This window comes from Neofelis nebulosa, chromosome 7 (genome assembly GCF_028018385.1).
Source record: "Neofelis nebulosa isolate mNeoNeb1 chromosome 7, mNeoNeb1.pri, whole genome shotgun sequence".
NCBI classification, from domain to species: Eukaryota; Metazoa; Chordata; class Mammalia; order Carnivora; family Felidae; genus Neofelis; species Neofelis nebulosa.
Genome location: NC_080788.1, coordinates 80,300,975 through 80,877,690, shown reverse-complemented (window position 1 = coordinate 80,877,690; position 576,716 = coordinate 80,300,975). Strand labels below are relative to the sequence as shown.

At 36.7% G+C, this 576,716-nt stretch overlaps 1 protein-coding gene, 1 long non-coding RNA gene and 1 pseudogene across 4 annotated transcripts; all 3 read left to right on the top strand.

Moving 5' to 3' along the window:
• Window positions 1-210,487: 210,487 nt before the first annotated feature.
• Window positions 210,488-545,938, top strand: PRKD1 (protein kinase D1). Of its 3 annotated transcripts, none has more exons than XM_058738712.1 (19): window positions 210,488-210,915; window positions 399,003-399,141; window positions 462,391-462,522; window positions 464,133-464,293; window positions 474,494-474,517; window positions 486,254-486,464; window positions 486,644-486,721; window positions 488,848-489,052; window positions 490,507-490,630; window positions 492,281-492,358; window positions 494,067-494,346; window positions 495,394-495,446; window positions 497,689-497,761; window positions 500,088-500,194; window positions 519,448-519,609; window positions 520,165-520,263; window positions 521,910-522,177; window positions 539,801-539,886; window positions 544,962-545,938. In XM_058738712.1, the coding sequence occupies exons 1-19, from the start codon at window positions 210,652-210,654 to the stop codon at window positions 545,178-545,180; spliced, it is 2,763 nt and encodes a 920-aa protein (XP_058594695.1). In that variant the 5' UTR covers window positions 210,488-210,651; the 3' UTR covers window positions 545,181-545,938. The 3 variants fall into 3 exon arrangements, with proteins under 3 accessions (XP_058594695.1, XP_058594696.1, XP_058594697.1); XM_058738714.1 differs by lacking the exon at window positions 210,488-210,915 and adding an exon at window positions 210,959-211,172; XM_058738713.1 differs by lacking the exon at window positions 474,494-474,517.
• LOC131517049 (large ribosomal subunit protein uL6-like) lies at window positions 267,352-275,562 on the top strand (annotated as a pseudogene).
• On the top strand, window positions 479,177-483,618 carry LOC131517050 (uncharacterized). Its single transcript, XR_009264359.1, has 2 exons — window positions 479,177-480,513; window positions 480,546-483,618. It is a non-coding gene; the product is annotated as an uncharacterized LOC131517050 (long non-coding RNA).
• Window positions 545,939-576,716: the final 30,778 nt, after the last annotated feature.

Here is a 576,716-nt window from a genome sequence, read left to right as displayed (position 1 = left end):
AACATAGTTGTTGGGAAGAAGCTAGAGAAAGTATCTTGGAGAAGGTGGGATTGAGACAGCCCTTGAAAATTGGGAAAAGTGTGGGAAAGAAACAAAAAAATACTAGGGGCAGGAATAAATAATTGAGAAGCCTATCTAATTGTAATTCACCTTAGAGGAGGGAACTGAGATAAGACTAAGTAGATAGATCAAAATAGAATACAAAAGCCTTGAATAGCAAACTGAGAAATTTGAACTCTGTACTTAGGACTAGTGCTTTTTAACTGAGGCCGAACATAGGAGGGGATAGCAAAACTTCCAGGAGAGCTTCTTAAAAACTTCATTGCCCTCTCAATGCCTCATTTCTAAGGTGCACTGAGTGGTCCTTCTGTGGTGACCCACTGTTACTGACGGAGTGCTTAAAATGCTTTTGGCAAGAACAAGTATTTGAAAACTATTGCTGTAGGCAATTAAGAGTCATTGGAAGTTCATGAGTAGAAGATTTTATGCCAAATTGTTATATAATCAGACAATGAGTTTCACGTAGTGTCCCACATCCCTCTTGAGCCTTTCTTTGACACAGCTAAATAATTTGACAGATGGGATAGTAGAGCCCATACTTGTTTTTTTTTTTTTTTTACTTATTATTTTTGACATATTATGGAGTTATAAGCAACAGAAATAATGTTTAAAATATTTTTTTCATAATTCAAACAGGAAATATGGAATTGTAATATTCATGCACATATAAATGTGCATGATCATTTTTACCTCTTGATACCACAGGTGACATTTCGTACACTTTAAAATTTTTTTTTTCAACGTTTTTTATTTATTTTTGGGACAGAGAGAGACAGAGCATGAACGGGGGAGGGGCAGAGAGAGAGGGAGACACAGAATCGGAAACAGGCTCCAGGCTCCGAGCCATCAGCCCAGAGCCTGACGCGGGGCTCAAACTCACGGACCGCGAGATCGTGACCTGGCTGAAGTCGGATGCTTAACCGACTGGGCCACCCAGGCGCCCCTTTCGTACACTTTAAAAAAGATTGTGTTTTTGGTAAGTGTCATAAAATGAACTCTATCTCAGGACAAAGGTATGGCCACATTATAATTCCCTTTTAAAATAAATGAAGAGGTGTTCCTTTCCATCTGTTCTAAGTGCTGCACCTGAGGTCCGTATCTGAGTCTGAAGCCTGCCAACATTTACATGCTGATTAATCCTATAAAATTTGATAGAGTCATTCCACTACAACACCTGGAATAATTGCATAGTTGCTGGCAAAAGAGAGCAGAAGGTACTGTTAAATCTGCCAATCATGGTGTAGTTAATAGTTCCCCAGAAATTGCACTAAATACTAGAGTCCTGACCTTTTTGTTTATTCACGACCCATTTTCTTTGTATTCTTCTTCCTTTGATTTGATTGTTTGTTGCTACATTTAACAACAACAAAAAAAAGAAGCAAGCCACCCACACCAAAATCCTCCCTTCATCCATTAAAATTAAGCATTAATAATGACAGAGACTGAGAGAACAGTGAAGCTGCTGAATCCTAAGGCACATCAGTAAAATGCAAGATGGGGCAAAGTAGGTCTGCTGGTTTCCCTGTGTTGAGCTGGGTCCAAGCCATGATGCACCCTAGCCTGGGAACAATTCTTTATGGTAAATTATACTCAATTGTTATTCTAGAGCACTTTTTAAATATGTTTTATTAATAATACCTCCATTCTCATATCATGAGAGCCAAGAAAAAAAGGACAAACACAGGTGTTTTTGTTTTCCCATATTATTAAAAGAAAACTAGGGGCGCCTGGGTGGCTCAGTCAGTTAAGTGTCTGACTTTGGCTCAGGTCATGATCTCACTGTTCGTGGGTCCGAGCCCCATGTAGGCCTCTGTGCTTAATAGCTCAGAGCCAGGAGCCTGCTTTGGATTCTGTGTCTCCCGCTCTCTTTGCCCCTCCCCTGCTCGTTCTCTGTCTCATTCTGTCTATCAAAAATAAATAAATGTAACAACAGCAACAAAAAAAAATTAAAAAAAAAAAGAAAACTAGGACATGAAATGGTTGTAACACTTTTCTGTAGTTAATTCTGGTTGAATATCCAGATAACCACCTGTAGAAGAAAAAGAAGACAGTGGTCTACAGATATAAGTGGCATAATGGAAAGTATATGAATTTTAGAATAACAAACGTTGGGTAAGTGACCTAATCTTGTTGTTACCAATTTTCTCATCTATATAGCACTAATAATGATTTGTACTTAATGTACATTAATCTTTTCACTATATATTTGCTCAGTTGTTATGTTTTCTAAATTTGTAGTGTAGTTGTACAATATGTGTTATGTATGAAGTGCTAATAATTTATTAATACCTATTCAAACAGTATTTTTATTTTAATAAAATATAGTTTTTTTAAGTTAGCAAATGGAAAAATTGGACCATGTATGTAGATGAGAGATGCCTGAAATTATTTTTAGAAAAGGAAGATTATAAACAAATAAAATAAATCATTTAGAAATAGTGGAGATAAAAATTTCACTAGACTACAATTTTCTGAGTCCTTTAAAAATAGGGTTAATTGTGTTTTTTGATTATAAAAGAATATATATTCAATGTATAATGTTTGGAAAGTATAGAAGAGCACAAAAGGAATTACAGTTCTAGCTAGATTGAAGATACCCTTTTTCTTGAAAATAAATCTCCCAGCATGTCAGTAGACACATTTTAAAAGGCACAGAACTTCAAGGACATACCAAAGGGAAACGATCTGACAGCAGAGATGTCAATAAAATTTTGGAATATGGGACACAGATAGATTGGTGCTAAATAACTTAGAAGAGTGAGAAAGTAGAAGTCTAGTTACCTACAAGAGAGAATGGGGGAGCGTTAAAAAAAAAACAAAACACCTACCAGTTTTGGGCTTCCAAATTCAGGATTACAGGTATATAAAATGTTCAACAGTCCGGGGCAGGATAGGGCTGAAAATAGGAAGATTGCTTTAAAATCTATGTAATGAATACTTAAGTCCCCCGATTCCCTCATCCCAGAAAACACTTTTCGTGAAGAGGTTGAGCCCAAAAGACTATGGATCCAAGGTTCAGATGAGGCATGAAGTAGATTAAGTGAAAATCTATATTAGGGAATATATAATCCTACTTTTTGGGTTACATGTGGAAGGACTTCCCTAGAGTAACATTTTTGGCATCTTGCTCTATCCATATCTCATTTTTACCACTGGGGGAGGAGAGAATTATCTGATTGTTGAATTTTAACTACTGATCAGTGTTTCATGACTGGGAGGATCTAATTCATTAGCCTTTTTTCTTCTCTGTGATGTGTGGTTATGGCCTGCCTCTGTAAGCCTGAAAATTCCCTTAGGTATGCTAAGCCTGAAAGTTCCCTTAGGTATGCTATGGTAGGTATTGGCAATGACAAGGAATTTAGGCAAGCTCATTTGGGCCTCATATCTAAGTCACATTCCTCTATCACATGAGTGAGGAAGATGATATTTGGATTTCCATCTCTCAGAAGGTTTAAAACTGGGGCAGAATTTTAAGGTAGCAGAGGTGTTATTGATTCTCTTTCAAACAGTGTGCATCTTGAATAAAAGATTCACAATCCTGTTTCTCCACTTAACTGCTGGAATATTGGCCCCAGACATGATATATTTCAAACAGAACATGAATCAGATCTCTCTGGGGAACTGACCAAAGGTAAAAAATAGAACAACCACCACAGATATTTGCATTTGTGATTTTTCCAATGAAAGGATCAGATTCCTGGATGTTCACCTATGATAATGCCCACTAGTCAATAAATCTGTCCAGGCAAAAGAGTTTCCAGTCATTATTTTAGTGCCTTATTCTTAAATGTAAATTCATGGTCATGTACTTTTGAGAGAAGGCTCAGTTTATTTATCTATTTTGAGAGAGGGGGAGAGAGCAAGAGAGCAGGGGAGGGATAGGGGGGAGGGAGGGAGAGAGAGAGAGAGAGAGAGAGAGAGAGAGAGAGAGAGAGAACGAACCCCAAGCAGGCTTCACACTGCCAGAACAGAGCCCAATGCAGGGCTTCATGCAGGGCTTGATCATACCTACCATGGGATCAGGGCCTGAGCCAAAATGAAGAGTTGGACGCTTAACTGACTGAGCCACCCAGGCACCCTGAGGGAAGGCTGTAATATAAAAGACAAAGACAAGAAGAAAAAAGAAATGAAACAAAGGATTTCAGAGAAAATAGAAATAATATATGTATTAGAAGAACATCACACTTCGTATTTAATATCTTCAAAGAGAAAAATAAACTATTACATGAAATAAGAATACGATGCTATAAAAAGGATAGGGCAAATGTATTAAAATTGGAAATATGATAGTGTATTAGTTTTCTATTGCTGCTGCAACAAATTACCATAAATTTGGTGAGGAAAACAACACAAATGTGTTGTCCTATAGTTCTGAAAGTCTGAAAGTATGGATCTTACTAGGCTAAAGTCAACATGGCAACAGAGCAGAATTCCTTTCTGGAGGTTGTAGGGGACAATTTGTTTTCTTGGCTTTTCCAGCTTCTAGATGCTGACTGTATTACTTGGTTTGTGGCACACTTCGTCTTCAAATCCATAAATGATGGAGTCTTCATCACATTAAATCAGTATGAGTCTTAACTCCTCTGCCTCCTTCCTCCACATTTAAAGCCCCTTTGTAATTACAATGGGCTCAACCCAGATAATCTAGGATAATCTCCCTATCTTAAAGTCAGCTAATTAACAACCCTAATCCCATCTTCAAATTTAATTCTTTACCATATAACATAACATATTCAGAGGTTCAAGGATTGGAATATGGATATTTTTGAGGTGGAGGCATTATTTTCCCTACCACAGATAGCAAAAATTAAACAATTGAAGGAGTGAAAATAAAATTGTAGAAATAACCCAGCCAGTAAAACACAAAGACAAAGTGATAGGAAATAAGAGAGGAAAAAAGTCAAATATTTGAGAACCAAGTCCAATTAATAGAAATTCCAGAAAGAAAATACACAAAAAGGGATAGGATGGAATTTATTTATTTATTTTATTTTTGATTTTTTTTTTTTTTTGAGACAGAGAAAGAGACAGAGCAATCAGGGGAGGGGCAGTGAGCAAGACACAGAATCTGAAACAGGCTCCAGGCTCTGAGCTGCCAGCACAGAGCCTGATGCGGGGTTCAAACCCATGAACAGTGGGATCATGACCTGAGCCAAAGTTGGACGCTCAACCAGCTGAGCCACCCAGGCACCCTAGGATGAAATTATTTAAACACAAGCAAAATAATATAAGACAATTTTCCAGAACAAAGACTTAAATTTCAGAATAACAGAAATTCCAGAAATAATGCAGAAGGAATTTATAGAAGAAATTATCAGAGAAATAATATAAGAAAATTCTCCAAAATTGCTCAATGTGTTGAAATTTCAGATAGAGTCTACCCAAAGTTCGACAGAATGTTTGCAAAAGGATCCCATCATAATATATCATACATTTGAAAATATAAGGGGTAAAAAAAAATGTGAAAAGTTTCCAGAGAGAAATACAAATTGCCCTTCTCCAATGACAATGACATTTTCTACAACAATATTGAAAACTCAAAGAAGAGTAAGTAATACTTTCCAGATTCTGAGAGAAAATAAATCTATTCTTGATTTCTGATCCTGGATAAATTGTTAATTAAGTGGAAGAGTTAAAAAACTTTTTTTACCTTGTATAACATACTCTCTCAGAAAACATACCAAGGATATGAAAATATGGCAATGAAATAAGAAAGGAAAAAACAAAAGATTCAATAAGATAGTGTGGTAAAGAGAAGTTTCAAATAAATGCTGAAGGGAAGTTCCATGGTTACTGCTATGAAGCACATCCACGTCACAACCATTCTGAATGGAGTGGAAGGACAGAGAGCTTCAGTAAGGATATCTCAAAGAAAATAAAATAAAAGGAAGAAAGATATATTACCTAATGTATTCTATTTTAATGAGAAAAATTTAGATCTAAAATTTGGACCTAAATTTGAGGCAATACTTTGAGAAGTAGGCAAATGAAACAATAGGGCAATTTATAGCTCAAGTTAAAACAAGAAACTGTAAAGAAAATAGACATAAAAATATTATACAATGTAAATCACTTCTAAATAGTTTTACATAATAGTGAAAACACTAAACACTAATTTAACAAAATCATTGTTATATAATTATTTGGGGAAAATAGAGGATATGCAGAGGTGTATGGTTTAAGACATTAAGTCTTCATTTTTCATAGATATTTTAAGAATTTTCATATAAACATTATTTTGAAATGAAGATAAAAAATAGTTAAAAGAGTTAAAGGAATCAGGAGTTCAGAATGTTGGGGAAAATTACAATTTGGGTGTTTATGTACAAGTAATACTTTAAAAAACAAATACTGATTTTTCTATGTTAACTATTTTAATAACCTCACTCACATTTCTTTTTTTATTATTTAATTTATTTTTTTAAATTTACATTCAAGTTAGTTATCATATAGTGCAACAATAATTTCAGGACTAGATTCCTTAATGTCCCTTACCCATTTAGCCCATCTCCCCTCCCACAACTCCTCCAGTAACCCTTTGTTTGTTCTCCATATTTAAGAGTCTCTTATGTTTTTGTCCCCTTCCCTGTGTTTATATTATTTTTGCTTCCCTTATGTTCACCTGTTTTGTATCTTAAAATGAAGTCATGATATTTGTCTTTCTATGACCAACTATTTTTGCTTAGTTCCATAATACCCTCTAGTTCCATCCACGTTGTGGCAAATGGCAAGATTTCATTCTTTTTGATTGCCGAGTAATACTCCATTGTCTATATATACCACATCTTTATCCATTCATCTAACGATGGACATTTGGGCTCTTTCCATACTTTGGCTATTGTTGATAGTGCTGCTATAAACATTGGGGTGCAAGTGCCCCTTCAAAACAGTACACCTGTATCCCTTGGATAAATACCTAGTAGTGCAATTGCTGGGTTGTAGGGTAGTTCTATTTTTAATTTTTTGAGGAACCTCCATACTGTTTTCCAGAGTGACTGCACCAGTTTGCATTACCACCAGCGTGCAAAAGAGATCCTCTTTCTCTACATCCTTGCCAACATCCGTTGTTGCCTGAGTTGTTAATGTTAGTCATTCTGACAGGTGTGAGGTGTATCTCATTGTAATTTTGATTTGTATTTCCCTGATGATGGCTGATGTTGAGCATTTTTTTCATGTGTTGGTTGCCCATTTGGATGTCTTCTTTGGAGAAGTGTCTATTCCTGTCTTTTTCCCATTTCTTCCCTGGATTATTTGGTTTTTGGGTGTTGAGTTTGATAAATTCTTTATAGATTTTGGATACTAACCCTTTATCTGATGTGTTGTTTGCAAATATCTTTTCCCATTCCATTGGTTGCCTTTTAGTTTTGCTGATTGTTTCCTTTGCTGTGCAGAAGCTTATTTTGATGAGGTCCCAATAGTTCATTTTTGCTTTTGTTTCCCTTGCCTCTGGAGACATGTTGAGTAAGAAGTTGTGGCGGCCACAGTCAGAGAGGTTTTTGCCTGCTTTCTCCTCAAGGATTTTGATGGCTTCCTGTCTTCCATTTAGGACTTTCATCCATTTTGAGTTGATTTTTGTGTATGGTGTAAGAAAGTGGTCCAGGTTCATTTTTCTGCATGTCCCTGTCCAGTTTTCCAGCACCATCTCCCTTGCATTTCTATGTGCCAGCCACGCTGGACTTCTTCCCAATTCCTTGAAAATGTTACCTTCCAATCCAAAGGCTTTTTCACATGCTATTCTATTTTTCAGGTACATATGCCTTCAAAAATTTTAGACTCTCCCTTCTTAATATTCATCTCCAACCTTACTCATTACCTCCTTATGGAGGTGTGATGGAGTAAAGGTGGCTGAAATTTTTGATACTCCTCTTATAAAGAGGTAGCATCTATTTTCCCTTCCCTTGAATTTGAGCTGGGCCATACTACTTGATCAAGAGACTATGTCAGTAGTGATGTTATGGTAGCTCCACGCCTAGACCTTTAGAGGATTAGCAGCTTTTACCTTGGTCTTTGGAAGCCCTAAACTGCCATGTAAAAAGTCTTACTACTCTAATGCACTATGCTGTGAAACCCACAAATACTATTGGTCTGTTTGAACTCAAATCTCTGCAGGGACAATGGAGGGCTCTATTCAGACAGAGGCTAGGAAGTCTCCCAGAATTGAATCTGCTCCTTTCTGCTTGGTGCTTCTTGTGTGGACCCTCAAACAGCCCTGATCTTTTTAAACCCTCTCACATCCTCCTAGATAAAACCCCATTTTTCTATTTCCTGACCAGCCTGGCTTCTCTAATTTTCTCTGTCTTATAGGAGAGTCTAGGGATTTCCACGCACTATTTCTGGCAAAATTTTTAAATCATTTTCCTTTAAGGGCTTAGTCTTTGGGCCCTTAAATTCTCTCTAAGGGCTTAGATTCTCAAAAAACTAATTCTCTAAGTTCTTCAAAAATTCTGACCGCCACGGGGCGCCTGGGTGGTGCAGTCGGTTAAGCGTCCGACTTCAGCCAGGTCACGATCTCGCGGTCCGTGAGTTCGAGCCCCGCGTCAGGCTCTGGGCTGATGGCTCGGAGCCTGGAGCCTGTTTCCGATTCTGTGTCTCCCTCTCTCTCTGCCCCTCCCCCGTTCATGCTCTGTCTCTCTCTGTCCCAAAAATAAATTAAAAACGTTGAAAAAAAAATTAAAAAAAAAAATTCTGACCATCACAAATATTGAGGATTACCTATAAATTTTATAAAAATTAGAAGCTCAAAATTTGACCTTTTGCATTTTATTTCTGCCATAATGGACAACGAAACTCTCTGACTCTGTAACCTGAGGATAAGGCTATGGGGTAATGGTATCTACAATACACAACCCACCATATATTCATGCTGCAGGACTGGAATATGCACACTGACAGGTTGACTTCAAAAGTTCTGTATAACAATTGTGTTATATGTCTCTCAAATATTTATCCGTATTTAAACAAACCCACTTTTCTTCCGTCAGGAAAAGAGAGGGGGGAAATTCTCGGTTATAGGCTTCCCCTAGTATGTGTTTCTGTTTCTGTGTGAGAGGCATATTAGGCCTAATTACACTGTAGTGGTATTATTAGAAAAATGGGTTCTTGTGCAAAGCTCATTACTAACATTAGCTTTCTTTAAGACTGGACTTGAAAGATAGTCTACTCTTTCATCTCTGGAGGTGTGGATAAAAGGTTTTTGCTAAGTGTGAATACTGTGTAATCAATCAGATTTAAAGTATTTAAATGCAAAAGGAAAGATAAATTGATACAGCATTCTAGGGTAGTATTTCAGTTCAGTTGTTAGAAGTGACTCTGAATTTGTTACTGTTGGAAGCTTCATGTTCCTTCCTACTTCTTAAAAGTATCACATTGTGTAGGAACCATGTTGACTTGCTGACTCATACTCTAAAGGCCCAGAAGAGTTAATTAACAGCTTTTGGAGGTGTGTGTCTTATTTATTAAATACTCTCTTATCAGAACATTCAATAAAGTGCTATGTAGAACAAGTAAGACCGACATTTCCCCAAACATTGAGACAGATAGCAGGGATTCACCATTGTTACTTCTTAAAAGACTGCTTATTTATCTCTGATTCTCATCACTTGTTCTATAGACTTCATTCAACTCTCAGATGAGTTTTTTTGAAAGAAAAAAAGGAAATGAGCATAACAATTTTATTAATAAATGTTAATCATAGATACGGAACAGGTAGAGAAAGAAAGGAAGGAATTGGAAGTTGTGGGTTTCCCACAAGGCCACCTCAGCAACATTCTTGATATTGTAGGCTTTGGAAACTGTGAGATTAAGAAAGTGGCTGGAAGCTATAGAGACATGTTATGTGAAACTATGGATATTGAGTATTCTGCTGTTACAAACAAGTATGCTGAATTTCATTGCTCAGCTTTCTAAGTATTGATTCTTCAAGAATCTGATGAAAGCTGTAAAGGTTCAAATCAGGGCAGTATGGATAAAATAAATTTATTTGCAGAATTTAGGGTTTCCTGCTGATTTCATTTACTCCTTGAAGCAAAAATGTGGACCAATTACCCATTATCTAAAATCTACAAAAGTGAAAAAAATTTTAATTGGGATCTTAAGAAAATAAGAGAAGAGCCATTTCACTAAGCTGTAAGACATTAGGTACTTCAGAGAAGGATATTATTTAATGCTCTTTGCTTATGACTTCTGGCATAGTGCCTTATATGCAGCAAGTGATCAACAATGTCAATACAGGTTACTTGAATTAATTAGTTAACTGTCAGAGAAAGAATTTGTATTCAGTATAATTATAGAGTCAAGCATGAAAGTTGTTTCAAGGTTGTTAGTCTTGAAAACATTAATAATAACTCACATAAGAGGTACCTGGGTGGCTTAGTCGGTTAGGCATCCACCTCTTGATTTTGGCTCAGGTCATGATCTTGCAGTTGACGAGTTCAAGCCCCATGTTGGGCTCTGCACTGACAGTGTGGAGTCTGCTTGGGATTCTCTCTCTCTCACTCTCTCTGCTCCTCTCCCACTTGTGCTCTCTCTCACTCTCTCTGCTCCTCTCCCACTTGTGCTCTCTCTCACTCAAATAAATAAGTAAAACTTAAGAAAAAGAAATAAGCTTAGGCTTGTAAAGATTTTTAATAGTGGAGACATTACAAAATAAACCTACTTTTTTCTTTTTTTGTTAAATTGACCATGTCTCATAATATAACTATAATGTTATTATGTGAATGCAGTCTTGACAATATTTTGCTGTTTATGGGAAAACTTATTCTGAATTCATGATGTTTTCTTCACATGTAAAGGCTAGCATAATAATACAAGCCTCTCTCTGTCCCTTCATTGATCTCTTACCAGTAAAAAAAAATAATGGATTCTAACTGGTGTGTCCAGTAGCTGAACTGCATGTGAGCTCAGCCTCTTTCTCCTCCCCTTTTCTTAGGGCATCCATTCCTGTTTTAATCTCCATGTTGTAAAGGAAAGCCTATGATTCTGGGAGGTAACATCAATTTAGTGAAATACTAGGACTTGGTGGATTCACTGAAAACAATGAGAGACTGAGAAAGACTGGTGTTTCAGGACAAAATAGTGCCCTGAGTTTAAAACTTGTGGCAGGACCTTGATCTGGAGGCTTTAGGATTGTGTGATGCTTTAATAATGGGGTTTTTAATATGCCTGATCGGTGATAGATGTTGTGGTAAGCAAGTATAACTGAAGCAAACATGTGGTTATAAGAAAAAGGGAGTTTATAAACATACCTTTTACACATTTGGAGACAGAACAATCCTTACCTGTTTTACTGTGTTTTTCTGCAAAATCTGGGGACTAGGACTTTCAGTTGCAGCTATGTTGCTGTTCTGGGGGTACACTAGTGTCTGGTTTTCTAACTTTGACTTCTATGTGCCAGACCTCACAGACAGCATGTAGAAGCTGTCCTGAATCCCATTGTTTTAAGTGATGCATTCTGAGTAAAGTTAGGAAACTGGAAGGGATAACTTTACGTTTCTGTGGCTTGTCCATAGACTTAGGACCTACCTGTTATTACAAGGTCTCAGGTGGGTTTTGAATGGTTAAAAGTATAAGGTCTGATCATGGTGTTAGAATTTAATAAAAAACAAACTGCCAGAAGTTTGGAGTCTTTTTAGAAACTGCCTTTAGAAAGCTGCCTTCTTGGGATGAGGAAAAGAAATAGCTCATTGAAATTATTATGAATCTGAAGGCAATGGAAAGGCTTGGCATGGAACATGATTTCTAGGGATCATAAGGGAGAAATTACAGTGGTTTCCAATGTGTGCTTTAGTTCTTACTGGCAGAGTAGAAATATCAGAAGTATAATAAGCTAGGAGAGGCATTTATCTAAGAAAAAGATTGAGATCCTCAGCTAGATAGAGATGAAGAAAATGAGATACTGAAGGCCAGTATTGACTGTAGGTAAGGTAACTATGTCTAACTTCCTTTATGGAGAGCATTATCTAGAGAGGATATATATTTTAGTATTTACAAGTTGTTACTAAATTAGAAATGGTTAGTAACTGGTGAGATTTTAGAGAACAGATAGGAATAGACTCTACCAATGGGAGCCAAACTCTAGGACGCTGTAAGAAATTCACTTGATATCACAGAGTCTGTAGTGAGAGAAGTGGGCCATTTATACTAAATGTTGCAAAAATCTGGACATAATTGAGAGGAGAAAGCCAGAAAAATGTGCACTATTATTGGAAATACAAAGTAAGGTAGATGGTATGGCCAGTGGATCATTTTGACAGACTTAGAACTTACTGATTTCATTTTTCTCATTAGGAAAGACTCATTAATACAAAATTTGAGTAATATGTTAGAATAAAAACATGTCTAGGTTACAAAGCCAAGAAAAAAAATAAAAGAAAAGAAATTTGGCTCTCAATTCCAGCTAACAGTTCTAATCTTCATGGATTCAGGAAGGAACGAATCAAATAATTTTAAACTGTTGGAAACTCAATTGAGTTTCCTGAAGGGAATTGTAAGATCAGACATAAGAGGCATATCCAACTACTGCAGACAAAGAAGGAAAAAAAGCTCTTCAAAGCTGAAAATATTCAAAACCTAAGAAAAGACAACATCATGAGGATCTGTGACATGGGGACTGGTCTGCACTAGAATATTAGGGGTCCAAGCTTTTAAAACCTTAATGACACTGGCAGTTGAAGAGTCTTCTAAGGTGTTTCTCCAGCTGAAACTAGTGTGAGAATGAGAGGCAAGACTTCTGTTTGAAACAGATTTCATAACCTAATGTAAAGTTTCTCAATCTTGTCACTATTGACATTTTGAGCTGAATAATTCTTTGTTATAGGAGCCTGTCCTGTACATAGTAGGTGATTTAGAAAAATCTTTGGCCTCTATGTCCTAGATTGATAGAGGGAGCAAACTCCTTCCTCTTCCCCCTACACCTCCTCCCCTCCCTGAATTATGAGAATAAAAATATCTCCTGACATTGTTAAATATACCCTGGGGGAAAAATCATTCCTTGTTAAGAACTATTGACTTAAGTAGTTTCATAACAAGAAGTAGTACAAGAAGCCAGTGTAGCAGGGAATGGAAATGTCTGTACCCAAGACATTGTTGATGTTACAAGGTGGAGCTTGCCTTTAATTCATCACTGATACACTAGAAATCAAATCCAAAGGAAAAATGAAATAAAGAAACTAAATGTGCTGATTCAGAAAGAAAGGCATCTCAGATTAGACCTGGTTTAAGGCTGTCATTATCACAAATTCTTAAAATTTACAAAAAGACAGGATTATCTCATGTAACTTTCTATGAGAGTCAAAAACATGCTTAAATGTCACCTTCAACCCCACCATTGATATCATAAATATATAACACCAAAATAACTTCTTTGTGGGAGAGTTCTCCCATTATATTGACTTTTTAAATTTGTGGGACAGTGAACTAGGACTGGCCTCTTAGCTAAGTGGAAACCAGGATTTTTTCAATCTCTCTGCCTTCCCTCAAAGACCACTGAGTCTTTGCCATGGCTTTTGGGAACACATCCTTAGTCTGTGAACGTCATTTTGCCTGGAAGAACTGTTTAGGGGATGGGTTTATTTCATATTCCAAATTTCATTCAAGATAGGGCCAGTGCTGTTATAGTCTTGTATGTCTTAGTAACCCTTTGGAATCTTGAAAAGTGAAGCTCATCAGAGATTTTGAAACTGATTCAGACCCACAGGCTCTAAAGGGACTCTACCTTTAGAGGATAGAAACTACACAGCCTGTTGAAAGAACCCCAACTCCACCAATGCTTCTAATAGAGTATCTCTCCAGCTGAAACTAAGCAGAATAAGAAGACTGACCTTAATTTAACTTGAGATACTTGTAATTTAACTTTCAATGGCAAGATAATTTTTATTTATGCTTCAATTTTATTGGACTTAATTTGTGAATACTTTAAAAGTGGGGTACGTAAGAGTGTTCAATTTCTTGCTATCCTGAGAAATTAATAATGGGAGAGAGTTTATATTCAAATTTGAGGACTCTTATTGCTGTCATTTTATTATTAGAGTATCTTTGATCTCATTGCAGAACCTCTGATAGCTATGTTAGTTAATGTGGCTGGGAAAAAATTTGGAATTAGAAATAAAATACTGAATGAAGGCCAATCTATGGATAACAGATTGTTCTTAGAAGTTTTAAACTATAGCATGGCTTTGACTCATTTTAGAGCATTTGGGAGGCATTCTGATCTACTCCTATATGTCTCTAAAGTGGTTGAAATTCAGGACAGAAGAAAAAGGTTACAGGTTATGAACCTCTTGAAATTCCAAAACATCTTTTTTTCCTTTAGGGTAGGAATAAAGGGGATAGGAATTGAAAACTCTATCCTACCACCCAAATCTAAGCTTTCCTTAAGCCTTTTGCTCCTGGCTTCCTCCTGCACAGGTTCTCTCCAGTTTCCTGAGGGCATGCTGGATGCTGTCCCATGATCATAGCTGGCTTCTGAATATGTTAACTTATTCTGGCTGGAGGTAGAAAAACTTTTTTTTTTAAATTAGCTAAGGATAATTTAGCCTTTTTTTCCAAAGCAATTTTTACTTAAGACCAGGAATTGGGGTGGTGGTGGGTGGGAGAGACATCTTTAAAGGCATAAATAAGTTAAAATAGATTTCTGATCCTAATAAAAAAGAAACTGATGTTTAGCCAAAATTTGCCTTGGCTGGCACAGGTCCCTTTTTATCACTTCACTCCATTTCTTGTAAGGAAATGGATTCTATAGAAAACAATTCAAACTTCCAGCCCTTTAGATTTATATTGGTACTGTTTCTTAGTCTTGTGGGGTTTAAATTCTTCTACAACTTGCTTCTCTGTCTTCTTTAAGTGAAGTAAGTACAGTTATGGAGACATGTACTTTATTCAAAGGGAATGGTTTCCAGTATCCTGTCAGTACAGGCATGATTCCTATCAGAGATAAAGACACTTCCTTCGTCCTAGGCTGTTCTTCCCTCCATAAATAGGCTGCCCATATCTCATTTTGTCTGTCTCTGAGCTGTATGTTCTGCAGGGATGGGCTACTTCAGTTTGTCATCACTTCTTCCCCACTTAAGCCAAAACAATGCCAAATCACAACCTTAGGATAAGAGCAAACACCCAATTATGTCCTCCATGGCTGGGATTCTGCTGTTGGGAAAATGGAGGAAGTGCTTTGGCTCTGATCTATTCCCTCTGGGAATTGTTCTTATATATTTCCACTGTTGAGTGACATGCACAGAGATATTCACTACAGTAGATCCTGTTAATATACTAGTGTCAGTATATAAGCCAACATGGCTTTTGAGATGTGTCCTAAGAGCTGAGTGAGTAAACTCTGTGAGTATCCTAGGTATACAAGGCATAATTTTAGAAGGAGGCCTCTCCTGTACCAACTTTGCTGTTGGCCAACTGATGACTTAAGTTCATGAAATGATTTGAGTTTGTTTTCCAGTATGTTAAAAAAATGATAATAATATCTACTCAAATATGCGATGTTAAAGTAATACCACAAATCTAAAAGTGATTGAAAAGTTGAAAGGATTTTAGGAATATTAGATATCTGAACTATAGTCTTACATATGCTATTAATTATGGTAGTGTTACCATAGCTATGGAAGACTAAGGCCTCTGATGATGGGTGTCTGGTGAATGTACTCTGTTTTACTGAGTGTAGAACTGGACACAAGACAGGCACTCTAAAATACCTCTTGGTATGATTATCACATTAGAAACAGCTAAAGTATCCAGCTTTTCACAAGATCCATTATACCTTTGTGAAGGCATGGGCTTTAGATAAACCTTTTTTGTTAATGTTGATAGTGAGTAAAATAGTCAAAACTATGTGTTTATTTTGCTCAGTCTACGATTCTGCATAGCTGTACGTTGCTTTGACTCTCCTTTCTTACAGGGAAGAGTGGGCTCATAACAGTTCTTTCCATAGGTCAGAGTTTCTCAAATTCATTAAAATTCTGAGTCAGTAGGTTGAGGTTGGGACCCAGGATACTGCATTTCCAACAAGCTCCCAGTTGATGTTGATATTGTTGGTCTGTAGACATCACTTTTTGTGGCAAGGCAAGACTCTCAGAGGAGATAGGCAGGAATATTATAGTTATCTACATATTCACTAAAAACAGATATTCACTATTCAGATTTGAAGAATTCTTTGTAAACCTTAGCAGCTGGAAAGAGTTGAACAAATGTGATGCACATTTTCTTGCTCACTAAAGTCAATTAGTTGATAAATAGGGAGAATTGTCTCTTGATGTTGTCATTGTTATAGTCAGTGTCTTCATCATGAAAACATTTCTTTGGAGCATGTCATTAATGATTGATTTTGCTATGTGTCCTGTCCAAAGTCTGCCATATAGTTTGTGTCAGATAGGCCACATTGTAATACAAACTTTGAGTAGATAATGATATCTGATCCATTAGACACAGTTTCTATCTTACATGCATGCAACTAGTACAAGAATCAATAATCAAATAAGTATTTATTTATCTTATCTCTGGTGTTAGGTAGCAGAAAGCCAATAAAATCAGAACACCCATTAGCATTTAGCATTTTCTTTATTTCCTCTCTATTCTCATGATCATAATCAGTGATGAATATGATGTAATGACGATCAAGAACAAGAGAAAATAAAGTATCCCCAGGATACTTTATTTGAGGGCTCCCCTTTTTGTACTGAAAATAGTAAAAATAGAATCTTATTAAATTGGTTCAATTTTGAGATGGGGTGAATTTGAATGAGTGTAAATATGAATTATGACATGTTTTTGAAGTGTGTTAATTTCACATATCCACAATTACTAGAATGAAACTCAGAATATTTTAATGAATAAAAAAGAATATAATTGATTATTCATTTGACATTGTAAATATTCTTCTAAAATGTTTGAGGGTATCAGAAAATTGTTCATTAAAGTCATTATTTTAGTGCTTTTTTTTTTTTTGCCACTACCATGTATGTAAACATTTTGTTTAAAAATAAATTGAGCCAAAATAAAAAAAAAATCCTAGTCTTTCTATATATGCCATATGATGGAGCTGAAAATAATGAACTTTTACTGGTATTACAGTTTGCTTTTCTATTTGGCTAAAGTTCTTTTGGCAATAGGCTCATGAACATATGCTTTGGTTATATTTTGACCAAGTCAAGAGACCATTTTTAGGTGGCATAAGAATATGCCTGGTTCACTTTACTTCCATTTAATGCAAGTAAATTTCCACTGCTTTCCTAGTTTTCCAGTGTTTAGAAGCAGGCGATGGTATCCTCCCAGATGCTTGCATTCCAAGGTTCTTGTCTATAGGTGGAGCCGCCTATCTGGGGTTTGATGAAAACTCTTTCACTGATGATTCTATTTTCACATTTTTTTAAATAATCTCCCAATTAACTGCTTCAATATGTTTATGAAATTTCTAACCTGATAATACCAACAGGCGTAACATTTGGTGGAGATATTTTGATGTGAGCGGAGCTGGTAGTGGTAATACAGCAATAATTGCCGGCTCATTTACGGACTATTTAGGTCGTGCAGTGAGCCAGATGAGAACAGCTAATGAGCACAGCTTCTTGCTGTAATTAGTCGAACAGTGGTGGCTCACAGATGATTTACAGTTTGCAAAAAAATCTGTGTATTTACTGAAGTGCTTATGTATTCTGTAAAGTTGTGACAAAGTAACAACTTGGGGATGTTGTGCTTTCTGCTCCTACATATTCTTCAGAGAGATTAAACAATAATGCTATCAGCACCCACAGCTTGGGCAGCGAGTGGTGCAAGTGATAGGCAGCTTCAGGTTTTCTCTTTGCCTGTTTCTCACCCAGTATTTCTTTCACATGCCTCTTTAACAATGTGGTAGGTAGAGCGAAGCATCTCCACAGCTTTTCTGTTAAATCTGCATTAAGTGAGATTGTTGGGAGTCTTATTATGGCTTTCCTTTTGGTAGTCAGATTTTTAAAGCCCCAAGCAGCTGGAATAAATAGTCTGAAATAGCTGTAGAATATAGAAGGATATCTTTAAAAGGTAGATTCTTCATTTCTGCAGAGCACTGAGGCCAGAGAGCTATACTATATAAACAGAAAGTGAACCAGTTATTACAGATTTTGGAGGGGTCTCACTTCAGAAAATATTCTGTAGGAAAAAAAAAAATTGGTGTGAGTCTGCCCTTGGTTTTGGAATCATGCCAGAGGCATGATTTTAAATCCCTGTGAATGATTAGCTCTCAAGAAAAGACAGTTCTGTCACTTCTCTTGAAATTTTTTTTCTATAGGTAAAAAATACTATTTTTGTTTTTTTCTTTATATTTTACTTAATTTCTCTTCTTGCAGTGAGGTTAATTTATTTTATTCTAATCTTGGTACAAATAAAGTTGTTAATGTAGCAGGTCACTTAAATGTCACACCATTTGCTAACCACACTCTTTGATCACTGTGGTGGCCAGAACTTATTTGTCCTGTAGAAAAATCCCTCTGAAGACAAGAGGGTGTTTTCTTTGGGAAGCAGTCTGATGGGCATTTCAGGAAAAAAAAAAAAGGAAGGAAAGAAGGAAGGAAGAAGGGAATTCAGATCTTATTAAACCATTTAGTAAATGAGACAAAGAACTTAGAGGGGATGAAAATCATTTCACAACCTTAGAATTTGTTTTAAGGTGGGTTTTTTAGTTACTTGCAACAAAAATCTTGCTAAAGGATACAAGTCCAAAAAGTTATAAGTGTAAACTGTCATAAGTGTAAACCAGCTGTATACAAACGACAGCCCACACCATCTCTTGATAATGAACAATTGATATATTTTGCCCTGACTTAGATTTGTATTGGAATCAGAAGTATATAAGCAAAAAGGTTATGAGCTTGTTTGAAATTGGTAAATACGATTTAAAAAAAACCACAAAATCAAAGAGTATCTCAGGGAGTAGTAATAAGTGTTTATTGTCAGGACTGGGCAAATTAGGAGTAAGGAACTCAGAATGATGACTGCTAGGCCTCTGCTTCTCCATTGTGAGGAAGAGGGACTTCCTTACTAACATACAAACCAACAAAGTCAGTGTTATTCTTTATGTACTTCTACCCTTACATAGTTTTGTTGTCTTGATGTCCTTTCTACCTGGTGGCTTGACATTAATTTCTGTTAGTGAGTCAGCAATGAAAATATCCACCCTTATGTCATACTCTGCCAGAGAGCAGAGACTATGGCTTTTTTAATAAGTATCAACTGATAACCAATTTAGGGCAAGTTCATTCTGGAAACTTTATAAGACATATATTGGTATAAATACAATAAAAAAGTCAAATGGATATTAAGATTTTCTGTTGGTAAGAAACTGTCAAGTGCTCCTTTTAATGAGGTATGTTTGTTTTGGTGGCCTAATGACACTTACTTTCTTATTTACAAAGGCAACCTTCTGTCACCTCTCTCCCCGTCTCCCAGGAAAAAAAAAGCAATAATTCATTGAGATTAAGAGACATCTGGGCCAGCTTTTTAAAACAGAATTATGGCACTACAAGCCAGCACTCTAAACCCCAAGCATTGAAAATGTTGGGTAGAAGCTAGACATGAGCAGTGGAAGGAACACCTGAGGCAGAGTTCCAAGTCCTTGAAGGGGAATGATGGAAACATGAGCTGGAGGCAAAGACAGTGATAAAATAAGTTACACTCAAAACCCCAGGGACACCACATCCTGACCATGTGGATTCCAAGACATTGCGGGTGATAGATCAAGAGCCACAGGTGTAGAACATGCCTCTCCTCTTCCACCTCTGCCCAAGACTCATTATAATATGTTTGTATCGTGGCTACAGCCCTCCCCTACCCCCATGGAGAAAGGCTGCCCTGAAAGTTCTGGTCCAAACCTTGCAGGGTCAAAAACTCCCTCTCCCAATCTATGGGAGGAGTTCCCCCAAAGGATTGGAAGGGGCCTCCATTAGAGACCACCCCACTGCAACTCTCAGCTCTCCTCCCAGCCCAGAGACGCCCAATAACATCCAACCCAAAACAACATAGGACCTGGTTGCACTTTGGGGAAACCTTGAGAGTTTACTTCCACTTTAATAAACTGCTTGGTGCTCTCTACTTTCCTCCTGGCTGTCTTTATTTGAGCATGATCACCATGTAAATCTTGTGGGGGTTCCAAGGACCGAGTTCGCACAACACAGACTTGCATGGGTAACAAATGCTGTGCTCTGCACGGGGAAACCCTCGTTTTTCTTCATCTTAAAATGTAGACAATACTAGCTACTGTGACAACTTTGGGAAAATTGAGTACCTAGCATAATGCCTAGTATACAGTAGATATTCAATAAAGGGTAGCCATTATTCTCATTAATAATAATTATAATAGATATAACTTGCTAGAAAAACTAGTCACTCTCAAAAAGCTGCTGAAGTGTGCTTTTATGATAATGATGATCATATAAGAATTATTAGATAGTCTTCTTTAAAATAGGTTCTTTAGGGGCGCCTGGGTGGCGCAGTCGGTTAAGCGTCCGACTTCAGCCAGGTCACGATCTCGCGGTCCGTGAGTTCGAGCCCCGCGTCAGGCTCTGGGCTGATGGCTCAGAGCCTGGAGCCTGTTTCCGATTTTGTGTCTCCCTCTCTCTCTGCCCTTCCCCCGTTCATGCTCTGTCTCTCTCTGTCCCAAAAATAAATAAAAAACGTTGAAAAAAATTAAAATAGGTTCTTTAGCAAAATTCATGTGGAGAGGGGGTATGCCATTAGAAAGACATGTTAATTGGTGGCCTCTGTATAAGGAGAAATGTGATTCACACCTGAGAATCTACAATTCATAACAGTAGTGGTGAAAATGTCTAAGCAAATTTTCTACTACACTAATTTCTCAATACTTCTTTTTCCTTCACTTTTGTTACTCTTTTCTGACATTTTGCTTAGAAGTGAGTGTTAAACTTAACACTATTCTTTTTTTTTTTAATTTTTTTTTCTTAATGTTTTTATTTATTTTTGAGACAGAGAGAGACAGAACATGAGCAGGGAAGGGACAGAGAGAGAGGGAGACAGAATCAGAAGCAGGCTCCAGGCTCTGAGCCATCAGCACAGAGCCTGATGTGGGGCTCGAACTCACAGACTGTGAGATCATGACCTGAGCCGAAGCTGGACGCTCAACCAACTGAGCCACCCAGGCGCCCCAACACTATTCTTTTAAAAGAAGAGTATGCAGTACCTTTCAACTGTTTATCAGCTATATGTGGTTGTCCCTTAGGCTTCTCTTTCATGCTGCATATTTCTTTATTTACATTGTTACCCAGAAAACATAGTACTGTATTAAGATTCTATAGCCCCAGTTAATTGTTGAACAGGTCTGGCAAAAATTTGACAGGGAGAATTTTTTCTTTAAAATCATGATAATTATTAAACACAAACTCGGTTATAATTCTTTTATAGGTAGGTACTTACTGAAATTAAACTTAATATGTGAACTTCTTGTACCAAATCCCCTTGGACATTCTTGATTGTTGTGTAAGACAAAATTATTTTTCCTGCATGTGTCTTCTAAAAGTCTGAGAGTCCACTGTGTAATCATGTTAAATGTGGCCTCTTGAGGAAATGGCACACACATACACACGCATATACACACCACAGTAAACACATTTATGGAGTCTGAGAAAATTAACTAAATTTATAGAACATGAGACTGTAACAAGTTCATTAAAAATGAAAAAAATTATTAATCTTAACATCATAAGATTTTGTAATTCTCTAAAGGAGACAATTTATAAATGCTTTCCAGTGACCATAGAATAGTTAATCTATATGAGAGATGATAAATTTTAAAAATGGTGGCAATAAAATGTATCAAAAATACTTACCTGAAATTTTATCAAAAAATTTTAAAAGTCAGGTACCATTTTGTGCCTAGAAGACTGGCAAAAACTATAGAAGAGGAATATGAATTTATATGTGTGTAGAAATGAATACTTTTATAGTTACTTCTGTGGCTTCATGAAAATATTGATGAAGAATCAACTGTACATATTTAAAATATACATTTTGTTAGGTCTTAACATACCTGTCACGCTTGTGAATCCATTATCATATCAAAAAATTAAAAAAATATATATATATAATCATCCCCAAGAGTTTCCTTGTGCCCTTTGGTGATTGATCCAATCTTTCCTCTCTTATCTTCCCAGGCAATTGGTGATCTGCTTTCCATCACTGTAAATTAGATAACATTTAATGAAATTTTATATCAAGATAATTATAGAGTATGTACTCATTTATTATCTAACTTGTATCATTCAGTATAATTATTTTAAGATTCACACACGTGTGTATCAATAGTTTATTTCTTTTTATTGCTGAATAGTATTATATCATATGGCTATTACACAATTTGTTTTCATTTGATGATGGACATTTGAGTGATTTTTTTTGAAGATGAGCTATGTAAAGCTGTTCTGAATATTAGTGTATATATCTTTATATTGACATATGTTTCATTTCTTGCATAGTGGAATGGATAAGTCATATTGTAGGTAAATGTTTATTTCCCCCCCTGAGTTTTATTAAGACATAATTGACATGCATTGCTGTATAAATTTAAGGCTTACAACACGATGGGTTAATATCCATATGTCGTGAAATGATTATCACAATAGATTCAGCTAGCATTCATCATCTCTATAGATACCATATAAATAAAACAAAAGGAAAAAAAATTTTCTGCTTGTGATGAGAACTCTTATGATTTACTCTCTTATCAACTTTCCTATATATCCCACAGCAGTGCTAGAAATAGTCATCATATTGTACATTACATCTCTAGTACTTATTTATTTTATAATTGGAAATTTGTACCTTTTGACCACCTTGCTCCAGTTCCCCTTTCCCCCTCCCTCAGCTTCTGGTAACCACGTGTATGATCTCTTTTTCTGAGTTTGGTTTTTTATTCATCCATTCATTTTTTGTTTGTTTGTTTCTTTGTTTTTAGATTTTGCAGATCATACAGTATTTGTCTTTCTCCATTTGACTTATTTTGCTTACTATAATATTTCCACAAATGTCACAAATGATAGGATTTCCTCACTTTATGTGACTGAAGTGTATTCCAACTTAGGTTGTATTTTCATCTTGGCTGCTGTAAATAATGCTGCTATGAACATGGAGATGCAGATATCTTTTTGAGTTAGTGTTTTAATTTTCTTTGGGTATATTTCCAGAAGTAGAATTGCCGGATCATATTGTAGTTCTCCTTTTTAATTTTTTGAGAATCCTTCATACTGTTTCCTAAGGTGGCTATATCAATTTACAATCCTGCCCTCAGTGCACTAAAGCGTTCCCACATCCACACTAACATTTGTTATCTCTCATCTTTTTGATGATGGCCATTCTAATAGGCATGAGGTGATATTCTATTGTGGTTTTAATGGACATTTCTCTAATGATTAGTGATGTTGAGCATTTTTTTAATGTACTTGTTGGCTTTTTGTATATCTTTTTTTAGAAAAAGATCTATTCAGGTCTTTTGCCCCATTTTTTTGGGGTTATTTGTGTTGGTTGTTTTTTCTTTTCTTTCTTTCTTTCTTTCTTTCTTTCTTTCTTTCTTTTTTTTTTTTTTTGCTATTGAGTTGTAGGAGTTCTTTATATGTTTTACACATTAACCCCTTATCAGATATGTGGTTTGCAAATATAGTTTTTCATTCTGTAGGTTGTCTTTGCACTTTGTTGATGGTTTATTTAGTTTGATGTAGTCCCACTTGCTTATTTTTATTTGTTTTTTTATTTTGTTGCTTGTGCTTCAGGTGTCATAATCAAAAAGTCATTTCCAAGACCCATGTCAAGGAAACTTACTCCTATGTTTTCCAGGAGTTTCATGGTTTCAGCCTTACATTTAAGTCTTCACTTTCTTTTGAGTTAATTTTTGTGAGTGGTGTAAGATAAGTGTCCAATTTCATTCTTTTATAGATGAATATCTAGTTATCCCAGCTTATCCCATTTGTTGAAGAGACTATCTTTTCTCCACTGAGTATTCTTGGTTCCCTTGTCAAATATTAGTTGACTATCTATGCTTGGGTTTATTTCTGTGCTCTCAATCCTATTTCCCTGGTTTATGTGTCTGTTTTTATGCCAATACCATTCTGCTTTGATAAGTATAGCTTTGTAGTGTGGCTTGAGATCAAGGAATGTGATGCCTTCCTCTTTGTTCTTTCTTAAAATTTTTTTGACTATTCAGGGTCTTTGTGGTTCCATGTAAATTTTAGTTGTGCTTTTTCTACTTCTGTAAAAAATGCTTTTAGAATCTTGATAGGAAATACTGTATCTGTAGATGGCTTATTGTAGTACTGACATTTTAACAATATTAATTCTTCTAATTCATGAACACAGGATACCTTTCCATTTATTTGTGTCTTCTCCATTTTTTTTTTATCATTGTCAGTTTTCAGACTAGAGATCTTTCACCTCCTTGGTTAGATTTATTCTTAAGTGTTTTATTGTTTTTGATGCTATTGTAAATGGAATTGTTTTCTTTATTTTTTTCAGAAAATTCATTGTTAGTGTGTGGGAAATCAAATAGCTATGTCCTGGGTTAGGAGATTATGGGGAACACATTGCAAAGCAGAACACTGCTTTCTGGCCTTGCTGAAAACAGCAGGCCATGCTTTGCTTACTTAGTTAATGTATATCTAGAGGTTAGGGACTGCCTTTACTCATATATTCCTTAGACCATATTATAGAATGGAATATTTTATCCTGTTTTAACTGGTTTTTCTGCATGCTTTCTGTATGTTCTTACTGGCACATAACCCACTGACATGTTGTGCAATGTTTCCCTAAATATATGCTTGATAAATTCGGGAGCTTGAGAGCAGCTCGGGGAGACTTCCCTTAGTCTCCTTCTCACCTCTCTTGACTTGCATGGAGTCCTGAGTAATCCTTTCTTCCATCCTCAACTTTGTTGGACAAAGCCAAAGCTGAACCCACATTAGTGTGTAGAAATGCTATTGATTTTTGTATATTAATTTTGTATCCTGCAACTTTACTGAATTTATTGATTAGATCTAACAATTATTTGGTTGGGTTTTTGGGATTTTTCCACAAATAAAATCATGTCATCTGCCAATAAAGATAATTCTACTTCTTCCTTTCCAATTCTGATTTATTTATTTATTTGTTTGTTTGTTTGTTTGTTTTTTCTCTAGCTAGGTCTTTCAGTACTATGTTGAATAGGGAGTGGTGAGAGTAGGCACCTTTGTTATGTTCCTGATCTTAGAGGAAAAACTTGCAGTTTTTCACCATTGATATTAGCTATATAGCTATATCAGTATATCTGATCTTTATTATATTGACAGATGTTTTTTCTATTCCTAATTTGTTAAGAATTTTTATCATGAATGGATGTTAAATTTTGTCAGGTAATCATATGATTATCTTTCATTCAATTAATGTGATATTTCACATTGATTGATCTGTGTATGTTGAGCCATTCTTACATCCCAGGAATAAATTCCACTTGAGCACGGTGAATGATTCTTTTTTTTTTTTTTTTAATTTTTTTTTCAACGTTTTTTATTTTATTTTTGGGACAGAGAGAGACAGAGCATGAACGGGGGAGGGGCAGAGAGAGAGGGAGACACAGAATCGGAAACAGGCTCCAGGCTCCGAGCCATCAGCCCAGAGCCCGACGCGGGGCTCGAACTCACGGACTGCGAGATCGTGACCTGGCTGAAGTCGGACGCTTAACCGACGGCGCCACCCAGGCGCCCGGTGAATGATTCTTTTAATGTGCTGCTGAATTTGATTTGCTAGTATTTCATTGAAAAATTTCGCATCTATTTTCATTAAGAATATTAGCCTGTAGTTTTCTTTTCTAGTAGTGTCCTTTTCTAGTTCTAGGTGCAAGGATAGTGCTGCCTCATAAAATGAGTTTTGGAGTGTTCCTTCCTCTTTGATTTTTTTGGAAGAATGTGAGGATTGGTGTAAATTTTTCTTTAAATATTTGGTAAAATTTACCAGTGAAGACATCTGGTCCTGGGCTTTTCTTCACTGAGAGATTTTTGTTTACTGACTTAACCTTTTGTTCTAGTAATTGATCTATTCACATATTCTATTTCTTGGCAAGTTGTATGTTTCTAATAATTTTTCTATTTCTTGTAGCTTTTACAGTGTGTTGGCATGTAGTTGTTCATAGCAGCCTCTTATGATCCTTTGTACTTCTGTGATATAAATTTTAAAATCTCCTTTTTCATTTATAATTTTATTCCCTTGGATCTTCTCTCTTTTTTCCTTGATTAGGCTAGCTAAGGATTTGTCAATTTTATTTTTTTCAAAGAACCAACTCTTAGTTTAATCTTTTATATTGTTTTTCAGTTCTCAATTTCGTTTATTTTTGCTCTAATCTGTATTATTTCCTGTCTTCTGCCAACTTTAGACTTGACTTCTTGTTTTAGTTCCTTAAGGCATAGAGTTAGGTTGTTGTTTATTTGGAATCTTTCTTGTTTCCTTTTTTGGAAAAAAAAAAAGTAAGTTCCAGGTGTGTAGCTTTAATCGATATCTGTATACACTACAAAGTGATTACCATAACAAGTCTAGATTCCATCCATCACCACACAGTTGATCTCCTTCATCCATTTTGCCCACTCCCCAAACCCCTTCCTTCATGTCTGGTAGCCACTAGTCTGTAACTATGAGTTTTGAAACTTATTGTCTTTGTTCGTTTCTTCTGTTTTTAAAATACCACGTATAAGTGATATATGATACCACATATATATTTGTCTTTCTCTGTCTGACTTACTTTGCTTAGTGTAATACCCTCAGGGTCCATCTATGATAGCACAAATGAAAGATTTCATATTTTTTATGGCTGACTAACATTCCATTGTATAAATATATCACATCTTCATTATCTCTTCATCTATCAGAGGACACTTAGGTTGTTTCCATGGCTTGGTCATTGTAAATAATGCTGCAGTGAACATAGGGGTGCATATATCTTTTCAAATTAGTGTTTTCATATTCTTTGGATAAATACTCAGAAGTGGAATAGCTAGGTCATATGGTAGTTATATTCTTAATTTTTTTTTGAGGAATTGCTATACTGTTTTCCATAGTGGCTGCACCAGTTTACAATCCCATCAACAGTGTACAAGAGTTGCTTTTTGTCTACATCCTGTCCAATGTTTGTTATTGTCTTTTTTATGATAGCCATCCTAACAGATGTTAGGTGATATCTTGTGGTTTTGATTTGCATTTTCCTAATAATTAGTGATGTTGAGTATCTTTTCATGTGCTGGTTGGCCATATGTTTATCTTTTTTGGAGAAATGTATATTTAGATCCTCTGTCCATTTTTTAATAATGTTGTATTTTTGTTATTGAGTTGAGTTCTTTATATGTTTTGGATATTAACCCCTTATCAGATGTATGTTTTGCAAATATCTTCTTTCATTAAGTAGATTGCCTTTAATTTTGGTGGTAGTTTTCATTGCTGTGCAGAAACTTTATAGTTTTGCATTATCCCAATTGTTCGTTTTTGCTTTGTTCCCTGGTCTTTTGAGTTAGATCCACAAAGACATTGCTAAGACCAACGTTGAAGAGTTTACTGCGTGTGTTTTCTTTTTAGAATTTATGGTTTTAGGTCTTACATTCAAGTCTTTAGTTTATTTGTGTTAATTTTTGTGTATTACAGAAGATGGTGGTCTAGTTTCATTCTTTTGAATGTAGTTGTCCAGATTTCCCAACATTGTTTATTGAAGATACTGTCCTTTCTTCATTTTATATTCTTGGCTCCTTTGTTGTAAATTATCCAAATATGTGTGGGTTTATTTCTGTGCTCTCACTTCTTTTCCATTGATCTGTGTGTCTGTTTTTATACCAATACTTTACTGTTTTGATTATTATAGCTGTGAAGTATAGTTTGAAATCAGAGCACGACACCTCCAGCTTTGTTCTTTTTTTAAAAAAATTTTTAATGTTTATTTTATTTTTTTATTTATGAGAAAGAGAGAGACAGATTGAAAGCAGAGGAAGGGCAGAGAGAGAAAGGGAAACACAGAATCCAAAGCAGGCTCCAGGCTCCCAGCTGTCAGCACAGAGCCCGATGCAGGGCTTGAACTCATGAACCACGAGACCATGACCTGGGTTGAAGTCGGACTCTTAACTGACTGAGCCACCCAGATGACCTGTTCTTCTTTTGTAAGATTGCTTTGGGTATTTGGGATCTTTTGTGGTTCCATACAAATTTTCAAATTACTTATTCTAGTTATGCGAAGAGTGCCATTGGAATTTTGATAGATATTGCATTGAATCTGTTCATTGCTTTGGGTAGTATGGACATTTTAACAATTTTGTTTCTTCCAATCCATGAGTATGGAATATCTTTCCATTTATTTTTATCTTCTTCAGTTTCTTTCATCAGTGTCTTTCTGCTCCTTGGTTAAATTTATTCCTAGGTATATTATTCTTTTGATGTAATCATAAGTGGCATTATTTTCTTAATTTCTATTTCTGATGCTTCATTATTAGTATATAGAAATGCCACAGATTTCTTTATATTATTTTATATCCTGAAACTTTACTAAATTAATTTATTAGTTCTGACAGTTTTTTTATGGAATCTTTAGGGTTTGTTATGTATAAATAGTGACAGATTTACTTCTTTCTTACCAGTTTGGATGCCTTTTATTTCTTTCTCTTGTCAAAGTACTGTGGCTATGACTTCCAGTTCTATGTTGAATAAAAGCGGTGAGAGTGGGTATCCTTGTCTTATTCCTGATCTTAGATGAAATCTTTCAGTTTTTCACCTTGAGTATGATGTTAGCTGTTAGATTGTCATATATGGTTGAGACATATTTCCTTTATACCCAGTTTGTTGAGGGTTTTGATTATAAATGTTTGTTGGATTTTTCTAAATACTTTTTTTCTGCATCTGTTGAGATGATCATATGATTTTTATCCTTTCTTTTGTTAATGTGGTATATTATATTGACAGATTTGTGGATGTTGAATCATCCTTGTCTCCCTAGAATAAATCCCATTCCTGGTGTATGAGCCTTTTAATGTGTTGTTGTATTTGGTTTGTTAATGTTTTGTTGAGGATTTTTGCATGTTCGTTAGGGGCACTGGCCTATAATTACTTTTATTATGAGGTAATGCTGGCCTCATAAAAGTGAGTTCAGAAGCATTCCCTCCTCAGGGCACTTGGGTGGCTCAGTGGGTTAAACATCTGACTTTTGATTTTGGCTTAGCTCATGATCTCATGGTTCATGAGATTGAGCCTCACGTTGGGCTCTGTGCTTACCAGCCCAGATCCTGCTTGGGGTTTTCTCTCTCCCTCTTTCTCTCTGCCCCTCCCCTGATCACTGTGTCTCTCTCTAAAAATAAATAAATAAGCTTAAAAAATTTAAAACAATAGGTGTGCTTAGGTGGCTCAGTTGGTTAAGCACCAGCTCTTGGTTTTGGCTCAGGTCATGATCTCCTGTTTCTGACATCAGTGGCAGACTCTTCACTGACATCAGGGAGCCTCCTTGGGATTCTCTTTCTCCTCTCTCTCTGCCTCTCCCCCACTTGCACTCATGTGCAATTTCTCTCTTTCTCAAAATAAATTAACTTAACAAAGTAAAAAATAAATATTCTAAAAAACAAAAGCAAAAACAAAAAAACAAAAGAGAAGCACTCCCTCCTCTTCAATTTTTTGAAAGAGTTTGAAAAGGACAGGTATTAAATCTTTGAATGTTTGGTAGAATTAACCCTTAGAGTCATTTGGTCCTAGATGATTGTTTGTTGGGAGATTTTTCATTACTGATTCAATCTTCTTACTAGTAATCAGTCTATTCAGATTTTCTGTTTCATCATGATCCAGTCTTCAAAGATAATTAGTTTCTAGGAATTTATAAATTTCATCCAGGTTTTTCAATTTATTGGTGTGTAATTTTTCATAGTAGCATATTGTGATCCTTTGTATTTATGTCATATCAGTTGCAACTTTTCTTCTTTGATTTCTGATTTCACTTATTTGAGTCCTCTCTTTGTTTTCTTGGTGAGTCAAGTTAAAGTTTTGTCAATTTTGTTTACTTTTCAAAGAAACAGCTCTTAGTTTCATTGATCTTTTCTTATTTTCTTTTTAGCCTCTATTTTGTTTATTCCTTCTCTTATCTTTAAAATTTCCTTCATTTTAGTAACTGGCTGTGTATTTGTTTTTTTCTAGTTCCTTTACATATAAAAGCAAAGTTACTTATTTGAGACTTTTATTTTTCCTTCCTTCCTTCCTTTTCTTCTTTCTTTCTTTCTTTTTTTTTCTTTTAGATAGGACTGTATCATTATGAACTTTTCTCTTAGAGCTGCTTTTGCTTCATCCCATAGATTTTGGTAGATTATATTTTTATTTTCATTTGTCTCAAGGTATTTTTTGATTTGTTCTTTGATTTTTTTTCTTGACCCATTAGTTGGTCAGTAGGATGTTGTCTAATCTCCACATACTTGTGATTTCTCCAGTTTTCTTCTTATAATGGATTTCTAGTTTTATATCACTGTGGTCAGAAAGGATTCTTGATCTGATTTCAGTCTTCTCAATTTTTTTCAGACTTGTTATGTAGCCTAAAATGTGATCTATTCTGAAGAATGTCTCATGCATACTTGAGAAGAAGAATGTGTATTCTGCTGCTTTTGAATGAAATGTTCTATATATGTCTATTTAGTCCATCTGGTCTAATGTGTCATGTAAGGCTGATGTTCCCTTATTGATTTTCTGTCTGGACCTATCCATTGATGTAAGTGGGGTGTTAAAGTTCCCTATTATTACTGTATTGCTGTCAGTTTCTCTCTTCAAGTCTATTAATACTTGCTGCATATATTTTGATGCTTCTATATTTGGTGCATAAATATTTACATATGTTGTATCTACCTGTTGGATTGATCCCTTTATCAATTGTTTACTGCTTTTGTATTTTTTTACAGTCTGTTTTAAAGTCTATGTTGTCTGATATGGGTATACCACCCCAGGTTTCCTTTCTTTTCCATTTGCATGGAATATCTTTTTCCATCCGTTCACTCTCAGTCTGTGTGTGTCCTTACATCTAAAGTGAGTCCGTTATAGGCAGCATGTAGATGTGCCTTGTTTTTCTTATCCATTCAGTGATTCTATGTCTTTTGATTAGAGAACTTAAACTGTTTACATTTAAAGTAATTACTGATATGTATGTACTTACTGCCATTTCATTAATTGTTTTCCTGGCTGTTTTTGTAGTTCCTTTCTGTTCCTTTCATCTTCTCTTGTTCTAGTCCCTGTAATTTGATGATTTTATTTACTGTTATATTTATATTTCTTTCTGATTATCTTTTGTGTATCTATTATAGGTTTTTGCTTTGTGGTTACTGTGAGGTTCACATGCAATACATAGACACACATATATACATATGTATGTATATATAGGTTATTTTACATTAATAGGAAATTAACATTGGAACTCATTGTAAAATCCTTCATTTTTACTCCCATACATAATGCTTTGTTTTTGGTGTCACATTTTACATCTTTTTATTTTGTTTATTCCTTAACTAATTATTATATATATAGTTAGTTTTAATATTTCCTTTTAACTTTCTTACTAACTTTGTAAATCATTAATCCATTACCTTTACAATATATTTACCTTTAGCAGTGATATTTTTGCTCTCATATGTTTTCTTATTACCAATTATGTCTTTTCTTTTCAGCTTGACAAAGTCCATTTAACATTTCTTGTAAGTCTGCTTTAGTAGCAATGAACTTCTTCAGTTTTTGATTGTCTGGAAAACTCTATCTCACCTTCACTTCTGAATGATAACATTTCTGGGTAGAGTAGTCTTGGGTGAAAGTTTTTTCCTTTTAGTACTTTGAATATATCATCCCATTCCCTTCTGATCTGCAAATTTGTGCTGAAAATTCTGCTGATATACTTACAGGGGGTTCCTTATACATTACAATTTGTTTTTCTTTTGCTGCTTTCAACATTTTCTATCTTACACTTTGGCTTTTTTTAATAATGTATATTCATTTTTGAGAGACAGAGACAGAGTGTGAGTTAGGGGAGGGTCAGAGAGAGGGAGAGACAGAATCCGAAGCAGACTCCAGGCTCTGAGCTGTCAGCACAGAGCCAGATGAAGGTCTTGAACCCACGAACCATGAGATCATGACCTGAGCTGAAGTCAATGCTCAACCAACTGAGCCACTCCGACACCCTATTTAACTTTTGGCATTTTAATTGTAATATATCTTGTGGTTGATTTATTTGTAATCATCTTATTTGGAACTCTCTGGGCTAGTTGGACCTGAATGTCTGTTTCCCTCCCCAGGTTATGGAAGTTTTTAGCCATTATTTATTTAAGTATAATTTCTGCCCCTTTCTCTCTCTCTTCTCCTGGGGCACCAAACTGCAAATGTTATTCCTCTTAATGTTGTTTTATGGGTTCTTTAAGAAGCTATCTTCACTTAAATTTTCGTTTTTGCTGCCCTAGATGAGTTCCACTGCCCTGTCTTCCAGGTCACTGATCCATTTTTCTGCTTCATCCAGTTTGCTGTTGAACTCCTCTAGTGTATTTTTCAATTCAGCTTTGTATCCTTCAGCTTATTCTTTAAACTGACCACTATAGAACACTGGGGAGCTCCCAACCCAACAAATGTGTTTTAATAATTACATGCTTCATTCTACTCTTGGAGATTAGAAAGGAGGATTTCAACTGCCTTATTCTCTAATAAAATATCTGAATGAAGAGGTCAAGGTGCTGGTATATTCTTCATTGACTCTTTTTCTTTTAATCAGTAAATATTTGAAAGCTAACATTTATTATGTGATTAATATATACTAAGCACCATGGTTAAAAGTACTTTATGTAAATTATTTCAACTAAAATTTATAGGTATTCTATAAAGTAAGTTGTATTCATTTTATAGGGCTGCTGTATAAAATTACCACAGACTGAGTGGCTTAAAACAACAGGATTTTATTCTCATATGGTCAGGCCAGAAGTAAAAATCAAGATGTCAGCAGAGTTGGTTGCTTTTTGCGGGCTCAGAGGGATGATCCATATTGTGTTTCTCTCTTAACTTCTGATGGTAGCAAGTTTTGATGTTTCTTGGCTTGTAACTTCATAATTTCAATCTCTGCCTTTGTCATCGCATGGCCATCTTCCCTCCCTGTGTCTTCAGGTGGTATTCTCCTCTTCTTATAAGGACAGTAAGTCATTTTGGTTTAAGGGTCCACCCTACTTCAATATGACCTCATCTGAATTAATTACATCTACAATAGCCCTGTTTCCAAGTAAGATCACATTCTGAGGTTTTGGGAAAGAAATGAATCTTTGGGAGATATATTCAGTCCAGTATGTAAGTATTATTATTCTCCTTTGAACAGATGAGGAAACAAAAGCAGTTAAATAATTTACCTAGGGTTACATGTATTGTGGAGAGTCAGGACTCCAACTCAGATCTATCTTTTGACAAGGTCAATTCTCCTTAACACTAAGATGAAAAGTATGAAAAGACTTTCCTTCTCTCAGTAAATTTACAGTCCAATAAGGGAGCTAAAACACAAAAATTCAAATAATAGCAAAAGAAGAAAACTTCAAAGAGATCAGAGAAGTTAAGCTACCAAGTATCCTACTAATTATCTTTCCAAACAAAATAGCACACAAATATAATATAGTCTCATTTTTCCTTTCCTTTAAGGAAAATGATGTAGAGAGAAATACAAACAACAAAAGTACAAACATGATGTAGGTGTCATTACTTTTCGCTTCCTTTGGTACAAGTTAAAATCAAAGCCCTCTGCTAAATTATCTGCCTCTTAAAGTTTGTCATACTCTCTCATTATATGTAATCTACATCTTAAATTCATGTGTGCCAAGGCCAAGACTTTTGCCCTAGAATCTTCCCTTTTCTTTAAATCAAATTAGGTAGTATCTATCAATAACTTTTCTCTGTTTTTGTAAACTCATTGTGATGTTTTGGGGCCCATGGGAGCAGCTGGGCATGCTAAAGGCATAAGGGTACTACTAGGAACCACCTTTTGGGAGCTGAAGATGACAGGGATAGACATTATTTTTGCTTCTGAGTCATAGGCTTAAAGAAGAACAAACATTATATGGGTCAAAGCTTGGGCTAACAGGACTGGAGAAACCATGATAATTTATAGTACTGGCATACTAAGTTACACTGGTTGGCTAAAAAGGACTTGCTGATGATTCTCTGAGCTATACTTCTTGGTATCATTAAATTTTCTCAAACATCTGATTTATATCACTGAAAAATCTTGGGACAGGAATAAGTGAAGTTGCTCCTGCTATGTAGTGTATGTGGAGGTTTATTCATCACCTAAACTGTGTGAGGCATCCTTTTATGTTTAGCATATGTTATCTCATCTAACTCTTACCACATTTTTCTTTGTTCCTCAAAATAGTGCTGCTAGCAGGTGTTATTATTATCCTTGTACCACACATAGGAAGAATGAGACTTTGAGAGCTAAGGGCTTCTTTCCAAAGCCACTAAGCTAAGAAGTTCCATGAGGAAAGGGACCATGTCTGGGGTTTTGGGTTGATTGTTTGCTTTTTGTCTTTGTTTCTTATCATGGCAAACTCTAACTCGGCATAGTGCATCAGAAGGCACATTGGCATCAGTGCCAGTATGTGTTCATACTAATTTTAGCTCACTTTAGAAAATGTGTTATCTAGAAAGTGTTATGGAGCTAGTTAGTGGCCATCAACATAGCCATGTGCTCCTTCCATTTTACGTTCTTCCTTTCTGTAAGTTGGCTTCCTGTAACTAGTCATAGCCAGTGACTACTGAGTGGATGGTAGTTATATCATTGCTTGTCATTTATGACCTGCTGTGCCTCTCTGCCTTTCTCTCTCCTTCTTGTGGAGACCTTGGAAGGCAAGAGTTTCAGATGGCATAGCTGCAAGATGGAAGCTGCTCACATTGCTGAGCCAACCCTTAGAGAACAGCTGTAGAGGAGAGCAGTACAACCCACATATAAAGTATAAATGTAAACTCACTGGATTACCTCTTTGATATTTGGGGTTGTTACTTCGGCGTAGACTGTCCTATTCTTACTATCACAGACAAATATCTTTTGTTGATTTTTTAATACCCTCTTCCTCCTAAGGTTCTTTCCTTCTCCTTTATATATTGCTTTCTAGAAAAAAAAAGTCTGTTTTTTTTTTGTGGAGGTGCACTTTGTCGGCAAGCATGATTGAGAACATCGTTCAGTTTAGTTACGTTCACTACACAATGAGAATTTCATTAGTGGTCAGTTTAATGACATTGTCAGAAACAAAGAATCATACTGTTGAATACACCTTACAAATTGCTGTAAGTCCTGTGATATTTGGATATGTTTGATGAAATTTGATAAGAAACATATTGGTGATGAAAGGCCTTTCTTTAGTTCCTCATAACTACTACTCAGTTCAGGCTACAGCATATTCTTGGATTTTTAGCTGATATTCTTGGATTTTTAGCATTTAAAAAATGTTAATTTGAACCTAATAATTGAACAGATAATCTAAAAAGTGCCATTTTTCTTTTTACTGACTCAAAGTTTACAAAGAAAATTAAATAATGCAGTGCAAACCTTTAAGGAAGATTTTCTTTTACGTTCTGCCAACAGAGGAATAATATAGGCAGCAGTTCTGAGGCAAAAAGTAAGATATTCACTGAGGCTGCCTTTAGTTGTTGGGCACACAGACCATCTGGCAATGATACGAGATGGGGGCTCAACATGCCCTTTGTTAATAAAGTGCTTGCCACTGGGAGGAATAATTCTTCCTTTAATTGTATACCTATTTGAGAAGAGAGAGCAAATAAAGAGTCTGCCTTCTCAGATGAAAATGATGAATGACCTTGAAGACTCAGCACTAGTCATCCTCGGAAAGCTGGATTCTCATCAACTCTGCTCATTATGAGTCTAGTCTGAGTGTACACAAAGCACCTATTGACTTCAGTGGGAGTTCTAAGGCACAATCAGTCCTGAGGGAGGTGATGTTTTTAAATTGTGCTTCCTATCTCACTGAAAGGCTGGAAAATGAAGGCAGAAAACACAGACACCTCAATTATGAGCCTTAAAGTAAGATTAAGCATACAATGTGGATTTCACATCAGTATCAACAATTAACTGCAACTTCTACTTACAAATGGAAGTTTGTGGTGCTTGGTGTCACTCAGTCACTGCTAATGTAAAGCGGGGAGAGAAATGTAAAAGAATCTTCTGAGAAAGAAATATTGAGTTTACAATTTATCTGAGAGTAGTATAAGTGAAGGAGAAATGCTAGAATTAATGGAGGCTAGATTTTATTGCTTGGTATTAATTTTTATGATTTTATTTTTTAAACCAACAAACACAGAACCAAACTTAATTGTGCTTAGCTCTATAGCAATTACAGCAATTATCTAGCAGTTGTTTAATAAGTCCTTTTTATTATTGTTGAGGATGTTGATGGCAATAATGATGATGACATGAATGTGAAAGAGATAAGACAGAAAGGAGATCTCTTGCATGGGATCTTCTCTCACAGGTTTGATGGAACACGAATATTGTAATCTGATGACTTTAATCACATTTTAATAAAGTTATTTAGTCATGGTCATGGTTTCAGTACCATATATACTATCAAGGAAAATTGCTATGTTTACCAAAAATCAGATGTTTTAAAATTGTGTTGATCCATCCTACTGAAGAGACAAGGGGGAGATAACAGGAGTGGAATGAAGATATTCCTTCCTGAGTCATTATTATTCATTGCCAGTCAAATCATTTGAAATCTCAAGTGTTAGGAGTCAAGAGTGTTAGGAGCAAAACATCATATTTAAAAACTACTAGGTTAATACTTCCACCTATCTTATGATCAGAACATAATTTAAGTCCTTTACATTGGTCTCATGAAAACTAATTTTAAAATCAGCCTGGGCAGAGTTCGAAAGCCCAAGCTTAAAGTAATATATTGACAATTAATAACAATATATCACTACTTATCACATTGCATTAATTTTTTTTCAGAGAGAGAGAGAGAGAGAGCACAAGTGTGTGAGCAGCAGAGAGAGAGGGAGAGACAGAATCTTGAATCTTTTCTTTGGGGGGTTTATATTCTAGCAGCATTAATTAGTTATGAACATTTCAAATGGCTTTTTTTAAAGTTTATTTATTTATTTTTAAAATAGAGAAAGGGGGACTGTGCACGTATGGGGTAGGGGCAGAGACAGAGAGAGAGGGAGAGAGGGAGAATCCTAAGCAGGCTCTGTGCTGTTGGCACAGAGCCCGTTAAGGGGCTCAATCTTATGACTATGAGATCATGACTTGAGTCAAACCTAAGACTTGGTAGGTCAACCAACTGAGCCACCCAGGTGCCCCGCATTAGTAATTTTTAATAAGGAGATTTTTGTGGTATACAAATCTCACTAATCTTACTATGAAAGATACATTGTAAGTGATCAACAAATATGTTTGAATAGGTTCTCCACTGTGTGTCAGTTAAGTACTATACAAAGACCTCTTCTCTAGCAGGTTTCTATTCTATTCTGTGTTTTATCTCAAATCATCTTCCCTCACCTACCCGCAGTGACAGAATCTCTCTAAGAGCTGTGTGCACCTTCTCACACACTACAGGCTTTTCATAACAGTTAAACAACAACTCTAATTACTATGCATAATTGAAGAGTAATTTTCCATGGTACAGGTGCAGTTACCTGAAATCTATTCTCCTACGAAGTACTTAACTCTTTTCCCCATGTTAGTTTTGCAAGGAAACTAGGTATCTTTAAATAACCTTTCTTTTTCTATTTAGAAGGAAAATTGGGCTTTACTTTCTTCAGAACAGAAATATTCTCATATCGGTTTATACCCTATCAGCACAGTTTTCTTAGAGAAAGTTTATTCTATTGAGAAGGGTATGGGCTTTGTCCAGTTACTAAAATTGACTAACATTTAGTTCAATAGAAATTATTTACCTTTATTTCTTCTGGATGGAAACTATTAATGCTTTTTAGTAAGGATTTAAGTTCGATTTGATGTATCATAAAAGCAAGACCCTATCAGTTTTATACTCTTTGTAGCATTAAGTCAGATGTGTGTGTGGTGATGGGATGGGGGAGCAGGACAGAAAATGGAAGGTCTCCTCCACAAAGAAAAGTTTTCTTTTCTTGACTCTTTGGAAGTCTGATGTAAACAAAACAGTATTTCCTTTGGAATACTTTAACATAGACTCCAACTTCATCAGTTTCCTCAGCCTTTAAAAAGTTTATGGATGCAGTTCTGTATACTCATTTAAAAATATGCTTTTGTTAGAGAGGTGCCTGAGTAGCTCAGTCAGTTAAGCATCCTGACTCTTGATTTCTGCCCAAGTTATGATCTCACGGCTTGTGGGATCGACCCCTGTATTGGGTTCCACACTGACAGCATAGAGCCTACTTGGGATCGTCTCTCTTCCTCTTTCTCCCCTTCCCTATTTGTGCTCTCTTTCTCTCAAAATAAGGATATAAAAACAAAAAAAGTGCTTTATTAGAGAATTTGCTCTGTCTTCAGTTTAATAATTAGTAATATAGCCTTTAGTTTCTTATAGTATTTAATGTTAATGGAACATTAATAAAGAGAAGGAAGGATAAAATAGAAGTGTTGCTTTACAGCTTAAAGATAGTCAGAAATAGCTGTTTTGTGAACTGATGACCTCCCAAGCTCTAAGCAAGTGATCTCTTCATTCTGAGCTATCTCTGTTCATCATGAGTGGGACTGAGAAAATTAAATTCTATTCTGGGATTTCATGACATTCCAGCTTCCTTGCCTCATGTTAACTCGAACTTAATAATTACCTTAAAGTTGTTGTTGTTGTTGTTGTTCATTAAGGAGGCTTAATACACTTTCTAGGACAGTCTGAAAGTCTGTGTTTCTTGAAAACAAGATGGCAATGGCCAGAAAAAGTTTGGCATTTTATGCTGTAACATGATACATAGCACTTCCTGAACAGCACAAATTAAACGTGCCATAAGTGAGGGTTCTTGAATTCACACATACATGCACACACACATACGCATATACAGAGTTATTAACAGTCTTGCGAGATTTTTCAGGACAGATTCCATGCCTGAGTTTGCTGATTAATTTGTGTAATTCTTTTGCAAGTGTTACACACTAGGCTTCTTGGATATACATTAATACAGTAGACTTAAAGTCACATACGCACAACAAAACAAATCATAAATAATGAGATACTAAAAACCAACTGTCACTGAGGTAGTAATTATTGGTGTCTCTTTCACTTCAGTGACTTTTTCCTTTTACCCTGAGACATGCAAACAGAACAAACAATTAGCGAAATAATTGATGATCAGTACCTTCAAAGTTTGTGGTGACCTGGTTTATGCTTTATAAGCTTAATAATGAGAACACCTCTTATTACTGATTAGTGTACTGCCTGGTGCTATCTGATGGTGCTCGGGAGGTACATCTGTATCAGACAAAAGGTTTTTATCTGCCCTTTACAGTTAGTTGGTCCCTAATGAACTGAGCTTTTGTCCCTTGCTGTTTTTAGATTCCAATTAAACTTGTTTATAGAATAGACAAATAATTAAAGATGTACTGTTTTCCACGACTTAATCTTGTCTTCCAATAGGGTTGTGTTGAAGTTGGTGGCAATTAACATATATAGTAATGTTTTTAATCATTTATGTATTAAAACACATGTAAAATGTGCCCATGTTTTCTTAGGCTTCTTTGTGCTTGTCAACCCATTCTCTTAACTTGCTTTGGGTATGCTAATTACCCTCTGTCAAGCTGGGGTAATTCATCTTTTCCATGAAAAAAATTCAGTTTTCATTTTTATGCCTGAGCAAGTCAAAGAATGGCAATTTATTCTGGAGCTTTCAGAACCAGAAAAAAATGCTTTAAGGTTATGACAAACTGATTTTATGTTGTGCACAGCAAGAAGTATTAAACAGATAAATAGCATGTCATGTTAGAAATTTTATGTAAAAGTAGAATTTCTTACCTCTTTTGTTGAATTTTCTATCAACCTGAATTCTATATTAGGTCTTTATGAAAAAGACTACAAAACATGGAGAAAGATAGGAAATCTTTTGGTAGCCATGTCTGCCCCAACAAATTAAAAATTCCCACAATCCCTAGAGACAGTGGAATTTTTAATTTTTTTGTAATCTGTAGAGAAAGATTAGAAATGATAAAGTCAAGGTCCCATTTTCACAGTTTTTAAACAAAGATTTTAAATATGGTCATGCCTTACCAATGAGATGGGAAACTCTTTAAAGTGACTGCCTCTAGGATTTCCAGAAAAGGTGTGACATTAGCTAACACTCGCATATCCCAAACACTATTCTTTCTTCATGGCAAGCCCTTAGTAAATGTCTGTTAATAGTCTCTGAAACATCTAGAATATATCTTGAACAGATACTGACTGCAATAGAAAGAAAAAACTTGTACAATTTGACACCTTTGAAAGTTATGATATATTTGTTGTCTTTAACTTTTTAGGACAACAAGTAAAAATAGAAAATGGTCTTTATTCTCTAAGCCTGAAGGAAAGATGGAAATACAATTCTGTTTGTATTCTAATTCCTTTCTCTCTTTGTTCTGGAATGCTATGATAATTGTGGACATTTTATAAAGCTGTATTTTAGATGGCTGGCAATTATTTTGACAGTAAAACCTACTACCCATTATGTAATATAAATAGCATGGATAATTCTTAAAAATGTATAATTCCAGCCATGTTTTGAATCTTTGAGGTTGGTGCTAAGTAGGCTTTTATCCCTTATGCAGTTATGGTCAGAAAAAGTGCCAGATATTCAGGTCCTGCACAATTGAGGACTTTATAGTAGGTCATATATGTACATGTAGAAATGTATACGTACATGTAGAAAAAACATGTATCTACATGTTGGGTATGTAGAAATACACAAATTGGTGGATTAATCAACTCTTTCGTTCTTTCAGCAAAACACAGCACATGGAGTGGCCGTGGGCCACTCGCTAGGGAACCCACACACTTTTGCTTCCACAAGATGATTTGCATGCTTACCAAGAGCTAGTTGTTTTTGTTTCCAAGCTCATGTATGCCATTTATATTTGTTATATTAACCACAGAAAACTAGTTATGATTTTAACAACATTTTACATCCATGAAATATGAGTGCAAAAAAGGAAGTTACATTTCTGTGACAACTAAATTGAATGCCTTGGAAAGCATGTTAAAGTTAAGTTCCTAAAAAAATGTGTTGTAGAATTAGATTTGGGTGAGACAAAGAAATACATAAAAATTGATATGGATACCATGCTCAGATTGTTGTCTAAGTTCCAATAGTTGAATAAACCCCAACTAGAATTCATAGAAAATACATTATGGATTTGGTTTATGCAAGAAAGATGAAAGGAAATGCCAGTCGGCAGACAGACCCACACTCAATGAGAAGGTCCACACAGAAATGAAAATTTCTTAGTTCCTCATAATAAATATTGGTGAAATAATACACAGCCATATATTTTAATTTAAAATGCTTAGGACATATATTCTTTTAACTATCTCCCACTTTAACTTCTTTTTTGTGTGTGAATTTGGCAACCTTTATTTCCATTTGCTTCTGATAAGAGAGCATCTATTTCCGTAGATAGGTGTAATTTCCCTATAACCAAGTACTTTGGGTAATTCATTAACTAAACACCTTTGGATGGAAGCCTAGACTCACACTCATTTTCTTGAACTTTGCTCTCTAGTGATGTTAGAGTGGAATAACTCTAGAGCATGGAAAACTATTGTCCTGATTTAAAGCATTGTGGGGAACTAAATTATGGCTAAGCCAAATGACTTATTCAGGATCAGACTGTTTAAAAAGTGGAATGTCTAGGTAATCTCCCACTAGTTTACTCTTCAAAACATGAATCCTGTACATTTATTTCTGGAAATATAATTTCTTCAAGCACTAGCTGTTCTCATTTGCTGAATAGTAGGCTATCTGGATTTTGGCAAGTTTCGGGATTTCTCCCATTTATATGCATATCTAGTGCAGAGTATGTAAGTGAGAACTAGGCACTGGGTAACTGACACATTAGCATGTGTGAAAATAGCTCAATTAACACAGGTAGAATGTGAGAATGTCCATTAATTCCTCAGGAAACAATGGCTCATCCTGCTAGGACCAATGCAGGGTCTTGCAGATGGTGTCAAACCAACTGTGTCTGCAAAGACACAATGCAGCATCTGGAGGGCTGGCAAAATCCAACAACTTCAGAGACAGCAAATCAAATTTGATCAGAGAGACCAACACTTGACCACATGAGTGTCTCAGCTTCCTGGGATGTGTTCCAAAATCCATCCATCTCATCCAGCGTGACAGTCGAAAAGTCACACTTCACATCTCTGCATCAAGCCATGTCTCTGACTGTCACACAACTCGGCCTGCCTGACAGAATAAATTTATGGCATCTTCCAATGGCTTCCTCACCTTTTTTTAAATACATAACCTTTTCTTCCCCTTAAGTAAAATTATATGCATGATAGACATGCTGAGCTACAAATGCAATTTATGTGGACAAAGAGATCAAGGATTTTAATAATTTAATTGATTTTAGAAAATGCTTCTTTCCCTACCAGTTGATTCCTAGTGGAAATCAGGGCACCAGACAATATAACCACCTGAGCACATGTGTGATATTTAAGAGAAGGGACTCTTGAGTCTGACTTTCTGAGTGTGAATAGCCTCTGTCTATACCTAGTTGTGCGCCCTTGGGCAAGACACTGGACATTACTGGGCTTAGTTTCATATATATATAATTTTTTTTAATGTTTATTCTCTTTTGAGAGACAGAGACAGAGTGTGAGCAGGGGAGGGGCAGAGAGAGAGAGGGGGAGACACAGAATCTGAAGCAGTCTCCAGGCTCTGAACTGTCAGCCCGGAGCCCGACACAGGGCTCAAACCAATGAACTGTGAGATCATGAGCCGAGCTGAAGTCAGACGCTCAACCACCTGAGCACCCAACAGCCTCAGTTTAATATATTTTTAACTGGGGGGGGGGGTAATAAAAATCTCTATTTCTAGTGTTAGGAGGCAAAGTCACATGATTCATGCAGACTATTTAACATTTTGTCTAGCATATAATTCAAGGCTAATAAATGTTAAGCATATATTAGTTTTTTTTATTTTATTTTTTTAATTTACATTCAAATCAGTTAGCATATAGTGCAACAATGATTTCAGGAGTTGATTCCCTAATACCCCCTACCAATTTAGCCCATCCCCCCTCCCACAACCCCCCCAGTAACCCTCTTTTGTTCTTCATATTTAACAGTCTCTTATGTTTTGTCCCCCTCCCTGTTTTTATATTATTTTTGCTTCCCTTCCCTTATGTTCATCTGTTCTGTGTCTTAAAGTTCTCATATGAGTGAAGTCATATGATATTTGTCTTTCTCTGACTAATTTCGCTTAGCATAATACCCTCTAGTTCCATCCACGATGTTGCAAATGGCAAGATTTCATTCTTGTTGATTGCTGAGTAATACTCCATTGTCTATATATACCACATGTTCTTTATCCATTCATCTATTGGTGGACATTTGGGCCCTTTCCATACTTTGGCTATTGTTGATAGTGCTGCTATAAACATGGGGGTGCATGTATCCCTTCAAAATAGCATACATGTATCCCTTGGATAAATACCTAGTAGTGCAATTGCTGGGTTGTAGGGTAGTTCTATTTTTAATTTTTTGAGGAACCTCCATTCTGTTTTCTAGAGTGGCTGCACCAGCTTGCATTCCCACCAGCAATACAAAAGATATCCTCTTTCTCTGCATCCTTGCCAACACCTGTTGTTGCCTGAGTTGTTAATTTTAGCCATTCTGACAGGTGCGAGGTAGTATCTCATTGTGGTTTTGATTTGTATTTCTCTGATGATGAGCGATGTTGAGCATTTTTTCATGTGTTTGTTGGCCATGGATGTTTTCTTTGGAAGACATCTTTTTCCCATTTATTCCCTGGATTATTTGCTTTTTGGGTGTTGAGTTTGATAAGTTCTTTATAGATTTTGGATACTGACCCTTTATCTGATATGTCATTTGCAAATATCTTCTCCCATTCTGTCGGTTGCCTTTTAGTTTTGCTGATTGTTTCCTTCACTGTGCAGAAGTTTTTATTTTGATGAGGTCCCAATAGTTCATTTTTGCTTTTGTTTCCCTTGCCTCTGGAGACGTGTTGAGTAAGAAGTTGCTAGAGCCAAGGTCAAAGAGGTTTTTGCCTGCTTTCTCCTCAAGGATTTTTATGGCTTCCTGTCTTACATTGAGGTCTTTCATCCATTTTGAGTTGATTTTTGTGTATGCTGTAAGAAAGTGGTCCAGGTTCATTCTTCTGCATGTGCTATCCTATTTTCCCAGCACCACTTGCTGAAGAGACTGTCTTTATTCCATTGGATATTCTTTCCTGCTTTGTCAAAGATTAGTTGGCCATACATTTATGGGTCCATTTCTGGGTTCTCTGTTCAGTTCCATTGATCTGAGTGTGTGTTCTTGTGCCACTACCATACTGTCTTGATGATTACAGCTTTGTAGTATAGCTTTAAGTCCAGGATTATGATGCCTCCTGCTTTGGTTTTCTTTTTCAAGATTGCTTTGGCTATTCGGAGTCTTTTCCGGTTCCATACAAGTTTTAGGATTATTTGTTCTAACTCTGTGAAGAATGCTGGTGTTATTTTGATAGGGATTGCATTGAATATGTAGATTGCTTTGGGTAGTATTGACATTTTAGCAATATTTGTTCTTCCTATCCAGGAGAATGGAATCTTTTTCCATTTTTTTGTGTCTTCTTCAATTTCTTTCATAAGCTTTCTATAGTTTTCAGTGTATACATTTTTCACCTCTTTGTTTAAATTTATTCGTAGGTATTTTATAGTTTTTGGTGCAACTGTAAATGGGATCGATTCCTTGATTTCTCTTTCTGTTGGTTCATTGTTGGTGTATAGGAATGCAACCGATTTCTGTGCATTGATTTTATATCCTGCAACTTTGCTGAATTCATGAGTCAATTCTAGCAGATTTTTGGTGGAATCTTTTGGGTTTTCATAGTGACTGATTCTTAGTAGAAATCCTCAATATGTCAAAAGCAGGCCACATCTCATGTAATTCGAACTTCCTGCCTGTACTTGCCAATAAGGAGTGAGCTTCAGTGGGAGTGCTTCTTAGAGGCACTAAGGCCCATGAGAAGCCCAAAGGCTTATGGGAAGTGTAGTTCCAAACTTCCTTCCTGTGATGCAGATGGGGTGACCTTGGTGCTGGGCTCAATGCAGATCCTGCAGCACACTGAGACATAGCTTCATGAAATTGTCTAAGTCATTCTTCTGCTTCTTGACAAGATTTTGTGAACTATACCAGGACAGTTATTTTGAAAACATGTGAAAGAATTCATTTTTGTCCTTAATAGTGAAATGGTATAATACAGTATTCATTTATTAATTGAATAGAAAATTACTAGCCACCTTCTTTATTCAGAACACTATATTAGTGAGTTCCTCATTACTAAGGTGCAGGCCTCACATAGAGAATTCAATTAAGACTTTATGAATGGATAATTCATTTGTATTCATAAAAATGTTAAGATATTTTATTGCCTTGTAACAAATACTGTAATCATTATGCATCATGATTAGGACAGATAAATGCTAGAGGAATCCTGAAGAGGAATCAGCCATTTTTTACTTTTGTGGCCAAGGAAGATCTTACTGAATACATGGAATGTGAGGAAGACCTTAAAGAGAAAATGATCAGGCACTGCTCTAAGTGATCTAGTTACATCAGAAATTACACCTAGATCTCTGTGAGGGTCAGTAGTATTCCTATTCCCACCATACATTGGTGGTAGCCATCCCTCAGGGAGAGTGTGCCCCTAACGTCAATTGCTTAATATCACAGTGGCAGAAATTGTCAGAGGTGGACCTCAAATCCAAGATAGTGAGATTACAAAGATTTTTTCAATCTTACCACACTTAGTATCAATTATGTTTTAATTCTAAATGTAAACTGAGATAAACAGAGCTCCTAATGTAAGTTTATGTACATATTAGTAAAACCACACAGGAGAGACCCAAGTTTCACATAGAAAGACATAAACACATGTTGAAATAAGTATATTTAATATAAGCCTATTTGATATCAACAGAGATCCATTGGTACAACTGTGAATTAAGATACTATAAACTTTTTTGCAGTCAGCTCTTAATTGTTTATTTGAGTTAATCACTTGGCTGTGTCCAGTTTAAGGAGAGAACTTTTATTCATTCGTTTATGAGGCAAGCTAGCTTTGTGATTAATAATGTGAATTCTGGAGCTATACTGCCCTGGTATGAACCCTGTCCCTGTCTCTTACTAAGTACGTGAGCCTCCACATTGTCATCTGAAAAATAGACATAATAATAATATTGTATTTATCATCTATTACTATATAACAAATTACCACAAAACTGAGTCAGGAATCCAGATATGACTTTGCTTCAAAGTCTCTCTTAAGGCTGTATTTAGGATATCAGCAAGGGCTGTGGTCTCACTTGAAGGCTTGGCTGGGTGATGATCTACTTCCAAGCTGATATGATTCATAGCAGGATTCAGTTCTTCATGCACTATCAAATTGAGGTTCTCAGGTTTACTCTCACTGTTGGACAGAAACTTCTCTCATTTACTTGCCATGTGAACTTTTTGTGACACAGATCCCAATATGGCAACTGGCTTCCCTCAAGCAAATGAACAAAGAGGGAGCACAAGATGGAAGTCACAGTCTTTTTGTAACCTAACCTCAGAAGTGATATCTCATCACTTTTGCCTTATGTTTTCATTAGAAACAAGTTGCTATGTCCAGCTCATACTCAAGAAGAGTTGATTACAGACAGGTATGACTGTTAGAAAGCGAGGATAATTGCAGGCGATCTTAAAGGCTGCCTACCACACCTACCTAATAGGTTTGTTATATGGGTTGAGTTAATATATGTAGATCTTAGAACAATGCCTGGAACAGAATAAGTGATATATGTTTTGGCTATGACTGTTACTATATTCAAATACCTGGGATGCTTAATAAATATGACTCAGTTTCTACTTTCAAGAAAATGTTCACCTAAGATAGTAATATGACAGAAAAATAAAATACCATAATGGAGGCAAAAGTAGAGAGCTGTGTATATTGAGAGGAGGTATTGATCACAAAGAAAGGTGAAAGATCAGGGGCGCCTGGGTGGCGCAGTCGGTTAAGCGTCCGACTTCAGCCAGGTCACGATCTCGTGGTCCGTGAGTTCGAGCCCAGCGTCAGGCTCTGGGCTGATGGCTCGGAGCCTGGAGCCTGTTTCCGATTCTGTGTCTCCCTCTTTCTCTGCCCCTCCCCCGTTCATGCTCTGTCTCTCTCTGTCCCAAAAATAAATAAAAAACGTTGAAAAAAAAATTAAAAAAAAAAAAAAAAAGAAAGGTGAAAGATCAGTAAGGCCTTGATTAATGAAACAATATTTGCTCCGAGCCCCCAGAATATGAGTAAGATTTTTGATGGGGCTGGGTGAGGGGAGGTTTTAAGGGCTGGGGTGAACAGAAGGCTATTAAAGGCAGCAAAGCACGGTAATGAAGTTTGTCCAGGGTAGCTGGGCATTATCCAGGAAACCATGGGTAGTTCAGGTTAACTAGGACATCCAAAATGTAGCACTAAACTGAGAATTAGGGTTAAAAGAAGTACTTATACTTGGTTGTTAAGACTACTGCAGGAAAGTTGGATGTATTTGGACTTAATTCAGTGAGTAGTAGAAATCATTGAAAATGAGGAACAGGACACCTACCATACATGAAGCTGAACTTCAGAAAGTTTATTCTGGCAGCTGGAGGTAAGAATGTGTTAGGGCAAGAAAATCCTGGAGAAGAGCCCAGGTAGGTCATTATTTTAATAGTTAAGTTTATTAGGGATGAGGACCTATCCAACTGGAGCACTATAATTGAGGAAGTGGATGAATCTGAGAGAGGAAAAGACTGAGGTAACAGTTTTAGTATCTCTAACAAAGGTATAGGATTTCGGTTGACAGGCTTTGAGGACAGACCTAGGGACAAATCCTGGCCTTAAGAACTGTTATCTGTGTCACCTTGGGCAAAGTCTTACACACTCTTTGAACCTTAGTTTTTTTGTGACAAGAGGATTAAATGAGCTAATGTGTATGAATATATGTAAAAGACTCAGTGGAGTATCTAGCATGGTAAATGCTCAATAAATACTAGTTTCCTTACTCTAAAGGGATTGTTATTTATAAACAGAACTGTAAATAGAATTCTATGTCATTAATTTATAATTAGTCCCACTTGTAAGGGTCTAAGCTTTAACTGATATATATAAAATAGCAACAATAGCTAGCTTTTGTTAAATTATTTATGTCCAAACACTGTGCTGAGCACTATACATGCATGATCTCATTTAGTCCTGCCATCTACCATATGAAATATGTGTTTTCATCACCTGCATTTTACAGTTTAGAAAATTAACTTTCTTAAAGCGCAAAAGCTGATGAATGACAGAGCCCATGTTTGAACAGGTTTTTTCTGATTCCAAAGTCTTGCTCTTAGTTATTGAGCTGCCCTTTTAAAATACAAGTGAGTGTGAATAAACATTTCTCTTGCCATATATATCTCACCTGGTATACCATTTGTATAGTGGGAGTTGCTAAATCAATACATGCTTGTTGATAAAGACCTATCACTCATGTTCCAATTGAGATGATGTGGTTGCCATTTTTCTGGCTTCAGACTCTCCTGGCACTTTACCTCCTGAGTGATGAATGTGGTTTTACTCCTTACTGTTTTGGCACTGCTCAAGTGCTTTAAAAATTGTTCCCTTCCTGACTTCGAGAGGTGATTTACCAAAATGTCAGTCAGAATTAATTTGAATGATATTCATTGCAGTTCCCCAAAGGCTGGAGCTACTGGCATGTTGTTTTTGTATGTCATATTTTGATGGGAGGTAACATTTTAACTGGAGTAGGAAGGGCACGATTTTGGATGAGTCAAGCAGTAAGTCACCAGGGACTATATTCATAACTGTATTACTGTTATGCTTTACTGGAATTGTCTAGTCATAGTGATTCCAAGCCATTTAAAAGTTCCAGCACCCCCTTTTTTAAAGCTCATTTATTTACCTTGAGAATGAGAGTGTATGTGAGCAGGGAAGGGGCAGAGAGAGGGAGAGAGAGAATCCCAAGCAGGCTCTGTGCTGTCGGTGCAGAACCTGATGTGGGGCTCAAACTCATGAACTGTGAGATCATGACCTGAGCTGAAACCGAGTTGTCTGCTTAACCCACTAAGCTACCCAGGTGGCCCCCAGCAATCTGTCTTTTATTTCATTTTGCAGAAATCCTTCTCAAATTATTCTATACCATGTTTTTCTTGAAGAGATTTCAAACTGAGTTGCTTTGATGACTTTAATATGCCACAACCAGTGGGATAATTAAGGCCATTCCAGGAAACTGTAGGCTGTAATGCCAGAGTTTTTTTAATCTTTAAAAAATGTTTATTTATTGTTGAGAGACAGAGAGAGAGAGAGACAGAGACAGAGTATGAATGTGGGAGGGGCAGAGAGAGTGGAAGACAGAGAATCCAAAGCAGGTTCCAGGCTCCAAGCTGTCAGTGCAGAGCCCAAAGCAGGGCTCTAACACACGAACCATAAGATCACAACCTGAGCTAAAGTCAGACCCTTAACCAACTGAGCCACCCAGGAGCCCCTATAATACTGGAGTTTGGGATTGTTGATTCCATACTTCTATGTCTCAGCTCTAGTTATTCAAATAAACTTGGAAAATGTGAAGTTTCTCCTTCCTCTTACCCTTCTTCTTCTTCTCCTTCTTCTCCTTCTCCTCCTCCTCCTCCTTCTTCTTTGGAAGATATTATCTCTTTCTTTTTAAAATTTATTGAGATATTTTTGATATATAGAAATATATATATCTAAGGTATACAATTTGGTGTATATATATGTATATATGTATATAATTGTTATTGAAAAGATCACCACAATCAAGCTAAATAACTTATTCATTTCCTCTGCGTGGTTACCCTTATGTGTGTGTGTATGTGTGTGTGTGTGTGTGTGTGTGTGTGTGTTGAGAAGATCTGATCTAAGAGAGATCTTTTCAGAAAAAATCCAGTATATAATACAATGTTGTTAATTATCATCACCATGCTGTATGTACTTTAGATCTCTAGAACTTATTCATCCCACATAACTGAATCTTTGTATTCTTTGACCAGCATCTTCCCATTTCCCCCACTGTCCTGAGCCTGTGGCAACTACCATTTTACTCTCTGATTTTATGAGTTTGACCTTTCTTAGATCCCATATATAAGTGAAATTATGCAGTATTTTTTTTCTATGTCTGGCTTATTCACATAGCATACTGTATTCCAGGGTCATCTATGTTATTGTAAATGGTAGGATTTCCTTTGAAGAGATTATTTCTATGTACAAAAGCAGGATATAACGTTTGCTATCTTTTGGGATCAGGGAGAGCAGAATCTCAGACTCATTTAATGTTAGAGTTGCAGAGATTTTAGAAATCATCTAATTCATGCCTTGTCTTTTAGGAAGAAGAAAATTAAGATTCAGGGTGGTGAGGCAATTCATCCAAGGTCACACAATTGCTTAGTAATTGAACTAGAAATGAAATTTAGGTCTCTTGGCACCAAACCCAAATTCAAAGTAAATTGGCTTAGCTCTTCAGAAGTGCCTTGTCTAGATGTTCAATAAAAGCAATGAAGTAGCTTAGCTATAATCCTTGAGAATACATTACTGTTTATTACTGAAGATAATATCCACCACCTTGCACATCATTTTCTGAATTATTGCTAAATGCCTAGCAACTTCATTTTGACTTCAGCACACAATATTGCCCATATTTGTTTCTTTACTACATTTTAGAAATACATTGGTTAAACGAGATGATTCTATCAAACCAAATTATTTTTCTAAAGTATATTTGAAAAAAATGTAATACAAGCATTGGACAATATTTATTATATCTCTATATATACCTGTACAGTTGTATGGACTAAGATAAACAGATACATTCTGATTTTTATACCTCTGTGGTAAGATTATTAAAAGAAATGGCATTAATGGAATCTAGTAATTTAATTAAATAATATGTTAAGATACATGCATCAAAAGTGTTGTGTTATGAAGAGGTTAGCAAAGATGAGTCAAATCAATTGTTTAGATCAGTGGTTCCCAGACTTTTGAATTTCAAAAACTAGGAAAATTTCTCTCCAGAATTTTGAAAATCAAATATGATAGAGCCCTACTTGTAAACAAATTTTGAGGATAGCCAAATTTTGGCAGTGAATGAAAAATTATTTAAAGAGACTTTATCTACCATTGCTATTATTATATAAGAAATAGGATATTTTAATATTTAAAAAGTATAAGAACATAATTTCATAATAAAGCATAAACCTTCCCAAGAAAAGGTAGTTTCAATAGGCACCTTTCTACCAGTAAGGGTGTATAAGTATGTGTGTGTGTGTGTGTGTGTGTGTACACCTTATATTTCTCACTTTATTTATTTTTTAATTTTTTAATTTTTCAAAATTTTTAAAATTTTATTTATTTATTTTTTGAAATTTATTGTCAAATTGGTTTCCATACAACACCCAGTGCTCATTCCAAAAGGTGCTTTCCTCAGTACCCATCACCCACCCTCCCCTCCCTCCCACCCCTCATCAACCCTCAGTTTGTTCTCAGTTTTTAACAGTCTCTTATGCTTTGGCTCTCTCCCACTCTAACCTCATTTGTTTTTCCTTCCCCTCCCCCATGGGTTTCTGTCAAGTTTCTCAGGATCCACATAAGAGTGAAAACATATGGTATCTGTCTTTCTCTGTATGGCTTATTTCACTTAGCATAACACTCTCCAGTTCCATCCATGTTGCTACAAAGGGCCATATTTCATTCTTTCTCATTGCCACATAGTACTCCATTGTGTATATAAACCACAATTTCTTTATCCAGTCATCAGTTGATGAACATTTAGGCTCTTTCCATAATTTGGCTATTGTTGAGAGTGCTGCTATAAACATTGCGGTACAAGTGCCCCTATGCACCAGTATTCCTGTATCCCTTGGGTAAATTCCTAGCAGTGCTATTGCTGGGTCATAGGGTAGGTCTATTTTTAATTTTTTGAGGAACCTCCACACTGTTTTCCAGAGCGGCTGCACCAATTTGCATTCCCACCAACAGTGCAAGAGGGTTCCCGTTTCTCCACATCCTCTCCAGCATCTATGGTCTCCTGATTTGTTCATTTTGGCCACTCTGACTGGCGTGAGGTGATATCTGAGTGTGGTTTTGATTTGTATTTCCCTGATGAGGAGTGACGTTGAGCATCTTTCTATGTGCCTGTTGGCCATCTGGATGTCTTCTTTAAAAAAGTGTCTATTCATGTTTTCTGCCCATTTCTTCACTGGGTTATTTGTTTTTCGGGTGTGGAGTTTGGTGAGCTCTTTATAGATCTTGGATACTAGCCCTTTGTCTGATATGTCATTTGCAAATATCTTTTCCCATTCTGTTGGTTGCCTTTTAGTTTTGTTGGTTGTTTCCTTTGCTGTGCAGAAGCTTTTTATCTTCATGAGGTCCCAGTAATTCATTTTTGCTTTTAATTCCCTTGCCTTTGGGGATGTGACAAGTAAAATTGCTACGGCTGAAGTCAGAGAGGTCTTTTCCTGCTTTCTCCTCTAGGGTTTTGATGGTTTCCTGTCTCACATTCAGGTCCTTTATCCATTTTGAGTTTATTTTTGTGAATGGTGTGAGAAAGTGGTCTAGTTTCATTCTTCTGCATGTTGCTGTCCAGTTCTCCCAGCACCATTTGTTAAAGAGACTGTCTTTTTTCCATTGGATATTCTTTCCTGCTTTGTCAAAGATTATTTGGCCATATGTTTGTGGGTCTAGTTCTGGGGTTTCTATTCTATTCCATTGGTCTATGTGTCTGTTTTTGTGCCAATACCATGCAGTCTTGATGATGACAGCTTTGTAGTAGAGGCTAAAGTCTGGGATTGTGAAGCCTCCTGCTTTGGTCTTCTTCAAAATTACTTTGGCTATTCGGGGTCTTTTGTGGTTCCATATGAATTTTAGGATTGCTTGTTCTAGCTTCAAGAAGAATGCTGGTGCAATTTTGATTGGGATTGCATTGAATGTGTAGATAGCTTTGGGTAGTATTGACATTTTGACAATATTTATTCTTCCAATCCATGAGCACGGAATGTTTTTCCATTTCTTTATATCTTCTTCAATTTCCTTCATAAGCTTTCTATAGTTTTCAGCATACAGATCTTTTACATCTTTGGTTAGATTTATTCCTAGGTATTTTATGCTTCTTGGTGCAATTGTGAATGGGATCAGTTTCTTTATTTGTCTTTCTGTTGCTTCATTATTAGTGTATAAGAATGCAACTGATTTCTGTACATTGATTTTGTATCCTGCAACTTTGCTGAATTCATGTATCCGTTCTAGCAGACTTTTGGTGGAGTCTATCGGATTTTCCATGTATAATACCATGTCATCTGCAAAAAGTGAAAGCTTAACTTCATCTTTGCCAATGTTGATGCCTTTGATTTCCTTTTGTTGTCTGATTGCTGATGCTAGAATTTCCAACACTATGTTAAACAACAGTGGTGAGAGTGGGCATCCCTGTCATGTTCCTGATCTCAGGGAAAAAGCTCTCAGTTTTTCCCCATTGAGGATGATGTTAGCTGTGGGTTTTTCATAAATGGCTTTTATGATGTTTAAGTGTGTTCATTCTATCCTGACTTCCTCGAGGGTTTTTTATTAAGAAACGTTGCTGAATTTTGTCAAATGCCTTTTCTGCATCGATTGACAGGATCATATGGTTCTTATCTTTTCTTTTATTAATGTGGTATATCCCATTGATTGATTTGCGAATGTTGAACCAGCCCTGCATCCCAGGAATGAATCCCACTTGATCATGGTGAATAATTCTTTTTATATGCTGTTGAATTCGATTTGCTAGTATCTTATTGAGAATTTTTGCATCCATATTCATCAGGGATATTGGCCTGTAGTTCTCTTTTTTTACTGGGTCTCTGTCTGGTTTAGGAATCAAAGTAATGCTGGCTTCATAGAATGAGTCTGGAAGTTTACCTTCTCTTTCTATTTTTTGGAATAGCTTGAGAAGGATTGGTATTATCTCTGCTTTTAATGTCTGGTAGAACTCCCCTGGGGAGCCATCTGGTCCTAGACTCTTATTTGTTAGGAGATTTTTGATAACTGATTCAATGTCTTCACTGGTTATGGGTCTGTTCAAGCTTTCTATTTCCTCCTGATTGAGTTTTGGAAGTGTGTGGGTGTTTAGGAATTTGTCCATTTCTTCCAGGTTGTCCAGTTTGTTGGCATATAATTTTTCATAGTATTCCCTGATAATTGCTTGTATCTCTGAGGGATTGGTTGTAATAATTCCATTTTCATTCATGATTTTATCTATTTGGGTCATCTCCCTTTTCTTTTTGAGAAGCCTGGCTAGATGTTTGTCAATTTTGTTTATTTTTTCAAAAAACCAGCTCTTGGTTTCATTGACCTGCTCTACAGTTTTTTTAGATTCTATATTGTTTATTTCTTCTCTGATCTTTATTATTTCTTTTCTTCTGCTGGGTTTAGGCTGTCTTTGCTGTTCTGCTTCTATTTCCTTTAGGTGTGCTGTTAGATTTTGTATTTGGGATTTTTCTTCTTTCTTGAGATAGGCCTGGATTGCAATGTATTTTCCTCTCAGGACTGCCTTCGGTGCGTCCCAAAGCGTTTGGATTGTTGTATTTTCATTTTCGTTTGTTTCCATATATTTTTTAATTTCTTCTCTAATTGCCTGGTTGACCCACTCATTCTTTAGTAGGGTGTTCTTTAACCTCCACGCTTTTGGAGGTTTTCTAGACTTTTTCCTGTGGTTGATTTCAAGCTTCATAGCATTGTGGTCTGAAAGTATGCATGGTATGATCTCAATCCTTGAATACTTATGAAGGGCTGTTTTGTGACCCAGTATGTGATCTATCTTGGAGAATGTTCCATGTGCACTCGAGTAGAAAGTATATTCTGTTGCTTTGGGATGCAGAGTTCTAAATATATCTGTCAAGTCCATCTGATCCAATGTATCATTTAGGGCCCTTGTTTCTTTATTGATCCTGTGTCTAGATGATCTAGCCATTTCTGTAAGTGGAGTGTTAAAGTCCCCATGCAATTACCACATTCTTATCAATAAGGTTGCTTATATTTGTGAGTAATTGTTTTATATATTTGGGGACTCCCGTATTCGGCGCATAGTCATTTATAATTGTTAGCTCTTCCTGATGGATAGACCCTGTAATTATTATATAATGCCCTTCTTCATCTCTTGTTACAGCCTTTAATTTAAAGCCTAGTTTGTCTCATATAAGTATGGCTACTCCAGCTTTCTTTTGACTTCCAGTAGCATGGTAGATAGTTCTCCATCCCCTCACTCTCAATCTAAAGGTGTCCTCAGGTCTAAAATGAGTCTCTTGTAGACAGCAAATAGATGGGTCTTGTTTTTTTATCCATTCTGATACCCTATGTCTTTTGGTTGGCGCATTTAATCCATTTACATTCAGTGTTATTATAGAAAGATATGGGTTTAGAGTCATTGTGATGTCTGTAGGTTTCATGCTTGTAGAGATGTCTCTGGTACTTTGTCTCACAGGATCCCCCTTAGGATCTCTTGTAGGGCTGGTTTAGTGGTGATGAATTCCTTCAGTTTTTGTTTGTTTGGGAAGACCTTTATGTCTCCTTCTATTCTAAATGACAGACTTGCTGGATAAAGGCTTCTCGGCTGCATATTTTTTCTGTTCATCACATTGAAGATCTCCTGCCATGCCTTTCTGGCCTACCAAGTTTCAGTAGAGAGATCGGTCATGAGTCTTATAGGTCTCCCTTTATATGTGAGGGCACGTTTATCCCTCGCTGCTTTCAGAATTTTCTCTGTATCCTTGTATTTTGCCAGTTTCACTATGATATGTCGTGCAGAAGATCGATTCAAGTTACGTCTGAAAGGAGTTCTCTGTGCCTCTTGGATTTCAATGCCTTTTTCCTTCCCCAGTTCAGGGAAGTTCTCAGCTATAATTTCTTCAAGTACCCCTTCAGCACCTTTCCCTCTCTCTTCCTCCTCTGGAATACCAATTATGCCCAGATTATTTCTCTTTAGTGCATCACTAGGTTCTCTACTTTACCCCTCATACTCCTGGATTTTTTATCTTTTTCTCAGCTTCCTCTTTTTCCATAATTTTATCTTCTAGTTCACGTATTCTCTCCTCTGCCTCTTCAATCTGAGCCATGGTTGTCTCCATTTTATTTTGCCGTTCATTTATAGCATTTTTAGCTCCTCCTGACTGTTTCTTAGTCCCTTGATCTCTGTAGCAATAGATTCTGTGCTGTCCTCTATACTGTTTTCAAGCCCAGCAATTAATTTTATGACTATTATTCTAAATTCACTTTCTGTCATATTGTTTAAATCCTTTTTGATCAGTTCGTTAGCTGTTGTCATTTCCTGGAGATTCTTTTGAGGGGAGTTCTTTGTTTAGTCATTTTTGGATAGAACTGCAGGGCACTTCCTCTGTGCTGTCTTGAATAACTTGTGTTGGTGGGTGGGTCCGCAGTCAGACCTGATGTCTGCCCCCAGCCCACCACTGGGGCCACAGTCAGACTGGTGTGTGCCTTCTCTTGCCCTCTCCTAGGGGTGGGATTCACTGTGGGGTATCGTGGCCCATCTGGGCTACTTGCACACTGCCAGGCTTGTGGTGCTGGGGATCTGGCATATTGGCTGGGGTGGATTGGCAAGGCGCACGGGGGCAGGAGGGGCAGGCTCAGCTCGCTTCTCCTTTGGTGTTCCGCTTTGGGAGGGGCCCTGCAGCACCAGGAGGGAGTCAGACCCGCTGGAGGAATGGATCCGCAGAAGCACAGCATTGGGTGTTTGCGTGGTGCAAGCAAGTTCCCTGACAGGAACTGCTTCCCTTTGGGATTTTGGCTGGGGGATTGGCGAGGGAGATGGTGCTGGTAAGCGCCTTTGTTCCCCTCCAAGCTGAGCTTTGTTATCCGGGGCTCAACAACTTTCCCTCCCGTTGTCCTCCAGCCCTCCTGTTCTCTGAGCAGAGCTGTTAACTTATAACCTTCCAGATGTTCAGTCCCGCTTGCTGTCAGAACACGCTCCGTCTGGCCCCTCCACTTTTGCCAGCCAGACTCGGGGGCTCCGCTTGGCTGGCGGGCTGCCCCTCAGCCCCGGCTCCCTCCCGCCAGTCCGTGTAGTGTGCACCACCTCTCTGCCCTTCCTAACCTCTTCCGTGGGCCTCTCGTCTGTGCTTGGCTCCGGAGACTCCATTCTGCTAGACTTCTGGCGGTTTTCTGGGTTATTTAGGCAGGTGTAGGTAGAATCTAAGTGATCAGCAGGACGTGGTGAGCCCAGAGTCCTCCTACGCCGCCATCTTCCTCTCTCCAACTCTGTTTCTCACTTTCTACAGATGGTACAAATTCTATAACAGCAGTGGCCCAAGGACCGGTATTTAGGAAGAGTTAATTTTTTGTTATAGAACAAGTTGATATTTGCTTCCTGTCCTAAAGCTAGAAAGGATTAAAGGAAAAGAAGAAATTGCGGAGTGTTTTAAAAACTAATATACAGAGGTGAGAGTCAGGTACATTTTCAGGTATAGGTATACCCTGGAGGAAGTCTCAGACATAGAAACATAATTATTCAGTGAAGAAAGCATTTGGTAAGGGTATCTGAGGAAAAATAAAACCTGTATGAGATAGAAAAATGAGATTGAATGAGATAGAAAAAAAGAGATTGAGGAAAACATTTGAATCACCTAATTAATTTAAATTTGTGGAAGTTTATTACTTTTCCTCTTTTTTTTTTTATCATGGTCAGAGTAGTACTGAGGAGCTCTGATTCAAGAATACAAGGGAAAAGCATTGATAGAATGGCTGTTCTGAATAAGTAACTAGAAATTTTTCCCTTTGAAAATGTCCTACCTGAAATGAATACATAACTGTCAAGCTTCCAGGTAGACCCGCTAACTTTCTTTTATTATAGTTTGTCCTTTAAAGACATATCTTTCCTGCTAAGGAAATGTAATTTAAAAATCCATAATACAGAAAATAGCAAGCAGTCATTACAAACAAATCCTGAAACACCTTGCCTGGGAACAGCAAGGCCAAGCTATCCCAGGAGCAAGGATCCTTCCTAGAAGCCAGGAAAATTATTTCCAAATTACCTTCCCTCCAGAGTGTAGCTGTTGGGGTGTGAGAAGAGTTTTTCTCCTCTTTCGGTGGCTCATAGCTACACTGATTTGGATGATAAGACTTGGAAAATCACTATTGGAGACTAGGTTCCTTCTCACTGAGCGATCGTTACTTTCTTCAGCAATATTATGGAACACTGTGTTTTCCCATGATATGAATCCCAAAGTAGATTTGGGAATCCATTTTCTCTCCCAAAACAATATATTTAATGATACAATGAGTTACATAATGACATGAGTTACATCCTAGGATAGAATAGAAAGGATCATCTAACTCCTTGTGTAACCTCAATGCCAGGTCTAATTATGTTTTGAGCACCTAGCAGGTGCCAGTTACAATTCTGAATTAATAACGGACCTTCCCTATCTGTACTTTAACTCTTTGACTGTGACTTGTGGTTATTTATTCTACTGTACTATGGCCTGTCTTATATGTTCTCCATTAAGATTCCTGTAAGTAGCTTCATTTGTACTCTTATTGTAAATGAGTGTGACCAATTAGTCATATTTTCTCTGTTTATGAAATAAAAATTACCAATAAAAAAATATTCTACGGACCCAGGTCAGACTGCATGAGATTCCATATTCAACAGAATTTCACTTTTCCCTTAAAAAATATTCTTTTTTCTTTATTTTAAGTAATGAAACTATTTATACTATACTCCAAAACACAATTCAAAGAAAATAATATAATGGAGATGACTTAATTAACAAATGAAAAGAAAAAAAGGATGCCTGGGCCAAGTATTTCTTTTTTCTCATCACGAGATCTTCTGTGCATGATCGATGCTTTTTCTAAAGAGATCACTGGGTGGGGTAGTTGGGGAGCATTAGAAGAAATGCAAAGTAAACAAAAGGGTATACACTTCTGTTATAGAAAGCACTTTTACCTCCTCTCTGTTCGTAACTTGTTTTTACTTTTAAAGAGGTATCTTCTTGATCTTAAAAATAGTGTAATTTAGGGGTGCCTGGGTGACTCAGTTGGTTAACCATCTGACTTCAACTTAGGTCCTGATCTCCCAGTTTGTGGGTTTGAGCCCCGCATTGGGTTCTGTGCTGACAGCTCAGAACCTGGAGCCTGCTTCTGTCTCCCTCACTCTCTGCCTCCGCAGCTTGTGCTTCTCTCTCTCTCTCTCTCAAGAAAAAAAAAAAGTTAAAAAATGGTGTAATTCAGTATAAGGTAATGAGGTGAGATGGGATAAAGGGTTGGGAGGTTACGTGTAAAGTATGGAGTGTCACTAATAAATTGCCTTTCTTCTTATGTAATGGATGTTGCGTGTCCATACTCTGTACCATACCTTCTCGGTTTGAACCCCAGCTCTACCATTTCCTAGTTGTGCGACCTTAAGCAAATTCCTCAACTCCTTCAACCTTCAGATCGCTTATCTGCAAAATGGATATAATAGCAGTACTCCCTTTAGAGTGTTGTTCGGAGGATTAATTGAGTTAATATATCTAAAGCTCTTAGAAAGAGACCTGGTACAGTAAGCGTTTGCTATTATTATGGAGCAGTGTTCTCCAAAGTAGAGTGTACCCGTTAGAGACTGACAATCTAAACATCTACTTATGCTTATTTTTATCTTAGCCTATAAGCTTTCCTAGAAAAATAGAAATTTTTCCTATTTTTCCCATTTTGCTATTTTCCTAGCATACATAATGTTTATGAATCTGTTGTATATATATGTATTACACAGATACTACATACTATTGGAAGTGTCTAAATTTTTCATCACAATCACAAAGATTTGGAGATCACTGACATGGTAGTCTCCTAATTTTGTTTTAAAATCTAATTATAGTTAATTCTCTTTAGGAAGAAGTTAAAGTTTGTATTGAGGTTTTGGTCAGACCTTTTAGAATAGAAATACACTGCTTTTAAGACTAATTAATACCACCAAATTTACTCAAAGTTTCCTTTTTATTCTTTTAAATAATGTCCTCAGAATATCTGCCAATAGAGTAAAATTCTTTAATTTCTATGAACATTCAAATAATTGATATTGCTACATTTCTTGAAGACAAGGAACCAGTTTGGGTGTCAAGTGCAGATTTACAAAGACCACATTTGGGTATTTGTAAATTATTCTTAACTTGTTTCTGCCTCCCCTGTATTTAGGTTTTCTTTTGTGCATTGAGTATTAATTCCTCAAAGTATCTCCTGAAAATCCAAGGACAGGGATATAAAAGAATCATTAGCTAGGTGAATGTTTTCCTTTTAAAGCTGGGTATTCTGAAAATCTTCTTCAAAATGTACGTCCCTGTATGGCCCCAAACGTTTGTGACAACTGAAGAACAAACCTGTGGCATCAAATTTAGACTGAAAATTAGCAGGAAGCTTTTTGAAAACATTGCTGCAGCCTCAGAACAAATATGCGAAATAATTATTACCGTCAAAAAGTTCTAGAGAGGCTTGCTTCCACAAGATGTCATTATATAAATGATCTTTGGAGGGCCTCAGAGCTCATGATAAAACTACCAAATTGCTTATTAGGAGGCAAACAACAGCTCTGCTGAGATAAGTGTAACAGGCTTAGAAAAGCACATCTATGGCACAGTCCGCCTACACAAATTCCGCTCCTACAGGAACACAGAAAACACTTCGGAATTCATTAGCATGCAGTATTTACTCAAAAGCTGCAAAAACATTGTGTTTGCATAATTTTATCAATTGTCAATAGCAGTGCTTGCCAACATTCATATCTTTATTGAGATGCAAAATTAAGAGCAGGAAGAAAGTTTGTATCAATATTAATACTGAACTCACTTGAAAAGATGACATTTATTAATAATGCATCTGGCTCAACATTCACAGTGGTATTTAAAGGCTAAACACAGTCCTGGTGCAGGAAACATTTTTTTAGCAAATCTTGTTTATCAGGCACCTTATAGTTTTGAAATATATAAACCATTTTTTTCCATTCTACAAATGGCTACTTCCCCAAAAGTCTACTGAAATTTGGGATGGGCTGGATGTAGATAGAACAAGAGCAGTGATAAGACAAAGATTACAATGCATTAAACATTTTATGGAGAATTGTGTTGGTACAGAGCATATTAGTTTTTAAAACTCTATGTTTGGGGAACAGCTGGTGTGGGCTGAACATGGAAACAACTGTTGTAAAACAAATGTTAAGGATTTGCTGTAAACAAGACTTCATTTATTTACAGTATGTTTCAATTCTTTCTTTCCTCTCTCTATCTCTCACTTTTCAATCTCTACCTATCTTGGCCAATAGAACCAGAAGGATGAAAGATTCCAGTATATAGGTAGGTGTGTGTGTGTAATGGGAATGTTATACAGACATATGCACACACATATATACACACATACATATATAATTTAAAATATATCAATGTATTTGTATACATGTATTCTGCTTTATTGAGTTGATATTTTATGCTCAAAAACTATAAAGATGGGATAGCAATATTATTGCCATGATGTAAGTTGTACAAAAAAATTTCACTCACTATTTTAACCATATTCTTCATGACCAGCCATCCCTTTGTTTTTTTTCTTAACTTCAACTTCAATGCATTGTGGACATACAGCCACGAAGGATGTCTATGATCAAAACTAACCACACTTCACATATGACCTAAACAGTTTGCAGCTTGACACTTTAGATAAAAATGAGGAGGGGAGTGCCTGGGTGGCTCAGTTGGTTAAGCATCCAACTTTAGCTCAGGTCATGATCTCATGGTTTGTGGGTTTGAGCCCCACATCAGGCTCTGTGCTGACAGCTTGGATCCTGTAGCCTACTTCAGATTCTGTCTCCCCCTCTCTCTCTGCCCCTCTCCTGCTCGCACTCTGTCTCTGTCTCTCAAAAATAGAAACATTAAAAAAATTTTAAAAATGAAGAAGATGCTAAGAACATTTGATGTGGGGCAGGCACCTTGGGCTCCACCTATCTCTTTAGGGTTGATTCATGTGAATTACCAGCAACATCAAGAATCTAAAACCTTCTTGTCCTTTTTTCAGTCTGCTTCCATCCCACTCCTGCTCAGCTATTGACTATAAAAGAATGTCGTGTATCAGTGCTATTTTTTTCATTTTTAGTGTTACTGTCCTTGCATGCTAAATGAGTATACAGTTTAATTAAAAGAGAATGAAAGGATTATTTTTTTTAAACGGTTTTTATTTATTTTTGGGACAGAGAGAGACAGAGCATGAACGGGGAAGGGGCAGAGAGAGAGGGAGACACACAGAATTGGAAACAGGCTCCAGGCTCCGAGCCATCAGCCCAGAGCCTGACGCGGGGCTCGAACTCACAGACCGCGAGATCGTGACCTGGCTGAAGTCGGACGCTTAACCGACTGCGCCACCCAGGCGCCCCGAGAATGAAAGGATTATTGATAATCTAATAGAAAGCTTCTTATGCAATTATGTCTTAGCATATAAACTTTGGAAGGCAAGGGATGTTTTAAATGCCATTTATTTATGTTTTTTAAATACCATTCTTTGCAGACTTTTATAAACACACCTCTATTTCCTAGAAGACACTGGTATCAAACAATGGCTTGAATTGAATTACATTTTACATCTCACACAGTATAAGGTTCAGTGTGGCCCGCAGTAAGCAATGTCTGATTGGTATAGAGCCTTTCCAAACTTAACTTTGGTTGGTCAAGAAACTATACTTTATATATGTGTGATCTGGGGTTATGGCTAACCTAAGTTTGAAATAACCTGTAGGGCTTTATAATAATTTATTTCCTCTATCCTACCTTTTAAAAACAATTAAGTGGTATATGTGTTTGAAGTATATATGTGTTTATTGTATTCTTTGCATTCTTTAAACATTTTGAGTTTGAAATATTAGGAAAAATTATTATAATGTACAAAGAAATAGTAGACACTAAGCATACTTATCTTTTTCATTAACACATTAGCTCCAATACATCAGGAATCCTCACTAGATCATGCCATGTCTCTGGTCAAAATCTTCAGTGGTTGCTGATTCTAGATAGTAAGAAAGTACTGCTTTTGTTTTGATTTCAGTGACAAAATGCTACTGAGGAAAGAATACTGTTTCTTGGGGAAGTATGGTTTTGTTCCAGTTCTCCCTTAATCCTTCATTGCTTTGTTGTAGAGTTTTAAGGAAAATCTTATATATTCTACTTCCTATGAAATAAGAATTACCAATATTTAGAAACTCAAGAATTAAGGGCCATTATTATTTATCACCCTGATCCATATGTGTTATGAAGTTTGGCAAGTCCTAATTGTTTTATTTTCAGTTCTTAGGAAGAAAAGTGCAATATAGAATATATTACTCTTATTATTACAAGGAATCTATCAAACTATCACATTAACCTTGATAAGAGTAATCTATTAATCTCTTTTGTTTCAACAATAAAACATTATGTGCCTATTTCAGAAGTGGAACAGAGTTGAATATTTTTTGTTATCAAGCCTACAGTTTACTAGAGCAGGAAAAAACACCCCAAAAGTATTAAAAATAGTATGTATTTGTTGTGTGAGGCAACTCATATAACCTCATAATCCTTACATAACTTTAATCCTCTCAACCATGTTGGTTTGCTGGTAAGGAAAGTAAGGTTATAAAGGATGAGGAGCTAAAGGTATCAAGGCCAAGTAGCCAAATTATGAGGAGTTGATATCATTCCAAAAGTCACATACATCCCTTTCATCATAATGAAAGAATATTCGGAATTCAAAAAACAGGCATAGGGAATGGTGTCAAAGGAGTCAGCAGGAGGACTAGACGTTAGGAAGGATTTTAGCAAGATTGAGCAATATTGAGAAACTTTCATATAAATAAGTATTTGCAAAAGGTAATAATTTTCAGTTGCTTACCTTTTCTTCTCAATTAAATTTGCTCCTCAATTAAACTAATTCAGAAACTTGAAACCACCTTAGAATGGAATTTTTTATTCAAATTTAAATTATTAAAAATAATTATTGACCTTCCTTGTTCTGAATATACATCTATAACTGGAAACCATCAGAATTCACGATTAACACCAAGCTACCTATGTTATGATATAACATTTTATTAATTTGCTCAGTATCACTCAACTGACCATTTCATTGATCTGTGACAAGAGCATGTGGTGAGTGGATGCGCCTGTGACTTTCAGAATCCTGACCAAAAGCTCCTCACTTGGGTGTCAGGGAAGGGTAGGGTTGTCCCAGAGCCCTGATGGAGACCTAAAGAACTGAAGGCCTCAGAACAGCTCTCGGTCACTCTTTTAATGACTCTTAAGAGTCAACAATGGAAGGTGATGCCCCCAAAAAATGCAAGGTAAAAAATTGTTTTAATGCAAAAGATCATGCAGAAAAGTAGCTGGCATGCATAATGGCTTTGTGACCAATCTGTATTTACCTGCAAACTTTATAGGAACCAATACACATCAATCTTAAGTGAAAATAAAGGAAGTGCTGAAGAACTACAATTTTTCCAAGTCATGACACATTTCCAATACTCAAGTACATGCAAAGTTGGAGGAGAAGCTTTATTTTAAAGTCAGCACAAAAATGAGGGAGGAACCCAAGTAAATGGATTTTATAATCTAATATATATCAGAATTTGATATAGAACTCATAAGTATATGCTTGTTTTTAATATCAGTTTAAAAATAGTTAAAATATATTTTTAGGAAATAAGGTTTTGAACAGCCTCTGAAGCACTGCCACAGAGCTCTAGTGTTCTAAGGGACAGAATTTGAAGAGTACTGATTTAAAGCTTAATTTTCCTCCTGAATTTTCTGAAACAGTTGAATATGGAGGTAAACACTTCATTTTACTCTAAGCAAACTGGGGTCATTTGTGCCTGTTCAACTGTTTTCTCCAAATCTTCAGAGGATCTCCTGCTGCTTTTGTTGACATTAGTAATAGCAAGCTGGGAAAAAAACTTTGTGGACAGAAATGTCAAATATTTCTTTCTAAAAATGAGGAAACATACAAGAGAGGGCTTTATGTGAATAAATAAAGGGCCTTGAATGATTTAAATACAAAGTTGCATAATTTTTTTTCCATTTCTGAACTCAACCTCTCTAAAACTGTTTTGGCTGTAATAGAAAGGATTATAATAAAATATATTGGAATAGATTGCAGTACCTCCAATTATATCACTGATAATCAAAGTTACTGCATTCAATCAGGTGATAATTCAATCACACACATCTACATTTTTATGAATTACACTTCAAGGTTTTATTATATTATAAAAGGAATAATCATTTTAACAAGACAACTTGAATAGAAAATTAACCAGATGAATATGTCCACTTTCATATTAGATACTCCATTGTATGTTCTTGATATAAGAATCCAAAAAATTTTGGTTTTCTTCAATTTAACTTGTAAGAGAAAGAAGCACACCACAGTAAAACCTATCTATAGAGAAAATGCAAGAAAATAGAATGTTGCTCACTTAATAACTGAGTTTAGACTCCGCTCTATCATCTGTATCATTTACATCTCTGTTCTTGAGTTCATCGTTGGATCTTTATGATGATCTGTATGTTGAAAATTTATGTTCACATCAAGTATCCAAAGGTATGTCAGTGTATTTAACTATCCCAGACAGATTCAAATAGATTAATTTGTGATGCTCTTACTAAAGAATTCTAGAATGTCTACATATCTATTTCTATATCTATTTATCCACATATGTGTTTGTATGTAATAGTTCCCTTCCCTGCCCTGCCCTGCCCTGCCCTCCCCTCCCCTCTGCCTCTCCTCCACCCTCCGTCTTCTCCTCTCCCCTTCCTTCCCTTTCCCTTTCTTTTCTTACTACACATGTTATTCTGTATCAGTGAAAAGTTTGGCAAATTTCTGTCAAGGGCCAGATAAATATATACTTTAGGATTTCTGACCATACTGCCTTTGTCACAGTTACTCAGTTCTACCTTTGAGCTCAAAAGCAGTCATAGCCAATGAGTAAATGAGTAAGTGTGGCTGTGATCCATTAAACTTTATTTGCAAAAATAATCAGGTCAGGGGTGGTTCCTTATCATTATCTGCATATATAATTCAAACTCATTTTTTATAGATTGTATGCAAAGACATAACAAAATCCTATGGAAAGATATTTACGTTGTTTCTAATTTTTACTCTTGTAAACTGCTGCAATGAATTGCCTTGTGTATATATTTTCTAATATGTTGATTATTTCTTTATAATAAATGCCAATAGTTTGAATGATGTCAAAGAGTATGCAGATTTGAATATTTAAATCATTGCAAAATTGCTCAAGGCCAATTTACACTCCTCTGTACTGGATGTGAATGCTTCATTTCTCCTATCCTCCCCAATATTGGGTCTTATTTATCTTTTAATTCTTTCTCAACTTGTTTGGTAAAATATTGATTCCTCATAGTTCTTTGGGTTTTTCTATTCCTTGATATTTACCAATCTGAACCATCTGTTTAACTGCATATTGGTCATCTATTTATTCTTCCGTGAATTGTCTTTTTATGTAATTTGCCCATTGTTATACTGACTTGTCAGTTTTTCCTTACTGATTAATAAGAACTCTTTAAATAATAAAGAGATTAACATTTTGATCCTTAATGTGTGTTACAAAAAGAATTCACCACTTTTTTTGCTCTTGGCTTTTGTATGTTTTTCCACATAGAAGCTTCTATTTTTTTTAAAGTGTATTAATGTAGATCTTTTCTTTTGTTGCTTCTGAATTTGGAATTATGTCCACAAAGGCATTCACCAGCCCAAGATGTAAAAATGTTCTCCCATATGTACTTGTGGTACTTAATAGCATTCTCCTTTTTGAATCTATAATAAATTTTTTGAATAGTTTTTAGATTTTTGGATTTATTATACTAGACTTCAGATTTATTAGCATGTCCTGTTTCTTATTCTTTTAAATCTCTCTTCCATAACTGTGGTTACATCCCCTTTCTTAAGATTATACATTTGTTTTTTCTTTTTTTTTTTCCTCTATCAGTTTCCTCAAAGTTTGCATGTGTTATTTTCTTTCCAGGAAACCAGCCCTTGACTTTTTGGGTTAGTTCTTGGTAACTGCTTTTTAACTTACTTACTGCTTCTTGCTTTGTGAATTTATCCACCTGCTTCCTGTTTTTATATTGTACTTTTTCTATCTTGAATTGAATGCTTTATTAAACTATGTTAAATAGTTCTTTCCTTACAATAAAGGAAATATGTAAGGCTATAGGCCACATGTCAATGCTCTGCATGTGTAAAAATATCATTAGATTTGATTTCCAAATAACCTGGAATGATTAAGCTCCCACACATCACAGTTTCACAATTGATTTAGCTCAGGTCTTAACATTAAGAAGTCATGGATCTCTATCTTGATTAGGGTAATTTTGGTGATTGTTACATAGATGTATACATTTGTCAAAACTTATCAACCTATATTTTTGAGAGCTGTATATTTTACCATCTATAAAATATACTTCAATAATATTACTGCCATGAGAGAAAAATAAAATAAATGAGAGCATGGAGAAGGATATTCCACAGAGATGCACTGGAAGAGCAGGGGCAGGCGACTTCAAGCTCAGGAGCTTGCAAACAAGCCACATGTCTTTCTTTAGCCATTATGTAAGCCCCTTCTTTGTATGAAAGGCACAGGTGGTGTGTATGTCAGCACCCCCACCCCCCAGCTACGTTTGAATATGTTGAAGAATCCAGGAATGCACTTCTAACATAGCCATCTTATACTTTGGAAGACTATTCCTGTGGGCTCTTTATCTTCGCTCCTTCCTCAAGAATTCATACGAAGATCCTCCTGATCCATGGATTTCATTACTTTATCCACAGATTGCCTAAATTCTGGAAGTTATCATGGATCTCAATTATTACAGTCAAGCCTGTTTACCATTTGGTTCCATATAGGAATTTTGGCCTGTTTGTATCTAGGAGATTGGGATGTGAGGTTTCAACACATTATTTTGTGTTATTATTTTGTGTTTTCATCCTCACTAATCTTGAATTCTGGAAAATTAATTTTAATTGTTATGTATTAACATTAATATTCTAATTATATTATGGGAGCCTGATCTTTAACAATAATGTATCTTTTGAAGATATGTGACAGAGGAAAAGCCCAATAAAATTTCACATTCAAGCTCTTAAAACAGAAGACCGTATGAAAAGTATGTTTCAAACTCTTAAAACAGAAGACCATATGAAAACTCTCTGGTCTCTCTGAGTTCCATAAAGACATGCGGGCTGGAGGAGCATAGCTGAGCACCTCAATCTCAGGTGCTTATCTTGTCTGTGAAGCATAGGGATACTTACTAACTTAATAGCAGACATCTTAATTTAGAGGTATAGCACAATTTTATTGCTTGGGTTTAAATCCTGGCTCTGTTAGTTACTGTAGGTTCATAACGCCCTCAGGAACTTTTCTGGTATAATGTTAAACCAGCTCCCAAATGCAGAAGGCAGGGAGAGACTGAAGAAAGAGACAAGCCACTACAGGTTGGTAGGGGGCTGTTTTAATAATAGCAAAGGGAATTTCCTTGCCTTTGGCAGCAGCAAGATGAATGGATCCCTGCGTCCACCAACCAAATCTTGAAAATTTATAAAAAGGCCTTAACTGGGCCCAGTTGTGTACTGTGCAGATCTTTTCAACATCACATCATTACTTCCAGGCTATGAACTTGGAGCAGCATCTGGGAGTGGGAAAGTGGAACCAATATTCCAAGGACGGGGGAGGAGGTAAGGAGTCTCCAAGGGCCAGGGTTCAGCTCACAGGTCAGTCGGTGGTCACGTCTTTTTGATCCTGTTCCTCCACAATTATGTCATCTCGGGCAAGTCATTTAGCCTCTCTAAGCTTATCTGTAAAATGGGAATAATACTATACTTATCTAATATGGGTGCAGTGAAAATCAAATGAATTGATTCTTAGAATAGTGCTTAGTATATATTGGGTGCTAAATGTGTGTTTTAAAATACATTCTATTTAACATTACTTCGAGCCCTGTAATACTGTCAGCTGGGTTATTGCCTTGGTTAGGTTCCTTGTTTTTGCATTCTCAACACATGATCCTATACCATAGATACATTAAAGTTTTCCTTTAGTTTCGCGACAAATTGTTCTTTTTAATGATGCATTATACTCAATTCTTATGGATATAGGAATTACATTTTTAAGTTGTCTCTTGTTGTATTCTCTAACTCTGTTTTAGTTTTTATTTGTTCTGACTGCTCTGCATGACCCTTACCTCTATATTAATTGTTATTATCATCGTTGTTGTCACAGTCCCTCCTCCCTCTTTTGATCCCAGTGTTCTTCCTTCACTGTAAGCATGCCTTTCTGGTGGCTCCCACTCAGAGTATGTGCCCTTACTACAGGCTGAGCCTACCATAGTACTTCATCGTTCTGGCCACAGTGACTGGTCTAGGCATGGAGTCCCATGTTGAACCAATCTTAATTCTTCCTTGGGATTTTTACAAGCCAGCAGGAAGGCTACTTGGCTTTTTGAGTTATAAAATTGAAATTGTCTGAAACCAGTGTAACCAGCTACTATGTTCCCTATCTGTGGTTTAAACCCCCATGGGATGGAAGAGAATGAGGCCAAGATACTAGCAGAGAAAATCCTTAGAGAGACTTCTGTTGCTGTTTCAGATTTCTCATTCCAGTAATTATCACTAAAACCAACTATATATACCCTTGCATTTTCTGTGTGTAAGCCCCCAAATTCCATACCCCTCCTTGACCCCTTTTTTTGGTCTGTGTTTTTGCTTAAGTTAATTCAAGCCAGATTTTTTTTGCAATGCGGTGTTCTAACTTAGAGAATAACTCCCTTTTCATGCAACTAATTTTCTTTATCTGTTTGAGGATTTTGAAGTGTCTCTTTATACTTATGAATGACTGGTTAGAAGTCATCCTCAGAAGTTATACAAGAACATGGACCATGCCTGTCTGAATAATCACTACATTTCCAATGTTTAACATAGTGTCTTGTGCTATGATATAATGAAGTCATTTCTCCCAAGGAAAAGAACTAAAATAAGAGCCACTCCCCCTTCTATGATTTTGCAGAAGCTGAATTTGTTGCTAGCTGTAGTCTCTAGATACTCTGCTGCTAACCAAGGTAAATGTGTGCACAATTAGTTGAGTGGCTTGACACTGAAAAACAGGGTTTGCAGTTAGACCTTAATGAGAAGAGAATTCATAAGGTGAGCAGCAGGGGCAGAAAACCCTAAATAGACTTGACTGCACTTACAGACAAATAGGAGTAAAACCTAAGAATTTGTGGTAGGATGCTAAATGGGAATTCCTGGCCTAAGTATGAGTGTACCAGTTGTAGACCACCTAGCAATTCTCATCACTGGTTGGTCTCTGGAAGTTATGGCTACTGACATTTCTTCTCTAAATTCTTTCTCTTTCATTCTCAAAATTCAATTCAAATGCTAGTATGCTTTCCTTCTATACCCAAACTTTTCTGCTTTCATTCCTGCTATCAACTGTAGCTTCTTGTGTGTTAGTAGCTTTGGGAATGTATTAAAGGTATCTTCTGATCATACTTGAAGGAGAAATCAAAATACACTAAATGATGAACTGAAAGTGTAAAAAGGTTATATAAAAATGAGCTCTTCCTGGGCTCCTGGGTGATTCAGTTGGTTAGAGCGTCTGCCTTTGGCTCGGGTCATGATCCCATGGCTCGTGGGTTTGAGCCCTGAATCAAACTCTGCACTGACAGTGCAGAGCCTACGTGGGGTTCTATCCTGTCTCTCCTTTCTCCTCTCTCCTTTTTCTTCCCCTACCCTGCTTGTGCTCTCTCTCTCTCAAAATAAATAAACTTAAACAATTAAAAAAAAATGAGATCTTCCAAGGACTTAAACTGAGTCTTCTCAAATAAGGTTTGACAGACTTAAGAAGTTAAGATTTTCCAAAAAATTATGTTTTGTGAAAGATAGACATGTACTGTGTCTGATTAAACACAAATTCTTAGGCTCTCAGCTGGGTCTGTAGCATAAAAGGGAGCTGAACAATAGCTTATGAATTCATTAAAAATGACAGCCGTGTTTCTATCAAACATCTCATCTGTTGTATTGATGAGTCACATCAGTAGAATGAAAACTTTAACCACTTTGTGTACAAAACTTAGGAAAGCAACATACAGCAGCAATTCATAACATGTACACACTCATCATTTGGTTTGTAAACCATTAGGTTTGGGCCTGAATACACTGTTTGACAGATGCTTCCAGCCTCTTAGATTTTAAACAACAGTTTTCACTTGCCAAAATTCTCACTTCGTTATTATGAACATAACATGAAGTGCTAGCAGCTGGTTCAGGTAAGCTAGCAATTCTCATCCACACCTAACAGTGAATCTTAAATTAAAAGCTACCTTCTCAGAAAGTTAGAGGAGCTTTAGATGAGTACTTTGGAGTCCTTTTGTGGTTTCAATTTCAAAATATTGTTCAAACACTGTTCTTAAGTTTCCAAACAGTCCAACCACAGAAATACACAAACTGAAACAACTTACAAATAATTTATCCTGCTACCCTAGTATATAAAATCAAAAATTTATAATGTCTAGAAAAATCTGTTTCATTGTGATGGTATGTCTAAAAGGAAGGGCGAAAAGCAGGAAAACCAAGAGTCTGGAGACTGTGGAAAAGTGCACATGTTACCATGAATGGAATATATACATCCACTCTCAAATTTGACATACTGGCAGCCTTGAGAAGACGAGACAAAGGGTGTCTCCTTATGTACTGCATTTCCCTGAGGGCAGGCTACTGTAAAAAGTTTGGCTGAAGAAAATGGGAGAAGAATGCATCTTTTTTAAAATTAAAAAACAGGTTGGGGCACCTGGGTGGCTCAGTCGGTTAAGCATCTGACCTCGGCTCTGGTCATGATCTCACGGTTCGTGAGTTCAAGCTCCGCGTCGGGCTCTGTGCTGACAGCTTGGAGCTTGGAGCCTGCTTCAAGTTCTATTTCTCCCTCTCTCTACCCCTCCCTCTCTCACACTCTGCCTGTCTCTCACTGTCAAAAATAAATTAACATTAAAAAAATTAAAAAAAGAAAAAAAAACAGGTTATTAGAACTGGTCTTGGGGAAAGATAGCTGATCTTGGTACAATCAAACCAAAATATAAGACAAAAATATCCAAAAGTATGCTAAAGAAGATACGTAGAAAATTAGAATTTAAGGACTCATACTTGACAATTAAAATACGGTAAATGGTAGGGCCTGACACCAGTAGGCTTCCTTTGCAGATAGACAAGACATATATATATATTTTAAATGTTTATTTATTTATTTTTGAGAAAGAGAGAGAGAAAGCCCAGAGAGCAGATGAAGGGCAGAGAGAGAGGGAGACAGAGAATCCCAAGCAGGCTCTGCACTGTCAGCACAGAGCCGGACATGGGACTCAACTCACAAACTGAGGAGATGATGACCTGAATTGAAATCAAGAGTCAGACACTTAACCGACTGAACCACCCAGGTCCCCTAAAACTCGTATTTTTTTCATGTTTAGATTCTTTCCTGTCAAACTTTGTCTCTTTTTACACTGCTATAGAACAAAATAGAAACAAGACTTCTCTTTTACAGAGTATGTAGCTAATGTCACTTACCAACGTGTTAAAGTTTGAGTTTCTGATAGTTACATTTTCTTTCCTCTGAGAAGGTATGCCCCCATGATACACTATATCACTGGGGCAAGTAATCCTGTAGAGACAACACATTCATGCTGCCCTCCATCACTGATGTTCCCCACCCATACACACTTATATTCTCATGAATGTTACATTTTCTTCATTTAATTGAAATCCTTTTGTCTGTTTATGGTTTTGTTTTTCTTTCCATCTGTAGTTCTGGTGAAGGACTTAAGGCTGGGGCAGTGTGATAAATGAGTCACAAAAAGCAACAGTGACCTTAAGTGTTAATATGTGAAAAAATCACAAATCAAAGTTGAAGTTACATGTAAGCACATCTCCTTACATCATGCTTCCAAACACAAGAAAAATACTAATTTTCCTCACAGGTTTATGTGTTTTAGATTACTCCAGTGTCACTAATCTGCCTACCCTAGTTCAAGAACTGAAATTGTACACATTCTTTTTTAAATCTCTTATTGTTCTTAACCATTAATGTGTAGGTTTTTTTCAGGTCTGGTTATTGGTAGAATACAGACAAAAAGCAGAATATAGTGCTTGATTATCCCAAGACATTTAAGGAATTAGAGACAAGAACAAATGCTTTGCATGAACTGTACTCAGATGCAAAAGATTTATTGTAATAATACATGTTTTTATTCTCTCCATGGATTGTTTGCTTAGACTTTTGAGTTAATTTAATAAACATACTTCTTATTTCATATCTCTACAACGATATATGATTAAGGACATTTGTGATGAGTCTGTAAGTTCTGTCTCTTTGTGTTTATCTCTACTGGCAAATGGTCACATAAGGAGCACCTTAAGCAGTGGTTACAATCTAATTTTTCATAGTCATTCTTCTTGCCCATGCATTTAATTGTATAGACAGTTTATTATCTAGGCTAGGTCATTCACATTTTTTAGTAATGGGATGTTCAATCAAATGGTATGTGTACTCAGATTATAACGATTTAAAAAATTTATACAAATATAAATTAGAGCTGATGATATATTAAAATATCTAGTTTTAAAGTCTTATAAAAGTAGTTTTACTCAATTTATTTATATGAAAGCTTACCATTAAAGACATATTGGTAGTCATTTATAATTTTTTAACAAATCAATGAAAATACTGCTACTTAATAGATTTTCATTTTTTAATGTCTATTGATTTTGAGAGAGAGAAAGAGAGACAGAAAGACAGAGAGAGAGAGAGAGAGAGCGCCATTTGGGGAGGGGCAGAGAGAGAGGGGACACAGAATTCGAAGCAGGCTCTAGGCTCTGAGCTGTCAGCACAGAGCCTGACGTGGGGCTCAAACCCACAAACTGGGAGATCATGACCTGAGCCGAGGTGGGATGCTCAACCAACCGAGCCACCCAGGCACTCTGATTTTCATTTCAAAACCTGTAGGGTATGTTTTTGTTTTTGTTTTTGTTTTTGTTTTTGTTTTTGTTTTTTTGTTTTGTTTTTTTTTTTTACTGTTTATTTATTTTGATAGAGAAAGAGTGTGAGCAGGAGAGGGTAGAGAGAAATGCAGAAAGAGAAATCCCAAGCAGGCCCCACACTGTCAGTGCAGAGTCCAATGTTGGACCCCATCTTACCAACCCTGAGATCATGACCTCAGCCAAAATCAAGAGTTGGACGCTTAATAGACTGAGCTGTCCAAGTACCCCAAGTACCCCTTGGCTATTTTTTAGCCAAGACACATATCAGTTATGATTCCAGTCTGTATCACTAATGGAAGCTTTCACTTTTGTATTTATGGTTTCATGAAATAGAAGATACTTTCACAGAGCCAAGTGAAATAAAATAAAAGCCATATTTTTGCTACATAGCCACAAATTAAAGGATAATTCTGAGACTAATATATACATTTCTTTTTTTTTTTTTTTACTTTTTTTAATGTTAATTTATTTTTGAGACAGAGAGAGACAGAGCAGGAACGAGGGGGGGTGGTCAGAGAAAGAGGGAGACACAGAATTTGAAGCAGGCTCCAGGCTCTGAGCTGTCAGCACAGAGCCAGAGGCGGGGTCGAACTCACAGACCTCGAGATCATGACCTGAGCTGAGGTCAGACGCTAAACCGACTGAGCCACCCAGGCGCCCCTAATATATACATTTCTAAATTTCAGAGGAACCGTATATTTTTTTGTAATTCTCTCAGCTCAGTAAGTTCCGTATCAGTGTTAGCAGCTGGTTTATATTTCAAAAGTTTTGGGAAGTTTTTCCTCTATGCATCTTAACTGGAAAAACCTAAATCAATTTATAAGTCACTTTCAAAATTGTGATTTCTGTCGACCTTATGGAAGTTCATTTATATGAATGATTTTCCTTCCCTGATTGTGGGAAGAGAATTCCTACAGAGTTTAGGCAAGACTTAGGAGTCATAGTGTCTATTATCTGCAGGAGAGATTCATAGAGTTATGAGAAAATGGGAAGGATGTGATCTGGAATTGATGTCCAGGTCAAAGCCAAAAGACTTGTTCCAAACAGATTGTTAATACAGATGAATGAAAGAAGCCATTCAGGAGAGGGTATTCAGGAAAGGGACGAAGAGTAAGAGCAGCCCACTGGTGGGTGGTATCATATGTTAATTCAAGAGACAAGGTGCCAATACTTATGGGATGCTTGAAATATATTCCCACGTATATTTGTTTTTGCTAGTCAAGCTCAATAAGAGGTCAATATTCCATTTACCCTTTGCTCTATCTAGGCATTTTGAGTGTCTTCTAAATATCCCATACATTGGCAGAGATTAATGACACAAGCATGAAGAGATGGGCACTCATAATCCATTGCCTAATAAGATACCGAAATTCACAGTATATGCTTTCCTGTGGTACAATGGACACTGGGACACCAACTTCCATCCAGAATTGAATAAATTGCTGAAAATGTTCTTCCCTTTCATTTTAGCTTCCTTATCTGAAATAACTGGATTCAGTGTTCTCAAGCTTAGATTGAATTTCTCGATCTACACAGGGAGTGAGTATCTCTCTCTGGTTTGTGCATGCCAACTAAATTAGTCTGATATTTTTAGTTTTCTTTTTTTTTTTTTTTAAGTTTATTTATTTATTTTGAGAGAGACAGAGACAGTGTAAGTTGGGGAGGGGCAAGGGTAGGTGGAGAGAATCCCAAGCAGGTTCCACGCTACCAGCACAGAGCCCCATGTGGGGCTTGAACCCATGAACTGTGAGATCATGATCTGAGCCGAAACCAAGAGTCAAATGCTTAACCAACTGAGCGACCCAGGCACGACATATTTTTAGTTTTCTTAATTAGGTGTGATTTTAATTTAGTGTTGTTACCCTAAAATTCTTGAGTCTCAGGTAGATTTTATTCAACATTTAGAGTAGATGTGAATCTTCTTTAGAGTTAGATAGAAGAGTAGTGCTTAAAAAGCCATTTGAAATGTTCATAACTAGTTAATGCTGTTAGAATGTAAAGCCCCAGAAGAAAAGATTCAAGTAATGTCTTGCCTTAGAAAGTTATTAAATCATGTGAGTTTTGAGGATTAATATTCTAGATGAATACAGGTAGTATTTTAGAAACTTAAAAACATTTAAATTTATTCTCGAGTTGGCAGTTTTCAGAAACTTTTCTGCTTTGTAGATTCAAGCTTTATTAATTTTTAAAACCTCCTTAATTATTTGCTTCTACTCTGTTTCTCTTTCTTTCTTAGCTTGGTTTCTATCATTCTAGTATCCATTATACATTGCATGATTAGAATTTTTTTCTCCATAGAGCTCATCTTTTCCAAAATCATTTTCATCCTGAAAAAATTTTCTTCAGTGTCAAAAGTGAATTTTCTGCAACATCCAGTCTGCTCTTCATTGCCCCTTCCCAGGTATTAGTGGAATAATTTTATTTTTTACCTTTATGGCATTTGATTTTCTTAACTTCTTCCTTTTGATAGCTGACATATATTTTTGAGATCCTAAGTTAGACATTTTATAAAATGAGCTTTTCATCTTGTAGTAAATCTATTTTAGGAAAGGCATTTCCTCTGCTTCCTCCAGATGGTCTCCTTTTGACTTACTGTATCTTTTCCATATCTTTCAGAGGAAGCCCTGCTCTGCCAACTCTTGGTTTGTTGGGGCCATCTGCTCTAGACGGAAGCTCATCCACACTTATTTTCTGTTTGCTGTGGCTGACTGCCCTATATCCTGCCCCCATTCCTCTTAGCTGTAGTGTATTAGTGGGGCTCTTTCAGGGTCTTCTGTATCTATTTCCCAGGTAATTTCAGAGTATGGAAAGTCACAGACTGGCCTTCTATATCACCTTCACTACAGTAGAAATTTTCAAGTGTCTGGCATGTGAGTGGCATTTTTTCCCTCATTTCCAGCACTAGCATTGGCATACAAGTTTTATGCTCTGTAGTCATTTCCATAGCAATTGGGAAAGGAGATGAGTTAAATGTCTACAATCATGGTTTTTCTTTTTCCTCTTATAAACACTATTTTTAAGTTTCCATGAAGTACTATCTCCAATCATAGTGCCACTGAGAACTCACTGAGAGTCTGGTGTCTCAACTCTTTTTCTTATTACTGCTCCTTTTCCCATCCCTCCTGGTTTGAACTATCAGTGAGAGTGCACAGGAGTCATGACATTCATGTACTGAGCATTCCTCTTCCTTTCTGCCTTCTCTAAATCCCTTCCTAACTGTAGTAACACATTTCTTCTACCCTCAGTCTTCACTTCCTCTTACAGATACCAAGGATTAATGGTTTATTGATACATTATTGTGGAGAGAATGTAGTCATCAGGGTATTTGACTGCATCAAGCATGAGTTTAGAAGGCAACCCCCTCATAGTAGGGCAGGGATCCTTCACCTTCCTTTAACGAGCTATAAAGAACACTTCTTCACGTGGACATAACCCAATTTTAATCTGTCCTATGTGACTGAATAAACTGTTGTTAGGAAATTTATTCTACTTCTTTTTATATCTCTGAAGTGACTCAAGGACTGAGGATCCAGGGACACAGGAATCTTTAGAGCCTGGAAAAGTAGTTGGAGGAATTTTGTTTCAAATCAATATTTTAGTCTCTTTTTCTTTTGATGCTTTTTAAGATCACATATGTTCGATGATTTGGGGGTTGCATGAAGCATTTTTTTTAAACCTGCTTCTACAAAAAATAATCCAAAGCAATCAGGCTTTAATTTATTCTATGATTACCAATTGCTCTTCTTGTGCCTGCATCCTAGCTAGCTTCCTGAGAACTTCCTTAGCCTCTTTAGATTATTTAAAAATTAGTCACAAAGGCTGAGAAATCTGAATGCTTAAATATGCTTTGCTGTGGAAGTATCTTCCTTTTAAATATTTTTTTTAACATTTATTCACTTTTTGAGAGACAGGGACAGAGTGTGAGCAGGGCAGGAGCAGGGAGAGAGAGGGACACAGAATCCAAAGCAGGCTCCAGGCTCTGAGCTGTCAGCACAGAGCCCAACGCAGGGCTAGAACTCACGAACCGTGAGATCATGACTTGAACCGAAGTTGGACGCCTAATCAACTGAGCCACCGACATATCTTTCTTGTAAAGCCGTGACAAACCTTCACAAAACCTCTGCCAGTGGAAGTGTGCTTGACAAAGAGAAGCAGATAGCCTAATGAGGACCAAGTGGATGCGATTCTAAATGCAGCACGTTTGGAGGAAGAACACCTGTGCTAGGTCATGGCCTTGCCTAGTGCCCTGATAAGAAAGGCTGACAATGCAGCAAGTAGGTAACTGGGCAAAGCAAGAATTTCCTCATGTGGTAATAGAGTGGAGCCGATGCCCCTGCCATCCTCTAGCCTATAGTAGTAAGGGCACAGAGCCTGAGATTCCAACTTGTATGGCTGGATCAGCTCCTCAGAGTGAGAGAGGTGCAGCAAGGTGAGTTGTGTCTCCCCTCCCCCCCACCTCCTTGACCGTATGCTCACTTTTACTCCTACCTCCTTTGTAGTTTTCACCATGCTTATTTGCTAGTTGGATAAATAACCAAGGTGAAAACAACCTTAGCAGAATTTGAATCCATGTTCTGAAAATTCTTTGAACCTGCATGAGCTGGTGTTGTTTGGTCTGACTGCATGTCATACAGACAAGATCAGTTTTTAATGAGAACTTTTTATCCTGACTTTTGCACCAGCGATTTCATAAAAAAATGTTTGAGGGCAAAATTAACCATTTTACCAATGTACCAGATTCATCTTTCAAATGTAAACACTATTCATGATCTGAGATTGACAAGCTTATATCTGCAAAGCACTGAAGATTGTTATTTTGGGGTAGAAATATCTCATTAATCAGAATGTTAAATAATCTACACAGTACTTATATAATGTGTTATTATTTATCAGTCTTGAGCAGCTCTATTTCCAAATAGGAAAAACAAAGTGATTTCAACCAAGTGAACATAATATTAATGACAGCGGTGTTATAAATAATTTAAAATGATGCCAGAAAGTATGTGACAATAAGAAAAAAACCAATTCTCGTTCATTTTCCCCATTATATGTGCGAAACATGCTGCTATACTTTTATTCGCAGACTTTGTTTGAAAATTTCTCAAGACACAAGCCGACCCCATGTCAACAAAGAATGGCTACTTGGTTTGGTGCAATTAAAAGATTTTTACAACCTCTACAATGGAAATCTGCAGGAAACCAAGAAAACTGGCAATTCATCAAACAATCTAATTGAAGTGCAGAATCAAACAGGGTGTAGATGAACCACTGAAAAGCATACTATGCTTTTCTGTGATATTAACATAGGGTGATCTTAGAGCCCCATGAATATGAATTTCAGGTTCCATTTCATAAGCTCTCTTTGGACTAGGAATTATTCCAGTATGATGTGACTACCCCTTTACGTCTCTCCTTCTCATAATTTAACTTGGAGCCTGTGTCCCTAAGCAGCTGTGTTGTCATTCTTCAAATAGGACAAACAGATAGGGACACTGTAGGAAATAGTGGTTCTCTGTGTGACACCACTCAGTCTTCCTGGGCAGAGAGAATCATGTTTCCATTTCGAAGTTCAGTATTTTGACACACGTTAGCAGAGTATGCTATGAAGATGAGCTATCCTTTTATACATAATTACATTGGCTTCTAAGGCCTATTCTGCTGATTTGGACACTTGAAAACTGAGTTGTTATTTATGCTGAGTCCTGCCACCAGAATCTATTGGGCCAAGAAATAGATTTGGTAATCTCAGTATTTTTCTTCAATGTTTTATCCAATGGGTACAATTCTAAAAGAGAGAGGTTATGTAACTGTCAAATGCCAAATTCACAATTAAGCATGTTAGCTTATGTGGATTGATTCTAGGATGCCTCTTAGGATTTTTAGTTATGTTATGCAGAAGTTTAATGTCTATATAGGTCTCTGTTTCTCTCTGTCTCTCTGTCTCTCTCTCTATATATATATCACAATCCCAATCTAAATCCTAGCAGCATTTTTTTGTAGAATTCAGCTGATTCTAAATTTCATATGGAAATGCAAATGAACTAGAATAGCCAAAACAATTTTGAAAAGGAACAAGTTGGAAGACTCACACCATCTGATTTTAAGACTTTCTGTAAAATGATAGTAATCAAAGCAATGTGGCATTGGTGAAAATATAGACAAAGAGATCAATAGAACTGAACTGAGAGTCAGAAATAGACCCTCATATATCTGCTCAATTGACTTTTGGCAGAGGTGCAAAGGCAATTTGATGGAAAAAGTATAGTATTTTCATCAAAAGATGTTAAAGCAATTGGACAAGGCAAAAAAAAAAAGAAAAGAGAAAAGAAACCTTGACTCATACTTTATGCAAAAATTAACTTATAACAGATCATAGACTTGGATGTAAAATCTAAAACCATCAAATTTCTAGAAGAAAAAGTAAAAGAAAATTTTTGTGACTTTGGGCCAGGTGAAAAATTCTTCAATATGATACTAACAGCACCAAAAGAAAAAGTGGTAAATGGGATTTCATCAGAATGAAAATCTGCTTTATAGAATATGCTGGTGAAAGAATGAAAAGATAAGCCATAGGCTTCATGAAAATAATTGCAGAACACCTACCTAATGAAAAGCTTTTTATTTTTATTTTTTTTTTAACGTTTATTTATTTTTGAGACAGAGAGAGACAGAGCATGAACTGGGGAGGGTCAGAGAGAGGGAGACACAGAATCTGAAACAGGCTCCAGGCTCTGAGCTGTCAGCACAGAGCCTGACGCGGGGCTTGAACTCGCGGACCGCGAGATCATGACCTGAGCCGAAGTCCGCCGCTTAACCGACTGAGCCACCCAGGCGCCCCATGAAAAGCTTTTTAAAAACTTCATTATTTTTATTTGAGAGAGAGAGAGAGGGAGAGGGAGAAAGCATGTGCAGGGGTGGGGCAGAAGGAGAGAGAGAGAGAGAGAGAGAGAGAGAGAGAGAGAGAGAGAGAGAGAGAGAGAATCTTCAGCAGGCTGCACTCCCAGTGCAGGGCCTGACTTGGGACTGGATCCTATGCTGGGATCATGACCTGAACCGAAATCAAGAGTCACATGCTCAACTGACTGAGCCACTCAGGCACCACTTTAATGAAAAACTTTATCCAGAATATATAAATGAGTCTCAGGGCTCAGGAACAAGGAATCCAATTTTCAAAAACAGCAAAAAATATGGGGAAATACAGTAACAAAGAAGATACATGGATCACAAATAGGCACGTGAAATGATGGTCAACATCATTAGTAATTAGGGAAATTAAAACCATAATCAACTATTACTGCAACTATTAGAATGGATAATTTTTTTTCAGTGAGCTGACAATACCGAGTGTGAGTAAGCATTCTGAGCAAATCGAATTCTTGTACATTGCTGGCTATAATATGATATAGCCATTATGGAAGGCAGTTGGCTAGTTTCTTTTAAAGTTAAACATACACTTACCATATAACCTAACAGTCCTGCTACCAGGTAGTTACCCAAGAGAAATAAAAGCTTATGTTTACAGAAAAGCTGATATGCAAATATGTATAGCAACTTTATTCATAGTCATCAAAGATTGGAAACCACCCATGTGTCCTTCAACTAGTTCATGGATAGACAAATTGGTACATCCATACAATGGAATTCTATTCAGCAATAACAAGGAATGTACAATGTATTCACTGAAGAATTTAGATGCATCTTAAATGTGTTTTGCAAAGTGAGAGAAGTCAGACCCAAAAGGCTACATACTGTATGATTCCATTTACAAGACATTATGGATAAGGCAAAACTATGGAGACAGAAAACAAGTGGTTGCCAGGGTTTGGGGATGGGGGCAAGGTTTGGCTACAAAGGGACTTGGGGGATGTTTTGGGGTGAAGCAACTATTCTGTATCTTTATTATGGTGGCAGTTACACAGCTGTATGCATTTGTCGGAATTTACAGACTTATACATGAAAAAGAGTGAGTTTTACTCTATGTACATTTAAAAAAATTTTTTTAACATTTTATTTAATTTTGAGACAGGGAGAGACAGAGCATGAACAGGGGAGGGTCAGAGAGAGAGGGAGACACAGACTGAAACAGGCTCCAGGCTCTGAGCTGTCAGCACAGAGCCCGACGCGGGGCTCAAACTCACGGACCGTGAGATCATGACCTGAGCCGAAGTCAGACGCTTAACCGACTGAGCCACCCAGGTGCCCCTACTCTATGTACATTTTAATGTGGGGCTTAAAAACAATTCATACTGTAGCCCTAAAGGGTAAGAACCCTGGCTTCTTTTTCGTCCTAATCCCACACATTGAGTGGGTGAATGAATATGCTTATTTCAAGTGAATTTTCTCTGTATCAGGTCATAGTAAAATTTCTGTGGTCAGAACACTTCTGTATTCTTGAGACCAACTAGATTTATTTTCTTTACCAGAGGTTTCTTTTTTTTTTTTAATACACATGGAAAAGAAATAAATAAAAGAGATCATTCATTAAAGCATCCCCAAGGCACTCCCCAGAATTGTTTTGTCTCATGTAACAAAGGAAGATTTTATTTTATAACAAGTCTGCATAAATAAGAGCTTTACCCCCTCCAGATGAACCAGATGTAGCTTTTTAAAGAAGGCAGAAATAACAGAAGAGAGATACATGCGACCCTTTAAAATGTTTTTCTTTCCCCCTACATTTGAAAATCTGACAGCCCCTCGCCTCCAGCACCTCAGCTGCGCAATCAGGACGCAGAAGGATTATTAACGAGGGCGCTCCCATTCTGTTTTCAAACCCACATAATACCGGTGAAAAAATAGCTTTGCTGAAAGAACATTCTACATCTTTCACACCATACTTGGAGATTTCTGACAGCCAGATCCAAAAAAGTACAACACTCGGTAGTCTATGTCAACCAGAACGACTTTTCTTTACAGAATCAAGAAACTGCCCCATTTCCCCCAGAGATTCTCCCAGCCTAATATTCTCTGAGTCAAATACGTCAGGGGAAGCTACATCTGGCTGTGGGATTCAGATGAAGTTAATATAAAGAAATGCCACTGTTGTCGCTGTACTTATGGTGGTGACAATCTAAAAAGTTCTCATGACAGCAGAAATGACACTTTTGACATGCTATATATAGAGACAGAAGTGTACAATTTAGAATCTGCAATGGATCGTGACTCAGTCTGCTTGTTCTCACACTTTGTATTGTTTCTTGGCACTACTGTGTGTCTTAAAGCACACACCAGTTCTGCCAGTAACAGACCTCCTTAGCTGATCCTCATTATCACCATGGCACAGAACCAAACCCCCATTCAGTTCTCTCTGCTTTTAAGAAAAGTATCTTTTAAGCTTTGCATCAATGTCATGTCACAGATCTAGGGAGCTCCCTACTTTTGGATTTGCCCTCTCAAACGCAAGAGAAGAAAGGGATTAGTCAATGCTTATGCAGCAACAAAGGAAAGCTCTTGGCTCTAACATTTACCCCAGTAAACTGACTAATATCAGGGAAAACAATCTTCTGCCTCTGGGGCAATAACCTTCTCTAAATCAGGAACACACACGTTTTCCATTCTTCTCTACAACCTTAACTCTTTACCATGAGGGAATGGGAAGAAACTCTTCCCACTTTACTTTCAACTGAAAGGCCACACATATTCTATTTGTCATCCTGACTTCTTTTATAGTAATGGAAAATTTCCTGAGTAATGGAAAATGTCCTGAGGTTATGATGGTTCCTGAGAATAAAATAAGCAGAAAATGCCACAAAAGAGAGAAGGCAGTAGAAGGCCCAGAGACAAGGTAGGAAGGAAAGAGAGGTTGAGGGGAGCCAGACCGGAGAAGGCTAACTTTTAGAATTTCATCATGGCCACAAAACCTTTACATACGTGTTATTTTCTGCTCAGGCAGCTACCTTTGCTGCCGTCTGGGTAATTCAGAGTTCTGCTTTTCATCTCCAGTTTTATTACTTACCTCCAAGGCATTTTCCATAGAGAGGACATTTGGTCTTGATGCTCCATCCCACGTTATATGGTATACCACAACTTCCCTTCTACCACCAAGAATATTCTTGCACTTGCCTCAAGGTTGCAACGTATAAGCACCCTTTTACACACGCACATGCACACACACGCACACACACACACACACACACACGCAATAGAGTGAGTAACCTTGTCTGTCTATACATCTCTATATCCCATGTTTCTAAACGCTATTAGCTTGCAAAAGAGCTGGTAAAATTTGGATTTTTTTTTGTTTCTTCTATGTATCCATTCTTGAGGTTTTTTTTTAATTGAGCAATGTATATAATTTATTTTGTTCTAAAGTTTTTTATAAAGTGAAAAAAATTAATTTTATTTATTGATAAACATACTCATTTCTAAAAATCAAGGTATAGCAAATAATAACGAAGACAAATTTTAAGATACTCTCCTTTTATATATAAAACAAGCTATTTAGGTATTGCCTTTTAGTATATTGTACCCTTGGTACCTAGTGCTTCATTTAATATGCTGTGACACTTAGAGAATGTGTATTAGGATTGGACAATATATACTGCAGTAACCAAGTCCCAAAATTTTAGTGATTTGATACTAAAAAAATTTGGTTTTTGCTCCTGTTACGTATGTCAAATGAGTCAGCAGAGGGCTCTGTACCACACATTCATTTAGGAACCCAGGCTGATGGAAGATCCATCTTCTTGCAGCTGCACAGTTTGGAATGCCCCACTTCCTTGGATTTCAAGATAAGAGAAGGAAGAGGTTTGAAAATGCTTACAAGGGCTTTTAATTGCCTCAGCTTGGAAGTGGCATGCCTGAAAGGTGGAAACATTTCAGTGGCCAGGATGAATCACATGGCTCTACCTCACTGCAAGTGTATGACAGGAAATAAAAGGAGCAAATAAAATGCTTAGTAGGCATTATTATCTCTGCCATAGAATTTCTATAAGTATGGATCTATTTCATGATTTTTGGTGGCTAAAGAATTTTTAAAATAGATGTATCATGATTTGTTTAATAGCCAAACATATAGATTGTTTTGATTCTTCCCAACTCTAAATGACTATGACAAACCCATCTATGTCTTTGAGTACTTTTCTAACTGTTTCCTTAGGATAAATTTCTAAATTTGAACTGCTAGGTCAAGGCATTTACAGAACCTAAGTTTCTAATATAGAATGTCAAATATCCTTCAGAATGGATGTTCAAATTTACATTGTCACAGCAGTAATGAATATACTCATTTCTTTTTACCTTCATCAATAATATTATTTATTTTGTACCTTTGTCAGCAAGTGGGGGTAGGGAAAAAAAGGAACTTCACTGTTTCAAGGCTATTTTATTTGTTTCTTTGACCTATGCTTTAAAATGCTCCATTGTTCTGGGGGAAATAGCTCAGGACAATCCAAGAATTCAAGAAATAGGCCAACAATGTGTATGAAATGAGAAAAATCAAGTAATTTACATATATATTATTATTATAAAAATATTATAATCTTTTTAAATTATATATTAAATAATTCACCTACTTGTATCTAAAAGGCGGATTAATCCAGTTTAGAGTAGCTATTTTTATAATCTCTCAAGTTTTGCCAGAATTTCCTTGCCAAAAACAAGTAAAATGTTGCCAATTTTGAAGAATAAACTTTGCAGATATTTCCCTCAATAATATATGGAAATCATTAGTCATTTGTAGACCAAACAATATTGCTAGAATTTTAAAAAATGGGCTAGAAGATGGAATCAGCATTTTGGGGAGGTCTGTGAGTTAATTATCTGAATTAGAGTATATTGAAATATAAAGTATATTGCAATATATTATTAGAAAGTATATTATAAATATTATAGCCCTTATAAGACCACAAAAATCATTATTCTGTGAAAGAAAAGCTCACTCCGGTTGAATTTTCAAAAAGTATATGAGGTACAGAAAGATCATACTGAGCACAAGAACAAAGTAAAAATTCTGATTCCAAATCTTTGATAAATGAATCTAAATAAATGTTACTAAGTTAACAAGCACACTCTTCGTTCAAAGAAAGAAAGTTTTGGTCCCATCTGCTTTTCTTCACTATTTTCCAAGTTCAACGTTCAAATTTCTCATTGACTTTATGAGGTGACTTCATCATGTTATAATCCAAAGAGAAGAATCTAGTATATTTCATTGTTTCTGTGGCATACTTTTTCTTGGTTCATGTTTTCACATTTTTGAAATAGAGATATATTTTATAGTTGCTATTAGCTAGGCAGCAGTGATGACTTAGTCACTCTCAGCATGTGCATATCCAGGCTTAGAGAATGGGTGAAGCACTTGGAGGAATGTCTTGGAGACAAATGATGGATATTCTTAGGAAATGGTATATCATGCTTTTGATAGTACAGAGCATAATATTGTGTGGGAAAATAACATCAACAACCCTGAATATGTGAGGAATGGACTGTGAGTGCAGTTTTAGGGATAACTTATCCAATTTATTTGCTTATATTTTCCTTTTCATGTAGGCTCAAGAATGATATATAGTGAATATATGTGAGTGATAACATGTTCTATCATAATTTAATGGCAACATTTTTTCTTCTTTGTAAGTGATGATATCTTAGAGCCAATAAAATAGAGATATGTTAAAATGGATATAAAATAGAGTCAATAGTAGTGAATAAAGATTGAATGAAGATTTGAAAGAGGGGTTAAGATACTAGAAGAGGCAAAAGTGGGTAAAATCAATGACATAAGTAGAGGGAAAGAAAGTGAAATTCTTTGGAGAAATTTGTTGGAAGGAAAGGAGAAAATGAAATTACTTCCTTTACTCTCCTGTTATTCCTTATACCCACCTCCCACTCATGCTGTTGCAGAAATCCAAGTCATTTGGTAAAGAGGAAGTGATTATCCTGCAGCATATTGACAACAAACACTTTGAATAATAAAGGATGACATTTACCGAATCCATGCTATATTCCAGGCATTATGCTAGGTACTTTGTATGTAGGTCAGAAGAAAAAATTTGAAAGTGTATCTGTGTGAGGGTTCAAACTTTAAAAACATTTTTTTTGAAGTTTATTTTTTTTTTTTTTGAGAGATAGAGAAAGTGAGTGGGGGAGGGGCAGAGAGCAAGGGAGAGAGGAAGAATCCCAAGCAGGCTCTGCACTGTCAGTGCAGAGCCCAATGTGGGGCTGTCATGAACCATGAGATCATGACCTGAACTGAAACCAAGCGTCCCATGCTCAACTGAGTTATCCAGGCACCCCTGAGGGTCCTAACTTTTTAAGTTTAAATTAAGGCATATGAGGTTTCTCAAAGGCATTTTGAAGGAGGAGGTGGAAGAGGAGAAGGAGAGAAGCCAAAAGTGAAGGCAAAAGCATGCAGGTAGTAAGATTCTCTTTATATGGTAATTTTAATAGACAGTCCATAGATTCCATGGTTCTAGTGTTCTGCAGAAGATATTGGGGCATACTAATGTAAAGTTATCTGTGGGAACATATTCAAGTTTGGAATAAAGTAAAAATTTAGAATAGTTTTCATGGGAAATAAAAATAAATATCATTTGTAGAGCATGTCTATAGACCAAGCAGTAGGTCAAATGTTTTACATTCATTCTTTCATTTACTTACAAGAAAGTAATTATTGGGAGGCAATACAGTGAGGTGCTGTAAAGCATGGCTTCTGGACATTTAAATCCTGGCTCTGCTGTGCGTTAAATATATGGCCTTGATCAAGTTATTTACCCTCTTGGTCCCTCAGTTTCCTCATCTAAAAGGGAGGTAATAATAGGGCCTCCTTCATTACACTGTTGTAAGGATCAAAAGAGTTAACTGTAAGGGGCTTAGAAGAGTGCCATTATTTTTACCTTTTTATACATTGGAAGATCAAGACAGAGGAATCTGTATAATAGTGTGAAAAAATCCATGTTAGAGGTTAGGAAACTGAGGCAAAGAGAGATGAGGGTTATATATTTAGTGAATGGAAGAGCTGTGACATGCTCTTAGGTCTGATGCCAAATGTTATACTGCCTCCCCAATATGGTTGGCACTCAATTTGAGATGAAAACAATTGCTAAGCAACAGAGTAGACCCAGATGAATAGCATAGATTTTAAGTGAAGTCACTCAATGGATTTGGTGACTTAAACTTCTGCAGATTGTTTGAGAAAGTAATATTTGTGTGTGTGCATAAATTTACATATTTTTCTTTTTATATTTTACATATGTATGTCTGTGTTATAATTGCAGTATGATATATTTCAGACAAACCATAAAAACCATAATGAATTAAGAAAATGGATGTATCAATATTAAAAATGTCTGCCTGATAAGTTACAACAAAGTTACAAGGCAGACACCATACAGAGAGAAAATATTTACAAACATGTATGAATGTAATCATAGTATTCAGAGTATATAAAGAACTCCTACAAATAAATATGACAAAAAAATAAAATCCTAAGAGAAAGTTGAGTAAAATGTATGAAAAGACAATTCACAAAATAGGAAGCTCACATGGCTAGTAATTATGAAAAGATCTTCCAGCTTGGTAATCATTATGGAAATTAAAGTAAGAAGATTTTATTTTCTACTATCAGATTGGCAAAAGATCTGACAATATAAGTATGAAGTTTTGTGAGCTTGTAGAGAAGAAGGAACTACCAAACATTGCTGGTGGGAATGTAAACTCAAATAATCCCTTTAAAGAACCTATTTGTACTGTGTAGTAAATATGAGGGGCACTTGGGTGGCTTAGCTAAGCATCCAACTCTTGATTTTGGTTCAGGTCATGATCCCAGGGACATGGGATCAAGCCCTGTGTTGGTCCATGCCTGCTTGAGATTCTCTCTCTCTCTCTCTCTCTCTCTCTCTCTCTCTCTCTCTCTCCCTCCCTCTCTGCCCTCTCCCCTGCTTGCACTCTCTTTCTAAAATTTAAAAGAAAAAAAAAGATGAAAGTACTCATATCCTACAATGCAGTAATTTCACTTGGAAGTATGGGCACCTTTAGACAGTTCTTGTACATGTGCAGATATCTGTATAGGGATATTCATATAGTGTGTATAGTAGTGAGAAACTGGAAATATCTAATAGGGAAATAGAGAAATAAATTATATTAAATATAAATTATGGTATACTCAGTTGTATAATTAAATGCTACAAAATAAAGTGAACAAACTAGTTATATATGTATTTAGGGACAAGTAAAACACAATGTTGAGTGATTAAAAATCAGATTTAAGAATATGTATAGCATGAATGCATTTATGAATAATTGAAAGAACATACAAAGCAATATCATATATTATTTATACATAGATGTATACATGTAAAATGGAAGCATATATAAGACCTCGAAGTATACAAATTAAATAATGATAGCCTCTGGAGGATGAGGAACAAAGGGGGGTGAGGTGGGGAAGAGTGACAAATACTGTTTCAAATTTATCTGAAATGTTTTATTTTTTAAAAATTTGAAACAAAGTGACAGGCTATAAGCATTTGTTATAAAAAGTGAATACTACATAAATTATTATGAGGGGTGTGTGTGTGTGTGTGTGTGTGTGTGTGTTTGCATTTTTACCATATTTTTTAAAAATGTTTACCCCAAAATATTTGAAAAGAAAGGTCACTGAAATGGGAGATGGTATTGATTGAACAATATAGATTTCAGAAGAGTGGCTGGCTCTAAAATGCTTCCCTCAACCCTGCCACTATGTCAGTCTACTTTCTCTTCTCTCTATATTCTTTTACAAACAAATGCATATGTTAATTTGGGAGGCTATCTTCTTGATCCCGTGGTGCAGTAACATGGATTAATTTTCCAAATTAATCTTCAAGGAAAGACTTTAAGGAAAGAGACAGGGAAAGGTGAGTAATTTCAATTAGTACTCAAATTGTGATAATTCTCATCAGTTTCTATGTGGACACTGTTCAATGCGATTTGTAAATCATAAGATTTAAAAGTAAAAGCCCAGAATTTAGTATGTTGGAGTTGATAGTTTGGCAGAGCATTGCTTGGTGGTATGTATAGTCTGGCCCCAGTATACCTTGTGTGGCTGGGACAGAGGAGACTATTGCAACTTGAAGAAATGGTGACAGTCCTTTCATCTGAGCCAGAGCCTGTCCTGTTTCCCATCTGACCTCCCCTTGGGTTCCTGGAACTGCCTGACTTTCCTTTTGTTTGGGGCACTGGTACTGGGTTGTTACTTAGCTAATCACTCAGCATTTATCGATTCTCCCTTACTATTCATGGAATACTGTGCTCAGTGTTGAGGATACAAAAGAAATTGAAATGGACCCTTAGGAGAGTAGAATAGCTATATTAAAATCCCTTCATTAACAGGATTAAGAAAAAAGTTTTGATTCCCAGTCTCGTATGCCATTACAACTTGTAAATCAACAAATAAAATTCCTTTGGAATAGGACTTCACAGGTGAGCAGATTTTTAGACTTAGATTTTGTGGGTAAAATTATTATTTTCTTTCTTTCAACAGATCTCTCACTTGTGGTAGGTAGTGACTTCTGCCCAAATTTCCATCAATTTTATAAATTTTTCACTAAGACCAACTATGAAATATTTCCAGTGTTTCAATTTCCTTCTTTAAGACTTTGGTTTATTTTTCCCTCAGAGGAATACACAATTCCACAATGACATGGAGATGCTACTTCAGCTCATGTGATGTATCACCCAGAAAACCTTTCTAAGCCTTAATAACGTTTTCACTTCTATTTGCCACTGTGGTGTATGGTGCCGACACGCTTAGAAACTTTGTGGTCTTCCCCAGCACCTGCTTTTTTCAAATATGCAATTGAATTTTTCACAGTTGAACTCTAACATTTCTCTCCTAACTGAGCGAAGTTTCACAACACATTTGAAGTATTTCTGAGGCTGGGCATATGTTCCTGTTTATCCAACACGAAGCTGAGGCCTCTTTGAACTTTCATCTCCTGATAATGTGCCTCATATTTTAACATCGTAACACTCTTAAGATTGGAACTGTTTGGAGGCTTTTGTGCTTTCCAAAGGATTATTTTTTTCTTTCTGCAATTTTTCTCCTCCCTCATTTTAGACAGCTGTCTAAGGGCTACAATAGAGCAGCGCATTGGTGGTCAGCGTCAGTAAACTTTTGATATGTACCCTCTATTTTCTCAGTGGGGAATTCTCTAAGAATCTTTATAGTACACATATTTAAAATCCTACAGGACCTTCTCATGAGTTCCAATACACCACTGTGGGTGTCAGAAGCCTAGTCTGTGCCAAATGGCTTGGATAAGGCCACTTTAAAATCAAGTTGAACTTCTTAATTTTTTTTCTCAGATGCATTTCCAGTCTGCCATTCTTTTTCTGATGTGTTGCCTCCTACAGGTCATGAGAGGCTAGGATAACACAGCCTCATCTCCATAAGGAGATGTAATGATGTGGGTACAGGTTGGATATATGAAAATACTAAAACTCATCTTGAACTCTGGCAGGTTTGACTGTTTATCTTTTATAGGTTTTTTGTTTTTTGTTTTTTGGTTTTTTTTTAAATTTAAATCTGGCTCAGAGAAACCTGAGAATGACTTTTCTTTGGCTCTTTAACACCTTCTTCACACACCACAAGAATATTATCCAGGATGCATTTGGCCCCCTATCTGCCATGAAACCTTGGTGAGATATTTCTCTGGAGTTCCTCCAAAGCTGGAGCAGCCCACATGGCATCCTTTTGACACCTCTAGGAAAGAAAGAAGGTATTCAAACTATATTTGTTGGCTGTTTTCTTGGTTGGCTCCAAAATTCTAGCTTTACTTCAGCATTGGCACCTTATGCTAAGGAAATATTACCTACTCAGTCCCTCTTTGTAGATAGACTTTGACGTATTTTTCACCTTTTTTTGTCTTCTCTTCCTGCCTTTTCTTTTGAAAGACCATAATAAGCCTCTCACATGATTCTCAGGGGATTAATAAAGTGATTAAGGTTTAAGACATAGTAATTATTTGGGTTGGACGAAACCAAAACTTTAACATTGTTGCCCAGAAGATTAGAATGTCCCATTTAACAAAATCTATAAATACAGCATCTCATGTAAGCTGATTTTATTTCAGTCTAATTTTGTCTGCACTGTTAATTATCTTTGAGTTCTTCATAAAAAGAACAAATATATGAATCTAAGGTGTCATCATAATTATGCTTATGTCTTCCTGGAAATTTACTCAAGTGATTGGGCAAAAGTGAACTTTGCAACAATTCTGTTTCTCTGTCTATATCAGAAAGCTTAATTTTTCTGTATGTCTTTTGCCCATGAATTTTATTTGCAAAGAATAAAGTAGTAATTAATTAATTTGTATAGTACAGATATACTGAATAAATAATTGGACCACCTCAAATCTGCTCAAAGCCTAGAATACCTGACTGATCTGTCAATGTTGGCAACATTACTTGGGTGACTAAATAAGGCTTCCTGAAAATTTTAATTAGAAAGACAACACAGTAAATATTTATTTCCCAGGAGATCCAGTGCAGCAGAAAAATCTAAGAATAAGGAAATTTTGTCCTTAGTTCGTTGTCTAAAATAATAAAGTATTCATAACTAAGAGTCATATCAACATACCTAACAGAAAATCTTAGAATTTATCTAGATGTGTGGTCATTGGTCACGTGTAGCAGAGAAATCTATTTACTTTCTTCAGTTTTCAGTATAATCTGGATTTCTTGTAAGTTGTTAGAGTGAGTTATGTTTTAAATCAAAGATTCATGAAGACTTACTGGAAATGGATCAAGGTCTACATATCCGTTTTCTGCATAATTTTTTAGGGACTATCACCTGATTGTCTTTCGTCTAATCTTCCTCTTTTCTAATTCCTTTGTCACACATTTGTGATGTACTTATGTATTCAGTCAGGTATTAAGTATCTCCCAAAAGCCTAGAAACTCCAACACAAAATAGCCTTTTAAATATCTGTCAAGTGAATTGAGTATAAGATTATATACCTTTACCTTTTCTTGTAATTGACATAATCTATCATCACTGGCACCTTCCAAGGATTTTTTGTTACAGTAGCATGAATACCTATGTGCTATAAATCCACTGTATGTCCCATACCATGGACATAATTAAGTATGTCAGAGATATTTGAAAGTCTACTATTTGAAGTAATCTCACTGAAAAAAAAATACTTGAAAAGGAAATACATGAAAACTGAGAAAGGAATCAGAAGAATTCAGGGATGAAGTAGTCATAACAACATTGTGATTAGCATTTTCAGGTAAACATTTTATTTCAGTTAAACAGTGGTCCAAAAAGTTATTGTAATTATAATGCACAATACCAACGTCAAAAAGATTTTTAGGGGAAAGCACCAAATGTTCAAAATAATATTTTAGTATCAAATAGGTGAAACCATTCATTCAGATTATGTTAATAAAGATGATGGACAGTGGGGAGGGGAGGGGAGAATTTGCTAAATTCCTTATGTTAAATGAAGGATTCAAAAGATGAGTTTATTCTTTATTTTTAGTTTTTAATTGTTATTTTTCAAGTTATAAGTATAATTATTTTGTTATAGGTCATTTAAAAATAGTTTTTACTTATTGATTAAAAATTTTTTTCATTACATACTTTTTATTTTTCCAGTATTTGAAATGAGCCCATTTATATACATTTATTTCAGATATTCCTTGGCTATATTCTCCAAAATAAAATTCTAATAGTGTTTTCTCTAAGTACATAAAACTTCGGATTTTTATTCAAACAGATTCAGCAATGAAATCCAAAACCAAAATTTAACTTGTATTTTCTTTCACCCAGCAACCTGACATTAAAGCTGCTAATTACAGGTAAAGTGGTGAAACATATTAATAAATCAAGAAAGGCAGGGACTGATTCACTAATTCAAGGATGTTTATGTATGATATTACTGAGACTTAGTTTAAGCACATGGGAAAAATGAATCTTGCTGGGGTGCAGAGAAGGAAAGAGGAGGCCTGACTAGTTCCCACTGAAAGACTCAGTCAGGATCAGGGGAATAAGTAGCGACAGCTGGTCACCAGCAAATTTATACTCTCACATGAGACCCAGTGTGTCTTCTAGAGATTGTGCTAATTCCCTGGATTCAGTTTACGTGTTTTAAAATTAGTCAGCTTTCTCTTACCCACATCACAGATTTGTAAATGAGTACTGAGTTGGAGGATAAGCTATCAGAGCGGCTTTGGAGTCATTCTCTTACTAATGACAGGAGGGACGCAAGGAAGGCTACCATGGAAAGTACCAAATGAGCATAAAGGCAGGCAATGATCTGCCTTTGGTAAATAATAACTTTATTGGAATTTGAGAGAAGATGAAGAAATCCTTGGGGCAAAAAACCCCACAATTTCTAAGAATCTTAAGTAAGCTAGTAATTCCACATGCATATTGCCATTTTATTTTATTTTTTTTTCTTTTTTTTTCATGAAATTTATTGTCAAATTGGTTTCCATACAACACCCAGTGCTCATCCCAAAAGGTGCCCTCCTCAATACCCATCACCCACCCATTTTATTTTTAAAGACACAAAAAAGAGGAACTGACTTTTCAAATATATCTGGTAATTGGATTCTTAGTATACAATACCACTTTAAAAACTTACCTTTATTTACATGTATTAGAAACAATAATGAAATACTTAAAGATAGAGTGCTTTAAAATGAGTTGAAGATACTCTTAACATATTTGAGGCTGCCTAATCATATTTTTGAAATATCTTGAAACAATATAGGCAACTTAAAAATGAAAATTTTTGGCGCACGTCTGTGGCTCAGTGGTGGAGTGTCAACTTCGGCTCAGGTCATGGTCTTGTGGTTCAAAACCTGCATTGGGCTCTGTGCTGACACCTCAGAGCCTGGAGCCTGCCTCAGATTCTGTGTCTCCCTCTCTCTCTGCGCCTCCCCAGCTCGTATTATATGTCTCTCTCTCTCAAAAATAAACAAAATCATTTAAAAAATTTAAAAAAAAATGAAAAGCCTTATTGCTTATTGAAGAACTATGTAAAAAATGTTTTAAAAAGAACATTCCTGCCTATTTGAGAGCATCTTCCATTTTATTTCCAGACAGAAATATGGAAAAAACACAGATGGACTTGTTAAATTCAGTAACTTTGTATCTAAGTTTCATTCTCTTTGCCCTCATGAAGCTGACCGAACAACTACAAAACAACAATCCTGGAGTTAAAAATCTACCTCAAAAGAAATGTATCCAAAATAATGGCATTTATGCTAGGGTGATCAGTTACGGGTGATCTTTTCCTCTTTTCTATGCTTTTTCAGTTTCGTACAAGGAGAATATTATCCATAAAGTACCACCGATTGAGATCACTGTGCTGAGTGCTTTATAAACATTGTCGCATTAATCTTAATGATTAATAATAATCCCTGTTTTATTTTATTTTTTTTTTAATTTTTTTTAACCTTTATTGATTTTTGAGACAGAGAGAGCATTAATGGGGGAGGTTCAGAGAGAGAGGGAGACACAGAATCTGAAACAGGCTCCAGGCTCTGAGCTGTCAGCACACAGCCCAACGTGGGGCTCAAACTCATGGACTGTGATATCATGACCTGAGCCGAAGTCGGACACTCAACCGACTGAGCCACCCAGGGGCCCCAATAATCCCTGTTTTATACTTGCAGAAACTACGGTTTAAGAAATTAAAAATCATACCTCAGGTACATACCACAGAGTAATTTGAAACCTGATTGGTTTTACTTTGAATGCTCCCAACCACTGTGAAACAGCAAAATCACAGAACTTCTGAAACCGTATTCATTCCCCCAGAATATGATATAATGTGTTAAAAGGTAAAGTACAATAAAATTTGTCTGGAATTTAACTTTGCAAATTATATGTTTTTGCAAGAAATACAGCAGTTCCTCATTTTATTTGAATCAGTTGAGTTTTCAACTATCTGTCCCCCTTCCCTTTGGGCTAGTAGCAACTCCTCCACCATTCTTGAAGTTTCTCCTCCCCAAGGTTGCACTGGGGATACAATATTATCAACAAGCTTCAAGGTATTCTGGAGATCCTGTGGATATTGGTCATCTATCTCCACTGCTTTGAACTGAAATGTCCCTTGTCCAAATCACATACTTCTTTCAGGTCAGGGTAACTCCACAACTTTTTCAATAATGTTTCGGGCATGGGATTTTTGGAGCATTTAGAAACTGGTAGCTATTCCCCTTTGGGGTCTTGCAGTCTTTGGGGCATTGCTGGAGAACAGGGAGTAGGCCCCTTACCACCCAAACCAGCTGTAAAATGTAAAACGTCTGTTGGTGTTGTATGCCATTTCCCCATATCCTTGCTAACCCTCGTAGAGGTAAGGTAAACTTGTTCAAGACTGATCTCCTGTTGGCTGGCTTCCCCAAATGCTGGACTCCTGCACAGCTCCATGGAAAGTGGCTATGACCCCTGGTTAAGGTCACCAGTACTTCTCAGTCTCAAGGCTTGGACACTAGCTCCTCTCCCCCTTCATGCCAGTTGAGGGGCCAGTGTTTCCTTAACTATGAAGGCAAAGGGGTGAATTCTTTGCTAACTTACCATAACATGTAGTCACAGGTGTAAAGCTTAGATCCACCTGACTCCCAGGAAAGGGACTGGCATTTTTCCCAACTGTGAACACCAAACTAGCAGCTTAAAACTGTAGCAAGTGTTCTGCATATCATGTTGCTTTTGAATCTTGGTTTTTAATCCTTCCAGGGAGGTGGTTGGATTTTCCCTAATCCTGCAGCTTAAAAGCATCAGAGTGCAAGGATCTGAGTTGGGCAGTGCTGTACTGTGATGTGGTACTCTGCAGCACTTGCTACTTTTCCTTCCCCCTTGAGTATTCCCCCAGAAAATGCCACTCGAGCAAACCTGGCATGTGAGATGTGTGGCCACTTAAACTTGTTTATACAATACTTTGACAAAAAGTATTAACATTGAAAATAATTTTTGTTTTGCTAATTTCCTGGAGGGTATAAATGATATATATTATGCTTTTAACATCTATTCCCTTGGCTATTACTGGACTGAGCATCTTTCCTTGTTATTCCTTATTGGTCATTTCTGTTTTCCTCTGTGAAGTTCTTGTTCACAATCTACCTTTTTCTTAATTGGTAGAAGTTTACTGAAAACCAATCTTCTGTCTCTTACATGTGCTACAAACCTTTCCCCCCATTGTTTCTCATTTCTTTTTATTTATGGTATCTGTGTTTGTGAAAAATTTACAATTCCACCCCTGACTTTCATCCAAGCTTCAATCCCATATATTAAAAAAAAATTAATGTTTATTTATTTTTGAGAGAGAGAAAGAGAGAGCATGAGTGGGGAAGGGGAAGAGAGAGATGAAAAACAGAATCTGAAGCAGGCTCCAGGCTTTGAGCTGTCAGCGCAGAGGCTGACGAGGGCCTCGAGCTCACGAACTGTGAGACCTGAGCCGAAGCCGGACACTTAACCAACTGAGCCACCCAGGTGCCCCTATATAGTTCTCTTTTTAAAAAAACATCTGATCTTATTTATATGATACTCTAAGGATAGAAGTTCTCAGAGAGGATGGCCTCTGTCTCTTGGAAATGCTGCTGGCATTTCTCTTTTGTCTCCCAGTGTCTTGGTTTAAAGTTTAACAGAATCTGTATCCTCTTCCTTATTTTTCTTTTTCCTTCCTTCCTTCCTTCCTTCCTTCCTTCCTTCCTTCCTTCCTTCCTTCCTTCCTTCCTTCCTTATTTTAGAGAGAGTGTGAGTGGGGGAGAGGGGCAGAGGAAGAGAGAAAGAATCTTAAGAAACTCAACATTCACAGCAGAGTCCAACTCGGGGCTCAATCCCACAACCCTGGGATCATGACCTGAGCTGAAAACAAGACTCAGACACTCCATCGCTCAATCAACGGAGTCACCCAGGGTCTCCTTCCTTATTTTTCTTAGTAAGCTCTTTCTTCAGAGCAATATACCAATGTTTTGTGTTCTAGAATACATGGGATAAGAGGACATGAATCTTGGACACTGCTGTTCTGGGTTTCTTACCTTCTTTGTATAGGGACTTTCACACAGCATATTGGTGGACATCCTCTTTTTAGAGAGATTGAAATAAAACTTGCAGATTCTGCCAGCTCTTTTGGGCCCAGGCAGTGAGGCATGGTCATTCCAGTGATATTTCTCTCTCCATTCTTTATAAAAACCAAGTTAAGAACACACATTAACATCCACAATGCAGCCCTAAACAGATTTGCACCTTCCTTCTTCAGTTCTCCTTGGTCTATCACAAGTAGCAAGGAATATAGACATGGGTCAAGACATACTGGGTCATAGGGAAACCGTGTTTGTTGTTCCCACCACCGTTTCAGGCCACACACCCTTTCCACTCTTCACTCAGAGCACGAGCAGCAACTTCTGTGGCCATACATTTCTTAGCAAAGATTTGAACGTTTTGTTCATCCATTTCAGTGAGTTTCTGGAAGCTACTGACTGGGAAGAAGATATTCTTCTTTGTCCTGAAGCAGTTGCTTTTTCTCTGAGTTGGCATGGGAAAGAGAGAGCCAATCTTGTATTTCTAAGTATGTATTGGACATCTTTACTTGCATATACAAAATAAACTCCTCTTACTTTCTTCTTATAAGACCTTCTCCCCAACTTTCCTGTCTCACATGGTCCCAAACTACTTGACCTTTAAATGTTTATGTATTTATTTTTGTGAGAGAGAGAAAGAGAGAGACAGAGACAGAGAGAGACAGAGAGAACATTCATGCACACACAGCAGTGGGGGAGGGGCAGAGAGAGAGAGAGAAGAGAATCCCAAGCTGGCTTCAGATCATCAGCACAGAGTCTGATGCAGGGCTCGAACGCACAAACCGTGATGTCATGACCTGAAGTCAGGAGTCAGATGCTTAATCAAATGAGCTACTCAGGTGCCCCACTACTGGACCTATTGAGGTGAAACACTTACAGTCAATTTTGACTTTTCTTTTTTTCTCTTCTTTTCTCTTCTTTCCTTTCCTTTTCTTTTTTCTTTTCTTTTCTTTTCTTTTCTGTTTTCTCTTCTCTTCTTTCCTCTTCCTCTTTCTCTTTCTCTCTTTTTTTTTTTATTAAAAATGTTTTTTAATGTTTCTTAATGTTGAGAGAGATAGAGTGGGAGACACAGAATCTGAAGCAGGCTCCAGGCTCTGAACTGTCAGCACAGAGCCCGACGTGGGGCTCAAACTCAAGAACCATGAGATCATGACCTGAGCTGAAGTCACTTAACTGAGTGAGCCACCCAGGCGCCTTTCTTTTTTTCTTGCTTAACCTTTAGGTCCTATCTAAAGGCCATTAACCAAAACACTTTTGTGGCCAAACACACCATGATGTTATTCTTTTGGCTTTTTTCAAAGTTGACAGAGAAAATATTTTAGTGTTATGGTCTTACAAAATGTTTTCTGAGTTCTGAGTTTTGAATTGGAGGGAGAAATGTTTACACAAATGTGCTAGTCTTTAGCCAATGAAGGCTATACTGTAAAATGTATGATTATTTAATACGCAAATAAACTCCTGTACTTACCTTTCCCCAAAAAAGGGTTTCTTGGCAAGGCTTTTTTTCTCGAACTTTTAACGGAACCTCGTTTGAGGACTATGTGGGAACTCTGGACAGGGTTAGCACTTGCTGTAGCTGTTTCTTCCGGCTACCTGTCTTCCCCGTGGTTACCTCCACTCCCATCTATGGGAATTTCTGTGCAAGTTTACTATATATTGCCTTTTTACATAAGCCATACAACCATCAAAATTTTATTTCTGAGTAGCCAGTTAGGTAGAAAAAAGGTAAGCTGTGATTGTAATTTTAAAGAACCAGAATTTATATTGTTTCCAGGCTGTCTGCCAATTCACTGTTTAGGGGAAGTTAACCCAGATGCAGCTTAATCAGTTTGTCTTTTCTCTTTTTAATCACCATAAATTCTCTTGCCAAGATCAGATGAAGGGTAATAATATATCCTTAATGGTTTTGCACACCAAACAGGAGTCAGTCCCTAACTTCAGGAGCTAGGAACCAGGTGGCATTACCCAGAGGCCCTAATGGTCTCTTCATCCATGGTTTGCTACGGTCACGCTCCTCCACCTGCCCAACCTGTTTCTGTTGGCTTTAGCAAGTCTGTCAGTAGCTGAGGTGTAGCCTTTTAAAAAATGTTTATTTATTTATATTGAGGGGGGAGAGGCAGAGAGAGAGGGAGAGAGTGAGAATCCCAAGCAGGCTCTATGCTGTCAGCGCACAGCCCAATATGAGGCTCGAACTCATGAACCGTGAGATCATGACCTGAGTCAAAATCAAAGAGTCGGGTGCTTAACCAACTAAGCCACCCAGTCATCCCAGTGTACCCTTTCGACCAAATAACTTAAGAGGTAAAATCTGACATCACCGTAATAGGTCTTCCATTGAGTCATAAAATTTTTCATTATATTAAAAGTTTCTTGATGAACAAGGTTGAATTTTACTCACTCCTAGAACATTGGGATTGCAATTTATGTTTCAAAATTAGCATAGCTGATTCCCATAGCCATCACATCTTACTATCTATTGTTTCTGTCAGTTAAAATGTGTGTGTGTGTGTGTGTGTGTGTGCAAACTACTCGAACATTGGGATATCATGCTGGGAAACCAAAAGTTTGTGTGACACAGGGTATAGATTGTGCCCCTGCCACCAGGGGTCTACCTAAAAGTAAGAGTATAATGGCACTGATGATGTAATGCAAAATCAAGAGGCAGAATAGTTCATCTCAGTCCCAAACATGTTGATTGTTTACTTGTAAAAAAATAACTGAAACATGGGTCCAATTCATATCCTCTATCATGCAAATGGTCAGACTCATTCCATGTTCTTTTCTTCACCACCAGCCTCTTCCCTTTCTCCCTCCCACCTTGCCCACCAATTACATGATGTGTGCAAGAAGACAGTTACATGATATGTATATCCTGGACCTTGTTTGCCTTCCCATCCCTCCATCCCTTTCCTCTAATTTCTACAGCTGTGGTTGCCATGCTTAGTGACTTCAGATTGAACTGTGGAGGGGTATGTGAGGAGGAATAAGCCAGGGTATCTCTTCTTCCTTCTCTGCCAGCAGCTTCATGAATCCAGCTCTTGGCAGGGAGGCCAGCTATGTCTCCAGCCTTTACTAGTGCTGTGAACACCGCCTTTGCCCTTTATGCCTTTGGTGGTGGGTGGTGGATGGGGCTGGCTTCCTGCTGTTGTTAATCTTTGGAATGCTCCAGTGTTCCCTGTTTGGTGTCTTGGCTCTTTCATTGCCTATGGAATCAATTTTCTGCATTAAAGTCTCTTTAACTACTCAATTGGTTTCTATTTCCTGGCTAGACTCTGATGATACACAAAATTTCCTCACTACATATGAAATAACCTTACAGACTTTTGTGGGTTTTTTTTAATCTCTGTAAAGACTGAAAGTTATTCCATCACCCACGGAGGGCAAAGCCAAAATATAACTGCCAAGGGGGAAGCCCAAGAATGTGCAACTTTTTAATTCACCCTGATACATCTGTTGACTTGCTATATTTAGAATATAATATTTTTATTTAAAATAAATATTTCTCCATCAAAGATGGCTGTAGTAAAGGAATCTGTGCTTTCATGAAGCCAAAGAAGTTAAAATATTACTTTTTACCTAATCATATCATTTCTTTGGTTAAACATATTGATTAATTGAGCTTTTATTTTTAATGTTTTTTTTTTTTTTATTTTTGAGAGAGACAGGGGCACAAGTGAGCGAGGGGCAGAAAATGAGGGAGAAAATCCCACAAAGGGCAGAGAGATAGAGAGAGAAAGAGAGAGAGAGGGAGGGACAGAGAGAGAATCCCACATAAGCTTTGCAAGGTCAGCACAGAGCCCGAAGCGGGGCTTGAACTCACAAACTGTGAGATCATGACCTCAGTTGAAGTTAGATGCTTTACCAACTAGGTCACCAAGGTGCCCCTAAAAAACAAACTTTTAGAAAGAGAATTATTTCAGTAGCTTGTGAAGGAAGAAAAATCAAGCAACATATAACACTTGGCCTTATTTTCCTCTGGTTAACTGATACAAAATATGAAACTTGTAACAGTAAAAGTAGCTTCCAAGGTTTTCCACTTAATTTCAAACTGAAGCAATGACTTAGAGTAGAGGTCTTTAAACTTCCTGTATTTGACATTAAATATTGACTTTCAATACACTGAATCTTGATGTTGTTCACCTATCTGTTTTTCCTAAGATGCCAGAAATTTCACACAATAAACAATAAGATTGGGAGTGGGTGTGTGTATGTTTGTGTGTGTTTGTGTGTGTGTGTGTGTGTGTGTGTGACATTTTCTGTTTGTTGATATATATTCTCCCTGAAATAAATGGTGAGAGTTCTGAGGATAATATGGCGCTTATAGGAGCCTTAGATAAAACATTTAATAAAATAATTAGAATCTTACATGACTTTTATAACTGTCTAAAAGTTCCATTCCCCTTTTTACTTTATTTCTGAAACAAAACTCTTAAGCTTAATTTTTCAATTGTCACATTCCTTTTTTCAATAATGAAAGTACATGTTACATACTGAATGCTTGCCATGGGCTATATGTTGTACTTGGCTATTTCTCTTTTTTTTAAGTTTATTTATTTATTTTAAGAGAGAGTGTGCACGTGCATGTGGGGAAGACACAGAGAGAGAAAGAGAATCTCAAGCAGGCTCAACGCTATCAGTGCAGAGCCTCATGTGGGGTTCAGTCTCATGAACCATGAGATCCTGTCCTAAGCCAGTATCAAGAGTCAGACACTTAACTGACTGAGCAACCCGAGTCCCCCTTTTCTCAGCTATTTCTAATCTTTATGATAATTCATCATGTTAGACATTTTTACTCCTATTTTACAGATGGAAAAATCGAGACTCAGATGTAAGTTCATCACTGAACATTATGCAGAATTACTTCTCTGTGAAAAAGAAGGGCAAATGAAAAACATTTCTTGAATCATTTATTTGTCATAGGGCCCTGTTGGGACTTTCTGAAGGCTGTAGAGTTGAAATATTGAACCTTATGATTTAATTTGAGAAGTAAAGTTTCCTGAGTACTAAACAGTAACAAGATAAATATCAGTCTAGACTGTATCCATGAATGTGTCATAATGGTGTGGATTAACAAAATCATCTCTGAAGTAGTAGGGCAATGTTTACCAGGTGTGTTTTCTTTGAAGATTTAAATTATGAAAGATCCAAAAGATAACAGAAGACACAAAGTACCAAAAGAGTGAGGCAACTGTTTTGATTGAACCAGGTTAATAAATGATGAGTAGAAGATAAATAATATTTAAGATATATATTTGAAAACTAAGCAGACCTAGCTAGGGTATTGAAAGAATAAAATACTTAGGAATGAATTTAACAAAAGAAGTACAAAAGTTATGTTTTTAAAACTATAAAACATTGTTGAAAGAAGTTTAAGAAACCAAATGAATGGAAAGATGTTCCATGTATATGGATCAGAAGACAATATTGTGAAAATAACAGTATTCTAAAATTGTTCTACAAACTCAGTGCAATAACCATCAAAATCTATCTTTGCAGAAATTGACAAGCTGATCCTAAAATTCATATGAAAATTCAAGGGATCTAGAATAAGCAAATAGTCTTGATAAAGGAGAACAAAGTTGGAGGATTCACATTTACTGGATTCATATTTACTGAATTCACCTTTCAAAACTTACTACCAATGTACAGTAATTAAGACTGTATGGTACTGGCATAAGGATAGACACATAATCAATGGAATAGAATTGGTAGTCCAGAAATAAACCCTCACCTTTACGGACACTTAATTTTTGACTTGGTGCCAAGATGATTCAACGGGTAGAGAATATTCTTTCAATAAACAGCGCTAAGACAACTGATCACAGAGACCACATGACTCTCTATTGTTTTTCTCTCCCGACCCAATTTACACATTTCTCATACCTGCTTTGGGTCTGTAAGCATTTGATTCTTCAACATTGTTCTCATTCAACCATCCACCCATTGCTTGAATTCTGCTTATCATTTCTCTAAGAGGTTTTATCATATGCTTGAATATGTGTTATGGCCAGAGATCTCCTTACCCTGAGCTCCATTACTTAAATCAGTAGTTCTTTACAGGGAGAATTTTTAAATTATGTGATTATTTTTATTTTTTCATAGGAATTGGAGGATGATGCTGTTACTTAGAGGGGATGAGTGGGTAGAGATGCTGGATGTCCCATGATGCATATGTCAGGTTTGCACAATAGAGAATTATGGTACATGATTTTCAAATGTCCCATCAACATTGGTGTAGAGGAAAACTGGTTTACAATTATTTGAGTCTAGAAAATAATTTTCTATATCACAACAGAGTTTCCTTCTTCATAGTTTTAAACTAAAATTTCCAGGAATGTAATACTGTTAAATCAAGGGGATATTGCACTACATTGTCTGAGCATTGTTTACCATTTCAGAAAATCACATCCACAAAACAATACCACTTACTATAATTGAGTGACCAATATAACATGCCACCCATCACTGCCACATGTAAATATATGACAAAGGAAACCTGAGACTCTTTTTAACAGACTTAGATTTAAATATTATTAAATAGCAAAGATACACAAGATACAGGGATCTCATTGAATTTTTTTAGTAAAGATTCTTTTTATATTTCATATTATTGCCATTGTATACATGAACAATTTTTTGAATAACAATAATAAGAAATCTAGATTAAAAAACTTACATGTTGAAAGTATTCATTAATTTTAGGGGTTGCCTGTTTTTGCCAGTGTACATAGATTCTGTGTCTGTCATAGTTTTTCTGTGGTTTCTTTTATTAGTTGCTTCTTTTTGCAGTACACCTCCATCCCCCATAGCATATCAAAGGATATGGTCTCCTGGGTCTTTCTAAGTGCCAGAGATTGATCGTGATCCTCAACATGTGGAGGAATTCAAGGCAGGAGATATGTTTTCAGAGATACTTTGTCACTATCCCGTCATAACATTGGGAATTATTTTGACATTGCACTTATAAATAAGGCCCAGCTCGTTTGTGCTAATATCATACTTCATCATTTTCTCTGTTTCCAAAGTCTGTAATTTGTCTTGGCATGTTATCCTTATTTCAATTAAGATTATTTCCCTCTTTTTCTTATAGACAAATAAGTCTGGTCTCTTAGGACTTATTTCTATTTTAGTGACCATTTATATCAACATTCTTTTATCTTCCTGAATTTCTTGTATCGCAGGGTTTCTGACTTTAGTTCTCTTAAATCCCAATGTATTCATTATCAGTGGGTGCAGGCATCTGTCTAGATCATCAGGTTTTCTGGATCAGCCTTGCCTGAGCATTTACATGTTGAAATACATTATTTTAGTATAAATTACTCCCTTTTATTCCACTGACAGTGCTGTTCTGAGCCATAGTGGAGCTGAGATACCTCTGTGCTTCCTATTATCAGTCTCTGAGCTGAACCAAAATACAAGCCTTGCTGAGCGCTGTCTGCATCTTCCTTCTCTCACCCCTTGCAGCCCAGAGCACCTCTAGGGTTTGGCCAGGGCAGCAACCAAGAGAGTCTGTCCCTTGGGCTTTCTCTTCTGCATGGTAACATTCCCAGCTGCCACTCCTTATGTGACATAGTTTCAAGTATTTAAATACTGGTAACAAGGTGCTTTCAACTCTCTCTATAATGGGTTTGGAATCAATTCCCTAAATCTCTCTGATTTATTCTTAAATTTCACTTACGTTATTTCTATAGTGTCCTAATTAATTTATCCCCCTTTGTTTCTCTTTCCAATTCTAATTCCACAGAAGCCAGTTAACCTCTGAAATGTAGGTGTGATCATGTAACTCTCCTGCTCAAAGACCTTCAATTTCTCTCTCTCTCTACATATATATATATATATGTATTATATGTGTACATATTACATATATAAATGTATATAATACTTCTTACTGTTTCTCATTTTTGTCCTGAATTAAGTCCAAGTTCCCTATTATTTTATTCATGATTTTCTTACTGGTGATCTCAAATAACTTTCCCAGTATTATTTCTTTCAGTCCTCTGTACACAGGTTTTGCTTACACTTTTGCCACACTGGTGGTTTGCAACTCCCCAAACACATTAATTGGTTTCAGATATTCACACTTTTTTTAAAACAATTTCATTTGCCTGGGATGACCTCTTCATTTCTTTGGGCATCTTTGCTCTCCTTCAAACACACATTCAACTGTTGCTTCTTTCCTGAACTTGTGCTTGTACTCTACTCTGATTGACATCTTCCTCTGAATTCTGAAGCCCCTTTTTAGTTCTTTTACAACATTAGATGGCATCACATATATATTGTATATTTTTCATTTCCCCTACAAAAATCCAACTACCTTGGTGAAATGATGGGGAATAGTATTAAGAATGTGAACTCTGGAGGCAGACCTACTGGGTCTGAATCTGGACTCAACCACTTAATAACTATTTGGCTGTCTCAGACACCCAGTATCTAGAGTGTATTAAGCATGTCTTTTTAATTCTGATACTTTAATATCTGTGAAATTCCTGATCTTGCAAGACTTGCCTGCCCCTACTAGGGCTAGCCTGTTCTTAGAGAAGGTACATGACTAGCCAGTGAGCACATGTTTCATATTCAGAGTAACCAATCCAAAGCCACTACCTCCCGTATCAGGCTTTTACACTCCAGGTCAATATGCTCCTGCCTCAATCTCCCTAGGACTAGGCACCAGGAAAATTGGAAACAGCTCTTACACCCTGAAGCCCCCTGAAATCATTCATACTAGAGAATCTTAAGCTTGCTTGCTCTGCCTTGCTTTTTTCTTCCAATAGAAACCTTTCGTTCACATTTTCTGTCCACTCCCTTTGCCTCCTAATTGATTCTGGTGCTTCCTTTTGTGGCCCTGGATAGCATGGCATGTCCCCCTTCTTGGGAACTATCAGTGGCAGTCATCTCCTGGTGTGTTAGCCTCACTCTACCTGAAAATAATAAAACCTACATATTAAAACATAGTGCATGTTGGGAAGGCCAAATGAGGTAATATATGTAAAGCACAGAGATCAATGTCTGATACATCATTGGTACTGCATGAGCATTGGCTGGTATTAAGAGCAGTGATCATATGAAAAGCATCTTTGTGATCTCCCAGAATACTTTGCATGCATTCTCAATAAATATGTGACTAATAAATGAATGCAGCTCTTTAAATGACTGCTGTCCTAAAAAGTATCATTGACAAAGAGCAAGAACAAATTCATAAGTGGATTAGGAAAAAAGGATAATCAAGAGGAAAACAAAACAGTAACAGAAGGAAAATGTTAGCACTGGCAATTTGAAGGGGAGTTTGAGAGGGAGCGAGGGGAGGGAGCTGAATAAAGCTGAGATCAGAGAAGTGGACTGCCATTAAGAGAAGAGGTAAGAGCTAACTGGAGATAAAAATCTAAAGGGATGGAGAACATCAGAAGGACCTGAAAGGAATAGGGAAATCAAATCTAAAGTTTTTAATATTAAAACCTAATTACAAATTCTCTGCTCAGGGTGTTCAGGTGTGACCTATCCATCTGCAGACTTTGATATTGACAAAAATGGGGGAATAAAGAGCTATTCAGTGCAAGTGCTTAGGGCCAAAGAACTGCGTGAAATGATTCCATTTTCACTCCATGAATTTTCACTTATGAAAAATTAGACTTTTGCAGAAACTATGAATTTATAAGGACTAAAATTGTGTCATTTCTACCACAGAACAGTAGGTTGTCACAGCACAGAAAATAAACACAAGTGGCAAAATTCCATGTCAGTACTACATATACAACTCACTAATATTGCCCCTGGCAAAAAATTTGTTGAGCTATCTAATGTTAAAGGAAAAATAACTCTTTGGTCAGAATGATGGACTTTTACCTGTGACAAGTCACCTGTCATGGAAGAGGGAAAGAACAACTTAGAAACTTACAGAAAAAAAAAAGTTTATTTCTTTAGGCATATTATCACATCTTTTTCACCAACAGTGAGAATTTTTTTTCTTACAGTTCTGGAAGAGAAAGCAAAACTGAACTCAGTCAAAGTGTCCCATATGAAAAAAAAAAATCTGTGTCCATAAGCTTGGAAAAGCATAGTGCTTCATTTTAAATTTTTTAGGAAAGATGACAAATAAAAAAACAGAACAGATGTTATGTCTCTAAGCAACATCATCTTTGACACATCTTGAAGCTTTGTGAAACCTGCTCTATTTTATTTCTAACTTTTTATATCATAAAGGAAGGAAGACAGCAATGTTTAGTTGTTGTGTTTCCTTGGGTTGTTAGTGAATTCTTTGCTCTTTTTCCACTGCACCACAAGCAAATACTTGCTCCTAGGCTTTCTCAATCTATAATCAAAGGGTTGTTTAAGTGCAGTTACTCATTTTATTTAATTTAACTGTGCAGCATAATTATTATTTACAGATTGTGAAGAAATATCTAAAGAAAACTATGCTAGTACTAAATGTATTATGGTATGGTATAAATGTATTATTGTGTCACCTCTGCAACCCTTTAGGCAAAATTACTGTTTATTTTCAAAAATAAATTTATGAATCACAAAAAAGAAAATATACATAGAAAATGTGAGTCCTTTACCTGGCACAACAAATCAATGCTACAGTCAACAGCTTTGTCCTTTATTTATTAAGATCTAACATACAATGATGAAATTATTAGACAAAATAATGAGTCTCTATCAATCTGTCTTTAGTTTTATAAAACCCAGCTTTACTCTGTCAGCCTTGTCAATGCTACTGAATATTAATGGGAATAAAGTTAATTGCTGGGTGGAAAAAGGTCTTACTTGAAGTGAAAAGGAAGCACCTTGTTGAAATCTGTCGTTTTTGACAAGCCATAATTTATTTCTACTTAGTGATATGTACTGACAGATTTCAAACCTCACTCTTATCTTTACCACAGATTCTAATTATTTTCATTTGGGATGTTGTTGGATCCTGAGCCTCTGACCACTTTCATCATTTAGAAATAAATTACTTCATGAAAGGTGGTTATACATTCTTAGTGAAAGGAGTTTTTCCTAGAGTATAAGGAAACAGCTGCCTTCTGCAAGTTTCAGAAAACACATGAATGTATTTATGGTATCTCAGTGAACAAGAAGGAGAGGAGAGCAATGACTTTCAGAACAAGAAAGGGTTATATATGAACCTAATAACTTTATAGCACAGCTAAATGCTAGTTAAACCACTTCATTCAAAGAAATGAATAATGAATAATCACTTAAGGTTCATCCTGATTAGATTGTCACCTGATTGGAAACATAACATTCAGTTGTGTTGAGAATCTTAAGAACTTTCCATTAAATTTTAAACAGCTATAATGTTAAAACAATACATATTTTATTTTAAATCAGTAGTCTATCAAATGCAGTGCCATTCTTCACTGAGTAGAGTTTAGGAAATAACCTTGAAAATAAGCACCGGCCAGTTCATGAGGTTCTTATTAGAAAGGACCAAAATAAGATAAGGTGATGAATTGAAAATACATTTAATATTGTCTATTTCCTCTTCATATATCCTTGTAGCTACTTTTTTGTTAAATGAGAGTCTGCATCCATTGTTGGAAACTTTGGCCTCCTGTTAGCTGAAGGTTTATTGTGGTCCATACACAAATAATAAAGAAAGCACTAGAAAGAAAAAAAAATAGCTAGGAGGAAAAGGTGTTGTTCGATGGGATCAACACAGGGTTTTGTTTTTAGAAATTAGACTTTGTGGCCTAGTGATTTCGGTAATGGTTTAATACATGAAATCTGTCTGTCCTCATGGCCTGGCCTCATAGTTGGGTGTTGATTCTTCAGTATATTTGGCACCTACATCTAATAACATTTCAGGAACCTGCTCTTTTCCCCTTGGCTGAAAGTAAGTGCCATATGTGACTGGCCAGCAGATTGGGTGGCGTTTATGTTGTGGTTCTTAGTCATCCCAATTTTTTTCCACCACATCCCAGTCACAATGGGGAAAAATGAAAAGCAGCTGCTAACAGCCTCACAACAGTTCTGTAATTACTTTCCTGGGCTGGCATTATATGATTTGACAATGGCCTGGGGATGTAACAAATAAGAAAAACCTTGTCATTCAATTTAAAAGGCTTCCTACCAGGGCAACACACTCCCCACCTCATCAGAATGACAGTACTCAACTCTGACACAGCCAGTGTGTTTAGTGCCGAGACGTAACTACAGCCAGGTGGAGCCGAGCACAAACAGCCAACTTGCTTTCCTATTGACACTGCCATTGAATTGAAAGAGGAATCCTAACGTAGGCCAAAGATTCACATCTCAGTTCCAAGCAGCTCCAGCCTATTCATTCCAAGAACAAATGCTAATATATTGGAGTGTTTTCGTTAAAGAGCAGTTTTTAGAAATGGCAGTCCTGCTTTGCCAAAGATTTCAAGTTTCCTCGATGATAGCATTTGCCATTTTCGTAGCTTTGGGTAATCAAGTTTCATCCTACCTTCCTGAGACAATATTAGGAACTGGTTCTATTGGTCAGAGTGGGCTAGCTATCATAAAACTCAATCCCAATTGTCAGTGAGTTAGAACTATAAAGATTTTAGCCCTCATTCATGTTATTGCCCAATAAAGAGTTTGGTGCATGGTCTTCTACCTTGAGATTCAGAGACACAGATTAACAGCCTCCTTCTGTGTAGTGATTCCATCATCTTCTCAGGCCTCTGAATCCCTCACTGTATCCTATCTTTCTGACCAGGGGACAAGGGAAGAAATCGAAATTACAAAGCAAATTTAAGAACTCAGCCTGGAGAGTGCAATCCTATTTTATTGAATTTCTACCCTAACCTGTTGCCCAGAACTACTGTCAAGATGAACGGGGTTGAGAAATGGAGTTCAGCAGTATACCAAGAGTGTATCAAATTCAGCAATATGCCAAGAGATAGTGTCAGTTCCCACCATGTTTTATTGCACAATGAAATGGTTTTTTTTAATCATTAATCACTGCAGCTTACAATCACTTAAAAGTAACCTAAGACCATGAAATTATCATGTTCCCTAGCATACTGTACAGCTCTTCTCCACTAGTAACAGTGATGAGGCAAATATATATATATATATATATTATATATATTATACATAATATATATATTATATATATATATATTTAATGTTTATTTTTGAGAGAGAAGAGAGAGCAAGCGCATGAGTGGGGGAGGGGCAGAAATAGAGGGACCAGAGGATCTGAAGCAGGCTCTAGGCTGACAGCAGAGATCCCGACTTGCACCCATGAACCATTGAGATCATAACCTGAGCTGAAGTGGATGCTTAACTGAGTAAGCCACCCAGGCTCCCCGAAGTATATTTTTTGAAGGCAATTTTTAGTGTTATACTAGTCATAATTATACTTTAATCAGAAGGTTCACTAGAGGGGAAAGAAAAATTATTTTTTTTTAGCTTCAGAAACTATTGATGTAGTCTTAAAAGCTAAACAAAGTATTCATTCACTCAACAAGTGTTTACCGAGTAACTACTATGTGTCAGGTGTTGTTCTAGGTGCTTGAAATGCATCAGTGAACAAAAAAGACAAAAATATCTGTTGTATTCATGAACTTTCTAGAGGAGGTAGAAGTAATAATAAACATAAGAAATCAGTACATTACATGGTATAAATAAGATGGTAAGTACAAAATAATGAATACTTAGAGGGGGTGTTGTGGTGGTTAGAATAAGCCTCATTAAGAAGGTAATAATTATTCAGACTTCAATGAGTGAGGGATTATAATTCTAAGGGATTAGAATTCTATATATTCTAAATATATCTGGAGGAGAAGCATTTTAAGTAGAAGGAAAAGCAACTGTAAGGGCCCTATGGCAAGGGCAAAGTTTCATGTCTGATAAATGTTAAGAGACAGTATGGCTGGTGTGAAGTGAAAGAGAAAAAGAGAACGAGAGGAGATCCAAGATTTCAAGAGACCATTCATTTAAGGCTTTATGGGCAACTGTAAAGTCATTGGCTTTTACCCTGCATGAGGTAGGAAGGCATAGGAGGTTTTTGAGCAGAAGAAGGATTTTATATGACCTAAATTTTATTAACTTTATTCTTGCTGCTATGTTTTGAATAAACCTCACAAGAAATGAGTCAGTTAAGACATTAAAGTAATAATTCAAGTGAGAAATGGTAGTGGGTTTATGAGAATTTATCAGTGGAGATGGAAAAAGTGGTTGGATTCTGATTATATTCTGAGCCTTCCTTATATTTTGAACAATAGACCCTCTTTGTAGATTGGATACGACATGTGAGAAGAAGGGAGAAGTCAGGAAAGACTAAGGTTTTGGGCACAAGTAACTAAAAGAATGGAGTTGCCACCATCAGAGATGGAAGTGGCTAAAAGCAGGACACGTTTGGTGGTAGGATGACTTCAGCTTTGGACATGGTAAGTTTGAAATGTCTATTATACACCCAAGCATACTGAATTGGCAATTAAATATGTGAGTCTGAAGTACAGGAGAGAGGTCTAGGCTGATGTTATAGATTGAGGGGTCATTGGCATAGTATATAAGGCTCAAAAACTGAGTAAAATGCCAAAGGAATATGTATATATAAAGGAAAAGAGATCCAAAGATGCTCTTGGATGCTCAGATATTAAGAATGTTGGGTAAGAATCACTAGCAAAGACCAGAAGGAACAACTAGCTCAGTGAAAGGAAATTGAGAAGAGTGTAGTGTCTTGGAAGGCAAGTGTATCAAGTAGACAAGAGTAGCCAATATGTCAAATGCTGTTGATAAGTCAAGAAACATCAGGACTGAGAATGAATCATTAGATTTTGCAATCTGGAGATTATTGATAATCATGACAAGAACATTTGGAGTAGAGTGGTGATTAGAGTGTATAGAAGAGGACTTGGAGGGGCGCCTGGGTGGCGCAGTCGGTTAAGTGTCCGACTTCAGCCAGGTCACGATCTCGCGGTCCGTGAGTTCGAGCCCCGCGTCAGGCTCTGGGCTGATGGCTCGGAGCCTGGAGCCTGTTTCCGATTCTGTGTCTCCCTCTCTCTCTGCCCCTCCCCCGTTCATGCTCTGTCTCTCTCTGTCCCAAAAATAAATAAAAAATGTTGAAAAAAAAATTTAAAAAAAAAAAAAAAAAAGAAGAGGACTTGGAGAAGGGAATATAAAGTCTTTTAAGGAGTTTTGTTGTGAAGCAGAATAAAATCATTTTTGCAGCATCTGGAAAATAAAGTGGACTCAAGAGAAGAGTTCTTTTGAGATGTGAAAAGTAATAGTAACCTTATGTATGTTGATGGGAATGGTTCAGTTGAGAGTGAAAATAGGAAAATGGGGGGAAAAAAAGAAAATAGGAAAATGGGGGAGGAAGATTTGCTGAAGTAAGGCCTTGAACAGTCAAGAGAGGATAGGATCTAGGGTATGAAGTTACAGATAGGCTTTAGATAAGAGCATGGATAATATACCTATGATAACAGTTAGATATCAGAAACGGTGGGAGAAGAGATGGGAAAATCTGTGGAAATTCCTAGCAAAATAGGAAGAAGAAACAGAAGCACCAAAAAATGAGCAAACAAAACTCAACATTATTGAGGTATAGAGGAGATACTTCTAATACTTTGAATTTATGTAGGCTATTTTGGGAAAGACACCTTTGGAATTGATTAATGTGGTGTTGCATCTGCACCATGAATATTTATGACCCAGGTCTCATGAATTCCGTTTTCATGATTATTCTAATTTTTCCATATTACATGTCCTCTATTCCACTCAGGCTAGTTTCCTAACTAGACCAGTGTGGGTTGAATTGTGTCCCACAGGAAGATTTGTTGAAGTTGAAATCATTGGTACCTGTGAATATGACCTTGCTTGGAAATAGGGTCTTTGCGGATGTATAGATAAGGTCATACTGGGTTAGGGCCTGAAATACAATGACCCTTGTAAGGAGAAAGATACTTGGACAGACATAGACACACAGAGGGAAGACAGCCATGTGAAGACAGAGGTAGAAATTGTAGTGATGTAGCTGTCAATCAAGGCACACCAAGAATTGCCAATCAGCACAGGCTAGGAAGAGGCAAGGAATGATTCTTCTCTAAAGTCTTTAGAGGGAACATATCCCTGATGACATCTTGCTTTCAGACTCCTAGTCTCCAGAACTGTGGGAGAATAAATATCTATAATTTTAAGCCACCCAGTTTGTGGTAATTTGGTACAGCAGCTTAGGAAGCTATATCAGCCATGATCATTTCAGCCTGCATAATTTTGCTGTGCTATTTTCCTCACATGAAATGCCTTCTCCTTTCCTCAATTCTTCATGTGTATTTACACACATTAATTAAAATTATATATTGTAAGTATTTATAGATCATTTATAAATTATCTGTGACCAAAATTGAGATCCATAATGAAGCAGAGAAGGAAAAGCAAGCTATGGCAAGTTGAAAATAAAAGAATCTACAGTATCAAAATAATTAAAGGAGTTCACCCCAAGCAAATTGAATGTATGGCCTCAGAAAATCCAACAAAATTTTAGAAACTCCCTTAGGAATAAACCAATTATAGATGGCAGTCATTATCCTCATTTCCAGGCTATGGTCCTTCCTAAGGAAATCTCCATTTATGGCTCCTGCATGGCCATAGAAAATCATAATTACTCCAATAAACCTGATCCACTAGCAGGAGATGATCGAACCAAAATGAATGAATCCGATTCTTTCATTTGAGAACTGTAAAACGAGCAATAAATGACTAAGTCAGTTGTGGAAGAAGAGCTTCAGTGTCTGTAAAGACAGATAAAAGTCAGTTCATGCCAAGTCAAAGCCATGTGCCATTTTGTGGAAGCAGAAAGACCATGGGCAAAGAAAGAAAGTTAGTTTGAAGAAGACAGTAGGAGAACAAATCAGATAAACTGCAAGAAGCAGAGATCCAATAGCAGCAACATCCCTTAAATCCAGGTGAATAGCCCTGTCCTGACCATTTAGGCCCCACTGCATGAATCCTTGTGTTATTGGTTCCCATCTTGAATTCTTGTGAGATTGTCTACTAACCCTTAAACCAAACTTCTCTGTTGATCTCCCTTCAAATCAAACACCTATATGTTCTTGCAGAGAATAGTCTGCCATGCTGTATTTTACGACGGAGGTGTTATTGGAAGTACACATGGAACTGAATTAGGACTATAGTGGGGTAAAGATGTATTCCCAGCCTTGAGTAATAATGGTACCCCTTCCTCTCTCTTAAAATTTTTAGGAAACATTATATTTTTATGTTCATTATTTCTTTTAGCCACCATTTCATACAATTGTTGGTCAGTGTTACTAGGTTGCTATGCTACTGGGTTGCCATAATCTTATATATGGTTCCTTTCCTAATAACAAGGATATTGTGAATTTCAGTTAGTAGTATGCTGGCTGCTTTCTAATTCTGCCATCCTTTATGGATTGCATTTGGTAGTCCTGGACCACTAGTAAGGTGACTTAAACGACTGTAAAATTTGCATTTTAAAATCTAGCATTATTTGTTTCCTTCGTTTATTTGGGATAGATTCAATTCTCTCTCGTGCACCACTTTAGTTAGGCATTATATGTCAAAATTGTTCCTCAGAACAGAAACTAAATGGTGGAAAAAGGGGACACTGTGGGATAAGAACTGCATGATTTGAAGGTTGGACCTTGGACCTTGGAGGAAGGTAGAGGTCAGTAAATCATATTCTCAAAAACCAACTATAAAACTGTACAAAACTGTCAAAGCAAACCTCCCATGCATTTCAAGGCTCTAGAAATCAACCTAAAGCAAACAACAAAGAGATAACTATTATTTTATGAAAAGCTGCTAGGATTTCAGCTAAAAACAGTGGGAAGCAGTGGCCTTCTTGCCCAGGGCTACTTCCGTATCTTCTCTACACCAGCTCAATTGGCACAGTATTTAGACCAGAATAGGGTTGTTTGTGAAAACCAGCATCTTTGCTGCCAAAGGAGAAGAATTGGTTTGGAGCTGAGAGCAAAAGCCCATGCCTGGCAGGTGTTTTCAGTACAAGCAAAAAACTTGGTAAGAAATAAATGAGGCAAATCTGCAGCTTTGCTAGCCTGAGGTTGTAGTCCTCATTGATGACTGGCAGGCTTAGAGAGCAGCCAGAAACTTAACAAAGAGATCATAGAAGTGAGAGAGCTGTAGTGGGGCTGGATATGTTCTCCACACATCCCTGACTGACTGGGGACTGTGTGCACACACACACAGAGACCCAAGAGGGCTGAGAGGAAAATAAAATCTGGGACAGATGAAAACGGTCTGAATTTTGAATGTCCTCTTCATATCACACACAGATCCGTTGGCAGAAGCTAAGATTTATGGGTTCAAGGTGTTTGAGCACAATCTCTGACCAGTTACTGGCTGACCACTAAGCTATGCAGGGGGATCCCTAGGAAGCCAGGCTAACAAAAATAAGAATTTACAATGTCTTAGTAGAGACCTTAGCAGTGGCACATTGCAGAGGAGATAACTTGTGCAGAGTAAGCCCAACCAAGTTAGAAAAAAAAAAAAGAGAGAAGAAGAAAGGAAGGGAGAGAGAGAAAGAAGGGGGGAGGGAGGAAGGGAAGGAAGAAGGAGGGAGAGGGAAAGAGGGAAAAAAGCCAGGGGAAATTCTAGAAATGAAAAGCAAAATAACCAAAATAAAAAAAATATTCACTAAAGGAGTTCAACAGCAGATATCAGATGATAAAAGAAAAAATTGGAGAACATGGAGCTAGATGAACAGAAAAGTTAAATAAACAAAAAAGTTTTGAAAGAAGCAAGGGCAAAATGATTCATTATACATAGGGGGAACATATAGTTAATAACTGATTTCTCATCAGAAACAACAGCGCCAGAAAATAATGAAATAGCATAATCAAAGTACACGAAGAGATGGAAAACTATTGTCAACCAAGAATTCTATATCCAAAAATATTCTCTTTTTTAATTTAATTTTTTTAAATTTACATTCAAATTAGTTAGCATATAGTGCAACAATGATTTCAGGAGTAGATTCCTTACTTCCCCTTACTCATTTAGCCCATCCTCCCCGCCACAACTCCTCCAGTAACCCTCTGTTCTCCATATTTATGAGTCTCTTATGTTTTTTCCCCCTCCTTGTTTTTATACTATTTTTTCCCTTCCCTTATGTTCATCTGTTTTGTCTCTTAAAGTCCTCATATGAGTGAAGTCATATATTTGTCTTTCTCTGACTAATTTCACTTAGCATTATACCCTCCAGTTCCATCCATGTAGTTGCAAATGGCAAGATTTCATTCTTTTTGATTGCCAAGTTAATACTCCATTTTATATATATATATATATATATATATATATATATATATATATATATCTCCATATATATATCTCCATATATATATATATATATCTCCATATATATATATATCTCCATATATATATATATATCTCCATATATATATATATATATATCTCCATATATATATATATATCCATATACCACATTTTCTTTATCCATTCATCCATCGATGGACATTTGGGCTCTTTCCATACTTTGGCTATTGTTGATAGTGCTGCTATAAACGTGGGGGTGCATGTGTCCCTTCGAAACAGCACACCTGTATCCCTTGGATAAATACCTAGTAGTGCAAGTTCTGGGTTGTAGGGTAGATCTATTTTTAGTTTTTTGAGGAACCTCCATACTGTTTTCCAGAGTGGCTGTACCAGCTTGCATCCCCACCAACAATGCAAAAGAGATCCTCTTTCCCTGCATCTGTTGTTGCCTGAGTTGTGAATGTTAGCCATTCTGACAAGTGTAAGGTGGTATTTCATTGTGGTTTTGATTTGTATTTCCCTGATGATAAGTGAAGTTGAGCATTTTTTCATGTGTCAGTGTCATATCCAAAAATATTCTAAAGTTGATTGTGGTGATGGTTGAACAGCTCTATGACTATACTAAAAATCATTGAAATGTACACTTTAAATGGAAGAATCATATGATATATAAGTTATATCAATAAATCTGTTAAAAGGGGCACCTGGGTGGCTCAGTTCGTTAAGCTTCTAACTTTTGATTTTAGCTTAGGTCATGATCCCAAGGTTCATGAGATCAAGCCCCACTTTGGGCTCTTATGCTGACAGTGAGGAGTCTGCTTGAGATCCTCTCTTTTCCTCTCTCTCTGCACATGTGCTCTCTCTCTCTCTCTCAAAATAAACATTTAAAAAATAAATAAATCTGTCAAAATTAAGCCAAAAAATCCTATATACAGCAAAGTTATTCTTCAAAAGTGAAGACAAAACATATTTCTCAATAAATGAATCCTGGAAGAATTCATTGCTAGCAAATCTTCCTTGAGAGCCAAAGCATAAGAGACTCTTAAAAACTGAGAACAAACTGAGGGTTGATGGGGGGTGGGAGGGAGGGGAGGGTAGGTGATGGGCATTAAAGAGGGCATCTTTTGGGATGAGCACTGGGTGTTGTATGGAAACCAATTTGACAATAAATTTCATATATTAAAAGAAAAGAAAAGAAAAAAGAAAAGAAAAGAAAAGAAAAGAAAAGGAAAAGAAAAGAAAAGAAAAGAAAAGAAAGAAATACTAAAAGTAGTTCCTCAGGCTGAAAGGAAATGACACCAGAGAGTAACAGGGGTCTGTAGGAAGAAATAAATAGCATCAAAAGTGGTTCATATGTGGATAAAACTAGAAGAATATACAAACATTTTTTTCTTCAATTATTTTCTTTAAAAGATATAGTATTATATGCAAACAAGAGCAAATGATGCCAAATGCACTAAATTTAAAAGAGCACAATAGAGGGGCACCTGGATGGCTCAGTTGGTTGATCATCTGACTTTGGCTCAGGTCATGGTCTTGCTGTCCGTGAGTTCAAGTTCTGTGTCAGGCTCTGTGGTGATGGCTCAGAGCCTGGAGCCTGCTTAAGATTCTGTGTCTCCTCTCTCTTTGCCCCTCCCCACCTTGTACTCTGTCTCTCTCAAAAATAAATAAACATTAAAGAAAATTTAAAAGAAAGAGCACAATGGAGCCCTCATTGACAAAAGCAATGGATGCAGGGTATGCTGTACCCATTGCTCAAAGCTTCCATTGCAGTTTGCCTTAAAAGTGCTCATTAACTGAGAGAAAACAACACTTGGTGTATATATATATGTATATATATACGTATATATACACATATGTATGTATATGTGTATATATATGTATATATATGTATATATCTATGTGTATATGGTGTATATATATATGTATATATATATATGTATGTATTTGTTATGTATATAATTATGTTTTTAAACAATTGTGGTTATTTATTTAAAAAAATTTTTTTTAACATTTATTTATTTTGAGACAGAGAGAGACAGAGCATGAACAGGGGAGGGGCATAGAGAGAGGGAGACATAGAATCTAAAACAGGCTCCGGGCTCTGAGCTGTCAGCACAGAGCCCGACGCGGGACTTGAACTCACGGACCGTGAGATCATGACCTGAGCTGAAGTCGGACACTTAACCGACCGAGCCACCCAGGCACCCCAATTGTGTTTTTTGTAAACAAGGAGCAGAGAGAGAGGGAGACACAGAATCCAAAGCAGACTCCAGGCTCTGAGCTGTCAGTACAGAGCCCGATGCAGGGCTTGAACTCAGGAACCATAAGATCATGACCTGAGCCGAAGTCAGACGCTTAACCAACTGAGCCACCCAGGCACCCCTGTATATAATTGTTTTATATGTGTGTCACATATAATATTTTACACATATATGTTTTGGAAAATATTTCAGAGATAGATAGATTTAAAATAAATAATCTTCACTTGTCTAATATGCATCATTAAACAAATTAAACAAATTTAATTTGCATTAAACAAATGCAATCATAATTGCATTCACATTCATTTTCACCTAGAATTTGGTAGGGATAATGAAAAACTGCAAAGGTGGTTAAGTTTCACCTGTAAGTTCTTGGCGGTGGTGTGGACATTAGTTAATTTTGCTACTGATGGCCCTTCTCACACCTATAGGACTTGAATCACTATGGTACATACATGGTCAATTGAGTTTGGTGGTTCCCTAGAAATCAAGCCAAATGGGTACTTTTGCCACAGTTATCTATGTTAGTTTCCACTTAAAGACAGAAGCCTGTCTCAACTACTTTCAGCCCATTTTTACACCAGCACACAACAATATTTTTCATCAGTTCTAAAGCTTTCATTTGGTTCCTCACGGAACTTTTGTAGTCCATCAGGCTCTCAGTGGTCTGAATTTAACCATGTTTTTCACTCTTGTTTCCAAAATACTTACAATACTATTCACAGTGGGACATTTTAACCAAAATTTTTGTCAAATATAGAGGTGAAAAACAGACAAGAGAGGCAAAGACATAAAAATGGTTGAAATGGGAAAAAAAAAAAACTACCCTCACCTCAAAAATGAGGAAGACACAGAAAGGAATATAGAGTTGATGAAAAGATGAAGTAACAAGGTGTCACTTGTATACTTTGTAACCTTTTATGAGAGAAAGTCAAAGGCTCCAACCAAAATAAACAGAACCTTAATGTTGTGAACTGAACACCCCCACCAACAATATCTCTACTACTGCCCTAACTTGTAGTTTAGAAATGCATCTTAAAAGTTAAAAGATCATATCACTTTAGACTATATCATCCAAACATTTGGTGTTTGGATATGTTTAGTTAGAGAAAATGAGATATAATTAATTGGGCTCTCCTGAATTCCTAATTTACATTAGGATCTGAGGGACATAATTAGTCCTTTCCCTGAAGGACATGGTCAGAGGAGGGTGTATTTACCTTTCCATTGATTGATCCTTCCCACTGTTTTCTATGGAATTACAAGGGATTAAGAAGGGAAAAGAGTCTACTCCTTTCATTAGAACCCTTAAGAGGAAGACTTTTTTCTGGATTATCTTCACCCCTTTGATCTTTTGGCTTTAGGGACTTACTCGCTGCTAAATCAGTAGGAAAATTTTTACCTTGTGGACTCACCTCATCACAAAATCATGGATGAACCTTGCTTTATTTTTACTTTCTAAAATTGACCGTTAACGCCACTATGTTTTCTTTAACACCATTCCTAGTAGGAAACTGGATAGCTGTGTTATTGTTTGTTGTCTTTTAATCCAGACCTTACTTTAGGGGCATTTATTTTAAAGATTCTTTGTCCGAAATCTTAGTTCTCATCCTGAAAGCACAAGGGAACTATCCAGTTTACTTATAGAAAAGTAGCCAGCCAACCCATCTTCAGGAATTAGCCTATTTGATTGATTTATCATCAGCCTTTTTCACATAGCAGTGTTCTGAGAGAATGGGACACAGGAGGAGAAAATGTTGATGGGCGAAAGTGGGTCGGAAAGACTAGGAAGATGAGTTACAGCAAAAGTCCTCGAAAGCCCTTATGTCTGGTGATAGCAATATGGAAGATTGTGATGGTGGTGATGGTGGTGGTGGCCGGGGTGCCACAGCATAAAATGAAGTGGGAACCCTAAAAAGCTATAGGAGTCTTCCAAAAGAAGGGTCAGCCAAAGAAAAACTGCCCATATTTTATAGTTTTGCCATGGGATGACCTTATCGATAAAGTTTGATGACAATAATAGTAGTAGGCAGGTGAGTAAACAGTATTTGTAAGCTCAAGTGGGGAGTTACAACACCTCTTAGCCCTCATGAAAGGCTTCTTGTGCTTTTTTCCCTCTATGAAGTCAGTAAAATTGACCTATTCAGGGCTTTTCTAACTTTAACAAGTGTGATTTAGTCACACTGTTCTGAATTCTTATTCCTTTCCATACATCATCCTTCATCTTGGGGAGAAGAAAAGAATGGAACAGTTAAATAGGAAAAGGTTTATCCTTAACTACTCCTTCTATTCTCTTCTTATCATCAAAGAACTATACATCTCCCTGCCAAACCACAGGAACAAAATAAAGCAGATGTGTGCCTCTGAGCCTTTCTGGATATTAAGGGATGGATTGAGCAAAGATGATTTTTGTGGCAGTTACTTGCCTTTGTTTCTGAGTGTATGTGTTTGGTTCCATCCAAGTTTTGTTTTTCTTTGTGCTGCTAAAGTGTCCTAACAGTAGTCATTAAAAATGTCAACATGCTAAATAAATACCTAATAGGTAGTTAATATGTATTTTTATTATTAAAAATATGCCCTTTGCTTTGTGTCACATTTTAATTTCCTTCCTTAAGGTGGATATGCAGTGACACACCAAAGGGGAGGCAAGTAGGCGAGGCCTAGAGGCCTGCCCTGCTGAGGAGCACTACTGTATCACCAATGTGATGTAGAACTGCATGGTAGTCAGCAAAAGTAATCAGATTTTCAGTTGGCTTTATTGTTTGTCACCTCTCTATGGACAGGGTGCGTCCTTCCAACCGACACCTGGGGTGAACCACACCACTGCACTTTGCTCTGCCATTGGCATGTAGGAGAATACATAAGACATGCATGTGGAGCCCCTAGAAATTAGACACATCATGTGCACCTGTTTACATGTGAGCACATAGGCAAACATGAAAAGATAGTTATATTAATATAGGATCTAGAGATGTGTGTCTAAATATGAATTCTTTTTTTAAAAATTTCTTTTCGTGCTTATTTATTTTTGAGAGAGAGAGGGACAGTGTGCGAGCAGGGGAGGAGAAGAGAGAAAGGGAGACACAGAATCCCAAGCAGGGACCAGGCTTTGAGCTGTCGGCACAGAGCCCACATGGGGCTTAAACCCATGAACCATGAGATCATGACCTGAGCTGAAGTCCAGCACTTAACCTACTGACCCACCCAGGCGTCCCTAAATATGAATTCCTTAGTGGTAACCTTCTGGTTCTGCTGCTGAGAAAATACTGTTGGACAAATATATATCTTCTATTTGCAACCATGCACACGTTCGTGGCTTAGTCCATAGTTAGCCATTCTTATTCATATATATATATATATATATATATATATATATATATATATATATGAGAGGGAGAAAGAGAGAGACGAGAGAAAGCAGTTGGATAAACTATCCCCAGCTCCTCATATGTAAGGTGTACCCTCTTCATCTCCTAGGACCTCATTTTCCTCAGCAGTAAACTGAAGATAACAGTAGTGCCTACCTTCCAGAGTGACTGTAGGATTCTGTGAAACGAGGCACACAAAGTGCTCGCTCCAGCCTAAGTACATGTCCAGTAGTCACTAGCTATTATTATTATGTGGAATATCCTTTTATTTCAGTGAATTGCTTATGTTTCCATATGCTCCATTTGTCTTTTGCCAATTTCCTCACACTTGCATATTCATCAGGCAGAGGAGGAAAAATGTATAAACGTCCTTCGTGCTATCGAACTTAAGCATCTCTGTGCCTGCTGACTCCACCAGATACTTTTATGGTACCGTATGCCACTGCAGCTAATACAAGACATTTTCTGTGGGCCACACATCAGTGTCAACTAATTGAGTCCCCCCAACAACCTCATGAGGATGAGGAAACAGATGAGGAAACTTAAACCTAGGCACAGGCATTTTGCTGGAAAGCATGCTGATGTGAGACAGAAGCAGGAAGGAAACACAGCTTGGCAAAGCTCTGGTGGTTTTGGTCAGTGCTATGCACTGCCTCCTACAGTCCCGCACAGATAAATAACACAGGGACCTGGCCGCTGGGACTGTGGGTGCTCAGACCTCAGTAAGACCCATTAGCGAGGTCAGGTTAAATAGTTTTGAAGACAAGTTGGTTTCATAAAGTGAGCACCTCTGTCTTTTTGCCACCTGTTAGAGGTTTCTCCTTCTGGTTGTGAGAAGGACTGCCAGACGCTTCCCTGCTAGACAGGGGCAGGGGAGGAGGGTGGGAAGCCCACCTCACATCTCACCATTCCAGGTGTAAGAAGCACCATTACTGTATATGAAATACGAGACATTACTTCATTGACTGGATTCTCTCCTCTTTGTCTTAAAACAGCTATCATTTTTTCTAGTCATCAGTGTGCCTTTTTCTGAGCCTTTCTTTGGTGAGAATTCCTCCAGATTATATTCCTCTCCTTCATTCCCCTAGAGAGAAAAACAAAATAAGAGAAAAACCCCCTTTAGTATTATAAACTAAACTTCAAAAGGAAACCCATCCCCAGAGAGTAGAGTAATACAGTAACATCTTACTTTGGGGATCTATTTGCCTTCTCTAGGCTAGCGCTCTCCTAACATTTCAGTTCAGAGTACGTTGTTCCTTTTTATGTTACCACCCGCATGGCTCTATGCACCTTTAGTGCCAAGAAGCATGAGAAGATTTTATAACAAGAGTAATTGTAATAGGATTTAATCATGTTGTTGGCAGCAAAGGACCAGCAATCTTAATGATAATGTTACAATAGAGAGCCCTGGAAATGGTATAAGTAGGTAAAATACTGTAAATTGAAGGTGCCTTATGCCTGTAATATACACTTTAATAGCCATTCAAAGCCAGGCACCATAAAAATATGTCCAGTGTCTATGAGGCATTAAACATTAAGCAAACCTCTGACAAAAAAGTCCTAAATCCCAAAGGATGTCATTGTGTTAAAACCCTGTCTGTTAGAGAACTGAATTACAGTGCATCAAGAAACTAACAATGAAACAAAGGGGGAAATTACAATTTACAAATACTAGACCTTTGAAAATTTTGAATGAAACTTCATGACACATTACTTCACCTCTCTAGATGGTATGAGTTGACTAGAACTCTGTCTTTAGATGGCAAACTAGATACATGTATATAATCTTTTGCAAATGCTTTAGGCAATTAAGAGTATGGTATAAATCTAATATCAGGTTGATCAGGAAGCTGTCATTTGTAGGTTTTCTACATGTTCTTTAAGAGCAAATCAGTGCATTAAATGATGCTGTTTATTGTAACCCTTTCTGAAGAGTATTGCAAATGTTAATTCATCAGTCTCAACAATACCCTTTTAGAATAAGATGAAAAATAATATTAATAACACTTTGTGCTTATATAATGCTTTTTATCTGAAAATTCCTGAAAGCATCATAAACATTAACAACATGAACAAAAGTCCTAATAATACTAGCTGAGTTTCATACAGAAAAGATTCCTAACCTCATTTTGCAGATGCTGAGATTTAGTCACAAATAGGCTAGGAAAATTGCCTCAGACTACAGAAGCAGTCACCAGCTGAGCCAGCAGTAGAAATCAATGCTTTTGATTTTTATGTCCCTATTTCAGACACTGTACTTTTTCCTATAGAAACAAGAAGCATTCCATCTTTACTCTTGGATGTAACATTTTGTGTTCACAAAACTGTCTAAACCAATCTAGAACTCTCCTCCTTGCCTGCATCAGTTATCCCCAGCATCAAGAACTGTTTGAAGGTTCACCTTTAGATGTCTATTTTATGTGTAGACACAAATATTGTAATGGCTGACTTTTCATGTTCCTAATCATACCTGTCTGTACTAGATCTTGTACACGCTTTAACTTTAACAAGATTGTGAATGATTTCATTCTTTTCTATGATAGCTAGACTTGGAGGCTTTATTGAATTTGAAACATGCAGACCAAAAAAAAAACCCTTGAATTCATTAGATGATGTCACTAAATAAGATTTTTTTTCCTGCTGTTGGTAAATATTTACCTTAGACTTGGTTTGTGTTAAATCCAACTTGTACTTTGAGTGTCTAATCTTTTTTAAAGCAGATACAAATCTACTCAAAGCCAACTAACTAGTTTCTTCTCCCATTATAGATCTTGACAACTTTTAATATTTCTCCCTTAGAGCTGCTTTCATGAAATGCTGTGGAGCTTTTCAGCTTTACTTTTGAAGGAAGGTGATGCTTTGCTTCCCTTTCATATTTGTCTGAAAGCACCTTTGCCAGCCAGCCAGCATCTGTGCTGCATGTGAACTTTCCTACAGAATCTCCCAAACAAGGTGAAAAAAATCATTAGTAGTCCAGATTTCAATCTTCTGCACAGCTCAGGTAACAATAAATGAGTAATTTGCCGCCCTTCGCTTTGGCAAGCTGATGCCTAATGATTACCCAGGGACAGGATAATGGTACCATAGTGATTACACTGTTTTTCTAACCACTTTCAAGGCCTTTGCTTTCAGACCTGCCCTAATGAAAAGAAAGCCCTGAAATTGGGCCAGGTCTTTATTAAAAATGTTCTGACAGGCTCTGCTTAGGGAAAATGTATTCACTTCTCAGATTTGAACCTTCTTCAGAGGATTTGGAAGGCATGGGCTCCAGAGTAGATGTGATTGCCTGAACGCTTTCACAATGAAGAAATGAGGTGTTGGTTAATTCCATGAGCCACTGGAAAGATTTATTTAAAGAAGAGATGATGATAACCCATCTCCAGACAATGAAATGGCTCGGGGAGAACTATATAAGACAAGGAGACAGAAAATCATAAAAATCTGATCTTTGCTTATGTTACTGAGTTACTGTGTGACTTTATAAAAGTTAATATTTCTCAGTTTCTTGGTCATTGTAGGCAGCCAGCACAGCTGTCAGTAATCTATTTTATAGCTACAGGAGATAGGTGGGTGACAATGGTAAAGATATAAGAATACAGATAGACTCACTATTGACAGGGACCACTATCTGTACAGGCAGTTCTGGCTATAACTGGTGCCTTTTAAATTTTTATATGGGAGATTAAGAGTAGGAAGAGAAGAAAAAATTGATGGAATGAAGTTGTCAAGGAGATAAGAAGAGTAGGGATTCAGAGCACAGGTGTACATTGGGTCATCAAAATAATAGAAATGTCCCTTCCTCTGAAGCTTAAGGTAGGATGGCAGTGCAGATGGAATCTTTATCTCAGGGACTTTGGTAAGAATGAATGGAGAAAGGTTGATTAGGGCTTTGAGAATAGCAGTGAAATTTGGAACAGCTTCTCCACAAGTTGAGAAAACAAGGTCATGAGATTCATCCCCTTGCACGTAGAGTCTATAAAAATATAACACCACAAATCTCATCCAGTCTGTGGTTTTTCTCCTATAGTTCTCAGCAAGATAGAAACGATAGAGTCAGAGTTGGATTCTGCCCACCCCCCACCCCAGAAAGGACATGGCAGAACAATAAGATGGAAGTAGAGGGATGGTAAGAAGGTGGAAGGTTGGGATTATGATTCTGAACTTAGACTGAAAGTGTAAGCCATACTGAGGGAGAACAGAGTTGCAAATCCTAGGAGTTTATGAATTAAAGGAATTGAGAGGTGAGAAGTGAGATGGTGTAGCTCAAATTAAGGCTCAATATTATGCTCTGAACTGACATCTGGTAAAATAACAACAGCCTCACATAGCCTAATCACAAGCTCCCTTCACCACTCTGCTCTCAGAGGTGGGATCCCCTAGCCACACAACCCTCCTTATCATGGGGACTAGGTACAGTTCCTGCTTATCCCTGAGTAGTACGTTTCGGTCCCTGCCGTCCCATAGAATTATTCAAACAAGACAATCATCCTATCATGGGAACCAGAGCACACACCCTGTGGTTATTAAAAAGGTTTCCTCCCACCACCCCTGATTGTTCACTCTGTTCCTAAGTGCAACCTCGTGTGCCTTTGCATGGCTTATGGTGTCCTCTTCTCTTGAGCTGTGAGTATCATGAGTATCATGTGAGCTTTGGGTATCACATATTTGGCCATTCTCATAATTCTAGGGTGGGTAACCCTCTCCCCCCTGCTCACCAACAGGGTAAATAGGAGATGATCAAAACAGCTGAGTGTGTCATTCAGCTGGGCCTTGAAATTGACCAGCATGATCTTAGGACTTGGGTAAGAGGGAGGTTGAGTCAAGGGCCAAAGTTTTAATAAATGCTGGGAAGCAGTTTTGAGGCAGGTACAGCCTTAAAGATAAGAGAAGACAGAGAGAGAATATCCAGAAAACATGAGCCATGTGCTTGGGGTTTAAGATTATTGCAAAGATGTGGGAGAGTTGTAGGAGGTAGGAAAAAAAAGGACCCATGTCTGGAGAGACAGATCTTTGCCAGATGCTATACTAGACACTGGGCATGATACTTCATTTAATTCTTCCCTAAACCAAATAAGATTAGGTATTATTATCCCTTTTTTCAGATGTGGGATCCAGGGCCCATAAAGGTAGGGAAACCTGGCCAAGTTCTCACAGAGAGTTGAAGGCTAGATGAGAACACCCATTTCTGAAGTCCCACTATTGTACCAGCATGACTCCTTCAATTCCTATCATTAGAAATTTTATTTTGAGATTCTCTTATGTTCAGAACTCTATTTTATGCACTGAAGATGCAGGACATCAGTGGAAATATAAGAGCTCCTTGCTCTCAAAGAGCCTACAATATAATGGGAAATATCATAGCCATTACTCTAGAAGAAGCAATGAACTTATGCCAAAAGACTTTTTAAAAATTGGTAATGTGAGGTCTGTCCTTACTGCATACTGGATTATAAGTTATTTTCAAACCTAGTATAAACCTTTTGCCAAACATGAGAAGAGGAACCACTTCTACCAGTGAATATAGAAACATCTATATTTAGTCACCCTTTTGTTTTTGGATCTTACACCAGCCCATACAACTTAAAGCTGTTTCTGTTTCTCTTATAAGCAGCCTAGCTACAGGCATTGTATGTGGTTCTTTAAGAGCCTTATGATTTTTTATTACCCCTTTGTGACAGTTTTCTCGGAGTTATGCAAATGGTATGCCAAGTGTAGTAGACTGAAATTTCTTCCATTTTATCTTTGTCCAAATAGAAGTTGCCTCATCTGCATATAACAGTTCCCTTTGCAACTCAGTTGTAGTAGAAAATTGGAAGTCATTTATATTTGCATTTCCTGGGGATACAGACAAGAGCAGATGCCAATAATGGATGTCATAATTTGCTGCCTTCTCTTTGCTGCCTATAAATCTTTGAATATTTTTCCTACAATAGCAAGTAAAGAGATTCAGCAAGCATAATGGGGAGAGAGGAGACGTAAATCTCAGCAGTGGTGGTGGATTCCAGCTATGAATATTTCAGAAACAAGACACTCTATTTAAATGAAACACTAATGGTTTTTAAGATGCTGATAGGCCTGATGTGCTTTTGATTTCATTTAATAACCCAAAACCCCTGACTGTACAACACTAGATCCTGGTTGGTAGATTCTAAAGAAAGTCTTTTCTCCTCTTCTAATTTCAAATGCTGGCCTTATTGTGGCAGTGTCAGTTCTTGATTACCTACAATACTACACCAGAGATACACATGTAGCACAATCCAGAATCAAAATAATTTATATTTGGTTTTGAAATGACACTCAGATGCAAAAAGTCTCTGTCTCATAAACATACACAAATATACACACTCACCCAAACTCACCTCCAAATACCTAGCCTTGCATCTTTCATTCTCTGAATCCTTTTTCATTAGGGTGTGACTCAACTGAGTGATGATCAGTATCTAAACATCACTATGGAAGACAACATATTTAGCCTGAGTCTCAAATGTAGAGATTTCAACATGTTATATTATTGATCAAAGGTCAATTTTGTATATTTGCTCACTTCTTATATCCTACATGTAATAAATTAGGATAACCTAAAATTATCCAAACTCCCCTTTTCTAATTCACTTTGGCCATTTTTCTACCCATTTTTCTTCAAACACAAACCTTTATATGCTACATTGTTTCAGAACTTCTGGAGCCCATAGCAAGACTACCTTGCTCACACAGATTTTTTTTTAACATATGCCAAAGTATATAGCCTTTCTATAAGGTAAGGTCTATAAAGTAAGGTCTATTACTACTCTAGTGAAATGTTTAAATATTTTAATTAGTGAAAATATTGTAGACCAACTGCAGTATACCTCATTAACTAACTATTTTCAATAATACTACTGCCAGAAATAATTGGCAGGCTAATAGCTTAAAGAAAATAATCCAGAAAAAAAGAAAAGAAGAGGAATAAAGAAAGAGAGAAAGAAAGAAAGAAAGAAAGAAAGAAAGAAAGAAAGAAAGAAAGAAAGAAAAAGAAAAGAAAAGAAAAGAAGGAAGGAGAAAAGAAAAAAGAAACACCTGGTTTAAATAAAAATTAACACCTAGGACTTTAAGATACAAAACATATGAACATAAGGGAAGGGAAGCAAAAATAATATAAAAACAGGGAGGGGGACAAAACATGAGACTCTTAAACATGGAGAACAAACAGAGGGTTTCTGGAGGGGTTGTGGGAGGGGGAATGGGCTAAATGGATAAGGGGCAGTAAGGAATCTACTCCTGAAATCACTGTTGCACTATATGCTAACTAACCTGGATGTAAATTTAAAAAAATAAGTTAAAAACAATAAATAAATTGGTATTGCAAAAAAAAAAAATTAACACCTAGTAGATGAGCTTTCGTTGAATTCAGAAGAATGATAAAATCAGGAATAGTATTTAATTCAGATCACAAATCTCCTCCAAATTTGTGGAGTTCCTCCATGAACTTGTTGCCTTGGCTACCCCATTCTAAGTCCAGTTACCTCTTTTTCTTATAAGCCAAATGTCATCTTCATGATAAAAATTTTTCTGATTCCTCGGCAGAGAGTTTCTCATTATTACTATAGTAGAGCTGTTGGTGCCCAGCCCTGATCCTCTTTAGCAGGCAGCATACCCAACTCTCAGCTGCTATGAGTGTTGGCTGCTAACAGCTCGCATATAGCTCGCATACAACTATACTTTCTACCTGTGGATTGCCCCCCACCAACAGGAACCTTCTCACTCAGAACGTCTGATATGTTGTTCTCTGTCCTGGAAACTAGCTAATATAGGGAGACTAAAGGCCAGTCTCCCGCTGCAAGGTGGGACAACTCAGTATGCCATTCATGCTCTAGAGATCATCACAGGATCACTGAGGCTAATACATCCCAGTGCATGTATCTATCTAGGTTTTCTGCTGTATCTCTGGCCTACCTTCATCCCCTGCCCCATTATGCTTTCCTCACTAACTTAAGGTTTCTGCTGAGACAACTCCCACGTTAAATCATTTGCACAAGAAATCCCTCTCTGGTTCTACCTTTAGAAAACCCATCTTAAGATAGTTGGTACTAGGAATGACCCTATAAAGTAGTCTGTAAGAATGGGAGACTGGAGTTAAATCATGCAACAGCTGGCAACAAAGACTCCATTGCTGTTGATTGGTACAGTATTGTTCATCCCTGACCTGCTATAACGATGCAAATAGCAAGACTTTCACTTCTGGTGATCTTGGATGTCACAGTTTATGTAATGTTCCTGATGCTTAAGAGTTTCAGGGTAGGGGCGCCTGGGTGGCTCAGTCGGTTAAGCGTCTGGCTCTTGGTTTGGGCTAAGGTCATGATCTCACGGTTTGTGGGTTCGAGCCCCATATCGGGCTCCGTGCTGACAGTGCAGAGCCTGCTTGGGATTCTCTCTCTTTCTCTCTCTGCCCCTCCCCTGCTCACTCTCTCTGTCTCTTTCTCAAAAATAAATAAATAAACTTAAAAAAATTTAAAGAGTTTTAAGGTAAATAATAACTATAAGGATTGTGGTATTTGGTAGCTGTTTTTTTTTTAATTTTTTTTTAACGTTTATTTATTTTTGAGACAGAGAGAGACAGAGCATGAACAGGGGAGGAGCAGACAGAGAGGGAGACACAGAATCTGAAACAGGCTCCAGGCTCTGAGCTGTCAGCACAGAGCCCGATGCGGGGCTCAAACTCACGGACCGTGAGATCATGACCTGAGCTGAAGTCAGACGCTTAACCGACCAAGCCACCCAGGCGCCCCCGGTAGCTGTTGTTAAGTGCCATTAATGCCTTAAAGAGATAAATGACAGGCTCAGATTCAGCAGATTCAGTCTCCATTTTAAAGCAAACCCATGCTTCTATGACTGCAATGAAGGAGATCTGTATCTCTTGTTGCCAAAGTGTAGGCAGAACTGACAACCAGGCACAGGACTTAACTGTAAGAATGGCAGAAATTCAAAGAAGCCTGAATTCATAGCCTTTGCCAGTCTGGTCTACCAGTCAGCACCCTCATAGGAATGGGCCCAACCAAATGGGCTACCACTCAGTAGGGTTCATCTGGCTACTCCCATGGCTGACTGACCTGTCAACTGCAAAGATGAGCCCTGAGCTCCCAGTATAGGACTATTCCCCAGACTAATCAATCACTTGGTAGCAAATTGATTAGATGGACCCCTTTTACCCTGGAAAGAGAAACCATTTAATCTGATTGTGATTAACCTGTATCCTGGCTATGAGTTTGCATTTCCTATTCACAGTGCTTCAGCCAGCACCACAGTTCAAGGGGTTTCAGCATGAAATCCCTACAGTGGTGTTGTGAACCAAGACCCACTTTATGGCAAATGAAGTGTATTACTCCTACCACATACTACACCATTCAGAAGCTGCCAGCTTGAGAGCATTGGAATGGCCTCTTGAAGGTACACCTGAGGCTTAAAGATGACACCTGGTGAGAATATGATGATTACCTGGTATTGTGTGCCCAACAAGCAGAATATACATATCTGGTAATCAAGGAATGGAAGTGAGGATTGCTATATTCCCATAACTAACAGTAACCCTCTTGGAGAATTTGTGGTTCCCAATGTATTTATTTAGGTTTTGTGTGTCTAGAGATCTCAATGAGGAGGAATACTCATTAGGTTTACCACTGAAATTAAAGATAGAGCTGCCACTGGTCATTTGGGCTCCAGCAGGGGGAAAAAAAAGAGAGAGAAATTATACTGGATGGGGTAATTGATAACAAAGAGGAATCTAAGACTTGTTGCATAAGTGTTGCATAATAGGGTAGGAAGAAATATTTTTGGCACCTGAATGACCCCATGAGCCCCTCTTGGTATTCCCATGCTCCATTTTAATAGTAAGTGAATAAATAGTAAGATAAATGGGCAAACATAGCAACCATGACCGAGTATAGTCAAGATAACCAGGGATTTTGATCTGTCAGGGATGAAAATCTATCTGGGACACATTACCAGGCAGTCCACCTGGATCAAAAAAAAAATTCTAGCCAAAGCAGAGAGGAATCTAGAATGGGTGGGTAGAAAGGAACATGATGAGTATTAGTGCAGTGGGAACTGTAGTTTGTCTCAATACCAGTCCTATTGTAAGTTTTTCCAGAAATTCTGATCCACCAGAATCCTGGAGAAGTTGTGTCATGAGGATAATAAACTTAATGTGAGAAGCAAATGGGTCTGAGCAGTGTATAAGGTGGAAGGTAGTAGACACAGATCCTATTTACTGGGCTAGTGCATCCATCCCCCAGCAGCTCTGATGACAGTTTACAGCCTCAGCAATATTTCTGAGAATTGCCCCTGGCCAACAGAAGCTACCCCATTTGGAAATGCACAGGAGTTTATGCCCTCTCCCCAGGACCACCTGAAAACTATGACTTTTTTTTTTAAGTAGTCTGTATACCCAACGTGGGGATTGAACTCATGACCCTGAGGTCAAGAGTTGTATGCTCTACTGACTGAGCCAGCCAAGCTCCCCTGAAAACTGTGACTTATTGATACAAGATCTGGAACTTGATCTCATGGTGGGACAACTTTATGATGCCATTCATGACACAGAGCTTCTTGAAGAATCAGACTAAAGCTGAACTTCTGTTGAACTTACATCTTCATAGCTTCTTGCTTCCCTCACTATATTTCAGGTTTCGCTTGAACACACTCCTTCAATAAAATTTGCACAAGAATCTTTGTCTCTTAGGCTCTGCCTTTAAGAAACCTGCCCACAGAAACTCTCTTTGCATTCCCATAGCTCCTTTTATCATTTTGTATCAAATATCTCTTATGTCATTTAATACTTAGTATTTGTCTTCATTACTAACAATGAGCTCCAGGAGGAGTTTGTCTCTGGTTCTCTATTGTCTAAAACATTTCCTAAGATAGACTACATAAAAGCATATTAAATAAACTGAGCAAACAACTGAACAAGAGAGTAAATAGTCATCACTGTTGTATGGTTTGCCAAATCTGGCATAGTCTATGCTTTGATTCTTCTAATCTTAATTAAAAAAAAAATTCCAGATACTTGGTATGACTGATAAACAGTTTCAATGCATGTAATTCTCAATCAAATGTAATTTCCAAGTAATATTTAGGTATTTTTCTTTGTTTTTAGTTCGATACCTGGAGGTGGTAAAATTCAATTGATCAAATTATGCCAGTCTCAAGAACTACCATTGCTCTCTATGATGAGAGGAATATACCATATACTGCTGTAGCATAGAGGAATCCCTCAAGAGTAAATAAACTGATTTTTAAAATTTCTTTTGATGGTAAAATCCCCATAGGCTTTTTCCCAAGGGGAAATCCTATTAGATTTTCTTTTGCTTTATTTAGGAAACGATGGTTCCTATGTCTTCCACAGTAGTTTAGGCATACATATCAAAATGAGTAAACAGCTCTAAACAAAGATTTCTAAGTTGTCTTCATTTTTTCTCTGTGCACATTTATGGATGTTTTATTGGAAAAATCTCAGAGATTTTGGTTAGCAAAGCTTGCAGTGTGGAATACTTGCCATTTGCTCCTTGAGATCCGTTCCTCATTTTTCACTCTTTTCTGTGATATAGGAGTCTGACCCCTATGAGCCACATGAATGGTAGAATTTTTTTTATCATTAGTGAGGCTAAATATTTCTTCACATACTTATTGGATATATGTATTTCTTGATAATCTGTTCATGATCATATACCACAGGGATGTTCACCTTTTTATTAATGATCTATAAGAGTTATTTTAAATAATTATATTTATTAATATAAATTATAATATATATGACATATATAATGTAGTATATATTATTTTTAATAGTTATTTTGAATAGATGATTTAAATTTAATCACCTGTTTAGGTTACAACATTATTTCTAGTTTTCTGTTTATCTTTCACTCTTTTCAAACTGTGCATGAATATTTATTTAGTTTTTGAGAGAGAGAGAGAGAGAGAGAGAGAGAGAGAGAATCTTAAGCAGGTTCCACACTCAGTGTGGAGCCCAATGGGAGGCTTGATCTCACAACCATGAGATCATGACCAGAGCTGAAATCAAGAGTTGGGTGCTCAACTGACTGAGCCACCCAGGTGCCCCATGAATCTGTGTTTTGTATTACTTAATGGTTTTTGTGTTTTATATCTGATTTAGAAATGTCTTATCCATGGGAAATTCTGGCTATGAGTCAAATAAATGGAGGATGCCAAATAATCGTTGGCTGCTACAAGTAATACCCGTTGTTTTTTGGAGTTACTGAATACAGCCACTAGCTTGGACACTAGGAGACTAAAGAACATCAGATTTCTTTATCTATTGTAGTACAGATCATATTCATGGATTTTCTTTTGAAAATTCTATTTTATTTGGAGTTATCTAGTTTCAGAGCTTCCCAGTTATTTTGTGGTGGCTAAAAGCAAGTGTACCCATGGAATTACTTCATTCCCTGGTTTAAGGATTACTAGTAGCTTTTCAGGTCACTTGGTAAATGGGTCAAAGTAACACCCAAACATAGAATATGTTGCCTTAAAAATCTTCAGAGTTGACTAGGTGTTATGCCTTTTTGTTGTGGAAGAGACCAGTTGCAATAACTTATCCTTCATCTTACAAGGCATATCTTTATATGTCCTGCAGTAATGGACTCCTAGAAATTTCACTGCGATAGAAGATCCCTGAGTTTTTGTCAGATTTATCTCCCACCTTCTGACACACAAATGTCTTACCAGTAAGTCTAGAGTAGTTGTCACTTCTTGCTCACTAATGTCATCAATATAATGGACCAGTGTGTTATCCTGTGGAAGGGTGAGGCAGTAAAGATCCCTGCAAACTAAATTATGACATAGGACTAGAGATTTATATGCTCCTGGGGTAGGACAGTGAAATTACATTGTAGGCCATGCCAGCTGAAAGTAAGCTGCTTCTGGTGGTCTTTATTGACAGATATGCAGAAAAAAAGCATTTGCTAGATCAATAGCTGCATATCAGGTACCAGAAAATGTATTAATTTGCTCAAACAATTAAATACTATCTGGTACAACAGTTGCAATTGTAGTAACTGCCTGCTTAAACTTAAAATAATTTACTGTCGGAGCGCCTGGGTGGCTCAGTCGGTTAAGCGTCCGACTTCAGCTCAGGTCATGATCTAATGGTCCGTGAGTTTGAGCCCCGCATCAGGCTCTGTGCTGACAGCTCAGAGCCTAGAGCCTGCTTCAGATTCTGTGTGTGTGTCTCTCTCTCTGCCCTTCCCCTGCTCATGCTCTCTCTTCTCAAAAATAAATAAAACATTAAAAAAATTTTTTTTAAATAATTCACTTTCATTTTCTAAGATCCATATGTCATCTTCACAGACCGAAAATGCAGGTAGAATGGGGATATGGTGGGAATCACCATTCCTGCATGTTTGAAGTCCTTGATATCTGTACTAATCTCTGCAAACCTTTAGGAATGTAGTATTGCTTTTAGTTCACTATTTAGGTTGAAACAGTTCTAGTGGCTTCCACTTGACTCTACTTCCCACAATAATAGCCTTCATTCCACAGCTCAAGGAACCAATGTAGGAAGTCTGCTGGCTGCTGAGCATGCTTATTCCAGTTATGCATTACAGAACTGAATAAATAACCACAGGATGGATTTGCAGACCCACTGGCCCCACTGTGAGCTAGAACTGCGTTGATCACCTGGCCTCAATAAGCTCCTACTCTATCTGGTAGACTACAGCAATTCTTTGGTCTCCTGGAATCAGTGTCAGTTCAGAAACAGTGGTAGTCTGGACAGATCTGATTATTTCCTTTCCCAAAGTCAGTTACCCTGGTTAAAAAAAAAAGTCATAATTCCCTTTGGTGAAGGTTGGGGTAAAGATTAACAGTATAACCTTCTGTCAGCATACAGAGGTTCTCTCCTCATGAAGTCCTTCCTCAAGAGGGCCTTCCTTGCATTAAAAGGCTCAGGATGTGTAAATTGGCTCAATTCTGGGAATTGAATGAGGGGCGGTGACTCTATTTTTGTGATTCAAGTTAGACTTTTAGTCACTTAACCTAGAATTTTTTCTGTTTATAAAGATCAAATAAGAATTTAGTAAACTTTCTGTCTATTTCATTTCTGGGAATACCATGATCACCTAGCCAATACCATAGATCTGCTTGAGTCAGACTATTCTGAATGCTGCTTTTCCTCTGCTATCCATTACAATAATCACACTCACCTTTCTTTTGTCAGTTGTGCGCCACCACTTTGCCCCTGCCACTCTGAGATCCAATTAGTCCCACTGCATTTAGGTTTCCCAATTCAGTGACTCCAGATCCCAAAGTAAGGTCTGGCCTATAGAGATGAGCAATCATAGAGCTCTTCAAGGATGATGGGGCTCCCCTCACAAATGTATTCCTCATAGTTGTGGTAAAAGGTATATCTTCTGGACTCTCCTAGGGTGATGAGTAGGTCTTAAGTGTCAGATCCACTCTAACATTCCAGTGTCTCTAAACCTCTGAATCCCTTCCTCTATATCAAACCAAAGTGGGTCCAGCATTTTCAACTCATTCACAGTGGGCCACCTTTTGGTCCATATTTCAGCCAACCAACCAAAGCAGTTTTTTGGGAGAATATTGTACCTCTTTAGGGATCATACTTTATACCTTAGTCTTAGGGGTCTACTGGGACTTGAGTCTAGTTATTGATCTAGAAGCAAAGAGAGGTTGTAAGGGTCCTAAAAAGAATCAGCATTGTCTTCCCTGTCAACCGCATCAGGGAAGGCCGTTATAGTTTCATCAGGCAATGTAGGGTCAATCCCTTCAAATGGGGACAGAGAGGCCGCTTCTACTGGAGATGAAGAAGCTGTTTCCACTGGGGTTGGATAGGCCTCTTCCATTGGGGGTGGAGAGACTACTTCCACTGACAAAGATGATTCATCAGAATTTAGGGTGCCAGTGTCTCAGCTTCATCAAGGTCTTCTCACACATCTCCATTCTACTCTTTAGGATCCCATTCCTGCCCAGTCAATGCCTTTCCTTTAATAGTAGACACCCTACAAGGCTGGGAGTTCAACTTGCATTGTAATTCAGTCAGTTGTAGGTTAAGATTCTGCATTTGAGGGACATCTGGGTGACTGTACTGAGAGCTCAGAGCCTGGAGCCTGTTTTGGATTCTGTGTCTCCCTCTCTCTCTGCCCCTCCCCTGCTTACACTGTCTCTTTCTCTCTCAAAAATAAATATACATTAAAAAATTTAAAAAAGACGATTCTGCATTTGGTTTTCAGCAATTTGAGCCCTGAAGCTACAGGGGATATGAGTGCTCTTTAGAGCATACACAGAAGCTTTCAGGTCATTTAAGTGGCACTTAAATTGGAATTTGAATACTTGAGCTCATATGTTTCTTTCCCCCACTCTGTCTAGCAGTGGGAATAACCAGCCAATCTCTTTATACTTGTTAGTTTTACAAAAATGTTAAAAAGTATCATATACATAGTCACTCAGACCCTTGCTTCTTATAAGTGGTTATTTAGGAGTCTCTAGGAGTGATAGTTTGCTTATCTCTATTGCCTGTTCATGCAATGGACTATCAGTGCATTAGAGTCATTAGAATCTTTAAATCTAAACAGATTAGAAAGAGAGTTCCAGAAACCCCAGAACCAATTCAGGAAACTCATCCTTCTAATTCTTTTTCTATGAAATTGCTCAGTACCAAAATCTGTTTTAGTCAGCATTCCCTAGAGAAACAGAACCAGTAGGATACAGATCAAGATCAAGATAGAGATGGGGGGCAGATTGGGGGAGAGAGAGAAATGGAGAGAGAGATTTATTATAAGGAATTGGCTCACAAGTTTGTGGAGGTTAGTAAATCTCAGATCAGCAGGGTGAATCAGCAAGCTAGAGACTCAGGAGAGCCAAAGGTTTAGTTCCAGTCCAAGTCTGAAGGTCTACCAATCTGGAGAGCTGATTGTGTGGTTGTACTCCAAAGGCCAATGCTTGAGAACTAGGAAGAGATGTCTGAGTTTGAATTCAAAGGCAGAAAAAAAACCCAATATCTCAGTCCTTAGGATGTCAAGAACTCCCTTACTCATGGGAGAGTCAGTATTTTTGTTCTATTTAGGCTTTCAATGGAAGGAGGCCCCTCCAATTTAGGGAAGGCAGTATGCTTCACTCAGTCTACTGATTTAAATGTTAATCTCATCTAGAAACACCCTCTCAGGAACATCCAGAACAATGTTGACCAAATATCTGGGCACCCCATGGCCCAGTCCAGTTATCACATAAAATTAATGATGACATCAGGTTTTCCTGAACTAAAAGGTGTTACCACTCCAACTTATATGTTAGTTTTGTTGGGTACTGAAGTCTCAACTTGTTTTTTCTTCTTCCCAAATCAATCATTATTATCCTTGCTATTTAATGCAGTCAGTGCTTTTTTTGGATTTATCTACTTTTACCAATTTACTTGCTCACCTTTCCTTCTTTCATCTCAATCCTTCTTTGTTGATTCAATATCCTTTTTCTTGAATATTCATTAGAAATTCCTTCAGTGATGGTCTTTCAATAATAAATACAATAATTTTTATTTGTGAAATGCTTATTTTGATCCCATTCTTAAATGATGTTAGATGACTTCAAAATATTCTTTTTTATGAGAACTTAATTTTTTCTCAGCTTATTGAAGAGACTAATTCACTGTCTTCCCTTTTTTGTTATTGCTGACAAAACAGCAATGTCTAATTGTTGATTATGATCCATCTCTTCTCTTGGCTTGGTTTTAAAATCATTTATTTGCCTTTGATGATTTAAAACCTGCTTGCTTGAGGTTTATAAGATTTCTTAAATATGAGGACTGGAGTGTTTTATCACTTCTGGAAAATTCTCAGCCATTCTCTAAATAGATAGACTCTCCACCATTATCTTTCAATTCCCCTCTGAAATTTCTTTTGAAATTTTATGGAACTTTCTAATTTTACCTTCATGTCTTTTAGCCTCTCTAACTTTTCCATTTCTTGGTTTCTCTGTGTTTCTGTGAGTAATATCTTCAAATTATCTTTCTATTCACTAACTCTATCTCTAACCATAACTAATCTTTTTTTGCTATGTCAGTGACTTAAGTTTTTATTTCTGCAAGTTATTTTTCATTCTTTTTTTCAAATTTGTCTGGTACATTGCTATTAGTATTAGTTTTGTACTATGTTCAATAGAATTATAGGAACAAAGCAATTAACTGGAACCAGATATAAAGAAAATGAATATCCTTAAAGCATACATATAAGTGCCTTTTAAATTCTTAAAAAAATCTATTTATACTATATGATACTTTTGTAAGTAAACTTTCTATAATAGTAAATTTTGGAAATCTTTACACATCAGCATATATGGACCTACTTAATCTTTTTTTTTATTGTGACAAAGTATTCTATTATATGCTTTTTAAAATAATATTACATTATTTTCTTAGACTTTGGATTCTTTCCTTTATTTATTTAAATCAGTTTAAACATACTTCTTTTTTAGTGTGTTTTAATCTTATAACCTAAAGTTCCTGGGGTCTTACTCTGTTTGCTTTTCCAGTGGGTGCAACTTTTTGGTGTAGACTGTTTTTTTCCTACCCAGATCCCAGGTCACCTTAACAAGGTTCCTTTCAATTCACTGTGCCAGTAGATCCATTTTTCCCTAGCTACAATTTCCCTGAGGACATAGCCCTTTACATGTCCTGGCTTTATAAAACTGTGAGGAGATGGTTTGCTAGTCCAATTCTCCAACTGAAGCAGTTCTAATGTCTTATTTTTTGGTCCATAGTGTTTATTAAATTCATTTGAGTAACAAGACTGGCTAGTATCTCTTACTCTGTTAAGCTGCCAAAGTGTTAGCCTCAGTTTACTAATCTAGTTTTCAATTTTCTCCTTGCTTTTAGCCCCCTGGGGATTTTACAACTTTGTGAGTTTGGCTATGTACTTTAAACAATGCTAGTGATGTTATTGGCCCATTCATAGGTATTTACAGTTGAAGATTTTTCAGGATCTAATAATCTGTAACATTGTTCAACATTGAAGTCCTGCTGTTTCCTCACTTAGCTTAGAAATGTCTGGATGCCACCTACCTGTCTCTTCAACTCTGGACACCTGTATCTTCATTTGTGTGTTCTCTATGATATGTTTACGTAAAAGGGGAGCTTACTTAACTCTGAAGCTTTTTTAAAAATAAATTTTTTTTTACATTTATTTACCTTTGAGAGACAGTGACAGAGTGCAAATGGGGAGGAGCAGAGAAAGAAGGAGACATAGAATCCAAAGCAGGCTTCAGGCTCTGAGCAAGATGTCAGCACAGAGCCCGTTGTGGGGGCGGGAACCCACTAACTGTGAGCCTATGACCTGAGTGGAAGTCGGATGCTAAACCGACTGAGCCACCCAGGCACCCCTTAAATCTGAAGCTTTGATGTGAGGTGTGATCTTGTTTGAATTTTAAAGTGAAAGTGAGTACGCATAATATACAATGGCAAGAACATATCTGGCAAATATCTTTTTTCTTTTTTTTCTACATTCCCTTCTCTCCCATGACAATTGGTCAAGGGCACACCTGTTTCAATTTTGAGTCCAATATATATTTTACAATTGCATTTGAGGCAGTACATGTTATAGATATAATAGTGACTAGAGAGAAACAACCTGAATTATAGTTTAGCCGTACTACTAAATTGTATGACCTTCAGCTAAATTATTCTGTCTCTTAGTGACACTGTTAATCTGTATGAAACCTTCAAGCTTTGTCTTGGATAATGTAATTCTAGAGCTTGTTACTTCTAAGAATTCCTTCTAGCCACCAAAAGTACAGAATGATTAAAAGCTGGAAAGTTTTCTATTTTTAAGTATTTAAAATCATGCTTTTTAAAGTCATTCATAAAAATGGAATTAAAGGGTAACTCTTAGTGTCTGTTTTTTCCCCCAGAAGTCAGGAAAAAGGAGTGACTAGATACATTATATTAAAATTATTTAGGGTAAGAAAACAGATTGCTGTGATTTGAATAGGAAAAGTCTAGGCACCTGGACATGTCGGTGTGTCTAGGTTACATGAAAGGCTGGAGATAAGTGTTCTGACCCCGAGCATATGGAATTAAATGTAGTCACACAGCATATAATTAAACAACTAACTATTGTGTTTCATTCTTTACAGTAACTTGACATCTCAGCTATAGCCTGTGCTTATCCTGTCTTCTCTCGCACTTACTCTTACTCCTATTCACAGGATCTACTTAAGCCCAGAAATAAACAGAAGTCACTAGAGAAGGTCTCTGAATCCTGGCCACCCTGGATCCTAAGAGCTCCTTGTAGTAGTTAAGAACGACATATTCGTATTTCTATAACCAGAATACTCCCTTTAATAAAAATGCTGGGAAAGACATTTGTAGATCTTTTTGCTGGTGGCTGTTTAGTAATTTTTAATGTTTCAGAGGTGAATCACCCTTTCCGTTTTGCCTACTCAAATGTATATGGGTTTATTCTGTACTTTTACCAGTGATTAATGTGATTATTTTATCTTTACTTTTCTTTAACAGTAGTAAAGAACCTCAAAACCTGGGATATAATTTTCTCAAATAGTAGTGATAGCATTTTCTAGACTCACTCTCTGCAGGCCTTGAGTTGCTAGTAGGAAAATGTACCTCCCATAGACTTCCAGTAGATGGCAGGTACAGTACTTCAAACCTCTCATAACATGAAAAAATTCAACAGCTCAATACATAAATATAGATTGTTACTGTGCTTTAAATCTCAAGAGCAATGAAAAAGAAGGAGTGAAACTTTTGTTTATGGATCTCGTATCATATTACCATATAAGTATCTTCTTATTTTTGTCTTCTACTAAAAATACAAATGCAACGAATGAAAATATGTCTTTATCAGGGAATGCCTGCAATTCCAGATTGCAAATTAAGCATTTAAATGTTGAATAATATAATCACCATGTTATAGATGTTAATTAAAGTGCTTAGTGAACAAAGACACATTTAGCAATTTTTAAATATAAATTTTGGAGGATGAGAAACTATTGTTTTATAGCAATTATAGTTTAATAGGCTTCCATTTACATTTTATTTATTCATTTTTTGTAGATTCATAGATGGCAGAAGTATAAATATAGATAGATAAGTGTGTACATATGTATATACATACATACAAATATAAATTTCTCATTCCATCACTTTGCTTTCTTTGAATAATCAGTCCCATAGTGTTTTCTCCAAGTTACTGTAGAAATGAATTCCTACAGTGTATTTGGAAAGAAATTCATCTCTGTGACGTATGGTAAGAAACAAAGAGGAACGTTTGGGTCAGACCCTTAGAGAAGAAAAATGAGCACTCAGCCAGACCATACATCACCTGATTAGTCAGACAGATGTTTGTTTTGAGATGAATGAGTGTGAAATCTGCAAAATACTCCATCACACATTCATATACACACTTTCATTGAAAATATGTCCAGGTGTGACAAATCTAAGGTACCCAGGACTTCCAGTAGTTTTTTTTTTTAACTTCATAAAATACTTTCAAATTATTTAAAAATCATTTTAACTTCAATGTATATTTTGAAGTCCTTATAAATTTATCATATTTGTGTTATACAGAAGATGTTTAATGTGACTTATTTGAGTGAAACTCAACCAAAATTATAGTTGTGTGAGTTTGGACTCTTTGCTTGGTTTTTTCCACTTTAAATGATGTACATTTACTTATTTTATTTATTTTCTCTCCTTCCCCTTAAATTGTAAGCTGAGTTATTTTATAGTTTTATTGATTACTGAATCTACAACATTTAGAACAAGGCCTGGAACTTAGTGGATGCTTAGTACATAAGTGTTGACTAAGTGAACAAAGGGGTTTACTTTATATGGTAAGGTCACAGAATAAAAGAAAATAAAAGGGGTCACTCAGTAAATGTTGGATTGGCTCAATTCCCTCTTATTCTTTCTCTTTTTTACTCTAGCTCACTAGAAACCTTGGAATCATCTTTGATTCTTTTATTTTCCTTCATCGCATTGGATTAGATCATCATTTTTTTCAAAATCTTGGCTCCTCAAAGTCTGGTCCACAGACTAGCAGCATTGGTGTTATTTGGGAGATTGTTAGAAATTGAGAATTCTGGGCCTCAGCCCAGAACTTGTTAAATATGAACATGCATCTTACGAAGGTCCTCAGGTGTTTCACGAACACAATAAAGTTTGAGAAGCACTGATTTAAGTCATTGTTTCTACTTCCACCTGTCCTAGATTTTTTCACCTTTCCCTAATCAGAGAGATTTATCTTCCAAGTTGGTTCACTTGCCTCCAAACTACATAGCATACCATAACTAGATTCAACTTTTTAAATATTTTGTCACATTGCAACTCTGCTTAAGGGTCTACAATTTCTGTTTTTACTGAGTCAGTTACAGGAAATCCAAATAGGTCCTCCTTCTGGAATTCAAGGCTCTTCATCATTTGACTCCATCCTCCCAACCCAATCTCATTTCTTATCACTCTTTATTCATTCTTTAGTTGGATTTCTGCAAGTTCTTGGTGATTTTGTCTCTTAATCTAGAACACACATCACTTTTTACTTAGCCAAATGCTATTCATCATTCAGTGTTTAGCACAAAGAATCACTCCTCTGAGATCTTCCCTCATTGCTAGAATCCACTTGGATTTCTCCATTTTCTTTTTTTTTTAAATATGAAATTTGTTGTCAAATTGGTTTCCATACAATACCCAGTGCTCATCCCAGCAGGTGCTCTCCTCAATACCCATTTTCTATGACACATAATTATGCCACATAATGCTCATTGTAGAGTAAGCTGCATTGTTTTGGAGAGTTTTGTTGTAAGTGAACTTCTTGTTTCCCTGTAAGATTTTAAGGTCATAAAAAGCAGAAATTTTATATTTTTATGTCTTTGGTATCATTCATAAGTGATTCAGAAACTTAAATAAATATTTAGGTTCTATTTTAAACTAGCCTACTTTTAGGACCCTGGGTTTCTAGCAACACAAAGGAAAACTAGCTAGCTTAAGCAAAGAAAATTTCTCACAGAATCAAAGCACAGAAGTTCAGTAGAACATTGAAAGTTCAAAAACTAGAGTGTGGAAAGCTGTTTGGAATTCCTTCACTACTAAGATCCCTTTCTCCTTGATCTGCTTATTTGCACACATCTACTTCTCTCTCTCTCTCTCTCTCTCTCTCTCTCTCTCTCTCTCTCCATATTAGCCATCTCTGCTTCTCTGCTTCTCCAGTCAGTGTGGCAGGAAGATCACATTCACCAGTAGGCTCTACCTTTGAGCCTGCATACTTCAGAAATTAAGCCAGACTCTTCTCACCCTGTTCTTAGATTTCTCAGCAGTTGAGCTTAGAGTCATCCAGTCAACTGGTGTCAGAAAGAGAAATCGTCACTGCCAAGGCTTCAGTATTTTTTGTGATTAACAGGTAAGAGTGGAGAGAGGGGAATCATCACTTAGGAAATTTTATTTCCAACTATGTACATTATAACCAAATAAGGTAGAATCTTAGCCCATGTCTAATCAGGTTGGAAGAGAATAAAGCTTTTTCCTCTCGAGCAATACAGAAAGTATAATTAATTCAACAGTCTAGCTTTTTCTTTTCTCAAAATATTCAGTTATAGCTTTTCTTTAGTCATATGAGCAGTAAAAGATATTTCACTCTACTTCATCATGGCCAGAGCCAAAGAGATTTCCAGAAGTTATCTTGTCATCTTGCTTTCATTCAGGAAAGGCTGCATTTTTAAAAAGCTGTCTAGGAATGAAAATCCTTCAGTTCCAGTTAAGAACCTATTATACAATTCCAGTAACCCTAAATATAATATTTTTGGTACCTAAAAAGGAAGGGAGGCAAAAATAGTTCTGTTCACAAAAAATGCTGCAGGATGATTTTTATAACAATTAGAACTTTACAATAGATGAAGTCTGTTCTTTCTGACTCTTAACACACACACACACACACACACACACACACACACACACACACATGCATGAGGACTAAGGCCACTGAATCTATGTGAAAAAGAAATGAGTAGAGTTAAACCCTAAAATGTGGAGCTCCATATTAATTAAAAAATATAATTATGATTTAAAGCTCTTGTCAATAGAAATAATATTTTAGAATAATGAAATGCTCTAAAATTAGGTTGTGGTAATGGTCACACAACTCTTCAAATATAAACAAAACAAAACAAAACACCGAATTGTATGCGTTAAATGGGTGAACTTTACAGTGTGAAATTATATCTCAAGAATGTTACTAAAAAATAAATGATGTAAGAGTTAAAACCAAGTTTAAAGAAACCAAAAAGCACAGATAAAATGTTGTTTGGATCAGTATTTGGACACTAGAATGTCACTTTGGATGTACAACTTATGATTTTGATAATGTTATGAATTATAAACAAAATTGTTGAGATTGTTTTAGGTTGTTGAATATTTGAGTAAGATAAATTATTAAATAAAGGCCAGTGCCATAGGAAAATTACAGATATGCCATTGTAATGGAGAATATAAATGAAGCAATTAATTTTTAGCAAATGACTACCAGTTTTTATTAAAGGGATAGATGCATGAAGCTACCTATGATCTTGAGGAGCAGTAGGCTCTTATTATTTGGATACTCACTTAAAAGTCTAATATCAAGGAACATTGAACTAGTTATAAAAACAAGCTCTTCAAGAAGAATCCTATGTAGATTTTTGTGTATGAATTATCTGGAAAGAATGAGCTACCGTAAATATGGTTGGTTATTCAATTCTTCATTTCATTTCGCTCACAGAATTTCAACTTGGTCTTAGTAATCAGCACTCATAGACTGAGGTAAAAAGAACTTAACTTTGGTACATGCTTAATGCTTCAATGTAGCTTTCCTAAGACTGTTATAATGGGTTTCTCTCTGGCTCATAAACAACCTCTAATTCTAGTTATCTGTGTAGGCAAATGAAACACCTAGCAGAGAAATGTAAGAGGAAAAAAATGTCATTCACTGTCCTGCAAAAGGTCTTCTAGGCTTTTTGTTTTTTTTGTTTTCTACGTTGTTCTCTTCAACTCTTGAAACCAGTTTTCGATTTCTTATTGCTCATTAGAGATAATCCTGGGTGTAGTGATTTCCTGTGCCTTCTGATAGTGTAGCTCCTAATTGTCACCCACTACTGCTTTCACACCAATTCATCTACACTTTCCTTCCTTCCCCTGTCACTTTGTAGAGCATGCCACATTTACTTGTATGCCAGAGCCTATATTTCATAAGTGTTTATTTCATTACTAATACCTATGGCTCATGCTATCAGTCTTTATTTGTTCCTTTAATGGCCAACTCCCTAAACCTGCTGAGTATAACAGCAAAGTTCCTTTGTCTTTAGGGGAAAATGTGATGCCTATAAATATTTATTAAAATACTGTGTTTATTGAGATTTTTAAGTCATATCCTTATTTTTAATTCTTCAAAACTAGAACAAAAACAAAGAGCCAAGTAAAACAAGTAAATAAATTATTATACTCATATAGTAGAATACTACACAGTAGAATACTATACAGTAATGAGAAAGTTGTATGACTTTAACATACAAGGTTGTTAAATTTGTAGATATAATATTAAGTGAAAGAATTATTCTATTTATATGAAGTTTTAAAAGAGACAAAACCATGAAAATAGAAGTAAACTAGTTGTGTTCTTTTTCCGTAGGATTATAATGGTAAATGGACATAAGGGAAGTTTCCCAGTTGCTGTTATACAATGTCTTGATGTGGGTGGTGGTTTCACAGATGTATTTACTTTGTAAAATTCATTGAGCTGCACACTTAGTGTTTGTGTACATTGAGTGTATTACATTTCTTTTTTTCCTCATCTTTTTTCTTTAATGTTATTTCATATGAACAATAATGTTATTTTATATCCATTAAGATGGGCCACAGAGCTGTGGTTTCAAATAACTGTTTACTATTAGATTCCCTTATTTCTTTTTACCTTTTGAGTGCCTTCACCCATTTCTCCCTCTCCCCACTTCCTGATTCTGGAAACTACCAATCTGTTGTATCTATAAGCTTGGTTTATTTATTTTAGATTCCACATATAAGAGAGATCATATGGTGTTTGTCTTACGATGTGCCTGGACTAGTGCTTGGGATACAAAGGTAATTGCATATCCCTATCTTTGAGAAGCTCACAGTTTAATTGGAGGAGGCAGGTGCAATCAACTAATATGAAAATATGTGCAAAGCATTATGGGACTATAAAAAAAGGGGAGATAGCCTAAATTATCCTAGAGTTAGAGAGTAAGAGTCAGGAGAGATACACTGAAGGGACTAATGCCCAAATTGAATTTTTCACCTAACATTTTATTGCAAAAAATTTCAAACATATGGTAAAGTTTAAAAAATTTAGAAATGTTAAACGAAAGCTTCTATCATTACAATTTCACTATATACTATCATATCTATCCATCTGTCTATTCCTCTATCCATCAGTTCATGTCATTTTTCATTAATTTCAAAGTAAATCTCATAAGTACAATTTTTACAAGTGTTTCAGCATACATATCATTATCTAGAGTTCAGCATTTGTGTCCAATATTTTTTTCCTTTTGATGTAAAATGCATATACAGTAAAACACACAAACTGTAACATTTGCTTCATTTTTTATAAATGCTGACTTTTGACAACTGTGTAATCAAACCTCTTTCAAGATGTAGAGAATAACCATCGCTTCTGAAAGATCCATCATGCCACATCAGTCCCCACACTTATCCACTGACACCAGACGCAACCACTGCGATGATTTCTCCACCCAAGATTAGTTTTTGCCTGTTTTGGATATTTGTACAAATGAAATAGTACAATATATTCTGTTTTGTGAAGGATATTTTGTCTTAAAAGATGAAAAAGGTCAAGTCAGGGAATTCTGTGAGAGAAGAGAAGGGAAAGTTTGGTCAGATTATATAACTCACCACAGCAAATTTTTGGACCACTTTGGTAAATTTCAGACTCTAGACTCTGCTTTCCTATGAAATCCTGACTTTGACTCCTTTGACTACTTACATATGAAGAATCAGTAGTCAGAATCTTTTGGCCTGTGATTTTTTATTCTCCCTTCTCAGACTTCCTGAAACTATTGCTTCTAGAGTCTTGATGTGATAGTATAGAATCAAATTACTTTAGTACAACTCTTTTTATTTTGTTTTTTAGATCAAAGATATTAATTTAATTTTTAGGTTTGTAGTTACCCTTATTTTATTTTTAACATTTTTTATTTGAGAAAAATATCTGTAACAAGTAATACTCTACCCAGCAAGGCTATATAATTCAGATTAGAAGGAGAAATAAAGAGTTTCCCAGACAAACAAAAACTAAAGAAATTCATCACCATTAAAGCATCCTTACCAAAAAAGATTAATGGGAATTCTTTGAGGGAAGAAAAAGAAGGCCATAATGAGTAGTAAGAAAATTAGGAGTGGAAAAAATTTCACATAAATACAAACATAATAAAAGTAGTAATCAATTATAAAACCAGTGCAGAGGTGAAAACACTAAAGCAGTAAAATCAATTATATCTATAAAAATCAGTCAAGGATTTTACAAAATAAAGGATATAAAATATTATATCATATACATAAAACTTGGGTGTGGGGGGAGTAACAATTTAGTGCTTTTAGAGTGGGTTCAAAGGTAAGTGACCATCATTCTAATATAGACTGCCATACGAATAGATTATATATAAGCCTAATGGTAACTACAAATCAAAAACCTGTAACAGATATGCAAAAACTAAAGAGAAAGGAATCTAAGCATATCACTAAAGGAAGCCATTAAAACCACAAGAGAGCAAGAGAAGAAAAGAACAAAGAAATTACAAAAACAACCATAAAACAAATATCAAAATGGCAATAAGTACATATCTATCAATAATTACTTTGAAGGTAAATGTACTCAATGCTTCAATTAAAAAACATATGGTGAATGAGGGGGGAAAAAAGCAAGACCCATCTATAGCCTGTTTACAAAAGACTCATTTCAAACCTAAAGACACATGGCAGAAAGTGAAGTAATAGAAAAATAATTTTTCATGCAAATAGAAGTGAAAAGAACACTGGAGTGGCAATACTTATATCAGACAAAATAGACTTTAAGACAAAGACAAGAGACAAAGAAGGATACTACATAATTATAAAGAGAACAATCAAAGAAGAAGATATAACAATTGTAAATATTTATGCATCCAACTTGGGGGGCACCCAAATACATAAAGCAACTATTAACAGACATAAAAGAAGAAATTTATAGTAATACCATAATAGTAGGGGACTTTAACACCCATGGACATCAATGAATAGATCATCCACACAGAAAATCAACAACGAAAACAACAAAAAAACAGTGGCCTTGAATGATACATTGGTCCAGATGGATGTAACAGATATTTTCAGAATAGTTCAATCCCAAAACACATTCTTTTCACTTGGTCACGGAGCATTCTCCAGAATAGATCACATGCTAGGCCACAAAAATTCCCAACAAATTTAAAAAGATTGAAATCATGTCATGCATCTCCTCTGACCACAACAGTGTGAAACTAGAAATCAATCACAAGAAGAAGTATGAAAAGAACACAAATACATGGAAGTTAGATAACATGCTACTAAACATGAATTGGTCAACCAAGAAACCAAAAAAAAAAAATGCATGGAGACAAATGATAATCAAAACACAATGGTCCAAAATCTTTGTGGATGCAGAAAAACTTTTTCTGAGAGGGAGGTTTATAACAGACTTACCTCAAGAAGCAAGAAAAATATCAAGTAATCTAAATTTACACCTGAAGGAGCTAGAAACAGCAAATAAATTCCAAAGCCAGTAGAAGGAAGGAAATAATAAAGATTAGAACAGAAATAAATGAAATAGAGACAAAACAAAACAGATCAATGAAGGCAGGAGCTGTTCTTTGAAAAGATAACATTGGTAAACCTTTAGCCAGATTCATTCAAAAGACAGAGAGAGGGAACTCAAATAAATAAAATCAGAATTGGAAGAGGAGAAATGACATTACAATCAAAAAAATACAAAGGAATATAAAAGAATATTATGAAAACTTATATGCCAACAAATTGCACAACCTAGAAAAAATAGATACATTCCTAAAAAACATATAACCTACCAAAACTGAATTAAGAAGAAATAAAAAAATTGAGGGCGACTGGGTGGCACAGTCAGTTAAGCATCTGACTCTTGTTCTTGGCTCAGGTCATGACCTCATAGGTTTTGAGTTTAAGATCCACATTGGGGCTTGGAATTTTGTCCCTTCTCTCTTCCCTTCCCTGGCTTGTGCTCTCTCTCTCTCAAAATAAATAAATAAACTTAAAAATTGTTATTTATTTATTTATTTATTTATTTATTTATTATATGAAATTTATTGTCAAATTGGTTTCCATACAGCACCCAGTGCTCATCCCAACAGGTGCCCTCCTCAATAGCCCTCACCCACCCTCCCCTCCCTCCCACCCCCCATCAACCTTCAGTTTGTTCTCAGTTTTTAAGAGTCTCTTATGTCTTGGCTCCCTCCTTCTCTAACCTTTTTTTTTCCTTCCCCTCCCCCATGGTCTTCTGTTAGGTTTCTCAGGATCCACATAAGAGTGAAAACATATGGTATCTGTCTTTCTCTGTATGACTTATTTCACTTAGCATAACACTCTCTAATTCCATCCACGTTGCTCAAAAGGCCATATTTCATTCTTTCTCATTGCCACATATTATTCCAAAAATTTTTTTTTAAAAAGAAGAAATAGAAAATTTGAACAGACCAATAGCTAGCAATGAAATTGAATCAGTATTCAAAAAACTCACAGCACACAAAAGTCCAGAACCAGATAACTTCAGAGGTGAATTCAAACATTTTATGTTTAAATGTTTAAAAACATTTAAAGAAGAGTTAATACCTATTCTTCTCAAACTATTCCAAAATATAAGAGAGGAAGGAAAGCTTCCATTTTCATTCCATGAAGCCAGCATTACCCTGATAACAAAACTGGATAAGATACTACAAAAAAGAAAACTACAGGGGAATATCTCTGATGAAAATAGATGCAAAAATCCCCTACAAAATATTATCAAACCAAACCTAACAATACATTAAAAAATCATTCACCATGATCAAGTGGGATTTGCTCCAGGGATGCACACGTGGTTCAATATTTATAAATCATGTCAACATGATACATCGCATTAATAAGAGAAAGAATACAACCATATTATCATTTTAATAGATGCAGAAAAAGCACCTGACAAAGTATAACATCCATTCATGATAAAATCTCTCAAAGTAGGCTTAGAGGGAACATATCTCACGATAATAAAGGCCATATATAAAAATATCACAGCTAACATCATGGTCAATGGTGAAAAACTGAGATCTTTTCCTCTACCATCAGGAACAAGACAAGGATGTCCACACTGACGACTTTTATTTAACATAGTACTAGAAGTCCTGGCCACAGCAATCAGACAAGAAAAAGAAATAAAAGGCATCCAAATTGGTAATAAAGGGGTAAAACTTTCACTATTTGCAGATGACATGATACTGTATATACAAAACCCTCAAGACTCCAGCAAAAAATTACTAGAACTGATAAATGGATTCAGCAAAGTTGAGGATACAAAATTAATATACAAAAATCTGTTGAAATTTGAAATACAATGACACAGTGGGAGGAAAAATTATAGAAACAATCTCATTTACAGTTGCATCAAAAAGAATAAAACATCTAAGAATAAACTTTACCATGGAGGTGAAAGACTTATACTCTCAAAACCATAAAACGTTGATGAAAGAGATTAAAGGTGACACAAAGAAATGGAAAGGCATTCCATGCTTTTAGATTGGGAGAAACAATACTGTTAAAATGCCCATATTACCCAAAGCAATCTACAGTTTTAATACAATTCCTATCAAAATGCCAACAACATTTGTCACGGAACTAGAAAAAATAATCATAAAATTTGTATGGAAACACAAAAGACTGACAATAGCCAAAGCAATCTTGAAAAAGAAGAACAAAACTGGAGATATCACAAGCCCAGATTTCAAGATATACTACAAAGCTGTAGTAATCAAGACAGAATGGTACTGGCACAAAAACAGACACACAGGTCAATAAAACAGAATAGAGAACCCAGAAATAAACCTGTGATTTTATGGTCAATTGATCTATGAAAAAGGAGGCAAGAATATATAATAGGAAAAAGACAGTCTCATCAACAAATGATGCTGGGAAAACAGGACAGCTACATGCGAAAGAATGAAACTAGAACACTTTCTTACACCATAACACTAAAATGAACTCAAAATTGATTAAAAAATATAAATATGAGACCTGAAACCATAAAATTCCTGAAAGAAAACATAGTTAGTGATCTCTTTGAAATCAGGTGTAGAAACATTTTTCTAGATGTCTTCTTTGGCAAGAGAAACAAAAGCAACATTAAACTATTGGCACTACATGGGGCGCCTGGGTGGCGCAGTCGGTTAAGCGTCCGACTTCAGCCAGGTCACGATCTCGTGGTCCGTGAGTTCGAGCCCCGCGTCAGGCTCTGGGCTGATGGCTCGGAGCCTGGAGCCTGTTTCCGATTCTGTGTCTCCCTCTCTCTCTGCCCCTCCCCCGTTCATGCTCTGTCTCTCTCTGTCCCAAAAATAAATAAAAAATGAAAAAAAAAAAACAAAAAACAAAAAAAAAAACTATTGGCACTACACCAAGATAAAAAGCTTTTCCACAGTGAAGGAAACCAACAACAACACAAATCGACAGTCTACTGAGTGGGAAAAGATATTTGCAAATGATATATCTAATAAGAGGTTAATATCCAAAATATATAAAGAACTTATACAGCTCAACACCAAAAAGCAAATAAAAAATGGGTAGAGGGCATGAATAGACATTTTTCTAAAGAAGACCTACTGATGGCCAACAGACACATGAAAAGATGCTCAACATCACTCATCATCAGGGAAATTCAAATAAAAGCCACAATGAGATATCGCTTCATACCTGTAATAATGTTTAGAATCAGAAACACAGGAAATAATGTGTCCGTGAGGATGTGAAGAAAAGGGAACCCTCATTCATAGTTTGTGGGAATACAAACAGGTGCAGCCACTTTGGAAAAGAGTATGGAGGTCCCTCAAAAAATTAACAATAAAATTACCGTATGATCTTATAATTCTACTACTGGGTACTTATGCAAAGAATATGAAAATACTAATTTGAAAAGATACACGCACCCGTATGTTTATTGCAGCATTATTTACAATAGCCAAATTATGGAAGCAGACCAAAATGTCCAACCATAGATGAATGGATGAAGAACATGTGGTACATATATGCAAGAGAATATTAGCCATAAAAAAAGAATGAAATCTTGCCATTTGTAACAACATGGATGAATCTAGGAGGTATAATACTAAGTGAAATAAGTTAGACAGAGAAAGACAAATACCATACAATTTAATTCATATGTGAAATTTAAAGAAATTATTTAAAAAACAAATGTATAAAGACAAAAAAACCCACTGAAATATAGAGAACAAACTGATGGTTAGCAGAGTGGAGGAGGGTGGGGGAAAGGTGAAATAGGTGAAGGGAATTAAGAGTACACTTGTGGTGATGAGCACTGACTAATGTATAGTGTTGGATCATTATATTGTACACCCAAAACTGATATGTTAAGTAAGGTTAAATTTTTAAAAAATGTTAAAAAAAAGAGTTCTCCAAAAATATTAAAAATTTTTTTTAGTATAGTTGACATACAATGGTACATTAGTTTCAGGTACACAACGTAGTGATTCAGTATCTCTTTGTTATGGTATGCTCACCACAAGTGTAACTACCATCTGTCACCATACAATGATACTATGATATCCTTGACTACATTCTCAATGCTATACCTTTTAATCCTGTGACTTACTCATTTCATAACTGTAAGCCTGTATCTCCCACTTCCCTCACCCATTTTGCCCATCCCCCCACCCCTCTGGCAGCCATTAGTTTGTTCTCTGTATTTATAGGTCTGATTCTTTTTTTTTTTATTTGCTTTATTTTTTAGCCTCCACATATGAGTGAAATCATATAGTACTTGTCTTTCTCTGTCTTATTTCACGTAACATAACATACCCTCTAGGTCTATCCATGTTGTCACAAATGCTAAGATCTCATCCTTGTTATAGCTGCATAATATTCCATTATAGTCTTTTTAAATGTCAGTTGATAAATGTATTGATATTATATTCCAGACCAGGAGTCCCAAGTTCATCTAGGTTCAACTCTATACCCATCACTACTCTCATCATGGCTCCTGGCTCCCAAGTCTGTGATTCTCTATATTCTCCTTATGCCTTTAGGTGTGAAGGCACAACTAAATAATTCTTGCCTTTAAGCACTGTTAGTAAAAAAACATAAAATCCCAGATTTATGGTGAGAACGTTACCACATGAGAAAATTCTTTAATCAGCTAAAAGAGCTTAGCTTTCATAGCTATTCAAAGCAACTAATCAGGCATTTTATCCTAAGAAAAAGCAAGTGGTAAAGATAGTCATAAAACACTACTTCCAAGAACTGTGTCAAATTAAAATAAATATTCCCCCAAATTTAGAATAAATTGTTACTTTACTATAGTGAAAATACATACCAATGTTCTAAGTAGTAGTAAAACAACTTTTAATTCAATTGCATGAGTTTTAAAGGTAAATTTAGGGCACAAAGATCACATAGATGTAGTGTTTAAAGGCGTTTAAGTAATTTCTTTTATCTGTTCTCATTACCATTGTTTGCAAACACATTGCTTGTCCTTAGTGGAGATTTTACTAACCATCACAATATTCAACATTCTTCTAAAATATGAGTATAATATCCAGATAACTTGAGAGAATTCTCCTTTTTTATCCAGTAAACTATTCTAAGCCTCCAACTTGGTGGCAAGATTCCCTTCATCCTCTGACTATGCATCATTTGATCAGACATTTTATCTGACATTATCATTTATAATTCAGTAGGCAAGATGGCCTTAGACAGATCCACTCTATTGCCACGAAGAGGAAAATGTCCAAGTCTTCAGGAATCATTGCAAGAATAGCAATCATAAAAAAAAAAAAAATCTACTTGTTTTCTGCTGTTACAGGCTGTGTGATCTTGGGTAACCCAATATATTTCTTTGGGCCTATGGTTTCCTGCTTGTACAATAAAAAACAGTGTGGTTCTACCATAAATAAAAATGTCAACTTAACAAGATACATAAAGACAAAAGTTATTCTTAAATGTGATTTTAACATCCTTGTTTCATTCAGGTTGTACAAGTTCATATCATTTTGTGTCACTGGATTTGTTGGAGATTAAATGATTGGTGATCACAAGTTCTTTTTTCCAGAATCCTTGGGAAGGTAAGGTTTAGAGTTTTCTTTTAATATTTTTTTTGTGTGAACTCATTAATTAATTCAATTATACATTAGTTGATTTCCTGTTATGTGCTTCAAATAATTTCTCACAATTTAACTTGTGCATAGTAGGTAACCAGGAACTAGGAAATAAATGAAATGATTGAATAGAAAACCCTATATCCTCATTTTCAAGAAATTGGCACAAAGGTGAAAGTCCTTCTATTCCCATTCCCTGTTCACTAGTACCCTGACCCTTCTGTTCTCCATGACCGGGCTCTGCCAACCCACACAGGACCATTTTGGGAATTAGAGAAACACACTTCTTCCTCAAGGAAAAAGCACTTATATTAGTATATTTTCTCAGTAGTCAATAACAAAAGTTAAAACAAATGAATTGCTACCCCAATTGGATTTTGTTACAACAAATGGATAAGCATTATTAAATATTAGTTATTAGATATAATTACATGTAAATCATGCCTTAGTGAAAGTACTTGTAGATTTAAACTGGGAATTCAGCAAACATTCTGATGGAGTAAATGTAGAGAATATTAACTACAAAATTAAACATTAGAATTATCTAGATTAAACCATAAGGCAACTTAAAAAAATTTTTTTTAATGTTTATTTATTTTTGAGAGACAGAGTGCAAGCAGGGGAGGAGCAGAGAGAAAGGGAGACACAGAATCCGAAGCAGGCTCCAGGCTCTGAGCTGTCAGCACAGAGCTCGACACGGGGCTCGACCTCACTAACCCGAACTCATAAACCATTAGATCATGACCTGAGCTGAAGTTGAACACTCAACCAGCTGAGCCACCCAGGTGCCCCAAGGCAACTTTTTAAAAATGTAAATATATGTCCCTTAAAGTAGTAGGGATTAGAAAAGAAACTCGTGGATTCAGTGGTTTTAATGAACACATTCAAAACTGAAAAATAATAAAGATGTGCATTAAAACCCCTTACATACAGTGCTTTTACCCAGTGCAAAACCCCAACTGTGTGATGCAGGCATGTCCCTGATATGCGACTCTTTCATATCTCAGATTTTCACATACAACCATTGTCTGTTGGAATGCCATGGCCACCTTTATAATTCTGACAAACTTCTATTCACTTTCTGGCAGACAGGTCAAAATGAACCTATCTAGTGGAATATCCTGTAACTTTCTTCTCCTGGTTTGTTGAGCCTTCTCTGTGTGCCTGCAACAGATGGTTCACTTTGAATCATAAGATATTTATCAAGTTGTTTTATGATACAATTAGTACTATGCTAGTAAATAAGCTCCTTGGAGGGTGTGGGGGGCCACTGATTAGCAGCATTTGTTGGTTTCAATGGTGTAAATACTCTCACCTCAGCCAATTTTAAGCTATCAATGGTTTAACAACTGGTTGGCAAAAATTCCTAAATTGACAATTGTCTCTCATGAACTGTTATCAGCCAGCTCCAGCATGCCAATGGATATCATTGTTTTATGTATCAGTCTCCTCTGTTGGATTGTGAATCTCTCAAAGCCAGGAATCCTATATCCCTGTATCCCTGCATCTCTGTATCCCTACAAGTAACCACAGTGCTTGGTACAAGATAAGTGTTTAATAAGTATTTTGAAATACTAGCTTAAAATTGTTTTCTACGTAGGATTTTCTATTCTACAACTCAAGCAATTGGTTTTGAGCTCACTAATGCAGAGAATATGCTGTAGGGTAGAAAAAAGAAATAAATGCCTATGTCCAGTTTTGGTAAACCAAAATCTTGACCCCCAGAGAGGGGAAAGGATTTAGAGTACAGATAAAATGTTAAGACATTGTATCTGGTTACATTTCATAAACATTTCTGTGTGCTCCAATTGTTGGGTAAGGTTAATTGCATTGTCAAAATTTTCTGTATTGTCAACATTTTTTTCCCACTTGGTCTATCAATTATTGGTAGAGGTATCTTAAAGTTTGTCATAGAGAATGGATTTGCCACTTTTTCCTGAAGGTTTTATCATTAAAAAAAAAAACTCCTTTTCAGTTGTATAATGTACATACATAAAAGTACACTTATTATTCATATCAAGTCATAGTTTTTAGCCTGATGAATCATGACAAAGCGCATACACCCTAGTTAAGAACTCCAGAAGTCCCCCTTATGCCACTTTTTAAATCCTTCCCAAAGGTAACTACTATCCAGACTTCTAACATCACAAGTTAGTTCTGCCCATTTTTGAGATTTATAGAAGTGGAATCATACAGCATATGCTGTTTTATATATTTGGATTTTTCAATCAATGTTATGTTTGCAAGACTCACTGATGCTGTTTATTTTGTTAATTTTCATTGTGGTATAATATTTTCTTGTATCAATATACCATTATTTATTCATTCTACCATTAAAGAACATTACGGTTGTTTCTAGTTTGAGACAATTAAAAAAATGTCTGTCTTTTGGAGCACAGTTGTAAACATTTCTGTGGAATATAAATCTAAAAGTGAAATTGCTGGCCATATGGTACATATATGTTCAACTTTAGTAGGTAATGCCAAGCACTTGCCCCCATTAGCAAGTGGCCTGGGTGCCTGTAGCCTTTTTGCCCTTTAACACAATTTTTTGCAAAGAAAAAGTGTTAAATTTTGATGGAGTTTAAATTTATCAATTCTTCCTTCTACAGATTGCACATTTTCAATCAGATCTAAGAATTCTTTGGCTAGTCCTAGATCCCAAAGATTTTCTTGTATTAATTAATTAACTAATTAATTAATTATTCTCCTAGTTATTTTTGTAAAGGTTTTATAGTAAGTCCATCATCAATTATGAGTTAATTTTTATATAAGGTATGATATTTAGATAGAAGGTTTTTTTTTAATCTGAGAAAGGATCTCCAATTGCTTCATCACTGTTTGCTAAAAGGTTCCTTTTCTCCATTGAAATGCTTTTTCACCTTTATCAAAAACCAGTCAGACAAATAGGTAGGATTCAATTTCTGGATTCTTCATTCTGTTCTATTGATCTATATGTCTATTTCTGCCAATATTGTTTTAAATATATACTGATTTATTCCTTTTATCTATAGATTTATTTTGAAAATTTTAACTCTAGTATAGTTAACATACAGTGTTATATTAGTTTCATGTGTACAATATAGTAAGTCAGCAATTCTATACATTACTCAGTGCTCACCATGGCAAGTCCACTCTTAATTGTCCACATCACCCATTCCCCCTCCCACTTTCCCTCTGGCAACCGTCAGTTTGTTCTCTATAGCTGAGACTCTGTTTCTTGTTTTGTCTTTTTTTTCTTTGTTCTTAAATTCCACATATGAGTGAAATCATATGGTATTTATCTTTCTCTGACTGACTTATTTCACTTAGCATTATACCCTCTAGATTCACCCATATTGTTACATATGGCAAGATTTTATTCTTTTTTATGGCTGAGTAATATTCTGTTGCATATATACTTAGATGTATATATGCACATCTTCCTTATCCATACAATTATGGATGGACACTTGGGTTACTTCCATAATTTAGGTATTGTAAATAATGCTGCAATAGACATGGTGTGCATGTATCTGTTTGAGGTGTTGTTTTCATATTCTTTGGGTAAATACCCAGTAGTGGAATTATGGGATCATATGGTAGTTCTATTTTTAATTTTTTGAGGAAACTTCATACTGTTTTTCACAGTGGCTGCACCAGTTTATGTACCCACCAATAGTGTAAAATGGTTCCTTTTTCTCCACATGCTTTCCAACACTTGTTGTTTCTTGTGTTTTTTTACTTAACCATTCTTTTATTTATGTTTTATTTTATATTTGAGAGAGAGAGAGAGAGTGTGTGTGTGTGAACAGGGGAGGGGCAGAGAGATGGAGACAGAATCTGAAACAGACTATAGGCTCTGAGCTGTCAGCACAGAGCCCAATGTAAGGCTCGAACTCACGGGCAGTGAGATCATGACCTAAGCCGAAGTCGGATGCCTAACAGACTGAGACACCCAGGCACCCCCAATTTTAGCCATTCTAACAGTTGTGAGTTGATATCTCATTGTGGTTTTGATTTTCATTTTCCTGATTATGAGTGATGTTGCGCATCTTTTCATGTGTCTGTTGGCAGCTGTACAGTATTACACATTTTTTACTATTATAACTATGTAATAAATCTTGAAATTGGATAGACTCATTGCTCCCACAATATTCTTAGTTTTCATAATTGTTTCAACTATTCTAGTTCCTTTGCCTTTCCATATTTTTAGAATAATTTTTTAAATAAAAAATATAGAGATTTTGATAGCAATTTGTGTTAAACCTGTATATAAATTTGGAAAGAATTATATCTTTACTATATTGAGTCTCCTAATCCATGAAAAAGATATATCTCTTCATTAATTTGGATTGTCTTTGGTTTCTTTCATCAGCATCATGTAGTTTTTAGCATATAAACCCTCTACTTCTTTATATTTACATCTAAGTATTTCCTTTTTTTTAGTGATTGTAAATGGCATTACATTTCTAATTTCGGTATTCACATGTTCATAGCTGGTATGTGGAAATACAGCTGGTTTTTATATGATTGTTTTGTGATCCTTTAATCTTGATGAACTCACTTATTAGTTCCAGGAAAGTTTTTGTAGATTCCTTGAGACTTTTCTGTGTAGACAATCATGTCATCTGCAAAAGGGAAATTTTATATCTTTCTTTTTAATCTATATACATTTACTTTCCTTTTCTTGACTTAGTGCGTGGGCTAAATGTCCCAGTACTGTTTTGAGTAAGAACAGTGAGGCATGCATTTTTGCCTTGTTCCCAGTCATAAGGTGAAAGCATTCAGTTTTTTGGTCTTGCTTCAATAACTGTAATTTTTTCTGTGGGGTATTTGTAGACAATCTTTATAAAGTTGAGGAAGTACCTAGACCAGTATTTAGGATACACAGGTGAATTGCATAGTGTCCATCCATAAAAAAGCTCAAAGTTTAATGGAGAAGACAAATGCAAAAGTTAACCAAAATGCAATGATGAAAATATGTATAATAACATTTATACTAGAGTGGAAATAAGCATGAAGGTCAGGAAAGAAGTCAAAGGGCTTGTGTCTGAGTTATGTCTTTTCCCTCTCAACATTTTATTATGAACATTTTTTCTTTTTTTTTTTTAATGCTTATTTTTGAGAGAGAGTTAGAGACAGAGCATGGGTGGGGGCGGGGGGAGGGACAGAAAGAGAGGGAGACACAGAATCCGAAGCAGGCTCCAGGCTCTCAGCTGTCAGCACAGAGTCAGACACAGGGCTCGATGCAGGGCTTGAACTCATGAACCGTGAGATCATGACCTGAGCTGAGGTCGGATGCTTAACTGACTGAGCCACTCAGGCACCCCCCAAAATTTTCAAATGTATAGTTAAGTTTAAAGAATTTTAGAGCTCTCATCTCAAGAACCCAGAAAAAGTAGAGTAAAATAAACCCAAAGTAATCAGAAAGAAGAAAATAATAAAGATAAGAACAGAAATCAGTAACATTTAAAACAGAAACGTAGAATAAGTCAATGGAACAAAGACCTGGTTCTTTGAAAAGAACAGTGAAAGTGACAAATCCCTAGCAATACTGACAAAGAGAGAAGACACAAATCACCAATATGTGGAATGAAATGGGATATCACTACATATCCTGAAGACACCGAAAGGATTATAAAGGCTTACTAAGTAAAAGCCTACACCCGTAAATTTGACAACGTAGATAAAATGGAACACTGAACTGAAAAACACAAACTACCACAAGTCACCTAATATGAAATAGATAGTTTGAATAGATCTATAACTATTAAGGAGATTAAATTACTAATTTAAAAACTACCAAAAAAGAAATCTCCAGGCCCATATAGTATCACTGGAGCGTGCTGCCAAATGCTTAATGAGTTAACATCGGTTCTACATGAAATCTTACAGAAATTAGAAAGGGAGGGAGCAATTCCCAATTTATTTAATGAAAAGTATTGCCATGATATCAAAACTAAAGAAAGACAGTTCCAAGAAAGAGAAAAATACAGACCAATATCTCTCATCAGTGTAAACATAAAAATCCTTACCACGATATTAGCAAATAAAATCTAGCATTATATAAAAAGTATTATACACAAAGGCCAAGTACACTTTATCTCACTAAGATTTTAATATGTATTTTCCCGAAGACTAAGGTTTGAGGACCTTCTTAGATATTTATATGACTGTCTTTTCTGGTCAAATATCAAACTTCTTGCCCATTTTTTATTGTATTGTCTGCCATTTGCTTACTGATTTATGGGAGTTCCTTGTATATTCTGGATACAAGGTCTTTACCAGTTAAAGGTGTTGCAAATATTTTCTACCTTGTGACCTGTCATATCCTTCTCTTAATGGTTTTGTTTATAGGAGGGCTTAATTTTAGTGTAAAATAGTTTGATAATATTTCCTTTCTGTTTAATACTTGGTGTGCTCCACTTAAGATTTTTTTCCTGTTATGAAGAAATGTTCCTTTATTATCTTCTAGAAATGTTATTATTTTTTCTTTCATATTTAACTTGTAGTCCCTGATCTTTGTGTATGATTTGAGGTAGATTTTATTTCACATCTTTTTCTAAATTAATAGTTATTTGATTCAGTATAATTTATTGGAAAAGTTACTCTACACCCATTGCTTTCCAGGGCTTCTTTTGTCCTCATATGTATTGGTCTATTTCTGGATTCTCTACTCTGTTCTACTAGTCTATTAGCCTATCCTTGTAACAATGTCACAATGTTCTCTAATTTTTTTTTCTGCTTCTTAAAGGTGGACCCACTATCCTTAGTCTTTTACGTTGCTATGTGAATTTAGGATTATCTTTTTGACTTCCACAAAAAACAAAATGCACTGTTACTTAGCTTGGAATTTCATTTATAGACACTTAGAGACTAATTTTTAAATAAAATGTATGAACATTGTGTATCACCTCATTTATTTAGTTATTCCATTTCTCTCAATAGTGCTTTATAATTTTATGCATATGGAGGTCTTATGTATCATTAGATTTATTGCTAGGTATTTGATTTTTAATGTTATTATAAATGTATCAGTGACTTAAATTCTTAGTGTCTTATTTTTCTTACTTTTACCCTATGGGTATAGCTGCTTTAGATTAAAAAAAAATAAAGCTTAAATTAAAAAGAAGTAATTGGGGGATTTAATTTTCCTGTAAAAGATCACACTTCTAATAATTGGCAGAGCCGAGATTCAAATTCAATCAGTTTGACTCCGGAGCTTATGCCCTCTACCACCACGTTATTTGATCTTATCAGTCATTGCTGATTCCGGAAATGTCAGTGGACCGTGATGAGACTGGCCACAGAGAGCACTACAAAATGCCCTGTAACTCTGGACACACGCAGGATGACAGGCATAGAAAAAGAAGAAAAGAAAATAGAGCCTTATAAATTTGCCATCAAATTAAAATCTCAGATTCCCAAGAAAATATTTAAAAAGGAAAGCATTAATGGTGATTTTTAAAGCCTAATTTTCAAGTCTGAATATATTTTTTTTAATGTTTATTTTATTTTTGAGACAGAGGGAGAGAGAGCACGAACAGGGGAGGGTCAGAGAAAGAGGGAGACACAGAATCTGAAGCAGGCCCCGGGCTCTGAGCTGTCAGCACAGAGCCCCACGCGGGGCTCGAACCCACAGACCGCGAGATCGTGACCTGAGCTGAAGTCGGACGCTTAACCGACTGAGCCACCCAGGCGCCCCAAGTCTGCATATTTTAAAAAATGAGAGGATTCCAGAGGTTTTAGTTCAGGCTCTACCACTTACTTAGATGGGCTCCTACCTAGTTAAAAGCCTGGACTGGCATTTTTCTGGCTTTATGGGAAGCCAGCCACAGACCCTCCAAAACTGGTCCAGGGCAAAGAGACCCATGAGTGTCCCCAAATGGGCAAACACTAAAGTTGCTTCCTTCGTGGTGTCCTGGGCTCAAATGGAGACACTAGGACCAAGGGGAGAGTTCCTAGTAAAAATACTGCTCGTCCTAATGGGATGGTGATTTTAGGACTTAGGAAAGTGCAAGTACTCCTCTTTTGTCCTGGTTATGGAGTAAATAGACTTTTTTAATGGTAAACAGCCTTCTTCAAAAGATTGCAGAGCTGATAATTTTATCTAGAGGACTACAATGGCCATGTAGGGGGTGTTGGTTGGTGGATAGACTCCAATAGCTGCAATTTCTAATCTGCTGACACAAGTGGCTTTTGGGGGCCCACAGACACAAGAGTAGAATCAGAGAGTGGAGCCCCATTAATTCCACAAAGTCCAGGCTGACCTGGATCTCTTCGCTTTTTTATATCAGGTGTCTGATGTAGAGGATGACAAGGTCATGGGTGGGGTCAGGTTGAAGAACTGCACATTGGTCCTCCCCTCCCATGCCCCTCCCCTACCAATTATGTGAGGCCTAATGGAGGCTTATCCCAGACAAGGAACATTTTACTCCAACCTCTAGCTGAGCTTCCTGGAGAACAGGACTGAGACCCTCCTGAGGGAACATGTAATGACCCACAAATAAGGGAGATGAGTTATTTGTTCTATAATAACATTCCCCTACTCCATACAAAGGGAAAGGTCACCACACAGCCAGCCAGTGCTATCAGAGTAGGAGTTACAGCTCTCAAAACCCCATTTTTGACAAAGACGTAAGTCACACACTCTTGAGATAGAGATGGAAGTGATATCTAGATGAAATGTAAAATTTCTTTTCAGAAAAGATAAGCATTTCTAGAAAAACATTTCAGGATGATATTTTTTCTGACATTTACTTATATTTCCTATCCTAGTAGTTCCTCCTTTCCACTACCCCCATTAAGACAGATAAAATATAATCTTTATAGCCCCGGGGAAGGGATGTGAGAGGTTTTAGGGAGTAGATTAATTAGCTAGGACAGAAACATGGGAGGAAAAAAAAAAAGGCCAGGGCTTAGAAAAAAATTACCTTGGATCAAAGCGGTGGGAGGACTTTGACTGGCTTTCTGAGAGTGTGTCTGTAGACAGACAGGACCCAGGGCAACCTCCCATAATGAGTTTCAGCTCCCATGAATGTCACAGAAGCTGAAGGGGTTTCCTGGACCCCAAGGCCTTAGTGACTGGATCAGTGAACATATTAGCAGTCACCTGTGTGTTCTTCTCCTCTGTCTTATTACCACATCACCTCTCTGGGTCATAACACAATCCTGGAGAGGGTTGATGAGACTGATACCAAGATTTCCCAAAACAGTCCAGTATGGCAGTGCTTTGAAAGAGAAGTTTTATTTTTTGGACTTCTGACTTTGTGGTCTAAGGTGCAGTAACTATTGCATTCTTTTCTACCAAACCTAAGAAGACTAATGCAATAGTTTCTACAGTGTGTTTTTAGGGTACAATTGGGAGTTCTTCTGATAAACAATTCTGTGGAATGTTGTCCAAACAGTGGTTATTTCTATTGTTCATGAAGCAAAGGAATCATTAGTTGATCAGTGCTCGAATTGGTCCGAGGTTCACAGCAGAGAGACAAAGGCACCAAAAGATTACAGTCTAGGGGCGCCTGGATGGCTCAGTTGGTTAAGTGTCAACTTCAGGTCAGGTCATGATCTCATGGTTCATGAGTTCGAGCCCTGTGTCAGGCTCTGCTGTGACAACTCAGAGCCTGGAGCCTACTTCGGATTCTGTGTCTCCCTCTCTCTCTGCCCATCCCCCGTTCATGTTCTGTCTGTCTGTCTGTCTCTCAAAAATAAGTAAACGTTAAAAAAAAAAAAAAAAAAAGGCCACAGTCTAAGTTCAGAGAAAGCTGGATAGGGGACACAGCCATCTTCCCAAAGGCACACCCAGAGGTAACATTGAGCAGAATCAGGTGAAATGGGCCAGGACACCCCTTCTCCAAGTTGCCTGCTTCCATGGAAGATTGAAACTCTGGAGTTGGCCTCGGTACATAAGTGAGATTGGGGCTCTACTTTGCAGGGGGCTGTCACAACATAGCACAGAGAAGCATATGCTTCAGAGGAATACAATAAGGTGTTGCACCAGTCAGCACGAAGGTATAGCTGAGTCTCACATGGGCCACCAACACCAGGGGCTGCTGGAAGAGTTCCTCAACGGAGGCACCTACTGGAGCCATCACCTCTTTTACATCAAGATGATCAGAACACTCTGGACTAGAAGCTACAGCCATTTTCTAAGACAGCTTATTAAGCAGATATTAATATTTTCCTTTTATTTTCTGCCCCATCAGAAAAAGAACAAACACTGTTATGAGGAAGAAAAGTAGAAAGTTGTATGAAGACAGAATATGTCTTTAAAAAAAAATTCATGGTCAAAGACATTTGGGAGACATCATATTAAACAACCCATGAGGTTTTTTTTTTTTACTGTACTGCTTCTTGAAATGAGAAGCTGAGAAAGAGAATATAATGCACGTTTAACCACCTAATCTTTTTTTCCCTCCACAGCATGGTGTAGAGGACTGGTGTATTGCTGAACAACTTTGGAGAAATGGCTGATTGTTTGTACACAGTCAGCAGCAGGGGTGGGGGTTTACAGAATAGAGGGAAAATATGCAAGTTCATTCTAACCCAGTGGTTAAGTAACATTCATATTTCTTGAAAAAATTAATTAGGCAAGTATTTTTCTCTTCACAGCTGAAATGGTAGTAAATATCAAAAGGTTGAAAGTCCTTTCATCTGAATATAGGCTGCAAATGTTTTAAGTCTTCAGTGGGTTATCAAGTGTTTAAATGACCCTGTTTTCCAGAACAAAACATACTGGAAAAAATATTTCTTTCTGAGCCATTGGCTGCTGTGGAACTAGAACAAGATAAACAGGTTTTATTGAAAAAAAAAAGAGGTAACTTTTATTTCCAGAAGTAAATATGTTATTAAAAAAATAAGTATATCTGTCATCAAAAATGTCTATTTGTCTTCTGAACTTCAATTTTACAAACTTATTCACATTTCTGTTTACTCCCCATTAGTTTTTTGACCCTTCTGTGAAACACACTAATTTTTAAAGATTAAAATGTTTTTCTTGTATAGTCAGTCTTTCCCAACACACACACACACACACACACACACACACACACCTTTTCATATCTATTTTTCTATAAAAATACATACGAGATCACTTCTTACCATCAAATACTCTCCTATTAAGAATCAATTGTGGTCTAGCCTGGGTAAACATGAAATTAAAAGTGATTATTTATTAATGATTGAATTCCTGAAAGGGGAGAGTTCATCAGTATAAAGTCTCCCTTTAATTTGTCTTTGTTTAATTTACCTAAACTGGAGTTAAGGCATCTGAAGTGCAAGTTGGTAGGAAAAACTTTAAGTCAACAATTAATTTGTTTTCATTTCCTGAACCTCTGGGGTCAAATGGAAGTAAAATTTTGTAAAAAACACACTTTTCAATCACTTGCCCTTTACTCCTTGTCCTCATCAAAATGCACAAAACTCTTCTCAGGGAAAGGAGTTCTTGTTCGGAGGACCAATCTGATGGCACCTAAGGTCAAATTAGTTTTTATCTGTGAGTGCCATGTAACTCTGCAACATATCAGTGTAATTTTAGTAAGTAGGATTAGGACACCTAATAGTTGCCAGGAATGATGAACAGACCATAACGTACATGTTGCAGGTGTGTTCACATCTGGCTTTGGGATACAAATATCACACAATGATGTGGGAGAATATGCAATGCAGTGTATGAGATGATCGGCAGGTGTCACATTTTGCCTTGGGGGATCTCTCAGCGTCTCCCCTACTTAACACCTCTCTCCCTTCAAAGAGTCTCAACTTCTAAGCCATTTAATAAATTAAGATGTATTCAACACACAGGAAAGGGCAGGATTTCAGACACGGTGAGGGGAGTAGAGGTGGGCATCTTTACACTGTTTCTCAGTCATCACAAATAACCACAAGGCCTGATCTAGTGATGTAAATAAAGAAGGAAATATGTTACACATTTTGTTTATCAATTGTTATTTCTTGTGCTTTTTCCTGTTTGTTTTCTAAGTTTTCTAATTTGCTGTAGCAACTTCTCAAGCTACTTAATAGTCAAAAAGTAAAACACCACTGGAAACATAAAGCACTAAAAAGATCATTACTATCCAGATTGACTTCTTATCCCAGTAAGGATGGATTTGTCATGTCAATTTTAAAGACAAGTAATGAAAAAAGCAAATGGCCTGTAACAAACTGACACACGAAAAAAGTCTCATAATGCTGGATGACCTTATGAAATTGTTGGGGATTACACCATTTTTGACATACAAAAATTACTGCTTCATGGGTTTTGATGTAATAACAGAGCCCACAGACCTTGTCTAAACTGGCTTGCTGTTGCCTTTCCAGACCCCATAGCTGAAGATTCCACATGTAAACTGGAGAAATCCTCTAACTGCTGATAGATACTATGTGATGCTGAACTACGGTGACAATGTAATAATGGTAGTTACTACTAACTGATCATCTACTGTGTGCTAAGAATCTTATATTATTTATCATATTTAATCATTACAAACAAAACGTTGGCATATCTATTTTGCCAAAATATCTATTTTGCTCAAGGAGGTTAAATATTTTGCCAAATTCACACAGCAAGGAGGTTGTGGTGTTGGTGTTCTTTGGAGTTCGCCTAACTCCAATGTGTGCATCCCCTCCCACTAATCATATAGGTTCATTTTTATTTAATTCATTTTTTTTTTTCTGAAAGGCAATCTGTTTCACTATGTTTTCAAGGTGTCAGTTGGAGTTAAAAATAACTACTTTCCATTCACTGCTATAAAAACAAACAAAAAACCCCCCACAAACTATAGTTGAAATACATGAGTTCAAAATGAAACTAATATTTGCAAAACAACTAACCCAACTGAAAAGTAATAGAAAATGAGAACAGTTTAAATTTCTACTTTACTGCCGGGTTTCCTCTAACCCTGGTTAAACTGTCAACCTGAAATTCTTCAAATGCAATTCTTCTTTATATTTTGTTTTTAAGGTACTCTTTAGTACAGACTCAAATAAGCTTAATGGTTTGTAAGAAACAAAAGTTCTTTAGGTGTCAAGCATAGTCAGGTGAATGAAACTTTGAGATTTGCTGTTTTCTTGCCATTCAGTACTTTACAGAAGCAGCTGGCAGTGTTTCCGTGGGTTCTGCTGCCTGACCCAAGTGAGATCTGTCCGAGAAAGTACACATCACAATCCCTGGGAAAGTACCTAAGGAAGGAAACACAGAGAGCCTCCGTACACATTTCAGTCAAAAGTACACACGCTTAATTACTACCATATTTACCCAGGAGTCTTACTAAAATATTTTAGCCCATAGTTAAAGGAAGCATATGTTCAAAATGTCCCCCATCGCTCATTTGTCTATAATTTTCTGAGAGTTATGCATGACATTTGTGTTTCTAGTGAGATGACAATAAAATTTAATTTAATTTAATTTAGATCTTTATCACCCTTGTGCTGACTATCTTACTTAATGTCATCATTCCCATATTCCCATATTCCCTCATTTTAACATCTCTGAAATCAGGATGTTTCTCATAATTGATGACTTCATCTAATTATTGTTGACCCAGGACACAGTTGTAATATAATTTTTATTGCTCATGCATGCATGAATGTCTTAATTATTCTTGTTTATATAGCTGGACAATGGCAATTCTCTGACCTTTTATTCAAGAAAAATTTTAAGGATCACTTGAAGGCATAAAAATCCTAGACACTGTCTGAAAGCCTTCCTTTGACATGTTCTTGTAAAATCAACAAATGCCAGCATCAAAGCTTATAACTTCAAAGACAATCTCTCAAACAATAGTGGAGAGAACTCTTGTTGGCACAGAGGGACAATACTGTATGGAAAAAAATGGATTTTGATAATCCAATTTTGAGTGGAAAAATGACTTGTAATAATTAGATTCTGAATGTAAAAGTGTTTTAGGAATGCTTTAGCCAATTTATTTTTTTTTCCTTGTCAGAAGAATGGAATATGACTTAAAATTTTTCCATCTAAATTCAAAATAGCCTTTCCAGTTTGTCCCAAATAAAAATGCTAAGGGATAAGAAAGCATGCCATAGTTTAATAGAGTTTTTTTTCTTTCTTAGTAATAGGTATAGTCATGGTGCATTCTATAATTAAAGTTGACATAGATCAGTGATAATCTAAGCTAAATATGATCTAAGGCTTCCAAAACATCTTCACTCCCTGTACCCAGTTAATTACTAGACCTTGTCAGTTTTTCTTCTGGAGTATAATTTCAGTCAGGCCATCCTCCCCCATTCCCACTGTTTTTTTTTTCTTAATTATGATTCTCACAATTTCATCCAAGATTGTTACAGTAGTCCTTTATAGTTTTCTTTGTCTTGGGTCTCTTTCCAGACCAATTCATCCTTTATAACAACTGAGTGATCTTCATGAAATGTAGTTACATTCAGATCACTGCTCAGCTTGAAACCCTCAATAGCTCCCTATTTCCTGAATCATGGTTAATAAATATACTATAAACCTATCCTCTCCCTATATGCCCATGGCTAATCAATCAAGGTTCTTTTTTTCCTTTAGTTTATATATTCAACGAGGTCAGGGTTTGTGTCTTCCTTGCCAACCATGAAATTCCAAATCCGTAGCATACCATGGTCACATATGGTCTCCATAAATTTTTGATGAATGAATACATGAGCCAAATATGCTTTATAACCCATCTAAACATCAAATTCTAGTTAACAACTATCTATCTCTTGGAGTTGGCACTTAAAGTTAACCAACTGAAACCTACAGGACAAAATCCTAAACTTTTTAAAATAATAATCAAAATCATTAAAAGTCAATGTCTTTTACAGTCTCGTGTCTTGTCTGTCTCCATTGTGCAGTCTTACACTGCAGCCTCAGCAGATCACTTGACATTTCCTGAATAGTCTTGCCAAGATTTATGACTTGTCCCTCTGTGTTCCTATCATCCTGCTAACTCAATATTATACCACTGACTTAATTGTATATGTGTCTCTTTGCCCCCTATAAGTGAGCTCTGAAAAGAATTATTCCATAATCATTTTTTTAAAACTCTGAATACTAACGTCATTTTCATCAGAAAACTATGCTGCAATAAAATGTTAATGGGTAACTGTATTATTTTCTTTGGGCTGCCATAACAAATCCCCACAGACTTGGTGGCCTAAAACAACAAAATGTATTCTTTCACATCTCGGCAGCCAAAAATCTGGAATCAAGGTATTGGCAAGGCCATACTCTTTTCAGTGTGTCTAGGAGAGAATCCTTTCTCACTGATTCTAGCTTCTTGTGGCTCCAGACACTCCTTGGCTTCTATTGTCACATGGCTTTCTCCTCTTTCCTGTGTCTTTTCTCCATCAACATGATGAAGTTGCTTTTCATTGGATTCAGGGCCCAAATGGATAATCTTTAGATTCTCAGGTTATTTACATTTGCACAAACGTCTTTTCCAAATAAGATTATCTTCACAGGTTCTGGGGTGTGGACATATCTTTTTGAGGGCCACCATTTAACCCACTAAATGACTTTCTAGCATATGTACTTGTTCTCACAAATAGTTCTAAGCATGTGAAATCAATAAAATGTAAAGGTGTCTCTTCGAGGGACCACATACCAAAAAAACAAACAAACAAACAAACAAAAAAACCTCACAGTTTTGAATAATACTAATATATACTCATGTTGCTTAAATCTCAGGCTAATGTTGCCATTTTGCATTACTGTATTGTATTTTTACTGATGTTAGAATTATGACTATTCTATGGCATATCCCTAAACTACAAATAAGTTATTCAGTTATAGGCTATGAAACATAATCACATCTGTCCACATTCAAAGTAAGTATGCTTTTTTTCATATACTTTCCAAAGACAAGTAAATTATACCAAAAGTTATAAAACTATATGTGTATAGCTTCCTGCTATTGCTAGCCCAAGGGAACATTTCCATCTCTTATTGGTGTCCCTTAACCCTGCCCACAAATTTTAAATAGTCCCTTTATTAATTTCTTCTTTTGAGAATGACATCTGTTTCCTTCTAGGATCCTAAAAAAAGAAACTGACATTAGTGACCATTTTCCATTTGAAAATCAACCTTTGGCTTACTTTAGTGGAGACTGAAGACCTGACCATGGGAGACCGAGTGCCTGTGCAATCTGAACTACCCATGTTATGATTTACTGAATCACAAAATTGTACATGTGCAGTAGTATTTCAATGTTAAATGAATATGGTCTGTATGAGATTGAGATTTAGCAGATCTAGAAGGCTCTACAGAATGAATGAGTAGGTAGCTCAGAATCCCATGGTATCTGCTTCTACTGCCTTGCCACTTCTTTCTTAACTCTCATCCTTGGTTTAGCACTGTATGCTAACACAGAAAGTAGATAGTGACTGCATTACCGCATCCCCCAAAGGTGGCCCTAAAAGACAGTGCCTAAGCAAAATCCTCAAAAAGAAAAGAATATCTAGTTGTCTACCTATCAGGGAAGGAGCGTTGCCCTGAGACACAGGTCTACATTGATTTATGAGTAGTTAGCAAGTTTATTAGTTGGGCAGGAACCTGGGAAGAAAAACATCAGAAGAATGGTAACAAGGAAGAAGGGGAAGACACATCTGGATGAGCTCTTTTTTTTTTTATGTTTTATTTTTGAAAGAGAGAGAGAGACAGAGCATGAACAGGGGAGGGGCAGAGAGAGAGGGAGACACAGAATCTGAAACAGGTTCAGGTTCTGAGCTGTCATCAGAAGAGCCTGGTGTGGGGCCCGAACTCAGGGAGCATAAGACCATGACCTGAGCCAAAGTCCATGCTCAACTGACTGAGCCACCCAGGTGCCCCTAGATGAACTCTTTTTTTTTTTTTTTTAATGTTTATTTATTATTTTTTTTTTTTAATTTTTTTTTCAACATTTTTTATTTATTTATTTATTTATTTTTTTTGGGACAGAGAGAGACAGAGCATGAACGGGGGAGGGGCAGAGAGAGAGGGAGACACAGAATCGGAAACAGGCTCCAGGCTCCGAGCCATCAGCCCAGAGCCTGACGCGGGGCTCGAACTCACGGACCGCGAGATCGTGACCTGGCTGAAGTCGGACGCTTAACCAACTGCGCCACCCAGGCGCCCCAATGTTTATTTATTTTTGAGAGGCAATGAGAGAGAGAGAGAACACACACACAAGTGGGGGAGGGGCAGAGAAAGAGGGAGACAAAGAATCCCCAGCAGGCTCCAGGTTCTGAGTTGCCAGCACAGAGTCCAGTGCAGAGCTCGAGCCCACAAATTATGAAATCATGACCTGAGCCAAAGTCAGATGCATGACCTGAGCCACCCAGGCGCCCCTAGATGAGCTCTTAATGCATGGATAAATAAAGCTTTTAATAAGTCAGTTAGTAAGAAGACATGATCCATAGATAACAAGTCAGTTTTTAATCACAGCCAATCTTAATGCTTATTAAATGAGCCTATGAAAAAGCACCAAGTGGGTAGGAATGGAGGCCTTGCTTATACTCAACGATATGGACTTTACCCTCGTTAGGGCTGAACACTAGCTACTCCATTCCTGATGCCATGGTCTCTCAATCCATTCCCAAACCTCTTCTAGTCCTTGGGAAAAAGGCCCACCACTGCAGATAAGAAAAGATGAAGCATCAGAGAGACTGGTGTGGAAAGAAAGACATTACCAACTTTACGTGTGTGCCCAGAATCTTACCCATCCTTCAAGTGATATTTTATAGTGTACAGATTATGTCTCTATGGGATTGGTTTCCTACTTATTTCACACTTTACTTGAAGACGAGAATTTAGATATTTTTAGAAGAAGGCTTTTACAGGAAACTACAACTCTCTGTGGAGTTGTCATTTTTAAAATTCATTTGACTTGCTTCTGTAAATATCTGAAAAATTCAGCAGGTTGCAGAATACAGATTTCTCTGATGACCTGGACCTTGAACGCATTGTAAATGTCCCTCTTAACTTTCTAAAGCCCATGTACTGACCCTGAATTTGTGTAAATTGGAATGCATAATTTAGAAAACTTTAGATTTGGAAATACAACTTACAAGTAATCTAGGTGATTGGTTCATTTACAAATAGGAAACCTGGAGCTCAGTCAGATATACTGACTTCATGAAGGTCACACAAACCTTAGAGTTAGGACTTTGTCCACTGTTCATCTTCAGGCTACTCAGGGTAATGTAGGCAGGGATGTTTACTTGGCCTCTCAGGAGCGCACTACATTATTTTCATGAACGAACCAACAAATCCAATTAGTGAACAACAAAAATTAACAATGAAAGAAAGAACTACTCTTTATTGGGGATGTGAGATTCCAGTTTCTTATGGTCACTAAACACACTGGAATATCTTTGTTCCTTCTCTTAGCATGTAGTGTGTGTTGATGTCAGAGACTGATGTGACATCTGCCAGCATCCATGCTTCTTCAGAATTCAGTTTTTCTCACGTGAACAGAACTATCCATGAAACCTCCTGATAGATGTGCACAGTTCATTTGTTTACCAAGACATTAGAAAATTAGAGTTTGACAGAAGGTGGATGGGGGATGTTATGCAATCATGCTCACTTTTGTCTGTTGAGTTCAAAATACATTGTGATGTTAACATTGCATAACGATACGTTTGATCCTTTTGTTAAAATTCAAAGTCTTGTAAACTAACAAAAAAAGGAAAATTATCTAGTGTGTATATATATACATATATATATATATATATGTATATATATATATATATTTTTTTTTTTTAATTCAGCAGCAGAAATTTCAGGCCAGTTTTCTCTCCTTGAGACATAATTTATTTGTCCCATAACTTGTAAAGTTTCAATTTCCTTATTTAGGTTTCCACAAGTTAGTCATCACTTAGACCCCACATTTTCACTTTGTAAGAAGGCCCTGTGATCCCTTTAAATTTAGGTTGTTTGAGCTGTGAAAATGCTTACAAAAATAAACATGTTTTGTTTAATCTGTTCTAGTTGTCGGAAAACTGCACCCTATTCATGCTTTGTTTTGTTCATTGTCTTTGCCTTGCTTTATTTTTCTGATGGAGTAAAACCTATTATTTCTTGTTTACATTTTTTTTTATAACAAACTTGTGATTATGTTACCTCCTTTCCATGATAATCTGTGCCTATCTTATTTAGTTTGCAAAATATCTTTTGGGATATTTAGGGGTTAAAAACAAAAGATTAAGTAGGGAATTTAATCTTATTTCTTGAATTTATGGAAAAATATAATAGCTAGATTATTCTTTATTTCTCTGTGTCCCAGTCAAATAATCAGAAAATTTAAGTTCTCCACTGTGTCCACTTAATATAAATATAAACTTTGTTTTGTATGAATCTCTTCATGTGCCAATCCATGATTAAAGTAAATATATTAAATGAATTGCTTAATTCACTTTTATTTCCGTTTTTTAAACTTAGCATGAGCAATACAACCCCATTTCTAGAGGGAATAGCTTGGTTACTGCTTGGTGTCAGATAACCTCTTAAAATGCAAATGGAAAAGTACACATGATTTAGTCAGAAGATTTGCTTCTAAGGACTTTATGTCCATTTAAATTGAAAAGCTGACTATTAATGTTTCTGAAAGTACCTGAGCATGACTCCTTCTAAAATCAAATGGCTTCAATTTTATCTACTTTTTCAAATACACTAGACTTAATGTTTATTTAAAATAATTGTTACAATAGTAATGTCTTTTAACTTAGCTTTCTAATCAATTACTAAAAAATGTATAACGATGCAGATATTAGCATATACAAGTTTGGAAACACCAGAAATCAGCAGGTGAACAGAATTAATATGGCATCACTTATTCTTTAAAAATTTTTTAATGTTTATTTTTGAGAGAGACAGAGAGCGAGTGAGTGGGGAAGGTGCAGAGAGAGAGAGGGAGACAAAGAATCCCAAACTGACTCCATGCTGTCAGCACAGAGTCAGATGTGAGGCTTGAACTCAGGAGTTATGAGAGCATGACCTGAGCCAAAACCAAAAGTCAGATGCTTAACTAACTGAGCAACTCAGGTGCCCCTGGCATTATTTATTCTTATAAGATTGCAGGCTTTTTAAAAATACCTTTGAAAAAGTCTGACTAAAAATGGTACCCAGAGGGGAGATGGGTGGGTTCAAAATAGACGAAGGGGATTTAGAGGTACAGACTTCCAGTTATAAAATAAATAAGTCAGATGAACAATGAAAAAGGAAATGAAAGTATGGCATAAGGAATATAATCAATAATACTGTAATAATGGACGGTGGTATATGATTACTACATTTATCGTATCATATCATTGAGTAATATATAGAATTGTCAAATCAATATGTTGTACACCTGAAAACAATGTTGCATGATGATTATACTTCACTTTTTAAAAAGTTGATCCCATTTAAAATTTAGAAATCCTGAGGAGTGGCGATTGCTAATTGACTCTAGAGATTTACAAAGAGACAGACTTTTGTGAAAAATATATATCCTCAGCATCTTAAAGCCAATATCTAGGAATTGGTATATTGACCCTAACTTCTTTGGTGCTCTCTGGGCTATTGCCTCAAACATGGGTCCCCATTCTTGGGCATTTTCAACCTATTTTGCTCTATAACCCTCTTTTTCTCTTTCTCTGGGCAGGCAAAAGTCTCCCTCATTCTGGAAATACCTTTCCTCAACCAGTCTCCTCCTCTAGTTACTCCTGTTCCTCTTTCGTTTGCTTCACCAACAAGCCTTGTTGAAAGAATAGTCTATATTGGTTTGGGTTCCCTTTCTCATCATTTATTTTCTCCTGGTCCTCTTACAATCTTGGTTCTGCTTCTAGCACTTTACTGGAAACTGTTGTCACTAAGGTCACGGAGAAGATTCTTCAAGGGTGGTTGAAAGGGTCACTATGTTAAAGACTGTTGAAACATCAGGTAGGATGGTAATTGAATGTAGGCCTCTAATACTTACCTGGAAGGCAAGATATCATGATCTACCATGATCGTGAATCTAGAACTCCAAATGGGGCAATTAGGAGAAAGGAAGCCTAGGCTTTCAATTGTAACATGTCTAGATATCATGAAACAGTCTGTACTCCCAAAAGTAAGGAGACACTTTTTGGCACTTTGAAATGTATGCCCTCTGATTCAAAGAAAGGTTAATCTAAAGTTAAGGCAGCAGAGAAACATTCTGAGATAATCAATACATTTGAAAATAGAAATCCCACATATTTTTAGGAAAAAATGTTACCCTGAAATGTACTTAATTCAACTGAAATGAAGCAAAATAAGTAGCTCAAGAAGAGGGAACTTGGGAGAATTTACATGACATGACAAGTAATGAAACAAGGCAAAAAATAGAACAAAGTATAAATGATTCAAAATTTCATTACAAAACTGTATCAAAAATGAATATCGCAAAAGAGGCTATATAATATAAAGATTGTGTTTTAATAGAAATATCTGGGTCAAGAAGTAATAGATTATACTAACAAGGAGCAGTATGTGGGTAGGACACCTAAAAGGAGGAAATTTGTAAAATTGACCAAAGAGATATGTAAGTAATTCATAAGTAAAAATATATGAGTTTAAACTCTCCCAATAAAGAAAAAAATATTTTTATGTGAAATAAAACATTAAAATAAATGCAACTGTATGTTTTTTCCTATAGCTACCTCTGTAAATATACAATTTACATATTTTGGCCTTTGACCAAGATGGTTTCAATTAGTAGATATGCAACAATAGATAACTCCATGTTATAGAAACCAAGAGCTTGACTGTTTTTTAAAAGTCAGAAAAATATATCAAACAATACAAACTTTAAAAAAAGTAGCTTTTGTAGAATTCCAGCCCCCCCCCCCCAAAAAAAAATCCAAAACAATGCCAGATATACAGTCCACAATGAAGATGTTAGTTATGGACCTTTAAGTACAGAGAGTGTAAAAATATATAAAGAAAATGTTTTAGGGATACAAGGATTCATTGAAAAAAATACAATAGAAGTAGGAGACCATACCATTCTATAAATCTTTGACAACTTAAGGCAACACATGAATAAGGTACAGATGTGAATAATATAATTAGAAAGTCTAATTTGAGAAATTGCAAATGAATCATTTTTTTTGGTCCCATAATTGAGAACACCCACTTTTCAGAATCCATGGAACATTCACAATACTTAATCTTAGAGTAAGCCATAAAACACTCAATATAATTCACATATTCTGACCCCACTGCAATAAATAATGAACATTAATGTTTTAAAGTTTAACCATAGGTAACTTGGGAACAAAAAAGTTGCTTTAGTACTTAAATTGTCAAGTATGTAAAATAGGAAATCACCATAGAGGGAGAGCTTATATTTCATTCATTTTGGAACTCAGATAAAATTTGTAAGCATAAGATTTTTTTATATTTGTCAAAGAGATATTGCTTTAAAATTTGAGAAACACTGGTGTAGAATATAATTAAAATATACTATGTATGAAACTCAGAGGCACACGGTCAAACTTGAAGCAATGCTTAAATGTTTCTGTTATTAACCAATAGAAATTAAAGATACCCATTCTACTTATAAAAGTAGAAAGAGAGCACAATGAAATTCGGAAAAAATAATTAATAAATTCATTTATGGATATCAATTCAGAAGTTCTAAGTAGAATGAAATGTTCAACAAATGTGAAAATATACTTCAAACTGATTGATGAAGGAAAGAAAGTAGATTAGTAAGAGGAAAAACCACTACCTTTGTCTTAATAAACCAAAAAATAAAAAGTTGCCCTATCCAGAACAATGTTGAAAAAAAATTTACTGAACTGGAAAGATAATTAACAGGATCATGAATTTCTATTTCCAACTAACTGCTGGTCTTATGTTTAATGGAACATTTATATTTAAGTTAAATTTAGGAATGACATGGCATGGCATCACCATCTGTATTTATTTTTTCCCTGGAATTCAAGATAATACTATGAAACAAACCAAAAAAGAGGAAGGGAAAGAAGAAAGGAAAAAGGAAACAGGAAGAGGAAAGAAGAGAAGAGGAAATGCACAAGAAAGAGAAAATGAGGAGTAGAAATATTGGAAAAGATAAAAATTTACTTGGATGTAGCAGGATTGTCATATCAGTGCCTCAAGGAAAAGTCAGCTATTAACAGCAACAACAAAAAGCACAGAATTCTTATGAAAACAGAAGCGAACTAGAAAATATTACAAAGAAAAATATTTAAATGAATGGACATATCTTTCCTACTGGGCTTTTTGGTAAGATTCAACATAGTATAAATACATCAATTCCCCCAAGTTAATTTATGTGCTAAATTCAGTTCAAATAAAAATCTTAACAGAATTTGCAAACAATCTTAAAGTACTTGTATAGTGCTCCTAGAAGAACACATGAGCAAATATTGCACGAGGAAATATAAATAGAGTAGAGAGAGGGAAATTGCTTTACTAATATTAAAACATATTTATGAAGCTATAGTCATTAAAACATGGAAGTATATTAATAGCAAATTAAAAATCATGCAACAGATGTTTGTATTTTTAATCATCTGTGGTTCATCAGAAAAGACACTGGTGCTTCATCTCTGGGAACTTGCAATGAGGTGAACAGTTGTATCTGAAACATGAGGCAATTCTAAACAAGGACCATCTAAACAAGCACACATATCAAAATAATCTTATGTTTATGTGCAAGTGAAGGAATGAAGTTGCTTAATGAGACTGAGTGAAGAATGAACAAAGTGTATGGAGAAAACTTCAAAAGCTGAATATATAAAAAAGAACACACAGAATCCTCTACTTCTTCTAGTAGATAATGAGTAAAAGAAAATGGCCAAGTAAAAGTTATTGGCAAAATATTTAAAGTAATAAGATGTCTTTTAAATTTTTATTTTTCAAATATTTGTGTTTCAAGGGCAAGTAGAAGTGATAAAATATCGTCTTGTAAGTGACTTGACCATTTATAAACAAATGTGCCTCTCTTTTATTACTTGCTTTATTCCAGATAGCAGCTTCTAAAACAGTTGCAGAATTATGTGTTCTCAAAGATTTTGTTTTGGTCCTTTGTAAGCTCTTTAAAGTGGAAACAAAGCTGACCTTGGAGTGTGGTAATTTATCATGAAGGGCTCTCTGCAAAATAAACTTTAGAAGTCACAAATGAAGAGTGATCATCCAAAAATTTGTCACAAGATTAAGTTTTCTGCTTAAGGACTTCATAGGAGAAAGCATTGACCTTCTAGATGGTGTTTCCTTTATAGACAGAATAAATGAAATACGATGCTTGTCATATCAGAGTTTACTTTGCAACCTTAAACACTGCAGGTGGAGCATGGATTAAATTTTTTTTTTTTTTTTTTGCAAAATTAAATCATGACAGTTGTGCCTCCTTCCTATCATTCCAGAGGCTGTTCGGTCAGAAAAAATTATTCTAATCAGAACCCTCATTCACAGAATCGTTTTTTCCTCATTGTTTTTCTTTGTGGGAGACAACAATCTTTAAAATCAGTCCTTTGACTCACCTCCCAAGTCGCCTTTCAAAGACTTCCCCGGAAGCAGAACAGAGGCCTGGCGGGAGGAAAAGGAAACTGATTTTAATAATAGCTTTGTAGACGTTTACTTCTTTATATTTAAGGGAAGATGACACGTTTTTTGTCCAACAGCCCAATATGCTGGCTCTTAACTTTTTTCATTTAACACTTACCTACATAATGCCCCCATAACATTAATTATTTCAATGTGTTAAGAACAAGGAACAATGACATGTATTTATTTTATATTACCCACAGTTCTATCAGGGAGCTAAGAATTATGATATGGTATTTAATACTTCTATGGAGTATCGCAAATTTTGAGTTGAATGAGAATTGTTATTCCATATGACTATATTGAAACACTTTAAAAGTCGAAATGATAAACAAATACAAGATTTTATTACTATATTTCAGAAGTTGGAAGTCTTAAGTTTCTTTCCTATCTTTTGCTTATTTTATTAAGCTCCTAAGTATTAGAACCCAAATTCTATTACAGTAAACTCTTAGGGGGTTATCTAAGTTAGATTGTTGGCTTATTTTTTGTTGTATTTAGTAACACTTCAAAGTTGACTGGATTTTAGAAATAATTATTACATATAATTTTAATTTTTTTGTTAGAAATAATTGTAGATTTTGTTTCAGGATAATTATCAGTCAAAAATGATAATCTTCAGTTTATCTTCAAAATGGTCAAACATATTTTTTGTTAACTTAGACCTTAAGCACAATGTTTTTTTTTTTTTCCATGTGAAAGTATATTTTCTTATAGTCATCATATATATTTAGCCACAACCAGTCTATTACAGGTGAACAATCTTTTGTCCACATTTATAAAATTCAAAAAGCTCTGAAAACTGAAAACTTTTTGTGACTCATTGAGCGCCAGTATCAAATTAAACTGCACTCATAGGTGGCAAAAGTTGACCAGACTGACATGAAACTATTTATGACCTTATCTGTTTTTGTACATTTTGTTACAAAATACAAAAATATTAATGCATTTGATTACAGAGTGTGGCTCTAGACCTGGGTGGGGTTAACAAATATACAGCAAATATATTGCATTGCTTTCTAAATGGTGAGAACAATTTAAATTCCCATACCTATCTGGGATGGTCGACCTACTTTTTTATTTCCCTTCAAAAAAAGATTTTGATCAGGTCAAGAGGTATCACAGCACTTATTTTTAGGGTTGGTCTTTTCAGGTAATGCCTCGTTCCATTGCTATTTGATTGTTTGCTCTAGCTTTCCTGGTTATGAATATGATTCTTTCTACCTTTACTATAATCCTCTACTCAGTGCTCTTTTTTGTGTCCTGGACCAAAAGTTACTCTTACAATACCTCTTCATTGTCACTGGCACACCTCCTTGTTTGTCCCTCTGTGGAAAGAGTCTCTATAAATCACTAAAGCAGCCTCCTGACTTGTTCTCACTTTCCCTCCTCTAAACTCCAAATCTGTCCTTGTTTACCTTTTTCCATTATTAACTGCAAGGATCAACTTCTGTGGCTTTTGAAACTTTTTGTTCTTCTTAGGGGGCGCCTGGGTGGCGCAGTCGGTTAAGCGTCCGACTTCAGCCAGGTCACGATCTCGCGGTCCGTGAGTTCGAGCCCCGCGTCAGGCTCTGGGCTGATGGCTCGGAGCCTGGAGCCTGTTTCCGATTCTGTGTCTCCCTCTCTCTCTGCCCCTCCCCCGTTCATGCTCTGTCTCTCTCTGTCCCAAAAATAAATAAAAAATGTTGAAAAAAAATTAAAAAAAAAAAAAAGAAACTTTTTGTTCTTCTTAAAATGGGAACTACAACCCAGTGTGAGAGAAATTTATTCCAATGTACTTGGAGCTCAGAGATGGGTATACTGCATATTAGTTAGTATATGCAAATTACTAAAGAAATAAATGAGGATATTATGGTATCCTGGTTGCCTGTTGCTGTATAATGAACTACTCCAAAACTTGGTGATTAAAAAAAACCCAGTTCATTTTTATTTTATGGGTCAGGGTTTTGGACAAGCACAAAGTGGATGGCTTTTTTCTCCACCATGATGTCTAAGGCCTCACCTTGGATGACTTAGCCAGGGACTAGCCCAGGATTTCTCTCTCTCTCTCTCTTTCTCTTTTTCTCATCTCTCATTTCTCAATCCAATCTGGTATAGCATCACTTTCATCATACTTTATTGGTAAAAGCAATGAGATAATTGTCAAAGAATTGTGGCCATCTTTAATCTGTCAAGGTGAGTCAATCAACTTCTATTCTTGGGAGTCCTTTTCTTTCCTAGACATGCCCTAGTCATGCCTTCTAAATGCAGTCTAAAAGTTATCTGGAAATATATGCAGTGGCCAAGAAAGACAAAGAATATTTACATCTTATATTTTCTTCAGAAAGGCTCATAGTGAGAAAGTTGTGGATATCTCTGAAATCTCATTGTTCTTCTCTGTAAGATTAGCAATTTGAGAAATGAATTTAGAGAATGCTACAAAAAGTATCAAAGAAAGGAGATGTTTAAAAAGTCCTTTATTTTTCCCCTGTAATGCTACATATTCTTGAAGACTAGCTTCAAATGTATGTATTTTAGGGTACAATTAAAGTTCTTAATTGCAAACAGGAGAAATCATTTCAGCTACTTACAGAAAAGAGGTGAAAGAGGAAGTAAAGAAATCACACAAGCTTCTAGAAACAATGAACAGGAACACACCAGAGAACTCGCTTCACAAGAAATCCATCTCAAAAATGATAACACTATCTCAGTGGGGCATGAGGGGGGTGGGGAATCACCATCCAGAACCTTTTCACGCGCAGTTCACTTCTGAATCATGGTCTTCCATGAATGTTTCCGATTGATGGACCATGGCCATATGTCCCACCTTAGCTACTGCACTTTCTAGGACATGTAGAACTAAAAATATATATATATCAAGTTTGAGAAGATAGAACTTAGAGTGTGGCAGGATATCAAAATGCAAATTAGGTGTTTACAACTTATTTGATAGGCAGATATAAATGAGAAATATCTATCTCAGCTCATCTTTCAGTTGACAAAAATCAGCTCATCAATTTCTGTACCACATAAAACTTACAAACAACACAGCAACAATATTTGGCAGCCTAATATTCTATAAGTATGCATTATACTTTAAAGGTTCTTATTCTTTTCCTGAAGGGAATACCCAGCTTCTCTTCAATTAATCTAGCTCTAAATCTAAGATTTAGGTGATGTCTTTTCCACCTCTGGTGTATTCACAATTCCTTCTTGGTATTTTCTAACCTAGGGACTAACATATAATAATACTGGAGAAGATGAGACATCGGAAAATGTTATTATATTAATAACATTGGAAAATTTATTATATGAATATCTACATGACCATCCAGAAAGAAAATGTGTGTCTACAGGTATCCTCCCTTTTTGAAACTAATTATAAATCTAAAGTTGGTATTTACAACTTTGTATATTCCCTACACATCCCGAGTTTCCTTTGTCCTCAGTCAAAATCTTGGTTTTGATTCTTTATCTTGTATGGGATACCTTTAGTCCTGAGGGAGCTGAAACTTTTGTAGACTTGCTTGTGTGAAGTTATTATACTCTTCCATTCACTTTATTCCTGGAAAAGGCTTTATGAAGCCTCTTTAGGCTTCTGTAAATTCTGGATATAATTCTCCTTGTCCCCTGTGAATAAACTACCTGCTTTCATTCCAGTTATAACCATAGCCAACATGGTATATATTTTTTTAATGTCTTATTGACACAAAGAGTAGTGGCGCAGTCAGTTAAGCATCCAACTCTTGGTTTTAGCTCAGGTCATGGTCTCAGCATTGTGAGATTGAGCCCTGTATTGGGCTCTGCACTGGCAGCACAGAGCCTGCTTGGGATCCTCTCTCCCCCTCTCTCTCTCTGTCTCTCCCTGTTCTCTCTCTCTCTCTCTCTCTCTCTCTCTCAAAATAAATAAATAAACTTTAAAAAAGTTTTAAAAAGTTAAAAACTGCTCACATAAACTTCCAATTTAACGGAACCACTTTTGTGTGTTCATGTAAAAGTATTTATTCATTGGATCTAAGACCCTGAAACAGAAGAATCTCCATTGCAGGGACAGGAGTAAACCTTTTGTAAGTGCATGGTGGAGTATAATGGTGAAAGCTACTGATCCCATTTCTACCCCTGTTCCTAAACCCATGTATCCTGGCTTTAGGAGAAACAGAATTGTTTCTTGGTTGCTGATTCCAAGCTTATAACATCCTACAGGACAGCATTTCAACCTAGCAAGCTGTTGACACCCAACTAAAACTGTAAATAAATCTTTAGTAAGCTAGTCAACCATTCTAAGCCCCATAGATTCTAAGTAATAGGGTACAGGATAACACTAGCACCACCCATAGACAGGTTCTTTTGTCAGAAGTAATCTAGTAGGGGTTAAAATCTAAATGTGGAATTCTGTGAGAGTGAACAAGGCATTTGGTGAGTTCACAGATGGTGTTGCTGGCAGAAACATGGTGGGAAAGGAAGGGAGGGCAAATCCAGTGCAGAATAAGTCTCTTTCAGTGAGCATAAATTACTGCTTCCTATACAATTAAACTAGTCTGGGTAGCTATCCTCCCCACCCAATTTTGTTAATTTATGAGGAGCTCAGTGTTGGTTGTTTTGGAAAGTTGGGTACACAGAAGTGGCATTAGCCAGGTCAGCGTTAGTAAAAAGAGAGCATTACCGAGACTGTGTAACCTCCATAACTTTCAGCATTGGTTTTGAGGAAAATGGCTGATTGACTCCAAAGCAGGTCAATTTGGCCACTTGATTATGGAAAGGCTCTTTCTCAGCCAGAGAATCTTAATGAGTGTTCAAATGAGACACACTTCTCCCCCCACCCCCAATCTGTGCACATTCTGAGAGGTCCATCTACAAACTATTCCCCAAGTTTCTTTGCCATCTATTTTCCAATATTGTTCCCTGTAAGTCCCTTTAAATCTAAATATCTAGCCATGAATCAGTGTACATCCATAATACAGGCCATCGTTTCTTTCAGGGAAAGTGGATCATGAGATTCACCATTTGAAATTTTGTCCATTTTAAACATCTCCTGTCTCTATTGTTCTTCAGTTCGCCTTGAAGTAGCTGCAGACTACACTCCTGCCTGATGCCAATGCTTACTACAAAACCAAAGTATACTAGACTCAATGTTTATCCTCCTCAGTGAACTGACAAAAGAGAATTCCTCATGAAGGCAGAGTTGTAGATTGAGAGACAAAGTGCTGTGCAGGAGGAGTAAGCACTACATGTACAGGAAACTTAACTTGTGCCTGTAGGGCCTGTTAAACCCATTGAGGAATCTATCACTTCCATTTGAAGCAGGAATGCTACTGTGTTTACCTAATTAATGTAATGAGTTGTTGTTTCCCAAGACACCCATGGGCATCTTAGTTGGAATGGTCAAGAGGCAACTACAAGAAAAAGTAGATATAGAACAGCAGACATAGAACTAGATATAGAATAGCAGCTGTTACTGGATTTGTCTTAAACCTCTGTAATTCACCAAGAATTATCTATAAAGGCTAGAGGAGGGATATATAGGGATGTGATAGAAATCACTGTTCTGAATTTTTCCAGCCTTTGCTGGAGGTACTAATTTCTGGTCTTCTTTTTCAAAAAAATGCAACATTGCTTTTGTTTTATTATTTTTATGGGGAGTACAATCTCCCACGGCTTTCACTTGGCTGTTTCTACCTTATTAGCCCTCACTCTGTAGGTTAAGTAGCTAATATAGAGATTCTACTGGTTGCTGAGGATATCTATTCTAATAATAAATTAAGAAATTGAGGGAATACCCACAGGATGTGTTACAAACCCTGATCCTATCATGCTATGTGTTCAAGCCCAAACTCTATTTATCACTGACCCTTCTTTCCCCCATAAACATCTCCTCTGTCCAGAGGAACACTATCATATTCTGGGTCCCAGGGATTAGCATTAGTTCAGATCACCGGACCACAAAATCCTCAGTGCACAGTTTTTTTATTTATTAATTTATTAATTAATTTATTTATTTATATGTTTATTTATTTATTTTGAGAAAGAGTGGGGGCAGAGAGAGAAGGAGAGACAGAATCCCAAGCAGACTCTACTCTTAGCACAGAGCCCCGTGCAGGCCTCAATCTCATGAACTGAACCATGAGATCATGACCTGAGCCAAAATCAAGAGTGGGACGCTTAACTGACTGGGCCACCCTAGTGCCCCGGAAGCACTTTGTAAATATACCACTTGCACAAGAGTCTTCCCTTCAGAGTCTACTTCTAAGCAACCCAGTCCAAGACTGTATCATCACAAGGTTCATGCTCAAGAATTCCCAGCCTCCTCTTCATTCAAAAAGTTCTGTGCTGTGAATTGACTCAGGGGGTCATGACATTAAGGCTCAACCCTGGACTCTTGTTTTCTAGGTGGAGTTGTTGCTGTTGTTGGTTTATTTGTTTTGTTTTGCTTACACAGATAAAGTGGGGCCTTAGTGGGTGTATAACTTTTTCAAACCCAGGGATCCCCTAATCAATTGGCAAGACAAAGTGGTGTGTGGCAATTGACTCTGATTATTACTACATGGGTTAAGTGCTGCTAATGAAGCACATACTAATGGCAGCATCTCCCACCATTGTTTTCAGCCTGCAGAGAATAGACACTGCATGCTTTTAAAGATGGTTGTGTCCCTTTGTCTGCTTTTATCCCAAATTTCCCTTTTTCTAAACCTGTATCTAAAACTTTGCCTCAATATATAAATATATTCCATTTGTTCTGATTCAGAACCTCGGAATCCATTCCTACGTATATTCCTGCAGTTACTTTCCAATATAACTTGGCAAAATATTGCATTCTTTTTGGTGTATAAGTTTGTTATATCTGGATTTAATTTTGCAGTGGCTTCTTGGAGCATGCTGGACTCTGACATGAGTTATGGGTCTAAGGCATTGAAGCATATTGGGAATAGGTTATGAAGAAATGTATACTACCTTGTAAGGTAACGGCTCCAAGCAAGGTGTTTACATAATTTTCAAGGAAGGCAGGAACAGGTCACCAAACGCTGGGGAAAAAGCTATTTCTTCTAGCAGGGGAGTTTAGTAACTTAGAGTACTCAAAGTACTCAGAGTTTTCAGGGTTTTCCTGTTTGCCCCAATTATGACTGAGATTCTAAAGTCTTAACTTTCAATAAAAGACATTGTACCATTTGAATTCAACTGACGTAATTCAGAAACCACAGGATTAGACTGTGCATTTAATTTTCAGTTTCATCAACCCTGCAGAGATGAGAGCTAATTTTAGGGTAATCATTTTATCGCCCTGGCTTTTTGACTTTCTTGAACCGAGAATTTTAAACTTTAAGCTTATCATTTCCTTTCTCTCTATGCTCAGCACATGTAGTAGTTGACTCATCCTAAAGGTTTTGTATTCTTCGTGCCCATTATACTGTTTTAAAGCAGCAACCATTCACTCCTCCAATTCCTTGCCTTAAATAGTCACTTTATTCCAGGTGACCAAGGGCAGAGATGGTAAAATAAGCAACTGTTTCATTTCAGTATGCCTTGGGTACCAATATTCTTTTCTCTATGACTAACTGGATCCAATTTACCAGATAATGACACCCAGATATCCATTTCCTCGAGGGTTCCTTGAACTTCTGATACAAATTATTCTATTGTTAAGAATCTTAGTTGCAAACAACGTTCATTCTGCTTAAACAGAAAGGGCATCTATTAAAGATACTAGACAATGTATATAGTCTTGAGAGGGCTATGGGACGAAACACCTGGAGCATTGTCCATAGTCTGGTGCCAACTTCTGAACTGCTTTGAAAGCAGTCCCAAGGGAGAAGCTGCCTTTGACACTACAAACTGCACAACCACCAGAAAAAAAAAGGATGTTTTTTGGAGCCTATCCTTAGTTAATCACTTCCAAATTGAAGACTCATGTGGGTGCAAATGATTGATAAAAACTGGTCCCTCCTGGTTGCAATCCTAGGCACAAGGGAAGTTAGAAAATGCAGATTTAAAACTGTATTTTGGGAAAGGCAGAATTCAAAAATATCAGAAGGCAGGTGGGTGTTCAAAGTATTTTCTGCAGCCAAAATTGACAAATGTACACTGTATATGGCTACTGTGTTTAAGTTACTTTAATAAAATTTGTGAAAATATTTCAATAATTATACCTCCTTTTGTCTCATATATATTTCTGCAAAAACAATTCTTATAATAGTTTCAGCAAAGTAATGGTAACTACAGTTTTACTCAGAATATCTAGGTTCAAGATGCATTATTAAAAACAATATCCCCACATTATAAATTCTGCAAATGTTATTGGAGTTCAGGTGTATCCTTCTAGTTATTCAAATTCTTAGGTGACAGTCCACCAAATTTACTATTATTTTTTATCTGTTCATATGAGTTGTCCATGTAAGATGTACACATCTTCATTAAGATATGAGAGGATATACATATTTTCTGAGCATGGCTTATTTGATTATGTTTATAGGGAAATAAACATGATTAGAAAATTTGTACATTGTATTTGCATATATATATATATGCATATATTATATATATATAGTCTCCATAAATGGAAAAACCCAAAGTAGCAGTTTTGTATTTGGTAAAACATAACAGTTAATACTGAACAATCCTGGGGAGCCTGGGTGGCGCAGTCGGTTAAGCGTCCGACTTCAGCCAGGTCACGATCTCACGGTCCGTGAGTACAAGCCCCGCGTCAGGCTCTGGGCTGATGGCTCGGAGCCTGGAGCCTGTTTCCGATTCTGTGTCTCCCTCTCTCTCTCTGCCCCTCCCCCGTTCATGCTCTGTCTCTCTCTGTCCCAAAAATAAATAAAAAACGTTGAAAAAAATTAAAAAAAAAAAACCTGAACAATCCTACCAAACATCTCAAGATTTCAATTAAAAACTAACGTGCTGAGGACTCAGTACCAGACCTTTTCTCCATTCTTTCTCCCTAAGTAATCTTTTACATGCCTAGTCACTTGCATGCCATCTTCACACGGATCCCTTCCAGATTTATATCTGCCCTCCGGAATTCTGAGCTTCAAGACAATATGTCAAATCAGATGTGTTTAAAACTACAAGTTCAACATGCTTAAATTCACATTCTTTACCTCTAATCTTTGTCTTTCTGTGTTTGCTACCTCAAATAGGTATTGCAACTTCTGCTCTTGCCATCTTGGAACCCTGAGACCATGATGGTATGAAACTCTCTGTGATGAAAAACCACGTGCCAAGAGTCTTAGCCTTCCCAGCCGTGCCAGCTATCCTAGCTGAGACTCAAGAGGTGTGAAAAGGCCATCTTAGACCATTCCATCCCAACAAAAGCAATAAACAAATACTTGTCTCAAGATTCACTTCCGGGAGAACTTACATTAAGATATGTAATTAAGATCTCCCCCTCCATCACACTCCAACTCCATTTTAATCTCAAAGTCTTTCAATTTTACACTCAAGTATCTCTTGGATCCTTTTACATTTCTTTTATTTTCAACCTATCTATGTTGTATTTGAAGCATATTGTTGGATTATGTTATTTCTTGTCATTGCTTTTATTCTAGTCTTGCAATGTCTAGTTTTTAATTTTTGATATGTTAGGGATTAAGTTTTCTTCTTTATTTGCTGTCTGCTCCTTTTTGTAAATTCCTCTGTTTTCCTTTATTATCATCTTGTGAGTTACCTAAACATTTCTGAGAATTCCATCTTGATTTACTTATAGTCTTCATTAGCATACTGGTTTGTACAATTTATTAGTTATTACTTTAGATAATATATACATACATGACTTATCATAGTCTACTGTTATTGACATTTACCACTTTGAGTAAAGTGTAGATTTACTGCCACTTACATCCCTTTACCCTCCCCACTTTTAAAATATAATTATCTGGGGTGCCTGGATGGCTTCTCTTTCTCTTTCCCTCTCTCTCTACCTCCCCTGCTCATGCTGTCTCTGTCTCTCTCAAAATAAATAAATGAACTTCAGAAAATTTAAATATAATTATCTTAAATATTTCCTCTGTAGTCACTTAATACCACATCAAAAAGCGTTATAATTTTTGCTTTAACCATCAAATATGATTTAGGAAGCTCATGAGAAATGATATAGTCTATTACATTGACCCTTATTTTTACCCATTCTGGTATTCTTTCTGTTCTGAAGTTTCAAGTTTTCTTCTGTTATAATGTCCTTTCTTTTTAGAAAACTTCCTTTAGCTGTTTTTTAAGGGTAGATTTCTGGGAAACAAATTCTATTCTCCTTCTTTTTCTTTCTTGTCTGAGAATGTCCCTTTCTCCCTTCATTCCTAATATTTTGAACACATATTCTCTTTTTGTTAACTTGCCCTTTTATTAGCTTTACTCAGGTATAATTGACAAGGAAAAAATGGGATATATTTAAAGCAAACAACGTAATGATTAGATAGATGTATACACTGTGAAAGAACTTCTGCAATCTATAATTCTCAATTGAAGGAAAACTTTCAGTACTTAAAAAAAATGTACCACTTCCTTCTGGTCTCTGGTTTCTGATGAAAAAAATCAACTGTCATTTGAAGTTTCTCTCTTAAAGTGTAGTTTCTCTCTAGATGCTTTCAAGATATTTTCTTCATCCTTGTTTTTCAGAAGTTTAATTATATTATGTCTTGGTATGAATTTCTTTGGTTTTATCTAACTTGGGTTTTACTCAGCTTCGTGAATCTGTAGGTTTATGTCTTTTGCCAAATTTTAGAAATTTTCAGTCATTATTCCTTTGCATACTTTTTCAGTCTTACTGTCTCTCTTGTGTTTTTGAACTCTGGTGATACAAATAGTGGCTCCTATATATTGCCCCATCAGTCTCTGAAAGTTTATTTATTTATTTGTTTGTTTGTTTATTTTGCCTATTTATTTATGTATTTAATCTGTTACTTTATTATTTATTTATTTGCTTGCAGTCTATCTTCTCTTTGTTGTTCAGATCATATAAATTCTATTGCTCTATGCTCAAATCCACTGATCCTATATTCTGTTATCTCTACCGTTGAGGTCATCAAGCATGTTTTTATTTTTGGGTACTGTTTTTTTTTCAGTTTGACAATCTCCATTTGGTTACTTTTTTCTTTTCTTTTTAAGTTTTTTTTAAAATTTATTTTGAGAGAGAGAGAAACAGGGCAGAGGAGGGACAGAGAGAGAGGGAGAGAGAGAAACTCAAATAGACTCCACATTGTCAGCAGAGAGCCCAACACAGGGCTTAGACTCACTAACTGTGAGATCATGACCTGAAATGAAATCAAGAGTCAGACTTTTAAGTGACTGAGCCACCCAGGCACCCCTGGTTACTATTTTCTTTTCTTTTTTTTTTAATTAAAAATTTTTTTTGTTTATTTATTTTTGAGAGAGAGAGAGAGACCATGAATAGAGAAGAGGCAGAGAGAAAGGGAGACACAGAATCTGAAGCAGGCTCCAGGCTCTGAGCTGTCAGCACAGAGCCCGACGTGGGGTTCGAACCCACAAGCTGTGAGATCATGACCTGAGCTGAAGTCGGACGCTCAACCGACTGAGCCACCCAGGCACCTCAATGATTTTCAATCGTTTCATTTGTTCAAAGAAAATTGATAGTGACATTGTGAAACATTTTTATAATAGTTTCTTTAAAATTCTTGTGAGATAATTCTAACATCTGATTCTTCTCTGTACTGTTTATTATTTTTTTTCATTCATATGATTTTCCTAGTATGGTGAGTGATTTTCTATTGTATCCTGCCCATTTTGGATATGCTGAGACTCTGTATCCTATTTAATCTTCTTGTAGAAGGCAATCTCCTATAGAGGTATAGTCCAAGGTGGGTATGTATGTTCAGCTTCTTGAAATGTGGAGCACTGACTGACTGCCTCATCTATCAAGCCACAATTCTATATCCAATGAAAATATCCTTCAGAAATTAAAGGAAAATAAAGATAGTTTCAGATGGGGCACCTGGGTGGCTCAGCTGGTTAAGCATCCAGCTCTTGGTTTCAGCTCAGGTCACGACCTCACAGTTTATGAGTTCAAGCCCTGTATCCGGCTCTGTGCTGACAGCAGGAGCCTGCATGGGATTCTCTCTCTCCTTTCTCTCTCTGCCCTTCCCCCACTTGTGCTGTCTCTCTCAACAAAAATAAATAAACATGTTTTTTTTTAAAAAAAGATAGTCCCAGATGAAGGAAGACTAAGAGAATTCAAATGTAGCCAACAGACCTGCTCTAAAAGAAGTGCTCAAGGAGGCTCTTCATATAGAGGCGAAACGCTACCAGAAGGAAGTGTTAAATATTTGGAATGAAGAAAGAGTAACTAAATCCATGAAAGAGTTACACAGTAGTTGGGGTATGAGACAACAAGAGAGAGTTGAGCTACTGGAAGCACAGGCCAGTGATCCAAAAGGTAAGGATGTGGAACTATGAGAAAGGGAATAGATTTAGGGTATAAACCATTAGGCTTCCCAGCTAAGAATGCAGGCCATGATCAGGGTGGAGAGCTTCACAGAGATTCAGGCCAGCGGGCTTTGTGGTCAAGGACACAAAATGGCAGTGGGGGCACTGTGGAGGTGGAGGGTAAGCCAGTGTTGTTGAGATATTGGTTACATTGAAAAAACAAGTAAACTAATTAAGCAAATAAATATATTGAGGGTGATGGGAACCAACTTCTCGTGTTTAAGAACATATTAACAAACTCAGAAGAGAAGAAAGCTACAAATCCCTGAGGTACTGGATTACAATTGGGGGTATCAATATGAATTCATTGTTTTTATAATACATTTATGCAAATGAATATATAGTAGTTATGGAAGTATGAATGTGTGTATGTTTATGTATGTGTACATATATTTCCTAGCTCTGTCTACTAAGAAAGGCTAGAAGATATGAGCCAGAAATAGCAAAGGGCTCTGGCAAGGTTCTGCTCTTGGTTTCTGGTAACTATCTTCCATTGCAAAGAACTAGAACTTCTTGGGGGAAATGATCGACTCTAGGGGTGAGGATGGAGGACAGTGTGAGCCTGGAATATGTTTTTGTGTCAAAAAAATGATAGTGGCACATCAAAAAGACCCAGGTATCAGCTGGGAGGGGCTCAATGAGTATAGAAAAATCTGGGCATCAGAATAAATAATAATACAAGATTTCAGCACTTCAGTTAAACAGGAATCCATCACCCCACAATCATAAATTTTACAAATGAATACATAAATAGGATATCTTCAAAAAAAAAAAAAAAAAGAGAACATAATAGCTAACAGTGAACTTTGTTACCTTGTAGAGGAAATGTCCATTAGAGCACAGAGATTCACAAAAACTTATAGAAAAGGTCTGAGGTTTCCAGATCTGAGATGAAATTCTTTTACTTGAAGTTGGCATAATGTGGCAAATATATTTAATTTTTCACTCTTTAGTATACACTAGTTCTTAAATTTTTAATTTTTTTTAATGTTTGTTAATTTTTGAGAGAGAGAAAGAGCATGAGCCAGAGGGGAGGGCAGAGAGAGAGAGAGGGAGACACAGAATTTGAAGCAGGCTCCAAGCTCAGGCTCCAAGCTCTGTCAGCACAGAGCCTGGTGCGGGGCTTGAACTCACAAACCATGAGATCATGACCTGAGCCAAAGTCAGAGGCTTAACTGACTGAGTCACTCAGGTACCCCAGTTCTTATATTTTAGATCAAAAGTTTCAAAAGTAAACTTCAGGGCTTCTCTTAGATACTTGACTTTAGCCAGACTTAACTGCCTTAATTAACTTATGACCTGTCTCCTGTCCTTTGTCCATCACAACCAAACATTAGTACTACCAGTTAAATATCCAGATATTTTCTGCTCTTTCTAGATTCCTGAAGAACTATCACTGGTATTTCCCTACACCAAGGATTTGGGACAAAAGCTGGCCACCTTCAGAAATGGACCCATTCACCTTGTTTTATTTAAAAAAATTTTTTTAATGTTTATTTATTTTTGAGACAGAGAGAGACAGAGCACGAATGGGGGAGGGGCAGAGAGAGAGGGAGACACAGAATCGGAAGCAGGCTCCAGTCTCTGAGCCATCAGCCCAGAGCCTGACGTGGGGCTCGACCTCACGAACCGTGAGATCGTGACCTGAGCTGAAGTCGGACGCTCAACCAACTGAGCCACCCAGGCGCCCCATCACCTTGTTTTATTTAGATAGCATGCCCTCTTACATTGGAAACTACTTCTACTCATAAGTTCTGGACAAATGTTATCAGTCTATGATTACAGCCAAATAATAAGATACAATTTAAAGTTATAAAGTTATTTCACTTTTTGTAAAACTGATTTGTTCTATCAGGAAGGAAAGAAATGGTGGAAAATCTATTGAGACCATTAAAAACCTTTTTGTGCAAGACCTCTCTTGTGTCCTAGTCCTATACAGCTATGATTCTAGAGGGTCTTGTCTTGTCTTGTCTTGTCCTGTCCTTCCCTTCCCTTCCCTTCCTTTCCCTTCCCCTCCCTTCTCTTTTCTTTATTTTCTCTTTTCTTTTCTCTTACTCTCCGATCAACTACAAAGGAGCCAGATCTCTACTTCCCTGCATTTCTAGCTTCCAAAAAATAGTTTTGAACCTTAAATGCATCTATGCCATTGTAACCAGCAGTTTTGGCAACTATTATGAAGGGCAGTCTTAGAAAATTATAGTCAATCTTTTTAGCATTTCTTATAGTCCTAAAGATTCACACAAAACATAAACATTTGACACTTGAAAAATTCAAGGGTTAGGGATGCTGTCACCCCTCACCCCACAGTTGAAAATCCACATATAATTTTTGATTCCTCCAAAACTTAATAGTCTTCTGTTGACCAGAAGCCTTAGTGATGACATAAATACCAGTTAAGACATATACTGTATGTTACATGTATTATATACTGTATTCTTATAGTAAAGCAGCCTAGAGAATAGAAAATGTTATTAAGAAAATCATAACTAGGGGTGCCTGGGTGGTTCAGTCAGTTAAGTGTCTGACTTTTGATCACAGCTCACGTCATAAGCCCAGTGTCATGGGATCAAGCCTTGAGTTGGTCTCTGCACTGAGCATGGATCCTGCTTAGGATTCTTCTCTCTCTCTCTCTCTCTCTCTCTCGTCTCCCTCTGCCTCCATTTATTCCTAAAGGATATTTTTATTGGATATAGAATACTGTGTTGATAGGTCTTTTCCTTCAATACTTAAACAACATTATGGCTCTTCCTTCTAGCCTCCATGGTTTCTGAGGAGAAATATACTGTTATTTGAACTGTTATTCTTCTAGAGATGAGGTGGTAACTATTGATTTTCTTTTCTTATTGAAGTTTGGATTTCCTGGTTCTTGTTTTGACAGTGATTTTTAATTGTAATCTGGACATTTTGGATACTCTGTAATGAAACTTTGATCTCATTTAAATCCTTTGTTTCAGTAGGTCTTCTCTAACACTGTGCAAGAATTGAAAAGGAGGTGCCATCTAAATACTGTCAGGTAGAGATGGAAGTCCAATTCCCATCAGTCTCTGTTGTCACTTCAGTGAGGAGAGTCACCTCATTGCTGGGAGGGTGTGGAATTTCAGGTTCCCCAGTAGGCCTCTGCTGACACCATCTAGCAGTAGGGGAAGGGATGCCTCATTACCACTCAGAGGAGTAGAAGTCTAGGTTTATCGTGTCTGTCTACTGATAGGAGATTGTTGACACCTGGAAGGATAGAAAGTCCAGGCTCCCTACTTGGCCTTTTCTGATATCATCCCAGGGCAGAGTGGGGTGTGTGTGTGTGTGTGTGTGTGTGTGTGTGTGGTGTGTGAGGGGGGTGCCAATTATAACGGGGTAATAAGGAGTAAATTCTAGCCTTCCCTTGTAGCCTTTGATGATGTGTGTAGGTCTAGCTTTTGCCATGGTGTCAGGCTGGAGCAGGGCAGTTATTGTCTCAAAGTTTTCTGCCTTCCCCTCTCCTGACCCTTTGGCTGAAGAAAGCAGATTTTTTTAGGGCTTTTTGTTTACATTTGTTAGTGTTTCTAGGTTGTAGGGTTCTCTAGCACCCATTGTAGGCATGTGAAACAAAAAGAAAACGTAGAGAACTTACTTCTGTGTTATTCCTTGGGTCTCAAAGTCTTCAGCTAATTTCTCCTCTTTACTTTTCAGAGTCTCTGCATGTTTCTTTAACATATAATATCCGGGGTTTTTAGTTATACTTAGCAGTAGGAATAGGGACAAGTATGTCTCCTACATGTTATCCAGAACTGGAAGCTGTATAAATGCCCTTTTAAATTTCTGTTTTTGTATATATTTTATACCAGTCATATAACAATAACATAATAATACATATATTACGTTACAAATAAATATACAAACATATATATCACATGCTCAATTTTTTTTTAATGGGTGCATAGCCAAATGCAGATCACAGACCACTGGTGTAATCAAAACACTATGGACTCATTTCTTGGCTTGGCACTTCTACTAACTTGTGTGATGTGGAGCATTTCTTTTTTCACTTCTAACATGAAGCAATTTAGTAATATCTTTAATACCACATCTACCTCTAATATTTGACAAACAATAACAAGTGGTATTCCTTCCAAAAGATATAAAATACTACATGAAAATTGTTTTCCTTACTTATGGTTCCTTTAAAGCATTTTCTAAATCCTGAAAAATTTTCATTCCCTCAAGGATAAAATTTTATCCAATTTGTATTATAATAACTTAATCAAGATTGATCTCATAAATGTAATTGTTACTCCAAAACAGCAAAATAGATTTGATTAAAAAGAGTCTATTCTTCTAATTTTCTGTGAATTGTTAAGTTCAGGGTTGCATTATCTTATTAAGTAACTTAGCATTTTTCCTTGACATTTTTCAGTAATATACTCCTCTCCCACACTTTTTGGATGGAACTAAAAGGTCAAAAATTGGTAAGAGAGGCTATTGTACTCTGGGCCTAGTGGTCTAAAAAAATAGACCATTGTCTTTTGTGCTTTGTATGTATATGTAAAATATATTCGCTATGCCCTAGCACATTATATGCTACTATCTTGGTTTTTTAGTGCTGCCATAACAAAATACCACAGACTAGATGGCTTAAGCAACAGAAATTTATTTTCTCACTGTTCCGGAGGCTGGAAGCCCACCACAGTCATGCTAGCAGGACTGGTTTCTCTTAAGGTCTCTTAGGCTTGCAGATGCCTGTGTCCTTGCTGCCTTTTCCCATGATCATCCCTCTGGGCATGCATGCCTCTAGTGGCTCTCCATGTTCTTTTAATTTCCTCTTATTAGGTCACAGTGAGATTGGATTAGGGCCCACCCTAACAGCCTCTTTTTAACTTAATGGCCCCATCTCCAAATACAGTCATCTCCTGGGGTAATGGGGGGGGGTAGGGCTTCAACATATGATTTTTTTTAAGTTTATTTATTTTGGGGGGGGGGTGGCAAAGAGGGAAGGAGAGGGAGAGAGAGAGAGAGAGAGAAAGAACAAGTGTGGCATGGGCAGAGAATGAGGGAGAGAGAGAATCCCAGTCAGGATCCACACCTGATACAGGGCTTGATCTCACAAACCATGAGATCATGACCTGTGCTGAGATCAAGAGTACAGCGTTTAACTGACTGAACCACCCAGGTGCCCAAACATATGAATTTTGGTAGGGACATAATTAAATCCCTAATAGCCACATTTACCATTCTGTTTTAAAAAAATGAATTCTACACGTTAAGATTTTGAGATGAGTCTGAGAAGAACTGTTTTACAATGACCATAGCTTAAGTTTGGCTAATACAGTGAAGTGCTGTGTGTGTGTGTGTGTGTGTGTGTGTGTGTGTGATATTTGTTCAAAAGCAGCTAGCCATTTCCAGGTTGTTTCAAGGCTGTGCTTCACAGTTATGCAGTTTAACAGTATCTAAGAATACAGATCAGTTAGAAATACTATACTGACATAACTTGGGGATGAACCAAACAAATTTTCTAGGCAAAGTAGAATAGTGTTGTTTAATTAAGTTTTAAACTGAAGACTGGATTATTTAATCAATTGTGTCCTTACTCCATGATCTATGGCTTAATAGTTATCATTTCATTATGTTGTATACCTGAAACTAATGTAACATTATGTGTCAACTATACTTTAATTAAAAAAACTACAAAAAATAAAAGTAAAAGTAACCTATAACTTTCTAAGTTTGAATATTGGGATCAGTTTGTTTGTTTGCTCATTTATTTATTTATAAATGTTTTTTAAATTTATTTTTGAGAGAGAGACACACACAGAGTGCAAGAGGAGGAGGGACAGAGAGAGGGAGATAGAATCCAAAGCAGGCTCCAGGCTCTGAGCTGTCAGCACAGAACCCAATGTGGGGCTCAAACCCACGGACCGCGAGATCATGACCTGAGCTGAAGTTGGATGCTCAACTGAGCAAGCCACCCCGGCGCCCCTGGGATCGGTTTTTAAAATAGAAAGTTTTCATTTGGGGCTCAGTTGATTAAGCGTCCGACTTCAGCTCAGGTCATGATCTCCTGGTTCATGGGTTTGAGCCGTGTATCCAGCTCTGTGCTGACAGCTCAGAGCCTGATCCCTGCTTGGGATTCTGTGTCTCCCACTCTCTCTCTCTGCCCCTTCCCAACTCATGCTCTGTCTCTCTGTCTCAAAAGTAAAAAAAAAAAATAAAAATTTTTAAAAATTAAAAAAATTCTTAAAAAAAGAAAGTTTTCATTTAACATAACTTAGTAGGTTTTAAACATTTTAAATGTCCTTTTTTCCATCTGCTTTTGAACCATGTGCTTATCATTTTTAAAGTACTATACTTTAACATTAAGAAAATTAGATTGGCACGTATATTTCCAGCCAATTAACAAAAAGTATGGTTGGAAAGTAGCAAAGCAAATACTTTACAATTTCATTTGTCAGTGATATTTCATGAAGTTAATGAATTTCTGTCATAATAAAATACAGTAAAAATATATGTATATATTTATATTCTATTACTTACTTTCCAACTATAGCATACATCACTGTTTTGATTTCTGACAGCAGAGCTGATGTTCTCCTGAGGTGTCAAATTTGATTTGAATATTCAATTAAAAAAAACCTGTAAAATGTCTTGCTACTTTAAAAAATGGGTTTTTAGAGTTTATGTCAGCTAAATGTGTTTCACCATCATGAATTCTTTGAAATTTTGTGCATCTTTATTCTATTTTAATACCCTCTAGATATAATCCTTGTTAGCAGAGTAAATCCCTCCTACAATTTATTAGTCTTATTCATATTTTTTCTTATAACTACATTTCTAAATCTTTATTTCAATTTATGAATATATTTTCTGCCCAAGTAGTAGTGCTATTATTCACATTAAAAAAATGTGTCAGCCAAAAGAAAGAAAGAAAGAAAGAAAGAAAGAAAGAAAAAAAGAAAATATTCAACTATGTGGAGTCACAAACCATATTGCAGACTATTCTGCAGCCATCACAAATGTTTCTGAAAAATATTTAATGACTTCAGACTAATACTTGGTGTATTAAATTTAAAAATCAGATAAACAACAATATTTTAATATGATTCCCTTTAATGTTAACTCTGAGGGATTTGTAAATATTTTTTTAATTTACATTTTTGTTTTCTCCTAATTTTTATTTATTTATTTATTTTTAAAAAAATTTTTTTTTCAACGTTTTTTTTTTTTTTTTAATTTATTTTTGGGACAGAGAGAGACAGAGCATGAACGGGGGAGGGGCAGAGAGAGAGGGAGACACAGAATCGGAAACAGGCTCCAGGCTCCGAGCCATCAGCCCAGAGCCTGACGCGGGGCTCGAACTCACGGACCGCGAGATCGTGACCTGGCTGAAGTCGGACGCTTAACCGACTGCGCCACCCAGGCGCCTCTCCTAATTTTTAAAATTAACATGCATTACTTTTATAGTCAGGAAAATAACAATACATGTTATTCCACGCTGAGGTGGTTGATTTTTGGGAAGCTAGGCCATTAGATTATGCTAGTCATTTATTTTTTGGAGGCATTTTAAACTCAAGTCATTGATTCATTCAGTAAACAGTTATTGAACTATTACCAAGTATCAGCATCTATTCTATGTCAGGTATGGTTCTGGAGACACTTGAGGAGGGGTATGTGGACATGGTTATAAAATGGTTCCCACAGGTATAGGATGTAAGCAAAATCAATACTGTGTGATGGGTGCTAGGGTAATAGCCCTAAGAAAGTCCTATAAGCATATCTGCGCACAGTGCTAACTGACTATGCCAATCTGCGTGGGTCTGACTAGATCACAAGAATAGAATTTGTCTGAACCTCATTAACCGAGTCTCACAAGGAAATGTCTGTCTGGGGGCGCCTGGGTGACTCAGTCGGTTAAGCATCTGACTTGAGCTCAGGTCATGATCTCGTATTTCGTGGGTTCGAATCCTGTGTTGGATTCTGTGCTGACAACTCAGAGCCTGGAGCCTGCTTGGGATTCTGTGTCTTCCTCTCTCTCTGTCCCTCCCCTGCTCCTACTCTGTCTCTCTCTCTCTCAAAAATAAACATTAAAAAAATAAAAAAGAAAGGAAATGTCTGTCTGATTTAGAGTTGGTTTCTGTGACTTGGGCTTTTAAATAAATAGGGTAGATATAAAAGACTACTACCTTGCAAAAAATGTTTGTAAATTTTTAATCTTCAAAGTGTAGTTGAACAATTTATTCCAAAAGCACATTAATAAGTATTTATTCTGTATTTATAAGTATTATATAAATATTATATAAATAAGTATTTATTCTGGTACTAAGGGAGAGAAGGTAAATAATACAAAGAGTCTTGCTCTTAGGAAATTTAGAGTGTATATAAATCAAGAGTTTTTCCATATCTTGTATAATATGGACACCTGTGATAATTTCATCTAAAATTTTTGTTTAAAATATGATAATATTGGGGCGCCTGGGTGGCGCAGGCGGTTAAGCGTCCGACTTCAGCCAGGTCATGATCTCGCGGTCCGTGAGTTCGAGCCCCGCGTCAGGCTCTGGGCTGATGGCTCGGAGCCTGGAGCCTGTTTCCGATTCTGTGTCTCCCTCTCTCTCTGCCCCTCCCCCGTTCATGCTCTGTCTCTCTCTGTCCCAAAAATAAATAAAAAATGTTGAAAAAAAATAAAATAAAATATGATAATATTGAAATCATTATTTAAAAAAAAAATTTTAATGTTTATTTTTGAGGGAGAGAGAGAGAGAGTAGGAGCAGGTGCCCCTGAAATCATTATTATACTATGTATTAACTAACTTGGGTTTAAATAAAATAAAATAAAATAAATAATAATTAAATAAAAAAATAAAATCAGACAATAAGAAAGAGGAATGCATTGTTTTCTTTCTTTTGTTTTGCCTGTGAAGAAAGTTAAAGCTAAATGTTACAGTAGAAATTATGGATATTAGCTAAAATGTTTGTGCTACTTATTTATTTTGATTTTTCCATTCATTAAAACAGTTTGTTTTTTGAAAGGACACAGATGACAAATCATTAATTAAAATCATATAAATGCTTTTTATCACCTAATTATGAAGTATTTAATATTCTATATAAAAATAAAGAAAATATATTTGGTAAAGGAAATAAAGGTTAAGATGACTCTTCCTCATTGATGATTGATTAAATTGTTTATTTCTCCAAAGTAAGCAAAATTTATTTCAGTAACTAAATTTTTAAAAAGTTCAACTTGTGGGGTGCCTGGGGTGGCTCAGTGGTTAAGCATCTGACTTTAGCTCAGGTTATGATCTCACAGCTTGGCTCATGAGTTTGAGCCTGGCATCAGCATCTGGCTCTGCTGTCTGTGCAGAGCCTGCATTGGATCCTCTGTCCCCAGGCTCTCTCTGCGCATTCTCTGAAAAAAAAAAAAAAAAAAGTTCAACCTGTAAGGTCAGATATAGATGACTATATATTGAAATAAAGAGAAGACAAAGATATATTGGACAGTCATAGGATAGCTGTTGCATGGACAAACTAACAAGCATTTAAATCCCATTATCTACACTTGTCCACTTTGGCATTCAACCAGAGAAGCAAAGTGCAAAGGTTAAGGAATTCTAGAATGTTCTTCTTTCATGCAAAAGAGTATGTACATAATTTTTTTCTTAAGTACATTCTCAAACAAATCGAAAATGTAATGATTTTTTATTTTTCAGTTTATGAGGACTTCACTTTTCCTAGGCAGTCTGGTTGACAGAACAAAACAAAATATATTTATGAAAAGGACATATGATATTACATAAATATAAATAATTTATATATTTAAAATAAATAAGTTAATATTTAATCAAGAAGTAAATATTCTACTTAATGCTGTCTGAGACAGAGATTTTTAGTTTTGAATACATGTGCGATTAAGTGTGTAAATAATTCAATTTAAAGATAGTAAAGTATGGGAAAGGAGGTTTACTGTGGTTGCAACAATATGGCTTTTTAGGTTTGTATGTTTGAGGATAAGAATTAAGAAAGAAAATGCAGGATGATGATTAGATAAAATATGGCTTCAATTCCATAAAAATGACCTCATTTTAATTATGCTTCTTTTCATCCTAGTGCCATACAAATTTTACAGTAATATGTGAATTTTAGAAATAATTCCATTTAAAATTTTTCTAAGCCAAGAAAAGCAAATTATTTTTTCTTAAACTATTAAAACTATTTTTCCTGGTTGTGTCACTAAGAAGTAAATCTGCCAGATTCTTTCCCTTAAAAATTTCATTTTCCAAATCAAGCATCAGAAACCACGCAGAAGAAATTTCAGCTCAAAAAATTTTTTTTCCAGGAAGGAACCCAAAAAGTAACTTTGGATTAATGGCACCTCATTTATTCTTTTGTATTAATTTTTAAAAATTTAGTCTGTGCTTTATAAAATGGACTGAATAAAATAATGTTGAATCTCACAAAATGACATGTACGAAGAATAAATTAGTTATGGAATATTATCAACTAATGGAATGTATTTGATAGTCAGAGCTGGAACATGTTAGGCTATGACAACACATAAAATCCAATAAGAAGGAAGGAAAAGTTTGTATCCCTGGAACCAATGGGGCTTGAAGCCAGGATTAGAATTGCATCTTTATAAAAAGAAATGTGCTACTATTAATGTTTTCTGAATTTGAATGTTGGATTGACTTAATAAAAGCTGATGTGCAAATTAAAGTTGGCAATTGTAAGCAATTGCCTTTGAGTATATTTAAGTTCAAGGAAAGAGTGTTTTATTCTGTTTTCTGTGGGGAACCTGAGTAAATTTTATACCTTGGAGCCAGCAGATTTTAGTTCTTATTAGAACAGCAGAGTCAAAGTAATTATTGTCCAGGAAGGAATGATGTTCTGGGAATCAAGTCTAGCAACAACAAAAAAATGGTATAACAAAAATGTAAACATAGGTATTTTGCATGTGTGCAAAGTAAAAGCTTCAATATTTGCACAATAAATTTTATTTTTTTAAATTTTATTTATTTATTTTGAGAGAGAGAGAGAGAGCACGTGTGAGGGAGGGGCAGAGAGAGAGGGAGAGAGAGAGAGTCCCAAGTGGGCTCTGCACTGGCAGCACAGAGCCTGATGTGGGGCTTGAACTCATGAACCTGTGAGATCATGGCTTGAGCTGAAACCAAGAGTCAGACGCTTAACCGACTGAGCCACCCCGGCGTCCCAGGAATGACATTCTTTGTATATGACAATCTCTCATTTATTAACGTGTAGAGAAGGAAAATATTCAGAAAGAAAACATACAAGTGACCAATAAGCACATTAAAATGTTTAATCTCTCATAAGTAAAAATTAAAGTGAAAATTCAATTTTTGCCTGTAAATTAATTATTAAGGGGTGGGAGAGTGTTTAAAAACCTAACACTTTTTTTTCAAGTAAGTTCTATGCCAAAGATGGCGCTTGAACTCACTGCCCCAACCCAAGATTAAGAGTCACAGGCTCTACTGACTAAGCCAGTCAGGTGTGTCCAAAACAGCATTCTTAGGTACAGCAAGTACTTGCTTTTAGGTTAAAATAATCTTTATTTATTTGTATTCTTGTTCATATAACTTGTATCTATTTTTGTTCATTCTCTTTGCAGATCTATATTCATCTAGAAGTTAACATGTGGTCACATTGGTGTCTGAGTTTATTCCTCACCTGGATCATTATGATTTTATAGTTGAAAGCTTGTCTTCAAAGGCCTCCTGTCTTTTTTGGGGTCTGTAACTCTACAATCCCACCTGTTTTTTCTCTGAATTTTTAAAATCTGCTTTCTTAAAGAACAGATCAATTTTATTTTTTTCTTGATGAACTAAACATGTTCCCCCCCTTTTTTATTTCCCATGAAAATATTAGCAAGATAGGCAAGATTTTATCAAATGCTCAGGTTTTAGAAGATTTTTGGCAGATGTCTATATGTTTGGTGTCTCCAACAGGAACTTGTTTTTCTGTTGTGCCAGTTTTGTCACATTATCCTTATTTAACCTGATCTTACAGACTGTAATTTGTGAACACTATTAAGCAATATAAAATGTTTTTATCATATATATTAATCATCTATCATCTATCCATCCATTATCTTTATCCTTATGCTTACAACTTCCAGTGTTCAATTATATAAAAAGGAGAACAGCCTGGTACCATACTTTCTCTTTCCAATTTCTCATTTCCACATTGGTATATAATTTCTCTGTTCCTCAGTTTCTTAGGCTGTAAAATGGTTGTTCCAGAGGATAAGACCCTTTCAGGTATAGAACTGCATGTCTTTTCTGCTCACTTTTCTTTCTCTGTTGTCCATATCTTCTGGACAAAGCATATAGTGCTTCCAGACTGACTTCCCTTCAAGTCAGATTATTCTTGATCCTCTTCCTGATTATTAATTGTGAATTAGTGGACACTCCCAATATTATGCATCTGTTTTTGACATGCATGCTCTTCTTCAAAGTATCTGCTTTTAATTATCAGAGAAATGTTCTTTACCTTCAACTTATAACCTAATTTCTTTTACATTTGTTATATAGCACTCTGTTTCCCAAAGGGTGTTCTGTGGAACACCAGCTATATGAAATGTTAAGATATGCTACATGATAAAAAACTACAATAATAGTAACAAACGAGGTGGGATTCTGAGGTCAAAAATATCTAGAAAGTATTGGGTTAAATGAAATAAAATTTTTGTAGGAGTTCTCAGTGCCTTTAAATGCTAATTTGTATTGGGAATTTAAATGCTAATTTAATTTATAAGCTATAACAAAAAGTGAAATTTGTGCAGTTATTTTCAAAATTATTTCAATATGCATCCCTCTTTTAGAGAATATCCTACAGAATTAGCATTTATCTCTGGAAATGGTTGTAAGTACCTCCATATACTTCTCCATACCCAAATCACTTTTACATGGAGGCCTAATTAGGGTATTGAACCTTCTTTTCTAAGATAGTATTCCCAACACTGCTGGAAGTCCCATTGTTCCAGGAATGTTACCCATAATTCAAACAATGAAATCCCACTTCATGTATATAATGTGTATAAACAGTTATTCATTTTCTATATCCTCTATTCTTTTCCAAAGTCCAAACATCCAGAAGGGATTAAAAGCACTGAATTCTCTAAAAACCCTTCAAGTTTTCTATGTATTATTTTGAAGTCATGGAGATACATATCAGGTTTCTTGCAGACATTATCTATTGCTCATTCTCTGCATTCAGCAAGAGTGGGTAGCAGTTGGCAAACTGTCAGATCTCCGGTGTCTGCCACAGAAAATTGCAATTACCAAGTCCATGTGAATTTTCTGCTTCTTATGGGGAGCTCCAGTTGTTTAATTTTTTTTCTTGTTTCTCTTTATTCATTCTTTTCCATTCAGTAATTTATCAACTTCTTAAAACTAATTTTAATTATTCAGGGCTTCTTTAGAATTTTCTCTCCTGTCCTGCCTCCTTCTCAATAATGTCCAACACCCCATGAGAATCTTTCATACTACTGAGAAACCAGAGTATAAATAACAGTTATTTACCTAGTTTACTTTCTTCCTAAGTAGGACATCTAAGTGCCTTTAAGTATCATGTAACTGATGAATGCCCTAAGCCCTTTCTCTCTAGAGATCTCATCTAATATCTTCTCCATACTGCTGATTTCCCAATGTGTTTCTGGCCCTATTCTCTTTCCTGAACTCTGGGATCAACTATTCAGCTGTAGTTATTATTTCCAGGTTGAATATCTGGTGATATCTCAAACTCAACATGGTCAAAGCAGAAATCTTATTTCTCCCAAAGCTTACTTCTTCTGTATCTTCTCTATTTCCATCATCGGCACCACCAATAGGCTAATTGCTAAGAAACTGAGGAATCTTTCATAACTCTCCTGGTCTCTCCCTATAACCCTGATTCATCAGCAAGACCTTCAGTTTTGCCTCCAAAATAGAGCCTGCATCTTTCTGTTTCTTAATATCTGTACTACGACTGTAACCATCCAAGCCAGTAGTATTTCTAGACTGGACAAGAGCAAGTCCTGGTGTCTTTGCTTGGATTCTTTTCTCTTATATATAGTAGCCAGAGTGTGGTCATTTATTTATTTATTTTGGAAATTTTATTTATTTAGTTTTAGAGAGAGAGAAAGAGAGAGAGAGAGAGAGAGAGAGAACAAGGGCACACAAGTGGGGGAGGGGCAGAGAGAGGAGAAAGAGAACCCCACGTGGGCTCTGTGCTAATAATGCAGACCAGGGCTCAAACTCACAAACCCTGAGATCATGACCTGAACCGAAATCAAGAGTCAGCTGCTTAACCAAATGAGCCACCCAGGCACCCCCAGAGTGCATTAGCATTAAAAAATGCTAATTATATCGTACTCCTTGGTTTAACACCTTCCAGTGGTTTGTCAGTACACCTGAATAAAATCTCTTTACTTTCAAGACTCTTTGTGATCTGGCTTCTACCAGCCATCTGACCTCATCCCATACACTTATCCTTCTTCTGGGCCTTGAAAACACCAAGTACATTCCCATATTATATTCTTTATGCTAACTCTTCCTTATACCTAGAGTGTGATTAACCCAGATATTCTTAAGACTGGCCTCTTTCCATCACTAGGTTGTGGCTCAAATGTAAACTCAGTGAAACCTCTTATGCCTAGTTCAAAGTCGTGTTTCTCGGTCTGCTATCCCTTCACAAGTCACTCATTACTATTGCATTATTTATAATCATTGCAACTAATGATTATCAGAAATAATCTAATTTATTGTTTTCCTTTTTTCTTTCCTTTTAAAATGTGGTCTGATATAGCAGGGACTTCGTCTGTCTTCACCGTTGTATACCTGTGCCGGTATAGTGCCTGACACAGAGAAGGCTTAATACTTTGTTGTGTTATCTATAAAACATGAATGTCTTCAGCTCTCCTGAATCTCAAGCTAAATTAGCTTTTGGTAAGTACCTTGTAAACTGACCAGCAAACTTTTTTCTGGTAGTAGAAAATTGTGGGAATACTTAATTCAAATTTTAAAAGAAAATGAAACATGCTGACATTAAAAAAAAAACTTCCTTGAGAAATCAGAACAGCATTGTATCAAGAATAATCCCACCATTCTCCTACTTTAGCTGAATCTGGCATATTAGGAAAATTACACTCTACCATGGATGAAGAGAACCAGTTCATAAGTAAGGAAGCAGGGAAAATGTCAGTGCACACAGGTAGACCTTATCACACCATCAAATCCAGAGAGAATAAATTCAAATTTCTTCTAGAGCAGTGAATGAGATACAGCGTCACTGGGGACATTCAAGGCTCCCTTGCTAACCCTGGGAACAAGGATCTAACAGGAAACCAACTTTCGATGTTCTGTCCTGGCCAGAAACAGAGATCAAGACAGACAGACGGACAGACATAGAACCAAATAGAAAAAAATGCAACTGACTACAGTTGAAAACATGCATACTGGTTTGCTTGGGTATGTGGTATGCCCACTTGTGCAGTCTAAGGGGAATACTGGAGAAGTGGGCTACATAATCTGCCCGGCCCACTGCAAAATGAAAAAAATTATGAATAATTCAAAGATACTGACAGGCAGCAAACCATTGTGGCTGAGCATTACACCCAGCAGAGCTCTTCTGAGGTCAGGGCCCTGTGCACCTGCACAGTCACACAACCGAAGCCCGTCCTGGTGGGGGGAAAAGATTAGAATTCATCCCCAAAGATTGGGAAGCACCTATCTCCCCCCCCCGTCAAAACAACAACAACAACAACAACAACAACAACAACAACAAACAACAAACAAACAACAACAACAACAACCAACAACTACCCAAATTAGAGCAGAGGGTGCCCAACCTTGACGGTGCTGCTAGTCTTGGTGGTGGCGCTGGGTGAGGCTGGGAGCACCACTCCTACAAAACAGACTTCAGAATGATGGGGGAAGAAAAAAACCAGGGTTTCTGAGGCTCCAGAAATAAAAGTGCCAGACACAGAGAATAAGGTGAAGAGAAAGAGGCCACATCAGACGTTTCTCCCGCCTTTATGTAGACAATGCCTGCTCTTTCAGAAGAGACTGTCTCTTCTGAAATTCAGCCACTTGTGTATATCTGGGAGCTGCGGTGGAGTAGGTGGGGTCGGGTACCGGGGTGTGTCAGAGCCAAAAAACGTATTGACAGGTTTAAATACATTTCCGTGGACGGGCTTCCTACCCTCTTTGGCAAGAAACCCAAGGGGTCCTAGAAGGAGGCGGGATGTAAGTGGGTTTCTGGGGACCCTCTATTTTGTTTTTCCCTGACGCTTAGAAGGTACGACCCACGGGAAGCCGCAGGGCTGGCATTCTTCGGTCCATCACAGGTCACTCCACTGGTAGAAGTGCGCTGTATTGGGGTATTTGGAACTGGTGGCAGGGACGGGGGAAGCCGGCGGCGCGGGGAAGCGGGTCGGAGGAGAGGCACTCCGTCCCCTCCGTCTGAGCCCCGGGGCAGCCGGACCAGCGGAGACCGGAGTCCGGGTAGGGAAGTACGGACCACGGCCGCGGAGGCGGCCCCGAGCCCCGCCGCTCAGTCCTGCCCCGGCTCGGGGAGGCTCAGGCCCAGAGAACCTAGGGCGGAGGGGGCGGCGACCGGGCACCCTGCGGCTACTGCGGCCGCGCGGCCGCTGCTCCTGCGGCTCCGGCGCCCGCCGGGTGGTGTCTCCGCAGTGCCCGCCTCCAGCTCCCCTTCCCCGCCCCTCGCGCCCCCTTCCCCGCCTCCGCCTGGCGCCCGGCGCCCGGGCCGCGCTGACCCGCCGCCCCGTCCCCGCGAGCGCGCGGCGGCTGCTCCAAGGCGGCGGCGGCGGCGGCGGCGGCGCCTCCCCCGTGCGGCGCCCGCGCTCCCGGCGGCGCAGCCCTCCCGCCTCAGCCATTTTCCCTCCCCCGCTCCCCTCCCGCTCCTCATCCTCTCGCCCTCCCCCCGCGCGGGGACTTTTCCGGAAAGTTTTTATTTTCCGCCTCGGCTCTCGGAGACAGAAGCTCCCGACTCCGCGGCGGCAAAACTTTTCGGCTGCCGCTCCGCCGGCCCCCGCCCTCGGCTGCTCGGCCCCGCGACCCTCGGCGCGCCCCGCCGCGCGATGAGCGCCCCTCCGGTCCTGCGGCCGCCCAGCCCGTTGCTGCCCGTGGCGGCGGCGGCAGCGGCGGCCGCCGCGGCGCTGGTGCCGGGGTCCGGCCCGGGGCCAGCCCCGTTCCTGGCTCCCGTCGCGGCCCCGGCCGGGGGCATCTCCTTCCATCTGCAGATCGGCCTGAGCCGCGAGCCGGTGCTGCTGCTGCAGGACTCGTCCGGGGACTACAGCCTGGCGCACGTCCGCGAGATGGCTTGCTCCATCGTCGACCAGAAGGTAAGGCGCCGTACAGGGGGCGCTGCCCGTCCGGTCGCCCCTCGCCGCGCCAACTCTCCGGCTCCGGGGGCTCGGCCGGGAGCCAGCCTCGCCGGCGCTCGGGAAGGGTCTGGCACCGGCCAGGGCTGGACGCCGGCAGCCGAAGCACTGCATTCCCCGTTGTCCGGTTCTCCCTTTGCCCCGTCTTCTTGCATTCCCGGTATCTCTGCAGTCCGCATCCTCCTCACCCATTTCCAGTCCTCTCGGGACATTTCCAGGTATGTTGCTTGCTCATGTCTCCCAGCGCCTCTCCCTCCTCTTAAGACTTCCCTGCTCCCCCTCCTCCGCGCCCCCGCCCTTCCCTCTGGACCCTGGACCAGCACGTTCCTGGCGCCAGAATCCTCCTTCCCGTACCAGAGTTTTCCCCCGGGACACGCTCAACACGATTTCAGCACCACTCCCTTCCTCTTCAGGCCCCTCTCCCAGCTCGGACCGATGCTGAGGAGTTCCTGGAATGATCTAGAGATGAGGAATTTCTCACCTGTCAAATAAGCTTTTAAGAGGGAATGATTGACTCGGCCAGCTGTGAAAACAACTGACCAGATCTCAACGGCTCACCTCCCTGTGGTGTTTTTTAGTCCTACCTTTGTGTGAACGTGAAAGCAAAATTTTCAACGATAAAATCTGGAAGTTGCAGCCTTTTTGATCGGCATCCCTGAGGCACTGATAGTAGGGCATTGAAGTAGAGGCACAGACCTTTAAGTGGTGGGGGTGCGCCTAGGGGCGCTCCGAGGCTGGCCGTCCCTGTGGGACTCTGGACAGCGGTCACAAAAGGCAGGTTGGAAAAGGGGCCATTATCCTGGGCCAGGCCACCCGGGGAAGGGACCCACCCTGCCCACAACTGTTTGTAGTGCAATTTTGAATTTCAGGTTTCTGTAGCCATCCAGAGTGATGTTGCATGGAAAAGGGTGATTAAGAGTGTGAAGGAGAAGGGGCATGGCGCCAGTCTTAGTATAAACAGGCAGGGTTTAGGGGGTGGGAACAGAAGTCTATACAGGTGCTAAATTTCCACCCTGGAGGACTGGCTAATCCTTGCCCTATAAAAGTCACTTGAATAATCACTGAATGCTTTCTTTAAAGTATTTGGAGGACAGATTGCTAAACCTGAGTGTTGTTAATTGTGGCATGTAGCACAAGGATATGAGGAAAAGCCCTGGGGAAAAATCAGTAATCTAGGAAGTTTGTAAAAGTTCTGGAGGTGCGCTAAGGCAACAATGAGTGTCAAGAATTTTTGGTTATTGAATGTAGTGACACTTTCTATTACATATAACTCGCAGTCTTTTTCAACTTCCATGTAAATGACAAATTCTAATTCAGGTACGTGTCCTGTCATGTGTCTCCTCATCAGTATTACAGGGTATTTGTTGCAGGTGAACAGGAGCACTGTCCTAGGCATTGTAAGACTTCCCTTAGTGCGACAATCTCCATTAGGGTGCAAACCAGTTAACTAAGGAGCATTACCGGATAAGCATAAAAACCATGTATAATAAAATTTCTCAAAAAAGCTAATGCAATTGTATAGAATTTTAATTTACCTAAATTCTAAAGCAAGTGATAGAGTGTTAGGGAATATTCACATTGAGTCAGATTAATATGGGCAAACTATTTTTGACCAGCTTTACAACACCCACCCTACCCCCTCGATGGAGTTTAGGATGGGGAGAAACATGTATGGTTCCAGAGGTTTGGGATTGGGATTTTGAATGGAGAGTAAATTCCATTTGTCTCAGGAGCTACCACATCTCACTCAGGATGTTATATGGAGGGAATGATACGAGTGCAAAGGGACAGAAGCTACAGGTACCTATGGAATGCAGCAGGCCCTCTGGCCCCAGGGTAGGGACTAGGGTATTTAGAGAAAGTACAACTGTGAAGAGGCCTTGAAATTAAAATGAACTCAAGTTAGTAGAAGCCTCAGTAATCTTCCACATAGAGATCTCAAACCAAAGAAAGATGGATTTGCTGCGTGGAAGATGTTTTAGAATGCCAAAAATGTTATGGTAGAAAGAAAACTGGAGTTCAGTCATGAACTATTTGAGACCTGAGCCAACACTGGGGGAGAGACCTGGAATAGTACCAGAAAGGGAAAAATCATCAGCCTTGGTGGCTGATTTATAAGGGGAATCCCTTCCTTTTGTATTTACTCTTGTAATTCTTCTTTTTCTAAAACAAGAGTTTGAGAAGCTTAATGGCTTGGGATAACCAAGGTAAAGTTCTCCCTTGTTCTTTTCTTTTCTTTTCTTTTCTTTTCTTTTCTTTTCTTTTCTTTTCTTTTCTTTTCTTTTCTTTTCTTTTCTTTCTTTCTTTCTTTCTTTCTTTCTTTCTTTCTTTCTTTCTTCTCTTTCTTTCTTTCTTTCTTTCTTCTCTTTCTTTCTTTCTTTCTTTCTCTTTCTTAAAGTTTATGGCGAAGAATTCAGTTTAGAGATGTGGATTTGAGGGCTGTTTATATACAGAATGCTGTAAATACTGGATGGTAAATACTGGATGGTGGGTCTCTACTGGAAAATTTCCATTTATCTGTCTTCCATCATCTGTCTTGAGGTACATTATCACCCAAGGCAGAAACGTGATTAAGAGGCCTGAATATCCATCACAGGATAGCAGGGATCTCTTTGCCTTGTGACAGTAGAAATGGCAGACAGGTCAGTGTTGAGTTAAGGAAATGAGAGGAGGTCCTTTGTCCCTTGTTTCAGGTTCTCTTAAGTACTTGCTGGAAATATCAACCACGAGGACAGGTTCTCTTAAGTACTTGCTGGAAATATCAACCACGAGGAAGGATGACAGGAGGAAAAAAGAGAGGGAGGGAGGGAAATGAATGTTTTAGGAGAGAGCTGAGAGTTTGAAGTGATTTACAGTTTATAATGTAGACTGGAGCCATGTGGAGCTTACAATAGACGGTTCTCCTGAGTTTTTGAGCCCTCCACATTCATTGTTTCATAAACTTTTCGAGAAGGGTTTTTATACAATTTGTTTGAGAGTTCTCTAAGTACTAATACTAACAGACATCAGGCTAGCTTAAATCTTTGGAAGTACTAGATGACAATTCAATTTATTTAAGCAACATTCATCGACATTTCTTGTGGGGTGTGCATCTGAGGTTTTTAGGGCTGAATAAGAGAGATTGTGTCCCTGAGAAACTCCTCTTTAAAGTTATTTTTGTTATTGTTTAGAGTTTAGAGTATAGTTTTTCTTTGATTATGTAGGTTTGGAAATTGGCAAACATTTGATTGCACTTGAAAATTTTGATGGTAATTTAGCATTTAAGATGAATGTACCCAAGTATATACTGAATTGTATAGCTAAGGAATTATTTCTTTTATCTTTTAGTTTAGGTCAAAAATCTAGTCTTGCTCTTCTGTATGTAACAATGTTTAAATATATAAGATGTTATTCCTTCCTTTGGAAGTATTAGCCTAAGGTTTCACTTACATTATGCTTGTTTCATTACTTTGCAAGCATGTAACCTTGAAGGCTGGTTGTATATAAAGACATGCATTCTGTTAGTGTACATGATTATTGTTTCCTGGAAGGTAAAAAAACAAAAACAAAAACAAAAACAACACCAGTAATTGACTTCTCTTTGAAACACTGTTACTTTCTACCAACAAAGGAACCTTGACTGTATAGACTAAGAAGGAATTGTTTTGAGGCAAGAACAGTATTCTAAAGGAAGAATTAGTGTGGTTTCATAGTGTATTATCTCTCTGTTTATCTGTCTACACACACACTTGCACACACACATACTCTTTTCTTAAACAAGCAGTATTAATTTAGGGATATGAGATCTAATTAATATGACTATCCATTCATTTTGGTTATTATCTTATTAGAAAGATGACTCATATTTCCTTTTTGAATTTGCTAAAATGGGGTAATACCTTCAGTAAGACTCTTGGCATATAGTTCCAGTTTATATACAGACATTTATCTGACAAGAGAAACTAAACAGGGAGATTTTATAGGAGGTAGCTCACTAAAGGAGTAACCAAGACTAGTGTTTTGGTTTGAGAGCAGATTTGCTATACTTGTAATTGTTTCACTTTCTTAATTGCAAATTGTTCTCTTAACAGTGTCATTTTTATCTTTATTGTGATTTTAGCTATTCTACTACACAGATTAAGTTAGAAATAATTAACTGCTTGACCAGCCCAACATATGTGGAACAACAAAATCCTTTTAAGCTAATGATGGTGTTTGGGTCTTAGGTGTACACTTTTTATTCAGATTTCACATTTGTCATTATTGTATGTATTCTATGATTTCCAATTTAATGATGAAGTATAGAAGTTGTCATTTCACTGAGTGGTTCTTAATGTAACTTTAAATACTATATATTTAAAATTATAATTTCTTCCCAAGTTTAGTAGTTTAATGGGATTATATTTTGGTATATATGTAATACTTATGTACTGCATATATATATGTAATATTTACATATATACATATCAGTTTATTATCTAAGTTTGTAAGTGTTTTATATAATATTTTTAAAAGTGTACTTTTCCATGTATAGCCTTCAGATGCTGAAATATTGTTTTCTCTGTGTATTATAGGCTGCAAAAAGTGAGGCCTCATTACATAGCTCATAATCCAAAGAGAAACTCTGCTTTATATTTTATATCAATGTGCAGAAGTGAAAACCTTTTCTTATAGGGGTATGCTATTTAACAGTTTTCACAAGAATATATATAATTTTTAAATTTTATTTATTTAAGTAATCTCTATGCCCAGTATGGGGCTCGAATTCACAACGCTGAGATAAAAAATTATATTCTCTTCTGATTGAGCCAGCCAGGCACCCCACAAGGGGAATATTCTATAATATTTTATATAATACAAGATATTTTAGAATATTCTAAGAATTGGATGATTGGTTATTTTGACAATATATGAAGTAATGTGGGCCTTTAGATCCAGGATTGAGATAAATTTGAAAGAATTTTCTGTGAAATCTATAGTGTGTGTGGGAGTGGGAGTTGGCGGTAGGTATGGGGCTGGAAAATTCTTAGTAAGGTTTGAAAATTTGCCCCATACTTAATAACTGTGTTGCTCCATATCAAGAGACTCCTATCACAGTTATTAAGGGAGATATAAACCTTTATTTGGTAATTATTATTACTTTTTTTTTTTTTTTTTTGGTGAGGTGATTGTATATATGTCTTCAGTTTATGCATGAATGACTTAATGACATTACTGGACAGTACAAACAAATTTGTACCTTTGAATGTATGGTTACAATTTATCTAAGATTACTTTGAAGATTAAGGATAATATATATAAAGAATTAAATATACTGCCTGGCAAATAGGTTTTAATAAATTAAATAGTATTATTGATATTTTAAGACTTTACAGACAGTATACTGTCTTTATAGCAAAAGAAATATGTACTTTATTATTTTATTCTTATGTTAACATATAAATAAAATTATAGTGTTAAAAAGCAGTATAAATGTAAGGCTTTGATAACATTTTTCCTCTGCCCTGTATAATAGGGCAGATCTTAGAGTACCTGCATTTTGTAACTGCTTCTGAAATTTCAATCTCTCAGAATTCCTCAAGGAGTAATTTGTTGCTAAATGTAAAAGCACACGCTGATAAAACTATAGCACATCTTCATTGCTTTTTATTATTTTTGATAAGTTGATTTAATACCTTTTCAATTGCAAGTGTAATTCCAATGATATTTCATTTGGAAAAAAAGGGAAATAAAATAGGTAAGGGTATAGTATTTGGCAACATAATGATTCTTAATTCTGGTCCTCAAGACTGAAATTGAAAATTCCTTTGCAAATCTACCCTTGATAGGAGGAAGAAGGGACTTGGAAATGACTCTGGGGGATTGCATTTTGCTATCACACTAGCATCTAGGGATTATTTTCTAAGTTGTTACATCTGATGATGTAGAGGGGATGAGAGGCAGGTTTACTGGGAAAAAACTGAGTTAGCAGTTTTGCTGAGCCAGTCCCAAGTGTTTTTAAAATCGTTTCACTAACTACCACTTACCTCTTATGGAATTCCATGTTTCATTATAAAACCTTTAGACAACCACAATCAGTAAGTATCCATCCATCTTTTAAAGAAGAGTAGAAGAGATAATTATATGAAATGTGTATGTGATTTAGACTGGAAACATTGAATAAGTTCTCAAGCTATACCAAGAAACTGGTATGATCAAGATAGCAAGGCTGGACCCAAATTCGATTAGAGGTGGATAAAATGAAGTTCATGGGAGTTGATCATAACATGAGAGTTCTTTGTTTTATTTTTATATTTGTTTGCTTCGTTTTTCTGTGTTGGGCATAACTAATATTTTTGACCTCTGACCCTTTATAGTCACCTTGATTTATCTTAAAGACCTAAGTCCAAATGTGGAAATAGAGGTGAAAGAAAGGAGTGGTTTTTTTTAAAGTTTATTTATTTATTTTGATAGAGAGAGCAAGCGGGGGGAGGGGCAGAGAGAAGGGAAGAGAGACAATCTCAAGCAGGCTCTGCAGTGCAGGATTTAAACTCATGAACCCATGAGTTCATGACCTGAGCTGAAACCAAGAGTTGGATGCTTAACCAGGTGAGCCACCCAAGTGCCACCCCTCCTTCACCGCAAAGGAGTGTTTTTAAAGATTGTGCACACCTTTTAATTTCCTCAACATTATTCTAGGGAGGTTTTGAAAATGAGATTTCAGTTTCTTAAAACCTTTTTTAATGTTGAAATATGGTAGAACACAAAACAAAAAATGTGCATCAATTTTTTGGTATTGATAGAAATTAGATACAGAGAAAGTGGTTATTTTGCTCCCATATATTCAGTTTTTTTCCATATAAAAGAATATGTGAAATTTCCCCCAGGAATTTCTCTGATATTGTCAACCAAATATTTTTCTACCATTAAAAATCAATAATGACAGCACCACTTGAAGTAACTTTGCAGCAGAGGAACCCACATTATGTTGGCTCTTACTCTCTAGTCTCACACAGAAAAAAGATAATTAAGTAAACAAAACCTTTGATTATATTACGCCTATAGCCATTATGAAATAGCATGTATTTTAGATAGTCATAGAGTATAAGAAATTGGTGTAAAAACACCACATATTAAGACACAGTTTTGCCTGTCAAAATTTACAGTTTCCTGTGTAGAAGTTTCTTCCAAAGTTGCACAAAGGTTTTATTTGGCTAAAGCTAGTCAGTTGATACAGCAGCTTAGCAGTGTTGGCAAATATGAAGATTAGATTTTCAAATATGTGATCATGTAGGAATTTTGTTCAACTTTTTGGTGAAAGGGGAAAAAATATGTACCCTTCCCTGGTTCTTTGGCTTTTAGTCTAAGGCACTGACTGATGAGGAATTTGTTGAATTTGCTTGTATTTAGGCATAATTTCAAAAAATTCTGATTTCCACCTTCCCTAATTGTCAGCAGTCACTTTTTTTGTACGTATGTATCATCAAATGGATGAAAAGTATGAATGTGATAATGAAAATATTGAGCAAAAGGTATAAATGTGCCTAATAAATGGTATTGATAATCTAAAGCTCTATAGACAAGTACATTGTTATGTTAATAAAAGAAACATAGTTTTTATTAGCAGGAAACTTGTCTAACTTATTTGGGTAAAAAAAATTATAGGTATCTTTGGTTTGTTCAGATTGTTGGAGAAAAGCCATACCTTGAGCATTTGAAGCTTGTTTCAGCATACAAGGTTCGTCACAAAAATAATACAGTTAAGATCCAGTGAAAAGAGTATTAAATATGTTAAATAAAGATTTGAGTCTCTTTACTTTTTCATAAAAAATGAAATAAAAAGAATCTGAATATAATTAAAACCTGATTTGATAAGATATGTTGTAGACAAAAACATATTTGCACATCAAATGAGACAACAATGTATTCAGATATGAAATCCATGTACCATTAATTCAGTTTGCTTTTCATGTATGTTTTGTAAATGTTTTAAGTTGACTTAAGTAAAAATTTTGGGGGTGCCTGGGTCGCTCAGTTGGTTGGGTGTCTGACTTTGGCTCAGGTTATGATCTCATGGTTTGTGAGTTCTAGGCCTGCATCAGGCCTGGAGCCTTCTTCGGATTCTGTGTCTCCTTCTCTTTCTGCCCCTCCCCCACTCATGCTCTGTCTGTCTGTCTCTCTCTCAAAAATAAATAGACATTAAAAAAAATTAAAAGAAAAAACATTAAACCAATAGGTTAAAGCGTTATTAAAGATTTTTAAACCGTCAGTTTTGAAAATACCAAAAAATCTAAATCTTTTCCTAGCTTGTCTAAATAAGTCATACTTAATGATATAGTAACTAGTGAATAATTATGGAACTATCATTAGGTCTTGAATGGATAACTATTGCCAGAATATAGACCAGGGTTTCAGTTCTAGTTCAGGTGCTTGAATTAAGTTCCAGAGACCTTAAAAATGGATTGAATTAGGCCAGGTCAAATATTTATTCATGACATTGTGTCTCAGTGTTTTTATCAATTAAACATGAACATTTTTTCCCCCCATATTTTAACTCCTTAGATTTTGAGAAATGGCGTTAGGCTTGCTCATGGTCTGGCAAGGCATCTTGGGAGGGACCAGGAGTTCTTATAATACCTCCAACTGGCTACATCCTTCTCAAAGTGCTGGGATATCATGGCCAGCCTTCAGAGAGGAACATACATAAGGACTCCAGGGAATCTGGCATAGGGTATAGGAGGAATTGAAGACATCTAAGGGTGATTTGTTTGTTAAAGAAAATAGATTATTAGGTTGGGACAGGAGGATGTTTCTCATTTTACAGAAAAGTGAAGTCTACTGGCCACGAGGAACCATCTGTATAGTCTTTGCATTCAGTGCCTTTGAAAGGTTTGGTTTGCACCCTGGATATGGAAAGCTGCTGCTAAGAACATGTGTGACTTACAGAGTTGTATTTGTTTAGAGATTGGATAGTCCAGTTAGACCCTCAGAACAGTGATGCTGGGGCTCAAGGCCCCTTGACCAAAATCATTGGTCTAGGGCAAACAACTGTAGCTTTTGCTATTGTCAAAAGCAGGAAAGAGTAGGGGGAAATGGTGGGGTTGGAGGAGTGGTAGTTAAGCTTGGGTGATGACTTCTAATCCGTGGTGATGAATAGACCTGAGCAGGCTATAGTAGGCAAGGCCTGTGGGATTAGGAGACTAGTGGACCAGAGATCAGAAGAGGACAGTGACAGTGAAACTCTGACCACCTGCGGTTGGAGTTAGCAGGAATGGTCCTACTATATAACTCGGGTATAGCAGTGGGGAGAGGTCTAGGAGGTGGCTTTTTATAAGTTGAGTAGTTCTCACTGGAAGTTTTCACAGTCACAGATGAGAGGTTCAAGGAGCAACTCCAGGATGACTTGATGTGAGAGTTTTAGGAAGAGCTTGTCCCAGGAGCATTGGGTCATGCTCTGTAAGGTTCTGGGCCTCATGGTAACAATGGCTAGCGGAGCGGAGCCTCCAGGAACAAAACCTTCCTGGCATGTACTCTGTGTGCCTGCCTGTATCTTGGCTCTTTTTTTGTTCATTTGTCATCTCTGATTTTCATAGTAGCCCTTTGTGATAGACATTTTCTTTCCACTTTAAGGATGAGGAAACTAGGGAGGCTAAATCATTCGCCCCAAGTCGCATAACTACTAAGTAGAAAGCAAATCCCTCAATATATTATTCACTTCACTATAGCTAATCCTGGGAACAGAGAGGGCTGGGATGGCTGTAGGTTTGTATAGAGAATTTGGAATGATGTGGGGGAGGGGGCAATGTTAAGATTCCTATTATGTTCACTGAAATTTACTTAAAGACACTTCAGCTCTGACTGTGTGATGTTATTTATGTATGTGTTTAAATTATTCCTTAGTCTGGAAGACTTCCTTCATCTGGAATTCACATCCCAGGTAGTGGTCAGCTAGAAATCTAGTCATTCTGGAGACCCCCACTACAATGCTTTTCTTATTAGTGGCAAGATACCCACTCCTATACTGATAATTAATGTAAGCAACATTAAAGATGGACTCTTATTGGAGATATTAGGGCCATTACAGATATCCAAATGGCCAAAATATTTTAAGACAAACCTCACCCTTGTACTAATATGTCTTCTTTTTTAATTTCAAAAAAATTTTCAGTTTATTTATTTTGTGTGTGTGTGTGTGTGTGTGTGTATGTATGTGTATGAGAGAGAGAGAGAGAGAGAGAGAGAGAGAGAGAGAAAGAGAGAGGCAGAGAGAAGCAGAGAGACAGAATCCCTAGCAGGCTCTGCATTGACAGTGCAAAGCCTGACTCAGGGCTGCGACTCACAAACCTTGAGATCACGCCTGAGCCAAAACCAAGAGTCGGCTCAACCGACTGAGCCACCCAGACACCCCACCTCTTTTTTTTTTTTTAAGTAAATATCTGTGTAGCAGAATTAGGTTATGAATTTGCTTTTATTATACTCTGGTAAGAGGATATGGGAATAGTTATTCCTTACCCATCTTTAAATTTTCAGACACCACTGTTACTTTTCCAAAAAGTTAATTATTAATTAACTTGTTTGATTAAATTGGCCTACCTTGGTTCACAATACTTTTTTCCAGGGAGATATGGGCACTGAGGTGTCTTGGAAGAAATAATTATGTTAAGACCATGTATTGATCAGTGTGGCTCAAGACTAGTGGATATAAAGAATATTAGCCACCAGTGTCAATCAGTGAATCATTTCTTCTTGAATACTATATTGATTCTGAGGAGATTCTGAGAAAATAACTCAAGATTCTTAAGAAAGTGCCTTTCAGTGGTTGTTTTTCATTTGAGAAGTATTTGGATTGCCCTATGCTAAGGATTATGCTTTGCAGATATATTTTCTATTTCTATAAATTTTGTGTGTTTGTTTGCTTATTTTTTGATCAGTTGTGAATGAACACACCCAGAGGTAAACTCATTCCCGCTGGTTGAGGATGAGTAATCACAGGCCACGTGGAGGTTTTCATGTAAGTCCTGCTGGCTATGCCAGATTATGACTTGCCTTGCACTCTTTTGCATTGCTTGTGTTCAGGACTAAGGCCAACACTTCTCTTGTAGACTATTTTTACTATCTTTAGGCTTTGCAAAAGTGTAGTTGTCTATATAGACAGACATGGTTTAATCTAAAGTGTATTGATAATTCAGTTACACTTTAAGAGTTTCTGCCCCGCATGACTATCGGGAAGTGTGTAGTAGTTATTCATTCCTAATGGATGAGGAGGGTGCCTGAAATGTTGCCTCTTTTTGATAGATTTAGAACTTTTTCAGCTTTAATACAATGGATGAATTACAAAGAGAATTCTCTTTTGATATGACTTCCCAGTAGTCCCTTGGCTGACCAAAAGGCAGCAGACCTGTCCAGCCACAGTAGAAATCTGATTTACTACATATCTGTTAGTCAAGTACTGTCCTTTGTAAGCCTTAATCTTGAGATAATTCATCTTTAACTAGTAGGACCCATCAGTTGTTGTTTGAGGAGTAGTAAGGTGAGTTGTTCATGCCTAGCTCTTCTCTACCAAATAACCAGTGCTAAGAAGTAGTTGACTAGCTTCAGAGTAGCTCCTATACAAGAAGGCTTTTTACCCCTTCTCTGTGACAGACCTTAATTCTATTTATTGATGTAGAATGAACTGTTGTCACCCTGGGATGGAGATATTTAGAATAATTAAGTATAGCCAATAGCTTGAATAGATTTTCAAAGAATAAAAGACCAAATCTTGCATAATCTTTGCTTTTATTCAATTCTTTGGTAAGAACAGGGATCAAAAGTAAACATGCAGTGAAAACGGACTGGTAGAGTGGATCTGAGTTAATACACTACGTTAAATGGAATGATCATATATGCCCACTTATCCAGGACCCTCCTATTGATGTTTTTGTTCTAGAATTCCTTTTGAGTGGATGTTTACCAATAAAAACGATGGAGTTTTAAGTTAAAAATAAACAAGCAAACACAGAAAGAAAAACCTTTCTTTGGGCAAACATTTTATTGTCTTTTGGCCAAAAATCCTTGTACATTTAAAGATAAAAGCAAAACTTACATCTAGAATTTATTTCATGGAAAGAGTCATCCGATTATATATATTGGCCATGTCACTGAGCAACTTTTCTAAATGGAGTCTTGAGCTAAAAACAGAAACAAATATAAAGCTTACTTTGGTTTGAATGTTATCCTCTGTGATCAAAAGTTTTTGTATAACTTAATGATGAACACACAACCAACATTTAGAATTGATTTTATTTAACTAATTCATTAGATCTCACTTTGAATGTAATATCTAAAGTAATTTTAAGTCTACATTCTCCAACCAATGTAAATCAAGATACTATGATAGATAAGTACATGTTTATTGTGTCAAACAGCAAATAATTTTGCTTATTTTGGTACTTCACAATACCTTTATTAATCCAAATAGGTAAACAGGAAAGGCCTTCCTTGAAGCTTCAGCACCCATGGCAACCATTACAGAGGCAAAGTACACTGACTTACATGCAGAAGGATAGCATTATCATTGTTTCGAGTTGTACTTTATTATATTCTGGGTGCTGGAGAAAATAACGTGGTTAGAAAAAAAAGAGAAATATTGTGCACAAATGCTCTTGATTACTTAGAAAACTAACTTTCTTTCTTTCTTTCTTTCTTTCTTTCTTTCTTTCTTTCTTTCTTCTTTTTGAAGTTGATTTTTGAGAGAGAGCATGCACACAAATGGGAGAGGGACAAAGAGAGAGGGAGAGAGAGAGAATCCCAAGCAGGCTCCACAATGTCAGAGCAGAGCCTGATGCAGATCTGGAACTCTGGAACCGTGAGATGATGACCTGAGCCAAAGCTGGACACTTAACTGAATGAGTCACCCAGGTGCCCTGAAAACTTGCTTTCTATTTAAAAAACAGGTAGGCAAATAAGGGAGATAAAATTTTGGAAATTGTAGTGTCCCAAGATAATAGAGTGTGGGCTATAGCTCCTATTTTCTTAGGATGAAAATATCCAGGCATAGACTGGATGAAGCAAATGCATATTATACCTATTACTCTTCAGTTGGTTTCTGTTGATAAATATGTTGCTGAAGTAATATTAAGAATTATAGGTTCAGAAATTATAATGTTGAATATCCTGGCTTCTGAAAAATAATGCAAGTCAATGGGTCTAAAGCCACTTGAAAAGGAACTTGATTTTGTATAATCATTTGTATTTAGAATTTTCCCCACATGGAAAATTATAACTTTATAATTCAATTACTTAATTGTTTTTCTTTTATTTTGAAAACTACAAAATTACCATGTTTGATAGGCTGAATAATGACCCTTAGAGATGTCCACACTCTAATCCCTGGAATTTGCATATGTTATGGCAAAAGTTATTTTGTAGATGTGATTAAGTTAAGGATTTTGAGACAGGGAGACTATCCTGGATTAACTGGGTGAGCCCAATCCAATCACATGGGTCCTTAAAAGTGGTGAATCTCCCAGGTTAGGTCAGACAGATGAGACTTCAGCAGGAAAATTCTAACCACGAGAGGGACTCTATACCCTATCGTTGACTTTGAAGTTGGAGGAAACGGGTCAAGAGGTAAGGAATGCTGGGGTCCATACACAAGAGAATTAAGGGTTGTAGTGGTAGGAGATGTGACCACAGAAACAAAAGGCTGGACTGATGCAAGGAAGGAGTCAGGAACCAAGTAATACAGTCAACACTGAAAGCTCAAAGCTCAAAAAGTGAGAAAAATGATCCTCCTCTAGGAGCTCAGAAGGAACCGCACCTTGACTTTAGCCCAAGGAAAGTGACTTTGGACTTCTGATTTCCAGAAATGGAAGAGAATAAATTTATGTTTTTAAAAACTGCTGATTTTATGGTAGTTTGTTATAGCAGTGACAGGAAATTAATATGCCAGGTTCACTGGAGAAAAGGTGAGGAATTCAGATAAGCCTCTAAGTGGATCATACTGCTCAGATTTAAAGTATTTTAGTATCAGACTTTTTTTCTACAAGAGAAGATGCTCATCATAACTTCTGTGTGATTTATTTGCTCTTTTCTTCTGATACTATGTTTTTTCTGGTTTATTTTTCCTTCCCAACTTTATAGAGACATAACTGACACATAACATTGTGTAAGTTTGAGGTATACAATGTAATGACTTGATTCCTGTATACATTTCAAAATGATTGCCACAATAAGATTACTTAATACATCCATCACCTCACATAATTGCAATCTATTTTATAGTGAGGATATTTAAGATCTACTTTGTAGCAACTTTGAAGTATATAGTACATGATTGTTAACTATAATCACCATGTTTTACATTGCATTCCCAGAACTTACTCATCTCATAACTGGAAGTTTGTACCTTTTTGACCAACATCTCCCCATTTCAAACCACCCCACAGCCCTTGGCAACTACCACTGTGTTCTCTGTTTCTATGAAGTTAAACTTTTTTAGATTCTGCCTGTGAGTGAAATCATAGAGTATTTGTCTTCCTTGGACTTATTTCACTTAGCATAATGTTCTCAAGGACCGTCCATGTTGTTGCTACCGGTAGGATTTCCTTCTTTTTTATGGTGGAAAAATCTTCCTCTGTGTGTGTGTGTGTGTGTGTGTGTGTGGCACTCGTGTGTGTATCCATTCTATTTTCTTTATTCATTTTTCCACTGATGGGCACTTAGGTTGTTTCTGTGTCTTGGCTATTGTGTGAATAATGCTGCAGTGAACATAGGAATGCAGCATCTCTTTGGATGACTCTTGGATGTCTCTTCCTAATCAATTTTTATAGAGATAGAACAGAGAAAGTGTCTAAACTCACAATTTTTACTCTATATTTACTATAACTATCACAACCACATAGTTTTATTTTTCTCTTTTAATTAATTTATTGTGATAAAATTAGTATGTAACATACTAGTTTCAGGTGTCCATCATAATGATTCAATATTATCATACATTACAAAATGATCACCACAGTAAGTCTAGGTACCATTTGTCACCATGGAATTGATCCCTTTTACCCATTTTATTCATCCTCCACCCCCTTCCCCTCTGATAATCACCCCCCATCTGTTCTCTGTATTGATGAGTTTGTTTGTTTGACTGGTTGTTTGGATTCCACATGTAAATGAAATCATATGGTATTTGTCTTTTTCTGTTTGATTTACTTCACTTAGCTTAATATTCTAAAGGTCATGCATGTTTGTACATATGGCAAGATTTCCTTCGTTTTTGGCTGAGTAATCCGTTTTGTATATATTCCACATCTTCTTTATCCATTCATCCATTGATGGACACTTAGGTGTTTCCTTATTTTGGCGATTTGATTGTATGTCTTTCTATGTCAGTTTTTAAATATAAAATGCCTTTGGGGGTAGTTTTTGTGTGGAGAAAAGACTTTTCAGATCTTTATTTTGGTTTTAGAATTTAATATTCAAGTTGTTAAAGTTACAGGTTAAGATATTAATCTTTCTAGCGTATCTAGTGTAATTTATACTTTTTTTTTAAGTTGAGCAGATTTTATTTAAATTTTAGTTAACATTCAGTGCAACATTGGTTTTGGGAGACGAATTTAGTGATTCATCATTTACGTACAACACCCAGTGCTCATCACAAGTGCCCTCCTTAATATCCATCACCCGTTTAGCCCGTACCCCACCCACCTCCGTCCATCAACCCTCAGTTTGTTCTCTATCTTTAAGAGTCTCTTGCAGTTTGTTTCCCTCTTTTCTCTTTATTCCCCCTTCCCATGTGCTCATTTGTTTTGCTTCTTAAATTCCACGTATGAGTGAAATCATATGGTATTTGTCCTTCTTTGAGTTATTTTGCTTAGCATAATACATTCTAGCTCCATCCATGTCATTACAAATGGTAGGTTTCAGTCTTTTTGATGGCTGAGTAATATTCCATAGTATATGTATACACCACATCTTCTTTATCCATTCATCAGTTGATGGACATTTGGGGTCTCTCCATAGTTTGGCCATTGTTGGTAATGCTGCTGGAAACATTGGGGTGCATATGCCCCTTTGAATCTGTATTTTTGTATCCTTTGGGTAAATACCTAATAGTACAATTGCTAGATTGTAGGGTAGTTCTGTTTTTAGTTTAGTTTTTTTTTTTTAATTTTTAAGTGTTTATTTATATTAGAGAGAGAGATAGAGAGAGAACAAGCAGGGGAGGGGCAGAGAGAGAGGGAGACACAGAATCCGAAGTAGGCACCAGGCTCTGAGCTGTCAGCACAGAGCCTGATGTGGGGCTCAAACTCATGAACTGTGAGATCATGACATGAGTCATAGTTGGAAGCTTAACCAACTGGGACACCCAGGTGCCCCTGTTTTCAGTTTTTTGAGAAACCTCCATACTGTTCTCCAGAATGGCTCCACAAGTTTGCATTCCTGGCAGCAGTGCAAGAGGGTTCTCCTTTATCCACATCCTTGCTAACACCTGTTGTTTCTTGTGTTGTTAATTTTAGCCATTCTGACAGGTGTGAGGTGGTATCTCATCATGGTTTTGATTTGTATTTCCCTGATGATGAGTGATGTTGAGCATCTTTTCATGGCTAACAGATGTTAGCCTTTGGATGTCTTTTTTTGAAAAGTGTCTTTTAACATCTTTGCCCAATTCTTAACTGGGTTGTTTATTTCTTGGGTGTTGAGTTTGATAAGTTCTTTATATAGATTTTGGATACTAACCCTCTATCCAGTATGTCATTTGCAAATATCTTCTCCCATTCCATAGGCTGCCTTATAGTTTTGTTCGTTGTTTCCTTTGCTGTGAATAAGCTTTTTATCCTGATGAAGTCCCAATAGTTCATGTCTTCTTTTGTTTCCCTTGCCAACAAACAATCCTAAAATTTGTATGGAACCAGAGAAGATGCCGCATAGCCAAGCAATCCTGACACAGAAAAACAGAACTGGAGGCATCACGATTCCAGATTTTAAGCTTTACTACAAAGCTGTAGTCATCAAGACAATATGGTACTGGCACAAAAACATACACATAGATCAGTGGAACGGAATAGAGAACCCAGAAATGGACCCACAACATATGGCCAACTAATCTTTGACAAAGCTGGAGGGAATATCCAATGGAAAAAAGACAGTTTCTTTAACATGGTGTTAGGAAAACTGTATGGTGACATGCAGATGAATGAAACTGGACCACATTCTTACATCATACACAACATGGATGAAAGACAGGATGAAAGATGTGAGACAGGAAACCATCAAAATTCTAGGGGAGAACACAGGCAGCAACCTCTTTGACCCTGGCCGTAGCAAGCATGTCTTGTTACTAGACGCGTTGCCGAAGGCAAGGGAAACTTCACAGATTTTAATAGTCACACTTAAGAACCTTTGAAGAATTATTAGTATCTTTTACAAACCCAATTACTTAGATTCTTTCAGACATTTTAAATTGCATTTCTAAATTTAATACATTTGATTTCCTTTAAATACTGCAATCACCTGCTTGATAAATCTTTATATGCCTTTAAGTAATTCTTATATATCAAGTGAATGAAACTTGTAAATATGGTAAAGTTTAAGTTCCTGTTTGTTCCAATGTTATACACATACACCAAAATTAATTGCTTAATTATATGTATATAACATGCACAAAAATATTGATATTATAGTTTTGATTCTCAAAGTCTTCAGTATTTAATTTCAAATACTCTCATGTTTAAAAGATATTTTTTCACTTCTGAAATAATTATTTGATCCACACAATTTGTGGAGTTCCCTTCTCATATACATTTTTTCCATTATCTTTCTGGCTTGATTAAGGTTGCTTAAACCCCACAGCTTTTTTTTGGGTTGGATTCTTGGGGGTTTTGTTAATCATTACTACAGAACTCTATTTCTGTCAGTGATGCCATAACTTTAGGGAAGGGGTGGTGGGTGGTCTTGTATCTTACACCTCTAGATAAAATTTATCTGTTACTTCTGTATGCTGGAAAGTCTTAGATTCCTACCCAGATTGATCATTTGATTGGATTTTGAATTTCTTTAGCTCCTAAGATAGGTGAATCCCTTTTGTATCTGTACTAAAGACAAGTGCATTTTTTATGTTCTTTCTTTCTCATAAGGCTGCAGATTCTTACAAATACTAAATATGTGTGATTGAGTGTTGGCAGCCTCTTGGAGTTTTACCTGACCATCTTGTAGTCACAACTCATAAGATCATTCTTTTAATTCAATATCTTCCTCTATAAATATAAGAAAGAATGCTTAGGACACCACTTTTTAATGTCTGACTAGATTTGGTATATGGGTTTATCACCATATGTTTCACCTGGCCCCTACTCCTGGCTATGTAGGAGTCAGTCAATTTTTGTTTTTGTTTTTCACATCTTTATGCGTATAACTTGGCAGATTTTTCCCACTTACATATATAATATATTTATTGGAATTTGTTAATATTCCTAAGATTAATATTGTCTTTTAATATTTTGATATTGTCTATAATATTCTTAATATTAGATTATAGTTTTTATAGGGATTCTTTGCTTTTTTTCAAATTGAAAAGTATAAATGCTTAGGTTTTGGGGTATTTCTGCTCTGTATTTAAAGAGAAAAATGAGGGGCCCCTGGGTGGCTCAGTCGGTTGAGCATCTGGCTTTGGCTCAGGTCATGATCTCACGGTCTGTGAGTTCAAGACCCGCATTGGGCTCTGTGCTGACAGCTCGGAGCCTGGAGCCTGTTTCAGATTCTGTGTCTTCTTCTCTCTCTGCTCCTCCCCTGTTCGTGCTCGGTCTCTGTCTCTCAGAAATAAATAAATAAACATTTAAAAAAAAATAAAGAGAAAAATGAATTGAAGCAAACAAGGTGCAGAATGAACTGTTATACTTGGTAACCAATACTGAAATTCATTATTGGGTAGACTGCATATGAAATATATCTAGCAAGTACACAGTGAACAAATAATAAAATTGAAAAAAAATTAACAATTTCCATTTTCCTGCTTTTTTTCAATAAGCACTGGCCTCATAGTTTCTCTGTATAGCCACATTCATTTTCATCTTTTATTTTTATTTATTTATTTTTTAATATTGATTTTTTTGGTTGAGAGAGAGAGAGAAAGAGAGAGCACACATGGGTGTGGAAGGGGTAGAGAGAGGGAGACCCAGAATCTGAAGCAGGCTCCAGGCTCTGAGCTGTCACCACAGAGCCTGATGTGGCGCTTGAACCCATGAACTGTGAGATCATGACCTGAGCCGAAGTTGGATGCTTAACCAACTGAGCCACACAGATACCCCATTTTCGTCTTTTAAAAAGCAGTATGAGAAACATACAATACTATAAATCTATAAGAAAATTCCATAGAATAATTTCTTAAAAGTAAAATTTCACTCTACTTTGTTCTTGTTCAGTTCTCAATAGTGTTCTTTAGAAACCTGAAATATTAAAAAACTGAGTGTTTTAAATATATGTGTGGATGTCATCTTGGTAAGTCCGTTTTTCACCAAAAGCCCTTTCTTTTCCGAAAGAAGACTTTGCATTTATTAAATACTGTACAGCTGTCTTTATTAATTTAAAATATGTTTTGATTGAGAAAATGTTATTTACACACAAAGTTTCAGGAGCATCTTTATTAGATAAAGTAAGTAAGTTCCAGTAAATCACCTAAGAGTATAAACACCATTTGGGCAGTGATTGCTTGTCCTCCCCACCCCTACTCTTATATGTCAGGTGTCTAGAACAGTGCCTGGCACTGAATGATGTGAAAGAATCATCTGTCCCATTATTTACTGTTAAGTTCCTAGAAGCAGAACTCCGTGGTCAGTCTGTATGCAAATGAAGTGTGTGTGTGTGTGTGTGTGTATGTTGTATCTGGGCTTTCTAGGAAGTGCTGTTTTTACCTTTGATCTATAATTAATATTCAAATCAGTGTTTTTAAAAAGTGAATTAGAGGTGTTTTGGGAGATAAGAGATACTTAGGGAAAATGTTGGACTTGTATTTAGGAACCACACAAACAGGAAACCCTTGGATTTGAGACTCTTCAGAGGGATTGGTATTCTTCTCATCTAATTGGGCCAAGGATTTAAAGCCAGTGAAAGCCTTCCTTCCTGAAAGCATTTTATGGTAGAGCCTGAATAAATATTTGTTGAATTGAATTGAGTCTTTGGAACAGGAGTCTTTTGTGGTTGTTAGTGTATACCTCATTGAAATATTATGAACGACACTTCAATGTTTTACTTGTCAAACCGCAGCCTACTTTACCTGTAGATTTTAAGAACATAATTATGGAAATCATAAAAAGCCTCACATATGAAATACAGTGGTAGAAGAGATGGTGATGGAGAGATGGTGATAGTGTCTTTGGGGAAAAAAAATCAGGAAGTGACAGACTCAACCAATGTTAGCTGGAAGTTTCTTTGCTGAGTTTTTGCTTACCCCCCTGGCTTGTGAAGTGAATTTGAGAAACTCAGATGGGCTGACAGGGAACATTCTACAGAGTGGCCCCCAGTGAGGAACTTTTTAATGGTTAATAGTTACCATTTTGGCTACTCTTATGTGAGTCAGTAGGATTACAGTTTAAAACCACTTACCTTCTCTTTGTTTCCTGACAATTCTTAACCTTAGTTACTTTAGTTTTTTACTTTTTACGTATCGATTTCTGTGTTTGGTATTTCTTTCTTTTTTTTTTTAAAAATTTTTTTTAACGTTTTTATTTATTTTTGAGACAGAGAGAGACAGAGCATGAACGGGGGAGGGTCAGAGAGAGGGAGACACAAAATCTGAAACAGGCTCCAGGCTCTGAGCTGTCAGCACAGAGCCTGACACGGGGCTCGAACTCACGGACCGCGAGATCGTGACCTGAGCTGAAGTCAGCCGCTTAACTGACTGAGCCACCCAGGCGCCCAGTGTTTGGTATTTCTTAAGTCAAACTTAAGCTTTTTAAATGACTAAAATTGTGCTTGTTTTGAAAATCATTTTATTCACACTTTCAATACTTGTTGTATACTAGATGACCAGTGTCAAATTATGTTTATATCTATCTATCTGTGCATGTTTGTTTGCATTTCTTCTTTTCTGGGATTTTTAGAAGTCTTTTCCTAATTTTTTAACTTTCTCTTCTTGGTAATTCTAGCTCTTGACAACCCAGATTTACACCTCATATGTTTTAAATTTTCTGCCCTGCTGTTTTGGGTTTTTTTTCCCCTTCATAATTTACTTTCTCATGCAGTTTTAAACCTCATAGGACATTCTTAAATGTCTGATAGATCCTCATAAGTTGATTTTCTCCAGAGTCATAAACCCCACTGGGTGGATATCATATTTGATTTTCTGGAACTCTGATGCTTTTTAACATAACATCCAGCCCTTAGATGAGGAATCTGTCACTCCCAACTACATAACCACTGTATTTTGGGCAGTTGTATGCTATAAGCCAGAAGTATGTATAACCTCAACAGTCACTTCTGGGGAGGGCTTCTCCCAGACCTTGGTGCTAAGCCAGGGGAGGTGATACCCCCATGTTGCTTAATATAGAGGTGGAACAGTGGCAATTTTGCAGTCATTTTTAAAAAAAATTAAACTATCCTGCTTTCTAGGCTGCTTTATTCCTAGGATGGTCCCCGCCTTTCCTGTTAAGAGTTTACAAAGAACTCAGCAGCTGGTGAGAACAGGAGTTATCTCAGCTTGGATTTTCACAATACAGTGTGTTTTTTCCACTGGCAAATAGCTGTTTACGGTCATCAATGCCTTTTATCCAGGCATTTTAAGAGTAATCCTCTTGACAGACAAATGACATATTGATACATCATTGACATCCTCTTGATATATATCCTCTTGTTTATTTTTTATTGACCATAACCTCGCCAAATTCCTTGGGGGTGCAAGGACATGGAAGACTAGAGTCCCTAGAGGGGACAAATGGTCACATTTGGGGAATTAGGCCAAATTACAACACTCTTGCTGGTGTAGTGTGACCTTCCTGCCTTTCCCTTCCGAGGATTTTTCTGACTCCTGTGAAGGTGTGCTCTTTCATCTTTAGGGGTCCATCTCACAGAGTCGTTGTGGTTGTGCACCTGAAAATCAGCTTTATCAGCCATTACTAAACCATTCTTTTAAGGATCTACCTAGATTCACTCATTTACCCAACAGGTAGATAACTACTTCTACCCTCATTTTTAGAGGGGAGGAAATTGGGGCACAGAAAGAATATCCAGGATTACACAGGCAGTGACAGAGTTGGGATTTAAATTTAGGCATCAAAGCTCCAAAATTTATGGACTTAACTACCAGACTATTTATATAGAATGTCTTAAATATTTCCAGATGGATTAATAAATCTGAAAAAAAATTTAGATTGACCTCTTTTCCCTTTACCTTGTTTCTTAATCATTTGATAATACTTTTCAATGAGCTGAATGCCTTTTTAGAGAACACAAAGATACTATTCTTTTATAAATAGGTACATTTTATTATTTGCAATTACAAGGAGCCCAGACTAGAGACTGACCCTGTTAATTAATTATTGCAATGAAGACAGGTACCTATAAACTTTTAAAAGTCTAACTTTATGTGTGCCAGTGTTTCCAAGCTTATAATTGGTTTAAAAGAAGGATTCATATTATGTATGTGTGTATATATTTGTATTTGTGAAAATATATATATGATATATGTATTTATAAAATATATAATTATGTATAAAATCTATATGCATATTTATTTTAAGTTCCTTCGTATCCTCATAAATAGTTTATCATAAAGAGTACGTTAAGACCAATCCTGTACAATGTTAGGCTTTCATTGGATACTCTATTAGATTTTTATCTTTACTTTTAAATTATGAACTCTCTATACCCATCAATTAGCTTCAATAATTATCAAAATTGTAGGCAGTCTTATGTCATTAATAATTAATTTTTTGTTCCCTAGTCATTTCCCCTTTAACCTCTTTTCTCTGGATTGTTTTGAAGCTAACATTAGGATTTATTTTAATCCAGATTCTGGAGAGTCTTCAGAATAAGCTTTGGAGAGAATCCTGGTGTTATAGTAGTACTCTTTCTGGGGCTGGGTGCCTTGCATTTAGGTGCTTGGCTTTGTAAGTGTCCTGACATTTAAATTTCATTTTCTAGTAGGACATGTGGTTCTCTGTTCAACTGGCAACAAAGAAAAACTGTACTCCAGGCATTGTAATGATGCTTGCTACTTAGTATCTCATGTGAGAGTTGGCTTTCAATAGAAATGGCTTGAAGGACATACATGTGCTTATCTATTCTAGATATTTTAAAGTACATTCTTGACTCCAATTACATTAAAAAGTTGTGTGTCAGAAGGCATTGCATTAGTGAAATGCAGAATTACTTGTGGTGATGCCATTAATCCATTTCTAGGTTTGTCAGGCAGGATGATCCTATGAAACTCAGGTGTGGGGTAAGGCCCAATATGTTGTTCATTATAGTGTTCAGTAGTCTTTATGAGGAACCTGTGGGAAAATTCCTGTTAAATTTTAAGTCCAAGAATACTTGTTTACCTCCTGAGCCATTCCTATGCTTTTAATCTCACCGACAGTGTGAAGTGTGAAATTAACATTTATTTTGTCTTGTGTTGACTGTCCTAAGGGTTAGAGCCAAAATATGGGGCCCAAAGACCAGGTATTTAGGACATCATGCATCGGTTTTAAATTTGTTCCTACTTTCGTTTTGTCCTCACCCTTGTTTGTCTTTTTTTCCTTTTTCAGGTAAGATAGAATATAAACAAAATAACAAAAGTCCTAATAGTGGTTATCTCTGGTTTGGGATAAGACAGCTTTTTTTATTATTTTCTTTTTATTTTTCTAAATTCCTTATAATATGCATGATAATAAAAGTCGTAAGGAAAAGATGTAAACACTTTTAAAAACTGAATAATGAACCACTAATAAAAGAATTATGGTTGCAGAGCCAAGGTCCTGCAAGATTAAAGATCTGTTGATACAGTTTTTATTTTGTCGTTTTGAATTAGACTTATTTGAATTTACCAAATAAACCTTTATGGACCAGGGCTGTACGCCCAGCACTTTCTGAACAGTACCTCATTCCATTGTTGGAGCATCCCTATAGGAGACACATTTTCAACCCTCCTCTGTGGACTACTGCAAAAGATGTAATGATCCGTTCTCAAAAAAAATATCTTCTAAAGGGAGTGACAGCTTCAGCTAAACAACCATTAATTTGATGCTTTAGCTTTACTGTATTGGCCTCACTTTTGGGAGGCATTGTATTCTTTTGACAAACCATATTGTTGATAAAAATATCTTCACCCATTTCTTCCAGTAAGCATAATGTGTTTTGAATGAATTTCTTGCCATGAAAATGAATAAATGACAGTCCCAATGCACCTTGCTCCAAGTCATGCCTTGAGCCCTGTACGCCCTGAGGAGAGTGACAGGGCGACAATGTGAAAAGAGAAATACTGGCTTATGAGTAGAAGACCTAGGTCATGGTTGTGTATGGATGTAAATCCAGTATTTACTGTGTGCTAAACTCTGTTGTAAGCCCTGGAGATAAAAATCTCACACAGCTTTGGGATTCTCCATAGTCTTCTAACTTGTGAATCCTCAGCTTCCACATCTTTACAAGTGTCTCATCTACCAGGGACAGTAGTAATACCTGTTGTTGGTACCACCAGGCGTTGTTGTTGTAAGGATCAGAAGAAAAATGGCCTGAGGGAGTATTTTTGAAAAAGGCCGAACAATGTTAATTATAAGGTAGCATTATCCAGTGAAATAGTTTGACATTTTCACGTTACTGTGGATCAGATGCAAGTATAAGTTGATTAAATGATAAACGTGGAGTTGAACATGCATAGAATAAATGGACCTTTTATGCTTTACCTTTCATGTATCTTTTTAAAATTAACTTTTTACTTCTTTTTTTTCCTTTTCAATTTTTATTTAAATTCTAGCTAGTTAACATACAGTGCAATATTGGTTTCAGGAGTAAAATTCAATGATTTATCACTTACATACAGTACCCAGTGCTCATCGTAATAAGTGCCCTCCTAATCACCCATCTAGCCCATCTCCCACGCACCTCCCTCCACCAACCTTCAGTTTCTTCTCTCTTTTTTATTAAAATTTTTTATGTTTATTTTTGAGAGAGAGAGAGAGAGAGCAAGCATGAATAGGGGAAAGGCTGAGACAGAGGAGACACAGAATCCGAAGCAGGCTCCAGGCTCCGAGCTATCAGCAGAGAGCCCGATGCAGGGCTTGAACCAACAAATGGTGAAATCATGACCTGAGCCAAAGTCGGACATTTAACTTACTGAGCCACCCAGGTGCCCCTGTTCTCTATTTTTAAGAGTTTTTTATGGTTTGTTTCTCTCTCTCTTTTTTCTTTCTTCCCCCCTCTCATATGTCCATCTGTTTTATTTTTAAATTCAACATAGGAGTGAAATCATATGGCATTTGTTTTTCTCTGCCTGACTTACTTCACTTAGCATAATACACTGTAGCTCCATCCATGTCATTGCAAATGACAAGATTTCATTCTTTTTGATGGCTGAGTAGTATTCCACAGTGTGTGTGTGTGTGTGTGTGTGTGTGTGTGTGTGTGTGTGTGTGTGTATACACACCACATCTTTATCCATTCATTAGTTGGTGGACATTTGGATTCTTTCCATAATTTGGCTGTTGTAGATAATGCTTCTTTAAACATCAGAATGCACGTAATCCTTCAAATCTGTATTTTTGTATCCTTCAGGTAAATACCTAGTAATGCAATTGCTCAATAATAGGGTAATTCTATTTTTAACTTTTTGAGGAACCTCCAAACTGTTTTTCAGAGTGGCTGTACCATTGCCTTCCCACCAACAGTGCAAGAGGGTTCCCCTTTTACCACATCCTCGCCAAAACCTATTGTTTCTTGTGTTGTTAATTTTAGCCATTCTGACAGGTGTGAGGTGGTATCTCGTCATGGCTTTGATTTGTATTTCCCTGATGATGAGTGATTTGAGCATCTTTTCATGTGTCTGTGGGCCATCTAGATGTTTTCTTTGGAAAAATGTCTATTCATGTCTTCTGCCCATTTCTTAACTGGGTTGTTTGTTTTTTGGGTGTAGAGTTTGATAAGTTCTTTATAGATTTGGGATACTAACCCTTTATTGTCTATGTCATTTGCAAATATCTTCTCCCATTCCATAGATTGCCTTTTAGTTTTGTTGACTGTTTCCCTGGCTGTGCAGCAGCTTTTTCTCCTGATGAAATCCCAGTAGTTCATTTTCGCTTTTGTTTCCCTTGCCTCCATTGACATGTCTAGTGAGAAGTTGCTGTGGTTGAGATCAAAGAGGTTGCCACCAGTGTTCTCTAGGATTTTGATGGTTTCCTGTCTCACATATTTACACTCACATAAATCCATGTTGAATTATTTTTGTGTATGTTTTAAGAAAGTGGTCTACTTCATTCTGCATGTTGCTGTCCTGTCTTCCCAACAACATTTGTTGAAGAGACTATCTTTTTTTCCTTTGGATATTTTTTCATGTTTTGTCGAAGATGAGTTGACATTATAATTGTGGTGTATTTCTGGGTTTTCTGTTCTGCTACATTGATCTATGTGTCTGTTTTTGTGCCAGTACCATACATACTGTCTTGATGACTACAACTTTGTAATATAGCTTGAAGTCTGGCGTTGTGATGTCTCCAGCTTTTCTTTTCTTTTTCAGTATTCTGCTTTCTTTACCTTTTAACTGCTTTATGGTAAGGTTATTATAAAGATTTTTCTTTTTCTCCTTCCAAAGCCAAGGGTTTTTTTATTAGCACTGGCTCTTGCTGTGAACTCTATCAGGGAATGGTTGAGAGGAGAAGCCTGCATTGAATCCTGTTTCTGTTACTTGCTTTCTGAAGTAACTTTTGGCAGTTTATTTAAGATCTTAATTGCCTTTTCCATAAGATGGGGATAATAAGTGCCTGTGCATCATAATAATTTTATAAGATTAGTATGTGGGTTGATAACATCCGTAGAACACACAATGCTAGGCAGTCAATCCATGCTTGCTCCGACATCGTCACGTACAGCATTATTAAGGTCATAATTTCAGGACTGTATGGGCAAAATACTGAATGGTAAATTCCTATTTTTATGTAAACAACCTCTCTATGTTAAATGTGTATTGTATAAAAGAATTGATTCTACAATTTTCTGACAATGGAAAACTGGCACAATAATTTATATAATAGTAACTCTCAAGAAGAGAGGTTTAAATTTTATTTACAAATATATCTAAATTCAGTGTTATGAAAATACTTTATTTATTTGATGTAAACTGCATTCTACTGGTGTGTGTTTGTGCTGATATTTAGTGAATTGTAGATTGAATTAAAAATAGCAAGTGCTAACCTTGATATAAATATTTTCATATTTGCATCACAAGTATGAGAATTTGCACTTTGAACATTTCATAAATATTAATCGATTAAACTTCAGAACACTCCAGCGATCAAGATATTGTAAATCAACCTTCTGGATGAGTATTAAAATTTACCAGCCCACAACGATAAACTCTGCCTTCTGCCCTCTAAACTAACATCCAGATTAGAGTTTGTAATATTGATTTGTTCTTTAAAATGTCTCTCACTTCCTTTTTGTTTTAAAAGAAATATTTAAAAATGTGCTAAATAGCAAAGGAGGGCTTACGCATTTTGTAGACACAACTGATGTAATCATTTGGACATTAGAGCCTACTTAGTCAAAATCTCAGCCAGCTCAATTAAAAACAAAACTCACATGAATGGTCATTACAGTGGCTCCTGATTTGGTCAGAATTATCAATCTATGTTGAAGATATAGTGATATGGATGAACTGATGGTGTGCTTTGCCTTAAATTAAGAAATCTAGGGGCGCCTGGGTGGCGCAGTCGGTTAAGCGTCCGACTTCAGCCAGGTCACGATCTCGCGGTCCGTGAGTTCGAGCCCCGCGTCAGGCTCTGGGCTGATGGCTCGGAGCCTGGAGCCTGTTTCCGATTCTGTGTCTCCCTCTCTCTCTGCCCCTCCCCCGTTCATGCTCTGTCTCTCTCTGTCCCAAAAATAAATTAAAAATGTTGAAAAAAAAAAAGAAATCTAATAGCCAAGTGAAGTGATGAAATGTGATATATTTTCCACTTATCCATCAGCAGCATCAGTATTTGAGTAATCTGGGATTCATTTATTCATTATCCATTTTGTAATGTTCTTTATTGCCCTAGGCACACATAAACTTGGTATTCTCAAATGCCGAGGAAAAGACCATGCCCCTCCCTGAGGAGCTCAAAGAGCATGTCATGGCTTACTTAGGCATATTAGCTAAAAAATAGTGAAATCTTTGAATCTCTTAAAGAAATAGGTTTTCTTTTTTTTTCTTTCTTTCTTTCTTTTTTTGCTGTTTCAAGTTTAGATTACATTAAGTAATATATATTATTTTATGTTACATATATTTCATTAATTATATATTGTATATATTAAATAAATGTTATACAGAGAGTCCCTCATTTTCTCGCCTTAATGTGCAAAAATGCATATAAATGTAGATCTGCAAAATCCAGAATTGGAATATTGGATATACTACTAACTTTGGAAATACAGTGAGTAACTAAAAACTTAATTTTTAAATTTGTGAAATTAAGGAACTAGTAGTGGTTTTAGGATAAATTCATTTCAGTTTTTAACTTGTCTTAACTTTAAAGGGGTAACATAATGTATGACATACATTATATTTTCCTTTACATTTCAAGAAGCATAGTATATTAGTATACTGTATTAGTATACAAAATTATTTTGAGAAGGCATCTTAATATATAAGAAATACATACTACCATTTCTTGAAAATTAGTTTTCAGAACTTATCTTTTTGCCAGAAAACACTGATTACTGCTGAGGAAAAGAACTTATCAAATTATTTCATAAACTTTTAATTTTTCCCCCAACTTTAAAAATTATATGTCTGACTTTAGTGATATAGCATATGTGACAATATGTGTTCCATTCCTTAATATTTTTTAAATTGAGGAATAATTGATATTTAACATTATATTAGTTTCAGATGTATAACATGATTCAATATTTGTATATGCAGTATTTGTATACAATGCAAAATGATAACCACAGTAAATCTAGTGACCATCTATTACCATACAAAGTCACAAAAGTTTTTCTTGGGATGAGAACCTTTAAGATTCACTCTTGGCATTTTCAAATATGTACTACAGTATTATTGACTGTATTATGTTGACTCTATTATATTATTAACTTTATTGACCATGCATCACATCCCCATGCTTATTTTATAACTATAAGTTTGTACCTCTTTACTCTCTTTAACCATTTAACTCATCTCACAGCCTCCCTGCCCCCTGGCAACTACCATTCTGTTTTCTGTATCTATGAGTTCTGTTTTGTTTTGTTTGATCATTTGTTTTGTTTTTTTAGATTCCACATATAAATGATATCATATGGTATTTGTCTTTTTCTTATTTCACTTAGCATAATACCCTCAAGGTCCATTCATGTTGTCACAAATGGCAAGATTTCATTCTTTTTTATGACCAGGTGGTATTCCCTTGTGTATATATGCTACATCTTTCTGAGCTGATTCATTGACGGACACTTAGATTGTTTCCATATCTTGATTAATATAGATGCTGTTTCAGTGAACATGGTGGGAGTGCATATATCTTTTCAAATTAATGTTTTTGTTTTAATCCCCAGGTAAATGCCCTGAAGTGGAATTGCTGAATCATGTATTAGTTCTATTTTTAATTTTTTGCAGAACCTCAATACTGTTTTCCTTAGTGGTTGCACCAATTTCTTCAATTTCTTTCATTAGTGTCTTGGAGTTTTCAGTGTTATAGTCTTTTCTTCTTCTTGGTTAAATTTACTACTGGGTATTTTATTCTTTTAATGAAAATTTACTGAATTCATTTATTATTACCACCTATAGTGCCTAAAAGTTTCTTTTTCTCCACATCTCTGCCAACACTTGTTATTTCTAATCTTTTTGATAATAGCTATTCTAACAGGTATGAGAGATTTCTCATTGTGTTGATTTACATTTACCTGATCATTAGTGATATTGAACATCTTTTTAGGTGCCTGTTGTCCATCTGTATGTCTTCTTTGGAAAGTTGTCTATTCAGATCCTCCACCCATTTTTTAATCAGATTGATTTTTTGCTACTGAGTTATATGAGTTCTTTATGTATTTTGGATCTTAGCCCCTTATAGCATATATGATTTGCAAATATTTTCTTCATTAGGAGGTTGCCTTTTCATTTTATTGATGGTTTCCTTTGCTGTGAAGAGATTTTTATCTCTTCAAACAAGTTTCACTTGTTTATTTCTGCTTTTGTTGCCTTGCTTTTGGAGTTACATCCAAAAAATCATCGTCAAGGTAGATGTCAGGCAGCTTACTGCCTACATTTTATTCTAGGAGTTTTATGGCTTCAGGTCTTATGTTCAAGTCTTTACCTATTTTCAGTTAATTGTTTTGTGTATGATGTAAGGTAGTAGTCTAGGTCTTTAGCCTGTTTTCACAGCACCATGTATTAAAGAGACTGTCATTTCCCTATTGTGTATTCTTGCCTCCTTTGTTGTAAATTAGCTGACCGTGTATACATGGGTTTATTTCTGGACTCTGTATTCTATTTCATTGATCTTTGTTTTTGTTTTTATGATAGTACCATACTGTTTTGATTACTATAGCTTTGTAATATAGTTTGAAATCAGGGAGCATGATGTCTGCAGCTTTGTTCTTCCCAAGATTGCTTTGGATATTTGTAGTCTTGGCTATTGGCTTTGTCTATGTTGTAGTTCCATACAAATTTTAGAATTGTTTGTTCTGTTTCATTGAAATGTCAATGGAATTTGATAGGAATTGCATTGAATCTGTGGATTGTTTCAGTTAATATGGACATTTTACCAGTATTGTTTCTTCCAATCTGTGAGTAAGGAGCATTTTCCCATTTATTTGTGTCTTTTTCAGTTTCTTTCATCAGTGTTTTGCTGTTTTCAGTGTACAGTCCTTTCATCTTCTTGGTTAAATTTCCTACTAGGTATTTTATTCTTTTTGATGCAGTTTTACTGAATTCATTTATTAGTTATAACAGGTTTTTAACAGAGTCTTTAGGGTTTTCTGTAACATAAAGAAAGTCATGTCATCCGCAAATGTCAAATAGTGAAGGTTTTACATCTTCCTTTCCAGTTTGGATGCTTTTTGTTTCCATATTTTGCCTAATTGCTGTGGCTAGGACTTCCAATACTGTGTTGAATGAACGTGGTGAGAGTGGGTATCCTTGTATTGTTTCTGATCTTAGAGAAAAATCCTTCAGCTTTTCACCATTGACTATGATTTGAACTGTGGGTTTTCATATATGGCCTTTATTATGTTGATGTGTGTTTCTCTATACCTACTTTGTCGAGAGTTTTCCCAAAAACGGATGTTGAATTTTGTCAAATGCTTTTTCAGCCATTATTTCTTCAAATAAATCTTCTGTCTCTGTATTTATAATACAAATTTATTCTTTTTGATGTTGTCCTGTAGGTCAACTTTTAAAAATTATTTTTTTGTTCTTGCTGCTCTGTTTGGGTGAATTTCACCACTCTGTCTTCAAGCTTAGTGATCCTCTCTTTTGCTTCATCTATCTGGTCTGTTGTTGAACCTCTCTGTCATATTTTTCAGTTCAGTTATTGTGTTGTTTAGTGTGTGACTTCTGTTTCGTACTTTCTTATGTTCCTTGTTTCTTTCTCATGGTGTCATCTTTTCTTTCTGTGTTCATATGTTCTTCTCCCAACTTTAGTGAGCATCTTTATGACAATTACTTTGAACTCTTTATCAGGTAAATTATTTCCGTTTCAATAAGTTTTTTTCTTAAGGTTTTTATTTTCTTTTTTGGAAACATAATGCTCTGTTTCTTCATTTTGTTTGACATTCTGTGTTTGTTATTGTGTATCCAGGTGAAACAGCTACCTTGCCTAGTCTTGGAAGAGATAGACCTATTTCCAAACTTGCCCTAGCCCTTCTTTGTCTTTCAAATTTTTGTGATTGTCTATGCACCCTGACTTATTCTTGATAGATCCCAGTCATTGATGGTGTCTTAAGACCTACCCAAGTTCCAAAAGGAGGGATCTCCATCAGCACCTGATTAGAAACTAGACCCTCAGGCAGCAGCTTTTAAAGCATGCAAATATATACTTTTCTATGGGACTGCATTCATATACCCTCATGACCTACAGACCAGGAGATCTGGAGGTGTCCCCTGTGTGACAATTGCAAAAACTGGGCTTCAGACGACTATATAAGCTTCTCTCTGGGAGAGAAGAGAGAGAGGCAGAGAAGGGGGGGGGGGGACAGAGGATCCGAAGCAGGTGAGCTATAGTGAAGCTGAGGGAGAGCATAAAAATGGCACCCCAGCTTATGTTCCCTTTAGAGCAGCTTAGTAGCTTTAAAATATATGGTAAACCTGAAATCTGCCCTTCAGGGTGAAACTGAAAGACTGCTTGTGGGGAGGATGTGTTTTAGTCTACTGTCTCTGTAGTGCCCTGGAGGTGGCAACCTGCCAGGAACTTTCTCTTTAATGTTGCAGTCCCATGAGACCCACCAACACAAGCCTCTGGCCACCAGATGACCAAGGGGTGTCCTCTTGTGTAGTACACAGGCACGCTGGCTGTAGCAAGGCATTGGGGCACTGTTGGGCCAGGGCATGCCTGCCAGCTTTTGTGGGCTTGTGGGAGAGCACAGGTACTTTTGTGCTGGTCCTTGGGGTGAGTCTACATGCAAGTCCTATAAGAGAAGTATCTAGTTCCATATAGTCCTTTGGGTCTTCTGCATATGAGCTCCTTTGATTTTCAGAGCCGGATGTTTGGCATGGGTCATGTCTCCATTGCAGGTCCCAAGGGTTGGGGTACCTGATGTGATACCCCGTGCTCAGGGAGATGCTCTGGTTTTGTGAGATCCCTCTTGATGATTGGTTGTGGCACTTGGGGTGGTAGTTTGTGGCAAGATCATGTCTTTGCCTCACCTACCAACCTTGATGTGGCCGTGTTACTGATTGTTGTGAAGGAGCTATTCTGCTAGTTTTCAGGACTTTTTCAGAGGGAATTGTTCCATCTGTAGCTGTAGATTTGGTTTGTCCATAGTTAGAGTACAGGATCTTCCTATGTGTCCATCTTGGGTTGCCCCCCTTACTTTAATATTTCAACTCATCTCAAGAAAAGAAAACATTATTAGTTTTCTGTTTTTATGTAAAATGCCCTCCAAATCGAACTTCATGTGCAGATAATGTTTTGAGTATTGCAGAGATCTATTTTTCTGATAACTATGCATCGCTATCTCTTTAGCAATAACTAAGCTTTTCTTGGATGGCTTAATAGGCTTTTGGTGAGTCCTATGTTACTTGATAGCTTACTATAGCTATTGTTCACTGAGCAGGTAGTTAAGCTGTCAAAATACTATGAGATCATACGGAAGCAGTCAGTTTCTGCCAAGTTAGTAATTCAGTCTTTCAGAACTCTAATTCTTTTTTTTTTTTTATGAAATTTATTGTCAAATTGGTTTCCATACAACACCCAGTGCTCATCCCAACAGGTGCCCTCCTCAATACCCATCACCCACCCTCCCCTCCCTCCCACCCCCATCAACCCTCAGTTTGTTCTCAGTTTTTAAGAGTCTCTTATGCTTTGGCACTCTCTCTCTCTAACCTCTTTTTTTTTTTTCTTCCCCTCCCCCATGGACTTCTGTTAAGTTTCTTAGGATCCACATAAGAGTGAAAACATATGGTATCTGTCTTTCTCTGTATGGCTTATTTCACTTAGCATCACACTCTCCAGTTCCATCCATGTTGCTACAAAGGGCCATATTTCATTATTTCTCATTGCCATGTAGTATTCCATTGTGTACATAAACCACAATTTGTTTATCCATTCATCAATTGATGGACATTTAGGCTCTTTCCATAATTTGGCTCTTGTTGAAAGTGCTGCTATAAACATTGGGGTACAAGTGCCCCTATGCATCAGTACTCCTGTATCACTTGGGTAAATTCCTAGCAGTGCTATTGCTGGGTCATAGGGTAGATCTATTTTTAATTTTTTGAGGAACCTCCACACTGTTTTCCAGAGGAGCTGCACCAGTTTGCATTCCCACCACCAGTGCAAGAGGGTTCCCGTTTCTCCACATCCTCTCCAGCATCTATAGTCTCCTGATTTGTTCATTTTAGCCACTCTGACTGGTGTGAGGTGATATCTGAGTGTGGTTTTGATTTGTATTTCCCTGATGAGGAGCAACGTTGAGCATCTTTTCATGTGCCTGTTGGCCATCTGGATGTCTTCTTTAGAGAAGTGTCTATTCATGTTTTCTGCCCATTTCTTCACTGGATTATTTGTTTTTCGGGTGTGGAGTTTGGTGAGCTCTTTATAGATTTTGGATACTAGCCCTTTGTCCGATATGTCATTTGCAAATATCTTTTCCTATTCTGTTGGCTGCCTTTTAGTTTTGTTATTTTTTTCCTTTGCTGTGCAGAAGCTTTTTATCTTCATAAGGTCCCAATAGTTCATTTTTGCTTTTAATTCCCTTGCCTTTGGGGATGTGTCAAGTAAGAATTTGCTGCGGCTGAGGTCAGAGAGGTCTTTTCCTGCTTTCTCCTCTAGGGTTTTGATGGTTTCCTGTCTCACATTCAGGTCCTTTATCCATTTTGAGTTTATTTTTGTGAATGGTGTGAGAAAGTGGTCTAGTTTCAACCTTCTGCATGTTGCTGCCCAGTTCTCCCAGCACCATTTGTTAAAAAGACTGTCTTTTTTCCATTGGATGTTCTTTCCTGCTTTGTCAAAGATTAGTTGGCCATACGTTTGTGGGTCTAGTTCTGGGGTTTCTATTCTATTCCATTGGTCTATGTGTCTGTTTTTGTGCCAATACCATGCTGTCTTGATGATGACAGCTTTGTAGTAGAGGCTAAAGTCTGGGATTGTGATGCCTCCTGCTTTGGTCTTCTTCAAAATTGCTTTGGCTATTCAGGGCCTTTTGTGGTTCCATACAAATTTTAGGATTGCTTGTTCTAGCTTAGAGAAGAATGCTGGTGCAATTTTGATTGGGATTGCATTGAATGTGTAGATAGCTTTGGGTAGTATTGACATTTTAACAATCTTTATTCTTCCAATCCATGAGCATGGAATGTTTTTCCATTTCTTTATGTCTTCTTCAATTTCCTGCATAAGCTTTCTATAGTTTTCAGCATACAGATCTTTTTTTTGTTTGTTTGTTTACATTTATTTATTCTTGAGACAGAGAGAGACAGAGCATGAACGGGGGCGGGTCAGAGAGAGGGAAACACAGAATCTGAAACAGGCTCCAGGCTCTGAGCTGTCAGCACAGAGTCCGACGCGGGGCTCGAACTCACGGACCACGAGATCATGACCTGAGCCAAAGTCGGCCGCTCAACCAACTGAGCCACCCAGGCGCCCCTCAGCATACAGATCTTTTACAACTTTGGTTAAGTTTATTCCTGGGTATGTTATGCTTCCTGGTGCAGTTGTGAATGGGATCAGTTTCTTTATTTGTCTTTCTGTTGCTTCATTATTAGTGTATAAGAATGCAACTGATATCTGTACATTGATTTTGTATCCTGCGACTTTGCTGAATTCATGCTGAATTCACCAGAAGCAGACTTTTGGTGGAGGCTGTTGGGTTTTCTATGTATAATATCATGTCGTCTGCAAAAAGTGAAAGCTTAACTTCATCTTTGCCAATTTTGATATCTTTGGTTTCCTTTTGTTGTCTGATTGCTGATGCTAGAACTTCCAACACTATGTTAAACGACAGCGGTGAGAGTGGATATCCCTGTCGTGTTCCTGATCTCAGGGGGAAAGCTCTCAGTTTTTCCCCATTGAGGATGATGTTAGCTGTGGGCTTTGCATAAATGGCTTTCATGATGTTTAAGTATGTTCCTTCTATTCCGACTTTCTCGAGGGCTTTTATTAAGAAAGAATGCTGAATTTTGTCAAATGCTTTTTCTGCGTCGATTGACAGTATCATATGGTTCTTATCTTTTCTTTTATTAATGTGATGTATCCCATTGATTGATTTGCGAATGTTGAACCAACCCTGCAGCCCAGGAATGAATCCCACTTGATCATGGTGTATAATTCTTTGTATATGCTGTTGAATTCAATTTGCTAGTATGTTATTGAGAATTTTTGCATCCGTATTCATCAGGGATATTGGCCTGTAGTTCTCTTTTTTTACTGGGTCTCTGTCTGGTTTAGGAATCAAAGTAATGCTGGCTTCATAGAATGAGTCTGGAAGTTTACCTTCCCTTTATATTTTTTGGAATAGCTTGAGAAGGATTGGTATTATCTCTGCTTTAAATGTCTGGTAGAATTCCCCTGGGGAGCCATCTGGTCCTGGAGTCTTATTTGTTGGGAGATTTTTGATAACTGATTCAATGTCTTCACTGGTTATGGGTCTGTTCAAGCTTTCTATTTCCTCCTGATTGAGTTTTGGAAGTGTGTGGGTGTTTAGGAATTTGTCCATTTCTTCCACGTTGTCCAGTTTGTTGGCATATAATTTTTCATAGTATTCCCTGATAATTGCTTGTATCTCTGAGGGATTGGTTGTAATAATTCCATTTTCATTCATGATTTTATCTATTTGGGTCATCTCCGTTTTCTTTTTGAGAAGCCTGGCTAGAGGTTTGTCAATTTTGTTTATTTTTTCAAAAAACCAACTCTTGGTTTCATTGCTCTGCTCTGCAGTTTTTTTTTAGATTCTATATTGTTTATTTCTGCTCTGATCTTTATTATTTCTCTTCTTCTGCTGGATTTGGGGTGTCTTTGGTGTTCTGCTTCTTTTCCTTTAGGTGTGCTGTTAGATTTTGTATTTGGGATCTTTCTTCTTTCTTGAGATAGGCCTGGATTGCAATGTATTTTCCTCTCAGGACTGCCTTCGTTGCATCCCAAAGCATTTGGATTGTTGTATTTTCATTTTCGTTTGTTTCCATGTATATTTTAATTTCTTCTCTCATTGCTTGGTTGACCCATTCATTCTTTAGTAGGGTGTTCTTTAACCTCCGTGCTTTTGGAGGTTTTCCAGACTTTTTCCTGTGGTTGATTTCAAGCTTCATAGCATTGTGGTCTGAAAGTATGCATGGTATGATCTCAATCCTTGTATACTTATGAAGGGCTGTTTTGTGACCCAGTAGGTGATCTATCTTGGAGAATGTTCCATGTTCACTTGAGAAGAAAGTATATTCTGTTGCTTTGGAATGCAGAGTTCTAAATATATCTGTCAAGTCCATCTGATCCAATGTATCATTCAGGGCCCTTGTTTCTTTATTGATCCTTTGTCTAGATGATCTATGCATTGTTGTAAGTGGAGTATTAAAGTCCCCTGCAATTACCACATTCTTATCAATAAGGTTGCTTATGTTTGTGATTAATTGTTTTATATATTTGGGGGCTCTCATATTCGGCACATAGACATTTATAATTGTTAGCTCTTCCTGATGGATAGACCCTGTAATTATTATATAATGCCCTTCTTCATCCCTTGTTACAACCTTTAATTTAAAGTCTAGTTTGTCTGATATAAGTATGGCTACTCCAGTTTTCTTTTGAGTTCCAGTAACATGATAGATAGTTCTCCATCCCCTCACGTTCAATCTGAAGGTGTCCTCAGGTCTAAAATGAGTCTCTTGTAGACAGCAAATAGATGGGTCTTGTTTTTTTTATCCATTCTGATACCCTAGACTTTTGGTTGGAGCATTTAATCCATTTACATTCAGTGTTATTATAGAAAGATATGGGTTTAGAAGTCATTGTGATGTCTGTAGGTTTCATGCTTGTAGTGATGTCTCTGGTACTTTGTCTCACAGGATCCCCCTTAGGATCTCTTGTAGGGCTGTTTTAGTGGTGATGAATTCCTTCAGTTTTTCTTTGTTTGGGAAGACCTTTATCTTTTCTTCTATTCTAAATGACAGACTTGCTGGATAAAGGATTCTCAGCTGCATATTTTTTTCTGTTCATCACATTGAAGATTTCCTGCCATTCCTTTCTGGCCTGCCAAGTTTCAGTTGATAGATCCGTCACTAGTCTTATTAGTCTCCCTTTATATGTTAGAGAATGTTTATCCCTAGCTGCTTTCAGAATTTTCTCTTTATCCTTGTATTTTGCCAGTTTAACTATGATGTGTCGTGTAGAAGATTGATTCAAGTTACGTCTGCAGGGAGTTTTCTGTGCCTCTTGGATTTCAGTGCTTTTTTCCTTCTCTAGATCAGGGACATTCTCAGCTATGATTTGTTCAAGTATACCTGCAGCCCCTTTCTCTCTCTCTTCCTCCTCTGCAATCCCTATTATACGGATATTGTTGTGTTTCATTGCATTACTTAGTTCTCTAATTCTCCCCTCATACTCCTGGTTTTTTTAAATCTTTTTCTCAGCTTTCTCTTTTTCCATAATTTTATCTTCTAATTCACCTATTCTCTCCTCTGCCTCTTTAGTCTGAGCTGTGGTCGCCTCCATTTTATTTTGCACCTCATTTATAGCAGTTTTTAGCTCCTCCTGTTTCTCGATCTCTATAGCAATAGATTATCTGCTGTCCTCTATACTTTTTTTCAAGCCCAGTGATTAATTTTATGACTATTATTTTAAATTCATTTTCTGTTACATTGCTTAAATTGTTTTTGATCAGTTCATTAGCTGTTGCTACTTCCTGGAATTTCGTTTGAGGCGAATTCTTCCGTTTTGTCATTTTGGATCGTCCCTGGAGTGGCGAGGAACTGCAGGGCTCTTCCCCTGTGCTGTCTGGAGTAGCTTGTGTTGGTGGGCGGGGCCACAGTCAGACCTAATGTCTGCCCCCTGCCCACCGCTGGGGCCACAGTCAGACTGGTGTGTATGGTATCTTCCCCTCTCTCAGGGGCAGGACTCACTGTGTAGTGGTGTGGCCCCTGTTTGGGCTATTTGCACACTGCCAGGCTTGTGGTGCTGTTTCTGTGGGATCTGGCGTATTAGCCGGGGTGGATCCGCAAGGTGCATGGGGGCGGGAGGGGCAGGCTCAGCAGCTTTGCCTTCGGTGGTCCTGGGAGGGGCCCTGTGGCACCGGGAGGGAGGCAGACCTGTCGGAGTGATGGATGCACAGAAGCATAGTGTTGGGTGTTTGCATGGTGTAAGCAAGTTCCGTGAGGGGAACTGGTTCCCTTCGTGGTTTTGGCTGGGCGATGGATGAGGGAGATGGCGCTTCCCAGCACCTTTGTCTCCCCCCCCCCCCCCCCCCCCCCCCAGCTGAGCTCTGTCTTCCGGGGCTGAACAACTTTCCCTCCCGTTGTCCTCTAGCCCTCCCGGTCTCTGAGCAGAGCTGTTGACTTATAACATTCCAGATGTTAAGTCCCGCTGGCTGTCAGAACTCACTCTCTCAGGCCCCTCTACTTTTGCAAGTCAGACTTGGGGGCTCTGCCTTGCTTGGCGGGCCGCCCCTGCACCACCCTGGTTCCCTCCTGCCAGTCTATGTAGCGAGCACTGCCTCTCCGCCCTTCCTACCCTCTTCCGCGGGCCTCTTGTCTATGCTTGGCTCCGGAGAGTCCGTTCTGCTAGTCTTCTGGCAGTTTTCTGGGTTATTTAGGCAAATGTGGGTAGAATCTAAGTGATCAGCAGGATGCAGTGAGCCCATCCTATGCCTCCATCTTCAAGAGACCAGAACTCTAATTCTTAATCATATCTTCAGGAAAAAACAAAATAAGTGGGCACCTACCAGATACACAGCACTTTATCTTTTTATCTTCATAGGAAATACTCTGAGATTGGAATTGTTCTCATTTTACAGATTAGGAAGCTGTGACACAAAGAATTTAATAACAAGGCTGCATAGTTAGTAAATGGCAAAGGTCTGTTTGCTTCAAAATACTTGTTTTCCCACTGTGTGGATCCACACCAGGAATCTTTACAGTGCAATGCACAGGCTTGCCTTAAGTATGGCATTTGTCACCTTGCCATGGAAAACACTCCTCTTTTTAAAGTAAATTGGAAACATTACAGCTGTTTGTGTGGTTCCATCAGGGTAGACAATTAGTGGGGACTTTGGAGCACACTTGCCCCCCCAATACACATTTCCTCTTTGTTTCTTTCATAAGAGTGTTTGTTTTTAATTCCTTTCTAAAATGTCCTTTTGAAACATAAAAATGTTATATAATGATCCCTATCTAGTGACTTTTAACCCTAAGGTTAAATGTCAGTTGCCTGAATCACACCTTTTACTACCAAATATTCTACAACTCAGTAGACATTTTCAAGATTTCTGAAAGCTGTTCAGCTCTAGAAACATTTCACATTATGAGCTAGTGATTCTCAGATTTGAGTGTTTGTGAGAATCATCTGCTGAGTACATGAGTGCTGAGTACAGAGTCCTGGGATTTGTTCCCAGTGATTCTACTTCTCTGGATTTGGTGACTATGAACAGGCCACTGTAAAAAGAATGAAAGAAGTAGTAGCAGTAGAAGTAGACATAGACTTGTGCCAATAAGCATATGAAATTTGCTAATAAAAACACATAAAATATCTCTTCAGAGACTGATTTTCACCTATTAAATCCATAAAGATGTAAGCACTAGAACTTGGTGTGGGGAGATGACTATTCTTGTATGTTGTTAATGTGAGTATAAACTTGGAATCACCTTTCTGGAGAATAGTCAGGAAATATGTATTAGAAGACATAGAAATATTTGTGTCCTTTAATTTAGCAATTCCATTTCTTTAATTTTTAAAAATGAAATCCCACGTGTATATGGTCATATGTGTGGGAATATCCAGTGCATAGTTGCTTATGAAAGGAAACAAATCATAGACAGCCCAAATATCTCACAGTAAGGGGTTAGGTAAATGAATTATGTTATATCCACATAATGAAGAACTAGGCAGACATTAAAATGTGGGTATAGACCAATGTTTTTATTTATTTGAAAGGTGTATGGGTAGAGAAAGATATTCTGATCATTTAAAATGGTAAATGGTTTTTTTTTGGCTGATGGGATTATAGATGTTATCAGTTTTAATAAAATTTGAAAAATGTGTGAATTATTATAATCAGAAAAATACAAGAAAACATTGTTTTGCTTTTGAAAGGAAGAATATTTAGGGAACTTTCATTATCGATTAATGTCATTCTTTTCTTTTATACTTTGTACCTGTAGCCCCTTTCGTATCCCCCATTCTAGTTACTTGGTTTGTTTTCTTCTAATGCACATACAGGAAGACTCATTTGCATGTTATTTGTGGTAATAGAAGCCAAGGAGGTCCTTGTCCCTTCCCTGATTTCTGTATCTTTAATTCTCATGATAAATTGGAATGTCTTAAAGCTCAGGCCTTTTAGACGATTTTGTGTAACTAAAGCCTAGCCACCATAACGTAATGAACTTTAACTTGGTTGCCCCATTATCTTGTTTTCTGTTGTGTTTTCCCAGCTTTATAACCATATCTGAAGATTTTGCTGATGGCGGGAGAAATACATTCTCTTTTTATTTTACTGATAGCTTACTGATTTTCAGGGAGAGAACCACTGATATCTACTTCCTCTTCTGTCACTTAAACAAATACTACTTGCAGGAGGGAAAAGCAAACCTAAGTTAGGCTAAAAGTCTGGATGGGGAATGTTTGTGTGTGTGTGTGTGTGTGTGTGTGTGTGTGTGCATGCGTGCACATGTACACATGCATGTAGAAGCTTTAATTCTGATGTTTGGGAATGGCTAAAATAAAAAAGGTAAATAAGAAGTGTTGAGGATGTGGAAAAAAAGAAACTACTGTGCACTGTTGGTGAGAATGTAAATTGGCACAGCTTCTGTGGAAAACAGTGTGGAGGTTCCTCAAAAAATTAAACATAGAAACAGCATATGATCCAGTTGTTCCACTACTGATTATTCACACAAAGAAAATGAAAGTACTAATTTGAAAAGATATGTGTACCCATATTTTTATTGCGGCATTATTTACAGTAACCAAGATATGGAAGCAATCTAAGTGTTGATCCACAGATGAATGGATAAGGTAGATGTGGTGTATATACATATAATGGAATACTATGCAGCCATTAAAAGAGTAAACTGGTGGTTGCCAGAGAGAAGAGAGTTAAGGGGTGGGCAAAATGGGAGGAGGGCATTGGGAGATACAGGCTTATAGTTATGGAATGAATAAATATTGGGAATAAAAGACACAGCAGAGAGAATATAGTCAGTGATCTTGTAATAGTGTTGTTTGGAGATAGATGGTACTACGCTTAACGGTGAGCATGGTTGAACATACAGAGATGTTGAACCACTGTGTTGTACACCTGAAACGAATGTAATATTGTGTGTCAATTATGCTCGAATAAAAAATATTTAAAAATCTGGTGACTGGGAAGCATTAATGATAAATCAATTAACTGAACTTGAAATCTGGATTTAAGTTCTGGCTTATTGTATTAACTATATAGGAAAATTATGTAAATTCTTACAGTTTCTGTTTCGTCATCTATGAAATAGAAATAATTGTTCCCCTATTACTTTACAGGGTCTGAGACATGATTCAGTCCTTTCTTCATTCATTTGTTCTCCAATATATATTAAGCACATACTGTATACTAGGCATGATTCTAAGCACATGATCTATTAGTGCACAAAACAGACAAATCCCTACTTCCTTCGAGCTTACATTCTAGTGGGTAGAGATAAACAATGAAACATAAGCAATAAATAGTATATATAAAACATGATGGGTTCTGTGGGTAAAAGTAAAAGATGTGGATAAGGAGACCTGGGAGTACTATAGGTAGAGCAGAGTAGGGTGGTGGGTGGGCAGATTGCAGTGTTTAATAGGGGGTCAGGGTGGGCCTCCTTGAGAAGGTGACATGTGAGTAAAGACGGAAGTCAGATGGGAGAGTCTCCATGTGGACGTGTGGGAGAAGAATGTACCAGGCTGAGATGACAGCCAAGGCAAAAATCCTGTGGTGTTTGAGGGAAAGCATTGAGACCACTTAGGCTGGAGTGGACTGAGTAAGATGAGGGGGGCTAGGTACAGTCAGATTGCAACAGCTCGTGGGCTCTTTAAAGACTCTGGCTTTCCCCCTGAAGGAGACAAGAGCCATTGCAGGTTTGGAGGGAAGTTATGTGACCTGATTTAAGTTTTGAAAGGATCACCTCTGGCTGGTGATATGGAGACTAAACTGTGGGAGTAAGAGTGGGAAGAGAGAGCCTGTTCAGGACCTTTTACAGGAATTCAGGTGAGAGGTGATGGTGGCTTGGGTGAGTGAGCGGTCTGGGTGGGAAGCATCATCCAGGAAGCACATAGAAACGAAGGTGTCTTTATTCTTACAAACATGGTGTTGAGCCAGAGGGTAGCAACTTCTCATATTTTTTCTTAAGGGCTTAGAATTTAAATATATACTATTTTTGAATGTATACTTTTTAATGTTAGATGTCTAGAGATTAAATGGTACCTCTTAGTTTCAGATTACTTTTACTAAAGCTCTTTTGGAGAAATCAAATTTCAAGCTCAAGAAAGATTGCTTGTGTGCCTCCTCTGATAGTACGTGTAGCATATGACCCAGGGGTCGTTCAGTATTACCCTTGCTTATTTTAGAAATTGAGACATGTTTCTCAGTACCACTCATTCTCTATCCCCCATTTTATAATCACCAAGTCTTGTCCGTTGTGTTTTTGAGTGATATCTGAAATCTGATTACTTCTCTCCATCTCTACTGTTAACCCCATGGTCTCAGATGTCATCAGTTTTGCTTGTACTACAAGTATCTTCTTCCATTCTCTACTTAGCAAACAGAATTTTTTACAAATTCAGGTGTCATCAAATCACACCCCTGTGTAGAACGCTTCTTTGGTGACTTCTGTAGATTATTTTCCACAGGTCTGGGTTTTGTTGTTTGCCTTACTCTGTCCTGCTGTGTATACCAGGAGGTACAGACCACATCACCATAAATCCTTTGGCTTCTAGTTTCCCGTTGAAGATGATATGCTTCTTCTTGAGTCTAGGGTGAAGTCTGCAATGTATGGCATGGACAAAAATCTGTAAAGAAGGCCCTGCAGGGTCTGACAGATCTACCCAGGAGACTCAGCTTGCCCCTTTCCCCATCTCTGACTTTGACAGTTACCTTTCACTTCCTTAAAGACCCCGAGCTCCTCCTGTCTCCCTGAGTTAGTATTTCTCATTGCTTCTGACTGGACCACTTTTCCTCTCCCTCCCTTCCTCTTCTCTTGTCTCACCCTTGGCCATCCTGAGTGTCTCAGCTTTAATGTTGCTTCCTCAGACAATCCTTTCTTGGTTATACACTCCCATTTTTCACTAAATGTTTCCTTTGTAGCAGGTGGCATGACTTTATATGAATATGCATGTACCTATTTGCATAATGTTTCTCTTCTCTGCTAGATTCCAGGCTTTGTGAGGTCAAAGATAAGCAAGTTTTTGTTTATCTTTTAAGTCTCTGTCTCGGAGATTGGACACACAGAGTACTCATTAACTCACTAACTGCCCAGAAAATGGGTTCTGAGAGTGAAGATAGCTTCATGGGTTGTTTTCAGGGATTATCAAGGAAATTTTAATGTGTTATAGTATATAATGAGACCTAGAAGCAGAACTAAAATTCAGAATTATGATGAGAACTCAAACTAGAATTAGAACCCAGGTGTCTGTGTATTCTTTTCTGTGCCAAAAGTGATCTTCATGAACCCAGCAGTACTGTGTAAGAGCCTAAGAGCCACATGCTAAAGAAAATTATGTCAACAAGGCATTTCTCATCCTTCAGTTTTGAAGTTGAAAGAGTGTATAATTTTTTCATTTCATATGTTTATTATAACATATGAACATGATATACTTTTGTAACTGAAATTATTGACTTTTTTTTGTAACTTTGAGAACAAAGTTATATTTAACAAATAAAAATGAGAGAGAGAGAGAGAGAGAGGGAAAGCTTTGGTACCAAATACATGGGCAAAGACAAAAAGAATGACATTAATAAGATTTGAAAAACAAAACTAAAACTAAAAAATAGTTATTTTAAAAATAAAGAAATTCCAGTTAGTTTAAAACAGAATAAGTTTGATCATTAACACCCTCAATAAAGTATAAGTTGAAACAGGAATATTGGTTTTGCCAGTAATAAAATTACTCTGTTAAATGTATTAAAATCTGAACTTTTACACTTTTCTGTTATGAAACTTTATTTTCTACTATTTCTACTAGAAAATGGAATGTACTAATCTCTCAGAATATAGCTTAGTTTTATCTCATTGATTCATTTTAAAAAGTTTGAATATATACTTTAAGGTTTATCATTAGCCATTTCAGAAGCAAATAAACATGTTATTGAAATACACATGGTATTCTAAGTATTTCAGATTCATAGAGCTGAATGGAATTTATTTTTAACTTTATGAAGAAATAGTCTTTTATGGACATTTTTAATGGTGCTTCTATTCCAAAATAACTTTTGTGGCTGTAACATTCTAGAAATAGATGTATTTGATGGAAATGTTGACAGATTCTTATTTGTAAGCAATGAATGAAGCCACCTAGAATTTTAGTGACTTTCCTTCCAATGAATGGCCATTCATATTTATTATTACCAATTCTAATAATAATCCATTTTAGAATGCCAGCTGGGCACTGTATAACATTTGATATGATCTCAGTCTAATGAATTCCCTTCTACCATTGTTCAGCACATGAAAGCGAGTGCACACCTGAGAAGATTCAGCCTTGAGACTCTACCTTTTCCATGAATTAGTATGATAGGAGGTCAAGGCATATATGGAATAGACCTTTTTGCATTAAGTCATTCTTGGCACTGCAAAGGAGGGTAATTTGTGTAAGACTTGTATTATGAGTTCTGTCAGCATGGAAACTGAAAAACAAACTCTTGAAAGAGAGAATGCCTAATATTCCTCTTTTTTTTTTTTTTTTGTATCGATGGCCAGAAATGATTCTACACTTAGTAGAAAAAGGCAAAGAAGTTTGTCCTTGACACAAAGAGAAACTTCCTTAATAGTTTGGCTGAGGTGTTTGGGGAATTTGAGTCCTTTAAATGAAAAGAGAAAATTCAATTACCAGTTATTTAGTGTCTCCTGTGCACTTATCAAGTATTACAGTCAATCCATTGGTGTGTTTTTAAATGAAAGAAAGATTATTAAAGGTTATATGTTGAAATGAAAGAAAGTAAGGTGCTGAAGAGCTGTGTGTAGAAAAAATACCTGGAGAAGTGTGACCTGTAAGAAGTGTGTGATGTAACATCCCCCATATATGAAGAGGACAGGAAGTTTGGTGAAATGAAGTAATTCTTAACTTATGCCAAATTGAAGTCCTTATGATTAATATCAAGACAATTAATTAAGTTACTTATTTGTCACCATCTGTGGGCCTTAAAAATTTTGACAATTTTTTTTTAGGAATTTTAAGAGATGAATAGAGAAATCCTTTAGAAGTTTTTGTCAAAAATAAATTTAGATTATTTTGGTATGTTGATATATGTATCTATAAATAGCTACCTACATGTAAACTCTGTTTATGGAATTTAATTCCATGAATATCTCTCTAGATATTTTTCAGCCAATGTATATTTTTTGTAAGGGTTAAAATAGAGGTATTTTTTTTTTATCTGAAAAGGAGATCATAAAAACTAAAAATATACCATTCAGTAGTCAAAGCAGATTGTGAGAGATCGTGCCTTGGAGAGACAAAAGAGGGCAAGATTCTATTCAGTTAGAGGGATCTTTACAGAAGAAGTAAGCACTGGAGTAGATCTTCAAGAGGACTGATTGGGGCGCCTGGGTGGCTTAGTCGGTTGAGTGCCGACTTCAGCTCAGGTCACGATCTCGCGGTCCGTGAGTTCAAGCCCCGCATCGGGCCCCTGTGCTGACAGCTCGGAGCCCGGAGCCTGTTTCAATTCTGTGTCTCCCTCTCTCTGACCCTCCCCCATTCATGCTCTGTCTCTCTCTGTCTCAAAAATAAATAAACGTTAAAAAAAATTTTTTTTTTAAATAAAAAAAAAAGAGGACTGATTTATTTGTGTATATGAAGATGGAGAAAGGAGAGGCATCATGACTTTTTTTTAAAGTTTATTTATTCTGAAAGAGAGAGAGAGAGAGACAGACAGACAGACAGACACACAGACATAGGACACGATCCCATGAAATATGACATCATGACCTGAGCCGAATTCAGGAGCTGAATGCTCAACCAACTGAGCCATCCAGGTGGCCCATCATGACTTTTGATTGTGGACTATAGTAGTAAATAGTCTATGCATGTGTCCAGGAGAGAGAGAGAGAGAGAGAGAGAGAGAGAGAGAGAGAGAGGAAAACTGGTATCTAACTAAATATTTCACTTGTGGTTTTTGGTTTGCACTACTGAATTGGACAGAGGGTTTTGCCATCCATGATGGCTCTGCTTTATATGATAAAATGCCACTCTATTTCTGATTGTTGCTCTAAGTAGGCTGCTGTTGTCATACCTTGAGTCTCTGAGAAGTCTATAGGTCTCCCACACCAATGATATTTACGTTCCTTTAAATAATTTTTTTTCTGCTCATTCATTTATCTTTGTAGCTTATTACATAGTTGTCTTTGGGCATCCTGCTAGCATCCATCCGGTGATAAGAGATGTTTTGTGTTGATGCATTTCTTCCTTCATAAGTCTTGAGTGTCTAGAACAGTACCTGGATAAAGCAGGCATTTGTTAAATATTTGGTTAATGTTTTTGGTAGAGATTCTTTGTTGCTATTTAATACCAGGTATATTTTATACGAAATGCAGATAAAACTTACCAGAAGAAACTGTGACCATGGTGGTAGATATAATTTTCAGTCATATGAAGTATCTAATTTCACAACAGTGGATTAGTTTTATCAAAAAGTTACATATCTTTCTTTATCAGAGTTTGCACTGTCAAACAGCAATCAGGCTTTTTTTGTATAATGGTTTCCATGTTTTAATTTTCATCTATTCGTATGCTAGTTAGGCAGTGTCTTCTCTTGGAAGAGTTATTGCATTATAGGATTTCATTACTTTGAAGATACTTGGGATATTTTTTCTTTAGCCTTTTTACTGAAAAAAGGCAGGTCAAGGGATTGCTTTTAGTCCTGTGATAGTCCTTTAAGAGTACCTGAATTTTCTAAGGTTATTGCCTAACTCACCTTCATTCTTTATGTTGTTAGGAGTTTTCTCACCTGTCTGTCTATCCATCCATCCATATATCTATCCATTATCTTTCTGTTTCTCTATATCTGCATATCTGTCATCTATCTACGTGTCTGTTCATCTATGTGCCATCCTGCCTGCCTGTCTGTCTCTCTCTTTCTGTCTCTCTATCATCTATCTGCCCATCTATGTATCTGTTCATCTATTTATGCACCTATCAATCATCTACCCCCACCTACACACAACACAGAAACAAGGTATATATTTATTTTAGGATAGCATTTAATATGTCCGGTACTGGGCCGCATTTGTTATTCCTTCCAGTATATTTGCTTTATAAATGAAGAACTGAGAATTAGGGGGCTTAGCTCTTTTGTTCAATTAGTGAAGTATGAACAAGAATTGAATTTAGGGAGATTTTTCTTTGGTGGAGTTTCAATTTTAAAAGATGCCATCCAGAGATTTATTCTTTTACTTATCACAGTTTGGGAGAATTAATAAAAATTTTCAACAGTGAGAAAAAAATGAAACATTTGAAATATCTGAGCATGTCAGAAACTAGCAGTTCTTGGCTTTATCTTAGAGCAAAATGGTGTCTAGTGAGAACTGTATTTGATAAAATATTGGCAAAAGTATTAAAAGACTACTGTAGTAGTATCAATACTACTACTTAAATCATTTAAGAAGTTCATATGCATAAAGAAAATGACACAAATCATTTAAGAGCCTTGTTAGAGAATTGCCAAGGAAATATTTTCAATTTAAGTGATTTCCTATGTTCCTCAGGGCTAACATTCGCCCAAAAGTTTCTCTTTTGGAGTCAAGGAGAATGGACAGGGTTGAAGTATATCTGTGAGCTTCTTCAGATCAGAATTCTCCAATGACTGGAGTATTGCCAGCTATTATCACCAATATTCTCAGGTTGCAGCCTAGGGTATACTTCTGTGCCTCTCACAATTTGGGGGGTATGACTATATTATTTTAGCTCCAATGCAAGAAGTTTTTATTTTATGCTAGAGTAGCATAGACCTTTGAATTTGTCCTTCTTTTTTTCTTTAGTAGTACTTAAGATATTATTATCTTACCACAGTGTAATTTCACATGTATTTGTGTGTTTCTCTAACTGCTGCTCCTCTGTTGGACTCCATGTTCCACAAGGACACTTTTCTGTTTCCTTCTGTATTTTTGTAGCCTAGGATATGCATGTGCCCATGTGTGCGTGCACACACACATACATATATGCTCTGTAAATTCTTGTTGGATGAAGGAAAGGACCTCTGAGGTACTTTTAGACTAGTTGGCTAAGAACTCATTTTATAGCATTCCTGACTGCATTATTTTTTTAATGCTCAAAAGCATTTGTAAAGGATGGGATTGTCTTTGGCAGTTTATAGCTTTTAAATACTACCTCTTTGCATTTTGAAAGTCTTTCTTTGATTTAATTGAATTTATTAATAACTAAAAGCACTTGGATATATTGACTTCTTGTCTATTTTCCCCAACACTTTTTTTCCCTTGAATAACAATATATATGAGACACTTGCCTGTATTTACAGATGATAAAATTAGGGTGAAGTAATTTTTTATGATCACTTAGCTAATGGTGAAAAGAATGATTTAAAATGAAGATAGAAAGCATTGTATTCTTTTATCTCTCTCTCTCTCTCTCTCTCTTTTTTTTTTTTTTTCAAAGAAGAAAATAGCCACTTATGTAGTAGTTTTTCAGGTGCTTCTTTCTCTATTTAGATGTACACTTACACTGCAAATGATACTGTTACTTCACTTTCAATGCATAACTTTTTTATTCCCTTTTAATATATTTAGTTTTTTTTCTTTTAGAGAGGGAGAGAGAGCAAGTGGGGGAGATGGGTAGAGAATTCCAAGCAGGCTGTATAGTCAGCATGGAGCCCAACGCAGGTCTTGATCATGACCAGAGCTGAAATCAAGAATCATCTACTCAACCGACCGAGCCACTCATTCACCCCTCATTTATTCCCTTTTAAAATGTCCCTGAAAATCAGACACCTGAGGGGCTTAGTTGGTGAAGCATCTGACTCTTGATTTCAGCTCATGTCATGATCTCACCATTCATGAGTTGTGGCCTCACATGGGGCTCTGTGCTGACAGTGTGGAGCCTGCTTGCAATTCTCTCTCTCCCTCTCTCTATGCCTCTCCCCTGCTCGTGTGGTCTCTCTCTCTCTCTCTCCTTTTCTCTCTCTCTCTTTCAAAATAAATAAATAAACATTAAAAAGTAATGTCCATGGCGTTGGTCAGAACTTCAGAAAAAAAAAGTTTAAAATGTAAACAACAGTATTTCTAGAAAAATACTCCTAGTGCTTCACTATTAAGTAATGATATTAGTTGTTTCTTATAGTTTTTTTCATGAAAATGGAATTTTTTTAATCCATAATCCTAATAGATGTTAGTATATTACCTAAAGAAACACTGGTAGAGATCATTGCAACTACAAATCTTAATCAAAATTTTGGTTTGGGAATAGTCTTTCTATTTCATATCCTAAACATAATTGCCTTTAAAATCACAATTTCAACCCTATGAGGCTAGCAGTAGTTATACTTTTAAATTGCATTAAAATTAAAATAAGCTTAAGAAAATAGTAGCAAGGACTAGAGGTCTAATGCCACTAATTTTAGTAATGTTAATCTGAGAAGAACCCAAACATGTAAATCTTATGGGGTGTTTGAACACATTAGGAATGCAGCAATGCAGGGGACAGAAGATACCTGTTTCAGAGCTTTAGGCCACTATCACTGCTGGAATAATAAAGGGCTAGCACTGCCCGGCTTTACTCACCATGTTATTTTTAGCTTATTTCATCTTGCATGTTGTACGCTTTTTTGGTAAACTCTTTGTTAACCATTTTAGAAACAAGGTTGAGTATGTGTCAATAAATTCTGGGAATTTTTGAGCTGGGTGAACTATGAACAACTTAGGTTTGTGATAATAATAAATTATGGCTTACCTGGGAACTGAATCTCTGGTTTGTGTGGTGGTCTTTCTATCACCCCTCCACATTTTTCCTGTTTCATTGCTGTGTGGAGTTTCATGCTCATTACTCACTTACGTTAACCCTTTTGGTCACTTTGGCTGTTGCAGATTCCCTCAAATACTGCAGTGGTTTATTGTCCTGTTAACCTTGGATTAAACCAGTTAGGTCTGATTTTTTTTTTCTTCTGTTGAATATATTTGATTGCTAATAGGTTACTAAAATATAACCTGTGTTTCAGGTCTCAAGTATCCCTTCATGAGATGCCTTTTTAGCCTATTTCATGTAAAAGTTGATGTATCTTTCTGTAGGCCTTCCTGCATGATTATGTTGTTTGACTCATATGGCATTTATAGATTGCCTCATGTCCTATTCTTTTTTTTATTAAAATTTTTTTAATGTTTATTTTTGAGAGAGAGAGAGAGAGAGAGGCAGAGAGAGAGAGAGAGAGGCAGAGAGAGAGAGGCAGAGTGTGAGTGGGGGAGGGACAGAGAGAGAAAGAGACACAGAATCTGAAGCAGGCTCCAGGCTCTGAGCTGTCAGTACAGAGCCTGGATGCGGGGCTTGGACCCACGTGCTGTGAGATCATGACCTGAGCCGAAGTTAGATGCTTAACTGACCAAGCCATCCAGGTGCCTCGCCTCAAGTCCTCAATGAGACTTGTATCACTTATGACATATTACGTTGTATATTAATAACTTAGGCTTTTCTTCTTTGTGCAGTCTTTGAAAAAAAGCTCTGTACCTTATATACTCCTGTATTTTTCAAGGAGCTTAGTGCTATTCCTTGTAGGGATTAAGTACTCATTTTTTTCATGTATTCTCTTCACAGAACAGCTTGCTTATTTAATGCTTATTTGAAAGAAATATTACTCCTACTGCCTCAGTAAAATGGACGCGTTAAACATATACACATACAGCTATCATACAGATGAAGTCTTCATGCACGTTGAGCACATGCATTTTGTTGACTCCACAGTCATGTACTAGCTGCACCCCTACTGGGGTCTTGACCATCTTTGTGCAAGAGGACAGGAGAGCCATAGTGGCATTAGGCTGTGAGAAAAGTTAATTCATGTCTATCCCCAGGGCAGTCAGGGTTGCTTTTTTGTTTTTTGTTTTTTTGTTTTTTTTTTCTTTTCCTGGAGTTTGACTTGAGAGTAAGCATTAAAACCATCTCTAGAAGATTTTATATTAACATTGGCAAGAAACAAACAATTGACATCAGGCATAAGTCTTAATTTGCGTTATGCTTTTGGCGCATCTTTGCTGGGAAAATTATGCTAATCCTCACCATCTGCAGCTACCAGATGTGCCATTGAGAGGTGCACAAGTTCCTTTCCAGAAAACTGCTCGATGTCGAATGTCAATCATTCCAGTTAAAATGACAGCACCTACCATCAGGGGAGGGAGAACAACTACAATTCATGTTTTTTCTTTACCATCACATACAAATCAGGATGATTAATACTGTGATAAATGTAGCTGACAGAGGAAGACTAACAAATGTAGTTGTTCAGTCCCTCTTTTGTTCTGTTGCAAAATAGCTGTAGAATCTGTTAAAGACTATCTCATTGAATATACATGTACAGTGGGTGTGGTCACATTCTGCTGACTGCATTACATTTCTTGGCTTGTATGGTTTATTATATTAAGAGCATTGGCTGGAAGGATGTCAGCAGATGGTGCTAGGCACAGAATAAGTTTTATCATTGCCTAGTTCAGTATGCTTCCAGGAACTCTCTCTCAGATATGACTTTTGAAAATACAATTGTTCATTTGAACACACTGACAGGTTCTTCCTGAGATTCTTGTATCGTAAAAGACATTGCCATCGGTTTACTGGAACTACGATTTTGTTCCTTTTGGTTGGGAGAGAGAGAACAAGAGAGAGTGAGAAGTGGTTATAATCGACTTTTATCTGAAGTCTTTTCATGTTTTACCTGGGTCTGGATGTATCTACATTTAGACATAATAGAAATCCTTTATGTTTTAGTTTCATGCCTTTTTAATTTCGGCAGCTACTGCTAAACATTGCAAGAATGCTAAGGCACAGAAGTAAGTTGAACTGTTGAACGTACCAGGTACACCCTAAAATTCCATTGATTTCTAGAATATTAATGAATAGCAGTGTATGCCAGCGGCTGGAACTTACTGTGAGCTCTCCTTGCTCAGGAATGTGTCAGAGTGGGGAGCAAGTGTCTTCCTCTCCGCTCCCTCATTCTTCGCTCAAGTTCCTGCCAACCACACTGTGCTGTTGCCTAAAGAGGCTTTGTGTGGACCTAGGAGAGTATTTTCTCATAGCTCAGGTATTCTGTAAACTTGTTCCAACCATTGTATCAGAAAAAAAATGTATTTTGATTTAAATCCTTAGGGAATGGGGAATTCCCCCTTAACTCTGCTAAGTGCTGTTCTTATTCTAGTTCTGTCAGGAAATGAGACAGTTTTTAGTTGTTATTATGTCTACAAACTGCCTTTAATAAATATCCAAAGGCCCCTGTTTGTGCTATATTGGTATATGGTGGTGTTCTTAATTCCTGAGTAAATGGTAATTTATAAAGGAATACGAAGGAAGAGCCAGCTTAGTCCAAAACATACGGGGTCCTCCGGATGAGGAGGAGATCATAAATGTTAACAGAATTACACTGCTTTGCCCTTTTTGAATAATAGTGCCCACCTACAGTTCGTCTCAGAGATAAATGAAACTATACGTTTTATTTTCTCAGGACTGAGGAATAGAGCCTACTTAGAAAAACATTTACGGCAATTTTCACTCATCTCTTTGCCTTTGCCCTCCTTGTTCCCACTGCCTAGACATTTGTCACTTGACTTATGCAAACTGGGCTCAACTCCAGGTGGATTTTTACTCTTTCTTCAGGCTTAATTTACTCATCTGCTTTGTGGAGTGCCATTTTTGAATTTTCAGGGAAGAATTCTATGCTTGCTTCATTCTGAACCCTAGCCTCCTTCTCTTCTACTCTGAGTGAACTCCTCCCATTGTTTAGTAATAAGCCAGCATCTGTCTTTGTCACCTGATTGAATCCTGATGTGTTGAGATTGACTTTTTTTTTCTTTTTTCTTTTTTCTTTTTTTTTGTTAGATATACCTTTGAATCAGTCTCTGGAACATTTTAGCACCTATTAAATATTTGTTGAGTAAATGGATGAATAATGGTTATTATTCTTATATGGAGAATTTTCACGTATGGAAAATCATCTTTGTTATCTTCATCTTTAAGGCTCATGAGTGTATAACATTTCAGACTATAAATTCAAACAAAATAATTTGTGTCTATTTTAATTTTGAAATAAGTAATGTGTTTTTTAAGTTATCATTGGCATTGCTAATGTTAGGCTTGAAATATTGATACAATGGTGTATACATGTATGTTTTTATAAAGTCTTATTACTTTTCTGTGTTTCAGTCCAGTTTTACATTTGGAATATTATTTGTCATGCATGTTTCACATTAAAAAAGGAGTTAGCTCATTGAAAATCTTAAAAGCGAAAGTTACTTTTAAGTTTTATTTGGGGCACCTGGGTGGCTCAGTCGGTTAAGCGTCCAACTTCAACTCAGGTCACCATCTCACGGTCGGTGAGTTCGAGCCCCGCGTCGGGCTCTGGGCTGATGGCTCAGAGCCTGGAGCCTGCTTCGGATTCTGTGTCTCCCTCTCTCTCTGCCCCTCCCCCATTCATGCTCTGTCTCTCTCTGTCTCAAAAACAAATAAACGTTAAAATAATTTTTTTTTAATAAATTTTATTCATATATGTATGGTACAGGCAGAACGTGGAATACATTTTGAAAAAAATTTTTTATCCTAATGTCAGTAAATTATTCGTGACATTTTTATCTGTACCCCTGCATATCTTTTAAAATGTGTTTATGTACAAACTTTAAAGCAAAAACATCTCACTGTACATATTGTTCTTTAACTGAGCATCATTTTTGAGTTGACAAAATTACCCAAAACATTTTAGGGTAGAAGTTGCCATTTGATGAGCATCTCTGCAGATGATGCTCTCATTGAAACTAGAAGGTCAACCATATGGAGAGGTTACAAATAAAATCTGCTGGCCTTCAAAATCCTCTTATCAGCCACCTAACGGGGTCAGATACTGACAATGATGCATCTGAGAGCAGTGAGTAAAGACAGATTGCAGAAGTTTCATAATTGTGAATTGTGTTCTCAGTTTATTCATTTTTGCTTATGTTTGTTCCCAGTCTTGAGGGTCTCTGGACTATGCACATTTAGGTGGCAAATCTCAGATGTAACCCCGAAGGGCTAGTAGTCATTTATATACTCATGCATGAAATAAAGTATTTTATGATATGTCAATCAAATATGCCCAGAAATCAGAATCAAGTTTTTTACTAAAGTAAGTTCCTTCTAAATGTAGCCAGAAAGAGCTACTTTGTCATTAAAATGAATGAATATTCATATTTAGAACAGACATGTTGTTTGGATTGTGTTAAACATATGTCTGTTAGTGAAAGTGTGAGTCACAAAGAAAATTTCATCTAAAAATAATATCTATAGAAAAAAACAATAAATATACACACAGAAAAATATTTCTTTTTTCTGTTAACTGTTACTTCTTTATTTTTAATGCTTGTGATATCATTTATTTATTTTCTGTTATTAGAAATAATGGGTGACCATGTTCAGAGGTGTAAGCAACCCAAGTGTCCCATCGTGGGATAGATGGATAAACCATATATAATATAATATATCAGATGAAATATTATTCAGCCTTAAAAAAGGAAGGAAATTATGGCACATGCTACAACATGGATGAATGATGAGGACGTTATGATAAATTTAAATAAGCCTGTCACAGAAAGACAAATACCATCTGATTCCACTTAATATGAGGTATCTAAAGTTGTCAAATTCATAGGAACAGAAAGTAGAATGGTGGTTGCCAGGATCTGAGGAAAGGGAGAAACAGGGAGGTGTTTAATGGGTACAGAGTTTCAGTTTTGCAGGGTAAAAAAGGTTTGTAGGTTGGTTGCCCACCAATGAACATACTCAACTTTTCTAAACTGTACAGCTAAAAATGGTTAAGACAGTAAATTTTAAATTATGTGCATTTTACCACCATAAAAAAAGAGAAACTGGAGAGAAATATAATTTTTATTTTTTTTAATTTTTTTTTATTTATTTTTTATTTTTTTATTTTTTTTAAATTTTTTAATATATGAAATTTACTGTCAAATTGGTTTCCATACAACACCCAGTGCTCATCCCAAAAGAGAAATATAATTTTTAGACTGGAGCTTATTTATTTTTAGCTATAATTGTTTCTACAGAATATATACATAGGACCCGTCTTAGGCCTCTGAAAAGGTTATGATATAATACATGTTACTGGTCAAATGCAGGTATATAAGAAAACCTAGTTAAGGTTCAGTGGCAGGTCACTTGTCCCTAAATGGTTTTATTTACTTTTGGTGGAAAACACTGGACATTGTAAATTGTTATTTGTGGAATAATTAAAAGCTAACTAAAGTATTGAAATCACTTTTTTCAAATATGTATTTAACAGAGCTCCTTTGCTTTTTTAATGGCTAGTAATTTATAATCCAGAAACATAGATTTATTTACATATTTATTTACTGCTTAGTATTGTGTTGGAGAATGATTTGGGTTCAGTTATTTGATGATGAATAATTTAAGTCTTGTCCTCGAGGAATCTGAAGTCAACTGGAGTGGAGTTGGGGGGGGGGAGAGTAACAAGCAGAAAATTGTAATAAAGTACCATAAAGATTATGAAAGGGGTAAATTAAGAGTGTGATGGGAAAAGATAGGAAGTTTTGAGAGTTCAGGGTTTCTGTTTTGGGGCTTCAAGGAACAGTTTATGGAAGAACCAGTAGCTTTGTTCAATGAGAAATGTAAGTTAATTAGGTGAAATGGTTGGAGCAGAAAATGGAGGGAACAGTAAATGCAGAGGCCTATGGGCAGAAGATTTTGTGTTTCAGTTTTGCTAGCGTAGTCCTGTATGTCTGTTGTCCTGGAGTGCGTGGTTTCTCTTGCACTGTTCTAAGTCCAGGTTTGATGGCCTGCCTGTAGGGCTCAGAAAACATGGCTTAGTAACTTAGAGTAGTTTACTGTGCTTGGAACATTGAGTTTGGGGTGGCGGAGTTAAGAGATGCCATAGGGAAGGAGAGGCTTTATTATGAAGATATATGCCACCTTGTAGCATGATTCTGGTAAAGAACCATGCCAGATTTTTATAGAGGAGATTATATAGAAAGGTGTGTACTTTAACATTTTGATGCTGGATTCACTGAAGACAAGAGGTTGAAATAGAACAAGAGGCAGGACCATCAATAAGGTAGGAGTATAGTGGGAGCAATAATTGACATTGGTTGTAGTGATAGAAAGAAGTGAGTGAATTCCAGAGTTATTAAAAAGCTAGACTTGCTCTGTGCCACATCTATTGCAAGAATGAAGTCCGTTCTCAGAAATCAGACTGTGGACATTCCAGAAAATACCAACATTGCTTTGAAGGGATGAACTTTTATTGTGAACGGCCCCAGAGGAACCCTGCGAAGGAACTTTGATTGCATCAATGTGGAGCTCATTCTGCTTGGAAAGAAAAAGAAGAGTCTCTGAGTTGGCAAATAGTGGGAGAATAGAAAAGAACTGGCTGCCCTTTGCATTGTCTGTGGTCACATACAGAACATGGTCCAGAGGTTCCGTTACATGATGAGGTAGATGTATGCTCACTTCCCCCATCATCGTTGTTACTTAGGAGAATGGTTCTCTTGTTGAAGTCATAAATTTCCTGGGTGAAAAATACTTCTGTGGGCTTCAGATGAGGCCAGGTTTTGCTTGTTCAGTATCTCAAGCCCAGAAAGGTGAGTTTATCTTTGAAGTAAATGACATTGAACTTCTATCAAACTCAGCTGCTTTGATTCAGCAAGCCACAGCAGTTAAAAACAAGGATATCAGAAGAATTTGGGATGATATCTATGTTTCTGAAAAATGAACAGTTCAGCAGGCTGATGAATAAGATCTAAGTTGTCCAGCTACAAAACCAGCAAGATGTTGCAGGAGTTTTCAGACTTACTTGTGATACTTTTTAAAATATTTATTTATTTATTTTTTGAGAGAGAGAGAGAGAGAGAGAGAGAGAGACAGAGACAGAGTGTGAGCAGGGGAGGGGCAGAGAGAGGGAGACACAGAATCTGAAGCAGGCTCCAGGCTCTGAGTTGTCAGCACAGAGCCCGAGGTGGGGCTCGAACTCACAAACTGTGAGGTCATGACCTGAGCCAAAGTCTGATGCTTAACCAACTGAGCCACCCAGGTGCCCATGTGATATTTTAAAGATGCAATAAAAACTGTGTTGATTTGGGCTTTTTTTTTTTTTTAAGACTTAAGATTTAAGATTATTGAGCGTGAGTTTGTGTGTATGTGTGTTTGTGGGGGAAGGAAGAGGATGACATTATGGCTTGGACTGTTGAGTGAGTGTTGGGGCAGCTCCCCATGGTAAGGACAGGAAAGGAAGGAGAGGGGTTGGGAAAACACAACCATCTTCACTGAAACCTTAGAAGGGGATGGATAAGCCTAGTGAGGGTCCATGAAATGGGACCAAGAGAAGTCAAAAATAAGGACCTGAGTGGGGGAAAATGAAGAATTAACAGAGGATGAACAGCTCACAACCAAACGTAAGCAAACTAACAAAAACAAAACAGCAAACAAAGCAAAATTGAGCAGGGGAGGGTCGGAGAGGGAGGAGGAAAGCACAGAGTGTCCTTTTAAGAAACCAAGGGAGCAGGGTGTTTTGGGAATGGAGCCTATCAGGGAAGGCTTTGGCAGCAAGGTCCGGGTGGTGTGCTTGGTGGAAGGCATTTTAGGAGTGCCGTGGGGCTCAGGGCAGGTTGAAATGGGTTGCTGAGTTACATGAGAAGTGGAGGCTAGGAGCCAAGACAACCATTTCAAGAATTTTTACTGTAAGGAGGAGGAGACAATAGAGTAGAAAGAATTATACTAGAGAGGATATGATACTATAATTTCATCTTCATTTATTAAAAATTTTTATTGTGATAAAGGATACAGAACATAAATTTATCACTGTATTCATTTTATGTATACAGTTCAGTGGCATTAAGTAGATTCATGATGTTGTGCTATCAACACCACCGTCTAATTCCAGAACTTTTTCAGTCTCCCGAACAGAAACTCTTTACCAGTTAGACAGTAACTTTCCATTCCTTCCTCCCTCTAACCCCTGGTAACTTCTAATCTCTTTCTGTGTCTCTTAACTTGCCTATTCTAGATATTTCAAGTAAGTGGAATCATCCAGTATTTGGGTCTGGTTCGTTTCACTTAACCTAACGTTTTCAAGGCTCATCTGTGAGGGGTGCCTGGGTGGCTCAGGTAGTTAAGCATCCAACTCTTGATTTCGGCTCATGTGATCTCACGGTTGTGAGCTGGAGCCCCGCATCAGGCTCTGCACTGACAGCACAAGCCTGCTTTGGATTCTCTCTGTCCTTCTCTCTCAGCCCCTCCTCTGCTCTCTCTCAAAATAAATAAAAAGTAAACTTTATAAAAAGGCTCATCTGTGTTGTAGTATATGTCAAAACTTTACTCTTTTTTATGGTTGACTAGGATCCCATTATATGTGTATGCTACAGTTTGTTTACAGATTCATCTGCAGACACGTGGGTTGTTTTTGCCTTTGGGCTATTGTGAATAATACTGCTATGAACATGGGTGTGAAAGTATCCCTTTGAGTACCTGTTTCCCATTCTTTTGGGTATATACCTAGGAGTGGAATTGCTGAGTCATGTGGTGATTCTATGTTAACCGTTCTGAGGATCCACCAAACTTTTTCATAGCGGCTACAAATTTTACATCCCTCACCAGCAGCATGTCAGGGTTCCATTGTCTCCACGTTATTGCAAATACTTGTTTTCTGTTCTAGGTATGGTTTTTGGACCTTAATAATGATAATACTTCCTCCCTTCTGGGCTTTTGTGGATTCCCCTGCCCCTTACTCCACCTGCCAATTTTATCAATCTGTGAGCCATTATCTCCATTTTATAGGTGTAAAACTGAGGCTTTGAAAAGTTCAGAAGTTTGCCTAAGATAAGGCATTGTATCTCTCAGGGCAAAATCTTCACAGCTGTGAAGGCTTAACATACACATATTCATCATTGGTCCTTATTTTTCCCCTCATTGAACTAAAACCGAAACTAAACTAAACTAAAGCTGAAACTAAAATTAAAACATGAGCTAAAACTTAAAGCTGAAATGTGTAAGATTTACAAAGCAACCTGCTTATTCAGGATACATGCAGCTTTTACATATATACTACCAAGCAGTGAAAATATATGCTAATACATGTGGCAGCTGCATTTGATCAAATTGTTAGAGAATAGATCTTAATAACATTTAAAATAACTGCATGAATTTGATCTGTGAATGAAGAATTTTCCATTTTGTGTAGTCTTTAAACTCTTTTGAACACCCACACCATCGGCGAAAGTAAATGATACTGTAGTAATACAACTTATAAATTATAAAATAAAAATCTATTGTATAAAAGTAAGAATACAAAATGGAATAGTTTAATAGGAATAGAATCTCCATTTTCTTTCTTTGTACGTTGGGTTTTCTTGCCCATTTCTGGGATGGGTACACCTCTACTTGTGTGCACTACTCATAAAAAAATGGCTAACAGCCATCTTGTGTGTTATGTTCAGGCACTTTTTAAAGCCAGTATTTAAAATATCCTTTGTGTTAAAGGGTATTTACTCAGATTAATTCACAACTGCATATTGAATATTTATGCACAAAGCATTTTTTTGCATATCGTGATCTTGCTTTGCTCTCTGCAAAATATGCAATGACATTTAATTGAAACTATATCTAGCTGAAGTTCTTAAAGCTTGTCCTTGAGGAAGTACCTCTAATTGTAGGAGAAAAGGAGTGTAAGCGACATTGAATTTACTTGTAAAGCAATGTTTGCAACCTTCTTCGAAAACTTATATTTAAATTGTCTTTGGAAAAGTGAATGAGGTGATAATTTATCACGTGAAGTTGTTTGTGCTGATGTTTCGGCATTTTGTAGAAAAACACAAATATGTAAAACCTAATAGAATGTCAGGGGGAAATTGGCAAAGAACTGTATGTGATCTCAGGGGAACAATGTCTAAAATACATATATATTTTTTAATAACCTGAATTCACTTGAATATATCTGTTTTGACTGCTTTGGATATCTATTTGCTCCATAGCAACTACCACACAGAAATATTCAAGGGGGAAGAAAGAAAAGGAAGGTATTTGATATGGAGATTTTAAATGGCTTTTTGAGTCTAAGCAGTCAGCTGTTTTCCTTTTGACTGTAGTAATTATTTAAGAAGATTTGAAATGTATTTTTGTGGTTATATTTTAAGTATATTACTAAGTTTTCCCTCAGTGGTGTGTTTTTGTTTTTTTTGGGGGGGGGTAAGAAATAAATGAATTTCCTTTCCTGAAGCAACATCAATTTCAATTTTTCAAGGTCAGGATGTATGAATTTTATCCTCTGTGGCTCCAGAAAATCTAATAGCTCAGTGCAGGTGACTGTCTAGCTAAATTCCAGGATGACACCAATGGGTGAGAAGAGTGACATCATGGGAATAGCTTATCAATGAATACAGCCACTGTTATACTAGGTCTGGAATAAGGAAAAGATGACAATTTTCCATTTGTCCAGGACAGTCAAGAACACTTTCTAAGTGTGTTTCACATTTTTTATATACCCTTTTCACTCTTATTTTAAGAAGATTAGTATATGGTAATTTGGGCCAAGAGGCTTACCATTTCAGAACTGACTTGATTTCCAAACATGTTATCATCTCTTTTCGAAAATATGTTAATAAATGAGACTCACGAGGACCCAGACCTAGAAACAAACACCTGGCAGACAGTTCATGTAAAGCAGATAAGAGCACTTACTATCACAATCAGAGAGATGGTCTAGATGTCCTCTTTCAGGCAATGATGATGATGGTGATGATGCTGGTAATAACAGCTAATGTTTGCTAAGAATTGTCTGGAACCTATTTTGCTAAGAACATTGTATGTATTACCTCATTTAATCCTCAGAACTTTGCATCTATTATCTCACTTATAATAATCCCCTTTTTATTTTTTTATTTTTATTTTTTTAATGTTTTTATTTATTTTTGAGACAGAGAGAGACAGAGCATGAGCAGGGGAGGGGCAGAGAGAGAGGAAGACACAGAATCCAAAGCAGGCTCCAGGCTCTGAGCTGTCAGCACAGAGCCCGACGTGGGGCTTGAACTCATGGACTGTGAGATCATGACCTGAGCTGAAGTTGGACGCCTAACCGACTGAGCCATCCAGGCACCCCAGTAATCCCCTTCTTATAGATGAGGAAACTGAGACATAGGACAAGTCACTTGTTGAAGATCACATATTTAATGGCCAGGTCAACTTAAGAACTCAGGCTTTTTGACCACAAAGACTGTGTCTACTATACTGCCTCTGATTTTGATAATAATGTTTTTGGCAGATGGTGATCACAGAAGTTGCTTTAAGTCACAAATTTCCAGTACTCTTTTTTTCTAAAGCCAAACCATGTAGCTTTTATCCTCCCAAAATTATAATATTTTCACTTTTATAGTTTTAAAGAGGAAGGTGTGAAAATTTGAAATGTTATCTATTCTCATTTAATTTCCTACTTTACATCAAAAGCATATCATACCCAGATCTAAATGTCATTACCATTTGTTTCTCACACTTAACGAAAGGGAAAGTTTCTGCTGAGTTTTGAGCAGAGAGACTCACTTACAGGAGTGTAATCATGCTCAGCAAAGTTTTGGCACTTGTGTTTGGCAAAACATCCCAGGCAGATGAATGATTCACATGGCAGGATCACTGCTGCTCAAAAAGGTGCATTAATATGAATATTAGCACCTCTAAGTGTTTGTGAAATAACCTTAATGGAAGGACTAGAATATTGACAAAACATTTTCAAAAATTTTTTCTATATTTAACAGATGAAGATACAAAGAGTAATTTATTGCAGAAATCCATGATGATTCAATTCCAAGTTGAATGTGATGTCTATAATTATGTTTTAGAAGAGTATTAAACAATATGGATGTGATATCTGGTTCTTAAATATCATCGTTACACTGAGTTCTAAATATAATCCATCTATAACCATACTTACAACAGATATTACTATGTGACAAGCAATACTTAGATGTAACAAGAAAGAAATGGAACATTCAAACTTATGTGATTTCGGAATAATTCTTAGCATTTCTCCAGGGGTTATTAAGGCAAATGAAAGGGATTTTTACAAGGTATAGTTGTGTTGAAGTTTTCCTCCTCAGAATTCACATTATTGCCACAGCCTACGAATGACAAACATTTGTGGACTATGGCAGCAATCTGTTGGGTGTTTCAGTCTATTTTGAGCTGAAATTGATTAGCACTTTATGAAAAGTGTACAGAAAATTGCCATGCTTATCAAGGCAAATCAAGCCATAATTCTGCCTTTTTTTTTGTACACCTGCAGCTATGAATATTTTTTGGTGGATACATTGAGATGTGCTCAAGAATATACATATCGGGCTGCATATCGTGCAATTTATTCTGATCTTACTGACAGTTTGCAAACAAAAACTCAAAACAAGATGCAACTGTGTGCGGCTCCCACACTGTAGGTTCTGATTTTGGCACCCATGAATGCACAAGGAAAGGGGCTGCAGCTGAAGAGGTGTGCTTCTGCTCATCTTACTGTGAAATACAATCTGGGTGTTTGTTTGATGGATTGCATGAAATATGGAGGAAATCTGAACTAAGGGTAAGAGTTTCATCTGATTGCCTTTAGTTTTACCCCACCTTGGTAAAAATAAGGAGAAGGAATGAAAATAACCTGGAGTTGATGACTGTCATGATGGAAGTTAACTGTATTCCAGGGGAGTTGTTAAGAATGAGGAAAGGAAGAAGTGAGCCATGATGGTGAATTTCATATTTTGAGAGGAAGAACATTCTCTGTGGCAACACCTTCAGAGAAAAACAAGTATTGTAAGCCAAAAGAAAGGGAGGAAGACCATGGACTTACATGGAAGTCACTGTTATTTGATGGACTTTCTAAAACAATAAAAACAAAAAAACTGTAGAAATAGGCTAGTTTTCTCTCATGTCACTCATGCAGAGTTGAGAATAAATATCATGAGATATTTATTGATATTGAAATATCAGTATGAGACAGTGAGAATTTACGGAGTAAGCTAGTCACCTGAAGCTCATTTTAATCCCAGCAAATATTGTAAGTTGTTACTTAAAAACTGCGTGTTGTGTGCAATCCTTTTACTTTATGCCTGGCTCTATCTAGAAAAAGATCATGAATCATCTTGCTAAATTCTATATCTGCAGTAAGTCTGTTCTGATAAAATTCTGTATTTTATATAAAAACACATTTCTAATAAATCCTATTTTAAAAATAAGTTTTTAGATGTTTGCTATGAAAAATAAGGAAAAGGGAAAAATTAAATCAATTACAATTCTATCACTTAGAGTATATCATTCCACTCTTTTTATTATAGATTTGACATGGTAAGCCATTTTGGGATTTGCTTTGTGACACAATACATGATGAACCTATTTCTATGTCATTAAATATTCTCCTATTATATTTAGAAAATATTCAGTTTTTTTTAAATGTTTATTCATTTTTGAGAGAGAGAGAGAGAGAGATTGAAAGCGTGAGCAGGAGAGGGGCAGACACAAAACTCGAAGCAGGCTCCAGGCTCTGAGCTGTCAGCACAGAGCCTGACATGGGGCTCTAACTCACGAACCGTGAGATCATGACCTGAGCCAAAGTCGGCCGCTTAACTGACTGAGCCACCCAGGCGCCCTTCGTTTTTTGTTTTTTTTTTTTTTCAGTCAGATAGACTTTCCAGTGTTATTATATGGATTTCCAACATCCAGTCTCTGTGTGGTTGGATGTTTAGATATTTCCAATATTTTTCAATGAACAATAGTAATAATTTTCATCATCACCATGGACATTAAAAATTTTTATTGAGGTGAAATTCTAATAATGTAACAATTAACAGTGTTGTACATCTACCACCTGTCTGTACTTCCAGAGCATTTGCCTCACTCGAAAGTAAAGTGCCTTCTCCAGTAAGGAGCATTTCTCTTTCTGTCCCCAGCCTACCTCTCCATCACTGTCCCTCGCCTCAAAGTTAAACCCTCAGGTGTTTTCATTGCGCAAACCAACCAACCTTGTGAATTCTTGCTCTATCACCTTGGTTGGTTGCACTCACTTTTCCATTTCTCTTCATCCATTATTCAAACCTAAGTCAGTTCTCCTACCAACTTCTCCTACCAACTAAGCCTACATGACCTCTCCTGAAAACTATTAGTACATGTCTGTCCTGCTCATTGGGCCCATTTTCCATCTTATAATGCCATTCCAGTAGTATATGTTGTCCATACATTTTATCACAAACAGTTTCGATTTTGCTAGGGTGGCATCTTACCTATTTGATGTTCCCTGATGATTGTCTTTGTACATGACACAATAGAAATGCACAATAAATTCTCATCAAATGAATTAAAATTCATTTTTTCCCTCACAGACCTTAGCATGGTGCTTAGCATAGAGCCCCAACAAATATTTACTGATTGATTTAAACCTATTTATACATTTATCTAATTATCTCGAGGTCACAGGTTCTGCGTAACTAAACAGCTTTGTAAAAAAAGTACTCTATTTGCTCTCATTTATATGACCTTATTTAGGAGATTCATCTTTAAATGCTGAGATGTAATGAACAAGGCATCATTCATATGTAAATCAGTCTGTCTTTTTTTTTCTTTCTTTCTTTGAGTTTAGTCTTTTCTCAGCCTTCATATTTCTATGTGTGGTGTTTGTTTGCATTGGGCAATTCCAATTGTGGGACCATAAAATGTAGGATTAGGTTTTTGCTTTTGTTCTCCTCATGGTACTAGTGTCTAGTAGGTTCAGAGAACATTTCACAGTGACTTGTGGGCCCTTCTTGGCAATTATTTCTGTTATCTCAGAACTCATTTTACTAGAGATATAAATTATATGATTTCCCCCTAAGTGTATTTGCCTTGCACTTGTGTCCATGTTGGTTTCTGGAAGTTGAATGCATGTTTCCATAGGAACTAGAAATAATAAATTGGTATACTGTACCTATAGTTTCATTGTTCTGTGAAGACATTTCTAAAGCAAGAGAATGTTAAATTTATGCTAACTAATCGTCCATTTGCCTTTTATAATAACATATATTTTTGAAAAGTTCCATTTTATTCCAGGAACATAGCTTTCTCTTCTTCATTACTTCTGAAGAAAAATTCCAATGAATTGATGAGTTTTTCCACCACCTCCCCTCATTTCCTCTCTCATGATTCCATGAAAAGCAAATGAAAAAAAAAACGCAGTGAAGATAAGATTCAGAGCTAAGTCTCTCAAAGTGTATTTCCATATATTTCTGGTAGACTTTTTTTTTTTTTTTACAGCATAAGGGCCACCATTTATTTTTATTGTTCTTGTAATCAGTGAATAGGTTGAGCTTAATTTTATTGACACTCCTTTTTAAAACAATTCAGCCTGATTTCAGAAGTGACATATTTTGCATCAGAGAGGACTAAACTATGCAAAGTGGCATCCTTTGAGGAATGCTCATTACCAGAGTGGCAACAAGGAGCTCAGCTCAAGCAGTTCCTATAGTGATTGCAAACTGGCTCACTTCCCAGTGCTTAACAATTTCAGCATGGTTTTCTCTTGATTGACCATCAGTCTTCAGCATTTCTAAACACATATATTACACACACACACACACACACACACACACACACACACGGCCAGACACAAGATAAACAAACAAAGACTCTTATTAAACTCCAGGAACAGCTCACATAGAGTGGTTTAATCCTTTTTGCATAAATAAGATCCCTGCTCTGCTCTGCTATTTTGGAATATAGAAAGTCTATAAAGCTTGACTCCAAATTTCAGAAGGCATAATCAACTGTAGAATGTTTTTTAGTGTCCAGATATTCAGGGTCATGACTATGTTCTCCCAACACAGATTCTCTATAGTCTAAATGAATTTATCAAACTAATCATTGAGACTGATTTGTGACTGCTACGTGCAGCTTCAAAGGTTGTTGGCACACTTATTCATTACTTCTGTTATTTATTTTTGGGACATTTCCCACATGCCAGGTGCTATCCTAGACAGAGTGTCAGAAACCTCCTTCATATATCCCCACACCTATTCTGCCTCTAGTGCCACTGCTACTGCCACTTCTGTCTACCACAGTCAGAATCCTCTTTTAACAACACAAATTCGACCATGTTACCCTTTCGCTTAAAACATTTCAGTGAAATACAGTTACAGTTGGCCTAAGTTTCCAACTCTTTACCATAGCTCACAAAGCCTTATGACGTGGCCTCTGCTGCCTGTCTGACCTTTCTTTCTATTCCGTCCCTTGACCACTGTGTTCCAGCCACACTGGCCACCTTTCTGAGCCTAGGTGAGGCCAAGGTCTTTGTCACCTACAAGCCTTTGTACATGCTGTTCCCTCTGACTTGAACACTCTATCCTCTCTTGTTGCCAAAGCTGGCTCCTTCTCCTTCTTCATGTTTTATCTTAAATGTCACTCCTAATGGAGTTTTCCTCTAACCATGCTATGTAAACTAGGCCTCCCCATAGCTCTCTTTTGTTATACTCTGTTTATCTTATTGCAGATTCAAAGTTCTAAGTTTATATTTATTTGTTTTCTTTATTTTCTGTGGCCTCCACTGAAGAATGATATCTGGAGGGTGTTTGTAGATTGTGAGAGTAAAATTTCTATCAGGTTGAAGAGAAGGTGTAATAGGAGTGAAGTTTTGAGAGACCCAGAAAGATTAAACCCTGTGAGAAGATTGATTTCCAAGATTTTCAGCATGCAACAGTTACCAGAACAACTTTTGGGGTTAGGCTATGGGTGTGGTAAGCCAATGACAAGTGGAGATGAAATGAGGGTTGCTGGAGTGGAGTATCTACCACAAGCCAGGCTTCCCTAGGCATTGGGTATGTAAGCTTCAAAACAAAATCCAAATTCTTTACTCTTACCTCCTTGGTTGTAAATTAATTAGCCATATATGTGTGTTATTTCTGGGATTTCTGTTCTGTTCTGGTTGATCTATGTGTCTCTTTTTATGCTGGCACTATACTGTTTTGATTACTGTAGCTTTGTAATATAGTTTGAAATCAAGGTGTGTGATACCTCCAGCTTTGTTTTTCTTTCTCAAAATTAATTTGGCTATTTGGGGTCCTTGGGGTTCCATACAGATTTTAAGATTGTTCCATTTTTGTGAAAAATGTCAATGAAATTTTGACAGAGATTACCCTGAAACTGTACATTGCTTTGGGTAATATGAACATTTTCACAATATTATTCTTCCAAGCCATGAGCATGGGATATCTTTTCATTTATTTGTGTCTTTTTCAATTTCTTGCATAAGTGTCTTATGGTTTCCAGTGTACATGTCTGTCACCTCCTTTGTTAAATCTATTCTTGGGAATTTTATTCTTTTGATGCAATTGTAAATGGGATTGTTTCTCTAATTTCTTTTTCTGATAGAAACACAACAGATTTTTGCATATTAATTTTGTAACGTAACGTTACTGAATTTATTGATTTTAATAACTTTTTGGTGGAGTCTTTAAGTTTTCTATATATAGCGTCATGTCATCTGCAAATAGTGACAATTTTACTTCTTCCTTTCCTATTTGGAAGCCCTTTATTTCTTGCCTTGCTTAATTTCTGTGGAATTCCAATACTATATTGAATAAAAGTTGGGATAGTGGGCAGCCCACTCAGGTAAGGATGGCCCATTTGCCATTCCTTGTCTTAGTGGATGAGCTTTTGGTCTTTCATCATTGACTATGATGATAGCTGTGGGTTTGTTGTATATGGTTTTTATTATGTTGCGGTACATTCCTTCTACATCCATTTTGTTGAGTTTTTATTACAAATGAATGTTGAATTTTGTCAAGTGGTTTTTCTGCGTCTATTGAGATGATTATATGATTTTTATCTTTTATTTTGTTAATGTGGTACATCATGTTGATTGATTTTCAAGTGTTGAACCATCCTTGCATTCCTGGAATAAATCTCACTTGATTGTTATGTATGATCCTTTTGATATATATTGTTGAATTTGGTTTACTAATATTTGTTAAGGATTTTTACATCTATGTTATCAGGGATATTACTGATGTAATTTTATGTAGTTTTATGATGAAAGAAGCAAGAATATACAGTGGGGAAAGGACAATCTCTTTAATAAATGGTGTTGGGAAAACTGGGCAGCCATATGCACAAGAAGGAAACTATTTCTTATACTGCTAGAAGGACTACTGTCTTCTACCATACACAAAAATTAACTCAAAGTGGATTTAAATACTTGAATTTAAGACCTGAAACTCCAGAAGAAAATATAGGCATTAAGTTCTTTGACATCTGATTTGGCAATGATTTTTGGACATGACTCCTAAAGCAAAGACAACAGAAGCAAAAATAAATAAGTGGGACTATCTCAAACTGAAAAGCTTCTGTGCAACAAAGAAAATTATCAATAAAATGAAAAGGAAACCTACCAAATGGGAAAAACATTAACAAATAATACATCTGGTAAAGGGTTAATACCCAAAATATGTAAAGAACTCAAACAACCCAATAGTAAAGAACCAAACAATCTGATAAAGAAAATGGGCAGACATATATATGTCTTCTAGGGAAGACATATAGATGTCCAACAGGCTCATAAAAAGATGGTTACCATCACTACTCATTAGGAAATTGCAAATCAAAACCACAATGAGTTACCACCTCACATGTGTTAGAACAGCTATTGTCAAAAAGACAAGAAATAACAAATGTTGGTGAGGATGTGGAGAAAGGGGACCCTGTGCACTGCTGGTGGGAATGTAAATTGGTGCATCCTCTATGGAAAACACTATTGTTATTCCTCAAAAAATTAAAAATAGAACTACTATATAATACAGCAATTCCACTTCTGGATATTTATCTGAAGAAAACAAAAAAAACTAATTTGAAAACATATGCACCCCTATTTTCATTGCAGTATTATTTATAATAGCCAAGATTTGGAAACAGCCTGAGACTTCATCAATGGATGAATGGTTAAAGATGTGGCATAGACACACACACACACACACAAACTACTACTACTACTCAGCCATAAAAAGCATGAAATAATGCCAATTGCAATAATATTGATTGGCCTCAAGGAAATTATGCTAAGTGAAATAAGTCAGAGAAAGACAAATACTGTGTGATTTCACTTATGTGTGGAGTCCAGAAAACAAAACAAAACAAAACAAAACAAAAAACAAAACCATAGACATAGAGAACAGAGTAGTGGTTGCTACAGAGGAGGGGTCAGAGATAGACAGAACAAGTGAAGGGGGTCAAGAGGTTGATGATAAAAAATTGTAAACTTTTAATTAGAATAAATAAGTCATAGAGTGCCTGGGTGGCTCTGTCAGTTAAATGCCCACCTCTTGATTTCTGCTCAGGTCATAATCTCACGGTTCATGAGTTTAAGCCCCTCGTTGGGCTCTGTGCTGATGGTGTGGAGCCTGCTTACAATTCTCTATCTTACTTTCTCTCTGTCCTTCACCTGCTCGCGCAGTGCTTGCTCTGTCTCTCTTTCTCAAAATTAATTAAAAAAAAAAGAAGTCTTGGGTAATACAGCATGGCAACTGTAGTCAATAGTATTGTGGTGAATACTTGAAAAATAAGTCCTAAAATTTCACAAGAAAAATAATTTTTTTTGTATTTTTGTATCATGATTGCTAGTAACTAGACTTACTGTGTTTATCATTTTACAGTGTATGCAAGTATTGAATCATTATGTTGTACACCTGAAAGTAATATGTAGTATATCAATTACACCTCAGTTAAAGAAAATAAAATCCAAAACTCAAAACCCACTATGATATTTTTCTTATTGTTTCTAACTTCCCTAATGATTTTGTTTATTAACCTTCCTCTTCCACTTTCTTTTCTTTAATTGTTGTTTAGGTCTACTGTCTAAATCCTCTCCATCTTGTGAGACTCAACTGTTGGAAATACTTTCCAATTACGTCCTTTCTAATTGCCCCTATTTCCCGTTGGTATGTGTCACCTGTCTTTGCCCTGCATATGTAGGGAGTTGGTTTTATTGCTTTTTGCCTCTTTTGCCATTGTGTTTTATCCTTCCTCTCACAGATCTTGTTTTCTCAGTTAGACAAAGCACTTATAGCGCATAGCAGTTCCTCATGTATCTTTGTAATATTGTGTCCCAGTGAAGTATGTTAGGAAAGACATGGGACAAACATTTGATGATGGAAAATTAAGTCAGAATTTCTTTTCATGTAGAGCTGTCAAAGTGCTATATGGTGCTAATATGTAGCTAATTAAGAAATTGACTATTTGACTACTTTGCTTATAAAATATTTGTTGCCTATTATTTCACTAGGAAATGGGTACGGAGACAGATTAGACTTCTAAATGACATATTTGCCATATTAAAGGCTAATCTTTCTCCATCTTTCCCCTTCCTTCCTTCCTTCCTTCCTTCCTTCCTTCTCTGAAATCATGGCAGTATACTTTCTAAATTTCCATGCATTGTTTTCTCTCTGTCACTTTATTTTATGTGAACATCATTATTTGATATGGTTGAATAATAGTTTTTTTGTTCATTTTAATTTTGGGTAATGCAGCATTCTAGATTTTAAAAAAAAATTAAATTACACTTGAGTATTGAGCACAAGTTTAACGTTCATTGATTAGTAAGTATTTTTAAGATCTTATATAAGTTTTAATTACTAACAAATATTTTTTCCCAGATGTATGGAAGTTAATGGATACTTTTGCTTAATAAAATACAGGATTAGCAGACAGTTTGTTGCAATAGGTAGAATGGAGAATAGCCACGTGAGTGGAATTTGTGATTTCCTGCCAGTACCAGAAACAACATAGAGATGGGGCAAATGGTGAGACATAGAAAACTAAAACATTTTGATGGTCATTTTGACTTCCTCATTTGTAGGATTTTTGAAAACTTACCCATTCAGCAAATGTTTGTTTAATGCCTGTTTTGTTGTGTTGGATGGTGGAGACAATTGCAAAGAGAATAAGACTAGCACAGTCATCCACCCCCATGATGCTTACATTATCTTCAGTATGCAATTGAGCATGCAATTTTTTGCCACCTCCCTCCCTTGCATTTTGTACATTAATTTCATATGATCAGTAAGTATTCCCTGACTGCTTGATGTTATCATAAGTATATAGTAGCAGTTTTGTATATATTTTTATAATTAGATGTTGTTTGCACACATGACTTGTGTTCCAGAAAAATACAAAAAATAGTTGAAGATCTGAAAAGGCTACTATAATTTCTCACTTTATTTAAGATGCAACTATTTGAGGAAAAACTTGATAAAATAATTTGAACATGTGTTTCGAAGATCGGACCTAGGGATAATTCAAGAGCATCCTCCAGCAAACTGAGAGTTCAGAGAGATAAATCTAGTAGGCCTGTTGTAAGTTTATTCAAAAGTAACCCTAGCCCTCTTGTTCCTTTATTTCTCTGTCCTTTCTACTTTAATCCCTGGGTCTTGGTATTTTAAGTAAATAGCTTCTTCTTAAAATTATTCTCAGAGTGATTTATTTTGGTACCAAAATGTCCTTCAATTTATCTACATGTTCACACTCATACTCTCCCTTTGCCTTGTGTGTGTGGTGGGGGCATTGAAATGTCTGGTCTAACCATTTACAAGGCAAAAATGACAAAATACTGTTGATAAAAAGGAGTGGTATTCTTAGGAGAAAAAGTAGCTATGTTTTTTTTTGTTTGTTTCTTTTCTTCATGCTGCCAGTACTAAAGGTCTATGGGAAGGAATAGGTATTGCACCCAGAGCATTGGACTGGCTAAGGTGTACTTTGCATATGCACGGAAGTCAGATAGAATGTGCCTTCCTTTATTGGTCAGAGTCTACATTTCAAAAGAAAGAATTGGATTAATTGGTGGATAAATTGAGATTCCATGTTAAGAAACCCTTGAAGACTTAAGTACAGGCTCTACTGTTTGGATGTTGGAGTGAAACTCTCCAAATTATTCTCTTTGATTCCATCTATAGATTTATAAGGACATCTGACCAAATTACATTGTCAGGAATATTAATATATTCTTAGTTGAATTCACACATGGTCATTGTCCAGGAGCGACCAAATGTCCCAATTAATGTGATCAAAAGAAGAATGTAGTTCATTTGTATTTTAAAAATGATCATTTTTTATTGAAAAATTGTGTCATATCGTTTAAGTTTACCTTAAAAATGATTGCGGCTCCTGGGTGGCTCAGTTGGTTGAGTGTCCAACCTCGGCTCAGGTCATGATCTCGCATTTAGTGAGTTCAAGCCCCACGTTGGGCTCTGTGCTGACAGCTCAGAGCCTGGAGCCTGCTTCACATTCTGTGTCTCCTTCTCTCTCTGCCCCTCCCCTGCTCATGCTCTGTCTCTGTCTCTCAAAAATGAATAAATGTTAAAAAAATTATTTTGGCTGTTCATATAGCCCCTCTGTTTCCTAGAGGTAGCTGAAATTGCTGTTATTATTTTGTGGTTTTTGAGATCATATCATCTTACCTTAGATTGTCTGAAAAATGTATGTTTTACTGATTTTTCTTGGGGAAAAAGTGTGCATTTTAAGACATTGTTCTCCAGGATAATGAATATTATCAGAATATGAAAAACAGTAAGAATGTAGAATGCCTCTAGGAGGCTTGAAAACAAAGGGAAGAGAATGGTGGTCACATTTTCTTTGCCTTGCATTTTGCTTGATTTTCCACTATATGTTAATTTATTTATGTTTCTTCTTTTCCCCTCAGTTATAAGAAGTTACTTTGTGACCAGAGCAGATAAGAATACTCTCAGGGCTCATTTAGCTTTGGGCACTTCGTTTTAAAAGCCACAGTGGGTCCAGAGCCTAACATCTTTGTTTATTTTAAAGGAGATAGAGTGGAAGATTTGGAGATAAAGGGAAAACATGAGTTGGAGAGTTAAAAAAGTGAAACGTATTTCAGTACCATCAGATTAGGATTGGAAGAGAGGAAGACAAGAGCATTTCAAGAACACTAATGCATGGGAACCATAGATCTTATACTTGAAGTGAAAATTGGGAAGAAAAGAATTTGTATTGTTCAAATGTTATTTCCTGATGGGAAATAACTGTCCTCTTATACTAGCTCAAGCTTGTCTCTTCTACTTTCTCTTAGTGCTAAGTACCTTTTTGTTCATAGCAGCTATTTCAGTAGTAAATGTCATTATTTGATGACACTTTGTCTTTATTCATTGGTAATCCTAGTAAACATCATGGAACATGGCACGTGGGTTTAGTGCATTAAAAAAAAAACAGCAAAATAAAAATGTTGGGAAGACAATTAGAAGAATATGAAAAATAAATGGTGCATGTTATCATGTAAGAACAAAAGAATACAAATTTTGTTATGGTTCCCCAGATGAAAAACAGGCAATAGAACTGAAAAATAAGATTCAGCTCCAGGGGGGTGGCATATTTTCTTCATATGGATGAAGCATTCAGTTGAAAACGTTTTGTTTTTGATTCCACTGTTTCCAGATACTTTTGTATCTGATACTCTATTTTTACCCTAGTCTTCTATGATGAGGTAGGAGCTTTATGGTTAAAATACAAAACAAATGATATTGAAAAGATACTAAAGGGGCCTACCAAAATGTCCAGATTAGGAAGTAAAAAAAAAAAAAAGTCTGATTTTTTACTCCAAAACTGACTGTCTTCTGTCAGTTTTCTTAATATGTTGTTTTTCCCACTTGAGTGGTTGGTGGAAAGAAACCCTTGATCTGCTGCTATTCAGTAAGAAATTCTCAATTAAAGTGGCAGCTTAATCCAAATATAAAAATATTGCTGTCTATCAGAGCCAAAGTTGGTTTTGTTCTGTGGAACTGCCAAAGAAGAAAGCGCTTGGTGAAGACATAAGATAGAGTTACATTTGGTATAGAAGCTTCTAGAAATGGTGTGTCAGGATATAGTTTATAAGTCAGGCACCTCTTACTAGAGGTAAATAAGCTAAAACCAACTCACTTCATGAGAAGTGGCATCAGTCAAACTGAGAGCTTCCCTTTCTCACTTTGCATTTTTACCCCACAGTTATTACCTGGTAAAAGTCATAGTTGGTTTAGAAACTGTCAGTTGTAGTGTATTTGGACTAGTTTTGTTATTTTTTTCTGCCTGAAAAATGAGTTTAATTTGGCTTGCTTCATGTATTATCAAATAATTTTTAATAAGAAATATTAAAAAGTAAAAGATGGAAGGGAGGACCTATTTCATGTAGGTTTGAAAATTAGTCTGTTATTTTAGTAAATGTGGAAAATATAATCTGTCTGGTTACAGAATTAAAACATTAAGTAGGTAAGATAAAGATCTGGAAAAAGCTGGGAAGTTGATGTAGTGGAAAATCTATTGGCCTTGGAGTCAAATGATCTAATTTTACATCCGAGTTCTTCTTATCGAGTGACCTTAGGAATGCCATTTAAATTGTTTAAGCCTCAGTTGCCTTGTTTATAGAGAGATTATAAACATTTACTTCAAAGGGTAGGAGGTAATATTTATAAAAGCACTTTCTAAATTGCAAGTGACTGAACACATACATATAAGCTATGACAATTAAATACAAAAGGCATTTGTAATGTGTGCAAATCTTATAATTATGTCAGTAAGCAGTAGCTAAAATGATCTTAATTTCTAGAGGTATAGCTTATAGGAGAAATAACTCTCTGTACCAGCTCTAGGCAACAGCATCTCAGATGATAGTTGAGCGAAATGAACTTAAGTTTGAGCTATCATGAAACCTCCTTGTATCGCTTCTTGACTTGGTTGCAGCAAGTCTGAGAAGCCTGGGTTGACCTTTGCGTCTTGCAGCTTTTACTGTTAGGAGTACTGTCATCATCTGTCTTGCCTTATGTTAAGAAGGGTATAGTTGTACCTCCTTCTGAGCTATACATTGCCTGTACCATTTAGATTGTATTTTATTCTTCCAGAACTTTTCCAGCAATAGCTGGAAATATTTTCTACAACAGACCTTCTGCTTCTCCACAGCCTTCAGTGCAATATAGTGGGTCATGTAAAAATCAAGGTATTTGTCTTATACTCATGATTATTTTTAGGAATTGCATTCACAGCAGAAAGAAATGTACTTGTTTTGGAAATGACAAATGTATGTTTATTCTTGTGTGTTCTGGGTGAAGTGTTTATTTTCTGAAACCACTTCTTGTCCCCCCGCACTGCCCCCCTCCCATGGTTGCTGGTAAGTTTCTAGGAATGAAGAGTTGACTTGACTAGTGCCGAAGTACATAAGCAATTTTTGAAAAACCTACAAGTATCCTTTAGTACATTTAGTTCAAATATCAGTTCACTCATTCTGATTATGAAAAATATTTTATATTGTTTTACAGAAGTATCTTAGACTAAGTTAGAGTTAATTGTTTTTTAAAATATGTTATTTCCTGAGCATTGTTTCCAACTGATGAAGAATTACAAGTTTCTTTCTAGGCTTTGAATGCTTGTTCCTTAGTAGTGTAACTTTATGATTGTTAGTGATTAGTTGCTAAATTTTCCTTTCTATCTTTGAATTCATATAATGAGATCAGGGTTATAAAATGAAGGTTGTTTTATTTCACCCATTTATCTAATGGGGAAGCTGGGTGACTGAATATAAGAGACATTACCCTCAGGCTTTTAAATAGAGTTTACAAACAGCTCAGCTTTGAGTATTGACAGCATGAATTATTTCAGAATTATCAAGCTCTTAATGTGTGAGTTTGTTCAAGTAGACAAATGGTCTACTATTTTATGTTAGTACAAACAATACATTGGTCTAAAGAGATAGATTTGACCTGCCTTTTGCCATTAATGTTATAGTCATGGCTTTTTTATAATTAAAAAGATAATAACCTCTTAGAAATAAATGGTATTGCCATTTGATTTCACTCATATGTGGAATCTAAAAAAAACCAAAACAAATGAATAAACAAACAAAAAGCAGAAGCAGATCTGTAAGTATAGAGAATAAACTTGATGGCTGCCAGAGGGGAGGGGGATTGAGGGGCTGGACAAAATTGGGGAAGGGGAGTGGGAGATACAGGCCTCCAGTTATGGAATGAATAAGTCACTGGGCGCAGCGTTGGTGATACCGTGTAGTGATGTATGGTGACAGATGGTAGCTACACCTGTGGTGAGCGTAGCATAATGTATAGAAAAGTCAAATCACTGTTGTACACCCAAAACTAATGTAACATTGTGTGTCGACTATATGCAAAAAATTTAAAAGAAAAAACACATAAATGGTGTTGTGCTATTGTTCAAATAAGGGGAGACTTCTCTAATATTGGAAGCAGACGGTTTTAAGGGGAAGTAACTTCCAGACAGCAAATGTAAAATACCTTATAGTGTCCTCTCCCCGTGTTTTTCTAATATAAGTAATTTTTTTTCTCCAGAAAATGAAATGGGAAGATCTTACAGTTCCATTTATGTGATTTGGCTTCAGAAGTCTTTTCAAAGAGAAAGGATAAAAAGTCTATAGCACTTAAAAAAAAAAAAAAAAAAGCAGGGAAAGCCATTATATAGGTGAAATTTTCTGTTTTTGATGTAAATGGAAACTCTCTTTGAAAGCTTGCCATTTCTCTGAAAAAATATATTCTTGGGGTGAACTGGTGCCAAGGAGAGTGACCAGTGTCATGACGAGTGGTCTCTCGTGTTTCAGAGTATTGGCAGGGCCTTATTTAAAAGGAATGCTCACAAGTCCAGATAGTAGTCTGGTACTGGTGTGAAACAAGAAGTAGAGACTGAGTGGGGGAGGGGCCTAGAGTATTGCTCTCAAAGGCTTAGTGTTCACCTTCAAAGTGTCATGTGAAGACATTTCCTGTACAGTTCAGTTATTCACTCATTCAGCAAATATTTACTGAGCATCTGGGATTTGCCAGATACTGTTTTAGGTGAGGATGTCAGCAGTGTGAAAAACAGTATATATCCTCATGGAGTTTATGTCTAATGAGGAAGGCAGACAGTAAATCAACAAATAAATAAATATTATTATATTTATTATGAGGTCTGATAACATTTTATGTATTATAACCTCCGACAATTGTATGTGCTTAGAAGAGAACCAAACTGAGATCAGGGTAGAAAGATTGATCAGGAGGTTGCCTTACCCCTGCTTATCAGGAAGACCTTCCCCCCCCCGCCCCCACTTTATTCATTTAACCATGCATCTACTCATTTATTCATTAATGAACTATGTTATTTATCTTAAAAGAGACATTTTTGGTTTCTGCTTTCAAGGAGTCATGTGGGTGAGTTCTGTAGAGTGTAGAACTCATTTTCCTCTACAGAATAAATGTTAAACAGATGAAGTTAAGATTCCTAGTGGGCTCACAAAAATCCTCCTAACTCATGTTAAAACTTCACTGTGGTGCTAAGATGATCTCCTGCATTCTGGTTCTTTTTTTTTTTTTATTTTTTTTATTTTTTTTAAATTTTTTTTTTTCAACATTTTTTATTTATTTTTGGGACAGAGAGAGACAGAGCATGAACGGGGGAGGGGCAGAGAGAGAGGGAGACACAGAATCGGAAACAGGCTCCAGGCTCCGAGCCATCGGCCCAGAGCCTGACGCGGGGCTCGAACTCACGGACCGCGAGATCGTGACCTGGCTGAAGTCGGACGCTTAACCGACTGCGCCACCCAGGCGCCCCAGCCTGCATTCTGGTTCTTGAGAGAAGGAAGAAACCAAAGCATTGTAGGGGAAAGAAAGAAAGGACTTCCTACTCTTTTCTGGATTCCAGGCAGCTGTCTTGCAGGTGATTTTAAAATTGGCTAGTTTTGGTTTCCTATTATTCAGATTTTCAGCACCCCAGACTTTATTTCCCTTGCACTGCTTTTTTCAGCCCCACTCATCTTGTTGCACTCTTAGGAAGTGTTTTGTGGCATTCTAGCATTTTCTTTATCTTTGGTTCTTCCTCAGGTGCCATAAAAGGTGGGGAGCCAGGAACAATGACAGTGATTATATCAGAGGCTGTGTTTTCTGTTTGTCTGATATGCTAGATACTTCCCATGCATTCAAGATAGTGTTCAGTCTTGACAACAGTCTGCAGTATGTGTAATTTGACTATCCACAGTGAAAAAAGGCTGAGAAGTTGAGTAATCTGCCCACTGCAACATAGCTAGGAGTAGAGTTGAGATTCAAATTCAGGTTCTTTGATCCTGAAGTCTCTTTTCTCCTCGTTTGCTGAGGCAGATGGGTGAGATGTGGAAAGGAAAGATTGACAGCTTGAGTTCTGTTTGATTTCTCTCATATCAGCTCACCAGGCTACAGTCTGTTCCTATCTCAGGTAGTCACTCTCCAGCAGGCCTCCTGGGCCTTCTGTGCTCAAACTCTGTCTGAATTTGCTCTTTACCTTCTCTTGTGAGTATGTAAAGTGGAAACATAGAACAGCCTATTAATACATTGAGCTGATAAACCTTTTCATGCTCACTATTGACAGGGCCTCCTGCTGCAGATTTTAGATAAAGTTTTATCTATTATTCACACCCTTTAGCTGTTTGTATTTCTTACTCCATAGGGACACTTTTGCTGATTGTTTACTTTATTCCCCCAAAACTGGAATGAGAAATCTGTGGTTTTAGTGCTTTTGTTGCTCTACTTAGGCCACCTGACAGATCTTTGGTTGTGGTTGTACTACCAGTTAGTCAGGTATTTCAACAAGTGGCTGCATTAATCTCTCTCTCTCTCTCTCTCTCTCTCTTTTTTTTTTTAGGAGGTTGGGGAACAGACATTGATGCCTGGGTTGCTATATTTGGAAAGTAAAATGATATGCTTAGCTCAAGTGAAAAACTCTGTGTAGTCTTTGGCAAAAGGATTTGTCTTTGACTGTATAGACTGGCAGCTACTTTTCGGTTTTCTATTCTTTTCCAGTCAACCAATTTCAACTTCCTTTAGTCTATGATGTGAGGTATTGGATGTACTTTCTACTGTATCATCCTTCATCAGATGTACATTTTTTGGTGAAGCCCAAAGCTGAAAGAATAGAATGATTCCATTATGATGGGTGTGCATGCAGTTTATGATTTATTCTCCATTATCAAAGATCATATCAAGGGTACTTTTGCATCAGAAACTTCATCACCAGTAAAGGCAGTGGAATATATGGAAAGGGTAGGAATCTAGGTGGCCTGTGTACGGTCCCATCTCTGGTACTGACTAGAAATGTAAACTTTCATAAGTTCCTTTGTTTTGTGGGTCTTAATTTCTTAGTTTACAAATTAAAGTTATTATTAAGATGGCCACTTCATTCAGGTCTCATATTCTGTAATTTGAGGTATAAATAAAATGCAGTGAGAGAGGTACATTCTAGGAATGAAGAAAATAAGTAAGCCTGAACAGTTAAAAATATATCATGAAATATGGACACAACAGCAAAGTATAAAATTCCATCTGTAAATCTCATGTTGTATTGAGATATGGTGGCAGGATATGGATTTTGGAATCCACTGCTATAATTTACTTTAAAACATTTCATCATGACAGTAGTATAGTGTGTTTATGTTAGTTTAAGCTGCATCCTAGAGTGGTCATTGCCCTAATCAGGATACACATCACTGACAGCTAAGCATTTAATCGAAAGGTCAATCTGAAGGGATGCATACCACCCGCTGTCTTTATCTCTAATCAATGTGAGAAGTTTTACTAGTAAGCCAGTGGATTTTTATTGGTAAACTTTTATGGCTTCTTATTAGCATAAGGGGTGCTAAAATGAGTTTTTTTTTTTTAAATAAAAAATGGTGTTCAAGATTCATTATCTTAGATGTACATCCTGCCCTTGTAAGAACATGGCAATGGGATCCAGTGAGGTCTTCAGTAATGGCAATGGAAGCATGCATCCTAAACTAGCCAGCTGATAATTTAGAGGATTGAGTTTACTATATACCTGCTTAAAGATAACTGAATCCTCTGTTTAGATTGTTGAATGGAATGTATGATCAGAACCCCTAAAAGAATAGAAACCTGGGACCTCATTGAGTGTATAGACAATTTTAAAGAACTGTTTTATTTGCTTTTTTTTTTTTTTTTTTTTTTTTTTTGCATTTGATAGGTAATTAATGTTCTAAGTGGGTCACAGTTTGTTCTAAGACTTGCTTTTATACCTGCTTATGATGTCCGGGGAAAGAAATCCAGACCTTTCACTAACTTGTGATTATTGGTAGTGGTTGTCAAAGAGAGCACTAATTGTGCATGACCTAATTAGTTTAGATAAGTTTGCATGAGAGTCAGAAAATCTCAATTCTGCCACTTAACCAGCTGTATGATAGTCATTTAGCATTCATGAATCTTAGTTTTCTCATCTGTACATGAACTCAACTGGTGGTTGTGATTACTGCGATAACATATGCACTGTCCTGGGCACAGCTCTTGAAACAGTGGTGAGCATGAAGGCAGGGTTTGGTTGCATTTGGGATTTGCCCGGTATATTTGTGCTTGAGCAGATTCTGGATGAAGCCAGTGGCATTAGACACAGTTCCTCTGCCCTATAGTAGTCACAGAAATTACTAGGGTCATTGCCTCATCCAAAGTGGGCCAGTTAGGTGATATTTCCTGGGGACTTTGCTGTTGACCCTGCAGTTGGTCTCTGTGTACAGCTGGAGCTGTGTAACATGTTTAAATTTGGGAGCTATGGGGTGGCTACCTTTCTCCATCATGAGGTTCAACTCCATTTCTGCCCTTGCTGTAAGAGAGACTTTGGGCCTATCTGATAGATAAAATAAAATAAAGAAAAAGTTTTGTTTGGGCTAGCTCAAGTTAGTTTCTATTAGTTATAACCAAAAAAAAAAAAAAAAAAAATCTGAACTACTCCATTTTCATTGTCACCAAGTAGAGTTAGTCACATCTTTTTCAGGCTGTTGGTAGCATTTGATTTGTTGTAGTTGTCTTCCTCTTTCTTTAAATACTTTCTCACTGGATACCATTATCCTGCAGTCTCCTGACTTTGTTCCTACCACAGCGGTGGCTCTTTCCCAGTCTCCTTTGTTGGATGTCACCTTCTTTCGCCAACCTGCAAATGTTGAAATCCTGCTGGGCTCAGTTGTTGGCCTTTTCTTCTCTTTATACTCACTGCTGGTTATTTATAGTTCTGTGACTTTAAGTCCTATGTACTTAATTAAATATCTATATGGTGATGATGCCCAATTTTAATTTTTGCTCCAGCTTCTTCACTGAGCTCTAGAACTGTATATCCAACAGCAGAGTTAACATCTCTTGAGTGCCTGTGAGGAACCTCAAAGCTAATATGTCTAAAACTAAACTCTTGGGGCGCCTGGGTGGCTCGGTCAGTTAAGCCTCCGACTTCAGCTCAGGTCATGATCTCACAGACCGTGAGTTCGAGCCCCGCGTCGGGCTCTGGGCTGATGGCTCAGAGCCTGGAGCCTGCTTCCGATTCTGTGTCTCCCTCTCTGTTTGCCCCTCCCCCATTCATGCTCTGTCTCTCTCTGTCTCAAAAATAAACATAAAAACAAACAAACAAACAAACAAACAAAAAAACAAACAAAAAAACCCCTAAACTCTTGGTTTCTCTTCCCTGCTTTTTTCTCCCATGGTCTTCTTGATCTGAGTAAATGATAACAGCATTCATCCAGTTGTTTGGGTTAACACTGGTATCATGCTTGACTTCTCTCTTTCACTTTCACCCCAATCCAGTCCATCAGCAAATGTGGACAGCTCTACCTTTACAGTGTATTCCAGCTCTGACTCCTTCTCCATATGTTTACCATGTCCCTGCTTTGCCACTGCCACTCTCACCTGCCAGATTACCAATCAGCTTGTTTCTCAGCTTTTCCCTTGTCTGTCTATGGTCTCTTTTTAGCAATTGGAATTATCTTTCTAAAGTGTCCTACAATGTCTCTGCCATACTGTAAACCTTCCAAGTGGCTTCCCATTGCAGTCTGAGTAAAACCCAGACACCCTTAGCATGGACCTGTAGGCCCTGCATGATTTGCCTCTGGATGCCCTTCTGACTCATCTCCTATGACTTCCTTCCACCACTTATCCTTGCTGTTTAAGCATGTATGCCTCGGCTTTTTTACTCACTGAGCTGTCTACACTGCCCTTCCCCTGGATATTCACGTGGTGCTCTTCCTTCAGTCAGAGCTTTGCCTACGTGTCACCTTCCAGAGGGACTTGCCTTGACCAAATTCAAAATACACCCATCTTCCTCTCATGCTTGATTTTGTTTTGCTCACCAGTTTTATTTTTCCTTATAGCACTTATCACCACCTGCAATTTGTTTTTATATTTATTTGTCAATTGTACTCCACAAAATCTAAGCTTCATAAGTTAGGGGTTTGTCTTGTTTATATATGTCTCCCCAGAGCTTGGAAGAATGCCTGACATCAGTAAATACAGATTTATTTTGATAATGAATCAATAAATACTACTAACAACTATCACTACTTAGATGTTGAAAAATATGCAACTTTATTGGTTAGTTATGTAAAACATTTATATCCTATTTTCTTAAATTTAAGATTTTATTTCAATTATATCAATTTTAGAATTGATGTCTATATTTAATATTCTAGTATAATATTTTGATTTGTTATTAAATAGATGTATCAATATCTCATTCTAGATGACAGATTTTAAACAAGATATTGGTGTGGTCCTTACCAAATATTAATAACAGTAGATGCATAGCTTGTTGTTTGGGAGTATTTTTTTATTTGAAGTTTTTATATTACTCCAGTTAATTACCATACTGTGTTATATTAGTTTCAGGTGTACAATATAGTAATTCAACACTTTTATACATCACCCTGTGTTCATCACCTGTTCATCCCATTGCCCCACCTACTTCCCCTTTGGTAACCATCAGTTCTCTATAATTAAAAGTATGTTTCTTATGTCTCTTTCTTATCTTTTCCCTTGCTCGTTTTTTTAAAACCATGAGTGAAATCATATGGTATTTGTCTTTCTCTGACTTATTTCACTTAGCATTATACTCTCCAGCTCCATCCATGTTGTTGCAAATGGCGAGATTTCATTCTTTTTTTTTAATGACTGAATAATATTCCATTATGTATGTGTATGTATATATAATGTGTATATATATATCCCATCTTCTTTATCCATTAATCAGTTGATGGATGCTTGAGCTACTTCCATGTCTTGACTATTGTAAATAATGCTATAAACATATCCTTTTGAAATAGTGTTCTTTTGCTCTTTGGGTAAATACCCAGTAGTGTAATTTCTGGATCACAGGGTAGTTCTATTTTTAACTTTTGGAGGAACCTTTATACTGTTTTCCATGGTGGCTGCACCAGTTTGCATTCTTACCACTAGTGCACAAGGACTCCTTTGTCTCCACATCTTCACCCACACCTGTTGTTTCTTGTGCTGCTGATTTTAGCTTCTCTGACAGGTGTGAAGTCATATCTCATTGTAGTTTTGATTTGCATTTTATTGATGATAAATGATGATGAGCATCTTTTCATGTGTCTGTCGGCCATATGTATGTCTTGTTTAGAGAAATGTCTGTTTATATTGTCTTCCCATTTTTTAATGGGTTATTTGCTTTTTGGGTATTGAATTTTATAAATTTTTATATATTTTGGATATTAACCCTTCATCCAATATGCCATTTGCAGATATCTTTTCTCATCTCGTGGGTTGCCTTTTAGTTTTGTTGATTGTTTCCTGTGCTGTGCAGAAGTTTTTTATTTTGAAGTCCCAGTCATTTATTTTTGCTTTTGTTTTTCTTGCCTCAGGAGACATATTTAGAAAGAAGCTGCGATAGCCAGTGTCAAAGTTACTGTCTGGATTCTCTTCTAGGATTTTTATGGTTTCCTGTCTCACATTTATTTCTTTAATCCATTTTTAATTTATTTTTTGTGTTTGGTGTAAGAAAGTGGTCCAGTTTCATTCTTTTGCATGTTGCTGTGTAGTTTTCCCAACACCATTTGTTGAAGAGAATGTCTTTTTCTCACTGGATATTCTTTTTTGTTTTGTCAAAGATTAATTGATGATATAATTATTTCTGGATTGTCTGTTCTATTGATCTGTGTGTCTGTTTTTGTGCCAGTACCGTACTGTTTTGGTTACTGCGGTTTTGTAATATAACTTGAAGTCTGGAATTGTGGTGCCTCCAGCTTTGCTTTGCTTTTTCAAGATTGCTTTAGCTATTCAGAATCTTTTGTGGTTCCATACAAATTTTAGGATTGTTTGTTCTAGTTCTGTGAAAAATGCTGTTGGTATTTTGGAAGGGATGGCATTAAATATATAGATTGCTTTGGGTAATACAGCCATTTTAACAATAGTTATTCTTCCAATCCATGAGCATGGAATATCTTTCCATTTCTTGGTGTCATCTTTATTTATCACTGTTTTATCGTTTTTAGAATATAGCTCTTTCACCTCTTTGGTTAGGTGTATTCCTAGGTATCTTATTATTTTGGATGCAATTGTAAATGGGATTGTTTTTTTAATTTCTTTCCTCTTCTTCATTATGGATATCTAGAAATGCAACAGATTTCTGTACAGTGATTTTTGTATCCTATGACTTTACTGATTTTTTTCAATTCTAACAGTTTTTTGGTAAAGTATTTTAGGTTTTCTATACATAGTATTATGTCATCTGCAAATAGTGAAAGTTTTATTTCTTCCTTACCTGGGATTGTTTTTTCTCAAACTCATAGAGGTTTTTTCTGATTATTCTTTATTATTCTATAGACATTAACAAATGTCTCTTAGACATTATTTCCATTGTACTATGACCTATAAATTATCCTACAGGTAGCTGATAGATGGTGGTTTTTATTCTTTTTTGATCTTGATTTTTTGATCTTTATTTGATCTTGTTTTTTTTTTTTTTGGTGGTTTTTATTCTTTTTTGATCTTGATTTTTTGAACTATATTTATTTCCCATAGTGGCTACACCAATTTACATTCCTGCTGACAGTACATGAGGAGTCACTTTTCTCTACATTCTTAGCAGCATTTGTTATTTTTTCCTTTTTAATAGTAGCCAGTCTGACAGGTGTGAGGAGATATCCCATTGGGGATTTGATTTGCATTTCCCTGGTAATTAGTGATGTTGAGCATCTTTTCATGTACCTGTTGGTCATCAGTATGTTTTCTTTGGAAAAATGTCTAGTCAAGTTCTCTGCTCATGTTTTAATCAGATTTTTTATATTAAGTTGTATAAGTTCTTTATATATTTTGGATATTCACCCCTTATCAGATGTATGATTTGCAGATATTTTTTCCCATTCAGTAGGCTGCCTTCTCATTTTATTGATGGTTTCCTTTTCTGTGCAAAAGCTTTTTAGTTTGATGTAATCCTATTTGTTTCTTTTAGCTTTTATTGCCCTTGCCTAAATGGACTGGTCCAAAAAACTAAGATCAGTGTCAAAGAGCTTATTGCCTGTTTTATTCCAGGAGTTTTATGGTTTCAAATCTTAACATTCAAGTCTCTAATTTATTTTGAATTTATTTTTGTGTATCATGGAAGATGGTGGTCCACTTTCATTCTTTTGCATGTAGCTGTGTAGTTTTCCCATCACCATTAATTAAAGAGACTGCCTTTCCCCCATTGTATATTCTTGCCTCCTTTTTCACAGACTACTTGATCATAAGCGCATGAGTCTATTTCTGGCATATTCTGTTTTATTGGTCTGTGTGTCTGCTTTCCTACCAGTACCATACTGATTTGATTATGATAACTTCGTATATACTATAACTTAGTTTGAAATTAGGGAACATGATACCTCTAACTTTGTTATTCTTTCTCAAGTTTGCTTTGGCTATTCGTTGTCTTTTGTGGTTCCATACAAATTTTCAAGTTCTTTGTTTTAGTTCTGTGAAAAATGCCAGTGGGATTTTGATGTGGGTTGCATTGAATCTATAGATTGCATTGGGTAGTATGGACACCTTAATATTAATTTTTCCAATCCATAAGCATGGAATGTCTTTCCACTTGTGTCTTCTTCAATTTCTTTCATCAGTGTCTTAAAGTTTTTGGCGTACGGTTCTTTCACCTCCTTGGTTAAATTTACCCCTAGGTATTTTGTTCTCTCTGATGCAGTTATAAATGAGAAAAGCAAACATTGTTAAGTAATTCATAAGGAAGAGAAAATACATGTATAGTACTGTACTATACAAGAAAAAATCCACATATATATGGACTTGTGCAGTTTAAACCTGCATTGTTGAAGGGTCAACTGTATTATCCATGCATTGTAGAAAATTTAGAGAGTACAGAAAAGTCTTATGGTAGAGGCTACATCCCTTCCTAATCTCTTCTCCCCCTTTTTTTAAATAGAAAAAATAGCAACAACAGGGGTTAGATTGCCATGCTGCCACCCATGTAGACTGTTTATCATATGTTCTGTCAAAGTTTTATGTGATTTTTATAAGAAGTCATCTTAACAGCAAGAGTGTGCCTTCCTTCTTCCCTTTCCTCCGTCTTGCTGACCAGAAAGGTACCTGAGGAATAAGGCCCATCAGCCTCACTGGACCATGAGGATGAGGGGTATACCATCAGCATGGCAGAGTGATGGACTAGAATGAGCCCGAGTCACTGGTAACGTGGTGGAACCTTCATACCCACTCTGGGATGCCAACCTCCAGGATTCTTTTTAAATGTGGAAAAATAAACTTTTATAATGTTTAAACTGTTGCTATTTCCAAGTGATCATGTTATCCTACTATACAGGGACAAAAATTGCTTTCCTTCTTCCAATCTTTACCTATGTTTGTGTATTTGATACACATACAAGCACATGCCACATACACAGACCCACACAGCTGAGGCTGAACTGTTTATAGTGCAGTTTACTAATTTAAATATTTTAGTCTCAGTGTTATATCCTCATTTTCTCATATCATTAAGATTCATTTTAAACATTTTTGTATCTAGTTAACATGTCTGTATACCATAATTTGTTCAATTGGTTCACTGTTTTGGGTAATTATTTAGTTCTACTATATAGCAATCTTTTTGTCTATTCTAGGAAAATTTTGATTTATATTTTAAATGAAGATATGTTGTGTCAAAAACTCTATTTAAACACAGCACATGTAGTTCACTTTCACTTCTCCCAGAGTTCTTCCCTCTGAGAAAGGTGTCCTGGCTTTACTAAATCTCCAGTCTCCTATAATCCCTTGACCGTGCCTCTGTATAGCACTTAGCATCCCTGCTAAAATTATTTATTTTCTTCCATGTTTCCTTCACTTGCCCTTACGGAAGGTCTGGTGCTAGGTTTGGCTACTTGCAGAATATTTGGTTCACTCGGTTATCGCAATCCCTCCACGCAGCAGCTCTGTGCTTCTCTAAGCTTGCGTTTCCTTATTGGTAAAATATGTACAATATATTTTTCCATGATTAACATCTTGAGGATAAATGAAATAATGCCTATGCATTGGCTAATATAGTATCGGACCTAAGATTTATCCGTAATAAATGTGCTACTGCATTCAAGTCTTTGCTGAAATGTCATCTTTTTCAATGAAGCTTATCCTGTAGCTGCATTTTAATTGTGAACAGCCCTTACCCATATCGCTCTTAATTCTTGTTACTCTGTTTCCTTTATAACATTTGTCATTTCCAACATACAATATAATATAAATATATTTATTTATTAGGTCTGTTGTTCACTGTCTGCTGTCTCCCGCCAGAATGGACACTTCAGTGAATGCAAGAGTGTTAATCTATTTTTGCTTACTGAAGTGTCCTAAGTCCATAGAACAGGTACTCAATACATATTTGTTGAACAATGGTGACTTAGTATATTTAGGATGTATTGAATGAATAAAATGTTTATGAAACAAGTTACAATTTTCACATCATTTCTGGTTTTAGAGACTCAGTGAAAAGGTTTCAGGGGTTATTTTTCAGGCTCCGTATCCTGTCCTTCATCAACATCTGCTGTTTTGGTGTATAGCTTCTAGTTTCTATCCCGCACTAACCTTCTGTATGAATTTTCTAGGGCTTCCATACCAAAGTACCTGGGTGGCTTTAACAACAGAAATTTATTTCTCACAATTCTGAAGGTTTCTTCTGAGGACCTCTCTCCTTGGTTTGTAGATGCCATCTTCACTTTGTGTCATCGCATGGTCTTTTCTCTGTGCTTCTGTGTCCTAATCTCCTCTTCTTTTATTTTTAAAAACTTTTCTTAATGTTTTTATTTATTTTTGAGAGAGAATGCAAATGAGGGAGGGGCAGAGAGAAGGGGCAGGGGGTCTGAAGCAGGTTCTGCTCTGACAGAAGTGAGCCTATTGTGGGCCTGGAACTCAGGAACCATGAGATCATGACCTGACAGGAAGTCAGATGCTCAACTGACTGAAACACCCAGGTGCCCCACCTAATCTCCCCTTCTTAAAAGGACATCAGTCATACTGGATTAGGACCCACCCATATGACCTCTTTTTTAATTGCCTCTTTAAAAGTTCCTGTCTAAATCCAACACAATAAGAACGAAATGTGCTTACAATACAGATAACATTTTTGATCACTATACAGTTATTGGAATACCAGTGATAAAAAGCTAACTAAAAAAACCCCAGATATCTGAAAAATATTGTAATACTTTATACTTTTAAGTAATTAAGTTACTAATTTATTTAATTACTAGTTTAAATTACTTTAAGTAACTTCTTGATAGGTTTATATAGGGAGTCTCAGTTCTCTCCCTGTAATTTATTTTTAATAATGAAGAGATCAGAAGAACATATGGCACAATGCTCAGAATGGACAAATTGAGATGATGTTTGTTTTATTCTACTCTGCAATTTTCTCTTTGTTTTAAATATTTCTAATTAAAAGAAAAAAGATAAGAGATTTAGAATTCCATATCCAATACATGAACTTAATGTGCAAGGGCAAGATAGAAGCATTCTCTCAGACTTAAGAGCACAGGAAATTCACCATTCATGGAACTTGTCAGAAAGAATTATAAAATCCGAAGAACCTAAGGATCTGTTTCACTTGGCTAAGCATCCTTAGATCTTCTCCTAGGAAAACTAGTATTTGAATGTAAACTGAGAGTTTTGTGCTTCCAAAAGCAAACAACAATGAAGTAGCAGTATTTTCTAATATAGTACAGCACTAAGTATGAATCTTTGAAAAATGGGTGTACTGATGAAGTAACTATGGCATACCCAAAGTTAATTTCAAAAGCTTTTCACTGTAATGCTTGAAATTGAATCACATTTTTCTAAAATACAGGTGAACAGTATTTTACATATCTGTATATAGTTTTATGTGTTACAATATAGTTAGCAAACCTAAATGAATCTGCTTAATGATTGAGAATCAATGTTTTCATTATGATTATATACATCGATTACTATTCCCCTGCCTATTACTGTAATTAATGACAATATATTTTATTTTACTTATGTAAGTTTTAGGTACAAAATGTGGACTTTCTGAATTTATACCTGAAAAAGCCAGAGATTATAAGTGCCCAATGAAAATAAGTATTTTATGTTACTGTATTTTATCATAATCTTTCTTGAAAGTAGGTTTTTAGTTAGTCAAAGGTTTTATACAAATGAGTTTGATTACCTCTCTACTTTTATAGTGTTAAATATTAAGCTTCACTAAATACATATAAAAAAGCTGAATAAACATCCTTAAAGTTAATGGCTAATATTTATTGGAAAATACTTGATTGAAAGTGCCATGGTTTATGTGTTATAGACCAAATTACACTTTTTAAAGGCAGACTAACCCTGTACTTTAGGCTGCGACAAAGCAGTAAGACCTCAGAACAGCGGTATTTGTTTTTATTTTTCTTTTAGTTTTAATTTAATTTAATTTTGAAAATTTTTAAGAAAAGAACACTTTAATCATCATTAAAAAAAAGGGTACTTAGTTACCTTTCTTTCACTTTGACAGTTTGTGTATTTATTGGAATGGTGTGGAAGTGCATGATTTTTTTTTTTTTTCTTCAGTTTTTAGGGCCATTTGAGGCTTAAATCCAGCCATGGACATAAAGATTTTTTATTGGGTAAGGAGCTAGTGGAATCATTTTAATTAACACTTAGAGCTGGAAACTGAGTTAACCATCCTGGTGACTGGTTGTGCTTTATTTTTATTTTTAGGAATACTTTGTGGAATTATGTGACTTGCTATTGTTTCCTCTAATTTCCTTTCTCCTGAACTTCATCCTAACCTAGCATAGGTCATTCAGCCCTGGCCTTGCCACCTGTTGGTGTTTTCATTGACCAGGACTGTGTGTTCCATTGCTTACCCTACAGGGCCTTCACAATTCCTGATTGCTTCCTTGTCTGAACTCTGGATCCTTTGAGGACACTAGTCTTTCTCTCAGGGCTTTCTCTGTGGAGGCTGCTTCCTTGCTGCATCTGAACGAGGACAGGAAGGAGGCATTGCAAACCTTACATCCAATAGCTGAGTCCAGATTTTGGTTATGTGATTTCTTAGCGATTCTTCTCTATAGTCACAACTTTCTACTTTATGCCAGTGGCCGCTACTCACCTTCATTAGTGCGGACTGGTGAACTCCTTTTTTTTTTTTTTTAATTTTTTTTAACGTTTATGTATTTTTGAGAGACAGAGTAAGACAGACTACGAGTGGGGGAGGGTCAGAGAGAGGAGAGAGGGAGACACAGAATATGAACCAGGGTCTAGGCTCTGAGCTGTCAGCACAGAACTCGACGTGGGGCTTGAACTTATGAACCGTGAGATCATGACCTGAGCCAAAATTGGACGCTCAACTGACTGAGCCCCCCAGGCATCCCTGGACTGGTAAACTCTTAAGATGTTGTTGTAATACCCAAGGTTTCCAGTACTTAGCTGAGAACTCTTTTTTCACCTGTTGCCCTACCATCATTCTTGAACTCTCCATCTCCAACATCACTTAGTGGTTCTTCAAGGTCTTCAATACCATTGGCCACTTTTTCAGCCTCTAATCTTGTAATAAACCTCTCCTGATTCCATACTACTCTCAATTACCATATTAATTTTCCTAGTTCACATCTCTGATTCAAGACCAAATGGTTAAAAATCTTCAGTGATTTCTCAAGGTTTAGCAAATAGAGTACCAAAATCTCAGTCAGATAGTCCAGCCTCAGCCCCCTAAATCAGCTCCAGTTTACTCTCTAAATGCTTTTATTTTATAGCTGGCTAGGTGTGTTTGATGTTTCCAAACACACTCCTTCGTTTGAAATGTCCTCTCCCCTCTGATCTGTTTCAGTTTAACCATGCTCTAGTGAAAGCCTGGTATAATCGCCACCTTCTCAATGAAGCCTGTCTTAATTGTCATCTGGGGAGTCCTCTCTTCTGATCTCCCATATGATATTTAGTTCATACCTTTTAAGTGATATTTAGTATATATTTTAATTTTTAATGCTTTGTTGGATTTATGATTGCATGGAATATGAAGAGGGTCCTGGACCTCAAGAAGAATATGTTATTGGTTATATCTGTATTTTTAAATAATTTCTTCAAATGCAAAGTATAGAGGAGACAAACTTACAGAGTCTGATCAGTACAAGAGAGGAAATGAGTCTTGAACGAGAAGCAGCCAACGTTTGATCAAAGTTGGTGTAAAATAACAACTAATTTCTTTACATTTACACTGTTATGCCTGTAAAGGTAAACTGCACCATGTAATTCTAAGATTTTTCATCCAGTAAAAAAGGCAAAAGCAGAATGTGTTATCGAGTTTTCAATTATTCAAGTCAGTAATGCAGGAAATAGACTATATGATGGAAAATATTATTATTGTGGTCCATCAGCACAACCAAGTTGCTAAGTAGAAGCAGTGAATAGTTTTGATCTTTTCATTTTCTTTAACTGCTCCAGTATTTGTATGCAATGAATTTATTTTTTTTCAGTGCACTGGGACACCATTCACAGCATGAGTACATGACACATTTTTAATTAAATGTACTTGTTGGTTGGTGTTCCTGTACTTGTTTATATTTCCTTATATGCTAATTTTAATTTATCAGATTGTAAACTCATAAATGAGATGGAAAGGCTAATTCTTCAGAGGAAAAAAAGTCAATCTTAGTGCAGCATTATGTAATAGAAGGTAGTAATTAGTAGCATTTAAAAGCATTGAGTTTGGAGTCCACTCCCTGAATGTGAATCTTAGCTTCGCCACCTTTAGTTGTATATGACCTTTGTTTAATTACTTAACAAGTGTGAGTCAGTTTCCTCCTTCCTAAATTGGAGATAATATTTACTTCATAGCTTGTATGAACATTAATGAGATAATCCTTATAAAATGCTTAGTGAAGTACATAGCACATAATAATTGCTTCATAATTTTAGTAACTTATTATCATTATTGCTATTTTAATAAATATGTTGGAAGATAGTGCCCCTAATATTTAGTGAAGTAGAAAACAGAAATACTAGGAGAAAATTATTTCTTTGTAAATTATAAATAAACTCGGGAAAACCAACCATTAAATAATTAAGAGCATGCTTTCATTAGTTTGCTTTGTTCTGAGATTTAGGGCTACCAAAACCAAGAACTTAGTCATATGTGAGGACTAATGTTAAAGAAAAAGAAATATATTATTATTGAACTACCAGTGATGTTGGTGCTGTGTGAAGAAACCTGACAGAATTACTTTAAAGGGAAAAAAAAATCACTTAAAAAAATCAGGCCTTTACTTCAAACAAAACAAGAAAAGAGACAACAGTATGTCAACACAGACAAACTAGATAAATGGAACAGCTATATTTTTGCCCAAATCACAACTTGGTTTTATGAGTTCCCCCAACCAGAACAATCAACAGCTGACAGCTTCTGTCTCTAGCAGATCCAGTTTGATGAAACTCATTAAGCTTTTTTTTTTTTTTTTGACTGAGAAATCCTGCTTGAAAACATTTTTGTAGATATGACAAATTAAAGTTTTATGAACACACGCAATTTAATATTAAAACGCATATAACTACTTTTTAAAGGAAGAATAGGTCTACTGTTGTAGGGAATCTATAGAAAGGATCTCTCTCAGCGGAATATTGAGAAGGACATGCCCTTTTAGAAGAGAACTGTTTTCCTTTGCTCTCTTTTGCCTTGAGAGGCTTGAATAGCTACTGTCTTGTGAGTTTTTCCTTTTCCTTTTTTCAAACTCACTACTACCTATTCAGTAATGGGTCTGATGGATAGAAAATAGAGGAGTAAAAGGGATTACTTTCTTATATGTGAAATTGAAATTGGTAGAATTCAATAAATAGCAATTTCAATGTATAGGAAGATAAATCAACCAAAGTAAAGTTCTTTTAGAGATAACCCTGAAAATGAGTTATGTGGTCAATTGTAAAGTAGAATCCTATATTATACATTTCTTATACTGAAATGTTTCCTACTTTATGGGGAAGGAAGGGTTGTTCAATTCTGTCTGCTCTGGAAGCAACAATAAATACCTGACGTCACCAGAATCCATTTCCTCTGAGGCACACTGACTCTGGTTTGTGAGTGATGGATTTTATTTCAGTAGCTGTATTGAAGAAAGTTACCTATCGTACTTTGGGCCAGCTGCATGTTAAAATGAAATTTTAGTTTCATAGTTGCTGTTTAGGCCCTTAAGAGTTATGTGTATGTGTATGAGTAGTTTAGCAAACTTTAAAAGAGTACAAGTTTGGAGATCATTTGGCCTTATATATTAATTTACATAAAAGGAAAATGAGATTTAGTGATTTACCTATAGTTACACTAGTAAAGGCAGGGTGTTAGATATGTAGCACTACTTAAAGTACTTTTTACTCATCCACATGATTTCCAAAAGAATCATGCAGGATGGGGAAGGCATTTGGTAGGTGCCATCTTTCAAAAATGGATTGTTTTCAAACTCTATACTTTTGAGATATGTTTAAAGAATCATTCTATAATGAATTATAGGGGAAAACAGATTTTGTTTCCTTCTAATCTCTTCTCTTGTATAATATTTCTCAGTTATACAGTAATTTGATATTTCCAAATTCTCCAAAAGCTTAAAAATGTAAGGTACCTCAGTAATAAGGAAAATTGACTTGAAATAAAGAAGAAAGCATATAGAAAGTAAGATAGCCAGGTATAAACATGGGCTAAATTAAAATACCACAGATTGGCCAGTTGATAAAATGTATAATCATCTAATTTCTGGGATCCTTGTAAAGATGGCTAATGTTACTTTAATAATGTTTAACATTTTTACTTAAAATTATATATAATGAAATGATAATTCCATTTAAGGTGAGATGATTAATTCTGAATTTTATTAATAATAACCAAGGATTTATATAGTTACTTTGAGGGTCATTTTGCTAACTGCAGAGAAGGAAAGTCCAGCTCAGTTTCTCTTAATTTTCTTTGAGCAAAGAATAAGGGTGCCAATTCTAAACACTTTGGATAAAAAATATACATTCTCATATCAATTTGAATTTATTGTGTTAATCAGGAAGAAAAAAATAGATGAACTTTATCCCCAAATTAAAGTTTTGTATAACAAAGGATAATATTAACAAAGCTAAAAGCCAGGTTAGTCTGAGAGAAAACAACATATCTAACAGACAAACATAAAAAAAATACAAATTAATAAGAAAAATCCAAATAAACCAATGGAGGTATGGGTAAATGATAAATTTAAAGAGAAGGAAATCTAAACAATTAATATTAATGCACTGGTGTTCAGGGAAATGCTTTAATAAAAATGAGAATACCACTTCAAGGCCACTAGCAAAATTTAAGAGTTTGGACAATATTATGCATTAGAGAAATTTTGGTGGGGGAGTTAGGTAGGGCTGACTGTATAGTGAGTAAAAGTGTGAATTGGTACAACCTTTTTAGAAAAGTATTTGGCCATATCTAGTGATGCTGGACATATACACCGAATGAGAAATTTCTGCACAGAAGCCCAAGGGACATGTTCACATATGTTCACTATAAAATTGGTATGATAAAAAACAGGAATAACATATAATTATGTGGTATGTTCATAGGATGGATGTAGCTAGAAATTAAATAAAATTGGCTTAGATATACATACATATGTCACATGGACAGATTCCCCCAAGCATCATTTGAGTGACAAAGCAGCATACTGGTAGTACAGAAGGTGTACATAAAAAATGGTTTCATGTATGCCAGTTATGAACACTTATAATAAGTGATTATTAAATAGTCATGGATTGATTAAAACATGAGCTAGAAGGACACACAGAAGATTGAGGGAGGGATGATTACAAATGGAGAAAACGAAAGATTAAAAAAATTGAAAACCCCAGGACTCCTGGATGCTTAGTCGGTTAAGCATCTGACTCTTGATTTTGGCTTAGGCCATGATCTCATGGTCGTAAGATCCAGCCCCAATTCAGGCTCTGTACTGACAGCGTGGGGCCTGCTTGGGATTCTCTCTCTCCTTTTCTCTCTGACCCTCTGCTGCTCGTGCACATGCACGCATGCTCTCTTTCTCAAAATAAATAATAAACATTTAAAAAAAAAATTAAAAATCCCCATACAGAATGAGAAATGAAAAAAAAAAAAGTTTGAATGATTACTGGACTGTGAACAAGGAAAAACTAGGTTTGGATTTTGTTCTGTTACTGCTTAAACTGTGTGGCTTATCTCCAAAACAAGATGATATTATTAGGCCATCTTAAATGGTTGTTCCAAACTTAAACATTTTATGAGCTTTGTAGCTGTGTGACATTAGGCCTGTTTTATAAACATTCTTTGTCTCAGTTTACTCATCTTTAAAATGGGACTAATAGTAATACCTACTTAATAGGGTTATTTTGAAGAGTATATGAAATAATTAATACAGAGCACTTAGCTGTGTTTCTGACAGGTATCATCACTCAGTAAATGTAAGTTACTACAGCCATGACTTTCAAGTTCAAATTCATTACACAGATCAATTATTGGATGGATACTTCAATCATAAAGAATATTTTCCTTTTTAGAGACTCCTTTTAGATAGGTTTTTCCAACATACTACAATAGACTCAGTATATTTATGACTCCTGGGGACCCATGTTTTATATAAAGTGAGTTGGTTATACTTTTTCTAAGTGTTAGTTGTATTATAGTTTTTAATCTGGAAAGGAAAAACATATATATATATATATGAAATAAGGAAACATTTGAAATGTGTTATATGTTGTTTTTTTCTTCCTATCAGAAGGTCTATCAGAAGGTAGACTGTGTCTTTGAGCCATGTCCTTTATTAAGTCTGCTGATTGTTGTGGTTAAATATATACACACTTGAGGAAGACTGAAAAAATATTTTACTGAGAAAACAGTATTTAATCATGTAACATGAGAATGGAGACATAAGGAATACTTCCAGGGTAGACCTGACTTAATTCTTAGATATAATTCAGTAAAATATAGATTTCTTAAATGAGAAGATTTGACAATGTGCATAATTTAATTGTACAAAGACCAACTGTACTCTGAATGTCTTCTTGGCAAGCGAAAGCCCATTAAGGCATGTTTCAATACGCACTCTGGGGTGGAGGGCGGGGAGGGAGGGAGGGAGGGACAATTTCTAGTACACTGTATCTGCTTTATGGCTACTGATTTTAAACAATTTCAGATTACCCTTATTGTCTAATCATATGTTTGGGAGGATGGGCTATTTATGAGATGTTAGCTTTCCAGATGCTCAAACAATGTGCTTTAAATGCTGTATTCATAAACCAACCCCCAAAATGTGGCAGATTAGCTGTTTCTAATCTTTGAATTCAGAACAAATGTTAGAAAAAGGAACACTTGCAGATCTGTGTAGTCTCTATTACCTCATTAAAATGTATTTATAAATGAAGTAGACAGAGGAGCAAATGTCTGCATAAAACATTGCCACTTCATTAATATTTTTTATTACGAAAGCACTTTCTATGAAATCTGTCAGCTTAAAGGAAATAAGTGAATCAGTTGTCTTTCACTTTTGTGTTTTGTTTATTTTCTCTGATATGCAAATGCAAGTTTAAAAGAAATGTTTTAGCAGTAAATATGACCTCAGTGAAGTAAAAAAGAAAAGCAGCACGTGACTAGGAACAACATCCAGTTCAGAGTAGGCATAAGTGAGGAGGTTGTGTGAACTTGAACATGTTTCTCTTTTTCTTAGATGTGAGGGTCTGTGTTAGTGGAGAAATATGTTATGTTAGGCTTCCTGCCTAAGGGTAATTCCTTAAAATGCTTCTTGTTATAGCATGAGTAGCTGGAAACAGCCAATAAACATACAAACAAACCTTTTCTTTCCCCTCCAAATTAGAAGTTTTATTTAAAATGCCTCGGTTTAAAAAACACATCACAAAAATTTTTTAAAAAGGGAATGAAAATATATGATACTACAGTGATGGATAGCTGTCATTATACATTTTGCATAAATATAACCCATAGAATGTACAACACCAGTAGTGAGTCCTAAGGTAAACTATGGACTTTAGAGGATAATGATTTGTCAGTGTGGTAGATTCATCAGTTGTAATAAATGTACCACTTTGGTGGAGGATATTGTGTATGGGGGAAGGGGCTTTATGGGAACTCTCTGTACCTTCCTCTCAATTTTTCTGTGATCCTAACGCTGATCTAAATTAAAGTCTTTATTTTATTTAAGTTTTTTTAAGTTTTTTTTTTAAGTTTATGTATTTATTTAGAGAGGACAGACAGTGTGAGCTGGAGAGGGGCAGAGAGAGAGGGAGAGAGAGAGAATTCCAAGCAGATTCTGCACAGAGTCTGATACGTACGGGGCTTCAACTCACAAAACCCTGAGATCATGACCTGAGCCTAAACCAAGAGTCGGTTGCTTAACTGACTGAGCCACTCAGGTGCCTCTAAAATAAAGTCTTAAAAAAAAAAATTAAAAGCATACTGTGACACTCTTTCCTATTAAGTTTGCATTAGGAGTTTTGGATCCTACTTATGAAAGATCTGATAGTGAACTACTTAAAGGATCTTATAATGGATCTTATTTCTGTTAAGGATGAACCTCATTCCAGTTATCTTGCTATGTAACAAGTCACACAAAACTTAGTGATAGAAAACAAGTTTTTATTATGTTAATAGATGCTATACGTTACGATTACGAAAGGGTACAGGGAACTATTTTGTCTCTATTCCATGATGTCTGGGGTCTCAGCTAGGAAGATTTGAATGGCTGGGGGCTAGAATTAGTTGGAAGCTTCTTTGGTTCCATGTCTGGCTCCTGGGCACGGATGATTGAAGACTCAATATGTCCATGACCTGTGGTTTGGGTGTCTCACATCATGGCAGGTGGTTTCCAAGAGAGGCCTTCTAAGAGGGAGATTTCCAAGAGGAAGAATTCTAAGCAAGACAGGGGAGAGGTCCATTGTCTCTTAAGGGCAAACCTGGGAAGTTACATACCATTATTTCCACTGAATTCTGTTGTTTGATGATGCAGACATCACTTCTTGATGGAGTGTTGACAAAATATTGGTGGTCCTATTCGGAAAGTTCAGAAAGTTAGTGTTGATAAACAGTCCAGTCTTTAAAATCCTGTTTGACAATGGCATGAATAAAATGTGTATCAAGCCATGCCATTATCCCTTTCCAACTCTTTAATAACTATCCCCTTGGGGATTAGTCCATGCCTTCATATAAACTTGTTATAAACAGTCTTTCATGATCTGGCAAATGTCCACTTCTCATTCTCTATCCCAGTGAAATGTGTGCTTTTACTAGAATGAATTTTCCTTGCCTCATTGCAGTGATTCCTCATACACACACACAAATGCATACATGTGTGCATGTGCATGCATACATAGACACACACACAGACACACAGAGACACACACACACACACACACACACACACACACACACATGAGTGTTTGGACAGTTGCTATTTATTACTTGTCAAATGTCAGTTCAAATATCACTTTTTCAGACCTCATATCTGTCACGCCTTTACTCTTTTCTATGCATACATCTGTTGTAGCACTCATGACATTGTAAAGAAACAATCTTTTTAAAAATTATATCCTACTTTGGATTATGTTAAGTCTTCATTCTTATTTCACCAGGAAGCACTTATCACACTTATTGGCACATGTAATCTGAGAAAAACTCTCTTCTGAAACCCAGTAAAAAAAATATTTATCTTTGAATTTCTCATTAAGGAAAACAGGAGGTCCACTAGATTTTAGAGCCAAAAGTATTATCTCTTTTTGGAAAATTCTCATACTCAATAAAAGTTTTAAAATATGAATGTTCCAGTCCTCCCATGGGATGCAGCATTAATCTGAAAGGGTCCCCTGTCAAGGCGATTAATTCTCTGACTTTTCAATTATGTACTGACATCCTGAATTGACTACTGAATTAGTGTCCAGTTGGACTAAATATGTTGTCATCATTACTGAAAAATGCTGGGAAATTTGTAACCACAAGGCTCACTAATTAAAACAAACAGACAAACAAGCAAGACACATCCTCAAGTATCCAGTGATTTTATATGACTGATTGTATAATTATCTTCAAGTCACCTAGACTGGCAACCAGTGAAAGAGTATAATCAACAGTTTTTGATATAATAATTTCATTAGTGTGGTGAATGCATTTCTTGACTATGAATCTAGTCTCTCAGTAATGTTGTTGGTTTTTTGAATAACATTTTGACAAGTCATTTGATACGTAGATTATAATTGGAGAGGCTAACATCATGCCTGATTATTTGTATAGGGCTCTGAACAGAAAATGATATTGACTCTAAATTGATTTCCAATTGATAGAGCTCATTTAGCAGGGAAGGGAAGGGGCCACCATATGCTGGTATTACTTAAAAAATGGTGGTTAGAATTTTCAAGGGGGACAGAACAGTTAAGAATCAAGTTTATTTTGTAAATTATCTTGGTTGATCCCAATGATAAAATAGAGCTCCTACCTTTAATTTTCATAAATGGAAAATTGTGAAAGCTTGTTTTGGAAACTTGGACAAAACATTATTTAGCTTAGTCTGCTACCACTAAGTTTGATCCTTGTAGACTTTGGCAGAAGATAGCAAGTGTGACAGAGGCTGTCTCTCTGAAATGAATAAAGGAACGTTAAAATGTTCGGATTCTATTAGTCCCGTTTAGGAACTTTCCAAATACAGAATTGCTGCACCATCAGCATAGCTGGTAACTCACTTAAAATTCACACAGACTGATTAAAAAATGCAGAGGACTCAAGCATGGCATTCCAACTGTGCGTATTCTGATTATACTGAATGCATGCAGTGTGTGTCCGAGGAATGTGTCAGTTTATGAAGAACTGGGGGAGTTTCTAAGGCTTAACCTCAGAGTTCTCAAACTGAACATTTGGAGAGTCAAAATACACAATGGAAAATACACACAATCTTGCTGTTTCCAATTAGAAGTGGGCCCCTGTTTCTTTGACTTAAGCAGGTGGCTGTTCATTATTAAGATGAAAAATGTTCATTAATGTGAATATGATATTTTGGGATATTTATAATTAGGAACCAAAAACTATAATCCTTCCCCCCCGCTTCCATCAACAGTTTGTAATAGTCTCATCCTAATGTTTCTGTCCCCTGACCTATTACTAAAGAACTTTACAAAAGTAGACTTGACCTTCTTTAAAAAATTTTTTTTTTGATGTTTATTTATTTTTGAGAGAGGGAGAAATAGCACGAGCTGGGAAGGGGCAAAGAGGCGTATAGAGGATCTGAAGCAGGTTCTGTGCTGACAGCAAGAACCCAAAGTGGGGCTTGAATCCATAAACAGTGAGATCATGACCTCAGCCAAAGTCGGATGCTTAACGGACTGAGCCACCCAGGCACCCCTTGACCTTCTTTTTTATGTCAGCTTTTGGATTATATAATAGGGACAGAGCCCCACTAAAGAGTGTTTGTATTTAATCCAGTTTACTAGGGAAGTACAAAGGAAGTAGTAATGTGGTGTTCATTCAATGATTTTGTCATTTGTATCAGTCTAATGGGATTGAGATCGTGGGTATTTTAAAATTATGAGCCTTGTTTATATTTATATTTTTTCATCATGTGTATACTTTAATGTGTTTGTATTTGAGTGGTTTTTCTTTTGCATTATTCTATGACCCATAGGCTATGAAAATAACTAACATTAAAAATAGCTTATGAATCCAATCCACTTTTGATAGTCGCCATGTATCAAAATGGGATATTTGTGATAGTCTTTGTTTACAGAATAGCAGGTAATCTTTGAAATCCAAGCCACACACTTGCATAATGAAACATTATGGAGTTCCCTAATGGTATTGTCATTTACAGTATCAACGTGGAAAGTTAAGAAGGAAGGTAATATTTAGTGAGTGCCTGTGGGTTACCAAGTGGTAGGCTCAGTTTATATTCACATATTATATTCAATTATTTCCATCTGGATTCTTGGCACAATCAGGTAACTTGTCCAAGTTTATCCAGCCTGTAAATCTTGGAATCCAGGTCTATTTAAATTCAAATGTGATTTTCAAACCTGGACTGCACCATTTCCACTCTTGAATTAGTCCTTTGTATAATTTACTTTTGGCATAACTTTAAATTTTCCTTGGATTTGTGTGGATATTTTGATTCTTCACAAAAATATCTAGCTCTTTTTAGTTAGATGCCCCTTTAAGAAAGTGGTGGGACTCAATCAAGAACTGTGGGAGTATTTTCTTAGTAGCAAGAATCTGTAAAGAATGTCCTTTTTGCATCCTAGCTGCTCGTGGGATATTCCCTAAACAGAATAGTTTCCAGATATGCATGAGCAAAACCCAGGATTCTGTACTTAGAGCAACATTTTAAAAAATGTTGATGAAAATCTAGATATTATGTACCTAAAGTAAAGGGAAGAACATTAACTGCCTGCAAACATAGTGATTGCTTTCTTCCTTTGGAAGCTAAGGATCTCTCTGCATGAGATTTTATTTATAAACAGTGATGTTTCTCTTACAGGAGGTTCATCATAAGGTCATCTTTTGGCCAGATTGAAGCACTAAAATAATTATTGCTCTATTAGCATGCTAGGCCAATGGCAAAACCATTTTGGATCTGAGCCTTCATTTGCTGAGTTAGACAGGCATAAAGTGAATATTGACCCAAGAGAAATATCCACAAAATGAAAAAAGAAGGTTGAACAATGCACACTAAACAAAATTCAGGTCATTTGTGGAGAAACCATTTGAAGAATTTTGTATAAATCATACCTACGCCATTTGCTTTGAGACTAGTAAACTTGGTCTGTGGCTGATTATTTTCTATAGCTCATATGTAAAGAATACTTGCAGTCAGATGACTAGGTATTACTAATTCAAATGATCATACAAGAAAAACAGATTGCTTTCTGTGGTGACCTGGGAGGCCAAAACATTCAAGATCTGGGCAGTGCATTAATCATGAAATTAAAAAAAAATTATATAGAGAACAAATTAGTTCATGGAGTTAGTTGTAAAACCTAGTTGCCAGGCTGAGTTACTGACTGTAAGTATCACCATTTGCCTGAGAGCATAGATGTTTGCATGAGACTGGTGGTCCCTGTGGGGGTTGAATGTGTTTAAAAGGTTGCTGTGGGGCGCCTGGGTGGCTCAGTCAGTTAAGCGGCCGACTTCGGCTCAGGTCATGATCTCACACTCCGTGAGTTCGAGCCCCGCGTCGGGCTCTGTGCTGACAGCTCAGAGCCTGGAGCCTGTTTCAGATTCTGTGCCTCCTTCTCTCTCTGACCCTCCCCTGTTCATGCTCTGTCTCTGTCTCAAAAATAAATAAACATTAAAAGGTTGCTGTGACTGTGAAGTCTGTGTTTGAGGAGCTTGTGTGTGTGTGTGTGTGTGTGTGTGTGTGTGTGTGTGTGTGTACACATTCTCACATGAGATCTGCAGGCGTTCCATGTGGAGGATGCTCTTTGTTTCATTCAGAATCACTTGGCATTGCCATGGTGAAATCAGAAGTTTGCATTTGGACCATGGCTTATTATAATATTGTTTCATCAGTAATTTTTAAAAGAAAAGTTGAAGAATAGCGTCCAAGAATTAGTTTGTGAACTTTTTCTCTCTGTGTTGCTTTATAAGCCCCAAATGGTGATATAGGCTCTCAAGTGTCCATGATTATGCTTTCTTTTAAAATAAAGTCCTCTGTTTAATTTTGTAGTTCAGTGTGTAGGCAAGAGTGAATAGAATGAGACCTTAACTTGAACTGTATCCACACTTAGAAGTCACTGTCTTATTCAGATATAGTAGAAAGTTGGGGATAGTATAATAATCAGGATGTGGCAAAATATCTAGTACCTACCACCATGGTGAATGTGTATTGTGGGTGTTGGTTGAACTGTGGTCACTGGGTGTCTAACCCATATACAAGAGCCATGTAATACTGGTTACCATTTAATTCTGTCATCTCATTTTTCTTCCTTTTCTTGGCTTATTTTTTTTTCTGCTCATCTTTAAATATGTATTGTTAACTGTCTTATTAATGTATACAATCTTTCTTAGAGAATACAAGACAAGTGTCTTGTATTTAATCTTCATCCTGTGACCTAATATCTTTACATTTACCCTAACTTCTCTTCTCAACTTCAGTGTATTTCCCATAATCCTAAATTCTGTATTGGACATCTCTAAGCATACTCCACTGGAATTTTAAACTCAATCACTATCAGTGACTCCCACCCCCACCATATCTTGTCATACACAATCATCTGGTTGCTGAGCCCTGCTCAGTCTACTTCCTTAAATGTCTCTTTCCTTATGTCTTCGTTCAAGCTCTGATCACAACACTTGAGGACTGTTGCAGTTACATGTGGACTCTTCTTCCTGACTCCCATCTTCTCTTGGACATGCTTGACATTTCCACTAGAATTGTCTTTCTAAAACAAACATTTATTTCATCACTTAAATTTTCCTGCTACACATATTCTACCATTTCCTCCATAGAATTACTTTGTGGTTTCTTAGCATGCTGTACAAGGCCATTCAGGATCTGGCTCCACCCGGGCTTACCTCCCCCATTATTCACACCCCAGGAGATGCTGTTCCCCCAGCCGTATTTAGCTACTTACTATTCAGTGAGAAGAGCTTACCCTTTCATGACTCTGCTTTTGTCGTAATGTTATTACTTGCTTCCACCTAGAATTCCCTTCTCACTTCTTTTCCTGTCAGTTGGGGAAGCACTTCCTCATCCTTAAGGTTGCTTCCTCTGACACAGAGTAAATGTTTACTGAAAAACTGAATGAAGCTAAATCTCACCTGTTCATGGAGACCTTCTCAGAACACTCCATTTACACCTTTATTACAGCAATATTTCATAGATGATAATTGTAATTACAGAATTATGTGTCTTTTTATGTCCTGAGATTGTGAGTTCCTTAAGATTAGTGCCAAAGCTTATTCATTTTCTCTTCATAGCATATAGCCCAGTGCCTGCACTTAGTAGGCACTAAGTAAATATTCACTGAGTAGTAAGACCATTAAAATTGTAGCCATTAAGTTTTGCCTCTGGATTGGTGGTGTGGATGAATCTTATTTCCAGGGCTGATATGGGTTGGCTTTGTGATCCTGCAATGATTAGGTTTAAAGTGGATGGATGTTCCTCATCTTCTCATTGTGGACATTGTGAATTTATGGTGTCTGAGGAACTGGAAGGAATTCAGCAGTGCCTGTTTGGAGACCTTAGTTTTAGAAATAACTGTCACTCCTTGTGGACCAAGGTCTTTTGAGACTTGAATGTCTCTGATAGTCCACAACGTAATATCAGTGCCTTGAGCACACGTTTCAGGGACTCTGAGTGCCTGTATGCTGTAAACGGTGAGCCTCAATCCAGGGGGTTAAATTCATACTTCTAATTCGGGTCAATAAGTTTTCATTGTTGCTCCCCCCCCTTTTTTTTTTTACTTTTTATTTGGAAATAATTTTGAATTCACAGAGAATTTGCAAACTAAAAATAACACAGAGATCACACCTCTGGCTTTTACCCAGGTTCATCTAAATAATTTGACCCCATTTTCCTTTCCCTCATTCTCATGCTTTTTCCCCCTGAACCATCTGAATGTGTTCCATACACACCTACTTGCATCCATCCACTGTAGTGTGTATTTCCCAAGAACAGGGTATTCTTTTATACAATAGAATATAATTATCAACCTCAGTAAATTTATCATGGATAAAATACTTTAACCTATCATTTGTATTACAGTTTTATCAACTGATTCAGCAACTTCCCTTAGAGTGTTTTTCCTCTTTAGTAGGATCCAGCCAAGGATCAGGTATTGCATTTGATAGGTTTACATCTTTACCCTCCTTTAATGTGGACATTCCCATAGTCTTTCTTTGTATTACATGACGTTGCCTGTTGAAGAATACCGTGTACTCTACCCTCTTTTCTTTTCTTTTTTTTTTTTAACATTTATTTATTTTTGAGACAGAGAGAGACAGAGCATGAACGGGGGAGGGTCAGAGAGAGGGAGACACAGAATCGGAAGCAGGCTCCAGGCTCTGAGCTGTCAGCACAGAGCCCGACGCTGGGCTCGAACCCACGGACCGTGAGATCATGACCTGAGCCGAAGTCGGCCGCTTAACCGACTGGGCCACCCAGGTGCCCCTCCACCCTCTTTTCTTAGTAGAACATTCCTTATTTGGGCGTTTGATATATCAGTAGATTTTGCTTTATCATTCTTCTCTTTAACTAATAGTTGGAGTTGAGCTAATAGGCTATCACCACATATAGAATAAATAATTATTGTATTAAAACTGTTAATATTTAATTTACTTTTAGTCAATTAATGTTACTTATGAAACAGAAATAAAGCAGATCCTTCGAAAGGTGTTTATATTCAAAAGAAGAAGATTGAATAAACCAATTTTTAGTAAATAAATAAACTGTTTATGGTACTGCCAGAAAAAAAAAAAGTCTACTATTGGGTTTTCACTGATACTGAAACCCAACAAAAATAATTGTATTCAAGAACAGGTAAAATTTTTGTTTTACTTTGAGATAGGACGAAGTATTTATTTCAAATGAAATATCTCAGTATTCGAAATTTTAAATGCCAAGAAGATTTTCATTGACGTCCATATGTTGACCAGTGAATTGTTATTAAATCTTCAAATAAAAGCTTTTATTGTTATTTTGAGGAAAGTACTTTTTACTACAGGTGTTTATAAATTAATTCCTTGGAGAATAAAACCCTCAAGGTAAAACATGGTACATGAATATTTAGTAGATAACAAATATTTAGAATGTTTAAACGAGGAGGTAAATTAGCATCAAATTAAAGAGGCTGCTCAGGGTGTGTGTCCCCACTATCGCTTTCGGAGAGAATTGTGTGGTATGGTGTTTCTGTTTGTTGTTGTTTGTCATCTGTTCTGACATCTCAGCTAAACTCATGAATTGAGAAGCAGACTGGGCTTATTTCCACAACATTCAGACCTTACTGTGCATTTACATTAGCTTACAATATGCTTCTTTTTTCTTTCCAAGCACGGGCATCTTTAATGTTCACACCTTAGGGTGCTCTGCAGCCACCGTCCACAGTGCAGTCAACTTGTCAGAGGCAGCAAGGTAAAAGTGAGACTGTCAAATGCCAGTTTTGAAAACTTTAATTTGCTTTTCTCTCTTTGTTGCTTATGATAACCTTCTGGAAACTTGAAAATAGAATTTCCTTCCCTGCCGTTTTTGTCATTTGTGTTTGGAAGTCCATTTTTTTTTTCCAATGAAAAATAGTTATGTTGCCTTTTACTGAAATGGAAATGTCTCCAAAGATCTATACTCTTTTATTTGCCTTGTTGTAATAAAGATGTTGTCTTTTCTTTCCTATTGGATTTTTGGGTGGTATTTATGAGAAGAATTAAGGAGACAGTGGTCAGGAGAAGCAGAGTAAGGTAGTTATTAAGAACATGGACTCTGATGTCTTAAGAGCTTAGGTTCAAATATTGGCTCAGGCAGTTCACTAGCCAAGTGGTCTCGGGCACGTTATTCCATCTCCCTGTTCCTCTGTATTCTCATCTGTAAAATGGGAATTATATAACTGTTGCTACTCATAAAGTTGTTATGAGGATATTTATTGAGTTGATGCTTGTAAAACCCTTAAAATAGCTCCTAGAATATAGCCAGTGGTATGTGTTTGTTGAACAAAAACATGTGTCTCCCCTCCCTCAATCCTAACACACTCATCCTTGTGCTCATAGTATGTTAATGGAAAACAATCTAGGGCTCTTCGAGTCCTCCTTAAAGAAGCAGGGGGAACCTAATTGAAGAAGTATAGAGCAATTTTGGAATTTAATCTTCCCAAAAGTTGAAATGCATCATTTTGCCACTCATCTCTGCTTTGGCTGGGTTGGGAGAAGGCATTATCGAAAGGCTAACTATATTTACTCACTTCTGGACTTCTTACTTGTAGCATGGCTTCATTTTGATTTAGAAGGAGCCCTACTCTATAGTTCTTGTGAAGAACATTTAGTTTAAAATTTCACAGATGTCAGGTATGTAAATTTGAAAGAAAACACATTTTCAAAGTTGATCCTAAGAGACATAGGCTCATTCTTAAAACACTCATACACACAGACACACAAATCCAGCTAGCATAAAAGTAGAGTATATAAATGTATGTTTAGAAAAATTATTTGGAAGCCTTCAGTCCTTAAGATGACTTTAAAAAGTTTTTTTTTTAATGTTTATTTTTGAGAGAGAGAGAGAGAGAGAGCATGTGAGTGAGGTAGGGCAGAGAGAGAGGGAGACACAGAATCTGAAACAGGCTCCAGGCTTTGAGTTGTCAGCACAGAGCCTGACATGGGTCTTGAACTTGCGAACCATGAGATTATGACATGAGCTGAAGTTGGACACCTAACTGAGCCACCGACTTGCCCCAAGATGTCTTTTTAAAAATCTAAATGTGGTTAGAATGAATAGTTTTTGAAGCCTAATAGATTAGAGCTAGTTTATATTTATTTTATACTGAAGGTAGCAACAGAGAAAACATAATCTCTTGAACTACCAGGACAAGAACAATTTTAGTATGTGAAGACCTTTTTTTGTAATCATAGGGTTTTAGGAAATAGATTATTTACTTTATTGAGGACATAATATGCTGAATGACAACTCTCTTAGTCCTGGTTGCTATAACAAATTACCATGGACTGTGTGGCTTAAACAACAGACATTTATGTCTCACTGTTCTAGAGGTTGGGAAGTCCACAATCAAGGTGCCCATAGATCTGGTGTCTGGTGAGAGCCCATTTCCTGGTTTGCAGATGGCCATCTTGTGTTGTAAGGAGAGAGCAAGCAAGGCCAAGATCTTTTGTCTCTTTTAATAAAGGCATTAAATGCCTTGATGGCTCCACTCTCATGACCTGATTACCTCCCATAGGCCCCATCTTTTAATACCATCACGTTGGGGATTTGAGTTTTAACATATGAATGGGGGACACAAATATTCAGTCCATAGTAACAGCTTTTATATTCCACTGAAATATAAAACTGTTAGCAAAGCTAAAGAATCCCTAACCAACCTCTTAACATAAGGCAAAGTCAGAGTCAGTGTAAACCTCTGAAGATTATTAATGATATGGCTGAGGATATATATATATTTCATAGAAAAAAGAGGTCACCCAAGCAGTTAAGGACAGTAGGTGATTATTTTTTAAAATGTTTATTTTGAGAAAGAGAGAGGGAGCATGCATTTGCACGTGAGTTGGGGGGATGCAGAGAGAGGGTGAGAGAGACTCCCAAGCAGGCTCCACACTCAGCATGGAGCCCAACATGGTGCTCAGTCTCATGACTGAGAGATCATGACCTGAGCCGAAATCAGTAGTTAGGTGCTCAAATGACTGAGCCACCCAGGCGCCCCAAGGTCAGTAGGTAATTAAAAGAAGTTCATGTGTTGGACAGTGAATGATGAGAACTTAAAAAGCAAATAACTTTCCAAATTATTTAAAAGTGTTCATGCCTAAAATTTTTTCTATAATTATATTTTATAAATTTAATAAAAGATTTAAGCAACAGTAAATTATATATATTTTTTACAGATTTTATTTTTAAGTAATTTCTACCCCCAATGATGGACTTGAACTCGCAGCCCCAAAATGAAGAGTTGCATGCTCCACTGACTGAGCCAGCAAGACACCCCAATAATAAACCATATTTTTAAAAAAGAAAGAAAATGAAATCCACAGCACCATGGTTCTATTGTGGCAGATGGTTAGTTTTTGTTTTTTGTTTCTTTTGGCTGTGGGGGTAGCTCAGGGACTCTGGCTTTCTCTCTGTGCTGATTTCTATTAACTGCTGATAAAAAGCTTCCAAAGGGAGTTTTGATTACTGACATGGCTGTGTTCTATTCATTAAATTCTTCCCTTTGTTTGTTCCTACGTTGAAGGTAGAAATTTTTTTTAATGAAGAAATGAGTATTATTATTATATAGAACACTGGTACCACATTGAAACTGGTAGACATAAGAGCTTTTATAATTTCTGTAGTTTACCCAGAAATAAAAATGGGGTCTGGAGTTGTACAGCATTAGAAGTACAGTCAAAAGTGTTCAGTGGACTCTGAGTTCACTTAAAGTCTTTTAGAGTACATTCATTGTTAATGGCCTAGGAAGCACACTGAGAGGAGGAGACTCTTGAGAGGTAGATGTTACATAATGCATCAGGTTGAATTCTTAGGGACTATTCCATTGCCTAGTTCTGTAAATGGCTCCAGACTTTCTAATTAAGTACAGCTTGGATTAATGGTTAGGTTGTTATCAATAAATTTCTCCACATTTCCTTTTTTCATATTCAGACCTGAGTTTGTGCCAAAGGCTTGTATTATGCATTTGCATTCTCCTCTCATTGTCGTGTTTAACCTCTTGATCTCAACAGTTGCCCTCTAGGTACTGAATTTCTGGAATGGAGAGGTGAAAATATTTTGGGAGGACATGAATCATGAAACTCTATGGTATACATGTTAACTATGATGTACTAGCCGATTGGAAAGAAATAGCTAATTACCAGATGTTTGATTTATCTTAAATAATTTAGAGACTTCTAATGGTAGTTTTGACATGACATAATTAATTATTGAATATTATAGGACTGTGCAGTTGACTGTGATAATTTTCTTTGATGATTAAAAGGTCACTTGATGCACATTTTTAGTAGCGTTTTAGCTTTAAAGGTAGTGAGAAATCTCTGAAAGAGAGCTTGGAAGAAGAGCAAGGAAGTTAGAGTGGCCACTGATTTGAATGACACATTTTAGAAAACTAGCTTTTAAGAATCAGCAGAAAACATTTTGCATTGATTATCTATGTTCAACCACACGTTTTGTCATCTTCTTTTAGACGGGTACGTATTTAAATATTAAGCCATCCTTTCCGCTGCTTATATAGTGACACAGTTCAGGTTGGCTCTTAATCTATATTTTGCTTAGTCATTAATATTTTTGCATGTAGTGAATTAAATTTCATGAAATATAATTAGCTTAGTTTCAAGTGTTAAGGAATCAGTGATGGAATAGAACGGAGGCAAGGTTTTTGTGGTGAGTAGATACAAAGCTGTGTCTGTGCTGGTGCCAGCAATGGAGGCAGCAGGGAATTGCCGAGGGGCACACAGCCAGCCTGAGATCCAAGCCTATACCGAGTGGAAAGGGCGTTGATATGCCTTTGAGAAAGTGTATCAAAGTCAGGTGTGTGGACTGTGGTTAGGGTACGTGCATACCTTAGAGGTAAGCTGGTTGGGACCTGAAGGCCCAGGATGGGAGAGGGAAAAGCCCAGTTCTTCAGTGCACTGGCACAGTCCTGAGCCTAGGAATCCATAGGAACTTGAGACTGCCAGAGCAAAACTAGGGCACCATGAGCAAGGAGACATTGATAGGCAGCCAACACTGCTCTCCTGCCTCGGGAGGTTTCTTAAGTGCTTTTTGTTAGACTCCCGGGCTCACAGCTTGGCTAGATGAAGACTCAGTAATTTGCCACACCTGGCAAACCCTGACACGGAGTTGCTGGCATATCCACATCTGACTGGTGCTGACAGTGATTAATTACGTAGTAGTGGAGCACGATACAGTCAAGTGAGGTCGTGAGCAAAGTGCTGTTTTATTTGTGGTTCCTCCCCTTCTACTTCGATATTTTAACTCTAAAATGAAGCTGAAAGGGAATTTAGCTAGTGAAGAGAAAAAAGCCGGGTTGGGGAAAAGTCTGTATGTATCCATTCATTAATTCAGTCTTTCATTCAACAATTTTTTTTTGAATGCCTTAGTATGTAATTCCCCGAAGTGAATGAATATTCATTTATCTTTGAAATTCAAATTCCATTTTACTAATGAACAGCTCAGTGTTTTAACTAGAGGTACAGAGTTAGCAGCGGCAAGATTAATTTGGATCCCAAGCCTCTTTGTTTAATCAGTTCTTCAGGTCTTTGTAAAGTCCTGGCTTGAACCAAAGGTGGGTTTATCTTGGCTATGAATGCTGTCTGGCTGAGCCAGAAATAGTAATTGGATGCATAATTTATATTGTGTTGGTGCTAAGCACTTGAGAGGTCAGAATGGGATCAGGCTGCCATAGTTGATATAAATTGCTAATAACTCTCGAATATTTCCAGTGTGCTTGGTTCCATGGTGTTGAGTCTCTTCTATTATCTTACTTAATGCATTCTAAGTAGAATTAGGTGTCCTTTGAACAGTCTCTATCACCCAGGCCCTACAGACAGGGCCACCCCCTTTCCCCTAGGACTGTGACAAGATTGATCCCCATTGGGCATTTGCTCATGTACACAGTCCTAAGAAGCAATATAGAATTCTCATTTGGCTCAGTTCCTTGGGAACTCAGTCTGGAGAATTCAGATTTTCCCTGTTATACTTTTAATTTTCCTAGCATGTGCCAGGCAAGATGTTTTGTCTTATGTATATAAAAATTAAGTAACTGTACCAGCATCAAAAAAACACTTTCACTTGTAAATGCTACCCAAAGCAACTTTCTGAGTTCAGCAACTTAACATTTGAAAGTTGATTTTGTGCTACTCAGTACACACTTATCCCCCTTTTGTGATTAAAGACATACTTTTGCATAGACCACTTTGGTTTCTAGAGGATTTTTGTAGTTTCTAGATTGTGTGTTTTCATTTTATCTTAAGTAGATAAGAGACGTTTTAACAAGAAATATAGCTGAACACATTCCTCTTGATAGTATACGATGCGGTTAACGTGCTGACTGCAGATTTTGTATTTGAGCTAGTTATTTAAAGAATTGTTCTTTACATCATAACAAAGTCAAATTACACTCAATTTAATGTTATGAATATATTGGTAATGCTGGCCTATATGCTGGTTTTTGTCCTTTAATAGGCCTTAGATCTTTTTAAAATTGAGATAATTACAATATACAGTTGTGAGAAATAGTGCAGAGAAATTCCTATACAGTGTACATGGTTTCTCCTGATGGTAACATTTTGCAAAACTGAAGTAGAATATCATGACTGGGGTCTTGACATTGATGCAGTCCACCTTTCTCCAGTTTTACTCAGATTTTCCCAGTTTTGTGTGTAATTCATTTATGGGTTTCTTTTTTTCTTTTTTTTGGTATTTTTCTATAAAACTAAAATGTGGAATACATAATGAATTTGTGTGTCATCCTTGGGCAGCAGTCATGCTAGTATCTCTTTGTCCATTTTTGGTGTATATGCTGCAGCAGAAAGCACAGGTCCATGGACTTGGGTTTCTTATGAATCAGGGCTGGCTTCTTGGGCCTGTGACCAGAGCATTCAGTTAAGGTTTAATGCTCTGGCTTTGCTGTCTTGAAGTCCTTAGTCTTATGTTCGAATTTGTGTTCTGTAAGTGAAGTCTCATGGGGTAATGGAGCCTGCCCCAGCACTGGGATAGTAGGTTCTCTTCTGCTTTCAACTGCTTGCTGCCACACGTCCTAGGTCCTCAAGGACCTGGCTGGCCTCTTCCTTCATGCTCCTGATCCACAGCTGCTGCGGTCTTCAGTACCTGGCAGGGATGTGGTGGGCTCTAGAGCAAGAGCCCAGGACATTTCAGGACTGGACATTGATGTGGTTGACCCCATCCCAGAGTGTCACAATGCCTCATTGGGGTGAACTTCTCATCTACCCCAAATTAGGTACCTGATATTTCCTTGTGTAGGAAAATCGCAGTGGCCCTGGGGATGGGTTGGGGTGCTGTGCCTTTGGGAAGGGAGATCCCTGACTTGACTTTCCCTCCCCTAGTAGCTGCACAGAGCATTCCTCTGCAGCTGGAGGGAGAGGAGTCTCAGTATCTAATGGGTGGGCAGTTTATGCGCACATAGGGGCAAATGTGGGCTGGTACCCCAGCTCTGCACTCACTCTGCAGGTAACCCTGTGCCCTGAGGGGGTCACACACAACATTGACTAGCAAATAAACAATACCATGGCAGCTTGAGAGAGAAACTGCAGAGGGAAGGAAAAATCTTGGTGTTTTACTACCTCTAATGGAACTTTTCCTCTGCCTTTTGAATACGGGGCCCCACATTTTCATCTTGCACAGGGCCTGAAAATTATGTAGCCCATTCTGATAGGCATAGTGTTATCTCCAGCAATCATTTACTATACACAGTGCCCACTTGTTTTCACTGCATCATCCTATATTTGCTTCAATTTCAGTGACATAATGAGAAGATATTCAGTGAGACTGTGTGGGGACTAGAGCAGCACAAAACCCATAATGATATAAATATGTGGTGGAAAATTACAATAAAACCCTTGCATCTTCCACTTTAATTTTGCCTCAAGGAAATGGCAAAATGCCCAGCTGGCAATAACCAGCTCCAAATGAGCTGCCAAAACTGCTAGGTGCTGAAATATATAGTTTGTTGCTCTTCCCCATTTTGGTGCTTGACTATAGGTTTTGAGGTTGGTGTTTCAAAGCCAGAACAGGTGCCTGCCACCTGGAAGCATTTTCTTAAGTGCCTTGCTAATAGCAACACAATGAGACCTATTGAAGTGTATTTTTAAATAACACTGAAGCTGCTTTACATGTGTATACATGTCTATTGAAATACAATCATAAATAGGCCTAAAATGTTTTCATCTGGAATTCAAAGGGATATGATTCGTGTCTTGGAACAATAAAGGATTCTTGTAAAAAGGAACATGCTGATGGAAAACATTTAGATAAAATTAAAACATTTGAAAAGTTTGTAAATGTGGGTTGAAGCACTAACATAACAAAATTAGACTGCTTCACCTTAGAACTCTCCAGACGGAGGTGCCTGTAAATATCAGACAGCAATGCGAGCGAGGGTGAGGTGATGATGAAGAATTAAGTACAGTCGTTATGACAGGTTTCCATCTAGGAGGCCAAGGGACCCTTCTTGTTTCGTTTGAGAAAATCACCTTCATTTTTCTGTACTTGTAAATACATTTACACATCAGATCATCTCTGGATGCTGAAAGGCAGTTCCTTGTCTCCAGTTAAGGGTTTTCTTTTCCTTTCAGCTAGTGCTCGAGTTTTCCGTGAGGTCTCCGCACATACATTGTTTTAGGGATCAGTGAATGTCAGAAGTTTCCGAGGTCAGTTTTTGTTTGAATGCTTGTCTGAACAATCTGAACTGTTTCCCGGTGCTCATCTAACCAAACAGCTACTTTGTTTATAGTTCTGCCTGACCTGAGGTATACTCTGCATAATGTGCTGGCTGTTTTCTAACTCAGACTACATAATTCAGACTGGGTCGAGGGACATGAGGTGCAGACAGTCAGGGTTCCTTGAAATCTAGGATTAATAAGAATGCACTTTCATCATTAGTGTCACATCCTACTCTCTCTCCCAGCCCAATTGCTAGATCCCAAAATAAGAGCAAGAAAGAAAACAGTCAAACAAACAAAAACCAACTAAGAAACCCCCTGATTTAACAGTCTTCTCTTCTCCCTACTCAGTCTTACAAAGTTGCTAATTAGAAGCAAAATATCCAAACAATCCTGTAGGAAGAAGAAAGAGACCCAGCAGGGGACACGGATAATCTGTAAATTAGGTAATTAGTATAAGAATAATCATGACTTTGTTGTCTTTGAGTGCTTTTTAGTGTATTTGGTGCAAGTAAACTGTTTAAGTCCTCCTGTGGTTGGTGAGATCCGATATTTGACCTGCTTTCCTCTCCATTTGACCTGCTTTCCTCTCCCGGGTGTTTATTTGCCAAGCAGATTGGTCTTCATTCAGGCATCTACGTCTGCGTGGGTGATGCCTTGGTTTTCACAGTACACTCTTATAAATCTATTTTTTCTTCAAACATCATCTTAATTTTCTAAATTTTCCTTTCTCTAGCTTGTTCTCAATTCCTATCTTGCCCTAACTTTTACATTTTCCTCTCTCCTCTCTGTTGCGTATTCCCCTCCGTTGGCACCTCACCAGTACTGTACTTTATCACCTTGTGGTGATTCACACATCCTATCAACACTGAAATGTGCTCATGTTCCAGAGATCAGAGGCAGTGCTCTGGGGCCAACTGGCAGGGCTTGCCTCCTGGTTCCACCACTCACCAGCCTGCAACCTTAGCTTATTTCACTTCGTTTTCCGCATCTGTGAAATGGGGATGATTATAGAGTTTTTCCCTCATAAACTTGCTGTGCAGATTAAATGAGTTGTTCGGTATTACATACTTAGAAGAATGCTTGGCACATAGTAAGTGCTTAACAAATGTTAGCCATTATTAATTTCTGTTTAACTCAGTTATGTGGCCACTGAATCACCTATTAGTGTTTTATTGATACCCTAGATAACTGGGGTTCCTTGAAATACATTTGGAAAATGCTGTTCTTCAAGGTAAGTCTAGTGTTGCCATTTCTTCAAGTCATTTTCCAAGGAGGGCAGTTTGAGGTGGAAATTCTAGAAGTGGAATCTCTCTTATGGTCGGATACATCTTCTGTAAGCATCTTTCCTCAGCGGGCCTGCCTTCTGCTTGCTCTTTCTCCTGATGGAACAGTAATGTATTCTGACATCTTGCTATCTCAGGTATGGTCTGTTAGCCAACAGCATGGACATCACCTGGGATCTTGTAAAAGTGAAGATCTCGGGCCCCACCCTAGATCAACTGAATCAGAATCTGCATTTCAACAAGATCCCCAGCTGATTCATAAGTTTGAGGAACATTAGACTAACATTTCTGGGAGTGGAGCACCCAAATTCAGCTCTAGGGAAATAGGGAGAAATCAACCTAAATTCTGTTTTACAATACATAATATTGACAACTTCTGTAAGCATAGCACTTTAAACCCTATGTGATTTCCTGGAAAACCTCTATTGGCATTCTCTTGGGTAGTAATTGTTATCGATTAATGTCATGATTAAAAGTGTAGCTTAGGTCTACTGGGAGCTTTAGCTCATTGAAAGGGAAAAAAAACAAAACAAAACAAAAAACCAACACCCTACCTCATTGATCCCAAGCCCTCAGTCAGTCATTCTTACCTTTTCATAAAACACTTCAGATAAATAGCAATAATCTTAGCAGTGAGAGATTTGTCTCAAGGGATAATCGTTCCAACAATGACTTGCATTGATTAAGTTCATTGCTTTTTAACTGTTCACTTTGTTGCTGTGGTAACTCTGTTTTAAAAATTAGGATGCATTTTCTTAGCTGGAATTGAGAATGGGGAGGGTAACACAAAGAAGCGCATTTGGGCTTCTAGTGCTGGTTGGGTCCTTGCTAACAGTCGTGTGTTCTTGATGTGTTCTGAACATTGCTTTGTTGAAACCAAACTCTGTTAAGGGGAGGCACTGATTATGTTTAAAGGGTAGTGCACATACAGAAGGGTCAGGCTGGTATTATTATTCTTAGTATCTCTGTCCGGTATCAAGAGAGGACCCAAAGTGTTAGATTATTAGCTGGAGAAGTTAGTTTTTTGGACACTTTTATAAACCATGTACAATAGTGTTGTTAGATTATTGCCTTGCCTTTTGCATACCTCTGTCTTTATGGGTGGGTGGAATATTTGGACAAGCTCCAGGTTGTTGTGGTTGTGGAGGGGGAAGACTCAGCTTGCTAGATTGAATTTGGACTTAGGAACCACTAAATGGAGTGTAGCTCCATTTAGCTACACTATGCTACCTCAGCTACCATGTGTTCTTCATAATTGCGATCATAAATATTAATTTAAAAAATAGAATTTACTGGAATTTCCATGACATTTACTGCCTCTTCATAAAGGACGCAACAGAAATATAAGACTGGTATCATCTGTCTTCCATACTTTGCCTTACTAAAGTAATCTTCCTCAAATGTAATTCAGATCATGTCTCTCCCTTACTGAGAATTCCCTCGTACCTCCCATCACCCCCCGGACAGAGCATGACTCATCAAGGTTCTGACCATTTCCTATGTGTACCTGGAGTTCTCCACTCAACCTGGAAAAATACTTGGCCTCTTCCTGAACACTTCATGCTTTCTGAAGCCTATGGACTTCTGACCATCCCGGTTCCTCTAACCTGCATGACATTATAGTCCCTTATCGTGGTACTCCCTTCTCTGCCTGGCATCATAGCTTTAAGACTCAGCCCAACGATATCGTGTCTATGGAATCTTCTCTAACCCCACAGGTTGTTTACTTTGTGTGTTCATACTTGTATCATGACATTTATTGTGTTGGATTAGTGAGGGTTTTCCAGAGAAACAGAACCAGTAGAATATGGGTATGGGTGTGGTTGGGGGCTGTGTGGGGACATGTAGAAAAAAGTTTATTTCAAAGAATGGGCTTATGTGAATGCAGGGGCTGTCAAGTCTGGAATCCAAAGGGCAGAGAACTGGTACCGCAGTCATGGGGCAGGATCTGGTCTTCCTCAGGGAAACCTTCGTTTTGCTCTTTAGGTCTTTTTACTCATTGGATGTGATCTACCCAGATTATTGAAGTTGATCTCCTTACTTAAAGTCGTTATTGTAGATATTAATCACATCTATAAAATACCTTTACAGCAACATATATATTAGTGTTTGATTAAATAACTGGGTACTGTAGCCTAGCCAAGTTGACACAGAGAACTATCCATCATATATGGCATAGTGCAGTTGTTGATGTAGCTGTATTTCCATCTTGGGACTGTGAGTTCTCTCAGTCAGAAACAAACATTACCTTTAAATAACTAACACATTATTTTATAAACAAAAGGTAATATTTCTACCATTTAGATGTATTAGTCCTTAAAATCTTGGGTCAGTTTGCCCATGATTTGAATGAAGCTTTCCACTGATACTTTGCTAATAGTTTTAAATGAAGTGAAATAGAGGAAACAGTATACTTATTAAATAATTTATATATTATATGTTGGTAGAAATTCATTATATGCCTAATTATTAAATTTGCAAAATTTGGGTACAACAATGAAAGAAAAAGATCTGTGGAAAATTTGAGATTTAGTTTGTTTTAAAATTAAGAAATCTGTATCATTATATGTAAATATATGCTATTTTGATTTTCACTCAGAAAAATCCTTAGTATATGTAATAAGTACACTTGCTTAACAAATATTCAGTGTCATTTTTTTTCCATGTTGTATCACCACTGAAAAGACAGTTTCCTTATTTTGATCCTATCTTTATATTACAGGTGTTTTAAAATATAGCTCAAAACTCTTTTCCTTCATGAAAATTCCAGGATTAATTAGTATATTTTACATTGCTTTTTTCTCCTTAATATTTGTGCTTACATTTCCTCTTTTTAAAAAACTTACTGATATGCTGTTACATAACTTTTAAACATCATTTTGCGTTAATTGTTTGAGTCTCTTAATATCACTCTTTGACGCCTGCACCTGGGTTCACTATTTAAGACCAGATTCCAGTTGTCTAGCTTAGCCTCCTTGTGTTTACTGCTACCCTATATTGGCTTTTTTTCTGTGGCATGTGTATTTCTCTCAGTGGCATTTGTTGAACTCCGAACCCCTAACCATGGAGTGAAAATCAGCCTTTGCAGGTCTTCTACCTTTCACACCCAATCAGATGTTCAGTGAATTCTAAGGATTGTCTTTTCCTGAGGGTCTTACCTTCACATCCTCTGTTTTTATTTCAACAACCATCTTCCCAACTTGGATTATTCTCACCTCCTATATAGTAGATTCTTGCAGTAAACTTCATGGACTCCCCCATCAAAGATACCTACATGCTATTAACAAGTTAATTATGCTAATATAGTTACTATTTTGATATTCACCAGCTCAAAAAAAAAAAATCGGTGGCTTCCCATTGCCAGTGAAAAACCAAAACAAATAAACAAAAAAAACCCCAAAACCAAAAAAACACATTTTCTAATATGGTCACTTACTCCAAATGGCCAGTTTACGTTTACAATTTTCTTGTTCAATCTTTCTATGTATGGACATCAAAACTGAACTGTTCTAATCAATATGTATGTTGTGTTTCCCCATCTTTAAACCTTAGCTATGCTTTTGTCTCCATCTGGAATGGTCTACTCACTAGTATTTCTGCCCAGTAAAATACGTCCTGCCTTCTTTGTGCTGATGCTGCTGGATCCTTTCAGCTTTCAACATACAGATATGACTCAAAGACCAACATTGGGAAGGACTACAGAGAAGGCAGTCACACATGTCCTGTCCAGTAGGTCTGTCACGTGACTGGTTCATTGAGGTGCAGTTTTTGGTGCTCTCATTTTATGCTCTAAAAATGTTGTTTTTTTCTTTCTAACCAGAGTCGCTATAGTTCCTAGAAGATAAACCCTAACTAATAAAACACAAAAAAAATTTATGAACTAGAATGCCTGTTTACCAGTTCACAGTGAATAATCCACAACAAGACATATGCAAAGCAGAATCAGTAACTGGAGAGTTGGTGAACTGGCCCAGGGTGGAAATATAAGGAATTGGTTGGTCTTGAAGGATATTCCATCTAGATTGTGGGAAAACCTCATTGCTTTATTAGGTCACCTGATAAGGTTCTTTTCCTTAGATAATTTGATATAAACAGTAGTGGATCTTCAGGTTCTGATCGCTTATCCGTCATTCCAACGGACTGAATTACAGTTCTCCTTTACATGTTCCATTCCAATAGTGTCATTCTAAAGATGTCACTTTTTTTTTTTTAAGGTTTAGCAACACTCTATCCTTACCAGTTAATTTGGAAGGTAATCCAGGTCTACAAAATCACATTTAGATCCAGCCACAGAGTTGTCTTTGGATGGAAGATCTCATATGACATGTGTTTGGGTTTGACCCTTCATGGTTTCATGTGTTTGAACTTACACCAGAATTCTTAAATGGCTTTACGCATTCGATACAATCACTTCTGCACCTCTTTCTTATTCATATTATGGTTATTTGCAAACTGGCCTTATTTGCTACATGACAGGTCTAACTAGCTTGAAAGCAGGGACTATTTTTTCTTTATTTTCATTTGTTTTTTCTCTAGTCTCAAATATGATGACTTTGTTCTTTCTAAAAGTGAACTTGACATTCATTTCTTCATTTACTTATTTATTCTTTTTTTCCCCTTCCTTCCTTCCTTCATTCTTTTCCCCTCACTCTCCTTTCTCCCTTCCCTCCCTTTTTTCCTTCTTTACTTTGTTTCTTCCACACACATTTATGAGACACCTACTACGTGTCAGGAATATATTAATGTCTGCTAATCAGTTATAAAACACATGCACACTAATAGTATAGTACTACAACTCATTGACTGCACTAAGTTCTTTGTCAAATCTGTACAATACCAACAAAAGGTAAGTCTGAATACTGTTTCCTTTTTTTTTTTTTTTTTTTTTTTTTTGCAAATAAACATACTGAGGTTCAGAGAAGAAAAATGACTTTCTTAAAATCACACAGTTTGCGAAACAGCTGGGATTTAAGCTCAGGACTGTTGCTTCAATTTGTTTTTTCCCTGTTGTTTATTGGTGTTCATTGGAAGCACCTTTATGGTTTAAGGTACTGTGATAATTAATTGCCAACTTGGCTAGACTGAGGTATCTAGTTGTTGGTTCAACACTCATCTGAGTATTGCTGTGAAGGTATTTTGTAGCTGTGGTTTACATCCACAGCCAATTAATTTTAAATAATGTGGGTGGCCCTTACCCAATCAGTCAAAGGCCTAAAGAGCAAAAAATTGAGAAGAAATGTTACCTCAAAAATGAAGCATCAGGATTCCTGGTTGGCTCAGTCAGTAGAGCATGCGACTCCTGATCTTGGGGTTTACGTTTGAGCCCCATGTTGGGCATAGAGATTACTTAAAAATCAAACCTTAAAAAGAAAAAAAAGAATGGAACATCAGCTCCTGCTTGAGTTTCCAGCTTGCCTGTTGGTGCTGTGATTTTGGACTTGCTAGCCTCTGCACTCACATGAGCCATTTTTTATATATATAAACACCCATACATATACACACACAGTGGGGTTTTGTTTCTCTGGAAACAAAGATTGATTGGCTGATTGATATAGCTTCTGACAATTAAATTGACAGTGGTATTATACAAAAAAGTGTTTATTGCATTATCTTAAATTTCCAAATTAAAACATTGTTTTTTTATTTAATTTTTTTAATGTTTATTTTTGAGAAAAGACAGAGCACAAGCGGGGGAGGGGCAGAGAGGGAGACACAGATTCCGAAGCAGGCTCCGGGCTCTGAGCTGTCAGTGAGCCTGATGTGAGGCTCGAACTCATGAACTCTGATTGTGAGCTGAAGTTGGATACTTAACTGACTGAACCACCCAGACGCCCCTTAAAACAATGGTTTAAATTTAAAATCTATATGGCATACAGTAACTTTTTAAAAATAGGTACAGTTGGTACCAGTGGTCTTAATCAGGTAGGGAGTAAGTATGGAGAGGGAAGGAAAGGGATGAGGGATTGGACTGTTTTCCAAAATGACTGAAACAGAGAGAAACACCCTGAAGATATTCATGTGATATCTGCTCAGGGAAACATTTATACATTTAGTAAAGAGTTTCTCTCAAGAAAATTTATTAATGACAACAACAAAAACCTATTTTTTTTTTCCCCTCTTCTATTTGAAGTTGGCATTTGTCTATATGTATATTTTGTAGCGTTCACAATTTTACGTTAGGGTTTTTTTTTTTAAATTTTTTAATGTTTGTTTATTTTTGAGAGAGAGAGAGACAGAGCATGAGCAGGTGAGGGGCTGAGAGAAGGAAACACAGAATCCAAAGCAGGCTTCAAGCTCTGAGCTGTAAATACAGAACCTGATGCGGGGCTTAAACTCATGAACCACAAAATCATGACCTGTGACCTGAGCTGAAGTCGGACTGAGCCACCCAGGCACCCCATGTTAGGCTTTTTAAAAAATAAGCTTATTTATTTATTTTTAGGAGAGACAGAGACAGAGAGAGAGCAGGGGAGGGGCAGAGAGAGAGGGAGAGAATCCCAAGCAGACTCCACACCATCAATGCAGAGCCGGATGTGGGGCTTGATCCCATGAACCATGAGATCATGACCTGAACCGAAATCAATAATCCGATACTTAACCGACTGAGCCACCCAGGCTCTTTGGGTTTTATGAGGTACAACAAATCATATATTATCCTGAGACATGGTCTTTCCAAGTAAGAAGACACTGAAAAGGAAAAAGATTAGTGAATTTAGGATTGCAGTAGAAAAGTAATTTCATTGTTAGACTCAAAGTCATTATGGTCAGTCCATAGACATAAAGTTTTCTGTTTCTTTGTTTACTATAAATCAAAGATAATATTCTAATAAACCCCAAAATCTAAAATACAGACTTTTATTCAATAGAAATGTACCAAATCTAAGGTCAAAGTTTTAAACAAATGTGAATACTCTGCTTTACTCCCCCTGCTGTTTCTCCTTGGGATGGTATATAGCACATTGAAATTGGTTGGAAATACACAATTCGTGGTAGTAATGTTCTAAAAGTCACTTCAAACACTGAATTAACAGATATTGAACCATTCATTGCTCCTAGGGGAAATACATGGTTGGTTCCTGTAGCCTCTGGTCACATTTTTTCTAGTGATCAATACATAATCTTGTTTATGTGTATTTCTGTGTATTTAAAAAATATTTTTTAGTGTTTATTCATTTTTGAGAGACGAGTGCAAGTGGGGAGGGACAGAAAGAGGGGGACACAGAGTCTGAAACAGGCTTCAGTCTCTGAGCTGTCAGCACAGAGTCTGATGCGGGACTCGACTCAGGAGCTGTGAGATCATGACCTGAGCTGAAGTCAGATGCTTAACTGACTGAGCCACCCAGGCGCCCCTGTGTATTCTGTTTAAAGACACCTTATTTAATATATTCATGGCCAAAAGTACTATTACACATGCTTGATCTAACCCACGCATTTTCTCCATAAGGCTCATCACAGCCTTCTTACAATTAGGAACACCAGACAGTGCTTCAGTATTATGCTTGAGGACCATTTTAAAAAACAAAATCACCAATGAGAAGCACAAAATACAGAAAAGGTGGCACTTAATAGACTAAGCAAAGTACTTTTGTTTACAGTATGAGATCTGAAGCCAGAAGGAAGATGTCGGCTGGGGGTATGCGTGTTGGGCAACTCAGAAATTTTGCCACTCTGTGAATGACCCTGAAAGCACCAGGGATGTTGATTTGGGGGTTACAGATACATATTAGCCAGTGGGTGAATTCAAAAATACGGAAGCCACAAGTAATGAGTATCTACTGTAAACAGTTTGGGTCTTTCTGGAAGATACATATATTTGTAAGTGGATAGCCTCCTGTGAAATCACTCTGTGACAGAGTGCAGTGCTGACAAAGTTGTGCAGCTACTAAACATTTTATGTTCATTTGCAAGATTCTTTATTAAACATTTTTAATCTTGCTACTGTATTCTTTTAGGAAGAGAAAATAAGTACCATAAATAAACCTCCAAATATGGCAATAGGCTTTCCTCAGGAAACCCTGAGCATTTCAGGTGTTTGTTTTGAACTACCGGCATGAGTAATAAGATCAACACAAATGAACAAGAAATAGAAATCCAAGCAAAGGAATTTGTCATCTTTTCCAAAATATTAGTGGAGAGCAGTTTGTTTTCTTTCACCAAGATTTACAAAGTCAGTTCATTAACATGTCACGTGTTTAGCCATGTTAAAACAATTACTTGTTTAATTGACGTTTTCACCTTTTGATGATTTTTATCATATTGAAATTTGCCAAGAAATTAGCAAGTCTACAACTCCAATTCTTGCAAACTGTGTACTTTTAGGTTGATGCCAATCTTTCAATTCTTTATTTGTGAAACACTTAGGCGCAAACTCCTGTGCTTAAAAGTCATGAATTAGAAAACCAGCTTTTCTTGGCTTAAGCAGCTGCCACATCATGGAGGTACCCCCACATAAAAAGAGGAGTAAAAGGGACATTTCATTTATAGGTACTGAAACAAAATTAGGACTCGAGGGCAGAGGTGGTAGGTAAGCTCAACTACTGGTGAAATTATTTTTTTTTAAATTTTTTTAATGTTTATTTTTGAGAGACAGAGACAGAGCATGAGCAGGGGAGGGGGAGAGAGAGAGAGGGAGACACACAATCTAAAGCAGACTCCAGGCTCTGAGTTGTCAGCACAGAGCCCAACGTGGGGCTCGAACTCACAGACCACGAGGTCATGACCTGAGCTGAAGTCAGACGCTCAACCGACTGAGCCACCCAGGCGCCCCTGGTGAAATTATTAAAAAAAGAAGAAAAATATCAAAAAGAATCTGTGACATGGAGGATGATATGAATATTTTGTTGTCAGTATTTCAACCACTAGGTCACTGCACACTGAAAAAGGAAAGGGTGGGTTATTTCTTTATGTTGAAAAGATATCACAAGCCACTTTTCTTAGCCATATTATAAATTAGAAAGGGAGAAAATAGATATATATGATAGCAAGTGGAATTTAGTTTTTACCAGTGGAAGGAGACCCTACCGGAGGACTTTGGTGATGAATATTTATAACCTGAAATACATATAAGAAGTAAATGAGAGAAATTAGCATTGGCAATAATCATATTCATATAGTGACACTCTGACTTGGAGAGAATTATATTAGGTAGTCAGAAAACTTAAGCCTATTGCTGCTTGAAATTATGTATATGTGGATCCCTAATGTTCTGGGCTTGAATTTGAAAGACTCACTCATCAAGATTTTTAGACACATTATATTTGCTTTTGCAAATTAGAAGCTCCAACCACAGATGCAAGTGTACATTGCCATGTGTGGAATTAATGCTTCAGACAGCTTATGAATATGTATGTGTATTTCGGTGGCACTTCTGCTACATAAGTCTGAAAAGCAGTGGCAAGTGGGCGTAACTGCGTGGAGCTGCATATTGCTGTCAGGAAAGTGCAATTCTCAAAGAAAAAAGATTATAAGGGCAAGTTTTCATTTCAGACATGTCTTCAGAGACAAAATTTTCCAAAAGAGAAAAGCTGATATTTGTCCATTTTAATTAAATTAAAATTTCTGTTGACACTTTCAAAACATAACAACTTGGAAATGGTCTGAGGACAACGTTCTGTATTTAAGTGTGCATACATCTTCATGCCGGTTTCAGGAATGCCTTAAGTATTAATGTGAGGTGAGATTTGGATGATAGTTGGTTCTGTCGTTACAGGTGTACCTGTTTAAATGTTTCTGTTACTGTTAAATGAATTGGTTGAGTTCAGCTTAAATTTTAGTGTAAGGTTTAGTTTTTATACGTCACCTGGATTTTGATTTTAACCAGTGATTATCTCAAAACTGTGCTTGTTTCAGCAAGGAAATGCAAAGTTAGTGGTAGTACAGTTGCAATCTCTTCCATCTTGTGGTCCCCAAAGCCTAGGGTATGGCACCTGGGAGAGTGGGGAGGAGGAACAGGAAGACTGACGAGACCCGCTGTGCTTGCAGTGGTGTCGTCTCTCCAGTAGTGGGTCTGCCTGAGGTTCCTGGGCTCAGTGGGACAAAGGGTCTGTACCATTTGAATTACCCATTATGGTGCATGCAAAGTGGCCTCTTTCATAAAAGTTTTAAGTATTCTTTTGTTTTATTAATTTTTTAAATGTTTATTTATTTTTGAGAGAGAGAGTGTGAGGGAGAGAGCAGCAGGGGCAGAGCAGAGAGAGGGAGACACAGAATCTGAAGCAGGTTCCATGCTCTGAGCTGTCAACACAGAGCCCAATGTGGGGCATGAACCCACGGACCGCGAGATCATGACCTGAGCTGAAGTTGGAAGGCTAACCGACTGAGCCACCCAGGTGCCCCAAAAGTTTTAAGTGTTCTGAGAAACCTTGTTCATTGATGTGGCTGAAGCAGGATGAGATATTATATATGTATATTTACATACATTATATACTCTAACAGTACAGTTCTGATACTTCACATATTTAAACCATTCCTTTCAGAGCACATTTTGAACATTAAACTGAACTCATGATGATAACATCACCCCTACAGTTCTATTTTGTTGAATTAAATTCACAACATTTGACCAGTGAATACATACCAAAGAGGTTTTTATTCACCACTTACATAAAATTTGTTTACAAAGCATACTGATGTCCTTCCTAACAGACCACCTGATACAGCTTTGGTTTTTGACCTGTTCTCAGAATAGTGACCATCAGTACCCATTACCCTAGTATCATTTATGAAAGGGAAAAGAAAAATTGACTGTTGCTTTTTATATGCATTAGAATCCCTGTATATTTAAATCACTTTGAAAATAGGGCTGTCCTAATTGAGGATCAAGTTTTCTAGACAAAAGTATTTCCCTCTGTTTATTTAGCTCAGGTCGTTATTTCTCAATGGCTTTTTCTCATGAGACCTTTTGATTGGATTAGGGGAATATGTTGTTTGGGAACTTTATAAATAATAAATTGTTACAAATTTTCACTTGTAGAAACAACCAAAAAGACCCCTCTTGCCTCTTTACCTCTCTTGCTTTTGCAGCCATTCTTTGTTGCCCTTGGAATTGAAACTCAACAAGTCTATACTTGTCTCTACTTCTCCTTTTGGTATCTCTTAAAGGTACTTTAATCACACTTTTTGTCTGCACCGCTCCATCAGTGATCTGATTAGGTTCAACAGTGGCCACCAAAGTTCCTCCATCCATCAGTCGTTGTTTGGTCTTCATCTTACCTGACCTATCCAGCAGAGACAGCCCCTCTGCCCGGATGCTCATCACTCACTTGTCTTTTTCTTTAGTCCTCTCTTCTCTATTTGCACTTACTACTGGAGATCTCATTCAGTCTCATGACATTAAATATCATTTATAGGCTGATGACGGCCAAATTGATGTCTTTATACCAGAACTTTCTCCCAAACATTCAATTTTCCTATTTCACAAGTTGTAGGAATTTCTGGCTCTACATCCAGAAATTTTAATGACCAGTTTTGCATCTTCCTCCAAAAAGAAAAAGCCATCTATAAGATGATAAATAAAGATGCAATTTAAAAACTTTGATATTGTTGTAATTAAACATTCACTTTAATTTCCCTGTTCAGGAGTTGGGGAATTTACTTCAGATATACAAACTAGAATCACTCAATTCAGGAAAGCACATCATACACATTTAAGTGATTTTTATGCATACTTGTTGATTGCTATTTCATATTTAAGGTTATTTACCTAACAAACTAATTCATGCCAACATAATATACTATGTAATCCTATTGGGAGATATCATTTAGCCAGAGAAATCATTTGCTTGCTTAGAAGTGTTACAAATATGCATATCACTGTTATTTATATATCAATGGATGAAAGAAGAGTGTAGCATTTATAATTAAGTCAGAAAAATACATACTAATATGACCAGCTAACACATTGAAAATGATTTTAGTAAATTATGTTTGTTTTGCTTGTCTTCTTTTTTAAGTGTTATTCTTTTTGCTTATCTGCCAATAAAAAGTTAACTGTTTTAACCAACTTTAAAGTTGAATTTTGTAACTTAAATATGCAGTTCACAGCATACTGCTTATATTGTTAGGCTTTTAAAATGTCCAAAATGATAATAATGAGCATCCTAGAACATTTTGTGTTCTGCTAAGTATCTTAAATGATTGTTTTAATACCTAGAGTTTGGCAGTATTCCAAATTATCGTATTTATCATTCTTACCTAGTCAGTTTTGCTGTAGTTTCTCTCTGGAAAAGACCTCTGATTTGAAGGCAGTTTCAGACAGCTTCATTTCAACCATAAAGTCACCAAAATGTATACCCTTTCCTAAGTTACACTACTGCTGCTTATGGTGAGGAAAGGACAGAGATTCCAGAAATGTCTTTTAGAATTTATTATATGAAACTTAGGTGAGAATATAATGGGAGCATGAGTGATCTAATAACACAGTGTTGCAAAACTGAAGTAATACAGAGGTGGATAGACTTTTTCTATATCTCATGTGATTAAAAACAGGAAGACATATTTGCTGCATAAAAGAGATAAAAAAATGTATTTAAATATAGTTATTTATATAATTTATATTTATATATTTAAATATAAATAAGTAAATATATATAAATATATAAATATATTTATTTAAGTAAATAAATAATTTAAAATATATAAAATAGAAGAAAAACATAAAAATGGACAAAGGGTGACATTTAATGGCTTTTTGTATTTAGATTCTCAATAAGTTTTTCAAAAAATTTTATTGAAGAATAATTGGCAAACAATATTGTATTAGTTTTAGGTGTACAACCTAGTGATTTCATGTTTATATACATTTGCAGAATGGTTACCCCAATAAGTCTAGTTACCATTTGTCACCATATATAGTTTTATATTATTGACTCTGTTCCCTATGCTCTACTTTATGTTCCCGTGACTTATTTTTTTAATTGAATATTTGTACCTCTTAATCCTCTTCACCTGTTTTGCCTGCCTACCCACCTACCTCCCCTCTGGCAATCATCAGTTTGTGTCTGTATCTATGAATCTGTTTTTCTTTTGTTGGTTTGTTTTGTTTTTTAGATTCCACATATAAGTGAAATCATACAGGATTAGCCTTTCTGTGTCTGACTTACGTCACTTAAGGTTATTTCTTCTTTATGGCTGAGTAGTCTTCCACTGTGTATATATACCACATATTTATCCATTCATTCAATGGATATGTGGGTTGCTACCATATCTTGGCTATTGTAAATAGTGCTGCAATGAATATAGGGGTGCATATATCTCTTTGAATTTGTGCTTTTGTTTTCTTTGGGTAAGTACCCTGTATTGCAATTTGGATCATATGGTAGCTTTATTTTCAATTTTTTGAGGAACCTCCATACTGTTTTCCTTGCCGCACCAGTTTAAATTCTCACCAGGAGTGCGTGAGGGTTCTTGTTTCTCCACATCCTCACCAGATGTTATTTCAGATTCTCAGTAAATTTGACGGCACTGTGAGCTATTGATACGTTTGGTGACCAGAAAATTGATATGGATGTCATTTTGAGAATTAATGAAAATGTGTAAGAGTGATATTCAAAGGATAATATTCAGAGAATGAAAATACATTTCAAAAATACATTTCATATAAATGAAAACAGAGATATCAAAGTTGAAAGGAAAGATCTTCAACTTAGTAATATTACAGAAATGTAAATTAGTGTGCATACCACAGTCTGCTAAATTATTAAATAACTAAAATTATACATCCATCTTAGGTGAGTCTATAGGGACATGTGCAAATTGGAAGAAATTGTCATTATATTGAGAGGGCTACAACTGTGGCCATTTCTTTGATTCTCTTATATGGCTTCTATTTCTGAGACTTCTCTTCAAGAGAATGATAACAAAATAAAATACAGTGGCAGAGGCAGACAGAGAAGTATCTTTTTTAAAAAATATTGATTTATGAATATATAATGTAGATTGATGAACAACTATGTTTAGAATAGATAAGTAAATCAATGTGCAGCATTTTATCTCCATGGTGATTATAAATATCTAGTAATCTGTATGTAGAAGGGGAATGAAAGGAATAGGCCAAGAAAAGGTTACCCTAATAATTGATAATTGATAGATTTTATTTAGTGAAGGAGGAACCTTATAGCTTTGTTTACTTCAGTAATTTAAATTTCAGGTTGTAATAATCGTTGCATATTCATATTTTAAAAAGGAATACAATAGTTTTATATACTAAAGGATATTCTACTGTATACCATAATATATAAGTCATTGCCCTTATTCTATGTGAATAAAATGAAAACCTGAAAATAGTCTTTTTGAAATTCTGAGCCCCTTTATAAAAAATCAGCATGTTAACCTTAAATTACAAGTTGGAATTGAACCTAAAACATCTGTTAATATATATCTACATTTTATGCCAACAAAAAAAACTTCATCACTATGCACAGCAGAAATTCGCAGACTGCTAAAAAGCTTGATTTAAAGTAGCCACAGTAAAAATCTGTTTTGGAAGGAACATTTGATGTTAGTAAATTCAGAACAGAGTCCCTGAATCACTGTGTTTAGGAAAGGTACTGTTGTAGCTTGCTTGTTTCATTGTCTCTCTTTAATTCTTACATTAATGCAAAAGATACCTATGTCTAGAATAAACAATTATGTGTATATGTTTAAGAAAAAAATATAATCCAAATTTTATATCTCATTTTCTGCAGTGAGACAGTAGCTGTGGACGATTTAAAACCCACTGCTTCAGTAGTGTTAACATAGAAGTTCTGCAAACCAAGTTCATTTTTTAAAGCTTAAGAAACTAAAACAAACAAACAAAACTGGGAGCAGAGCAGTAGACCAAACTTGTACTTGTTCCTTCCCATTTGAATTAGAAATACCCACTGTTCATGAATATGATTATTTTGAACATTGCTCCTATTTAAGTGTAAGAAACCAAGTTGTTCAAAGAAAATAGTGTTTTTGCCTCCCAGCGTCCCATGGAACACACATTAAAAAGATAGCTGTAGGATTTACATTCTCAAGTATCTTAGAACAGATTGATTCTTGATAGTGGCTTTTGTTTTCTTTAAGGAGAAAATATCTCAGATTTATCTGAAATGGGCGAAAAAGTGAATAGATGAAGTGTTTCTTGAGTTATTATAGTTTGGATGATTTTAAAATAGTTTGCTTCTTTTATTTTTCCTGTAGGCATTTTTTCTTGCCAACATTTTAAAGATGACTACTATATATGAGATATAGAATTGGATGTCTTTTTAAGTGCAATTCCATTTTCTATTCTGCAGAAACACCTACCATTTAAATAAAATTACAGTGCTCCTACAAGCAAAAAATAGTCTTTTGTTACTCTTGTATATTTATGCATATTTTGCTTTTATTTTAGCCACAAGAACTTTCTCCAGTTTTGGCAGCACTAATAATCTGCAGATTGGCAGTTTTTTCCATGATGCAAGTGTTAAGTCTTTAAAAAAACAATCTGATTTGTAGCTGTCTTTATATTGCCATTATATTCTCATCTATGTTTTTAATGCATTTTATTGTGCAATGAGATCACTTCTGATCCAGTGAACCTTAGGGGAATGTTTGGCTTTTTACAGCAATGGCTTCAAATCAGCAGCCCTTTAATATTGGCCACTTTACTTGAACCTTGCTAAGTGAATTTGAATTATTTTCCTTGTCTAGTTTCCATCATATCATTACTTTCTTCACAAGTATTGCTCTGTCCAGGTATTTGAGAGTTGGTAGCAAGTTTCTACATATATAATAAACCTTTTCTTTTTGCCTGAGATCTTCAACAATTCCGTGTTCTGGCACTTACGACATTTTAGCAGTTTTCCTGGCTGCTGCTGTCACGGGATGGCAAAATTATTTCCTCTCCAGTTTTTGACTTTCTTATAATGGTTATCAAATTTTACATCTTGGTTGAAATTTCACACACTAAAGTTGTGCCAAGTGTTGGCCTTGGAAACTTTAAATATTGAATAAAATTCTTTTCTACAAAGGAATCACTCTGATAATATTTGACATAAATTAATATGTGAGACATTTGTAACACTTTTTTAATGTTTATTTATTTATTTTGAGAGAGAGAGAGAGCATAAGCAGGGGAGGGGCAGAGAGAGGAGAGAGAGAGAATCCCAAGCAGCATCTGCACTGTCAGCACAGAGCCTGACATGGGGCTCAGACTCACAAACCCTGAGATCATGACCTGAGCCGAAACCAAGAATCAGATGCTTACCCCACTGAGCCACCCAGGCACCCCAACATTTGTCACATTATTGATATTTGATAACTCAGTATACTAAGAAGGTATCTACTTCATCCTAACTCCATGTGATTACAGTACAAAATATGAACCTTCCGACCTTTTATGCTATTTCATGTTCTAGTCTATGCTTGGGATTAAAACGCATTTGTTTGCTAATTTTACTGTGACCTAAATCTGTAGTATAAGACTTCAATTATAATGTTAAATGGCATAAAATTTTGACATTTTAAAGTTATATATTTTTATATTAGAACATAATTTTGTGTACTTTGAAGGAACTTTTTATAACTTATCTCATTGGGAAAAAATATAGTCAGAGCTTTACTTTGCTGATTTATGACACGAAGATGATATATCTTTTTCATAGAAGTAGAATTAAACCAGGTACGCCTTTAGAGTGGCAAAAATTAAAATGATTTTCTTTACTCAGTGTTGGCGAGGATATGAAGGAGCCGGAAGTCTTAAACACTGCTACTGGAAATATCAAATGGTATAATCACTTTGGAAAACAGTTTAGCAGTTTCTTAAAAAGTTAAACAAATACTTACCAGCCATTCTACCGTTGGGTATTTACCTAAGAGAAATGCACTGTACCTTGGTATGGCATATAACAAATATTCTGTACCAAGAATTAATTGCAAATAGTACCTCTGTTTGCAATGGCCTTAAACTAAAAACAGCACAACTGTTCAACAACACATGAATGTATAAACAAACTGTTGAATATCCATATGATGGAATGATAGTTGGCAATAAAAAGGAATGGAGTATTGATATATGGTACAGCATGGAAAGATCTCAAAATTATTATACTGGAAGAAAGATAATACACACAAAAAAGTACATAATGTATGATTCCATTTATAGAAAATTCCAGGAAGTGCAGTCTAATCCATAGTGCACGTCAGATCAGTGGTTGCCTGGAATCAGAGGGTGGGAATGGCCTGAGGGAGGACTACAAAGGAGCCGGTGGAGGTGATGCATATGTAGTGATCTTAGTCTGCCTGCTATAACAGACTATCATTATCATAGACTGGGTGGCTTAAGCCTTAGAAATTTATTTCTTACAGTTCTGGAGGCATGAAACTTTGAGATCATGGTGTCAGCATTGGTCAGGTTCTGTTGAGGGCCCTTTTCCTGGCTTGCAGATAGCACCTTCTCACTATATCCACATATATATATGGCAGAGAGAGAGAGAGAGAGAGAGAGAGAGAGAGAGAGATCATCTCTGTCATGTCTTTTCTTATAAGGGCATCCATCCTATTCATGAGGTTCTACCCTCATGGCCTAATTACCTCCCACCTCCTGATACCTTTACACTGGGGTTTAGGGCTTCAACATAAGAATTTGAGGGAGGACACAAACATTCAGTTCATAGTAGTTTCTTTGGGATGGTGCAGATATTTATTGTCTTGATTTTTGTAGTGATTTCAGTGGTACATTCATATGTCAAACTTAACAAACTGTGCACGCCAAATAGTATAGATTATTGTATGTCACTTATACCTTAGTTAAAGTGTTAAAAAGTTAGGGGCACCTGGGTGGCTCAGTTGATTAAATGTCTCTTTCTTTAAAAAAATTTTTTTTAACATTTATTCATTTTTGAAAGACACAGAGAGAGTGCAAATGGGGAAGGGGCAGAGGGAGAGAGAGACACAGAACTCAAAGCAGGCTCCAGGCTCCAGAAGCTGTCAGCACGGAGCCCGATGCGGGTCTCGAACACACAGAGTGCAAGATCATGACCTGAGCCGAAGTCGGCTGCCCAACCGACTGAGCCACCTAGGCGCCCCAAGTGTCTGGTTCTTGATTTCAGCTCAGGTCATGATCTCACGGTTTGTGGGTTCGAGCCCCGCGTTGGGCTCTGTGCTGACAGTGTGCACCCTGCTTGGGATTCCCTCTCTGCCCCTCCCGTGATCCCTGTCTTTCTCTCAAAATAAACTTTAAAAAAAGGTGTTAAAAAATTAAACAAGTCAACACACATGAAAGCACTTACTATTTTGCTTAGGAAACGATAGTCTCATAACACATGGTATTAAATTGAAATGATAAAATGATGATGTGGGGAGAACCAGAGACAGTTTTATTTCTATTACAAAGGAGAAAATGGTTAAACAATAGTTTCTCTTTTGGTGAAAAAATTGCTGGGTATATTAGTATATACAGTAGTTCACATGTATTTTTTGTGTATTTGTTCTTTGAAGCCACCATCCCTCACCTCATTTTAGTCACTTAAATATGTTATCTTAAATATAAGTGGCTGAGGGAGGTGGGGGGGTATGGGTTGTATGGAAGTGTTGAATCACCGTTACACTGTGTGTTAACCAACTGGAATTTAAATACAAGGTAATAAGTAAATAAATAAATACATAAGTTAATGCCGTGACAGGTCATGCACCCTCCAGGTGATCACTGGATCTGGGGCTCACTGAGATGACCCAGACTGAAGAGGCGCTGTGTCTGAGGACTGTGGAGAAGTGCAGATGGGCAGAACTGGACAATCTCAGTAGCTTTGTGCAGACTGGAGGAATAAGAGACATGACTATGACTGGAGTTGCCATACTGTTCCCTGCAAGTAGCATGGGACCTTCTATTCAGATATCAAATAATGGATTATAGTAGGAGAGCCAGAAACATTCTGTGGAAAGCATACACTTTAAGCCTCTGGTAAGCAGATTCTGTGACAAAGTCATGACAACCGCAGTGAAACAAACAGCTACAAACTCTCTGGCCCTTTGTTGTTATTCTTGAAGCAATAGATGTCATATAGTTATTCCTAGCATATCTGCTTCTGTTCACAATTATATACTAGATATGTCTGGTCTGGAGAAGTAGGAAAGATCTTGAACTGAATGGTTTAATTGTGTTGTCGTCGTCGTCATCATCATCATCATCATCATCATCATCATCATCGCTTCATTGAGTGGCTCTTATGCCAAGTGCTTTTCAAACACAGAATTTTCACAATAACCTTCAGAGAAGACTTTCCTGAAAGCTTTTTTTCCCATCTCTCTTCCCCAGATTAAGTCAGAACTTCATTTTATGTGGTCTCATAGCATCCTATACCTCTCTGTAACACTTCTGACTGTTGCAATCATATAATGGATTGCATAATTAGTTAATTAATATCTGTGTCCCCTGTAAAATGTGGACCTAGATATGTCTTCTTCATAACATCTTGTACATAGTTGAAGCTTAATACTATTTGTTGAGTGAGTGAGTGAATAAAATATCATAACATAAATTTTATGATATGGCAATAAAAGCCCTATAATACAGTGATTCCAAGTTCTGTATAAAGATGTTTAGAGATCACTTTAGTTTTAAACAAATGAAAAAAATGAACTATGCTATGAGCAATGAGATTGAAAAAAAACATACAAATTGGGATGTTGTACATCAGTCAGATCAGATATAAAAATCTCCTGGGGCTGACTAGTTCCAGAGATTGTTAAACTCAATCAGTTGATGAATACCTTTGTCAATGAGAACCATTGGTTCTTTTTTTTAAAAAAGCAAAAGTAAAGACCTAGTGGTATTTATGGCCTATGATCAGCATGTTGTTGAATAAATTATGAATCTTCTGTTACATTACAGCTGGCATGATAAAAGCTAAATAATAATTGGACTGTGTCCATAATATACATTTTTTAATTGTGAGTTGCTCATTCAGCCAAGTATACATCATTAGCAAGTATGAGTTTTATGATATACATCTTTAAAGTTTATTTTATTTTGAGAGTGACAGAGAGAGTGCTAGCGGGGAAGGGTCAGAGAGAGAGGGAGAATCTAAAGCAGGCTCTACATTATCAGTCTAGAGTCCAACGCAGAGCCAAACATGGGACTAGAACTCATGAAACTGTGAGATGATGACCTGAGCCAAAATCAAAAGTTAGACACTCAACTGACTGAGCCACTCAAGATATACATCTTTGAACACAAAATGCAAGGATGATACTTCTAACTAGTTTTCATCCTCACTATTAAATAAACAGTGAAGAGTTTCCAAACAAAATACAATAGAATATAACTTAAATATTAAAATTGTTCAAAGGAAGGATTTATAGTTATAAATATAACTATATATATAAATACGTATATAACTATATATAGATAACTATATGTATATAAATATAATTCATTTCTCTTACCTAAAATAAAATCATATTTTGCATTTTGTTTTAGGAATTTGTTGTTGTTACTAATACAACTCAGGAGAAATCGTTAATGTAAAATAGTCCTCAAGTCAGATTCCTCAAAATGTATTTGTGAATCAGATCAGAGCCTTCTTCAAGTGCTCTTGGAAGCAAAACAACTTGACTAAGACCCAGAGAAACGCTGATAATGTTCAGAAGTGTTCACTAGTACATTATTTATTTTTTAATTAAAAAAATATTAAGGTATAGTTGACATATAATGTTTTGTTAGTTCAGATGTATAACATAGCAATTTGGCAGTTGTATATATTATACAGTATTTACCACAATAAGTATAGTCACCATCTGACACCATACAGTGTTATTACAGTATTATTGACTGTATTCCCTACTGTACTTTTTATCTTCATGACTTACTTATTTTGTAACTGGAAATTTGTACTTCTTAATCCCTTTGTCTATTTCACCCATCCCCCGCCCCCACCTCTACTCTGGCAACCATCAGTTTGTTCTCTGTTTTTAAGAGCCTGCTTGGTTTTGTTTGTTCTTTTGTTTTGATTTTTAGATTCCACATATAAGTGAATCATATGGTATTTGTCTTTGTCTGTCTGACTTATTTCCCTTAGCATAATATTCCCTAGGTCTACTCATGTTGTTGCAAATGGTAAGATCTCACTCTTTTTTATGGCTGAGTAATACTCCTTTGTTTATATATACTACATCTTTTTTATCTATTCATCTGTCAGTGGATACCATGGTTGCTTCCATATCTTGGCTATTGCAAATAATGCTGCAGTGAACATACGGGTGCATATATCTTTTCAAATTAGTGCTTTTATTTCCTTTGAGTAAATACCCAGTAGGGGAATTATTGGATCACATGGTATTTCTATATCCAAAATTATATTTTAAAAAATTATGCAACTCAACACAAAAAGGGAAACAATTTGATTAAAAAGTGGACATAGGACTGAGTTGGCATTTTTCCAAATACATACACATGGCCAACAGGCAAATGAAAAGATGTTCAGTATCAGTAATCATCAAGGAAATGCAAATCAAACCATAGTGAGATATCACCTCACACCAGGCTAGCATCAAAAAGATAAGAAATAGCAGTGTGAGGATGTGAGAAGAAGGAGCTCTCATGCGCTGTTGGTGTGAATGCAAATTGGTGCAACCATTGTGGGAGACGGTCAAGAGTTCCCTCAAAAAATGAAAAATAGAAATTCCATAGGATCAGGTAATTCCACTACTGGCTATTTACCCCAAGGAAGTAAAAACACTAGTTCAGAAAGATACACGTTCACTGTTACTTTAGATTATCACTAATGACATCTCTTATTTGCCCTGAACCTTCTCAAAACAAGTAGGATTTCAGTCTTCACCTGGAAAGCATCATGATACAATGTCTTAGGAAAACAGATATTTTCATGTCCTCAAAGAATACAAGCACATAAAGAAGGTACCATAGACCTATTTCTGGATACACAAACCAAATGGTTATTCTTGACAAAAGAAACAAAGATTTAATAACAAAACAGCCACTTTTTAGAAGTAGCAAAGTGAATCACCTCTGTGTATTTTTCAAGAATATTCACAAATGATACAATGGTCTCCTTTTAATTATTCTTAAGGAAGAATGTGCTGACTGTTCTTTTTTCCCCCTGTCAGGTTACTTTGGTAAAATTGTGTTCTGTGATTATGTCAGTGAAGTGTTCCTGTAAATGAAAATTTCTGAATATGCAACATACATAGTGAACTTAAAAAAAAATGTTTGTACTCTAACCTGGTGGTGGACATTTGTCTTTTTTTTTTTTTAGATCTTCCTTAATTTTGGGGACTTTCTAATATTTAGAGCCAGAGCCCTTAGCCATGACTGAGACTGAAAACACCTTCCCAGTCTTCTTTGTAACTTAGGACAGCCAGATCAACTTTGGGCTTGTGCAGTGGGGGCCTGCCTGATGATTCTGTCAGTTGGTGGCTGCAGGAGAAAGCAGTGGTGGCTTACTGATGACAGTGTCTAGAAGTGTCTTGCTTTGGAAGTGTTGGGGGTGCAAGCTGGGGGTCACTGTCCAGTGGTGGGACCTCTGTCTTGTAACTTGAGGCATTTTTGTGACTGATGAACTTCCTTAGGCTCTCTGGTCCTCATAAGATTCTGCAAGCTACTCAGATCTCTTCGAGTAAATTCCTTATCTTCATAAATTAGACGGAATTTGCTACTGCTGCATCTACCTAAAAACACTCAATGATATAAACTCTTCTTTCTAAACTTTCATCAAATCATGTTAGTTAATGCTTCAAATTGGCCTCTGTCACATCCAGTTTCTTATCTCTATAGGCATCATAACTACAGCTTTTTGTTAAACAGTCTTTTTGTTCTTCCCCCATGACTTATCTTTTATAGGCATCTCTTTAAAACACAACTGCTATCTGCTGCTTTTCTGTGGAACCCCAAAATATATTCCTTAGAATCTTCTAAATGTTGTGAAGCTTTGGAATCAGATGGATAGGAGCACACATCCTTATTTTTTCATGTCAGATTATGTCACCATGAGCAAGGTAGTTCATCTCCCCAAACCACAGTTTTCTCTTCTTTAACTGGCGGATAATAGGGGCATCTGGGTGGGGCGCAGCCGGGTAAGCCTCTGACTTCGGCTCAAGTCATGATCTCACGGTCCGTGGGTTTGAGCCCTGCATCTGGCTCTGTGCTGACAGCTCAGAGCCTGGAACCTGCTTCAGATTCTGTGTCTCCCTCTCTTTATGCCTCTCTCCTGCTCACTCTGTGTGTGTCTCTCTCTCTCAAAAATAAATAAACAGGGGCGCCTGGGTGGCGCAGTCGGTTAAGCGTCCGACTTCATCCAGGTCACGATCTCGCGGTCCGTGAGTTCGAGCCCCGCGTCAGGCTCTGGGCTGATGGCTCAGAGCCTGGAGCCTGTTTCCGATTCTGTGTCTCCCTCTCTCTTTGCCCCTCCCCCGTTCATGCTATGTCTCTCTCTGTCCCAAAAATAAATAAAAAACGTTGAAAAAAAAATTAAAAAAAAAAAAATAAATAAATAAACATTAAAAAATTTAAATGAGGGATAATAACCTATAAACTGTACAGTTGCTGTGGAAATTTAATTAACTGACATGTGAAAGTGCAGACTAATATGGACTGGCCGGATTGCAAATCCTGATTCCACCATTTAATAGCTCTATGAATTCCCGCATTTTTCTCAACTGTAAAATGGTGATGGTACCTAACTCCTGCATGTAATATGCTTAGAAGAGCACCTGGCACAGTAGGCTCTCAGTCAGCATTAATATTATGATTAATAGTAAAACATTCAAGTAATGGCAGCCATGATTTTATCCTCCTCCTCTTCTTCCTCCCCTTCTACTTGTCTTCCTCTCTTACTTTATTACTACTACTACTGATGTGCACACTTTCTGGAGGTAGGTGTTAATAATAAAGCAAGAAAAATTCTTGAAACACCTATTATAATCTTATTCTATCTCACCCTTCCACAGTCTCATCTCTGGTCATACACATCTCATTCTCTCCAACACATGACACCCTAATTACCATTCCCTCCTTGTTTTCTTGCTTAATCCCACTTCCAGTGCAAATAGAAAAGGTTTTCGATTTTGTGATTGGTTCTCCTATGAACTTATCCACATTCCGTTTTTTTCAAAACTCCATGAGAAGCTTTTCACCTATACCCCAGCTTCATTTATCTTTTCTTTCTCTGATCTACTACTTTTGGCTTATAAAAGTTAACCCATCATCGCTCTGCTGTTCCTTATGAATATATATTAATTTGTGTCTTTCCGGCTTTGAAGAATGAGGTCTTTTGGGGTGGGGGCCATCCTGGCTCTCTTACTACTGGTCATAATGGTTAGTTTTTGTTACACACACAGTCTTGGATTAGTCACTTTGGAGTAATTTCCAGGTTGTGTGGGTGTGTCTTGTATTTTCATGTCTAGTTTGTGGTTCCTTACCAATTCTTTTCTCTTGAAATAGGTAAAATCAATTCTAACAAGCAATGGTCAAAACTAATGAAAACTTGGAGTAAGTTGTGTTTCTGTAGAAATATCAAATGTGGTTGAATTATATAACTGTGTGTGTGTGTGTGTGTGTGTGTGTGTGTGTGTGTGTGTCAGAGGAAGCAACAAACAGTACAAACGGCTCTGATGAGCACAAACAGCACATCCAGAAAATATATCTGAGGGTAATTTATGTGTCACATACAAACACATGAATTTGCCTACATAATATAACCCTTTTGAGTTGTCTTTACTTCTTTTTAAAGCTAAAAGGGCTATCTAAAACTCTCGTTGGCAGAAAGATTTCTCAAAAAGTGATTTCATTGGCCACCAACGCTTATTTTAAAAATATTTTAAGCAGTCTAAAAAGACCTAGGATTTTATATGGGATTTTGAACATTTAAGAAATCTTAAGCCACTGGGCACCAAGAAAATTGAAATTATTAAAACACAAAAAATTTGGTCAAAACAAGGAGGAGCTATAAAGTGAAGATAAAGAATGTAATCACTAAGATTTCTCTAGAATAAAATCATGAAGAATATTCTTGCTGTCAGTTATGCTTCCTGGAGAATATGTGAGAACTGAAAAATGTGAGGGTAGACATGGAGAGGATAACAAAGAGAAATGGGCATTAGTTTTGCAGAAAAGGTGAAAAAAGCTAAGATTTCTGACAAACTATATCATTCAGTCTTGGAAGGCAGGGAAATTTCTTTTGTTTGCTGATCTAGTATGCATGGTCACAACATCTTAGGCAGAGCTTTGCACCCTCTGGGTAATTGTCAAATGTCACTAAAGACAAGTATTGGTATTAAGTAGGTCACAGGAACATTTTGGGTGATAACAGAAGAAAGAATATATACTTACACACATAAATCAATGCGAAATATATAATATGTAAGGTATAATGTAGCATATCTGATTTATGTAACATAATATATAATACATAATCTATAACACTGTGTATTATTTCATATACATACTGTTTAACAAGCTTATTTTCATATATGTATGAATAAATTTCTTCATATAACACTTCATACCACTATTTTCTCATACCTTTGTATGTATGTGTACGTGGTGTATAGTTTCTTTGTTAGTTTCCTTAATGCAGAGTCAGGCTGGAGGTTGAGATAACAATCTGCTGCCTTATTCCACATGAAGGAAAATATTGACATGGACTCTTTCTTACAACATTTTTACATTAATTCCTGAGGAATGTAGATATTCCATATTAAAAAGAAAATTAGGAGGGAAAATTGCAGTGTATGGGAGAGTCACTCTTTAGGTGTGTTCCCGAAGATATACCTGTCTGTAATGCTTTAGTTTTCTCCTGTTGGTGATATGTGGAGCTCCCGTGACCTCTATGTCTGTCTGTCTGTCTGTCTTTTTTTTTTTTTTTTTTTTGAGGGTTCTTACCTGTTGGCATGTCTGTTATTTCCTGATATTTTTGAAAGTCGCTGTAATACTTTTATTTTTTTTTTTTAAATTTTTTTTTTTTTCCAACGTTTTTTATTTATTTTTGGGACAGAGAGAGACAGAGCATGAACGGGGAAGGGGCAGAGAGAGAGGGAGACACAGAATCGGAAACAGGCTCCAGGCTCTGAGCCATCAGCCCAGAGCCTGACGCGGGGCTCGAACTCACGGACCGCGAGATCGTGACCTGGCTGAAGTCGGACGCTTAACCGACTGCGCCACCCAGGCGCCCCTGTAATACTTTTAATTTCCTTCTTATCAGCTAACATTTGGCCCAGGCTCAGAATTTTGGAGAGCAGGGACAGAAGGGAATATAGGGTTCAGGGATTAGAGTAACTTGGTCTCCCAGATTCAGACCCAGAATCTGGTCTCCCAGATTTCATCCTTATGAAACGATGTTCATAACAGAGGGGGAACATCTTTTAAAGCTGCTTTCAGAAAGTTTAAGGCATGGGGTAATCTAAAAGATACAGTGTCCTGCCACAAAGAAGGTATTTGAAACTAGTTTCAGAATAAGAAGACCATGGGAGAGGTAGGCTAATGTTTGAGGCCTGTTATATGGGGTTTCTAGATTACAGAGGTAACAGAAGCATTTAGTAATTGCTTTGCTTGATCATTTCTCTCTTCTTCTTTTTTTAATCAAAGAGAAGGAGCTTTCAGCTCAAGAGGTAGAACAAAGCCACTAAAAGAACTTGATGCCTTAAGATATGTGGAAATAGTGAGTGAGCCCTTAGGTAATGAAGTTTTCTTGTGAGTACATACTCATCATGCAGGGATCTTGGGAACACCTTTACAGATTCAAAGAACTGAAGAGTTCTAAGAGATTAAAAATAACTTTCCAGAAAGAGTAATGGAAAAATTTATAAATTCCCAATTAGTAAATTTAACCTTAAACTCTTAAGCAAAATTTCAAAACAGATCATCAAACTGTGAACACTCAGAAAAGTAGCCATGATTATTTTAACAGGGGACAACGGCATGGATTCCAGAGTCCAAAAAAGAAATTGTACCTTAGCAACTTATGCTAAATTAATTAAGTAAAGAGGCCACTAGACACAGGTAGTTCTCCCATCCAGGTACTAACCAGGCCTGACCATGCTTAGCTTCCAAGATCAGACAAGATTAGTTATGTTCTGGGTGGTGTGGCCATAGACTAGAGACAGGTGGTTCTAATGCCTTAGGAGCCTACATGAACAAACCAAAACTTAAGCCAGTAATGCCTCAACATTAAGAAATCAAAACTTAAGGACAACGAATCACAAGCACCCAACTAGGCTTTCTTAAACAAGGCAACCACTTAAGCTATAACCAATAAATCTCCTTTTGGGTCTTCCTTATAAACTTCCTCCCCAGGGTCCTGTTGGTGGAGACCTAACCACTTCCTGTTTGGCACTGTCCTATTCCAAGGGATGTTTGCTCAAATAAACTTAAAACTTTAATATGCCTCAGTTTAATACTTGATATCTCTTTTGAAATAATTACTTGATTCAAGGGCATGCATGCAATTTGTGTATGTGGTAAATCTGCACTGTGTTTTACAGAATTACTTCCGATGGTCTTACTGAGTAGATGGAAAAATATGGGCTTGATGGAGATGGTTAGCTTAGTTCATAATTGTGAAATTAGTCCATTAAGGACAGCTTAATGTCCTTTATGTCAGTATGTCTCCCTGTGGGAGTTTTCTAATTATGTATTGCAGGCTTCCATCCTTGGGCCTTGCCCCTTTCAGAAGCTTATCAGTGACTTGTGTCAAGACTACAAGGTCACCTGTCAATTCTGTATATATCTAAATTAGTGGGATGGTTAGAAAGGACAGGAAGGTGCAGCCACACTGAATAGGTAAAAGTACTGATTCTAAGGTGAGCTGCTTTAAAGTTTCAGACCTCTGTTTCCTTATCGTTAAAAATAACCAATTTTCTGTGTTACGAGACAGTAGATAATCATGGAATGTTAACGGATTTCAACTTCTTAGTTGAAAAAAATACTTCAGGCAACTCGAAAATTGTTTTATAATTAGCGGGCTGATGTTTTATTATGTAACGGTGTAAACCTAAGCATAACTATTGAAATTAATCACATATACAAAATGTAACTATGCATGAGAGTAAAAGAGATTCTGAAGGGTTTTCTGAGTGATTTTCAGTCAATAGTAAAGTACTGCTGACAAAAAATAGACTTTATTCTAGGCTGCGTTGATAATAACATGGATTAAGTACAAAGTACCATGTTCAGTTTGAGCACTTTACTTTAGAGAGGACATTGATGAAATGGGGAGTTCAGTCCAGTGATGGATCTTGAACCCATGCCTTTTGAAGAGCAGTTGATGAAATGGAGTATACTTAACCAGGAAGTAAGAAAATATAACTCCTGGTATTTGTGATAGACTGTCTAAGGCTGAGAGACTGGAGATATTTTGCATGGCTCCAAAGTGTACGACAAGGGCCAGCTAGTACCACTTACAGGAGTTAATTAGAACGTTCTTATAATTTAACTTACTCAGATGATGGATCCTGTCTAATTGGAGGTTGAGTCATCATTGCTGAAGGTTTTAAAGCTGGATAAGCACTCAACAGAGATCAATTTGATACCATTATTGCACAGGTTTTTGGGAGACTCTTTCTCCAGAATTGGACTTCTGTAGATAGATTAAACAAGACCTCCAGAACCTGGATAGATCACTCAGGTAGAGCAGAAAATCTGGGTTGTTTTTTTGTTTCCGAAGTAGAAAAGATTCATGTAAGTCTGAGAGCATGAAAATGAGGATTTTAGGGGTGAGGGCTGGGGACTATAATTAGGAGTATTATAAAACTGGCTATATAACTTAAAAATTTTTAAACAAGACATGGAATACAAACCATTCTTTTTTGGAGAATTCGTTTGAAGTAAAACAGGATTCAGTGGGAGAATGAACAAATTCCTACCCTTAAGTAGAATTTCTCCCTCAAAACAGTCAGGGATTGATTAGTCAATTTTTAAGTTCAGTACAGCAGGTGATACCAAAGTGACCCCACAGGATGTGCAGTATGTTGAACAAATGTTACAATAAAAGTTTTTGTTTGTTTCCTTCCCCTACCCCAAAACATCTATAATTTTAAATTCTTAACTAAAATTTCTCATTTAAAAGAATCACATTCTTTGGTTCCTAAAATGTTTTTTTTTCAAAATTTATTAGAAGTCATGAATTATGTACAGAAGTCACATTTTCCAACTAAAATTTTTTAAGGAACTCAAAAAACAAGGTCATGGGAGTGTGTGTGTGTGTGTGTGTGTGTGTGTGTGTGTGTGTAATTTATTTTATTTAAATATATTATATATCTATATATAATATAAATTTATATGTAATTTTACTAAAGGCACTGTGTGGTAAGAGCTGATCTGGCATTGTATACTGAAGAGAGAAAGTGCAGTCACTGGTCTTAAGGAACCTGGGATTGTTTTTTATTTTTTAGTTTTTTTAATGTTTATTTTTTGAGGCAGAGAGAGACAGAGCACGAGTGAGGGAGGGGCAGAGAGAGAGGGAGACATAGAATCTGAAGCAGGCTCCAAGCTCTGAGCTGCCAGGACAGAGCCTGACTTGGGTCTCGAACTCATCAACCGTGAGATCATGACCTGAGCTGAAGTCTGACACTCAACTGACCAAACCACCCAGGCACCCTGGAACATGGGATTTAACTCAGTGTTGCTTCTCCTGTTCCTTTCCTCCTCCTCCTCCTCCTCCTCCTCCTCTTTCCATCCCCTACCCCTCTTCTTTTTTCTTATTACTTCTCTTTCTTTTTTATTTTTAATATCTCTTTCATTATGAAATATGAAGCCAGGGAAATTTGTAAAGCTGTAAGAATGGTTTAATGAATGTTATCAGGCACAAATTCATGCAGTCATCACCAGGTCATGGAAAAGAACATTGACGGCTCTCCTATGTGTCCCTTCTCAATTATAACATTTCCCACTCCCCAGTTCCTTTCCTTTTTCTTTAAAATTTTACCACTATGGGGCTCCTGGCTGGCTCAGTCAGTGGAGTGTGCAACTCTTAATTTCGGGGTTGTAAGCTCGAGCTCCACATTGAATATAGAGATTACTTAAAAAAAATCTTAAAAAATAAAAATCAAATAAAATAATAAAACTTTACCATTATGTATGCACACCTAAACAATACTGTATGGTCTCTACATGTTTTTGACTTTCATATAAATTTAATCATACACAGGTACTTTAGTGACTTGCCTTTTTCCATTTACTATAATGATTTATTTATGTTATTGTGTATAGTTGTAGTTTGTGTATTCCTATTGCTATAAAATATTCTGTTGTGTGTCTGTACCACAATTTATATATCCATTCTGCTGTTAGTGGACTTTTGAGTTTGTTTCTCATTTTGGCTGTCAACAACAGTGCTGCAGAGAACACAGGATTATACAAACGTATCTCTTGACGTACCCTGTTTCCCTAGGATGTATATCTCAGAGCAGAATTTCTATGGCGTGTGTGTTTCTTCAACTTTACTAGAAAAGGGCAGATACTTTCCATAGCATTTTAAAAATCAATTCATATTCATATTGGAAAGGTTGAGAGGTACTATTTCTTAATTCTCAAAAACATGTCCCGTTCCTAGGCTTCAATACACAGCAGTCAGGAGTTGGTGAAATGCCTTGAATTGTGGCTTTATTTTTTATTTCCCTGATTATTAATGAGGTAGACCACGTTTTCATGTATTTTCACGATTTGGATTTATTCTTTGTGAAACATCTATCTAAATTTTATATGTCTATATTCCGCATACTAGTCCTTTTCTGTTATATGTGTTGCAAATTCTTTTCCTACCCAGTGGCTTCCTTTTTTCCTTTCTTTATGATGTCTTTTGATGAACAGAAGTACAGTACTTTATTTCAACATAGTCACATTTAGTTGAGTTCTGAAATTAAGATAACTTTGTCCAGAAATAATCTGTATTTGCTTTGGCCAGGCGCCTGGAGGCACTTTGAGCCCAGCACCAACCAAGTTCAAGGCTTGAATTTCTTTAGAAGATCTTCATAACACCAATCTGGGATGCAAATCCATTTTACTTCACCTGTACCCTAATTTAAGTTCTGAAAAGAGTTCTGAAAAGAAAACTATATTTGTTTCTGCCAAGGTGATCTCCTGTGATTTCCCCCACCCTCTGTCAGCCTGGGGGCTTTGATTTCAGTCACTTTTACTAGTGAGGCCATGAAGACAAAAGTTCAGATCTGTAGGAATCTTGAAATTTGTCAGGATTGTTTAATGCACTCATTGAAAGAAAAGTTCCATGCTAGCTTCTCTCTCTGGGTTCCTGTTTTTCCATCAGTACTGACCTGATGATTTTTTACTATCTTGTCAGTCCTTTGATACTTTTAAGGTGATTTATTTAAAACAAAACCTGCCCAGCATCAGATGTGTATATATATATATATGTATACACACATATGTACACATATATACATGTATGTGTATACATGTACATATATATGTGCATGTATACACACATATATTATGTGTATATATGTACATATATGTGCATGTATACACACATATATAATGTGTGTATATATATATATATATATATACACACATTATATATGTGTGTGGAGATGCTGGGCAGGTTTATATATATATGTATATATGTATATGTATATATGTGTGTGTATGTATATACACACAGTGTGTGTGTGTGTGTGTGTGTATATATATACATGTATATATATGTATATATATATACGCTGTGTGTATATACATGTATATATATGTGTATGTATGTGTGTGTATGTGTGTGTGTGTGTGTATGTATATATATATATATATATATATATGATCTCCCCCCCACCCTGTCCCAAGTAGAGGAAGATTGGTTTGAAAATCTAGTTCATCATTATCAAAAGCTAGCAGTTCTCCAATGGTTCTTTATCAAGGGTGTATATCAGCACCAAATAGGATCTTCCTTTTTAACCCCCATATAATGTATGCTTGGGTTCTACCACAGACATTCTGATTCAGTATGTCTGTGGGATAAGATAAATCTAATTTTAAAAAAGTCTCCCTAGGTTATTCTGTTCTGAAAAATGATTGGAATGCCATTTTAAAAATCCAATCAATCTATTTACAAAGAATCAGTACAGACTATTCTCATTTATAAATTTAAAGCAAATTATAATCAACAAGTTAGAGAGATGTATAATTTCGATTGCCTAGATTGCATTTAGATCCAGGATGAGCCAGAAGTCAACAGACAATATATATTAACTAGATGAGGAGCTACTGTAGCCAGTTCTCTACTCTGTGCAGATCCTTCAGCAGGAGGAATCACAGGGGAAAAATTAGGTCTTAGGTGCTCAGTTCCCAGCCTATTGTCTATTGCCTGGCTCCTGTGAGGTACAAGCCATATCCTGAGTACTTTGAGCATCTATGGAAGTCCCTGGGCACCACCCAAGACCATGGGGGCTACATTTCCTGGATGTGAAACTTCTGCCTTTTATTCTCCCTACCACAAGGATCACAAAATTAACAGTATTCACAACCACCCCTCCTTCTCATTACTAATCTTCAATTTACTTTTAAAATACTTTAATGTAGGCAGGAGTATATGTGTGCTGAAGTTTACACTCCACTGTAGGCACAGTCAGTTATATAAGAGGTACCTCTGAGGGGAGTCTGCAGCCTAAGGGGAGTCATTAAGAACACTTCAAATATTGAACCACAAAATTCATATAATATCTGTAAATGTATAAATATATATGATCCACATACAAATATGAACCACAGCCTTCATTAATTAGTAAAATGGGTATTAGAAAGAATTCTTCAATGGTGAGACAAGTGTGGTTTCTTAGGAGTTATATAGGTACCTCCATCCTTAGAATGAAAGGTGTCTAAGAATCTTACAAGTAGAACAGTTAACCCCTTCAGAGAAAAGCCTCTTGATTAAGAATTCTCCTGGGTCCACTCAAAGGAGTATTCTGTCTCCTGATTGACTAGAGGGCTAGCTGATTCTTGTGGAATGGTGAATCTTTCATGCAGAGTGGTGTTTGGAGGGCCTGAAAAGACTAAGAGAGGGGATTTAAGAGTCTACAGTAATAGGTAGAATAATGGTATATGTCTGCTTGCTAATGCTTGTTTAAACTTGTGGTCTAGTTCAGTCTAGGACTTGTTTGCATTAAAACATGTTTTGCTTATTATCTGAGGCTACTCATATGTTTATCAAAAGAATTGGACAGTTGCAACTGGCCCAGCTGGTATAAATCAGTTTAGAACACCTCTTCTCCTATTTTCCTTCAAGAACCTCTTATTTAGGGAAATAGTAGTTGTCTTGCTCGCAAGGGGGAAGGAGAACTCTTCTCTGTGTACAAGAAGGCTTCTTTTGTTTATTACATGCTGTGCTCTCTTTTTATTTTACTTGTTAGACTACTGGATACTATAATGATACCAGTGATAGCATGAGCTTATGATACCATGACAGGCAAATGGACAATAGGCATAAAATCAAGCATGGGCACTCTAAAAGTGCAGTGCTGTGGAGCTGTCTTGGCAAACTGAGTACACTCTAGCCTTCTAGAGAAATGATGAAGACTTATTTTTTGAATACTGTTAATTATCTAACCTAGTCATCCCAACAACTAGATGAGAAATGTGTTCCTATTCCCCATTTGTGGATAAGCAATCCAAGGCTGAGATAGTCCCAAATTAGTTGATGAATTTGAGCTTTGAGCCCAGAACTTTAAAATACCCATGCTTTTGATGGCCCACTGTGTTGCTTTCAGTAATTATTGATGTTTACTATGACTTCAAGCTAATGTTTAAAACTTCAAGTTATGTTTAACAAGATATCCTTAAAGAGACAAGGAAACATATTTTGTATTTTAAAGGGATTTAAATACTGGTTGCTTAAAATAAGTTAAAATGGTAATTAAAAGTAAAACATTATGAAATCTGGCAAGGAAGGGTGTGCCTAGGACCACCAATTCTATAAGACTTTAATTTAGAATAAACTTTTACAATGGAACTATATAAACACAAGCTACCGAGACAAAAATTAACAAGAAGCTGTTATTAGGGTAAATATCTATATATGTTGCAAAGGATCTAGAAAGACTGAAGTGGAATGAGTTGTGTTGTAAGGCTTGGTAGAATGGAGCTCCTAGGTGGTAATCAAGAAATAATTCCCCTATGTGTAATTTTTCTAACGTGTTTAATGTTAGCTGAAGTTGAGGAAATCCCAGCTGGTGAAATCTAAGTGTCCCCTTAAAGCTCCTTGGAAATCCAGAAGCTGTTCTAATGAAGTGCTCGTGCAAGCAGGATTGAACCGTGTGTGCGCTGTCTTACTGGCATAACTCAGTAGCCCTGGAGAGGAGAATGCAGAACAAGTTCTCCACCATGGGGAAGGAGGGAATTTGGGGTTGGCTGAATGGAATGCTGCCGATTAAAAAGAAAATAAGAGAGCTATTGAAAGCTGCCATCATACAAAAATAGTAAACAATGGCTCTTGCCCATTCACTGGACACAATAGTCTCTTATTTAATAGCGTTGGGGAGGTCTGTCTGTATTTCTGAAGCCTTTTGCATGTGTTTACAATCAAGTGTAGGTCAGCCAGATTATTTTAACTTTTGACCATAAGCCTGAATGTGAAAAAAATTGAAATCCATCTTTATAGGATGGATTTGCCAGTGACTAATAGGCAGTTTCTTAGTCATAAAGAAAATATGTGTATAAACTTTTCTGTATGAGTGCTCTCTTCGAAGAGTTTTCACTTAGTTAATTTTGCCACGGTGCACTGGTGCTTCACTCACATGAGGCTGGTGCCTTGGACACACAATCCCAATTTCTACCACCGTGCGTGTGGCTCTTATATTTCTGTGTGTGCTCTCATATTTCTTGCATCAAAGTACAGTGTTAGGCATTTTAACAGAAGCCTCCCTTTTGTGCTAAAATAACTCCCAAACTTATTCTCAGTGTCACTAAATTGCACACACTCTAAACTCCTGCCCAAATGAGGAGGGCTAGTGATGCAGTTGTTTGCAGTGGCTTCTGGAATGTTTACATTTTCAAATTAGTGTTCGGACAGTGGTTAAAGTTACCTAAAGTGTGAAGGTGCTTAACACACGTTATTGAAGTGACCAGTTTAATCATTGAGCTTACTTTCAACTAATAGAAAGATTGCTATTTTTAAATTACTTAGGGTCCATTATCTGGGCCTGTGCCTTCCACCAGATGATTCACATGCTTTTTGAGGCGAATTCCATGTGTGCTTGGCATAGTCTCAATTACTCTTTTCCTTTTTTTCCTCTTCTTTTGTTTGCTTCCTACTAGTATGCTTCATCTCAGTAGTACCTTCTGCTCTCACTGCCTATGCACCCAGTCTCAGAAGTGTGTGCTAATTACAGTTGTGGAGCCTTCAAAACCCAACACAAATACAAGCCTCCTTAGACTAGAGAACCCTGCGATGGTTCAGACCAGAATGACCACATATGACTGATGAACACCGTCTGTCCAGTGTTGACACACTGTTGCTCTGGAGCACAGCTTTAGTCTTGTATATAAAGTTTACAAATGGAGAAGTCCTAAGTATAGAACACTTGTATTTAAAAACTTATTTCTGGGGCGCCTGGGTGGCGCAGTCGGTTAAGCGTCCGACTTCAGCCAGGTCACGATCTCACGGTCCATGAGTTCGAGCCCCGCGTCAGGCTCTGGGCTGATGGCTCGGAGCCTGGAGCCTGTTTCCGATTCTGTGTCTCCCTCTGTCTCTGCCCCTCCCCCGTTCATGCTCTGTCTCTCTCTGTCCCAAAAATAAATAAAAAACGTTGAAAAAAAAAATTAAAAAAAAAAACAAAAAAAAAACACTTATTTCTACTGGAAGGGAGTGTGCTTTTATCAAATGAATATAACTTCAGTATGAAAAATAATTGATGTGACAAGAAGATTCTTTTCTTCGTAAGGGATAGATTAAGGTTTCAAAATTATCATGTCCTGCATGTGAAGAGGGAGGCCTCTCTTAGTCCCAACTTTGAAGAAATTAGAAGAGAAATGAGAAATTATGCGAAATCTCCCAATTTTAAAATATTGGTCAAAAAAATGAAGTATGGACTACAGCCACACCTTGGTGGAATTTGAACCTCTTGTGCTCTAAAGCTCAATTAAGGAATTTTTATAAATGTGATATAAATACATCCTGATATTGCAATTAAACTTTTATGTTTATATACTTGTCAGCTACCTGAAAATATGCAAGAAGAAGTAAAATACACCCCGCTGAATCCCTTCCTTCCTTGGCTCCCTCAGAGAGAGAACAGGCTTTTACTAAAAGAAATGTCTGAGGTCTCTGACCTCCTGCTGAACTGCCAGCTGTGTGTGGAAGTTTTACTCTCATGGTTTGCTGGGTCACTAGGGTTTGAAGACTCACTGTAGCCACCTAGGAATTAAGTATGGACAACTGTTCAGTTTTGGCTTCCTCTCTATTCTCTTTCTACTCTCTGTGCTTATCACTTCTTCCCTTCCCTTCCCTTCCCTTCCCTTCCCTTCCCTTCCCTTCCCTTCCCTTCCCAACCAAGAGAAGTAGTTTATTTTGTGTTGAATATAGTTGACACACAATGATATATTACTTTTGGGTGTGCAGCATTGGGATTCGGCGGTTCTGTATATTAAGTATAGTTACCGTCTCTCACCATCCAAAGTCACTGTGGTATTATTGTCTGCATTCCCTGTGCTATCGATCACGGTGACTATTTATTTTTATAACTGGAAGTGTGTATATCTTAATCCCCTTCACCTGTTCACACATTCCCTCCCTCACCCCTCTGCTCTGTGGACCTCTTTCATTTCCGTCTTCTTTCACATTCTCCCCTCTGCTCAGTGACGTATCTTCTTTTCTTCTTTTTTTCCGCCTTTCTCTGCTTTGATCCTCCTCTCTTGGTGAGAAGAGCTTTTTATTTACCCTGTAGGAAACTATAATTTTGCCAGAAAATTACTAGCTACTGAGCAGCGCATTCAGAAAGCGAGGCACACCCAGGAAACAGACCTTGCATCCTGGCATTTCTTAGCTCCTAGAACAGTTCCTCATCTTCTGTCCAGTATGCTCTTCTCCTATCTTCTAATTTCAGAGAATGTCAATTGAGTTATCTGGCGGCTCAATCCTCGTATCTGAGCATTGTCCGGACTCTGCCATTTCCTTGTGCACACTTCACCTTCCGCATCAAATCTACTGCTCCTGACTCTTCCCCCGCTGCTCTGCCCTTGATAAGGCCCTCAGCATGTCCTGTGTGGATCACTGCTGCTCCTACTCTTGCTCCCTTGAAGCCAGTCTGTGGGAAACCTCATTTATGATCAGGCATTGTTTCTATTTAAAAAAAAACAACAACAGCAGGGGCGTCTGGGTGGCTCAGTTGGTTAAGCGTCCAACTTTGGCTCAGGTGATGATGTCACGGTTTGGGAGTTTGAGCCCCATGACAGGCTGTGTGCTGACAGCTCAGAGCCTGGAGCCTGCCTCAGATGCTGTGTCCCCCTCACTTTCTGCCCCTCCCCCACTCATGCTCTGTCTGTGTCTTCCTTTCAAAAATAAAGAAACATTAAAAAAAATGAAAAAAACAACAGCAAAACAAAACAAACAAACAAACAAAAAACCCAAAACAATGAAACTCTTTTGTGTCCACCATAAAACAAAAAGTTGTTGTAGAGGGGCGCCTGGGTGGCGCAGTTGGTTAAGCGTCCGACTTCAGCCAGGTCACGATCTCGCGGTCCGTGAGTTCAAGCCCCGCGTCAGGCTCTGGGCTGACGGCTCGGAGCCTGGAGCCTGTTTCCGATTCTGTGTCTCCCTCTCTTTCTGCCCCTCCCCCGTTCATGCTCTGTCTCTCTCTGTCCCAAAAATAAATAAAAAACGTTGAAAAAAAAAAAAAAAAAAAAAAGTTGTTGTAGCAATTGTGGACTGTTCCCTGCCTAGTTCTCCTACCATTTTCCTGAAATATGATTTGTTATAGCTATACTCAATCCTTAGTCATTCTCACAGATGCTGTATATTTGCATATACTCCTCTCTCTTTGTCAGCCTTCACCTCAGCCTTCAAAACTCAGGTGAGATGACACTTTCCCCATGTAGCTTTCAGGTGGAGTGGGGTATCCCTCATCCGTGCTTTCTTGGCACCCTGCATTAGCTTTCTCGTTGTGTAAATACTGCCTGGTTCTGGAGCTGTCTTACTAGACTGGGAGCTCCTTGAAAGCAGGAAATATCTTTCACCACAGAATCCTTAGGAGTTAGTGTGATGCTTGTTTGTATGCCCAGGCACTGTGCTAGAACCTGAGAATGTGGTAACACAGCTAACGGACTTCATTTACTCAATAACGGAGGTATGGAGCTGCTCCAGTTTACTGGCAATGTGACGTTGACTCTGCTTATCTTTGTTAATATTCATATGCAATATCTTACAATTATTATTTTCTAAATAGTTGAAAACTCTGGGTTATAATTAAATGATTTTTAATCTTTTGACTACACAGACAAGTAAATCTAAAATTTATGATGAAGTTTATATTATATAAGAGTGCTGTGGTCTGAATGTTTGTGTCTTCCTAGAGGACGCAATCCTAGTGCCCTGTGTGGTGGTATTAGGATGTTTGGTCTTTGGGAGGTGCTTAAGTCACTAGAGTAGAACTCTCCTGAATGGGATTAGTGCTCCTTAAAAAAAAAATTGAATATAGTTGACACACAATGTTACATTAATTTCAGGTATACAACATAGTGATTAAACATCTCTCTACATTATGCTGTATTTACCACAAGGGTAGCTACCATCTGTCATCATACATCACCATTAAAATATCATTGACTATATTCCCTATGCTGTACCTTTCCTTCCTGAGACTTATTCATTCCGTAACTGGAAACCTGTATCTTTCTCTACCGTTGCCCCATTTTGTCCTTCCCCTATCGCCTTCCCCTCTGTCAACCATTAGTTTCTTCTATATATTTGTAGGTCTGATTCTGCTTTTTGTTTGTTTACTCATATGTTTTGTTTTTTAGACTAGTGTTCTTGTAAAAAGAGACCCTACAGAGCTCCCTAGTCCCGTCCTCCATGAGAAGAAACAGAATTTTGCCATCCAGAAGAGGGCCTTCACCCAATCACACTGGCACCCTGATCTTGAACTACCAACCTGTAGAACTGTAGGAATAAATTCTTTTGTTTATAAGCCACCCAGCCTGAATGGACTAAGACACAGGGGCTTCAAAGTCGAAAAGTCTATTCTACTAGACAGTATATTTAATTTGAAAGAAGCATAGAAATTGGTCCTTGGCCACTCTACCCTCTTCATAGAATTCAAGAACAGCTATCTCAAAGGGCAGGTGTTTTAATGAGTCCTGAGCCTTTTACATAATTTCTGAAGTAACACATCTCTCAAGTCTGAGACCACTACTATGGTTTTGCCACTACATAGGCTCACAGTACTTTGTCCGCAGAACCTCAGACTTTCTGATTACGTGGCAAAGACTCCAGCCTGCAGTGAGGTTCAGGAGGGACCAATGGCATTGTTCCTGAAATCACTTAAGTATTCAGTATCCACACTGGTCCTATTTTCTTCCATCAAGAATAGAATAAAGGACAGACATTGGACAGTTTTGATGAAAATGTCTTGCTTTAAAGTCGTATTCCAAAGAATATTCGTGGAGTTTTTTTTTCAAATGTTGCTTTTATTCTTGAAAGTTTAATTCGTAAAAGATGAATGACCCTGTGTATATTTTCAAAATACACAAAAAGAAATTGTCAAAATCTTGAATACACCTTCATCACTGATTAAATTTTGATTTAAAAACATAGAAAGTCTTTATGCATAGTGCAGAGGAAGAACACTTCAAACAGACTTTGGCAGCATGTGTCATTGTTTCTAAATGTAAAGTTTTTAAACATAGCTTAGTACAACAGTTTGTTACAGTTAAAATTCAGTTTGTGTCACTTTTAGAAATCTAAACATTGTTTCTCTGTCATATGTCTTTGAAATGATATCATATGTTCTAGAAACTCAGTGGGGATATTGAGAATGCCAGAATTTACTAGAGGAAAAAATATATATGTATAACCATTATAGATGTAGATAAAGATATGACTATATATCAAGATATTTTTCACTTTTTTTTTCTCATTAGGTTTATGAAACAGTAATGTCACACTGTGTCCACACTAACTATGGAAATTGAGTGATAAATGGGTGTGGTAATTGGTAAATCTCCAGTTTATCTGAAAATCTGACACTGACACTGTGATCTGGGTAGTGTGGGGCTATGCTGATTGGGTGGAGAGCTAAAGAGAAAACTGGTTGTTCACAGGGTCAAAAGAAAGCCACGGTCTGAAAGTGAGATCAAGGCTATTGTGTAAGAAGTTCCTGTCCCAGTGTACTTGAGAGCAAGCAACAAATGTGGGCTCACGATATCATAGCAAGGTCCAGGGAATCAACAGCTTCCCTCAGGCAGCGTTTTAAGGGAGGGAGAGGTGAGTAACCCACGAAGAATTTACAGGCTGAGGCTTTAGGACAAAATTTTTAGGAGTTGGTTGAACAACTTTTTCTTGAGGAACTTGGTACACCAAACCGTGTTGACCAGGGGTAGGTTTAGTTTTATCCAGGACTCAAGCAGTGCCACCAAGGTTTAATTCCTGGCTTAGTTGAACTTACGTTTGGCTCCAGTCTTCACTGTGAGCCTCTAAAGTTCAGTCTCTCCCTTCGTGATTCCTAGGTTCATATTCTTATGCTACTAAGCCAGGCAATTAAGAGCTTCATTTTTCTAATTCCTCACAAAAAAATTCTGGGTTTTATTTTGTCTGGGCCAATTAAGTTAATATCCCCAGTCCCTAAACCACTCACTGTAGCAAAGGTAACAGATTTTGCTGACTGGTAGGTTTAAAATACATGCCCCACCTTGAGAGCTGGGGGTACACTCGCTTCTCCTAAGGATAATGTCTGATTTGTAAAGTTAGATAAAACAGATCCATTTCTAGAAAGATCTAAAATGCTCCAATTTTCACTAGATGCAATAAGGGTTAGAATTAGCCAATTAACTGTTGAAAACTGTTGGCTTTATAAGTCAGTTATGCCATACTTTCAAGGAACTCTAATTCCTACTGTTGAAAGTTCTTCTAGAAAATTTAAACGAGCAAAAGCTGTCCAGCTCACAAATGAGACGAGTGTAATTTTAACTCTAAAGCCTGATGAGCACAACAGACGAAAAGATCATTATAGGTCTGTTTTTCATGTGATGTAGATACCACAACCCAAAGTAAAACAATAGCTAAGCAGATCCTTTAGTGTGTTACAAATAATGCATCAAGATAAAGTAGAGCTTGATATTTGATAATGTAAAAATGTCAGAATAATTCATCTAAAGGAGAAAAAAATCAAATGATTATCTTAATCGATCCTAGAAAGTCATTTGATAAGGTTGAATACCTTTTTATGAAAAATATATCTTGGGAATAAGGAATTAGAATGGCACTTCTTAATTTGGGAAGTATCATGTACAAAAGACTTATAGAAATAATTATATTTTATGGAAAAGTTCAATACATATTTTGGAACATTAACAAGTGAGTAGATAAAGGACAACACTTTAGAAAAAAGAAAAAAAAAAGAAATGGAAGGATTGGAATGAGAGAGATAAAGCTCTCATTCTTTGCAGATGAAGTGACCATCTATCTTAAAAGGAAAAACCGAAAGAATTTACAGGCAGACTACTAGAACCATTAAAAGAGTTAACCATGGTCCTGGATACAAAATCAGCTTTCATAAATCAATAATGGTTTTCTATACTAGGAGACATCAACTAGACATCACAATGGGGGGAAAAAGCAATACAAAGTATTAAATACCTAGAAATTAACATAATCGAGTTCATACAAGATTTTCATGGGGGAATGTTAAAACTCTGATAAAAAGCATAATAGATGATATGTATAAAAAGAGACAGTCTATGCTCTTAGGGTAATACAATTTAATATTATGAAGATATCAAACCTCCCTAAATTAACCTTAATCACAATTTCAGTTAGATTAAAAAATACTAATTTTATTACAACATTTTTGTGGAAAAAATACGAATTCAGAAATAAATGAATAAACCTCCAGAAGAGGAAAACAGAGAGATTTGGCCATCAAATATTAAGACATAATACCATGTCATAGTAATTATTTTTAAGTTTTATAGGTATAAGAACAGACAGACTGAATGAATTGAAATGCTCAGAATTAAACAAGTATATGGGAAAACTTTATGTATGATAAAGGATTGCACCACAGATCAATGAGGCACAGATGGACTGATTAGTAAATGATATTGGGAAAATTGGCTTACAATATGGAAAAAAATAAAACTGACTCATTTTTAATCTTACACAGAAAGGTGTATCCCAAGTAGATGAAGGACATAAGTATGACAGCTAAAATTATAAATTGAATCAAAGAAAATTAAAGAGACTATCTTGTAATGGAGAGAAGGAAGAAGGCCACTTTAAACAAAATTTTAAAAGCGAAATCATAAAATGAAGAACTGATGAATTTGATGACATCACTTACAGGATTTCTGCTCAGTGAAGGACACCATCAACAACATTAATAAGCATGAGACTAAATGGATGAAGATATTTGTAGCATCTAAAACCCAACAAGGGGCCAATATGTGGAATACAAGGAGTTTCAAAAAAGCAACACCAAAAGAAAAGTAGGCAAAGAATATGAATGGCTAACTTACAGAGGAAGAAACTACTAATGCCCACTACCTCAAATCATTTTGTAATTAGATAAATGCAAACTAAAGGGATTGTGAGATGTTACGTTTTACCTATTATAATGCAAAAAAAAAAAATTAAAGTTGGATACTGCCAAGTATTGATGAGTATTGGTGTAATTAGGAAGTCTCAGGTAAAAAAAAAAAAAAAAAAAAAAAGGAAGTCTCAGGCATTGCTGGTGAAAGTGTAGACTGGTGTAGCCATCCTAGAGAGCAATTTGGTACTATTTAGTTAAGTTGAACTATACAGATATCACACAGATATTATAACTTAGTAGTTTAGGTACATATGGCCTTGAAGTTTCTTACACAGACAAATGAGGAGCAGAGATCAACATATTTATTGTAGCATTGTTTGTGGGGGCAGTGAGTTGGTAGAAATCTGAGTGTTACCACTAGAAAAGTAGTTAAGTAGATTATAGTAGACACCAAGGAATAGAGTGCAGCTGACAGAAACTATGGATTTGATGTGTATATAGCAACATAGATACATCTCTAAAGCAAAAAAGGACTCAAATGATATGTTGCATAATGTTATTTATATAAATCAAATGTATGCATACATACACAAACTAAAGATACACGTGAAGCATATTATGATGGCTTTCCCTCGGGTAGAGAGAGAAAAGGAACGAAGTTTTAGGAATAAAAGAGAAAAAAAAAAGACATGCCAAAGGAAGCAGAAAGCATAGATACCATTTCCAAAAGAAGGAGGAATGAATCCTATCTGGCAGAAATAGCAAGGGTCTACTGTCTACGGAATGTTCAAGAAATCAGTATATCAAAAGTAGACTTTAACAGACAGAATATGTAAGAATACTGTGTGAACACCAACCTCCTATTGACTTCATTTATAGCTATTAGTAAAATGAGAGCCACTCAAGGACCCAGGCCGCTAAAATGTAGGGAAAAAATGTCTAGTTACTTAAATTTGAGAAAATTTGGCAAGCATTAGCAGAATGGCTTCTCATCATGGCACAGTAAATTAGAAACTAATCATTCTCTCTGGCTCCATTTTTCCCCCCTTTTTCCTATTTCTTTTGTATGCCGCTTAATTTTTTCTGTACTATCATTTACATTTCTTGGCTCAGTCCTTTTACTTTTTTTTTTCACCACTTCAGCTTGCTTTTTCCAATTTTTTTTCCTCTCTCTATTAAAAAAAATCTATTATCCTGTTATTTCTCTTTCCATATTTTTCCTGTTCCAAACAGTCACACAACATCTCTCCCCATTTCTTTCTACCAAGAGATTGATTTTCCTCAGCCTAGAGATCTGACCTGCACACCTCCCACACTCTATTCCTAACGTGAATTTGGGAGCAAAATGGTGGGAGGGAGTAAACTAGGTTCCTTGATTTATTTTCATGCGCATATTTTATTAATAGAAAGTAAAGGTTATGAAAAAATTCAGGAAATCAGAAAACTTTTTTTTCTAAATACTTTGCTTTTACATTTTTGGGGGACTCTAGGTTGTTCTTTGATGATGTCACACAATCAGAAAAATTAAATTGAATCATTGTATCAATTAATATCATATTTTGGTCTTTGACCTTATGTTAAGTTGGTGATGTCCTAACGGGTCCTCAAAAATGAGACCCACACAAGAAGTTGTTACCTGATTTCTGTTTCTAATAGTTGCAAACATTTCAGACAGCCTGGATATAATAAAAGAAATAATTGTTCATTCCTGGGGAGAAACACAAATAAAAAGTTCTTGTATTTAGAAATCCAGCCCCCTACCCCACCTCCAACCAAAATTCTAGCTTTCCCTGCAGGTTTATAAGGAAGTTACAACCCACTTTCACTGATTATGTCATTCTTTCCCAAAGAGTTGAGCACCCTTTCTTTGAGGAAAAGAATTTAATTTATTATCTTTTTTTAATTGACAAAAAACTGGAAGAATCTCTCCTCTGTCTCAGCCTCTGGGACTTACGGGGCAAGATGGTGTAATATATCATACTCCGTAGTATGTTGGTAAATGTTTAACAAGAAATGCTGAAAAAACTACTTATAAGTTTCAGTGATATAAAATGTGGCATGGCATATAATTTAAAAATAATAAAATGTGCAATACCCTTTATTATAAATTCCATATAGCCAATTATATCTAATAGAATAATTTTGTCTGTTTTTATTCTAAACTCTTATAGCCTATGAATGCAGCCTATGGTTGTAAATGATCAGTGATTATTGTTCTGACAGGACTGTTGGTTTATAACTTTATGTTAACCAGTAAGATGAAAATGAAACCACAAAGATGGATGTCAGAACTTCACATGTTCATCAGTGACATGAATGAGTTCTTTGCTGAATTGAACAAGAGTTCTGAATACTGGAAGAAAATATTCTCAGTTTATGTGTGTGTGTGTGTGTGTGTGTGTGTGTGTGTGTGCATATGCACGTGTGTGCTGTTCACATGGCAGTGGCATGTGGCAAGAGAACATAAATGCTAATCCACAGAACTTGAATCATGTTTGCTTATATCCTGTTAGCTAAAGCAAGTCACATGGTCAATCTCAGAGCCAGAGTGGGAGAGCACTAAAAATTACAGGACAGCTAAATGGACATGGATACAGGGGAGGAAATAATTAGTGGTCATTTTTGTGTATTGACTCTATCATAGATGCCTTCAGCCCCATGTGGCAGAAAACCCACAGAACAATGCTAAACAAGGACTCATAAATGTACTTAACACAGAGTTTGTCGGTAGGGGGCTTTAGGGTCTCTTCTGTCCCACAATCTCAAGTTGCAGGCATGGTATCTCTGTGATTCCTTTGGCTTTATCCCCTTGGTCAGAATTCCCTTGTTGCCCGTAATCTAGACATCATAGTGATACAAAACTTGAATAAAAGCAGGAGATATCTGAGGAGACAGGGTAGTGAGAAAGCTTAATTTTCATGCTGCATCCTTTTTTTTTAAGCTTTTATTTAAAGTCCACTTAGTTGACACAGTATGAGATTAGTTTCAGGTGTACAATATAATGATTCAACACTTCTATGCATCACCTGGGGCTTATCACAAGCGCCCTTCTTAATCCTCATCACCTGTTTAACCCATCCCCCACCCACCTCCCTTCTAGTAACCATCAGTTTGTTCTATATAGTTAGGAGTTTGTTTCTTCGTTTGCCCCTCTCGCTCTCTTTTTTTCCCCACTTTGCTCATTTATTTCCTAAATTCCACATATGAGTGAAGTCCTATGGTATTTGTCTTAATTTCACTTAACATTATACTCCAGCTCCATCCATGTTGTTGAAATGGCAAGATTTCATTCTTACTTATGGCTGAATAATATTCCATTGTATATATGTACCACATCTTCTTTATCCATTCATTAGTCAGTGGACACTTGGACTGTTTCCATAATTTGGCTCTTGTAAATAATGCCGCCATAAACATCAGGGTGCATGTATCCCTTTTAATTAGTATTTTTGTATTTTGGGGTAAATACCTAGTAGTGCGGTTGCTGGATCATAGGGTAATTCTATAACTTTTTGAGGAACCTCCATACTTTTCTTCAGAGTGGCTGCACCACTTTGCCTTACCAAGAGTGCGCGAAAGTTCCTCTTTCTCCACATCCTCTCCAACATCTGTTGTTTCTTGTGTTGTTGATTTTAGCCCTTCTGACAGGTGTGAGTTCATATCTCATTGTAGTTTTGATTTGCATTTCCCTGATAATAAGTGATGTTGAGCATCTTTTCATGTGTCTGTTGCATGCCTCATCCTTTTATCAATAAGGAAAATGTGTTCCCAGAAGCTGCCAGTAGACTGCCTCATGGGTGTCATTGGCCAGAATGAGATCACATGACCTCTCCTCACTTTAGGAAAGTGGGATAGCCACTTTCAGGCTTTTCCAAGAAGGGATGGGAATAGCTAAAGGATAGTAAACTAATAGTGATTGAGCAGGCCTCAGTAATATCCTAGATCCCCTATTTAATTGAAAGTTGAGTCCTTGTCCCCTCTATGCCCTTGTGTCACTCAGCTCAAATATGCTCAAAGCACAGTGGATCTTGGGTTACATTGTCATCTCTTTACCAGAGGAGGAACTGTTCTTTCTTTGTACAGTTGGTGGACCAAAGATAGAATGGTAATTTCCTCTACCAAAATGTGAAATGTTCTTCTCTAAGAGAGGAATGGATATAGAATGGCAAAAACCACCACACAACTATAACACATATCAATGGGGGATAGATTTTTTGAATGGGAAGAGAAATTTTTCTAGCTAATCACAAATATTTTCTGTGTCACGCTGCATACACTTAAAAGGGTATAGCACAAAAGTGTATGATTTGAAGTTATGACAAGCTAAATAAATGTTAAAGTTCATAGATGATTTTTCACAAATTTGTTTTGCTTGAATGAACTGATCTTACTTGGCTTCCCTCGGGCCACATTTCTTAGAATATTGATCACACCTCAAGGGAGCCTTACTATGAGCTGCAGTGAACCTCATTCCAGACAAGGTGAGGACACAGTAAAATAACTCCTTTGGCAGTTCATCAGACTCTGCCTTGTGATACCTCTTTTTTTTTTTTTAACTTTTATTTATTTCGAGAGAGAGCACAAGCGGAGGAGGGTAGAGAGAGGGAGAGAAAGAATCCCAAGCAGGCTCCCAAGCATGCAGCTTGACGTGGGGCTTGATCCCATGTTGAACCATGACATCATGACCTGAGTCAACATCAGAGTCGATGCTTAACCGACTAAGCCACCCAGGTACCCTGCGATACCTCTTTTATTGGGACTTTGAACACGTTTTTCTAATATTTTTTGCTTTGTAACTTTTCGTGTGCTTTTGGTGTACATCCCTACTAATTCTGCCTGCAACTTATTATATCTTCTCTAAAGCAATCTTGCACATGGTAGGAGAAAAATAGATACTGAATTTGTGCTTAATTAAGGGTTTAGAGGTATAGGGTTTCATCTTTCAGTCACTGTCTTTATATCATCTCCTTTCCATATTTACTAATAACTAATTTTAATAACATTGACTATTCATGCTGCTTTACTATATGCCAGACTCTGTTCTGATGACTTTACAGACAGCCACACGATTTATGAGCACGTTGGTAAGGAAGGTGACACCAAGATTGGATCAGTAATGACCAAAAATTAAGTGGTTACAATGGGTGTGCATGACCTGTTTTGCCTGACCTCAGCCATGTTCTTTCCTATCTTGCTGCTGGTGACCACACTATGGTGGAGGAAACAGCCACACCTGCATACCATCCTAACATAGACAGAAAAGACACATATACATATATTCTAACCTACATATATTCTAACCTGAGTAGGCTATGAAATTCTATCCTAGAATGAAGAGCACAACCCGTAGCCTGGCTCTTGCCTGTCTTTTTAACCACCTGCTTTCCACACCTCCATTTTTGCCTCCTTTCCTGTGTAAAGAGTGGGACTATAGTCTGGCACAGAACATGGTATGAACTGACTGGCTACAGAGTGGGAGAAGAGATAGCATGGTGTTTCCAAGACAATGGCAGGCCTAAATCCTTCTCTTATACAATAACTTGCCCCTCCCCCCACTCCTTAATTATAAGTGGATTATACATATGTAGTGGGAAACTTGAAAACTGCAAAACACAGAAGATAATACAGTCTTTCATAATCTCGTTGCTAGATATATCTCTAGTTGATATTTTTGGATTCCCTTCAAGTCTTTTTTCTATGACTGCATTTATTTTTAACAACATAAGGTCTTCATTGTGTATAGTATTTTATCGTTTTTTCTTTCATTTACTGGAGCATCATGGCAGATTTCTGACAACATTAAAGATTTTATTTTCACCATTTATTCATTTGGTCAGAACATATTTATTGAGAACTTCATATCTGACTGGCATTGGATTTTAAAGGTGGCATAGTAATACATTAAAATGACTCATCTTTGTTTAATTTTCTAAAAATTAAAAAAAAATTTTGACGTTTATTTTTATTTTTGAGACAGAGACAGAGCGTGAGTAGGGGAGGGGCAGAGAGAGAGGGAGACACAGAATCTGAAGCAGGCTCTAGGCTCTGAGCTGTCAGCACAGAGCCCAACGTGGGGCCCAAACTCATGAACCATGAGATCAAGACCTGAATCGAAGTTGGACACTTAACTGACTGAACTAGCCAGGCGCCCCCATTTCTTTAGTTTTCTGTTGCTGACTATTTATTCCTTCAGTAGACAACTATGTATTGAACATATCTTATGGACCTGGAACGTACTGGGTTCTGACGATGTAGTAGTGAATGACGCAGATGAGATTCCTGCTCCCTGTACCCTTATACTGAGGGAAATCACAGTAAGAGTCTCCATGTAAATATATGCAAAGAAAAGGTGACAACCTATATGTGATCTGTTTCTGTCAGATTTCCATCTTCTTGGTACTTGTTAGAAGTTTGGATTCTTCCATTGCTCTCCCCACTCCCGTGTTCAGGAGTGATAAGGATTAAATCCCCTTTGTACTTTACTGTTGTTTTAGTAGAATTTGTGGAAATGAAACTTTAATGTGTGTATGCTTCATCTGCTATCCTGAACCAGAAGGCTTATTAGCTTAAATGATTCAAAAAGACTTTCCCCAGACAAATGTACTGTTACAGGTCTTTCTGATTCATTTATTTAACTATTTTTTGTATTTAATTTCTCTAGCATGCATTTTAGTTGGTTGTAGAGATTTCAATTTATTTTTCTACAGTATTTTAAAAACTGAAATTATAGCACATTATATGTAGTCAGTAATTATAGCTGTGACTGTAATTGTTGATAGAATTGGAATATTTCTAAGCTTGTTTATTTATTGTGAGAGCAGGGGAGGGGCAGAGAGAGAGAGAGGGAAAGAGAGAGAATCCCAAGCAGGCTCCTCACTGTCAACATAGAGCTTGACGTGGCGCTTGAACCCACAAACTGTGAGATCATGACCTAAGCCAAAATCAAAAGTTGGACTCTTAACCAGCTGAGCCACCCGGGTGCCCCTGAATTAGAATATTTTTCTTGATATTTTCTGTTGGGAATTCCTGCAAATAGTAATTCTGTAGCTGGATTATACAGTACCCATAGCCGTGTAAATAAAGTGTTTTGAGTAGTTTTGATATATGTGGCTGAAGAATTATATTTTTAAAATTGTAGTTCTTTGAAGCTACTTACATTGAAGTGATTTATAGTACACTGGTGGTAGGAACGTATAGAATGAAATGGGGAAATTATTCTGGAGAAGTAGTGAAACAAAATCATAGAGTACTGAAATATGCCAGTTCACAAATTAGCAAACTATATTAATAGTTCTTAGCAGTGAGTAAAATTTGTTTACATTCCAGTAATATTCTCCAAATCAATAAAGTGAGTCATTTCATAAGTAAGAAAAGAAGTTATATTTAAAGTAGGTGTCAAAATAGGCTTCTCTTACTAGTTCTGAAATAAATGAAAATTCATTTAGTGATTAATGGGGGAACTTCAGTTTATGGAGCATTCATCTGACAACTATTTATTGATTAACTGCTCTGTGCCTGGCCTTGTCCCAGGCATACGGGGATACAGCAATACATCAAACACATGGTCCCTGTTCAAATGAGGTCACATTTTACTGATTAAAGAGATACTATATATAGACACGATGAGGCAAATTATATAAAGATATTTGGTCAGAGACCTGAATTAAGTGAAGGTGTGCACCAGTGGACTGTTAGGTGGAAGGCAAAAGGAACAACAAGAACAGGTAAGATGAGGCTAAAGCCTCCCAGAAAGAGTGAGAGAGGAGAGAGTGGGAGAGAGTGGGAGTGACAGTTGGTAAGTGAGTGAGGTGAACTGAACCAAGCTCCTGTGGTTATCTAATGACTTGGTGAATCAGCATATCCACTTTTCTTCGCTTAATCTAAGGTTTGTGGAGGTGATAAGGTTAAAATACTGCATTTAGTCAAAGGAGGAAGGAGGAAATACCCACAGGGGCACAGAAAATGAGAATTAGACCCTCAGAGACCTGGAATTTCTAAATTGGGGAAACGTGCTTCTTCAGTGTGAGCAGTCTGCCAAAGTCATTGTAAACATCTGAGTGTTTGAATATGTCTGGGCTGTAACCTCTGCAGGGAAAGGAAATCCTGGTTTCTAAAAATAAAGACTGTTTTTATTTTAGGAGTCAAAGGGGAACAGATCATACCAGTAAATACAGGTCATTGACCTGTTTTAGTTGTGGATTTAGAGTATGAAGAAAGATCATCTCTTTAAATCCACGGATAGCTAGGTCCCCATATTGTAAAATGTCTCCACATGGATTGTAAAACCTCTATTGGGAAGTCATGAATTTGTTTTCAGTACTGGTTGAGTTGGTAACATTAAAGAAAAATGAAATAATAGTTAACCAATTCCTCCAGTACTTTCATGAGGTAAAATACTTTGCTTTGTTGTGACTTACTTATTCATGCATTTAATACTATATATTGAGCACATACTATGTACCAGACACTATTCTAGGCTGTTGAGGTGTAATAGTGAATCCGATGGAATTAAGTTCCTGTTCTAATGGAGCTGATGTTGTAGTTGGAAAACAGATAATATTTTTTTTTAAGTTTATTTACTTTGAGACAGTGAGTGTGGGGCAGAGAGAGAGGGGGAGAGAGAATCCCAGCCAAGCTCTGCACTGTCAGCACAGGGCTCGATCCCATGAACTGTGGCATCATGACCTGAGCCGAAACCAAGAGTCGGACACTTAACTGACTGAGCTACCCAGGTGCCCCCAGATAGTAATTTTTAAAAATGAAGATAGGGGCACCTGGGTGGCTCAGTAGGCTGAGCATCTGACTCTTGATTTCGGCTCAGGTCATGATCCCAGGGTCTCAGGATTCAGCCTCACATCAGGCTCCATCCTGAGGATGGAGGGAGCTTGAGATTCTCTCTCTTTCTCTCTCCCCTCTGTCCCTCTCCCCTGCATGTGCACGCTCTGTCTTAAAAAATAAAGAAAATAAGAATAAAAGTGAAGATGGATCTGTAACTTTAGGTGGTGATGATTTCTCTGAAGTAAAAGGAAATGGGATAAAAGAGCTTCAGTAAAGGAGCTGTATTTTATTAGGGTGGCCAGGGAAAGTCATGCTAAGGAGGTGCACTTGAGTAACAGGAAGGAGTTAGCCATGTGATAGAATATTGAGAAAAAGGAGTATTTCACACAGGTGCAGAAGAACAGGTGTCAAAGCCCTGAGGAAGAACTGTTTATGATTTATTTGAAAAATAGTAATGTGACCAGGGTGGAGGAAGTGTGGCAGAAGATGAGGGCAGAGATGCAATAGCAGAGTAAGATCATTGTGGGCTCAGCTTACGAATGAGAGATCATTCTTTAAGTGTGAAGAGAAGCCATCGGAAGGCTCCGATCTGATACACCAGGGCAAGTCCAATTTCTATGGGTAGAATAGGTTGTGCATCCAAGAGGAGAGCAGATGGCTCCGGCAGTTATTGTGGTCGGGGTGAGAGAGGGTGGCTTGGACTTGGGAGATAGCAGTGGAAATGGTGAAAAATTTTAGATTTGGAGTATAGCATGCTTTACTGTAGAGCCAATAAGATTTGTCAGTGGGTTCCATGTGCAATTAGAGAGAAAGAAAAAATGTAAAGATGATTCCAAGCTTTCTGACCCAGACAACTGGATGTTGGTGCCATTTGTTGAAATGAGTAGCAGTGGAGGGGAAGAACCGGGGATGAGTAGTTGTGACTTCTGTTGTGGACATGGTAATGTGAATACTGCATAGACGTATCCACCCGGAGATGTTGAATGTTGTTAGATAGATGGGTCTGTGTTTTACAGGAACGCTCAATGCTAGAGATAGACATTTGTGTCATCTGAGTGTATATGGTGTCTCAAGCCAGGAGACTGGATGAGATCCTCTAGGGTGATTATAAATAGAGAAAACAGACTTTCTGCAGAATGAGCCCTGAGCACTCCAGCATTCATGTAATAGATTGGAAGGAAGAGAAAGATTGAGTGATAGTGACTGAAAAGTTAGAGCCCGCCAAGCAGAAAGAAAACCAAGAGGATGCACTATTCTGGAATCAAGAGAAAAAAGTGTTTTGTAGGAGGGGGGAGTGATCAACTGGGGCACATGTTGCTGACATATTGCCTAAGAGGGTTTCCCATGGAACCTGGCAATGTGGAGAGCCGCTCCCCTGGAGGCAGTTCAAGTGAGAGTGTCTGCAGTGAGCCCTGAAACTTCTTGTGAGGGAAGTTTCTTTAAATGGGATGAGGGAATGGATGCCTGGGTGGTTCAGTCAATTAAGCGTCTGACTTGATTTCATCTCAGGTCATGATCTCATGGTTGTGACCTTGAGCCCTAGTGAGGCTCTTCTCTGACCTCTCCTCTGACCTAGCTGAGCCTGCTTGGGATTCTCTCTCTTCCAAGCTCTCTGCCCTTCCCCCGCTCATTTGCGTTCACATGCACTCCCTCTCTCTTTCTCTCTCTCTCTAAAGATAAATAAACATTTAAAAGAATAAATGGGGTGAGAGAAATGGGGTTCAGTTTGAAGTACAGTACGTCTAGACTGTTTTGCTGGCAATGTGAATTCTGATTAATGTATTTGAAGTTTTGTGATGAACAGTGTTGTGATTCTTAACACATTTCAGTCTCAACTAATGAATTTTATTTTCTATGAATGTAGAGTGATATATAAAAATTTATGTAAATATGTATATTTAGTGAACGTTAAAACATCATGTTCAGTTCAGGGGTGCCTGGAATATGAATTAGTGCAATGACTGGGTCCAGATGAAAGGACATATCACAGACCACCCTCTTATAAACTCTCAGTTCCTTCAAGAATACAATAGGGATTGCCATGCTATTCAGACGGCCCAGATTTCTCAAATGTCACAGTGTAAACCAGGTTCCTCTGAAGAGGGTTTTGTACTGCCCTACTTTAAAGTCAAATAGAAACTTGTCTCCCACTGTCTCACTTAACACATTTCCTACACTGGCTTCTTCCATCTTGACTGTCTTGTGATTATAAGCAAATTGGATCATAGAAATACAGAGGTAACAGGATGAAAAATGACAAAAAGTTAACTTTTGGGGGATTGCCTCTGGCAACTCTAGGAAATTCATGAATTTTCGGCTGAGAAAACAGAGAAGGGTATCTTAGATCTTAACGAAGCTGGGGGATATTTGTCTATATTGTTTACTACTGTTCTCCAAGCACCCCAAAAAATAAAAATATAAACTTGTACTGGAATAATTTATGTCACAAGGTATTAGTATAGTTATTGGCAGGTCCTTCTTCTTAAAAATTTCAATTTATTGGGGCACCTGGGTGGCCCAGTCTGTTGAGTGTCCGGCTTTGGTTCAGGTCGTGATCTCATGGTTCGTGAGTTCAAGCCCCATGTCAGGCTCTGCACTGACAGCTCAGAGCCTGGAACCTACTTTGGTTTCTGTGTTTCCCTCTCTCTCTGCCCCTCCCCTGCTCTCTCTCTCTCTCTCTCTCAAAAGTAAATATTAATTTTTTTTAAAAAACAACTTATTTTATATTAGCATATATATTTATAGATGACCTTATATAAGTTTGAAAAATGAAAGAAATTAACCTACTTAATGCTAAGTCATAGAATAAGAATTCACCTATAGATAGATATCCCCCCACTTTTCAAAAGGTTTGTTGAGCCACTTTGCTTTTATGAAAGACCTCCATTAGTACTGGTTTTAGCTAACTGAAAGGAATTTGAAGAGGATTCCTGCTTTTACAAAAGAAAAGGTGAAAAGTAAAAATAGTGTTGAGCATTTGTTTTGCAGTGAGCAGTTATCAAGGCAGCACGCACCCCCGGCAGTAAGAGTGGCCCCACAAAGACCCTTTCCCAGGACTACACTTCAGTGTGTCAGCATCCAGTCTCCACAGCTTTGAACTGTATCCGTGAGCATCTGTGCTTTACCTCCATTTATTTTGTGTATCCCTTAGCAAGATGTGTCCTAAGTCATTAGAAAAGCCTAAGAAAATTTGTTTTTTGTTTCTGAGAATGCTCAAAAATTTTCCCATGTGAAGAGATGGTAATTACCTCTTTGCTTTATACCATTTTGGTTTATGAAACGTTTTCTAGGAATGCTTTACTTTTGGATAGTGGGGGAAACCTGTATTCATTTTTGCCGTACACAAACGTCTGTAGGGTTTTTTTCCCCAAGGTCTCATTCTTTAATTATTTCCCTCAGGTGAACCTGTTATGAGAGAGAGCAACAGACCATTAGTCAGTTTTGCTGGAAATATAATACATTTCTCCATGACCCAGTAACCTGAATCAAAGTCCTAAGTCATCACAGATATTCATAAGTGTTTTTGCAGATATCTTAGAGAGAGAGAGAGAGAGAGAGAGAGAGAGAGAGAGAGAGAGAATCCCAAGCAGCCTCTGCACTGTCAGCACAGAGCCTGATGCAAGCTCAGACTTACAAACCATATCATGACCTGAGCTGAAGTTGGGCACTTAACCAACTGAGTCACCCAGGCACCTTGCAGATATCTTTTTACTACAAGCTTCAAGAAGTCTATGTAGGTGGGTCCAAGGCTGCTCTTGCCTGAGAGCTCAGCTGAGGACATCTGGCCCCTTGAGACTAAACTGAAAGGCCAATTTATTAAATGTTACTTTGGGTGGGGTGGCAGGTGGTTTTATTATCTTTGGCCATTACTAACTCTTCTGCATGCTACAGCATTCTTTCCAGAAGCTGTATAGCATTTTACAGGGGGTGAAGAAATTCTTTCCTATCTTGGGGAACATCTAAGTAATTGAGAGAAATTGTTTTCATTTTGATCCTTTAAATCAGATGCACTGCCTGCTTATCAGTACAAAGAAGAAAAAAAAAAACGGCTCCTTGGGGATTTGGTTTTCAGGAAATGAGATTTTTATCCATGGAACCAAAGGATCATTAGCAGCACAGTCAGAACAATGGAATTCCACAGTATCAATGCCAACATCCAAATCCATGGCCCTTGCTTTTTTTCTAGTACAGCACATGAAATTAACACCAAAATGTTATAATATGAATAAATATAAGGAAGGGAGTTGTTTAAAAATTAGGTAATTAAATTATTTTCATCAAATATAGGTTAGTTTTGAGTAAAAATAAGGTACCTTAGGTATAATGAACATTTGTATCAGAAAATTCACAAAACTGGAACTGAAGAAAGCCTTAGTGTACGAAGCTTTTTATAGTTTCAGGATCTTGCTCAAGCCAATTAGAAAGCATGTGAACTATGTTGAAGCTATAGGAATGAAGCAGAAATATCAGGACACTAAAGCATGCCTGATGTGTGCATTTGAGTGATCCCCCCATCTGGAATTTTTAGAGTGACCAAGAAATCTTGGTTTTCTTGTAACTAACTACTTATATAATTAATAACAAAAACAAACACCTATCATTTTCTGTGAGTCTATTATAAATACTGTGCATATGTTAGTTTTTTTAACATAACCTCTACAGTGGTTCTGGGAAGCAACCAATCAGTAACCCATCAGTAAACAACCAATCATAATACATATGATATGTCACATATATACATGTATATGTGTCAAATATAGAAATGTGCTGAGAGACAGGTTTCTTAATAAACATTAATTATGATAAAGTGCATGGCAAATTTTCAAGAAGGGTATAGTGTATGCCACATTTTCCAAACTTAATTTCAAACCTTATTGTCATAGAGCTTCTCATGGAGTAAGTACATAGGCTTTGAGAAATGTTAATTTTATCATTGAATTCAGATCTAGGTCTAAGTCCAGGGGATTCTTTTTTTTTTTTTTTTAATGTTTCATTTGTTTTTGAGAGAACGAGCACAGGTAGGAGTGGGGGAGGGACAGAAAGAGAGGGGGACAGAAGATCTGAAGTGGACTCCGTGCTGACAGCAGCACACTTGATGTGGGGCTCGAACTCATGAACTGCCAGATCATGAACTGAGTTGGAAGTTGGACGCTCAACTGACTGAGTCACCCAGGTGCCCCTAAGTCCAGGGGGTTCTTAGTGGATAAGCAGTTTGTGGGGTCTCATGTGGTATCAGGGCTATAAAGTAGATCCTGACCCAGGCATTAGTCCCAATGTGGCTTACCGTGAGATATGAAGGTGTAATGGTATAGGAACCAGGAATACTTTTTTCTGCCTTTCTTCATTAATCGAAGGAGACTTATCACTGTTACTGTTAAAGAACATGTAAGATTTTTGCACAGGTGCTTGCTCTGCCAGCAGCTCTCACCTCCAGCCAGTCTCCTTCCTAAGTGACTCTTTTTGAACATTGGATCTGAGCTGAAATGCCATTTCTTTAGGGAAGCTTTTCCGAATTCCCTGTCTAGTCCTTTGTTATATTCCTTTGTTGTAGGCCTTCTTAGAATAGTGCTCTATTTCTTCATTATACTTACCTCACTGTGCTGTTACACCCTCATTTGTGGGATTACCTGTCTAATGTCTATCTCCCCTACTTGGACAATCTCCCCTTCCTTATCTTGTGAGAAGAAGGGACCATATCTGGCTTCATTTATCATTATATATCTAGCTAGGGGCATAGTACCTAAATGTTTTCTCAGTATTTACTCAGTGAATGAAGGACTGTGAGCACTTGTGGTGTGCCGTGATATGTCTGCATCTCTCTTGAGATGGTTAGATTTGTGACATCAGCTTTTGAACTTTGTTTGGAAGGCCAGTGTCCCATACCCATTTCCTGTTCCTTTATGCATATTGTTCAGATAGCTTTGGTATCTGGTTTAGTCAAAATCAAACATTTTATAACATAAGAGTAAATAGTTAAAAAGGAGATGGTTTATTCATTTAGTTATTTTACTAAAGGTTGATTTTTTTAACTGACTTGCATAAGTGAGCAAGGTATTTATACAGTCCCAAACAATTTGAGAGTTAGTGCCATCATTAAAGATTACATAAATACTTTGTTGTAAATGTGTAATAGTAAATTAGCATTTTCTGGTCAGTGGTCTGTGTGTGTTCAAGTTTACAATTTAATTTTAATTTAATGAAAAATTATACTTCATGCATCTGAAATACACACACAGGTGTACTACACTAATATAATTATCCCTCATTTATTATCATCAATGAAGATGATAGATACATTTTGCAAATAAGAATACATTTTATTTTCCAATTTTATTTTAGATAATTTAATGGAAACCTTGTCAAATGTATTACTCAGTACTATGTGTTTATTTTTATCTAAAGAACCAATAATTCTTTAAATATCAATTATTGTTCTCTTATAATAAAACTCTCCTTTGAAGGTAGGATGTGTAAGACTGCCCCCCCTTCTCTTAATGACCCCAACCAGTTTTCTTCTGCTATAAAAGCTGTCCATTCTGCTGTCACCCAGCATTCAATGGCCTTCCTCACTGCCACGACCCTTTTAATGACTTGTCTATCTAGTAAGAACTGAAGATTGGCAGAGAATAGCTGTTTTAAAGTTCTTTAAGTCATTTACCTTAGTTTTGTTCAAAATCCAAAATCTATAAACCCAGGTCCAGCACTTTCTGGCAAAGAAAAGTGCTCAGGATTTTCAGTTCTGAATCACTGTTGGCTATACATTTGACCAATCTTCCTGTATTTCCTTTCTAGGAGAAGTAGAACTGTGAGGAAAGATCAAACAATATGATTTAGGAAATTAGGCTTCTCACCCTTGTTCTGGCTTTACCTAGCACTGTGTCCTTGGATAGATTCCTTAGTTAATTTTGGGCACCAATCTACTTCTCTAAATGAGAAGATAAAATAAATTAACTCTGGAAAATTTTCTTCTCCAAAGTTAATGATTCTTAATTTTTGGTAAAACCTTTTTAGTTGCTGTCATATTCTTCATTTTATCCAGCACATGCATCCATCATCATTAATTCATTAAAATAATGAACAACCATGTAGCCTTGTTAATAAACATAAAAAATATATAGTATTCTATAATGACAGTTGAATTCAGCGAGACAGAGTGAAGTACATTTTTTTCCCCATTTCCAAGCTGCACATCTACACACCTAATTACTGTTGTGTGAATAATTTCAGAGTGCCTACTAAGATTTCTAATAGTTATCACTGACTAGTAATCTGTCAAGGTATAATGCAGGATAATATGTTTTTACACAACACTGGTGAGGTTCTCATTAATTATTACCACCTATAATTGCTTGATATGAGCATTTATTTTAAACCTTAAAAGTTATGTACAACAAAATAATGATTTCAAGTACCTCCAGGAAGTCTCTACCCAGAAGTTGCTGCATTAGAGTTAATGATGTATTAAGTCATTCCTTACTGCCTTTGTCTTTTTAATAGATGACATACTATTCAAATTAAAGTAGAAGTTTCTGCTAATAATTGGGCATCAACTGAGTCACATCTCCTGCCTTAAAGATAAGCATGTGATTTATTAAATAGACTTCTTTAGCAATATCTGGTATATAACATCAGTATATTTATATGCCCTAGGAAGAAGAATTTATAGTCTAGCATTATTCCCCAAAGGTGTTGCAAGTTCAGTCTACATGCATGTTTCTGTGTCTTATAGTACAATCAACTTTTAAGTCTCATAGTCAAAATCTGCCATTTCACATTTAATCTAAAGATTCCAAGCAGACCTCTCTTTGATGAAATATATTCCTTCTTTTTTCAAGTATCTTTCTCTGTTTACTTTTCTGTAATGCAAACAGAGGGTCCAAATGTAAAATTATGAATGAAAATGATTGCTTCAACAATGGGATTTTGAACTTGATGGAAAGGAGAGTGGCTGAAAAAAGGAAATCTAAGCAGAAACAAGTGCATGGATCAGATTCTAGATCTTCCTTTAGGAAAGTAAGAGTGGAATAAATTGAAGTTCTGTCTTGAATGAGAAGAGGAAGTGTTTTGGCATGTGAGTGGAGAGAGGACTAATCAGAGTGACTTCTGTGTTTGTAAATTTGGTCCTTGAAGATTTTTGAAGTTGATAGACCCTTGGTGTTAGGCATCCCTTTTCAAAGGAAGCATTGGGGTTAGTGGAGCAGAGAGTCATGTGACTGCCGGTGTGGGCAAGAGACAGAACTGCAGAGGGAGGAACGCAAGAGCCGGGATTGTTTGCCAGAGTTATCTGCATTTGGACAGCATGCCCGTGGCCCAGAAAATAGCAAGGTAAAATGGAGAATGCATGTGCTCCTGGCTCTGCAGTGGACAGTTGTGTCGTTTTTCATGGCTTGGGCAGTGTATGATACATCATCTTATTTCACCACTGGAACTATCATTTAGCCATCATCATTCCAGAAATTGGAATTATGCAAAGGCTTTTAAAAACATTTCATGAAAATAGGTATTGCATATTTGTTTTCATGAATCACATCTTTTGGACTGAGAGATAAATGATTCGACCAAGAATCTATAATAACAGCTGCCACCCAGGAGGGAGAGCAAAGCACTACCTTTGACAGTGGTTCTTAGTTATTGTGGTGGAATACTATTCCGTTTCTGCCTGGCTTGGCAGGAGGGCTTGAGCAGAGGAGTTAGGGCAGGAGGAAAAAAGAAAGAGTAAAATGTGTTTGTTTGTTTGTTTGTTTTTCTGGTTTCTGTGTCCTAAGATTACATTCAGAAATTAGTCATATAGCTGTGTGGTCCTAGGATGGAATTCTTTTCATGTGCGTCTTTTTGAGGTTGTGAAATCACCAAATCAAAGAGCTTGTGCCCAAATTTGAATACAATTCAGGAATATGCCTTCAGATAGTATGAATTATTCACTTTTTCTTTTCCCCTTTCATTTTCACTTTATAACTTCTGTTTATAAATGAAAATTTAGTGTTCATGCTTTTGATGGGCTTAAACCAGCTCATAATTTTGTTTGTTGATACAGCTGTAATGCTGTGTACATGATAATCATGTCATTCACTAAGAATTTGTTTTTTCACATACTTATCTTTTATATACAGTACTTAAATTTTTGGTCTGTTATCAGACTTTTTTTTTTTTTTAATTGTGAGGTCATTAAAAAGGGGATAGGTTAGTTTCCTAGGCAGAGTTAATGATCCAAGTTTATGACTATTACCTTAGTGCTCGCTCACAACATCCCTCGGCAGGATCCAATTGACTTAAGGATCCACTGCTTTCAGAATCATCATCAACTGCCTAACTTTTCCTGCTTTTACAGCTCAATGCTGACATCATTCAGGTGCAACTCCGACAAGGGAATCAAGAGAGAGTTTCACCCAGCTGTTTAGGCATTCTTGTTAAAATAGTTGCTCATAATGTATCCTTGTTGTCTCAGTACTCCAGGAACAATACTGAGGTAGTATTCTGGCCAAACTAGCAAGTGGTGGCACCTTTCTAGTTTCTTTGTTCATTAAGGGTGGCCAGTCATGACACCACTTGTCACAAACAGGAGAGGTCTTTGAAAATAACTTGGAAAGCCTCTTTGATGAGAAGAGTACAATATTCAGGTGCCTGATGTGTCTTGTTATTGAGCAGAATAATTTAATTCGAGGATTTTCGTCACCTTCAGCAAAAGTAAACTGGCAGTGTATTTTCATTTCCTAATTAGGCCATCTCTCTCTTTCTCTCTTTTTTTTCTACTTGACTGAATCATAGATTAATTTGTTTCTGGTATGGCTTGTTTCTTGCCCTTTGTGATTGGCCTCAACTGTGGAAAAGCACCCTTTGTTCCTTAGAGTTCCTGTTGGCCAGGTCGCATTTCAGCAACTCATTAAAACATGTATTTATTCTACTCTGGAGCACATTGTCTGGCCAGCCATGAATTTATACTGAAATGTAACAGTAAATTGTGCTCTGTGGTCAAAAATGCCAAATGATACACACAGCAGCACAGAGGTTTCCAGCATAGGGTAGAATTAAAGAGCTTAGGACCAGTGCCGTGATTGTTGGCCGTATTTTCACAGTGGCCAGTTTTGTTACAGTGAAACTTGGAGTGAGCTTGAAATCACTTATCTCAGATGTTTGCGCTCACGACCACAAAGCCTCTGTGAAACACAGAACTGATCTTGTAATGAGCTCCAGCTGAGTTTACAAGCCTCTGAGCCTTTTTGAAAGCCTGTTTAGTTTAATGAGGGTTTTCAGATTTCAAAGCTCACACACCTTCACATAAAAACAGATGATTATGACCAAATTAGGGAATGTTGTTCCATGAGTGTTTTCCCCCAATATGTTCTCTTCTCAGTTGTCAGGCATTGTTTTGTTATACTTTTCACCTTCCAGGCATCATTTTTAAATATAATTTTTGGAAGTCTTATTGTGTATTTTCTATTTAAGCAGAATGTTATGTTACATCAAAGAAAAGATGTTTTGTTTTGGTTTTTTTTCTCTTACACAGTAAAAGGCAAATGTGCATATATTTTTTTCTGGCCAATAGGAAAAGGTATAATCTGAAAAAAAATCGAACCCTCACTTTCTGCTGCCATGACAACTGTCCCATGAGGCTAGGCCTTCATGTTCACCCCTGTGCCCTTCTTCACAAGGCTCTACAACCTGATTCTGAATGGCTTGTTAATGAAGAGAGAACAGCCATGTCTATGACCTAGTAAGAGGGAATGTGGGAGAGAGGATATCCACGCCCTTCATGAATATTTATAATGTGGTCTTTTTTTTTTATTTAGTCTTTTTTTTTTTTTTAATTTTTTTTTTTCAACGTTTGTTATTTATTTTTGGGACAGGAGACAGAGCATGAATGGGGGAGGGGCAGAGAGAGAGGGAGACACAGAATCGGAAACAGGCTCCAGGCTCCGAGCCATCAGCCCAGAGCCTGACGCGGGGCTCGAACTCACGGACCGCGAGATCGTGACCTGGCTGAAGTCGGACGCTTAACCGACTGCGCCACCCAGGCGCCCCTTTATTTAGTCTTTTTAAATAATAGCTTTGATATGTGTTGTATATATTGGCATTATGCTATCTATTCTTATTTTTAAAAGTGTTTTGTGAGTCAGAAAGAAATATAATAATTAGCATGTGAGGCACTCAAGCCTTACTTGAATACAAAATCATCCATTCCATATACCCACAGTTTTACAGAGGCCTCTCTGTAAACAGAATGTGATGGTCAAACGTTAGCAATATAGGACCATAAAGAAACAGGATATAGTGATGCTCTTGAAGAAAGCAAGAGGCGTATGGACATGTTGACAGAAATTGTGATGAGGCGACAGAATCCTTGTCTCCCAAGCCCCCACTTCAGTATTGCCACCTGGTCCCTCCCCCACACAGCACGCCCACAAGACATTAGTTAGAAGACACTGTAAAGTTTGGCTCTTCTTTGGGGAAATACTTGCTGTTTTCTCTCTCTTCCTCCCCAGCTACAATTGTCTACTCACCCCAACTCAAACACTGTATCCCTTCAATTTTCTCTTTCCTATCGTGAATCAGAATCAGCTATTCATGGTTTTGGAAAGGATATGGTAAGAGCATCCATGCATTAGTTAATGTAGTGTATTTTGAAGAACACTTGTGTTCAATCAGGGAAAACTGTTTCAGTAAAAGTTTAGTCCAAACTCTCAAAGTGAGGTTTAAGAGTTGTAATTTTTAATTTTGTAATTTTATTAAATGCATTTTGTATCTTTATTTCAATGTAATCTTAGAATATACTCTTATCAATTGAAGACATTTTTTTTTTCTTTAACTGGCTTTTCTTGCAAATGCTGTTTACATAGAATTAGGTAGTCAAAAGGCTGGGTGGAAAAGATGAGCATTCTATATTTAAAAGGCACATGAGACTTTGAGTTCTACTCACAAGGAGTGTCTGGTATGGGATAGGCTCATCTGTTCCAAACAAATAGAAAACCATGAAAAATATGTAGAATGCCTGTTTTAGACACTGTCCAATGGAAATGCAGGACTGTGATCCCTGAGAGAAGAGAAACAAACATGGTAAGTACTATAGCTGTCTGAACTTTCTGCCTGGATGGAGGATCCAGAGTGTAGTGTAGGGAGAGAGAACCTAAGAAGAGCCTCCTTGTCTGGCTGCACAGAAGAGACACAGAATAGAGCTTAAGGTGACCAGGTCAAAGGATTTTTAGGGGAGAAATACTAGAAAGGTAGGACATATACAGAGAAAGAGCTTCAGAAATCTGCTTAAAAGTCTGCTTGAGTATTAGACTGAATACAAATATGTGTGTGTGTGTGGGGTGAAAATCTGTAAGTCAGAGGAAAGAGCAGCTGCTGGGAAGCTGTGAAATGAACACTTTCCAGAGCCCACACAGGGCTGGGAGACTGTTGAATTTCTATCAGGCAAATGGGAGAAATTTCACTGAACACTTCAAGTATTCCATAGAGATGTTCAAAGAATTATATATTAATAGTAGGGTTAAACTATCCCTAGAGGAAATACTACTCTAGAGCTGCCTTAACAATGCTTAAAAATAAGCCTTGAAAAGATAAAACTGATCTGTAATTATCTTAATATTTTGCTAAGACAAATACCAATGTTGTCTTCAAAGGAAGACAACAAAGTCCAGCTGCTCACATTAATTCATAAAATCTGGCATCTAATTTAAAAAGTACACCTAGGTTCTACAGATAAATGAAATCATATGGTATCTTCATTTCTCTGACTTATTTCTGGCAGCATTATACCCACTAGGTCCATCCATGTTGTTGCAAATGGCAAGATCTCATTTTTTTATATGACTAAGTAACATTCCATCATACACACACACACACACACACACACACACACACCCTATATTTTATTTATCCATTTATTTATCAGTGGACACTTGGTTGCTTCTGTATCTTTGCTGTTGTAAATAATACTGCCATAAATAAAGGGTTGAATATATCTTTTTGAACTGGTGTTTTTATTTTCTTTGGGTAAATACTCAGTAGCAGAGTTACTGGATCATATAGCATTTCTATTTTTACACGAAATGAAATAAGTCAGGCAGAGAAAGACAAATACCATATGATTTCACTTATATATGGAATCTAAAAAACAAATGAACAAACAAGAAAACGTAGATATAGACCCATAAGTGTAGAGAACAAACTGGTGGTTGCTGGAGGGGAGGAGGTAGGGGATTGGAAAAAATGGGTGAAGGGGAGTGGGAGGTACAGGTTCCCAGTTATGGAATGAATAAATCATAAGGATGAAAGGTACAGCATAGCAAACATAGCCAATCAAGGCATTATAATAGCATTCCATGGTAAGAGATGGTAGCTACACTTGTGATTAGCTTAGCATAACATATAGAATTATTGAACCACTGTGTTGTACATCTGAAACTAACGTAACATTCTATGTTAACTGTACTTCAATTTTTTTTAAATTTTTTTTAACGTTTATTTTTGAGACAGAGAGAGACAGAGCATGAATGGGGGAGGGTCAGAGAGAGAGGGAGACACAGAATCGGAAGCAGGCTCCAGGCTCTGAGCTGTCAGCACAGAGCCTGACGTGGGGCTCGAACTCACGGACCGTGAGAACATGACCTGAGCCGAAGTCGGACGCCCAACCGACCAAGCCACCCAGGCGCCCCACAATTTTTTTTTTAAGTATACCTATGAAAAAGCAGGAAATGTAGGAGGAAATGTTACATACAACCAGGATCAAAAGAGTTAATGGAAGTAGACCAGAAATGGTGGAAGTGATAGACTTAGTAGAAAAGAATTTTTAAGGATTTATGTGAAAATATGAGGTGAAAGACTTGTACAATGAAAACTATAAAACACTGCTCAAAGAAGGGGAAAAAACACAAACAGAAATTCTACGTTCATGTATTAGAAGAATTAATATTGTTAAAATGTCCATACTACCCAAAGCAATCTACAGATTTAATGCAATCTTTATCAAAATACCAACAGCATTTTTCAGAAGTAGAAGAAACAATTCTGAAATCTATATGGAACTACAAAAAACTCCAAATATCCCAAGCAATTTTAGCAAGAAGGAGAACACTGGAGGCATATTTTCTGATTTCAAGATATGTTATAGTAATCAAAACAGTATGGAACTGGCTTGAAAATAGATCTATAGACCAACAGTATGGAACTGACCAATGGTCAGAGACTGATCTAGCAAAAATGGAGAAAAGACACAAATTATGAGAAAGTATGAAGAGACATCACTATAGACACTACAGATGTTAAAAAAGTGATAAAGGAATAATATTTTTAAAAAGTCTTTTTGCCTAGATAATCAGCAATTTGGATAAAATGAGTAGGTTCCTTGAAAGAAAACTGCCAAAGCTCACTTAAGAGGAAATTGAAATCTAAGTAGTGCTATCTAAGAGCTAAATCTTAGTAGAAAAATTCAGGCTTATATGCCTTTGCTGGAGAATTCTACCAGACAGTAAGGAAGAACTTACACCAACTCTATTCAAATCTTTAAGGATATGAGAAAAAAAAAAAAAAAAAGAGAGCCTTGATCTGTTTTTTACTTCATTCAGAAATCATCCCAAAGTGTATCATAGATCCAAATATGAAACCCCCAACCATAAAATGTAGAATAAAACATAGGAGAATATCTGTGTTATTTTCAGTTATACAAAGATTTATTAGGTCTTGAACCAAAAGCATGATCCATAAGGAAATATTTGAAATAAGTTGGGCTTCATATAAATTAAGAACTTTAGAAAACAATGGGTAGAGAATGAAAAGACAAGCCACAAACTGGAAGAAAAATCTGTAAAACACATATCTGATAAAAAGCTTTTATCTAGAATATATATAGAGAGAACTATTGCAGCTCAATAATAAGACAATTCAATTTAAAAAAAATGGGCAGAGGAGTTGATCAGTTGTGTGCATGACGGGGCATATAAGCACAGGGAAGGATGCTCAGGCTCATTAGTCATTAGGGAAATGCAAATTAAAACTGTGAGATACTATTATACCTGTTAGAATGTCTAAAATAAAAACAACCAACATTACCAAGTGCTGTCAAAGATGCAGAGCAACTGGAACTCTCATACACTGCTTGTAGGAATGTCAAATGGTATAGGCATTTTGGCAATTTTGTATAAAGTTATCCGGATACTTCCATCCACCCCACAGAAATAAAAACTTGTGTTCACACAAAAACCTCTAAGTGAACATTTATAGCAACTTTATTTGTAATAGTCAAAAATTGGAACTAAAATGCCCCTCAACTGGGGAATGGGTACATACACTTTGGTATATCCATGCAATACAATGGAGCACTCCTCAGCAATAAAACGGAATACATTAATGATACATATAACAGAATGGACAATTTCAGATTTATTACACTAAGTGTGAAAAAAGTCAGATTCAAAATTAGGTACAATAGAAATGGGATAATATCATTTATATGACATTCTAGAAAAGACCAAATTATAGAGACAGAAAGCTGATCAGTATTTTCTAGGGGTTAAGGGTCAGGGGAGAAGTTGATAATAAATGGGCATGGAGAAATTTTAGGGGGTGATGGGAACTGTTCTATATCTTGGCTGTTTTGTGTATAGCACATATATGGTATGTAGTTATTATATACATTTGTAAAAACTTTCAGGACTACACACTAAAAAGGGTGAATTTTATTGTATGTCAATTATACCTTAATGAACTATTTAAAATAGCATAAAGGGGCATCTGAGTGTCAATTCTTGATTTCTTCTCAGGTCATGATCTCAGGGTTTGTGAATTTGAGCTGACATTGGGTTCTGAGCTGACGGCGTGGAGTCTGCTTGGGATTCTCTGTCTCTCCCTCTCTCTCTGCCCCTCTCCTGTGTGCTCTCTCAAAAATAAATAAATCTTAAAAATAGCACAAAAATACCAAATACTTAAAGGCAAATTTAGCAAATATATCTAAGACATGTACAATGAAAACTACAAAACATTTTTGAGAGAAATTTAAGAGACTAATAAATAGGGCAATATATCTTGTTCATAATAAAGTACAAGTCTCTGCATTGTTAAAATACAGTCCTACCCAACTGATCTATGTTTGTTTCAATGTAATATCATTGAAAGTCATTGCAGATTTTTTTGTAGAAATTACAAAGTGATTCTAAAATGTGTATGGAAATTCAGAAGACCTATAATATCCAAAGCAATTTTGAAAAGAAAAAAAAGACCCTACCTGACTTTATGGCTTAGTATAAAGCACCAATAATAAGTATAATGTGTTAATATATAATCAAACATACAATTATATGACCCAGAAATTCTGTTCCTCGCTATTTACTCATAAAAATTGAGAAACACCCACTAAAATACTTGCACATAAATGTTCATAGCATTATTATTTGTGATAGCCACAAATTGGAAAAAAAAATACAAATATCCATCTGAGGGTAAATAATTATCCTAGGTCCATGTAATGAAATACTAGTAACTGATAAATAGAGAGGATTCCCAAAGGCAGTATGTATAAATAAGTCTCAAAAATATAGTGAGCAAAATAAGTTAGCCAGAAAAGAGTATATAGTATATACTGTATGATTTCATTTGTATGAAACTCTGTAGCAGGTGAACTATGGTGACAAAAAGCAAATCTGTGCATAGGGTCAACATTGTAAATAGCATCAACTGCAAGAGGGTATAATAAAATTTGGGGGAGGTTGATGTAAATGTTTCATGGCCTGGGGTGCATGGATGGCTCAGTCGATCTAGCATCCGACTTTTGATTTCTCACTGTTCCTGGGATCGAGCCAGGAGTTGGGCTCTGAACATGGAGTCTGCTCGGGATTCTCTCTCTCTCTGCCCCTCCCCTACTCACATGCACACACTTTCTCTCTCTCTCTCTCAAAATAAATAAACATTTAAAAGAAACGTTTTCTGGCCTGATTGTGACTTTGGTTGCATGAGTGTTGATGATTGTCGAAATACAGACTTCTATCCATTTTATTTGTTAATTATATCTCAGTGAAGTTGATTTTTAAAATAGTATATGAACTATTCATTGCTTTTAAGTTAGGGAAAATGGTATTGTACTTTTCCCTATAAAACAGTACTCTTTCCTCCTTGTACTCTAAAAATATTGTTGGCATGCCTGGGTGACTCAGTCGGTTGGTTAAGCAGCCAACTTCAGCTCAGGTCATGATCTCATGGTTCATGAGTTCGAGCCCCATGTCAGGCTCTGTGCTGACAGCTCAGAGCCTGGAGCCTGCTTCAGATTCTGTGCCTTCCGCTGTCTCTCTGCCCACCCCCCCCCCCCCAGTCATGCTCTGTCTCTCTCAAATAAAATAAATAAGTATTAAGAAAGTAATAATAATAAAATATTTTTATTACCAAAAAAGGAACTTATTTTTCTTTTAATTAGCACAACGAAAGCAGTAACATCATTTCAGCTCTTGTGTTTGCTTTAAGGAAGCCAACTTTTTTTTTTTTTTAATTTTTAACTCTTATTTATTTTTGAGAGAGAGACACACAAAGAGTGTGAGTGAGGGAGGGGCAGACATAGAATCTGAAGCAGGCTCCAGGCTCTGAGCTGTCAGCACAGAGTCCAACGTGGGGCTCAAACCTAGGAACGTGAGATCATGACCTGAGCTGAAGTTGGACACTTCACTGACTGAGTGAGCCACCCGGGTGCTCTGGAAGCCAGCTTTTCTAAGTGATAAGTAGTAGCAGTTTTGTTTTGTTTTTTAATCTTTACTTCTTTTTGAGACAGAGAGACAGAGTGCAAGCGGGGGAGGGATAGAGAGAGGGAGACACAGAATCCAAAGTAGGCTCCAGGCTTCGAGCTGTCAGCACAGAGCCCAATGCGGGGCTCAAACCCACGAACCGTTAGATCATGACCTGAGCTGACGTCGACGTTTAACCGACTGAGCCACCCAGGCGCCCCGAACTAGTTTTAAGCTTGGTCACCAACAGACTCTTAAGCAAGACGATGATCTGAATATACTTAATTTTAATTTATACAAAATGCGTCATTTGAATGTAGCCCCTAAATTTATTAATAAGAAAAAATAAAGAGGAATTCACAATACAATGTATTTATCTGCAGAAGATAACCACATTCTGGACATTTTTCCATGACAGTAGCCCCTTAAAATACACTTTTATTGACTTTAGTGTCAGACCCATCCTGTTACATGAACAAAAAAGACAGTATTCTCTCCTTGACTATGACCTTTCCCACTACATTACAAATATCAACATATAAAAGAAATCATAATTCTTAATAATTAAGTGAAAAAGTTGTATGTGAGAAAAGAGTCCTTTACACATAAAAATTAACTTAGATTGTTTGATTGTTTTAACAGAAATATCCAATGCCACTGCAGATGGACCTACTCTTAACACTGCCCCTGAGATTGTGGATTGGTAGTTTTATTAATGGTTTGAAGTTCGCTTTAAGATCCTTAAGGATGTTTCTATCCTTTGATCAAATAATTCTACTCTTAAAATGGAATTATACATTAGGACTGTGGTCTGAATTTAGAACCTTTTCTTGCTTTAGGAGGGAGATGGGAAATACAGGGAATAATATTAATTGTTAATATTATAATAGTAATTGTTACCGTTAAAATTTTTTAGATTTTTCTCCTATAAAATATCATTCATTATATGCCTGCTATTGGGAGATAATCCTTGAGTAATAAACTCTTGGATTTATCCCTGTGGAGGGAATTTAAGCCTGATGTATTTAAAACAAATTGACTTTTGGATCCTGAGAAACGTAACAGAAACCCATGGGGGAGGGGAAGGAAAAAAAAAAAAAAAGAGGTTAGGGTGGGAGAGAGCCAAAGCATAAGAGACTGTTAAAAACTGAGAACAAACTGAGGGTTGATGGGGGGTGGGAGGGAGGGTAGGGTGGGTGATGGGTATTGAGGAGGGCACCTTTTGGGATGAGCACTGGGTGTTGTATGGAAACCAATTTGACAGTAAAATTCATATATTAAAAAATAAATAAATAAAAATAAAACAAATTGACTTTTAACTATTGTTCATAATCTATTTAACTTAGATTGCATGAAAATTAAATGCAATGTATGGGCAATAACAAAAAGGAGAGTTGGTTTGTCTCCTCTGGTGCTTTCCTGAGTCAAAGAATCTAGATAATACTTCAGCCCGCACACAGAACATGATCAGTTTTATTGAGTCGTCTCATATTTTTGAATATGCCAAAATGGACACACCTTTTTTTTTTTTTTTTGCAAGCAGATTGCAACAATATGTGTAATGGAATTGTAATAAACTGATTCCCATTTTTATGCTACTGGATTGCTATAGATCTTGTGAGAATGCACAGTTCTTCCCACCTATTATATTTCTTAGCCACCTCACTGCCAGGAGTCTCTCTGATTTTTATCTCATATTCTTCCATTTCCTTGCCCTCTAATTAGAAGACCGTTTGGTCCTTATTGCCCTTATCACATGTGATTTCTTTCCTCCTGACTTGGAGGTATGTCAGTATCAACTTTGCTATCCACTTTCAGTGTTCTGGATACTTTGAACTTTTATAATTAGCTGTGTTTTTACCCTGACATTTATTTGGTTTCTATTTTAAATTGAGAAGGTTTTGACATCTAACCTATTGTGGTATCTGTATTTACAGTTCCCCGAATGTGGTTTCTATGGAATGTATGATAAGATCCTGCTTTTTCGCCACGACCCTACCTCCGAAAACATCCTTCAGCTGGTGAAAACGGCTAGCGATATCCAGGAAGGCGATCTTATTGAAGTTGTCTTGTCAGGTAGTACTTTTATTTCTCTATCCATAGATCAATAATTTCTATTTGAAGAAATCTTGGGCATAAGTTTTTAAGGGTAACAGAAAACATACATCAAAATTGGGCCCAAAAGGAAATTTTGGGCTTCTGTCTACAGGAACTTTCAAAATTTTTTCAGAAAAAGCAAACAGTTTGCCTTGAATTGGCTGTTTCTGCATCCAGTATTGTCCCACTTTTCCCAAATTTACAGTCTCCCCAGCCTCCCAGCAACACACAGGCTTACTTTCATTTATCACCTTGAATCATTTGGACAGCGGCAAAAGCAAACAAAAAAACTCACCAGAGGTGAAAGACAGGTGTTAGGGCCCCACATGTATGGAGGGTATGGAAGCCAAGAAATGACAACAGGGCTAGGTAGGAATCCATTACTTTCATTAAGTCAGAAGCCTGCTTACTATAAGCCAAGGCCAAGTTGGAAACCAGAGTTCAGGAGTTACAGCAGATGAGGCCATGCCATCTCGAGGAGCAGCTGCTCTCAGATAGAAATCTGCCCAGATTTATATTTCTTGTTTAGCATTTACAAGTTACTAATGGGACTTTGTGTATCAATACAGAAAAACAAAAAACCAAAACAAAACAAAACAAAAACAGTGTATTTCACTTAAAAAAAAAAGTGCCAAGGAACAGCTGTACAGGGATCCTCACAAAAATGATCAGTGCAGCAATGTGAAGAGACCCAGATTTTTAATGTTTATTTTTGTTAAAATTGAGGAATTATTGAGAAACTCAGATTGTATTGCTCTTTTGTTTGTTATTTCTTTGACTAAAGGAAATCCATTGGCTTTAATGATTCTAGATTTTACTTCTTTAAGTTCCTCAACTTGTTCAGCGCCCAGGCCTCGGTTGCACTGATTAGAATTCAGTTGGACTTTGCCTGGATGCAGTCCAATTCACTAGGTCTTTGCTGATCACCTATCATTGTGTGATGTCCTGGGATCACCACATTTTCATTGTGTAGATAGATCCTATGAAACAACTTGCTTTGCAGAAAAAAGTAATAATTTTCTTGTTTATAGGGTTGCCACTTGCTAAAGAAACCAAAAAAGAAAAGGCTTACATGTGTTTTTTTGTAGATAATGCCAACCACTTTTATGTTCTATGATTTTTTCATATATATATTTTATTCAAGTATGATTAATGTCTAGTGTTACATTAGTTTCACGTGTACAATATAGTGACTCAGCAATTCTGTACATTACTCAGTGCTCATGAGCACTCCCCACCTCCCCTCCCTGTGGCAGCCATCAGTTTGTTCTCTATAGTTAAGAGTCATCTTTTGTTTGTCTCTTTTTTCCTTTGTTCATTTGTTTCTTAAATTCTACCTTGAGTGAAATCACATGGTATTTGTCTCTCTCTGACTTATTTCACTTATTGTTATACCCTCTAGATCTATCCATGTTGTTGCAAAGAGCAGGATTTCATTCTTTTTTATGGCTGAGTAATATTCCATCGTGTGTGTGTGTGTGTGTGTGTGTGTGTGTGTGTGTGTGCGCGCGTGCACGCGCATGTATTGAATCTTCTTTATTCATTCTTAATGGATGGACACGTGGGTTGCTTCCATATCTTGGCCCTTATAAATAATGCTGCAATAAACACTAAGGGTACATCTATCATTTTGATTTACTAGTGGAATCTAACTGGATTATATGGTAGTTCTATTTTTAATTCTTTGAGAAACTGCCATGCTATTACCTTTCTTGGACTCTTTCAGAAACCAGTGCACCTGGCCTCAAAAAACTAGTGCTTAGACATGTCGTTTTTTTCAGTTTCCTATTTCTCAGCAGTAGGGGCTGCCTGAAATAAATTATTCAGGGAAATCATGCCCTGGATCCATCCTCTCTATAATTCATATCAAACTCACAGTCAGACTGCTTCACAAATAATGTAATGTGTTTTATGAATCTTTTTTGCCTGTGGCAATGTCCAGAAATATATGAGAATTTTTAAAATTGCATTTCAAAATTTAATTTATTTTTCTTTCCATTTTACTTTTGTTGTCAAGTGTTTTATAGTAGTTCCAGGCAGATTGAATGCAAGCTGTGTGTGGGTGTGCTTGCGCCGTTGAAAGGGGCTGCCTCTGTGCATGTGATCTCTGTGTCATAGAGCAGGACCTGCTCTTGGGCACAGTGACCCGATGTGGCCCTCTGCATTGCTTCATAGCACCGAGAACTGCATTGTGCTTCTCCTCGCTGTCTTTGCGAACCAAAATCCTCATTGTGTTTACGTTCCACTTCTTTTGTCATCCACCCTTTCCATTCCATGTTCTCTTCTCCATCTCCCTGGCCTTGATTGCTCAGAGGGCATTTAAGGGCAACCTTTTTTTTACCTGCTGCCCCAGCACCAGGCTCAGGAAGGCCTCTCCTGCTCTTATCAGCTATCTTGTTGGTATTTAAAAGGAGCTGTTCTATAACAGCCTAGTTGCAGATTTGGACCTGGAGCCTTTCAACTTTTTTGCTCCACATAGTCTCACTTCCCCAGTGTCATTTAACCCTTAAATATACAATTATATATATTTAATTAAACATATATAATTACATATAATATATGTAATATATGTATTTATATGTACACACATTCAATTATGTTTAATTGATGATCTCCAACGTTTCCCCGTTAGCTTCTTTGGCAACTATATTCTCCCTCCTCTCCTACTCTAATGCTGAGCCTTGTGATTTTCTCGATAAATGTTAAAAATGATTTTTCTTTAAAACCTCCCCTACCCGCATTACAGTCCTGGCTTTTCCCAGGCCTCTTTCCTTCCTGTTTGTTGTCAGTCACCTGCAGCACAGTCCCACACCTGAGCTCACCAATAAGACTTGGTCCAACTCTGAGGTCTTCACACCGGCACACCCCCTTCATCTTGCCTGTTGCTACCAAATCCACATCCTAGGTGCTGCCATTTGACTGTAGTTTTCAGTCACTAACTCCCTACCGTTTTAGGACCATTTTTCTTTCTTCTTCTCTCCCCACAGCACACAGGCCACCACCTGCATGTCATACATCACTTTGATGCAGTCTCTAGTATCTCATGTTTTCCTATACCCTAGTTGGGCCTGTTATATGTGTCTATAATCTGATTTACATTACCATCCATTTTTGCCATTCCTGTTCCTGAGCCACACATGTCCCCTGAGAGTCCCCTGCCCCTGTGTCTCAGTTTATACTCGTCTTTACCAACCTTACAACTGTTTGACATTTTTTTCCTCCCCCAACCCCCACATCCTTTTGTTACCATAGACCTAAGGTTCTCAATAAATTTGTATGAGTTGATTGATTGACTAGTGACTTTCACATTAGAAGTTATCACATTTCCAAAATTTATAAAAATATTGATTTGTTGTAAAAATATTGTTTCTCGGTATATCCACAATAGTAAACTAAAGTTCAAGTCTCCTTGCTGTGCACTGACTTAGCCCTTACCAGAAATTAGTGCCTGTGATATGGGTACTAATAAAATATCATATCATATCATATCATAGCATAGCATATCATATCATATCATATAATGCATTGCATTATAATTGGATACCAGGGAGCTCATATCAATAGCTCATTCCTGACCCAGTCCCTGAAGAATATGGAGCACTGTAATTGGCCAGAGAAATATGCCACTTCCTGAAGGTGTGGTGAAGGATCGACTTCATTCAAAATGCAATGGGTAAAGGAAGTAAGAGAACAAAACACTGGACATCCCCTCTGCTGCCTTTAGACCAGTTTCAGAACATAAACAATGCTGGAAAATTTCCTCTTAAAGACTATAATTTTATTGTTAAAATTCATTTATCTAAATTTTCTGTTTTTCCCCATGAAAAATTAAATTTTACTCTGTAGTTCAACATAAATGTAATCTGGTTCTTTTCCACCAACAGGAACATGTTCTGACATAGGAGTAGAGTAAAATGTGAGAAAATATCGAAAGATTAATTTTGAAGAAGGTTATATACTCTTGTCTCTTCAGACAACATCAAGAATTTTCTATTGTTTAAGTCATTTTCTGCCAAGGTCTTTCATCATCTGTTAGTACTAACCAGGCTGCTTTTGGCTAATTTGCTAGTTTTCTCTCTCCTTTTCTTTTTGAAAAACAGGGCTTGTATGATCTAGTGTATTTAGACCCAGTAAGCCAGGAAAACATTGCTCATCGGTGGATGGGTTGGGTTCTGGAGGAAGAAAAAAAGAAATAATTCCATGGAAGTTCCCCACCATGCACACTCCCACCACTGGCAAATTTTCTTTGTCTGCTAAGCAAAGGATTAGGATTGCTACCATTGTTATGGAGTAAGTAGGAAAGCACTACAGATGAAAGTTTTTCCTACTAACACCAAAGTCAGGTTCAAGTGTATAGTACTGAACTATAAAACAAAGTTCATGGAATTTATCTGAAGCCTTTCTCGTGATGAATCTCTATCAAAGTCTGATAATTCAGCTGTAGCAATGCAAATTAGTAATAGCACTGCATTCACGTGACTCAACTCTTTCTTTTTTGTTTTATGGAGGCTTGACCTCCAATAAATGTGTGTGTGTGTTTCTGTGTGTGTGTGTGTGTGTGTGTGTGTGTGTGTTTATAGGTGGTTAAATGGAAAATAGATGAGGACTATAAGAATTTCTCAAGATTACAATTTTAAAGTCTTAGAACTAAATGTTGAAACTTTCCTTCTTTAATTAATGGTAAAACTCCATTTTTTTCAGATATTTTTCACTAGTTTTTACAATAGATTATGCAGTATTATTTGTAACTTTTGCAAAGCAGTGTTTCCACATGTGGCTGGTTATTAGTTCCACACCATCTAGAGATGGGAGCCTCAGAAAGCTAGTGCCATAGCCCAAGCAGAAGGGTTGTGGGTCTATTTTCAGGCAGTGATTGAAGAGCTAAAAATGAAGTAGAGGGAATAAGAAATATTTTAGAGTTAAAATTGAAGAGATCTATAACCACTTGGATATAGTTGATGTAGGAAAATGAGAAAATGAAGAGGACTCTAATGAGAGCTCCAGCTACCTAAGAGTGATCACATGCTCTTTCCCTCACATCAAGTCTTGTTCTCAAGTGTTGTTCAGTGTGTTTGGCTCCTGTCCCAAGATGCTGGAAAACTAATTTCTCGGGCATATAGTACCATTAATTTCCTTTGTGATTTTGTACAAGTTGCATAATCTCTAGGATTGAGTGTTATTTTCTTTGTTTTTTAATAAAAAAAGAATCTTATACAGGGTGAAAGTATCATACAAGGCTAATAGTACATGGATTCCATATTTTCTTTAGTCTGCTGGTAAAGTGGTATTCATAAATATTGAGTACAGTTCCCAGGGCCAGATCATCTGACTTCATATCCTTTCTCTATTCTGTACTATTTACATCTTTGTGAAGACATTTACGCATTCTGTGCCCCAGTTTCCTCATCTGTAAAATGGAGACAACACTAGCACCTACATTGTAAGGTTACTGCAAACATTAAAAATCAGTTAACTCGGGGCACCTGGGTAGCCCAGTTGGTTAAGCATCCAACTTTGACTTAGGTCAAGATCTCATGGTTCCTGGGTTCGAGCCCCACGTTGGGCTCTGTGCTGACAGCTCAGAGGCTAGAGCCTGCTTCAGATTCTGTGTCTCCCTCTCTCTCTGCCCCTCTTCCACTCCACTTGTTCTCTCTCACTCTCTCTCTCTCAAAAGTAAATAAACATGAAAAATGTTTTTTAAATAAAAATTAAAATAAGCTAACATGTGAAGCACTTCAGAGAGTTTCTACACATAGCAACTGCACAATAAATGTTAGCTCTTCTGGTTGCTTCTACTCTTCACACTCTAAGCAGCCTTTCCTCACAATGTTCATTGTTGTTAAACATACCACAAAAGGGAATCCTGGTCTGATAACTTTGAAAGCTGTTGTGTCAAACAATGTTAAAAGAATTATTTATTGCAGGACTCTTCAGAACTTTGGTGCCTGCTAATATGAAGCATAACTCTTGAAAATCTCTTCCCAAATTCACTGTAACACAAATACTTTTTTTTCTTCTAAGTATATGGTCTTTGGCTAGCAGTCCACAGTGAGGATACTCCTCTGGGACAAACCTATGGACCAAATGGTCTGAGAAGGTATATCCATTCTGTCTACACGTAGACCACTTCTCTCTCACAGAGAGTAATATTTGAATCATGGAGATATGAGAGTTAGGTAGAAAGAAATTTTTGTTTACATAATAGCAGCAAGCTTTTGAATCAGTTTACATAAGTAATGTTTCTTTCACAATTACTCTGGGAGGTAGTGAAATCAGAGATCTTAAAAAAGGTATAAAATACGCATTTTAACTTGCTCACATCCTACAGTGAGTAGTAGAGGGAATACCAGAATTTGAATCTAAGTGCTTAGTCACTATTAACATTACCTCAACTTCAGTTTAACCCTTTGATCTTGGACCAGTAAACAGGATTTCTTGAGGTTCTGTTCAGAGAATTCCTACCATGATAAGTTTATATTTCAGGAAAATATTGATGGTATTTGTAACAACAAAACCAGTAATGAGCTACAAATTCCATTGACATGATTTTTATTACAGAACCCTTATCCCTCTCTTCCTCATAAAAAAAATAACTGTTTAATACAATATATAAACTGTGATCAGGTTAAGAAAACCTGAAGTCTCTTCTTCATAGAGTTACAGTACAAAAATATGAAGTAATAAAGTAACCAAGCCCCTTCTTAAATAAGATCCCATGATACAATTTCACAACTCTGATCAACATTGAAATTGTGTCTGAGCATCACTATATTTAAGGAATCCTTATGACCATGTTTTTATATTACTAGGATTCAGTGCATAAACCATAAGCCAGAAAAAATATATGGTAACAAAATTCTGGCAAGGTCCTTCTATCTTTTATAGGAAGTGTAAATTATTGATTTATATGGCACCATGCCGGTTATATCCATTTCTCACACATGTAAGATACTGCTTAGCAATGTTTTATACTCCTGTGAAATATGAGTGGAAGAGGAAAACCATGAGAGGAATACACTAGGTCACTGCATTATTATGTCCCCAAGAATACATTATGTAGATATAGTTTTGTTTCTCTCCTTTTAGGAAGAGAGCATTAATCATGGGAAGCACCTCCCCAGTGTTAATACTGCTTGAGTAATTAAGGTTGTAAAAGACCTGGCCTTTCAGTACCCATTTTATATTTCTTTGTAGTTGGTTTGGACATCTAAGTTTTCCAGGCTTAGTGGTGCCAATTCCTGTCCAACTCTGTGCTGGTGGTTTTGTAATAATGGAAAAGTTAAATGTAAGATTACATGTCATTACTCTTTTCTTCAAAGTATGGTTTCTGTTAAGTGTGTCTTCAGCATTTCCTTATTATTATTATTAATATTAATTCTCTTTCCTTCTTTATGTTGCAAGTAAAGTTCATTTTAGTTTCTTTGTACTACGTTAAATCATTTTTGTAGAAAAGTGAATACAAAGATCAGGCTGTTGGAATATTTCCATAGACTTTCTATCTTTCCCAACTTGTGACCTCAAATGGGTTTTGGGGGCTCAGAGCACTTCTTCTTTACTTTGTTAGTTTTCTCGATTATGTGTCTCCTTATAGAGTGGATTATCCAGAGAGATATGGTACAACAGTGCATTGCTCCTGTATGATTTTAGGAACCCTAAGTGTCAGGGCAGAGTGAAAACATTCTCCCCAGGTAACATAGGGCATAAGACAAACCCTAAAGGGAAAAGTTCTTTGAAGAATCTTATTTCATTCAAAAACTTTATGCACATTTTGAACTCTGCTGTGTTACATTTCTCTCGCTTAATTTTGAATAAAAATATCTTTCCCATGTTATTCTTTAAGAAAAATATTAGCGAGGCGCCTGGGTGACTCGGTCGGTTGAGCGTCCGACTTCAGCTCAGGTCATGATCTCACAGTCTGTGAGTTCGAGCCCGTGTCGGGCTCTGTGCTGACAGCTCAGAGCCCGGGGCCTGTTTCAGATTCTGTGTCTCCCTCTCTCTCTGACCCTCCCCTGTTCATGCTCTGTCTTTCTCTGTCTCAAAAATAAATAAACGTTAAAATTTTGTTTTTTTAAAAAAAGAGAAACATTAGCGATGATGATATAAAGACATATAGCTTTTATAATTTGTTAGGCACTGTTCTAAGTGCTTTCTGTATATTAACTCAGAAATATGCATCACAGTTATTTTATGACATATATGCATGTAAATTTAGTTTAATAATTAGTGGACTTCCAGCCAAAAACTGGGCTGAGTCCTAGAGATTCCATTTATTTCTTACATAATTACTGGCAGGTTATCTCCTTTCCCCGAGTCTTTATCCATCACCTGTCAAATACCAATGGCAATATCTTTACTATAGTGTTAGGCTGTATATTTCATGAGGATAAATATAAAGTCTTTCATAAGATTCCTGGCAAATGTGAAGTACTGTGCCTTCCTGTCCCACCTCCACCCCACCAGACTATACAGTTCTTGAAACAAGGTCCATGTATTTTTATATTGAATCCTCAGGACCTGTGTAGTCAGTTGCAATTAATGTTTATTTGTTGAGTGAATAGATGGATACTTGAATTAGCAAAATGAACAAACCAGTAAGCAAATTGTTAAATTGCTACTCTATATATGGTATCCACAATTCTATTCTGTAGGAATTGAATTTCAGTTCTTAGAGTTGCCTATCCTAGCCTTAATCTCTTAGTAATACCAATATTATCATCTGACTAATGTTTTTTTTTCTGGTTTCTTGCTATCTTCTACATGTTGTCAAAAACTATTTTTAGAAATTATTTTTAGAAATCCAGTTCTACTTTCAAAGTATTTCCATGTCTTTCACAACATTTGTCATGTAAAATAAGGCCTAATTCATAAAACACCAATTATTTTCCTTTCGAATCCCCACAACTCCTGGATTATGCTGATCACCATGACCAACTAACTCATTTGCTACCTAACTCAATTCATTCTTCCTTCAATCACTTTTTCCCACTATTCTTTTCTTTCAAATGTTCTTGCTTTCTTTCTAAAATGTATTCAGCAATCACCCCTTTTTGATACATCTCTCCATATACCCCATTCAAATCTCACTTGCCTTCATCAGTTTATTGTCATTTCCTCATCTGGACCCTCAGTACTCCATACTTGGACTAACTCATAGTGGTGACCCTGGAGCTATTTCCATGTCTAGAAGGACCAAGGACTGATCTCCTGAGATGCTGGTTGACCTTTCCTGCTGTTCCTCCCCACCTCCCACCCCCGCTCCTCACATCAGAGCACCATTGCTTTATCCACCTAACAGAACAGCTGTCTGTGCCTAAGGGTCAGCTGGCATGATCTATAGGAAAAGTTGAGTCATGTGTTCTAAAACCAGAATCTAAATCTCCATAGATCTCTGGCTGTGTACATACTGTGGTTTTCAGAGACAGACATATCAAGCCCCTCTGTTCACACAGAATTAGCCTAAGGCCTAGTTCTTCACCATCTGGCAAGTGGATATCCAGCCAGAAATCATAGTTTTTCCTTCTCTTCTCTTTTCATCTATTACTTCTCTAATTGAAGCCAGTATTATAACTCATTCAGATAAACAGGAAAAAGAACACAGGGGTAATGAAAACCACACAAAAGGGAATTTTCCTCTGTATTTTCTGGTCTTTGTGCAACGAGAAGTTCTTCATATTTGCTTCTTAGAGTGGATATTCAACAATCTCATGTATGTCAGTCTTACTATGTTAGCACTTCAATGTACAAAAGGATCTCAGAGAACTTTGCATATTTAGAATCATTCTAGGAAATATACTAAGGTACTAGTACACTCATTCTCTTTGCCCTTTTATATAAATTGGTTTATAGAACCTCTACCTCATTAACCAGATTTGATTCTGAATTATTTGGGGCTTATTTTCAAAAATTACATTTCAACTCAAAAATGAAGATTTTTACACATCAGAGGTAATGAAGTAAATAAGTTATAGAACCAGACCCTAATATAAAAAAAAAACGTTATAGGCAACCATCGTATCTTGTAAATAGGTATTTCCTTGGCTCACTTCTATACAGAGGTGATATGAATAGGGCTTTTTTCTGTCAGAATCTTTGAAAAAATTATTAATGTTGAGTTAGCACAAAATTCTTGTGTTGTTGGCTCAAACTGGAGAATAAAAGTGTTTGGGTTTTTATTTTGTCTGTCTGTTATACAGACATGAAATTCTGTTCATGAGAATTGGCTGAGAGATAGGCAACCCAACCATTTCTCTAGTTCTGCCCTGTCCACACTAATAACTGTGCATGGCTATATGAAATTTAACTAAAAATAAGTAAAATTAAAACTGAGTTCCTTGGTCACACTAACTACATTTCAGATGTTTAATAGACACATTAAATAATAGCTTCCATATTGATATGGAGCATTTCACTGTCAAAAAAATTTCTATTGGACAGAGCAGTGAGATAAACCAAATTCACTCCTAAGAATCTAGAACAAATTGTACACACATACATACCCCCCATACCCTGCAGAAATGCCTTTATTGAAATGTTCCTTGATGTGACATTTAGAGGAATGTTGTAATTAACACACCTGAATGTTTTGGTAGTAAATTTATTACCAAAACCTCAAGGGAGAAATTGTCCACCATATTACCCTGTAACTTCCTTGTAGGACAAATTCGTCAGATTTTAGTACCCAAAACAGGGTACTTCATATACCTGTTTTATTAATTCATGGGCCACCTTTAATATGGCGCAAGTCAATACTGTATTACTTTTACCACACTGATTCTTTGTATTTGCCACAATATTCAATTTCTGCAGACTTCTTAATTTCTTTATCTTATCTCATTACATGCTACACAGAACACCCCAAGTTGTTAAAAGCGCAGATTCTGGAACCAAGGTGCTTGAGTGAAGTTCTCAGCAGTGCATTATTAGCTCCGTGGCATGGGGAAGGCTATGTAGTGTTTGGGTGTGTTTCCTCACCTTCAGACTGAGGATTCACATGATAATAATGCACAGTATCTAACACATTACCTAGGATATAAGGATCTTGTAAAATCATCTGAGAAATGAAGGAGATAGGAAGAGTAGATAGGAGCAAAAAAAGAAATAGGTCAGGAAGAATAATACAGCATCGTGGTATGGGATATAGACTACTGATACAACTTATGGATGGCTTCATTTCTTTGTTCTATCTCACATGTTTTCCAAAAATAAATTTTTGCTGGCTTACAAAAACATACAAAATATAATAAAATACCAGCAATTGGCAATGGATGTTGTCCAAGTTAGAAAAGACAACATTTAGTGAATGTAAATTGTAGAATATTTACTAAAAAACAGTCATATAACTTTTCCCTCATTCTTCATAAGCTGCTTTGAATTAGAGGAAAAAACCTATTTTTGAAGGCCAAACCTTTCGTTGATATAGTGCCCAGCTGTTTGTATTCAGGAAAATCATCTCTCTGGGTTTTGGGGAAATTTACATAGCAGTATTCTGAATGCATTTTTAAAAATGTATTGGTCAAGATTGATCAATAAAAGTTAATATTGATCACAATTGTTTAAGATCTTATATATTTTTTCTTTTTCCACGTGAAGACATATTGGAATGCTTTCTTGACTTCTTATGCAGCGATAATTCCCTTGGTAATGGGAAAAATTTATAACATATAGTTTGTTTCCATATTCATCTCTCTCTTTCCGTCTCTCTCTCTCCCTCCCCAACACACACACATACACACTACACACACACACCCCTACGATAGGAGGGCTTAGAGGATTAGAAAGGAAGGAAAGAAAGTCAAAATTGTATATACCATCAAAATCAGTGAAATAAGATCATTGAAGGCTGCCCCCGTTAACAAAGACCGATTGGAGAGTGTCTTTCCGAAGGCTTCATGGGCATGGATTATTTTTGTTTGAGGTAAAGTATTGGGCTTCACTTGAAAAGCTGCCAAATACCCCTTTTGGATGTCCCATGATTGGTGGTAGCTCTTAACACTTCAATCAATAGCTCAGCCGTGCCACCATCTGCCCAGCACTTTCATTCTGCTGGTTGGCATGTCGTTTCTTTGCTTTTAACATGCAACCCATGTAAAAATCCCTCATAATCTGCCAAAATTAGAAATGCAGCTGTTTTAAGTCTTAAACAGCAATAGCACTATTCATTATGCCAGTATGGAGGAATAAAATAGAAAGATGTATTTGAAAAGAGCAATACTACACCAGAATGTGTTTGTACCTCCACTTTTCTGAGTTATTTTTAAGACATCTATAGCCTGTTTGTTACCAGTGTTGACTTCAGGCTTAAAGTGAAGTTGATACAAAAATATACCAAATATCTCTTTCCCCACATATATTTTAATACAAGAATTGGAATCTGAATCAAGCTCTGAGTTCATTTTTCTCATGTTATGAGGCAATTTCAGTTTCTAGAAAATGACAATTTTTTTGGCTAACACTGGGTCTCATCTTATTCTATTTTTATTTTCCTCAGAAGTTTTTTGAGATTCTGATTATTATAACTTGTTAATTCTGAGAGCATGGTAATGTAAGGCTGTGTGGAAAATTCTTGATGGGTCAAAGCAGTTGGTCCTCTATTTAAAGAGAGAGAGAGAGAGAGAGGAAGAGAAAAAAGATGTTTTCCCCCACACAGCAATCCCTTGATATTGAAAAACAAAAACCGAAACCAAAGCAAAAAGTACCCCTTGCTTCACTGTTATCCATAAGCATTTAAAAAAATTTTTTTAAACATTTCTTTATTTTTGAAAGACAGAGAGAGAGAGACAGCGCAAGCAGGGGAGGGGCAGAGAGAGAAGAGAGGGAGACAGAATCTAAAGCAAGCTCTAGGTTCTGAGCTATCAGCACAGAGCCCAATGTGGTTCTTGAACTCATGAACCATGAGATCATGATCTGAGCTGAAGTCGGATGCTTAACCAACTGAGCCACCCAAGTGCCCCCCCATAAGTAGTTTTTTAGGAATGATAGACATTAGGAAACAGTGGACATCTGGTATGGAACACTCCATCCAGAGATACCTTTTTTCACATTGATTAGACGTAACTATTCTGAAACTAAAATTGGACAGTTTGAAATTGGTTTGCTCCATCCTGTACACTTTGATATTCATACTGGTTTAAAGGTCTAAGCTGAATTCATCTCATTATGTGTTAATATTGCTCCCACATTGGATTTTTTTACCATGTGAATTTCAAGCACTTAAAAAATCATTTGTATTTGTGAAAACTGACCTGGAAAAAATTACCTCCTATGGAATCAGGGCATGAAAAGTAATGACAGAGCAAGACACAAGTTGCTGCAATGGATGTACTTGATATGTTTTTGTCTTACATATTCAATAAGATTAATAATACTAAAGGAGAGGGGTAGTATATTATAGTTCTTAAAAAAAATCCACACAACAACTCAGTGTCAGATATATAGTAGTAATTCCAAAAATACTTGTTCATGATTGATATGCTTTGCTTAGCAATTTAAGACTTTATAAATGGATCTCAATATGGAAGGGAACATTTAAGTTTGATTTTAGAGAGTTAAAATATTTGGAAAAATTCAAAGTTAAGAGAGACATTATTCCTTATGACATGTTATTCTAACAATCATTATAAATTTTTTGTAAAAAAATATTGTAAAAATTTTAATGACAAATATTTGTTTGATTCTGTAATCTTAATATGCTACCTTTTCTGCATAAAAAAAGGTATAATGTTTATATCTTGAGCCAAATAGATTTGTCTTGTCCTTCAAGCTTAACAGCAACCTCAGGATTATCTTATGTGTAAATCTCACTGTTGCTGGTTTTGTGCTTTTAAAAACGTTTAGTGCTGAGCCGAGGTCTTGGTTTGCCATCTCTAATGACTAAAATCTATTTTTGGTCTCCTGGAGTACTTAACATGCACAACAAGTGAGACAAGCACAAATGCATCTTTCCAGCTTTGAAATCAGACTAGCCTCCATAGATGATACCACCCTAGCAAGTGAGTCAACAGCCAAAACCCAATAGATTTTTAAATAAACTTTTCCATTTTTGAGTAGTTTTAGACTTACAGAAAAGTTGCAAAGATAGTACAGAGAGTTCACCTCACCCCGATTTGCTTTCCTCTCATGTTATCATCTTATACCATCACGGTACATTTGTCAAAACCTAGGAATCAACATTAGTACATGATTTGAACTTACCAGTTTTTTCTACTAATATCCTATTTCTGCTCCAGGACTCAATTCAGAGTACCACATTGCATTTAGTTGATACGTTTTTCCAGTGTCCTGCACCAATTTCTCAGCCTTTCCTTGTTTTTCATGACTTTGACAGTATTGCAGAAGACAGACCAGGTATTCTGTAGAATGTCTCCCGTCTGGATTTATCTGATGTTTTGCTCATGAGTAAACTGGGTTATGGATGTTTGGTATAAAATACCAGGGAGGTGCAGTATACTTCTCAGGGGTACATGATACCAACACAGCCTCAATGATGATGTGAATCTTCATCACCTGGTTAGGGTAATGTTGGTCATGTTTCTCCACTGTAAGTTTACTATTACTCTTTCCTTATTCTATCACTCAGTCTAGCCTCCTTCAAGGGATGAGGTCAGGATAAGTTCACCCTCTGGAAGAGGAATATCTACATATATTAAATTGAAATCTTGTGGAAGGAGAATTTGTCTCTTCTCCATTTATTTATTCAAAACCCAATTTTAGAGTTTTTTTTGGTTTTAATGTTTTTACATTTGATAGCATATGTTTTAGTGCCACTTGTCATGGTAATATTTTTGAGTTCAGTGTTCCGTACTGTACATTTAAGAGAATATACACACATATGATTATAGTTTAAGGAGATAATTGTGAATGCCAGTGAATACCAGTATAGCAAACTGTGATGGTTAATCTTCTGTTATTTTGACAGGGCCATGGGTGCCCAGTTATTTGGCTAAATATTCTGGTTATGCCTTTGAGGATAGTTCTGGATGACACTAACATTTGAATCAATAGACTGAATAAAGTAGATTACCCTCCCCAGTGGGGGTGGGCCTTCTCACCCAATCCCTTGTAGTCATGATTAGCACCTGCTTTTGCTGATTAGCAAAAAAGCAGAGTAAGGGAGGATGGTCTACTTGACTGTCCCTAAGCAGGAACATTGGTCTTCTCCTGTCTTCACCCTGGGATTGGAAGTATATCATGGCCTCCACAGCTTGCTGATTGCTGATCCTGGGACATGTTAGCCTTCATAATTGTGTGAGCCAGTCTTCATCCTATTGGTTGTTTTCCTGTGGAGAACTCTGACTAAATACACCAATCATCCCACTGAAGAATTCGAGAAATACTGTAACCTTAAAAAACCCTTTGTGTGGCCTTTCCCTGGCTCTCTCTTTCTGTTGAAATTTATGTTAATCATCTCCTTGCATTTATTGTTTTATGTGATGAGATTTTAAAACTTATAAATTGAAATTCTTCTAAGATTGTTAAATATGATTCTGAGCTAGCAAAAGCTGTGAAATAGTTCTTCGACACTTTTGCATTTTCCTCTTTTATTTAGAGGAATAAAATGCATTTCTTCCTTAATTCTTTAGTAGTAACTGATAAAGTATACTCTGTGTACTGAATAACTCTTAAGGAGTTTCTTCACTCCTAAATAATGTGCTTCTGAAGCAAGTGCTAATCAATGGATAAGGATCCTCTTATCTTTAGTTCTAATTTGCCATAAAAGAGGATCTTTGCTTAATAACAATTTTCAACTATTGTAGTGCAATTTGAAGAAACTTGACATGTTAATACTATGATAAAAGATAAGTCATATAAAATGTATCTTGGCACAATTATGTAAGATTTTACTATCTTGCTGTAGAAGGAGTGATTGTAGCTTTGTTTCGATTTAAATATCTATAGTTATTTTTAAAATAAATATTATAAGTTATAAAGGCACTTGGTATCTTTACTAAGACCAATAAGTAAGGAGAAAATATTTAGATCTCTTATTGACATTATATCCACTGTATACATTTTGAAATTAAATTTTTAAAAGTTTGAAATGTTTACACACTTATAATAATAGCCATACACTCCATAAAACAAAGGCTTGCAAGTTTCAAACCCTAATAGTTAACTCATGTCTCATTTTAGTTTGTCCACTGACCATGTGCAAAACTAATCTTAATCCCATTTCTTTAGGTCATCTTTTAAATATTTTAATGCCCTTAAAATCTCCTCTTTTCTAGGTCATGTTTATTTTTATTTTTTTCACTTTGTATTTTTCCAGCTTTATTAAGAGATAATGAACAAGTAAAATTGTAAAATACTTAAAGTATACAACATGGTGAGTCAATACATGTATGTATGTACGTACTGTGAAAGGATTTTCTCCATTGCATTAATTAACACTTCTATTACCTCACATATTTACTTTTTTGCATGTAAAAACATTTACATTCTACTCCCTTAGTAAATTTAAATTATGCAATACAGTGTTATCAGCTTTAGTCACCATGTTATACATTAGATCCTCAGGCCTTATTCATCTTATAACTAAGATAGGTTATAAGTTCCTTCACTTGCCTAAAAATCATTTGAGGTACTTGATTTGGTCATCCCATTAAATTGTCCTTTCTAATGTCAGTTTATTTGCTTGATAAAGGCATCACTATGTGTTAATCCATTAGCAAAGAATAATAAATGTCCTAGAATGACTAGCAATACTTACTAAGCAGCATCTGTATTTTGGATTATAGTGAAGGCCCAAAGATAAGATTGACAAATTTACCTTTAATGGTCAAATGGAGCTATAGTCAGAAGTGATGGGCTGTTGATGGAAACTGGAATGTCAGAGTCAGATATTTCAAGATGTCACGACAGGGTCAGTGATCTGTCAACCTGAAAGATGTATCCTATGGGTCATTTTATGATGATGAATAAGCAACTCCAGGTAGGTATATCAGCATTCAGGAAGCCCATAGAGCTGGGCTAGAATCTGGAGTCTCTATTAGAGAGAGTTACTAATATCATGAAGTGGTCAGATAATGAGTTTCATATGTAAGCAGGGAGTTAAGCTCCAGAAGTCACAAAAAGTACTTGAAATAGAGGATATGATCTAATTTGGAAGTGACAGTTGTTAGTTGTTTGGTTGCATCTGGAAAGGAACTGATGCGAGAGGGGAGTGATACTGGACATATAACTGTGTGCCATAAATTATCTATTTAGCTATTGCTTATTTTTTCTTTCCCACTAAGATATAAGTTCCAGAAGGGCAGGCACATTATCTTTCTTCTGTAGTCCAAATTATTCCAAAATTATCTATTGCTTTATTCCAAATACTTAGAACAGAGCCTGACACGTAGTAAGCACAATAAATAGAAGTTAACTGAATGATGAATGTATCTTTCAACAAGTTATATTAGCAATTCCTTTTTACTAAATATTTGCATTGCTTTCTATTTGCTTGTTCAAATCACTATATTTTCCCTCCTGTATCACTGGTATAGTTTCCTAATTGGCTTCCTGGCTTCCAGTCTTTTCTCCTCTCATCCATATTCCTCCATCATACAATCCTAGTAAATTCTAAAGCCTAAACTGGATCATGCCGTTCCTCTATGTAAACACCTTTCAACAGCACAAGGATAAATCCTCCTGCATGACTTATGAAACTGTTTGTGATCTGCCTTCTGCTTATTTCTGCAGCCATATGGTCCCTATTCCACTGTCTACCTCACCCACCCCTAGTATATGGGCATCTGGAACATCTTTCATTTCTTCCAGTGTATTACGGTGTCTTATCTTACTTTAATGTTCCTTTACACCTGCTAGTCTTACTATCCATACTATTCATATGCACCTCCATCCTCTTTTGCCTAACTTCTTTTTTTTTTAATTTTTAAAATGTTTATTTATATTTGAGATAAAGTGTGGGTGGGGAGGGGCAGAAAAAGAGAGACACACACACAGAATCTGAAGCAGGATCCAGGCTCTGAGCTGTCAGTACAGAGCCCAGTGTGGGGCTCGATCCCACAAAATGCGAGAGATCATGACCTGAGCTGAAGTCAGACGTTTAGCCAACTGAGTCACCCAGGCACCCTGCCTGGCTAACTTCTATTCATCTTTCATGACTAGGCACATGTAACCTCCTCCAGGAAGTCTTACCAGGTTTGGATCAGGCATCTCTTCTACCAGGTGCTCCCTTCCTTAACATTTGTCACATTCTATTTATAAAGACATATGTACTGGTTTTATATACATATATATTATATATATGTATATATTATGCATATATATTATATGTATATATATATGTATATATTATATGTATATATTATGTATATATTATATGTATATATTATGTATATATGTATATATATTATATATAATATATATATATATTAAATTGCTACACTGATTATCACCATGGGTACTTAAGTCAGATTTGGATTTAAATATGATATGGATGATAATCAGTTTAGGACATTATCATTATTACTTGTCAATCCAAAGAGAAATTTTTTAAATGATTTTTTTTTTGTTTGTGTGCCTTTTTTAAATTCATAACTTGATTAACATTTAACAACAGTGTTACTGAAAAACTATTTTCAGTGAACAACAATAAAGAATATATGGAATGAGTTTCCATTGAAATACAAAGACTTAAAAAGACATGAAGAAACCAAATTTTTTAAATGGGCAAATAATTTGAAAAAAAAAAAAAAAAACAGCAAAGAATTTGAATAGACATTTCTCCCAAGAAGTTACATCCATGACCAAAAAGCACATGAGATGTTCCACTTCGTTAGTCACTGGGGAAATGCAAATCAAAACCACATGAGGTACCACTTTACACCCACTAGGATGGCTATAATCAAATAGAAAAGCAGTAACAAGTTTTGGCAAAGATGTGGCAAAATTAGGACTCTCATAGATAGCTAATGAGAATGTAAAATGGTGCTGCTGCTTTGGAAAAGAGATTGGTAGCTCCTCACAATTTCCCAAAAATTTACTCCTAGGTATATACCCAAGAGAAAACATGTTCACACAAGAACCTGTAAAAAAATATTCATAGAAATATTCATTGTAGCCAAAAAGTAGGAAAAAAATACAAATCTCTCTTAACTGATGAATAGATAAAACAACATGTGCTGTATCCATTCAGCGAATGTTATTTAGCCATAAAAATGAATCAAGTACAGATACATGCTACATCGTGGATGAACCTTGAAAACATTATCCCAAATGCAAGAAACCTGACCCAAGTGGTGACATAATTGTATTATATCATTTATGTGAAATGTCCAGAACAGGCATAACCATAAAGACAGAAAGATTAAAAATACAAGAAAAAATAAATAAGGAGAATTTGGCCTTTCTGTTCATCTAAAGGATAAAGGTTTGGTAGAGTGAGGGTAAGGAAGGTGTTATATCAAAAATACCATGGAAATATTTTATACACAATTTCATTTGCTTTAAGAACTTTGAATTGCTTAAGATCGATAGAATATAAGAATTAGAGAGTTAACAAGCTGACTCTCAGTAAGCTTTATTTTTAGGACTTACTTAAGGAAGGATTATTATTCAAATTATCATCTTAGGGTAACCTGGCAGTGTGAGTAATTCAGAGCATTTGGCTTTAGCACCTTGTAGTTCTGACATGCAATATGCTTTGATCCTTTCAGAGCAGAGATTTTCTGTTTTTGCCAATGCAGAGTTCTCTCTTCTCCTTAACTGAACATGTTTATGCAGTGATATGATATTCTTGATGGAGCAATACTACATCTTTAGCTTTGAAGAACAAAAATTACATGGACTGAATTGTGTGAGTCCATAGACACACCTGTGTGTGTGTGTGTGTGTGTGTGTGTGTGTGTGTGTGTGTGTGTACAATCTGGTAGAGTCATATTATCATGGTTTTTGAATGGAAGGTGGTAGGAGACCTCTGTACTTAAATGAGAGCTGCAGATAAGTAAGTGGAGATAAAGTAACTGAAATGAAAGCATAGACAAAGGATGATCAAAGATGTATGGGAAAAAAATATCCTGGAGTTGATCATATCATGAAAAAAATCTTAATGAATTCCTCCAAGTAGAAACTATCCAGGGTATGTTTCTTAACCTCAGTGAAATAAAATAAAGTAGTGTAAAAGACAAACAAAATCTATCAACTCAAAAATTTTTAAAAAGCCTTCTAAAAATTCAGGTTATAGAGTAAAAGCAAACAGTGAAATTATAGACTATTTGGAAATGAATGATAATGAGAACACTATACATCATATACTTTAGGATATTGCCAAAGTGGTCTTAAGAAGAAAGTATATATTCTTAAATGCATTTATTAGAAAACAAGAATGTTTGGAAATCATGAATTAATCATTCCACTCAAGAACATGTAAAGAGAATAGTAAAATAAATGAATTATATAAGATTAAAGAGGATACTATGCATAATTTTTACCAATCCCCTAGAAAATGGAAATGGGGTTTATTCTATGAGTGAAGGATTGCACACTTATTAGAAATTTATTGTAATTTATACATTAATCTACATTAGTAGATTAAAAGAGAAGAATGACATGATTAACTCAGCAGGTATTGGAAAAGCTTTGCATTTTATTCTGAAATAAATCTGTGGTAAGTTAGGAATAAAGATAAACTTCCTTAGCTTTATAAAACATATTTTAAGAAACCTGTGTCACGTACCTCATGTAACAGTGCAGTGAGAAAGAATCATTCTCATAAAAGTCTGGAATAAAAACCCAGTAGTCTGTCTCATGCATCATTATTAAATATTGTACAGACAGGTCTTAACTAATGGTATATGAAAAAGAAATTGTATGTAAGTATTAGAAAGGAGAAAAGCCAACTTTTTTTTTAACAACTTGATTGTCTGATAGTTAAATCTAAGGAATTTAACTGAAAAGCTCTTAAAATTGATTAGAAGGTTTAGAATAAAGTGATGATAAATCATAACTTATAAGAGAAATTCATAAAATACTTAGTAATAAGCCTTAGAAATGTTGATGCCTCTAGAAGAAAAGTATGATACATTCCTGGAAGACATTCAAAGAAGAGCAAAGAAGATAGTTCCATTTTCCTAGATAGGAAGGTTCAATAAACTGAACATTTTATTTCCTCCCAGCTTAATAATGCATTTACTGGAATCTTAATAAAGTTTAAAAAGAATTTTATTTAACGTGAAAAACTGATTTGGAAGGGAAAATGGCAAGAATAAGACTTTCGGAGGTATCCAGATTATGATCTTGTGGCTCTTAGGAGGTTGGAGAATTTAGGGTTGAGACAGGAAATAATGCAAGGTGAGCCTGCAATATTTTATTATGCCAGCAAGCAAAGAAGCTATCAAGGACTAATGACTTGAGAATGATATCACCAAAATGACAAACGTAAGTTGTTCCTGACTTCACTCTCCTTCACAAGAAAAACAACTAACAACTATTTTAGAACAAGACACCACTGAAAGAATTCTAAAATATGAGGGTGAAGCTAAAGTACCAAGAGCACAACAGAGACCAAGACAAACTGCATTTCAAGAGTAAGAGAAGCAGGAAGCTACATGTTGACCACATTACTCCTCTCCCAGTCCAGCACAGCACCATGTAGAGAGATCTACCCTGATCCTCAGCTTCCTTCAGTGGCAAAAGAGAGCCCATAGGGACAACCAACCCCCTCTCCAGCATCGTGGGTCACTTTGTGGAAGCCCTTATCTGATCTTGCACCACAGGGATTGCAGGGAAAACTGTGGGGCACAACCACTGAGAATCTGACTTTGATAGAGAAGGAGTGAGGGGCTTACAACAATTAGCACATAGGATCTTGGCTGGCTGAGTTCCTGCCTGCATTGTACAAGGAGTATTCTCAACCAGCGGCTTTATTCAGCTTGGTATGTGGGTTGGTTGGAGTTAAGAAAACAAAGAACTTTACCAGCTTTAGAGCTTCTTCTCCTGCTGTGCCTGGGTAGGGAATCTAATTTGCAGCCCTGCTGAATATAGCCGTTAGCCTGTCTGACCAAGGAACCTAACCAGAGCATGTGGGAAGCTGCGTAGTTCATTCAGCATCCCTGCATACAGTGGCAGTTCAGCACAGAGCATAGCCTGTGGCTTCTGCTGTCCATGGAATTCAGTGCAACATTTGGACTGATCTGTGTTCCCCAACCATGAGGTGTACAGCAATGGGTCTCATTTTGCTGCCTGCCAGGACAGGGGAGCTAATTCATAGCCTCATCAATTGCTAAATATAGTAGTTTTTCCCAACCATTTAGTAAGCCTGACAAGAGCCTAGGCCCCTGCAAAGCCCATCTACAACCTCGCTTGGTAGGGAACTAAGCCAGAAGTCTTGTCTACCTGTTCTCAGCCACTGGCACAGTCCACATCCCCATTCCCAGAGTTCAAATAATTGTCTTGCCCCCAAATTGACCATATTAATAGACTCCACCTGTTCAAGGACATTACCAGCAAACATACCCGGAAACCCAGCTGAGCTCACTAGTAAAAAACTGTCTCTGACAAAGCAAAACTGCAAAGTTTGGGAAAGGTGCTTGATTATTCAAATGCACAGATACCATCATAAGGAATCAAAGATGATGAAAAATCAGGTAAATATGACACCACCAGAGAAACTAGCTTCAATAACTGACTAACGAAATGGAGATTTCAGAACTGTCAGACATTGTATTCAGAATAATTCTTTTTAGGAAGTTAGGAGACTATTGGAAAACACAGAAAACTAAATGAAATTGGGAAAACCATGCATAAACAAAATGAGAAGTTTGACAAGGAAATACCAATCACAAAAAAAACCCATACAGAAATTATAGACTTGAAAAGTATAATAACCAAAGGGAAGAATTCATTAGAGAGTTTCAAGAGTAAGCTTGGCCATGCAGAAGAAAGAATCAGTGGCCTGGAGGATAAGACATTAGAAATTACCCAGTCAGAGGAGTAAAAAGAAATGAGAATGAAAGTGAGTGAATAAAGCGTATGGGATTATGGGACACAATGAAATAATATTTGCATTATGGGAATTCTAGAAGAAGAAGAGAAAGAGAAAGGGGAAGTATATTTATAGCAGTAATGCATGAAAACTTCCTGAAGCTGGGGAAAGAAATGGATATCCAGATCCATGTGGCCAAAGGACCCCAAATAGATTGAACCTAACTAGAACTACATTGAGACACGTTGTAATTAATTTATCAAAAATCAAAGACAAAGAATTTTAAGAGCAGCAAGAGAAAAAAAGATAAATTACATATAAGGGAACCCCCATAAGAATATTGGCAGAATATTCAGTCCAGGAGAGAATGGGATGATACATTTGAAATATTGAAAGAAAGTAACTGTCAACCAAGAATTCTGTATCTGGTGAATCTGTCCTTCAGAAACAAGGAGGTGGGTACAGACTTTCCCAAATACATAAAAACTGAGGGAATTCATTACCAGACCTGCTTTACAAGAAATACTAAAGGATGTTCTTTGAGTGGATATAAAACACTAATTAACGTCATAAAAACATAAAAAAAATAGTGTAAATCTCACTGGTAATGGAAAATATATAGCTTTGATTACCTTCTGCAGTATGGTAATAGTGGTGTATAACTCACTTACAACTGTGGTTTAAAAGTATAAAAAATGTAAAATGATAATGATAATGATCTGTTATTAGTTATATAGTATAAAGCACATGTAAATTGTAAACCTAAAATGTGAGGAAAAGGAGAAGCAAAAATGTAGTTTATGAATTGTATCGAAGTTAAGTTGCTATCAGTTTACAATATGGTGTTATAAGTTTAAGATATATTATGTAATCCTCATGGTAACTACAAGAGAAAATCCTATAGTAATTACACAGAAGAACATGATGAAGAAGTCGAATCATACTGATACCAAATGACAGCAAGATAGGAAACAAGGAAAAGCAGATCTACAAAACAACCAGAAAACAATGAACAAAATAGCAATAGTAAGTCCTTACTATCAAACTTACTTTAAATGTAAGTGGATTAAAATTTTTCCAATTAAGAGAAATAGAATGGCTGAATGAATTAAAAAAAAAAAACAACAATGTCCAACAATATGCTGCCTATAAGAGACTCATGTTAGCCTTAAAGACACACATAGTCTGAGAGTGAAGGGATGGAAAAAGGCATTTCAGTCAAATGGTATCCAAAAAGTGCAGGGGTAGCTATACTTAGCTTTAAAACAAAGATTATAATCAGAGACAAAAAAAAAAAAAAAAAAAAAGGACACTATATAGTGATAAAGAGGTCAATTCATCCAGAAGACATAACAATTGTAAATATTTATGTGTCCGACATTGGAACACCCAAATATATAAATAAAAAATCTTAATAGAGCTAACAGGAGAAATAAACAATAATACAGTAATAGATGAGAACTTGGCTATCCTACTCTCAACAGTGGATAGATCGTCCAGACAGAGAATTAATAAAGAAACAGCATATTTGAAACAATACAACAGACCAAATGGACAACAGACATATCCTGAATATTCTGTCCATCAATAGCAGAATATACATTGTTCTCAAGCATACATGGAACATTTTCTGGGATAGACCATATGTTAGGCCACATATTACTCAGCCATAAAAAAAAAATGAACACAAGGAAATCCTACCATTTGTGACGATATGAATGGGCATTGAAAGCTTTATGTTAAGTGAAATAAGTCAAACAGAAATACAAATACTGTATGATCTTACTTATGTGGAATTTAAACAAATATATCAGACTTGTGGTTATCAGAGGTGGAGGGTGGTGGAGGGGAAGTTGGAAGAAGGTTTTCAAAAGGTATAAACTTGGAGTTTTAAGATAAATAAGTACTAGGGATATAATGTGCAACAAGATGGTGGTGGCTAACACTATTGTATAATATATAGAAAAGTTGTGAAGAGAATAAATCCTATGAGTCTTCATTACAAGGAGATTTTTTTTCTTTTTGTCTTCCTTTTCTTTTCACTGTATCTATATGCGAAGATAGATGTTAGCCAAACTTATTGTACAAGCATTTTGCAATATATTTGAATCAAATTATCGTGTTGAATGCCTTAAACTTATACAGTGATGTCTGCCAATTCCTTCTCAGTGAAACTGGAAAAAAAGTGACAACAACCATTTATTTAGCCCAAGGGAAAAAGAAGACTAATAACTCTTGTCAAAAGGACACAGGAGCCAACATGAAGGCTTTCCCATTGAGTAAATGTGGTACAATTTAAACATCAAAAAGAGTTCAAATTATGGAAAGAAACATATTGGATATATAAAAATTTGTGAGCTCCTGATATGTAAGACAAAATAGAGTGAAAAAGAATAAAAATACTTATACTGGAAGTAATTAGGGTACCAACTAATTATTGAAAATAATAGCAACTAAAAGGAAAACATTAAGAATTTATCTTGTCTTTTCTGTACTAACTGTATTTCAGAAAAACCAAATAGCACCAGTTTATGAGAAAAAGCTATGCTTTACAGAATTATCCTAACAATATGGAATGAATAATAGAATTAGAAAATTACTGTTTTGTAGCCTGTAATGAAATAGTTGTTTCAGGTAATGTTCGCTAATGAATGAATTATTAGTGTTGATTCTCGAATTTTAGTGAGCATCAGAATCTTCTGGGGGAACTTATTAAAAAACAGATTGTTGAACTTCAGAGTTTCTGACTCATTATGTTTAAAATATGGCCTAGAAGATGCATTTCTGATAAGTTTTCAGGTGATACTAATGCTGCTGGGGTGAGGACCACACTGTGAAAACCTCTGCATTAGATGAAACTTTGGTGGGGAGCTTCAGAATGGAAAAATCAAGCTGTCACCACCTGAATCTACTCATCAGTGAGCATTACTAACATGGGGTGACCGGATATTATGGACCTCCAGATGTTGCATAAAATGGAGTACATGGTACTGAACTGCATTAGATAGCCTTCTCCAGAGAAACAACCAATAGAGAGGGCATGTGTGCAGTATGTGTGCATGGAGAGAGAGAAGGGGGAGAGAGAGAGAGAGAGAGAGAGAGAGAGAGAGAGAGAGAGATTTTAATTAACTGGTTCATATAATTGTGGATGTTGTCAAGTCACAAATCTGCAGGTTAGTCCAGCAGGCTGAAGACCCAGGGAAGGTTGATGTTTTAGCTGAAGTCCAAAGGCAATCTGCTAACAGAATTCTCTCTTCCTCAGGGGAGGTCAGTTTTTGTTGTTGTTTGTTTGTTTGTTTGTTTGTTTTTTCTGTTAAGACCTTCATCTGATTAGATGAGGCCCACTCACATAATGGAGGACAATCTGCTTTACTTAGAGTCTACTGATTTTAAAATTACCCTTAAATTTTACCTTAAAACTTACCCTTAAAATTACCCTCACCTTAAAATTACCCTTACAGAAACATTTAGAATGATGTTTGATCAAATCTCTGGATACTGTGGATTAGCCAAGTTGACACATAAAAGTAACTATCATATGAACATAAAATATTCTTGCCAAAAAGTTGAACCTGAATCCAGTCAAGCCTCCACAACTAACATTTTTTTAAACAAAAACTATGGGAGAAAGATGAACAAGATAAATGATAAAACAAGGAATAGAAGTGATTAGGTTTCTTCACCGTGTCAGTGGTATTGAAAGAAGAAGGAAGGGAGAGAGAGCAGGGGGAAGGAGGGAAACAAGGAAAGAGGAAAAAAGGAAAGAAAAAGTATGGGGGACTGCCCTAGACCAAGAAATTTGAGAGACAAAACAACCAAATGTGATGTGTTGAACTTGTCAGCACCTTATTCTCACAAATCAGTTGTAAAAAGAAGTTTTGAAAGTATTGGACACATTTGTTTATGGAACAGAAATTATCAAGAAAACAAGTCTTTGTTTCAGTAGATGTTATTATGGCATTTGTGATTATATATGAAAATGTCTTTTTTTATTTTAAAAATGCATTCTGAAATATGTAGGGGTGTATGACAAAGTGTGGAATCTGCTTTAAAATACATCAGCAAAGGAAAAAGAGAATTAAAAGGGATAGGTGGAGCAAATAGGGCACAATGTTGATAATTTTTGAATCTGGTGTTGAGAATGAGAGTTCACTGTACTATTCTTTTTCTAGGCTTGAAAAATTTCATAGTAAAATTAAAAAAAAAAAAGAATAATGGAAGAGCACTTACCCTTCTAGCTATCAAAGCATCCTATACATCTACATAATTAAAAGTGTGGTTTTGACTGAGCGATAGACAGCTCAGTAAAAAAATACAATCAAGAAAGAGACATATTTGTCTATAAAAATTTAGTTTCATTTTGAATCAGGAGAAAAAAGAATGGATTCTGCCATTGGTGATGTTGAAACAATTGGACACCCACTTAAAAGATAAATTCTAAACAGTCTAGTGCTAAGAATCAAATCTATAAATTGTAGGTAAAAGCTTTCTGAAGTATGACACAGATCTCTAAATCCATAAGGGAAGTTATTGCAAAGTTCAAAGTTATTAGACTATTTAAACTTCTGAACAATTAAAAAAATGTCATAAATGCAAAGCACTAACACAAGAATTGGAGAACGTCTTGCCATGAAAGACAAAGGATTAAGAGTATGAATATATGTGGAGCTCCTTCAGGAATGAGAACAAATGAAATTAAAGGAAAAATGTGCAAAGGTCTGGACAGACACTGTACAAAAGAAGAACTAAACATATATGAAGACAAATGGGTGATACTTCTAATAAAAATTTTGAAAAGATGGTCAATCTCGTTTGTAATCTAAGAAATGCAAATGGATACACTACCTAGCAGATTATCAAAACTGAAAAGCCTAGGCAACATCCAGTATTGATGAGGGTACAGAGTTTTACAAAGCAAACTTGTTGACCAAGCAGTTCTACTTCTAGCTGTCCGTTCTTTAGAAATGTTCTTGCGTGTAAGAACACTCCTCCAAGGCTATTAGCAACACATTAGAAATTTGGTATAAGAAGTGCCTGTTATTATCAGAGAACTGGAAAGGAACTGGCAAAGGCTAGGATTTTCTATAGCATTTAAATTTCAGGATGACATGGAAAAGCAGAAATTAATTTAGAAGGTCAGAGTGTATGTACCATCTAGGATTTTTCCTTAATAGATCATTGTTTAATATCTCATTTCTTCCCTGTCAAGCTTGACAGAGCTTGATGAAGCTTACTTTATGAAATTTTAAAACTATAAATAGCTTTCCTTATAAATAACAGTTACACTAGTTACTTTGTTGTCTTCATTGAAAAATGACATCCTAGAGAACCACATCTATTTTGCATAGTTTTAGTGATTTTATGAGTTTTACATAGTACCTCATGATCCAGATAACAGTCATTAGAAACATGTGTTTATGTTTCAAATGTCATTTTTCAATTTTTCAAATCTTGGTTTCAAATATCCAAATCTTTGTAGGAATGAGACACCAGGTTAGTGTTCCAAATATCAACACTTTGACAGATCTCTTATGAGTAATGATAATGGTTTTTATAAAAATTAGAAATATAAGATGTAATCAGGAAAGGCATATTTCAGTAAAGTTTTTGCGCATCTCTTGTTTTTGTGTGAAATTTGACCTCAGGTTACTTTAGAAATGCGTAGCACATCTTCAGATACTGCTTCACAAGTTTGAATAGGCATTTATTCTCAGGTGCTCTGTCTTCCCTGGCATATAAAATTACAGGGTTCTTATATAATATCAAAAAAGTAGAAAGCTGTGGGAGTTATACAATTTCATTATGTCAAACAGGAATACATTAAAGCTTACTGTTTGTTAAAGTTAAAAATACATTTGCTGAAATTGCTGGAGAAATTCAAGCACAATCGTGTCAAAAAAAATGAAAAAGAAGTGAAGTGCGATTACCTAAAATTTCTTTAATCCAATTCATGAAACACAATTTTATATTAAAACATTATTTCCTTTCCCCCAAAGTTGTTTTGCACATACATTTTAATAGAATAGATGTTTGCAGTGGCATAACATACTGTAAATCAGTGGCTGTCCTAAAACGGCATCATGAAATTTAAAATGTTACTAAAAGCGGATCTGCATATATGATACAGACCTCCTTATTTTAGAAGATAGTAATTCAGGTGAAATTTTAAGTTTGTATTAAATGTTGAATCTTGTGTACATATATTCACTTATGCAGTAGAAACACTGAGGGTTGTGTTGGTGTTATCATTTGCCATCTGAGTCGTAAATGCTACGAACAGTTTTCAAAATATGCAGCTGAATGTTTCAGCTCCGAATACCGAGATTTGAAATTGTCCTGTCAGAGCAGGAATGGACTTAAGTAGGGGTATGTGATTTGTTTTCTTCATGTGTGTCAAAGTGTGGCAGGACATGGGTCAGGTACAACTTGCAGATGTGCTTTATTTAAGAGTCAACAGATAGTTGTTTTTTCCAGAAAATTAGAGTAGACAAAAATATGGAGGTTTGACAGAACATCTGGATTCCAGGGTTTTCTTGAAAATTCAGAGGAACTGGCACTTGGGCTCAGCATTCCACAACAGCCACCACCTGGAGCAGGTAGCATCCCTTCTAATGGATCTTCTCCTCTTTTGTTCACTGCAGTCACCTCCACCCTTGGTTGTCTTCCTGACACTGAGGTCAAGTATCAGTCACCACTTGTCCTTGCCACTGCAAAGTGTCTCCAATAATTTAGAAATATTTAGTAGGAACTATGTCTCCAGCTAATGAGAGAAAACAAAAAATTGAAACGTCTGAATGTTTCAAGCAGAATATGTTGTAATCTTATAAAGTGGCTTACTTCATTCATTTTTTTTTTTTAATTTTCTGCCAGGTCTTATAAACATTTAAGAAGTATTTTTATTGACATAGAATTAATATACCATAAAAATCAGACATTTAAGGTTTATAGTTCATTGGTTTTCAGTATATTCACAGCATTGTACAGCCATCATCATCTAATTTTAAAAATTTTCTTTACCCCCAAAAGAGACCTCATAACCATTAGCAGTCTTTAAGTCTGTATAGACATTTTAAAGTATAAAACTGATAGTAGATGTGAAACAAAGGAATCAGCTTTAGTCTCTAAGCCAGATTTTATTTCAAACTTGCCAAAACTTGATTTTCATGTTTTGTAAATAGCTGGCCTTTCCTAGATTTTTGTGTACTTCAGATTTTATAAACAAACCTCTTATCTCTGTCTAAAATAATTAGTTGAAAAAAATGGAAAACCAAAAAACCTTATACATATGTGCATACATAGGGAAGTACATAGCTCTATGTAATATCACTAGATGCTTTCATGGTGACAGACATGAATCCATTATTCAATAGTTTGTATGCTTAAATGGATGAAAGACCTAAATGTGAGACAGGAAACCATCAAAATCGTAGAGAAGAACAGAGGCAAAGATGTCTTTGACCTCAGCCATAGCAATTTCTTACAGACACATAACCCAAGACAAATATATATAATGTAATGTAATGTAATGTAATATAGAATGAAATATTACTCAGTCATCAAAAAGAATGAAATCTTGCCCTTTGCAACAATGTGGATGGAGCTACAATGTATTAATGCTAAGTGAAATAAGTCAGTCAGAGAAAGACAAATACCATATAATTTCACTCATATGTTGAATTTAAGAAACAAAACAGTTGAGCTTAGGGAAGTGGAAAAAAAGAGAGGGAAGCAAACTATAAGAGACTCTTAACTATAGAGGACAGACTGATGGAGGGGAGGGGAATGAGGGATGGGCCAAACGAGTGATGGATATTAAGGAGGGCACTTGTGTTGAGTACTGGGTGTTATATGTAAGTGAAGAATTACTAAATTCTTCTGAAACCAATGTTACACTATATGTTAACTGACCCAAATTTAAACAAAAATTTGGAAAAAAAGGTTGTATGCTCAATGTTCAGCTCATGGTGTTTTCATATTGTTTTTTTTTTTTTTTTTTAACTTGTTAGACTAAGTTGAGCAACTCTAACATGTGCTTTGTAGAAAATAAGAGGCTTTATGCTGTGGTTATTCTCTCATCTTTCAGTATATACCAAAATGAACATTTATAAAATACTAACTCCTAAGACAAAGTGACTTTATCTGGCTCAAATCAGTCAACTAATCAGTATTTTTTCCCTCAGCTCTCTGAACTTGTTGATTAATCCAATCCAAAATATATATTTTAAGTTCATCACGCCATCATTTTTTTCCTCTTGCTTCTCTTTTAAAAATCTAGGATAACACATGCCAGTTTCCATTGACTGGCAGTCCCTCTCTTTTCTGATATTTCCCTCATGATTCACTCTAAATTATTTCAGTTTGAAGATGTCTCCCCTGAACTCCAGACTCTCATATCCATCTGCCTACTTAGCATCTCTATTTGGAATGTTTATTAAGCTTTACAAAGGCAGCATGTCCTAAGCCGGACTCCTCTTTGTTTCCTCTAGACCTTTTGCTCCTATACTGTTCCCTTCATGGTGAGAGGCAGTTCTGTGCTTTCTTTTGCTCATACTATGGATTTATAGAGCCATCTTTGCTTTCTCTCTTTCATATTCTACATCTACTCAGTTATTAAATCATATCTACTCTGCCTTCAGCATATGCATATATATATATGCATATATATATATATAGATAGATAGATAGATAGATAGATAGATAGATGCTGAGCACTTCACCTTTTCTCTACTGCATCCGCCATGGTCCAAGCCAACATCGTCTCTCACCTATTTCTGTCCTTGCCCCCATACAGTTTATTCACAGTGTAGCAGCTAGATGATCTAATTTATTTCTAAGTTGGTCCCTACTCTTCCCTGAACATGCCAAGTCCACTTCTAATTCTGGGTCTTTGTACATTCTATTCTGTCTGCCTTGAATGCTCTTGCCCCACATAACAGTGTGGTTCATTTATTCATTCCCTTCACTTGCACTCAAATGGTACCTTCTCTGTGATTTCCTTAGCCACATTATTTAAGTTTTTTCTATCTAATAATCCTTATAATAGATAGTTTGTCCTTGAATGATACAAAGGTTAGAGGCCTCGACTTCCTGTGTAGTCAAAAATCACGTATAACTTTTGACTCTTCAAACTTAACGACCAAGAGCCAATTGTTTTTTTTTTTTAATATATGAAATTTATTGTCAAATTGGTTTCCATACAATACCCAGTGCTCATCCCAAAAGGTGCCCTCCTCAATACCCATCACCCACCCTCCCCTCCCTCCCACCCCCCATCAACCCTCAGTTTGTTTTCAGTTTTTAACAGTCTCTTATGCTTTGGCTCTCTCCCACTCTAGCCTCTTTTTTTTTTTTTTTTTCCTTCCCCTCCCCCATGGGTTTCTGTTAAGTTTCTCAGGATTCACATAAGAGTGAAACCATATGGTATCTGTCTTTCTCTGTATGGCTTATTTCACTTAGCATCACACTCTCCAGTTCCATCCACGTTGCTACAAAAGGCCAGATTTCATTCTTTCTCATTGCCACGTAGTATTCCATTGTGTATATAAACCATAATTTCTTTATCCATTCATCAGTTGATGGACATTTAGGCTCCAAGAGCCAATTGTTGACCAGAAGCCTTACTGATAATATTGATGGTCAGTTAACACATTATTTTGTATGCCATATATATTATATACTTTATTCTTATCATGAAGTAAGTTAAATAAAAGGAGACATTGTTAAGAAAATCATAAGGAAGAGAAAAATAACATTTATAGTACTGTGCTCGTGTAAGTGGACCCACATAGTTCAAATCCATGTTGTCCAAGGGTCCATTTAGTATCCTTATATATAATCCATATATATTTATATAGTTATAATCTCTTCTTTGTAATCTGTATTATAATTATTATAATTATTATAGTTATAATCCTATATTACATATAATTATAATATTCTCCATAATAAATAATAGATCTCCTTTTCCATATACATTATTAAATATGTTATTATATAGTTATAATTATATGTAATTATAATTCTTATAATAAATTTATTTTTATATATGATCACATGATTTCGGAGGCTGAGAAGTCTCATGATGTGCATTCTGTAAGCTGGAGAACCATAAAAGCCAGTGGTATAATTCGAGTGCAGTTGAAGAAACTACAGTAGTTTTCTCTAAATTGGTAAATATTAATTCATTCAAGTCTGAAGGGTTTAGAACCCTGAAAACTGATAGCATAAATTGTAATCCATGTCCAAAGGCTTGAGAACCAGATTGCTGATGGTATAAGTTCTGATCCAAGTCTCAAATCCTGAGAACTAGGAGTGCCAGTGCTGTTGGTCACAATCTGAGAACAGAAGACCAATGTCCCAAATCAACCATCGGACAGAGAGGGTGAATTCTCCTTTCATCTACCTTTTTGTTCTGTTCAGATCTTTGATAGATTGGATGATGCCCACCCACACTAGGGAAGGAATTCTGTTTTACCCAGTCTACCAACTCAAATGCTCATCTCTTCTGGAAATACCCTCACAGACACACCCAGAAATAATGTTTAACCAAATATGTGGGTGCTCCATGACCCAGTCAAGTTGACATATAAGATTATCACACATTGCAGTTTTCTTGCATGGATTTCTGGGTTTCCTGGAGTTGGTATTAGTTATAATATGGAAACTTTATATTTGCTACAACTATGGGAAAATAAGTGATTTGACTCAAAATCACAGCAGAGAGTATTAAATTTAACTGTCTTCAACAACTCTTGGCCATCAAAATTTGATTTGGATGGGCTTCAGAACACAAAGGACTTACTTGAAGCTCAAAATTTCTGACTTAGAAGATGTATTTTCTGCCAATCAGCATTAAACAGTGACAACATGAATTACAACATCTTTAGAGTTTAACCAATTAGTAGGGGAACCAGAATTGCATTGCTTGTTTAACTCAAATGCTTTCCAGACATTGTTTCTAAGTGTAAGACAGATGTTTGTAATTTGTATTGAAAAAATGCCCAAGTTCATTACCAAATAACAGAAGATTTCAAAAGATATCATGTGCAATATATTACTGAACAATAGCTTAAGAAATAGCAGGGCCATCAAATAATTGCTTTATTGCTTTTGACCTGTGCTTTATTTCTTTACATGAGGATATTTGTTGTCATGTACAATTTAGTTGCTGTGGAATGAATCAATATTAACCAATGTAAAGAAAACAACTGTAGTTATTTGGCAAACTTACATCTCAGATAACTTCCAGAGTCATAAAAATCTTATATTTATCAGGCTCCCTACAAGGACATGATGACTGTTGGAAGGATGGGTGAATCAATTGTCTGTGGAGTAGCATTCAGAATAACCTGAATTAGGGGAAGTTGAAGATGGTGAATAAGTGTTAAATCAGGTCACCGTCATTCTTATAAAACTTAAAAAAAAAAAAACCAAAAAACTTTGAGTGCATAATGGTTCCAGTAATTACATCCAAACTAAACTTTAATTACTAAAAGAAAATATTCCCCTTGTCTCTTTTTCCAAAATGTTTTTAAGTTCCTTTTTAGAGTGACCATCAAAATTTGCAAGTGTTTTTTCTCCTCCATGTAAATAAAAATAATCTTTTTCCTACAAGCTACCCCAAGAACAGTTATTCTGTGGTTCTCCTTGGTTAAAACTTAGTCCTTAAATCATGGTGCTCTCTTGCTTTCAAAATATACACAAGGTCAAGTGCTGAGACAATCTGAGCTCTGGAGATATTTAATTCTTTATTGAACTGTGCACACAGAAAGATGTAAAGCAGAAATCAAATCATCCAACAGGTACATTGGGCTATTGGAATGCTATTTTTTTTTTTGAGAAGAATTTTTGAAAAACGAGAATTCTGTTGTGAACTTTGTTTAAAGACATTTTTACCATCTTAAAATGACCACCAAGATTATTGTAAAGAGGCTAACTTATAAATTAACTATCTCAAGCACAGAATACCATCATAAAAAGATTTAAGTTGTATTCAAAGTTTTGCTGTGTGAGTTCAGTTTCACATTTAAAAGGTTGCATTTATATGCCTCCATGAACTCTGATATACTACTTATTCTGGTGGAGCACCTACCTAGAATTGTATGTGTGCATCTTGAAAAACCCTGGAGGAAGGCTGCCTCTTGATTAAGGTAGGCAGGGAAAAAGGGAAAGCATCTTTTTTTAAGCTCCTTTAGCTGTATGCTAGCTCAGAGCATTCTAAATATACCTTCAAAGTTTGGTGACAATATATCCCTTTTTTTGCGATATAATGGTGACAAACTGAGGGAGTCTTTGTTTTAATTTTGTAAATATTAAATGATGAAGAAGTGGCCAATAATCATATTTAACCCTTTGTACACTGATAATCCAACTAATTCTGACCCTCAAAGTACCATCCCTAGAATGAGATGATGTCTCAATGTAATAGAACTTTTCTCTTACTGCTATTATTTGGGTAACCCTCTGCAGGGCATTGTGGGCCTCAAGCTGTGTAGGTCACTATGGACCCTATGCTCTCAGAAAGACCTTATTCTCATGGCGGTAATTTTAAATTAGACCACATGAGTGGTTTTAAACTGTGCCTACTTATTAAAATCACATAGGGGAACTTTTAAAAAATAACTATCCTTCACCATCCCCAAGACTTTCCTATTTTCTGTGGGTATAATCCACCACCTGTATGAGACCCCGATAGAATTTTAGTGAAAAGAATTAGGCTGCTTCCCAACTCTGTTTATGTTTGGGCTTTAATATATTTAAGGCTGTCATTTCTTCATGTTACAAAGGTGTATTGAGCATCTATTATGTGCCAGGCATTGTGCCAACGTGAGGATAAAATGGTGCTCACAATAGACATGCAACCGCCATTATGGGACTTAGAGCCCAATTGGAGTGTAAACAAGTCACTAGACAGTTTTCATACAGTACCATGGTAAAGACAAGCAGGGGGTGAAGGTATCTATCTACCCATACTGAGGGGAAAAAAGAAGTCAAGGGCAGACAGAATTGAGTTTACACTGAAAACTGAAGGATGGTAGGACTCAGTTAGCTGAGAGGTAGGAATGGAAGCATTCTGAAGAAGTCAGGTACTCAAAGGCCAAGAGAGTGTGTGTGCCTGTCACAAAATGAAAAAAAATTTAGTGATGCTGGAGTGGGGGGGCCCAAGGTTAGGAGTTCAATGAGGTGAAACAGATAAACAGATCTGAAGATTATAGATTAATGTCATTATTCATAAAAGCAGTGGTTTTGACTCTTGCCATGACACTGAGAATAGACTGAGCAAGGAAGCAAGAGTGAAGGAAGAAAGAAGAGATCCTGAAAAGGAAATGGAGGTAAGAGGTGATGGTGGCTTCTATCACAGCAATAGAAGTGGAAAGAAGTAGACAGATTGTGAGAAGAATAGGAGTTAGTTATTGGGTAGTTGGAGATAGCAAAAAGGAAAGACACAAAGATGAATGACATCCGTGCTTTGGGTGTGGGTAGTTTGACCAAATGAAGAACCTTAAGGGGAGAAACCGGTTTTGAGGAGAAGTTGATAAGTTTTGTTTAGAATAAATTACATCTGGCGTGCCTGGCTGGCTCAGTCAGTTAAGCGTCTGACTTCAGCTCAGGTCATGATCTCATGGTTTGTGAGTTCAAGCCCTGTGTCGGGTTCTGTGCTGAGAGCTCAGAGCCTGGAGCCTGCTTCGGATTCTGTGTCTCCCTCTCCCTCCACCCCTCCCCCACTCACACTGTGTCTCTCAAAAAAAATGAATAAACTTAAAAAAAATTTTTTTAAAGAATAAATTACATCTAAGGTCCTGTGAACTGACCATGTTCTCCAAATCTATCCCTAACCCCAATATCTGTCATGAGCTTTGTATGTGTATTATTATGTATTGGGAATAGTGATAGACTTGGGGAATATAAACATTCATCGGATAATTAAACTAGGGGAGTAAATGACCTCATTCAGAAAGTGAGAGGGGAGCCTATATTTCAAAGTTTAAAGAACAAGGAGTTTGTAGTGGGCATTACTGTCCAGTACATTGGGCATAGGTATAACTAGGTTATAGTTCTGGCTTTGCCACTGCTTATAACTATGACATGAGCAAATGGTTTAATTGCTCTCATTTCAGTGAAGGTGGAGGCATGGGTTTCTATTTTATATCATATAATATTTTCATATTATGGAAAGAAATATATTGGAGATGGTGACAAAGCCTCAAGGGATGCATGAAGATTAGGGGTGGCTGAACTAGGTATGACCCCTGCCTCAGAAAGGCTTGAGCTGGCAGATCACAGAACTTGGTGCAGAAAGGGGATGGTCAAAGTTACAGTGTGGAGGATAAACTAAAACAGACTAAGCCAGAGAAGGTTCTAACAATGAACCTGTGACATGTTGTTAATTGTTAGCTTCTGGTAAGTTCTCCACTGTGGTCAGTATCAGTCCTGTCTAACCTCAGAATGGTAATGATAATAGATTTCCTTCTTGAATATCTAACAGAGTGCCAAGTATTAACTTAATCCCATTTTAAAGAATCTTCAAACCATTTTGTTAGACAAGCAGTGTGATTATTATTCCCATTTTACAGATGGAGAAACTAAAGCATAGAGAGGTTCAGGGATTTGGCCAAGGTCATGCAACCAGTAATTGGTGAGTAGAGTTACATGGCCTACAGGCAAAGCCCTTGACTGGGAATCCAGAACATCTATCAGATAATAACAAATCCCCAGCCCCTGGTTTAGTGTCTGTGGCTGAATCTCTGGGATGAAACCTGGCAAAAATAAGATGGGGTAATAGGCATAGAGGGGGAGTACCTGGGTATGGATCCCAGCACAGATTATGGAGAAAAGATTCAGCCATCAGACCTAGGTACTTAGAGCACCCTGAGTGTAGAGAAGAAAACTGAAGAACAGTTGTCACAACTGACTAATAACAAAGGTAGCTGGATAATATGTCAATGCAGAGCGTCAGCTTAAAGTCCCCAAACCTCTCCCAACTGGAAACACTCCCTAGTCATTCCCCTAAGTGCCTCCACCGGGAAACCTAGTATGAGATTCCTGGTGATTGCCCGTCCATCCAGTCAGAGTCAGATATGCCAGGCAAGTGTGTCACCAGCTGAATTATGGAGCACAGTCTCCACTCAAACAAGAAAGAAACCAGAAGAAGGATTCCAATTAAGGGTAGGAGGATGAAGGGTAGAGGTTCTGAGCTATCAGTGGGACCAGAGCTCTGTATCTCATTTCACAAAACTATTAAAGAAGTAGCAAGCCCTTTGTAAGTACTGTGCAAGCCAAATCCAAAACCGTGGTCGTGTCTTCCCCCTTATAATACTGTTACTATGGAAAGTTATTATGTGTGTGTCTTTGAAGACTTTAAATGGAAATAAACATTTTCCCTAAATCAGCTGTCATCATCAAAATGAGAATCTGTCTTACTGTTAGAAATTCTGAGTTTAAAAAGTTTCTATTTCTAAAACTAAATGCTGATGAGAGCTATACAGTCCAAAATAGATTTTTTTTTCTAAGCATAAACATCTGAAATTTGAGTTATAGTTAGCTGGTCCAGTATTGCATAGAAAAGACTGTTAACACACACACACAAAGAGGGAGGATAAAGATACATCTTCGTTCATTCTGTGAATTATAACTATTCATGTTTCTAAAGCATGAAAAATCCACAACGAATCCTATTTACCTACAAAAAATCTATCACCTTTACTGAAAAATACGTCACAGTGTTTATGACTGGATTAGGAATTTTAACCATCTATGTTTTTTGTTCAGTTTGTTGAAATTATCTTGAACAAGGTGAAGCTGAAGTTGAATTAAATGTTCCCCTTGTAACAGAGTTTGTGATACCTGCTTCATTTCTGTGAGATTAAAGGAGCAGTTTACTTTTGTTTTTCCTTGCAGATGATGAAAAAATGTGATTAGGTAAAAACATTATTCAGTTTAATATTTCAGAGAGATAAATGGAAATAATTTACAGAAAAATTCAATGACATAAGGTTACAGTATATACAGAAAGTTCTTTTGTAAAGAACTTCATCACTATGGTCTTTTTTCACCAAAATGAAACTTTTGAGATGTTTGGATGTGCTCGATCATCTCTATCAGCATAGAGTTCCATTGCAGTTGATAAAAGGAGCAGTGGTTTTAAATGCATTTAGTTTGGCATTGACTTTCTCAAATATATTTAGACTAACACTGTGGAGCATATTTAAACAAGCTGAAAACAGGCAGTCAAAGCAGGGCAAAGACATACTTTCTAGTAATCATCAAGTTAGATGTTTTGTATACAAGTAAGGTATCCCTAACCCCTAGGGCGGTCAAGCTTCTGCAGTCACATTGGGCCTGTGGCCTGAGAAAAGCTGCTGGATGGTGATGAGCCAGGATGTTTGAGAGGCTTCCATTTTGGAGTTTGTCTGAATCTTACTCTAAAGAAGGACTCCATAAAGGGAAAGCTTTGTTTGAGAGACAGTTTTCGTAGAGCACTCCCTGAAAAGGGAGGAAAAATTCTTTCAGAATTCAGATATCAGTCCTTCTAAAATAAGCTTAATCTGTTAGTCCACTGGAAAAATTGTATGCCTTAATTTGTTAACAGTCTCAGGGTTGTGCTAAATTCTCATGTGATTAGACTTGAGAAGCCAAATGTATTTGCAGAACTTTTAGCTCAGAACAGTCCTCCTTAGCCCCACCCAGTGAGCAGGGTCTTTCCCTCCAGTCATCATCCATTCAAGCCTGCACAGGCTGGAAATGTCCTTCTGCTCTCTTAGAACCATCCTGTTAAATCATCCTGTTAACCGAGAACATTTCTGCTCATGTAACACTCACCCAGTTCTAATTTCTTTTAGAGGCTTGAGACATGGGTTAATTTATAACAAATATTTCCTCACTGGGTACACCACACCTCTCACTGATAAGTTCTTTGTGGGGTACAGGATGTAAAAGACCATTCTACATGTTAATCTCACTGGCCTTTTCCAACTACTTGGCTGAGGAGGGAGCAATGAACTTAAATTATTGGTGTATAGTACGGGACAATACATAAAACTAAATGGTCTTCCATGTATTGAAGAGCAAATTCTGTGAACATTATAAAGGGAAAATATTTGGAGAGTCCAGGGAGACTTTCTGGAAACACCGGTCCTTGAATTGGGCTCTAAGCGCTGGTTTTAAGAAGTGTGAGGGATGGTACAACTGAAGAAATCCCATAGCAATGGTACATGTGGGCACAGGGAATTTGTTAACTGTGAGAAAATGGTCATTGGGGTTTGGTTGCCCCGGGTGCATCTGTGCTCTACCAGTGCCAACTAGCATTATGTCCTAGGACAAGTTCCTTAAATTCCAAAAGTCTTAATTTTGTCATCTGTTAATTGATAATGACAGTAGAATCTACCTTGTTGTGGTTTGGGGTCAGGAATAAGTAAATCATGCATATAAAGTGTTTACCATAGTGCCTGATATATATTTTTCCCTTTTTATTCCTTGTTTTTATTATGCTACATGCATAATAAATGTTAGTTATTTCTCATTCCATATTCTACTCCACAGTCATCATTTCAGCATGTGATACTGGCTTAAAAACCCTATTTGGACATCGCTTCTCTCTTACCTTCCATTGAATTCCTGTCTCCTCTCTGACTACAGCTCTTCCAGCTCTCCAAATACCTCTACTAGGCCTCTTTGCTCCTTCTGTTGGGGACCTTTCACTCCTGTGTTTTTAAGAACTGCCTGTGGGGTGGGTGCCTTCATTAATCTTAGTCTCTCTCCTAGCCTCTCTCTCTACTAAAGCACATTTCTAATCATTTACTGGACATCTCCACTAGACTATCCTACTGACACTTATAGCTCATTACATCTGGAACAGAACTCATTGTTCCTCCAGCTCAACTCATACCTCCTGCTGATGATCTGTTATCATTGATTGTAGCATCTGGTTTCCAATCAGTTGTAAGAGCTCAGTTGACTGCTTTTCTCAATAACTTCTCATTGTATCCATTGTCAATTTGCCTTTCTTTTTTTCTCTTTTTTTTTTTACTCTTCAGAACCACTGTAGCTCTTTCTAACTAGTGTCTTTGACCCTCTGCAGCCCATCCACTCCATAGACCATTCTACGTGTTAATCTTACAAAAACCTGACTGTAGGAGCGCCTGGGTGGCTCAGTCAGTTCAGCGTCTGACTTTGGCTCAGGTCATGATCTCATGGTTTGTGCGTTCCAGCCCCATGTCGGGCTCTGTGCTGACAGCTCAGAGCCTGGAGCCTGCTTTGGATTCTCTGTCTCCTTCTCTCTGTCCCTCCCCAACTTGTGCTCTGTCTCTCTCTGTCTCTCAAAAATAAATTTAAAAAAAATGTAAAAAACAAAACAAAACAAAACTTTTAAAATCTGACTGTAATCTGGCACCCGCTATGCCCTGACACCCCCAGTACTTTCCATTTCACTATCTGCTGAATACTATTTCCCTAAGCAAGCGTCCATCCCTTTCCTCACAAGCCCTGACTCACCTTTTGGCTCTTCCCTGGCACACTTCTGTATGTCCTCTTTTTGGGTATCCCACGATTCAGCCCAGCTGAACAACTATCCTGCTTGAACTGTCCTTTGCTTTTGTGGGCATTTCTTTCTGCCTGGAATACCAGCCTCTTCCCAGCTTTGCCTTTTAAGTTCACATTTACCCTTCAAAATCCATATGAGATCCCAAGTTCTGCATGAAGTTTTCCCTCCACTGTTACAGTACTTGTCACATCTATGTAGTGCTTATACACATTTTATCTCTTCTATGGCACCATAAGCTCTGTAAGCACCCCAACCATATTTTGCTTTCTGTCTTAGCATCCCCACCTCCCCTTGCCTGTCCCCTTCCTAGCACTATGTCTTCCATGCAGTTTCTGTTCAACAAATATTTCTTGAATGAATAAAGCCACTTAGTTTTAAGCAAAGGACAGATATTGATGAAAGTGGTATTTAGGAAGATTGGTCTGATACTAATTATATGAAGGATTGGAGCTAATTTTACAAAATATTTGAAACTTCCAAGGGAAAGTAAAATTATTTAAACAGGACCTTGAACCCAGTGTATCCTTTGAATCATAAGGAGGGTCTAGAAAAAGCCCTTGAGATACAGGTTGACAGAAATTCTCCTAATTTGTATCTTCTTTCCTACCAGCGTGCAAAATTCAGTATCCTCACTTTAATTGATACTAGATAAGTCAGTGTGTAATAATTACCAACCCTTGTTGATAGTCCCAGATATGGCATTTACATTTCCATGTGAACCAGTATGATAGAGAACCACAAGCCAAATTACCTACCTAAACCCTTAATTACATGAATACTCACATGCACAGACATGTAGACTTTATGATTCAGTGGATATCAAATTACGTACAGTAATCCATGGCCATTTTGCTAGTTTTCACTTCCAATTTGTTCATTATATTTAGATTCAGTGTAGTTTTTTTTTGCTATGGCAAATGTCATTGGTAGTGTAATTGAGAATTACATCTATACTCAGTAATTTCGAAAACCTAACTGCTCATTTTCTCAGCGTTCTCTTAGTGGTTTTGGCTTGTACTGATTCTTCTCAAAGCATTTCACCATTAAGTATGTGAATTCTTGAATACAAATTGTGCCATGTTGCATACTTGAATAAAAAGCTCAGAATCGAAACCATGATCCATGAGGGCAGGTTCTGGTTTTAAACAAAGGACAGAAAAATATAACTATGACAAAAGAGAAACATTTCTCAAAGATAATATTTTTCCTTACTTAATTTGAAGATATTCAAGTGTGTAATTGCTTGACATGTCTAAGTGCTCGCCTGATAATTTCAACATGATAAAAGTCTCTACTTGGTTCCTGTTACTCAGAATACAACGGAGAATAATGCCTGTCACAATGACTTCACGAATATACATTGACTGGTGACATGAGGGAGGCAGGGTTGGTCCCATGTGGACACTGTGTAACAGGCAACTTGCACACCTTTCCCTTCACCCTGTGTGAAAACATTACTCTTCTTTGTTATGGACACATATAAATATAATTAACTTGTGATTACTCAGAAGTAGAATAAATTTGCCAGGACACTAGTTTGTCTTCTCTTTTTCCTTTTTATTCTTAAACTTCTTAATTTGTCACATATTCTCATTATCATGAAAAGACAAAGGGTTGGGGAGCAGAGCTGAAAGTACATAAGAAAACTTTGAAGTTTTACTGTGAGGAAAAATTGGAGGCAGTAGCTAAATAAAGTTTGGAGAGTTTTTTTTTTTTTTTTTTTAATGCATTAGCCTCCCATTTTTGAAAGCAAGAGAATATAAAATATGAAAAGGGGCAGGTACACAAGAAGTAGTACTTTCTTTACAGCAGGAAATGTATCCCAAAATAGCAGTACGGAACTCTACAGAGCAAAGCTGAAACAAATTAAACAGTGCTTCTCTGTATTAGTTTTCTTTTGCTGCTTTAACAAATAACTACAATTTTATTGGCTTAAAACAACACAAATTTATCTCATAGTTCTGGAGGTCAGAAGTGCAAATGAGTCTCGCTGGCCTAAGGGAACATGTTTCCTTGCCCTTTCTAGTTTCTAGAGGCTGCCTACACTCCTTGCCCTTGGCCCTCCACCATCTCCAAAGTCAGCAATGACCAAGTGAATCCTCCTCATTTTGCATCACTCTGCCTTTGACTCCTCTGCTTCCCTCTTCCACATTTAAGGACCATTGTGACTCCATGGTGCTAACCCAGAAAATCCAAGATAATCTCCCTGTCTAAAGTCAGCTGATTAACAGCCTTAATTCTGTCTGCTACCTTAGTTTATCTTTGTCATAACATACTTACAGGTTTGGGGGATTTATACGTAGACATCTTTGGGAGGGGAGAGGGTGATTATTCTGCCTATCACAGTCTTCCCTCTGCCTGAAAAGATTCACATCCAGCCCATATCCAAAATACATTGACTACATCCCAAGATGACCCAAAGTCATTATAGAATCAACTCAAAGTCCAAAAACCTCATCAGCTCAAAAGTTCCAGATCTCATTATGTTCATTTGAATATCCTGGGTATCTTAAAATGTAGATTCTGATTCAGTGGGTGTGGCAGGGTAAGGACCAGGAGCATGAGGTGTGGTTGTCTGCCGTTTCATTTCTTTTTTTTATTTTTTTTTTAAAGATTTTTTTTTTTTTTTAACATTTTTTATTTATTTTTGGGACAGAGAGAGACAGAGCATGAACGGGGGAGGGGCAGAGAGAGAGGGAGACACAGAATCAGAAACAGGCTTCAGGCTCCGAGCCATCAGCCCAGAGCCTGACGCGGGGCTCGAACTCACAGACCGTGAGATCGTGACCTGGCTGAAGTCGGACGCTTAACCGACTGCGCCACCCAGGCACCCCATGCCGTTTCATTTCTGATAAACTCCCAGATAGTGATGCTTCAGGTCCATGGGCCACATTTTAATTAGCAAGAGTTTAATTTTTTCCCAAAACTTTGGTGGGTATTGTTGGAAAACTTTTCATGAGATTTGGATTTAGACTTTTGGATTAAATTCACAGGGAAGGTCTTTGATGGACTTTAATACAATGTTATCTAATGAGGACACACACATACACACTCACTCACACTCACATACATGAAAAATGGAAGAGAGGGAAGGAGGAGGATAAAGACTTGGGCCTAGGACTTTGGCCCCAGAGCATATGCTCTTGGTCATGACTTAGAACAGTCGTATCTATTCCACTGCAGTGGATATCCTAGCTCCGCATATAGGTCAAGTTGATGAGGGCAGTTGCTTCAGCTGTGGACTGCTCTAGCCAATTAGAGAAAATAATATGAAAGGTTAGCCTCACCTCCCACCTCTTAGATTGCAAGGAAGACTGAACAGAAGAGACCATACTTTTCCTTACCCTGAGCCAGCTTTATTCCTTTGAGTGTTCCACCCACTTGTAGGGCTGCCTAGTAGTTTCTTGCAATCTGACCAGTTAATTACAGTGTAAACTTCCCCTTGAGAATGGACCAGGTAATGTGATTGTCCAGAAACAGTCACCTTGGTTCCCCCATCAGGTGGTCTGCTTCTTTAGAGATGGATGTCTCCAGGGCAAACTGAATGCAGAGCTTGAGAATTTCTGATGAAAGAATAGGCAGCAAGTAGATACCAAGTGAGCTTACCGGATTAAAATTGAATGCTTCTTATCCAAAATGAAGACTCAGTGAGATGTAAGCCTGCTTCTTGCTGTTTAGAATTGGTTTCACCAGGGTCCAGGATGGGCCACCAGCTCTCCATAAGTGGCATTTTTAATAGGACAGTACCATAGCCCTGAGAAGAGACTCTCTGCTGTCTTATGCAATCTTTCATGCCACAGTGGCCAAGAGCAAAACACTACTTACATGTATATGTTAGAATGCACAGAGGGGAAACACATAGCTTCTCTCCCTTGTTTATCCTAGCAGCTAATTGAGATAGAGATGCCAGGCAAGGGACGGCACATATGTGGCCCATGTTTTTCCATCATCACTCCCTATTCTTATGGGAGATGTTCCACATCATGGGCTCTAGAGACCAGAATTACTGAACCTGCAGACAAATACGGACAGTGTTAAAGAATGTTTGGAAGATCGAAGAATTTTACTTCAGTTAGACTCTTTCATGGGTTTATGATTTTACTAGGCTTATGTTATACTGGCATATCTGCTCCTATGCTTTGAAGCATAGCATCAGGTATACATTTTTGACTGGATTAGTCCTTAATGATTGTCATCATACAATTCAGCTCTGAGTCACATGTGTCTTTTGATGTTCTTAAAATTCTTATATATAATGCTGTTTTATTTCCCTGTTTAGCAAATTATGGACGGTGATTACAATTTTTTTTTGAGAGAGAGAGAGAAAGAGAGAGAGAGAGAGAGAGGATGCATGCAGGGGAAGGGGCAGTGAGAGAGAGAGACAGGAAGAGATAGAGAATCTTAAGCAGGCTCCGTGCTCAGTGTGGAGCCCAACTCGGGGCTTGATCCCATGACCCTGGGGTCATGACCTGAGCCGAAACCTAGGGCCAAATGTCGAACCAGTTGAGCCACCCAGGAGCTCCAACAGCTTTCTTTAAATATTACCCTTAATACCTTGAAAAATAATAAACTGATGCTAGGTTCTAAGTCCTTTTTAATTGATTGACTTAAAATCAATGAGATCGATATTAGACAGTGATTGTTAACCTTGTTCACTTATGAAACTTTAAACAAATTCATAACTATGCTCAAAGTCAGAACAATTAAATCAGATTCTCTAGAGGTTAAGAGTAGAACTGTCCATTGGTTTAAAGCTTCCTAAGTGATTCTGATGCATAGCCGAGGTCAAGAATTTTTGCCGTAGATGTAGGCAGTTTGTGAGTTGGAGGCACAGGGAGGGTTTTGAAAGCCCAGCTGCTTTGTCAGTGAATAGGAAACATGCATTTGTTTTTGTTTCTACTTCTTCTTCTTTTTTTTAATTTTTAATGTTTATTTTTGAGAGAGAGAGAGAGAGAGAGAGAGAGAGAGAGAGAGAGAGAGAACAAGTGGGGGATGGACAGAGACAGAGGGAGACACAGAATGTGAAGCAGGCTCCAGGCTCCGAGCTGTCAGCACAGAGCCCAACACGGGTTTTCATCTCAGGAACTACGAGATCTTGACCTGAGCCGAAGTCGGATGCTCAACTGACTGAGCCACCTTGGGTGTCCCTGTTTCTCCTTCTTAAGGGATAAAGAGGCTAGGGAGAAAAAGGTGATGGATGCCTCTGCTCTGCCCTGGATTTATTAAAGATGCCAGAGAGCTAGTTATGGGTTGCTGCAGCAGGATTATCATTATATGGCTATAATCCAAGGAATTCTTACTCTTGCTTCAGTGACCTGAAGGTATCACTGTGAGTGAACTTCTCCTACCTTACAATGCCAATTGCTGTGGATAAGAGAAGCTTAAATACAAGAGATTCCCTTGGCTTTATAAATGAATCGTATGAGTCATATGTACATGACTGCTTTCCTCTCTTCTCTTTTTCTTTCTCAGCTTCTAGCAGGCTGCAGTCTGCCCTTTCACTCCCTCTTGCAAAGGTCTCTAACTGACCAGGGGCGCCTGGGTGGCTCAGTCGGTTGGGCGTCTGACTTCAGTTCAGCTTATGATTTCACGGTTTGTAGGTTTGAGCCCCACTTCAGGCTCTGTGCTGACAGCTCAGAGCCTGGAGCCTGCTTCAGATTCTGTGTCTCCCTCTCTCTCTGCCCCTCCCCCACATGTGCTCTGTCTCTCTCTGTCTCTCAAAAATAAATAAATGTAAAAAAAAAAATTTAAAAAAAAGGTCTCTAACTGACCTGATGTTAAAAAGTATTGAGGTGTTTTCTCAGGCCACACAATTCACCCTCTCCAAAGGCTTTCTACTTCTGTCATCTGTGACATTGAGTGCTCCTGGGTCCCCCTGCCCTGTGTTTCCACTTCAGGTAATCCCTCCACCTGGTTCTTTCTTAGCGCTCAAGCCTTAAATCTTCAGTCTTGGCTCTACTTCTTCTCAAAGGTTCGTGTAGTTTCTACTAGACTGATATAGTTTTAATGTCTCATTAAATGAGACATTTTAATGTCTTATTCTCTCAACTATGGGTCTAAAACGTTGGCTTTCCCTTCAAACCTTCCTTTCTTTCCTTTTTTAATTAGTGGTACCAATATTTTGTTTCACTGATACAAAAATAAGGCAAACTAAAATGACAACAAAAATAAACAAACAAGCACCACAAGTAACACTGGAGGCATATTTGCTTCGATTCTTCTATAACGATATACTCTACGTTGTTCTTTCTGTATTCCCACTGCTTCTTTCCTGGCTCATGGCCCCCAGGATTCTTGTTCTTTCTCAAGTGTTTCTGTACCCTCTGTGTTATCCTTTTATATGCTCTAAACATTAGTCAATGAATCTCACTAAAACACTTTTCTACATAATCCACTTAGCTGGGGAGGGGGTCACAAGGCTGTTTCTAAGATAATGGTAATTTTCTTCAGTTGGATGGAGAGTACCATGACTGTTTATTATTGTTCTTTAACCTACTCATATGTTACATATGCTTTTCTGTGTACATGATACATTTAGCTAAAATAAATTCCAGTCATTTTTAAAAAAATGGTTTAAATGATGTCTTACTGCATTCTAGAGCTTCAACTTAAAATACCAAGGTTGGCCACCAGCTAATCCCAAATAAAGTATTCACTGTCTTGCCCGTTTGTTGACTATAGTAACCTCATCCAGTCATGCTGATTCCTTCAGTATCCCAAACTTCCCACATTGATTTCCTCTTCTGAACCTTATTGTGTTTCTGCCTGAGAAATTCTGTTTCTTCCTCAATCCAAGATTTATACTCTCCTTCATCTTTTACAGCATGTCATTCTAGGCAATCTCCCTTCTCCTTGCCTGGTACTCTTCCTGACCTTGACAATCTCCAAGTCCATGTCTGGTTACATACTGCATTAGTCTACTTGACCTATTTTGTTTGCTTGTGAGTATATTTACCATCTTTCCTCAGCTGGAATATAAAATCCTAGAGGACTGACCATGAATCTTTTGCTACTTTCTTTTAAATATTTTGGAGAAGGCTGTATTTGTTTGGTTTGATCATGTTGAGTGTAGAAATAATCCAGAGAGTGTTACTGTAAATGTGGAGTGAGCCAAGAAATGTTGAAGGCCAGATCCAATCTCTGAGTGCCAAGAACAATGGCCTTTGAAAAGACTTCAAAGCTGTACCAAATGTAGTAATCTTACAGGCAAAATCACCTTTTGGAACATTCTGCTCAGAATCACTTATGCTAATATTATGTTTATAGCACACTTTAGGAAGATGGGCTAAAATTTCCACATGGTACATGTTTAATCTATTTTCTGATTATTATCACATCAGTTTTCTTCCATCTTAAAGGTTTATTTTTCCATTTTTTTAAAAAAATATCTCCCACTTTTAGGGTTTATTTTCATCAGCTTTTTAGATAAATATGGCACATGGCTTGGTTTCTGAGTTTTGTGCTTTTTTTTCCTTATCATTTTCATTTAGGAAAATTACTAAAAGGAATCCAGGAAAATGATTGCACTCTCTCCTGCCATATGGCCTTCCATTAACATGCAGCACTTTCTAATGGCCGAAGCTTTTAACTTACCTAGAGCTGGAAGTTAATGTACAAAGCATTCTCTGTTTTTAATGTTTATTTTAATGCTTACTTATTATCATTTCAAATAATATTTTGTGATTTAAGGTAAGGATTATCATGTTAAATGTATGCTAATTGTGTTGCGATTTAAATATTCACAATTTATTAATTTAAATCTGCACATTTATGTTAAAATCCATTATTTTCATCAGAGATGCAATTAGAATCAATTAAGTACTGAAATACATTTTAATAGTAAGATTTATTCACTATTATATGATTTGGATTGTAATAATTTATTGGAATGTCCTCTTTACTCTCTGGTACATGCACTCACATACACATACGTTTTGATAGAAAAAAATTGGAATTTGTTTATGATACACCAACTCCCCAACTTTCTCTCCACCCACTCAAAAAAAGAACATTGTATAGCCAATTTTGGTGAAATTCCCATCAAACACTTAAGCAGAAACTATTTCAGAACACATAAAAGTTGAAAATCTTGTCTAATTATTTAGCCAAATCCAGCAAAACTTTAACACTGAAACCTGGAAAAGACAGTATAAGTAAGAAAAGGAAATTGCAATGGATTGAGTGTTTATGTCTCTGAACTTCATGTTGAAATCCTACCCCCAAACTGATGGTATTAGAGGGGAATAGGTCATGAAGGTAGATCCTCGTGGGATAGTGCCCTTATAAAAGATAGCCCAGAGAATTCTGTTGCCTCTTCTAACATGTACTTTTAGTGACAGGGAAAGACACCCATCTGTGAACCAGGATGCAGACTCTCACAGAAACTGAATCTTCCATTCCCTTGGTCTTGGACTTCCCAGTCTCTAGAACTGTTGTTTACAAGCTATAGAGTCTGTAGTATTTTGTTAGAGCGACCCATATAGACTAAGACAGAAAGGAAACTGTTTTCTTCCACTCCCATGTCCACTAATGGGATGGTTAATGTTGGAGAACACTTACCATTCACTAGGCACTATGATAAGCCTTTTTCAGAGGTATAGAAAAGTTAAATAATTTACCAGGTATCACCCAGTTACTTAGTAGTAAAATTGTACTTAAAACCCAGGAATATCTGAAATCTGAACCTACATGCAATTAATGAAATATTTTTGCTTTCTGGATGCAAGAGTCCTAAATAAAGTGTTGAGAAAAATAAAATTCATAAGAATACAGGAGAATAATACAAAATAATAATTCCTTGGTTATTCTAGGAATAAAAAGTTGATTTGACATTATTAATAAGTCAATTTTTATAACCTGGCATGAATTTTATATTATCTTAAAGCAATAGGAATACTTGACTTAAATCAACAATATGATTTTTAACAAGAATGTGCAAGTCACTGTCTAATTAAGGTTAACAAGAAAAGAGCTATCTTTATTAGTATTCAGCATTGTTCAGGAAGTTCTTAGCAAATGGAATAACACTGCAAATAGAAATGAAGTAGAAATATTGTCAAGAACAAAGTGATAGTAATTTGCAGTGGATATGATGATTTGGAAAATCCGTATGTATGTCTGCATTCAGGATCATCTAAATTATTCTCCAGAACTTCCCTCTTGAAAGTGTCTATGATTTTTAGCCTAATTTGTCCTCATTCAAAGCCTGAATTATGGTTATAGTTACCACTCTCATTTTATGGATGCGGTCACCAAGACCCACAGAATCAGGAATCATGGTCAAGGTCAGACACCTCGTAAGTGGTGAAGCTGGATTTCAGACCAGGCAGTCTTGCTCCAGAGCTGGCATTCCTAGCCCCTTACACTGTATTGAACAACACAGTCCTTTCTGCCTCTGTGCTATCTACATGCCCAGCACAAAGTGAACTCTGCCATCATGTGGAATAATAATCACAGGAGACTAGTCCTCTAGACTAGGAAAGGAGCAACTATCCAAATTTTAAGGATTGCATATATAATTTGAAAACTGCTTTGCTCCCTTCCCCCTCAATGCCGGTAAGTCTTACTAGGAAAACATTACTACCTGAACTAACCATAATAGGAAACATCAAATTTAGAGAAAAATTTACATCTGTCTTCTTTTAAACATTTTTTCCTATGCTATATGTCCTCTGTTATTCTGAAATCACTAGATAGCTTGTTTAGAATTTATATGCTGATAAAATTAACCCTTTGTTGCTTTAAATAATAATGACATTGGGATTTGCAATTTAAAACGAGAAAATGGAATTGGAATAAATGCTAAAATCAGATACGACTATAATAGCACCATATGAGAATAAAATGTATATTTAATGAGGAAATGAACTAAGTTGCAATAATGATTCATTTACCATACACATGCAGAGAATTTTGATAATTGGAACATGAAAGTTGTTGTACAAAACCAACTAAAGCTTGTCCAAACCCAGTTAATCTTAGATTAAAAATCATACTCTGCAATTACTTATGGTGTTTTCTAAAAATTGTTTGGTAATGATGACTTAATCTCCCAAAATATTTTCTGAAGTGAGGACCAAAGTTTGTGATTTCATTCACAAAGATGGAATGTGATATGAGTAGCCAAAAAGACTATAGATAATAAAAAAAATAAAAATATATAGATAGACCTATATATGAGTTATATTCCCAAATCATTAATGTATAAATTAAATATTTAGAACAAGAATGATTTTGTGACTGAACGAATATCATAAATGGAGATAATGGTCCCAAACTAGCATACCAAAGCCCACCGAACCTGCCATATGTTCCCACGCTGAACTAGGTTTCCTATGTGTATTTACCATCTATGGAACTTCTTTGATCATCAACTGTCTTTCAAACCTTTGGCTCCTTTTTTTTTTTTTTTTTTTTTTTTTTTTGGTTCTTTTCTTAATATTGTTGGGAGTTTTTAATATATTCTGGATACAAGCCCTTTATCAAGGAAATGTACCTGGCAAATATTTCCTCTGACTGTTGCTTTTCTCTTCATTTTTTTAATAGAGCTTTTGAATATCGGAAGTTTTTCATTTTGATGAAGTCTATCAGTTTTTAAAAATTAATTAAGTTTTTGTTGTTGTATCTAAGAAATCTTTGCTTAGACCAAGGTCACAAACATTTTTTCTAAGCTCGTCCTCTAGAAGTTTTATGGCTTAGGTTTTGTATTTAAATCTATGATCTATTTGCATTTGCATATATATGCAAATATATATATATATATATATATATATATATGATATCATATATATATGATCTATCTGCATTTGCATATATATTTGAGAAAATGTCTACTATATCTTACCATACTTTATGTACTACCACAGTGTAGTACCAAATATAATACTGCTAGTTTTAAATGTTTGCTCATTGAAATGATTGTGAAAGTATTAGTTGAGTTTATAATTATACCCATTTCAAAAGATGCGGGAAATGAAGTACAGAGAGGCCACCTTATCTGCTCTGAAAGTCATTCGCTGTCCAGTGTTGTAAAAAAGAAATTGTTTTTAACAGTGAAGTCCCCATGTTATGGATATTCTGTACAGATCACAGATAAACATTTCTTTCCACCTCTTCCTCCTACTGGAACCCAGGGTCTGGACCCTAGAGCCCTACCACCCTCAATCTCAATATGACCCTATACCCTAATTCCCTGGTAAATGGATAAACTGATGGCCTATTGAAAGGATTCAGCTGGGGAATTGGTAAACAAAGGGTAACTTATCAACCAAATGGAATACAACTCAGCAATAAAAAGGACTGAGCTATGGATGCACACACAACATGGATGAAGTTCAAATACATCATGTTGGCTGAAGCTATACTCAAAAGGCTACATTTATATGACATCTTGGAAAAGGAGCAGAGAATAAATCAGTGGTTGCCAGGGGCTGGGGCTGATGAGGGGATTGTCTGCATGGGGGAAAGGGGGAATTTGGGAGGAGCTGATAAAATTGGTGCATATCTCCATTATGGTGTTAGTTACACAATTATATGCTTGTCAAAATGGTACACAAAAAAGGGCAGATTTTACTTACTGTAAGTTGTACCTCAATACAGGTAACTAAAAAGCATAAACTCAGATTTTCAATGAATAAAAGCCCTTATTTTAATGAGCCAGAGTAGACCAATGAATCGGTCAGCCTGATTTCTTCTAAAAGAACCCAGGGAGTTCCTCAGCTGCGCATCCCCTTCTCTTGGTGCCCTGAGCAGCAGCCCGGAAAGATTCCTGCCTGCGGCAAGCCCTGGATTCCATTCAGCTCTCACTCTTAGTCTTGCTTCTTCTGCAGTGGGAATACCCAGCAGATTTCACAGCGTTTAAGGGTGTTTTTGTTTATGATCAAAAGTAAGCATCTGTTTTTATGAAAGGTACAATGAGACTTAAACTTGAAGCAAAGCCTATAGGACCTCAGCCTGGTGTCTCTGTGTGCAAATGTATTTGACATCAGTGATGCCATTTGTTGCCAGAAACCCTGCTGCCTATCAGAGCATTTCAGATAGCACCTACCTAGCCTTGCCTAATAGCCTTTTGTAAGTAGTCTAAAGGGCGATTTGTACGCAGGTGTTCCTCATGTAAATGAGGTCATTATCCTTTTAAAGGTATAACGTTTCCTGTACACTCCAGAGCTTTCTAAGAAACAGACTTGACCTTTCTTTCCTTCATTCAGGGTGCCTGCAGAGCCTGCACTCATTAGCTAGAATTTGACTCCATGACATTTTTACTTAATTTTCTTTTTCCTCCATGTTGGACACATGGGGCAACCATTTATGTTTTCTTGACCTGAGATGCTCTCTAATCTCTTTCCAGCTGTGGCATTTGTCATTCAGTCACATCAGGCTGTGGTGACCCTTATTTCCCCATGGCAATTCCCAACTGTTAATTGATTCATTTTAGAGAAGGAACTAGATAGAAACAGTCCTATGGGCTTAGCTCCATTTAATTAGTGTTAACCAGCGCAGTGGATGATAGAAAAGCAATTTCCTCTGGAGTGGAAACATGTTCTTTATAAGGTAGTAGAGGGAACAAACAGTAATAGTTTTTAAAGCCCTTAGATTTTTTAAGTGCTATGCATTGGTATTAGATTTAAAAGCAGTATTGCCTCCTATTAATATTGAAGATGACAGTAATAAGAATTATAAATAATATTGATGCTACCGATAATAATAGTATTCAGTTATTTCATCAAAGCCCATACTGTTAATCTAAACTATGCTAAGACATTTTGGGGATAATCACCACTGGGACTGTGCTAGTTACTTTGTGTCTTCCTTACAGCCCAGGCGGGTGAGCTTTACTAAGCCAGTTTAATAGACAGGGACAGTCAGGTTCAGAGAGGTGAACTGTGACTTACTCAAGGTCACTCATTTGCTATGACCAAGATTAGTAGTAGCCAGGTCTTCACTCATTTGCTATGACCAAGATTAGTACCCAGGTCTGTAGTAGCCAGGTCTGTTCTGACACTGTATCCATGATTTTCATCACTACCTACACCATACTGCCTTTAGATTAATAAGGAACTAGCAAGGACATCTCTGGAAGGCATTGCTAGACGCTTTTTAAAATGTGATCCAAATTATGGTTTTGATGGGCTTTGACTTTGAACTTCAAATACTTTATTTGCAGATTGTTGGGACTTAATAAAATGTAGAACCTTAGAACTGCAGACAAGCCTGTAAGTTTTGAAGGCATTGTGTTATGTATTCAACCATGGTTGAGTCATATTAAATGATTGTTTACTATGTGGATATAAACAGAGAAGGTATGATCTCTATCCCCAGCAATGTTATGTCAGAAGTGAACAGATAGAAGAGTAAGGAGTTGCAGTATAGACTGATACATTTTATAATACAAGTGTGCCCATGAGCCTATGAGAACAGGGAAGAGGACAGTTTACATCAGGTGGTGGGGGGGGGGGCAATCATAGCATCAGAGGCTTCCCAGAGCTGAATTTGGGGATAAGCAGAGTTAGATACCTAGGGGTGGCCACATGCTAAACAAATCAAAGGTTTGTGTGAAAGACAGGGAGCATACATCAGTAGTGGCTCCAGCAAGAAGTATGTTGAGAGGAAGGGGGCACCTGGCTGTCTCAATCAGTAGAACATGTGACTCTTGATCTTAGGGTTGTGAGTTCAAGCCCTACATTGATTGTGTAACCTACTTAATGTTGAGGATAGTGTTCCCAGTGGACTTCTCAGTATAGAAATAGATGGAATAAAATAACGCAGCCCTATAGCCAGCCTTTAATTACATGGGCTGCCGTTTTGTATCTGTTTCTTCCTGGTAGCGCCTTCCGGGAAGGAGGGGAGACATTGCTACTTCTAAAGCAGATGTTCTGCAACAGCCACTGAGTTCATTTGCCTGGGAGGGAAACAAAGGGTGGGTCACTCAGACATTAACTGTAACTCTCCTGGTTCATAAACTGCTTCCTGAGCAGGGTTTTAGCCCTGCTATCAAACACACTCCTGTGGTCCTGCTGCTTGCTTCTGGTTAAACAGAGAGAGGAAAAAAAAAAAAAGAAGAATAAGAAGAAGAAGCAGGGGGAGGGGGAGGGGGAGGAGGGGAAGAAGGAGAAGGATTTCTTTCTTTCTGAGCAAGAATGAATGCATGGCAGACTTTACTAATTTTTGTAGTAGAACATAGGCCTTGTCACCTGTACGCCCGGTGTCGAACAATGCATAGGGTCTCTCCTCAAATGTTAGTAATTATATTCTAAATACCTGAAAGTATTGACATAATTAGCTTTCTGTGACCTAGCTTTATATAGTCATTATAAATATACCTATTGTAACTATGCTCAAAAACACTCTTCTTATGATCCTTTGGCAAGTCATCCAGTAGTGCCTGCTACATAATCATGCTAATGAAATTTTCCATTCACTTTCTTCCATCACTGTTAAGATTTATGAGCTCCTCTTACTTTTAAAGTCATTTTTCTTTTACGGATTTGATGAGCATTCATTTCTGTTTTCTTGGATTGGTGTTTTAAGTTTTTACTCACCAGGTATAATTTATGTAATATGATATTATACATACGTGTGTGTGTACACACACACACACACACACACACATATAACATAGGAAATTTGCTGTGTTTCCTTAATTCCTAAAGCACCTAAATTGTATTTCCCCCCCAGTTACTTAATTACTAATCATTTGTTAAATAATGTTTTCCTGCTGCATTGATTTATGATATTTCCTCTATCATATTTTAAATTCATATATAGAATGGATTACTGTACTATCGGTATCTGTCTTTTTTAATTTCTCTTTTGTCTTATGCACAGCCAGCACATTTTTAAATATCATAGTTTTACAGAATATTTTGAAAGCAACTAGGGCTAATTTCTTCATTACTCTCCTTTTCAGCTTTCCCATTCCTATCAGAATATGTTCTATTTTTCTTAGAGAGGGCCTTTAGAATAATTTCATTAAGCCCAATAAGATTCTGTTAGAATATTGCTAAATATTGCAGTAGGTGTTTTCTTAAGATTGAAAGTGGGGAACACCTGGGTGGCTCAGTCGGTTAGGCCTCCAACTCGATTTCGGCTCAGGTCATGATCTCATGGTTCATGAGTTCTAGCCCTGCATCAGGCTCCACACAGCACAGAACCTGCTTGAGATTCTCTCTCTTTCCCTCACTCTCTGTCCCTTATCTGCTCATGCTGTCTCTCTCAAAATAAAAAAATAAAAAATAAACCTATAAAGTTTAAAAGTGAATTTTGAGCCCTCCTATATAATTTTGGCCTGTTTAAATGTTTGGGCCTGTTTAAAATAGTTCAATTAAAGCTCTTAGATAGTCTTTGTTCATCTACTCTGTTTTCTTCTCAAATATATTTTTTTTTCTAATTTTTTGTTGTTTGAAAATAGTTTCCTTCTCCTAGGACAGATAGGAAAATATTGCAGCTGAAGAGTTTAGCTTTTTCTATTTCATGTATTAGCATTAAACTATTTGTTTTTCATGGTTCAGGACTATCTCTGCTTCATTCTTTCCACATACAACACAACTGAAAGGTCTTTTGCTGTGTTTCAGACTTTTTCAGAGCTTTCGGTTTTTCTTCTCTTAGTCTTCTTGGGGTGGCTCTCGTTAACTGGAGCCACATTCACCTTCACCGGACTCTGTGCCACTCCTTCTGTAACTGCTGCATTTTCTTTCTCAGTAGGAGCTGATCGGAGACTTCCCTGAGCAGTTATGCCAGCTTCTGTAGCCACCCCTCCTTTTTCTTCCTAATTAGGGTAACTTGTTATTGTGCTATCAATTGGCTTGAGAGATCATTCCTTTCAGAGCCATTTTTTAAGGTCCTCTGGCTGTGGACCTATAAAATATTTTCCCAGAACTTTCTGAACTGCCTAATCAACATATCTAAACACATTTTATGGGTTTCTTTCTCTTGGCTGCTATAGCCTCTGGGATATTCATAGCCTCCCAAGTTCCCATCATTGCACCTCACTAACGTTTTTCTGGTCAGATATAAGTCAAAAATAGAAATTCCCATCTCTCGTTTCTTCAAAGGGAGAAACTGGTACATGACTTGGAGTGGGGTACAGACATGACTTGGAATGGGGCACCTGGGTGGCTCCAATTCTTGATTTCAGGTCAGGTCGTGACCTCACAGTTTGGTTCGTGGCTTTGAGCCCCAGGTCGGGCTCTGTGCTGACAGTGCAGAGTCTGCTTGGGATTCTCTCTCTCCCTCTCTCTGCCCCTCCACCACTTGTGCTCTCCCTCTCCCTCTCAAAATAAATAAATAAACATTAAAAAAAAAAAAAAAGCCCATGGCTTGGAGGGACTGGGACAAATGAAGAAGCAAAAAGAAATCACCAGCCTCAGGGGACAGATATGAGTGTATGGGTAAGCAGAGGTAGTACAGATATATGCAAGCTTAATTTCGCAAACACTGTCAAATACTTGGGCCACAATAGCATGGAAATGATGTATTGTCATCCTTCAGGTACATGCACATGGAAAGTCGGAGTCACTTTGCTAACTGTCCTAACAGTGCAGCAAAGATGAAATATCAAGAACTCACAGTAATTATAATTATAAAGAAATATGTAGATAATCCTAAAATTGGCTATAATTAAGTCAAATCAGACTACATAAAAATGTTCTCTCTTAATCCCATTCTCTTTTTTTCTAAATGTAGCACACTTCATCCTTCAAGATTCTGTTCAATGTCCATCCTTGATGAAGCTTTCTCTGAGAGACCCAGTTAGTTCTAGTCACCCTTTCTTTGGTGTTTGCATCTCTGCATTTTCTATTATGATTAGTTATGGGTCTCTCATCCACGTTTGATTTTGAACCCTCAACAACGCGTACTTTTCCTTGTCATTTTTGTATTTCAAACATACACTACATTACCTGGTAGGTTGTAGATATACTAATAAAACCAGCATCATTCAATTCTGTGCTTGAAGAACGGACTTCTTGGCCACCATGAGCTATTTTACTAAAGACGTGGGCCATGTAGAAGTTACAGAGGAGTGTTTGGGTCTCAGTATTAAAGAAATCTTTTTTTTAATTTGACATTCATAAATGCAATAAACCGATATGTGAGGGGTCATCATTGCAATAATGGCAGCTCTCAGGAAACAGAGGATGATGTATGTATATTATGTGTGTGTCTGGATGCAAGATAGGATATGCAAGTAGACATGGTTCCTTATCCATACCTCATACCTTAAAACTGATGAGTAGGTATATTTATGTGGGAATGGTATCAAGAAGCTATTTTAAATATTCTGGAGGTTAAGGAAAAAGGAAATTTATCTACAAATCTTAAGAGCTTTAAGAAACTTCATAATGTTTTGCTCTTGGCCAGACTGTATCAATTGAATGTGGCAACACTGGTTATTGTGTGGATACAAAATTCCAGTTGGCTGTTAGTGATGCATTACCTTTGATTTTTGTAACAATTTAGAAACCAGTTATTGTTACTAACTCCCAATTTGTTTGGAGGCAGAAGGATTTCAAAAAATGACGTTCATGCAGAAAGCTTTTAAAAGGATATTTGATCACAAACTGAATTAATTTCATTCTACGTGTTAATTTCATGGACTCTTTTTCTCCCCAGTATCTTTTACATCTCTGAGATAAGGATGCATGATACTAGGATAATGTGTTATATTTCATTGCAATTTTAAAATATCTTCTCTAGAGACTCATAAAATAAAGATGCAGTTTATAATCCATAATGTTTTAATGGACAGAGAAATATGATAATTTGATTCAGAATGGCTTAGAGAATTCATATGGTTCAGGGTGTGAAGACTGAACCAAGATCCTCTGTTACCTAGGACAGCTCCTTAATATCCCGGAGACTCAGTATTCTCACTTGTAAAGTGGGGATAATAATAATACCTACGTCATAGATTGCTTGTGAAAAATGAAATGAGATAATACTTGCAGCGTGTTAACCTTTTCTCTTATTGCATCTGTCCCAAATCATTGATGCTGGAAAGAGTTAATGCTTCTCCCAAATTGCCAAAATTACCAATAATAAAAAAAAAATACTGGAAATCTTGGAGGAGCTGACATTATTTTATTTTATTATGCAAATAGTTTTGACCTCCAGAGATTATTTATTTTGCCTCATCTTCTGTGCTGCTAACCAAACAGTTTATTCCATTTTGTGCAACAATTCATAATGAACCTTAAGAGAATTACTGATTATTTTAGAGTTTTTGGCTCAATTACCTGTTTCAAATGCTCAATGACTAAGGAAAGCATGTCATTTTCTCCTCTCCTGCACACTGGAGCATAACAATAGACTTTGAATAGAGCAAATCAAAGAGACACAAATACCAGTATAAGGGGCCCATTGTGCTGAGTTTGTAGCCCTGTCACATGCTTTTAATTTAGGTCGGTTGATTGATTATGACATACTGACAGATAGCACATTGTTCGTCTCTTGGAACCTCTAGACTCTTTAATATTCCTTCCCTTATCTGTCCATTTTGATTCCAAAACTTAAGTGAAATGGAATTACAGCATTCACTTTGTTTTCCTGTACTAAGTGATTATCTCTGAAGTGCAATTTTGTGATTAGGTGAGATGGCATGCATACACTCAGCTAATGCTGATTTCCCCCAGGGTGCAGAACAGGTAAATTCATAATGAATGGATGTTGTGCTTTGATTTCAAATGGATGGAAAACCTCCCCACACTTGGTAGTTTTATTTTAAAAATGTATTTAATTATTCTAAAATTAACAGGAGAATATTAAAATTGAACTTTAGAAAATGGCATTTAAACATAAGTCAAGGGTGCTAACTGCTTATGAATGTTAATACCCTTCAAAAAGTGAAAAAACAAACTTACCTGACATAAATTAGGGGGGTGGGGTGTGAGTGGAGAAGGAGTGTGGTCATTGAAAAACTTCAGTTTAATTATTTATATTTTTTCTGATTAATTCAAAAATATCTAAGTGCACCTTAGTATTAGTATTCTCAAATACTAATGTTTCTTATTTTGAAAACTACAGTAATTATTAACTAATTGATATTATAGTATTGTCATAGATGTTTGGTCCTGAGGGGTGACTTCTGGTGTGTGTGGGAGTGGGGGAGGAGCAAGGAGTTAATGATTGGCACACAGTATTTTTTTTTTTTTTTGATATTTAGAAAAAAAATTTTTTGTCCAATAGTAAGAGAACTCAGTTTTAAAGAGAATTTTGCATTCCCAAATTAGACATGTTTTGACCAGACCACAAAAGTAGATGATTAGTACCCAAATTGTACTCCTTTACTGATAAGCATTGACCATAATATTGTGAATCTTAAAGTGAGAAACCTAACATGCAATTTCTCAAACTTATTTCAGTTGAAATCCTTTTTATAAAGAATTGTAAGTTCTAGTCAGAACTTCATGTAGTCCGTGTTGGTACATGGCCGTTTGTGGTTCTTTGATCGCCTTCTTCTTCCCACACTTAATATCTTAGCATAGTATCCAGTATATACCAAGAGCACAGTAAATCTTAATTATTGTTGTTATTTTAATTATCTTTCCAACTGAATAAAAGTAATAATTTTAATAAGTTGATGACAGGTGATTTTCAACATTAAAGCACGTTAATTTGGAATAAAGTGTTTTTATTCAAGCCTCAAAGAAAAACCAACCCATTAAAATTTTTCTCTTATTATAATCCAATTGTATGTCATGTGAACCATCAGCAATATTCTTTCTGGTAAAAGTGATTCACTTTCCTGTATGTTGTATTGTCACTTGCCCTAACAGATGCGATACCCTCAAAGTTGTCCTCCTAATTTTGGACAACTACGTAGCAGAGGTGAATGGCCTACATTTTTAGTATGCACTCTCTCCCACCTTGCATACTTGAGTTAGCAAGGTAAAAGCACTTCTAAGTACACTCAGTGAGTGATTTGTTAGCCGATAGCCTGCTCTCCAAGGCCACAATAGGAAAACTGCAACTATTTATTTCCCACATCATGGGGCTATTGGATATAACTCTTTGGGCAGAGGTAAGGAAGATAAGATGTATCACTGGTGTGGTGAAAAGGACATGAATTGGGAACCAGAACGCCTACAGATTGTAGTTTTAGTTCTATTCAGTATCTTAGGTCACATTTTGTAGTTTCTCTGAACCTTATAAGTTATTTTATACTTATTGTGGGTTTGTTTGTTTTTACTCTTCTTTCTTGCTAGTTTGGTAGACTCTGTAAAGAAGTGTTACTCATCATTAGATCTTTATGCCCAGTTGTACCATTGACAACGTTGAAGGTGCTTAACAAATGTGTGTAGAAAAAGTAAGGCAAGAAGACAACCAGAAGGAAGAGAAAGACAGAATAGAACAATATATTTAAGGCCTAAGTTTCCCCCCAAATTCTCTTTGAATAAAACCTTGTGAAATCAAGCATACATGGTCCTAACATTAATGGAAGTGTAAACTTTTAGGGCTTGGAGAAGTTACTATCAGTCAGACCTTCTCTTTTTATGTATGAGAAACAGGCTCATGATGATTAGGTGAAGTGTCATTTGAGTAATGTCTAAGCTGGATCCAGTTCTTCTCCCTCCCAGGACGGCACTCTGGACTGTACTAGATAGGCTCATCGTTAGGCTATGTATGCAAATAAGTCTCAAAAGATATACCCCCTACCCATTAGAATATGGGAAAAGTGAGTGGTCTTTTACTTTCAATTCTCTGTATCATTCTATTTCTTGATACGAACAACAACAAAAAGCATGAACTACTTTTGTAACACAATAAGAAATATTATTTGGAAAAATATAATTAAAAAATAATCAATTTCAATACTCTGCAGGAATGTTATATAGACTCAGTAACAATATGCGAAAACAAAACGTACCCTGCATCATGAGTATGATTTGGTAACGTGTATTTCTTAAAGAGTGGACTGGAATTCACCAGTGTATGTATTAAATCTCTCTGACATATTGGTGAAGAGGTCACTTTGTTATAAATGCTTGGTTATCTTGCCTTAGGAGGTCAAACAACTCTATCTCCCCAAGAAGAGGCTGCTCAGATTTCTTACCTGTCTCCCAGAGGGACACTCCCCCTTCTGATACACCTTTTCATGGTCATAGTCACGTATACCATCTTCTGATCTGTCTAAATTAAATCCATCAAGTTTTCTTTTTTTCTATTAATATTTCTTACTGCCTTTTTGGAGAAGAAAAAGCAAAACATTTTTAAGTAAGAGCAGGTGTTTGTAAATCTTATTGAACTGTCCTTTCATTCATGCTTTCTTCCACGTTTTGCCTATCATCAAAGTGTCCTGAAACTTTGACTAACGGGAAGAAGAGCGAGGGGGTTGCCACCAGCTGTAAAGCTGTGGGTGAGAAGAATGGAGTCTCACCACTAAAGCCAAGCAATGTTGCATCTTATCTTTCCTGACTTTGCCCGGAGAGTTTGATCCATATTTAGATATTTAATTATCCTGAGGGCTTCTGGGTGGCTCAGTCCCTTAAACATCAGACTCTTGGTTTTGACTCAGGTCATGATCTCACAGTTCCTGAGTTCCAGCCCTGCGTGGGGCTCTGTGCTGACAGCTCAGAGCTGGGAGCCTGGAGCCTGCCTCAGATTCTGTCTCCCTCTCTCTCTTTATGCTCCTCCCCCACTTGCACTCTGTCTCTCTCTGTCTTTCTCTCTCTCAAAACTAAATAAACATTAAAAAAATAATTATCCTGTATGCTAATTATCTATAGGTCAGAGTATCTATTTGACTTATTTTCCAATGTTACTATTTTTACAGCTTCTGCCACCTTTGAAGACTTTCAAATTCGTCCCCACGCTCTTTTTGTTCACTCGTATAGAGCTCCGGCTTTCTGTGATCACTGTGGAGAAATGCTGTGGGGTTTGGTGCGTCAAGGCCTTAAATGCGAAGGTAAGGTCTTTCCTTCCCAACCAAGTCGATCCCATGCTGGAACACATAAGTTACCTGCTTATGTTGTGCCCTCTACAATAATGTCTTCTTAACTTTATGTCTTCCACCAATTTTGGGGATGCATGGATTCTGCTCTGTTCATTTCTTTACATTTCCTGTTTTGAGCTTATTTGCTCTGATCTGGGAAACCTGATTCTCATATCATTTTCCCTGTACTACGTGGATGTGTTTCTTTTGTGTTGGTTATTTTGGCAACAAACTGAAAATAATAATTGCTTCTTAAGTTGGAATTTTTTCAATATTTTTAAAAAATTCTTTTTAATTTTTTTTTTTTTTTTTTTTTGAGAGACAGAGAGAGAGAGCAAGAATGGGGAAGGGGCAGAGAGAGAGGGAGACACAGAATCCAAAGCAGACTCTAGGCTCTGAGCTGTCAGCACAGAGCCCAATGCGGGGATCGAACTCAGAAACCATGAGATCATGACCTGAGCCGAAGTCGGATGTGTAACCGACTGAGACGCCCAGGCACCCCATGTTGGAATTTTGATTCATAGGCATTCGCTAAATGTTTGTTGAAATTAGCAGAAATTTAGGAGGTTAATTAAACCATACAAGGTCAATCAGCTGTAGAGTGGTGGCCTGGAACTTGTACCCATGTTCCTAACAATAGCATAGTTTGCCATAAAATGAACTTTACCATGAAAAGAACTCTAAACTCAAGTGGCTAGAACACCATTATAAATCTTAAAAATACTCCAATCATACAGTGTTCTCTCTGAGTTGTAGGAGGTAGAGCTGTTTGAACTTTGGCCAATATAACCAAGCATTTATGATGCAACCTAGAAATAAGCTAACCACAGTTTTTGAATTTCTGTCTTTGAGAAGACAAGTTAGGTGACAGTGACTTAGAAGAAACTGCCTGAAGTGTGGCTTTATGGAAATTTTCTGGCCTCCTGTGTGACACACAGGGAACTATACATAGTGGAAATATCAAACAAAAAATGGTGCTTTCCTAATTATCTAAAATGTGGAAACCAGCATGTAAAGAAATGTAACATGTTTCTTAACAATTCTACAAGGTAGTTATTATCCGTATTTTATCGATAGCCAAACTGAGGTGTGCAAGGTCATGTAAACAAAAAAATTATAGAGCCAGGATTCACATCAAGTTCAAAAGTTGTGATGCACTGTGATTAACTTTCCCTTATGTGTCCACTCACATTAACTTGTGGCAGCTAAAAAAGCCTCAGGCGATCTCTTTGTTTTTTTTGTTTTTTGTTTTTTCTTTTTTTGTTTGGTTGGTTTTGGGTTTTTTTGTTTCTGTTTTTGTTTTTGCTAGATCCCTTAAAGTCCAAGTCCATTATATCCAAGAATATTTAAACAAAAATGATAACCAGAGTAGTCGCTGAGCTCATCCAAAAGAATCAGAATTCAAAACCCACCTTATTTACAATTTCTGAAAAGAAAACAGAAAAAGCTCAAAAGAAAATTTGAATTTCTAAATAGCCTCAAGAAAAACGAAAACAATACTATTTTTAAAAATGCATAACTTGATACTAGAAGAGCTTTTAATTTATGGTTGAACAAAAATCATTTTTACTTTCTCTTTCCAGGATGCGGACTGAATTACCATAAGAGATGTGCATTTAAAATCCCCAACAATTGCAGTGGCGTGAGGAGGAGAAGGCTCTCGAATGTTTCTCTCACTGGGCTCAGCACCATCCGCACAGCATCTGCTGAGCTCTCCACCAGTGCCCCTGACGAGCCCCTCCTGGTACAGCTTCCTGTTTTTCCATTTATCCATTTGCATGAGAGATCTGTGGGACAATGAGATGACAGTGTCAATCCAAGACAGCACCCCGGGAGGGAGGACACAGCCAGGGTGTTATTGACTGTGTTTCTTCAGGGTTTGTACTGTAGACTGGTCAGTGCTTCATCAAATATCCAACAACTTTGAGTTTGCTTTCATTTATGAGCTCAGTGCAGTTAGAAAATATGTAAGGTTTCATCATGGTCATAGGGCCAGACCAGCACAAACTAACATGTGAATGTTGCAAAACACACTTTGTCAAAATTGGGAAACCAAAGATGAAAGATGTTCTTCTCTGAAGATTATTAGAGTGCTTTGTGACATAGCTGCATATTTATTTTGGGAGAAAAGTTTAAATTTGTTCTTATGAAAATAATGAAAGTCTTTAATTTGTTGGCAATACTGGCATACATTCCAGGGTATTGTCAGGGTGACACAGATTGACAAATGCTATGAGAACAATAGCCCTCAAATGCTTTAAGCATTTCCATTAGCTCTAAACACTTTTGTGGATAGGACTTAAATATTTTTTAAGAAATTTAAATTCGAATTTTCCAAACATTCACAACCAAGTAAAAATTGTGGTAATTATGTGAATTATTTAAAATAGGAAAATAGGCAAACAATGTGAGGCCTTAAATTTCCCGTATTTACTCCCTCCCCTAAAGACTTTTTAGTAATCTAGCTATTGTAAAAATTAATTGAAAAAAATTAAAAATTATTAAAACAGTAAGGTTAAATTCATCCCTCTTGATGTGGAAAAGGGCAATAAATTTTGAATACATCTCTCAAAAGTTGTATTAGTCCCTTGTTTGGAAAATATTTTGTTGTGATCCTTATCACTTCAATTTTGTTACAGCATGAACAAGACATATAATTCAAATGCATGCTCATTTTGGTAAATAGGAAAATGTCATACTATTTTCCCATGACTGACTTAAAATTGAGAGTTTGTTGTGTTTTCAGTCTTTCATGAAGTGAGTCTGTTGGAGGAAGGCAAGTACTTAATCCTGCTGTTAACTAGAAGAATATATTATGTTTGGTAACTATTCAGAATGTATGTGTATCATTTTATATTATTACATAATGTTGCATTAATTGGAACTAGTGATATTTTCATTGAAAGATGCTTAAATTAGGGCGCCTGGTTTGGCTCAGTCGGTTAAGTGTCTGACTTTGGCTGAGCTCACGATTTCACACTTTGTGGGTTCAAGCCCCATGTTGGGCTCTCTGCTGTCAGTTCAGAGCCTGCTTCAGATCCTCTGTCCCCCCTCTCTCTTTGCCCCTTCCTTACTCACACTTTCTCTCTCGCTCTCAAAAATAAACAGACATTAAAGAAAAAGGTGCTTAAATCAAAAGCTATTTACTTTTTCAAATAACTCTCATGTCAGCTTCCCAATTCTAAAATTCCTTGATTTAGTTTGAATTTTTGTAAGTAGTGACTTTTCAAGTGCTAGCAGTTACTCTTGCTTTTAAGATAGTCACTGAGACTCATACTATTTATAGAACACTTACAAGTAAGTTTAAGAAACAAAATTGTATATTAATTATATATTGTTTTCAAATTCTTTAAAAATTATTTAACATCCCACAATGAATCTAAAGCTTTAAAGCCTTTCATTATTACAATAAATTAGATGATTAATGCTAAAGATTCTTCTTTTAGATCTTTCTCAACTTTTTATAATATGTACATATACACACAAATACATGTATATACATATATACACAGACATGCATATATATACTTCAAAACATCACATATATAATTTACATGTTATAAGTATAAATTAAATTACATATTGAAATTATTTACATGCATATATTTATAAATATATACCATTTATACGTAAATATAATTTAGGTTACCTATCTATAGACTATAATACAAGTTTTTAAATCAAATTATTTAATTGCTTTATTTAGCCAAATTAAATTATTTCATCATTTGAATTAGTTGATCACAAGTTATGTTTTACATGAAATGTTGAAACTTACTACTGCTTTCTTGCTGAGTGGAAATTTTTATAGTAGAATGCTTAAAATGTTTTTTTAATATATATTTTTAAAAATCAAATTTCAACGATGTCTGTCAAGAATGCTGGTATAATTGTGATCAAATCAGATATTTCTGAGGTGAGAAAATATTGGGGCCATAAAATACTTTGAAAACTGTTGTTATCCTAAACTTTCATAAACTTGTGTAAAATGCCCAACGGGTAGCCATTAAATAAGAAATGCCCGTGGAAATAATGTCTGTGATACTATTTGACATACTGGCTCTGAAAGTCATGTTTTACATGTGTCAAAGCTTTTTGTGCCTTCATAGGATACCTCTTTATCTTTTGCTTTATCCAATACCTGAGAAAGGAAGAAATACTGGCCTGCTTTGAGGAGGGCACGTATTTTCCAGTTGCCTTGGGTCATGGTCATGCCTTGGCTACTTACTTTATGTAGGAACAAAGCCACCCCGCTGTACCCAGGCATGTTGGAGTACAGTGAATATGTCCCTCTTTATCCCTGGGCAAGGCAGAAAAGGTCAGTAATTACAGTTTAAAATTTAGAGTGAATGCCTAATCAAAAGAAATATTATGTCAATAGTAGTAAAACCTTTTAGTTCTGTATACCATAAGGGATATTTTTCCATTTCCAAAAAAGATGATGACCAAGATAAAGATGACATTGCTTATTAATCTCATTATATCACCCATATTGCAAGTCTGCCATGACAAGTGTATAGATTTTCTCTCAAATGTAAGAAAATGTTTCTCCTATCCATACTTGATGACTTAATAAAATCACCATTTCACATACAGATTAAGACACTGATAATTCTATTAATTTATTCATTTTTGGCACCTAAATTGAATCTCAGATTTCCATAATGCCACTAAGATAGAAAACGAGCATAACAACATAAATCATATGATAGGCTTTATCTATCATCAATTTTGGCAGTAAACGGTATTCATTATACCAACCATAAAGCAGTCCATCTTTTAAGAAGACCCAAAATGAAGTCAATTTATGGTATAACAGCTCAGCAGGGGTGTATACCTCTCTGCACACCATCACCAGCATTAGAAGGAAATGAGAAAAACTCAGTAGGTCCTTGAGTAGGATACATTAATATGTTGTATTATATTATTGTATTATATATATTACGTATTATATGTATTATATATATATTATATATTTATTATGTATGATATGTATTATATGTATATTATATATTATGTATATATATTTATCATATATATTATATTATATATAGTATATATTATATACTATAAGTATACTTATTAAGACTATATTAATTTTATAGTCTTAAGAAAATTGCAAAAGAGAAGTCAGGATTAAATAATCCTATAATTTCTCTATGCTTTATTCATCTTTTTATTTTTATTTACAAATGTTCTTGTAGTATTTGGGAAAAATCAAAATCCATTGAAACCGTGTTATACAAGACTTAATCTTAGGCAAAAAGTGAAATAATCTCTTTCAGAACTTCTGCTCCTAGCTATGAATAAGCTTGTATCTGATCAACTGTTCTACAAGGGACAATTATACAAGCTGAATAAAATAGAAGAGAACAGAACAAAATATTTGGAGGTGCCCAAAAGCAACCAAAGCAATTAGGATTTAAGGGACCAATGTCTTAGAAGGAAATCGCAGAGAGATCAGTGCACAGGATGGCCCCCACAACAAAGTGGCACCAGATGTCAGTCATGCTGGCGTTGAGAACTCCTGAGGTAGAACCGAGCTGGAAAATTTCCAAACATATTATAAAGCGACTGTTAAGACAGTGTAGATTATACAAGGTCTGAGTATCAAAAAATAATATGGTGTTATGCAACAACAGAACAATAAACCAATCAAACAGAACAAAGAGAGTTGAGAAACTATGTATATAGACAAAGCCAACTGATTTCTGACAAGAATATCACTGCTATGAAAAAAGGCTGATCTTTTCAACAAATATTTCTAGGACAAATTGGATATCTGTATGGAAAACATGAATCTTGATCCTACCTTATACCACATACAAAATCAATTCGTGGTGCTAACAATTCTAGGAGCTAACAGAGAAGGGTATCTACAAGAACTTGGAGTTGGGAAAGCCTTTTTAAACAGGACTCACATCACTGATGTCAAAGGGAAAAAGTGATAAATTAGACATCTTTAAAATTCAGAAATTGTTTGCAGCAAAAAATACCATTGAATGGAAAGCAAGTCACTGAATGGAAGAAGATATTTTCAACATATGTATATTATAAAAGATGCATATATATAAATATATAAGGAATATATAAAGAACATCTATAAAAATTTAGAAGACAGACAACCCCATTTAAGGTATAGGCAAAAATATTTGTTTTAACAGCACTTTATAAAAGAACATAATCAATAAACATAAAAATGTCCTTTGCATCATTAGTTATCAAGGAGTCTAAAGTTAATCTACAGTGAAATATCTCTATACCAGAATGTCTAACATTAAAAATAAAACTGATGATAACAAGTATCGATGAAGATATTAAGCAACTGGAACTCTCATACACTACTACTGTGAATATAAATTGGTTCAACAACTTTGGAAAAATGGTTGGCATTTATCTGCTAAATCTGAACATATGAGTAACATGTATGTGAATCCACAGTTCTACTCCTTGGTATATATTCAGCAGAAATGTGTATAGGCATATAAAGATATGTACAAGCATTTTTTTTTAATTTCTTGCTTTTTCATTTTTTTAGACCTCATTTTTTTGAGCAGTTTTAGGCTCTCAGCAAAATTGAAAAGAAGGTACAAAGATTTCCCATATACCACCTGCCCCAACCCGTGCATTGTTTAACCCCTGCCTCCCGCCCCTGTTATCAGCATTACTTGCCAGAGCAGTAGTTCTGTTAATACTGATGTGTCTACACTGACACATCATAATCACCTAAAGTCCCATTTTAGGGTTCAGCCTTGTACATTCTGTGGATTTGGGCAAATGTATAATGATGTATTCATCATTATGGTATCATACAAAGTGTTTTCACTGCCCTCTGTGCTCCAGCTGTTTTCCCTCTTCCCTTTCACCCAGTCCTGCTAACCAGTGATCTTTTTACTTTCTCCATAGCTTTGCCTTTTCCAGAATGTCTTCTAGTTGGAATCATACAGTATGTACCCTTTCCAGATTGGGTTCTTTTACTTAGTAATATGCATTTAAGTTTCCTCCATATCTTTTCATGGCCTGACAACTCTTTCCTCTTAGCATGGAATAATATCCATTGTCTAGGTGTCCACAGTTTATTTATCCGCAGGACATCTTGGCTGCCTCCAATTTTGAGCACTTATGAATAGGCTACTATAAACATCCATGTACAGGTTTTTATGTAGACAGAAGCCTTTTTTTTTTTTTTAACTCTTCTGAGTATCATAAAGTTTGATTGCTAGATTTAAGGTAAGAGTATGTTAGGTTTTTTAAGAAACCATCAAACTGTCTTCAAAGTGGCTGTACTATTTTGCATTCCCACCAGCAATGGATGAGAGTCCCTATTGCTCCTTGTCCTTATTAGCATTTGGTGTTACTAGTGTTCTGGATTTTGGCCATTCTGATAGGTATATGGTGGTATTTCATTGTTTTAATTTGCATTTTCCTGATGACATATGATGTAGAGCTTCTTTCATATGCTTATTTGCTGTCTGCTTATATCTTCTTTTGTTGTTGCTTAAAGATTTTTGTTTTTAAGTAATATCCATACCCAATGTGGGCCTCCAATTTAAAATCCCAAGATCAGGAGTCTCATGCTCTACTGACTGAGCCACCCAGGCACTGTCTTCTTTAGTGAGGTGTCTTTTAAGGTTTTTGGCCCATTTTTAAAATTAAGTTGTTTTCTTATTGTTGAGTTTTAAGAGTTCTTTGTATATTTTAGATAATAATCCTTTATTAGATCTATCTTTTGCAAATATTTTACAAATATTTCCTCCCGGTCTGTGGCTTGTCTTCTAATTCTCTTAGCAATGTGTTTTGCAGAACAGAAGTCTTTTTTTTAATTTTAATGAAGTTCAGTTTATCAGATGTTTCTTTCATGAATTGTGCCTTTGATTTTATTTCTAAAAAGCTATCACCATATCCAAAGCCATGTAGGTTTTTATCCTATGTTATCTTCTAGGAATGTCATAGTATTGTACTTTACATTAAGGTCTGTGGTCCATTTAGAGTTAATTTTTACTAAAGTATGTAAGGTATGCATCTACATTAATTTTTTGCATGTTAATGTTTAGTTCTAGTGCCGTTTGTTGAGGGATCTTTGTACATTGTATTGCCTTTGTTTTTTTGTCAGAGATCAGTTGACTATATTTATGAAGGTCTGTTTTGGGGCACACTAATCTGATACATTGATCTATTTGTCTCTTCTTTCTTTTTTTTAAGATTTTATTTTTATTTTTATTATTTTATTTATTTTTTTAAATTTACATCCAAATTAGCATATAGTGCAATAATGATTTCAGGAGTGGAATCCAGTGATTTATCCCCTCTAGTAACACCCAGTGCTCACGCCAACAAGTGTCCTTAATGCCCCTTACCCATTTAGCCCACCCCCCCAAAAAACCCCTCCAGCAACCTTCTGCTTGTTCTCTGTATTTAATAGTCTCTTATGGTTTGTCCCCTTCCCTGTTTTTATATTATTTTTGCTTTCCTTCCCTTATGTTCTCTGTTTTGTATCTTAAATTCCACATATGAGTGAAGTCATATGATATTTGTCTCTTCTTCACCAGTAACACACTGTTTTGATTATTGTAGCTTTATAGTAAGTCTTGAAGTCAGGTAGCGTCAGTCCTCCAATTCTGTTCTTTTCCTTCAATATTATGTTGGCTATTCTGTTTTTTTTTTCCTTTCCTCCTAAATTTTAGAATCAGTTTATTGACATCCATAAAATAAGTTGCTAGGATTTTGATTGGGATTGCATTAAATCTATAGATCAAGTTGAGAAGAACTGACAGCTTGACAATATTAAATTTTCCTGTCCATGAACATGGAATGTTTCTCCATTATTTAGTTCTTATTTTACTTCTTTCATCAAATTTTTATAGTTTTCCTCAAGCAGATCTTATACATAACTGGTTAGATTTATACCCAAGTATTTTATTTTGAGGGGGTGCCAATGTGAATGATATTGTTGGAAGCATGTTTGTAACTTTATTCATAATAGCTAAAAGCTAGAAACAAAAAAAATCATGAGTTATAAAGTTATTAGGTTTCTTCATCACAGGTCATGTGAGAAATAAAATATTATATTAGAATAATTAATAGTTAATTTTTCTGAAATTCCTATCAGTTAATGAAAATGGGGTACAGGAATTACATTATTTAATAATGGGAAACAAATTCTTTGGGTGCTAAATGAAAAGTATTATGCCACATTATCCTAATATGCATATTATTTGCATAGTTAACATTGTTTTCTACAGTAGTTTTCATTACAGATGAAAAACTGTAATTCTTGTGATCTTCCTTCAAGGGAAACAAAAATAAAAACAAAACTATAGTATAATATTACAATCAACTACTAAAGTAATAGGTGGCTCTGTCTTTTATCTTTATCACCAGACATTTCTGGTGATTCTAACTTGCTAGCAAGGGGGAAAGAGCTGTGTGTTCCCAAAATATTTTCTTCAAAGTAATGGCCCTATCAAATATTCTGCAAAAAAAACCATTTCCTGATCAAATGATCACTGGAAAGTGCTTCGTGCTCTATCTACGCATTGGACGTGGTAATATTTAGTAAGCATAATTATGGGCCTCAGAGTCTTGGGATAATGAAAACAGTGTTCCTATACTGACTCAAACATGGAACCCCTTTTTCTCATAAAACCTGGGGATATCCTGCGGGGGGGAATACATTTTGAGAAATGGTAACTTAGAGGAATAAGTGAATGTATATTGCATAGATCATCTTCAAATATGAGCTGAGTAGCACTCAGCTAAAACTCAATTCTGATGAGAGCCCAGAGTAAAGGTATTCAGGGCTTTCAAATTGGAGGAAAATCATCAGCTTTATATATCGAATACATTTATGATAAGGATAATACCTTATTTTGGAAACTTGAGAAAGAGAAAGCTTTGCCACCTCTTATGACAATGTTCCATAAAAGCACACACAAGCAGGGTTATATTTCCTTGTAGGGGCCTAGGGCAGGCTGCCCCACAATGGGCCACTTTGATGCAAAGATTTTTTTTAGTTAAAAGCAATCAAAACCCAGGAGATGCAGGAAAAGCTCTCTGCCTCCCCTAAGAGTGCCTGAATTTACATTGGAAAGGAGAGCTTTAACGGGAAGCAACTATTAATAGAAACTCCACCTTACCTAAGGAACTTATCTACAAGATGGGGCAACCTTGTTTTTCTAAACATCTCCTTTCACCTTCTTGCTAATGACCTCCTTCCCCTCCATATCCTCAGACCCTACTCCTCTCCTTAGCTCATTTAACCTTCGGGTTGCCTCATTGTCTTTGGAATTTCATATCTATGCTGATTCCCTGTGCTACACCTATTAAATTTGATTTTCTTGTGTTAATCTGTCTCGTGTCAATTTGCTTCTAAGTCTAGATAGAGGGACCATAGGGCAAAGGAAGGTCTTCCTACCTGACATCCTCAAAAGTCATGTTTGGATATGTTCACATGAGCAGTTGTTTACCCTGAATTCTGCACATGCTTCATGTCAATCCAGAAATGTAGCAAGTATCAATGGGTAACAATTAATCTTGGCAGAACCTCTAAATGTACACCACTTCTCAGTGTCTCTGATTGCAGATTGTACATTGCAGAATAGGATGGGGATTCCGAGAACAACAGCCATGCATTGTTGTTAAGAAAAAGAGTCAGGGGCGCCTGGGTGGCGCAGTCGGTTAAGCGTCCGACTTCAGCCAGGTCACGATCTCACGGTCCGTGAGTTCGAGCCCCGCGTCAGGCTCTGGGCTGATGGCTCAGAGCCTGGAGCCTGTTTCCGATTCTGTGTCTCCCTCTCTCTCTGCCCCTCCCCCGTTCATGCTCTGTCTCTCTCTGTCCCAAAAAAAATAAATAAAAAACGTTGAAAAAAAAAATTTAAAAAAAAAAAAAAGAAAAAGAAAAAGAGTCAGGTAGGGGCGCCTGGGTGGCTCAGTCGGTTAAGCGGCTGACTTCGGCTCAGGTCATGATCTCGCAGTCTGTGAGTTCGAGCCCCGCGTCGGGCTCTGTGCTGACAGCTCAGAGCCTGGAGCCTGTTTCAGATTCTGTGTCTCCCTCACTCTGACCCTCCCCCGTTCATGCTCTGTCTCTCTCTGTCTCAAAAATAACTAAACGTTAAAAAAAAAATTAAAAACAACAAAACAAAAAGAGTCAGGTATATTTTAGCTTTGATTTGGGATAGAAAGAATTTGGGATAGAAAGTATAAATATAGATATGTATTGTCCACTTAACCAAGATGTTTCTTACATTTTTCATTGATACTCTTTTTAAAAAAAATTTTCAGAATAATCTTTCTACTTTGATTTATACTTCAACCTTGAACGAAATCAGACATAAAACAATAATATGCAACAAAGACTGTAAAATGAGCAAAGAATGAACTGTAGGCATATTTCTCTCACTAAAACTCTAACCCACTGTTGGACTTTCCAGGTTTGTAAACTACTAATACTGATTATTCATCAGCTTATTCTTGCCTGCAGGCAGATAACAACTACGTAACATTTGATTACTTTGATGACCTTTTTCATTCTTTTGCCATTGAGAGGATGAATTATTGTGAAGAAAATCTAATCTTTCACGTAAAGGTCAAAAATGCTTCATTCTGACTATAATTTATTTTCAACAAGGTGAAAGAGCTGTCTTTCATCATTGACACCGTAACAAGTAGATTTTTTTTAACCTCTATCAACTCTTAACTGTAAACTGTGTTTTTGCCGTCTTGACTTAGTGTCTATAGTTCCGTTTAAATGTTAAAACTTATTTCTAACTCAGGTGTGTTTGTGGCCATAAAGACTGATGAGTGTAACATTTTGCTTGAAAATGCACCTGTATAAAACATTATTGATAACATGCATCGCTTTCTTCAAATAACATCATTTTCTTGTCTTTCTTCCCCTTTTTCTGCACCTTTGCCTGCTTTTTGCCCTTACAACTTCATGTTTCAGTCTCCTGTGAGTCCTGGCTTTGAGGTAGGTACTAATTCTACCTGGCAATAGGAATATGCTTCACCATCTTTTGTAAAACAACATTATACTAATAGGTTGACCTCAGACAATTATTGGTATTGACCCTATGAGAATAATCAGATCAGAATTTGGCTCAGAATCCAGCCTATTGAACTGCAGAAACCCCATTGGTCTTTCTATGAAACTGACAAGATGGGTTGAGAATAGAACAGAATACAGTCAGAACACACTTTACCCAGCAGCATGTTAACTGAAATGCATGCATATTGGAATTGTATCCTGAAGACAGGGTACCACAAAACCATGCAAGTTGAGGCCACCATCCCAATATGTTTATACACAGGTTTTAGTTGGCATGGTAAAACATAAAACAAGGACTGCCTGCAGATGAATGTAACTTTTTTAAAGAAAGGAGCTTTTAATCATTAATATATTATCACAGTCTATTCAATTATTTTTTAAAAAGATGGTATGCAAGTGGGTATATCGAGGTCTCAGTCCATGAAGAAATTATATTTGGAAAATTCACAAATTTCCTTCGTAGAGATTTTAAGTAAACCCCTCTCCAAAATAGGCTTTTTATTTATCTTAAGCAATTGATGGCCTGAATATGGAGGGAAGGCATTTAAATTAAATGTTAAAGCTGAGTATATAACAGTGCTTTTATTGTGATAACTTGTTTTGATGTATTGTCTTTATTAATATTTAGTTTTCCTTATTTCTGTACTTGTGGCACATTGAGAGTTGACATTGTTATTTTTCTTTATGAGACTATGTTTCAAATACCATTATTAGTGTCCATTCTTACATGGTCTTGTTAAGGTAACTATAACAAAAGAAGCTAATGAAAACACAACCAGAACATGTATGAGGTTAAATAAAATTAAGAAATCAAGTTATCTTGATCCTTAGGATATAAAATGAAGAAATTTACTTCAATAATAATAAATTTGTATGTTTGGAAAAATCATCCTAGGCAAAACATTCCTTATATGTCTTTGTAAAATCTTCCTGGTATTATATTGCAATGATATATGATATTAATTTTCTTAATCTCTCCTACTGATTAGTTTGTTTTCTTCTTTTTTTTTTAATTTTAAACATTGCTGAAATAAGCCTCTTTGTGTTTTTTTGTTATACATTTATAAAAGTGTTAGTAGGTTTCTCGATCAGCATCTTTGAATGGATCTAGTAGATTATCTTCTTGGAAGCCAAATGGACTGAAAAATATATACAATTTTTTGCCAAATAGTTCTTCAAAAAGTTGTAAAAGTTTAAATTTATAACCCTGCTAACTACAGTGTATAAAAGTTTCTATTGCTTTATCTTCCCAACAATAGATTTGATTCCTATTTTAAACTTAAAAACATTTTTTTTACTAACTTGATAGGTAAAAAATCTCTATGCCTAAATATTATTTACTTATTGGAGGATAAATAGTTTTTCATATATTTATTGGCCGTTTGTATTTTACCTATGGTTAATTACCTGTCTCTTTTTCTACTGAGTTGCTTATTGGTTGCTTAGAATCTTTATATATGATTAATTCTCTTTCTATTAATCTATGATGGAAGTATACTTTCAGTTTTATGTGTTTTTGACGTCTTTTCCCACACTGTTATTTTAACAGTGAGAGACATATTTTCATTCATTTTCTTACTATACATAGACTGTTGAGAATAAATCAATATGGCCAAATTCAACATAATATTTTTGTCAAATGATTGAAGAGAATATTTTTTTTCCTGAAGTAAAGGAGCTTAAGTCAAGGTAGAAAATGAAGGAGAATTTAAGACATTGGTGTTCTTTGCAACCAGAGGATATAATTGATATAGTGTTTTTAAAGTACGTTAGGTCTTATGGAATGTTTTTTTTTTTTATTTAAGAACTTTATTGAAATTTTAAAAATTATTTTTAAATGTATATAAGGAAGTATTTACTATTATAGCTTTAAAGTTAAGGGGCTCTTTAAAGAATTTATTTTTGCTGAAATTAAATGCTTCTAGTCTAGTGTTTTTGGTAACTCCTAATATTCAGACTGCTTTATAGAAATCATTAGGAAATAAATTGCTCATTCCAGAAGCTTTTCCTGTGTTTGTCTTATATTCTCACTTTTTGCATCCTCTAGTTTTTATGAGTTAGACAATATTGATTTTAACTTGTTATTAATATTAATGGTGCATATTTTCTAAATAATAATTTGGCATAAGCTGCTCTATTATTTTCATAAAGTTTACTGACTCACACTTAATTAAGACAAGCATTATATTAAAAGGAACTCTTGCCTGCCTAGTTTCCTAGAAAATCTCCCCCAGAAATGACTCATTCAGTTACTGTTTTTGTTCATTTTAAAAACAAAAAAACAAAAAAAAAGGAAGACAAGAGAATACCAGTATTGCATTATCTATCTGTAACTGCATATGATTCTGATACACTTTAAAATAGCCGAGGTATATTATTTTCAAATGAGCAAATAATGAAAAAACTATTTCTAATCCTGAATGAAACTATGATGATATTTCTGGCCAAATGAATATTTCCCAGGATATTTTCCAAAGTAGCAGAAGTCTATCAAGAAATAAGAGATTTTAATTGTTATTACTCTTGTGTTCTGGAGTTCAGGAATTTTGGTGATTCATCTGAATTAAAAAGTCATTTTTCCATTTAAATATACACCACACCATCACATCCATGCAGTACATTTGCCAGATATTGCAAGATTTCTTTTGATGATTGTGTAAACTATTTCTTCAGATTCAGCCCTGGGTAGTGTATATGTTCAATGAGGAAAGACATCCAAGAATTCTTTAAGCAGCACGTATGTCTGTACTTCCCAAAAGTTAGAAAATTATGTGCAGGGGTGGGTTTGTCAGGAAGGAGGCCTTCAGTAAAATTAAGAGTGTGTGGTCTACTTGATGTGTTACTAATCAGCTGTTACCTGATTTCATTCAATGTGTCTGGCTTATTATATGTACATTATTAATTCATGCTCTGAACAAAAACTTTCAGATGTGTAATTCTAAATGTAAACACTGCATGAGAGTTCTTCATGAACTCCCCTGGAGGAGGGGGGCATTTACCAGTTGCCCACACTTATAAACATATAGGTCTTGGGAACTAATAGGTCTTTAAAGCAGGCTCTAAAGGACCTATGTTCCCCTCAGAAAAGGGACCATGGCTTTCCTAACACTCCCTACAAGCCATGCCTTAAAACAGAAAACACTGCTCTCTACCTTACGATGCAAAACAGCCCCCCACCCCATGTTATCAATAACAGGCATTTGCTTAGTCTAATGTCATGCCAGACCTGAACAAATTTCAGTCCCTTCTCATTTACTTCCTGACCAATCATGACTACTGAGGTCCTAGTGAGCTCTTAGCTGAGTACTATGGGGAAAAGAAAAAGAAAAAAAAAAAAAAGATTACTGTTCTCAGGAATGTTTCACCCCTCCCCCCCCCAAAAAAAAGAATTGAAGGCTTGTCTAGAACAAATAATAATGAGGTGTGAAGAAAGTGGAATATTGGAATTGGTATTTTAAATTAGACTTCCAGAAGCTTGAGAAATAATTCAGCTTCTAAAATATTTTTCTGTGTTCTCAGAAATATTTAGCTACATGATTTTACTTGATTCATTAGGCATGGTTTTCTGATACCTGGTTCTGTTTGATCCAATGAATGCCCCTCTCCCTTCTCAAGAAGAATGGAAGTATTGCCATTTTAATCATTAATGCAAGATGAAACAATGTCCAGAAGTTATGAGCAAATATACGTACTTCTTTCTCCAAATAGCCTAGTTTTTGGTGATTATTTTTCTGTAGCTGTACACTGAAAATATCACCGAGCGGTATAATTTTATTGAGGGAGTGCTTTCCTATATTTTTAAACTCAAAATTGATAAGGAAAAAACCTTGTCTTATTCTTCTCTCTTTTTTAACTGAGTTACATTAAAATCTAATCTTTGATTCTACCATGTTATTTCAGATGCACATACATAGACACACAGTGCTATGCATTTATCATTCATTGTTATAGGTTAAGATTCTATAAAATGCCATAAAATTATCTTTGTGAGCCCTTAAGTTACACTTACTTTTGAAGGGAGAGGCTCTAACCTTTGTAGCCTTGGATTGTGTTTATGGCGTGCTTTTCCAGCTTTTCGGTGTCTTTAAGTCAGTAATCAATGGGACAGACTCTTTCCAGATTATTTCATTCCATTCTCCTATGAGTTCATAGACCCAGACCAGGCTTTTGTCAACTTAGGCAAGGTCAGATACTATGGGAATATACGTTCCTAACATTACTATTCTTGTTTTTTCCACATAATCTGTTTACCTTCTGATTCACTTTCTATGTGTAGACCAACTCTGACATTTGAAGCCCCAAAGCAGAAGCTGTTGACATCCAAAAGTATTTTCTTCTTCAATGGAAATGCTCCTTTTTTATTGTGTAGCTTTAGAGTGCAAGGCATTAAGGTCACATTGACTTCAAGTAAAAAGAGAGGTAATCTTATGTTATGTCTCCCCTTTCTTCCAAGATCCCATGGATTTGTAGGATTTTGGTAACTGACATTTTGAAAGAACAGCACATGTAATTTGCAACCATTCTTGAACAGTTCTGGTGCTTTCCCTGCAAAGAGTGGATCACTTAAAGCAAATAGTAAGGTTCCTTTACCCTTCATTTCTGTTTACCTAAAAAGAGTGATGCAATAAAAAAGTTAATATAACTTTTAAAACTACTTTAGCACTCGGAAACTCCAGACCACCTTGTATTTTTAATAAGAGAGTATTTATGTTATTAGTGTGACAGCTTTCACAAATCACAGCAAACATTAAGAAATGAATTCTCTGTTGTAAAATACAGCATCGGTCACCACTAAGCAAGGGCACACTTTTTTTTTCCTGCCCTGTAGCAACTCTTTTCAATGTTAAGAAAAGGTGTTGATTAGCTTTTATTTATACTGTACATATTTAGGGTACCCAACTGAGGGGCCAGACTCATTTATCTGTCATACTTGGCAGGCAGTTCAAGGGAATCAGAATTGTAACAGAAGAGCACTGAACGATTGAGAGTCACCTAATGCTCTACCCTCCCTCTACTCAGTGAAGTGCAGGGCATGGAAACATGAGTGTTTTCTGAATGACCCCTTTTCCTCCACCATGGGGGTGTTTTATCTTTTCTTCAAACCTTCATATACATGGGCACTTACTCTGTGTGAGACAGTATTCCAGAAGTTGGTGATACAGTGTTGAACAAAACCATCAAGATTCTCTCCTCATGGCACTCACATTCTATGAAAAGAGACAATAAAAATACAATAAGCAAACAGGTAAGTAAGACCATTGCAGGCTGCAGTAATGGCTTTGGAGGAGACAGGATGGTGTGCCAAAGAATAACAGAATGTGAATGGGGAGTGAGCAGTAAGTTAGATGGTCTGGAGGCCTCTCGGAGAAGGTGATATATGAACTGAAATCCAAAGAATGAGGCAGAACCATGTATACAGAAAGACAGGAAAAGCACATATTGTGATAGTCCATAGTAACAATTATGTTTTATCCAAAATTCTATTGGATTTAAAGTTACTGGGCACAGAGACTTATTTACTGGCCTTTCTATGTCTAGCAGCATCTGAATTGGGTTTTCAGGTAAGATTTGCCCCAGGAAACACTTGCTAAATTAAATAGATCAATCTTGATGGCAGTAGTAGGAACTATCATAAGGTGGTATTCTGCACAGTTCTTTGAGTGATAGTCCAAAATACTAGATGTTAAAACTTCTGAAATAAAGGATTAATGTTTGGTTGGATCTGTTTTCACACAGTTGTGCTTGTATCTTTTAAGTAGAACAGCACCTGAATAAGAAAGCAGGCAGACAACTGAGTGATGCTTATACAATAGAAGCTGTTTATTAAGTTAGTCATTTTGTGCTAGAAAACATGTATGATTCAGATGCTATCCTCTGAGCACAGACAATCTGGTTGAAAGTCTCTTCTGTAGGTCAAGGTTAAGAGATTCACAATATTCTGTAGGTCAAGGTTAAGAGATTCACAATATTTTTGCATTGCATTTTGGCATATAGAACATGTTATTACTTAATTATTCTCACTTTACCCCCAAGAATTGTACCATCGTGACTTAAGTGAAGGGAAGAAAATACTTCTTGCTTTTCTATTAGCATAAAACCAGGGAATGTGAAAACTGGGAGGAGCTAAGGAGAGAGGAATCATTATTTATCACCTGGAGTGAGACTACATGAATTCATAGTTCTGCTACTGACAGACTGTGATCAGGGGCAAATGATGTAACTTCCCTATGATTCAGTTTACTAATTTGTAAAATGGGGATCATAACACTAGTGGCCATGGAGTGTCAATGAATTAATGCATGTAAAGTGCTATGAAAAGAGTTTGGCCCATATAATGGTTAAAGAAGGTGTTTTATGTCATTGTCTTGTTTAAAGGTCTCGGAATTCCCATGGGCGAGATTTAGTCCTCAAATGAGTTGACTGGCTGGCACAATGTTTCAGAATTTTTTCAGAGTTGCCAACACTTGGAAATAGAGTTACTTCATAAACAACTAGATTTTCTGCTTGGTTTTTGAAAAACTAAGAGGTCAGCCAACACTGGGCTCACATACTCACGTGGATTACTAATCCATGAGCTTGGCCATCCCTTTTATTCTGAACCTGTCCTCTCTAATTTCTTATATTGGCCACCATTCTCCATCACATCTCTCATACTGACAGTCTACCCATTGCTTTTAACAACCTGCAAGTATTGGAATTTACTGTCCCTTTCTTTCCAGAGCAGAAGAGTTCTGACAGATTTTGTATTTGCATTGGATATGCCAAGCAGGGGTGAGGAACAGGCAGACACTTAGAGCAGTTGCAGTGAAAAGCATTCCTTAGCCAACTGTACTCTCTTAAAATTGAAACCCTGTAAAGCAGATATGTCAAAGTCACAACCCAGTTAATATTACATTTAAAAGGAGGCTTACATAATAGTTTGTATCTTGAATATCTCTATTGAAATGTCGCATCCATTATCTCCTTGCAGTTACTTCTTGAAAACATTAACTCTGTTCAGTTCAAGCAATGTTTATTGTTTAGCATGTACCAGGCACTTCTTCCATTAACAGAGGACAAATATGATTAAGTCACTGTCCTTCTCTTAGGAGCTTATTGTCTAATGATTGAGACAAGTCAGAAAAAGATGTCAACATGTATGCCAAAGTGTTGTCTTCTGTTTCTCTTTGACTCAAGGGGAGCTTAATGTCACCCCAAATCCATTCCCAATATGAGACTGTGAAGTGAATTTTACTTAATAAATATAAATATTTTAAAACCACAGAGGTTTTCATTTGAGCCATGCATTTTGTAAAGTGACTTTTATCTTCCAAAATCTACGTTTGATTTTTACATAAATGGCAACAAGCAAACCACAAGGAAAGGCAACTTCCCACCCTCTGTTTTCCAGCTTTACTAATGAAGGGGACTCATTTTGAACCACAAAGTAGAATATACCTTGTTGGGAAATGGTTTCAGAGTCCTGTTAAATGTTAAAGACATGCTGGCAGTTGGAGTTTCCATAATGTAATCTAAGCAGTCATTTCCTGGGAAGGTTCCAAACTTGCTGAGTCATTAATTTAGCATACCAGGTTACAGAACAAATTCAGCCTCTAGAAAAGCAGGGTATTTTATCCATGTAAGTAGGTGTTCAACACATACAGTTTTTACTTTGGCTGTAATTTCAAATGAATACAGTTAGCATAAGAATACTATAGGCACCTCACAAAACTTAAAATAATTAATCTCTGTAACCTTTATGTAATCTCTAATACTGGCTTTAAAACTCAGCTTTCATCATTTTTCTGCTCTCCTGTTCTCTTCTGTCCATGATGTGATATATCACTGAATACAGAAATGAAGTCTTTATACTTTGTATCAAGTATAATTTGCCAAGTCAAGTCATTTCCATACACACACACACCAATACCATACTTTGCAGTTATCTTGGGGCTCTCACAAAGGTTTCACACCTGTAACTTGATCTAAACTCCTCCAGTCTAGAAAAGAACAGTTCATAATATCAAGAGCTGATGTGGAAATGTAAGTTTTTAGAAGTACCCCCTCCTGCATGTGCTTGCCATAATTAAGGGAAGTTAAGATCTGTTCTGTGAGTTCTGAGCCATGTTTTTCTCTGAACATAATAGTGAAGCAGAACGAGACAAAATGTAGCTGTGCCCTTTCCAGAGCATTTCACCTTTTCTCCCTTTTCCCATAAAAAATGATCATTCAGCAGGTTGCTCGGGTTCACTAAATACACACTGTCAAACTGGAACAGCAAGTAACAGTGGAAATTAATTCAAACACCATTTAGTTTATCTAGTAAAACCTTCACTAGTGTTGATAGGTAAGGAAGAATTTTCTCTTTACTAAAGTTAACTTTAAAGAAAGATCTTATTTAAAATTCTAAGGGACTGTGCACATTTCAATTCTACAAATAAGTAAAAAGAATAAAATGAAGTAAGTTAAGGAAAAAGTAAAACAATACTATTTCTCTTTATTTTAGATGATAACGTGTCACATGCACAAAAGCCTGGTTGTTTAAGTCAACATTACCCTTTACTTTGACTCACCACGAAGTCTTATCATGTTGAAGTTCTCGTAAAGACCAAGTTAGCTGGCTTTAGATCAATGAGAATTTGTTAAGCATCTATTTTCTTTACCAATTTCTAAATCTTGCCTACTCTGTAACTTGATGCAACAAACAAAATACTGTAATTATGGCTTTCCGGTCTATATACCTTCAAATAAAACTTAACCTAATAATTAAAATGACATTTTTTGGCTTAAAATAGTAACTGAATATTAATTACTAATGAAAAATGTATTGCTGTTCTGAAAATCCTTAAGAGTGTTTGGTTTGTGTTCACATCATTAGAAATAGTTTCAAAGGGATTATTAACAAGATTACAGAAATGTTAGTTCTTAAACATTTCCATAAACTATGATAAATGTGTGTTACAGGGCATGGCTTTATTTCATAGGCTTTTGTTTTTCTGTTTGTTTTATAATCTGTTAGGTATCAATAAAGGCCTTGTTTTGCATTTTGGTTGAAGAGTGGATAAATATCTCATAAGCATTTACAAAATTATCAAATAGTGACCCCATCTTCCTTTTTTGTCTTGGCTGAGATTTGCATCCTTGTAGGGAAAAGCACGCGTGTATGTGTGTGTGTGTGTGTGTGTGTACACTCCAGAAACATAGAGTATAATTGTACAAATGAAACTTCTGAAGGCCTCCCCATTCTCCCTTTCCCAGAGTGTTTGTTATCTAGTAAAATTAAACAACATAAGCTCCTGGGTCATGATGCTAACTGATTTTAATTTTAAAATGTCATGAATACCAGGAGGGCACTCTTTATTAATACTATTAAAACCTCAAATTCCTTTTAAATCTTAAGTGCTGTTAAAGTCTTAATTTCTGACATTATAACTTATAGAATTTGTGAGATGTTATTCAGTGCCAAGGACGCATGTGGCTGTGTGAATCTCACCATTGCCTAAATAATGTGTGTAATACAGTCTGTGGACCATAGTGACAGCAAACTTTTCTTCTATAAACTCATGTAACATTTAAAAATTCCTTATTTAGTCCTACCTTGAAGGTAATAAAATAAATGACTTCTAGTTTAAGGCAGTGTTTAAGTGAATGTTACCATGTTGGATAACAAGAAAACATTCAATTTATCAGATTGCCTCTGGCTCTTCTAAGTGAATTTGCATCACAATATAGTAAATAGTCCTTTGTGAAACTGACTCTAGGAACACAGCCTAGAATTAGGTACCTTAAGATTAAGGAAAATAGCTGAAGAATGATTTGGTCAACTTTTCATAGGATTTCCCAAGTCTGAGAACATTTTAAGTCTGCTAAGAAAGTGTGATGTCAGGTCAGCTTTTATTCTGAGTGTTGAAACTTTCCAACTATGGAAAAATATCAATTTTCATTTTAGACTGTGCTTAAAACTGGCCTGGTGGCTACAGTTACTCAAGAAGGACACAAAAAACTGGGACCTAACCCTGTGAAAATTTAATAAATTTAATTATTTTTCAGTTCCATTGAAGATATTTATTCAGTATATTCATGTTCATGATTCTGGTTTGGCAAACCTGTGGCCTATCTTTAAGCTCCCTAGACTTCTCTGTGTGGGTTGAAACTTTCCAGGGTAATTATCCTTTACAGTTATCTTTATGGGATTTATCTTTATGGGATTGTAATTATAAATGTAACTGTAGACATAATATCCCTATGACAAATTTCACCTCAGATTTCTTTTGATTATAGCTAGTGAACTGGCAAATCAAAATTTCTCCATTTGGTAATAAATGGTGTTACCTTTTGGTGCCAATAGTCATTGAAACGGTTAGAAATTGTATGTAAATAAGATTTCTTTCTCATCTTGTCAGTCATCATTCCAAACCTGGCACTGACTGAGTAAGGTGATAATACAAGGGCTCTGGAGGCAAACAAATATAGGTTCATGTTTTGACTTTCACTAGCCTTTGACTCAAGAGGATATACTTCAACTTTATGAGCTTAGATGGCTGAACTTTTGATAATAAACCCTATCTTGTAAGGTTCCTCACACAATGATTACTAAAGGTAGGAGCTTAATAAATGAGATGTATAATTACAATAAAACTATTAAAAAGTAATTCAATTCCTCCTTTATTCTGATGATTTCAAAGTACATTTATTCTGATGATTCCCAAGAACATTTCCATGATATCAAGAGCTATATGAAATTGTCCAAAAACAGAAGACACAGTTAATTTAATTCATTTAATTAAAAAAAATCTATGTACTGCGCTAATTAAATAATTTTAAAATGGAGACAAGAGTGCACAGAGATATCCTTATAAAGAAACACCCATATTTGTGTGGCTTATATAGTCCACTAGTTTATTTGTTTTTCAGTTGTAAAAATGATAGCATAATTTTAGCCCTTCACTTTTATACTGTTGAAGAATAACATAAAGCCATATTTATTTTTTCTTTGAGGGAACCCAAAGGAGCTGTAACCACTTTTCAGATGATGTACTATGTAGGGCAGACAGATGGGATTTACTTGTTATCTTCTACCTTGCTGAACAGCTTGCCTTTTTTAAACCATGGCATGTAATACTTTAGAAAATGTCCATCAAATAACATGTGTAGTGGGGTTAAAAACAATTTTTTATTTGCTTTCAATTTTATACTTCTGTATTACAACTAATTACATTACTTTTTTAAAGCCAAAAATATTTTCTAACTCCTACAAATCAGGTTCAAATATTCTGATCTCTAGTTCTCTTCTTTTTAGATTTTTAAAAATAAGGTAGGTCAAATGAGAGAAATAAAGGAGCTATAAATTACATTAAATAACAGAAACACAGTTTTAATTTATTACTCTCATTTCCTTATGGATCAAACTGCTAAATAGTAAGGCAAAATACAATTAAAAACATATATACTTTTAGGGGTGCCTAGGTGGCTCAGTTGGTTAAGTGTCTGACTCTTGTCTCAGCTCAGGTCTTGATCTCAGGGTCGTGAGTTTGAGCCCTGTATTGGGCTCCATGTTGGACTCTGTACTGGGCATGAAACCTACTTAAGAAAAAATATGTGTGTGTGTGTGTGTGTGTGTGTTTTATATCAAGTCATCTCTTACATATTATTATCCTTTATTGTATTTCAAACATATAGCAAAAGTCACCATCAGAGTCATTTATTGGTCGAGAAAAGAGGTCAAATTCTCAGTCATATATTGGACGACCAATTCAGCTCGACAAGATTTTGATGTCTAAAGTGAAAGTGCCACACACATTCGTCATCCACTCCTACACCAGGCCCACAGTGTGCCAGTACTGCAAGAAGCTTCTCAAGGGGCTTTTTAGGCAGGGCCTGCAATGCAAAGGTAAGGATGATCTTGCCACCAAATATTTGTCACCAGCCAAACTTTGATCCGGAAATTAATCCTCAGCCATTTGAAGGCACTGTTTTTTTTTTGTTTGTTTTGTTTTGTTTTTGTTTTTTACAACTTTTCTTTTTTATCAATTCTATGTTTTTGTTTTCTTTTAAAATCTTTATGATCAGACTGCAGATTCAACTGTCACAAACGTTGTGCATCCAAAGTACCAAACAACTGCCTCGGCGAAGTGACCATTAATGGAGGTAGGTAAAAGATCAGTCACGCTGTGCTTCTTTCCTGTTCAGGAGTGTGTCCGTGATGACTTAGCTGTATTTCTTCTTTTTTCTGTTCAGATACTTGTGACCCAGCCAAAAGTAAATTATGGGCTCAGTTTGTCCTGTTTTACTGTAGAAAAGCACTCATCATTGAGTTTTGATAAAAAAGAAAACAAAAACCAAAGAGCTTTGCTTGATTTTTATGCAGTGCACAGCTAGTACTGAAAACTTGGATGTCTACAGTTTCTTTCTCAGCTCTCTTTTTAATACTCTTGTCCTAGTTTGTTCAAAAATGTGGAAAATGTTGGAATGCCTGCAAGTTATAGCTCTCAGTCTCTTTTTCTCTGTCCTTTTAATTCCAAGCATTGAGATGGAGATTAATTTTTCTTCCCTGTCTGTCAAGGGAGGGAAGAATCAGAGACTGACCATCAGGAAATAATCATCCCTTCCTCCACTCAGTTAATTCCATTATGTGTGTTCTTGTAAACTTGAATCTTTAATAACAATACAAAGAACTTTAATTCAGCTAATTGAAAATATATATTGTGTTTTATAGTTGGGACTATTGGGGAAATCCTAATGGCATAAATTAACTTTGAAGGACACCTTAAGAAAAATACCACATCCTAAAGGAACAGCTTACATTTTCTCCCCAGGTAGTCTTTCTAATGCAGCCTTAGCAAATATTTGACTTAGTACCCCAGGATAACTTTTTCTGTAGATAGTGGACTGCTTTATACCTTCAGTCTAGTATCAGTTTTATGATTCCTCTGGGGAAAAAATGGTGACAGAAGACCAGAGAAACAATTGAGCATTTTTGTTGATAAAACTCTGAAGAATAAATGGTTATATTTGCTCCAGAATTTTCTTCTCTAGAAGAAATATATATCTAGAAGAAGAAGAGGGGAAGTTTCTCGAAAGCATTCCTATGCTAGTTTCTGCCTTGGAGATTTATGAATTAGCTGCCAAAATGGAAAGCTTGGCAATCTTCCTACTTTCTGTGGCATGTAGAATTCACTTTGTTCAGGCCCAGGAAATGTCAGTATGTGCTTGATAACTGGAACTAAGGGGAAACAGTGCAGTTTTTGATACTGTGGATTACTTTGAAATTGCATTTTCCCATACAGTCAGAAAAATCTAGTAAAATGTGAATTTTTCAAGCTTGGCAGGCTAAGAAAGGTCCCTGATCAGTCTATTTTCCAATTTTAAAATAAGTACTCTGCATTAGTAAATACAGTTGACCCTTGAACTGACCCCCTGCATGCAGTCAAAAACGTGACTATAACTTTTGACTCCCCAAAAACTTAACTAATAGCCTACTGTTGACCAGAAGCCTATTAATGATAGCATAGTTGATTAACACATATTTTGTATTTATATGTATTATATACTATATTCTTACAATAAAGTAAGCAAGAGAAAAATATGTTATTAAGAAAATCATAAGGAAGAAAAAATACATTTATAGTACTATATTGATGAAAAAAATCTGTGTATAAGTAGACCCCGCACAGTTCAAATCCATGTTGTTCAAGGGTCAGTTGTCATTATAATTTGTTGCATTACCATCAAATGCATAATTACATGATTCATTATTACTTCAAATATCAAATATCTTAAGTATTTAAAAGCTGCTGCTTATATGGCCAATTTAATGTATTGGAATCCATGACTTCAAGTTACTAGAATAGCAAGAATCAATGACCCCCAGTCTTGGATGTGAAAGTTTCCCTCATCTTTGCATATATCTCTTTTTCCTCAAGGGCTGTGCTACTGAAATACATCAGTTTCCTCTTCCCTTGTTCCTGGTATCACTTTGCTTCCTAGAAGTTTGCTTCTATCCCACCCTTGGCTTCCTGCCAAGGCTCTCCATAACTTTTCATCTTTTTAGGCTTAGGGGCATGAAAAAGAAACATCTGCGTGTAAAATTATATATTCATCCTCTGATAAGTTCAGATACTTATGAAATAAAAAAAGGAAAGGGAAAGAGAAGATAAATTCTTGAAATAAGTATTTTTTAGGGCTTCCAATTGATATGTTGTAGGATTGCCTAACTCCTGTAACCCCGACTAGGATTTCAGGTTTATCACCATGGGTGCAAAACAATTTTTCAGATTTGCTTAGCCCTGGGGCAGAGTCTGATGTGGTCATGGAAGAAGGGAGTGATGACAATGACAGTGAAAGGAACAGTGGGCTCATGGATGACATGGAAGAAGCAATGGTTCAAGACACCGAGGTGGTGATGGCAGAGTGTCAGAATGACAGCGGGGAAATGCAGGACCCAGACCCAGACCCAGAGGAGTCCAACAGAACTATCAGGTAAGGGCTGTACTCCCGGTTTCAGTCCAATAGGGGGATTTACTTTTTAGGACACTTTGATATTTTAATCTATCGAAAAAGACATTTCAAGTGTTTGCTTGATTTGCTTATGAATGCTCTCTGAACTGTAGAGGAGAGCTGGTGGAGTGAGGAGGTCAGATTGCCTTGGAGCAGTGTAGTTTGCATCCTCTTCCTAGCATTGCTTCTTTCTATGATCCCTTTCCTTTTGCATGTGAGAGGTACTCATGTTTGCCATCCACAGGTTTACTACTAAATTACTGTTTATTCAGCGCTCATTGTGTGGGCCTGCAAAAATCGGGGGCCAACCTCAACAGACACCATCTGCCTTAAAGCTGACCCCTAATACAAATATCACATATGTCTACATCTTACTGTGTTACTGTCTTACTTCAGAAGTATGTAACATTTTATATTTGGGATTTAATAATCTATACTTCTTGATTATTAGATAATCCCCATTTTTGATATCAGGGATCAGCACACTGTGGCCAATCAGGCTGCTGCCTATTTTGAAATGAAGTTTTATTGGAACATAGGCATGACCATATTGTCGATGGCAGCTTTTGTACTACAATGGCAGAGTTAAGTATTCTGCAGAACTTAAAAATGTTTATACCTGGTCTTTCACAGAAAAAGTTTCTCAGCCTCTGATTTATATTATAAAATGTATTCAGAATTTTGTATCCATTTTACAAATGCCATATTTATTGACAATCTGGAATTGCTCATGGGAGTAGAGCAATAAAATAATTAGATTTTTTCAATGAATGGCATAAGAAATATTTTTTAACTACTGGAAAATGTCAGCCTTATGACCCAACTGTCTTTGAAGGTGTACATTTATTTCTGTAGTATCAAAATGGGGAGAATATTCGGAAAGGTGCTTGCATTTATGCATAGGGGTAGAGAAGAAGACAGGAAGAGACAGACCAGACAGGCAAAGAAAGCGATGAAGGATCAGCATAATTCCATGAATGATAAATATTTAAAAGAGAGTTTAAACAGCAGATTCTACTTTTTATGAAATTATCCAGACTCAAATTCATGTTAAATGATATTATGCACAATTAATATTTTGACTGTAATATGTAATAAGTAAGCAAATAAACTTTTATGTGTGGTTCTGAATACTGTGGCCTCAGTACAGTAAGACAGTAATCTAATGTTTACCTGAAAACTTAACACCATGCAGTTCAACCTAAAGACTAAGGTGATTATTATCCTGGCTCAGAATTTTTAAAGTATACATGTAAAGTGCCTATCACTCAGAGTAATCCAGATTCTGAACCATGATATTCTGACAGTACATTTCACCAAAAATGCGATATGAATGTTTTTTGACTTTCATTCTGCAATAGCTGAAATAAGGTTTTATGCAGGAAAAGATCTGTATCTAAAAGCATTTCTCTCCCAAAATATTTTGACTTTTCAAGTCCATCAACAAGCAACAATATCCCGCTCATGAGAGTCGTGCAGTCTGTCAAACACACAAAGAGGAAAAGCAGCACAGTGATGAAAGAAGGCTGGATGGTCCACTATACCAGCAAAGACACACTGGTAAGATCCACAGCCAGCAATGCACTCTCTGCTTGCTAGCTTCGATTTGAAGAATTGCTAATGCCTTGTCGAGACTATGGGATGGGAGTTACCAGGAACAAACCTCTGCTCAGGCATGGCATAGGATCAGATAGAACACATTAACATTCTCTAGGTGTCAGATATAGTTGAGCAAGCAACTGAGCTAGAAAAAAACATAGGCAGCAGTCTCAGGGAAACAAAATCATTGACCTCTATTACTTGAGATGATCTCCAAACTACTTGAATGAATACCTGTCATTTTATAGCAGTAATGAAAACGACAATATGTGCTTTCTCAATGCTCCTCTGGGATTCAGAATTTGAAGGAAAAAAACACTGCATTTTAGGGAGAGAAAAAAACTATGATAATTCATATACTTTTCAAATCCTAGTTAAGTGTTCACTTAACAACTAACCTATTCAGGAATACAGTGATCCTATACTGTTTTAGATAAAGGACAACATATTTTAATTTTTTTAAATGTAGTCTGAGGTGTTCACTACTCCAGATTCTCCTAGTAGGTGGCAAATGAGATTGTGCATGTGTGTAAGAGAGAAAAAAATTGATTTTCATTTTTGTAGAACTAAGTGACATTTGGTGATAAGCATCTTTCTCACTTACTGGTAGTAAGATAGGTGGTTATTCCTCACCTCCTATCTATAGGATCTCCATTTTTTCTTTTAACAAATAGACAACCATAACCTAATTACACTATCTGTAATATCAGTATTTTCTTCTGGAGAGAGATTTACATGACTTATTGTGGGATCCAACTGAATATCATCTTTTAGTTCTTCCTAGACATGGTATACAGTATTTAAAATATATCTAGTATATTTGACTGGTCTAAGGTTAGTTGTGGATGAGACCAAGAACACTGCTAGGGCTTTTTGGTCTAAAAAGATGAATACACAGATACACATGCACACACATACATACCCTAAAATCGTGGAACATATACCTAGACTCAACAAGAACCTAATCACCAAATCATAGAAGTTTAGATCTGTTGTGATGTTTAGACAAGGTAGAGTTTGATGCATTCCCCTGATTTAGTTAAATTGATATCATGGAATCAGACTTGACATCCTCCAAAATATTCTTTAGTTATTCTGTAATATTCAGAATTCTTCCATTTCTAATGGAAGCCAAAATATTTGACTGGATCAGCATGGCATTCCTTATGTTCTGAAATAATGAGTATACATAAATATTACATCTCATTATCTCTTATTATAGCTCTTATATTTAACACTTTTAATTTCATTACAAACTACAAATCCATGTCTAGCTCTATAAGTAGTCAAATAAATTTTAAAATAGAATTATTTACTATGCATGTACTAAGTGTCAGACACTGCACTGGGTGCTAATATATTACCTCCTTTATTATTCCTAACCTTCTGATGTAGATGCAGAAACGTATCACACATTTGCTGAATAGTCATCTTCTATAATCTAAAATTAAGTGTGAATCTTCCTGGTCCATAGCCCATGAATTTTCCACCACCAGATCTTATCTCCCCATTGGGAAAATGTTTATGTTTTTATCAATCTTGGGTATTATTTTATAATCTGTAAGTATTTTAAAATTTTTTTAATGATCCTGAATCTTACCTCTGTTTCAGCGGAAACGACACTATTGGAGACTGGATAGCAAATGTATTACCCTCTTTCAAAATGACACAGGAAGCAGGTACTATAAGGTGAGTGTGGCTCTTTCCCTGATTGGAGTCTTCTGCCCCCTCTTGTCTTCTCATGAGAATGTTAGGGTATCAGGAATACGAAATACATCTAGCAGACATGACTATTTTGTGCTTGCTCCAATAGATATTTTTTTTTCTGACATTTGCAGATTTGGGGAGAATCAGATTGTGCCCCCAAGTTAGTCATCTGTGAGTTTCAAATTTCCCTGTGGAGTGCTTCTGGCCCTATTGGATGGTGGTGGGGAAAAGGAATCTTAACTGAATATGTTAGATATGTATATTTTAACTAGAAAATTCAAGGCCTGGGAGATAAGTGACAAGAAAATTCTTGAAATCCATTCTATCCAGCATTTTTTGCTTTTTTTTTTTTTTCATAAATAGCCTCACAGCACATTGCCAGGAGGGTTAAGAAACATCATGTGATGTCTTCATGCTTTGCTGATATTCATAAAGAGCACTTTCCTCTAGAGAAACATTTGGCAGCAGTTTTCATTTTGTCTCCCCACATGAAATAATACAGATGTCACACATGTATCACCCAGTAGAAGGTGCCTCTGAAAGAAGTTCATAGTGAAAACAGTATATACTTGCTCCTTCAAACTTCATGCGGACTCAGCCATAGTTGACGGGCCTCTCTGTGTCCACTGTCCACAGCTCTCACACAAAAAGGAAACTTCATTACATTTTAAATTAAAAATTTATTTTAAAAGTCATTATTCCTTAGTCATTCCATACCTCTGGGAAGACAATGTGGTGATTAATTTTTTAATGTCAAATTGTCTGAAAAGCAACTACTTAAAATTTTTTTTAATGTTTATTTATTTTTGAGAGAGAGAGACAGAATATGAGCAGGGGAGGGGCAGAGAGAGAGGGAGACACAGAATCTGAAGCAGGCTTCAGGCTCTGAGCTGTCAGCACAGAGCCCAACGCAGGGCTCGAACTCACGAACCGCAAGATCATGACCTGAGCTGAAGTCAGACGCTCAACTGACTGAGCCACCCAGGCGCCCCTAAAAGCAACTACTTTTTTTTTTTTTAATTTTTTTTTTAACTTTATTTATTTTTGAGACAGGGAGAGACAGAGCATGAACAGGGGAGGGGCAGAGAAAGAGGGAGACACAGAATCTGAAACAGGCTCCAGGTTCTGAGCTGTCAGCACAGAGCCCGATGCGGGGCTCGAACCCATGGACCGTGAGATCATGACCTGAGCCGAAGTAGGACGCTTAACCGACCAAGCCACCCAGGCGCCCCAAGCAACTACTTTTAAAATCAATCTCTGAGGCCTTCCTCACTAAAACTGTTCATTTGGCAATATTATGATATTAACATCTATTGAATTAAATTATATGATGCATTTTAGTGCCTTAAAGGATAGTCAAAGCTTAAAAACAGCCATGCATATCCAAATGCATTTCAAAAGTGTTGTGATTCTACCTCATAGGTATAAAAGTCAATCTTTTATATTCTTAGATCTTGATGCAGGTTCAAAACCATTATTTGTATTCATACATTTTCTTGCCACATGAACACAGTAGAAAGGTCACTTGAATTTTTCTGGTGAGAGGAGATGATAAACTTTCCCCTAGTACAGGTATTTTTGAATTTTGCTTACTAGTATTCTGTGTTTGTCACATGTGCCTAACATGAATTTTATTTGAAAGTTTACATACTTTTGATAAACTGCAGTTACTACACTCTTTCTTCCACAGGAAATCCCCTTATCAGAAATTTTATCTCTGGAACCAGCAAAACCTTCAGCTTTAATTCCTAATGGGGCCAATCCTCATTGCTTTGAGATCACTACAGCAAATGTAGTGTATTATGTGGGAGAAAATGTGGTCAATCCTTCCAGCCCACCACCAAATAGCAGTGTCCTCACCAGTGGCGTTGGCGTCGATGTGGCCAGGATGTGGGAGATGGCCATCCAGCATGCTCTCATGCCTGTCATACCCAAGGGCTCAACTGTAGGTTCAGGAACCAACTCGCACAGTGAGTATGCTCTAGTTTTGTGTCTGTAGAACAGATAAAGAGAGCTTCTTTGGGGATGACTTAGTTTATTGGTGAACATAGGGTCTCTATATGGAAGCTGCTAAGATACTTCATTAAATGGTCCTATTTTATTTTTTTTTAATTTTATATGAAAATTTGAACAAATTCACGTAAACCCTGTATATTTATTAGGCAATAGCAGAAACCTAGAGCTGTTGGTCGTAAAAGAAGGAGTAATCTAGTCAGCTTGAGTTTGATCTGGAATCCCAGTCTTGCTATTTGCATATCTGAGTTAACATGTTTCCTCAAAACTGTCCTACTCTGTGTAGGATACTGGGTGTTCAGAGTACTTGGAAGCTCTAGAAAATTGTATCCCAGGAAGAAATCCCTGTTCATTAGTAGAATGAGACAGATTTTACCAAAATGCAATCATGATCAAGGGTTGAGGATGAATTTTAAAAAGATATTTTAGAGGAATATCTATGTAAAAATATGTAATTTTAAATTTTATAATGGCTATTAATAGCAAATCCTATGGGGGGAAGAAAACCTGTTTTTCATATCACAGTATGTTATCTTCTGATCTTTCACAGCTTTTCAATTGATGTCTAACCCAGTGTACATAGAAATAGATTATATATGTTTATTTTATGGCTAAGGATTTTACAGGAGGTCTCTATTATGATCCCTAAAACAACCCAAACAGGTGGACGTTAATGATTTGCCTGTTTTACAAGGTGAGGCCATCAGGCCCTAGAGAGATTAAGTTGTCTGAGCTTTACCAGAGCTGTGAAGAGGCAGCCAGCATTTAACCCAAGGCTTCATGACTGCAGACTCTAAACTGACAAAATATTCTTTTTTTCAAAACCAAGTACAGAGTAAATATGTAATTGAAAAGGAAAGAAATATTGTAATGAACTTTTCCTAGAAACATTTAATTGCTGTGATTTAAAAACAACCCTTCAGCTTGATCAGTAAACATGTATCTACCTGTTTTGCTATTACTTCACTTACTTCCTTTGTGTATTTTTTAACATGTATTTCCAGGAGAGATTTCTGTGAGTATTTCAGTATCAAATTGCCAGATTCAAGAAAATGTGGTGAGTATATACCTACTAACATAAAGCTTGGTAATGTGATTCTTTATTGGAAAATAAGGATCTTAAAATGCATTTTTATTTATCTAACATTTTAATTTTACAGTATTTTCTAGAAAATAAAATTGGGTCTATTTGGATATTTTTCTTCCATAAGATTTTAGAAACATTGCATTATGTGGATTTTTTAAGTGATCTTCTTCCTAAATACCTGTTATTCATCTCAGATGAATAATTCTAATGTAGTGACTGATTTTTCCCACATTTGCCCTCCTTGGTATTAGAATTTTAATGGTTGATATAACACAATACCAAACAAAATAAATTCTTTGAGTTGCATGAGTAGCTTAAATATGCCCTTATCCTCATTCCTTGATTGCCACCTAGGAGCGCTGTCATAGGGCAAGGCATTGGAAATGCTTTTAGAGTCACTTGTATGCAGCAAGGAGACCTCAGAAAACTCCATAATTCAGAACGTATAGTCCATATTCTAACACCCTCATCAGCTGCTCCACATAACTCCATCCTTTCAACTCAGTTTTTGAAAATTATAGACATATTATGAGATAATTTATTATGCTTCATTATTATGCTTTGTCATTTATACATGTCATGTCAGGCAGGCAAAATGTAATCAAGCCTTTCCCACCCTGTCCTATGACTCAAGACCTTTTGCTGTATTTTGCCTGTTATACTTATGACCAAAAGCATGATGTTTATAGCCTAACTTACATTGATGTGAGTTTAGGTTTTAAAGAATAAACTCTGTGAAACTCTATTCATCATTAGTTATAGCTTTGCAAACTTTGTTCCGGTGGCATGAAGTAAACTGGAAATCAAAGTTGAATTAAAGAGAATTAGGAAAACTTCATAGTATTCTTATGCTGTCAGTCCTGAAGTACACTTCTAGACACTTGCAGGTTCCTGTTGTTCTTGCTCAGCCAGAGAATATTTGGGGAAATAAAGGTTAATCTATAAACCTCCTGGAAAATTCTAGATACCTGTCTAGTGATTCCACTTTGTTCAGCCACTGTTGTCCCCTGAAAATTTGGGGTGGGCCATTGAGCCATGTGAAAAAGATGGAGTGGCTTGGACTTGAAATACTGGAGTAATATTAATTTGTTTTATCTCCAGACAGCCTTGAACCCACCCATGGATACTCTGAAGGGATAACAGGATAGAGACAATGCATGATTGTTTTCTAGGGAAGAGCACAAAGGAAAAGATAAGAGTGGATAGGATATGAAGTGATGTGAAAGGGCTCTTTCTCTAAAAAGACAAAGAGTACAAGAGTGGAGGATATGCAGAAAATTCAGAATGATAGAATAGGAATAGGAATAGGAATACATTAAGTACTGTTTGTGTTTTCATGAGCGTGGTCAGCAAATTGGAGACTGTAAGACCTAGATTAAAGCACAATGCTCTATTTAGCAATTTTTTCGAAAAGACTAGACATTTGGATCATGTGATCTCCAGAAGTGGTTTATAAAAATGGAAGAGTTTAGTTACCTCACAGATGAGAATTCCACAATGGATTGTCATCCTTCTGTGCTATCTCCAATCCATGGTGATTCAGCCCTTTCAGTTTAGATTCATCTGGGTGTGGATGATCCATAGAGGCATCCTCACCATCCTAACCATAGAGAGTAGGGTGATTGGAATCAGGACTGGCACAGATATGTGATTTGGACCCATGATTATTTAACCTGAAATTTCTAAATAACCATCCCAACAAGCAAATCCCTTTTTGAATACTTACAATAAGTAGCATAGTATAGTTTTAAGTCTTATTTCTCTGTAAAAACATATTTGACTGAACATGAGAAAAACATATGCTGCTTAAGAGCCGAATAGTTTTTTTTTTAACATGTCTATACATATGAAAATTTTATTTTATATATTTGATAGAAATTCAATTAAATGCTTTGTTGAGGAAACTGAATTATTGGTATGTCTGTACTTATATGTTTGTCTGGATCTGTTAAGTACATGTTAAGTTATACGAGGAAGAATTTAAGGAATTAAAGAGCCAAACAGTTTTCAAAAAACATTACAATTCAGTTAATTGTAGAGCGTGCTTTGAATACTCAGTGATACTGTAGAGTTCATCTAGCACCTACAATCTCATTGTTTATGTTAAAATATTTAATAGTATTTGTGATATATATGATAGACTTATATAACTTATCAGGACTAATGCTTTGTACTGCTTCATGTTTGTTTTTCATTGGGCTTGTACCTATAGGACATCAGCACAGTATACCAAATTTTTCCTGATGAAGTACTGGGTTCTGGGCAATTTGGAATTGTTTACGGAGGTAAGTTAGTTCACTAGTATTTTTATTAACTTGGAGTTTTAGCTACTTTATGTAGAATAACAGTATCTCCAATAAAAACGTAACAGACAACACTGTGTGTATATATGTTTGTGTGTATATCTATCTCTGTGTTTTACCTTTTTCAAAATTTCTCAAGATAGTCACTGTTGGGAAAAAATGGGTATTTTTGTCTTCTAAGAGAAATTTTTCTACTCCTAAAACACTTCTTTTGCTTACATATTGACAAACTCTATAATACTGGTTAGATGTTGGTTTATTTAGACAAAATATTGAGAAGCCTGGAAGTTATAATTTATAAACTAATTACTATTTAGTATTTCCTTTTAGCATATTAGATGAGAACTCTACAGAAATCCATTCATGTAACTAGATAAAATATTTTTTTAATTCTAATATTCTTGACAATGTACGTATTCATTAAGGTTATCATTTTTAACATTTTTGAAATGAAAGACTATATTTTTACCTTTTTCTTATTGTCAAGCTATTTGGTGAATTTATTACTTTAACCTTTGCTGTTCTAGATTCTAGCCAGTTCAGTTATATTCTTCAAGGCTTTAAGAAACATTTAACATTAATGTTTTACCAGCCCTATAAAATGCCATCATAACTTCCTGTCCTGGATATAATCAGTTAAAAAAATCATCTTTTTTGTGAGGTGGGAGTGCTCTGAAATTATCACAGTGTCTCACTCAATATTATTTATGGTAGTATAATATTATGCTTTTTCAGTTAAAAACTGATTAAGTTATATTCTGTTCTAAAAAGTAATTTTAGAGGTGCTTGGCTGGCTCAGGGCATAGAGCATGTGACTCTTGATCTTGTGGTCATGAGTTTGAGCCCCACGTTGGACATGCAGTTTACTTAAAAAAAGAAAGAAAGAAAAGAAAAAAAGTGATTTTGATTCTTAAAAAATGCTCAAATGATTTTTTTAATGGAAAACCTACCATAAGTCAGCAGCCATTGTGCTTTTTGTTGCTGCACAACAGTGTAACAGTACTACACAGAGTATTGCTCTACATTGTAATAATTGCTTACAAAAAAGGAAAAGTCTTGCGAGTAGAGCATAACAAATATGCACAACTGCACATAGTGTAGGGGTAAGAAATGAAGTTAAGGAGACCAGATAATTTGTAATACCCAACACTAAAAGAGCAGGCCCAGGAAGAGGCCTCCACAAAGAAACTGAAAAGTTAAGCCTAGACACACAGGGGATGAAGCAGATGAGAACAGCTATCAGAAGAAAGGTCAAGTACTATAGCAGCAGAGGAGTAGAGACAAAAAAGGCTCTGACCTTGAAGATTGTAGAAAGTAAAATGGCTGAGTTGGAGTAGAGATCACAGTGCGTCAAAGAATAAGTGGTGTTAGGGAAGCAGAGAATTCGTGAAAACAAGACAATCTGGTAGTGAAGAGAAGTAGTCCGAAAGGAGTCAACGGGAAGAGAGTGGGGTAGAGCGGGGAGGAACACCAGATTTACAACAAATGTTGGAACAATTGAATCTCACTTTAGTTTGTATGTGAAAAAACTTGAGTAATTAGGTCGACTTCCTGTTTTCATGTTCATATTTATTTACTACTACTGTATTCTGTATCTACTACACTATAGTAGTATAGAAGTGAAGAGCTTGAGGGTGCCCTGTAGATTCCCTATAAGGTTTGTTGTGAGAATTAAATGGGATGTAATGTATGGAAAAGGCCTGTCATGTGATGATGGTGATGATGATGGTGATGGTGAAGGTGAGTGTGTATAATTACCTGGGTACTGTGTGTACCTTACATATCTTATTTCATTGAATGCTCACAACAGCCCTACCATTGAAGATGAGGAACCAAAAACTCAGAAAGTTTAAATTATTTCTCAAGGTCACAAAGCTAGTAAGTGAGAGCCAAGACTTTTTATTCTTTCCATTTTAATGTGCATTAGTTTACCAGGAATTTAAAATTATACTTTCTTAAGGAGAGCATTTTGCTGGTGGTATAATATTGTCCATATTAAGTAGTTCAATATCCTGTTTCTAAAACACATATTTTTGTGAGAAAATATCAGGCTGTTGATAGGTGTAGCTTTTAATGTCCCACTTTTTTGTTCTAAATTGTGGCTGATTTTATAGTACATATTTGATTCAGAATAATGGAGCCAAGAAATGAAATCTTGATGGATATAAGTTGGTGCTCATTAGAAATGTTAATTTATTCAGTGAAACATTTTTGTAATTCTTAAAATTATCTTTATAAATTCTGGTGTTCTTTAATACATATGATATTTAGTAACATTATGCTAATATTTCCCCTTTTCATTTTAAAGGAAAACATCGTAAAACAGGAAGAGACGTAGCTATTAAAATCATTGACAAATTAAGATTTCCAACCAAACAAGAAAGCCAGCTTCGTAATGAGGTTGCAATTCTACAGGTACTTCTTTGCTTTTCTTTTGGAGGCTCTAAAATATTCCTCCAACTTCTTCAAAACAAAGAAAAGTTATCCAAATACCTGTGGCGTAGATTTTTGGGAACACTTTAAAATAACTGGAAAGGCAGATCAAGCATCGAACTACTACGTGTGTAGTGTCTTTCCTGAGTCTGGGCAACATTTGTTCTTTTTTATGTATCTAATTCTGGATTTTAATACATTATTAATGCTCATTAAATGGATAACGTTTCAGCATTTGCTCATTGTGGACATGCTGAACCATTTTGTTTCACATTGTAAATGACCTTGTCTTCATAAACATTCCACCGTTATGCTGTGATAATTGTATGAATTGAGTATGTAACTGTCAGCATATCAAGTAAATGAGTAATGTATGCCTGAGATTCAGATCATCTTGGTATTGTTAATGTCCTTTTTGTCTCTCAAAGTAAGCCTTTCCCTTAATATTGAGCATGTTCCTTAACTCCTTTCATTAACTCCCTTTTACTTTTTTTTTTTTTTTAATGTTTGTTTATTTTTGAAAGGGAGAAAGAGACAGAGAGAGAGCATGCAAGCAGGGGAGGGGCAGAGAGAGAGGGAGACACAGAATCCAAAGCAGGCTCCAGGCTGTGAGCTGTCAGCACAGAGTCCAACATGGGGCTCGAACTCATGAACTGCAAGATCATGACCTGAGCCGAAGTTGGACACTTAACCGACTGAGCCACCCAGGCACCCCAATCCCTTTTTCAAGCCAGAATATGTTAGTCAGACATATTATGTGGTATATACAATTTTTCATAACTGTTAAAACTTTTTCCACAGACTAAAAGGAAATTGAGCAACTGTTTGCTAAATGTGGTCAACCTAGCTATTCAGTCTAGACAATTAGGCCATTGATAAATGGCCATTTTTTTATATAACCACCATAATTCTCTACTTGTGCAAGCTGGTCATAATTTCTAATTCATAGCTTTATTGAATAATTTTCATTTGAACATCACTAACAAAGCAAAACATATTGCATTTCTTCACTTGTTTCATTTAACTGCACTTTATTGAGTTTCATCAATAAAAAGTTGAAGAAGATGCAACTTCTGCCCTAAAGGAGTTCATGTGCATGGACAGCCAAAAATAATGCTTGCTATACATAGAAAAATAACATAGACTTTTCTGGGACTAAGAATTTCTAAAGATGGTGTTTTTGTGCTTCTGAACAACTATGTAACACAGAGAACTACCACAGTGTTCTCTGTTTTCATGGGGAAGATGATAACCACGGCTCTGAAGATGCCAATTCATAGATTCATAGCTTGGCGTTTGCTAATCAGTTACCGAAAAAGATTTTTTTAGAAAATTCTTAACTTGGCAACATTGAGCTGTAAGTGATGTCTGAAAAGTTAGTCAATGACATCTTGCCAACCCTGGCCCCCGCCGTCCCCGTCTCCCCTCCCACATGGTGTCCTGAAGGCAGATCCTTTGCAACAGGCCAACATCCAGACTGGCATGTGTACAGAGACATTTATCCTTCCTTACTAGACATGAGGGAAGTTTCTTGGTTAACATGGCTCTGTCACTCTACATTTTATGGCAGTGGCAGAGAGTGACTAGATCAATGTTGAATGTCTGATTTTCTGTGTCTAGAACCTATAATTGGCTCTCCTGAGCATGTCTGTATGTTATCAGCTGCTGATTCTATAGTAAGGTAGAAAAATAAAATACACCTGAGCATAAACTGCCTCCCATTTCCTCTTCTAAAAGAGTGGATGCAATCCACAACTCAGTTGCAATAAACAGGCTTTGGCAACATTTTCGTTACGGGTTTCTAAAAAAAAAAAGTTTGGTTAGGTTGAAAGTCAAATTCTGCCCCTTGAGTACATGAAGAGTTGGAACAGTTCTCATATTATGGCCTGAAATCTCAGAAATGCTCATTGCTTATCACTCCTCCCCACTGGCCCTAACCAGTCTTCACTTTTTTCATCAAACTTGTATTGATTGAGTACACATATCACGAACTAAGTACTGTTCCATGTCCAGTGGTTACAGTGGAGGCAGAGACACACAGATCCTTTTTGTCATGAGTCTTAGTTTGAATCACTCGGCTATGCCTTCCGTCAGTCAGATGTTTGCAGCATATTTATGTGTTGAATTTTCAATCACATAGCATGTACTATGCGTCTTATTAAGGTTTGGCTTAATTATATGCACATATTGGATTCAGTAGTTTGTACTTTATCATAAAGTTGCCAATTGGTTCAAAATTTGTTCATCAAAAATAGGGAACTCGTCCTATCTTCCAACTGAAACAAATGAAAAAAAAAAGTTTGAACCTTTTTACCAATTGTCAAATTTATCAGCTTCCCAGAAAGATTATAATTCAATATCCAGAGACAATGATGTTTAAGTTCATATCATTGATATATAAATGCCACTCTCACCTTATTTAAAAATACAGTCCACTCAAACCCCCTCACATCCATACCCCTGTACCACTGTTAACTCTGATCTACGTTTTTTTTTCTTCCATAGCACTTAATTGCCTTCTGGTCTGTTACAGAATTTCATTTGTTGTATTTGTTGTGTGTTTCTCACCCCAGCCCCTTCACTAGAATGTGCACATCTGGAGGGCAGATATCATGGTTTCACTTACTGATGTATCCCAAACACAAGAATTTTTTCCTGGTGCACATTACGTGTTTAGCAAATATTTGTTGAATAAAATTGTACAGAAACACCATCCTGTCACATAAGATGGCATACATAATATCCCAGTAGGTAGCAGGAATCTGGTCCACATTTGCTATTAATGTTTAATTGGTTAGTTAAGAAAGATTAACTATGGTTAATGTGGTTAGTTCTCTGAAAGCCCTCATTGCCTCATTTTATATTTTTATTAAAAGTTAGAATTCATCTTTTTGGACCTGAAAAGACAAAGCAGTAATGGGGATAGAGGGTGGGGGTTAGAATTCTGACTCACTAACTGATACGTTCAGACAAAGTGCCATGATCAAAGTCACCTGGATGGTGAGAAAGGTTTTCTTCTACTAACCTTATGGAACAGAATTCCATCCCTCTGGATATAAAAGTGATTCCTGGAAGCATTTGATATCCTCTGCCTTGTGGTTCCCTACTTACAAAAGCTGGAGTCCTCATTTATGGTTGTACCTGGAGTTCACAAGTTCTGCCCTGTCCCCTCCTCCTGATTCTCCAGAAGTGGCCATGTTGACTAAAGTGACTGATGGCAGAAATTCCTGCCCATGCAGCTCTCCTAGTCCTCTGGTCAAATGCTAATTTGTTTCTGTGGTTTGTAAAAAAGCTCCTTAGCTTATAGAAGACTTCAAAGTTGTGTAACTATGGAATACGTGAAAGAATTCTTTCTTTCTCCATTTTCTCCTTTCTATATAACCTAGGTGAAGACTTTCCAAAATCTGATTCAATTGTTAGAAAATTAAGCTCTTCAGATATCTTTAAATAGTTGAAAAATTGAGGCAAGTCTGAATCTTATGGCATAGTTATTATCCCTTACTTATATCATTTAGAAGAGCTGTGTTTTCATTAGATGTAAATACTTCATTATTATTACTATGTTTCAGAACAATGTTAATTAACGTAGATGTTAAACATTTCATAAAATCCCCAAGGGATCCTACTTATATTATTATTTTAAAAGTTGTATCTTGATTTAAAAAAAAGCATGGAAAATTTGAAATTATTTTTTCCTATTCATGACAACAAAAAAGAATAAAAAAATTATTGTTTAATGATTAGGAATATCACAGAAAACTGACCTTTACAAGGAGATGAAACTTTATCTTAAGAAAACTTAGAAACTTAAAAACCTACAGTAAATGATATTGGTATGATATATATTTAATGTACTTTATTAACACAGATTTGTTCAGTCAGAATTAAAACACAAGCACTTCTGTTTATGATACAAGGTGTGAAAGCATTTTGCAATTTAAAAATATAGAATACATAATATAGAAAAAATACATAAGAATTTTACAGGCCATAAGTTAAATATATCCCTTGCACTAACCTCCAAAATTACCTCCATTATTCTGGTTTCTCTATTGGGAGGCACTCCTCTTCTCATTCATGTGTCTCTTAACTTCAAAACAAAACAACAGCAACAGTCAAGTGTGGTTGGGATTTGTCTGGGCTGCCTTGCACAGCTGCATCCAACTGTCTCTTTGGTATGGCAGCTCTGTTAGATTTGTGCTCTATTCTTTTCATTCTTGTTCATAGATTTCCTTGTCTTTGGTTTCCCTGCCTTTCTTAAAGAAAATGCAAGGCCCTTTGCCATCCCCTTGTTTTCTTCCTCTGCCTGCCTATCACCCTTTGGCTGTTTTTCAGTCTTTATCTCAGTCCTTGCAGGGCATTGATCATTTGTTCCTTTTTCAAATCTCTGTCCTCACTCCCCCCTGCGCTTATCAGATCCTGTTTCTCTTTCCCTGCTAGTCCCTCCATCTTGTCTTCCTGAACTTCTCCTTTCTTTCATCTAAATGGCCCATACTAATATGGAACTCATTCCTGAAGTGAGGTCATCCACTTTAAGGGAGTCCTCTGTCATCCCTTCCCAGGTCATTCCTTAATTGATCTTTTGAGTTCTGATCTTCCACAGGCACTTGAGTCTCAGACCTTTGACCTTAGGACATCTCCACTATGGGCCGGTCTCACCCCAAACCAACCAGCCTAAAACCAAACGCTTAAACCTTAATCATTCTTCCAGGTTCTAAGGCAAGAACCCTTTTCTTCAATTAATAAAAATATTAAGTCCATCAGCAATAACTGTGAAATACTTCCTTTATACAAAGCAAGTTACTGAGCTTCTGGCCCACGTAAAAATGAATGAAACCTACCAAGTTTCATTCTGACTTCTATTTGGGCAGTCAGGTACAAGTAACTGCAAATCGTGTTAGCTGTGGAAATATAGTGAAAGAAATCACGGATTATGACTGAGGCCAGAATGTTGGAATCAGGGAGAGCTTCCAAGAGAAATATAGCATTGATGAAATCTTGAAAGATTCATAGGTTTTTATACCCAGAGAAATGCTGGAAAGGGCTATTAGGCTGAGGGGCTACCTTAGTAAAATAAATATTCTATGACAAATGAGTAGAAAAATTTAGATCATTTTGGAAGAGTGGCCTTCAAACATTTTTCATCATGTATCTCAAAAATAATTCTAAAAAAAAACTTTGTGTATTTTTAAGATGACAGCTAGAACTATTTTGTCATATTTTAAAGAGTTTTAATTTTGTACTATATTGAAGTATCAATATTTAAAAATAAAGCTATTATAGAACTCCTTTAAATGTATGCATTAGAATCTAAATGTCATAGACATTTGACATCCTTTACCATCCATTTAAAAAAATACGTGACTGTTCATTTCTTTAACAATAGTATAATTCACAACATTCCTTGTTTCCTTTGCCTATATTTCACTTTTCCCACAAAATTATATTCCATTGTAATGTGTTTTTATACCTGGAAGTCTTTTGTTGGTTCCTTTTCATAATTATTTACAATAAAAATAAGTATATATTTAAAATTTCTTGATTAGCACACTTTAAGTGTTTAAAACATACTTTTGGATTAAGTTATAATTATTAGTAAAAGCTTTATTCTGTAAAATTTTATCAGTACTTCTTAAATAAAAAATAAAGTGTTACTGAAAGTATACTATTTATTGAGATTAATTTTTTAATTCAGTTCATAAGTTGGTGGGTGTTTATTACTTAGTGTTTGAGTTAGAATTCAGCAATAGTTTTCTTTTTTTTAACTGTAGGAGCCACTTTGTAAGAGAAAACAAACAAAAATGGTGGTTTATCTTCAGAAATTCATTTCAGTCCCCTCTCCATTAATAAATCCATTAAATCTTCTTGAATTTTGGTGAAAGTGTGAATTAGAAATTAAGTTACAGAAGTATTGATTTCCATGTTAGTGTCAGTCACTTCAGACCAATATAGTATTTCGAATTTTCTCTCTACTTTTCTCCCTGAGGATTTTTCTTCCTATTTGGAGTTAGTGAGAAGTATCCATTGTAAGGGAGAAAAATTTTTATGAAAAGAAACATCGCAATAGAGAATTTAAAAGCTATATGGCTATTCTCAGGTCTGTATTAGAAGTTAATTTGTGGACTGGTATGATTCATTCATTCATTCCTCATATATAACTGAGGGCCCACCATGTTCCAGGCAGCAGGGATACAGATATAAACAAAACAGATTTTCTTAAAATTATGCTCTGTTCCCATATCTCTTAAAAATCTTTCTGTTCCACAAGAGTGTAACTACTTAGGAGACTGCTGTTATGAGTCAGAGTGCGCAGTAAGACCAGGAAATGGATTTCGTGTGAGTTCATAGAGAGCCTTACATATTGTGCCAGGTTGATTGGATTTTATTCTGCTTGAAATTTTTTTTTTTTTTTTAAGTTATGATCAAAATAACATTTGGGGATGGTATATTATAGAGAAAAAAGTTTGATGACAAGAAAACCTTGTTAGAGGCTATTTGCTCCTTTCAACTGCTAGTGACGAAGTGCCCCTGTTCCTCGTCTTTCTTTCTACACATTTGCCCTAACTTCATCCTTAACATTTCCGTTGGCACTAGTCTAGACCAAGCTTTTAAATTCATGCATTGATTACTGCAACAGGTGATATTCTGATAGCTTGGCTCCCCATCCCCCAATCCCACTCCATCATCATCTGCTGGCCCTGCCTTTTCTCTGGTTCATCTGAAGACCCCAACCAGATGAGTCTTTAGTGGTTTTGCATCCTATCCCTCCCTAGCTTAGTAGTTTTCTTATTTCATCAAATCTATTTTTCCTGGTTTTTTTACATCGTAGGTGATCATGCTGTACCTTATCACTCCTATTCAACTGAACCTTTCATTCCTCTTTGAATTATTGTTCTCATCATTACTCTTAACCTCTGGCCATTGCTCAGCTTTTAATTCCAAGGCTGGATGCCCATCCTGGTTTACTTGGTTTATCCATGTTTGATTGACCTTCCAGATCTCCCAGTCTTGTGCTGTTTTCCATATTTCCTGTTTATCTATGGTTTCTAGTCTTCATATAAAGTAACATTTATTGAATACTTCTTATGTAATAATTAGATCATAAACGAATTTGAAGGTCTCAGCAACACCTTGTTTTCAGCTTCCACAATGCCTAGCATGGTAGTAAAGACTTTATAAGTAACCGATTAACTTTTGACAAAATGATCTTAAATCACATACTGTATTTTCTTAAACTCTTTCTCAGGGCCTTTGTCATAATACTTTTTGTATGAATCAATAAATTTTAAGTTCTAATTTGAAAATTGTGGTATTTGTTAAGGAGGACGAGTTTGTAGAATAGCTGCTAATTGTTCCTGATGTTACAGGCTGTCTCAAAAACTGAATCCTGGGGGAAAAATTGGGCTTTGGGTGCAAAGAAAGGCAGAGAACATATCAGAGTGATGCTTTTAAATACAGTGGAACCTCAAGATCAAGAGAGGATTTGAGGGGCGCCTGGGTGGCGCAGTCGGTTAAGCGTCCGACTTCAGCCAGGTCACGATCTCGCGGTCCGTGAGTTCGAGCTCCGCGTCAGGCTCTGGGCTGATGGCTCGGAGCCTGGAGCCTGTTTCCGACTCTGTGTCTCCCTCTCTCTCTGCCCCTCCCCCGTTCATGCTCTGTCTCTCTCTCTGTCCCAAAAATAAAAAAAAAAAAAAAAAAAAAAAAACGTTGAAAAAAAAGAGAGGATTTGATAACATAGAACAACACTGTGGTGGTGTATGGGTTTAGAAATAGACTGAGCTATAGGGGAAGTCCCACCAGTTAGGAAGCTGAAGAATCGTCAAGGCAATTTGTCATGGTGGATGTCATAACACGTAGAGGGGACACTGAGATGAGAAGACTTGCCACAGGCAGCATTCAGAAATCTAGACAATATGCTGAGATGGGCTGTAAGATCATATTGAGGAGACTGAAGTAACATGGACCTTGAAAGCACACCAGTTAGAACATCAGGACCCCAGTTCTAAATGGATTTGAGTCCACAGAGAGTATTCAAGCAATGGATACTATAGTGTTTAAAGAGCATGAGGTCTAGAATCAGATGCCTGGGTTCAAAGCTCAGACTTTTTATTTAAGAGTTCTTAGGAACTTGGATAAATTACTTAAGCTCTCTGAGCCTCAGTTTCCTTACCTAGGAAACCTTGTAGAGATGTTGTGAGACTCAGATGTGATCATTTTGTGGAACTCTTAGCAGTGCCTGGCATATAAGTAAGTAAAGGTACCATACTTACTATGTGTTACTAGTATTGCCACAACTAGGCTATAGAGTCTAGCTTCTAGAAACCAGTTCCTGTAACTTGTTGAATTCCCTACATATAGAACCTAGAAACATTATTTCGTCCTAACAAAGAACATGGTTGACTCAGAGCCTAGACTGGGGCTGAACACACTTTAACATATGCCTGGCCCCTGATGGGTGCTCAGTGAATATTTATTGAACAAATTGTCTAGCCATACTGAAGAAACCAAGGGAATACAGAATTGCAGAGCATGCCAGTAGATAATAAAGCATTCTTTACCATTTTGTCTAAAAATGTCAATGTGTCAGTAAACGGCTTTGTTCCCTTAGTCTAGAAGGATGATCAGGAGGTGGAGAAAAGATGATCATGCTAGAAAACCAGAAAATAATATTGCCAAGTGTGGGTGGGAAAAATGAAAATTTTTGCAAACTGGTAGTTTTTTAAAAAATCATGAAGGGGTCATTTTTTTTTCTTTCTCTAGAGAAAAATATGCAACATTTGAGTATCTTTTCTTTTAGTGTGTAGGAAGAGGTTAGTTTATACTTCTGTTGTTTCATTGAACATGTTTATTATATTTCTTAAAATATTTCTTTCTGTTTTATTGCATGAAGAATTTTCATGAAATTGTTTGTTCAGATAAGACATGTTTTGCAGCTCTGATAATCTTGTTATCTTCTGCATGTTCCAAAAAATTAAGCCCATTGATTATGTATATACATATCTAACATGGAAGAAAAAAGGAAACAAAGATCTATTATAAGAAAAAGAAAATGAACTTAGAGATTTTTCCAAATAGGTATCCTGTTCAGTAAGAAGTTAGAATGAAAACTTAGTGTCAAAAAGTCAGGTTCCAAGTTAAAACTCTTCCTCCTTCTCTCTCTCTCTCTCTCTCTCTCTCTTTTTGGTAGGGCGGGGGGGGGGGGGGTAAATCTTTTTTTAGCATTGATTTCCTTAATTATGAATTCGAATTCATCTGACTTGCTGTGCTTACTTTGCAGGAATGTTTTGGGGAACTAAATTAAATAATATATAAAATGTTTTTTAAATCAGTGTTTCCCAGTGTATTTTTGGAAGAATACTAGTCGGTCCTTCATGGAAGGGGATGGGGGTAAAGATTCCCTCATTAAGACAGTTTAAAAAATATGTGTCTGATATCTTATATTCAGATCATCCCACATCTTAGAAGTGAATACAGTCTTTCACTTATTAAAGATTCTGAAAAGCCCCATGATTAAGAATTTGTTTAATTTTGAGAATATATCAATGAAACACATTTTGCTACAGAAACCTTACACAAATGTGAAATGTCACCATTTGACCTGTTTGCCAATAGTGTCTGTCTTCTGTTGCTGTTCAGTAGACCCTGTATACTCACTCCACTTCCTATTATCTGGTATATAAGGCATCAGAAGGGTTATGTGTCTGCACAGATCATTTAACGCTATAAGAGAATGTTATGCTTTCTGGAGTGCTGGCATCTAAATATAGAAGCTGGGCTACAGTGTTATGATTTGTTAAAAATTACACTTTAAAATCTAACACCAAGACTAGATTGGATTTATGCATTCATGTTTCTAGCCAGATTAACAGGAAATAAAAAAAAGTGTTGCAGATGTGTCTCCATTGCCATGCATTTGATAGCAAGTTGAAAAAAATGCAGATATTTGAGCCATTTTCAGCTATCATATACAATAAACACATCTTGATTTACAAATTCCAATTTTTCTATTTTAACAGCCATACTTTTAATTCCTGCCTTTCCTCTAAACACAAACTGAGTAATAGCATGGAAGAAAGGGTAGGGGGTCATACTTTATGGGTGGAATGTTACAAACACTGTTGTTGTTGTTGTTGTTGTTGTTGTTGTTGTTGTTGTTGTTTTTTAAGGCATTAGTCATTTGTTAACTTTCTATCTTTGAAGTCTTTGTGTTGGCTCTTTTTACCTAGTCAACTTGAAATTGTGGTCTTAGTTGGGGCTTAAGGGTTAAGTACGGGAGTACATATAAGATCATTTCTGTGTGAGAGTCTTTCCTGAGTTCTCCTGATAAAAGTCACCCCCCACCTCCAAATATCAGTATCAAATTCAGCCATATATAAATATTAATTCCAACAATACCTCAGTGTATCAATCCAAATTACAGGCTCAGGAACCTGGATTGGGATTTTAAAATTTTCCATGTACCTTGAATTTGAAGGGTTCCTGGTGATGAATGGAAAATATCACATAGCTTTATACTACTTATATCTGGTGAGAAGTCAAGAAAGGCTAGAAATGACATAAAAGATGATGAGAGGTTTTGTGTGTGTTTTTTTTTTTAATTATTGTTTTCTGTATACTTCTCCTTCCTCTCTGCGTTTAGCTGCTTCTCTTCTTATATGGAAAGGAGAAGACACATTGTATTTATCATGTGTCTGCAGCAACCCTGGAGTCTAAAGCTAGATTGGAGCATTTCCAGAATTGATGGAGAAGAATGACTGACAGAAGTATAGACAGGTTTATGGACATACATAAATACAAAATCATGCATCAGAACTCGGTTGATTTTCTTGCTATGCAAATATTGAATTCGTCCTTTTTCTTTTCTTTTTATTTATTGGGCGAATGTTACTTAATAGAATACACAAGACTTAAAGTTCATTTAAGATGAGAAAAATGTTGTAGTAAATTGTGCATTACAAGCTGGCCACCTGCAAGTTTCTCTGTTGAGAGCCAGGCAAGATACAGGTGTATCTTTTGTTTTTGGCAGTTAATGAAGATACTTCAGCTTACCATTTCTCCCACAAAATTTTGGATTGTATTAATCTAGCATCAGTCTGTGCTAATTACTGCTACAACAAAAGTAAGTTGCATTCTAGTTCTGATGGGTGGTGTGAACAATTCTTACCAAAAATTATGTGAATGTTTCTGAGTTCCGAAGGTCCAGTGGGTTAAATTTGATTGTGGCCCCATTGATCTAAATGTTAGCCAGTGGTATCTATTTACAAGAAGATGGATTATTACATCTGATCTTGTTGTTAAAGCCATATTGCATGCATTTATTCCTCTGACAGTGTATGTTAGCTTTATTTTGTTCTAGACTGTCATCAATGTACCTTTCTAAAATTTTACAGATTAAATTTGCCAGAAATGCTTAAAGATAACTACTAAAATATGAGCCCATTTAAACTGTAGATTTTTGGCCAGCTGAACATGAAATGGACATACATTTACACACCACCAAGTGATCTCCATCCAGAAGACCTTTCACCTAGTGTAACAAAGTCTTCTCATGGTTGACCTCAGAGTGGATGCATCTCTGCCATCACTGAGGTCTAAAAATATGGCAAGAAGAAAGATGGGGGAGGACAAATTAGAAGGTTCAGGTTAACCTATAGCCTCTGTTACATGAAAGGCAAAAGGAAATTTTCTTTTCTGCCACTAACTGTAAACTTTTAGGTATCAAACTAGACAGAGAAATGTGGCCCAGATCTTGTGAAAATGACAGAAAATGTGCCTAATGACAATATCAGCTAACCTTTACTATGTACCAGGCATGATTCTAAGTATTTTATATACATTAAATTACCAAGCCCTAGTTACATTACAGAATTAGACACATTATTGTGCCATTTCACATACAAAGGAATGAAAGTCAGTGGAATGTGCAGACCTGGAATATAATCTGTAGCAGTCTGTTTCCAGAGACTGTGCCTCTGAAATTAGGTTCGCGGCCTTGAGGCTTTCCTTGTGTTTGTGCCTGCTCTGAGCGAAAGGAAAAACAAAGAAAGGGAAGGGTGTCCCGAGGCCTACTCTACACTAGAAGTTAGAAGTACAGTGATCTTTATTACCCGAATGACCCATTTTCATTGCTTTATTTCTCACTCTTGGGACAATAATGAAATCCTAGGAAATTAGGTTTTCACAACTCATGTAAGGGAGGGTTGGCATGGAGGGAAAGGGATAATGTAGGAGTATCCTGACGGTGGCCTTCAGCTGCTGCTGCTTTAACTTGTCTCTTGCTGGTGACTCTTGCCTTTGAGAATGAGCTGATACTATGAAAACTTCCTTATTGAGAGCTAGATATAAAGTAAATACAAATCACCTAAATAGCATTAAAATTTTGTTTCTTCCTTTCAAATATGTTGAAATACTTACCAGAGCAGTGGCCAAACTTATATATTTTGAAGGACTGGTGCTTAGAAACCACCAGGATGTCTTTGTCATTCCCTCGAGACTTTAGGATATCATTTTTCAACTCTTACCATTGGTGACATCTCTGATATTCACAACTGTATTATTGGTGTTTATCATAAAAATCATTATTTATAATGATAGTAGTCATCGTCAGAAACCTGACATTTCTCACTAGCAGATTCAAGTGAACTCACAATGAAAAATTCATGTACTGTATTTTTATATGAAGAGAGAATATCAACATATAGTCTATTTGATGCAAAATGTGCTAGCTAAATATGTCAGGTATGTATCATCATCTCTTCAATAAAATCACTTAAATCTTAAAGAATGTTACCCATGTACTGAAAAGTAAGGAGATATAGGAACTGTTCATCTTTCAATCAAATTTACAAATTTGTGCTGGACATTTAATATATACCAGGCACTAAGCTTACATGAACTAGGTGTAAAATTGATAAAATGCAGGCGTTATGGAGCTTATAGTCTTACAGGTAAGACACATAGGCCCATCAATAACTAGGTATGATATGTTAACTGTTAAGAAAGAGAATTTAACAAGGATTGAAGGAAGAGGGTTGCAGAGACATCCAGGTCAGACGGTGGGAGTCAATGAAAGCTGCCTAATAGTTGAATATTCATATCAGACAAAATGGTCTGATTCAGGCTGAAAGAAAGTGTGTATGAAAGTGTAAAAGGGAGAGAGAGAGGGGTACTTGTTCTGAAAATAATTACTATAACTAGAGAGAAGGGTAGATATATAGGGAAGAAGAAAAGAAGCTGGGGAAATACTTGGATAGGAGGAAGAGAAGTAGCTGATGGTAAAGGGTCCCATGGGCTGCGCTAAAGGGTACATCTCCTAAAGCTGGTGGTGATTCCCTTATGAGCTAGAAGCAAGATGGAATGTTCAGAATCACAGTGGCAGCCCTTTGAGGAGTGCACTAGGGGCTTCTGGGTGGCTCAGTCAGTTAAGTGTTACACTCCTGATCTTAGCTCCAGGAGTGGGCTGGAGGAGAACAAGACCTAAGACCAGGAGATCAGTTGGGAGGCTGTGACCCATCCCTAGAAGAGAGATAAGGCTCAAACCAAGGCATTAATGGTGAGGATGAAGGTGAGGCATCAATGTAAGAGGAATTAAGGGGATGAGCTCTAAAACTGGTCATTGGAAGTAAGGGGGAAGAGAATGTTAAGGATGACTCTCAGGCTTCTGACCCAGATGGTTGGCCATTTACCAAGAGAGGAAATACCACCAAAAGACTAAGTTTGGGTGGAAAGACACTGATTCTGTTGTTGAACATCTTTCATTTAAGTCGACATACCTAAAAGACAGTTGGATAGGTTCTGGAATTTATGAGAGATAGCTTAGCTTCTCTTACCAATTTTGGTATTATCTTTACCGAGTCTTCTTATAATCACCTTGTTTCTACATTGACTTTTTTAGCTTCTCTCAGGGAATTACATGCTATTTCCCTTTTATAAAGTATCAGGTGATTGTGATTTCTAGAGGCATTAAATGAAGGATAAATTGTAAGAGAATGTGATTGGAAAATGGATAAGATGTCCTCTTTTCTCAACACTGGCAAGTGGGCAGTAATGAGGATCAACAAAGTCATTGCCACAGTGCTTTACCTCTGAGAAAGTTACCTTACGTCTCCATGAACAGTGCTGTGTAATGAAATATTCTTCCTTCCGCTCTGCATGCCATTTAGAATTTAGACCTTGGACTTATCACTGTTAAGTTTATTTCTTTCTGTCTCATTTTGAACTAAAACATTTAGGTATTTGATAGAAAACTAATCAGAAGTCCCCATATTCAGGCTGTATTCCTCTTAAACAACCTGTTAAAAAGATGTGTTGATTCTAATTCTCCTCTTTCCCACCTCTCATATGTTTGAGTATAATAATCCTAAAGGTAGAATAAACAAGGGGAAAACATGACATCTTTAACTAATCACAGCTAAATATATGAAATGAATATTTTAATTAGAAGTAAAGAATATAAGTACCAATGAAATATTGTTGAACTTGAATCTGAAAAGTGTAACCTAAAATAGAATGTATACACACACTAAAAATGTTAAATTTTTATTTCCTTTCTTTTAGATAAAATATCATAATTTTTATGAAAGCTTCTGCTTTTAGTGACTAGTTTCCATTGATTACATAAGAATTCTCTAGGCAACTTGAATCAGGAAGATTTTTGTCTTGATCTCCAAATGGTATTTCCTCCAGACTTCAAAATAATTTATATTCACCCCATGGATATGTCATCAATCTGTTAAGTGTGAATGGACACTATTCTTTCCTGTACTTGACCAAATGTTTCATTTCCTGAAAATTAAATTACTTAAATGCAACAAACAGATGGTCAGAGAGTCCAGTAGTAGCTTACTCTGCCATGAAATTTATTATCTGAATTCTTGAGGTAGGCCTGAGAAGTTAGCAAAATTCTTTCTGAATACTAGTATGCCATGGTTAGTGTTAAAATCATCAAGCCACTTCTAAGTTAATTTGGTTACTTTGTCCATTAGTAGGAAAAGTTGAAAAGTTATTTCATATTTTATACAGAAAAGTAAAATTGTGAGCAAGTCATATGGACCACTTGGGTCGAAACTTATCTTAGAGTTACTCTTCAGTAATTAAAAAGACAATATAAATTATAAATGGTAATAGAAAATAATGGCTTGAATTTGTTTTATTTCCACTCTCCAAATATTATTATCTTTCTAGGCTAAAGAAATAATTATCAGTATAGTATAGAGAATTTGGATAAATAAGGCACGACTCTTTCTATTCTCTTTTCTTCTGTTACTGTCAAATAGAAAAACAACTTTGGTCATTTGGTTCAATGCAAAAATTACAGCTCACGAGTAAGCATCTATGATGGCCTTGTCTCAGCTACATATGAAAAACTTTAAAAATATCAACTTATTATATATTCTCTCTGCAGAAAAAAGAAAAAGTCATTTTGCTCTTGGAAAGATTTTTCAGCTACCACTGAGGGTATTCTTTAACAAATCTATAAAGCATAAGGGTTTTTATAAAAGAGCAAGGGCCAGGTGCAACAAACCTATTAGTCTAAACTTTTCTAAAACACTTCTTTTTCCCAGTTGTGTATACACGACTTACAATTCAGCGCTTTTATTGAACTTTTTAAAATCTGTATACCTAACTCTATTCAAAGTCCTTTAGTTAAAATAGCAAAACTTTCTCTTATCCTTTCCATAAAGATGCTATTAGAGGACATTTTAGAGTCTTTCAGAGTTTACAGTGAACATGGCACAAGATAGTTGACAGTGAACAGTCTTCATTAATCCATTCCTTACTTTTGGCCTATAACGTTCCGAGAGTACACCAAATAGATAAACACATTTAAGTCCTCACCTACGTATGGGGGCTTGTTAAGTCATGTAATAGAAGAGGGAAAAGGAAAAAAGAATGGCTGAATGAAGTACTTTAGTGTTTCTAAGAACTCCCTGTCTTAGAGACATAGAAGTAGAAGCACATGAAGAGCAACACTGCATATATATCTGGCTACTTTAGCCAGGAGAGTTTCCTGGCCATTTTCTGATTCCCTCTTCTCCCTCACCCTCCACAGTCCAAACCAGGGTAAGCAGAAGCAGCAGGCTGAGCCACTACAACACCACTTCTGTTCTCCCCTGCCCTTCCTGAGCCCCCTTTAACCTTTATCTTCTTCGCACAACAGTTTCTCCTGTGTCTACACATGGGAGACCCCCTGCCTTGCTGCTACTTGCTTCTGTCAGTCTCCTGCTTTCCTATTCATTGTTCTTCCTCCCCACCCAGTCAATAGGCCTGGATCATTTAAGAAAGCCAAACGCTCCAGAACACTGCTTAAATGTTTGAAGTTAGATTAAATAGAAATCTGTTCAGGGGCGCCTAGGTGGCTCAGTCGGTTAAGCGTCCAACTTTTGGTATTGGCTCAGGTCATGATCTCATGGTTGGTGGGACTGAACCCTGCACGTGGGGCTCTGTGCTGACAGCGCAGAGTTTGCATGGGATTCTCTCTCTCCCTCTCTCTCTCAAATAAATATTGTGTTTTTTTGTTTTTTTTGTTTTTTTTTAAGAAAAAAGAGTTCAGAAAATACTCAAAGAAGAAGGTACACTTAGCACATCTTATGGTGGACTTGTTCCAGGAGGGTCATAATTCAGGCAGGACTCACGTCATTCTTAAAGCCTTTCCTGTCATCACTGATTTAAAACAGGACAGCTGAAATGCCTGGAGACCCAGGTGCTGGTCTTTCCATTCAGTGTGGCTCCTCTCTCAGGAAGGGGGTTGGCAAGACAATGTGACAGGCTACGTGCAGTTTCGGGAATGAGCAGTGCCATTGCTGGTTTTCCATACTGCATATCAAGCACATTCATGCATTTTTTATCTGGAGTCTCCCACCTAAGGATCTGGCACTCCCATAATGCTGAAAGCCCAGCAACCATCTGGTCTTATTTGTAGGCAGTAGGGACAAATAAAGTAATAGTAGTGACAGTGTGAGCTCAGTTAATCCCACACTGTCCATGTGCTTCAGCTCTGACCAGGAGAGAATGTTTCTGGAGGCTTGGTCTATCCTGAAGTAGACAGATATGACCAGCTAACAGTGTGACAGTTTTAAGAACAATGACCCCAGCACTCTGGAGGTGAAAGGCTTTGGGGTAGATGTGTACACATCTGCTCGGACCACATCCAGAAACTTACTATTCCGTGATCGCATTGATGCTACATGATTGGGCACCAAGGCATCGGAACCAAAAAGACCCATCAGAGATCTGAGGCAGAGATCAAAATGGCCAAAGTAGGAGAAAGGCATCCTGAGAGACAGGATATCATCATGGGAGCTTCTGCTAGCCGTGGCCTGGCTCCGTATGCAGTTAATGTCAGGCATCCCTTACCATCGGGTGGAAGGTTGACTACGGTGCACTCTCTCCTGCGGCCCATTCTGCTGCTCACTCCCCATATCCATCTGTGAAGTCTGAATACTGAGCCACCTCAGGTTTCCAGTCATTTGTGAAATTTTCATTTTATATATACACTTTTATAACTAAAAATTTCTTTTCTAAAATAAAGCTGTTTTTTGTTTTGTTTTGTTTTGTTTTTTCTGTTCACAGCTATTAGCACATTTAAGTTAGTCCCTGATTCTTCTTTAGGTAGTTTGTGTTCATGATGATTTCTTCTTTGTTTTTTTTTAAAGTTCATTTTTTTAAGTTTATTTATTTATTGAGAAAGAGAGAGAGCAGGGGAGGGGCAGAGACAGAGAGAGAAAATCCCAGGCAGGCTCTATACTCTCAGTGCAGGACCCAACACAGGGCATGGGGTTCGAACTCATGAAATGAGAGATCGTGACCTGAGCCGAAATCAAGAGTCAGACTCCTAGCCAACTGAGCCACCCAGGCTCCCTGATGATTTTTTTTTCTGTTTCTCATTGAAATATAAGTGGAGGGTGCCTGGGTAGCTCAGTTGGTTAAGCCTCTGAATTTGTTACAGGTCATGAGCTCACGGTTCATGAGTTTGAGCCCCATGTCAGGCTCTGTGCTGACAGCTCAGAGCCTGGAGCCTGCTTTGGATTCTGTGTCTCCCTCTTTCTCTGCCCCTCCCCTGCTTGCACCCTGCCTCTCCCTCTCTCCCTCTCTCACTCGCTCTCTCTCTCTCTCTCTCTCAAAAATAAATAAATATTAAAAAAATATAAAAGAAATATAAGTGGAATATATAGTAGTTCTTTTAATGTTAGCATTTTTTGTTGTGCACAGGAAAAAAACAAAATATAGATTAGATGATCAAAGGCTTGGTTGATGACCCCACAGCAACATTCAGACTCAAGCATCATCACAAGGGTCCATCTAATGTTAAGAGTAATTTTACCTGACCTTTGTGACAATTAACATGTCAAGCGCCTGGGCAGCTCATTCGGTTAAGTATCCCACTCTTAATTTCAGATCAGGTCAAGATCTCACAGTTTTGTGAGTTCGAGCCCAGAGTCCGGTTGTCAGTGTAGAACCTACTTGGGATTCTCCCTCTCTCTCTGCCTCTCCCCTATTCACACTGTCTCTGTCTCTCTCAAAATAAATAAATTAATTAAAAAAAAAATCATGTCAGGCCAACTGCAGCCTGTCATTACTCATTGCTTTATTGTGGAAATATTTGTTGAGTGCTTGAGAACAATGCAGGACCACCACAGAAGCCTCATGGTGCACTGAACAAATATGCGCTCAATAACTTTTTTTTTTTTTTTTTTTTTTTGCTGTTTTCCTGGCAACCTAAACTCTGTGTAAGAGCTTTGGTAGCAAACTACTGCAGCCTCCAGTAGCAGAGCAATTCCAAAAGGTTTTGACTAATATGCTTCATCAGTGCCGTCAGATGCACCACAAGTATAGATTTCATCTTCTCTACGTTCACTTTCTCCCGAGTGTGTAGAGACGGCCCGGTATGCTTATTTAGTATGGTGTGCTTAATACTGGAGATGATCCTAAGAAATTACAGATTTCTCAATATGGCATTCTAATTAAAACCTAATTAGCAATTCACAGTGTTGGAACTTAGGTTTTCCAGCATAGAAAAAATAATTTCACTATGCATAGAAAGTAATGATATATTTTTTGGAGACATTAGAATTTCAAAAATATAAGGCAGCACATGTGGAATTTAGAAATGTTAAGAATCTGAAGTGTGGGGTTTCTCCATAGCTTTAAGCTTGAACAGTTTTATATAATCAGTGAGCTTGCCAAACAGTATCAAAAAACTCATTTTCTTCAAGTGCTTTATTTATCTTTAATAGAACCTTCATCACCCTGGTGTTGTAAATTTGGAGTGTATGTTTGAGACGCCTGAAAGAGTGTTTGTTGTTATGGAAAAACTCCATGGAGACATGCTGGAGATGATCTTGTCAAGTGAAAAGGGCAGGTTGCCAGAACACATAACGAAGTTTTTAATTACTCAGGTAAGAAATCAATTAGAGTCAGAAAAAAAAAAAAAGGTAATGTTCAATATCAAATGTTATCACTGCTTAACTGCAGCTTCCTAGCCTTGTTTAGTCTCTACGTGCAAAGTCTGAATTACACTCAAAAAGGTTGCAGGGGCTTATAGTATTATTTCGTTTGTATCTGTGGTCTCCAGAGTCCAGTATCCCAAGTGAGTAATGTGTATGCAGGCCCACGTATTAAAAGTCCTCGTGAAATTTTAAATTGCACAGTGACTGAGTCCTGGTTCTTTGAAAACATTCAAGAACGGGTATCCCTGGAAGATATTATTGACACCTGTTATCTGAACCTGTGTTGGATGCTGTATCAATACCATCATATGCTACTTTTTCCACTGACGTTTCCTTAGAAACCTGCTGGTAATTTAGCTCATTTCAGTGACGTGCGTGTAAAGAAGCTTAAGTGTTCATTGTGAGTTTTCTCATGGCCCTTCCAGTTTATGTCCTAGTCGAAAACATTTTGAAATGAACTAATAGACCAAAATAAAATCATTGTGGTGACTTTCTTCTTTACAGATACTTGTGGCTTTGCGGCATCTTCACTTTAAAAATATCGTTCACTGTGACCTCAAACCAGAAAACGTGTTGCTAGCCTCGGCCGATCCTTTCCCCCAGGCGAGTATCAAAGCCTCTCCCAGCAAAGCCAGCAGCTCTGGCTCCCCGGCAGGATTCTGCCACCTTTCATCCTCAAAACCTTTATTTGTTTCAAGTTTTACCTGTTCGTGGTCATCCACTCGTTTCCTGGTTATATTTTCGGGACTTCAGTTTTGTCCCTCTGGCTTCTTAGTTCAGCCTGCCTTAGGCAACACAGGAGCCTTCTCAGTGGGCTCTGTTACCTTCTGTTGTACCCCAATCCTGGCGTGCTGGCAGTCCTGTGTGGAAAGCACAGGCCCGAGAGGGAGAACACTGGAGTCCCGGGGACATTTAAGTTTAGTGTTGTTCTCAGGGACCAGGGCAAAAGTTTCTGCTTTCCCCCAGCTCCGAGGATGGAAAGCAACTGCATATCTTCCCATGGAATCATGACTGAAGTGACCTAAGTCCCTGAACTGACCTGACTAAGCCGCTAAGGCAGCTGTCCGCCTTGCTTCCTTGACATCTTCACGTCCTGTCTGGGTTCCCACACAGAGTTAGTTTGGAGGAGTATTGTAGGTAACATGGCAAGCCTCTGTGCTTATCCCTCAACCTTTCTTTCTTTCTTTCTTTCTTTCTTTCTTTCTTTCTTTCTTTCTTTCTTTCTTTCTTTCTTTCTTTCTTTCGTTCGTTCGTTCTTTTTAATTAATGTATTTATTTTCAAGTCACTTAACATACAGTGTAGTCTTGGCTTCAGTAGTAGAACCCAGTGATTCATCTCCACATATAACACACAGTGCTCATCTCGAAAAGTGCTTTCCTTCATGCCCAGCACCCATTTAAGCCACCTCCCAACCCCCCTCCAGTAATTCTCAGTTTGTTCTCTGTATTTCAGAGTCTCTTTTGGTTTGCCTGTCTGTCTTTTTACCTTATCTTTCCTTCTCTTCCCCATGTTCCTCTGTTGAGTTTCTCCAATTCCACATATGAGTGAAATCATGTGATACCTGCCTTTCTCTGACTAGTTTCACTTAGAATAATACCCTCCAGTTCCATCCATGTTGTGCAAATGGCAAGATTTCATTCTTTTTCATCTTCGGGTAGTATTCCATTGTATATATATACCACATCTTCTTTATCCATTCATCAGTTGATGGACATTTGGGCTCTTTCCGTAATTTGGCTATTGTTGATAGTGCTGCTATAAACATTGGGGTGCATGTGCCCTTTCAAATCAGCATTTTTGTATTCCTTGGATAAACCTTTATTTATAATAAGCCCTTGAGTTTAGTCCATCCCTTCCATATTTACATGACATTTTCCTGCCTTGTAAAACAATATTACCCACTCCTGAGTATACATATTTTCACATTTATCACTTTGTTTTGGGTGGGGGGAGGAAGGGAGAATGTTTAGATGATATTTATGAATGAAATATGCTTTTGTACCAGAACTTCCAGCACTGTGTTCAAGTATATAAAATGGAAAGTAGCTGTTACTTCCATCATGAGAAATCCATACAATATATGTAAAGAATTACAGTTGTCTTTGGCAGACCTGGGCTAAGACACATGATGATGTGTGTCTGTGACCTTACCATTCCTGCAAACCATTATTATCAACAGATAATCTGTGACTTTACCAGACAGATGATCTGTGACCTTACCATTCCTGCAAACCATTATTATCAACAGGTGAAACTTTGCGACTTTGGTTTTGCCCGGATCATTGGAGAAAAGTCTTTCCGGAGGTCAGTGGTGGGTACCCCAGCTTACCTGGCTCCTGAGGTTCTAAGGAACAAGGGCTATAATCGCTCTCTAGACATGTGGTCTGTTGGAGTCATCATCTATGTAAGCCTAAGTGGCACATTCCCATTTAATGAAGATGAAGACATACATGACCAAATCCAGAACGCAGCTTTCATGTATCCACCAAATCCCTGGAAGGAAATCTCTCACGAAGGTAATATCTTCCATTCAGAAATGATAATGGTTTAATCCTTAAGTGTTATATTGTTAAATCAATTGAGAATTATTAAATTGATAAATGTTTGTTGCAAATTGTCCACTGGAGTAGGGGCGCAATTTGATTAAGGTGGATTGGGAAAGACCAAAAACATCTTCTGATGAAATGTACATATGTTGTGGAGAGATTGAGCAATAAATATTAAGAGGCAAATGAAACAAAAAGAAACTGTTAATATTTTGATATATTTCCTTAGAACTTATAAATACTTATACATTGGTGTAATAGAAACAGCTAATCTCTACCAAGAATAATCTTTACCTACCATATACGTGCATTTCTATTAAGCACTTTTAATCCATTATGGGCACAAGAACTCTATGATAGTGATAATTGAATTATCATACTATGTATTAGTCTGCAAGTTCTTTGTGCGCTGATTTCCTTTGTGTGACATTAAAGTATGTATGGTATTTTATCTAGCCATTTCACTGGTATTATGTTTTTAAGTTGTTTCTATTTGATCCTTAAATATAATTTCTATATGTATCTCTGATGATTTCTTTAAGATAGATTACCTTGACAGTGAGTGTTGCGTTATTTAAATTCTTAACAAACCTTTCCTTCTCCTTAAAGAAAAAGAGAGTTTTAAAAGAAGTGGCAGGGGCAGTCAGGGTAGAGAAAATAGCACGCTTCAGAGTAGAATTCCCCAATGAACGTACTTCGGAGTTCATTCAATCTCACAAAAACCCCGTAAGTATTACTTACCCTGTATTTCAAGGAAGAACACTGAGGCAAAAGAACTGTCAGACACCACAGGCCAAAATCACCAAGCTAGTAGGTGACAGAGCCAGAATGTATACCCAGATGTGTATATGCCCAGGGCATATACCCAGATATGCTGGGTATAGACCCACATAGACTGGGGATATACCCAGTCTGGTCACATATTCTTCAATCACCAGTCCTTTGGTTTTCAGGCCACGTCTAGTTCTAAGTTTGTTCAAATTTCTCGCCACTTTAAAAGGCAAGTACAGTCAGAGATAAACATCTGTTTGATATCTGTTACTGCAGGCAGTGATGTGGGAATCAGAAAAGAAAGTATCTAAACTGACCGAGGTAATTAACTCCTGTTAGTATTAAGTAACAAGAGTTATCCATTATCAGGGCTTTGAGTTACTATTAGCAATAACCCTGAACATCTTCTAATTAGTTGTAAATCATAGTTGGATGGATATATCTTAAAGGAATCTGTGACCTACAAATGAACTATCATGTAGCCAAAGTACTAATGAAATATTTAGGATAATTCAACAGAGGCAAAAAGCAAAGTATAATTAGGTTTCTTTTCCTGGGGGCATAAAGGTGGAATTATCAATAACCTTGTGACCAGTTAGGAAACACTACCTTTAAATATGCCTAACCATTATGTTTGATACCTGCAATCCATAAATCCAATAGAAGGACTTGCTATTGTTACCATGGTGCAAATCTGGAATACCTCTGAAGCTAGTCACGTTTTCCTGTTATGCAGGAATAGAGCATTGGGTAAACTGCCTCCACATTTAATTTTTTTTTTTTTTTTCTGGGAGTAGTGTAGTACTTTTTCTTGAAGTAGTAGAATAAATGATGCTTGGTCTCTGATACGACGGAAATGTCCTGGCCTAGCTGCTAGATATAACCTATTTAGGGCAGAAACAAATAGCTATAGATTGTGAATGTTTAATTATCACTGATAATAGAGGCCAGAGACCTAGATATTAATGGCTCAAAAAACTCTTTTGGGAAATCACAAATATATATGTGGATAGATAGATAGATAGATAGATAGATAGATAGATAGATAGATATAGATAGATATAGACACACACACACACACACACACACAGTAGCTAACATGAAAGCAAAGGACAAAAATAAAATACTCTTTAAAGAACTTGAAGCTAAATGGAGAGATGCCAAGTTCAAAGGAGAAAGAATCACTGTGGACTTCACTAGTCAGAATTGCATTTTCAGAGGAGATAAAATTTAGGCCAGTCACTAAAAATTGCAAAGAAAGAGATACAGCATTTGAGAAAGAGAATTACATGGGAAATTTAAAAGGCATTTATATTTGACCAGGAAGTACATATTTTACTTGGCTATAGATATTTCTAAGTGCTAAAAATTTCGTATCACTCAGACAAAGTGATATAGAGACCAGCTGAGACAGAACTTCACCTTTCTAAATCAGTTTGGGAATTGAGAGGGACTGGCCTCTCTCCTCAGTATCTTCCTCTGACTCATCCTTGCCTTTGAGGCACAAGAGTTGTACTATTTGCCAATTGCTGCCCTGGATGGGAAATGAGTTACCTAGTTGCTGGTATATGAACAGTACTAATAGTTGAATATAAAGAAAAAGTGAAATTATGTCATAGTATTAGCTGAGGTGTTACAAAAGTAATTAGGCTAGGTAAAAAGGACAGGCTCCAGGTCTGTCCCACTATCTTGTTGAGAACAAACAATTCCCTCACAAAAAGTTGTAACAGGAGCTGGGTCCATGCAATTTTAAGCACGTAGGATCTGAGAAATACACAAGGAAACTAGTATTGGCAAAGGATGGTCACAATTGATAATAGTAAATTTTTAGTCTCCATATACTTTAAACCTTGCCAGAATCACTAAAAATCTAGATACAAGGAAATAAAAATCAAAGCCCCTCAGTGACTCAGAAATCAAAGGTAAGAATCAACAGTCAAGTGGCTTGAGTTATGGTCCTATCTGCCATTCTAATTAGCCATCACTTAACCTTCTTTGAGCTTCAATTCCTCATCTGTAAATCAGGATAATGATCCCTGCCTATATAATGAGTTGGTAACAGAGACTGAATGAGATAAAGGATGTGAAAAGCATCTATACAGGCAGGTGTGGGGTGAACCAAGGACTTGGATTTGGGAGGGAAGATAGGAGAGCACTAAGCTAAGCAACTGCTCTGGCGGGTAACCAAGAAGTGATTGTATAATTTTAGAAATTATATGCAAACTGATGTGCATGCTTCCAAAGTATTCTTCAGACATATTGGTAGTTGTGTGTGTGTGTGTGTGTGTGTGTGTGTGTGTGTGTGTTCTTGGCATGAAAAAGCAAAAGAAAAAAGAAAGTTGTAAGGTCTTTGTAACATACATAGATGTGTCGGAATGAAAAAATTCCTGTGTCATGCATTTATTTTTCTGTTAGTGTAGACAGGGACTTGATATAATATAGTCCTACATATTGGAGTGGTGGAGCTCTCATCGTACCATTTGAACCTCACAACAGTCCTCCAGTATGTAGCTTGTTTTAGTCTCTGTCGTAGAGAAAACCAGAAACGTTGAGTGACTTGCTCAAAGTCAAACAGTGGCAGGGCTTGGACTTCAAATTATTTGTCTCCATTGTTTATAGCATAGATACTTGTACACCAAAGGGTGCTTATTTCTTAATGCCTTGATATTTAGGAATCTATAAGGGAATATTTTAAACTCACTCATTATTTTTGCTGTGATAGTGTAATAAGCAGAGTACTGACATTCTGGGGATGTGCTGATTAGTAATTTAGCAGGGAACTAGGTCTCTTGTGTGCAAATAATAGAAACCTATAACTAACTTAGGCAGAAGATAGTTTATTGACTCACACAACGGGGAAGTCCAAATGGTGAACCTCATCTATGTGGATCTGGTGGTTCAGCGTCATATTTCTCCATCTCTCATCATCTCTGTTTTGCTTTATGATGGCTTCCCTCTCAGGTGGATTCTTCATGTGGTGCAAAGTGATCCCCCGGCAGCCCCTGGCTTACATGCTGCTCATTGTATATGATCTCAGAACGGAAGAGTAATTATTTATCAGTAGCCATACATTCTCTGAAAGGGGCACTGATTGGCTCTGCTTAAATCCCGTAATACTCTGGGAACAATCACACTGTCACCGCAGGAACCTGGCTTTGATTGGCCATATGGATGATGGAGAGCCTCTCCAGTTTGGAGAGAGTAAGTTCCTGCAGGGAAGAGATACTAGGCCAAAAACAAACACAAAAGCAATAATAGATGTCCATTATCAAAGTATTTTTTTGTGAATCAAGGTATGATTTGAAAAATGAGAAGACTTTTAGGAAAACCTAACTCAGCAATTGTTACAGGAAAAATGGAGATAATAAAATTAAATCTTCAAAGAAAAAAAACCATAGCAGCTAACACTTCTATAACATTTGCATTATAGCCAAGCACTATTTAAACACTTTCCATATATGAACGTATTTAATCATCTCCAACCTTTGAGTAGATACTATAATTGTTTCCATTTGAAAGATGAGGCGGTGCAGGCGCCGAGGGTTAAGTGGCTTTCCTGAGTGGGGCCAGGGTGCAAATCCTGTCAGCTGGCTCCAACATAGATGCTCTTATCTACTACATTTACAGCCTCTTGATTATCCTTCTAATGGATTTTGCCATGCTGTCACATTAAATTTTTAATATGCTTTCACTAGCTTAGAGCTACAGTAGCAACACAGTTTTTAATAACATCTAAAAATACAGGGAAACAAGATCATGTTGTGATAACGCCCTGAGCTGAGAGCTCTTGCACTTAGTGTATTGGTGACCTCCAACTTCTTTATTAACTCTTAGGTCTCAGTTTTCTTGTCTGAAGTATGGTGACAGTAATTCCTAACTCATGGGGTTATTTTAAGAATTAAATGAAATTGCACTGGAAAGTGCTTAGCACAGTGACTGTCATAGCTGGATTACCTTAAATATAATGAACACTTTCTATTTTCCAGTCACTTTACATGATCTATCTACATATCTATCCGTATATAGGTATTTAGTTATATACACAAATGTGTGTATAATTATACAAATTTATATATGTAACTAAACATACATTTAACTATACTCATATATAGTTACTTACATGTATAACCAAAGAGACACATTATAAACACAGTTATACAAATATAACTAAATAAGAATGCATGTATACAATAAAACACTCCAGAATGAATCATATGATTACAAATAATTACGCAAGAGGAGACTTTAGGTAATCATGGGATGGGAGTTTGAGGACGTTTCAATTCATTCTAAGCCAGTGTTGTGTATTACGCCTTGTTTCATTTCATCTTAGTGATTACCAGATGGCCATTTGACATCCTCCAGTTAGTCCATTGTTACCTATCAATGATTACACGTGGCCTCACTCCCACCTCTAGCTTTATCACATACTAGGTTCAGTTTGGCCCTTAACACATCCATCCTATGACCTTTCTTAGTTCCTTGAAAGGACTTGCACACTTACTTTAAAATATTTACTTAATTAGGCAAATTTACTGTATCTCATGGAAAGAGCAGCCCATGTTCACTTAAACGTTTTTTAGATAATCAGATGAAACTAAGGAAAATTATGCCTTACTTGATCATGTATCAATATGCCCTTCCATTCATTGCATTTTTAGCAATTCCAAAAGAGCAAGAGACAGACCAGGCTATTCTCCATGTTTGTCACATGTGGTATAATAATAAGGTCGAATCTTGGATGGACATTGCCAAAACATCAGAAAATTGCAAACAAGGCTCTGTCTATGACTTAAGAAGTAGATACCAGGGGTGTAGGGCATAGATATGGGAAATGGAAAAAATAGCTAATAGAACATGGAAATATTTGCAAGGCAAGTGATTTCTAATCATTTTGCCAAAGAACCTTCTCGAGTATGGCTTATTTTAAATCTGTCATAGCCTAGCTCTAAGTCTGTAGTAAGCATTTTTTAACTTTAGCATGCCAACATTTAATCAGAGGAGCTAGTTAAAAGTGGAGATTCCCTGGCCCCACCCCTATAAACTGCAATCCTGTGCTGAGAATGTAAGAAGTCCGTGGATCACACTTTCAGAAACACTGCTTCAGAGCCCTGATCCTCTGAAAGACCTGACAGCTGAACAGTGCTCTCAAGAAAGTCTTAAATAAATTCCCAATATTTATATTTAAATAAATTATAAAATCCCTCTCTAACTCCTAACCTCTTTTTGCATTTGCAATTTCTTTCTCAGATATTTACTATCAGGACATGTAATTTATTTCAAATGTTAAATGTATTTCAGTATTGATTGCCATGAAGGTAGCAAGAATAGAAAAAGCTTTTTGACCAGTTTCTTTTGTCAAGAATAAAGAAGAAAACATGTAAACTCCAGGAAATACAGAAAGTTGTATAACCAAGTTATGTATAATAAAGAAGAAACTAACATAGGTGTTATGATTTTGCGCTTTGTGCAGTTGAAGGAATATAGGAAAAGAGAATCCTCTTGACGCATGACAAGTCTCCTTTGAGTGGATGTAGGTTTGGAAATTTGATATTATAGGGTATAGGTGGCAGGGGTTATAATCTCATAATTCATAATAGTTACATATAAATTATCCCACATATTGCTTATTGATTCAAAATTTTAGATAACCCTAAGAGCAAGCATGTCTGACTTTATTATACTTATGCAAATGAATGTAAATAATGAAACATCTACAATGCTGAGGAGGAGAATAGAGAAGAGGTGAAGAGAGCTGGAAGAGCCATAGCTTCCACGGGGTTCATTTAGGATTCTGCCTAGGTGAATGGACTGAGTAATACATATTTACTGTATGACTTAATGTATAATTTAATGTTAATACTTATGAATAAAATATATCCATATGTATACATATGGATATGTATACATATCCATATTGTATGCCAGGCAGTGTTCTAAATTACAGAGCTGGCTGGTACATTATTTTAAGACAACCTAATTAATTGGGGGAATAAGGTCAGTACAATAGAGAAACCTGAAATAAAATGATTCATTGTCCTTAATGGAAAGGAATCTATGTTTGTTTTGTTTTGTTTTAATTTTGTTTTAATGTTTATTTATTTAAGAGAGAGAGGGAGAGAGAGACAGTGCAAGTTGGGGGGAGAGGCAGAGAAAGAGGGAGACACAGAATCCAAAGCAGGCTCCAGGCTCTGAGCTGTCAGCACAGCCCAACACGGGGCTTGAACTCACAAACCATGCTATAGTGACCTAAGCCGAAGTTGGACTTAATGGACTGAGCCACCCAAGCACCCCTGTTTTGATTTGTATTTTAAGGTGGTTCTTCTCAAACTCTGTGGTGACAGACCAGTTTTATATTATCTTAATTTCCAGACATATGTACCAGTTTATTTTACCAGTTTATCAAATAAAATTTAAAAAAAAATGACAGCAATATCAATTTGCTATAAAAGTTCCCACAGACTTAATCTTACTTTCTATACCTCTTTCATTGTAGACCAGTAAACAGTTCACAGATCAGTACTGATCCATGAACCTCCTCTGAGTGGCACTGGTTTAAAGCGAATCAGAAGACATTTTTTAAGTAGTTAAAACCATAATGAGATGTGAGGTTTTTATTTTTCATTTTGAACTCTTTTTACCAATTGATTTAGATCTTTTACCAGATGCATACAATACTTTCATTAAAAAGTAATAAAAGTGAATGGAAGTACATGGGGGAAAATAAGGCTCCAGGAATAAATGGACTACAACCTTCTATATAACTATAATTCTTCTGTGCCTGGTTGAAAAATGTCTAAAATTTTAAGTGTAATATATATATACGTATATATATATATATATATATATATACACACACACACACACACACACACACACAAACACACACGTATATATATGTACATATATATATGTATATATGCACATATACGTATATATACATACATATATGTATGTATGTGTGTATATATATGTATATGTGCATATATATTGTATATGTAAGTGTTATTCACCGGAGAGCAAGGGTTATGTTTCCTTTTCTGTAATACCAGTCCGGCATCATGACTGGGCAGATGAAGAAGATGTAACCTCCACTGTCTCAACTTATGCCCACACAAAGGAGAATTATTAAGTGTGAAAGTCAAATTCTCTTCTCCTACATTCCTTCAGTTGCTCAGAATCATCGCATACATCTTAAACCATTCTTTTTTGTATATAACTTTAGTAGGCAGCTTTTGTTTTCCCAAGAGTTTACTCTTAGAGGAAGAAGACAAGTGGTGGCTGGACAGCTGGTAAAGTGAGATAAAACTTGTGCCAGGGCAGATCATCTTGCCAGAACACCGACAAACCTGCAGCAATGGGAAAGCATCTGTTAGAGTAAAAATTACATTTCCATCATCACCTTGAATTGATGTGTTCAATTAGAGACACAATTTGAGGAAGGTCAGTAATAGACCATGAAGACCACCAGAGAAATTACTATTTTTTTTTCTTCTGAGTTTTGATATTCCTTTATGTGACATTAGGGAGACAAACAGGCAGTAATCAACACAGAGGCAACCTTGGAAGTTGTCGCACAATGAGTCCCCAGCCCCCGCAGATAGAGATCATATTCTGCTTTCACAGGTGATGTCTGAAGAAGCACCTATTCTCAAGTCACCTGCTGTGTTGTTACTGCTCAGCTTTAGAGGCACGTGGTTAGTGTGCATTATGAAGAATTAAGAGCTGACACAAAGCCTTGACATTCCATATATAAAAATGGGGGTGGGAGGAATATCCCTTGCATTAATCCTATAGCTTATCTTCAGTTCAAGATTATTAAATCATGATGATGCACCAGTGACATAGGTTCTTTTCTGCTCGAATAGCCTCAGTGTTAGTATTTCTGCATCCTCCTTTCCCTGATAGACATAGTCACAATTTATTCTGCCAGTTGGTCTCAATCCTGTGCTGACATTTATGAACCGTGTAGAATATATGGCATCTCAAGTCATAGAATGGCTATCATAATACACTGCTAAATTTATCAAAGCATCTAAATTTTACATTTAAAGCAATTTTTATCATTCAATGTGGTTAATTCAAATAAAATTGGTCACAAGTGTGTTTTTCTCCCAGAAATTGAAGATGAAAAATGCAGCCAGTACAAACACAAAGCAAAGCTAAATAAAAGCCTTGCACCAAGAATACCACATGGTATGGTTTCAAAATCCAACAGTGTTCCAGAACGCTAAACACTTAAGTTGGAAGTAGCACTTTGCCATGAAAAGGAACCAGCTGTAGGCCCCTCTTGCACTACGTATTGTTCAAAACAAAAAAACAACCCCATTGAAAATAAGCCTCGGGTAGATGAGACCCAGAAGTCCAATGGTATAGGAAACAAAAGAAAGACAATTGTCATTTTAATAATTAAACTGTGTTTGTAACAGTTTACGAGGCTTGCAGATCTAGCAAGCCTGCTGAATATTAATGAATAGATTGATTTGTCAACATATTAGCACCGCCGTCAGACATAACAGCACGGAAGAGATGTGAGGCGGCTAGCCAGTGAGCTGCTTTAAAATGCTTGACTCACTGTCAGGAAATTCTATCACGATTGGTAAACTAAAGTGAATCAGGTGGGTTCAAACTTCCACTGGGATTTAATAATCTCTCCTTGAAATTCGGGAATTACTTAGTGTACTTTCTTTTAAGCCATACAGTTTATTCAGTAATAGTAAGTAAGTTTAAAATTAGCAACCAAAGACACACAATGATTTTTAAAAATCTTCTAATAGAGTGAATTCTTTATTATGTATGTATGTGTATGTATACATACATATTTCAAAATCCAAATGAGATATTATCTGAAAGGGTGTACCACCAGGAAATGAATCATTTATTTTGAGAGCAAGTAAAATAAAATTGACAGAATTTTCTTTAACAAATGGTCATTTATAGGGAAAAACCACTCAGAAGTTTTAGTGAGAATACTAGCATTAAAAAAAAAAAGAATATTGGCACTATAAGTGCTCAAAAATCAGCTGCTTATGTGCCATCCAAATTGAAATGTTTCCTACATATCCCAATTATAAAGTTAAAATTTCGCTTCTGAATTTATATCATAGTTGAGTTGAAATACGACATCTGAAATGTCAGGGTAGAACAACAGTAAAGGTTTAAGTATTCTGTTAAGTTTGCTTTATTCCACAATGACAACAGAGAATATTTCAAAATACGGCATGGTAAAAATCTTACTTAGCCCCTGTACTGCTCTATTATACCAATATACTGAGCAATTATCCAGAACATTCTTAAATTGCTTCAGTAATAGAAAATGGTTTCACAAGGACCCTTATTTCTTCTGAATTTGACCCTGGCACCATGAGCAAAAATCTCTCTGTTTTTACCCACTGTTAGAACAAGCCTGCTCCTTTTTCCAAATAGAGGCTAATCTCAGGTTTGAAAAGCAGCCATCATATCACCCCTGATCTCTTCTCTTGGGCAATCAGCTTTTCCTTCAGCCTCCTGGTCCAAACACTCTCATCTTTGTTTTTCAAACCCCAAAGCTGTTCTCACTCAAGGTTCCACAAGTCTAGTTAAGTATAAAGTGAAGCCACCACTTCCTCGTGATAAAGAACACATTTCTTTCAGCATGGCATAAAAATCACAACTGACTTGGTAGACTCATGTGTTTACTGTAGATTTAGAACCTGAATTCCTTCTCCTGAACGTTGTTGATAAGCCAGGCTTTCCAGTTCTGTACTTAGACATTTCCTTGGGGGCTAGGGAAGTGAGACCTAAAAAGAGGACTCCGTTTCATTGGCCCTATTAAATGTTATGATACCAGTACGGCCCAGAGCTCCAGATGCAGTTATTTTGGAACTGATTTGTGTAATCCAATTCATTTGCTCTTCCTGTTGGCATCCTCTGAGTGAAAGCTCTCTGAAAACCTTTCTGTGTCCTCCTTGCAGACTACCAAACCAGAAGGGGCTGAGGACAGATATCTGTATGTTTGGGTACCTTTCTCTGTGTTTACATCCATCTCTTCAGGGATCCTTGGGGCAATATTAAACCAGTTGTTAACTACTATCAATGTTCTCCTGCCTCTAGTGTCTTGCTACTCAAAATGTGGTCTAAGGCTCCTCCTGGGAGCCACTAGAATATAGACAATCAGGTCTTACCCCGGATCTACTGAATCAGAATCTTCAGTTTAAAATCCCTGGATTATTTATATGCATGTAGAAGTCGGAGAAGCACTCTTTGGCAGAGTTGTTCTCAATTCCAGCTGCACATACTAGCAACACTTGTGCTTCTAAAGATACCGAGGCCTGGAAGCCCCTCTTTAAAGATTTTCACTTGACCAGTGGCTTGAGTATTAGCATTTGAAGAAGAAGAAGAAGAAGAAGAAGAAGAAGAAGAAGAAGAAGAAGAAGAAAAACAGAAATCTCTCCAAAGGATTTTAATGTGCCGTGAAAATGGAAAAAAAAATCCACTTTGCACATGATTAGCATCCTGTAAATATATTTTGATTTCTACCTTAAATTTTGAATCAGTTTAGCATCATTTTCAGGGCTGTTGTATGCTGTGTTTAAACAATTCGTGATTTCCAAGATTGTGTTTCCAGTCTTCAAGGGGAAATGAAATTGAATGTAAAGCAAAGGCATAACCGTTGATGGAGTAACTTTCTACAGAGGAAAGAACTGGAAAAGGAAAGATACCAACTTGAGTCTCGAAAGGTCTTGCACTTCATTGGATTGCGGTAATTGACTCAGAACGAGTAAGATGATGATTTCCAGCGGCCTTGTTTGCTGCCTGCAGCCTCTGGTTTCAGCCCGAGAGGAGCGTCCCAGTTAGTGTTGCCGGGCAACAGCTTGCTGGGTTGAGAGCTGGAATGTGAAGGGTTGCAAAACGATTTTTAAAATAAACACACAACTTACCATCAGCATGAAGCGAACCAAGAGAACTACTGAGCACTGTGACAGGCAGTGAGTCAGAATAGAAGAGGAAAAAAGAAAACACTTCCTTGAAGGCAGGGAGCTGAGTGGTTGACAGATGATGGCCCCATCACTAGGATAATAGTTCTGATTTGGTTTCCAATTTGAAAATTTGTACCTGAATAATTTGCGGGTGGACAGAAGACAATACGGACAAAATTTTAAAAAGGTACTCTTTCTGGAAAAGAAGAGGTCAGCCCATGGAATTCACGGGTAATTTCTCTTCCATAAAATAAATGTGGCAAAATAACATGGGCTGTATTGCAGATATTCTCAGCGTTATTCTGATTTTCTGATAGAAATCACTGATCCTATGATCTATTTTATGGTGTTGTGATGTCTTACCATCCAGGAATATGTTTAGCCAAAATAAACCATATACACATAATGTGGATATTCACACTTAGAGCTGAGAAAATGGCCATGTATATGTGTAATTAATGTATTCAGTCTACCAAACGCTGTTTAGCAAGCATTTTCCTAATGCACTGAGTGATGCATTTTATTTTAAATATTTATGAAACTTCCATGCAGAAATGAATACATAATTTGTGTGACCTTCAAGGAGTTAAAATCTAGTTGGAAGAGTAGGGGGGAGGACAGGCTTCTACTGAAATAACACAAGATGGGAATTGGGAAATGACTGAGAGGTGTGACCCCAGGGACCTATTATATATTCACATATACCCAGTTCTATTCACTTGGTAGGATTTTCTCCAGGTTTTGGAGGTCATTCAGTTTAGCCTTAGCAGTGGCTTAAGCAAATCTACCTCCTACATACAGAGAACCTATTCTGTCCCTACATGTGGTGTTTGCTTTGAAATACAGAATGACTGCAAGATAGTCCCTACAGTTGCGAAGATAATTCAGAACTTTGATGGCAGAAAAAATGGAATCCATACAATTAACACTCTGATGGAACATTCCCTTTCATATTAAAGCATAAATTCCTTCAGCACCTGCATATAGTATTTAGTTTTGGTTTTGTTCCGATATTACTCGTGCACCTGGCAAACAGGCTGCCCAGAACTGTAGCAGTCCTAACATCTGCTCAAAGTTCTGTAAGAGAACGTTTGATTAAATTTTTTTTTGCTTTCCTGACATTTTAGTCTCTCAACTGGTGGGGCAATGAGAAAAATTGCTGTACAGGAAGTAGGGGGGAGTAACTGTGTTAGCCAAGAGTTTACTGTAGCAAAAAAAAAAAAAATAGGCTTCAATAAAAGAAAAACAGATTTTCTTCCCCTGCTTGCTTGCTCACGCTCTCTCTCTCTCTCTCTCTCTCTCAAAATACACTTTAAAACAACCATTTTCTTTTTTTTTCTAATTTATAGGGAACATTAGTGTGAATTCGTGGCTAGAGACATTTTAGAAAGCACAAAACTCTGCTCATGAAGGATAGGGGATTCTTTAAAAATGAAAAATTTAAACCGTACAATTGTTTAAAATTTTCCAATAACAAAGAAAGGGGAAAGACTTCTCACATTGCCTCTGTTGTGGGATTGTTGGTGCCAAGGTCAAGAAAGAATTCTTGAAGGTTTTACAATGCAACTTAGTAAGTTTAAGTAGCATGGGCAGAAAGAGCTGCACTTTTGCTGTATGAAGCCAGTGGTTATATGCTTAGTGCTCAAGGAGGAGAGTGCAGGTAGTATTAGATCATAAATGTCTTCTTTGAATTTCTATTCGGAAAATTACTTTCACAAGACTTCTGTGGCACTTATCATTCAGTTCGATATTAACTACCGGTGAAATAGGCAGTCATCTCACCCTTTAAGAATGTAGAAACCAGCATATATTTAATAGTTATCAAAACTATACAGAGGGCGCCTGGGTGGCTCAGTGAGTTAAGCGTTTGACTTAGGCTCAGGTCATGATCTCAGGGTTCGTGAGTTCGAGTCCCGTGTCAGTCTCTGTGCTGACAGCTCAGAGCCTGGAGCCTGCTTTGAATTCTGTGTGTCCCTCTCTCTCTGCCCCTCCCCTGCTTGTGTTCTGTCTCTCTCAAAAATAAGTAAACATTAAAAAAAAAACCAACTATACAGGTTATAGGTCAGCCTTCTGGGCTACATGTGAACACTTTTCCGCTTCTATCCCTCACCTCACTGTGGCTGTTCAAAGTGTTTAGAGAACTCAGATTTAAGACAATTTATTTTATTTAATGTTTATTTATTCTTGAGAGAGAGACACAGCGTGAACAGGGGAGGGGCAGAGAGAGAGGGAGACATAGAATCTGAAACAGGCTCCAGGCTCTGAGCTGTCAGCACAGACCCCGACGTAGGGCTCGAACCCACGAACTGTGGGATCATGACCTGAGCTGAAGTTGGATGCTTAACCCACTGAGCCACCCAGGCGCCCCGACAATTTATTAATAATAGGGAAGGGAGGGATTGAGTTTAAGCATGAGTAAGAGAACAAAACCCTCAGAATATTAGAAAGGCTAACTCCCAGAATAGACAAGTACAATCACAAAATAATCCTACCAATCTCTGAAAAAAAATTGATATCATATTTACTGCAAAGAGAAAGAGAAGTCAGCCACTGCCTATTTTACTCCTGTTTTCTTCAGGGATGGATGGGGGATATTCATACTGAGAGGATAAGGGGAGGAAAGTGTGAAACAAAAAATATAATCCAAGGGAGTAGAGGATTTCCTGCATAGCTTTGGCCCTAACCAATGTCAGCTATTTAAAATGGCATCTGCTGATTGCCCAAAACTGTGGAGACCAGGCAGATATTTGGATATTCCCGTATGTAGGGAAGGAAGTGCAGGGTACCACGATTTTCTGAGATATGATCTGCTTCTCCAGTATCCCTTTCTTCATGGGGCTACAGAGACCTCTTGGGCTGCAGATCCTCATGAGGCTCTGGGGAGCCTGGATCTTCTTTTTCTCCCTCCCACCTTGGGGCCTGGCATTCTTCTCTGCTATGCCAGCTTGCCATTTTTCCTTCTGACTTTCCAGGCTACTACCACAGCCTGCTTCTTCACTCCTGTTTCCTACTGCTGGAGTGTGCTCCCTGTCTTAGTTTTTGAAAGACATTCACAGAATGTTCCAGTGTGTGAGTGTGTGTACGTGCATGCACTCATATTTTGCCTTTGCAACTAGACTGGGAGTGTTTTGGGGTCAGAACTCTATCATTACTTTTTTGTTCCTTAAGCAATTGCCAACAGTAATTCGTTAGGGCAGATTTGGTGAATGAACAGATTAAAGAATGAGTGACACATGTGAAGAACATTACCAATACAGAAAACATTGTTAAAAAAGAAAAAACTGTAGAATTTCTCTTAAAAATGGACTCAGTGGAAGGCATTTTGGATGGTATAGTTAATGCTGGATTGTATGAGGTGAGAATGTATGATTGTAAGAGTTCAGAAGGGGCAATGAGTAGAATGGGGCTCTCAAACACTAATGATGGACCTATTTTCAGAGTAAAGCCAGGTGCCTAAAGTTAACCATATTTGTTTTTGTCTACCAAAAGCCACAAAATATATTTATCAACACACAAATACACACACAAATTTATATGCACACACATAAATCTTCTAACTCTGTCCTTAACTTCTAAACTATTTTCTCTTGGAGGTACTTGCCATTATCTGGCTGTGTTTCTTCACATCACCTGGGTACTGTGGCTGTGCTCAGCCTGTGGGTGCTTCGTTCAGCAGAAAAAATGTTTCATCTCCACATATTCCATTCCCTGCAGAAACTTACAGTTTCTCCTCTGGCAGTACTTCCCTCCCCATTAGGCAGTATGGTTCACTGTTGGGGTGCATTTGGGCACAAACCAACCCTTTTGTTGAGTTACTGTACTCCCACCTTCCTAATTATAGAACTCAAAGCAGAATGAGTGAATTAATAACATGTATTTATTGCCTGCCGGGTCTGGGGAAGCGTAATGCTGTGGCGCACTTACAGTAGTGCATAAGCTCTCCCGTCTCCCCTCATCCTCCATTTTTGCTCTGTGAGTTCCCAGCAGCAAGAACGGAAGGTGCACTTTACTCACCAGTGAGTAAATCATGTGAATGGATGTTTTAAAGCACATGCCCAATACACAGTTCACTGAGAGAACTATACTTTCAAAAGCTCTCTGGGAACACATGCTTGGAATTTGAAATTGTACTAAGTACTGTGTTTCCTATGGTATCCTAGCTAAGGCAAGAGTGTATCAGCCTAGAAAGCATTTAAATGTGAGCTATTGCATTTACTTTCTCCAAGAATTCTCCAAAGAATTCTTAAGTGTTTAATTCTACGGCCATTCAAGCATGCAAATACTTGGAGTGTTGGTATCAGAGAGATAGAACTCTAAGTTACCAAAAGACTATAGAAATTGTTTCTCTTGTGGTGCATGGGTGGTCCAGTCATTTGAGCGTCTGACTCTTGATTTCGGCTCAGGTCATGATCTCATCGTTTGTTGGATTGAGCCCCTTGTTGGGCTCTGCCCTGATAGTGTGTAACCTGCTTGGGATTCTCTCTCTCCTTCTCTCTTTCTGCTCCTCTCCCACTAGCACACACGGACGCGCGTGCGCGCGCTCTCTCTCTCAAAATAAACAATAAAAGATAAACAGTTTTTAAAAATGTCTGTAGAAATCATTCCTCTTTTCCTGATAATGAAAAGGATTCGGATTCATTCTGTTTGAAGCAATCTTTGTCCCAGGTTGCCTCTGGACTCCTGTGACAGCCTGTATTTTCAGATCCATACAGGCTGATGTAAACCATACAATAGGGTCAAAGCCACTTGATTCAGGACTTGATGATTGGGGAAGTTGGGGAGTTAATTTGCATTTTTTTATATCAGCTACCTATTTGATTAAGATTTGGAGATGAAAGATCCATCTCTTAGGAAATATAATGACCAGGGTATGTTACAGGTGGAAATTGACTTCGGTGAAATGTGAATGTTTCCATTGGTTTGGCAGATTTCACTAAGCTCTTTTTGGAGAAGAAAATGCAAAGATGAAAGATATGGGAAATTATTACAAGAATGAATAGGAAGTGTAATAGTGAATTTAATAAATAATGAGTTATTAATAATCTAGGCTGAAAATATAATTTTTACAAAGGTGAGGGAAAATTCTGTCACATGAAGTATAGGTAACTCAGATGCTTTGGAGACTAGATAACTAGAAGGATCACTGTTTCCCCCCTAAATTGCACTCTGTTGGGAGTCCCAATCAGAGACAGAGTACTAAGCTGGATAGACTGGTTCTAACCTCATAGAATCATTCTTGTTAGACAAATTCCTTTCCTGTCTTCCCCTAGAAAACAATGAAGGCTGATATAATTCTAATTCATTGGATATTTTAAAAAGCAAACAGGAGAAATAAAAAGTATTTTCCTATTGGGTCATTGGCTGAGTTTATCCTGAGTTGTGGCCCATTTTGTGTTTTATTTTATTCGTTTTAATTTGGTGTCCAGATATCTGTCATTTAATTCAAGACTATGAAGCCCATTATGTATAGTTAAACTTTAAACACAAGATTAGTAAATGCTTTCTCTTGAATAGTAATTGCATTCTGCATTTAGTACAAGAAACAGTTAAATGATGTATATTTAAGCAAAACTCCTACGTTAGAAAAATGTATTACAGACTAGAAGAGAAATTTACATTGCACTCACAAAAGACTCATACTCCCTCCTCCACAATTGTTTTCAATTTCATTTTTTAACATCCAAAATAAAATGAAGGCCAAGGTTTTAGAATTCTCAAGAGGTATTTTCTTCAGGTTCTGGTGCTTGCTATCACTATCCTGCATTTGACACTGTGAAATAGTGGATGTGAAATAAACTGTAAATGAATTATGCATATATTCCATATTTGTCATCCATTTTTACCAATAATTGAATTTTTTTCAGCCATTGATCTTATCAATAACTTGCTGCAAGTAAAAATGAGAAAGCGCTATAGCGTGGATAAGACCTTGAGTCACCCTTGGCTACAGGTAAAAATCCTTCATTGGATATTTTCCCGATCAGATGAACTTCTGAATATTGATAAGATTTAATATTATATGTAAAAATATTTTGTTATATGCTTAATTAAAAGTGTTCTTACATCAATTCGTTTGCCAAAATGCATGCAACTTCTTAGGATTTTTTTTTTTTTTTTTGTATTTTTTTTTTTTAATATATGAAATTTACTGTCAAATTGGTTTCCATACAACACCCAGTGCTCATCCCAAAAGGTGCCCTCCTCAATACCCATCGCCCACCCTGCCCTCCCTCCCACCCCCCATCAACCCTCAGTTTGTTCTCAGTTTTTAACAGTCTCTTATGCTTTGGCTCTCTCCCACTCTAACCTCTTTTTTTTTTTTTTTTTTTCCCTTCCCCTCCCCCATGTGTTTCTGTTACGTTTCTCAGGATCCACATAAGAGTGAAACCATATGGTATCTGTCTTTCTCTGTATGGCTTATTTCACTTAGCATCACACTCTCCAGTTCCATCCACGTTGCTACAAAAGGCCATATTTCATTCTTTCTCATTGCCACGTAGTATTCCATTGTGTATATAAACCACAATTTCTTTATCCATTCATCAGTTGATGGACATTTAGGCTCTTTCCATAATTTGGCGATTGTTGAGAGTGCTGCTATAAACATTGGGGTACAAGTGCCCCTATGCATCAGTACTCCTGTATCCCTTGGATAAATTCCTAGCAGTGCTATTGCTGGGTCATAGGGTAGGTCTATTTTTAATTTTTTGAGGAACCTCCACACTGCTTTCCAGAGCGGCTGCACCAATTTGCATTCCCACCAACAGTGCAAGAGGGTTCCCGTCTCTCCACATCCTCTCCAGCATCTATAGTCTCCTGATTTCTTCATTTTGGCCACTCTGACTGGCGTGAGGTGATATCTGAGTGTGGTTTTGATTTGTATTTCCCTGATGAGGAGCGACGTTGAACATCTTTTCATGTGCCTGTTGGCCATCCGGATGTCTTCTTTAGAGAAGTGTCTATTCATGTTTTCTGCCCATTTCTTCACTGGGTTATTTGTTTTTCGGGTGTGGAGTTTGATGAGTTCTTTATAGATTTTGGATACTAGCCCTTTGTCCGATGTGTCATTTGCAAATATCTTTTCCCATTCCGTTGGTTGCCTTTTAGTTTTGTTGGTTGTTTCCTTTGCTGTGCAGAAGCTTTTTATCTTCATAAGGTCCCAGTAATTCACTTTTGCTTTTAATTCCCTTGCCTTTGGGGATGTGCCGAGTAAGAGATTGCTACGGCTGAGGTCAGAGAGGTCTTTTCCTGCTTTCTCCTCTAAGGTTTTGATGGTTTCCTGTCTCACATTCAGGTCCTTTATCCATTTTGAGTTTATTTTTGTGAATGGTGTGAGAAAGTGGTCTAGTTTCAACCTTCTGCATGTTGCTGTCCAGTTCTCCCAGCACCATTTGTTAAAGAGACTGTCTTTTTTCCATTGGATGTTCTTTCCTGCTTTGTCAAAAATGAGTTGGCCATACGTTTGTGGGTCTAGTTCTGGGGTTTCTATTCGATTCCATTGGTCTATGTGTCTGTTTTTATGCCAATACCATGCTGTCTTGATGATGACAGCTTTGTAGTAGAGGCTAAAGTCTGGGATTGTGATGCCTCCTGCTTTGGTCTTCTTCTTCAAAATTACTTTGGCTATTCGGGGCCTTTTGTGGTTCCATATGAGTTTTAGGATTGCTTGTTCTAGTTTCGAGAAGAATGCTGGTGCAATTTTGATTGGGATTGCATTGAATGTGTAGATAGCTTTGGGTAGTATTGACATTTTGACAATATTTATTCTTCCAATCCATGAGCAGGGAATGTCTTTCCATTTCTTTATATCTTCTTCAATTACCTGCATAAGCTTTCTATAGTTTTCAGCATACAGATCTTTTACATCTTTGGTTAGATTTATTCCTAGGTATTTTATGCTTCTTGGTGCAATTGTGAATGGGATCAGTTTCTTTATTTGTCTTTCTGTTGCTTCATTGTTAGTGTATAAGAATGCAACTGATTTCTGTACATTGATTTTGTATCCGGCAACTTTGCTGAATTCATGTATCAGTTCTAGCAGACTTTTGGTGGAGTCTATCGGATTTTCCATGTATAATATCATGTCATCTGCAAAAAGCGAAAGCTTGACTTCATCTTTGCCAATTTGGATGCCTTTGATTTCCTTTTGTTGTCTGATTGCTGATGCTAGAACTTCCAGCACTATATTAAACAGCAGCGGTGAGAGTGGGCATCCCTGTCGTGTTCCTGATCTCAGGGAAAAAGCTCTCAGTTTTTCCCCATTGAGGATGATGTTAGCTGTGGGCTTTTCATAAATGGCTTTTATGATCTTTAAGTATGTTCCTTCTATCCCGACTTTCTCAAGGGTTTTTATTAAGAAAGGGTGCTGGATTTTGTCAAAGGCCTTTTCTGCATCGATTGACAGGATCATATGGTTCTTCTCTTTTTTTTTGTTAATGTGATGTATCACGTTGATCGATTTGCGAATGTTGAACCAGCCCTGCATCCCAGGAATGAATCCCACTTGATCATGGTGAATAATTCTTTTTATATGCTGTTGAATTCGATTTGCTAGTATCTTATTGAGAATTTTTGCATCCATATTCATCAGGGATATTGGCCTGTAGTTCTCTTTTTTTACTGGGTCTCTGTCTGGTTTAGGAATCAAAGTAATACTGGCTTCATAGAATGAGTCTGGAAGTTTTCCTTCCCTTTCTATTTCTTGGAATAGCTTGAGAAGGATAGGTATTATCTCTGCTTTAAACGTCTGGTAGAACTCCCCTGGGAAGCCATCTGGTCCTGGACTCTTATTTGTTGGGAGATTTTTGATAACCGATTCAATTTCTTCGCTGGTTATGGGTCTGTTCAAGCTTTCTATTTCCTCCTGATTGAGTTTTGGAAGAGTGTGGGTGTTTAGGAATTTGTCCATTTCTTCCAGGTTGTCCAATTTGTTGGCATATAATTTTTCATAGTATTCCCTGATAATTGTTTGTATCTCTGAGGGATTGGTTGTAATAATTCCATTTTCATTCATGATTTTATCTATTTGGGTCATCTCCCTTTTCTTTTTGAGAAGCCTGGCTAGAGGTTTGTCAATTTTGTTTATTTTTTCAAAAAACCAACTCTTGGTTTCGTTGATCTGCTCTACAGTTTTTTTAGATTCTATATTGTTTATTTCTGCTCTGATCTTTATGATTTCTCTTCTTCTGCTGGGTTTAGGCTGCCTTTGCTGTTCTGCCTCTATTTCCTTTAGGTGTGCTGTTAGATTTTGTATTTGGGATTTTTCTTGTTTCTTGAGATAGGCCTGGACTGCAATGTATTTTCCTCTCAGGACTGCCTTCGCTGCGTCCCAAAGCGTTTGGATTGTTGTATTTTCATTTTCGTTTGTTTCCATATATTTTTTAATTTCTTCTCTAATTGCCTGGTTGACCCACTCATTCGTTAGTAGGGTGTTCTTTAACCTCCATGCTTTTGGAGGTTTTCCAGACTTTTTCCTGTGGTTGATTTCAAGCTTCATAGCATTGTGGTCTGAAAGTATGCATGGTATAATTTCAATTCTTGTAAACTTATGAAGGGCTGTTTTGTGACCCAGTATATGATCTATCTTGGAGAATGTTCCATGTGCACTCGAGAAGAAAGTATATTCTGTTGCTTTGGGATGCAGCGTTCTAAATATATCTGTCAAGTCCATCTGATCCAATGTATCATTCAGGGCCCTTGTTTCTTTATTGACTGTGTGTCTAGATGATCTATCCATTTCTGTAAGTGGTGTGTTAAAGTCCCCTGCAATGACCACATTCTTATCAATAAGGTTGCTTATGTTTATGAGTAACTGTTTTATATATCTGGGGGCTTCGGTATTTGGCGCATAGACATTTATAATTGTTAGCTCTTCCTGATGGATAGACCCTGTAATTATTATATAATGCCCTTCTTCATCTCTTGTTACAGCCTTTAATTTAAAGTCTAGTTTGTCTGATATAAGTATGGCTACTCCAGCTTTCTTTTGGCTTCCAGTAGCATGATAAATAGTTCTCCATCCCCTCACTCTCAATCTAAAGGTGTCCTCAGATCTAAAATGAGTCTCTTGTAGACAGCAAATAGATGGGTCTTGTTTTTTTATCCATTCTGATACCCTATGTCTTTTGGTTGGCGCATTTAATCCATTTACATTCAGTGTTATTATAGAAAGATACGGGTTTAGAGTCATTGTGATGTCTGTATGTTTTATGCTTGTAGTGATGTCTCTGGTACTTTGTCTCACAGGATCCCCCTTAGGATCTCTTGTAGGGCTGGTTTCGTGGTGACAAATTCCTTCAGTCTTTGTTTGTTTGGGAAGACCTTTATCTCTCCTTCTATTCTTCTAATAACAATTCTATTCTTCTAATTCTATTCTTCTAATAACAATTTAGTGTTTCTTAATCTCTCTACCAAGAAAATGTGACAGGGAAGAAATATACCACACATACATACATGCCCTTGCACACGTGCCAAAAAAAAAAAAAAAATCTAAGGGTCGTTGTAAAACTCCAAAGACCAGATTTTAAGAAAATCTGTATATGTAATCCTGAGAAGAATCCTTGGGCATCCAAGCAGATGCCCATCTGGTCATGCACTGTACTCCTTTGCAAGCTGTGTTTTAAAAGCCTATGCTAACATTCATGGAACAAATGCACGGCAAATATAAAATATAGGCGTGTGTTTGTTTTCTCTTGCATATTTATTTTCACATTCAACTTTAGAAAAATGATACTGTGAAATACTGAAGGGTTATTTGTAGGCCTTAAATATCAAAGGAATACCAGTATTCCTAATTGCTTGGCCGCAAGCACTGATTGCCCACCCCCTGATGCACAATAGTTTAGGCAAATAGGATGGCTTTGCTGCCAATGACGTCACTTCAGGGTGCCTGATGGAAAGACAGGGCACTGATAGCGTGGAAGGAAAAAGGGTAACTCATCAGTTGCGGGTACTGACAACAAATGAGACAGTATTTTAATGAGTTTTCATCGTCTCCATGGTAATGTTTTGGAATTCCTTCCTCAGGATTATCAGACCTGGTTAGATTTGCGAGAGCTCGAGTGCAAAATCGGGGAACGCTACATCACCCACGAAAGTGACGACCTGCGGTGGGAGCAGTACGCTGGCGAGCAGGGGCTGCAGTACCCTGAGCACCTGATCAATCCCAGTGCTAGCCACAGTGACAGTCCTGACGCTGAAGAAACAGAGATGAAAGCCCTCAGTGAGCGTGTCAGCATCCTCTGAGTTCCGTCCCCTCTAATCTGTCAAAACACTGTGGAATTAATAAATACATACGGTCAGGTTTAACATTTGCCTTGCAGAACTGCCATTATTTTCTGTCAGATGAGAACAAAGCTGTTAAACTGTTAGCACTGTTGATGTATCTGAGTTGCCAAGACAAATCAACAGAAGCATTTGTATTTTGTGTGACCAACTGTGTTGTATTAACAAAAGTTCCCTGAAACACTAAACTTGTTATTGTGAATGATTCATTTTGTATTTAATGCATTAAACCTGTCTCCACTGTGCCTTTGCAAATCGGTGTTTTTCTTACTGAGCCTCAATTTGGTAAGAGTCTACAGAACCTGTCCATGCAATAGTTCTGTCCCGTGTGCCCCATTGGCGCTGTCATTATAAACAAACTCTTGAAGAGTAGATTATTACCGGTTCTATGAACAACTCCAAAACTCGTGTGGAAAAAACAAGCGATAGGGGAATGGAAGGTGGATTTACAATCCTAGACCCAAGTGCATGAAAGAGTTTCCTGTATAGTTTGAAATCCTTTGCCTGCCTGGTGTGCCTCAGTATGTTTAAACTCAAGTAAGTGGGCCTAGGTGCACCTACTACTTATAAGCCTAAATGCCTTAGAAATGTAAACTGCCGTATATAACAGATATTTCCCCCTTTCTTACAATATCCTCTGTACTGTGGAAAATCAGAAGCTAAGCAACCTTTCGTCTTTATGTATTTTTCAGTAATAACAAATAAATATTCTTGTCAAAGTGTGTGTCCATCTGACTGAATTTGTAATCCACACTAGTGTTTTCGGGCCATTTAGGAGCGGAGGTGTTTGCTCAAAAAGCAGAAAAAGTCTCATGCTTTAGAATTTGGCTGTAACTACTCTGAAGCTTAAAAGTATGTTTCAAGGTGTAATGAAGCATTTCTGTATTTCATGTCATCTGGTTTCAATAGAAAAAAAAGAGCTCTGGGAGGGAAAAATGACCAAAGCCAAACAGGAGCCTTGGAGGCATTAAGAATATTGTAAATGGCAATCTCGTTGTAGCTTCCTGATTTAGTCAATATAAAATCAGGATTTATTACAATAATGACTCTAATTTCTTTCCATGTTATCTAAACAAGAAGGTTCTAAAGTGGACTACAAAAACACATAAAGACTGGGGGAAAAAAATCCTAAGGGGAAAGCCAACTGAGGTGTTCTCCAGCCTGGGAAAGAGAAAACTAATATTGGACTTAATAGGCTTTGAGGTATGGAGTGGATTATGTGGGCTGTTTTTCTTTCTAGCAAGACAACAAAGCATTATCATGGATCACTGTTACTATGTAACAGAAATGATATAAATATTTGGAAGAATTTCATAAGTGTTGTGAGACACTTGAATGTATTAGACACTTGAATGTAACGTGAAGACTACAAACAGTATTTGCAGATGGGATAGAGTAGTTGGATCTTTCCAGTGGTTAGTCACTATTTTGTATTATTACCTATTCTTTATTCTGTTCTATTATTATTTATCCCTTATTCTAATGGATTTGAAATTTAAGTTTCAGAACACCATACAGACTTTAAAGCAGAAGAGTAAGCAACATCACAGGTTGCCAGCATTACGGAGTCTGGATAGAAGCCAGGGCAAGAAGTGAGCCAAAAGACCAATCTTTGGGTTGGTCTATCTTATCTATTGAAATAACCCTTCTAAGATGATGGGGACCTGACATAAAACAGTAGTAAATGAAATTTAAATGTGGTATTTAAAGGAGTCCAGAATAGATCCTTGGTGATCATTAGATGATTGATGGAACTATTGGTCAAAAGGAGTTCTAGTCTTAGAAAGGGCAAGTTCATGTTTGAACATGTTAAGTATAAAGTTCTATAGGACCCCAAGTTTAGAATATCCTGAAAGTATTTAGATATGTGTCTGGAGCTTTGGGGAAGAATTCTGGAGCTGAAGGTACAGATTTGGAAGTCCAAAGCTCGCCATATGTCGATTAGAATGATTTGGATTCTTGGCGATAGAATGAGAAGGAAGTGATCTTGGGACACAAACCTCAGAAATACCAATATGGAATGTTTGGGCAGAATGAAAGGGAAATTGAAAAAGAATGTTTAAATGTGGAATTCACTGGAGTAATAATATAGAAGTCAAAGGAATAAGTTCACAAATGAAGTAGACAGCAGTAGAAAATACTACGGAGAGATAATGATTACAGCCTTTTGAGGACCAACAATTCTAGTGTTTTGTAATGGATATGGCTCTACTGCTACATTCAGAATAGTCATGTTAAAAGGACATGTGTGTGGCAATGCTATTTAGACTGCCCATTGTGCAGTGTCATCAAGCACAGGAAAGAGAAAAAACTGCTGATTTTCAGAGAAAAGGGGGCCACTGAAAGCCATGCTATGTCTCTTCCACCCAGACTTATCAATGATGCTGCAAAGAATCCAATTTTATTGAATGAGTACCAACTTTGTATGCTAAAACTCATCAATAAACTTCTTCAAACTTCACATCAGTGGTATATCATAGTATTAGCTGACATGGGCAGGTCCATAGTCTATGTTTAATTCAAAAGGTAGCCCAGCACTTTTGATACAGAAGTATCTTCTGATCCTAACCAAAACGAGAGAGAGAGAGAGAGAGAAATGACAAAAGCTTGTTTTAGGGTGGATGTGTCCTCCTTCATTGTCACAGAGACAACATTCCTTAAGCAATAACTTTATCAGCCCACCCAAGGTGCCATAAAAATTGCTGGTCTCTATATATCTTGAACCATCAACACAAACTGCCACTGTTCTGGCATTTGGCCTGAACAAGAGGACAGTGCTGAGGAAAATATTTTGATCAGTGGTGCTTGAGTATGTTCAGTTATCCCTAAGGAAGAGATCATCTTTGTGTTGAGTGAATACTCACTCTGATGAAGACAATTTTGAGAAATATATAGTGGGCCATTGTGACCAAACGTGTGAAATAAGTACAGTGGTGAGAATAAGAAAGCCATCTGTCTCCTCTGCAGCCATTATCCAGTCACTATTAAGTTTGACTACCCCTATGATGTGATTAGGTTTGCATACCATTTGTTTGGACTTGTTTTAAGAAACCAAATACTGGTTCCTGTGAAGATACCCCAAGACCCATGGAGAAGGGCCTTCTGCTTTCAGTTGCCAATAAGAAACAAGTTCCTTCATCTCAGCCTTTTCACATCACCTAAAAGACTGTTTTCTCCACTCCACTCCCTTGCCTTTACTCCTGTTCATTTTTTACCATGCATTTGACCTATGTCTTACATCTTTTTTTTTTGCTCCCCTGCTTCTCTTTAACTAACTTCTTTTTTGTTAGATATTTTTAGTATCCACTAATGATTACCCTTTGACTTAAAACAGGCTCAGCTTCCCACTTGCCACGAAACAATATAAAGAAATCAACTTGAACCTTGATTCTCCAATTAGTAAGTGTCTGATTTCTATTTATTCTTTCTCTGGAAAATTTCTCACTTTTTCCCCTTTGACTTCTGTGTTTATATCCCATTGAATAAAATTTTCATTTTTATCACTAATGAGTCTCTTCTCATAAGAGTCATCAGTGGCCTCTAACTCAAAATTGATAGATTTTCTCAGTATAGCATGGAGGTTGGAAACCCAAATACAGAGACAGACTTACTTTGGCTTGAATTCTGGGTGACCATGAAAGCACTGTAATGGCTCATGTCACTTTAGGGGTGTTGTGAGGGACTAAATAATACAAACATAAAACTCAGTGGCTACCTGGCCCAAGGCATCAATAAAGTGGTTTGCTTTTCTTTAGTCATTCAGCAACTACTTTCGATCACTTTCGATGTGCTGGGAATATGACAGATGAAAAGGTAGATGTGGTTGTCACCCATATTCCCTATGACCTGCCTTCTCTGGTGTCCTGCCTCCATGTATTCTAATGGGCTACTGAAAGGGGTGTGACCTTTGAAGCTTAACAGGTATAGATTCAAATCCCAACTCCAAGCCTTGTTAAGTGAACTTCCACAAACTACTTTAAAATCTCTGAGTCTCCTCCTGAGTAGAATGGCAGTAATGCATATTTTAAAATGCAGTTAGGATAACTAAGGGAAGCATTCAAATTTCTTAGCCAAATTGCTGGCATATGTTGCAGGTCAACAGACGTTAATGTCCTCCTCTCCCCTACCTCTGTATGCATTTGCTAAGGTTTTCCTTACTTTCTTTTTCAATATTTTCTCCTCATATGGTTTATTTCCATGAATTCAATTATTATTTTAGCAGGCACTCCCAAATCCATTTTGGCCACCCAGAACTCTCAACAATCTAGTCTCCTCTCTCCATGAATGTATAGACTATATCTATCTAAAGGTTCCACCATGACTTAAATTCAACATGTCTAAAATCAGCGTTATCATTTTTCACCTTCAAATCAGAGGCATTGTAGACTTGGTCTCAATGAAACCTTTTTCTTCAGGCTCTTCTCCCTCCCATCTACTCTATACACCACTGCCAGGTTTATCTTCACCAATATTACTTTCATCGTCTTACTCACATGTTCTAAAATCCTCAAAGACTCTACTCCCAGTTATCTACAGGATAAATTCAAATTCCTTAATGATACAAAAGCTGTGGGGTCCAAAATTTAATAAAGTACTATTCAATTAGAATTCTATGTATCCCACAGATTTCTGGATCACAGATAGGAATTTCAGGACTAAGGCAGGAATTAGTTTCACTTCTTTGAAGTTCATTTCTTATTTCTATAACAAGACAAGAAGCTATGTATATAAGCTTATATGAGCTTATTTCTGTAACAAGACAACTTCTAAATTATCTCCTAATTCATAGATTTTATGAAAGGGTGGTTTAATTTAAATGTCAACAAGGCGTCAATGCACACTTTTTGTGAACTCTTTATGTTTCTTTTTCTTTTTTTTAATTTTTATTTGTTGATTGAGAGAGCATGTGCGTGCAAACAGCAGAGGAAGAGAATCTTTTATTTTTTTTTTAAGTTTATTTATTTTGAGAGACAAGCACAAGAAGGGGAGGGACAGAGAGAGAGAGAGAGAGAGAGAGAGAGAGAGAGAGAGAGAATCCCAAACAGACTCCATGCTATCAATATGGAACCAGATGTGGGGCTCAGTCCCATGAACTATGATATCATGATCTGAGCCTAAACCTACAGTTGGATGCTTAACCACCTGAGCCACCCAGGCACACCTCTTTTTTTATTTTTTAAATTCTCGTATGTTTCTAATTCTCTGGGGCAAGCAAATGCTATTTTGAAAAAGGGAAAGTCACATCCTTCTCTGGGCCTTCCTGGTGTCAAAGATTGTGTCCAGGAACTTTGGTCAATAGATGATTTCTTTAAGTGACTGTGGGCTACCAGCTGTCTGAAAAGCGTGAACACTTGCTGCAGAACTTCTTTCTATAACTTAGTAAAATGGTAAGACTTTGAATTAAGATTTAGTTTTTCTCTGGGAAATCGAAGAGTCTTTATGTCTTATGCTATTTTTTTAAATATACCCTAAACCCCTTGGATCTTCTCCTTTTGAAATATTTTAGTGTAGCTTCGTCTGAGAACAGAAGTTGAGCTTTACTTGAGCTTTGGGCACTTACTGATCTCAATTGTCAACGCGATTTTTGTTTTCTTCTTATAATCTGCCTTCACACTCGAGGGCAGGGAACTGCCTAGTATCAGTTGGCTACTGGACCCCACTTGCTTCCACAAAGACAAGGATAGAGGCAGATACCTAAGAGTAACTTATATACAGGTCTCATGCAAACTCCCCAACCAAGTGGATTCTGTGCAGGAGTTTTCACCCCTTTAGATTGAGGCAGAGGAGCAGGAAGAATCACTTTGAGTAAAGATACAGAAGTAAGAAATTGCCATGAATAGAGGAAAAGCTCCTGAAGTAAAGGGTTAATATGAAAGTAGACCCAGGAAGTAACATTGTCCGGGTTAAATAAAGCTAAATAGTAAAAAGCCTCAAAAAGGAGAATTCATACTTTGTCTCAAGATAAATAGGAACCTATGGGGAATTTTTGTAAGGGGAATTTTGGAATTCTTTATTTTGTACTTAAGAAAGAAATAAGAAATTTTTTGTTTGGGGCCTAAGAATTTAAATATTATCTTTAAGTCATGCTTTTGTTCACAGAGAGTAAAAGGCTTAAAAAAATGTAATACAAGCTGAGTCTAAATTAAACTGACTATTCTCTCATTACTTCCCTTTGAAGACAGAATACTCTTATGTGAATTTCTTCTCGTGCTTGATTGTCTTTCTTCAGACACCCAGATAAACTAAGAACATCTCAAAGGAGATAGTGACTTGAAGAATTAAGCCACACTTGGACTTCATGAAATTGTAGCTTGTGTACGTAGAGAAATAATCATTAGAGCCAATTATCTTTAGACAGACTGATGTTTCAAACTCTAATTACAAAGTTTTAGCCTTGTTAACGCATGTGCTTCATTTTATATCTTGGCTACCACATTTTATTGTTACAATTCATTAAAAATAATGTGAAAATAAAGATGATCATAAACTTCATAGTATAAAGCAAAGGAAAAAATAAGGCCTGGGTAATGATAACAACATTTTATATTTGCATAGCAATTTCCTTTTAAGGAGCTCAAAACATTTCACAAACATTATCTCATTAATCTTGAAGAAAGCAATAAAAAAATAAAAAAAAATCTCTAAGCTAAGAAAATTGATGCAATAAAGGGCTACAGTTTGTTTCCAATGTTCCACATTGAACTATAAACAAAGTAGAAATATTCAGATTCATTTTTTATTTTAAAATTTACATATAGTAAAATTGACCTTTTTTGGTCTACATTTTTTGTGAGTTTTAACACATACAGATTCATGTAACTATCATTACATTCAGAATACAGAAGAATCCTATCACTCTAAAAAAAAACAAAACAAAACAATAACAACTTCTTTATGATACTCCTTAGGAGTCCAGCTCTCTCCAACATTGATGCTGGCAAACCCTAATCTTCTCTCCACCCCTATGGAATTGCCTTTTTTTAGAATTTCATGTAAACGGAATCACAGACTATGCAAATTTTGTAATTGGTTTATTTCCTTCAGCAATGCCTCTGAGATTCATCTTTATTTTGTGAATCAGTAGTTTATTCCTTTTTATTGCTGAGTAGTATTCCATTGCCTGGATATATCAAGTTTGTTTATCCATTTACCTATTACAGGACATTTAGGTTGTTTCCAGTTTGGGTTGACTTTTTTTTTTTTTTTAACCTTTATTCATTTTTATGAGACAGAGAGAGACAGAGCATGAGTGGGGGAGGGGCAGAGAAGAGAAAGAGAGACACAGAATCTGAAGCAGGCTCCAAGCTCTGAGTTGTCAGCACAGAGCCCCACGTGGGGCTTGAATCCATGAACCGTAAGATCATGACCTGAGCCAAAGTCGTATGCTTAACCGATTGAGCCACCCAGGTGCCCCAGTGTGGGTTCATTTGTACACAACCCAAATATTGATCTGTACACAATGTACAGATTGCATGAGAAAATAAGTTTCATTTCTCTAGAGTCGATTACCCATGAGTAGCAGCATTGCTGAGTTATTTGGTGTCTGTTACCTTATAAGAAACTGACAATCTGTTTAGCAGAGTGTCTATATAATTTTTCATTTCCATGGGCAGTGTATGAAAGTTACAGTTGCTCTACAGTCTCCTTAACACTTGGTATTGTCACTCTTAAAAAATTTATTTTACCCACTGTAGTCAGTGTGTAGTGGTATGTCACTGTGGTTTTCACTTGCATTTCCGTGGTGGATAATCATACTATCTTTCCTTATGTTTGTTTTCCATTGGTATTTTGGTAACATGTTCTGTTCAACCATTTTGCTGTTAGTAGTCCTAGGAATTTTGTAGATTCTTTGGGATTTTCTACACAGATGATCATCTGCAAATAGACAAAATTTATTTATTTCTTTCCAATCTTAGGCATTTATTTCTTGTGGTCTTTTGTATATAAACTGTCATATGAGGCACACAAATTTATTTGTATTATTCCCGTGTTATCCTTTTAAGATGTAGAGCTTGTGGCGATACGCTATCTTCCATTTCTGGTTTCGGCAATTTGTTTCTTCTCTCTTTTTTCTTTGTTAGTCTAACTACGGGTTTATCAATTCCATTGATCTTTTCAAAAGAACCATCTTTCAGTTTTAATGATATTTTTCTACTGCTTTTTTTTGTTTGAATTTAATTGATCATATCTTTATTGCTTTCTCTGTTTCCTTGGGATTCTTTCTAATTTAAGTACTTCTTCAATTATTGGTTTGAATCTTATTTTTAATACAGGATTTTATTACTAAAAATTTCCCCCAAGCATTACTTTAGCTATACCTCTCAAATATATGTTGTGTTTTAATTTTCGTTAAGTTCAAAATATTTTCTAATTTCCCATTAGCCTTCCTCTCTGACCCATGAATTATTATGTTCTTTAATTCCCAAGTGCTTGGAGATTTTTCAGTTATCTTTCTGTTACTGATTTCTAGTTTAATTCCTTTGTGATCAGGCAATATATTTTGTATGATTCCATTCCTCTTGAATTTGTTAAGATTTGTTTTATGACAAATGTATGGCCAATCTTGAGAATGTTTCACGTGTACTTGAAAAGAATATGGATTCTGTTATTGTGGGATGAAGTTTTCTACAAAGGTCAACTAAATCCATTTGATGATGTCATTTCACTCTTCTGTATCCCTCTGGTTAGTTTTGCATGGTATACGCTTTTCCCTTCTTTCACTTTAAACTTACATGTGTATATTAAAAAGTGACTTTCTTGTAGTTATAATGTAGTTGGGTCTTGGATTTTTAAAATCATTTTGAAATCTTTTTTAAATTGGTGTGCAGAGGCAATTTAAATTTAATATAATTATTGATATTTTTTAGTTTACATCTACCATGGTTTTTTTTTTCCATTTCCTCTGTTTTCCATTCCCTTCTTTTCTGTTTCCAAAATTATTTTGAATTACTAGAATATATTACAGTATTTCTGTTTGGTTTATTTGTTGATGCTTTAAAGGGCTATAGTTTATTTCTAATGTTCACATTGAATTATGAACAAATAAAGTAGAAATATTCAGATTCATTTTTTGTTTTAAAATTTACATAGAGTAAAATTGACCTTTTTTCGTCTACATTTTTTTTAGTTTTAACACATATAGATTAATGTAACTATCATTACGTTTTGTAATTTTGGGCTAGTTGTTGATCTAAGGACCATAGTAGACATACTTAATTCTTCATAGTGCATGTAGAAGAGTAATATTTTACCACTTCAAGTGGTAATATAGAAAGTTTACAACTTTGTAGATCCATTATCCTCTCCTTGTTTTGTTGTAGTTGTAATATGCATTCTGAGTATATTGAGAACCCCATCAGACTGTTACAATTTTTGCTTTCACAATACATTTTTAAAACAGTTTAGGGGCAGATTTGTCTATTATGTTTACCCTGATAGTTACTATTTCTGTCCCTCTTCCTTCATTGCTAACATTCCAGATTGTCCTCCAATGCCATTTTTATTCAGTCCAAAAAGTTCCCTTTTACATTTCTTTAAGAGCATTTCTGCTGACAATAGATTCTCTAGTTTTCCTTCATCTGAGGATATATTTATTTTGCTTCCATTCATAAAGGATAATTTCCACTAAATGTAGAATTCTGGGTTGACATTTCTTTTCTTTCTGTACTTTAAAAATATCCCACTGCCTACAGACCACTACTTTCTGGATTCTGATAAGAAATCCGCCATCATTTAATATTATCTCCCTACATGTATGCAATGATTCATTTTTCTCTGGCAGCTTTCAAGATTTTTTGCTTGTCATTTGTTTTTAGGGGTTAGATTTGGTATTTCTGGGCATGGATATTTTTTTTACTTTTCCTGTTTAGGTTTCACTGAGCTTCGTGAATCTTTAAGTTATGTCTTTGGCCAAATTTGTAAAGTATCGCATCATTATTTCTTATACGTTTTTCTTAGCCATACTCTTCCTATTATTTTTTCTGGGAATCCAATGACATGAATGTTAAACCCTTTGATATTGTCCCACAGATCCCCAAGACCTTGTTCATTTTTTTTTAAGTTTATTCATTTATTTTGAGAGACAGAGAGCATGAGGGGAGGAGGGACAGAGAGAGAGAGAGAGAGAGAGAGAGAGAGAGAGAGAGAGAATCCCATGTAGGCTCCACACTGTCAGCTCAGAGCCTGACACGGGGTTAGAACTCATGAATGGTGAGAACATGACCTGAACCGAAATCAGAGTCTGATGCTTAACCAAATGAGCCACCCAGGTGCCCCTCTGTTCATTTTTTTAAATCTCTTCTTTTTTAAATGAGATACTTTCTGTTGATCTAGGTTCAAGCTTACTAATTCCTTCCCCTGTCATTTCCATTTTGTTCTTGAATCCATCCAGTGAATTCCTGGTTTTTGCTTTTGTATTTTTCAGTTCTAAAGTTTATCTTTGGTTCTATTTTTATGTGTTCTATTACTCTGCTGAGACTTTTTATCTTTCTATTCATTTCAGAAGTATTTGGCATTACTTCTTGGAGTACAGTTAAACTCACTACTTTAAAATTTTTCCTGATAATTTCCACACCTATACCATCTGTTGAGAGTTTCTTGTTTCTCTATATGTTGAAATTTTGGATTTTTATCATGACATTTTAAATATTATGTGGGTTTTTGGTCTTGTTTAAATGTGGAGAATTTGGGGGGGAGTGGGTGGCTTAGTCGGTTAAGCGTCTGACTTTGGCTCAGGTCATGATCTCATGGTTAGTGAGTTTGAGCCCTGTGTCAGGCTTTGTGCTGGTAGTTCGGAGCTTGGAGCCTGCTTCAGATTCTGTGTCTCCCTCTCTCTCTGCCCCTAACCCACTCACGCCCTGTCTCTGTCTCTCTCAAAAATAAATAAGCATTATTTTTTTTTTAATGTTGCGGAGAATTTTGATTACATTATTTGCTTCTTGATTTTAATAGTAATTGATCTTCTTAGATTCAAGCTATAGATTCTTACTTGCCTTCTGTGGGCTGTAGTCCAAAATCAGTAAACTTTTTAAAACTTGTGCTGTGCTATTTGGACCTGTCTTTTGTGTGCAACACCCAATGACAGTCTAGGATCTGGGAAGTGGGCTACTTCACAATTTAGTTTCCAAAGTCATCAATAAACTGACTCGAGATAGATTTAAGTGTGCATAAATTGTGACTGAGCCCAAGAGTTCATATACAGCTTTTTGCAATTATTTTCCTAAGCTCCCTCCTCTTTGTGATCTTCCTGACACCTTCTGTCTCACAGGAGCCCCTTTTTTAAATGGTTCTCTGGCTAGGAAGTCAGGGCTTTGGCTTTCCCCGCTCTGTACCATAATTACCATGGCTGTGTCTGTCTCCAAGGCCAAGCAGCAAGAGGATATATGGAGAAAAAGACAATGGGGTGCTTCCTTACACTCTTGGGACCAGAGTTCTTCTGGTCTGAGAAGCCTGCTTCATTTGAGTGTTAAGTGCCTGCCAGGCTGTCATTACCATTGCTATCACTGCTGTTTTAGGGTTACCTGGGGTGAAAGACAATAGAAAAAAGCAAGGAAATTTTGCAGGGGGCTTTCCTGCTCATTAAGAAACAGAGAGCTTCTCTTGGAGCTATTTCCATTCACATTTAATGCAAAGTCCCAAGTTTCAGGCTGCCTTTGAGTTCATTACCAAGAGATACCAGAAAAGAAAAAAAACAGGAAACTCTTTGCTGATTTGGTGGTACTTCATGTTCTGGTTTCCTTTCCCAATCTGCCTGCTACCATTTACTTTTCAGAGTCCTCTGATAGCTGCTCTATGTTATTTCCAGGGGGTTTAGTTTCTTTCAAGGGAAGAAACAAGGTAGAATGCGTTTACTCCATTTTGATTGGAACCAGAAACCAAGGTTTTGATTTCTTGAAACCTAGTTATCAAACCAATCTTGAAAGTATGCTTTAGTGTAAAGCCTAAAACAAATGTCCAAACAATAATAGTATGTAAGATTTAAGTAGCAAGGTGCAAACCTTAAGCATTTCATTTAACTCTGCCATAACTCATAAAGGTTATATGACAGGCGTTTTATATTTTTTTAACTTTACACATATGGGACAGATGTACAAAGAAATTAAGTAACTCACCCAAGGCCACACAGCTAATCATTGATGGGGTCAGGATTTGAATCTACATGGTCTGGCTCCAGAGACCAAGTTTTAATCATACACAGGTGCTTAATTCTCTATTTCTGCTTTCTGGTTTTGTTATATTTTAGCGTATTGTGTATTTGTGGGAGAACTGCTAACACTACAAACATAGCTTATTTTACCCCAAGTTTAGTAGGAAGAAAAGATTAGCTGGCAAATAGGTGATATGACCACTTCTCAGAAGATCTGAGAAAATATTTTGGGAATCAAAACAATTTTAAAGTCCTATTGATCCTTTAAAAATATGTGTGTATCAGCTGGATTTTTTCACACACTTCTCTTTTTTCCCCTCATAGTTTTAAGCCCTAATGTTAAGTAGAAGGGCATATGGAGGATAGGAGGTTTCTGTAAGAATCAATCCCTGCTGTTAAAAAAAAATGTTTTTAATTAAAACAATCAATAGTTTTCACTTATCTGTAAAATTAAAACTCAGCCAAGGCACTAATGTAGTCCTATAAAAAGCGAAATCTGTGGATTAGGGCTGGTCTTGGGCCACCACAAGATGAGTACAGAAATTGTAAGTGTTTAGGCATTTTTATGGCAATTTGATAGTCTCAGTGTTGTTGGATATAATAACTCAAAGTGGACTTATATTTTTTGTCCTTGTTTTTATTTGTATAGTAATTCATTTATTTTTAAAAAATATATTACTTTATTTTGAGAGAGAGAGCACACGCACAGGAAGAGCAGAGAAAAAGACAGAGAAAATCCCAAATAGGCTCTGCACTGTCAGTGTGTAGCCCAATGCAGGGCTCGAACCCATGAACCGTGAGATCATGACCTGAGCCAAGATTAAAGAATCATACCCTTAACAGACTGAGCCACCCAGGTGCCCCTAAAGTAATGCATGTCTACTATATTTTCCAAAAGTAAAATTATGCCTTGGATTAGAAATTCAAACAAACAAACAAACAAACAAACAAACAAACAAAAAAACCTGATTATTTACCACAGCCAGTTTGAGAAGTGCTGCACTGCCTTCTAATTTTAGAAGGAACAATGGGCAAAATTAGAGCACAGGGTCCCTGACATGATTTTCTTTCTTCAGAAATTCTTAGCGTTTCTAAAAAGTATACCCGGGATTTTAAGTAAGGTTGTGTTTGTTTGTAAGAGACAAAGTCCTGGAGAAAGATCCCCAGAACTGATGTTGAATCTGTCTGGAAGCTGGTGTTTATACTTATTTCTTTTCCTTTGATTTTTAGGCTTGGGGAGTGAGCTCCCACAGTTCTGTAATGAAGTGCCCAAAAGCTGCTGCAGCAGGGGAAGATCTCTGAAGCCAGGTAAGGTCCTGGCCTGGTGGGCTTTCTCAGGGGACTGGAGGTCCTTGAAGAGCAGTGTCCTGGCCCTTGCAAGATAAAAGGCAGTGAAGACAAAAGAGAAGGGAGTGGAAGCAAATACATCCCAGCACAGATTGGCTATTTTCCTTTTCACTCGACTCAGTGACAAAGGGCTCTTAACTCTTTTAATCGGCTCAACCAACACTCTACTGATAAGTATTTTTTTCACCCACATGCTACGTAAACATCGTTGTCTGGTTAAACACAACAACCTACCAACTTCTCTGGAGGTTTTTTTAAGTATCTAGAATTAGATCTTAATGTAAGAATGTATTACAACAAGCACTAAATGTGTTCTTAGAGAAAAGAACTGTCTACAGGTTGGAAATTGTGTTCCTTGTGATAAAGTTTTACATTTAATCAGAAAAACCTATCTAAATTTGTTCAAGACTTTTTCTTTTCTGTTTTGCCTTTTTTCCTAATCGATCCAAATCTCAGTATTGTGAAAAAAAAAGTATTTACGGAATTGGAAAATGTCTCAGTTTGTTCTAACAAAAATACTAAGAATTAGTCAACAACTACAGAAAAGAAAGCTAAGTCATTATTTACATATATCATGTTCTATGAACTGGTTCATCAGTGTTGGCTTATAGCATTTTGATATCAGTTGCCTAAATATATTTAAGTCTTACCATCTAGTTGAGCCACTCTATCCTGTAGAAATTAATAAATGTACTTTGTGAGGTTGGAAACCTAGTGTTTTGTCCAGGATTTCCTGGAAATTCTTGGGGCAGTCTGATATTTCTCCCAGTGTGATATCTCTTCCTGCTAAAAAATTAATTTTAATTTCCCTGTGTTTTTTTCTAGTCTGTATTTGCCCACATGTGAAGCATAGCCTCTAATTTCCCCCCAAATTATCGCTCCCATGAGGCATCTGTATTTTGTAAATGTTTCCTGAAGATTGGGTTCATAATTGTTCCTACTTTACAGAGGTATTAAGAGCATAAAGTGAACATATGAAAGTAAGCTGCCTAATATACAGTAAACATCTAATAAATGCTGGCTGTTATTATTTGTTTAGGGATAATGGTATGGGGTTACATCATAGCAGACAGAATGAAATGAAATGTTAGACATTCCTGACCTCTTTGAAATTTCTTTAGTCTGTTCAATCTTGGGCATTTGTCATTGGTCAAACTTGCTTCTACGACCTGCTTATTACTCTTTCAGTCTAGCTGTCCATATCTCAATTTCCCAATCACCTTTTTTTTTTTTTTTTTAAAAAGTTTATTTATTTTGAGAGTGGAGAGAGAGAGCTCACACATGCACTCCTAAGCGGGGGAGGGGCAATGGGAAAGGGAGAGAGAGAGAATCCCAAGCAATCTCCACAAGATAAGTGTGGAGCCCGACATGGGGCTTAAACCCACAAACTGTTGAGATCATGACCTGAGCCAAAACCAAAATCAAGAGTCAAATGCTTCATCAATTGAGCCAGACAGGCGCCCTTTCTGTTACTTTTCTTAGGCATAAGAGCTCAGCTCACTTGCTCTCTCTCTCTCTTACCCTCCCCTGTCTCATGACATCCCTGTCCTATGATGTGGTGGAGAGGAGAGTGGATTGGGATCAGACATGGAACCAGGAATCTTTTGATGGACGCTTTTATCTTCCAAGTTCAAGTGACCTATCAAGGAAGAATTAATTGTTCCACTACCCTAACAGCTAGAGTCAGGTAGGGCAATCAATTGTGAGACTAAAAGTTAAAGTGGCCCCCAAATTATAATTTGATTTTTCCCAAAATGATTGCCAGAAATGAAATCATCATTGAAGCAAGGAGAGTTAAACTGTGTGGAAAATTACTCTTAGAAAACTCATATCAAATATCGTTTCTACCATATTCAGGAATGCCTGGCTGGCCCAGTCAGAAGAGCATGTGACTCTTGATCTCAGGGTTTTGAGTTCAAACCCCTTGGGCATGGAGCCTACTTAAAAAAAAGTTTCATCCATATTTAATCTTCTAATAAGCTATAAGCAGCGAATCTAAACAAGAAATAAAGACTTGAATTTACTTATTTAATTGATTCAGGTAATATTATATTGAAAATTTAATATTCTTTCCAAAGAAAGAAAGTCTGATACTAAAAGACCTCTAAGGAAAAATAATGAACAAACTTTCATATATTTTTTTTTTATTTTTTTTCAACGTTTTTTATTTATTTTTGGGACAGAGAGAGACAGAGCATGAACGGGGGAGGGGCAGAGAGAGAGGGAGACACAGAATCGGAAACAGGCTCCAGGCTCCGAGCCATCAGCCCAGAGCCTGACGCGGGGCTGGAACTCACGGACCGCGAGATCGTGACCTGGCTGAAGTCGGACGCTTAACCGACTGCGCCACCCAGGCGCCCCGCAAACTTTCATATATTTAATGAAACTAATTCTTCTATTTAATGAATTTTTAGAGATTGTTCAAGTATTAGTTTCCTAGGGCTGCATTAACAAAAAACTTGTGGGCTTAAAACAACAGAAATGTATTCTAACATAGTATGGGAGACCAGGCATCCAAAATCAAGATGTTGGCAAGGCTGTGCTCCCTCTGAAGTTCTGGAGGGGAATACCTTTCTTCTTCCAGCTCTGGTGGCAGAGCTGGTGGCAGGCATTACTTGGCTTGTGGCTGCATAATTTCAATCTCTGCCTCACTTTTCACATGAACTTCTACTATGTGTGGATCTTCTGTGTGTTTCTTTTAAGGAAATGTGTCATTGAATTTAGTGCCTACCCTAATCCAGGATGGTGTCACCTTGAGACCTTTAATTTAATTATATCTGCAAAGACCATTTTTCCAAATAAGGCCGCATTCATCAATTTGAGAAGTTAGGATATAGACACATATTTTGAAATAGAACTTAAAAAATTAAAGTATAATTGTCATTAAGTGTTATATAGGTTTCAGGTGTAGACTATAATGATTCAATAATTCTATACAGTACTCAATGCTCATCACAAAAAGTGTACTTTTAATCCCCTTTGTATATTTTACCCTTCCTCCCACCTACCTCTCCCTGGCAATCGCTAATTTGTTCTCTGTATTTAAGAGTATGGTTTTTTTTGTTTGCTTGTCTCATTTTCCTTTTTTGTTCATTTGTTTGTTTTGTTTCTGAAATTCCACACATTAGTGAAATCATATGGGGTTTGTTTTTCTCTGACTGACTTATTTCACTTAGCCTTATACCCTCTAGCTCCATCCATGTTTTTGCAGATGTGAAGATCTAATTATTTTATGGCTGAGTAATATCCCATGGTAGGTATATACCACATCTTCCTTATCCATTCTTCTATGGATGGACACTTGGGTTACTTTGATATTTTCACAATTATAAATGATTGGTTGGAATGCAGCTGTGGAAAACAGTATGGCCATTCCTTAAAAATTAAAAAAATAGAATTACCATATGATCCAGTAATTCCACTACTGGGTATTTACCCAAAGAAAATGAAAATACTAATTCAAAAAGATTTATGCACCCCCTATGTTTATTACAGTCTTATTTACAAATAGACATATTTTTTTTCAGACCGCAACTTAACCTACTGCAACTCAGAAATTGGATAATGAACTGAGTTGAGGGGAAAAAAAACCCAAACACTTTTCTAGAAAAATTTCACTTGGGTAGAATTAGGGGAAGCATGAAATGGTAAAAAAATACCTGAAAATAATATATTTTACTATATGTAATAATTTTAGCAAAGCTAACAATCTGTTAAATAAATTATCAGTGAAATGAGAATGTGCTCTGCAAATTTGAAAGCAACTTCTTTCTTCCCTTTAAGAGTATTCTTTATATTATTATGTATGATTGCAGATATGGTTAGCAGATACTTTCAGCACAGGTAAAATCAATTTTATCTGAGCTGTTTTGTATGATTAAAAATTAAGTTAATTTGAATTTATAAAATATAACTCACAAACTTTTTAAGTTGAATGAGGAATTCCATAGGTGAAGGATTAAAACTTACCTGAACTGACTTGGAGACTTGCTTATTTTAATACATATTCCTATGGGTTAATATTACTCCATATTCTGGAAGAAGTCCCATTTTGATGAGCTTAATAGGAGGTAAGAGGATATTAAAGTCTTAAATCTTAACCTACAATATCACAGGTATATTGTATTATCAGTAATTTCTAACCAGTTGGCTAAGCCAACTAAAATTATCTATTTTTGTATATCAGAAGATAATTAACACAAGAAAGATGAGGGCCTTCATACCCACTTGTCTAAGTTTGGTTTTGATCTAAAGAATTTTCAGCTACCCTCAGAGTAAATCAGTAGACTATCCTAATGTGCTTTTAATTATGTTCATTAATATTCATTTGGGAAAGTGTATCATAGTTTCTATTTCAAGAACAAAAGCTGGAATATTAAACCTTGCTTTTGTCTAGAACATTGAGTTTGAGGCTAATCTTTTCAAGACCTTTCTCTAAGGAGATTATTGTGCTTTAACGGTTCAGTTACTGAAATGTAACAAATTTGCTCTCTTGAATTATAAACAATTTCTCTAGGGAGGACCCTACTTAGACCAAAAGTGAATATTTTTAACTTGGTTTAATAATTTGCCTCATCAGGGCACCTGAGTGACTCAGTCAGTTAAGCATCTGACTCTTGATTTCAGCTCAGGTCATGATCTCGTGGTTGGTGGGTTTGATCCCCTGGTTAGTTTCTGTGTTGACAGTGTGGAGCCTATTTGAGATTATCTCTCTCTATCCTCTCACTCTGCCCCTTCGCCCCCTCTTTCTATCTCAAAATAAATTAATTAAAAAAATTTACCTCATCATTTTTCTGAGAGTACATTAGCATAGAGAATTAATCAAGGAGTATGAATTAAAACAACTGTCAACATAAGATGTCAGTGGTTTCATAGCCTCAGAACCCCAGTCCTGAACAATGACATTAGTAGGCTTTCATTGAGCACTTACTGTGTGTCAGCCACTGTCAGCACTTTAGATGCATTAACTCATATAATCCTCAAAACAGAGCTATTGTTATCATCCTCATTTTATAGATGAGAAAGCTGAGGAGCAGAGAGAATAAATAACTTGTAGCAAGAAAGTGACAGAGCCAAGACAGGAAGCAGATAGTTTGGCTTTAGAGTCCTCTGGACTCTCCATAACTTAGTATTTTCCCTAATACTATACAAGAAACATTTTTCTGGGGCGCCTGGGTGGCTCAGTCGGTTAAGCATCCAACTTCGGCTTAGGTCATGATCTCACGGTCTGTGAGTTCGAACCACATCAGGCTCTGTGCTGACAGCTCAGAGCCTGGAGCCTACTTCAGATTCTGTGTCTCCCTCTCTCTGACCCTCCCCTGTTCACGCTCTGTCTCTCTCTGTCTCAAAAATAAATAAACATTAAAAAAAAGAAACACTTTTCTAAACAATAACATTATTTGAAAATGCTGTTGACATAGCTATACAACTTTCTTAGATTTTTACTGTAGTTTATTTTACTATTTCTCCATTTTTTTTTTTTTTTGCTATTATAAATAATATTTATCCAAATGTCGGCCCAACTTTTTGTTAATTTCTTTTTTTTAAGTTTATTTCTTTTTTTGAAAGAGAGAGAGAGAAAGAGAGAGAGAGAGAGAGAGAGAGAGAGAGAGAGAGAGCATGAACCAGCAAGGGACAGAGAGAGAGGAGAGAGAGAGAGAAAGAGAAAGAGAGAGATTCCCAGGCAGGCTCCATGCTGACAGTGCAGAGCCCCATGCAGGGCTTGAACTCAGGAACTGTGAGATCATGACTTGAGTAGAGGTTGGTTGCTTAACCACCTGAGCCACCCAGGTGCCTTGTTAATTTCCTTTTAAAAAGTGGAATTGACAAATACAAGAATGTACATTTTCTAAGGTACTTAGTACATAATACAGACAGCTTCCTGAAAGCTTTTATCAATTTGCAACCCCTGGAGTACTAGGTTGATAACAAAAACCAGCATGAGCAAGGGCACACAGGGTGAGACAGCACGGTGGGTTTGGGGGAGGTCCATGGAAGAGCCACAGAGGCTGAGACCATGAAGCAGGTAGGATCTAGATTGTGAAGGGTACAGAGAAATTAGAAAAAAAATACTAAGCTGTCCTAGGTTTCTGACTTGGATGTCACAGCCCACTGGATCACCAGAAGAGAAGTCAGATGAAAAGAGTAGGCATTTTGGGAGGAAGATAATGAGATCAGATTTAAATATATTAAATATAAACTGTGTATGGCAGATCCAGATGGCTATTTTAGATTTTCTGGTCTAGGACTCAGGAAGCCAGGACTTCAAATGTAGGTTTGAGAGTCATTATTTTATAGGTCACAGAAAACTGGTTGATCACTCAAAGTACATTACATGCAGGGAAAAGAGAAACCAGAGCACAGAATTTTGGGAACAACAATATTAAGAAGTCTTATAATCTAGCTTCTCTAAACCAAAATTTTTTGAAATATAAATAACTGTAATTTTGTGATAACTGGCACTAATCATATAATCACATCATGGTTCTCAATCTGTGTAGCAATAACACCCACTTTCCGACTGACTCGTTTTATACATATTAAATGGATTTAAAATGTTGTAAGAGAGGGACCCAATAATTTTGCCTTTTAAATATACATTTAGGATTTAAGAAATTGAGTTTTGCTCTAAAAAGAAAAAAAAAATTATGATAAATTAGAATAGTAACATGATACATAACACTCATCTCAAGAACCAGGAATTTGGAGTAATTACCAAATCTTGAGAAATTAGTATAATTTTGCTATTCTCTAGCCAGCAGACAATCATAAGAGAAGCTTTACCCCTACCCCATCCCCCATGCTGAAAGACATTTTTTCTTCTGGAAGAGCCCATCTAAATGATGTAGATTTGTATACTTTGCCACCTTGTGGTCATTGTAGTTATTTGCATGACTCCATCTGTACTGTAGTTTGATTTTCTGTTAAAACGGCTAGATGTTCTTATATATTTAATTAATAACAATACCAGCAAAAACGTATTAGAACAAACTTGAATGATCTTGACAAAAAGATTGCCATGCCCAAGATGAAGACCTATCTGATGAATTTATGCAGGCTGATGTATTTGCTTGATAACATTTTCTGGGCCTTTCTTAAATTTTTTTCCCCCACATGTTGCTACAGTAACTATTTTGACACAGAATAAGTGTTAATAAAAATAAGAAGAGGGTTATTACTCTTGACAGTCTGAATATTAGCATAATATTTCTTGCATTTCACTAAGGTTTTAACAGAAAACAAAACTCATGACATCATGTAAATGGAGTATATATATAAATAAATAAGGCCACTCTCTAGAAAACTCAAACAGAAGCACCCATGGGCGCTTAGGCTAACATGTAGTTGCTATATTTTCTAGTTCAATCTATCAGAAACAAAAATGTTGAAGAAACGAATGTCTCTAGAGGTTCAGGAACCAGGGCCAGGTAACTAATGCGGTACAGGTGCATTTTTGAGAGGTTTGAGTTACTTGCAACAGAATAATTACTGTATATTTTGTTATACTTTTGTTTCATTTTCTGATTCCTTTTCATATGAGATTTGATGTTCCTATGTTTGTAAATCTACAAAATATTCAAACATTTGTCTTGGAAGTTACTCAGGGAACATCATCTCTGTTTTAGGGCTCTTTCTTGGGCATAAATGGAGGTTTTTTGCCATTCCAAGTCACTGGTTCCCTGTATCTTGAGGCAATAAACTGGGTTTTGAACAGTTTCATAGCAGTTACCATTCTCAAGGTACATTTTATTTCTCAAAATATAGGAGATGCTATTAAAATTTAGCAAAGAACACCTGGGCTAAATTTCCTTAATGTTTTCTTTCCTTTAAAAAACAACAACACATTTTTGACTCATTTAAGCTTTGGTGATACAGTTGATAGACTGCTTATGTACTCATGTTGTTCAACTGAGGGGTCTTTCCCAAATTACATCAGTAGTAAAAGAGCCATGTGAAAATACAAAGGCTTGATTGAGAAAAAAAACACAAGGAGAAATATCATTCAATCTCTATTGCTAGAAAACAACCCAAATTACAGATTTTCTCTCATTCTCTCTCTCTCTTTTTTAGAGAGACAGAGAGGGTGAGTGAGGGGGCAGAGAGAGAGAGAGAATTTTTTTAAGTTTATTTATTTATTCTGAGAGAGAGAGAGATAGTACAGGAGGGGCAGAGAGAAAGGGAAAGGGAGAGAATCCCAAGTAGGCTTTGTACTGACAGTGAGGAGCCCAGTGCAGGGCTTGAACTCACAAACTGTGAGATCATGACCTGAGCTGAAGTCAAGAGTCAGACGCTTAACTGACTGAGCAACCCAGCTGCCCCAAGAGAGAGAGAATCTTAATCAGGCTTTATACTCAGCGTGGAGCCTGATGCCAGGCTCCATCACATAACTATGGGATCATGACCTGAGCAGAAATCAAGAGTCAAATGCTCAACCAACTGAGCCACTCAGACACCCCCCAACATACAGATTCTCTTAATGTTACGTCCATAGCTCTTATTTTACATGATGGGCTCTCAAGGATTATTTTGACTTATGCGTCCAAAAAAGGACCGAGTCCCTCCAGAACCATCAAGTAGCCAGGACACAAAGCTTCTGCCCCCTATTTGTTCCCAATTACCTCCTCATAACTTTAACAGAAATGAGGAGGAGATAGATTGTTTGCTGCTATATATGGAAACAAATTATAGTACCTTATTAAACTTTAACTCTGAACTGGGAAGGTTGCATTTTTCCTCAAAGAACAAGAGGCTTTACTTATGCAATGAGGATGGGCATAGCAGGGATTCGTTGAAAAAGAATGATAAAAAGGGATAAAAGCAATCACATTTGTTCACGTATCAGGGAGATTCGACGCAGAAACAGTAGCTCCGTTAACATGCAAGTCACATTATATTTGATATAATAAAGGAGTAGTTTTAGATTAACAAAAATTAGTTCAAATGAAAGCTGGATTTAAATCCCAGTTCAACCATTTCCTATTTAGGCAAGTTATTACTTGTCTCTAGTTCTCAGGTTCCTCATATTCCTCAAATAATTATACTTGCCTCAAGTGAACTCGTGAACACTGAATAGGAAACTATTAAAAATACACAGTGGTGTTAGTCAGGGTAGCATAGACTATGCCGTGACAACAAGCAAGTCTCCAAATCTCAGTGGCTTAACATAAAAAAGGCTATTGCTTGCTCATATTACAGTCTTATAAAAAGCTGGTGGCTCTTTTCTAAGCAAAGACCCAGAGATCCTGGCTTTCTAGCAGCACAAATGGGAGAGAGCCCACAGTAGAAAGTACACCCAATTTTTACTGTCTAGACAGGAAGTAACACATCACTTCCCTTAATGTTTGATTGCTGAGAGGCAGTCTCATAGTCTTATAGAGATTCCCCGGGACCTGGGAAGTGCAGATTGGCACACGGATATATGGTAAAAAACAAGGTCTACTACAAGCGATGATTGTTATTGTTGGAAAATGAGAAGTACAGATGCACATAAAGAAAAATACACATTAAACACAATCCCATTATCTTTTCAAAATTTCAATATTCTTTCAAACTTCTCTACATAAGCATTTTCATGTAATTTGAAATGAGCACACAGATTTTCAATAAATGCTGCTTCCTTCTCCTTTGGAGACTCCATCCATTTCTCTTCATGTCAAGAAACGCATGCAAATTGGGAGCAATAGGGACATTGTAGGGATAAATTTAAAGCTGCTCTAATTTCTTTGAAATGCACATCAATTTCTATAATTATTGGCAACAGAATACTTGTTCCACAACTTTTACCAAAGACTATGAAACATGTGTCCTGATTCAGAGGGTAAAAACCTCTGCTTGTAGAACTTGCCAGAAAAGGTAGGTAGTGACAGAGGGAGCCCTTAAACTTGGAACATATTTCCCTGGCTACTCACGTTGCTACCTCGGTTTTGCTTGACAAAGTGGTGTGTGTGATTTTTTTATTGTTTCTTAAGGATGTTTGTACATGCAGTAAGTCAAATTGCAGCATTCAATAACTCCTATGTTCCTGTTCAAAACAAATTACAGTGCACACAAGTTTATTTTTTTCTCTGGTCTCACTTGAAATCAGATAGCTATTATAAATGATACAAAACAAATGCTTTATTTTAGAAAATTACAGAAAATAGAATCACCTTTTACAATGCTACAGAAATATGTGGCTATTGGGAAACCCTAAATCAAAACTCCTATGAATTAATATCCAAACATACTGAGGGGAAGTAAGACTGATTTTGTTAAATCATCTTTTCTAATTTTTAATGCTAAGGTGGATGTTTGTTGTAGATTAAGCATGACTACAGAAATGTAGAAAAGGTCAAGACCATATATTCCTGCCACTGGATAGCAAAGACAATTGTTAAATGGCTGTTGCAGTTTATTTATTTTTTTAATAAAAGGTAATTAAGTCCTGAATGACATTCTTAGAGCTTATAAAATACATCACTGGTAGTCTTATGAATACGCACTTCAGAATTTATTTAAGAGCGCCTGGGTGGCTCTGTTGGTTAAGCGTCTGACTCTTGATTTTGGCTCAGGTCATGATCTCACAGTTTGTGAGATGGAGCCCCATGTTGGGCTCTGTGCTATCAGCACAGAGCCTGCTTGGGATTCTTTCTCTCCCTCTCTCTTTACCCCTCCCCTGCTTTCTCTCTTTCTCTGTCTCAAAATAAATAAACTTTAAAGAAAAAGAATTTACTTAAATTTTCTTTATTGAATTTAATTTAGAAGCGTAATACCAATAGATGCTCTTGGTTATCGGTCCTCTCCATGCCACATAGTCTGCTGAACTGGTCTGTGCTCTACCTCACATATTCACCAAAAACCTGCAATACAGCTGTAGCGTCATTTTACAGAGGAGGAGCTGAAGATCCAAGAAGTTATATAAAGATAGAAACTTGCACAACCAGGCTTAGAATTCAGGTCTTTTTGCTTCTAAAATTCCTCTTCACCACAGTTTCTTCATTTTTTCCCTTATGTATGTATGTATGTATGTATGTATGTATGTAAGTAAGTAAGTTATCTCTACATGAAATGTGGGGCTCAAACTCATGACACATGCCCATGACAAACTCATTATCAAAAGTCACACACTCTTCTGACTGAGCCAGCCAAGTGCCCCCACCACAGTTGCTTAATAAACCTTTTCAGGTTCCTATTCTAGGTTTATGGTAATTCTTTACTGTGTGTGTGTGTGAGTGTGTGTGTTGTGTGTGTGTGTGTGTGTGTGTGTGTGTGTGTGTGTGGTGTGTATAACTAAATTAATGCATACCTCTTGTTTTACAGATACGAGAACTGAGGCCACGTGAGGTTTTCTCAATATAACACAACTACATCTCAACAAAGCTGGGCCTAACTTCTGAATTTACAGAGGCCCCATACAATGTTCTCTTACAGTTTTTCCAACTATAGACATCAAGTGACTGAAGACCAGAAAATTGGGAGCTTGAGTTGGGGACCAAGCCTTTCATGGAATGGCCAAAGAGAGAGATGGGGGATGTAAAATTCTCAGAGAAAAGCAGAACAACTAAGACAGACTGAGAATGAGGTATGGGCATAAATGTATCTGATGGTTTAGACTCTGTAATAATGATGCAAAAAGTAGAGGAGCAACTCAGTCTGGAAATAGGAGGACAAAAAAGAATGTTCATCCTTGGCAGACAAGAAGGACCATTGTGTTTATCTGTGTATTTTCAAGACTTGCCATAAGTATCATCTCTCCCTTGAAACCGATAAAAACCTCCATTTCCACAGATGGAGATGAACATTCCTGCATTTTGGTCTTTTCTCAGTCTTGTATCTTCTGTAACCACAGTGCAGCTGGTATTGCTATGTCCTTGCACATTTACCTCCCGGTCTCCCTCTGTTTGTCTGTAAGTTCACAGGACAAGGACTATGTCCTACTCATCTTTGCACTGTCCCTAGTGCAAGGGTTGACACTTAGACCTAGAAGGAAGCAGAACAGCCAGAATAGAGAGAGAAAGATGTGCATAGGGGAGAGAGACCATGTGCATTTAAAAGGAAGGAAACAGTAGCTTCAGATCAGTTTCATTCTCCAGTGAGGCTCATCTGTATCACAATTCCTGTCTTGGGAGTCTTGAAAGTTCTTCTCTAATCTTATTATTCTTTTCTTTATTAACACCCTACTATGACCAACTGTTATTCCTTTTTTATTTTCTTTTTTAGTGACCTTGACTGGATCTCTCTGTTATTTGAGACCAAAGGGCCTTAGCTAGAATAAAGAGCCTTTGACAGGTGACCACTTACTCTGAAAATGTTCTTAATTATTGGTCTCTGAACACTCCATAAGGCAGGACCCTTCACTTAGGAACCTGATAGGCATTTGAAAATTTTTGAAAGCTTGTAGTGATATTACCATTTGAAGAGGCATTTATTATTATATTTATCTGGAATTAGTAATATGTTATCTCACTTGCATTATATAGTCCCTTGGTGGTAGCTAGCCTTGTGAGAGGAGCTGGCAAAACAGTGCCTACTTGACCTGGTATGATTTTGATTATTTTGTTAATTAAAATACTTCAGTTTTTAGAGTCTATAAAAGCAGGATGAGATACTGCACTTAAAGGTTAAAAAATTCCAGTTCTGGACACTAAGTTCTTGCTTTGCTAGAATGAACCACTCACTTAGAGTGTAGAAGTTCTGCTTGCGTAGACAGGATGATCCCAAAGTCTGGTCTGGAGGCATGACCTTTTACTACAAAGGATTGATATGAACTGGGGTCTGGAATTAGACTAAAATATTTTTAGTCAAAGGGGAATTTTTCTGGGACCTTGCAGAAATCACGTCCTGCTTCAAAAGTATTATAATTGCAGATATGTTTTAGAGTGTTTGGAATAAATGATTGATAAAACACTTATAAATACCAAGAAACAATAAATGCACAGTATGTATCAGTAGGAAGCCTACCATATAACTGAAGCAGCTAGAAATAACATGGAAAGATGGGGCGAGAAAGAAGACAGAAAGAGAAGGAAGAAGACCTGGAGAGAGATAAACAAATGAGAAGCCAAGATAAATGGGCAGATAGATCCTCTATTTCATGAAGAGATTCCTGTCCCAATACCAGGTCACATGTAACTTAATTGTACTTGGTATAACTTAGTTGTACTTCATTTTGATGAGCTCATTATCTTATTAAGATAAGAGTATTTCAGTTGAACTCGGTTTAACTGGATTTCTCATCTTTGCACCTCCCCCATGCCTTGATACATACATTCATTTTCTCAGTGTTTGAAGAGAACCTACTGTTTGTACAAAAGTAGCATATTCTTTGTAAAAGTGTGAAGATAAACCAGGAATTGAATTCTACCTACTACGACTTGATACAACCAAGAGAATACTAAGGAGTGTATTTATACCTTTATGTTTTTGTTGTTGTTGTTGTTGTTGCTATTGTTGTTGTTGTTGCTGTTGCTGGTTAAAGAAGCATTTATAGAGAGCCCATGTTCTCTGAGGATTTATAGAAGAGCAATGAGAAGACATAATTCCCAACCTGGAAAACTTTGAGTCCAATTCACAGTCTAGTAAACTTTGGAGGGTTCTGCTTTGGGCTAGAAATATCTCTGCCTTTGAATAAAAGTATTTAGGTTGTAGATTGCCTGGAGTTGGTAACTTCTACTCCTGGTGTCAGTATTCCATGTGGTCCCTTCTTATTATTATATTGTTAGATTTCTTCTTCATTACACTTACAAAAGAATTCATTATAATATTAATTCTTTTTTCGTTGTTGCTGGTGTTTTTTTAGGTGGGCTCCAAGTCCAATGTGGGGCTTGAACTCACAACCCTGAGATTTAGAGTCACATGTTCTTCCAACTGAGCCAACCAGTTGCCCCCCCCACCTGAATTCGTTTTTTAAAAGATTTTCTTTTAAAGTTTATTTATTTATTTTGGGAGAGAGAGAGCGCACATGCAAGTGAGGGAGGGCAGAGAGAGAGGGAGAGAGAGAATTCCAAGGAGGCTCTGTGTTGTCAGCACAGCCCAATGTGAGGCTTGATCTCATGAACTGGGGGATCTTGACCTGAGCCAAAATCAGGAGTAGGATGCTTAAAGGACTGAGCCCCCAGCCCTCCACCCTTGATCTATTTTTAAAGGTTTTTCCCAACCTGAATTCTTAACCCCGAGGTTCTGTTTTGTTTGTGTACAAACCAGATTTACTTGCCACTTTCATTAGCTTGGGCTGCTATCACAAAAACACCATAGACTGGGTTGCTTAAACAGTGGACATTTATTTCTCATTGTCCTAAAGGCTGGGAAGTCAAAGATCAAGATGCTAGTAAGTTTTGTTCCTGGTGAGAGTCCTCTTACTTGTGTGTAGACAGTCACCTTCTTACTTATCCTCACACTATGGAGAGAGAGCTCTGATCTCTTCACCCCCTATACAGACACCAGGAGCACCACTACCATGACTTCCTCCAAACCTGATTACTTCCCAAAAAGCCCAGCTCCAAATACCATCACCCTTGGAATTAAGGCTTCAACACATAAATTTTGGGGGGACATAAGCATTCAGTCCATAACACTTACACAGAGTCACCTTTAAAAAGGGTGTTGGTTTAAGATGAACCAAATGCCTGATTTCTAGGTAAAATTCTAGCTAAAATATGAGATGCAAACATGTTCTTTTGCCCAACTGAGATAAATATACTTGAATCCTCTTTCAGAAATCTAGTCAAACGGAGAGTTCTAACCCTGGCCAAGTTTTCTAAAACATTCAAAACACTCCATTGACCTGTATCTTTGTACATTGTTAGCAGCTGAGAATAAAACGTCGTAGAAGTTTACAAAATGTTTTGAAATAGTTTTAGAGACCTGGTTATGCTTAAAGAGTTCAGTTAAATATTCAATCTTACCATATTTATTGACTTCCTACTATGCATTTTGTAGGCACTGTGCTAGATTAGTGATGACTCAGCCCTTAAGGAGATTTTAATCCAGAAGATTAAGAAGACAAAGGGACAATATGTCAAAGGTCTCAGAGATAATTCCATAGAAGCTGGACTCTGGAAGGGAACCAAAGCATCTGGTCCAGCCCTTCACTGTACAGAAAATGAAGGTGAGGTTCAGAAAAACACACTCATTATGGACTCATCAGGAATAGAACTCAGGGCTTCAGACAATCATACGAGTATTGCTTAATTGTCAGAGAGAAGGTGCATCACAGATCCTAAATTCACATATTGATTTGTTTTGGAGACTCATTTAAGTCCTTGGCTTTCTTATTTAAAAAAAAAAATGTTTTTAATGTTTATTTTTGAGAGGGAGAGTGTGCACGAGCAGGAGAGGGGGCAGACAGAGGATCCAGAGAAGGCTCTGAGGTGACAGCAGAGAACCCAATTCAGGGCTCACACTCAATGAACTGCAAGATCATGACCTGAGCTGAAGTTAGCCACTTAACTGACTGAGCCACCCAGGTGTCCCATTGACTTTCTTATTTTTTATAGGAGTCAGAGTCTCATTGAAAAGAGTATCTGTGAGCATCCAATTTCAAAACTGCACATGACAATGCTGTGAAAATTTTACAGTACCAATTTGTAATTCATTCTTAGTGTTCCCAGTACTATTTGATTTTTAGCTCTTGGAAGGAAGTCATAAAAGCTTGTAACCTCACAACATGGAAGAACATGGTTGGTGTTAAGTACCAAGCTGTTAGATTAATTAACTAGTATTTACTGGGGACAGGGAAGTGCCAAGGGTATGGTTTCAGGAAGGTATTGAGTCAATTGTTCTGAAAAAAAGTTGACCATATATAGCCAGTGTATCCACCTGACTTATAAATGACTGAAAATAGCACTGCCTATGAAAGCACATACCTATGAAGGTATAGTACCAAGCAGAGTTCCAATAAGGTTTTCAAGAAAAATTAGGTAACAAATGACAGATAAATGAGCAGAATTATACGAAGTATAATAAGGAGTTCTTGCATTTTACGCCTTTGGATTTTAGACCTATTCAAATTGAACTTCCACTGTTGAAAGAAAGCTCGGTCTCCTCAAAGATGCTGTGGGACCTCGGTAATCCTTTCTCTATTTACATGTAACTTCTGTGGCCCACTTTTCAGGCCATGAGCTCTTGCACAAAGCTGTGCCTGCTTCTGCAGCAGCTCCAGGGAAAACTCAGAAAGAATGCACAAACTTGGCATCATCACTGGTTCTTCCATAGGATTTCAAGTCCTGTTGTGTTCTTTCCTCTTAAAATTTCTGACATGAGCCTCAGAGTGACAATCTAGAGAGAGTTAAATCACTTAACTCTCTCCTTTTGATAAAAAAGAAAAAGAGATTCCAAATATACAGAACATTAATATCTGTTTAAAAGGCATGGGTTTATAATAAATAAGCCCTAATATCCAACAGGTGGCACCCAGGGTACAACACACAATCTGCCAGTTACTTGAAAGAACACTCTGAAAGAACATCTTTAGAAAAGATGGAGAGGCTAAAAACAATAAATAAATAACTAAAAAGTTCTCGATTAGGGATGGTGCTGGGTATCTTTCCACTTGTCCTTCCAGATTCACTCTGGTGTGGCTTGCTCCAGGAGGCTGAGCTGTGTGCATTGCTTTGCCTGGGCATCCATCCTGCGGTCTGGGTTCGCCTGGCTTCTGCCAAGTGAAAGAAAGCAGCAGAAGGAAGGAAGGAAGGAGAAGTGAAGTCTTAGAATGGACTTCCTGGGTCCACTTTGTTTGTTTTAATTTAATTTAATTTTTTCATTGTTTATTCTTGAGAGAGACAGAGAGTGTCCCTGCCAGGGAGGGACAGAGACAGAGGGAGACACAGAATCTGAAGCAGGCTCCAGGCTCCGAGCTGTCAGCACAGAGTCTGATGCAGGGCTTGTACTCACGAACTGTGAGACCATGACCTGAGCTGAAGTTAGACAAGGCCTTTTCCAACTGAGCCATCCAGGCGCCCCTTTGGGTCTGCTTTCTAAACATACACTGCATGCTGCTAAATCCTCCACCAAAGGCCACTGTTTCCATCAGGCAGCCTTCCCCATGCAATCCCCTAACTAGAATTTAGGGAGTGACTCCTTCCCTTTTCCTCTAGAGGCAGGGATAGTAACAGCTCCCCTTGTTGCAGCCCCCAGGGTGCTGCACTATCTTTTTGGTGTCCCTTTTCATGACAGATACAGAACAACTTAAGCAAAAACATAGAGCTCAGGTATGAGGTTAGGAACTTCTGTCTGCTTTGGTGCCTAGAGGAGTACCTGGCCAACAGTAAGCACTCGATACATATTTGTTGACAAAATTGTTATACATATATAAGTTTTAATGAAACTTATCATTGGTAATCACAATGCTTGTGATTTGCCAATGTAGATATTAAAAATACATTCCTACATGCATACATAAAAGCTTCAAACACATCCATGTACTTAATTGTACTTAATTGTGCATATATACAAATATGTGAATGAAAAGATGTTAATGAATGAGAGTGACAGTGGTGGTGTCCTGATGGAAATTACTGTAGAAAGATGTTCACTACTTAAGATAGAATTCAACCTTGTTAACAGGAGATAGCTCATACCTTCCCTTTCAATTCCCCCTGAGTAAACGTGCTCACTTGTGGGTCCCTATGAAAGAAATATTTATCTAGCCCCAACTGGTCATCTGCTCCTCTCTGGAAGCTGGGAGTATAATGGTGACTATGCTAGATTCCACCTGTCCCCATGTAGAAATGTGATGGCATAGGGGTGGGGTAGAAGAGTACTGAGTTTTATGGGAGTCCATGAAAGGATTACCTAATCCTTGACTTAAGACTGCCTAAGGGCAGAGCTGAGAGATAAGGTGTTGGCTGAGTAATAGAAGAGGCTGAGAAGAGAAGGGGGCTCCAGGCACAGGGGACGAGAGCTTGCACAAAAGTGTGGAGAGCAAAAGCCTGGCTCACTCAGGCAACTGAAAGAAGTTCATTATGGTTGGAAAACAGTTTGAAAATGAGAATATTGAGAAATGAGGATGGAAGAGTAAGAAGTCAGAC

What these genes read in the sequence shown, in the direction of transcription:
- PRKD1 (XM_058738712.1), top strand. Translation starts at nt 210,652, where the DNA reads ATGAGCGCCCCTCCGGTCCTGCGGCCGCCCAGCCCGTTGCTGCCCGTG. An exon ending in CGAAGTGACCATTAATGGAG is followed by an intron (nt 486,722 to 488,847) that starts GTAGGTAAAAGA and finishes ACAATTTTTCAG; the next exon opens with ATTTGCTTAGCCCTGGGGCA. An exon ending in ATTTGGAATTGTTTACGGAG is followed by an intron (nt 497,762 to 500,087) that starts GTAAGTTAGTTC and finishes TTCATTTTAAAG; the next exon opens with GAAAACATCGTAAAACAGGA.